Source organism: Symphalangus syndactylus, chromosome 13, assembly GCF_028878055.3.
Source record: "Symphalangus syndactylus isolate Jambi chromosome 13, NHGRI_mSymSyn1-v2.1_pri, whole genome shotgun sequence".
Taxonomy (NCBI): domain Eukaryota; kingdom Metazoa; phylum Chordata; class Mammalia; order Primates; family Hylobatidae; genus Symphalangus; species Symphalangus syndactylus.
Window position 1 is genome coordinate 46,527,993 of NC_072435.2, and position 568,362 is coordinate 47,096,354.

At 42.0% G+C, this 568,362-nt stretch overlaps 8 protein-coding genes and 3 pseudogenes across 22 annotated transcripts; 5 read left to right on the top strand and 6 right to left on the bottom strand.

Annotated features, from left to right (window-relative positions):
• Positions 1-36,404: 36,404 nt before the first annotated feature.
• LOC129459427 (large ribosomal subunit protein eL43-like) lies at positions 36,405-36,757 on the bottom strand. The gene has a single exon (XM_055236153.2). The coding sequence runs from the start codon at positions 36,730-36,732 to the stop codon at positions 36,454-36,456; it is 279 nt and encodes a 92-aa protein (XP_055092128.1). The 5' UTR covers positions 36,733-36,757; the 3' UTR covers positions 36,405-36,453.
• A 17,604-nt stretch (positions 36,758-54,361) lies between these two features.
• LOC129459408 (small ribosomal subunit protein uS2-like) lies at positions 54,362-55,348 on the bottom strand. The gene has a single exon (XM_055236138.2). It carries the CDS (start codon positions 55,281-55,283, stop codon positions 54,396-54,398), a length of 888 nt encoding a protein of 295 aa, XP_055092113.1. The 5' UTR covers positions 55,284-55,348; the 3' UTR covers positions 54,362-54,395.
• Positions 55,349-61,212: 5,864 nt separating this feature from the next.
• LOC129459426 (large ribosomal subunit protein eL43-like) lies at positions 61,213-61,633 on the top strand. The gene has a single exon (XM_055236152.2). The coding sequence runs from the start codon at positions 61,252-61,254 to the stop codon at positions 61,528-61,530; it is 279 nt and encodes a 92-aa protein (XP_055092127.1). The 5' UTR covers positions 61,213-61,251; the 3' UTR covers positions 61,531-61,633.
• Positions 61,634-64,318: 2,685 nt separating this feature from the next.
• LOC129459394 (zinc finger protein 431-like) lies at positions 64,319-466,576 on the top strand. The gene is given in 9 exon segments (XM_055236110.2): positions 64,319-64,585; positions 421,027-421,282; positions 437,781-437,907; positions 438,412-438,507; positions 456,077-456,712; positions 456,715-456,975; positions 456,978-457,363; positions 457,735-458,052; positions 464,115-466,576. Coding segments are annotated over 7 exon segments (1,821 nt in total). The 5' UTR covers positions 64,319-64,585; positions 421,027-421,279; the 3' UTR covers positions 458,047-458,052; positions 464,115-466,576.
• LOC134732303 (zinc finger protein OZF-like) lies at positions 104,546-424,211 on the bottom strand (annotated as a pseudogene).
• LOC129460215 (putative zinc finger protein 56) lies at positions 107,100-144,853 on the bottom strand. The gene is given in 7 exon segments (XM_063614824.1): positions 107,100-107,248; positions 133,838-133,885; positions 133,997-134,055; positions 134,153-134,496; positions 134,499-134,512; positions 143,567-143,693; positions 144,839-144,853. Coding segments are annotated over 7 exon segments (756 nt in total).
• On the bottom strand, positions 192,087-224,818 carry LOC129459396 (zinc finger protein 737). 5 transcript variants are annotated; one of them, XM_063616358.1, is made up of 5 exons: positions 224,652-224,817; positions 212,618-212,744; positions 211,400-211,495; positions 203,511-204,868; positions 192,087-193,531 (listed from the first exon to the last, which is right to left on the bottom strand). In XM_063616358.1, the coding sequence occupies exons 1-5, from the start codon at positions 224,652-224,654 to the stop codon at positions 193,463-193,465; spliced, it is 1,653 nt and encodes a 550-aa protein (XP_063472428.1). In that variant the 5' UTR covers positions 224,655-224,817; the 3' UTR covers positions 192,087-193,462. The 5 variants fall into 5 exon arrangements, with proteins under 5 accessions (XP_063472428.1, XP_063472429.1, XP_055092087.1 ...); XM_063616359.1 differs by lacking the exon at positions 192,087-193,531 and adding an exon at positions 195,711-198,158; XM_055236112.2 differs by lacking the exon at positions 192,087-193,531 and adding an exon at positions 198,167-203,323 and having other exon boundaries at positions 203,489-204,868.
• On the top strand, positions 266,507-403,982 carry LOC129459386 (zinc finger protein 430). Of its 11 annotated transcripts, XM_063616242.1 has the most exons (7): positions 266,507-266,697; positions 277,609-277,735; positions 278,518-278,616; positions 289,407-289,496; positions 292,436-293,988; positions 398,135-398,858; positions 398,943-403,982. In XM_063616242.1, exons 1-7 carry the CDS (start codon positions 266,695-266,697, stop codon positions 399,062-399,064), a joined length of 2,718 nt encoding a protein of 905 aa, XP_063472312.1. In that variant the 5' UTR covers positions 266,507-266,694; the 3' UTR covers positions 399,065-403,982. The 11 variants fall into 11 exon arrangements, with proteins under 11 accessions (XP_063472312.1, XP_063472322.1, XP_063472323.1 ...); XM_063616253.1 differs by lacking the exons at positions 289,407-289,496; positions 292,436-293,988; positions 398,135-398,858; positions 398,943-403,982 and adding exons at positions 282,833-282,904; positions 285,837-287,081 and having other exon boundaries at positions 266,538-266,697; positions 278,518-278,620; XM_063616243.1 differs by lacking the exons at positions 266,507-266,697; positions 277,609-277,735; positions 278,518-278,616; positions 289,407-289,496; positions 292,436-293,988 and adding exons at positions 361,303-361,511; positions 363,320-363,412; positions 374,608-374,734; positions 375,532-375,630 and having other exon boundaries at positions 397,674-403,982.
• LOC129459410 (keratin, type I cytoskeletal 18-like) lies at positions 301,646-306,092 on the top strand (annotated as a pseudogene).
• A 28,419-nt stretch (positions 466,577-494,995) lies between the features above and the next one.
• LOC129459395 (zinc finger protein 431-like) lies at positions 494,996-548,320 on the top strand. The gene is given in 7 exon segments (XM_055236111.2): positions 494,996-495,195; positions 496,847-496,939; positions 519,270-519,396; positions 520,502-520,600; positions 538,853-540,197; positions 540,199-540,823; positions 542,178-548,320. Coding segments are annotated over 6 exon segments (1,761 nt in total). The 5' UTR covers positions 494,996-495,192; the 3' UTR covers positions 540,293-540,823; positions 542,178-548,320.
• Positions 502,012-502,805, bottom strand: LOC129459411 (large ribosomal subunit protein eL8-like; annotated as a pseudogene).
• Positions 548,321-568,362: the final 20,042 nt, after the last annotated feature.

The window sequence follows — 568,362 nt, forward strand, 5'->3', positions numbered from 1 at the left end:
GAAGAATTCTCCATTTCTTAAATGGAGCTGGAATAACTACCTAGCACTACGTAGAAGACTGAAACTGGACCTCTTCATTACACCATATACAAAAACCAACTCAAAATAAATTAAAGACTTAAATGCAAAACTTAAATAAGAAACCCTGCAAGATAACCTAGGAAATACCATTCTAGACATAGAAACTGGCAAAGACTTCATGATGAGTCTATCAAAAGCAATTGCCACAAAAGCAAAAATTGACAAAAGGGACCTATTTAAACTAGAGCTTCTTCACAGCAAAGAAAACTATCAACAGAGTAAACAGACAACATACAGAATACAGAAAATATTTGCAAACATTGCCTCTGACAAAGGACTAATATCCAGAATTTATTAAGAGCTCAAACAAGTTTACAAGAAAAAAACCAAACAACCTCATTAAAAGTAGAAAAAAAAAACATGAACATATTCTTTTCAAAAGAAGACATGTGCAGTTAACAAGCATGTGAAAAAAATATTCATTGCTAATTATTAGAGAAATTAAAAGAAAAACCACAATGAGATACCACATCACACCCATCAGAATGGCTATTTTTTAAATATCAAAAAATAACAGGTGCTGGTAAGGTTGCAGAGAAAAGGGAATGCTTATACTCTGCTGGTGAGAGTGTAAATTAGTTCAATAACTGTAAAAAGCAGGTGGCGATTCCTCAAAGAACTAAAAACAGAATTATCATTTGACCCAGCAACCTCATAATTGGGTATGTACCCAAAGAAATATAAATTATTATATTACAAAGACACATCTACATGCATGTTCATTGTAGCACTATTCACAATAGCAAAAACATGGACAGGCACCAAATGCCTACCAATGATAGACTAGATAAAGAAAAAATGGTATGGTCAGATGTTGTGGCTCATGCCTGTAATCCCAGCACTTTGGGATGCCATGGCAGGTGGGTTGCCTGAGCTTAGAAGTTTGATACCAGCCTGGGCAACATGACAAAATCCTGTCTCCCCGGAAAAAAAAAAAATATATATATATATATAAAATTGCCCAGGCGTGGTAATGCACGCATGTAGTACCAGCTACAAGGGAGGATGAGGTAGGAGACAATTGCTTGAGCCTGGGAGATTGTGGCTAACGTAAGCCAATATCATGCCCTGGCACTGTAGCCTAGGCAACAAGCCTGTCTCCAAAAATAAAATAAAATAAAAGATTTAGTAAAAACAAAATATGGTATATAAACATTACAAAATATTGGGTAGCTATTTTAAAAAAATGTCCTTTGCAGTAACATAGATGAATCTGGGGACCATTATCCTTAGAAAACGAATGCAGAGGCTGGACATGGTGGCTCACACCTGTAATCCCAACATTTTGGGAGGCCGAGGCGGGTGAATCACCTGAGGTCAGGAGTTTGAGACTAGCCTGACCAACATGGATTAACCCCGTCTCTACTAAAAATACAAAATTAGCTAGGCATGGTGACGCCTGCCTGTAACCCCAGCTACTGGGGAGGCTGAGGCAGGAGAACTGCTTGAACGCAGGAAACAAATGTTGTGATGAGCCAAGATGGTACCATGGCTCTCCAGCCTGGACAACAAGAGCAAAACTCCTTCTCAAAAAAACAAAACAAGACAAAACCAAAAACAACAAAAAAAGAAAACTAATGCAGAAACACAAAACCAACTGCATGTTATTATTTATAAATAAGGGCTAAGAAGTAAGAACACAGAACACAAAGAGGAGAACAGACACAGGCCTAGTTGAGGCTGGAGGGTAGGAGGACTCAGAAGATCAGAAAACATAATTGTTTGGTGCTATGTCATAGTACCTCAGTGACAAAATAATCTGTACACCAAATCCCCATGACATAATTTTAGCTGTATAACAAACCCACACCGGGCGCGGTGGCTCACGCCTGTAATCCCAGCACTTTGGGAGGCCGAGGCGGGTGGATCACGAGGTCAGGAGATCGAGACCATCCTGGCTAACACGGTGAAACCTCGTCTCTAACAAAAATACAAAAAAATTAGCCGGGCGAGGTGGCGGGCGCCTGTAGTCCCAGCTATGCGGGAGGCTGAGGCAGAATGGCGTGAACCCCGGGGGGCGGAGCCTGCAGTGAGCCGCGATCGCGCCACTGCACTCCAGCTTGAGTGAAAGGGCGAGACTTCTCAAAGAAAAAAAAAAACAAACAAACCCACATGTGTACCCGGAACCAAAAATAAAAGCTAAAAGAAAAAAAATCCCCAGGTGAGAGAGAGTGCAATGTAGGTGAATGGACAGATTTTTGCTACGGATAGTTGACCAGGTGGGTCAACTGATTTATTTCTGTGTGCATGCAGGCAGATGAGATTATGAAAAGGAGGGCCAGAACCCTAGGCTGGTGGAGAAAACAGGTTGCTGCTGCAGATTTTATGTCCGGGGATGGGGATATGCAAGGAAACTTGTAGATACTTTCGGCTTTTTGGCTAGAAATGCTTGGACCAAAAATGCCGTGGTGAAGTCACTGAGGGTGTTGCCTAGTCCTGGGAGGAGTGTGGACACGTCAATGTCTAGTGTGTGTGTTTGTGAGTAGTTGGGAATCCTGTGACGGCAGCTGCAAGAAAAGGGGGTCTGTCATCAGAGCTCCTTTCCTCTAAGTTTTCAGTCCTCTGTCACCCTGGGAGAAGACCTGGAATCACAGGACAATGGGCAGTGTGACAGCCTGTGTACAGGAGAGCAGAATCTCCCATTCCCAAACACCCAGAGTTTTATTCCAGGCCAGGCCTCCATGATATCTTTTGTCTGGCACCAAATCTGTAGAGTTTGCTGAACATCAAACAATTCTCCAACACCAACTCATTGTATAACATTTGAATTCTAACACTACCCAGAGTCAGCACAGACCCTGATTCAGGGCTCGGTCCTACAATATTGTTCTCACTGCAGATGCCAGTCACAAACCCCATGAGCCCATCTATGGTTCTGAGCTACTGTTTAAATACTGGGACAGTGAAACCCCGCCTCTACTAAAAATACAAAAAATTAGCCGGGCGAGGTGGCGGGCGCCTGTAGTCCCAGCTACTCGGAGAGGCTGAAGCAGGAGAATGGCGTGAACCCGGGAGGCGGAGCTTGCAGTGAGCCGAGATTGTGCCACTGCACTCCAGCCTGGGCAACAGAGCGAGACTCTGTCTCAAGAAAAAAAATAAAATAAAATAAAATAAAAAAATAAAAATAAAAATAAAAACTGGGGACACCCATAACTTCCCTGAAGCTCAATAATTTGGTAGAGCTACTCACAGAACTCAGCAAAACACTGTAGTTATGCTTACTGGTTTAATATACAAGATGCAGCTCAGGAAAAGCCAAGTGGAAGAAATGCATAGAACAAAGAAAAGAGATGAGGAAAGATGAAACACATAGATAATTATGAAAAATATTTGTGATTAATAAAATTCTCCTTCCTTTATGTGCTTCAGAAGCAGTTTATGGAAAGAAACACTCTTCCCATTATGATTAAGATGATGCTCCATTTTCTTACCTATCACACAGCCAGACACACACTCTGCACATTTTCTCCTTTTTCTCATTAAAAAAACAACAACAACAAAAAACAGCTGAATTTCCCTTCAGCGGTCAAAATCAATTATGACTTTTTTCTTTTTTTTGAGATGGAATGTCACTCTGTCACCCAGGCTGGAGTGTAGTGGGGCCATCTCGGCTCACTGCAACTTTTGCCTCCAGGGCTCAAGCAATTTTCCTACCTCAGCCTCCCAAGTATCTGGGATTACAGGCACCTGCCACAACGCCCGGCTAATTTTTGTATTTTTAGTAGACACATGGTTTCACCATGTGGGCCAGGCTGGTCTTGAACTGCTGACCTCTGGTGATCCCCCTGCCTCAGCCTCCCAAAGTGCTGGGATTGCAGACTTGAGCCACCAGACCCAGCCTAAAATAAAATATTTCTTAATCAAACTTTACTTAAGTTTATCTTCTCTCAGGCTCCTGAACTTCAAGCTACCCTCAGTCTGAGTCAACATACAACCCCATTTTATGTCCCTCCTAAGAACATGCTGATTTCAGGGTAAGACATTCTCTGATCTAAAGTCTGACTTTTTTTTTTTTTTTTTTTTTTTGGAGACAGAGTGTTGCTCTTGTTGCCCAGGCTAGAGTGCAATGGCACAATCTCAGCTCACCACAACCTCCACCTCCTAGGTTCAAGAGATTCTCCTGCTTCAGCCTCCAGAGTAGCTGGGATTACAGGCATGCACCACCACACCCAGCTAATTTTGTATTTTTAGTAGAGACAGGGTTTCTCCATGTTGGTCAGGCTGGTCTCGAACTCCTGACCTCAAGTGATCCACCTGCCTCAGCCTCCCAAAATGCTGGGATTACAGGCGTGAGCCACGGCACCCAGCCTAAAATCTGACTTTTTCACCCTCCATTTGCCGTTCCTCTCCCACCTCCTTTCTAATCTTGTTTGCTCTTCCCTAGAAAAGAAAGCCCTTCTCTGCCTATATTTTTGCAAGCCATAAAGATATTATAGTTATTTGGTGCTTCCTTTTGTTGCAATACTTTTTTGGAATTGGTTTTTTTTACCTGCCTCTTGAGAATATGCCTTTAAGGGTGTCAGTACCACATGTTTACCTGCTAGCATGACATCAACTGGCAGAGAAGACAGAAAAAGTCCACCTATTTCTGTCCCTTAAAGCAGAAGGTATTTGGGAACAATGTGTTACTCTATAAAGATAAAAATATAAGTTTCTTCTTTCCTGTCTTCAGGTGCCCTCCCCTGCCACAGACACCAGCAATGCACTTTGGGATTACAAGGATCTGAGGCGGGCGGATCACGAGGTCAGGAGATCGAGACCATCCTGGCTAACACGGTGAAACCCCATCTCTACTAAAAATACAAAAAATTAGCAGGGTGTGGTGGCGAGCGCCTGTAGTCCCAGCTACTCAGGAGGCTGAGGCGGGAGAATGGCATGAACCCAGGAGGCAGAGCATGCAGTGAGCCGAGATCGCGCCACTGCACTCCAGTCTGGGCGACAGAGCGAGACTCCGTCTCAAAAGAAAAAAAAAAGAAAATTTAAAAACGAAGACCCTGAAATACATACCTTATTTTTTGTATTTATCTGCTTTTGGATTTCAGGAAATTGTGAGCAGCAGCTCTAGAAATGCTGCAGGATTCACCAGCCAAAACTGATCTCTGCCAATCAGTTCTGTGAGGCAACACTCCAGGGTAGGTCTGGACCTACATAAGGCCTCCAAAAAAGGTGAATCTGAACAGGTCTGGGGCAGAGTGAGGACCTTTTGTAGAATTCTGTTCTTTATGCCACTGGGATACTTCCAGTTTTGTTTTTCTAAGCCTACCTAAAAGAAATTTAAATCCCAGAGTTTCTGTAATTTTAATTTTTTCTAGCCACTGCCCTGTCAACTATACTATATACTAATATGCAACTTAAACAAATCCCTTCAGGTTTCCTAGGGTAATTTTATTGGAAAATAAATATGTACAGTTAGCAAGGTAAAAGAAATAGAAACTAAACGGCTGGGTGCAGTGGCTAAGTCCCACAATTCCAGCACTTTGAAAGGTCGAGGTGGGTGGATCATGAGGGCAGGAGTTCAAGACCAGCCTAACCAAGATGGTGAAACCTTGCCTCTACTAAAAATACAAAAATTAGCTGGGCATCGTGGCTGTGCCCAGTAATCTCAGCTACTTGGGAGGCTGAGGCAGGAGAACGGCTTGAACCCGAGTGGCAGAAATTACAGTGAGCCAAGATCATGCACTGCACTCCAGCCTGGGCAACTGAGATTCTGTCTAAAAAAAAAAAAAAGAAACTATAATAAAAATTGTTCTGTTCATAAATATACCTTCAGGTGTAGATATCAGAAGTCACAACAGCATAAAGTGGCATAAATAAAGCCCCAAATTTTGGACACGTCTATATATTGCACAAACCATATGATGCATAATTCAATTATTCATCAAGTTGCTAGTCTAGACTAAAAGTTTCTGGATTGTAGGAACCATGACTGCTTCATGTATTTTTTTAATGGCCATATAAAATGGAAGTAATGAGTTTATCTACTTGGGTCTCCAGGTCTCCTTGTTTATCATCCAACTACCAGAAAACTGGATAAACTCTCATCTGAGTACCAACCAAAGATACCTCTTGTATGAGAGGATGAACAAACACAGGATGACTGATTTCTCTTACACCGAGACAGAAGCAGAATTAATCACTCTTGTCAACCTGACACAACTCTGCTCTGGATATTCCCAAATGCCTCAAAGACACCTAGATGATTGTGAGAGAATTCCCAGTGACCATGGGCTGATGTCTCAATGATAAGCCAGGCTGGAGAGACTCAGGCTGATTCTAGGTAGAAAATGGAACTGCCTTGGTGGAGCTCAAGAACCTGGATCACCCATTCTGATTTGCTAGCATTTGGGTAAGAGAATGAAAATACTCTACTCCAGTATCACATTTTACAGGTAAATATAGTTGTGCACATGGCTCTGGATATTTTGTGGCCTTGCTGTCTCACTCCTAAAATGCTTATTTACTCTTACAGATTCTGCCATCAGATTCTATTTCCTCCTGGACACTCTTACAGTCCGACCCTTTTTTGTAAACCCCAGGCAGGAGTCAGACCTTATCTGCAGATTCTAGGTAAGACCCACCTGGCTCTGCATCCTTTGGTGTTACAGCAAGTGGAGTACAATCAGAGAAGAGACCCCCTAATAGAGGCTGCTCTTGCACTTTCTAAGTAATAAGTCTACATGAAAAAAAAAAAAAAGCTGACACAACATGAATGTAAGTAGACAGTTTATTTGGGCGAAGTTTAAGGATTATAACCTGGGAGCAAAGACTCAACTTGCCTGGAATCTACACTTTGATTAGCAGCATTTGCAAGAGGAGTTGTACAGACAAAAACAAAGGGACAGAGAGTGGGCTGATAGAGTTGTCAGAAATTTTTATTTATTTAAAGAAGTAACATTAGTTATTGATTAGACATATATCATTATGGTTTAGGGTAAGAGATATAGTGCCCAATGCGGTATTATTAGTTTAATATATATCTACTTGTGGCATATAGTGAAGTTTCAAGAGATGAATACATAATCTAAAGGGGGAGAATGACATAACTGCACTTTCATTTCAATGTCTGAGTTTCATAACCAAAAGGACTTGCATTTTTAGATAAAAATTTTCTATTTCCCCAATCTCAAGACCTGGATACAAAATGTAGAGCTGCAGATTTAGGGCCCAAATGGCTGGAGTAGCAGCAGGTGTTACCTGCACATTTGTGAACATTTTACCAAGAGAAAAAAGGGGAAAGTGGAGATTCTCATGTCTGCATGTGTACTCAGTGAACACGTTACACTGATTAGGTTTGTGGGCCCCATGGTCTCTGAATCAGTTTCAGGTCTGAAGGTAACAAGAGTCATTGAGATAAAACGATTGATTTTTGCCCAGTGAAGTTGGTAGAAATTTGGTCTAGTCTCTCTAGAAGTGACTGTAGAGGACTATAGATACCAAATAGGCAGAAACATAATTCTGCCTGCATATTTAGGGGACAGCATGCACTTTGTTGCACAAGTGTGAGTTGACTGGAAGTCTGAAAGGGAAAGTCCCCTCTAGAGTAAATTCTGGTTGGCACCTTATATGTTTATATCATGTCTGGTAATTAGACAGTGTTTGGAAACAATAATTAAAAGAATTTTCTCCAGCCCCAGAAAAACTCCACAATAATAGAACAGAAAGAAAACTGTTTCATGTGACATGCATCATAGTCAATCTGCTTAAGAGACTGCAGAGACAGAAAGATGGTCACCAAAATTGGTCCACAAGTAGAAGAATTTCCAGCACCATGTCATACATAGTTCATCCTAAATTCACCTGGAGATTGAAGAGGCTATCTGTATATGCTAATTGTTTATATTCAATGACAAAAAAACTTTTCACGTCTTCATAACAGGAGGTAGTTTAGCAGCTTGAAGCCAGGTAATTGCTGAAGGTAGGATTTCACTCTGCTACAAAAATGATTGAAAAGTATTCTATCATTTTGACTGTTTATATTTTAGAGCAGTGGCTCTGTGCTCCATGGCATTGGGCTACAGCACTCCTGCTTGCTTTTTCCTGGTTGCTAGTGTCTTCTCTTGACCTCTATAAATCTGCCACTAAGGCACAGCCTTGAGCACAGATCAGTTTATGTGAACCACATTTCCTACAGCAGCACTCTAGTGTCACATCAGAGAGGAAAGCCTGAGCTGCAGAAGAGCCTGCAGGTCTTGTAAGCAGAATTGCACCTTCACAATAATGGGAATGTGACCAGTGTTTCAGCACGCTTTTAATTATAACGGTGACATGGAAATAAAATCGGATGAATTTCCAGCATGAGTCCAGATAGAGATATTTCCAAAAGTTCTCACTGTGACAGCCCACCTCATTCAGACACCATGGGATACTAACAGGGCTTCCGAAACAGACACCCAAAGTATTGGAGAGAAAAACAGATCTCCTTCTGAGCAAGATAATTTTGAGAGAAAAGTTAAAAAGATCTTAAGAAAAAGCTTATTTAGATATAAGATTGATCAAGTTAGCCAAAAAATATTCCCCGAAAAGCAATTTCTCTCTAACCACCCAAAGTGCACAATTACTCTCAGCATGAGAAACATGAGCATTATGAAGCGGGCAGAATTTCAGAAGAATTTTATAAAGCTTTTTTTCCCATCTCTGCTGCTCTCTCATCTCCTAGTCATTGAATGGGGTTCTATATTGAAATATATCTGACAACTTCCAACAACCCTTTTTGATGAAGAAATAGAATCTGACTGTGTTCACACTGTGGAGTATATCAGAACTTCCAACATAGTTAACTGAAGAGCTATCATGGTGTCTGGGTGGCCACATCACCTGTCTTTATTTCATTTGTAATAGCAGCATTCCAACTGAGTGAAATAAAAGATACTAAAATTGTGTTTACTTATAATTATCCCTATTGAATAAACTAATAAACATGTCAGACTAATATCGACTGTAACAATTTGGTAGTAAATTTTTGGGAGTATTAGATTAAATATCTAAGTATAAATAATTTTAATAAACTAGCAGTAATGCATATGGCATTTAAAAAAATTTAACTATACTTCAGTTAAAACAGTTTATATTTCAAAATTGTAAATAACAATATTAAAATAACCATTTAAGTGATTCATTCAAAGTAAGTATTGTGGCTTTATATTCATACTATTATAAAAAAATACTCTATGGCTCATGCCTGTAATCCCAGCACTTTGGGAGACTGAGGTGTGTGGATCACCTGAGGTCAAGAGTTCACGATCAAGCTGGCCAACACGGAGATACAACATCTCTACTAAAAATACAAAAACTTAGCCAGGCATGGTGGCATGTGCCTGTAATCCCAGCTACAGGAGGCTGAGGCAGGAGAATAACTTGAGCCTGGGTCCCAGTGGTTGCAGTGAGCAGAACACGCCCCTACACTCCAGCCTGGGGAAGAGTGAGACTCTGTCTCAAAGAAAAAAAAAAATACTGTTTAATGTATATGAATGTATTGTTATGTGTAGTGTCTGCAAACACTACACATAACTATGCTAATTGTTCTGAAGTAATCAATAGAAAGCCAAGTACAACTACAGACACTGCTGTTCAGTTTATGCACTGAACTCTTTTTGTTTTTGCTGTGTAAGTACTTCAGCCTGCAAATATTGGATAATTACCTTGGATAATCAGGTTACTTTCAAAGAAACTTAGTATCTTGTAGTGTTTATCATTCTGTATAGCTAAATTTAATCCTATGTTTCTGCTAAGCTTCTGTGTGCTCTTAAAATAAGCTTTTATCTAAACACATTTGTGTTTAAAGGACTAAAAATGGGCCAGGCATGGTGGTTCACGCCTGTAATCCTAGCACTTTGGGAGGCTGAGGCGGGCAGATCACTTGAGTTTGGGAGTTTGAGACCAGCCTGAGGAACATGGAGAAACCCCGTTTCTACTAAAAATACAAAATTAGTTGGGTGTGGTGGCACGCGACTGTAATCCCAACTACTCGGGAGGCTGAGGCCAGAGAATCCCTTGAACCTGGGAGGTGGAGGTTTTGGTGAGTCAAGATCATGCCATTGCACTCCAGCCTGGGCAACAAAAGTGAAACTCCATCCAAAAAAAAAAAAAAGTCCTAAAAAGGAGAAAAACAAACTTTTTAAAATTAGAAATAAACCAATAAATCAGATGTACTAGAAAAGATAATCTAAAGTAAAAAAAACAAAGACAAGTTTATTTAACGGTTAATATGGTTTACAGATATTTCAAGAAAGCAGAGAAAAATATTTACACATAATCTAAATCCCTTAAGGAAAAAGAGAATAAGAAAAATTTTTTTGAAACTTTTTAAGGAGTTTTTGAACTCTTGGTGATCTAAGTTTTGCAAACTGGATGCACTTGAAAGAATGTTAGCCTGGGCATGGTGGCTAACACCTGTAATCCCAGCACTTTGGGAGGTTGAGGTGAGCAGATCACCTGAGGTCGGGAGCTGGAGACAAGCCTGACCAGCAAGGAGAAACCCTGTCTCTACTAAAAATACAAAATTGGCTGGACATGATAGAGCATGCCTGTAATCCCAACTACACGGGAGGCTGAGGCAGGAGAATTGCTTCAACTCAGGAGTTGGAGGTTGTGGTGAGCCAAGATCATGCCATTGCAGTTCAGCCTGGCAATAGCGAAACTCCCTCTCCAAAAAAAAAAAAAATTGTTTATGGGGGGAAAAGCAGAAGAGAAAGATGTTATAAAAAATTCATGGGTGCACAAGACCAATGCAACAGAATAGAGAGCCCAGAAATAATGCCACCTTCTTGCAAACATCAGATTTTTGACAAAGCTCACAAGAGAAATGTGGGAAGAATTCTCTATTTAATAAATGGTGCTGGAATAACTAACTAGTAACATGTAGAACACTTAAACTGAACCCCTTAATTACACCACATACAAAAATCAACTCAAGAAAAATTAAAGACTTAAACATAAAACATAAAATTATAAGAAACCCTGCAAGATAACATAAAAGCTACCATTCTAGACATAGAAACCTGCAAACACTTCATGATGAAGCTACCAAATCCAATTGCAACAACAGCAAAAGTTGACAAATGGGACCTATTTAAACTAAAGAGATTCTTCACAGCAAAAGAAACTATCAACAGAGTAAGCAGACAACCTACAGAATAAAAGAAAATATTTGCAAACTTTGCCTCTGACAAAGGTCTAATATCCAGAATTAATAAGAACTTAAACAAGCTTACAAGAAAAAAACTAAACCTCATTAAAAAGTAGGCAAAAAACATGAACAGATGCTTTTCAAAGGAAGCATACATGTGGCTAACAAGCATATGAAAAACAAAGCTCAATGTTAATCATTAAAGAAATTAATAAGAAGCCAGAACGGTGTCTCACATCTGTAATCCCAGCACATTGGGAGGCTTAAGCAGGCAGATCACAAGGTCAGGAGTTCGAGACCAGCTTGTCCAATATGGTGAAACCTTGTCTCTAATAAAAATACAAAAATCAGCCTGGCATGGTGGTGGGCACCAGTAGTCCCAGCTAGTCAGGAGGCTGAGACAGGAGAATCACTTAAACCTGGGAGGCGGAGGTTGAAATGAGCCAAGACCGTGCCACTGCACTCCAGCCTGGGTGACAGAGCCAGGCTCCATCTCAAAAAAATAAATAAATAAAAAGAAAAACCACAATGAGATATCACCTCACATCAGTCAGAATGGCTACTTTAAAAAAGTCAAAAAATAACAGATACTACCAAGGTTGCAGAGAAAAGGAAAAGCTTATACTCTGCTGGTGGGAGTGTAAATTAGTTCAACAACTGTAAAAAGCAGTGTGGCAAAACAGAATTATCATTTGACTCAGGAACCGGATAATTGGGTATATACCAAAAGAAATATAAATTATTATAAAGGCACATCCATATGCATGTTATGCATGTTCATTGCAGCACTATTCACAGTAGCAAAGACATGGACAGGCCCTAAATGCCTATCAATAAAGAAAATATGGTATGGTCAGACGTGGTGGCTCATGCTTTCAATCCCAGAGCTTTGGAAGGCTGAGGCAGGTGGACTGCCTGAGCTTAGAAGTTTTGGACCAGCCTGAAAAAAATAGCAAAATCCTGTCTACACGGAAAATACAAAAAGAAAAAGTGGCCAGGCATGGTAATGCACACGTGTAGTCCCAGCTAGTTGAGAAGATGAGGTAAGGGAGAATTGCTTGAGCCTTGGAGGCCGAGAATAAAGTAAGCCAAAATCACGCCATGGTAATCTAGCCTGGGCAATAAGTGAGACCCTGCAACCAAAGATAAAATAAAATAAAAGATTTAGTAAAAAACAAAATATGGCACATAAACATCATGGAATACTCCGTGGCCATTAAAAAAAAAATCATGTCCTCTGCAATAACATCAATGAAACCCATTAAAAAAATCAGCTCTGATCTTAGTTTTTTCTTGCCTTCTGCTAGCTTTTGAATGTGTTTGTTCTTGCTTCTTTAGTTCTTTTAATTGTGATGTTAGGGTCTCAATTTTAGATCTTTCATGCTTTCTTTTGTGGGCAGTTAGTGCTATATATTTCCCTGTACACACTGCTTTAAATGTGTCCCAGAGATTCTGGTATGCTGTGTCTCTGTTCTCATTGGTTTCAAAGAACATCTTTATTTCTGCCTTCATTTCATTACGTACCCAGTAGTGGTTCAGGAGCAGGTTGTTCAGTTTCCATGTAGTTGAGCGGTTTTGAGTGAGTTTCTTTATCCTGAGTTCTAGTTTGATTGCACTGTGGTCTGAGAGATAGTTTGTTATACTTTGTGTTCTTTTACACTTGCTGAGGAGTGCTTTACTCCCAACTATGTGGTCAATTTTGGAATAAGTGTGATGTGATGCTGAAAAGAATGTATATTCTGTTGATTTGGGGTGGAGAGTTCTGTAGATGTCTATTAGGTCCACTTGGTGCAGAGCTGAGTTAAATTCCTGGATATCCTTGTTAACTTTCTGTCTCATTGATCTGTCTAATGTTGACAGTGGGGTGTTAAAAGTCTCCCATTATTATTGTGTGGGAGTCTTAGGTCTCTTTGTAGGTCTCTAAGGGCTTTATGAATCTGGGTGCTCCTGCATTGGGTGCATATATATTTAGGATAGTTATCTCTTCTTGTTGAATTTATCCCTTTACCATTATATAGTGGCCTTCTTTGTCTTTTATGATCTTTGTTGGTTTAAAGTCTGTTTTTTCAGAGACTAGGATGGCAACCCCTGCTTTTTTTTTTTTCTATTTGCTTGGGAGATCCTCCTCCATCCCCTTATTTTGAGCCTATGTGTGTCTCTGCATATGAGATGGGTCTCCTGAATACAGCACAATGTGGGTCTTGACTCTTTTTTTTTTTTTTTTGAGACGAAGTCTCTGTCGCCCAGGCTGGAGTGCACTGGCATGATCTCGGCTCACTGCAAGCTCTGCCTCCCAGGTTCACGCCACTCTCCTGCCTCAGCCTCCCAAGCGGCTGTGACTGCAGGCACCTGCCACCACGCCTGGCTAATTTTTTGTATTTTTACTAGAGATGGGGTTTCACCATGTTAGCAAGGATAGTCTTGATCTCTTGACCTTGTGATCCACCCACCTCGGCCTCACAAATTGCTGGGATTACAGGTGTAAGCCACCGCACCTGCCAGGGTCTTGACCCTTTATCCAATTTGCCAGTCTGTCTCTAATTGGAGCATTTAGCCCATTTACATTTAAGGTTAATATTGTTATGTGTGAATTTGGTCCTGTCATTATGTTAGCTGGTTATTTTACTCGTTAGTTGATGCAGTTTCTTCCTAGCATTGATGGTCTTTACAATTTGGCATGTTTTTGCTGTGACTGATACCAGTTGTTCCTCTCCATGTTTAGTGCTTCCTTCAGGAGCTCTTGTAAGGCAGGCCTGGTGGTGACAAAATCTCTCAGCATTTGCTTGTCTGTAAAGGATTTTATTTCTCCTTCACTGATGAAGCTTAGTTTCGCTGGATATGAAATTCTAGGTTGAAAATTCTTTTCTTTAAGAATGTTGAATATTGGCACCCACTCTCTTCTGGCTTGTAGAGTTTCTGCTGAGAGATCTGCTGTTAGTCTGATGGGCTTCCCTTCGTGGGTAACCCGACCTTTCTCTCTGGCTGCCCTTAACATTTTTTCCTTCATTTCAACTTTGGTGAATCTGACAATTATGTGTCTTGGAGTTGCTCTTCTCGAGGAGTATCTTTGTGGTGTTCTCTGTATGTCCTGAATTTGAATGTTGGCCTGCCTTGCTAGGTTGGGAAAGTTCTCCTGGATAATATCCTTCAGAGTGTTCTCCAACTTGGTTCCATTCTCCCCATCACTTTCAGGTACACCAATCAGACGTAGATTTGGTCTTTTCACATAGTCCCATATTTCTTGGAAGCTTTCTTCACTTCTTTTTATTCTTTTATCTCTAAACTTCTCTTCTTGCTTCATTTCATTCCTTTGATCTTCAATCACTGATATTTTTTCTTCCAGTTGATCACATTGGCTAGTGAAGTTTTTCCACTGGCTACTGAAGCTTGTCCATTCATCATGTAGTTCTTGGACCATGGTTTTCAGCTCTGTCAGGTCATTTAAGGACTTCTCTGCAAGGTCTGTTATAGTTAGCCATTTGTCTAATATTTTTTCAAGGTTTCCAGCTTCTTTGTGATGGGTTCGAACAGGCTCCTTTAGCTCGGAGAAGTTTGTTTTTACCGATCGTCTGAAGAACTGAAGGAGAGAGAGAGACACAAAAAATCCTTCAAAAATCAATAAATCCAGGAGCTGGTTTTTTGAAAAGATCAACAAAAGTTGATCTGCTAGCAAGAGTAATGAAGAAAAGAGAGAAGAATCAAATAGACGCAATAAAAAATGATAAAGGGTTATCATTTTTAGTTGTATTTAGTTATCACTTTAGTTGTATTTCCCACAGAAATACAAAGTACCATCAGAGAATACTATAAACATCTCTATGCAAATAAACTAGAAAATCTAGAAGAAATGGATAAATTCCTGGAGATATACACCCTCCCAAGACTAAACCAGGAAGAAGTTGAATCCCTGAATAGACCAATAACAGGCTCTGAAATTGAAGAAATAATTAATAGCCTACCAACCAAAAAAAGTCCAGGACCAGACAGATTCACAGCCGAATTCTACCAGAGATACAAAGAGGAGCTGATACCATTTCTTCTGAAACTATTTCAATCAATAGAGAAAGAGGGAATCCTCCCTAACTCATTTTATGAGGCCAGCATCATCCTGATACCAAAGCCTGGCAGAGACACAACAAAAAAAAGAGAATTTTAGACCAATATCCGTGATGAACACCGATGCAAAAATCCTCAATAAAATACTGGCAAACTGAATCCAGCAGCACATCAAAAAGCTTATCCACCATGATCAAGTTGGCTTTATCCCTGGGATGCAAGGCTGGTTCAACATATGCAAATCAATAAATGTAATCCATCATGTAAACAGAACCAAAGACAAAAACCACATGATTACCTCAATAGATGCAGAAAAGGTCTTTGACAAAATTCAACAGCACTTCATGCTAAAAACTCTCAGTAAACTAGGTATTGATGGGATGTATCTCAAAATAATAAGAGCTACAAATCACTGCTCAATGAAATAAAAGAGGACACAAACAAATGGAAGAACATTCCATGCTCATGGATAGGAAGAATCAATATCGTGAAAATGGCCATACTGCCCAAGGTAATTTATAGATTCAGTGCCATCCCCACATCAAGCTACCAATGACTTTCTTCACAGAATTGGAAAAAACTACTTTAAAGTTCATATGGAACCAAAAAGAGCCTACATTGCCAAGACAATCCTATTCCAAAAGAACAAAGCTGGAGGCATCATGGTACTTGACTTCAAACTATACTACAAGGCTACAGTAATCAAAACAGCCTGGTGTTGCTACCAAAACAGAGATATAGACCAATGGAACAGAACAGAGACCTCAGAAATAATACCACACATCTACAACCATCTGATCTTTGACAAACCTGACAAAAACAAGAAATGGGGAAAGGATTCCCTATTTAATAAATGGTGTTGGGAAAACTGGATAGCTGTATGTAGAAAGCTGAAACTGGATGCCTTCCTTACACCTTATACAAAAATTAATTCAAGATGAATAAAGATGGCCGGGCGCGGTGGCTCACGCTTGTAATCCCAGCACTTTGGGAGGCCGAGGCGGGCGGATCATGAGGTCAGGAGATCGAGACCACGGTGAAACCCCGTCTCTACTAAAAGTACAAAAAATTAGCCGGGCGTGGTGGCGGGCGCCTGTAGTCCCAGCTACTCGGAGAGGCTGAGGCAGGAGAATGGCGTGAACCCGGGAGGCGGAGCTTGCAGTGAGCCGAGATTGCGCCACTGCACTCCAGCCTGGGCGACAGAGCGAGACTCCGTCTCAAAAAAAAAAAAAAAAAAAAAAAAAAAAAAAAAAAAAGATGAATAAAGACTTAAATGTTAGACCTAAAACCATAAAAACCCTAGAAGAAAATCTAGGCAATACCATTCAGGACATAGGCATGGACAAGGACTTCATGACTAAAACACCAAAAGCAATGGCAACAAAAGCCAAAATTGACAAATGGGATCTAATTAAACTAAAGAGCTTCTGCACAGCAAAAGAAACTACCATCAGAGTGAACAGGCAACCTACAGAATGGGAGAAAATTTTTACAATCTACCCATCTGACAAAGGGCTAATATCCAGAATCTACAGAGAACTTAAACAGATTTACAAGAAAAAAAATCAAACAACCCCAATAAAAAGTTGGCAAAGTACATGAACAGACACTTCTCAAAAGAAGACATTTATGCAGCCAACAGACAGATGAAAAAATGCTCATCATCACTGGCCATCAGAGAAATGCAAATCAAAACCACAATGAGATACCATCTCACACCAGTTAGAATGGTAATCATTAAAAAGTCAGGAAACAACAGGTGGTGGAAAGAATGCAGAGAAATAGGAACACTTTTACACTGTTGGTGGGACTGTAAACTAGTTCAAACATTGTGGAAGACAGTGTGGCGAATCCTCAAGGATCTAGAACTAGAAATACCATTTGACCCAGCCATCCCATTACTGAGTATATACCCAAAGGATTATAAATCATGCTGCTATAAAGACATATGCACACGTATGTTTATTGCGGCACTATTCACAATAGCAAAGACTTGGAACCAACCCAAATGTCCATCAATGATAGACTGGATTAAGAAAATGTGGCACATATACACTCTGCAGCCATAAAAAAGGATGAGTTCTTGTCCTTTGTAGGGACATGGATGAAGCTAGAAACCATCATTCTGAGCAAACTATCACAAGGACAGAAAACCAAACACCGCATGTTCTCACTCATAGGTGGGAATTAAGCAATGAGAACACTTGGACACAGGGTGGGGAACATCACACACCAGGGCCTCTCATGGGGTGAGGGGAGCAGAGAGGGATAGAATTAGGAGATATATCTAATGTAAATGATGAGTTAATGGGTGCAGCACACCAACATGACACGTGTATACATATCTAACAAACCTGCATGTTGTGCACATGCACCTAGAACTTAAAGTATAATAATAATAATAATAAATTAATAAGTAAAAAAAAAAATCAAGTCTTTGCAAAAACATCAAGGCATGGGGGTTCACGCCTGTAATCCCAGCACTTTGGAAGAACGAGATGGGTGGATCACCTAAGGTTGGGAGTTTCAGACCATCCTGACCAACATGGAGAAACCAAATCTCTACTAAAAACACAAAATTAGCCAGGCGTTGTGGTGCGTGCCTGTAATCCCAGGTACTCGGAAAGCTGAGGCAGGAGAATCACTTGAACCTAGGAGGCGGAGGTTGTGGTAGCGGAGATCACGCTGTTGCACTCAAGCCTGGGCAACAAGAGTGAAACTCTGTCTCAAAAAACAAAAACAGGCCGGGCGCAGTGGCTCAAGCCTGTAATCCCAGCACTTTGGGAGGCCGAGGCAGGCGGATCACGAAGTCAGGAGATCGAGACCATCCTGGCTAACACGGTGAAACCTCGTCTCTACTAAAAATACAAAAAATTAGCCGGGCGAGGTGGCGGGCACCTGCAGTCCCAGCTAGTGGGAGGCTGAGGCAGGAGAATGGCGTGAACCCCGGGCGGCGGAGCCTGCAGTGAGTCAAGATCAAGCCACTGCACTCCAGCCTGGGTGAAAGAGCGAGACTCTGTCTCAAAAAAAAAAAAAAACAAAAAAACAAAAAACAAAAACAGCCTGGTGCGGTGGCTCACACTTGTAATCCCAGCACTTTGGGAGGCCGAGGCCGGCGGATCAGGAGGTCAGGAGATCGAGACCACAGTGAAACCCGTCTCTACTAAAAATACAAAAAATTAGCCGGGCGTGGTGGCGGACGCCTGTAGTCCCAGCTACTCGGAGAGGCTGAGGCAGGAGAATGGCGTGAACCTGGGAGGTGGAGCTTGCAGTGAGCCAAGACTGCGCCACTGCACTCCAGCCTGGGCGACAGAGCAAGACTCCATCTCAAAACAAAAACAAAAACAAAAAACAAAAACAAAAAACAAACCAAACCAAAAAGAAAACTAATGCAGAAAAAGAAAACCAAATGCATGCTATTATTTATAAGTAAGAGCTAAATAATAAGAACACATGAACACAAAGAACAACAGACACTGAGGACTAGTTGAGGGTGGAGGGTGCGAGGACTCAGAGGATCAGAAAACATACCTGTTTGGTGCTATGGGTAGTACCTCAGGGACAAAATAATCTACACACCAAATCCCTGTGACACAATTTTAGCTGTATAACAAACCCACATTGAGTACCCCGAAACAAAAATTAATGCTAAAAGAAAAAAAAAATCCCAGGGTGGGAGAGTGCAATGTAGGTGAAAGGACTGATTTTTGCTACAGATAGTGGTCCCAGTGAGGCTGTACTGATTTATTTCTGTGTGCATGCATGCAGACGAGATTATGAACAGGTGGTCCAGAACCCTAGTTTGGTAGAAAAAACAGATTGCTGCAGCAGATTGATATACCAGGAGACTTGTAGACACTTGTGTTTTTTTTGGCAAAAAACACTTGGATCGGCCGGGCGTGGTGGCTCACGCTTGTAATCCCAGCACTGTGGGAGGCCGAGGCGGGCGGATCATGAGGTCAGGAGATCGAGACCATGGTGAAACCCCGTCTCTACTAAAAATACAAAAAAAAAAAAAAAAATTAGCCGGGCGTGGTGGCGGGCGCCTGTAGTCCCAGCTACTCGGAGAGGCTGAGGCAGGAGAATGGGGTGAACCCAGGAGGCGGAGCTTGCAGTGAGCCGAGATTGCATCACTGCACTCCAGCGTGGGCGACAGAGCGAGACTCTGTCACAAACAAACAAACAAACAAACAAACAAAAAACACTTGGATCAAAAACGCCATGGTGAAGTTCCTGAGGGGGGTGCCTAGTCCTGGGAGGAGTGTGGACATGTCAATATCTAGTGTGTGTGTTTGTGAGTGGGTGGGAATCCTGTGGTAGCAGCTGTGTGAAAAGGGGGTCTGTCATCAGATCTCCTTTCCTCTCAGTTTTCAGGCCTCTGTCACCCTGGGAGAAGACCTGGAATCACAGGACAATGGGCAGTATGACAGCCTGTGTAGAGGAGAGCAGTCTCTCTTTCCCAAACACCCAGAGTTTTATTCCAGGCAAGGACTCTGTCATATCTTATTTCTGGCACCAAATCTGTAGAGTTTGCTGAACATCAAAAAATTCTCCAACAACTTATTGTCTAACATTTAAATTCTGACACCACCCACAGTCAGAACACTCTGATTCAGGGCTCGGGTCCCAACATTGTCCTCACTGCAGATGCCAATCACAAACCCCATGGGCCCATGTAAACTTCTGAGCTAATGTTTAATATTTGGGGCTGCCATGACCTCCCTGAAGTTGAATAATTTTGTATAGCTACTCACAGAACTCAGCGAAACACTGTAGTTACGTTTACCTGTTTCATATATAAGATGCAGCCCAGGAAAAGCCAAATGGAAGAAACGCATAGAACAAAGAAAAGAGATGGGGAAAGATGAAACGCATAGATAATGCCAGAAAATATTTGCGATTAATACAATTCTCCATCCTGGCCGGGTGCGGTGGCTCATGCTTGTAATCCCAGCACTCTGGGAGGCTGACGAGGGTGGATCACGAGGTCAGGAGGTTGAGACCACGGTGAAACCCCGTCTCTACTAAAAATACAAAAAATTAGCTGGCCGTTGTGGCGGGTGCCTGTAGTCCCAGCTACAGGCTGAGGCAGGAGAATGGTGTGACCCGGGAGGCGGAGCTTGCAGTGAGCTGAGATGGCGCCACTGCACTCCAGCCTGGGTGCCTGGGTGACAGAGGGAGGCTCCGTCTCAAAAAAAAAAAAAAAAAAAAAAAAAAAAAAAAAAAAAAAAAAAATACAATTCTCCATCCTATATGTGCTCCAGTAACAGTTTATGGAAAGAAACGCTCTTCCCATTACAACTTAGATGGTGCTCCCTTTTCTTACCTCTCACAGAGCCAGACACACACTCTGCACATTTTCTCCTTTTTCTCATTAAAAAAAATCAGCTGAATTTGTCTTCAGTGGTAAAAATAAAATATTTCTGTCTTTTTCTTGAGCCGGAATCTCGCTCTGTCACCCACGCAGAAGTACAGTGGCGTGATCTTGGCTCACTGCAACATCTGCATCCCGGGTTCAAGAAGTTCTCCTGCCTCAGCCTCCCGAGTAGCTGGGAATATAGGCGCCTGCCACCATGCCCGACTAATTTTTGTATTTTAAGCAGAAACAGGGTTTCACCATGTTGCCTAGGCTGGTCTCAAACTTGTGACCTCAGGTGATCTGCATGTCTTGGCCTCCCGAAGTGCTGGGATTACAGGTGTGAGCCACCATGCCAGGCTTAAAATAAAATATTTCCTTTTTTTTTTTTTTTGAGTTGGAGTCTTGCTCTGTTGCCCAGGCTGGAGTGCAATGGCGTGATCTCAGCTCACTGCAACCTCTGCATCCCAGGTTCAAGGTATTCTCCTGCCTTAGCCTCCTGAGTAGCTGGCATTACAGGCATGCACCCCCACATGTGGCTAATTTTTGTATTTTTAGCAGAGACAAGGTTTCACCATCTCAGGCTGGTCTTGCACTCCTGACCTTGTGATCCACCCACCTCGGCCTCCCAAAGTGCTGGAATTACAGAGGTAAGCCACCACACCCAGCCTAAAAGTAAATATTTCTTTTTTTTTTTTTTTTTTTTTTTTTTTGAGACGGAGTCTCGCTCTGTCGCCCAGGCTGGAGTGCAGTGGCGCAATCTCGGCTCACTGCAAGCTCCGCCTCCCGGGTTCACGCCATTCTCCTGCCTCAGCCTCTCCGAGTAGCTGGGACTACAGGCGCCCGCCACCACGCCCGGCTAATTTTTTGTACTTTTAGTAGAGACGGGGTTTCACCGTGGTCTCGATCTCCTGACCTCATGATCCGCCCGCCTCGGCCTCCCAAAGTGCTGGGATTACAAGCGTGAGCCACCGCGCCCGGCCGTAAATATTTCTTAAACTTTACTTAAGCTTGAGCTCCCTCAGGCTCCTGAACTTTGAGCTACCCTCAGTCTGAGTCAACATACAACCCCATTTTATGTCCCTCCCAAGAATATGCTGATTTCAGGGTAAGACATTCTCTTTTGTATAATCTGACTTTTTCACCCTCCATTTGCCATTCCTTTCCCACCTCCTTTCTAAACTTGTTTGCTCCTCCCTAGAAAAGAAAGCCCTTTTCTGCCTACATCTATGCAAGCCATAAAGATCTGATAGTTAGTTGGTACTTCTTCCTGTTGCAATACGTTTTTGGAATTCATTTTTCTTTACATAAATCTAACATTAGTATTATACAAAGTGTAGAAGGTGCCTCAAAACAATAACAGCTTCATCATCATTAGTAAGACCCTCCCAATTTCCTTTCATTTTAAGCTTAACTGCATCTGCCTGTGGGGCCCCAGCTTTCCAGGGCTCTGCAGCTTCCCTGAGGATAAAGGCTCCTTCCATGGCTGGGGTGACCAGGCTGAAACATCTGCAGGAAAGGTTCCCCAGAAATAACTAACTGGGCCTTTAATAACCTCCTCTTGGAGGCTTAATATTAGCCTTAGCTTGGAGTCACCAGGTTCAAGCTTTAATTTCCATGTGAGCGGCCGGGCGCGGTGGCTCACGCTTGTAATCCCAGCACTTTGGGAGGCCGAGGCGGGCGGATCACGAGGTCAGGAGATCGAGACCACGGTGAAACCCTGTCTCTACTAAAAATACAAAAAAAATTAGCCGGGCGTGGTGGCGGGCGCCTGTAGTCCCAGCTACTCGGAGGAGGCTGAGGCAGGAGAATGGCGTGAACCTGGGAGGCGGAGCTTGCAGTGAGCCGAGATCGCGCCACTGCACTCCAGCCTGGGCGACAGAGCAAGACTCCGTCTCAAAAAAAAAATTTCCATGTGAGAGTTATTCACTTGGTTTTTGAAACTGTTCGAAAAATCCAGTGAAATTACTCAAACACTGTGTTTATATAAGGGATGGAAATTTTAAGGTGCTTACACTTTTTTTTTTTTCGAGATGGATTCTCACCCTGTCACCCAGGCTGGAGTGCCATGGTATGATCTCAGCTCACTGCAACCTCTGCCTCCCGGGTTCAAGTCATTCTCCTGCCTCAGCCTCCCAAGCAGCTGAAACTAGAAAGTATGCGTCACCATACCCTACTAATTTTTGTATTTTTAGTAGAGACGGAATTTTACTATGTTGGGAAGGCTGGTGTGGAACTCCTGATCTCAAGTGATCTACCTGCCTCCGCCTCCCAAAATGCTGGGATTACAGGCATGAGTCACTGCACCTGGCTAAAGTGCTTGCATTTTACACCTTCATAAGAAAAGCAAATATACTTCATAAATTTTTACGCCATCTCCCTGGGGTCAGTTTTCTTTTGTCTTTTGGAGTGTTTTTTTTTAAACAAATTTTTCACTATTTTTCTTTCACTATTTTTCTGCGCGCCCCCCACCAAGAGAATCCAGAGGGCAGAAATTGGTGCAATGGCGCAATCTGGGCTCACTGAAACCTCTGACTCCCGGGTTCACGCCATTCTCCTGCCTCAGCCTCCCGAGTAGCTGGGATTACAGGGGCCTGCCACCACACCTGGCTGATTTTTTGTGTTTTTTAGTAGAGATGGGGTTTCACCATGTTGGCCAGGCTCCAGGCTGGTCTGGAACTCCTGACCTCAGGTGACCCACCCACCTCGCCCTCCCAATGTGCTGGGATTATAGGCGTGAGCCACTGCACATGGCCTCAAGGGGTTAGCTTTTCAGAAAAAAAAAAAAAAAATGCGCACCAGGAGATGCCTTTCAGCCCCAAGGCTGTCGCCTGCTCTTTTGAGAGGCTATAGTGTATACTTCAGGTGGTCCTATGGGAGAAAATGACCCAAGAGCTAATTCAGTAGACACTCTAGGAGACAAAGCCACGGTGGGTATCTTGGTTTATTCCCAGAAAGTACTAAAACTCAGGCCCAGAAAAAAAACTGAAGGATAGCTGAGGACACATCACCCTACAAAGTTTTCAAAGAGTAATCTTGACCCAAAAACATTTTGGTAAGTTCTCTGGAAAAATTAAAGAAAAAGAGGAGCCAGTCGCGGTGGCTCACGCCTCTAATCCCAGCACTTTGGAAGGCGAAGGCGAGTGGATCACGAGGTCAAGAGATTGAGACCATCCTGGCCAAGATGGTGAAACCCCGTCTCTGCTTAAAATACAATAAATTAGCCGGGCGCGGTGGCTCACGCTTGTAATCCCAGCACTTTGGGAGGCCGAGGCCGGCGGATCACGAGGTCAGGAGATCGAGACCACGGTGAAACCCCGTCTCTACTAAAAATACAAAAAAAAAAAAAAAAAAAAAGCCGGGCGTGGTGGCGGGCGCCTGTAGTCCCAGCTACTCGGAGAGGCTGAGGCAGGAGAATGGCGTGAACCCGGGAGGCGGAGCTTGCAGTGAGCTGAGATTGAGCCACTGCACTCCAGCCTGGGTGAAAAAGCGAGACTCTGTCTCAAAAAAAAAAAACAAAACAAAACAAAACAGAAAAAAAAACAAGAAATTAGCTGGGCGTGGTGGAGGGTGCCTGTAGCCCCAGCTACTGGAAAGGCTGAGGCAGGAGGATTGCTTGAACCCAGGAGACGGAGGTTGCAGTAAATCGAGATCGCGCGACTGCACTCCAGCATGGCAATAGAGCCAGATTCCGTCTCAAAAAACAAAAACAACAAAAGAAAAGCAGGCACAGATATTTTTTACAATACAGTGTCAGGGGATTATTCTTTGCTTTCTTCTGGGAAATATTTACAAAGAGAAAACAAGTCTTTTCAATAGTGTTATGCAATGCTTTTAAAAAAATGATTAATTGAGGAACATGGGGTACATTTGAGGCCCTGCTTAGGACACATGTGAAAAATGCTAGGGAAAAATCAGTCCCCTGTGGGGTGTGAAAATAATTAAGTGGCAGGCAATTAGACTGAGGAGGGTCTAGTCCTCGGATTCCTGCTTCTAAAATAAAAATCTAAACTCAAGTGCAGTTTTTGCTAAATTACATTCGGGAAACAAAATTCAGGCTTAAAAAACCATAAACTGCCAATTAAACTCTGATTACATAACCAGGAAATTTCCACCTTAATTGTACAAATTAAGAAACTACGTAACTATACGTATTGAATTATTGAATATGGTTTTCTTCATCATGCACCTTATAAATGTGTTTCCTTCAAGCCCCTCCCATGGACTGCAAACTACGAACTATAGCTGGGTGCTCTCGAATGTCTGTTTGATTAAATTTGATATTTTTGCGGTGACTCCCATAATTTTTTTTTTTTTTTTAGACAAAGTCTTGCTCTGTCACCGAGGCTGGAGTGCAGTGGTGTGATGTCAGCTCACTGCAACCTCCGCCTCCTGGGTTCAAGCGATTCTCTCTCCTCTGCCTCCCGAGAAGCTGGGACTAGAGACATTCGCCATCACACTCAGCTAATTTTTCTATTTTTTTTTTGTAGAGATGGGGTTTCCCCATTTTGCCCAGGCTGGTCTTCAACTCCTGACCTCAAGTGATCAGCCGTTCTCAGCCTCCCAAAGTGTTGGGATTACTGGCGTGAGCCACTGCGCCGGGCACCATACTTTTTTTTTTCTTTTTTGAGACGGAGTCTCGCTCTGTCGCCCAGGCTGGAGTGCAGTGACGCAATCTCGGCTCACTGCAAGCTCCGCCTCCCGGATTCCATACATTTTTAATAACAGAAAAGAGAAACTGTGAACCCCACGGATCAAAGCTCTTCTCATTCATGAACCCATATCCCGAGTCAGGATTCTCCCCTGACGACCCTCCCATGGTCCCTGCAAAATCTGGGAGAAACGCGGCGCTGCCCCTGCAGAGCTGCCCAGAAAGGGCTCCAGGCCAGGGCACAGTCACTGCGAGAGGAGGCCCGGGGGCCCGGCTGTCAGCACAGTCGCCATCTTAAGGCTGAAGGGGACTGAGGCCAACCTGGGCAAGGAGAACTTGGGGCGCACATTGTGGAGCTGACTGCGAAGAGGCCTGAGTCCCGCCACAGTCACTTCCCACCGGTTCCACCCTGCCCCTCTTCCCCTCTCGGGATGTCGGCCCGGCACTCTCACCATTTCTAGGCTTCCAGGGGGTCTTGGCGTTTTAGCTGTGGATCTCCCAATACCTGCAGGTCACAGGGCCACAGAGGCCTCCAGGAGAATAGGACACAGACCAGTGAAGAGGAGACCTGAAGCTCGGACTGCAGCCGGAGACAAAGGCCGCGCCAAAAGCGGAAAGCCGTCCTCTTCGCTCCAGCTGCGTGCCTGATTGGACGGTTTCCAGCCCAGCGTCCATGATTGGATAATGCTTTAGGTCCCGCCCCTCAGGCCCTGACTGACAGAAGATGTGAACAGGTGCTGGGCTGAGTGAAGAGAGACAGCCTAAGGGGCAGCCTTTACAGGCAGAGCTTCCTTCCTGAGCTGAGCCAGGCCCACTCCGCAGCATGAGAAAATTCTTTTGTACTCACTCTCTTTTTGAATGTATTCAAAAGGTGAACAGAAGTATTTTCCTGGCATATTAATAATACATAAAATTTTTGTTCAAGAGAAAATCAACGTTTACTTTGGTAGTAGTGTATTATCAATACTAAAGCTATTTTTTATTTTTTTGACACAGAGCCTCGCTTTGTCACCCAGGCTGGAGTGCAGTGGCGTGGTGTCGCTCACCCGATTTTCCTGCCTCAGCCTCCTGAGTAGCTGGGATTACAGCTACTATTGTTGAAAAACAATAGACAATCACAAAAACAAGTTGACCTTTTTGTGTTCCTTAAGCCCAGTCCTGAAGAGCCTTGGTGACTGGGCCTTAGGCCAAACTACTCGTTACTAAAGATCTGTGGTCCCAGAGTGCACCGAAGCTTCATGAGACCTCTCCTCGTCTGTGCACGGACGAGTGGCCGACTCTGGAGCCCAAGCTGTTGCTTCCGTGTCTGGTGGTGAATCCTCCACAGTCTGATGACTGTGGTGTCTGACTCTGGAGCTCAGGCTATTGCTTCTTGGTCTGGTGGTGAATCCTTCATAGTCTGGTGAGTGCTGTGTCCCACTCTGGAACCCAGGCCGTTGCTTCCTGGTCTGGTGGAGAATATTCCAGTCTGGAGAGTGCGGTCTCTGACTCTGGAGCCCAAGGCTGGAAACTTGGGGACGTCCCAAATCCCGGAATGGAAACTCCCCCAGTTCTCTCCCTTGGCGTGCCCTATCTGGTGAGTTTCGGGGGAACTCATGACCCAAGTCATAATAGGAATTTCAAGCCTCATAAAGACATCATGGTTGAAGCAGAGGTGTTTCTTTTCCAGCAAAGCCCAATAGCAAGCTAACAATTCCTCCTCGAAAGGGGTATAAGCTTTGCCGGCCTCTGGCAGTTTCTGGGTCCAAAACCAGAAATGTACCTCTTCCCATCTTGTTTCTGCCTAAGGCTCCAATTAGCATGTTGATCTAGGACAGTTACTTGCAGTTCTACTGGCCCATCCCGAATGGGCCATAGATCCAGGGCCAGTTGCACCGCTTGTTTATCTTGTTCGGAAGCCATGCTCTCTTTCTCTCCCCAATCAAAGTCATAGCGTTTTCTAGTGACTGCATGCAGAAGTTGTAAAATGTTACCCAAGTGGGGAATATGATGTCTCCAGAATCCAAACTAGCCAATAAATTTCTGAGCCTCATTTTTAGTGGTAGGGGTTGCAAATTCTAGTATTTTAGCCTTAGCCTTTGGTAAAATGAATTATTTCCCTGCATTCCATAGGATGCAACCAGCCCCTATCTTGACACATTGTCTTATAAGCAGAAAGCAAACACCATCCACTCTGGGAGATCCCCTCAGCGTCTCCTTTGCTGACTGGAATTCCCTGCAGCACTTCATGCACAAAGTTCTAAATTGCACCAATTTAGATTCCCAATTCTTACAAAGGCCGGTTCCCCTTGACCATTCAATCGCCAAGGGAGAGAACTGGGGGAGTTTCCATCCGGGGATATGGGAAGTCCTTGAGCCTCCCGCCCTGTCCTTGTTGCCAAAAAGTGGCACACTTTTGTTTTTGAATCCTGTTCGTGACACCAAAAATGTTCTGTGCGGGAATCGCACGAGGGGGAGAAGGAAAGACACACACACAATACCTTTAAGGGTAAACAAGCTTCATTCCACGTAAATGGCAATGCAGATATAATAAGCAAATTATGTAATAAGAATATCAATATAATAAACAGATTGCTATAATAAGTAGATTGATATAATAAGCAAATTGCAATGGGAAGAGAAGAAAGGAAAAAAGATATATATATATTTACACTCACCAGACTATGGAGGCTTCACCACCAGAATGGGAAGCAACAGCCTGGGCTCTAGCGTCGTACGTTGCACTCACCAAACAATGGAGGCTTCACCACCAGATGGGAAGCAACAGCCTGGGCTCCAGAGTCGGCCACTCATTCCTGTACAGATGAGAAGAGGTCTCATGAAGCTTCAGCCCAGTCTGGGACCCTAGCTCTTTTATAACTAGTTGTTTCGCATGAGGCCCAGTCACGAGGGCCCTTCATGACTGGGCACAAGGATCACAAAAGTGTCAACTTGTTTTTGCAATTGCCTATTGTTTTTCCATAACTAATGTATAGGAATAGATTGAAATAGAGATTTCTCCAAAACAGCACTGAATGAACACTTGAAGGGGCTCACACAACCTGTTCCATGACTCGGTGACCGTTGTTTGTGTCCACATTCAATTGAGTTCAAATGTATTATTTAGCTTTTCCTCTGCAAATGCCCCTGTCTCGATGAATGAGCTCTGTCTAGGCAAAGGGCAAGGTGAACCTCTTGGGCCTTACACAACCTCCACCTCCTGGGTTCAAGAGATTCTTCTGCTTCGGTCTCCAGAGTAGCTGGGACTACAAAAGTGCACCACCACAACCTGCTAATTTTTTGTATTTTTAGTAGAGTTGGAGTTTCACCATGTTGGCCAGGCTAGTCTTGAACTCCTGACCTCAAGTGATCCGCCCACCTAGGCCTCCCAAAGTTCTGGGATTACAGGTGTGAGCCACAGAGGCTATCTCTAAATGATATCTTTTTGTCTCCTGTAACAGTGTGAAATTTCATAAAGGTGGTTTCAAATTGAAAAAATAAAAAGAGGCCGGGCGCGGTGGCTCAAGCCTGTAATCCCAGCACTTTGGGAGGCCGAGGCGGGCGGATCACGAGGTCAGGAGATCGAGACCATCCTGGCTAACACGGTGAAACCCCATCTCTACTAAAAATACAAAAAATTAGCTGGGCGTGGTGGCGGGCGCCTGTAATCCCAGCTACTCAGGAGGCTGAGGCAGGAGAATGGCGTGAACCCGAGAGGTGGAGCTTGCAGTGAGCCGAGATCGTGCCAGTGCACTCCAGCCTGGGGAACAGAGAAAGACTCCGTCTCAAAAAAAAAAAAAAAAAAAAAAAAAAAAAAAAAAAAAAGAAAAAATAAAAAGAATGCAGATAAAAATAAAATATAAAAAGTTCAAAAAATTACAAGAGATTACAAAATATACATGTATCTCTCGAGAGGTCAAAAATGACAAATTTTGTTTATTTACAAGGTTTTATTTATTTATTTATTTATTTATTTATTTTTAGTTTTAGTTTTTTGAGACGGAATCTCGCTCTGTTGCCCACGATGGAGTGCAGTGGTGCGATCTTGGCTTACCGCAACCTCCACCTCACGGGTTCAAGCGATTCTCTTGCCTCAGCTTCCCTAGTAGCTGGGACCACAGACACATACCAGAAGGCCCGGCTAATTTTTTGTATGTTTAGTAGAGACGGGGTTTCACTCTGTTAGCCAGGATGGTCTCGATTTCCTGAACTCCTGATCTGACCGCCTCAGCCGTCCAAAGGGCCAGGATTATAGGTGTGAGCCACCACACCCGGCTTTATAAGGTTTTATTAAAATTGGCTTTAGTAGCCGGGCTCGGTGGCTCACGCCTGTAATCCCAGCACTTTGGGAGGCTGAGGCGGGTGGATCACGAGGTCAGGAGATCGAGACCACGGTGAAACCCCGTCTCTACTAAAAATACAAAAAAATTAGCCGGGCGTGGTGGCGGGCGCCTGTAGTCCCAGCTACTCAGAGAGGCTGAGGCAGGAGAATGGCGTGAACCCGGGAGGCGGAGCTTGCAGTGAGCCGAGATTGCGCCACTGCACTCCAGCCTGGGTGACAGAGCAAGACTCCGTCTCAAAAAAAAAAAAAAAAAAATTGGCTTTAGTGTTGATAATACACTATTACCAAGTAAAAGTTGATTTTCTCTTGAACAAAAATTTTGTGTATTATTAATATGACAGCACAATACTTCTGTTCGTATTTTGAATACATTCAAAAAGAGAGACAATGAAAAGAGAATTTTTGCCGGGAGCAGTGGCTCACGCTTGTAATTCCAGCACTTTGGGAGGCCAAGGCGGGCGGATCACGAGGTCAGGAGATCGAGACCATCCTGGTTAACACGGTGAAACCCCGTCTCTACTAAAAATACAAAAAATTAGCCAGGCGTGGTGGCTGGTGCCTGTAGTCCCAGCTACTTGGGAGGCTGAGGCAGGAGAATGGCGTGAACCCAGGAGGCGGAGCTTGCAGTGAGCCGAGATCGTGCCACTGCACTCCAGCCTGGGCAACAGAGCAAGACTCCGTCTCAAAAAAAAAAAGAGAAAAAAGAAAAGAGAATTTTCCCATGCTCTGGAATGGGCCTGGCTCAGCTCAGGTAGGAAGCCCTGTTTGAAAACACTGCAGCTAGGCCAGGCCCAGTGGCTCACGCCTTTAATCCCAGCAGTTTGGGAGGCTGAGGTGGGTGGATCACCTGAGGTCGGTAGTTCAAGTCCAGGCTGACCAAAAAATTAACCGAGCATGGTACCACATACCTGTAATCCCGGCTACTTGGGAGGATGAGATCTATTATATCTGATAGGGTTTACAATTTCTCTTTTCTCCTATTATAAATTTATGAGGCCAGCGGCTGGGCATGGTGGCTCACGCCTGTAATCCCAGCACTTTGGGAGGCCGAGGTGGATGGATCACTTGAGGTCAGAAGTTCGAGATCAGGGCCAGGCGCGGTGGCTCACGCTTGTAATCCCAGCACTTTGGGAGGCCGAGGCGGGCGGATCACGAGGTCAGGAGATCGAGACCACGGTGAAACCCCGTCTCTACTAAAAATACAAAAAAAATCAGCCGGGCGTGGTGGCGGGCGCCTGTAGTCCCAGCTATTCGGAGAGGCTGAGGCAGGAGAATGGCGTGAACCCGGGAGGCGGAGCTTGCAGTGAGCCAAGATCGTGCCACTGCACTCCAGCCTGGGTGACAGAGCGAGACGCCATCTCAAAAAAAAAAAAAAAAAAAAAAAAAAAAAGTTCGAGATCAGCCTGGCCAATATGGTGAAACCCCATCTCTACTAAAAAAATACAAAAAAATTAGCCGGGCATTGTGGCATGTGCCTGTAGTCCCAACTATTCAGGAGGCTGAGGCAGGAGAATTGCTTGAACCAGGGAGGCGGAGGTTGCAGTGAGCCAAGATCACACCACTGCACTCCAGCCTGGGCGACAGAGAAAGACTCCATCTCAAAAAAAAAAAAAAAATTATGGGGCCAGGTGCGGTGGCTCACGCCTGTAATCCCAGCACTTTAGGTGGTCTAGGCAGGTGGATCACTTGAGGTCAGGAGTTTAAGACCAACCTGGCCAAAATCAGGAAACCCTATCTCTACTAAAAATACAAAAATTAGTTGGGTGTGATGGTGAATGTCTGTAGTCCTGGCTACTCAGGAGGTAGAGGAGAGAGAATAACTTGAACCCAGGAGTGGAGGTTCCAGTGAGCTGAGATCACGCTGCTGTACTCCAGCCTGGGCGACAGAGCAAGACTCTGTCTAAAAACAAACAAAAAAACAAAAACAAGTATGAGTGCCACTGCCAAAATAGAAATAATTTAATCAAACAGAGATTCAAGAATTGTGGAGCACCCAGCTATAGTTTGTAGTTTGTGGTCCATGGGAGGGGCTTGAAGGAAAGACATTTATAGGTTGCATGATGAAGAAAACTATATTCAATAATTGCTCAGGTATGGTTATGTAGGTTAATTTGTACAATTAAGGTGGAAATTTTCTGGTTAGGCAATCAGAGCTTAATTGACAGTTTATAGTTGCTTAAGCCTGAATTTTGCTTCCCCTAATGTAAACCTTTTTTTTTTTTTTTTTTTTTTTTTTTTTTGAGACGGAGTCTCACTGTGTAGCCCAGGCTGGAGTGCAATGGCATGATCTTGGCTCACTGCAACCTCCGCCTCCCGGGTTCAAGCAATTCTCCTGCCTCATCCTTCCGAGTAGCTGGGACTACAGGTGCATGCCACCATGCGCGGCTAATTTTTTGTGTGTATTTTTCGTAGCGATGGGGTTTCCCCATGTTAGCCAGGATGGTCTTGATCTCCTGACCTCATGATTCACCTGCCTCGGCCTCCCAAAATGGTAGGATTACAGGCGTGAGCTGCCACACCCGGCCCTACCCATAATGTAGTAATTAACCAAAAAATGTCCTTGAGTTTAGATTTTTTTATTTTAGAAGTAGCAATTTGAGGACTACAGCCTCCTCAGTTTATTTGCCTGCCACATAATTATTTTCATACCACACAGGGGACTGATTTTCCGTGGCATTTTTCACATATGCCTCAAGGGTACCCCATGTTCTTCAATTAATCATTTTTTAAAAAGCACTGGATAACACTATTGAAAAGATTTGTTTTCTGTTTGTAAATATTTCCATTGAGAAGACAGGAAAGACTAAACCCCTGACACTGTAAGGAAGGAGACCACCTTTCTCCTTGTCTCATGCCTCAGAAAAAGAAAAAAGGAAGCAAAAGCTAAAGAAAGGCAGAAATGAGATCAATAGTGAGACAGCTCTTGGCCACTCCCCAGGGCTGGTAGTTAAAAATCAACTCCTGACCTAACTGCTTGTATTATTCATAGATTTCAGGCATTGTATGAGGAGGCATTGTGAAATTTTCTGTTCTGTCCTGTCCTGATTACCGATGCATACAGCCTCAGTTACGTACCCCATGCTTGCTCATTCAATCATGGCCCTTTCAAGTGGACACCTTTAGAGTTGTAAGCCCTTAAAAGGGACTGAAATTTCTCTCTCAGGGAGCTCGCTTTTGAGACGCGAGTCTCCTGATGCTCCTGGCCGAATAAAGCCTCTTCCTTCTTTTTTTTTTTTTTTTTTTTTTGAGACGGAGTCTCTCTCTGTCACCCAGGCTAGAGTGCAGTGGCACAATCTCGGCTCACTGCAAGCTCCGCCTCCTGGGTTCACGCCATTCTCCTGCCTCAGCCTCTCCGAGTAGCTGGGACTACAAGACGCCCGCCACCACGCCCGGCTAATTTTTTGTATTTTTTTTAGTGGAGACGGGGTTTCACCGTGGTCTCGATCTCCTGACCTCGTGATCCACCCGCCTCGGCCTCCCAAAGTGCTGGGATTACAAGCGTGAGCCACCACGCCCAGCCAAGATGTTTCATCTTAATCCAGACTTTCCACATTCCTGAGTTGAGCTGTATTCTTCACTCTAAACTAGTGGTAATTCCAGAAATTTAGTGGCATAAAATATTGTTGCCCCCATCTGAAAATCTAATTGCCACCACCAATTTTTGATTCAGTAGTACCAGATAGTAAAATTAAGAAACCTGCCTATTGAAAGTATTATTTCTTTCTTTCTTTCTTTTTTTTTTTTTTTTTTAGACGGAGTCTCGCTCTTTCACCCAGGCTGGAGTGCAGTGGCGCGATCTCGGCTCACTGCAGGCTCTGCACCCCGGGGTTCATGCCATTCTCCTGCCTCAGCCTCCCGCGTAGCTGGGACTACAGGCGCCCGCCACCTCGCCCGGCTAATTTTTTGTATTTTTTTTTTTTTTTTTTTTGAGACGGAGTCTTGCTCTGTCGCCCAGGCTGGAGTGCAGTGGCGCAATCTCGGCTCACTGCAAGCTCCGCCTCCCGGGTTCACGCCGTTCTCCTGCCTCAGCCTCTCCGAGTAGCTGGGACTACAGGCGCCCGCCACCACGCCCGGCTAATTTTTTGTATTTTTAGTAGAGACGGGGTTTCACCGTGGTCTCGATCTCCTGACCTCGTGATCCGCCCGCCTCGGCCTCCCAAAGTGCTGGGATTACAAGCGTGAGCCACCGCGCCCGGCCAATTTTTTGTATTTTTTAGTGGAAACGGGGTTTCACCATGTTAGCCAGGATGGTCTCGATCTCCTGACCTCGTGATCCACCTGCCTCGGCCTCCCAAAGTGCTGGGATTACAGGCGTGAGCCACCGTGCCCAGCCCTCTTTGTTTCTTTTCTTTTCTTTTCTTTCTTTCTTTCTTTCTTTCTTTCTTTCTTTCTTTCTTTCTTTCTTTCTTTCTTTCTTTCTTTCTTTCCTCTCTCTCTTTCTTTCTTTCTTTCTTCTTTCCTTCTTTTTTTTTTTTTTTTTTTTTTTTTTAGGCAGAGTCTGGCTCTGTCCCCCAGGCTGGAGTGCAGTGGCACCATCTCGGCTCACTGCAAGCTCCACCTCCCGGGTTCACGCCATTCTCCTGCCTCAGCCTCCCGAGTAGCTGGGACTACAGGTGCCCGCCACTACGCCCTGCTAATTTTTTTTGTATTTTTAGTAGAGACAGGGTTTCACTATGTTGGCCAGGATGGTCTCAAACTCCTGACCTCGTGATCCGCCCACCTCGGCCTCCCAAAGTGCTAGGATTACAGGCTTGAGCCACCGCGCCCGGCCCCTTTTTTTTCTTTCTTTTGAAAGAGTTTCACTCTTGTTGCCCAGGCTGGAGTGCAATGGTATGATCTCCGCTCACCACAACATCCACTTCTCCGGTTCAAGCAATTCTTTTGCCTCAGCCTCCTGAGTAGCTGGGATTACAGGCCTGTGCCACCACGCCCGGCTAATTTTTTGTATTTTTAGTAGAGATGGGGTTTCTCTTTGATGGTCAGAGTGGTCTTGAACTCCTGACCTCAGGTTATCCATCACCTCAGCCTCCTGAAGTGCTAGGATTACAGGTGTGAGCCACTGTACCCGGCTGAAAGTATTTCGTAAATATTTAGAAATTTCTGTTATGAATTAGTATTTTGGTATTAATTTACTAGAATATTTTATTATATCTGCTCTGCTGAGCACATTACTAACTTGTAATTGGAGAATATGAGGAAGATTCATGTTATTTATTTTTAATAAAACAGGTATTATTGTCCTAAGCCAGACCTGATCACCTGTCTGGAGCAAGGAAAAAAACCCTTGACTATGAAGAGACATGAGATGATTGCCAAACCCCCAGGTAGGTGTGAGTGAAAACGAATACAAGAGATGACACAGATAAGAGGTCCCAAGGTCAATGAGAAAGCCAGTTTTTAAAATGTGATTCAGGAAGCTGTGTTCCAAAGGAAATAGTTCCTGGGCAGCTGTGTTATTTGTTTATTTATTTATTTAATTTTGCTTCTACAAAGGGGCATCTTTTGTCTTATGATTTTAAATTCTCTAAGGATTCCACTTTTCTTTTGGTGGGCTTCCTTCAAGTTCACAGTGAGAGCCAAAGTCCTCTTCATGGCATATAAGAGACTGCACAGGCTGGGCACATTGGCTCATGCCTGTAATCTCAGAACTTTGGGAGGCTAAGGCAGTGGATCACCTGAAGTCAGAAATTCGAGATTAGCCTGACCAACATGGTGAAACCTCGTCTTTACAAAAAATACAAAAATTAGCCAGGTGGGTTGTTGGGCCCTATAATCACAGCTACTTGGGAGGCTGAGGCCAAAGAATCACTTGAACCCTGAAGGCGGAGCTTGCCGTGAGCCAAGATCGTGCCATTGCACCCCAGCCCAGGCAACAGAGTGAGACTCCATCACAAAAAAACAAAACAAGGCAAACAAACGAAAAAGAGACTGCACAATCTGGCTGCTTTTCCATTGTTTTGCGGACATGCAAATATCTATCTGCATTATTTAGAGAAACTAAAACTATTTTTCATGTTCTCTTTTTGCATCAGGTCTGATATGTGTGAGAGTAATAGTTTCTGTTGCATTTTTTTGTTCATTTTCCCACACAGTCTGTTCTGTTTTTATTACCATAAAGTCTTGAAATATAGTTTGAAATTATAAGTATGATATTTTTCTGCTTTATTCTTTTTCCTCAAGATTGCTTTGGCTATTCAAAGTTTATTTTAGTTTCACGTAAATTTTAGAATTGTATTTTCCAGTACTGTGAAAAAAATGCCACTGCAATTTTGATAGGAAGTTTATTGAATCTATAGATCACTTTGGATAATATGGCACTTTATTAATATTTATTCTTTCAATCCATAGACATAAAATATTTTAAAATTTATTTGGATCTTCTCTAATTTTTTATTGTAAAGATTTTTACCTCCTTGGTCAACTTTTTTCTCAGAAATTTATTACTTAATGCTATAGCAAGGCCGGGCGCGGTGGCTCACTCCTGTAATCCCAGCACTTTGGGAGGCCGAGGCGGGCGGATCACGAGGTCAGGAGATCGAGATCACGGTGAAACCCCGTCTCTACTAAAAATACAAAAAATTAGCCGGGCGTGGTGGCGGGTGCCTGTAGTCCCAGCTACTCGGAGAGGCTGAGGCAGGAGAATGGCGTGAACCCGGGAGGCGGAGCTTGCAGTGAGCCGAGACTGTGCCACTGCACTCCAGCCTGGGTGACAGAGCGAGACTCCGTCTCAAAAAAAAAAAAAAAAATGCTATAGCAAAGAAGATTTTTTCCCTCTATTTTGTCAGATAGTTTTTTTTTTTTTTTGTTACATAAATTAACCCATTTATTATAGGCCAGTGACGTCTCAAAGAGTAGAGGAGCGTCTACTGGTCTTTCAACTCCTTCAGTCTTCTGATGGCGGACTTTACCGTGACAGCGGAAGTGGTATTGTACGTCCAGGCACAGCCAGCCACTGTCTTCATGCAGGAACCACAGTGCCAGATCCCCACAGCTCGTCTCTTCATTTTGGTTTTGCCACAGAAAGAGCAAGTGTACTTGGCGTGCTGGCTGATTTCAATTTTCTTCACCATTTTCCGGAGGGAGGCCCCATAGCGGGTCCCTTGTTTACCAACGATCCCGACTTTCTTGATACGTTTGGTCATGCCGCTGCGACCTAGGTCCGAGCCCAGAGAGCAGATAGTTTGTTTTAAGTGTATGAAACCGAAGCCAGGCACGGTGGCCAATGCCTGTAATTCCAGCACTTTGGGAGACCAAGGCAGATGTATCAACTGAGGTGGGGAGTTTGAGACCAGCCTAACCAACATGGAGAAACCCTGTCTCTACTAAAAATACAAAAATTAGCTGGGTGTAGTGGTGCATGTCTGTAATCCCAGCTACTCGGGAGGCTGAGGCAGGAGAATTGCTTGAACCTGGGAGGTGGAAGTTGCAGGTAGTCAAGATCACACCATTGCACTCCAGGCTGGTCAAAAGAGCAAGACTCCTTCTCCAAAAAAAAAAAGTGTATGAAACCCTTTATATACTTGTACATTAATTCTGTATTTTGCTAATTTACTGAGTGTATTTATTAGTTTAGACAGATTTTAACATACTGTTTATGGTTTCTTATATACACAATTGTATGAGCCACAAACAGCAACTTTTTACTTTTTTTATTTCAATAGTTTTTTTATTTCTTTGACTAATTCTTCTGCCACATACTTCCAGTGCTACATTAAAATAGAAGCATTGGCCAGTCTCCGTGGCTCACAGCTGTAATCCCAGCATTTTGGGAGGCTGAAGGGGGTGGATCACCTGAGGTCAGGAGTTTGAGACCAGCCTGACCAATATGATGAAACCCTGTCTCTACTAAAAATACAAAAATTAGCTGGGTGTGTTGACATGAGCCTGCAATCCCAGCAACTCAGCAGGCTGAGACAGGAGAATCGCTTGAACATGGGAGGCAGAGGTTGCAGTAAGCCGAGATCACACCGTGCACTTCAGCCTGGGCAACAAGACTGCATCTCACAAGAAAAAAAAAAAAAAGAAGCATTGACGATGCGCACAATATAGTTTTGTATTGGTGTCTGAATTCAATGGAGCAAATACCTGTTCAAGTTTCCACAAACTGATTTTAGAAAGTAAAGATCTTCTTTCGTTGGTCCTTAGGGTGATGAGACACCCTCTGAATTTGTAGTGAAGAGGGGGTGTAGCTTGGTCACAAGGCTGCTGGGTCTGCACTAGGGTCCACCTTTAGTTGGCTTGTTACAGGGGCTTTGGTAGTTGTAATTCTCATTTTATTTTTGGACAGACTGTATATCCTTCAGGACTTTGCTCCACAGGGCAGACACTAGGGCATGTTTTTGCAGTCGAGTCTGCATATGGTAAGCCTTGTATCAGGATGTGGATGAGTACAGCTTTCAGTGAATACCAGAGAGCATTTCCTCAGGTAATTGTGTGGGTTTGTATATAGGTAGAACTGACCATAAGCTGTGGCTCATGTAACTGAAACTGAGTCATTGAACTGCTTCAGGGACCACAGTAAAGGCCAAAGTCTGCAGGCCTGCCTACATGGCTGTAAGTGTGTGCCTTCCTTCAGGTCAGGGAATGGCAGGACCTCTGCCAGACTGTGCCTGGGAAAAGTTTGGGATGGTTACAGAGTAAGTTCTGAATTTTCAGTAGGACCAAGTTGAATGAATCTTATCCTGGTCTGTAGCCAAGAACAGGGGTCCTGTAGTTTCCCACCTGAATGAGGGCCTGCCTTCTGGATAAAACTCTTATGAATCTTAAGCTTTCACAGTGTTTCACAACTCCCTCCCTGGATCTCAAATCTCTCTCAGAGGCACTTATTTTGGAGATGGCATCTTGCTACATAACCCAGGCTGGTCTCAAAATCCTGGCCTGAAGCAGTGACATAACCTTAATGTACCATGTAGCTGTCATTACAGGTGTGAGCCACAATGCCTGGTTCTGTCATAAAGGCATTTTTGTCAGGTATGGCTGATATATATATATATAGTAAGGGGACATGAAAATAGGGCACTTTTAGTCTTTTCATTTTTTTTCTTTCTTTTTCTTTTTTTTTTGTTGAGACAGAGTCTCGCTCTGTCGCCTAGGCTGCAGTGCAGTGGCGCGATCTCGGCTCACTGCAAGCTCCACCTCCCAGGTTCACGCCATTCTCCTGCCTCAGTCTCTCGAGTAGCTGGGACTACAGGCGCCTGCCAACACGCCCGGCTAATTTTTTGTATTTTTAGTAGAGACAGGGTTTCACCGTGTTAGCCAGATGGTCTCGATCTCCTGACCTCGTGATCGGCCCACCTTGGCCTCCCAAAGTGCTGGGATTACAGGCTTGAGCCACTGCGCCCAGCCTTCATTTTTTTTCTTTTTCTTTTTTTTGAGATGGAGTTTTGCTCTTTTTGCCCAGGCTGTAGTGCAATGGCACGATCTTGGCTCACTGCAACCTCGGCCTCCCAGGTTCAAGCAATTCTCCTGCCTCAGCCTCCCAAGTAGCTAGGATTACAGGTGCCTGCCACCATGCCTGACTAATTTTTTATTATTTTTAGTGGAGACGGGGTTTCACCATGTTGGCCAGGATGGTCTCAATCTCTTGACCTCATGATCCGCACGCCTTGGCCTTCCAAAGTTCTGGGATTACAGGCATGAGCCACTGCACCCAGCTAGTCTTTTTATCTTACTGATGTCACTCTCCTTATACATTTTTACTTTCTATTTTCTACTTCAAGTTTGTCTGTAATTTTAGATTCAGATATTTAAAACAATTTGCTAAAATTTTCATATTATGCCTGTAGTAAATTAGATAATTAGTAGGCACTCCATATTTACTAAAATATTTACTTATAAATTTAATTTTGCTGCTGGCAAAAAGGAATTACAGAATTTTCCTCTACTTTCTTCAGCCTGTATCTGAATAATAACATAGTTTATTTCCTAATATGTTTTACATATCAGAGGGTGTAACCCTATTCTGCAAAGTAGATATATATATTTTCTATATTTAACAGTGTAAGGCTATTCTTTGCTTCAAAGTTGGATTACAGCAGTTTCATTTTGTGTAAGAATAGCATATATTTAAAACATAAATATAACTCGTTTCTTTTAAATGCTATTTATTATAAGTTTCTTATTAGAATCTTCTATTTATAATTATACTCCATATTCTCTGAAATTTTACTGCCACACAGTGCATGCCAATGATTCAAAATACTCGCATTTGATGAATACACAGTAATAGTTAAATATTCCAGTTACCTAGTAAATTTTTTTTTGTTTTTGTGAGTCAGAGTCACGCTCTGTCACCCAGGCTGGAGTACAGTGGTGCGGGCTTGGCTTACTGCAACCTCCACCTCCCGGGTTCAAGCAATTCTCTTGTCTCAGCTTTCCAAGGAGCTAAGATTACAGGCATGAGCCACTGCGCCTGGCCTCAGTGTAAGTTTTGTAACATCAGTTTTTTGTGTCTGTTAGTTTTACTTTCGTATTACAATTTTAGACAATTTGCAATTCTGTTTGTACAGTTTAAGTCAATTTGAGGTTTAATTAAGAGATAAATTATGCATGTTTATCACAATCAGATTACATATGTCTATGTGTTTATTTATAAATATGACCCCAATTTTAGTTATGGCTTATCTTATATTCTTTCTTAGCCAATTTTCAATGGCAGTTTTATCTTGTCTAAGTGAGTTGTCATGGAGATAGTCTTATTTTTAACATGTGTTTAATGATGAATATATATTTCCTTTTGTGAGAGAAACACTTGGGTGATTTGAAGGTAAATTTCAAAAAGATTTATAATTCTGTGTTTTTTTCAGTTTGTCTTTAAAAGAATTTTTTTTTTTTTGAGACGGAGTCTTGCTCTGTCGCCCAGGCTGGAGTGCAGTGGCGCAATCTCGGCTCACTGCAAGCTCCGCCTCCCGGGTTCACACCATTCTCCTGCCTCAGCCTCCCAAGTCTGGGACTACAGGCGCCTGCCACCATGCCCGGCTAATTTTTTGTATTTTTAGTAGAGACGGGGTTTCACCGTGTTAGCCAGGATGGTCTCGATCTCCCGACCTTGAGATCTGCCCACCTCGGCCTCCCAAAGTGCTGGGATTAAAGGCGTGAGCCACTGCTCCCGGCCAAAAGAAATATTTTAAAAACACATAACATAGGCCGGGCGCGGTGGCTCACGCCTGTAATCCCAGCACTTTGGGAGGCCGAGGCGGGCGGATCACGAGGTCAGGAGATCGAGACCATCCTGGTTAACACGGTGAAACCCCGTCTCTACTAAAAGTACAAAAAATTAGCCGGGCGAGGTGGCGGGCGTAGTCCCAGCTACTGTGGAGGCTGAGGCAGGAGAATGGCGTGAACCCCAGGGGATGGAGCTTGCGGTGAGCCGAGATCGCGCCACCGTACTCCAGCCTGTGCGATAGCGAGACTCCGTCTCAAAAAAAAAAAAACAAAAAAAAACACATAACATAAAATATGCCGTCTTGAATCTATTGAAGTGAATATTTCATGGCCAGGCGTGTTGGTGGGTCTCATTTGTAATCCCAGGATTTTGGGAGGCCAAGACAGAAGGGTCCCTGGAGCCCAAAAGCTTGAGACCAGCCTGGGCAACATATGGAGACCTTTCTCTATTAAAAAAATTAATAAGTGCCAGGCGTGGTGGTGTGCACCTGTGGTCCCATCTATGTTGGAGATTGAGGGGGAATCAAAACTGTGCTTCTACATTCCATCTTTGGTGACAGAGTGAGACCCTGTCTCAAAAAAAAAGCTGTTCATTTCAGGGATGTTAAGTATATTTGAATTGTTTTGCAAAAACACTTCTAGAAACTTTACATGTTGCAAAACTTAAACTCCATACCCATTAACAACTGCTAATTTTACCCTGTCTAGCCCTAGACTAGACAAAGCTTCCACTTTCTCTTTTTATGATTTTGACTTCTTAAGATACCCCATATAAGTGGAATCATACAGTATCCATCATTTTGTTACTGGATTAATTCAGGTGACATAATATTCTCAAGGTTCATCTTAAAATGTGACAAGATTTTTCTATTTAAGGTGGAATAATATTTCATCATATGTATATGTTACATTTTTTTTTTTTTTTTTCTTTTTTTTTTTTTATTTATTTATTTATTTATTTATTTTATTTTTATTTATTTATTTTTTTGAGACGGAGTCTCACTCTGTCGCCCAGGCTGGAGTGCAGTGGCGTGATCTCGGCTCATTGCAAGCTCCGCCTCCCGGGTTCACACCATTCTCCTGCCTCAGCCTCCCGAGTAAATGGGACTACAAGTGCTCACCACCACGCCCAGCCATTTTGTATTTTTAGTAGAGACGGGGTTTCACCGTGTTAGCCAGGCTGGTCTCGATCTCCTAACCTTATGATCTGCCCGCCTCGGCATCCCAAAGTGCTAGGATTACAGGCGTGAGCACCGTGCCTGGCCTAAGGTTTTCTTTTTTTTTTTTTTTTTTTTTTTTATTAATTTTTTTTGCATACAAAAACAATAAACATTTTCTAAAAATACATACAAACAAAAAGATGCGTATCAAACATATTGGGAAGGTTGCACATGGGAAGTCGGGGAATAGAAATGGGGGTGGGAGTTAAAATAAATGAGAGAGGGACTTTATATGGATCAGTGATAATAACTCAATCCTCTATTTGACAAAGAAGAGGGAGAAGGAAGAGGAAGAAAAAGAAAGTGGGATAAAGGATCAGAAAGGGAGGAAAATAGAAAAAATTAGAGTATGACTCCAGGGTAGACCTGTTTTGTTGTCATTGAGTTGGTTGGTTGGTTTGTGTGTTGTATTCTTCATGTTTCGCCAAGTTGGCCAGACTGGTCTCGAACTCCTAGCCCGAAGTGATCAACCCGCCTCGCCCCCCAGAGTGCCGGGACCACAGGCGTGAGCCACCACGTCCAGCCCCCACATTGCTTCTGGCCTCCGTGGTAGACCTCCCAGACGGAGCGGCCAGGCAGAGGAGCTCCTCACTTCTACCCAGACACGGGGCGGCCGGGCAGAGGGGCTCCTCACTTCCCAGACGGGGCGGCCAGGCAGAGACGCTCCTCACTTCTTCCCAGACGATAGGTGGCCGGGCAGAGGCGCTCCTCACTTCCCAGACGATGGGTGGCCGGGCAGAGGCGCTCCTCACTTCCCAGACGATGGGTGGCCGGGCAGAGGCGCTCCTCACTTCCCAGACGATGGGCGGCCGGGCAGAGGCGCTCCTCATCTCCCAGACGATGGGTGTCCGGGCAGAGGCACTCCTCACTTCCCAGATGGGGCAGCCGGGCAGAGGCGCTCCTCACTTTCCAGATGATGGGTGGCCGGGCAGAGGCGCTCCTCACCTCCCAGACGATGGGTGGCCTGGCAGAGGCGCTCCTCACCTCCCAGACGATGGGTGGCCGGGCAGAGGCGCTCCTCACCTCCCAGACGGGGCGGCCGGGCAGAGGCGCTCCTCACTTCTTCCCGGACGGGGCGGCCGGGCAGAGGCGCTCCTCACTTCTTCCCGGACGGGGCGGTCGGGCAGAGGCGCTCCTCACTTCTTCCCGGACGGGGCGGCCGGGCAGAGGCGCTCCTCACTTCCCAGACGGTGGGTGGCCGGGCAGAGGCGCTCCTCACTTCCCAGACGATGGGTGGCTGTGCAGAGGCGCTCCTCACTTCTTCCCGGATGGGGCGCCCGGGCAGAGGCGCTCCTCATTTCTTCCCGGACGGGGCGGCCGGGCAGAGGCGCTCCTCACTTCCCAGACGGGGCGGCCGGGCAGAGGCGCTCCTCACTTCTTCCCGGACGGGGCGGCCGGGCAGAGGCGCTCCTCACTTCTTCCCGGACGGGGCGCCCGGGCAGAGGCGCTCCTCACTTCTTCCCGGACGGGGCGGCCGGGCAGAGGCGCTCCTCACTTCTTCCCGGACGGGGCGGCCGGGCAGAGGCGCTCCTCACTTCTTCCCGGACGGGGCGGCCGGGCAGAGGCGCTCCTCACTTCTTCCCGGACGGGGCGGCCGGGCAGAGGCGCTGCTCACTTCTTCCCGGACGGGGCGGCCGGGCAGAGGCGCTGCTCACTTCCCAGACGGGGCGGCCGGGTAGAGGCACTCCTCACTTCCCAGACGGGGCGGCCGGGCAGAGGCGTTCCTCACTTCCCAGACGGGGCGGCCGGGCAGAGGCGCTCCTCACTTCCCAGACGATGGGTGACCAGGCAGAGGCGCTCCTCACTTCTTCCCGGACGGGGCGGCCGGGCAGAGGCGCTCCTCACTTCTTCCCGGACGGGGCGGCCGGGCAGAGGCGCTCCTCACTTCTTCCCGGACGGGGCGGCCGGGCAGAGGCGCTCCTCACTTCTTCCCGGGCGGGGCGGCCGGGCAGAGGCGCTCCTCACTTCTTCCCGGGTGGGGCTGCCGGGCAGAGGCGCTCCTCACTTCTTCCCGGACGGGGCGGCCGGGCGGAGGCACTCCTCACTTCCCAGACGATGGGTGGCCAGGCAGAGGCGCTCCTCACTTCCCAGACGGTGGGTGGCCGGGCAGAGGCGCTCCTCACTTCCCAGACGGTGGGTGGCCGGGCAGAGGGGCTCCTCACTTCCCAGACGGTGGGTGGCCGGGCAGAGGCGCTCCTCACTTCCCAGACGGTGGGTGGCCGGGCAGAGGCGCTCCTCACTTCCCAGACGGTGGGTGGCCGGGCAGAGGCGCTCCTCACTTCCCAGACGGTGGGTGGCCGGGCAGAGGCGCTCCTCACTTCCCAGACGGGGCGGCCGGGCAGAGGCACTGCTCACTTCCCAGACGGGGCGGCCGGGTAGAGGCACTCCTCACTTCCCAGATGGGGCGGCCGGGCAGAGGCGCTCCTCACTTCCCAGACAGTGGGTGGCCGGGCAGAGGCGCTCCTCACTTCCCAGACGATGGGTGGCCGGGCAGAGGCGCTCCTCACTTCTTCCCGGATGGGGCGGCCGGGCAGAGGCGCTCCTCACTTCTTCCCGGACGGGGCGGCCGGGCAGAGGCGCTCCTCACTTCTTCCCGGACGGGGGCGGCCGGGCAGAGGCGCTCACTTCTTCCCGGACGGGGCGGCCGGGCAGAGGCGCTCCTCACTTCTTCCCGGACGGGGCGGCCGGGCAGAGGCGCTCCTCACTTCTTCCCGGGCGGGGCGGCCGGGCAGAGGCGCTCCTCACTTCTTCCCGGGCGGGGCGGCCGGGCAGAGGCGCTCCTCACTTCCCAGACGATGGGTGGCCAGGCAGAGGCGCTCCTCACTTCCCAGACGGTGGGTGGCCGGGCAGAGGGGCTCCTCACTTCCCAGACGGTGGGTGGCCGGGCAGAGGCGCTCCTCACTTCCCAGACCGTGGGTGGCCGGGCAGAGGCGCTCCTCACTTCCCAGACGGTGGGTGGCCGGGCAGAGGCGCTCCTCACTTCCCAGACGGGGCGGCCGGGCAGAGGTGCTCCTCACCTCCCAGACGGGGCGGCCGGGCAGAGGCGCTCCCCACCTTCCAGATGGGGCGGCGGCCGGGCAGGGGCTGCAATCCCAGCACCCTGGCAGGCCAAGGCAGGCGGCCGGGGGGTAGAGGCTGCCGCGAGGCCAGACCACGCCACCGCCCTCCAGCCCGGGCAACACCGAGCACTGGGTGAGCGAGACTCCGTCTGTAGTCCCAGTACCTCGGGAGGCTGAGGCGGGCAGAGCACTCGCCGTCAGGAGCTGGCAGGCTGAGGCGGGCAGAGCACTCGGCGTCAGGAGCTGGCGAGCAGCGTGGCCAAGATGGCGAACGCGTGCCTGCATCCAAAGGAGAAAAGGCAGGCAGCGGTGGCGCGCGCCGGCGGTCCTAGGCAGTCCGCGGTGCGGGCAGCAGCAAGCCCAGTAGATTGTAGCCTGGGCCAGAGAGGGAAAGAAAGAAAGAAAGAGAGAAAGAGAGAAAGAGAGAAAGAGAGAGAGAGAGAGAGAGAAGCTATGTTACATTTTTTGATATGTTTATAAATCAAGAGACATCTGGGTTGCTTCAGCCTTTTGTCTTTTGTGAATACTGGTACAATAAACATTGATTTTCTTTTTTTTTTTTTTTTTTTTTTTTTGAGACGGAGTCTCGCTCTGTCGCCCAGGCTGGAGTGCAGTGGCGCAATCTCGGCTCACCGCAAGCTCCGCCTCCCGGGTTCACGCCATTCTCCTGCCTCAGCCTCCGGAGTAGCTGGGACTACAGGCGCCCGCCACCACGCCCGGCTAATTTTTTGTATTTTTAGTAGAGACGGGGTTTCACCGTGTTAGCCAAGATGGTCTCGATCTGCTGACCTCGTGATCCGCCCGCCTCGGCCTCCCAAAGTGCTGGGATTACAGGCTTGAGCCACCGCGCCCGGCCGACTAAACATTGATTTTCAAATATGTCATAATTATAGCAACTGGGGTATTGAAATATCCTACTATAATTATATTTCTCTCTATGTGTTTATTCAGTTTTGTTAGTATTTGCTTTATATATTTGAAACCCTAATTTGAAACACACGCACACACAAATACACACAAATTTGTGATAGGTTCCCAGTGAATGAATCTATATATTGTTTAATGTCCTTGTGTGTCTTTTTGAAGTTTTGACTTAAAGTACATTTTATAAAATATGACAGTTTTTGACTTAAGATGTAGCTTGTGTAATATTATTTTGACCTCTTCTGCTCTCATTTGATTAATATTTATGAAGGGGTGGGTTGCCCCTCCACACCTGTGGGTGTTTCTCGTTAGGTGGAACTTGGAAAAGAAAGAGACACAGAGACAAAGTATAGAGAAAGAAGGCCGGGCGCGGTGGCTCATGCTTGTAATCCCAGCACTTTGGGAGGCCGAGGCGGGCGGATCACGAGGTCAGGAGATCGAGACCATGGTGAAACCCGGTCTCTACTAAAAATACAAAAAAAAAATTAGCCGGCGTGGTGGCGGGCGCCTGTAGTCCCAGCTACTCGGAGAGGCTGAGGCAGGAGAATGGCGTGAACCCAGGAGGCGGAGCTTGCAGTGAGCCGAGATTGTGCCACTGCACTCCAGCCTGGGTGACAGTGAGATTCCATCTCAAAAAATTAAATAAATAAAAAATAAAAAAAGTATAGAGAAAGAAAAAAGGGCACCCACGGGACCTGCGTTCAGCATACGGAGGATCCCTCCAGCCTCTGAGTTCACTTAGTTTTTATTCATCATTATTGGGTGTTTCTCAGAGAGGGGGATGTGGCAGGGTCATAGGATAATAGTGGAGAGAAGGTCAGCAGGTAAACACGTGAACAAAGGTCTCTGCATCATAGACAAGGTAAAGAATTAATTGCTGTGCTTTAGATATGTATACAAATAAACAACTCAATGCCTTAAAGAGCAGTATTCCTGCCCACATGTCCCACCTCCAGCCCTAAGGCGGTTTTCCCCTATCTCAATAGATGGAACATACAATCGGGTTTTATACCGAGACATTCCATTGCCCAGGGACTGGCAGGAGACAGATGCCTTCCTCTTGTCTCAACTGCAAAGAGGCATTCCCTCCTCTTTTACTAATCCTCCTCAGCACAGACCCTTTATGGGTGTCAGGCTGGGGGACGGTCAGGTCTTTCCCTTCCCATGAGGCCATATTTCAGACTATCACATGGGGAGAAACCTTGGACAATAACTGGCTTTCCTAGGCAGAGGTCCCTGTGGCCTTCCGCAGTGTTTTGTGTCCCTGGGTACTTGAGATTAGGGAGTGGTGATGACTCTTAAGGAGCATGCTGCCTTTGAGCATTTGTTTAACAAAGCTCATCTTGCACAGCCCTTAATCCATTTAACCCTGAGTTGACACAGCACATGTTTCAGGGAGCACACGGTTGGGGGTAAGGTTACAGATTAACAGCATCTCAAGTCAGAATTTTTCTTAGTACAGAACAAAATGGAGTCTCCTATGTCTACTTCTTTCTACACAGACACAGTAACAATCTGATCTCTCCTTCTTTTCCCCACAATTTACATGAAATTTCTACTTCCGTCTTACCACTTTCAGTCTTTGTCATTAGATCTGAGGTGACTCTTGTAGAAAGGCAAGTTGGATCTTGATTTTCAATTTTTTTTTTTTTTGAGATGGAGTCTCACTCTGTCACCTATGCTGGAGTGCAAGTGGTGTGACTTCGGCTCACTGCAACCTCCGCCTTCTGGGTTCAAGTGATTCTCCTGCCTCAGCCTCCTGAGTAGCTGGGATTACAGGCGCGCACCAGCACACTTGGCTAACTTTCGTATTTTTTGTAGAGACAGGGTTTCGCCATGTTGGTCAGGCTGGTAAAATTTTTTAATAAAGCTTTTTATTGAAAGTATGTCTCTTGATTGGAAAGATAATTATATATATATTTAAATAGTTTTCTGAAAGAGAAAAACTTACTAATTTGTGTGTGTGTGTGTGTGTGTGTGTCTGTGACAGAGTCTCACTCTTTCATCCAGTTTAGAGTGCAATGGTGCCATCTCAGATCACTGCAACCTCTGCCTCCTGGGTCTAAGGGATCCTCCTGTCTCAGCCAGCTGAGTAGCTGGGATTACAGGCACCTGACACCACGCCTGGCTAATTTTTGGTATTTTTAGTAGAGATGGGTTTATGCCATGTTGGCCAGGCTGGGCTTGAATTCCTGACCTTAAGTGATCCACCTTCCTTGGCTTCCCAAAGTGCTGGGATTACAGGCATAAGCCACCGCACCTGACCAATGTTACTTTATTAATTTTTTTGTTTGATTCTTGTATCTTTGTCTCTCATTTTTTTCTGCCTCTTTGTGTGTGTGTTTTTTTAATTTTTGTATTGATGTGCTTTCAATTTTCTTATTTTCTTTTGTGTATCTATACTGATATTTTCTTAGTAGTATCTTGGGGATTACACAAAACCTCTAAAAAATCCAACAACATATTTAAATGCGGTAAAAAATTCACTTCAGCTGAATGCAAAAATTCTTTTTTTTTTTTTTTTTTTTGAGACGGAGTCTCGCTCTGTCGCCCAAGCTGGAGTGCAGTGGCGCGATCTCGGCTCACTGCAAGCTCCGACTCCTGGGTTCACGCCATTCTCCTGCCTCAGCCTCTCCGAGTAGCTGGGACTACAGACACCCGCCACCACGCCCGGCTAATTTTTTGTATTTTTTAGTAGAGACGGGGTTTCACCGTGGTCTCGATCTGCTGACCTTGTGATCCGCCCGCCTCGGCCTCCCAAAGTGCTGGGATTACAAGCGTGAGCCACCGCGCCCGGCCTCAAAAATTCTTGATCACATCTGCCTTCAACTTTGTTATTGATTTTGCTACTTATATTTTTTATGTTTTATATATTCATTAACAGATGTTTATAATAATTTCTCTACTTCATCTTTTAAATTGTAAAGAACAGCTAAAGGTGTTTTTTGCACCCTTATGATAAGTAAGCAATTCCATTTTTGCGTATGTGCATATCTTTCCCAGAAAGTTATGTATTTTCATCTTATATGTTGTTTTCTTGCATTATGTTATTTTCAGTGGAAGAAACTTCTTCCAGCATCTTTGATATGTAGCGCATATGCAGTGCCAATATACTTTCTCAGGATTTGGTTATTGTCGAAGGCCTTCTTTTTATTTGGTAGTACGATTGTGCTGATGGTATTATTCTCACTTGACTTTTTAAAATTATAACTTTAACAATATCACACAGTTTCCTTCTGACCTGTAAAACTTTTTTTTGATAAATTCACTGGTTATCTCGTGAGACTATGCTTACAAATGACACATCATTTTTATCTTGCAGCTCCCAAAATTCTCTTCTTATCTGTGATTTTTGAAATTTTGCTTATAGGTGTGTTTGTTATAAATCTCTTTGTGTGTGTCCTAGTTTGTTCAGCTTCTTTTTTTTTTTTTTTCTTTTGAGACGGAGTCTCGCTCTGTCGCCCAGGCTGGAGTGCAGTGGCGCGATCTCGGCTCATTGCAAGCTCCGCCTCCCGGGTTCACGCCATTCTCCTGCCTCAGCCTCTCCGAGTAGCTGGGACTACAGGCGCCCGCCACCACGCCCGGCTAATTTTTTTATACTTTTAGTAGAGACGGGGTTTCACCGTGGTCTCGATCTCCTGACCTCGCGATCCGCCCGCCTCGGCCTCCTAAAGTGCTGGGATTACAAGCGTGAGCCACCGCGCCCGGCCTCAGCTTCTTCATGTTTGTATTATTTTTTCTCTTAAGAAATTTTTCAGGTTTTTTTTTTTTTTTTTTTTTTTTGGAGACGGAATCTGGCTCTGTCGCCCAGGCTGGAGTGCAGTAGCGCGATCTCGGCTCACTGCAAGCTCCACCTCCCGGGTTCACGCCATTCTCCTGCCTCAGCCTCTCCGAGTAGCTGGGACTGCAGGCGCCCGCCGCCATGCCCGGCTAATTTTTTTTGGATTTTTAGTAGAAATGGGGTTTCACCGTGGTCTCGATCTCCTGTCCTCGTGATCCGCCCGCCTCGGCCTCCCGAAGTGCTGGGATTACAAGCGTGAGCCACCGCGCCCGGCCTTCAGGTTTTTTTGTATTTTTTATATCCACGATTTTTGTTTTTTGCTAGTTTAATATTTTTTCTTGTTATCCTCATTTTTCTGATCTTCGGTAGTTGTCCGTGTTCCTATTTCACTTATTGAATATTATTGAAATTTATGTATGTATGTATGCATTTATTTATTTATTTTCTGAGACAGAGCCTCGCTCTGTCACCCATTGTAAGCTGCTTATAGCGGACACATGGCAGGAACCATGTCTGTATACTGTCATCCTTCCTGCCTCCTGCATGTTGCTTCCAGTAGGGAGAATAAGAGGATCCTATGGCAGAGGGCAAAAAAGGGAATCTCTTTCATGCAAGAAATAATTGCCTCTCATCTGGGATAGCTTAAGAGAAAGAGGAGACCACAATAGGACCACACTGATGGGAGGAAAAGGGTAACCTGCGTAAAAGTCCTCACTGTCATTATGGAAAAACATTTAGCAAGCTGTAGTGAATGATCAGCCTCTGGGATATCAATAGTCTTCCAACAAGTCTGAACTCATTCCATTTCAATCAGCATGTCTGCACCATTCTGGTGACCCAGGTTTATACTATTCATTACAGAAATACCATGAAGACCAGTGGGTAATATCCTAGTATTGAACTTATTTCAAAAAGCATACCTAATTATTTGTTTTCACATTTGAAAAACCTTAAAAACAATGAATTTATAAATAATTAACTTCTAATTGTAGATGATTCTGACGTACTGTAATACAAGATCAAACTGTAAACACCTTAATATGAATATTTCTTGAATCCATGATTAGTTATGTAGATAGTTTCTTTTAAATTAACATGAAAAAGGTAACAATTAGAGAAAACATTTGAAATGAGGTAAAATTAATCAAAACCACATCTTCTCAATGGCTTGGTATAATTGTCATGCTTTTGGAAATGGCCAGATGACTAACAAGAAAGAAAGACAAGATTTTTGGTTTTGCTTAATGATTGTTTTTGACATTTTGAAATCTAAAGTCCCGACTAAAGTATTCAAAGGGAGTATTTTACAGGTGGCTTCTCAGGGTTTCCAAGTCAATGAAAGAAAAATTTTGATAGGTACGAAAATGCACACTATATACACATTGCTCTTTTCTGATTTACTTTCACATTGAAAAATTGAGGAATGTAAATTTAGTCTCAATTTAGAGTACAATTAAAAGATTTGTTTTTCAAAAAAAGCAAATGTATAAAATTAATGGGTAAGAGATGCCATTAGTTGTTAAAAAATAGTATGACTAAATTTAGTAAGTATCTAGTCATGCAACGAACAGCCCAATTAAATGGAGACCCTAATAGCTATATGTGGAAAGCATTGCTGTGCAGTGTTCTGCACCTCCACTCAGCATTTTCTTCTGCCTCTTCACACAGATACCAATTTCTTCTGAGTGACCCAGGGTGCATATTGGGAACTGAGAATGCTGTATTCAGAGTGATTAGTGAAAACATGGTTAATACACTTCTTCCATATGATAGTAAAATGTTATAAATCTTACTGTGCCTCAGAAAACCTTGGAAAAGATTATAGTACTCAATTTGGGTTCATGAAAAATTTCAATATTCCAGATAGTTCAGACTCTTAAATGTCAATGAAATCTCATAAAACATATTTGAATAAGATAAAGTCTTCTTAGCTAAGAATTCTATATTACCAGTAAATTTAGAAAACCAGTACTTCAAGCCAAATAACAGTGTTTGACACATGAGTAGCACCCAGACAAGTGCTCTTCATGATCATTGTTAAAGCAGCAATAGCACCACGTGCTTTCCTGGAAACTGCTGGGCTGTTTTTCACTGAAACAAAGGGGAAAAGGCATCAAAATGGCAAAGGAAAGTGATGTAAATTGAATGTTTATATGAAATAAAATTTTAAATAAAAAATAACTTTGATGTTGTACAACTATCAGTGAGACTATTAGTGTGAGGTCATATTATTACTTATATTGACAAAATAGCCATTCACAGTATTCTTATTTAGAATAATATTCCTTTTCTGCTCTATATTTGTTAGTTTTGATCAAATATTATGGGAGCTCAATAGAAATCAACAAAATGCATCTTTATTGTATCACAAGCATTATTGATGCATATGCTTGTTTTTCTTAAAATCCGTTAGCTTTTTATGAAAGATTTATACTTTTTTCTTTCAGTTTATTGTTTGTTGCTGAAAAGCGGCTGTCCTGCCAGAAAACTGCTATTCTCAGTTGTAACCACACTGACTAATAATGAGTGGAAGTGAAGTGAATAAAAAGCAAATCTGTCTTCTCTGTGTATTTTTTTGTCCATTGTCTGAAGAACAGAAGGATGAAGACAATGAAAGGAAATATAATCCCTGAAAGAGGCTGGGCGCGGTGGCTCACACCTGTAATCCCAGCACTTTGGGAGGCTGAGGCGGGTGGATTACCTGAGGTCAGGAGTTTGAGACCAGCCTGGCCAACATGGTGAAACCTCGTCTCCACTAAAAATACAAAAATTAGCCGGGCTTGGTGGCACACTCCTGTAATCTCAGCTACTCAGGAGGCTGAGGAAGGAGAATTGCTTAAGCCTGGGAGACAGAGGTTGCAGTGAGAGGAGATCATGCCACTGCACTCCAGCCTGGCTGACAGAGCAAGACTCTGTCTCAAAAAAAAAAAAAAAAAAATCCCTGAAAGAACATGAAGAAGCTCTCTTAAACAGACAAAAAACCCCACAGAGGATTGTTTTTTTTCATTATTGTACTTTCTACTTCTATGAGTTTAATTTTATTTATTTATTTTTTTTGTATTTTTAGTAGAGATGGGGTTTCACCGTGTTAGCCAGGATGGTCTCGATCTCCTGACCTCGTGATCCACCTGCCTCTCAAAGTGCTGGGACTACAGGCGTGAGCCACCACGCCAGGCCTTAATTTTTTTCTTTTTCTTTGGAGACAGAGTCTCAATCTTTTGCCCAGGCTGAAGGGCAATGGCACGATCTCAGCTCACTGCAACCTCCACCTCTCAGATTCAAGCGATTCTCCTTCGTCAGCCTCCCGAGTAGCTGAGATTACAGTCATGTGCTACCACGCCTAGCTAATTTCTGTTTTTTTTTTTAAGTAGAGATGGGGTTTCACCATGTTGTCAGGCTGGTCTCGAACTCCTCACCTTGGGATTTCCCTGCCTCATCTTCCAAAGTGCTGAGATTACAGGTGTGAGCCACTGCGCCTGATGAGTTTAATTTTTTTTTACACTTTACATGCAAATAGAATTATGTGGGCTGGGTGTGGTGACTCACTCCTCTAATCTCACCAATTTGGGAGGCCCAGGTGGGTGGATCACTTGAGGTCAGGAGTTCGAGAACAGCCTGTCTAACATGGCGAAATGCTGTCTCTACTAAAAATATAAAAATTAGCCAGGTGTGGTGGTGGGTGTCTGTAATCACAGGTACTGGGGAGGCTGAGGTAGGAGAATTGCTTAAATCCAGGAGGCGGAGGTTGCAGTGAGCTGAGATGATGTTACTGCACCATCGCCTGGGCAACAAGAGATGAACTCCATCTCAAAAAAAAAAAAAAAAAAAAGAATGGGCCGGGCGTGGTGGCTCACGACTGTAATCCCAACATTTTGGGAGACTGAGGGCAGGCGGATCACGAGGTCAGGAGATCGAGACCATCCTGGCTAACACGGTGAAACCCTGTCTCTACTAAAAATACAAAAAATTAGCCAGGCGTGGTGGCAGGTGCCTGTAGTCCCAACTACTTGGGAGGCTGAGGCAGGAGAATGGCGTCAGCCCAGGAGACGGAGCTTGCAGTGAGCCAAGATCGCGCCACTGCACTCCAGCCTGGGCAACAGAGTGAGATTGTCTCAAAAAAAAAAAAAAAAAAAAGATTTTGTGTGTGTGTGTGTGTGTGTATGGTTTTTCTGTGCTGGCTTACTTTACTTAGCATAATATTTTTCACATTCATGAATATTGTTGCAAATAACAAGACTTTCTTATTTTTAAGGGCTGGCTGAATAGCATTTCATTGGGTACATATACCACATTTTCTTCCTCCATTCACCTATTGATGGACACTTAGGTTGATTCCATACATTAGCCATTATAAGTAATCCACTTCCTTCCTTCTCTTTTGTATTGTTTTATTTTTGTTTATGTTTTTTTTTTTTTTTTTTTTTTTTGAGACGGAGTCTCGCTCTGTCGTCCAGGCTGGAATGCAGTGGCACAATCTCGGCTCACTGCAAGCTCCGCCTCCCGGGTTCACGCCATTCTCCTGCCTCAGCCTCTCTGAGTAGCTGGGACTACAGGCGCCCGCCACCACGCCCGGCTAATTTTTTTTTTTTTTTTTAGAAACATGTTTATTTTCCATCGACCATTTTTCCATGTTGCTTAAGAGCCTGTGCAAGAACAGCTTAAGACCAGTCAGTGGTTGCTCCTACCCATTCAGTGGACTGAGCAGTGGGAGCTGCAGACCAGTCTTCCGTGGCAGGCTGAGCGCTCCAGTCTTCAGCAGAGAACTGCTGAATAGGTACAGAGGGCATCTGTACACCTTCAGACCAGTCTGCAACCTCAGGCTGAGTAGCAGTGAACTCAGGAGCTGGAGCAGTCCATTCACCCTGAAATTCCTCCTTGGTCACTGCCTTTTCAGCAGCAGCCTGCTCTTCTTTTTCAATCTCTTCAGGATCTCTGTAGAAGTAGAGATCAGGCATGACCTCCCATGGGTGTTCACGGGAAATGGTACCACGCATGCGCAGAACTTCCAGAGCCAGCATCCACCACATCAAACCCACTGAGTGAGCTCCCTTGTTGTTGCATGGGATGGCAATGTCCACATAGCGCAGAGGAGAATCTGTGTTACACAGCGCAATGGTAGGTAGATTAAAATAAGATGCTTCCGTGAGAGGCTGGTGGTCAGCCCTGGGGTCAGTAACCACAAGAAGCCCTGGCTCCCGGAAGGCTGCCTGGATCTGGTTAGTGAAGGTTCCAGGAGTGAAGCGGCCAGCAATTGGAGTGGCTGCAGTGGCAGCAGCAAACTTCAGCACAGCCCTCTGGCCAGTATTCCTGGAGGATATAACACTGACATTAGCAGGGTTTTCGATGGCAACAATAGCACGAGCTGCCAGCAGAAGCTTCTCCCAGGTCCTCTTCAGATTTATGATATAGATGCCATCACTTTTCCTTTTATAGATGTACTGTTCCATCTGGAAGTCAAGATTGGTGCCACCTAAGTGGGTTCCTGCTGCAAGGAACTTAAGGACATCCTCCTCCTTCATTTGCAGGACATCAAGGGCTCCGGACATTGTGAAAGTTTCCCTTTAAGTTACGACGGGAATCCAGAACAATGCCATATGGACCCCCCTACAGATAGTGCGGAAAAGCCCGGCTAATTTTTTGTATTTTTAGCAGAGATGGGGTTTCACCGTGGTCTCGATCTCCTGACCTCGTGATCTGCCCACCTCAGCCTCCCAAAGTGCTGGGATTACAAGCGTGAGCCACCGCGCCCGGCTGTTTATGTTTTGTTTTGTTTTGTTTTGTTTTGTTTTGTTTGAGATGGAGTCTCATTCTGTCACCCAAGCTGGAGTGCAGTGGCCCAATCTCGGCTAACTGCAACCTCTGCCTCCCAGGTTCAAGTGATTCTAGTGCCTCAGCCTCCTGAGTAGCTGAGATTACAGGTGTGCACCACCACACCAGGCTAATTATTGTATTTTTAGTAAAGGCAGGCTTTCACCATGTTGACCAGGCTATCTTTTATTTGTTTGTATATATCTTTCTTCCTTTCCTTCTTTATTTCTAGAAGCATGTTAGTTTTAAAATATAAATTATGAATATTAAAAATCTTCATTTCTCTGTCTTTGATTACTATTATGGCTGATTTAAAAATAAGTTTTGGAAGAAGAGAAAATGGCCAGGAGGTGGCGGCTGTAGGTTGTGAGGCGGCAGCAGCTCTTCCCAGGGCGGACGATGGACAGCCAGGGCAGGAAAGTGGTGGTGTGCGACAACAGCACTGGGTTTGTGAAGTGTGGATATGCAGGCTCCAACTTTCCAGATCACATCTTCCCAGCTTTGGTTGGAAGACCTATTATCAGATCAACCACCAAAATGGGAAAAATTGAAATCAAGGATCTTTTTTTATTTTTGAGACAGAGTCTCACTCTGTCACCCAGGCTGGAGTGCAGTGGCTCAGTCTCGGCTCACTGCAAGCTCAGCCTCCTGGGTTCAGGCCATTCTCCTGCCTCAGCCTCTCCGAGTAGCTGGGACTACAGGCGCCCGCCACCACGCCCGGCTAATTTTTTTTTGTATTTTTGGTAGAGACGGGGTTTCACCGTGGTCTCCATCTCCTGACCTCATGATCCGCCCGCCTCGGCCTCCCAAAGTGCTGGGATTACAAGCGTGAGCCACCGCGCCCAGCCTGTAATGTGGCGCTGTCAACTGTATGGCTGCAACTTTAAGTACCTTAAAGCTTCTCCTGTGAACATCTTAGGGAAATGTTGGGTTCAGAACTAAAGTGTTTCGGGTGGGTTTTGTTGCGGGGGAGGGTAACAGTGGGTGGTCTTCTGATTTTCATTTTTGAGGTTTTCTCACTGGAGTTCATAGAGGAATTTTATTTACAGTACTTTGATTTGGCAGGTTTTCTTCCACTTGTGCTCTGCCTGGAGCTGTTTCCATATGATAAAAAAAAGCAAGTGTGGTATTCCAGTACTACGTGGCTTAGAAAATTTATGTTTTTTAAAATTAACAACGTTAGCTGGGAATAGACTCCGTACAATCCTTCAATGGAAAAGTAACATTTAAAAATCCTTTGGGTAATTCAAATTACAGATTTAAAAGTGCTTAAGATCTGGTGTTTTTGTCAGGCCTCTGAGCCCAAGCCAAGCCATGGCATCCCCTGTGACTTGCACGTATACATCCAGATGGCCTGAAGTAACTGAAGATCCACAAAAGAAGTAAAAATAGCCTTAACTGATGACATTCCAGCATTGTGATTTGTTTCTGCCCCACCCTAACTGATCAATGTACTTTGTAATCTCCCCCACTCTTAAGAAGGTTCTTTGTAATTCTCCCTACCCCTGAGAATGTACTTTGCGAGATCCACCCCCTTTCCCCAAAACATTGCTCCTAAGTCTACCGCCTATCCCAATACCTATAAGAACTAATGATAATCCACCACCCTTTGCTGACTCTCTTTTCAGACTCAGCCCGCCTGCACCCAGGTGAAATAAACAGCCATGTTGCTCACAGAAAGCCTGTTTGGTGGTCTCTTCACACGGACGCGCATGAAAGTTTTGTTAATGCTTCTGTTTATTCTGGAAGCATTAAGGTAACCCATTGTCAAGTATCATTCTTGCAAATTATTATTTTATATAACTGACCAGTGCTTAATAAAACAAGCAGGTAATTACAAATAATTACTGGCAGTAGGTTATAATTGGTGGTTTAAAAATAACATTGGAATACGGGACTGGTTGTCAATTGGGTAATTTTCTTTTTTTTACTTTTTTTTTTTTGTTTTTTTTGAGACAGAGTCTTGCTCTGTCGCCCAGGCTGGAGTTCAGTGGCATGATCTCAACTCACTGCAAGCTCCACCTCCTGGGTTCACACCATTCTCCTGTCTCAGCCTCCTGGGTAGCTGGAACTACAGGCGCCCACCGCCACACCCGGCTAATTTTGTGTATTTTTAGTAGAGACAGGGTTTCACTGTGTTAGCCAGGATGGTCTTGATCTCCTGACCAATTGGGTAATTTTCATTAGTTGTTTTGTTTGTTTTGATTTGAAACCTAATTTGACTGTTCAAAATGTTGGCCAAAAAAATCAAGATTTAAATTTTTTATTTGTACTGAAAAACTAATAACTGTAAATTCTCAGCCATCTTTGAAGATTGAAAGAAGAATCTTTGGTATTTTGTAAACGTTAGCAGACTTTCCTGCCAGTGTCAGAAAATCCTATTTATGAATCCTTTCTGAAAAAAATATCAAATAGTACCCATACATGAGTTATTTCTTTTTTTGAGACAGAGTCTGGCTCTGTCCCCCAGACTGGAGTGCAGTGGCACCATCTCGGCTCACTGCAAGTTCTGCCTCCTGGGTTCACACCATTCTCCTGCCTCAGCCTCCCGAGTAGCTGGGACTACAGGCGCCCGCCACCACACCCTGCTAATTTTTTTGTATTTTTAGTAGAGACAGGGTTTCACTATGTTGGCCAGGATGATCTCGAACTCCTCACCTCGTGATCCGCCCACCTCAGCCTCCCAAAGTGCTAGGATTACAGGCTTGAGCCACCACGCCCGGCCCATACATGAGTTGTTTCTAAGTTTGAAAAATAAAAAGAAATTGCATGACACTAATTACAAAATACAAGTTTCTCTCACGACCGTGTGAAGAGACCACCAAACAGGCTTTGTGTGAGCAACTAGGCTGTTTATTTCACCTGGGTTCAGGCGGGCTGAGTCTGAAAAGAGAGTCAGCGAAGGCAGATAAGGGTGGGCCCCTTCTATAAGATTTGGGTAGGTAAAGGAAAATTATAGTCAAAGGGGGGTTGTTCTCTGGCCGGCAGGAGTGGGGGTCACGAGGTGCTCAGTGGGGGAGCTTTTTGAGCCAGGACGAGCCAGGAGAAGGAATTTCACAAGATAATGTCATCACTTAAGGCAAAGACCGGCCATTTTCATTTCTTTTGTGGTGGAATGTCATCAGTTACGGCAGGAACCAGCCATCTGAATGTGTACGAGCAGGTCACAGGGGATATGATGGCTTAGCTTGGGCTCAGAGGACTGACAACAAGTTCTGGAAAGAACTATTTTTCTTCATTTTAAAACATTTTTTAAAAACTAATAATGGCTTTGAAAGAAGAGGCTTAATTTTGGAGTGACTAAAATCAAAAGAAATTATTGACTTGAGGTCTCTGTTTGGTAAGAACACATAATTAGCTTAAATAAGCAGCAAAAGGTTAGTTTTAATTATGTAGCTTCTGTTAATATTAAGTGTTTTTTGCCGGGCGCGGTGGCTCACGCTTGTAATCCCAGCACTTTGGGAGGCCGAGGCGGGTGGATCACGAGGTCAGGAGATCGAGACCACGGTGAAACCCCGTCTCTACTAAAAATACAAAAAAATTAGCCGGGCGTGGTGGCGGGGGCCCGTAGTCCCAGCTACTCGGAGAGGCTGAGGCAGGAGAATGGCATGAACCCGGGAGGCGGAGCTTGCAGTGAGCCAAGATTGCGCCACTGCACTCCAGCCTGGGGGACAGAGCAAGACTCCGTCTCAAAAAAAAAAAAAATATATATATATATATACATGTGTATATATATATATATATAAAGTGTTTTTTGTCTGTTTTACCTCAATATGAACAGATAAGTTTGCCTGCATGCTGGACATGCCTCAGAACACATGAATACTAGATCTTAGGAACATGGATCTTAGAGTCACTTTGGAATAAATTCTTATATAAATATCCCCAGCCTTTTGAGAATGGGGCTTGTTAAAGGACGCATATGTAGGGCCAGTATCTAATGGCAATTGGGTTGAGGGAAATGGGATTGACTTGGTCTTTTGTCCTTTGGTCATAACTTTAAAATACGGGAGTAGAAAACAACAAAGAATTGAATGGACTCTTAAAACAATGAAAGAGCATTTATCATTTGTCCCTTGAATGTAGAATTTGTTTTTGATTTCATAATTCTGCTGGTAAACGTGACAGTTAAAATGGTGTATTATGTATAAATATTATAATTTAGAAATACCATTTTATAATTTCACTATTCCAAGGTGACATAATGCACTTAAATTTGGGATTTGGGTGGAGTATTATGTTTAACTGGAGTTGTTGTCAAGTATGAATCCCTCAGGAAAAAAAAAATCTGTTTTAAAAAGCAATCTGATTCTTAGCTCTTGAAACTATTGTTAGTTAAATTTCCAATAATTAAAAATTTTAAATTTTTAAATTAGAATTGCCAATACTTTGACCTTTGAGAAGGGTTTCTTAGACATACATTTAGTAATGTCCCCAAGACATTAGTCTTACATTTAAACTTTTTTATTTAAAACATGGTATTGGTGGTTGACTTTTACACAGTTCTGAGTACTGTCAATATCTGGAAAGTATCCTGAGATATCAGTGGAAAGCTAAACAGTCTAAGTTTAACATGAAATACTTCTTTTTCGCCGGGCGCGGTGGCTCACGCTTGTAATCCCAGCACTTTGGGAGGCCGAGGCGGGCGGATCACGAGGTCAGGAGATCGAGACCACGGTGAAACCCCGTCTCTACTAAAAAATACAAAAAATTAGCCGGGCGTGGTGGCGGGCGCCTGTAGTCCCAGCTACTCGGAGAGGCTGAGGCAGGAGAATGGCGTGAACCCGGGAGGCGGAGCTTGCAGTGAGCCGAGATTGCGCCACTGCACTCCAGCCTGGGCGACAGAGCAAGACTCCGTCTCAAAAAAAAAAAAAAAAAAAAAGGAATACTTCTTTTTCATTCAGAAAATAAAATCAGATTTTTTCAAGGTCAAAAAAATTAAAAAAATTAAAAAATTAAAATAAGTTTTTTTGAAATTATCTGCATAAAGGTTTTTGCTTCATTATTAACACAACTTGAGACAATATAGAAATGAAAATGAACATTTATTAGTAGAACAGCAATTATCTAGCTCCTCGTAGTGATTTAATCTCTCACCTAGTCTTTAGAACTTCCATCAAGACAACAACTCTGGTTTTTTTCCAAGAGTGTGTGATGCAAAATCAGACTCTTGTCTTTTTGTCTTTGTGGCAGAAGTCGGGTATTTATGGTAATGAAAAATAAGTCTAGGTCTCTTTTTAGAAGAAAGATGGTGATGATGGAAGCAACTATAATGGTACTTGGTACTTAGCCACATTTCAAAGCATGCCGGTACAAATTTAAATGAAAATTAAGAAAGTCAAATAGGGGCTGGGCGCGGTGGCTCAGGTTTGTAATCCCAGCACTTTGGGAGGCCCAGGCGGGCGGATCACGAGGTCAGGAGATCGAGATCACGGTGAAACCCCGTCTCTACTAAAAATACAAAAAATTAGCCAGGCGTGGTGGCGGGCGCCTGTAGTCCCAGCTACTCGGAGAGGCTGAGGCAGGAGAATGGCGTGAACCCGGGAGGCGGAGCTTGCAGTGAGCCGAGATTGCGCCACTGCACTCCAGCCTGGGTGACAGAGCGAGACTCTATTAAAACACACTCTATTAAAAACACACGTCTATTAAAAACACGTCTCTATTAAAAACACAAGCTCTCTGGGCTCGGACCTAGGTCGCGGCGGCATGGCCAAATGTACCAAGAAAGTCGGGATCGTCGGTAAATACGGGACCCGCTATGGGGCCTCCCTCCGGAAAATGGTGAAGAAATTTGAAATCAGCCAGCACGCCAAGTACACTTGCTCTTTCTGTGGCAAAACCAAAATGAAGAGACGAGCTGTGGGGATCTGGCACTGTGGTTCCTGCATGAAGACAGTGGCTGGCTGTGCCTGGACGTACAATACCACTTCCGCTGTCACGGTAAAGTCCGCCATCAGAAGACTGAAGGAGTTGAAAGACCAGTAGACGCTCCTCTACTCTTTGAGACGTCACTGGCCTATAATAAATGGGTTAATTTATGTAAAAAAAAAAAATAATAAAAATAAATAAAAAAATAAAAACACAAAAATTGGCTGGGCATGGTGGCATGTGCCTGTAATCCTAGCTACTCAGGAGGCTGAGGCAGGAGAATCACTTGAACCCGGGAGGTGGAGGTTGCAGTGAGCTGAGATTGCACCACTGCACTCCAGCCTGGGTAACAGATTGAGACTCTGCCTCAAAAAAAATAAATAAATAAATAAATACATACATACATACATACATAAAATTATATATATATAAAAAGGAAGCCAGGCATGGTGGCTCTCACCTGTAATCCCAGCACTTTGGGAGGCTGAGGCGGGAGGATCATGAGGTCAGCAATTCGAGACCAGCCTGGCCTGTATGGTGAACCCTGTCTCTACTAAAAATACAAAAAGTAGCTGGGTGTGGTGACGCGCACCTGTAGTCCCAGCTACTCAGGAGGCTGAGGCAGGAGAATCGCTTGAACCTGGGAGGTGGAGGTGGCAGTGAGCCAAGATTGCACCATTGCACACCAGCCTGGGCAACAGAGCAAGACTCGGTCTCTCAAAAAAAAAATAAATAAATAAAATAAATAAATAAATAAATAAAAGGAAATAGAATGCCTGTGTGGTTTTTTAAAAAGCATACACTATGCTGCCTACAAGAGATTCATTTAAGCATTGAGTCAAATAGGCTGAAAGTAACAGAATGAAAAAATGTACATTCCATGAAAATAGTAACCACGATTGAGTGAGGTGGTCATAATTATATTAGACAGAATATGCTTTAAGTCAGGTAGTACCATGAGACAAAGATTGATGTTATATTATATTAAAGTGAGTTGATTTACCAGGAATCTATAACTATAATATTTATTTATCTATATTTACATGTGTATATAACATCAGGGCTCCAAAATATATAAAGTAAATATTGACAAAAGTGAAGAAAGTCATACATAGCAACATAATAATTGTAGACATCAAAACACCATTTGCAATAATAAGTAGAAAATTTAGATAAAAATAAGAAAAAGAAAACTTAGACAACATTGTAGACTATATTAATTATTTTGCATATAGAGGAATATTTGAGAGTGCATAATTTATAAAGAAAAAAGGTTTAGATGGCTCACACTTTGGTAAACTGTATAAGTGTGTGTCAGCATCTGCTTCTGGTGAGGATTTCAGGAAGCTTAAAATCATGGTGGAAGGTAAAGAGTAACTGGACATATTATATGGTAAGAGACAGAGCAAGTGTGAGGTGGAGAGGCCAGGTTCTTTTAATGAACCAGCTCTCATTTGAATTAATAGAGTGTAAACTTTTTGGTTACCAGGAGGATGTATCAAGCCATTCATGAAAAATTTGCCCCCATAACCCAAACGTGTCCCACCAGGTCCCACATTCAACACTGAGGATTTATATTGCAGCATGAGGTCTGGAGAACATGGACATCCAAACCATATTATAGACAAACTAGGCTTCATAGACACACACAAAACTCTCCAGTCAAAACCAAGATAATGCACAATATTCTTATTTGCATCTGGTGTATTTTGTTAGGGCACATAGCAAGTTTTATTAAATTTTAAAATACTGACTGGGTACAGTGGTTCTTGCCTATAATCTTAACACTTTAGGAGATCAAGGTAAGAGGATCCACTGGGGCCAAAATTTCAAGACCAGCCTGGGCAAAATGGCGAGATCCTAACACTATAAACAAGAAAACAATTAGCCAGACATGGTAGTGCATGTCTGTAGTCCAAGCTACTCAGGAAACTGAGGTGAAGGGGTCACTTGAGCCCAGGAGGTGGAGCCTACAGTAAACCAAAATTATGCCACTGCACTGCAGCCTGGGTGATGGTAAGATCTTGTTTGAAAACAACAACAAATCAATTTGAAAGACTAAAATTATACGCTGCATATTTTCTTTTTTCTTTTGATTTTTTTTTTTTTTTGGAGACGGAGTCTCACTCTGTCTCCCAGGCTGGAGTGCAGTGGCGCGATCTCGGCTCACTGCAAGCTCCGCCTCCCGGGTTCACGCCATTCTCCTGCCTCAGCCTCTCCGAGTAGCTGGGACTACAGGCCCCCGCCACCTCGCCCGGCTAATATTTTTTGTATTTTTAGTGGAGACGGGGTTTCACTGTGTTAGCCAGGATGGTCTCGATCTCCTGATCTCGTGATCCACCTGCCTCGGCCTCCCAAAGTGCTGGGTTTACAGGCGTGAGCCACAGCACCCAGCTTTTTTTTTTTTTTTGTGAGACGGAGTTTCGCTCTTGTTGCCCAGACTGGAGTGCCATGGTGCTCACCGCGACCTCGGCCTCCCAGATTCAAGCAATTATCCTGCCTTAGCCTCCCAAGTAGCTGGGATTACAGGCATGCACCACCACGACCGGCTAATTTTGTATTTTTATTAGAGACGGGGTTTCTCCATGTTGAGGCTGGTCTCGAACTCCTGAGCTCAGGTGATCTGCCTGCCTCGGCCTCCAAAAGTGCTGGGATTATATGTGTGAGCCACCGCCCCCAGCCATACACTGTGTATTTTCTTTTTTTTTTTTTTTTGTTGAGACGGAGTCTGGCTCTGTCACCCAGGCTGGAGTGCAGTGGCGCAATCTCGGCTCATTGCAAGCTCTGCCTCCCGGGTTCACGCCATTCTCCTGCCTCAGCCTTCTGAGTAGCTGGGACTACAGGTGCCCGCCACCACGTCCGGCTAATTTTTTGTATTTTTATTTTATTTTATTTTATTTTGAGATGGAGTCTCGCTCTGTCACCCAGGCTGTAGTGCAGTAGCGCAATCTCGGCTCATTGCAAGCTCCGCCTCCCGGGTTCACGCCATTCTCCTGCCTCAGCCTCTCCGAGTAGCTGGGACTACAGGCGCCCGCTACCACGCCCGGCTAATTTTTTGTATTTTTAGTAGAGACAGGGTTTCACCGTGGTCTCGATCTCCTGACCTCGTGATTCGCCCGCCTCGGCCTCCCAAAGTGCTGGGATTACAAGCGTGAGCCACCGCGCCCGGCCTGTTTTGAAGTTTCACATTAGTGTTTCTCTAGTGAAGGTTTTTGTTTTTTTGGGTGGCGGGGGGGGGACGGAGTCTCGCTCTGCTGCTCAGGCTGGAGTGCAGTGGCACGATCTCAGCTCACTGCAACCTCTGCCTCCCAGGTTCAAGCAATTCTTCTGCCACAGCCTCCCAGATTGTTGGGACTACAGGCGCGTGCCACAACTTCTGGCTGATTTTTGTATTTTTCATCGAGACAGGGTTTAACCTTATTGGCCAGTCTTCTCTCAAACTCCTGACCTTGTGATTCACCTGCCTCGGCCTCTCAAAATGCTGAGATTACAGGCGTGAGCCCCCACACCAAACCTCATTTGCACGTCAAATAGGGTCTCACTTGGTTAACCAGGCTGATTTGCAGGGCTCACTGCTGCCCGAACCTCCCAAACTCAGATGTTCCTCTCACTTCAGCTTCTCAAATAGCTGGGTTACACGTTTTTGCCATCAAACCCAGCTAGCTTTTTTGTATTTTTTGTAGAGACAGAGTTTTGCCATGTTGCCCAGGTTGCTGTTGAGCTATTGAGATCAAGTGATCAGCCCACCTTGGCCTTCCAAAGTCCTAAGATTACATTTCATTTTATTAAGTAGTTTAACTAATTTATATTTAAAATAATTGCTTAAAAAATAAGTTGTTATTACCAGTTATATTGTTACTGTTTTATGTGTTTGTAGTAGTTATATTTTTCTCATTTTCTATTTTACTTCCTTAATTTTCATTTAATCTTGTGCCAGCATGCTTTGATTATATTTTGTTTTCTTTTGCATACTTTCTTTTTTTTTTTTTTTTGAGATGGAGTCTTGCTCTGTAGCCCAGGCTGGAGTACAGTGGTGCAATCTCGGCTCACTGCAAGCTCTGCCTCCCGGGTTCAGGCCATTCTCCTGCCTCAGCCTCCCGAGTAGCTGGGACTACAGGCGCCCGCCACCACACCCGGCTCATTTTTTGTACTTTTAGTAGAAACGGGGTTTCACCATGTTAGCCAGGATGGTCTCGATCTCTTGACCTTGTGATCCACCCGCCTCGGCCTCCCAAAGTGCTGGGATTACAGGCTTGAGCCACCACGCCTGGCCGTATGGCTATGTTTTATTCTGACATGCTATTGAGCAAAACAGAAGGCAATTAATTCTGCATTTGTGTCCTTAGTATATGCTCTATAATTTAAAAAGTGGGAAAATACTGTATGTATACATTAATATTTATGTAGACACCTCCATATAAGTTTGTGTTTATGTAGCTACCATGTGTATATATATTCATATGTATATCTAAGTATGTATAAATAAATGAATGAAGCTGTAACAATCTTTGTATTTATATTTAAACGTTATAAAGATGTTGAATGTAGAAGTATTGATAGCTATTGCTACAAACAGTAATAAAAAACCTTTCATACATGTATAAAATATTTTCCCTACAGAATACTATGTCTAGAATAGTAAAGAAATAGAGGAATGCTCTGATATATCTTCTGCTGCACTTAATATATTCAAAGAAAGCACTAGGCTTTGTCGTGCACTTCTGGAAGATCAATACTTACTAAGGCCATTGGAGTTATTTACTATCATGTCATGGTTGACTTTTATTGTTGCATGTAGGGTGGGAGATGAACCAGCACCAGTCCAAAGGTCCTAATCTAAATATGAAAATACTTATTTTTTCTCCTTAGAACTTTCATCAAGACAAGAACTGTATTTATTCCCAAGACTGTGTGATGTAAAATCACACTCTTGTCTTTTTGTCTTTGTGGCAGAAGTTGGGTATTTACGGTAATGAAAAGGAATTCTAGGTTTCTTTTTAGAAGACAGTTGGTGATGATGGAAGCAAATATAATGGTACATGGTACTTGGCCACATTTCTAATGGGTGGTACTGAACAGTCACTGCTGTGTCACAGGTGGCTGTTATTTGCCAGGTCAAATCTTTGTGAGGAAGCCTCAGCCCACTGGTGTCAAGCATTTCTGGCAGTTCCCAGATAGATGAACAAACCTCACTGGGCTGGTTTAATGAGACCAGAATTAAAAACACCCAGGTTCCAGGTTATTAAAGACATTTTTACATTTATGAAAAAAATGTAATGTGGTGTGTGGCTTGGTTTGACTAAATCTTCAGAGCTCAGCAGCTGATTGATTTAGCTAATCTGTAGGTAAAGAAAATGGAATTAACCTCTGATCAAGTTTATTTTGTAGGCTACTTTCTGTACATATAGATATAAAATAGGTGGCTAGATAAACATATACACAGAAAATAAGTCACATGGGTATGTCTATGAAATGTTTATTTCTGCATACGACCCTTAAAAAAAACCTCAGAAATAAAGTAGGTCAGATGACATCTCCGTATTCTACCCCTGAAGCTGAGATAAATTGAAAATGTAAATTAGCAGAAACTGGGTGATTGCAATCAGTCAATTTGCACAGCCCAGGTGATTCCAACCAGCCAAGTAGCTCAGCCCAGGTGGATACAATCATCCATTATCTAAATGATGACTGTGGCTTTGTCAAGACAGGCCCCAAATGGTGGATGTGAGCAGAATATACACACACTGAGGAGACACGCAGAATGCTGAAATAATATCCTGGACAGATGTGTTATATGACTTTGTATTTTCAGCTTATTTCTGTGGCCTTGCCCTTGAAGACAGAGCTTTGTTGATATTTACATAAACAACATTGTATAACTATGTTCCATTCTGACATGTTATTTAGCAAAAGAAAAAAGAACAAATTGGGCCAGGTGCGGTGGCTCACGCCTGTAATCCCAGCACTTTGGGAGGCCGAGGCGGGCGGATCACGAGGTCAGGAGATCGAGACCATCCTGGCTAACACGGTGAAACCCCGTCTCTACTAAAAGATACAAAAAAATTAGCCGGGCGAGGTGGTGGGCGCCTGTAGTCCCAGCCACGCGGGAGGCTGAGGCAGGAGAATGGCGTGAACCCCGGGGGACGGAGCCTGCAGTGAGCCGAGATCACGCCACTGCACTCCAGCCTGGGTGAAAGAGCAAGACTCCTTCTCAAAAAAAAAAAAAAAAAAAAAAATACAAATTGTACATCGGCATCTTTAGTGCATGCGAAAAAGTTAAAAATTTCTTTTCGGGAATGTGTTTTGTCGACCTAAATATTTAGATAGAAATATTTATATAATTATCCATGTGAGTGTTTTTCTTCCTTTGTATGTTTATATCTAGATGTGTCAATCTTTGTATTGATATGAAACACTGAATAGTGAGATAAAAAGCAACCAGGCAGATGCTGTGACTCACACCTGTAAGCCCAGCATTTTGAGAGGCTGAGGCAGGTGGATCATCTGAGGTCAGGAGTTCAAGACCAGCCTGGCCAACATTGTGAAATCTTATCTCTACTAAAAAATACAAGAAATTAGCCAGGCTTGGTGACAGGCATCTGTAATCCCAGCTACTATGGAGGTGGAGGCAGAAGAATTGTTGAACCTAGGAGGTGAAGGTTTCAGTGAGCCAAGATCACATCCATACACTCCATCCTAAGCAATAGAGCAAGATTCAATCTCAAAAACAAAACAAAACCAAACAAACAAACAAAATGATGGTACATAAAACCTTTAAGGCAGTTTTATAGAATATAAAAAACAATATGTAAATCCATATAAATATGTTAATAGATACACAATATAAAATAATTTTAATATCAATAACAAACTGGGAAATATAGAGACATAGTTTTTGTATTCAATTGAAGTTGTCATGAGATGAAAATATATGACTTTAATCTTAAGATGTATGTAAGTACTTTTTGATATGTGTGGGCTATTTATGATTTTTTGTTTTGTTTTGTTTTTTTTGAGACGGAGCATCGCTCTTATTGTCCAGGCTGGAGTGCAATGGCGAGATCTTGGCTCACTGCAACCTCCGCCTCCCAGGCTCAAGCAATTCTCCTGTCTCAGCCTCCCAAGTAGCTGGGATTACAGGCACCCGCCACCACGTCCGGCTAATTTTTGTATTTTTAGTAGAGACGGGGTTTCACCATGTTGACCATGGCTATTCTCGAACTCCTGAACTCAGATGATCCACCCGCCTCGGTTCCACCTCCCAAAGTGCTGGGATTACAGGCATGAGCCACCACTCCTGGCCTATTTATGATTTTCAACACTGACTATAACTACTGTGCCTGCACCAACCTCTTACCTTGAAATTAAGTGACTATAGACAGATCTGCTAAGAAGACATTCCCTTCCCTTCCCTTCCCTTTCCCCTTCCCCCTTCCCCCTTCCCTCTTCCCCCTTCCCTTCCTCTCTCTCTCTCTCTCTCTGACTCTCTCTCTTTCTTTCAAGACAGAGACTCGTTCTATCACTCAGGCTGGAGTGCAGTGGTGCCATATTGGCTCACTGCAACCTCTGCCTCCTGGGTTCCAGCGAGTCTCCAGGCTCACCCTCCCGAGTAGCTGGGATTACAGGCTCGTGCCATCACATGCCTAATTTTTGTATTTTTAGTAGAGATGGGGTTTCACCATGTTGGCCAGGCTGGTCTGGAACTCCTGACCTCAGGTGATCCACCTGCCTCGGCCTCCCAAAGTGCTGGGATTACAGGCGTGAGCCACAGCGCCCAGCCGGAAGACATTTCATTCTGCTGCAATTTAGTAAAATATTTGAGTACATCTTGAAGTTGTCTTTTGATTTTTTTTTTTTTTTTTTTTTAGGACGTGGTCTCACTTTGTCTCCCACGCTGAAATGCAATGGTGTGATCTCAGCTCACTGCAACCTCAGCCTCCTGGCTTCAAGCGATTCTCGTGTCTCAGCCTCTCCAGTAGCTGAGAATATAAGCGTTTGCCACCACGCCCGGCTGATTTTTCAATTTTTGGTAGAGACGGGGTTTTGCCATGTTTGCCAGGCTGGTCTCAAACTCCTAACCTCAGGTGATCCACTTGCCTCGGCCTCCCAAAGTGCTGAGATTATAGGTGTGAGCCACCCCGCCTGGCCTGCATTTTGATTTTTTTTTTTTTTTTTTTTTTTTTGAGACGGAGTCTCGCTCTGTCGCCCAGGCTAGAGTGCAGTGGCGCAATCTCGGGTCACTGCAAGCTCCGCCTCCCGGGTTCACGCCATTCTCCTGCCTCAGCCTCTCCGAGTAGCTGGGACTACAGGCGCCCACCACCGCGCCCGGCTAATTTTTTGTATTTTTAGTAGAGACGGGGTTTCACCGTGGTCTCGATCTCCTGACCTCGTGATCCGCCCGCCTCGGCCTCCCAAAGTGCTGGGATTACAAGCGTGAGCCACCGCGCCCGGCCCAAGAGTTCTTTACTCAGTGTGAATTCATAGAGCATAAAGTTGCAGAGGGAGAAGCAAACGTTTTTGAAAGGATTACGAGACACAATAGTCACAGGAGTCATTCCCACTGTTATTGACTGACACATATATTGTTACTTTAAGAGAAACTGCTTTGGCTGGGCTTGGTGGCTCACGCCTGTAATCCCAGAATTTTGAGAGGCCGAGATGGGTAGATCACCTGAGGTCAGGAGTTCAAGACCAGCCTGGTCAACATGGTGAAACCCCATCTATACTGAAAATACAAAAATTAGCCGGGCATAGCAGCGTGTGCCTGTAATCCCAGCTACTCAGGAGGCTGAGGCAGGAGAATCGCTTGAACCTGGGAGGCAGAGGTTGCAGTGAGCCAAGATCACCCCATTGCACACAAGCCTAGCTACAGATCGAGACTCTATCTCTGAAAAAAAAAAAAAATACACAAAAAACTGCATCTAAGTTCAGACTATGGTTCATAGAAGATGGTATGAACCAGCAGCAAGTTTATATCTAGAACTGCTCACGGCAGATGATTGGCTGTGCCATAAATTTATCTTTTGCAGGCTACTCTAAAACTTCTATAATGGTGGAAGATTTCAGTGAAGTGGAGCCCCCCACAGCCTGCCTACCACTTGCACCCAGCTGGCAGCAGCACCCACCTTGAGCATGGTGAGGAGGGCATGACATTGGTGCCCACCTTGCTGCTGTTTGCCCCCACATACTAAGTCCCTGCACACCTCACGGTGGAGCTTCACCTCATTGCCCAGCACCACAGTCTGGTTGACCAGCAGCCGTGTATGCAGAATGGCCATTGAGGAGAGCACTCTGCAGGGGCACATGAGGGCTGGCCGGCTTCTTCACTGCCTGAGTCTGCAGCCCTCACCCATCATGTCCATCATGTCCATCTGCAGGATGCTGCCGAACTCATTCTCCACCACACTCTCCATAACCAGGCTCCACGGCTAGTGTCGCAACTGTGGGTGGATGCTCAGGTGAGTGGACTGGATCACAGGTCCTGCCCTGCAGAGCCCTCTACCTTAGACCCCACCACCACTTGCTCACAAGTCCAAGGGTCACACCCTTGCCACCAGGCCAACCTTGATGCCCTGATGTGATGCTTTTTATGAAACCTCTTGTGGTTTTTCTTCCAGGAAATGGAGGAAGTAGGATGGCTGGTGTCTGCACAGTTGAAGCGAATGAGTTGGGTGGTTGGCTTGGCCAGCAGCTTCTTATCTACTGGGTCTGAGTCCAGTCAGGGGCCTGGCATGTGAAGGCCATAAGAGAAGTGGGAGACGGAGGCCTATCTGGGTCAACCCCATTTCAAAGGCTTCTTCTGTCTAACTGCAAGCCTCAGTTCCTTCTCCTGTGTAGGGAGAGTGCTGGCCTTTTGAGGTCTCTTTCCTGGGCTGAAAAAGGCTCCCAGGAGCATCAACAGGGCCCAAGACAAGGAGGAGGTAGCCCCCCCAGCATGGTGACTTCACTGCCATCTGCCTGCAGAGATACCCCAGTCTCTCAGAGGAGGACCCTGACACACACATGAGCGGATGGACAGAAGCTGGAAAGAGGCGCCTCGCACAGCTCTGCGCTGCCTCCAAGAGTGGATAATGGTGACCACTGGGGAGATGCAGAGAGCCCAGCAGGCTGTGGAGAGACCACAGTGACTCAAGGCTGCCCACCACCAGATGGTACTTAGAGAGGGGAGAGAAAGAAATCAACTAAGGGCCGGGCGCGGCGGCTCACGATTGTAATCCCAGCACTTTGGGAGGCCGAGGCCAGCGGATCACGAGGTCAGGAGATCGAGACCACGGTGAAACCCCGTCTCTACTAAAAAATACCAAAAATTAGCCGGGCGTGGTGGCGGGCGCCTGTAGTCCCAGCTACTCGGAGAGGCTGAGGCAGGAGAATGGCGCGAACTCGGGAGGCGGAGCTTGCAGTGACCCGAGATTGCGCCACTGCTCTCCAGCCTGGGCGACAGTCTCAAAAAAAAAAAAAAAAAAAAAAAACAACAAAAAAACGATCAGGCTGGAAGCACAGATAATGGAGACAAGTTCTAACACAGAAAGGAGCCTGCTGTGTGATCAGGAAGTTTCACTGATGTACAGAGGACCCCAGTGAGCAAATTTCTCTCTCTTTTTGAAAATATTCAGACAAGGAGGCTTGCACAAGGGGAGTGCCTGCAACAGCACGGATAAAAAAGAGCTACTCTGAATCAGGCACGTTCACCTTGGAGGGTTCTGCCACCCACTTCTTTTTACACACGCACGGTAGGAAGATTTAAGCAACATGGAGTAACTCACGCTAAGGAGCCTGCAGGCACACTAGAAAGGTTGGAGTGGGGCCGGGCGCAGTGGCTCATGCCAGTGGCTAATCCCAGCACTTTGGGAGGCCAAAGTGGTTGGATCACGAGGTCAAGAGATCGAGACCACCCTGGCCAACATGGTGAAACCCCGTCTCTACTAAAAATACAAAAATTAGCTGGGCGTGGTGGTGCGCGCCTATAGTCCCAGCTCCTCGGGAGCACTCCTGTAGTCCCAGCTACTCAGGAGCGTGCCTGTAGTCCCAGCTACTTGGGAGGCTGAGGCCTTGAACCCAGGAGGCAGAGGTTGCAGTAAGCTGAGATCATGCCACTGCACTCCAGCTTGGCGACAGAGCAAGACTCCGTCTCAAAAAAATAAAGGTTGGAGTGTGGAGTGGGGACTGTCAGAAGTTTGCACCTTATGCAAAGGACACAATGACACACCTAGTCCTGACTGGTTTTTCGCACCTTATGTAAATGAAGCACCTCTCACGACCAGCTTGTTTATAAAATCCCTTGGGCATTTCACTTTAAAACTGCAACTCTTTTTCCTGGGGGTCCTCTCCGTGCCAGAAAGCTTCCTGCCTTTCGCTTATTAAATTCTGCTCTAACCTCACTTTGGAGTGTCTGCACCCTAGATTTCATTGGCTGTGAGACCAAGAACTTCGTGTGACACCCCAGATAATGAGGCTGATTTCAGTGCCTTCTGAATGGTGGCCCACCAGTGACCCTCCCAGCCAAAGCACACATGGGGCAGAAACACCAGTCACCTGCCTGGGATGGCCAGGTGGGCAGGAGCAAGCAGGGACTCGGTGAGAAAACCAGAATGTGTGTTCAAGGGCAGGGGCCGAGGGTTCAGCTGGGTTGGAAAATTCAGATTCTCTTTCAGGATGTGCTCCTCTCCTGGGATCTGCTCATCTCCTGTTATCTGAGACACAACACAGAGCAACCCCCAGGCCAGCCATGACTGGAGCCTCCACCAGTATATGTGGAGGTGCAGAGAAGGGCCCTGTGCTAGGCCAAGAGCCTATCCTTGACCAGTTCACCCTCCCTGTCCACTAGGTGCAGGCAGAGGCCAGGGACCCCAACTTCAGACAGAGGCGGGCAACAGGGTCACCGCCGCCTGCAATCCCATCCCGGGGATTACAGGGTCCCTTGGGAGATGTGGCAGTGGCTGAGTTGAGAGATTCAGGGAGGGGGATGCCAGGTGAAAAAGTAAGGGACTGGGCATGTGTGGGGACTAAGAGAGAAGTGTGTGACTGTCCCTGGAGAAGTGACAGCAAGGCACAGACAAGATGAGTACCCAGATGCCACACCCAACTGTCAGGTACACAAGCCCCAGAATCCCCTAAGCAGCCCCAGGAAGGGTTTTATTTAATCAAGAAAAAAGGGGTCCCACCTCCACTCACACAGGCACTGGTCCTTACATACATTAGAGAACAGAACTCTTGCTCTGCCCAAGGCCAGGGAAAGGGGACAATGTCTCTCTACCCCGTGGGTCATAGACCTTGTCCTGCCAGAACACCCACCCTCACCCCCAGAAAGGTACAGACGACAACCAGGGTGCACATGCCAACCACTGGCGCAACCCAAAAGGGGCTGAGTCCTGTAGGGACCTTGGCCTGGGGAGTGTTTCCCAGTCACAGAGTCTTTCTGAGTTTTTCACTCACTAGCCCTGTGCCTCAGTTTCCCCCTCCGTGGCAAAATGTTAAATTCCATCCTGCAGGCTAGGGGACCCTGAGAGGTCACCACAGCCCCTTAAATGGCTGCAGCATATGAAAGTGGGGGGGTGGGAGATCTCTCTGCCTTGGGTCTTTTGCCCCAGGACTGATGTTTATCAGGCCAAGGCCAGGCCAGCCTGCTGAGGAGGCCAATATGCCCTGCCTGGGGAACCTTGCTCCCAATTCCAGGTCACTACGGCTAAGGACCCCCGACGCATTAGGGCAGGAAAAAGGGTGGAAAGGGGATGGAGCAACACTTCATCATAAGGGCCTTGGGTCAACCCTAGAGAAAAACAATCAAATTCAGACTCCTGTCTGAAGCTGACCACTCAAAGAGATTTCGATTTTGGAGTAAGAAAAGGCTCTTGGATCAGAAAACAAGATCTTCTGGTTCTGGACTCTGCAGCTGTCTTGGGTAGGGGACTTTTGCCAGCTCTGTGCTTTCACGGAGCCTAAGGGCAGGGGGCACCCGGAAGGGACTCTGAAGCCAAGGGTGAGAGTCCTGCCTTCCTGCCTCCCCAACTCACTTTCCAAGAGCAGACATTGGGCAGCAAAGTTTCTTAACAAAGTCAGAAAAAATAATATCCAGACCAGGCAGGCTAATAAACGTTTACCAGGATTATCCGGCCTAATCACCGAAACAGCCCTGCCATATTCGTCCTCCGGGACAGGTGAGGAAACTGAGGTTGGAGGAGGACACCGGGAGTCTGGTCAGGCCACTGGCAGCCTGGAGCCCCAGAGGTCCAGGCATTCACAGCCCTCCAGCCAGCCCGCCCCTCCCTCCCAGGCCCAGGAGGCTTCATTCCCAGCACATTCACCTGTCAATAACTCAGGACCCCCCGCAATTGTCAGGTGACGGCCTTCCTGTGTGTGGCTGCCAGGCTAGGGATGGGGGTGTCTGTGCTTCCCTCGCCCAAGCTGAGAGTGGCCTGTTCCGAGGGGGCTGGCTTCCTCTTTGTTTGGCAGCCAGGAGTCTGGAGTGCAGGTGCCGGGCAGGCAGCACTAGGAGCGCTCGGCGACTTGGCTGGAGGCCGAAGGTGCCGCCCCTCGGGGACCAGAGCGTCTTTGCAAGGTGGGCTCGGCGCACACTCCCCTCCCGTTCTGTGGCCCCGGGGCCCCTCCTAGAAGATCCTCCTCATCTCCGGTGACCTTGACCGCCAGCAACCCCACGCCGGCTCCCTCTGCCTGGCGTTGGGTGCGCACTTCTAGGGGCAGACGGATCCCTTAGCCTAGCGGGCTTGACAGCAGGGTGCTGGCAGTGGGGGCTCCAGAGAGTGTCACCGCGTTATGCTGGCCACCGCCCGGCAGGGGCTGGACTTAGCTGACACCCTCACATCCGCCTTCCAGATTCCAGCCTTTGACTTTGGCGAATCTGGCCAGGACCTGGGGTCTGGGGTCTGGGGTCTGGACTGTGGACGCCCCTGGGCCAGGCTACCCTCGGGGGCCTCGCACTTGGGTGGGGACACTAGGGCGTCAGGCGCCACACACTCCAGTGCGCCCGCTCTGGCTGTGAATTTCAGAGAGGGCCGCAGCAGATCCCCGGGGCTGGTCCGGTGGGGACGATCACCCGTCAGCGCCTTTTCCCACCAAGGCGCCCTTTCCAGTCCCCCCGTCGCCTGCAGGGCCGCCCCTCCTCCGCCCGCTGGTCCCTTCCCACTCGCCTGTCTGCCGCCCCGCGCGGCTCCGTGGCCAGGGCTCCAAGGCGGGGCCGCCACTGGCAGGGACAGCGGGGGCAAATTTCCCAGAGCGGGAAGCCTGCCCCAGCCAGCCCCACGGCAGAGCTGGCTCTGAATCCGAGCCACCGCCACCCCAGCCCCGCCCGTCCCGCCCGCACCCGGTGTGGCTCGCAGCCCGCCCGCCCCGCACCCGCTCCGTCCTTCGGGCTGGGAGCCCAGGCAGGGCGGGCGCGATCCAGACCACCGCGCGGAGCCAGAACCCAAACCCCAACCCCAGACCGCAGGGGCTCCGCCCTCCAGGCACCGGCACAGGCGGTCCTGGCTTGGCTGGGAACTGGGGTGTGTACCTGTGGGGAACAACTGGTCAAAAGTGGTTTTTTCATTTCCCAAAGGTAAAGGCTCCTTCGTAATTTTTTTTTCTTATTTACTTAAAATGGATAGAATCTAATTAGATTTACCCGTAATTCTGTCAGTAAATTTGAGCATACCTTTGTTAATTTTTCTCAGTTTAATTAGTTCGTTTCTTTTTTTTTTTTTTTTTTTTTTTTTTTGAGACGGAGTCTTGCTCTGTCACCCAGGCTGGAGTGCAGTGGCGCAATCTCGGCTCACTGCAAGCTCCGCCTCCCGGGTTCACGCCATTCTCCTGCCTCAGCCTCTCCGAGTAGCTGGGACTACAGGCGCCCGCCACCAGGCCCGGCTAATTTTTTTGTATTTTTAGTAGAGACGGGGTTTCACCGTGGTCTCGATCTCCTGACCTCGTGATCCACCCGCCTCAGCCTCCCAAAGTGCTGGGATTACAGGCGTGAGCCACCGCGCCCGGCTGTTCGTTTCTTTTTTTATTTTTATTTTTATTTATTTATTTTTTTTTTCTGAGGCGGAGTATCGCCCTGTCGCACAGGTTGGAGTGCAATGGTGTGATCTCAGCTCACTGCATCCTCCGCCTCCCGATTCCAAGAGATTCTCCTCAGCCTCCTGAGTAGCTGAGATTACACGTATATGCCGCCACGCCTGGCTAATTTTTTTTTTTTATCTTTAGTAGAGACAGGGTTTCACGATGTTGGCCAGGCTGGTCTCAAACTCCTGACCTCGTGATCCACACCCCTCGGCCTCCCAAAGTGCTGGGATTACAGGCGTGAGCCCCCACGCCTGCCCTTATTTGTTTCTATGTTAAGAATTTAAAATTCTACCTGAAATTAGTAGTGTGAATTCAAAAGTATCTGAGACAGGTCTCAATTTAGAAAGTTTATTTTGCCAAAGTTGAGGACACACCTGTGACACAGCCTCAGGAGGTCCTGACAACATGTGACCAAGGAGGTTGGGGCACAGCTTTGTCTTATACTAGAACAGGAATTAAAAGAAATTAAAGAATGTGTCAGCAAAAACTCAGTTGTATGTTAGAAAACCCAATTCCCCCTGAGGAAGAGAAAGAGGTGGAGTACTTTAAAAATTAGCTGTCTGTTTTTCTGTCTGTGGCTAGTGAGCCTTATCTCTCCCTTTCCCAGGCATTGTGAAGACCCTGTTTCTGTAGCTGTGCAGCTGCAAGGTCACTAGACAGATAAACTCAAGTCATAAAACATGTCTTTCCTTGAAAAGTAAGAAATGATGTAATGCATGTCTCCACTGAATAACTGTTTTTGTTTCTCGCTTCTGTAATATGCTTCCCTCTGCACAGATTTCCCCCTGTCCCACAAAATGCTTAAAAGGTAACCTGACTCAGGAGATCGAGACCACAGTGAAACACCGTCTCTACTAAAAATACAAAAAATTAGCCGGGCGTAGTGGCGGGCGCCTGTAAGTCCCAGCTACTGGGAGAGGCTGAGGCAGGAGAATGGCGTGAACCCGGCAGGCGGAGCTTACAGTGAGCCGAGATCGCGCCACTGCACTCCAGTCTGGGCGACAGAGCGAGACTCCGTCTCAAAAAAAAAAAAAAAGGTAACCTGACTCTTTGTTCGAGGCTTAGTCTTTTTGGATGTTAATCTGACTGGGCCGGCTCACCTAAATAATAATAATAATAATAATAATAATAAATCCTCCTCAACCCCTCGGTCTCTCTGATTCCTAAATTATCCCGCTGTATGAGGGCAGGGCTAGGTCTGATTCATCTGCAAAGTGTAGGTGTAGAGCAGAACCTGGGACAGAGAGGGAACCAGCACACCCTGTTTGAACTGACTGCCCGGTGAGCCGGGTCAGCAGACATTGGGTAGGCCGTAGGGTTTGTCCACTTGAGCATTCCAGGCAAAAAAAGTCAGAATTGGGGATTCCTAGTGCTTGATTTGGCATGGCTCAGTATTAGAGGCTGAAGAACCCTTGGCAGAACTGCCAGCCCATCCAGCTATGGCAGCGCTACCCCATAACATAGCAGGAGGCTACATTGGCAAGCTTGACTCACCATGGGTTGTAAGAACAGCTTGATGCCCATAGGGTGCTAGTGATGCTGGGTTCATCTATGACTCCAGTGTTCTGGACATTCTGAGCTGCTCATCTGGTTCCACTAGACCCCCCAGGCCCTCTCCCAACTAGGCGGCTTGAGGTCTAACGAAATGCCATATACCCTGGGCATGGGGCTTGGAATCTTATCTCTTCAGCCATTCTGGAGCCCCCCAACCCTGCCGTCTTAGCCCTCAAGAGCCTACAACTACAGCAGGAGAGCTGAGGGGTGGAAAGCACAGAAACAGCATGATGTAACCCCAAAGAGTGCCCAGAATCTGAATGGCTTGGGTTGACAGCACTGACCCTAAACAGAGATGGAAAGAGGGATGACAAGAAGAGGCAGCAGGGGACTGAAGTCCTGGCAGAAGCTAGGGACTCATAGTGGTATCATCCACTGCATTTGAAAATCCATGAGTAGCCATGGTCAAGGGGAACCAGACCCAGGCAAGTAGAAAGCCTGCAAATGGATTCCTGGAGCAGAAGTCCAGGCTAAATCTGGAAGGCGCTTCAAGCTCACACAGGAGGGGCCTGCAGGGCCAGCTTGAGGATTTTCCTACCATTTCCTCAGCAACCAAAACTACCCTCCCCAAAGAAGCCCTGGCCCACTAGGTCCATCCATGGGGCAGAACCCCATGGAGGCTCCTTACCATGCGGGGTTGTCCTAGTGGACAGCGATGGAGCAGAGTTTGGGGGAGATGCTGCAGCTCTGGTGAAAAGCCACCCAGTCTAACCATAGGGCTCCACATGGAACTTGTAGGGATGGGGGGGTGAGCCGGCACTCACTGCCACCCCAGCCAACAGCCCTGAGTACCCGGCAAAGGCCAGCAGTGTCAGGAGCAGTAACAGAGTCAGGCCACCTGTGAGGCCCAGTAGTAACTGGTCCGACATGGCTCTGACCCCTGCACCATTCGCCAAGGCAGCTGCAACAGAGAAAGAAGGGAGAGGAGGCTGGTAGCCATCTCTGACAATGTGCCCACGTGCCCGCCAACCAGTTCTGGCCCAACCTCCTCAGCCCTGCCTTGGGTGCTTTGACCCAGGAGGTGGAGGGGCCAGAGCACGTAGTGACCTAGAAGAGAGCCATAAAGAATGACTGAAGCCACAAGCCTCTTTATTTCTTAATCACAGTAGGTGAGGATCTCAGAACAGCTCTACCTGTCAGCTGGCAGCCCTGGTCACACCTGGGGAAACTGAGTCACAGAGTGGCACAGGAGTGAATCATCCAGGGACATACTCCTGGCCTGGACAAGTGTCCCCCAAGATATGCCAGATGCCAGCCAGCCTGCCTTTCCTCCACAATACCTCGACCTTCCCACAGCAGAGCCACACTGCCAGCCCAGCCTCCCGAAACCTCGGGGACTACTGCCAAAGGGAGGACAGATGAATACCAGGGTCCAAACACCTATCAACAAACAGGGAACCCCTAAGGAACAAAATCCCTCCGAGGAGAAATGTGTGTAGGAAAGAGAATTTCATAGGAAACTCTCCTTTGCTAAGTACATCTGGCCTGCAGGGTCCTTGCTATCCAGCAAGCTCACCCATGCAGAATCAGAGGGAAGACCATAGCAAAACGGCCTGAACAGCTAGAAGAAAGTTCAGCATTAAGCTTCCCAGACTTGAACCACCCATGTTAACAAGCTTCATCTCAATTTTCCAGCCCATAGAAGAAACATTGAAGAGTAAGAGGAAAAGGCTGCCAGAAGGGGAGTCTCACAAGAGGAAGAAGTAACAGCTATGCATAGAGGAAGGGAAGCTGTTCAAGAGCGGGCCCAGGAACACAACACAGGAGCATTGTGTGAGCTATTTCGGGCAGGCTGCCTAGGTCTCCAGGCAGCTCCCTCTTACACAGAGGCCTTGACCTGAGTTGCCTGGGGAGGGGGGAATTATAGCCTAGAGAAGACTATTTATAGAGGAAGGGAAGCTTGTGACCCATGGGTGAACATTCCCACCCCAGTTGTTTAAAAGTCATATTTAACATTTAAAAGGTTTTGAAGCTGAAAAGGCCACACTGCAGCTTTGTGGAAAACTTAGCTCTGTGGAATTACTTGTTCCCTGTGGGTTCTGGGTGTTGATTTTACACTAAAAAAATTATTTTTGGAGTCAATGAACACACAGTATTTGCTCACAAAGAGGCAAAGTAAATTTCTTTTCTTTTCTTTCTTTTTTTTTTTGTTGTTGTTGTTTTTGTTTGTTTGTTTTTTGAGATGGAGTTTTGCTCTAGTTGCTAAGGCTGGAGTACAGTGGCATGATCTTGGCTCAGTGCAACTTCTACGTCCCAGGTTCAAGTGATTCTCCTGCCTCAGTCTCCTGAGTAGCTGGGACTACAGGCACCTGCCACCATGCCTGGCTAATTTTTGTATTTTTAGTAGAGACGAGTTTCATCATGTTGGCCAAACTGTTCGTGAACTCCTGACCTCACGTGATCCACCCACCTCGGCTTCCCAAAGTGCTGGGATTACAGGTGTGAGCCATTGCACCTGGCAGAGGCAAAGTAAATTTCTAAACTTTTAGTGTCAGGACACGGAGGTGCTGCCCACTGGTCTCAGCCATCTCTGCTCCTACCCATCAGTATCTCTCTCTCTTTTCTGCCTGTCCTACTCATCTTGTCTCCAGTTAGTTTCATTCCTGTTGTCTTTGATGATAATGATGAGAAATCTTCCACCGAGCACTAACTATACGCCAGGCACTAAGTGTTGAAACATAGCTGCTTCATTCATCCTCAAAGCAATCCGACAAGATAGGTATGGCTAAGGGTGCAAGTGGTTAGAGGTTAAGAGACTGGCACAAGGTCACACAGGTATTAAACAGAGCCACGTGGACCAAAATGCAGGCAACATGAACCCAGACACTCGGACTCCAGGCCCCCATTTCCACTTCCTCTCTCCTCTCTGGTGACTGGCTTCCAGAAAGGCTCAAGCATTTATTCCTTGTTGGATATCTCTGAGCCCAAAGCTGCAAAACTCTTAGCATCTAGGCCGCCACTTGCCTTGGGAATGACCAGCCCTCACTCTGATCTGCCATCTCAACTGAACACTTCCTGTCCCCTGAAGGGAATTTAGTATCCACCTCTCTCTTCCTCTCACCTTCCAAACTGCACAGAAAGGGGAAAAAATGCACCTGCGGGCCCCAGGGCTTTGATCAGCACTGGGAGAAAGAAAAGGAAGAAGGGCTGGGAGCTCGCCTGAAATGCCAGGCTCACTTTGTTAACTTATGGCCTCCAGTGTGGCCCGGGCCGAGTGCTCCAATGCCAGGAGCTGAGAGGAACAGTCACTCCGGCCCAGGAAATAACCTCTGAGTCGAGCACCAAGCCCTGACTTCCTTCTTCAGGGGAGGCCCCCAGAGGCTCTGAAGCACCCTTGTCCCACTCTCAACCCCCGTGGGGAAATCAGAAGCCAAACCTAGCTTCAGTGTCAAGGATCTTCCCTAGAGCCCGGGTCACGCCCCTCTTCCTGGAGGGCTTCAGGCACACCTGGCGCCCACGAACTGCCGCTGACTGGGCTGCACCCTAGCTCGAGCCTGGGTGTCCCCTCTGCTCAGAGATCGATGTGGGGGAGCGTCGGGGAAGGCTGTCCCCGCGGGATTCCTACTGCCACCCCCGTGCTCAGGGCCGGGGGGCCGCGTCGTTTAGGGTCCCCGCCACGGGCTGAACTTCAGTGCTGGGGATGCGGGGGCCACCGCCTCGCGCTCTCGGATTCCAGCCCCTGTTCACCCTGGCCTCGCCTGTTTCCTCACAGCCTTTCTCGTCCCCCACCTCCTGGCGGTGCTCCGCATATCTGTAACTTTTTTTTTTTTTTTTTTTTTTTGAGACAGAGTCTCGCTGTCGCCCAGGCTGGAGTGCAGTGGCACGATCTCGGCTCACTGCAGGCTCCGCTCCCCGGGGTTCACGCCATTCTCCTGCCTCAGCCTCCCGAGTAGCTGGGACTACAAGCGCCCGCCACCTCGCCCGGCTAATTTTTTGTATTTTTAGTAGAGACGGGGTTTCACTGTGTTAGCCAGGATGGTCTCGATCTCCTGACCTCGTGATCCGCCCCCCTCGGCCTCCCAAAGTGCTGGGATTACAGGCGTGAGCCACCACGCCCGGCCGGCGCATATCTGTAACTTAAGCGAGGCTGAAATTTGCAGCCCTCATGCGAGGCGCGGCCCTAGTGCACGCTGCGGAGTTAAAATGCGACTCTTGGCTTCCTCCCCAGCTCCACCGGCCCAGGCGCGCCCTGCTCCGCCCAGAAGGGTGAGAGCTGCCCCACTTTCGCATCCAGGCCCTGGGACGCGGCCGGGGCCAGCGGTGGGCGAGGCGAGAGGCCAAGAGCAGCAGGTCCGCGGCGGTCACGGAGGGGATGTGGGGCCCTGAGGTCGCGCAGGGGTGGACTGGTGTCCCAGACACACGCTGCAGCGGGGACCCCCCGCCTCCGGCCCGGCCCCGCCTCCACCACTGCCCGCCGCGCACACGGATCCGCCCCCTCTCTGGCTGGACGTGGCCGTGGGAGTGGCCGTAGCCTTGGCTGAGAGCGCTGGACCTGGAGGGTGGAGGCCTCCTCTCCCCGTCTCCATGGCAACGGGCACGCGCCAGGCCATGGAGCCGGCTGGGGCGGAACCCGCGGACTACCTTCCCGCCTCCAGCAAACTCTCCAGTTGCCGAGGTTGATTTAGCAACACCCAGGGGATCTGGGTCGGCAGGGAGCACCTCAGTGACAGCCTGGCCCGGGGGTCCGCAGGAGAGGGCCAGGCTGGGGCCAGGGAGCTGAGGCTGAGGAGGAGCGTTTGCACAGGCTAGGGAGGCGCGGCACAGCAGTATCGGCCTCTGGCATTTGTACCACCGTTAGCCCTGCCACTTTCTCTCATTGTGGCTTCGCAAAAGACTTGGGAACTAAGCAAGGCATAGCTGAGGAAGCTTAAGCCCAGTCTGGGCTCACGGAAGAAGCTGGTGGATCCAAATACCTGCTTCCTTCGCCCACCCCTCCCCGCTCCGTGAGCACATTCATCCATCCAACATTTATTTTTCATTTTTTATTTTATTTTATTTTTTTTTTTCGAGACGGAATCTCGCTCTGTCACCCAGGATGGAGTGCAGTGGCGCGATCTCGGCTCACTGCAAGCTCCGCCTCCCAGGTTCACGCCATTCTCCTGCCTCAGCCTCTCCGAGTAGCTGTGACTACAGGCGCCCGCCACCACGCCTGGCTAATTTTTTTGTATTTTTAGTAGAGACGGGGTTTCACCGTGGTCTCGATCTCCTGACCTCGTGATCCGCCCGCCTCGGCCTCCCAAAGTGCTGGGATTACAAGCGTGAGCCACCGCGCCCGGCCTATCCATCCAACATTTATGATCACTCCCTGCCAGGACAATTCTAGGGGCTGGTGATAGAGTGAATAAGACCAAGGCTCCGCCCTTCTGGAGTCCACATTCCAGGGGCATGCCCTTCTTCCGGGCTCCTCCCTCAGTGCCCTGGTGGTGGCTGGGGGAGGCTGGTCTACTTTTCTGGTTAGCGACAGCTTAGGTGACTCCCAGGTCATGTGTAAGCTCGTTGATGATCGCTTCAGTTTTCCCGTCAAATTTCTGAGGACATATAAACCACAAAGCGCTCTGCCAGGGGCCCAAAGATAAAACCCTCCCCTCGCGACAGTCCCAGACTTTTGGTGGGAGGTGGGGAAGGTGACAACGATGCTCATAAGCTTGGCTACAAGACCGTCGAGGCTAAGAGCTACTTCGGTATTCTGACCAGTACTGATGGGAAAGGATCTCGCAGATGGGAACATCAGGAAACTGGTGGTGGAAACAGTCAACAATCATGGGGAGGTTCACCTTGTGGATCCCACTACTGCACTAGCAAAGAGCAGGCTGGGCACACAGGGGCAGTCATCATCCCGCTTCCTTCCTCTCTGCTTCAGGTTCTTCCTTCTACAGGCAGGGGAGGTGGAACCTCGTCCACGGGGCCAAGCCTGTCCCAGCCCTCCAGGCAGACCGGCGGAATAGGCAGCTGGCCCCTCACAGGCACTCCGGTCCTGGTCAGTGCAGGTCGCGGCAGTTATTTTACCTGTGAACGCCCAGCACAAGTTCACACACTCAGCTCAGGTGCCCTAGGCCTGAAGGCTATTCACTTGGAAGCATTTCCTTTGATACAAAGAAGGCCATGGCACTGGCTCAGAGACTGACAGCCTCAGCCTGCAGGCTACTGGTCAGTTCTGCTTCTCATCAAGTGCTGAGCTTTTCCCAGGAAGCCGTTATAAGGAGGCGCCCGTTCTTCATCTTGTCCTCTCTGCTCACTTTCTTTAGCGTGGTTGGGGAACTCCAGAGCCCCACATCACAGTTCAGCATGTGCCTCAGGAGCTTCAGCACGTCCTTCGTGGAAGGAGAGTCTGCCGGTGACGGGGGATGCAGTCCATCAGCCTGCCCAGCTTCATCTCAGGCCGCTTCCAACAGTGCCAAGCGAACTCCCTTGGCAAGATCCATGCAAGGTCGCGGCTGACCACCAGGAGGCAGCAGCCTACTCTGCAAGGCACTTTCTTTACCCCACCCCCCCACCCCCTCTTAACAGGTGGCAGGAAACCTGCTGGCCCAGCCATCTGCTGCACCCACCCTTCACTCCCAGTCCTATCTGCACAGATTTCCCTATCATGAGCCCAGACGTGGCCTGCGGGTCCTCTTGCCTTCCTCTGCCCAAGGAATCCCTACAGAGATTCTTTCTCTATCCTCCTTTGTACATTTCCACAGAATTGTTTCCCCAGGGCCTCTCCCCTTGAAGAAATTAGACAGGAAGCTGGAGTAGATGGTTCCCTCTTTCCCACCTCTCACACTCCCAAGCTCTGGTTAACTCTCTGTGGGCCAGTGGCTAGATTCCCCAACACAGATGACAATTGAAAAATACACACGCAGCGTAAGAATATTGTAGCTGCCACCAGCCACTTACAGACACACCATTGTTAGGGTCCACCTAGCTGGACCGTTTCCCCCTCCCATAGACTAAGCCTCAAAGGCCAAAAAGTAAAACCCCCTACCCCAAACCTGCCTGTAACTGTGACCGGAGGCCAGCTGTCCCAGGATGCAGTTAAGATGTCTACCTTGCACAACAGAACTGGCAAGAAAAACATCTCCAGGAAGTGGTCACACAGCACAAAGGACCCCCCCCTTTTCTTTTTCCTTCACCCTGACCCAGTTCTACATCCTATAAAACCTTGCTCTAGCCTATAAGTGGGGCTGCCTTCTCTGCTTTTGTCAACAGGTAGCCGGGCAGGACTGACAATAAATCAGCTTGCCTGAACTTGGGTCTATTGGCCTCACTCCTTTCGTGGCTGTCCTTCTAATTATCCCTTATAACCATCTCCCTCCCTCTGAAGGCACTGCACCCAATCCCCAGCCATTTGCAGTCTGGTCAGGGCTGTCTGTGCAGGACTTGTCATGGCTGAGGACCAGCTAGCCTCAAGCCACTGTGAAGTGAGCTTGCTATTTCCCCTGGAGCCTGGAAATACATTCCTCTTCAGGTAAACAAGAGCAGAAAAAGCCCAGTGAACCCCACTGTAACAAAGAAACTGCCAGCAGTCTTCCTTCTGTTCCTGCCTGTCTCACCACCCAAGGGCTATCCCAGAGCCCACTGTGTTCTAAGATCTATTCCTTTCACTACCATCCAGCCAACTCAGTGTCCAGACTATTCCTCAAACAACACTGCTTTCTGGAGTTTTAATTTTATTTTACAAAAAGAGAAATAAGGAAAACTGACAGGCAGCTATACTGACTTAACAATTGTTCAGCTTGCTTTTTTTCAAAACAGTGACATGAAACACAAGTAAAAATAAAGATGTCACAGAAACAGCCAGTTGTTCAGTCTCTGGGGCAGGAACTCCGGCCCTGTCGAGAGGAGGGAAGCCCATGATCACCCCAGCAGCAGCCAAGCCACAGATGCTCCTCAAAGCCAGGCACAGGTCCCAGGCCTCAGGGGCGTCCTGAGGAAAGAAGATGGAAAATCAAAGCCAGTTGCCAGGACTCTGGGGCCACCTCATCATCCCCCACTCCTTCTGGTAGCAGTCCGGCCTTAGTGATTAATCATTTGCAGCACCCCCGCCTTTGCCCACTTGGACCCTCTTCCCCTGACCTCTCTGAAGAGGGCACAAGGAACAAACCAGTCTTAGGCACACTGGGGGGATTCTTCCAGTGAGTCCCCAGCCCACCCTGAGTAACATAACCAGCTAACGGTCATTTTACACCCAGGTGCACATGAGCACAGCACACACATAACTCTCTCTCTTTCTCTCTCGCTTACACACACACACACACACACACACACACACACACAGAGCTGGACTGAGCTCTCTTCCAGGGCGGGTCCTGGGTCTGGTCACAGTATGAGGTCCTCTCTCTTCTGAATATCATCCCAGTAGTGTTGGCAGAGAGAACCCAAACCTCCCCAAGCCCCTGCACTGCAGAATCTGTAGCCAGCCTAGCTATCCCTCCCCAGTGCACTGGATTACTATGTCCAATAGACCTGCAAAAGGGAAAGAGCACACTCAGGCTCCTGACAAGCAAAGAAAGTGAACACTGTCTGCTCAGGACACTCATCGTTGTAAGACTTGGGTATTCAAAAAATGCCCAGGACCCAGCTAGTGGCACAGAACAGACATTAAGGGGGTCACGGCGGAATACGCAGGGCAGAACAGAAGAGTTGGCAGCCGGGAAACAGAGTCTGAAGGTGACCAATGGAGAGCGCAGCATTCTCACACAGTCCTTGAGGTGCTGATTCCAGGGAGCAGTCAGCAGAGGGCCAGAACATCTCGTGGGGGTCCTTTTGGGGAGGGGTGACTTCTCTTAGGAGTTTTGGTGGGGGAAGGGCTACTGAGCTCGGGCACAGAAAGCCACGGTTCAGAAAGGAGACAGTGGTCTTCTGAGAAATCAAAAAAGAAAGTGGGAAGCAGGAAGTTATATCCAGAACACCAGTAAAAAGGAATGGAAAGCCCCCAGAGACCTTCCCCCACGGGATGAGGACTCAATTTCGGAGCAATACCAGGCTTGAATAGACTGACACAGAGGGCCTTTCTCTGCTGACAGCTTTGGGAGTGATGGTCCTACCCAGGCTGCTTAAGTTTGGCTAAGTGTTTCAACCAATCTGCACAACTTTACCCCAGCTCTTTGTTTTCTGCTTCTGGATTGAGAAATTTCATATTTAGCTGTGAATCACAAGTATATAGAGACTCCACCCACTAATTCCTAGGGAAGAGAGCTCCAAGCACCAGATAGAATTATCCTTAAATCAAGAGATGATGAGATAGATGCTTAAGAAGCATAACTCAGGGCTGGGCGCAGTGGGTCATGCCTGTAATCCCAGACTTTGGGAGGCCGAGGTGGGCAGATCATGAGATCAAGAGATCAAGATCATCCTGGCTAATATGGTGACACCCCGTCTCTACTAAAGATACAAAAATTAGCTGGGCGTGGTGGCGCACGTCTGAAGTCCCAGCTACTCGGAAGGCTGAGGTGGGAGACTCGCTTGAACCCCTGAGTCACAGGTTGCAGTGAGCTGAGATTTTGTCACTGTACTGCAGCCTCTCGACAGAGTGAAACTCCCTCTAAAAAAAAAAAGAAAAAAAAAAAAAGAAAAGAAAAAGCATAACTCAGAGGGGTGAGGACTTCATAGATATCCAATCTAAAGAAAATGATATGACCCACCATGGTTCACTTCCTTTCCTAAATAGCTACTTTGTCCCTGTTCATTTTTTATCTACAAATATGTTAAGAAAAGGAAATCAAGCATCATTACAAATGGTAAACCTGAATCGTTAAGCAGCACTGTGTTCCCCAGGCTGAGAACTTGGCTAAACCAGATGGATGGGGCTTGAGAGGCCCTTGAAAGAATCCCATGGAAAACAATAGCGAGGGGAAATTCCTCAGCCAGATCCACTGCCCTCCCATACCTGGCCCCCCATTTTTTGTTTTGTGTGTGTGTATGTGTGTGTGTGTGTTTTTAATTAAAGCAAAAACCAGGGACCTGGTAGCACTCCAATTTCCCATGATCCCACCCCCACCCATCTACACAATAGAAACTGCACATATAAGAGAAAGTCTTCTCTAGTCAGGTGAGCCTCCCAGAATGATGGCCTCTGCTGAGTAGAAGCAACACCCAGTCCCTGGAACATGGGTAGCTAGTGGCCATGTGCTGCCTCTCAGAATTCCCATTTGCTTTCTGGCAATTTCACAAATCTATCCCTCCGGTGACTGGTTTCAGTTCCCTGCTGAGAAGGTTTCTGGATTCTTACCCCAGAGTCTGCTATGGCCCTCCAACCATGGAAGCAGGCTGGTCAGAGGGCTGCAGGAGCTAGTATAGGGATGACCTGACTCAGCTGCCTTCTGGGTTGGTAAGAGGCAAGTCCAGCACCTGCCTAGTAAGGAGGGAGCCAAGGGGAGGTGGTAAAGCTCTAAAGTCAGACTAACTTTCTTCATCATAAAGAACCATCTGGTAAAGCCTTGGGGTATGGGGGTGGGGGGTGCAGAGGCAGTGGGGACGCTAATAGGAATAGGAAGACAGCCAATGTTTGTACCTGAGGACTAGACACCCCTCCCCTGGCATTGGCAATAAGGGGAGACCCAGAATGACTGATGTGTTCTCTTAAGAAAAAACCCAAACTTATGACTCCTACAGAGAAAGGGCTCCTCCATGGTCCTTTGAAGATGGACGCAGCAGACACCAGGTCCACGTGGGTCATCTGAAGACATTTTCTAACAAGAAATCAACAGTCTCTCAACCCAGCAAACACCTATCCACAGCTTCACTCTTCAGCATAGACAGCCAGCCTCTAAGATCATCCCAGGAGGACACAGCTCCAAATCTGGGCTTCCTGACTTCCCAATTGTAAACTCTGATCCCAACTTTCGATTTCTGTGGAATGAGTCTCACCCCCGACTAACTATCCAGTCTCAGGATTCCCTGATCTTTCTGAAAAGCAATCTCTCAAAAATATAGTTGTTTAATCCAAACCTTGGTCAAACAACCTCTTTCCCTGGTCAATTTCCATCCGCCCAGTATTGTTTTTCACCAATAGCTGTGAAGTCTGGGATATCTGAAAACATCTCTATCTGCTACTCTCTTTTTCCCCTAACATCCCCACACCCCACCCCCAAATAAACAAGACACATGAAAAGTCCAAGTAAGAAGTAATTGCCCATAAGAAATAAATTAACATGGAGCTCTCTAAAGGGGAAGGAAAGGAACAGGAAAGACACCAGGATAGGCAATGGGGGCTCAGGTCCCGCCAGTGAAAAACGTCTTTTCCAGCCACAGCTCCAGGGCCTCCCCCTCCCAGCCTCTGTACACAGACAACCTTCCACGCCGCTCACAGAGAGCCACGGGGGTTAAGAGACACAGATCAGTAATGCCCATTTTCTCTCATGATTTCCCTCAAATTCTCAAACAAATGTGGCTCTTAAAACCAGGGACTTGAGTTAGCTGGGCCTTCTCTTCCCCCAAACAGAAGGAAACTTGTGATTTCCATGGCTATTCCCCTGGGCTCACCCTGATGTTCACACTAATAGGTGCCATGAACCACCAAACTCTGATTTCCATTCAAAGAAAGATAAATTTATTTCAGTTTCCCCCTTTGTTCCTCCCTCCCTCCCCTCCCACCTTTACTCCTGCTCTGTCACATACATATATCAACACACACAGACTCACAAACACACAAGCCTGGGCAGCTTCCTTCCACCCCCTAAAAAGGCCCCACTTCACCTGGGATCACAGTCTGCTCCCCTGCCCACCCTCCTTCTCTCACTCGCTCTTCCTTCTTCCTCCCTTCCTTCCCCTCCCCAGGCCAAGCTAAATCACTCAGTAAGGCAGGTCTCCTTGAAGAGAATGATCCCAGACACAGAAATGGGATGTGAGCTTTTGCACTGTGATGGGCAAGCAAGCAAGCAGACAGCATGAGCAAGGCAGGGAGTGGGACAGGCTGCGCAGTTCTCTAGCCCTGCTTTGTGTCTCTGATTTCCCACTGTTGCTGCCCTGTTGGGCTTTTTTTTTTTTCTTTTTTCTTTTTCTTTTTTTTTTTTTTGCCTCTTTTGTTAAACAGCAACACAGCTCTGCCACCATGGCCAACCACCCTCCTTTGTCCCCTTTGTGTTCTCTCCTGCCAAGTTTCCTATTCTGGAAAAGTCCAAATCATTGCCTTCCAAAACTTGGTGGGCAACCTACTGGGGACCCAGACTGAAGAGCAGAGGAGCTCCCCAGGTATTTCCCAGTGACCTCTATCGCATCATCATCTCTATCCTCATCATCATTGGAGCTGAACCCCACCTCAGCAACCTCATGAGAGTGAAATAGAGGCACCTGGAACGGAAGCAGGCCACCAGCTGGGTAGCCTGCCATGGGGACATGTAGCCTGGGCAGATAGACATGCCACATGAAAGGTTGCTGGGCACGAAAGGGGAAAGAAAAGGTGCAAACATCCTCAGCTCAGCCAGGAGTGGCTGTGAGAATGGAAGTGGAGAGCTGGGTGGTTACCCTGGCACAAGAAAGGCTGACGTGCGAGAAGCCACCCTCCGGCGTTAAGGGCACCTGTGTGCCAGCAAACACGCACCCACAGACGGAAAGAGATAGTAACAGAGGGCCACGGGAGACCTCCGCCACAAAGCTGAGGAAAAGCCAAGCGCACCTGAAAACCTGCGAGACAGGGCCTGCGCCCGAATCCAAGCCACATTCAGGGATGCCTGCCAGAGGGGCGGAGGGTTTCCACAAACAACACCCCACCCCGACCCGCCACCGGGTAGGTGACATTGATGCCACCTCCCCTGCACCCAGCAGAACCCAGTCCCTTTGGCTCCCTGACATCCGTGGCAGCCAGAAGATTCCGTGCTGGAAGGCTCTTTCCCCAGGAGCAGAGGAACAGGATGGCCCTCCAGAATCAGAGAGGAAGTGCAGGTGGGATGCGACACCGCCTTTCCTGGAAGGCAAATGTCACAACGGTCGGGTTGCCTGGCGCTTTTCCTGGACCGACCACGCAGCCATCGCTTGGGACACGGAGACGCAGGAAGCTTCCCTGTCCCAGGCAGTCATGGAATCCCGAGCTCCAGGATCACCACACCTGCCGCATCATGCTGAAAATGCTTTGGAGAGGGAAGCCATCGTGACACCGACCCCCAGAAAGTTTCTCCCGGATGGACTGGGAAGTCTTCTGGGTTGAAGACATTGAGCCAGAATGAGAAGCCCCCAGGCTTCTCAGAAACAGGGCAGGCAGAGCAAGAGGGAGGACAGACCAGAGGCCAGAGCCCAGGCAGGATTGGCGGCAATGCCGACACTACCACGGCCATCAGGGGAGGAGTGCCCAACGGGTGACTGGGCCAGGAAGGCCAGCCTTTGAGCCACAGAGATGCCTGCACCATCCCGCAGCTGAATTCCTTCTCCGTCCCTGTGTCGAGCTGTGGCTAGGTGTCTCAAGGAGGGCAAAGGGGGAGAGGAGCGAGATCCCTCTTCCTGAAGTTCTGTGGGCACCCTCCTGTGGGTGGACAATGAGCCCCTCTGAGGCCTTTGTCCTTGGCTGGGCTGTGGTCGTCTTGATCCTAGCAAAGAGGCTGCGCAGGACGGGGAGGGGATGAACGCCCCTGCGGCTCCGACGCACACGCACCCATTGCCCAGGCCTTCACAAACCCATATTGGAACGGCGGGGAAAACGACTGCCAACGGGCCACACGACCCAGGCAGAGACACGGGGTGAGGCTGACCACAAGAAAGGCTGACGTGCGAGAAGCCACCCTCCGGCGTTAAGGGCACCTGTGTCCCAGCAAACACGCACGCACAGACGGAAAGAGATAGTAACAGAGAGCGACGGAAAGAGCGAGAAGAGAGGGAGAGAAATCAGAGAGAGACAGGAGGGCACACACACACAAACACACACACACACGCAGGCACACGCACCCACGCAGGCACACGCACACAGACGCACACACCCCAAAGGCACACAGACATACATGCAGCAGGTTAACGCCCACCCACAGGCAGCCCCTGAAGCTGCTGGGTTCTACCCTCCGCGACTACGACCCACCGGTGAGAGAGCACCCCAGGGGCACACAGGCAGACCTGTCCTGGACTTCACAAGGGCACCACTTTTGGGGAGACTCACGGGCACACCGTCCGTGCACGCCTGAGGCTGGGATCCCGCGCTGCCTTCCCGGCGATCGTCTGAGGTTTCTTCCTCCTGAGGCTTCTACCTGCTGCTCCACCCTCCGTGAGTCCCGGCCTCCGGAGAAACTCCTGTGAACGCCCTGGCCAGGACTGGTCTCAGCACCGACTCCGACGCATGATCGCAAAGGGCTCCTACTTCGCCCAGTCTCAGGGACCCATCCCCGGGCAACGGCGGCGGTGACTGTGACCCCTGCGGAGGCTTGGGCCTCGCGCATGCGCACTGGAGAGGCCGACCCGCCGCTTGCTCCGGAGAGACAGGCTGCGGACCCTTTAAAAAATGGCGGTGATGCGGCGGGCTGCGGGGACTGGGGCGGCGGTTTCGGCACAGCCCGAGGCGGCAGGAGTGGGGGAGGACAGCCAGAGGGGCCTGCGGGAGACCCAGGGTCGGACCCGTAGGAGTCCTGTCTCCAGGACCTCCCTGATCGGTATTCTGCTGTGGTTCCCGGTGGAGGAGGAGCTTCGGGGTGCCGGCTGGACTGTACGGAGTCTTCTTCGGTTCCGGGGATGGATCCCACCAGGTGATCGGGAATGGGTTTATAATGCAGTGAGGCGGGAAGGGCCTCGCTGGGGCACGGAAAGATCCCCAAGGCCGAAAGGCGAGCTGCCGGCGGAAAATGCACTGACCCAGGAGCCCACTGCCTCCCTACTTCCTGGGTGGAGCAGTGGCCTGCCTTCATGTCCATGGCCCGGGGGCTCCGGCACCCCGACACAGCTTCCCGCGACACGTGCAAAGAGAGACAGAGGCGAGGCCGAGATGGAGCCAGTGTGACCACACGTGGCACCGAAGTTCCCCAAGAGCAGATAGAGTGAGCGGGTATCTTTGACGCCGTAGGGGGCCATGGCGAGACGGACAGTGATGTCCAGCCGTGCGCCCGGGGGTCACGGGAGACCTCCGCCACACAGCTGAGGAAAAGCCAAGCGCACCAGAAAACCTGCGAGACCGGGCCTGCGCCGGAATCCAAGCCACATTCAGGGATGCCTGCCAGAGGGGCCGAGGGGTTTCCACAAACTACACCCCACCCTCACCCCGCAACCGGGGAGGTACCACTGAGGCCACCTCCCCTGCACCCAGCAAAACCCGGTCTCTTTGGCTCCGTGACATCCGTGGCAACCAGAAGATTCCGTGCTAGAAGGCTCTTTCTCCAGGAGCAGAGGAACCGGATGGCCCACCAGAATCAGAGAGGAAGTGCAGGTGGGATGCGACACCGCCTTTCCTAGAAGGCAAATGTCAGGAACGGTCGGGCTGCCTCGCGCTCTTCCTGGACCTACCACGCAGCCATCACTTGGGCCACGGAGACCCAGAAAGCTTCCCTGTCCCAGACAGTTACGGGAGCCCAGAGCTCCAGGATCACCACACCTGCCCCATCATGGCACCGAGCCCCAGGAAGTTTTTCCCGGATGGACTGGGAAGTCTTCTGGGTTGAAGACAGTGAGCCAGAATAAGAAGCCCCTAGGCTTCTCAGATACAGGGCAGGCAGAGCAAGACGGAGGACAGACCAGAGGCAGGATTGGCGGCAATGCCGCCACCACCACGGCCATCAGGGGAGGAGTGCCCAACGGGTGACTGGGCCAGGAAGGCCAGACTTTGAGCCACAGGGATGCCTGCCCCATCCTGCAGCCGAGTTCCATCTCCGTCCCTGTGTCGAGCTGTGGCTAGATGTCTCAAAGAAGGCAAAGGGCGAGAGGAGCGAGAACCCTCTTCCTGAAGTTCTGTGGGAACCCTCTCGTGGGTGGACAGAGGTCCTCTGAGGCCTTTGTCCTTGGCTGGGTTGTGGTCGTCTTCATCGTAGCAAAGAGGCTGCGCAGGATCGGTAGGGGATGAACGCCCCTGCGGCACCGACGTTGCCCAAGCCTTCACAAACCCAAACCGGAACCGGGGGGAAAACGACGGTCAACGGGCCACATGACCCAGTCAGAGACCCTGGGAGATTCTGATCGCAAGAAAGTCTGACGTGGGAGAAACCACCCTCCGGCGCAAAGGGCACCTGAGTGCCAGCAAACACGCACGCACAGACCGAGAGAGATAGTAACAGAGAGCGACGGAAAGAGCCAGAAGAGAGAGGGAGAGAAATCAGAGAGAGACGTAAGTGGGCACACACACACACACACACACACACACACGCACACTCGCACACACACGGACGCACCCCAAACGCACACAGACATACATGCAGCAGGTTAACACCCTCTCCCAGGCAGCCCCTGAACCTGCCGTGTTCTGCCCTCCGCGACTACGACCCACCGGTGAGGGAGCAGCGCACGGGCACACAGGCATACCTGTCCTGGACATCACAAAGGCACCACTTTTGGGGAGACTCACGGGCACACCGTCCCTGCATGCCTGAGGCTGGGATCCCGCGCTGCCTTCCCGGCGATCGTCTGAGGTTTCTTCCTCCTGAGGCTTCTTCCTACTGCTCGACCCTCCGCGAATCCCGGGCTCCGGACACCCTCCTTTGAACGCCCTGGCCAGGACTGGTCTCAGCCCCGACTCCGACGCACGATGGCACAGGGCTCCTACAGCGCCCGGTCTCAGGGATCCATCCCCGGGCAACGGCGGCGGTCACTGTGACGCAAGCTTCGGCTCTGGCCTCGGGCATGCGCACTGGAGAGGCCGAGTCGCCGCTTGCTCCGGGGAGTCAGGCTGCGGACCCTTTAAAAGATGGCGGCCACGCGGCCGCCTGCGGGGACTGGGCCGGCGGTGGCGGCACAGCCGGAGGCGACGGTGGGGGGAGGAGGACTGCCAGAGGGGCCTGCTGGAGACCCAGCGTCGGACCCGTAGGAGTCCTGTCGTCAGGACCTCCATGATCGGTCTTCCGCTTCGGTTCCCGGTGGAGGAGGAGCTTCGGGGTGCCGGCTGGGCTGTGCTGAGTCCTCTTCGGATCCGATGATGGATCCCACCGGGTGATCGGTAATGGGGGTTACAATGCAGTGAGGCGGAAAGGGTCTCGCTGGGTCACAGAAAGATCCCCAGGGCCGCAAGGCGCGCTGTCGGCGGAAAATGCACTGACCCATGAGCCCACTGCCTCCCTCCTTCCTGTGTGGAGCAGTGGCCTTCCTTCATGTCCATGGCCCGGGGGCTCAGGCATCCCGACACGGCTTCCCACGACACGTGCAAAGACAGACAGAGACGAGTCCGAGATGGAGCCAGGGTGACCACATGTCGCACTGACCTCTCCCAAGAGCAGATTGAGTGAGCGGGTGTCTTTGACGCCGTAAGGGGCGATGGCGAGACGGACAGTGATGTCCAGCCGTGCTCCCGGTGGCCACGGGAGACCTCCGCCACACAGCTGAGGAAAAGCCAAGCGCACCTGAAAACCTGGGACACAGGGCCTGCGCCAGAATCCAAGCCACATTCGGAGAGGCCTGCCAGAGGGGCCGAGGGGTTTCCACAAACTACACCCCCACCCCCACCCCGCCACCAGGTAGGTACCCCTGACGCCACCTCCCCTGCACCCAGCCAAACCCAGTCCCTTTGACTCGCTGACATCCGTGGCAACCAGAAGATTCAGTGCCAGAAGGCTCTTTCCTCAGCGGCAGAGCAACCGGATGTCCCTCCAGAATCACAGAGGAGGTGCAGTGGGATGCGACACCGCCTTTCCTAGAAGGCAAATGTCAGGAACGGTCGGGTTGCCTCGCGGTCTTCCTGGACCGACCACGCAGCCATGACTTGTGACACGGGGACCCAGAAAGCTTCCCTGTCCCAGAGAGTTATGGAAGTCCAGAGCTCCGGGGTCACCACACCTGCCCCGTCATGCTGAAAAAGGTTTCGAGAGGGAAGCCATCATGACACCGAGCCCCAGGAAGCTTCTCCCGTATGGACTGGGAAGTCTTCTGGGTTGAAGACAGTGAGCCAGAATAAGAAGCCCCTAGGCTTCTCAGAAACAGGGGAGGCAGAGCAAGAGGGAGGACAGACCAGAGGCCAGAGCCCAGGCAGGATTGGCGGCAATGCCGCCACCACCACGGCCATCAGAGGAGGAGTGCCCAACGAGTGACTGGGCCAGGAAGGCCAGCCTTTGAGCCACAGAGATGCCTGCCCCATCCCGCAGGCGACTTCCATCTCCGTCCCTGAGTCGAGCTGTGGATATATGTCTCAAAGAGGGCAAAGGGCGAGAGGAGCGAGAACCCTCTTCCTGAAGTTCTGTGGGCACCCTCCTGTGGGTGGACAACGAGGCCCTCTGAGGCCTTTGTCCTTGGCTGGGGTGTGGTGGTCTTGATCCTAGCAAAGAGGCTGCGCAGGATGGGGAGGGGATCAACGCCCCTGCGGTACCGACGCAGATGCCCACGTTGCCCAGGCCTTCACAAACCCAAACTGGAACCGCGGAGAAAACGACGGCCAACGGGCCACACGACCCAGGCAGAGACCCTGGGAAAGGTTGACCGCAAGAAAGGCTAACGTGGGAGAAACCACCCTCTGGCGCAGAGAGCACCTGTGTCCCAGCAAACTCGCACGCACAGACCGACAGAGATAGTAACAGAGAGCGACTGAAAGAGCCAGAAGAGAGAGGGAGCGAAATCAGAGAGAGACGTAAGTGGGCACACAAACACAGACACACACACAAATACACACACACAGACGCACACACCCCAAACGTACACAGACATACATGCAGCAGGTGAACACCCGTCCCCAGGCAGCCCCTGAAGCTGACGGGTTCTGCCCTCCGCGACTACGACCCACCGGTGAGAGAGCAGCGCACGGGCACACAGGCAGACCTGTCCTGGACATCACAAGGCACCACTTTTGGGGAGACTCACGGGCACACCGTCCCTGCACGCCTGAGGCTGGGATCCCGCGCTGCTTTCCTGGCGATCGGCTGAGGTTTCTTCCTCCTGAGGCTTCTTCCTGCTTCTCGACCTTCCGCGAATCCCGGCCTCCGGACACCCTCCTGTGAACGCACGGGCCACGACTAGTCTCAGCCCCGAATCCGAGGCAGGATCGCACAGGGCTCCTACTGCGCCCGGTCTCAGGGACCCATCTCCGCGCAAAGGCGGCGGTCACTGTGACCCTTGCGGCGGCTCGGGCCTCGCGCATGCGCACTGGAGAGGCCGACTCGCCGCTTGCTCCGGAGAGTCAGGCTGCGGACCCTTTAAAAAATGGGGGCCACGCGATAGGCTGCGGGGACTGGGGCGGCGGTGGCGGCGCTTGCGGCGGCGACGGTGGCGCAGCCCGAGTCTGCGGAGGGGAGGAGGACTGCCAGGGGTGCCTGCGGGAGACCCAGGGTCGATCCCGTAAGAGTCCTGTCGTCCGGACCTCCTTGATCGGTCTTCTGCATGTGTTCCCGGTGGAGGAGGAGCTTCGGGGTGCCGGCTGGTCTGTGGGTACTCCTCTTCGGATCCGATGATGGATCCCACCAGGTAATCGTGAATGAGGTTACAATGCAGTGAGGCGGGAAGTGTCTCGCTGGAGCACAGAAAGATCCCCAGGGCCGCAAGGCGTGCTGTCGGCGGAAAATGCACTGACCCATGAGCCCACTGCCTCCCTCATTCCTGGGTGGAGCAGTCGCCTTCATCTCCAAGACCCGGGGGCTCCAGCATCCCGACACTGCTTCCCGCGACACGTGCAAAGACAGACAGAGGCGAGTCCTATATGCAGCCAGTGTGACCACAGGTGGCACCGACGTCTCCTAAGAACAGATGGAGTGAGCGCGTGTCTTTGAGGCCGTAGGGGGCGATGACGAGAAGGACAGTGATGTCCAGCCGTGCGCCCGGGGGCCACGGGAGACCTCCGCCACAAAGTTGAGGAAAAGCCAAACGCACCTGAAAACCTGCGACACAGGGCCTGCGCCCGAATCCAAGCCACATTCAGGGATGCCTACCAGAGGGGCCGAGGGTTTTTCACAAACTACACCCCATCCGCACCCCGCTAACGTGTGGGTACCCCTGACGCCACCTCCCCTGCACCCAGCAAAACCTAGTCCCTTTGGCTCCCTGACATCCGTAGCAGCCAGAAGGTTCAGTGCTAGAAGGCTCTTTTCCCAAGGGCAGAGGAACCGGTTGGCCCTCCAGAATCAGAGAGGAAGTACAGGTTGGATGTGACACCCCCTTTCCTAGAAGACAAATGTCAGGAACGGTCGGGTTGCCTCGCTCTCTTCCTGGACCGACCACGCAGCCATCACTTGTGCCACGGAGACCCGGAAACCTTCCCTGTCCCAGATAGCTATGGAAGCCCAGAGCTCGCGGATTAGCACACCTGTCCAATCATGCTGAAAATAGTTTCTAGACGGAAACAATCATGACACGGACCCCCAGGAAGTTTCTCCTGGATGGACTGAGAAATCTTCTGGGTTGAAGACATTGAGCCAGAATAGGAAGCCCCTAGGCTTCTCAGAAACAGGGCAGGCAGAGCAAGAGGGAGGACAGACCAGAGGCCAGAGCCCAGGCAGGATTTGCGGCAATGCGGCCACCACCACAGCCGTCCGGGGAGGAGTGCTCAACAGGTGACTTGGCCAGGAAGGCCAGCGTTTGAGCCACACAGATGCTTGCCCCATCTCGCTGCCGGCTTCCTTCTCTGTCCCTGTTTCGAAGTGCTTCTAGATTTGTCAATGGGGGCAAAGGGCGGGAGGAGTCAGAACCCTCTTGTTGAAGTTCTCTGGTCACCCTCCTGCGAGTGGACAATGAGGCCTCTGAGGCCTTTGTCCTTGGCTGGGGTGTGGTTGTCTTCATCGTAGGAAAGAGTCTGCTCAGGATGGGGAGGGGATGAACACGCCTGTGGCTCCTACGCAGATGCCAAGGTTTCCCAGGCCTCCACAAACACGAACTAGTACCATCGGGAAAACGGCTGCCAGCAGGTCATACGACCCAGGCAGATCCGGGGAGAGGCTTGACCACAAGAAATGGTGACGTTCGAGATACCATCCTCCGGCGCAAAGGGCATCTGTGTCCCAGCAAACACGCACGCACAGACGGACAGATATAGTAACAGCGACCGAAAGGGCGAGAAGGGAGAGAGAGAGAAATCAGAGGGAGACATAAGTGGGCACACAAACACACACACACACACACACACACACACACACACACAAATGCGCACTGACATACATGCAGCAGGTTAACACCCACCCCCAGGCAGCCCCTGAAGCTGCCGGGTTCTGCTCTCCGCGGCCACGACCATCAGTGAGAGAGCAGGCCGCGGCCACACAGGCAGACCTGTCCTCGACATCACAAGGGCACCACTTTTGGAGAGACTCACAGGCACACCGTCCGCGTACGCCTGAGGCTGGGATCCCGCGCTGCCTCCCCGGCGATACGTCTGAGGTTTCTTCCTCCCGAGGCTTCTTCCTGTTTCTCGAGTCTCCGCGAATCCCGGCCTTCGGACACCATCCTGTTAACGCCCTGGCCACGACTGATCTCAGCCCCGACTCCGACGCACGATCACACAGGGCTCCTGCTTGTCCCAGTCTCAGGGACCCACCCCCGGGCAACGGTGGCGGTCACTGTGACCAAAGCGGCGGCTCGGGCTCCGCGCATGCGCACTGGAGAGGTCGACTCGCCTCTTGCTCCGGAGAGTTAGGATCTCGGCTCACTGCAACCTCCGCCTCCGGGGGTTCAAGTGATTCTCCTGCCTCAGCCTCCCAAGTAGCTGGGATGAGAGGCACATGCCACCATTCCTTGTAATTTTTGTATTCTTAGTAGAGACGGGTTTCATCATGTTGGCCAGTCTGTTCTCGACCTCTTGATCTCGTGATCCACCCACCTCAGCCCTCTAAAGTGCTGGGAGTAGAGGCGTGAGCCACCGTGCCCAGAAATTTGCCCATTTTTAATAGGTTGTTCTTTATTTTTTTTGAAATGGAGTCTCACTCTGCCACCCAGGCTGGAGTTCAATAGCTCGATCTGGCCTCACTGCCATCTCCACCTCCCGTGTTCAGTCATTCTCTTGCCTCACCCTCTCAAGTAGCTCAGACTACAGGCATGCACCATCACATCTGGCTAATTTTTATGTTTAGTAGAGACAAGATTTCACCATGTTGGCCAGGACGGTCTTGAAATCCTGACCTCAGGTGATCCGCCCTCCTCGGCCTCCCAGTGTGCTGGGATTATAGTTGTGGGCCACCGTGCCTGGCCCAGATGGATGATTTCTAAATATATTCTCCCATTCTGCATGTTCAATTTTAGTTTCCTTTTTTTTTTTTTTTTTTTTGAGACGGAGTCTCGCTCTGTCACCCAGGCTGGAGTGCAGTGGCATGATCTCGGCTCACTGCAAGCTCTGCCTACTGGGTTCACGCCATTCTCCTGCCTCAGCCTCTCCGAGTAGCTGGGACTACAGGCACCCGCCACCACGCCTGGCTAATTTTTTGTATTTTTAGTAGACACGGGGTTTCACCATGGTCTTGATCTCCTGACCTCGTGATCCGCCCACCTCGGCCTCCCAAAGTGCTAGGATTAGAAGCGTGAGCCACCGCGCCCGGCCTCAATTTTAGTTTCTTGATAGTGTCTGATACACAAAGTTTTAAATGTCGACAAAATGCAATTTTTCCACTTTTGTTGTTTCTGCTTATACTTTTGGTATTATATTTACAAAATCATTGCCAAATCTAAGGTCATGAAGATTTACTCCTATGTTCCTATGTTTTCTTCCAAGAGTTTATCTCTTATTTTTACGTCTTTGGACAATTTTGAGTTAATTTTTGTATATGGTGTGAAGCAAGAGTCCAAATTCATCTTTATACTTCAATTGTCCCAGCTTCTTTTTTTTTGACCATTCCTGCCAGGCTGGAGTGCAGTGGCACAATCTCAGCTCACTGCAACCTCCATCTCCTGGGTTCAAGCGATTCTTCTAGCTCAGCCTCCCAAAGTACTGGGATGATAGGCATCCTGCACCATGCCCAGCTAAGTTTTTGTATTTTTAGTAGACAGTGGTTCACCGTGTTGGCCAGTCTTATTTTCAACTCCTGACCTCAGGTGATCCACCCACCTCAGCTTCAAAAAGTACTGGGATTACAGGCATGAGCCACTGTGCATGGCCCCAACAGTTTTTTTTTTTTTTTAATACAGAGTCTTTCTCTTGTCACCCAGGCTGGAGTTCAATGGCATGATCTCGGCCCTCTGCAACCTCTGCCTCCTGGGTTCAAGCGATTCTCCTGCCTTAACCTCCCAAGTAGCTGGGATTACTGGCCCCGGCTACCACACCTGGCTAATTTTTGTATTTTTAGTAGAGGCGGGGTTTTGCCATGCTGGCCACGCTGGTCTCGAACTCCTGACCTTGTGATCTGCCCGCCTCAGCCTCCCAAAGTGCTGGGATTACAGGCGTGAGCCACTGCCCCCAACATCATTTTTTAAGGGAATTATTCTTTCCTACATTAAGTAAGTTAGGCATTCTAGTAGAAAATCAGTTGCCCACAGTGTATCAATTGATTTGTGTTGGTATAACAGAATACCTGAGTCTGGTTAATGTATAAGGAACAGGAACATATTGGTACACAGTTCTGGAGGCTGGAAGTCCACAATTGAGAGACTGACATCCGGCAAGGGCCTTCTTGTTACGTTATCCCATGGAGGAAGGACAAGAGAGAGCAAGTGGGGACAAAACTTGCCCTTTTATCGTGACACCAGTCCTACTCATGAAAGTGGAGACTTCATGGACATCTTTTTTTCTTTTTTTTTTTTTGCGATGCAGTCTCATTCCGTCTCCCAGGCTGGAGTGCAGTGGCATGATCTTGGCTCACTGCAAACCTCTGCCTCCTGGATTGGAGCAATTCTCCTGCCTCAGCCTCCCAAGTAGCTGGGATTACAGGTGTGGGCCACTACACCCGGCTAATTTTTGTAATTTTAGTAGAGACGGGGTTTCGCTATATTGGCCAGGCTGGTATTGAACTCGTGACCTCAGGCAATCCACCCGCCTCGGCTTCCCAGAGCGCTGAGATTACAGGTGTGAGCCACCACGCCCAGCCCCTTCATGGCCATTTTAAGAGTCTCAACCTTTCATGCCATTACCATGGCAATTAAATTTCAACATGAGTTTTGGTTGGGACATTCAACCCATAGCATTTGTGGGCTCTCAATTCTCTTCTCACTGATCTATGTCTCCATCCTTGTGTTTTTCCTCCTGGTTTTGTTTGTTTTCTTTCTTTTTTTTTGAGATGGAGTCTTGCTCTGTAGCCCAGGCTGGAGTACAGTGGCACAATCTCCCCTCATTGCAAGCTCCGCCTCCCAGGTTCAGGCCATTCTCCTGCCTCAGCCTCCCGAGTAGCTGGGACTACAGGCACCCGCCACCACGCCTGGCTCATTTTTTGTACTTTTAGTAGAAACGGGGTTTCACCGTGTTAGCCAGGATGGTCTCGATCTCCTGACCTCATGATCCACCGGCCTCGGCCTCCCAAAGTGCTAGGATTACAGGCGTGAGCCACTGCGCCCGGCCTTGTTTGTTTGTTTTCAACAGGGTCTCTGTCACCCGGGCTGCAATACAGTGGTGCAATCATGGCTGACTGCAGCCTCAAACTCCTGGGCTCAAGCGATCCTCCCAGCTCACCCTCCCAAGTGGCTAGGACTACAGATGTGTGCCACATGCCCAGCTACAATCATCTCTAGATTAGTCATAATACCTAATAAAATGTAAATGCTATCCAAATAGTTGTATATTAACATTTGTGTTTTTAAAATTGCTGTGTATTTTAAACACTTTCCATCCAGGGTTCGTTGATTAATGGATGCAGAGCCCATGGATACAGAGGGCCAACTGTATCATAAAGACAACACCTTAAAATGTGAAATATATTTGCAAACAGGGAAAGCAGAGAAAAAGATGGGGTACATCATATTAGAAAGGACAGATTCATTTAGACATTTAAGTATCTAATTCCTCCAAAAAGGCTAAAAGATAAGAGTGATGCAGTGCCATTTAAGGAGGTTTTTCTTTAAGGTTTCAAAATCAAGCTCAAATGCTGTGTATTATTGACATTCACCATTATTCAAGAAAACCTTTAATAATATTCTTTGTATTATAATGTGATGAAAGAATAAAAAAATTTTCAGGAAGGGCTGGTTTACAAAATAGAACTCTGTCTAGGGTCTGAGCCATTTTTCTCATACCCATCCCATTCTCTCTCTGTAACAGCAGCTGGAGGAGTGACAGAGCTCGCAGGTTAAGACAGACACGCAGGTGTTGGCACCTAATGCACTGAACTGTGGAAGTTATGGGAAGTTGTTTTGTCTTAAAAATAAAATTAGCCAGGCATGGTGACTCATACCTGTAATGGCAGCACTTGAGCAGGCCATGGAGAATCACTTCAACCCAGGAATTTCAGACTAACCTGGGCAATATACGGAGACCCCATCGCTACTTTTTTTTTTTTTTTTTTTTTAATTAGCACAGGACAGTGGTGCGTGCCGGTAGTCCCAGCTACTTGGGAGGCTGAGGTGGGAGGACGGCTTGAGCCCAGTAGGCAGAGGAGATTGCAGTGAGCCAAGATCCTGCCATGGTATTCTGGCCTGGGCAACAGAGCAAGATGGGAAAAAAAAAAAGATATTATCAAAAATTTAATATTTAATGCACATGTTTCCCATGGAAATATGCAGGAGAGGAAAACTGACATTCCAAAATCAGCCTAACTGAAAAAGACCAATTATATGAAGCCTGCGTATGTATGTTTAAGAAAAAGTTAGGCCGGGTGCGGTGGCTCACGCTTGTAATCCCAGCACTTTGGGAGGACGAGGCGGGTGGATCACGAGGTCAGGAGATCGAGACCACGGTGAAACCCCGTCTCTACTAAAAATACAAAAAATTAGCCGGGCATGGTGGCGGGCGCCTGTAGTCCCAGCTACTCGGAGAGGCTGAGGCAGGAGAATGGCATGAACCCAGGAGGCGGAGCTTGCAGTGAGCCGAGATCGCGCCACTGCACTCCATCCTGGGTGATAGAGTGAGACTCCGTCTCAAAAAAAAAAAAAAGAAAAGAAAAGAAAAGAAAAAGTTAAAGTTTCCTAAGCTCATTCTGCAAAATGTTAGAAATATGAAGACAGAGATCATATAGTGCAGCGGTCCCCAACCTTTTTGGTACCAGGGACCTGTTTCATGGAAGACAATTTTTCCGTGGATGGTTTGTGGGGGTAGAGGAATGGGGATGGGATGTTTTCAGGATGAAACTGTTCCACCTCAGATCATCAGGCATTACATTCTCATAAGAGGCGCACAACCTAGATTCCTCACAAGCACGGTTCCCAATAGGTTTCGCACTCCTATGAGAATCTAATGCCACCGCTGATCTGGCAGGAGGTGGAACTCAGGTGGCAATGCTCGCTCACCTGCCACTCACCTCCTGCCATGCAGCTGGGGGGAGCTGGGGACCCCGATATAGTGTGTATACCATGTTAAAATAATTAAAACAGATTTGGATGGTGCTGTCCTTTTAAATTTTAATAAAATCGATTAATTTCATATTACATAGAGAGCAAGTCCATCCATTCATCCGTGATAAGATTTTAGAAATATGTTCTACAAAATGTTTACTATTTCATTGGAAATGAATCCAGTATAACATGACTTCCACAGATATAGCATTCCCATCCTCACTCCCATTCCTATTTTGAGAAATTTTAAAAATACAGAAAAGTACAAAAAAAGACAAGATATCCCTATATCACAATCCAGAATCGATCAGTATCTTCTTATATTTACTTGAAGTCTTTTGAAAGAGAAGTGGATGTTTATATAAAAAGCTGAAGTCCCCTTTAACCAATACACATCCCACCTCCCACACTCATTACTTTCCCTTCTCCACTCTTCACAGGTGACCACTATCAAGAGTTTGGTCTGTATCCTTCCAATCCATTTCAAAAACATGCACATACAAATATACATCCATTACCAATAGATAGTACTGAGTTTTGTGAGGAAACTTTTAATTCAAATTTACGAAAAGTCATTGTACTATCTGTATCATTCTGCAACTTGATCCCCCCTCAACAATTTTGGGATCTTTCTGTTAATACATGTGGATTTCTTATGTTGCATTTTACAGATATATAGTATTACATAAGAATTTCCCATATTGTTCGTGATGGGCTGTGTCAGTTGTTTCTAATTTTTGGCTACTACAAATCAAGCCACATTAAATATCCTAGCGCGTATTTCCTGAGCATTCATACTCACAAGGAGAACTGCTAAGTATTTCTCAAATTGTTCCAAGGAATGTTTCCCTATTCCCAAGGTCGTATGCATTTTAGTATATAGCTTTTCCATATTTCTGTTTTTAATCTCTGGATTCACTTTTATGTATAGTTCATGGTCTACTTTTCCCCCTTGGAGAACAAACTACCTCCACTTAAAAAAAATAGTTCCATTATTTCCTCACTTCCTGATGCCGCTTGCATCGTATTCCAAATTCTAATAAATGCGTAGGTCTTTTTTTGAAATCTCTTCTGCTTGGTAGAATCAATACCACAGGAGTCTTAATATTAGTTGTAGATGACCATGTCATCTGTTTTCGTCTGTTCCTTTCCAGTATTTACAACTTATTTTTCTTGTTACCGGCGAAGATCTCCAGATCTGTGGTGGTAGCAATAAAAAACAGGCCTCCATTTTCTGTTCCCATTTTTAGTGAAAATGTGCCTAAACTTTCACCATTATCTCTGCTGCAGGTTTCTCTGTGGGACACAGGCTTTTAATCATATGCATGTCTCTCTCTTCAGTACAAATTTTCTGGTGTCCCTTAAGTTTTTAGTACTTGTCAAAGTTAACCTCATTCGTGGTGCTTTGCTTCAGAAGGATTATTTCTGGGGCATGATGAGGTGCAAATTTCTAATGAAAGCTTTCTCGCTTTCAAGGCATTCCTGGGGTTTTTAGTGAGCCTGAATTTTCTGGTGTCTAATGTGGTGTGACTTCTGGCTGAAAGCTTTCCCACATTCACTGCACTGATAAGGCTTCTTACCTGTGTGTATTCTCAAATGCAGAGCAAGGTTTGAGAACTGAGAGAAAGCTTTCCCACATTCATTACAACCATAGGGCTTCTCCCCTGCATGGCTTCTCACATGCACAGTGAGAGATGAGCTCTGAGAGAAGGCTTTCCCACAAACATTGCATTTGTAAGGTTTATCACCTGAATGAATCCTCACATGTACAATAAGTGATGTTCGCTGAGAGAAGGCTTTTCCACTTGGTTACATTCATAGGGTTTCTCTCCAGTGTGAATGTTCTGATGTTTTATGAGGTACTTCTTCTGGCCAAAGGCTGTTCCACGTTCACTACATTTAAAAGGCTTCCCTCCAATATGGATTTTCTCATGCTCAGTAAGGTTGGATTTGCCACTGAAGGTTTTTCCACACTCCTTACATACAAAGGGCTTCTCTCCTGTGTGAGTTCTCTGGTGGCTGATGAGGTTTGACTTCTGAATGAAAGCTTTCCCGCAATCTTTACACTCAAAAGGTTTTTCTCCAGTGGGAATTTTCTGGTGCGTAAGGAGGTTTTCCTTCTGGCTAAAGGATTTTCCACATTCATTATATTCGAAAAGCTTCTCGCCGGTATGAGTGTTCTGATGTTTAATGACATAATGCTTTTGGCTAAAGGCTTTTCCACACTCACTACATTCAAAAGGTTTCTCTCTCGTGTGAAAATGCTCATGCTCAGTGAGGTTTGACTTGTGGCTGAAGACTTTCCCACATACCTCACAGGCAAAGGGGTTTTCCCCACTGTAAATTCTCTGCTGGTTGAGGTGTGACATCTGAATGGAAGCTTTCCCACATTCACAAGGTTTCTCTCCAGTAAAAATTTCCTGATGAGTGAGGATTTACTTTTGGCTGAAGATATTTCCACATCTCTTACATTTATAAGGCTTCTCTGTGTATGATCTCCCAAATGCAGAGTAAGGGATAAGGTTTGAGAGGAAATATTATCATACTCAGTACATTCGATGCTTTCTCTCCAGAAAAATTTTTGAATATTCAATGAAGTATTGCTACCTTCACTGGTTTCTCTCCAGCATGAATTTTCTGCTTCTCAGTGAGGTTGTCATCTAGCTAAGGGCTTGTCAATACTCCTTAGAAGCAGAGGATTTCTCTTCAGCATGACTTCCACGTTTGACAAAATGCAACATGTGAGTAACAGTTCCCCCACATTCAGTAAATTCATAGGGTTTCTCTCCAGTATGAACACTCTCGTAAGAGATGAGGTACAAACCTTTTAAACCAAAGGCATTTACACTTAAAGGGGGTTAATACCATAAGGAGTAAGCTGTGGTAGAGAAGCTCCCAACTAAGTCCCTTGATGATTCTTTCCTACACAACCTCCCTCATGATTTCAGTCCAGGTTGTGTTTCAAACTCAAAACTTCAAAACGGTGTGGCCTTAAAACAAATAAGATCTGAGAACAGAGGAAGTATTTTTTCTTATATTCAATGCTTTTTCTCAGTCTTTCCTGGAGATGGATCAACGTGCCTCCCAAGTCCTGGTGCCTCTCTATCTGTGCATCATCTTCTCAGGCTTCTTCTAAAATGGAGTACAAAGAACCATAGCACGAAGGAGTTAATTCATAAAGTGCCCAGAACCATGGCTGCCATATGGTAAGCCCTTCATCTTACCTTTATATTACCATCACTTTTATTTGTTAATTTTCTCATCACTAGCAATACAATTTTTTGAGATTAACTCTGGTAGCCCATCTCCCAATATGAAAATAATCTATATTATTAATCTTTCCATCTAAATTATGAGAAGGGAACCCTACTTGAAGTGACCTAGGTAGAAAATTAACATTCATGGGTCCACAAAGCTGAGAGCACTCTTGAAAAATAATCTTTCCATTTCAGAATTTAGCAAGTTGTATAACAAATAATGAAGAATTGCCAAATAGAAGAAAAAGATAACTACATAAAAATTAGAAATTCTACCTGGGATGCTAAGGAAGAAAAATAATGTTCATATTTCTTTCTTTTTTTTTTTTTTTGAGACGGAATTTCGCTCGTTATCCAGGCTGGAGTGCAGTGGTGTGATCTCAGTTCACTGCAACCTCTGCCTCCTGGGTTCAAGCAATTCTCCTGCCTCAGCCTCCTGTGTAACTGGGATTACAGGTGTGCACCACCACACCTGGCTAAATAATACTCATCTTTCTAAGAAAAGGAATATATCAACCAACAAGTGCTTCCTCCCAAAACCCCATTAAAATGATAAGAAAGGGGGAAATGGTACAAATTCCCTTATTCAAAAGGAATAAAGGATGGTGGCTGAAAAAAAAGTGTAAGGAACAGTTGAACACGCACTGTCCAGTCATGAGAACAAAGCACTGGCCACACCTTCATATGAAATGGAAGTTTATCCCCTGCAGAATTTTTTTTTTTTTTTTTTTGAGACGGAGCTCGCTCTGTCACCCTGGCTGGAGTGCAGTGGCGTGATCTCAGCTCACTGCAAGCTCCGCCTCCCGGGTTCACGCCATTCTCCTGCCTCAGCCTCTCTGAGTAGCTGGGACTACAGGCGCCAGCCACTATTCCCGGCTAATTTTTTGTATTTTTTAGTAGAGACGGGGTTTCACCATGGTCTCGATCTCCTGACCTCGTGATCCACCCGCCTCAGCCTCCCAAAGTGCTGGGATTACAAGCATGAGCCACCGCGCCCGGCCCCCCTGCAGAATTTTAATTAGAGCTCATGGGCATTCAGCAAATGAGATGACAGGAATAAGCTGCTATACGGAAATCAGAGATTAAACCCACATATATGGTAAGACCTGCAGCACCATTCTGCAGCTGAAGACAAAAGATGCTGGCTGACCAGGCACAGTGGCTCACGCCTGTAATCCCGGCACGTTGGGAGGCCGAGGTGGGCAGATCATGAGGTCAGGAGATCGAGACCATCCTGGGCTAACACAGTGAAACCCCATCTCTACTAAAAATACAAAAAATTAGGCAGGCACAGTGGCGGGCGCCTGTAGTCCCAGCTACTCGGGAGGCTAACCCAGGAGAATGGCATGAACCCAGGAGGCGAAGCTTGCAATGAGCAGAGATCACGCCATTGCACTCCAGCCTGGGTGACAGAGCGAGACTCCGTCTCCAAAAAAAAAAAAAAAGATGCTGGCAACCAGGTATATATACCTACAGGCAAGATACGAGAGGATCCTTCTCTGGAGAAACTGAAAGGCCCACAATAAACCTCATTAACAGCCTGGCCAACATGGCGAACCCCCATCTCTACTAAAAATACAATAAATTAGCCTGGTGTGGTGGTGTGCACCTGTAGTCCCAGCTGTTTGGGAGGCTGAGGCATGAGAATCGCATGAACCTGGGAGGCAGAGGTTGCAGTGACCTGAGATCATGCCACTGCACTCCAGCTCCAGCCTGGGTGACACAGAGGGACTGTCACAGAAACAAAACAAACCAACCAAACAAAACCTCATTAAGATGCCCTTCGAAGATGATAATTGTCACTTGTATTCATATTTCATTGGCTAAAACAAAGGACTTGGCCATGGCTGAGTTCACTGGAGTCAGACAATATAATCCTTCTGCAAGACGGAGACCAATGGTTCACTAAGCATTTCCCTTTTCAGCCACTGAAGGATACAAGCACCCAGGCACAAAAGAGCTTATGATCACATTTTAGTGGGCTGTTAACAAATATTCCACTAACCCCACTAACATGAAAGACATCAAAATCAAGAGCAAAAATCTATGAGGAAATAAAGGCAAGGCCCAGCAAACAACACTAAAACCAACCAGGAATAGGTAGAAGATATTTTGTGAAAGACTGTCAGGGTTTTTGTAAGCAAGAAATGGAAAGAAAAGTTCCCTTAGAAATTAAGATTGTCGGGGGGCGGGGGCGAAAGATAGAGCATATCCATATTCATCAAGAACAAGTCACCTTGTTCCAGAAGGCATGGCTTGCCTTGCCCCAGCAAACTCAGGCATGGCTGGGTGCTCACTTGGCGGATAAAATAGGATCATAAATGACAAGTGTCAATTCAAGGTAGAAGTTTCAATGGCAAATTCAGAGGATACACCAAGGAAACATAAAAGCTGAGTAAAAGAAGTTCCAAAAAAAGAAGAAAACTCATTAGAGGAAATATTCAAAGAACAAAAAAACTGCCTCTACTCTAAGTCGAAGGGCCCACTTGAGTAAGAATCAGACCCATACCTAGACACATTACCGTGACATTTCAACACAGAAAATACGGAGGTTATAAATGTTTTCAGAAAGAGAGAACAAGGCTGGACACAGTGGCTCACACCTGTAATCCCAACACTTTGGGAGGCCAAGGTGGGAAAACCACTTGAGCCCAGGAATTCAAGACCAGGCTGGCCAATATAGTGAGTCCCCATCTCTACAGAAAAAAAAAAAAAGTAAAGAGTTTCTGAGACCAAAAAGTCTGAGAACAGCTGCTCAAAATATTCATTCAACAAATACTTGTTTCCTTACCATGTGCATGGTACAGTTCTAGGCTCTAGGGGTAAATAGTATTGAAGTAAATTGACAATATCCCCCGCTCTCATCAAGTTCACATTCTACTGGACATGATATAAGAATAGAGATGGTTTGTTAAAAAGTAGTCCGGGCACAGTGGCTCATGCCTCTAATCCCAACACTTTGGGAGACCGAGGCAGGAAGACCACTTGAGGTCAGGAGTTCGAGATCAGCCTGGCCAACATGGTGAAACCCTGTCTCTACTAAAAATAGAAAAATCAGCCGGGGCTGGGTGCGGTGGGTCACGCCTGTAATGAAGACCAACACTTTGGGAGGCTGAGGTGGGCGGATCACCTGAGGTCAGGAGTCCAAGACCAGCCTGGCCAACATGGTGTAATCCTGTCTCTATTAAAAATACACACACACAAAAAATTAGCTGGGCATGGTGGCGAGTGCCTGTAATTCCAGCGACAGGTAGTTCCAGCTACAGGTAATTCCAGCTGAGGCAGGAGAACTGCTTGAACCCGGGAGGTGGAGGTTGCAGCAACCTGAGATCACACCAATGCACTCCAGGCTGGGTGACAAAGTGAGACTCCATCTCAAAAAAAAAAAAAAAAAGTTTTAAGTGCTATGGAAAAAAAGGGAAGCAGTAGTTTCAATTTCGGATAGGATGAAATCTGACAAGGTAAGAATCATGTTAAGACACGAAGAAAATTAAGACAATGATCCTTACAGGTACATGGAGGAAGAGCTTTCTGTCTTTCTTTATTTTTTTTTCCTTTGAGACGGAATTCCACTCTTGTTGCCCAGGCTGCAGTGCAGTGGCACCATCTCAGCTCACTGCAACCTCTACCGCCCAGGTTCAAGCGATTCTCCTGCCTCAGCTACTCTCCCAAGTAGCTGGGATTACAGGCACATGCCACCACACCCAGCTACTTTTGTTTTTCAGTAGAGAGGGGGTTTCACAATGTTGGTCAGGCTAGCCTCAAACTCCTGACCTCAGGTGATCTACCTGCCTTAGCCTCCCAAAGTGCTGGGATTACAGGCGTGAGCCACCGTACCCGGCCTGGAGGAAGAGCTTTCTAAGTAGAAATTAAGCAAGTTCACACACCCGGAAGAAGATCCTGCCGAGCTTCAGTGACAGTTATACTTATCAAACATGATGTCCTTCATGTCCTTCTTTGGCTTAGCCTGACACCCTCCTACTTTATTTATTTTTTGTAGAGACAGGGTCTCACTGTTGCCCACACTGGAGCACAGTGGCACAGTCATAGCTCAGTAGAGCCTCAAATTCCTGGGCTCAAAGTGATCCTTCTCCCCAGGTTCCCGAGTAGCTAGAACCACAGGCATAGGCCACCATCCCCCATTACTTTTAAAAACTTTTTGTAGAGATGGTGTTCTCATTATATGGCCCAGGCTAGTTTCCAACTCCTGGCCTCAAGCAATCTTACCTCGCTGTCTACCTAAAGCTGGGATTCCAGGTATGAGCTGATGTACCTGGTCGCTATCTTTTAACCTTTTTAGAATCTATATATCTTCCTGGAAGCGGCTCCCAGAATGTGCTTTTTTTTTTTTTGGAGACAGATTCTTGCTCTGTACCTTAGGCTGGAATGCATGGCACCATCTTAGCTCACTGTAACCTCCACCTCTGAGGATCAAGCAATTCTCCTGCCTCAGTCTCCCAAGTAGCTGGGATTACAGGCCCGTGCCACCACGGCCAGCTAATTTTTGTATTTTTAGTAGAGATGAGGTTTCTCCATGTTCGGTAGGCTGGTCTTGAACTCCTGACCTCAGATAATCTGTCTGCCTTGACCTCCCAAAGTGCTGGGATTACAAGTGTGAGCCCCCACACCTGGCCAGAAAGAAAAGTTCAGATTTTTAAGAGACAGCAACCAGATGCAAAGCTTGAACCTTTATTACATTCTGGAATTTAAAAAAACTATGGAAGGCATTCTGGGGATAATTGGAAAAATGTGAACATAGACTGGGTAGTCTATAATATTAGGACAACACGGTTAATCTTCTAAGGTGTGAAATGGTATTTTGTTATAAGGGGGAGCTCCTTTTTTTTTTTTTTTTGAGACAGTCTTGCTCTGTCGCCCAGGCTGTGTGGGGAAAAAAACAGAGATCAGACTGTTACTGTGTCTGTGTAGAAAGAAGTAGACATAAGAGACTCCATTTTATTCTGTACAAAGAAAAATTCTTCTGCCTTGAGATGCTGTTCATCTGTAACTCTACCCCCAACCCTGTGCTCACTGAAACATGTGCTGTGGCAACTCAGGGTTAAATGGATTAAGGGCTGTGCAGGATGTGCTTTGTTAAACAAATGCTTGAAGGCAGCATAGTTGTTAAGAGTCATCACCACTCCCTAATCTCAAGTACCCAGAGACACCACACACTACAGAATGCCGCAGGGACCTCTGCCTAGGAAAGTCAGGTATTGTCCAAGGTTTCTCCCCATGTGATAGTCTGAAATATGGCCCCATGGGAAGGGAAAGACCTGACCGTCCCCTAGCCTGACACCCGTAAAGGGTCTGTGCTGAGGAGGATTAGTAAAAAAGGAAGGCCTCTTTGCAGTTGAGACAAGAGGAAGGCATCTGTCTCCTGCTCTTCCCTGGGCAATGGAATGTCTCCGTGTCAAGCCCAATCCTATATTCCACCTACCGAGATAGGGGAAAACTGCCTTAGGGCTGGAGGTGAAACATGCTGGCAACAATACTGCTCTTTAAGGCATTGAGATGTTTATGTATATGCACATCAAAAGCACAGCACTTTTTTCTTTACCTTGTTTATGATGCAGAGACATTTGTTCATGTTTTCCTGCTGAACTTCTCTCCACTATTACCCTATTGTCCTGCCACATCCCCCTCTCCGAGAAACGCCCGATAATGATCAATAAATACCAAGGGAACTCAAGAGGCTGGGGCCGGTGCACGTCCTCCATATGCTGAATGCTGGTCCCCTGGGCCCATTTTTCTTTCTCTATATTTTGTCTCTGTGTATCTTTCTTTTCCAAGTCTCTCCTTCCACCTGATGAGAAACGCCCTCAGGTGTGGAGGGGCAACTCACCCCTTCAGGCTGGTGTGCAGTGGCGCGATCTCGACTCACTGCAACCTCGGCCTCCTGGCTTCAAGTGATTCTCCTGCCTCAACCTCCCAAGTAGCTGGGATTACAGGCATATGTCACCACGCCTGACTAATTTTTGTATTTTTAGTAGAGACAGGGTTTCACTATGTTGGCCAGGCTGGTCTCGAACTTCTGACGTCTGGTGATCTGCCCGCGTCTGCCTCCCAAAGTGCTGGCATTACAGGCATGAGCCACCACGCCCAGCCGGGAGCTGCTTTTTTTGGTAGAAAATACATATTTAATTTTTTAGAAGTAAAACATCATGATGCCTCAGCACACAAAATAAACACATGGATATGGACATACAAAAGCGTGGCAAAATATTAATTTTTGAATCCACATGCTGGGTACATAAGAGATTGTTTTACTATTCCTTCAGCACTTGTTATATTTAAAAAATGTTCATATGAAAAAATAATTGAATGGCTGGGCATGGTGACTCACACCTATAATCCCAGCACTTTGGGGCCTAGAGTTTAAGACAAGCCCGACAAACATGGGGAAACCTCATCTCTACTAAAAATACAACAAATTAGCTGGATGTGGTGGCACGCTCCTATAATCCCAGCTACTCAAGAGGCTGAGACAGGAGAATCACTTGAACCCAGGAGGTGGAGGTTGTAGTGAGCCCAGATCGACCATTGCACTCCAGCCTGGGTGACAGAGGGAGACTGTGTCTCGAAAAAAAAAAAAAGAGGCCAGGCGTGGTGGCTCACGCTTGTAATCCCAGCACTTTGGGAGGCCGAGGCGGGCGGACCACGAGGTCAGGAGATCGAGACCACGGTGAAACCCCGTCTCTACTAAAAAATACAAGAAATTAGCCGGGCGTGGTGGCGGGCGCCTGTAGTCCCAGCTACTCAGAGAGGCTGAGGCAGGAGAATGGCGTGAACCCGGGAGGCAGAGCATGCAGTGAGCCGAGATCGTGCCACTGCACTCCAGCCTAGGCGACAGAGCGAGACTCTGTCTCAAAAAAAAAAGAAAAAACAAGTGATCAGTATTTCCACAAAAAAAATCATAGATTATTTAACAGCAACTCATGCGTTCTCAAACTACTGATCAGAAAAAGAAAACATGGACCTTCCTTTTAACAGGATTACGATGCAGACTATGGACGGCAAAATCTAAACCCATGTTTAAGGCATCATTTACTGAGAACTTGTAAGTTCCTCTGGAAAACATGAAGTAATAGACAAGCAGAGGGATGATGAAAAAGGGCAGAAGTAACAGAAACATTTTAATGAAAACTGAATTCAAGTTTATATAAGTAGTACCTACATAAGTAGAATATTTCATAATCAAAGGCCGATTCAAAAATTTTATAAAGAGAAAAAAATATTTTCATATTTGTAGTCACATAATTTGTATGGTTTTTTTTTTTGAGATGGAGTCTCGCTCTGTTGCCCAGGCTGGAGTGCAGTCTCAGCTCACTGCAACATCCGCCTCCCAGGTTCAACCGATTCTCCTGCCTCAGCCTCCTGAGTAGTTGGGAGGATAGGTGTGCACCACCACGCCCAGCTAGTTTTTGTATTTTTAATAGAAACGGGGTTTTACCATGTTGGCCAGGCCAGTCTCAAACTCTTGACCTCAGGTGATCTGCTTGCCTCGGCCTTCCAAAGTGCTGGGATTACAAGCATGAGCCACCGCGCCCGGCTTACATATTTTATTTCTAATGGCTTGCTCAGTTAGTGATGTAAGTTAGTAAACTTTTAATACTATGAATAGTCTGAACCAACACTCAGAAATAAAGTACGTTGATTTTTAATATTAAAAATAATATAATACCTTTAAAGACAGACTCTAAACAACTGTTCGGAGTAAAACCTCTCTAAATTTGTAAATATTTTTTTTCACTTGTTAGAGAAAAAAAGTTATTTAAATATATATATTTAAAATACATTAAGGCCAAGTGCAGTGGCTCATGCCTGTAATCCCAGCACTTTGAGAGGCCGAGGCAGGTGGATAACCTGAGGTCAGGAGTTCCAGACCAGCCTGGCCAACACGGTGAAACCCTGTCTCTATTAAAAACACAAAAATTAGCCAAGCGTGTTGGCAGGCGCCTGTAATCCCAGCTACTCGGGAGGCTGAGGCAGGAGAATTACTTGAGCCCAGGAGGCAGAGGTTGCAGTGAACCGAGATTGTGCCACTGCACTCCAGCCTGGGCAACAAAGCGAGACTCCATCATCAAAAAAAAAAAAAAAAAAAAAAGAAAGAAAAAAAAAGTACTCATTACTAAGCTTAACACACTTTGATAAATGAATACTAACAATGGTTTTCCTCTCATGATTTCTAAGAGCCACCAATTTTACTTTTGAAATATATTGAATATTTATATTAAAAGGATGAGCCTATTATATAGAATATTTGTGGTATCCATGTACCTTATTATATATTGAGTGGTCTACAGTTTCTGAAAGTTTCAGAAAGAGTATAATAACTTTTTTTGATTGAATAAGAATATTAAGTCCTCTCAGTGAATAAAATAGATTCAAATTACTGATTAGTCACTTATAATGTGGCATTAAATGCTATTTAATAAAATGTGAAGTTTTTTAAAACTCATTTTAACAACTTATTTCTATTGTTATTTCACTTGTATTAGAAAGAAATATTAACATTTACATTACTTATGGGGCTATGAATTTTATTCAAATCTAAACATAGTGCTAATTTTAGGAGATCTGTATGATTAGGATTATGGAAAGCCTTTCCTTTATTTACACTTAGAAGATAAATAATTGCTTTCCAGTAAACACAAAGAACAAAATTTGATCCAGAATATAAGCTATTAAAATATTAATACTATCATCCAGATGAAACTTTTAGGTATCTGCATGTTCAAGTTGTTTAAAATAACAATTCAGAATCTAGTTTTTATAAATTATAATTAACTAAAAATATAAAGTTATCAATTTTTTTCAGTTTTGAAATACTGTCATTATTTCCAGTTGACATAACATTAAATTTCAGAGCTGTGGCTGTTGAAACTAGAAAGTCATGGTTGACTCTGCTTTACTTGCTGCCCTATTTCACACAAACACAGCAGCCCAAAGATCAGAAATGTTACACCTTTACTGTAAACACAGGAATACATTTCTAGGGAGAACGTATGTGTGGGCATGTTAACTTGAAATTCACGGCATCTTTTGTTGACGTACAGACTTCTATATGAAAAATAATGGGCTGGGCGCAGTGGCTCATGCCTGTAATCCCAGCACTTTGGGAGGCCGAGGCGGATGGATCACCTGAAGTCAGGAGTTTGAGACCAGCCTGACCAGCATGGTGAAACCCCCTCTCTACTAAAAATACAAAAATTAGCCGAGCATGGTGGCAAGCACCTGTAGTCCTAGCTACTCGGGAGGCTGATGCAGGAGAATCGCTTGAACCCAGGAGGTGGAGGTTGGAGTGAGCCGAGATCGTGCCATTACACTCCAGCCTGGGTGACAAGAGCAAAACTCCATCTCAAAAAAAGAAAAAAGAATGAAGCAAACAAAAATGTAACACTTTAATGGAATAAAAAAAAAATTCTAAAAATTCCTTCTGACCCATTATTATTATTATTTTTTCTTGAGAATGACTGTGATGGAATGGTTGCAGCAGTGTGGTCTTAACCCACAATCTCTGTTTCATCATTCTTAAGCTACGGTCATAAGACTTCTATGTTTTTAAGAAAAATGTTTTCTTTTGTTAACTCAATAATTTAGCATGATCTTCCCAGCCTCATATTTTCAAAAATGGTTCATTCTTTTTTAAAAAATGTGATTAAATCACCTACCGCTTTTCCTCAAAAAGAGTAATAAATTAACTATATGGTCTGGTGTATGGTTAATACATAAGAAATACAGATGTAGAGTCATCTATTTTAACTGCACACTTGGGAATAAAACACATCTTGGGCTATAGGCCAAGAGCTTTCAGAGAAGATAGCTTACAAAATGTTGGGAGACCTGGTATAGAAACATTTACTCCCATGCCTCAAGGAGTAAATAATTATTTCACCTCTAATTCCAACCATAAACTTGGAAGTAAAGAAATATAACATGTCATTATCCCACAAAACATCTTGTTATTTCTATTTCAGATTTAGGGAATACAGGTGCAGATTTGTAGCAGATGGTATGCTGCATGGTGTTGAGGTTTGGACACTTAACAATCTCATTGCCCAAGTAGCGTGCACTACACCTGATAAGTAGTTTTTCAATGCTCGTCTACCTTTTACATTAATGGCCTTCTGCTGCATTCATGTTGCAACAAAGGACATTACCTCACTCTTTTCTGTGGTTGCATAGTATTGCATGCTGTATAAGTGTCTCATTTTTCTTATCCAATCTAGGATTTATAGGCACCCTGTTTAATTCTGTCTTTTGCTATTGTGAGTTTTGCTGCAATAAACATGTGAGTGCAAGGGTCTTTTTGGCAAAATAATTTATTCTCCTTTGGGATCAATGGGGCTGATGGGTTAAGCCACAACTCTATTTTTAGTTCTTTGAGAAATCCCCAAACTGCTTTCCACAGGGGCTAAATTTTATGTATTTCCACCAACATTGCATTCTCCACAACTTCAACATGTTATTTTTTGACTTATAATAACAGCCGTTCTAACTGGTGTGAAAAGGTATCACATTGTCATTTTGATTTACATCTCTGATGATTAGGGATGGTAAACTTTTTTTAATGTTTATTGGCAACTCATGTCTTAGAGAGGTGTCGATATTATTTTTCTGCTTTGTCAAATTTCTTATAGATTTGATATATTAATCACTTGTATGCACTTTGCAAATATTTTATTTCATATTGTAGGGTGTCTGTTTCCTTTGTTCATAGTTTCCTTGGCTGTGCAGAAGCTCTTTAATTAGATGCCAATTTTTGATTTTTATTTTTGTTGCACTCACTTTTAAGATATTCATAAATTCATTCCAGAGGCCAGTGTCTAGGAAAGTCCTTTCTAACGGTTCTTCTAGGATTTTTGTAGCTTGAAGACTCACAGATAAGTCTTGAATCTATCTTGACTTATATTTTCTATATGGAAAGAGGTAGGGGTCGACTTTTTTCTGCATATGACTAACCAGTTTTCCCAGTACCATTTATTATTATTATTATTATTTTTTGAGGCAGAGTATTGCTCCGTCACCCAGGTTGCAGTGCAGTGGTGCGATTTTGGCTCGCTGCAACCTCCACCTCCTGAGTAGCTGGGACTACAGGCGCCCACCACCACGCCCGGCTAACTTTTGTACTTTTATTAGAGATGGGGTTTCACCATGTTGGCCAGGGTGGTCTCAGAGTCCCGACCTCGTGATCTGCCAGCTTTGGCCTCCCAAAGTGCTGGGATTATAGGCGAGGCACTGCGCCCAGACCCCATTTATTAAGGAGTTATTTTCCCTTTGTTAATTTCTGTGGGCTTTGTGAAAATTAAGTTGGTTGTAAAAGTGTACCTTTGTTTCAGGGCTCTCTCCTCCATTGATCTAAATGTATATTTTCATACCAGAACCATGTAATACTGGTTACTGTAGTTTGTAGTACAATTTTAAATCAGGTAATAGGAGGCCTCCAGGTTATTTTTCTAAACTTGCCTTGGCTATTTGGGATCTTTTATTCTTACATATAAATTATTTTTCTTTGCTGGGCGCGGTGGCTCACGCCTGTAATCCCAGCACTTTGGGAGGCCAAGGCAGGTGGATCATGAGGTCAGGAGTTTGAGACCAGCCTGATCAACATGGTGAAACCCTGTCTCTACTAAAAATACAAAATTAGCAGGGCCCGGTGGTGGGCACCTGTAATCTCAGCTCCTCAGGAGGCTGAGGCAGGAGAATCGCTTGAACCCGGGAGGCGGAGGTTGCAGTGAGCTTGAGATCGCGCCACTGCACTCCAGCCTGGCGACGAGTGAAACTCCATCTCAAAAAAAGAATAATAGATTAGTTTTCTTTTTCTAATTCTATAAAAAATGGCACTGAGAGTTTGATAGAAATAGCACTTAATCTGTAGGTTACTTTAGGTAGCATGGATATTTTAATTATATTGGTTTTTGAAGTCTATGAGTATATAATGCTTTTTTATTTATTTGCATTGCCTCTAATTTCTTTCAGCATTGTTTTGCACTTCTTGTAGAAATATTTTACTTCCTTGATTGAATGTATTTCTATTAGTTTTGTGTGTATGTGGCTATCGTAAATAGGACTGTGTTCTTGATTTTGTTCTCAGTTTGAATATTATTGGTGGACAGAAATGCTACTTATCTGTGTTTGTTGATTTTGTATCCTGAAATTTTACTGAAGCCATTTTTTAGGCTTAGCACACATTTGGTGAAATCTTTAAAGTTTTCTACATAGAGAATTTTATCATCAGTGAAGATAACTTGACTTCCTCTCTTCCCATTTGGATGCCTTTTATTTCTTTATCTTGTTGCACCGCTCTGGCTAAAACTTTCAGAACTATGTTGAATAAGACTGTTCAAAGTCTATATTCTTGTCTAATTTTTATTCTTATGAAGAATAAATCCAGCTTTTGCCTGTTCAGTATGATGTTGGATGAAGATTTGTCACAGATGGCTCTTATTATTTTGAGGTATGTTTCATCAATGTCATTTGTTAAGAATATTTTCATGTTTTAACATTAAATTTTCTTTAATGCTTTTTCTGCATGTGTTGTGTTAATCATGTAATTTTTTGCTTTTAAGTATCTTTACATAGTGAATTGCACTTAATCACTTGCATATGACAAAACATCTTTGCACACATGAAATGAACCTCACATGATTGTGCCAAAATATTTGGATTTGCTTATAAACTCAGTTTACTTGTATTTCTTTCTTTTTTTTTTTTTTTTTTGAGACGGAGTCTCGCTCTGTTGCCCAGGCTGGAGTGCGGTGGCGCAATCTCGGCTCACTGCAAGCTCCGCCTCCCGGGTTCACGCCATTCTCCTGCCTCAGCCTCTCCGAGTAGCTGGGACTACATGCGCCCGCCACCATGCCCGGCTAATTTTTTGTATTTTTAGTAGAGACGGGGTTTCACCATGGCCTTGATCTCCTGACCTTGTGATCCGCCCGCCTCGGCCTCCCAAAGTGCTGGGATTACAAGCGTGAGCCAATGCGCCCGGCATAGTTTACTTGTATTTCATGAAGGATTTTTGCTTCAATGGTTCACCAGGAATACTGGTTTCCAGTTTTCTCTTTTGTTGGGTCTTTACTAGATTTTGGTATCAAAGTGACACCGGTTTCATATAATGAGTTAGGGCAGAACCCCACCTTGATATTTTGGAATACATTCAGTAAGACTAGTACCAGATCATCTTTTTATATGTGGTAAAATTTGGCTGTGATTTTATATGATACAGGGCTCTTTATGGTTGGCAATGTTTTTTAAATTAATTTTCATATCATTATACATTTTATACATGTTTGGTCTGTTCAAAACTTCTGTTTCTTCATGGTTTGATATTGGAAAGTTGTGTGTATCCAGGAGTTATCTATTTTCTCTAAATTTTCTAGTCTGCATGCGTAGAGATGTTCATAGTGGTCTCTGAAGATATTTTGTATTTATGTAGAATTAGTTGTGATTCTTACATCTCTAGCATTTAAATACATGGAGAATAAAAGCTTGACAAAATTCAACATTCCCCCATGATAAATCTCTGAAAAATTTAGGTATAGGACAAAGGCACCTCAATGCAATAAATGTCAAATATAACAAAAAATGCACAGCTATTAACATACTGAACAGGGAAATGCTATAAGATTTTACTCTAAGAGCTAAAACAAGTCAAGGATGTGCACTTTCTTCAGTCTTACTAAACATAGTACTAAATGTCCAAGACAGAGAAATTAAAGAATAAAATCAAAGGCATCCAGATGGGAAAAAAGGAGTCAAATTATCACTGTATGATAATCTTTTATCTCAGGCTGGGTGCTGTGGCTCACACCTGTAATTCCAGCACTTAGGGAGGCCGAGGCAGGTGCATCACCTAAGGTCAGGAGTTCGAGACCAACCTGGCCAACATGGTGAAACCCATCTCTACTGAAAATGCAAAAATTAGCCGGGTGTGGTGGCGCATGCGTGTAATCCCAGCTACACAGGAGGCTGAGGCAGGAGAATTGCTTGAATGTGGCAGGCAGAGGTTTCAGTGAGCCGGGATCACACCATTGCACTCCAGCCTATGCAACAAGAGCGAAACTCTGTCTCAAAAAATAATAATAAATAATAATAAATAATCTTTTATCCCTATACATAATCCTAAGAAAAGCCTAAGACTTTACCAAAAACTATTAAAACTAATAAACAAATTTATTAAACACGTGGGATACAAAACCAATATCCAAATGTCAGTAGCATTTCTATAAACTATCTCAAAATGAATTTAAAAAACAATTCCATCTACAGTAACTGTAGTAACTATAATTTGAAATAAATTTAATCAATTTTGAAGCACTTTACATTATACTCTAAAAAAATTAAAGAAATTAATACATGAATTAAAAAGTTAATCATTAATGAACTGCCATTATTAATATTGTTAAATATTTGTATTACACAAAATAACCTAAAGATATAATGCAACCTCAATGAAAATATCAGTGACATACTTAATACAAATTCTTAAAAAATACATCTACAATGTATATTGTACCACAAAAGACCCTCAATAGCCAAAGCAATCAAACAGAAAAAAGTGAATCTATCACCCTACCTGACTTTGAAATATACTACAAAACTACAGTAACAAAAACAGTATGGTGCTTGAATAAAAACAGACACTAGGCCAACTCAGCAAAAAAAAAGATTCCAGAAATATAGCCATGTACTTACAGCTAACTGATTTTAAATAAAAGTGACAATTTCTTAGGAAAAAGATAGAAAATTATGTTGAGAAAACTTTATGGCCACATGCAGAGCAACAAAAGGAGACCCTAACTCACACCACATATAAAAATCCACTCAAAATAAATTAGATACTAAAATGTAAGGCCTGAAACTCTCAAACTACTATTACTACTACTACTACTACAAAAACAAACAAACAGACAACAACAACAACAACAAAAACCAGAGAGAAGGCCCCATTAATATTTAAACTCAAAATCCCAGGGAACAAAAGGAAAAAATAAATGAGTCAGAATACTTCAAATTAAAATGCTGCTGCATAGAATACAATCAACAGGATAACTAAAAAATGGGACAAGGCGTTAATATCAAAAATATATGAGAAAATTAAATGACTATACAACATAAAACAAATAACTATTGAAAATGAGCCGGCTGGGCACAGTGGCTCATGCCTGTAATCCCAGCACTTTGGAAGGCTCAGGCAGGCAGATCACGAGGTCAGGAGATCGAGAAAAGCCTGGCCAACATGGTGAAACCTCATCTCTACTAAAAATACAAAAAATTAGTCAGCTGTGGTGGTGGGCGCCTGTAGTTGCAGCTACTCGGGAGGCTGAGGGATCATGCCACTACACTCCAGCCTGGGCAACAGAGCAAGACTCCATCTCAAAAAAAAAAAAAAAAAAAAAGCAAAACACATATTTTTCAAGAAAATACATACATATGGCAAATAGATATATTTAAAAATGCTAAATGTCTTTTTTTTTTTTTTTTTGAGATGGAGTCTCATTCTGTCACCCAGGCTGGAGCGTAGTGGCATGATCTCGTCTCACTGCAACATCTACCTCATGGGTTCAAGCGATTCTCCTGCCTCAGCCTCCTAAGTAGCTGGGATTACAGACGTGTGTCATCATACCCAGCTAATTTTTGTATTTTTAGAAGAGACAGGGTTTCACCATGTTGGCCAGGCTGGTCTCGAATTCCTGACCTCAGGTGACCCACCCGCTTTGGCCTTGCAAAGTGCTGAGATTACGGGTGTAAGCGACTGCGCCCAGCCAAATGTCAATTCTTATTAGGGAAAGCAAGCCAAAAAAGACTATGAGATATCAACTCACTCGTTAGAATGACGCTAACTAAAAATTTTAAAAAGGCCGGATGCAATGCCTCATGCCTGTAATCCCAGCATTTTGGGAGGTCAAGGCAGGTAGATCACCTGAGGTCAGGAGTTCGAGACAAACCTGGCCAACATGGCAAAACCCCATCTCTACAAAAAATACAAAATTAGCCGGGCATGTTGGCAGGGACCTGTAATCCCAGCTACTTGGGAGGCTGAGGCAGGAGAATTGCTTGAACCCGGGAAGCGGAGGTTGCAGTGAGCCAAGATCGCACCACTGCACTCCAGCCTGGGTGACACAGTGAGACTGTCTCAAAAATAAATAAATAAATAAATAAATAAGTAAATAAAAGAAAAAAGTGTTAGTTGGTAAAGATGTCAATAAAAGAAAATGCTTACACACTGTTGGTTTGAATGTAAATGAGGACAGCCATTATGAATAATAAAATAGAGATTACTCAAAAAAACTTAAAATCAAACTAGTATATAATACAGCAATTGCGCCTTCCTTCCTTCCTTTCTTTCTTTCTCTCTCTCTCTCTCTTTCTCTCTTTCTCTCTCTCTTTCTTTCTTTTCTTTCTTTCTTTCCCTCTCTGGCCCAGGCTACAATCTACTCGGCTTGCTGCTGCCTGGGACTGCCGGCACGCGCCACCGCTGCCTGCCTTTTCTCCTTTGGATGCAGGCACGCGTTCGCCATCTTGGCCACGCTGGTCGCCAGCTCCTGACGCCGAGTGCTCTGCCCGCCTCAGCCTCCCGAGGTACTGGGACTACAGACGGAGTCTCGCTCACCCAGTGCTCGGTGTTGCCCGGGCTGGAGTGCGGTGGCGTGGTCTGGCCTCGCGGCAGCCTCTACCCCCCGGCCGCCTGCCTTGGCCTGCTAGGGTGCTGGGATTGCAGCCCCTGCCCGGCCGCCGCCCCATCTGGAAGGTGGGGAGCGCCTCTGCCCGGCCGCCCGGTCTGGGAGGTGGGGAGCGCCTCTGCCCGGCCACCCACCGTCTGGGAAGTGAGGAGCGCCCCTGCCTGGCCACCCACCGTCTGGGAAGTGAGGAGCGCCCCTGCCCGGCCACCCACCGTCTAGGAAGTGAGGAGCGCCTCTGCCCGGCCGCCCCGTCCGGGAAGTGAGGAGCGCCTCTGCCCGGCCACCCACCGTCTGGGAAGTGAGGAGCGCCTCTGCCCGGCCACCCACCGTTTGGGAAGTGAGGAGCGCCTCTGCCCGGCCACCCACCGTCTGGGAAGTGAGGAGCGCCTCTGCCCGGCCACCCACCGTCTGGGAAGTGAGGAGCGCCTCTGCCCGGCCACCCACCGTCTGGGAAGTGAGGAGCGCCTCTGCCCGGCCGCCCCGTCTGGGAAGTGAGGAGCGCCTCTGCCCGGCCACCCATCGTCTGGGAAGTGAGGAGCGCCTCTGCCCGGCCTCCCATCGTCTGGGAGGAGAGGAGCGCCTCTGCCCGGCCGCCCCGTCCGGGAGGAAGTGAGGAGCGCCTCTGCCCGGCCGCCCCACCCGGGAAGAAGTGAGGAGCGCCTCTGCCCGGCCACCCATCGTCTGGGAAGTGAGGAGCGCCTCTGCCCGGCCTCCCATCGTCTGGGAGGAGAGGAGCGCCTCTGCCCGGCCGCCCCGTCCGGGAGGAAGTGAGGAGCGCCTCTGCCCGGCTGCCCCGTCTGGGAAGTGAGGAGCGCCTCTGCCCGTCTGCCCCATCCGGGAAGAAATGAGGATCGCCTCTGCCCGGGCGCCCCATCCGGGAAGAAGTGAGGAGCGCCTCTGTCCGGCCGCCCCATCCGGGAAGAAGTGAGGAGCGCCTCTGCCCAGCCACCCATCGTCTGGGAAGTGAGGAACGCCTCTGCCCGGCCACCCACCGTCTGGGAAGCGAGGAGCGCCTCTGCCCGGCCACCCACCGTCTGGGAAGCGAGGAGCGCCTCTGCCCGGCCACCCACCGTCTGGGAAGCGAGGAGCGCCTCTGCCCGGCCACCCACCGTCTGGGAAGCGAGGAGCGCCTCTGCCCGGCCACCCACCGTCTGGGAAGTGAGGAGCGCCTCTGCCCGGACACCCACCGTCTGGGAAGTGAGGAGCGCCTCTGCCCGGCCGCCCCGTCTGGGAAGTGAGGAGCGCCTCTGCCCAGCCACCCATCGTCTGGGAAGTGAGGAGCGCCTCTGCCCGGCCACCCTGTCTGGGAAGTGAGGAGCGCCTCTGCCCGGCCGCCCCGTCTGGGAAGTGAGGAGGGCCTCTGCCCGGCCACCCATCGTCTGGGAAGTGAGGAGTGCCTCTACCCGGCCTCCCATCGTCTGGGAGGTGAGGAGCGCCTCTGCCCGGCCGCCCCGTCCGGGAAGAAGTGAGGAGCGCCTCTGCCCGGCCGCCCCGTCTGGAAGAAGTGAGGAGCGCCTCTGCCCGGCCGCCCCATCCGGGAAGAAGTGAGGAGCGCCTCTGCCCGGCCGCCCCGTCCGGGAAGAAGTGAGGAGCGCCTCTGCCCGGCCGCCCCGTCCGGGAAGAAGTGAGGAGCGCCTCTGCCCGGCCGCCCCGTCCGGGAAGAAGTGAGGAGCGCCTCTGCCCGGCCGCCCCGTCCGGGAAGAAGTGAGGAGCGCCTCTGCCCGGCCGCCCCGTCCGGGAAGAAGTGAGGAGCGCCTCTGCCCGGCCGCCCCGTCCGGGAAGAAGTGAGGAGCGCCTCTGCCCGGCCGCCCCGTCCGGGAAGAAGTGAGGAGCGTCTCTGCCCGGCCACCCACCGTCTGGGAAGTGAGGAGCGCCTCTGCCCGGCCACCCACCGTCTGGGAAGTGAGGAGCGCCTCTGCCCGGCCGCCCCGTCCGGGAAGAAGTGAGGAGCGCCTCTGCCCGGCTGCCCCGTCGGGAAGAAGTGAGGAGCGCCTCTGCCCGGCCGCCCCGTCCGGGAAGAAGTGAGGAGCGCCTCTGCCCGGCCGCCCCGTCTGGGAGGTGAGGAGCGCCTCTGCCCGGCCACCCATCGTCTGGGAGGTGAGGAGCGCCTCTGCCCGGCCACCCATCGTCTGGGAGGTGAGGAGCGCCTCTGCCCGGCCACCCATCGTCTGGAAGGTGAGGAGCGCCTCTGCCCGGCCACCCATCGTCTGGAAGGTGAGGAGCGCCTCTGCCCGGCCACCCATCGTCTGGGAGGTGAGGAGCGCCTCTACCCGGCTGCCCCATCTGGGAAGTGAGGAGTGCCTCTGCCCGGCCACCCATCGTCTGGGAGGTGAGGAGCGCCTCTGCCCGGCTGCCCATCGTCTGGGAAGTGAGGAGCGCCTCTGCCCGGCCACCCATCGTCTGGGAAGTGGGGAGCGCCTCTGCCCGACCACCCATCGTCTGGGAAGTGAGGAGCGCCTCTGCCCGGCCACCTATCGTCTGGGAAGAAGTGAGGAGCGTCTCTGCCTGGCTGCCCCGTCTGGGAAGTGAGGAGCCCCTCTGCCCGGCCGCCCTGTGTCTGGGTAGAAGTGAGGAGCTCCTCTGCCTGGCCGCTCCGTCTGGGAGGTCTACCACGGAGGCCAGAAGCAATGTGGGGGCTGGACGTGGTGGCTCACGCCTGTGGTCCCGGCACTCTGGGGGGCGAGGCGGGTTGATCACTTCGGGCTAGGAGTTCGAGACCAGTCTGGCCAACTTGGCGAAACATGAAGAATACGACAGACAAACCAACCAACCAACTCAATGACAACAAAACAGGTCTACCCTGGAGTCATACTCTAATTTTTTCTATTTTCCTCCCTTTCTGATCCTTTATCCCACTTTCTTTTTCTTCCTCTTCCTTCTCCCTCTTCTTTGTCAAATAGAGGATTGAGTTATTATCACTGATCCATATAAAGTCCCTCTCTCATTTATTTTAACTCCCACCCCCATTTCTATTCCCCGACTTCCCATGTGCAACCTTCCTAATATGTTTGATACGCATCTTTTTGTTTGTATGTATTTTTAGAAAATGTTTATTGTTTTTGTATGCAAAAAAAATTAATAATAAAAAAAAGAAAGATGCAAAAAAAAAATACAGCAATTGCACTATTGGATATGTATTCAAAACAAAATCAGAATGAAGAAATATTCATCCTTCTATGTTGCTTTCCAGCACTCTTCCCAACAGCCAAATTATACAGTCAACAGTTCAACATCTAATAAGTAAATAAAGACAATATGGCATATATACACAATGGAATACTATTTATATTTAAAAGAAAATTCTATTTTCAATCACATGGATTAACCTGAAGGACATTATATTACTTGAAATAAGCCAGTTACAAAATTACTATCTCATTATTTCACTTACACATGGATTTGAAAAAACTTAATCTCATTGATGTGGAGAGCAAAACGGTGACCACCAGATGCCAAGGTATTTACAAAAAATGGGGGAATTGGAAAGATATCTGTCAAAGAATACGTATAGTTGGATAGGAGGAATAAGTTCAAGATTGTTCAGCATTGCGACTATAGTTTATAATATTGCATTTGTTATGTTTGAAAAATGCTAAGACAATGTTATGTAATCTCACACCAAAATGTTAACTATTTGAGATAAAGCATTAATTACATAAAGCTAAGCATTTGACCACCTGTATATACTTCAAAATGCTGTTTTACAGAATACACATTTTCTCTTTCAAGTTAGAGAATACATTTCTAAAACCTTATAGAAAGATAACAGCATTTCAAATAATGTCTGTGTCTTTGTCATAAACTTGGCTGAATAGTATACAAAATAGTTTTTGTACTGTTCTATCATATGTCGGTCATAACCATAGGAATTTTGATACTTGACAGCATGGTTTTTGTTTTCTTTTTTGTTTTGAGACAGTTTTGCTCTTGTAGCCCAGGCTGGAATGCAATGGTGCCATCTCTGCTCACTGCAATCTCTGCCTCACGGGTGCAAGCGATTCTCCTGCCCCAGCTTCCCATGTAGCTGGGATTACAGGAGTGTGCCGTTACACCCAGCTAATTTTTGTATTTTCATTAGAGATGGGTTTTCGCCATGTTTGGCCAGGCTGGTCTTGAACTCCTGACCTCAGGTGATCTACCCTACTCGGCCTCCCAAAGTGCTCGGATTACAAGCATGAGCCACCGCATCTGGCCTTGACAGCATGTTTTAAATCCAGCACAGTGCATGGGAGGAGCCAATGTACTTTAGCACTTTATTTTAAGCTTGGGGCACCTGGAGCTTCTGGTGCTGATGGTAATGGTATGAAAGACACTAAAAGAGGAGGTGTTACTTATGGTCCCATGACTGGCCACTCTGTGAACACAGTAAACTAATCTCCATGCAAAATAACAAAAAATGTTTTAATCCAAAAGCTATCATGATTTCCAAAAGTTTTCCAGAGAAAATAATTGAGGCTACACTTAGGTGTATAACCATAAAAACTGTAGGCTAACCTTCACCCACTAAACAAAATTTAAAAAATAAGAGTGAGAAATTCCTCAAAATTGGAATAGCAATATGAAAAAGAAATATTATTCCAAATCTACAAAGGTCATTTTGTTGTTTTGCAATTTTTAACATTCACATGTAAAAACAGAAGATCCTGCCTGGAAATGCGAGTTGTGCTATATCATAAAAAATTCAATTTAGGCCAGGCACGGTGGCTTACGCCTGTAATCCCAGCACTTTGGGAGGCCAAGGCAGGTGGATCCCCTGAGGTCAGGAGTTCGAGACCAGCCTGGCCAACATGGTGAAACCCTGTCTCTATAAAAACACAAAAATTAGCCACGCATGATGGTGGGTGCCTGTAATCCCAGCTACTAGGGAGGCTGAGGCAGAAGAATCGCTTGAATCTGGAAGATGTAGGTTGCAGTGAGCCCAGATTGTGTCACTGCACTCCAGCCTGGGTGACACAGTGAGACTGTCTTAAAAAAAAAAGAAAAAATTAAATTTAATATGGTTTACTTACCATAAACTCTCTTAAAATTTTAATTTCTATGATATATTTTCTAGCAAATTTTATATTTGTCACACTTTGGGTAAGAATCTAGTAAGATTTTCTTTTTACAAACAATATTTTTTCTTTTTACAAAGCAAGAAGCACCATGCTAACTGATTTAATCCTCTCTCCTGTGGACAGTGTATGCCTTTTATCTTAATTAACTGATCTAAAAGTTACATTGATAAGCAAACTCTCCAGTTGAAACCAATTTTTCAGTGCATTAAAAAATACCACAGTTCTCATCAAAACCCACAAAACACCGTATGAAATGACATGGCATGAAGAAAACAGTGGGAAAACTGTAGGCATAACATAGAAAAAGAAGAAGGGCTATGATGCATACATGGGTGGAATACATATAAAAAAAAAACAAAACTTAAGATAATTAGAAAATAAACGAAGCAGAACTTCTTTTTAAATTCAGCAAAATTCAGCTTTGCAGCCTGAAAAAAAAGTACTCGCCACATGAAGAATCAATTGTTTAACTTTGATATTTTCCACCTCTGAACATGAAGTTGCAAGTTTCACAGGAGTATTTATGCCTTATTATGGAGCATCTGTTACACAGCAAGCACCATCATGCTTGTTTGCTACATTTTGATATAAAAACATTCTCATGACTTATGAAGCTTCCCTGGTACTTACCTGAACAAATTGGCCCAATCAATGAATAAATTTACTTACATCCATTATAAAAAGTGAAAAAAACAATAAGAAAAGTAGGCTTATATAGGGTTCTCCAATTAAAAGAACAAAATGGAATGTTCCAACTAAATAAAATATAATTTAGCAAACTAATTTTAGAATTACAGCTAAAAATTATTTTGTGTGGATGACTAAATTTCTTTCTTTTTTTTTTTTTTTTTTTGAGTTGGAGTCTTCCTCTGTCTCCCAGGCTGGAGTGCAGAGGTGCAATCTCAGCTCACTACAACCTCTGTCTCCCAGGTTAAAGCTATTCTCCTGCCTCAGCCTCCCAGTAGCTGGGATTACAGGTGTGTACCACCATGCCTGGCTGGTTTTTGTATTTTTAGTAGGAGGGTTCACCATGTTGGCCAAATTGATCTTGAACCCCTGACCTCAAGTGATCCTCCCACCTTGGTCTCCCAAAGTGTTGGGATTACAGGCGTGAGCCACCACACCCGGTCCATGACTAAATTTCATTAAAATCATTCATATAATGACAGAGCAGCTCACATAATGAATACTTCATAAACCATAAAACAAAATTTATATAAGAAACAAGAAAGTTATGGGTCTAGCATGAGTACCAGGCAAGTAAAAATAGAGAATTTGCATGGCAACATTCTGAACCATAAGCCATAAGATTCTATAGTAATAAATTCAGTACAAAGCAGAGAGCAGAAATTTGCATTCACATTTTTGAAGATTTTTGTTTTCTAGAAAATTGGACACCTGGCCAGGTGTGGTGGCTCACGCCTGCAATCATAGTACTTTTCGTGGCTGAGGTGGGTGGACCACCTGAGGTCAGGAGTTCAAGACTAGCCTGACCAATATGATGAAACCCTGTCTGTACTAAAAATACAAAAATTATCCGGGTATGGTGGCCTGCGCCTGTAGTCCTAGCTAGTCAGGAGACTGAGACAGGAGAATTGCTTGACCCCGGGAAGCAGAGGTTGCAGCGAGCCGAGATCACACCACTGCACTCCAGCCTAGGCAACAGGGCAAAACTCTGTCAAATAAAAAATCGAAAAGAAAATTAGTCACCTTATTAAAATAATTTTCTTACACCTAAGGTTTATATTTAGACTAATAGATATGTACATTTAACTCTATGTAAATCAAAACTAAAAGTCTGTATGTGTTTGCAAGCAGAGAGGCCACATATTCAAAGAAAAACCGCGCGGTGGCTCACGCTTGTAATCCCAGCACTTTGGGAGGCCGAGGCGGGCGGATCACGAGGTCAGGAGATCGAGACCACGGTGAAACCCCGTCTCTACTAAAAATACAAAAAATTAGCCGGGCGCGGTGGCGGGCGCCTGTAGTCCCAGCTACTCGGAGAGGCTGAGGCAGGAGAATGGCGTGAACCCGGGAGGCGGAGCTTGCAGTGAGCCGAGATCGCGCCACTGCACTCTAGCCTGGGGGACAGAGTGAGACTCCGTCACAAAAAAAAAAAAAAAAAAAAAAAAAAGAAATTTTTTAAAGTATTCAGGACTCAAAAATGTGTAAATTTTGTTTATACTTGTATATAATTTTTATTATTATAAAAATAAACCTGTAGTCAGCAACAATTTAATTATACATTTGAAATTATCTAAAACTGTAGAACTGGCCGGGCGCGGTGGCTCACGCTTGTAATCCCAGCACTTTGGGAGGCCGAGGCGGGCGGATCACGAGGTCAGGAGATTGAGACCACGGTAAAACCCCGTCTCTACTAAAAATACAAAAAATTAGCCGGGCAAGGTGGCGGGCGCCTGTAGTCCCAGCTACTCGGAGAGGCTGAGGCAGGAGAATGGCATGAACCCGGGAGGCGGAGCTTGCAGTGAGCCGAGATTGCGCCACTGCACTCCAGCCTGGGTGACAGAGCGAGACTCCGTCTCAAAAAAAAAAAAAAAAAAACACAAAAAACTGTAGAACTGAATTTTTCATAATACAAAAAATAAATTCTAGAGGTGATGGATACGTCATTTATCCTAATGTGATTATTAGTATAAATTATATATTGTATGCCTATCAGAATATGCCATATATAACATAAATATTATGTGCCCACAAAAATTAACGAAAGTAAATTTAAATGGGAAAAAAATGAAGATTTTACCTACAGAAACAATATTACTTAACTTATTTGCAGTTTAAAGCCACTGGCAAAAAAGATTACTAGAAATGTTAGTCCATTGTTTTACCAAATAGTGTATTGTTACCATCTTTTACCTACACCCTTGAGTCAGGTGGACTAGGTTAAATTAAGTGGAATAATGTGACTTGATTGAATGCACAATATTTAACATGTTAAAAATGCTGAATTAAGAAATGTTCACACATAATATAAAATTTTTAACATGTACTGCATTTTGTTTCATAAAAGTACAATTAGTAAAATATTATTTTAATTTTAACTAAAACTAAAAATATTTGTCTCTCAATACAATGCAGAATATTACTCTGAACACCTACCTCATGCATCACTCAATACTGTAAGTGAGCCACAAAGAACCTCTTTACTTAGATTTCCATCATGCATCTTACATTTTAATGTCCTTACTCTTTCATAGAAGAGGTCATAAATGCTCACCTAAAAAAAAATCTCTCTCATATCTTTGATGCAGCAACAATTGGTCATATGCTTTCACAGATGAATACAATAGGAATAAAGAAACAGCACGGGCCGGGCCCAGTGGCTAACACCTATAATCCCAGAACTTTGGGAGGCCAAGCTGGGTGGATCACCTGAGGTCACGAGTTCAAGACCAGCCTGGCCAACATGGCAAAACCCCGGCTCTACTAAAAATATAAAACTTAGCTGGGTGTGGTGGCGTGTGCCTGTAATCCCAGCTACTCAGGAGGCTGAGGCAGGAGAATCACTTGAACGCTGGAGACGGAGGTTGCAGTGAGCCGAGAAAGAGCCACTGCACTCCAGCCTGGGTGACAGAGTGGGGCTCTATCTTAAAAGAAAAAAAGAAAGAAAGAAACTAATTTATTTAGCATGAAGTAATTTGAGAGTTAATTACATTCTTTATGTGAAGTAATTTGACAGTTAATTACATTACTTTAAAAAAAATTGTAATCTTTCCAAAAAAAGTATACTTGTAATTATAACTCTCCAAAAAAATCTTCTACTCTTTTAAAGTTATATACAAATAGTTTTTCTACCAACTTTCGTTTTGGATTATTTTCTAAACTCAGAACTCTGATTTAGTGTAAAGTCTGAAGTCTCAGTGCCTTATATATTTCTAATGTAAATTCTCTGATATTTAAATAGACTTAATTTTGGATTAAATTTTTTTTCCTATTTACTGCATCTGCAAAAATATATTTTTGTATGAACTCTCTGGAGTTTTCTAACCTGTAGTTTTTGAATAAATATTTTTTTCTGAATTTATTACATTTACACGGTTTTTCTTCAATATAAATTCTCTGATGTTGAACAAAGTTTGAGTAATTGCTTCAGGGTTTTCCTCTAATACAAAATGAATACAATAAGATCTGTATTACAAGTAAAGTTACTACAACTTTCTTTATGTTTGTAATGTTTATCTTCAAAATAAATCCTCTTCAGCACTTTAAAGGCTTACATTTTCTCGAGTCTTTTGACAGTAATTGCACTTTTAATGCTATTAAGTATAAATTCTCTGATGTTAAGATGTGAGCCGATATTAATCACTTTTTTACTTTCTTTATATTTGTACATTTGTTCTCAAGTATAAAGGCTTTCCTGTGCAATAAAGTGTGAGCATTGTTTAAGTCTTGCCACACTGTTCACACTTGTAGAAGTTTTCTCCAGTATGAATTACCTTACCTACAAGCAAGTGTGATAACCGTTTAGAGGCTTTGTCACATTATTCATATTTCTATGTTTTCTCTCCAGCACAATTTCTTTTATGTTTGGAAATGTTTGAGATGTTGTCACAAGCCTTGTCACAACTTCCAGGTTTGTAGAATTTCTCTCCAGTATGAATCATCTTATGACTGTTAAGAAAAGAGGAGTTGTTAAAGGCTTTGCCACATTCTTCACACTTGTAGGGTTTCTCTCCAGTATGAATTATGTTTAGAAAGAGTTGAGGACTGGTTAAAAGCTTTGCCACATTCTCCACATTTGTAGGGCTTCTCTCCAGAATGAATTCTCTTATGTGTAGTAAGGGTTGAGACTTGTTTAAAAGCTTTGCCACATTCTTCACATTTGTAGGGTTTCTCTCCAGTATGAATTCTCTTATGTGTAGTAAGGTTTGCAGATTGGTTAAAAGCTTTGCCACACTCCTCACATTTGTAGGGTTTCTTTCCAGTATGAATTATCTTACGTGTAGTAAGGTGTGAGAGCCGGTTAAAGGCTTTTCCGCACTCTTTGCATTTGTAGAGTTTCTTTCCAGTATGAATTCTTTTATGTGTAGAAAGGTTTGAGGCCTCATTATATAGGCTTTCCCACATTCTTTACATTTGTAGGGTTTCTCTTCACTATGAATTCTTTTATGTTGAGCTAAGTGTGAAAGCATGAAAAATGACTTTTCGCATTCTTTACATTTGAAAGGTTTCTTTCCACTATGTCTTGTCTTATGTGTGTTTGAATTTGAAAATTTATGAAAGACTTTCACATATTTGTCACATTGTAATATTTTGCTCTGGGTAGTTCTCAAACACTGGTTAAGTCCATTGTAACATTCTTCGTACACCTTACACTCATCCATGCTTTTATGGTATTTTCTTAACTGTAAATTTTCATGTCCACATTTTTTATATCTTCTCAGTATCACTTTTTGGAAACAATTTTTTATGCCCTGCTTTGGCCAAAGGTCTTGAGCAAAATAAGAACATACAACTGCAAGAAATAAAAATAATCAATTGCTCCACTTACTAGACACAGATGAATATACTTTACAAATCTAACCTACAAAATTATACAAACTACATCATAAGTAGCAAAATATTACAGGCTCTAACTTTTTCACAGACATATAATGTAACAAAAACATACAGACCAAATTACATTTGTGAAAAGTTAAAGTAAGTTAAGTGTGCAGTGCCCCAGGTGAGCCCAATGCAAACAGCCACATAGAAGAAAAGAAAAGTCTGTTCCATTTACCCAACACAGATCTTCCTGCTTCCCAATATAACATAGTGACTTTAGAAATAAATTGCCAATTCCTGGCTTCCTTTTTAAAAAACAAGTAAAATACTGGCTTATACATCTTTATTTCTGAATGGTATGGGCTTTTACAGACACTGGCTCCTGTCTCTCATTACATAAAGTTCTGAAAGAAATAGTGGTATTCTTTCAAATGACAGTTTGAGTCTGCTGAAATGAAAGATAAGTTTTACAGCAGCAGAAAGACTGTGATATCATAGACAGGAAACAATTATAGCAAGTGATTATTGGCTATTAAGAAGAAATATGAATAGGCTGAGTGTGGTGGCTCACACCTGTAATCCTAGCACGTTGGGAGGCCAAGGTGGGTGGATCACCTGAGGTCAGGAGTTCGAGACCAGTCTGGCCAACACAGTGAAACACTGTCCCTACTAAAAATACAAAATTAGCTCAGCATGGGGTCACATGCCTGTAATCCCAGCTACATGGGAGGCTGAGACAACAGAACCACTTGAACCCAAGAGGCAGAGACTGCAGTGAGCTGAGACCATGCCACTGCCCTCTAGCCTGGGTGACAGGAGCACAACTCTGTCTCAGAAAAAAAAAAAAGAAGAAGAAAGAAACATGAATAATAAACTGCTTTAACTAAAAACTAAACACTTAATTTTAGACAAGGCACATCCTAAGAACATGTTTGAGAGACTCTCAGAATCTCTAGCCAAGATAATTGTTTTCAGACTATGTCAGAAAAACTACATTTTAAAGATTGAGACAGGTAGCTTTTTTTAATGTCCAAATCTCAATCAAAGATTACAAGGTATACAAAACAGGGCAATATAATTTCATCAAAACTATTATATAAACTTCAGAAAGAAACCATAAGAAAGATGTACACATTAATTTTAAACACTGATAATAAATTGAATAATATTCAATGAGTGAAACAGGAACACGGCCCAGTGCAGAAAATCACAAAAATGGGTTGGGTGTGGTGGCTCATGCCTATAATCCCAGCACTTTGGGAGGCCGAGGTGGGTGGATCACGAGGTCAGGAGATCGAGACCATCCTGGCTAACACGGTGAAACCCCGTCTCTACTACAAAAAATAAAATACAAAAAAATTAGCCAGGTGTGGTGGCGGGCGCCTGTAGTCCCTCCCAGCTACTCGGGAGGCTGAGGCAGGAGACTTGTGTGAACCCGGGAGGCGGGGCTTGCAGTGAGCCAAGATCGCTTGCAGTGAGCCAAGATCGCGCCACTGCACTGCAGCCTAGGTGACAGAGCGAGACTCTGTCTCAAACAAAAAAAAAAAAAAAAAGAAAGAAAATCAGAAAAATGAGAATAAAAACAAAAGTATCTACAATTATTTTTAAATTTTGGAGGTAAAAAACAGAAAAATAACTGGAAAATCCTAAAAGTAAAAAAAAATGTAAAAATGAGGAAGTTCAACAAACAAATTAGGATACACACACAGATATTGTAACAAATACATTTATAAGCACATTTTCAAAAATCACAGACAAGAAGAAAGTCTTGGGAGCTGCAAGATAAAAGCAATGTGTCATTTACAAACACAGTCTTGTAACCAGTAAATTATCAACAAAAATTTTGCAGGCCAGAAAGAAACTGTGTGACACTGTCAAAGTCCTGAAAAAAAAAAAATCTATCAAGTGAGAATAATACCATCAACAAATCTGCCCTACCAAATAAAAAGAAAAAAACGTTCCAAAAAAAAAACAAATTCTGAAAAAAGTATATTAGCACTGCATATGCCCTACATATAAAAGATGCTGAAAGCAGTTGTTTAAACTGAAAGTAAAAGAATTCGAGAAAATACCACATAATCAAATAAAAATACATTATTTTCTGGGAAAGATAGGCACATATACAAAAATAGAATCTTGTGGCGTTATCATAAAGGTGCATAAAACATTTTAATTCTCTAAAATTTGAAAAATAAAAGCACAGAAATGAAACATCTGTTAATGAATATACAATATAAAAACATAATTAGCAACATCAATGACAAATTTCAGGGCAGATGTAATGAGGAAGAATTTTTCATTCAACTGAAGTTTATTTTGTACCAAATTAAAAATATACTGTTGTTTCTTATAGAGGTTTTATGTAACTCCCAAGGTACCACACACACAAAAAAAACTCTGTATAGATACACAAAAGTGAATTAGAAATAAGTAAAAGCATATCAATACAAAAATCAGAAAGACAGAAAAAATGAGAAACAAAGATGCAAGAATCAAATAATTAAAACAGTCTTTCTCTTTCAGAAAATTATTTAAATATATATAAAATTAATTTTCAAATCAGGAGACATACTTTCAATAAATAGATTAAAAATTTTAAAAACCAAGATCCAACTTTTTTCTCTACAAAAGTCAGTTGAGATCTAATGATAAAAAAACACTGAAAGGGGGAAGATGCAAGAATACATTTCATGCCAGTATTAAATGAGAGCAGAAGAAATCAAAATATTATGCAACCTACATCTTAAGTCAAAAACTCATATTTTATAAAATGTATTTGAAGTCAAAACTCCAAGGAGACAAAAAAGGACATAAAACTTACAGATTTAGGCTGGGCACGGTTGCTCACACCTGTAATCCCAGCACTTTGGGAGGCCGAGGCAGGTGGATCACTTGAGGTCAGGAGTTCGAGACTGGCCTGGCAAACATAGTGAAACCCCACCTCTACTAAAAATACAAAAATTATATGGGCATGGTGGTCGGCACCTATAATACTAGCTACTTGGGAGGCTAAGGCAGGAGAATCACTTGAACCCAGGAGGCAGAGGTTGCAGTAAGCTGAGATCATACCACTGCACTCTAGCCTGGGACACAGAATGAGACTCTGTCTCAAAAAAAAAAAAAATATATATATATATAGATAGATAGATAGATAGATTTATTCACTGGGAACCTATGACAAATTTGTATATATGTACGTGTGTGTGTGTGTGTGTGTAAAGCAAATATTGACAGAATAACAGAGACACAGAGAAAGCAACATAATTATAGTAGGATATTCCAATACTGTACTTTCCGTAATAAAAATAAAAGAATATTAGTAAGGGAATAGAGGACTTGCAGTCAACAATTATTCCTAACAGAGGTATAAAAAACACTCCTCAACATCAGGACACACATGGTTCTCAATAGCTAACACAACACTTTCCTTGATAGACCACTTCTTATGCCAAAAAAGTCGTCTTACCAAATTTGTTAAAACTGAAATTTTATAAATTACTTTCTATCACCAAAATGAAATGAGTATACAACAATTAAGAAAATAAAAAACCTGAAAAATTCACACATATATAGAAATTAAACAATACACTCTTGAGCACGCTCTTGTGCAAGGCTGAAAAAGGTAACATTGTAAAGATGTTCATCCTGCTCAAGGCCATCTACATATTTAATGCAATGTTTTTCAAATTTCTCATTGCATTTTTGATGAAACAGAAACAGCAATCCCTCAAGTATACAGAATCTCTACAGACAATAAAGTACCCAAAAATATTAAAAACAAAATAAAACAATGTTGGAGGCATTACAGTTCCTGATTTCAAAACACATTACAAACCTACCGAATTAAAACAATTTGGTATGAGTATAAAGGTGAAAAAGTAGACTAATAAGATAGAATGCAGCACATATATAAACTCTCACATATATGGTCACATGAAGAGTCATTTGCATACCCACAATTATTTTAGCATTGTTACTAAAAGCCAATAAGTAAAAGCAATGCAAATTTCTGTCACCAAATCGTTCAATAGATATAATTTGAAATATAAAAATACTAAAATATTACTCAATTTGCAAAAAAGCAGGACATATTCTAACAACTAACAGAAATTGTATGAGATCTATAAAGCAGTTATACTCTTAGAAACAGAAAACAGATTGGTGATCGAAAAGTGCCAGGAAATGGGAAAAACTGGTAGTTGTTTAATGTGTATTGTAAAATTTCTAGAAGTCTTTTCTAAAACAATGTAAATATACTTAACATACCTGAAATGTACAGTGTTTTTGAGTCAGGGTCTTACTCTGTGACCCAAGCTGGGGTCCATGGCCCAATTATGGCTCATTGCAGCCTCAAACTTCCAGGTTCAAGTAATCCTCCCTCCTCAATCTCCCAAGTAGATAGGACCACACTAACATGTCTGGCTATTTTTAAAAATGTTTTATAGAGATGAGGTCTCCACATATCTCCCAGGATGTTCTCAAGCTTTTGGGCTCAAGCGGTCTTCCTGCCTTGGCCTCCTAAAATCTGGGGATTACAAATGTGAACCACCACGACTAGCCATGAAACGTACACTTAAATAGATTTAAGATGGTAAATTTTAGGTTATATGTTTGTACAATTATTTTTTAAAAGAATAACTGAAGAAGATACATAATTATAAATCTCTCCAAAAATTACCTTCAAGTCACTAAAGTGCTTCTCTCACACAAAGGAAATATATGTTTACTATAACAAGGTGAAAATAAGACTATTTCCATGACTATTCATTTAGACAAGATAAAGACACCATTAAAAATCAGCTAAGAAAAAATATACACAAGATTAGCCATAACCAAAATTGAAGTCATATTTATAGATTGGAAACACACACACATATAATCAGATTTTAACAGACAATATGGCTGATTTATCTCTCAAACTCCACACTGACTTAGGTATACAAACAGAATTGCAAATTGTCTAAAATTATAAAGCCAAAAAACACAATAAACATATTAAGAAACTAACTGAAAATAACACACTAAAATGGAGCTACAAAATAATAATAAAAGAAATGTTTACTCATAAAATCTGGTATGCAATGTTGATATAGCATTAACAAAGAATTTGTGTAGATAGCTGTAATATTTTACTGTAACTGTGTACTCATTGAAGGTGGCTATTTTGAATCATTGGCATCCATTGTAATGCAGTATAGCTTCAGATAAAATGCAGTATAATCATAAACAAGATTCTAATGACAAACTGATAAGCATTTTAATAAATAAGATCATTTTTAAGTTGTAAATATATGCTATTCTTACACAAAAAAACTGCTGTAATCCAAATTTAGAAGCAAAGAATAGACTTACCTTGCTAAATAAAGAAAAAGTTATCTATTTTGCAGAATATGGTCAAAGCTTCTGATATATAAAACAAATATTTGGTAAAAAATTATGTCATATTTTAGATATAGGGTGACAACAGTAAGTAAAAATCCTGTAATCTTTTTTTGCCTGCCTATATTTCCTTTTTGCCTGCCTACTAATTATCTAATTCACTTCAGGCATAACATGTAAATTTTAGTATATTGTCCTAAATGTCTAAATCTAACATTACAGACAAAATTAAAATAGAAAGTAAAAATGTACAGGGAGAGTGACATCACTAAGATGGAAAAATAAAAGGTGCTCTATTTGCTTATTTTCTGACAGCAAGAAAATTCGTCAGCCATCCCTGACAAAAATGCCTTTATGAGAGAAACAGGAATCATGGCTCAAACCTGTAATGACAGCTATATAGTACATTAAGTCAGAGAATGCTTTAGGACAGAATTTCAAGACCAATCTGGGTTAGGGAGCAAGACCCCATCTCCAAAATAAGTGCCCTTAAAAGAACTTTGAGATCCAGGGAGGGAGTTGTGAAACTCTGCTAATGCCCAAGATTTGAGGAATATTCTTTTCAGAAGGCAGGCTTTCATTCAGGTGGCAAACTACAGGACCTCTGTTCTTGGCTACAGACCAGAAACTGGCCCACCGAACTTGGTCCCACTGAGAATTCTGAAATTACCCTGTAATCATCCCAAACTCCTCCCAGCCACAGTCTGGGAGAGGTCCTGCCCTTCCAGAAGCCTGGAGGAAGACCCATTCATAGCCATGCAGCAGGCCTGCAGACCTTGGCCCTTACTGTGGTCCCTGAAGCAGTTCCATGACTCATTTTTGCTCCCTGAGCCACAGTTTCTGGCAAGTTCTGCCTATGTAGAAACCCACACAGTGACCTTGGGAAATCCTCTCTGGTTTTCAGTGAAAGCCAAACTCATTTATATCCTAATATAAAGCCTACCATATGCAGGTCCAAGGGCAGAAACCTGGCCTAGTGTCCACCCTACAGAGAAAAGTCCTGAAGTATATTCACACTGTCCAAAACTAAAATGAGAATTACAACTACCCAAGCCCCTTGTTTAACAAACCAACTAAAGGTGGACCCTAGCGCAGACCCAGCAGCCTTGTGACCAAGCTACACCCCCTCTCCACTACAAACCCATAGGGCATCCCAGGACCCTGGGGGCTCAACTAAAGATCTTTACTTTCTGAAACCAATTTATAAAAACTTGAAGAAGTGTTTGCTCCTTCAAATTCACAGACACCAATGCAAAAGTATATTATGCCCATTCTCAATGCTTCTATTTTAACATAGCACTGGAAGTATGTGGAATTAAAAATTAGCAAAAAGTTTTTTTTAAGTCATTGAAATTGGAGACAAGTAAAAAGCTGCTTTTCGTAGATCATTTGATCTCATATATAAAAAACCATAAACTACATTAAAACCTAATTAAAGTAATAATTATACTCAGTAAATTAGCAAAATGGAAAATTCACATACAAGTATAAGTTATGGTTCCACACACTTTAAACAATCTATCTGATAAAACAGAGAAAGAAAGCAATCTTATTTACAATAGCACTAAAATAATAAATTTCTGAGAACAAATTTAACCAAGGAGCTTAAGTATCTTTCAAATCAAATATATATCAATTAAAAACATTGGACCGGGCGCAGTGGCTCATGCCCGTAATTCCAGCACTTTGGGAGGCCGAGGCAGGTGGATCACGAGGTCAGGAGATCGAGACCATCCTGGCTAACACGGTGAAACCCCATCCCTACTAAAAATACAAAAAATTAGCTGGGCATGGTGGCGGGTGCCTGTAGTCCCAGCTAATCGGGAGACTGAGGCAGGAGAATGGCGTGAACCCGTGAGGCGGAGCTTGCAGTGAGCCAAGCGCCACTGCACTCCAGCCTGGGTGGCAGAGCAAGACTCCATCTCAAAAAATAAAAAAATTTAAAAAATTAAAAAAAAATTGGAGAAGACAAAAATAAACTTAAAAACATTTCATGTCTATTGATTGAAAGAACATTATTAAAGTGCCATATTATCTACAGTGATCTATAGATTAAATAAACTCCCTATCAAAATTCCAGTATTTTTTTACAGAATAGAAAATATAATTCTAAAATTCACATAAAACTACAATAAACTTTGAATAGCCAAAGCAATCTTGAAAAAAAAGGACAAAGCAGAAGAACATCATAATTTATAATTTCAAACTGTACTTCAAGGCTGTAATAAGACAGAATGTAATGTGCAGAAAAATTAGCAATAAAGAAACCAATGGAACAGAAACCACTACTCTCACACATTTCAGACATGATGTTAAAAGAGAAGTTAAAAAACAGCTTAACATAGAGTTTCTCAAAATTATGCAGATTATCTATGTGTTTTCAAAAACAATGAAAAAGTCAGATTTTGCACTCTCTTATGTGCCATGAAGAGGGCTGTCTTGGCTGTCACTGTAAACTTGAAGAAGATCACCAAAGGGAAAGTAAAATCTTTAGAGATTTTAAAAATATAAGACAGAAGATGCTTCTATATGAAAGCAAAATTTAAAAAATTCAGGCTTCCCAGAAACTATTTCCTTTGGAACACAGATTTCAAATCATTTTAAGGACTGGCTTTTTTTTTTTTTTTTCTACTTTGGAGCTCTCATCTGTGTCGTCTGTTGTATTCACTTTCACTCTCACCTACCTGGGGGTTCAGCTACCATCTCACGTCTTTTCACATTCCAAGGTTCTTTTCCTTGCTCCAGACAGGTGATCAGGTCTGGCTTAGAGGCAGCAATACCTGTTTTATTACAAATAACATGAATTGTGCTCATATTCTCCAATTATCAATTTAGTAGTGTGTTCAGTAAAAAGGATGTAATAGAATATTCTAGTAAATTAATTCCAAAATACTAATATAGAACAAAAAATTTTAAATATTTAGGAAATAATTTTGTAAGTTCTTAATTTCACTACCTGATACTACTAAATCAAAAATTGGTAGTGGCAACTAGATTGTAAGATGTGGGCAACAGTATGTTATGCCACTAAATTTCTAAAATTAACACTAATCTAGAGTGAAGGACTCAGATCAGCTCAGGAATGTGGAAAGTTCAGGTCAAAATGAAACACCTTGGAATTATTTTCTATATAGACAAATCTTGAATTTTTTTTTTTAATAGAGATCTGAAAGCATAAATTACCAAAAATCATTCTATAAAAAAGAGAAATAAACTTTACAGGGTATATTAGGGAATTGTGTACTGAAGTTATTCTCACCCAGGAAGACCAGGTTTCTGTAGTTCTCTAACATCACATGCCTATATAAATTCTGCTGTGCGGTGTCCAGACAATGCCACTCCTCCAGAGAGAATTCTATGGCCACATCCCTAAATGTCAGCACTCCCTGAAAAACATACAAACACACACACGTATTTACCAAGTGGCCATGAACAGAATTTTTAATTTGACTCAAGGTAAAACAAGAGTAAACAGAACTGGTTCTTACTTAGAGGAGTGACTGAAAATATTTAATAAATAACTTTCAACACAGAAATATTCTCTAATATATTCTCTAACTCTGAGAAAAAAGAGTGGCATAAGAGCCACAACATCAATGTATAGATGACACTTTTCTGGATGATGAAGTATAAAACTGAGGGCATAAACACTAACATGTACATTTTTGAGTGCCATATTTACATTATACAGAATAAGTTGTGTAAATTTTTCAGAAGGAAAAGACATATTCAGTTAGAAAGTACTGTTCAAATTTTAATGTGTACAATAAGCTAGAGATCTTGTTAATGCAGATTATTTTTTCAGAAAATCTGGAATAAAATCTGAGTTTCTGAATCTCTAACAAGCTCATCAGTAATGCTAATGTTTTTGGCCCAAGAAGACTATTTTGTCAAACATCCAGTAAGTGGAAGAGCCTGTGTGTTTTTCAGCTTTTCTGGCCTGTAAACAAAGATGAGAGCTTTCATTTTCCAAAGACAGATAAGTGCAAAGAAAACCTAAGAAAGGTCAGCTGCCAGATTAAATGTGATTGTTTATGCACATCTGCTGAATAAAGATACTCAATAATGAAGGGAAAAATAATTATAGAAAAAATCTGTCACAGAGCTTATTAACCAAGTGAGTTATTAACATCAACTGCATGAAGACAAATGTGCTGATGCACACAGAAGGACACGGCATCACTGCTATTATATTGCCCAGACAAAAGTAAATTATAGTCTGAATTTAATCATAAAGAAACATTGGTTTTATGTAAAGTTCCAGATACCAATAACTGCTATGTTCTGTAAATTTTAATAGTGATTTTAAGTAGTCTTTTTTTCACACCCTGAAGAACAAGTATCTCCTTATTATTATTATTATTTTTAAACTTTCTGGGTAATAAATGCCATCCCATTTAAATAAGCATTTTCTTAATCCTATTCTGCATAGAGCTAATGGCGAACAGAGATGGAACCTCAACATTCCATGCTCTCCATCTTTACTGAGGACCCCAGCTTTTCCCCAATAGAAATCTTGAGTATCCATTACCTTCCCATGTTCCATAGCCACGAAGGAAACATTCTTAATATTGCAGTTCATAAATTCATGATGAGAATTCTTTATGACATGTAAGAAGCCTTGATGTTGAGAATGTAGAGAAGACTCTGGTATGCAGGAAGGAAATATTTTTCAGAGACCTTTGACTATTATAAGAACTAAAAAGTAGCTAAACTCATTAGGAAGAAAAAGCACAAGTAGAAAAGTAAAGCTTTGCAAGTACTAAACACATGGCATTCCAGGACGCAGAGTGGACACAGCTCTTCATCTGAGACATGTTTAACTTAAAAAAAAAAAAAGCCATTTTTTAGGGACAGGGCAAAGATGGCCAACTAGAAGCAGCAGTGATCAGAGGCTCCCACCGAAAAGAACCGTGATAGTCTGTGAATCCTGCACTGGCACCTGAGGTATCCAGGTTCTCTCATCAGAACTGACTAGGCAGCTGGCATGACCCACCGAGAGGAAGAAAGAGCAGTGTGGTGCAGCAACCCACCTGAGAGCCACACGGGGCAGGGGAGCCCCCACCCCCCAGCCAAGGGAGGCGGTGAATGAATGTGCTACTTAGCCGACAAAATCATGCTTTTTCCATGGAACTGTGCAACCCATAGACTGAAAGATTTCACTCGTGAACCCATGCCACCGGGGCCTAGGGTCCCAACCCCAGAGCTGTGCAGATTCTCAACAGCCTCTCAGCTAAAATCTGCTTAAGCCTGCTGAGTTCCCAGGGGAGGGGTGACCAGCACCACAGCTGTGGCTGCCTGCTGTCTAAGCCACTTGAGCTCCCTGGGGAGAGGCAGCAACCAGCACTGGGACTGATAGCTGCCTAACACACTAGGCTCCCTGGGCAGGGGAAGGGCGGCAGCCATCTCTATAGCTCCTGGCCGTGCTTTTCCCCTGCTGGAGCCAGGGATGCTGGACGGCTTGGTCCCAAGTGGTGTCCCCCACAGCCCAACACACTGGCTGTGGCAGACTACAGCTACAGCACCTCTTCAGGCCTGACCCTGACCCATCCCTCCTCACTGTGTGGGGCCTCCCTGCAGGAACTCCAACAGCTCCAGCCAGGGGCTCAGGGACAGAACTCTGATCTCCCTGGGCCTGAGTCCCTAGAAGGAGGGGTGGCTGCAGTCCCTGTGGACCAGCAGACTTAGCCTTTCCTCCTGCTAGTTCTGAGGAATTTGAGCAGCCCAGATGAGTGAGTTTCTTCTCAGCAAAACACCCTCCTCCACCAAGGAAGAGTCAAAGTGCTTCATTAAATGGGTTCTGTTCCCCATGCCACCCAACTGGTGACCCTTCAACAGGGGTTGTCAGACACACTATACAGGAGCGATCCTACTGGCATCAAGTTGCTGCCTCTTGAGGTCAGAGATCAAAGAGGAAGGAGAGACACTCTGTTGTTCTCCAACTTTCTTGAGTGACATCTCCAGGCACAGGAGTGAACCAGATGAATAGGGCCTGAAGTGAACCCCCAGCAAACTGCAGCAGCCCTATAGAAGAGGGACCTGACTATTGAAAGAAAAACAAGCAAATGGAAGAAATAACAGCATCAAAAACAAAACAGTACAAAGAAAAACCCCATCCAAGGCGGGGCCTGGTGGCTCACACCTGTAAAAAGTTAACTTGTTTATGTGATTGGCTATTGTTTTTCAATAACTAACGTATAGAAACAGATTGAAATAGAAATTTCTCTGAGACAGCGCTGGACGAATGCCTAAATGGGCTCACAAAACCTGTTCTGAGACTTGGTGACGATTGTTTGTGTCTACGTTCAATTGAGTTCAAATTTAATATGTAACTTTTCCACTACATTTGGCCTCAACTGGATACTCAATTGTATTAAAACACCCTCACAGATATATGGGGAACACATAGTTGATATAGATTACAGACACAGGGTAAGCCCAGGAGAATTAAAAGCAAAATTAATAAAAGTGAAACCCAACATGTCGTTGCAAGCAGAGTAATATTTTGAGAATTTCCAGGGATATACACAAAACATTTCAGTGTGCAGTAAGGCGCAAACCCATTTTGGGCTCGGGTAAGCTTATCTAATGTCATTTGATTTTGCAACACAACAGTACACAGCTGAGCATATTCATCTGATAACAACATAAGTTCAGTGCTACTAACATTATGAGCTTTTCTGGCATGTAAGTTTTTAATTAGTTGGTTAAGCAGGATTGTACCAGCAGCAGGGGAGAATACTGTGATAGGGTACCAACACGAGGGAGTCCAGCGCATTTGTAACCAGCGATGTTTGTAGGCATCTAGATTACTGGGGAGGGAAATATCCTGGATGATGAATGGAATTAATGGCCACTGCCAACTACATCTCCCCATCTAATGCCGGGGCAGGTATTGCCACCCATAGGATCTGCATACCCAGAGGGGCCCGCAGGAGACAGCACTGGAGCTACTGTAATCATAGTGTACTAATCTCTTATTAAAATAAGAAAGAGATTGCATTTCATTGGGTGCAATGTTGTTGATTTGGAGTATGTGTTGACGACTGTCTGGAGAAACCCCAGAGTAACATTAGAAGAGCCATTTAAGGCCTCCAGACAAAGCAGAGGCTGTATGGAATCCAGCCACCAGCACAGCAGGTTTTCAATATATACCATTCCAGGAATATTGCACAGGATACCAAGGTTTTTGATGCAAGGTGAGGGTAGAGTTCATCTTTTGTCTGACTTGGCAAAGACAGATTGCTTAGTGTGGTCAAAGGAAATCCAGGTTGGATTGCATGTGTTGTTGTTGTTTTGGCCCCATTGGCAATGACATAGCCATTCAGAAATGTTGTCAGGGACGATTCTGCAAGTTTGCCCATTTCTGGTGGCCTCTGGCAACTCGACTTATAGCCCTCATTGATTGCTGTTGGCTTCTGTTGCATCAGCGGCTACCCAGTTGATGAATTTATTCTTGGCCTCAGACACAAAGACACAGGTGCTGACCATTGTTAGATAATTTCCTGTAATAACAAAAACAGAGGAGAAATGATATTGTTTTTCATCTTTAGGAAATTGTACTATGCCTTCATTTTCTGCTTTCATAGCTACAAGGTCACCAGCCTTACAGTTGGGATCTGATGGATGCTGTACCCATATTTTGGCTCCAGGATTTAAGCTAGCTGTACTAGGGGATCCGAATTTCCCAGTTCTGTATGTAGACTCTGTTGGGGCAGAGATTTCCTCAGGGGTTAATTGTTGACAAGGTACCACTAACAATTGAGCAACCAGAATCTGTGGCTTTATAGCAAAAGAAACCGGAGTGGTATTGTATAAAATGACCTTTAACTCTCCCTGGTAATTGCTATCAATTATTCCACCATATGCTATAATGCCTCTCGTTGCAAGGCTTGAACATGTTGTAATGCATTTACCTGCATTCAAGTTTGCAGTTATGGTGGCAATATTTGCCTGTTGATCTTCTTGCTGATTAAATAGTCTGTCAAGAGAAAGCAGAGATGCATGAGTGTCAACATGGAAAACAGAGCTGGGTGCAGTGGCTCATGCCAGTAATCTCAGCACTTTGGGAGGCTGAGGTGGATGGATCAGGAGGTCAAGAGATGGAGACTATCCTGGCCAATATGATGAAACCCCATCTCTACTAAAAATACAAAAATTAGCTGGGTATGGTGGTGTGCACCTGTAGTCCCAGCTACTCAGGAGGCTGAGTTAGAACAATCGCTTGAACCCAGGATATGGACGTTGCGGTGAGCTCAGATAGTGCCACTTCACTCCAGCCTAGTGGCAGAGTGAGACTGCGTATGAAAAAACAAACAAACAAACAAACAAAAATACAAAATTAGCTGGGTGTGGCGGCCTGTGCCTGTAATCCCAGCTACTTGGGAGACTGAGGCAGGAGAATTACTTAAACCTGGGAGGCAGAGGTTGCAGTGAGCTGAGATTGCACCATTGCACTTCAGTTTGGTGACAGGGCTAGACTCCGTCTCAAAAAAAGAAAAAAAAATACAAAGCAAAAAAAATAAAAATAAAAGCATGAAACACAGTGATGATGGTAGTGTGCACCAGGATTCACATACCTTACTAGTATTGTTTTCCCCAAACCCCTTTATTCCCAATTAATCATTTGTTTTGTTGCCACTGGGGCATCCAGGTGGTAAGACCATTTGCTACTGACCAAGAGTTGGTATACAAGTGACAAATCCCTATGGCCGGCTCCTGAATATCTCAGAAGATGGCTACTAGTTCAGCTAACTGGCTGCTCCCACCCCTTCCTTCATCAGAAGTGCTCATGTTTTTAACAGAATTACAAGCCACAGTCTTCCAGCATCGGGTCCCACCAGTGTATTTGGTGGATGCATCAGTAAACCAAGCATGTTTCTGATCCTCTGGGCTTAGTTCTTTAAAGGATTTGCCCCATTTGGCGGGGAAGGGCGGGTGGGAGGAGGTGTTTCCTTCCCTCTGCAGGACTTGTTGGTTTCCTGAGCTGGCAGGTTTTGCACATCTTCATGTAAAAGCGATACCCCCTTTGGTTTTGGCTTAGCCTGGTCTTGTATGTACCATTTCCATTTTATGATGCTACTTTCTTGGGTGTGCGGTACCTGGTGGGCTTCGGGGGAACTCGTGACCCAAGTCATAACAGAAATTTCAGGCCTCATAAAGATATCATGGTTGAAGCAGAAGTGTTCCATTTCCAGCAAAGCCAATAGGAAGCTAACAATCACTTCTCAAAATGGGTATAAGCTTTTCCGGCCTCTGGCAGTTTCTGGGTCCAAAACCCGAAAAGTACTCTTAGTAGAGATGGGGTTTCACCATGTTTGCCAGGCTAGGCTTGAACTCCTGACCTCAAGTTATCCGCCCACCTTGGCCTCCTAAAATGTTGGGATTACTGGCATGAGCCACCTGTGCCTGCCCCTAAATGATTTCGTTCTATCTCATAGCTGTTTGAAATTACTTAAAATAATTTCAAATTTGAAAAAATAAAAAGAATGTGGATAAAAATAAAATACAAATGGTTAAAAAATTACAAGAGATTACAAAATATATATGTAAATTTGGAGTGCCAAAAATGACTAATTTGATTTATTTATAAGGCTTTATTAAATTTAGCTTTAATAGATAATACACTATTACCAAAGTAAAAGCTGATTTTCTCTTGAACAAAAATTTTATTTATTATTCATATGACAGCAAAATACTTCTGTTGACCTCTTGAATACATTCAACGAGAGAGTGTAAAAAGGAGATAAAATTTTCCCATGCTCTGGGGTGAGCCTGGCTCAGCTCAGGGAGGAAGCCCTGTTTGAAGAGGCTGCTGCTTAGGCTCTCTTTCTTCACTCAGCCCAGCGTTTGATCACATCTTCTGTCACTCAGGGCCTGAGGGGGCGGGGCCTTAAGTATTATCCAATCAGGGACAGCAGGTTGGAAACCGTCCAATCAGGCACGCAGCTGGGGTGAACAGAACGGGCTTCCGTGTTTGGCTGGACCTTTGTCTCTTGCAGCAGCCGGAGTTCCAGGTCTCCTCTTCACTGCTCTGTGTCCTCTGCTCCTAGAGGCCCAGGCTCTGTGGCCCTGTGTCCTGCAGGTATTGGGAGATCCACAGCTAAGACGCCAGGGCCCCCTGGAAGCCTAGAAATGGTGAGATTGCCGGTCCGACATCCCGAGAGTCGGGGAGGAGCCGGGTGCAACCGGTGGGAAGTGGCTGTGGGGGGACTCAGGCCTCCCCACTGTCAGCTCCGCAATCTGTACCCCGACCAGCTGGGACTGGCCCAGCTCGACCTCAGTCCCATTCAGCCATAAGATGGCGGCTACGCTGACAGCAGGGTCCCCAGGCGTCCTGTCTTCTCCCTGCGCAGTGACTGTGCTCTGGCCTGGAGCGCTCTGTGGGCATCTCTGCACCTGCAGCACCGCCTCTCCCAGATTGTGCAGGGACCACCGGAGGGTCAGTCAGGAGAGCATCCTGACTCAAGGTGTGGGTTCATGAATGGAAAGAGCTTTGTTCCATGGGGTTCACAGTTTCTGTTTTCTGCTATTAAAAATTTATGGGGCCAGGCGCGGTCGTTCACGCCTTCAATCTCAGCACTTCCGGAGGCCGAGGCTGGTGGATCACTTGAGGTCCGGAGTTCAAGATAAACCTGGCCAAAATGGGGAAATCCCATCTGTACTGAAAATACAAAAATTAGCTGTATGTGATGGTGAATGTCTGTAATCTCAGCTTCTTGGGAGGTAGAAGTTAAAGAGTCGCTTGAACCTAGGAGATGGATGTTGCAGTGAGCTGAGATCGCACCACTGCACTCCGGCGACTGAGCGAGACTGTCTAAAAAAAAAAAAAGGGAGTCACAAAAATATAAAATAATTTAATCAAAGAGTGATTCAAGAATTGTAGATCACCCAGCTACAGTTTGTAGTTTGTGGTCCATGGGAGGGGCTTGAAGGAAAGACATTTATAAAATGTATGATGAGAAAACCAAATTCAGTAATTCGTTAGGTTTAGTTATGTAGTTTCTTAATTTGTAAAATCAAGGTGGAAATTTCCTGGTTATGTAATTTAAGCTTAATTGGCAGTTTATAGTTGCTTAAGCCTGAATTTTGTTTCCCCAATGTAGTAATTTACCAAAAAATGCACGTGAGCTTAGATTTTTGTTTTTTAGAAGTAGAAATCCAGGGACTAGAGCCTCCTCAGTCTAATTGCCTGCCACTTAATTATTTTCATACCCCACAGGGAACTGATTTTCCCTGGCATTTTTCACGTGTCCCCAGCAGGGCCTCAAGTGAACTCCGTGTTACTCAATTAATTATTATTATTATTTTATTTTATTTTTGAGACGGAGTCTTGCTCTGTGGCCCAGGCTGGAGTGCAGTAGCGTGATCTTGGCTCACTGCAACCTCCACCTCCTGGGATCACGCCATTCTCCTGCCTCAGCCTCCCGAGTAGCTGGGACTACAGGCGCCCGCCACCACGCCTGGCTAATTTTTTGTATTTTTCATAGAGACGGGGTTTCACCCTGTTAGCCAGGATGGTCTCCATCTCCTGACCTTGTGATCTGCCCGCCTTGGCCTCCCCAAGTGCTGGGATTACAGACGTGCGCCAGTGCGCCCAGCCTTATTTTTTTTCTTTTGAGACAGATTCTCGCTCTGTTGCCAGGCTGGAGTGCAGTGTCAGATCTCGGCTCACTGCAACCTCCACCTCCCAGGTTCAAGCAATTCTCCTGCCTCAGCCTCCTGAGTAGCTGGGATTACAGGGGCGCACCACCACAGCCAGCTAATTTTTTTTGTATTTTTAGTAGAGAGGGGGTTTCAACATGTTGGCCAAGATGGTCTTGATCTCCTGACGTCGTGATCTACCCGCCTCGGCCTTCCAAAGTGTTGGTACTACAGGTGTGAGCCAGTGTGCCCGGCCTACTTCATTATTTTTAAGATAAATGAAATAATACATATATTGTCTGAAAGAAGTAGATGTATTTGCTTTCTTATGGAGGTATCAAATGCAAGCACCTTAGCCAGGTGCAGTGGCTCACACCTGTAATCCCAGCACTTTGGGAGGCCGAGGTGTGTTGATCACTTGAGGTCAGGAGTTTGAGACCAGCCTGTCCAACATGGTGAAACCCCTTCTCTAGTAAAAATACAAACATTAACCAGGTATGGAGGCATGTGCTTGTATTCCCAGCAACTTGGAGGCTGAGGCACAAGAATGTCTTGAATCCAGGAGGCAGAGGTTGTGGTAAGCCGAGATCATGCCATTGAACCCCAGCCTGGGCCACAGAGTGAGACTCCGTCTCAAAAAAAAAAAAAAAAAAAAAAGGTAAGCACCTTAAAATTTCCTTCTCTTATGTAAACACTGTATTTGAGTGATATCCCTGGATTTTTCAAATACTTAGTTTCAAAAACCAAGTGAATAATTCTGACATGGAAATTAAAGCTTGAACTTAGTTACTCAAGCTAAGGCTTATAGTAAGCCTGCAACAAGTTATTAAAGACGCAGTTAGTTTTTTCTGGGGAGCCTCCCCTACAGATGTCCCAGCCTGACCACCCCAGCTATAGAAGGAGCCTTTATTCTGAGAGAAGCTACAGAGCCCTGAAAAGCTCGGGATACACAGGCAGATGGAGTTGAGGTTAAGATGAAAGAAAACTGAGAGGGACTTACTGATAATAAAGTTGTTATGTTTTGCCGCACTTTCTACACTTTATAAAATAACATTAGATTTCTGTAAAAAAAAATTCCAAAAAATTATTGCAACAGGAGAAAGTACCAACTAAGTATAAGATATTTATGGCTTTCAAAGATGTAGAAGAAAAGGGCTTTCTTTTTTATGGAGGAGCAAACAAGATTAGAAAGGAGGTGGGAAGGGAATGACAAATGGAAAGTGAAAAAGTCAGATTTTTTCAGAGAATGTCTTACCTTGAAATCAGCGTATTCTTAGGAGGTACATAAAGTGGGGTTGTATGCTGACTCAGACTGAGGGTAGCTCAAAGTTCAGGAGCCTGAGGGAGAGAGATAAACTTTAGTAAAGTTTGATTAAGAAATATTTTATTTTAGGCCAGGCTGCATAGTTGATGCCTGTAATCCCAGCACTTTGGGAGGCCGAGGCAGGTGGATCACCTGAGGTCAGGTGTTCGAGACCAGCCTGGCCAACATGGTGAAATTTTGTCTCTACTAAAATACAAAAATTATTGGGAGACTGAGATGGGCGGATCACCTGAGGTGGGAATTCGAGACCAGCCTGACCAACATGGAGAAACCCCATCTCTACTAAAAAAAAAAAAAAAAAAAAAATTTATCAGGTATGGTGGCATATGCCTGTAACCCCAGCTACTTGGGAGGCTGAGGCAGGAGAATCACTTCAATCCAGGAGGTAAAGGTTGTGGTGAGCCGAGATGACTCCAGTGCACTCCAGCCTGGGCAACAAGAGTGAAACTCCATCTCAAAAAAAAAAAAAAAAAAAAAAAAAAAAGCCAGGTGTGGCGGTGGGTACCTGTAATCCCAGCTACTTGAAAGGCTGAGGCAGAAGAATTGCCTGAACCCAGGAGGCAGAGGTTGCAGTTAGCCGAGATCGCACCACTGCACTCCAGCCTGGGAGACAAAGTGAAGAATTATTTTATTTTGAGCACTGAAGATAAATTTGGCTGATTTTATTAATGACAAACAGGAGAAAATGTGCAGTGTGTGTGTCTGCCTCTGTAATACGTAAGAAAAGAGAGAACTATCTAAGTCATAATGGGAAAAGTGTTTCTTTCCATAAACTGTTTCTGGAGCACACAAAGGATGGAGAATTGTATTAATCACAAATATTTTCCAGGATTATCTATGTGTTTCATCTTCCCCCATCTCTTTTCTTTGTTCTATGCGTTTCTTCCATTTGGCTTTTCCTGGGCTGCATCTTATATATTAAACAGGTAAACATAACTACAGTGTTTTGCTGGGTTCTGTGTGTAGCTTTACTAAATTATTGAACTTCAGGGAGGTTATGGGACTCCCCAGTGTTTAAACAGTAGCTCAGAAGCATAGATAAGCGCATGGGGTTTATGATTGGCATCTGCAGTGAGTGTTGTGGGACTGAGCCCTGAATTAGGGTCTGTGCTGACTCTGGGTGGTGTTAGAATTCAAATGTTATACAATAAGTTGGTGTTGGAGAATTGTTTAATGTTCAGCAAACTCTACAGATTTGGTGCCAGAAAAAAGGTATCACAGAGGCCTGGCCTGGAATAAAACTCTAGGTGTCTGGGAATGGGAGCTCTGCTCTCCTGTACACAGGCTGTCACACTGCCCATTGTCCTGTGATTCTAGGTCTTCTCCCAGGGTGACAGAGGATGGAAAACTTAGAGGAACAGAGCTCTGATGACAGACTCCCTTTTCCCACAGCTGCCACCACAGGATTCCCACCCACTCACAAACACACACACTAGACATTGACGTGTCCACACTCCTCCCAGAAGTAGGCATCACCCTCAGGAACTTCACCACGGCATTTTTGATCCTAGTGTTTCTTGAACCCACAGTATCTACAAGTGTTTTGGCATATCCCTATCTGCAGACACCACTTCTGCAGCAGCAACCTGTTTTCTCCACCAGCCTAGCGTTTTGGACCAGTTGTTCATAATCTTAATATATCTACATACACACAGTAATAAATCAGAGTACAGCTGCACCGGGACCACTATCTGTAGCAAAAATCAGTGCTGTCACCTACATTGCACTCTTTCCTGCCCAGGGATTTAATTTTTTCTTTTAGCTTTTATTTTTGGTTCGAGGTACACATGTGGATTTATTTTACAGGTAAAATTATGTCATGGGGGCTTGGTGTGCAGATTGTTTTGTCACTGAGGTACTAAGCATAGCACCAAACAGGTATGTTTTCTGATCCTCTGAGTCCTCCCAAATTCTACCCTCAACTAGGCCTCAGTGTCTATTGCTCTCTTTTTGTCCATGTATTCTTATTATTTAGCTCTTACTTATACATAATAACATGCTTTTTGTTTTCTGTTTTTGCATTATTTTCTTTTTCTTTTTTTTGGAGACAGAATTTCACTCTTCTTGCCCAGGCTGGAGTGCAATGGTGTGATCTCGGCTCACCACAACCTCTGCCTCCAGGTTTCAAGTGATTCTCCTGCCTCAGCCTCCCTAGTAGCTGGGATTATAGGCTTGTGACACCACGCCTAGCTAATTTTGTATTTTTAGTAGAGACAGGGTTTCTCGTGTTGGGAAGGCTGGTCTCGAACTCCTGACCTCAAGTGATCAAACCACCTCAGCCTCCCAAAGTGCTGGGATTACAGGTGTGAGCCACTGTGCCAGGCCTCTGTATTTGTTTTCTAAAATTAATGGTCTGCAGCTTCATCGATGTTATTGCAAAAGACATGATTTTTTTTTTAATGGCCATAGAGTATTCCATGATGTTTATGTATCATATTTTGTTTTGACTAAATCTTTTATTTTATTTCATTTTTGGAGACAGAGTCTCACTCATTGCCCAAGCTAGAGTGCCATGGCGTGATATTGGCTTACCTTAACCTCAACCTGCCAGGGTCAAGCAATTCTCTCCTGCCCCATCCTCCCAAGAAGCTGGGACTACGAGCGCACGTTACCACAACCTGGCCAATTCTTCTTTCTGAATTTTTTTGTGGAGACAGGGTTTTGCCATATTGCCCAGGCTGGTCTCAAACTTCTAAGCTCAGGCATTCTACCTGCCTTGGCCTCCCAAAGTGCTGGGATTACAGGCATGAGTCACCGCATCTGACCATACCATATTTTCTTTACCCAGTCTACCATTGATAGGCATTTAGGGCCTGTCCTTGTCTTTGCTATTGTGAATAGTGCTGCAGTGAACATGAATATGGATGTGTCTTTATAATATAATAATTTATATTTCTTTGGCTATATACCCAATTATGAGATTCCTGGGTCAAATGATAATTCTCTTTTTAGTTCCATGAGGAATCGCCACACTGCTTTTTACAGTTTTTGAACTAATTTACACTCCCACCAGCAGAGTAGAAGCATTCTCTTTTCTCTGCAACTTTGCCAGCATCTGTTATTTTTTGACTTTTTAAAAATAGCCATTCTGACTGGTGTGAGGTGGTATCTCATTGTGGGTTTTCTTTTAATTTATCTAATGATTAGCAATGAGCATTTTTTTTCATATGCTTGATGTTGAATTTATATTGGAGATGAGTCCTGCAAATGTAATAAGTTTAGAAACACTTATTTTTTAGAAACTGCAGCTTAGAAAACACCAGAGAGTTTATACTAAAATACAATTTTGCAGATGCAGCAAATATAAAAACATATTTAATTCAAAATAGATTGTATATAAATATTAGAGAATTTATGGTAGAATAACTAAGGAACTGACACTTCAGACATTACACTAAATCCACAACTGCAGTTTTTAGATAAATGATTTGTATGTAACTTAAAAGGAGTAGATTTTTGGAAGCATTGGAATTACATTGAAAGTATACTTGTTTCCCTGAATAAAATTTTTTGAAAACTGAATAATGATATAATATAGCTTTCAAATTACTTTATGCTGTTTTTTATCCCTATTGTATTCACATGTGAAAGCATGTGATCAATTGCTTCTGCATCAGATATATTAGATATTTTTAAAAATTATTTGGACATGATGACCTTTTCTATAAAAGAGTAAGGATATTAAAATGTAAGATGCATAATGAAAATATAAGTGGAGAGGTTCTTTGTAGTAAATCTCTATTAAATAATGAATAAGGTAAATGTTCAGAGCAATACTTTTCTACATTATAGTGACATACAGAAATAATTACAGTTAAAACTATGTTAAAATAAATTAATATATTATTTTACTAATTCATGTAATAAAATGCAGTACATTTAAAAATTGTTAGGGTCAGGCTCAGTGGCTCATGCCTGTAATCCTAGCACTTTGGGAGGCCAAGGCAGGCGGATCACCTGAAGTTGGGAGTTCAAGACCAGCCTGACCGACATGGAGAAACCCCGTCTCTACTAAAAATACAAAAAATTAGTCAGTCATGTTGGTGCATGCCTGTAATTTCAGCTACTCAGGAGGCTGAGGCAGGAGAATTGCTTTAACCAGGGAGATGGAGGTTGTGGTGAGCCGAGATCGTGCCATTGCACTCCAGCCTGGGGAACAAGAATGAAACTCTGTCTCAAAAAAAAAAAAAGGTAGATTATGTGTGAACTTAATGTAATTTAATTTTTTTTAACATGGTAAGACTATTGTGCATTTAATGAAGCATTATTATGCCGCTACCGTTAAGCTATCCCACCTTACTCAAGGGCATAGCTACAAGACAGTAGCAATATACTATTTGGTACATAGTGGAATAACATGTCTAGTAATCACTTTGCCAGTGGCTTTAAACTGCAAATGAGGTAAAGAATATTGTTCCCATAGATTAAATTTTTACTGTTTTTTCTTATTGAAATTTGTTATTTGTATTTGTGGGTATATAGTATGTGTATATATTTATGCCTTATATGGCACATTTTGACTCAGGCCTACAATATGTAGTAAATGCATTAGGGTAAATAAGGTATCCATCATCTCTAGCATTTAACCTTTGTATTACCAACAGTGTAATTATATGCTTTTATTTATTTTAAAATGTACAATTAAATTGTTATTGACTACAGGATTATTTTTATGCTCATAATAAATATACAAAATATAAATACAATATGGCCAGGCATGGTGGCTCACACCTGTATTCCAGCACTTTGGGAAGCCAAGACAGGTGGAATGCTTAAGGTTAGGAGTTCAAGGCCAGTCTGGCCAACATGGTGAAACTCTTTCTCTACAGAAAATACAAAAATTAGCCAGGCATGGTGGCACACACCTGGAGGCTGAGGCAGGAGAATTGTTTAAACCTGGGAGATGGAGGTTGCAGTAAGCCGAGATCACGCCACTGCACTCCAGCCTGGGTGACACAGTGAGACTCTATCTCAAAAAAAAAAAGAAAAAAGAAATAGGAATAAAATCCACACATTTCTGAGTCCTGAAAATTTATTAATAAATATTTGTTATGTAGCTGTCTTTGAACATGTGGTCTCTCTGCCTGCAAGCGTATAGACTTTTAGTTTTAATTTACATAGAGTTAAATATACTCATATTACTCTGAAGATAAACCTTAGGTATATGAAAATTATGAAGTGAGCATTTTTGTGTAAATATGAGTTTGTACATATTTTCAGAAGCAAAGAGCAATGATTGCAACAAAACAAATTAATTAAGTGAGTAACAAAACTAAACACCTTGAAAATGCTGAAAGCAAATCTATACTTCTGATTTGTATTCGATTTATTAATGTAAAATATTATGGCTTATGATTTGGATGCTCCCCAAAATCTGCCTATTAAAGCACAGGCAACTTTGTCTCCAGAAACAACACTCTTGAGTACAACAATAAAAGCCCTCTTCAAACAGAAAAAAAAAAAAACATTTTTAACACTTATTTTAATGAACATTCAGCCAAAATTGAATAATTGGATATATTTTTATTGTTGTATGTGTGTGTGAATATATAAAATGGTGCATAAAGGAAAAATTTAAGCCAGAAAAAAGATGTTAATATTTGTACTGAATAAAACCAGATAGTAGTTAATTATTATGTCCAGATGATATCTTTGTTTATGTAAATAACAAAAGCATCAGTAACTTTTTTTTTTTCAAGATGGAGTCTTGCTCTGTCACCCAGGCTGGAGTGCAGTGGTGTGATCTCGGCTCACTGCAACATCCACCTCCTGGGTTCAAGCAATTCTCCTGCCTCAGCTTCCTTAGTAGCTGGGATTACAGGCATGCTCCACCATGTCTGACTAATTTTTGTATTTTTAGTAGAAACAGGGTTTCATTATGTTGGTTAGGCTGGTCTCAAACTCCTCACCTCATGATCTTCCTGCCTCAGCCTCCCACAGTGCTGGTATTACAGGCTGAGCCACGGTGATGGGGTGAAAGACAACTTTAAAAGTTTATTTATGTGGGTAGACCACGTTCTAAGATAGTACTCTGGATTCCCAGTCTGTTGCACACCTGCTGTGTAATACTTTCTTCTTGAGTGTAAAAACGTGTGACTGTGGTGGAAAATCACTCATGAAATTAGGTTACTCATGTGTTGACTTTGTGTTTATAAAAATGGAGGTTATTCTGATTGTGCTATAGTTAATTAGAGGTGATTTTAAGAGAAAGCGACACATCATAGAAAAACACCCCTGCTGGCCTGAAAGTAGGTGATTTCTAGGTGGAACATGTTATAAGCTGCTTATGGTGGCAGCTTACATGGCAGGAAACATGTTTGTGTATTGTCATCATTCCTACCTCCTGCACATTGCTTCCAGTTAGGAGAATAAGAAGATCTTATGGCAGAGGGAAAAAAAAGGGACTCTCATTCATGCAAGAAATAATCAACTCTCACATGGGGTAGCTTAAGAGAAACAGGAGGCCACAAGACCACATTAATGGGAGAAAAAAGGTAACCTGAGTAAAAGTGCTCACTGCCATTATGGAACAATATTTAGTAGGCTGTAGCGAATGATCAGCCTCTGGGATACCGACAGTCTACCAACAAGGCTCAACTCATTCTAATTCAGTCAGATTGTCTGCACCCTTCTGGTGACCCAGTTTTACACTATTCATTACAGAAATGCCATGAAGACCAGTGGGTAATATCCTAGAACTGAACTTACTTCAAAAAGCATTCCTAATTGTTTTCACATTTGAAAACCTTAAAATCAATGAATTTAACTTCTAATTATAGAGGATTCTCCTATACTGTCATACAAGATTCAACTTTAAACACCTTAATATGAATATTTTTTGAATGCATGATTAGTTTTGTAGATAGTTTCTTTTAGAGTCACATGACCAAATTAACAATTAGAGAAAACATTTGAAATGGGATAAAATTAACCAAAACCACATCTTTTCAATGGCTTGGCTTAATTGCCATATTTATGGAAATGGGCAGATGACTAACAAGAAACAAAAAGATTTTGGCTTTGCTCGATGACTGTTTTTGCTCTTTTGAAATCTAAAATCCTGGCTAAAGTATTCAAAGGAAATATTTTATAGGTGGCTTCAGAGGGTTTCCAAGTACATGAAGGATGGATTTTCTCTCTGTCATCCAGGCTGTAGTGCAATGGTGCATTCTGGGCTCACTGCAACCTCTGCCTCCCTGATTCAAGCAATTCTTCCACCACAGCCTCCTGAGTAGCTGGGATAACAGGCACCTGCCATTATGCCCAGATAATTTTTGTATTTTTAGTAGAGATGGGGATTCACCATGTTAGCCAGGCTCGTCTTGAACTCCTGACCTCAGGTGATCCACCCGCCTCAGCCTCCCAGAGTGCTGGGATTACAGGTGTGAGCCACCATGCCCGGCTGGAAGAATTTTGATAGGCAGGAAAATGCACATTATGTACACTCATTGTTCTACTCTGATTTGCTACAACACTGAAAATTTGAAGATTGTAAACGTAGTCTCAAGCATAACAGGTGGAGCCAAGATGGCCGAATAGGAACAGCTCCAGTCTACAGCTCCCAACATGAGCGACGCAACAGACAGGTGATTTCTGCATTTCCAACTGATGTACTGGGTTCATCTCACTGGGGAGTGGCTGACAGTGAGTGCAGGACAGTGGGTGCAGCTCACCGTGCATGAGCCAAAGCAGGGCGAGGCATTGCCTCACCTGGGAAGCACAAGGGGTCAGGGAATTCCCTTTCCTAGTCAAAGAAAGGGGTGACAGATGGCATCTGGGAAATCAGGTCACTCCCACCCTAATACTATGCTCTTCCAATGGGCTTAACAAATGGCACACCAGCTGATTATATCCCACACTTGGCTTAGAGGGTCCTATGCCCATGGAACCTCTCTCATTGCTAGTACAGCAGTCTGAGTTCAAACTGCAAGGTGGCAGCGAGGCTGAGGGAGGGGTGCCCCCCATTGCTCAGGCTTGAGTAAGTAAACAAAGCGGCCAGGAAGGTCGAACTGGGTGGAGTCCACCACAGCTCAAGGAGGGCTGCCTGCCTCTGTAGGCTCCACCTCTGGGGGCAGGGCACAGACAAACAAAAGACAGCAATAACCTCTGCAGACTTAAATGTCCCTGTCTGACAGCTTTGAAGAGAGTAGTGGTTCTCCCAGCACACAGCTTGAGATCTGAGAATGGGCAGACTGCCTCCTCAAGTGGGTCCCTGACTCCCAAGTAGCCTAACTGGGAGGCACCCCCGAGTAGGGGTAGACTGACACCTCACACGTCTGGGTACTCCTCTGAGACAAAACTTCCAGAGGAATGATCAGGCAGCAGCATTTGCAGTTCACCAATATCCGCTGTTCTGCAGCCACTGCTGCTGATACCCCGGCAAACAGGGTCTGGAGTGGACCTCCAGTAAACTCCAACAGACCTGCAGCTGAGGGTCCTTACTGTTAGAAGGAAAACTAACAGAAAGGACATCCACACCAAAAACCCATCTGTACATCACCATCATCAAAGACCAAAGGTGGATAAAACCAAAAAGATGGGGAAAAAACAGAGCAGAAAAACCAGGAACTCTAAGAATCAGAGCAACTCTCCTTCTCCAAAGGAACACAGCTCCTCACCAGCAATGGAACACAGCTCCTCACCAGCAATGGAAAAAAGCTGGATGGAGAATGACTTTGATGAGTTGAGAGAGGAAGGCTTCAGAAGATCAAACTACTCCGAGCTAAAGGAGGAAGTTTGAAGCAATGGCAAAGAAGTTAAAAACTTTGAAAACAAATTAGATGAATGGATAACTAGAATAACCAATGCAGAGAAGTCCTTAAAGGACCTGATGGAGCTGAAAACCATGGCATGAGAACTATGTGATGAATGCACAAGCCTTAGTAACTGATGCGATCAACTGGAAGAAATGGTATCAGTGATGGAAGATGAAATGAATGAAATGAAACATGAAGAGAAGTTTAGAGAAAAAAGAAATGAACAAAGCCTCCAAGAAATATGGGATTATGTGAAAAGACCAAATCTATGTCTAATTGGTGTACCTGAAAGTGACAGGGAGAATGGAACCAAGTTGGAAAACACTCTGCAGGATATTATCCAGGAGAACTTCCCCAATCTAGCAAGGCAGGCCAACATTTAGATTCAGGAAATACAGAGAATGCCACAAAGATACTCCTCAAGAAGAGCAACTCCAAGACACGTAATTGTCAGATTCACCAAAGTTGAAATGAAGGAAAAAATGTTAAGGGCAGCCAGAGAGAAAGATCAGGTTACCCACAAAGGGAAGCCCATCAGACTAACAGCTGATCTCTCGGGCAGAAACTCTACAAGCCAGAAGAGAGTGGGGGCCAATATTCAACATTCTTAAAGAAAAGAATTTTCAACCCAGAATTTCATATCCAGCCAAACTAAGCTTCATCAGTGAAGGGGAAATAAAATACTTTACATATAAGCAAATGCTGAGAGATTTTGTCACCACCAGGCCTGCCCTAAAAGAGCTCCTGAAGGAAGCACTAAACATGGAAAGAAAAAACTGGTACCAGCCACTGCAAAAACATGCCAAATTGTAAAGACCATCAAGGCTAGGAAGAAACTGCATCAACTAATGAGCAAAATAACCAGCTAACATCATAATGACAGGATCAAATTCACACATAACAATACTAACCTTAAATGTAAATGGGCTAAATGCTCCAATTAAAAGGCACAGACTGGGAAATTGGTTAAAGAGTCAAGACCCATCAGTGTGCTGTATTCAGGAAACCCATCTCATGTGCAGAGACACACATAGACTCAAAATAAAGGGATAGAGGAAGATCTACCAAGCAAATGGAAAACAAAGAAAGGCAGGGGTCGCAATCCTAGTCTCGGATAAAACAGACTTTAAACCAACAAAGATCAAAAGAGACAAGGCCATTACATAATGGTAAAGGGATCAATTCAACAGGAAGAACTAACTATCCTAAATATATATGCACCCAATACAGGAGCACCCAGATTCATAAAGCAAGTCCTTAGTGACCTACAAAGAGACTTAGACTCCCACACAATAATAATGGGAGACTTTAACACCCCACTGTCAAGATTAGACAGATCAACGAGACAGAAAGTTAACAAGGGTATCTAGGAATTGAACTCAGCACTGCACCAAGCAGACCTAATAGACATCTACAGAGCTCTCTACCGCAAATCAACAGAATATACATTCTCAGCATCACATCGCACTTATTCCAAAATAGACCACATAGTTGGAAGTAAAGCACTCCTCAGCAAATGTAAAAGAACAGAAATTATAACAAACTGTCTCTCAGACCACATTGCAATCAAACTAGAACTCAGGATTAAGAAACTCACTCAAAACTGCTCAACTGCATGGAAACTGAACAACCTGCTCCTGAATGACTACTGGGTACATAACGAAATGAAGGCAGAAATAAACATGTTCTGTGAAACCAATGAGAACAAAGACACAACATACCAGAATCTCTGGGACACATTTAAAGCAGTGTGTAGAGGGAAATTTATAGCACTAAATGCCCACAAGAGAAAGCAGGGAAGATCTAAAATTGACACCCTAACATCACAATTAAAAGAACTAGAGAAGCAAGAGCAAACACATTCAAAAGCTAGCAGAAAGCAAGAAATAACTAAGATCAGAGCAGAACTGAAGGAGATAGGGACACAAAAAGCCCTTCAAAAAATCAATGAATCCAGGAGCTGGTTTTTTGAAAAGATCAACAAAATTAATAGACTACTAGGAAGACTAATAAAGAAGAAAAGGGAGAAGAATCAAATAGACACAATAAAAAATGACAAAGGGGATTTCACCACCAATCCCACAGAAATACAAACTACCATCAGAGAATACCATAAACACCTCTATGCAAATAAACTAGAAAATCTAGAAGAAATGGATAAATTCCTTGACACATACACTCTCCCAAGACTAAACCAGGAAGAATTTGAATCTCTGAATAGACCAGTAACAGGCTCTGAAATTGAGGCAATAATTAATAGCTTACCAACAAAACAAGTCCAGGGCCAGATGGATTCACAGCCAAATTCTGTCAGAGATACAAGGAGGAGCTGATACCATTCCTTCTGAAACTATTCCAATCAATAGGAAAAGAGAGAATCCTCCCTAACTCATTTTATGAGGCCAGCATCATCCTGATACCAAAGCCTGGCAGAGACACAGCAAAAAAAGAGAATCTTAGACCAATATCCTTGATGAACATTGATGCAAAAATCCTCAATAAAATACTGGAAAACTGAATCCAGCAACACATCAAAAAGCTTATCCACCATGATCAAGTGGGCTTCATCCCTGGGATGCAAGGCTGGTTCAACATACGAAAATCAATAAATGTAATCCAGCATATAAACAGAACCAAAGACAAAAACCGTATGATTATCTCAATAGATGCAGAAAAGGCCTTTGACAAAATTCAAAAGCCCTTCATGCTAAAATCTCTCAATAAATTAGGTATTGATGGGATGTATCTCAAAATAATAAGAGCTATCTATGACAAACCCACAACAAATATCATACTGAATGGACAAAACTGGAAGCATTCCCTTTGAAAACTGGCACAAGACAGGGATGCCGTCTCTCACCACTCCTATTCAACATAGTGTTGGAAGTTCTGGCCAGGGCAGTCAGGCAGGAGAAGGAAATAAAGAGCATTCAATTAGGAAAAGAGGAAGTCAAATTGTCCCTGTTTGCAGATGACATGATTGTATACCTAGAATACCCCATCATCTCAGCCCAAAGTCCTCTTAAGGTGATAAGCAACTTCAGCAAAGTCTCAGGATACAAAATCAATGTGCAAAAATCACAAGCATTCTTATACACCAATAACAGACAGAGAGCCAAATCATGAGTGAACTCCCTTTCACAATTACTTCAAAGAGAATAAAATACCTAGGAATCCAACTTACAAGGGATGCGAAGGACTTCTTCAAGGAGAACTACAAACCACTGCTCAATGAAATAAAAGAGGATACAAACAAATGGAAGATCATTCCATGCTCATGGGTAGGAAGAATCAATATCGTGAAAATGGCCATACTGCCCAAGGTAATTTATAGATTCAATGCCATCCCCATCAAGCTACCAATGATTTTCTTCACAGAATTGGAAAAAACTACTTTAAAGTTCATATGGAACCAAAAAAGAGCCCGCATTGCCAAGTCAATCCTAACCCAAAAGAACAAAGCTGGAGACATCGTGCTGCCTGACTTCAAACTATACTACAAGGTTACAGTAACCAAAACAGCATGGTACTGGTATCAAAACAGAGATATAGACCAATGGAACAGAACAGAGCACTCAGAAATAATGCCGCATATCTACAACCATCTGATCTTTGACAAACCTGACAAAAACAAGAAATGGGGAAAAGATTCCCTATTTAATAAATGGTGCTGGGAAAACTGGCTAGCCATATGTAGAAAGTTGAAACTGGATCCCTTCCTTACACCTTATACAAAAATTAATTCAAGATGGATTAAAGACTTACATGTTAGACCTAAAACCATAAAAACCGTAGAAGAAAATCTAGGCAATACCATTCAGGACATAGGTGTGGGCAAGTAGTTCATGTCTAAAACACCAAAAGCAATGGCAACAAAAGCCAAAATCGACAAATGATCTAATTAAACTAAAGAGCTTCTGCACAGCAAAAGAAACCACCATCAGAGTGAACAGGCAACCTATAGAATGGGAGAAAATTTTTGCAACCTACTCATCTGACAAAGGGCTAATATCCAGAATCTTCAATGAACTCAAACAAATTTACAAGAAAAAAACAACCCCATCAAAAAGTGGGCAGATATGAACAGACACTTCTCAAAAGAAGACATTTATGCCACCAAAAAACACATGAAAAATGCTCTTCATCACTGACCATCAGAGAAATGCAAATCAAAACCACAATGAGATACCATCTCACACCAGTTAGAATGGCAATCATTAAAAAGTCAGGAAACAACAGGTGCTGGAGAGGATGTGGAGAAATAGGAACACTTTTACACTGTTGGTGGGACTGTAAACTAGTTCAACTATTGTGGAAGTTGGTGTTGCCATTCCTCAGGGATCTAGAACTAGAAATGCCATTTGACCCAGCCATCCCATTACTGGGTATATACCCAAAGGATTATAAATCATGCTGCTATAAAGACACAGGCACAAGTATGTTTATAGCAGCACTATTCACCATAGCAAAGACTTGGAACCAACCCAAATGTCCAACAGTGATAGACTGGATTAAGAAAATGTGGCACATATACACCATGGAATACTATGCAACCATAAAAAAGGATGAGTTCATGTGCTTTGTAGGGACATGGATGAAGCTGGAAACCATCATTCTGAGCAAACTCTCACAAGAACAGAAAACCAAGCACTGCATGTTCTCACTCATAGGTGGGAATTGAACAATGAGAACACATGGACACAGGAAGGGGAACATCACACACTGGGGACTGTTGTGGGGTGGGGGGAGTGGGGAGGGACAGCATTAGGAGATATACCTAATGCTAAATGACCAGTTAATGGGTGCGGCACACCAACATGGCACATGTATACGTATGTAACAAACCTGCACGTTGTGTACATGTACCCTAAAACTTATAGTATAAGAATAATTAAAAAAGTTTTCTCTAAATATTTAGAAATTTCTGTTTTAACTTAGTATTTTGGTATTAATTTACTAGAATATTTTATCACACCATCTCTACTGAGCACATTGCTAGCTTGTAATTGGAGACTATGAGCAAGATTCATATTATTTATTGATTGATTGATTTTTTTGAGAGGCAGTCTCACTCTGTCACCCAGGCTGGAGTGCAGTGGTGCGATCTGGGTTCACTGCAAGCTCTGCCTCCCGGATTCATGCCATTCTCCTGCCTCAGCCTCCCGAGTAGCTGGGACTATAGGTGCCTGCCACCACGTGTGGCTAATTTTTTGTATTTTTTAGTAGAGACGGGGTTCCACCATGTTAGCCAGGATGGTCTCGATCTCCTGACCTCGTGATCCACCCACCTTGGCCTCCCAAAGTGCTGGGATTGCAGGCGTGAGCCATCACACCCGGCCTCATGTTATTTATTTTTAATAAAACAGGTATTGTTGTCTCCAAGCCCCACCTGATCATCTGTCTGGAGCAAGGAAAAATCTTGTGTGAAGAGACATGAGATGATTGCCAAACACCGAGGTGGGTGCAAGTGAAAATGAACACAACAGACGATAGATAAGAGATCCCAAGGTGAAAGAGAAAGCCAGTACTTAAAATGTGATTTGGGAAGCTGTGTTCCAAAGGAAATAGTTCCTGGGCAGTTGTTTTATAATTTTTCTCTCACAAAGGGACATCTGCTGTCTTATGCTTTCAAATTCTCTAAGGATTCTATTTTTCTTTCAGTGAACTTCCTTCAAGTTCACAGTGAAAGCCAAAGTCGTCTTCATGGCATATAAGACACTGCACAATCTGGCTGCTTTTACATTGTTTTGGGGACACACATATATCTGCATGATTTTGAGAAACTAAAACTATTCTCAAAGTTCTCTTTTTGCATTTGAAATGTGTGAGAGTAGTAGCTTCTGTTGAATTTTTTTCATTCAGCACATTCCATTCTGTTTTTATTACTATATAGTCTTGAAATATAGTTGGAAAGTATAAGTATGATATCATTCTCCTTTGTTCTTTTCATCAAGATTGCTTTGGCTATTCAAAGTTTATTTTAGTTTCATGTAAATTTTAGTATTGTATTTTTCATTACTGAAAAAGACACCACTGCAATTTTAATAGGAAGTTTATTGAATCTATAGATCAATAGTTACTTACAAATTTAAGTTTGCTGCAGGCAAAAAGGAATTATAGGATTTTCGTCTGCTTTTTTCAGCCTATATCTAAATAATAACATAGTTCATTTCCTAATATTTGTTTTACATATCAGAGGGTCTAACCCTATTCTGCAAAATATATATATATTTTTTCTATATTTAACAATGTAAGGTTATTATTTCCTTTTAAAGTTGGATTACAGCAGTTTCATTTTGTGTAAGAATAGCATACATTTAAAACAAAAAGCAACTCTAGTTTCTTTTAAATGCTAATTTATTAGAAGTTTCTCATTAGAATCTTCTATTTATAATTATACTGCATATTTTCTGAAATTTTAGTGCCACACAGTGCATGCCAATGATTAAAAATACCTGTATATGATGATTACATAGTAGCAGTTGAATATTGCAGTTACCTACACAATTTTTTCTTTTTTTTTGAGAAGGAGTTACCTCTCTTACCGAGGCTGGAGTGCAATAGTGTGATCTTGGCTCACTGCAACCTTCAACTCCTGGGTTCAAGCAATTCTCATGCCTCAGCCTCCCAAGAAGCTGGGATTACAGGCATGTGCCACTATGCCTGGCTAATTTTTGTGTTTTTAGTAGATTTTGGTTTCACCACGTTGGCCAGGCTGCTTTCGAACTCCTGACCTCAGGTGATATGCCCCCCTGTGCTTCCCAAAGTGCTGAGATTACAGGCATGAGCCACTGCACCTGCCTGATAATCTTTTTTTAATGATACATCAATGTGGCGTACCAGATTTTATGAGTAAATATTTCTCTTATTATTGTTTTGAAGTTCTATGTATCAGGGGAACCCACCCCCAATATTTCAATATATGTTTTTTCTATTTTCCATAAGTGTCAGCTGGCTGAGAAATAAAGAAAAAGAGTACAAAGAGAGGAATTTTTATGGCTGGGCCACCAGGGGTGACATCACATATCGGTAGGACCATGATGCCCACCTGAACCTTAAAATCAGCAAGTTTTTATTAAGGATTTTAAAAGGGGAAGGAGTGTATGAACAGGGAGTAGGTCACATGCTTCAAGGGGCCAAAAGCAGAACAAAGATCACATGCTTCAAGGGGCAAAAAGCAGAACAAAGGGCCGGATGCGGTGGCTCACGCTTGTAATCCCAGCACTCTGGGAGGCCGAGGCGGGCGGATCACGAGGTCAGGAGATCGAGGCCACGGTGAAACCCTGTCTCTTCTAAAAATACAAAAAAAATTAGCTGGGCGTGGTGGTGGGCGCCTGTAGTCCCAGCTACTCGGAAAGGCTGAGGCAGGAGAATGGCGTGAACCCGGGAGGCGGAGCTTGCAGTGAGCCGAGATGGCGCCACTGCACTCCAGCCTGGGTGACAGAGCGAGACTGCATCTCAAAAAAAAAAAAAAAAAAAAAAGCAGAACAAAGATCACATGCTTCTAAGGAAACAGGACAAGAGCAAAATCAGAACTCCTGATAAGGGTCTAATGTTCAGCAGTTCACGTATTGTCTTGATAAACATCTTAACAGAAAACAGGTTCTAGAGCAGAGAATCGGTCTGACAAAAAATTTACCAGGGTGTAGTTTCCCAATCCTAGTAATCCTGAGGGCACTGCGGGAGACCAGGCATATCTCAGTCCTTATCTCAACCACATAGGACAGACATTCCCAGAGTGGCCATTCATAAACCACCCCCCAGGAATGAATTCCTTTCCCAGAGATTAATATCAGTATTCCTTGCTAGGAAAAGAATTTAGTGATATCTTCCCTACTTGCACACACATTTATAGGCTCTCTGCAAGATGAAAAATATGGCTCTTTTTGCCCAACCCCACAGGCAGTGAGACCTTCTGGTTGTCTTCCCTTGTTCCCTAAAAATTGCTGTTATTCTGTTCTTTTTCAAGGTGCACTGATTGCATATTGTTCAAACACACATGTTTTACAATCAATTTGTACAGTTAACACAATTATCATACTGGTCCTGAGGTGATGTACATCCTCATCTTATGAAGATAACAGGATTAAGAGATTAAAATAAAGACAGGCATAAGAAATTATGAAAGTATTATTTGGGAAGTGATAAATGTCCATATTAAAATGAAATCATCACAATTTATATTCCTCTGCTGTGGCTCCAGCTGGTCCCTCTGTTCAGCGTCCCTGACTTCCCACAACACTAAGTGAGTTTCTTCAGGGTAGGTTACTTTTTTTTGTTTGTTTTGAGATAAAATCTCACTCTGTCGCCCAGGCTAAAGTTTAGTGGCACAATCTCAAATCACTGCAACATCTGCCTTCTCAGTTCAACCCATTCTTCTACCTCAGCCTCCCAAGTAGCTGAGAATACAGATGCATGCAAGCCCAGCTAATTTTTGTATTATTATTGTAGCAGGACAAGCTGCAGACAAAACCCCTCAGACACCAAGTTAAAGAAGGAAGGGCTTTATTTGGCCAGGAGCTTTGGCAAGACTCACGTCTCCGACAACTGAGCATCCCAAGTGAGCAATTCCTGTCCCTTTTAAGGGCTTACAACTCTAAGGGGGTCCATGTGAGAGGGCCATGATCAATTGAACAAGCAGGGGGTATGTGACTGGAGGCTGCAAGCACTGGTGATTAGAATGGAAGAGAACAGGACAGGGATCTTCACAGTGCTTTTCTTATACAAATAACCTATTAGGTCAGGGGTTGATCTTTAACTACCAGGCCCAGGGTGTGGTGTCAGGCTGTCTGCTTATGGATTTCATTTCTGCCTTTTAGTTTTTACTTCTTTCTTTGGAGGCAGAAATTGGGCATAAGACAATATGAGGGGTGGTCTCCTCCCTATTCCCCTGCTTTGAGAATCTCAATAGTGGGAGTTCTCACTTTCTTTCTGGCTACCCATGTCTTCTTGTAAGACAGATCGATAGTGATTCATATGTTACACTTGTGCTGAAACATTTTGGTGAACTAAGGTAGCAATAAAGCTTTTTATCATTTGAAGCAGTAAGCAGGTTTGTATTATTATTATAACTCTTATTATAAGAGTTTTAAATCCTCCTAGGCTGGAAACCATTCTCCAAACATGGCACCAGGATCAAATCCATGCCACATTTGCACAGGCACATGTGCTAGTTTTGTCATATCTCTATGTATGTCTTCAACTACTTGCCCTTGGTCATCTGTGTGTAGACCTCAATTAGTAAGGTTAAATTTCCCACAGACCCCTCCTTCAGCTGCTAGCAAGTAGTCGAGAACCAATCTATTTTGATAGATAGCATTTCTCATCTGAGTTTCTTGCCAGGCCAGAATATTCAAGGCTCTGCCAGCTTTATTAGTGATTATTTCTAAGACAGCTTGTAACCATATCATTTGGTTGAGCACGTAAATGGGGTTGTAGTATCCCCACGAGCCGTCTTGTGCCCAAGTAGCAAGCCCATAATATTGTATGATTCTCTCAGGGGGCCATTCATCATCTTGCCAATTCACTATGGCTATGCTTCTCTTTTCATGAGAAGCATAGACAGGGAAGCCAGGAGTTCACCTGTCTTTATGGGCAATAGGAATAAAGATGGTTTAATAGTGCCAATAACACAACTACCTGCCTACTGGTCAGATAATTTGGCATAAGCTCTACGCCCACATATCCAGTATAATCCAGTGGGGGCTCTCCAGTCCCGTTGGGATTCTGGGTGGGTCTACACGGTTTGCAACTTTGGCAATTTACTAAATGGATTCCTTTCTGTGTGATTTGAACTCCACCAAGTGACTGTTTTTGTGGTACCATTATACAGTTTCTGTCCCAGACAACTAAGTCATCCTACGGGATGAGTGAATTATTTTCCTTCTCTAGCTATGCAATATTGTCGAATAATTGAGGCTTTTAGGGCCCAGAAATTATCAGGGTGATTCTTTTGAGCCAGGAATTCAACAGGAGCTGGCTCTGTAGGTACTAATCCTTGGGCTTCCCATGGCCATTGATCTCCCATTACAGTTCCTCCACCTACATAACATGAAGTGACATTGAGAGACTGGGCTATGTGCTCAGATAATTGCAAAAACAAATTTCTTGTTTTTCCGGGAATTTTTGATACTGGTACATTTAGTTCATCATAGAAAGTTTGAAACACTGGCTCAGGAGAGCCTTTGTCAACTTCTCCTCGAACCAAGATATTTACTCGAGGATCCCGTCCAGACCCGTCAATTCCTAAGGTCACACGCTCCTCTTTTTTCCAGTGAGTATCAAGGGGATTGCTTATTACTAGCTCTGTGGGGTTACATTTTCCCTTAATACAGGAAAGGCCATTTTTTCCTTTCTGAAAGTGGACTGGATCCTTTTCATTTTTTATCCAAGTTGCCCAAGTGACACAAGACCAGTATCGGCATTCATTGCCACACAGTCCTAATTCATGACAAATGTACTTTTTTCCGGTCATATAGCCTTTTTCCCAACTAAAAGAGCCACATCGCCTTCCTAACTTATTGCTATTAATGACAGCACTGGCATCAAATTTCAAGATTATGCGTTTGGGCACCCCTTTTTCTTCTGTTCTGGCTAATACTTTACTTGTATCGTTTATGAGTCCCCACCAGACTTCAGTCCTTAACCTTATTTAAAAAACTGTGGACATGGGAGGCTCAGAGGAGTCATAACACACATCTGGCCAGTCGTTTCCTGGGCTACATACCTTGTACTGAGTGTCATTATATAAGCATGTTCCTTTTAAAGTTCCTAGGCATTCATAGTAACTATAGAACAGAAAGATTGTATACACTGAGAGCAGTCCTCCATGTGGGGAAAATCAGTGGAAGTTTTTACTATACAAGCCCAAATTATAAGGAAGATGAGTCCCACGATGATCCTCCTTATGCTTCGGCCATGCGGAGACCAGTCAGCTTCCAGGTGTGACGGGAGCAGGGCTTGTTGTCCTCCTCAGAGTCACTTTGTAGGGGGTGTCCGGGCTCGGTTTTGCCTCCCAGGTTTCAGCGGCTGCAGGTTTCACACAGCTGTGGTGGATCCAGGCTGGGATTCCTTCTACCTTTACAGCCGTGGGGGTGGTCAGGATGACGGTCTGAGGTCCTTTCCACCATGGTGGCAAAGGGGCTATATTGCAGTCCTTGATCCAAACGCAATCACCTGGAGAGAAAAGGTGAACTGGGGAGAATAAGCTGATGGGACATCTCTCATTTACCCAAGTTGAGATTGTTTGTGTAATTCTTCCTAAAGCCCGTAGCTGTCACTGTAATTCAATTTCACCGAACTCCCAGGGAGTGCCTGGAAGCCCCCATAGTATAGGAGGAGGTCTATGATACAGTGTTTCATAAGGGGAGTATCCCGTTTTCTTAGAAGGAGTGCATCTAATTTTAAACAATACCATAAGAAGGGCCTGTAACCACTTTAATCCTGCTTCCTAACATACTATCCCTAAACTATTTTTGATCGTCCGATTCATTGGCTCCACCTTTCCGGAACTCTGAGGTCGGTAGGTGGCATGTAGCTTCCAAGTGATTCCTAACACGTTTGCTGTCTTCTGTACCAAGTCAGCCACAAACACTGGCCCATTATCTGAGCCGATTCGTAAGAGCAGTCCAAACCTAGGAACAAGGTCTCAGAGAAGCACACGGGTTACCTCGGGGGCCTTTTCAGTTCTTGTTGGATAAGCCTCCACCCACCCAGAGTAAGTACACACAAGAACCAGCAAATACTTGTTACCTGCACATTTCAGCATTTCCGTGAAATCCACCTGAAGATCCTGAAAAGGAGCTGCTACATAAGCTTGTATGCCAGGCAGAACAGTGAGGCCTTGCCTCATATTGTGCTGTCGGCAGGTAACGCACTGTTTTGTTACTGCTTTGGCAAGGGCTGGGAAGTGTGAGATGTAGAAGTACCAGCCTAACAATTTTTCAAATGACTTTTGATCTATATGAGTTGTTTCATGCATGGCCAATACAATTGTGGCTCCCAGCAACTGCAGCACAGCTACTCTCCCATCTGGCAGTCTGATTCATCCTCCTTTTATTACTTGCCCCCCTTCTGTGTGGAAGAAGTCATTTTCTTTCTTAGAATAGGTAGGTACCAGGTCAGGTGTTTGAGGGAGTAAGGGGGCTGCTACCGATGCCCAGTATGGGGTAGATGCTGCTTTTCGAGCTTCTGAGTCAGCTCGAGAGTTTCCTAAGGCCACTGAGGTGGAGCCTCACTAGTATCCCCTGCAGTGCATGACTGCCACCTTCTGAGGTTTCCACACTGCCTCTAATAATTGTAGAATTTCTTGTTGATATTTTATGTCCTTTCCCCCAGAGTTTGACAGGCCCTTTTCCTTATATAATGCTCCATGCACCTGGAGGGTTAGAAAGGCATGTCGAGAGTCAGTGTAGATTCACAGTCTTACCTTCACAGAGTTCTAGAGCCTGAGTTAAAGCAATGAGCTCAGGCTTCTGGGCTGAAGTGCCCTGTGGCAATGGTTTGGCTTCAATGACAGCATCCAAAGTTACCACCACATATCCCGCACATCTTTCTCCTTGTGGGTTGATGAAGGTACTCCTGTCCACGTATAACTCCCAGTCTACTGATGCCCATGGCCGGTCCTGAAGGTCAGGTCTGCTAGAATAAACTGAGTCCAACACCTCTACACAGTTATGCTCGACTGGGCTCTCTGATACTGGGAGCAGGGTGGTGGGATTTAAGGTGTTACAGACTTCAGTGTTTATGCGGGGATTTTCACGTAGCAAGCTTTGGTACTTGGTTAATCTAGCATTTGTTAGCCAGTGGTGTCCTTTGGTATTCATCAAAGTTACCACAGCATGGGGGCTTTTATATTCAGATTTGGCCCAAGGGTTAGTTTATCTGCTTCTTGTGCTAACAGGGCTGTTGCTGCCAGGGCCCTTAGACATGGTGGCCAGCGTTTGGAAACCCCATCTAGTTGTTTTGAGAGGTAGGCCACTGGCCTTGGCCAGGACCCTACAGTCTGGGTTAAAACTCCAACTGCCAATGTTTCTCTTTCTGACACATCGAGTGCAAAAGGCTTTGTCAAATCTGGTAGTCCTAGGGTTGGGACCGACGTAAGTTTTTCCTTTAACTTACGAAAGGCTTGCTGTTGTAGAGGCCCCCATTCAAAAGGCTCCCAGTTGCCCCCTTTGTAACCCCGTACAAAGGTTTGGCTAGCACTGCAAAGTTTGGAATCCATAATCTGCAAAACCCCACAGCTCCCAGGAATTCCCTTAATTGCCTTCTGGTTTTAGGTTCTGGTAGGCTGCAGATGACCTGCTTTCTTTCTGACCCCAGGCTGCGCTCCCCTTTTCAAATAGCGAGTCCCAGGTAGCATACCTGCTGTCTGCAGATCGGAGATTTCTTCTGGGACACCTTATACCCACAGTCCTCCAGGTGCCGAAGCAGGGCATCGACCCTTTTGAGCACCCAACTGCCATGGAGTGTCCCAGCAGGAGGTCATCCACGTACAGGAGCAAGATGCAGCCTAGGTCTTTAGCAGGAAACTTTTGCAAGTCTCAAGCCAGAGCCTCCCCAAAGATAGTAGGGGAGTTCTTGAACCCTTAGAGAAGCCGGTTCCAAGTGTACTGAGTAGTGACACCTGACTCCAGATCTTCCCACTGAAACGCAAACAGCTTCTGGCTCTCAGGAGCTATTCTGATGCTAAAGATGGCATCTTTTAAGTCCAGACAGGTAAACCAGATGTCCTCAGCCGGCAGCAGCCCTAACAATGTGTAAGGGTTAGGAACTGTTGGGTGCAGAGTCACTGTAGCTTGGTTGACCAAGTGCAAGTCCTGTACTGGTCGGTAGTCCTTGGTCCCTGGCTTAGGGACTGGCAGGAGGGCGGTGTTCCATGGAGACTGGACAGGAACTGTAATTCCATAGGCTTTCAAGAGGCTGAGATGAACCTGGATTCCTTCGAGAGCTTCCCTGGGAAGGGATACTGCTTTTGTCTAATCAGTTGGGCCCAGGCTTAGCTTCTATGAGTACGGGGGCTTGGTTGACCACCAGTCCTGGAGGATTATCCTCTGCCCATTCTCGAGGCCATCGCTCAGCTAGAGCTGGTTTTATCTCTTCCCATTCTCCTTCCCAGGGGACTGTAAGGACCATGATAACTCCTGTTCCCAGTAACTTTCGCTGTAAAGAGCTGTGTTTTGTAAAGGAGATGGTGGCTCTCAGCTTGCTAAGCAAGTCTCTTCCCAGCAAGGGCAAGGAACAGCCAGGCATGTACAAGAACTGATGAACTACTTCATGTCTCGCCACCGAGTAAGTCCGTGGCAGACAGAAAGTCTACTTAGTGGAAACTCCTGTTGCTTGGATTATATTAATGGTTTTCTTGGATAAGGGGGTGGCCGGGGTGGTCACTACTGAATGTTCAACACCTGTATTAACCAAAAACTTAATGTCTTTGCCCCCAGTTGTAATCCTGACCGTGGGCTCTTTGGGGGTGATTGAGCCTGGTCCCCTTCAGTCCAGTAGCCCTTCAGCCAGACTGAATAAAGCTCCCTCATCTTTATCTGAGGTCTTTTGTTCTGAATCATGCTGCTTTTCCTTCAGTTGGGGACACTTATTTTTCCAATGTCCCATTTTCTTACAATAGACGCATTGGTTACATTGCAAGCATTGGTGATTAGACAGGGTATACTTCCCAGAACCCCCTCGCCCTCTCCTTTCAGGGGAATTCCCCTGATGGCCACAGCCAGTAAGTTGGCGTTTCGCCTGGCCTGGCTTCCACCTTCCTTATGGCTTTCTCTGTGGCTTGTTGCATCTCTATTCAAACACTTGATTGGCTATTTCCAGTAACTGTGAGATATTCATACCCTTAAGCCCAGCCTGTTTCTGCAATTTTCTCCTGATACCTTCCACACTTTGACTAACTAAGGCCATGTTAATCATGTGCTCATTTTCAGGGCTATCTGGATCAAAATGAGTGTACATACCGTAAGCCTCACACAGTCTTTCATAGAATTGCGCTGAACTCTCCTCTTTTTCTTGGATGACCTCAGAGATCTTATTTACATTTGTAGCCTTTTGAGCCCCTTTCCTTAGACCTTCTATTCATGCCTCATGGTACCATCTTTGTCTCTCCATGTCTGGTCACTAGTTCAGGTCCCATTGGGGGTCTGTTCCTGGTAGCTGAATTCTCATATATTCTTGGGGGTTTTGGTAATTGGCTGGGACGTGCTCCTCTGGCCACTTAGTTGCCACCTGGAGCACCCTTAGCCTTTCATTAAAGAGGTATGTGAACAGCTGGTGGCAATCAGCCCAAGTAGGATTATGAGTGTGTATAATAGTTTGGAGCAAGTCAATTAAAGCGTGAGGTTTTTCAGTGTAAGATGCAGTATTATTTTTCCAATTGAGGAGGTCAGCAGAGATGAAAGGTTGATACAGAAAGTCACACCTTTCCACCATGTGTCCATCCTCATCTACCCCAGCATATCACTGCTCTCTCAGGGGCATTTGGATTCCAGTCTTGGGCCGTAAGCGAGCTGCCAAGGGAGGAGTTTCTCCCATGGCTTCATTCCTCTTTTGTCTACTCTGGGTGGTCTAGGAGTGTGGCTATCTGGTGGAGGTGTGGGTGCTGTGGGCTCAGGAATGGGGAGCCCTTCCTCTTGCAATTCCCACCATGATTCTTCTGGTGTTGGGTCGGACAGGGCTTTTGGTGCTGACTTCCCTCAGCAGGTGGAGCGAGAACCTTCCTTAACTAACTGTCCCTTTGCTGCTAGTACTGCTGCTGCCTGTCCTCTTAACCACTGTGGGGGGTCCAAAACTAGCTCTAACCAAGAATCTTTATACAGAAACTGATCTGGGTGCCCTGGCTTGTAGGTTACCCTGTGCCATACCTTTGAAACAAGAGACCTGTCTAGGCTTCCTTCTGATGGCCAACCCACCTCTAATGCTGGCCAGTCTATCTCACACAAAGTTCTAAGTTTTCTTGGTGTCATAGTAACTCCATAGTCTCCCTTAAATCCCCTTTTGAAATTTTTCAACATAGTTCCTAGTGGGGTGGGCTTACTTTGTGCCTGACCCATGTTTCCTCGAGACAAAACACCACACTTACACCATATGCACACCAAAAAACAAAAACAGATAAAAAGGGCACACACACACTTTTTCAGTTTACACCAAACCAGAATCAGAACCAAAATCAGAGTATCAAGAAATCCAAGCCAGGTCAAAACCAAAACCTAAGTATCAAGCAATTCAAGTCAAGTCAAAAACAAAAAACCTAAGTGCCTGTATGGGCATGCCATGGGTGATCAGGCCATGCTTCCACTCAAATGGAGTAGGCAAGTTCCAAAGACTAGTCTTACCAAGTTTCAGATGTCTGGATTGCAAGTGCCAGTTCCTTCCCGGTGTTCAGCCACTGCATTGATCCTCCATGGGGGCCTGCCACACACTGCTCTTGTGAGGCTTTCCACTGGGGCAACTGCCTACCCGGGAGCAGTCTCAGGATCCGTGTCGCTCAAGCTGGCTGGAGTCCCCCGCAGGGATGCTTCACAGGGCAGGCCTAAGCTGCCTAAGTGGCTGTCTCAATGGTCCATTAATCACCTTGCTTCCCAGTCAGGGAACCAAGAAATGTAGCAGGACTAGCTGCAGACAAAACCCTTCAGACACCAAGTTAAAGAAGCAAGGGCTTTATTAGGCCAGGAGCTTTGGCAAGACTCACATCTCCAACAACTGAGCTCCCCAAGTGAGCAATTCCTGTCCCTTTTAAGGGGCCACAACTCTAAGGGGGTCTGCATGAGAGGGTCGTGATCAATTGAACAAGCAGGGGGTACATGCGGGAGGCGGAGCTTGCAGTGAGCCGAGATCGCGCCACTGCACTCCAGCCTGGGTGACAGAGCGAGACTCCGTCTCAAAAAAAAAAAAAAAAAAAAAGCAGGGGGTACATGACTGGGAGCTGCATGCACTGGTAATTAGAACAGAACAGAACAAGACAGGGATCTTCACAGTGCTTTTCTTATACAAATAACCGATTAGGTCAGGGGTTGATCTTTAACTACCAAGCCCAGGGTGTGGTGCCAGGCTGTCTGCTTGTGGATTTCATTTCTGCCTTTTAGTTTTTACTTCTTTCTTTGGAAGCAGAAATTGGGTATAAGATAATATGAGGGGTGGTCTCCTCCCTTATTATTAGAGACTGCATTTCACCATATTGGCCAGGCTGGTCTTGAACTCCTGATCTCGGTGATCTGCCTGCCTTGGCCTCATAAAGTGCTGGGAGTACGGTCTTGAGCCACCAAGCAAGCCCAGCCTCAGTGTAGGTTTCTTAACATCAGTTTGTTGTGTTTATTGGGTTTACTTATGCATTATAAATTTAGACAATTTGCAATTCTGTTTGTACACTTTAAGTCAACTTGAGTTTCAACTGAAAAATAATGCATGTGTATCACAATCAGATTAAATGTGTGTGTGTTGTCACACATGTCCATGTGAAGAGACCACCATACAGGCTTTGTGTGAGCAATAAACCTCTTTCATCACCTGGGTGCAGGCTGGCTGAGTCCGAAAAGAGAGTCAGCAAAGGGAAACAGGGGTGGGGCTGTTTTACAGGATTTGGGTAGGTAATGGAAAATTACAAAGGGGGTTGTTCTCTGGTAGGCAGGGGCGGGGGTCACAAGGTGCTCAGTGGGGAGCTTCTGAGCCAAAAGAAGGAATTTCACAAGGTAATGTCATTAGTTAAGGCAGAAAGAGACATTTTCACTTCTTTTGTGATTCTTCAGTTACTTCAGGCCACTGAGAAGTGATTTCCCTGGGGATAGATTTCCATGATGGAAAGGAAATGAGAGGTTCTAAGAGGTGGGCTAGCAGCTTGTAACCTACATGGAAGAGGTTATGAAATTACAATAGAATAGAATGGGCCTGTGAGGCTGGAATGAGATATTTTCCTTGGTCCAAGAACCATTTGCCTTATGTGGGAAGAGATTGATAGGTGAAAGTTTCAGTGGGAGAGTAGGTGGGAGTGACCAGATGAGAAGGAGAAAAACTGCCATGAGGTATAGAAGTTGGAATGCTAGCTGCTTTTTAGCTACCTTATCAGCATAAGCATTGTCCTAACCGATGGGATCTGATGCCTTTTGATGGCTGGTTTTTTAGCTACCTTATCAGCATAAGCATTGTCTTAAGCGATGGGATCTGATGCCTTTTGGTGGCCCTTGCAGTGAATGACTCCAGCTTCCTTTGGAAGTAAAGTGGCCTTGAGAAGAGTTTTTATTAAAGAGGCATTAATAATGAAGGACACTTGTATAGTGAGGAAACATTTTTCAGCCTATATAACAGCATGGTGGTGCAGGATATGGAAGGCATATTTAGAGTCAGTATAACTATTGATGTGTAGTCTCTTTGCAAGATTGAGGGCCTGAGTTAAGGCAATGAGTTTGGCTTGCTGAGAGGTAGCGCAGAGGGGCAGAGCGGTAGCCTCAATGATAGATATGGAAGATACTGTAGCATAGCCTGCCTTTGCTGGTGAGTGGCAATTAGGCCTGGTGGAACTGCCACCAATAAACCAAGTGTGGTCAGGGTGAGGAACAGGAAAGAAGGAAATATGAGGAAATGGAGTGAATGTCAGGTGGATCAGAGCGATAGGGTCATGTGGGCCAGTTGTGGTACCAGGAATAATGTGGGGGCCAGCCTAAAACAGTAAGGTCAAGTTGTTTGGACAGAAAGGCTACACAATGCAGTCCCAGCTGTTGTGTAAGAATTTTGACCACACAGCCCTGTACTTTGGCTGCATGTGATGAAAAGTGTTGCGATTCGCTAAGGAGAGCTAGTGTGGGAGCAGCTTCTAGGGCTGCTTTTAAGGAACAGAAAGAGGAGTGGCGAAAGGATTTAGGATCTGTGGGGTCAGCTAGGTTTGCTTTTGTGAGTTTATATAATGGTTTAGTCAGGATGGTAAAACTAGATATCCAAAGGCAGAAGTACCTAACCATGCCTAGGAATGAAAGGAGTTGTTGTTTTGTAGAAGGGGTTGGGATTTGGGAGATTAGCAGGACACAGTCTGTAGGGAGAGCACACGTGTTTTCATGAAGAATTATGCTGAGATAGCTAATGGATGAGGAAGAAATTTGGGTTTGACTGAGGTAATAGGAGCTGTCTGTGAAGCCTTGCAGCAGAACAGCCCAGGTAATTTGCTGAGCCTAATGGGTGTCAGTGTCAGTCCACGTGAAAGAGAAGAGAGGCTGGGATGAAGGGTGCAAAGAAATAGTAAAGAAAACATGTTTGAGATTCAGAACAGAATAATGGGTTGTGGAGGGGTTGTGGAGGGAGGTATTGAGGATAGGAGAGTGTATGGTTTTGGCACCATGGGGTGGATAGGCAAGACAATTGGCTTATAAGGTACAGATCCTGAAATAACCTGTAAGTCTTGTCTGGGTTTTGGACAGGTAAAATGGGGGAATTGTAAGGAGAGTTTATAGGCTTTAAAAGGCCATGCTGTAACGGGCAAGTGATAATGGGCTTTAATCCTTTGGGATAAAGGTGATTAGGTTTTAATGGGATGGTAAGGGGTGCATGATTGGTCACCAAGAAGGGCGTAGAGGTGTCCTATACTTGTGGATTAAGGTGGGGAGATACAAGGGGAGGATGTGAAGGAGGCTTTGAACTGGGGAAAAGGGTGGGGAAAAGGGTGGCAATGAGGTGTGGCTGTAGACTAGGAATAGTCAGGGAAGCAGATAATTTAGTTAAAATGTCTTGACCTCATAAGGGAGCTGGGCAGGTGGGGATAACTAAAAAGGAGTGCATAAAAGAATGTTGTCCAAGCTGGCATCAGAGTGGGGGAGTTTTAAGAGGTTTAGAAGCCTGACCATCAATACCCACAACAGTTATGCAGGCAAGAGAAACACGCCCTTGAAAAGAAGGTGATGTGGGGTGGGTATCCTCCGTATTGGTTAAGAAGGGGATGGACTTACTTTCCACTGTAAGAGTTACCTAAAGCATCTGTGATGGTCCAGGAGGCTTCTGAGGTGATCGGGCAGCATCAGTCTTCAGCCGCTAAGCCAAGAATATCTGGGAAGGAGTCAGTCAGAGAGCCTGGGCTAGAGTTCCAGGGGCTCTAGGAGTGGCTGCCAGGTGAACTGGACAGTCCGATTCCCAGTGTGGTCCTGCAGAGATGGGACACAGCTTAGGAGGAATCCGGGGCTGCAGGCATTCCTTGGCCCAGTGGCCAGATTTCTGGCACTTGAAGCAAGACACTGAGGGAGGCGGTCCTGCAGGAATGCCTGACCACTGTGGCTTAGGCATTTTGAAGTTCTTGTGTGCTGGAGGTGTGGCTGGGTTTTGTCTCACAATAGAGGCAAGTAATTTTAACTCTTCTCTATTATTGTACACCTTGAAGGCAAGGTTAAGTCCTGTTGTTGGGTTTGAGGGCAAGAATCTAATTTTTGTAGCTTTTTCTAATGTCGGGAGTGGGTTGGGTAATAAAATACATATTGAGAATAAGATAGTCTTCTGGCCTTTCTGGGTCTAGGGCAGTAAACCATCTAAGGGTTGTTGCCAAATGGGCCATGAACTGGGTTGAGTTTCTATATTTGATGAAAAAGAGCCTAAATGCTAACTGATTTGGGAAAGGTCAGATAAAGAAAAAGGAGTATTAACCTTGGCTATGGCTTTAGCTCCAGCCACCTTTTTAAGAGAAAATTGTTGGCAGGTGTGGGAGGGCTAGTCACGGAACAAAACTATAAGCCAGACCGGGTGTGAGGAGGGGAGGTGATAAAAGGATTATAGGGTGGGGGAACGGAGGCTGATGAAGAATTGGGACCTGGCTTGGCCTGGCGAGGAGCAGCCTGGGGAGGAGAGGACAGATGGGTCTGTAGAAAAGGAAGATTCAAAAGACTCAGTGATGCTTGGGGTTGGGACTGAAGGGACAGGTGAGAGGGAAAGAAGGAGGATTTGGGATGAGTCACATTGGGAACAGAGACTAGGGAGGTACCAGTGTGTAAAAGAATGCCTGGACATCAGGCACCTCACACCATTTGTCCATTTTTTGACAAAAATCATCCAGGTCTTGTAAAATGGAGAAATCAAAAGTGCCATTTTCTGGCTTAGAACCATTATAGAGTTTGTATTGGGGCCAGGTGGTGTCGCAGAAGAAAATAAGATGCTTAGGTTTTAGGTCAGGTGAGAGTTGAAGAGGTTTTAAGTTTTTAAGAACACAGGCTAAGGGAGAAGATGCAGGAATGGAGGGTGGAATGTTGCACATAGTGAAGGAGATAAGTTTAAAGAGAAAGGTAGAGACATGGAGAAGAGGGTGGTGAGCAGCCCTGGGCTGCAATGTGGGTGAGCATCCAAAGCAGGCGTCCCTGCAATTGACTTGCCACCAAGGGAATGTGGGTGAATGACCAAGGCAGACGTCCCCGCGGTGATCAGACACCAATGAAATGTGGGTGAATAATCATGCAGGTGATTAAACACCAAGGAAAACTGTCTTCCTGAGTCCAAGACTGGCGCCAGAGTTTTGGGTCCACGGATAAAATGTGTCTCCTTTGTCTCTACTAGAGAGGAAAAAGAACTGGAGTTGGAAGGACAGGGAGATTGAAGGGTAGCAAGAGAGGCTGGAGAAGAGAGGGAAAAGACCACTTACCCGATTTGAAATTGGTGAGATGTTCCTTGGACTGGTTGGTCTGAGGACCCGTGGTCGTAGGTGGATTTCCTCATGGAGTGAGGGTGGGAACAGGCCTCCCAAAGGAGTCCCCCTGTCCCGGGTCTTCAGCCCCAAATGTCATGCGTGTCCATGTGAAGAGAACACCAAACAGGCTTTGTGTGAGCAATAAAGCTTTTTAATTACCTGGGTGCAGGCAGGCTGAGTCCGAAAAGAGAGCGAAGGGAGATGGGGTGGGGCCGTTTTACAAGATTTGGGTAGGTAATGGAAAATTACAGTCAAAGGGGGTTGTTCTTTGGTGGGCAGGGGCGGGGGTCACAAGGTGCTCAGTGGGGGAGCTTCTGAGCCAGGAGAAGGAATTTCACAAGGTAATGTCATCAGTTAAGGCAGGAACAGGCCATTTTCACTTCTTTTGTGATTCTTCAGTTACTCCAGGCTATCTGGATGTATACGTGCAGGTCACAGGTGATATGATCGCTTAGCTTGGGCTCAGAGGCCTGACGTGTGTGTTTATCTATAAATATGACCCCAATTTTACTTATGGCTTATCTCATATTCTTTGTTAGCTGATTTTAGATGGTAGTTTTATCTTGTCTGAGTAGTCATGGAGATAGTCTTATTTTCACGATGTGTTTAATGATGAATATATATTTTCTTTTTGTGAGAGAAACACTTTTGTGATTTGAAGTTAATTTTTAAAAAGATTTACAATTCTGTATTTTTGTCAGTTTTTCCTTAAAAACGTTGTTTGAAAAACACATAACATAAAATTTACCATCTTAAATTTATTGAAGTGTATATTTCAGGGCCAGTTGTGGTTGTGGCTCTCATCCTGTAATCCCAGAATTTTGGGAGGTCAAGACAGGAGGATATCTGGAGCTGAAAAGTTTGAGACCAGCCTGGGGAATATATGGAGACCCCTCTCTATAAAAAAAACTTAATAATAGCCAGGCATGGTGGTGTGCAGCTGTGGTCCCAGCTACATGGGAGATTGGCGGGGAGTCAAAATTGGGCCAGTACACTCCAGCTTGTGTAACAGAGTGAGACCCTGTCTCAAAAAAAAAAAAAAAAATACTGTTCACTTCTGGCATGTTAAGTATATTCACATTGTTGTGCAAAAGATTTCTAGAAACTACATATTGCAAAACTAAAACTCAATACCTATTAAGTAACAACATCTCATTTTACCATCTCCAGCTTTTGACAGACAAATCTTCCACTTTTTGTTTTTTATGATTTTGACTACTTAAGATATCTCATATAAGTAGAATCATACAGTATCCATAATTTTGTTACTGGATTAATTCAAGTGACATAATATTCTCAATGTTCATCTTAAAATATGACAAGATTATTCTTTTTAAGGTGGAATAATATTCCATCGTATGTATATGTTACATTTTTTGATATGTTTATAAATCAAGGAACATCTAGGTTGCTTCAGCCTTTTGGCTTTTGTGAATAGTGGTATAATAAAGATGAATTTTCAAATATGCCTCCCAGGTCCAGTGTTGCATTTTTTTTTTTTTTTTTTTCCTCAGATGCAGTCTTGCTTTATCGCCTAGGCTGGAGTGCAGTGGTGTGATCTCGGCTAACTGCAACTTCTGTCTTCTGGGTTCAACCGATTCTCCTGCTCGAGTAGCTGGGGTTATAGACACCCACCACCACACCCAGCTAATTTTTTGTATTTTTAGTAGAGATGGGGCCAGGCTGGTCTCAAACTCCTGACCTCAGTTGATCTGCCTCCTCAGTCTCCTAAATTACTAGGATTATAGGCTTGAGCCATTGTGCCTGGCCTTTGTTACATATATTGGATATAGATTTATAAATGAGGAACATTTGTAACTTTTTAAAATAATGGCTGCATCTTTGTTTTCCACCAACATTTAACATGGGTTTCATTTTTATTGTATCATCAACAGATTTGGTGTTTTTAAAAAAAATTATCATGGCCATATTAATGGGTATGAGGTGATTTTGTCATTGTGGTTTTTTTGTTCATTTCTTTACAAATTAGTAATTTTGTGTGTCCTTTCAAATGCTTTTTCTCATTTGTGTACTTTTCTAATGAAAATTTTGTTTGTCCATTTCTAAATCAAGTTATTCAACTTTATTAAGAGCTGTTTATATATTTTGAATATTAACTTCTTTCACATTTAATTTGCAAATGTTTTCACCTATTTTCTAAGGGATGTCATTACTCTTGAATTGTTTTTTGATATGAATAAATTTTGAAGCCTATTGTTGTTAAACTTTTCTGTTATTTCATTTGCTGCTCAAGTATTTAATTTTGTATCTAAGAAAATGGTGCCAAGACCAATGTCATGTCTTTTTCCTGTATAGTTTTTCTAAAACATTTGTTAATTTTTTTATGTCTAAGTATTTTATTTAAAATATATTTTTGTATCATTCTAGGAAATAATCCAACTTTATTTTATCGGTGTTGATATTCAGTTTTCAACATCGTTTTTTTGAAGAGATTATTTCTATTTTGTGCTCATGGCAACTTTGTGGAGGATCATTTGATCATATAGAGAAGGGTTCATTTCTGAGCTCTCCATTCTGTTCTTTCATCTGTTCATCTTTGTTTCTGTATCACATTGTTTATACTCTCTAGCTTTTAACTGTAGGTTGTATTGACATCTTTGAAAAATAATATTTTTTGACCCCTGAGCAAGAATATGTTGAAGAGTGTGTTTCATATTCACGTCGTTTTGAATTTGCCAGTTTGACTTTTGCTTTTAATTCCTAGTTTCATTCAGTTTTTGTTAGAAAACACACAGTGTATAATTTTAGTGTTTTTAAAGTGATTTGTTGTTGTTGTTTTGAGAGAAGATCTTACTGTCACCAGGCTGCAGTGCAGTAGCATAATTTTGGTTCACTGTAGCCTCAGCCTCCTGGGCTCGAGTGATGCTTTCACCTCAGTTTTCTGAGTAGCTTGGACTACAGTCATGCACTACCATGTCTGGCTAATTGTGTGCTTGTTTGTTGTGTTAGGATCTCACTATGTTGCCCAGGCTGGTCTCATACTTTTGGCACCAATGGATCCTCTTACCTAGGTCTCCCAAAGTGTTAGGATTATAGGCAAGAGCCACTGCTCCCAGTCAGTACTTTTAAATTTAATAAAACTTGCTATGTGTCCTAACGGAATACACCAGATGCAAATAGAAATATTGTGTATTATCTTGGTTTTGACTGGAGAATTTTGTGTGTGTCTGTGAAGACTAGTTGGTCTATAGTATGGTTTGGATGTCCATGTTGTCCAAACCTCAAGCTGCAAAATAAATCCTCAATGTTGGTTGTGAGACCTGGTGGGACATGTTTGTGTCATGGGGGCATATTTCTCATGAATGGCTTGGTACATCCTCTTGGTAACCAAAAAGTTTACACTCTATTATTTCAAATGAGAGCTGGTTCATTAAAAGAACCTGGCTTCTTCACCTCACACTTTCTCTGTCTCTTACCATATAATATGTCCAGTTACTTTTTACCTTCTACCATGATTTTAAGCTTCTTGAAATCCTCACCAGAAGCAGATGCTGGCACACACTTCTTATAGAGTCTGCTGAGCTGTGAGCCAAATAAACCTTTTCCTTTATAAATTATGCACTCCCATGTGTTCCTCTATATGCAAAATAACTAATATAGTCTATAATGTTGTCTCAGTTTTCTGTTTCTTATTTTTTATCTGAATTTTCTATTACTTCAAATGGGGTCTTGATGTCTGCAATTATTATGTTGCTATGTATGTCTTGCTTCACTTTTGTCAATATTTGCTTTATATATTTTAAAGCCCTTATGTTATATACACATATACATATAGATAGATAAATACTATAAATTCCTGCTAAATCAACTCACTTTATCATAATATAATATCAATCATTGTCTCATAGTAGTACTTGACTTAAAGCATATTCTGTCCATTATAATTATGACCACCTCACTCACTTGCGGTTACTATATTCATGGAATATACATTTTTTTATTCTGTTACTTTCGGCCTATTTGACTCAATGCTTAAATTAGTCTCTTGTAGGCAGCATACTGTATGCTTTATAGAACCCCACTCAGGCATTCTATATCTTTTTCTTTATATAATTTTATTTATTTGTATATATATATACACACATATATATATACAAGTGTATATATGTGTATATATGTACACATATATATACAAGTATGTGTATATATATATATATATGTATACATATGTGTATATATATATTTTTTTCCAGATGGAGCTTCACTCTTGTTGCTTAGACTGGAGTGCAATGGTGTGATCTCAGCTCACTGCAACCTCTGCCTCTCAGGTTCAAGCAATTTTCCTGCCTCAGCCTCCCAAGTAGATGGGAGTACAGGCACCTGCAACCACACCCAGCTAATTTTTTTTATTTTAAGTAGAAATGGGGTTTGACCATGATGGCCAGGCTGGTCTTGAACTCCTGACCTCAGGTGGTCTACCTGCCTCGGCATCCCAAAGTGCTGGTATTACAGGCATGAGCCACCACATCCGGCCTTGTGTATTTTGGAGATAGTGTCTCACTCTGTCAACCAGGCTGATTTGCTCAGTTCACTGCTGCCTGAATCTCCCAAACTCAGATTATCTTCTCATATCAGCCTCTCAAGTAGCTGCGTTACAAGTATGTGACATCACACCCAGCCAACTTTTTTGTATTCTTTGTCAAGACAGATTATTGCCATGTTGCTGATTCTGGTCTTGAACTCCTGGGATCAAGTGATCAGACATCTTGGCCTTCCAAAGTCCTGAGATTATATTTCATTTTATTAAGTAGTTTAATACTTTTATATTTAAAATGACTCCTTAAAGAAATGAAGTTGTTATTTCCAGTTATATTGTTATTGTTTCGTGTGTTTCTAGTAGTATAATTTTCTCATTTCCTTTTTTACTCTCTTTAATTTTGTACTGGCATGCTTTGATTATTTTTTATTTTCTTTTAGATACTTTCTTTAAACAGAATCTTTGCAATCATCTTGAAAACTGTAGATTACATACATCTTGCAGTTAAAGCAATATATTTTAATCTCATAACAACTTCAATTGAATACAAAAACTATGCCTCTATATTTTCCAGTTTGTTGTTGATATTAAAATTATTCTATATGGTGTATCTATTAACATATTTATGCAGATTTACATATTTTTTATAGTCTATAAAAGTACTTTAAAGGTTTTATGTACCATCATTTTGTTTGTTTGTTTTGTTTTGAATTGAGTCTTGCTCTATTGCTTAAGATGGAGTGTATAGATGTGATCTTAGCTCACTGAAACCTCTGCCTCCCAGGTTCAACAATTATCCTGCCTCCGCCTCCCTAGTAGCTGGGATTACAGATGCCTGCCACCAAGCCTGGCTAATTTCTTGTATTTTTTAATAAATATAGGGTTTCACCATGTTGGCCAGGCTGATCTTGAACTCTTGACCTCAGGTGATCCACCTGCCTCAGCCTCTCAAAGTGCTGGGCTTACAGGTGTGAGCCACAGCGCCCAGCTGGAAATTACTTTTTATCTCACTATTCATAGCATTTCATATCAATACAAAGAGTGACACATCTAGATATAAATATACATAGGAAGATAAATACTCACATAGAGAATTCTATAAATATTTCTAGCTAAACATTTATGTATACAAAACATGTTCCCCAAAAGACATTTTTAATCTTTTAGCATGCGCTAAAGATGCTGATGTAGAATTTGTTCCTTTTTCTTTTGCTAAATAACATGTCAGAATGGAACATAGTTATACAATGTTGTATATGTAAATATCAACAAAGCTCTATCTTCAAGGGCAAGGCCACAGAAATAAGCTGAAAAGAAAGTCATGTAACACATCTGTCCAGGACAGTATTTCAGTGCTCTGCATGTCTCCTCATTCTGTGCATGCTGTGTTCACACCCACCATTTGAGGCCTGTCTTGACAAAGCCACAGTCACCATTTAGATAATTTGATGATTGTATCCACCTGGGCTGAGCTACTTGTCTGGCTGGGATCACCTGGGCTGTGCAAACTGGCTGATTGGAATCACCTGGTTTCTGCTAATTTGCTTAATTTATCTCAGCTTCAGGTGTAGAATACGGAGATGTCATCTGACCTACTTTATTTCTGAGGTTTTTTTTAAGGGTCATATGCAGAAATAAATATTTCATAGACATACCCATGTGACTCATTTTGTGTGTGTATGTTTATCGAGCCACCTATTTTGTATCTATATGTACAGAAAGAAGCCTATAAAATAAACTTGATAAGAGGCTATTTCCATTTTCTTTACCTAAAGGTTAGGTAAATCAGTCAGCTACTGAGCTCAGTGAAGATTTATTCAAACCAAGCCACTCACCACATTACATTTTTTTCATAAGTGTAAAAATGTCTTTAATAACCTGGAACCTGGGTGTTTTTAATTCTCATCCCATTAAACCAGCCCCATGAGATTCTGTTCATCTATCTAGGAACTGCCAGAAATGCTTGACACCAGTAGGCCGAGCCTTCCTCACAAAGAAGATTTGACCTGGCAAATAACAGCCACCTGTGACACTTCAGTGACTGTTCACTATCATTCATTTGAAATGTGGCCAAGTACCATGTACCATTATATTTGCTTCCATCATCACCATCTGTCTTCTAAAAAGAGACCTAGACTTCTTTTTCCTTACCATAAATACCCGACTTCTGCCACAAAGACAAAAAGACAAGAGTGTGATTTTACATCACACACTCTTGGAAATAAATACAGTTCTTGTCTTGATGGAAGTTCTAAAGAGAAAGAATAAGTATTCTCATATTTAGGTTAGGACCTTTGGACTGGGGCTGGTTCACCTCTGACCCTACATACAACAATAAAAGAAAAGTCAACCCTGACATGGCAGTAAATAACTCCAATGGCCTTAGTAAGTGTTCATCTTCCAGAAGTGCACAACAAAGCCCAGTGCTTCCTTTGAATATATTAAGTGCAGCAGGATGTATATCAGAGCATTCCTCTATTTCTGTACTATTCTAGATATAGTATTCTATAGGGAAAATATTTTTATACATGTATGAAAGGTTTTTTTATTACTGTTTGTAGCAATAGCTATCAATACTTCCACATTCAATGTCTTTATTCTGTATGAATATATATATTGTTCCAGCTTCATATATATATATTTATACATATGTAGGTATGTATATGAATATACATACATGGTAGATACAAAAACACAAATATATGAATGTGTCTACGTGAATATTAATGTATACATATAATATTCTCCCACTTTTTAAATTATAGAGCATATACTAAGGATGGAGATGTAGAATTAATTGCCTTCTGTTTTGCTCAATAGCGTGTCAGAATAAAACATTGCCATACAATGTTGTTTATAGAAATATAAAGATTCAGCTTCATGTTTCAGGCCTTGTAAAGCTGTGTGATACATACTGTCCAGCTTAGCAAATAAGGCCCTGCATTTCTTTTTGGTGTGCATGGGCTATTAACGTTTACCATTTTGGGCATGCCTTAATGAATCTGTAGCCGCTATTTAGATAATTGGCTGATTGGGATCACCTGGACTGAGCTAATTGGCTAACTGAATTCACCTGGACTGATCAGTTGGTTGATTGGAATCACCTGGGCTGAACTAATTCACTGATTGAAATCGCTTGGGCTGAGTGAATGGTGGTTCAAAATCACCTGTGCTAAACTAATGGGCTCATCAGTTGAGCTAACTGGCTGATTGGTTATCACCTAGAATAAGCTAGTTGGCTGTTAGAAATCACCTGGGCTAATCAGCTGGGCTGAGCTAATTTGCTGTTTGGATTCTCCTGGGATGTGCTAATGGGCTGCTTGGAATCCCCTAATTGGCTGATTTAAATTATCTAAGCGGAGTTAATTGATTCAGAAAAGTTGAACACTGGGCTGGGCCGGTGGCTCATGCCTGTAATCCCAGCAATTTGGGAGGCCGAGTCAGGCAGATCATTTGATGTCAGGAATTTGAGACCAGCCTGGCCAACAGGGTGAAACCCTATCTCTACTAAAAATACAAAAATTAGCCAGGCTTTGTTGTGGTTGCCTGTAATATCATGTACTGGGGAGGCTGAGGCAGCAGAATCGCTTTAACCAGGGATGTGGAGGTTGCAGTGAGCCAAGATTGTGCCACTGCACTCCAGCCTGAGCAAGAGTGAAACTCTGTCTCAAAAAAGAAAAAATATCTATCTATCATCTATCTATCTATCTATCTATCTATCTATCTATCTATCGTCAGAGGATGATAACTTGAAGTATTTTAGAGATGTTAAGAATCTGAAATTATTTTTACTTTTAGTTTTTATAAATGTTTCTTAAGCATTTTTAATTTCCAAAAAACTTGTAAATAAATGTCAGTTTAATTTTTCTGAAGAATTTAAATAGAGTCAAATTATACATATCAAAAAATCGACTTTTCTGGTAGTAGATCAGCTTAATTTTCAGAACAAATGTGTTAAACTTCATGAAATTTTATGCTGACCAATTTGATCAGTAGCCTCTTTCATACAACTGGGAGAGATGACACCAAGATGTAGCATTCATGTTGGGTGAGAGACTAAATGACTACTAGTAGCTAGATAATTTCTGTTTTACTAATAAATGTTTATTTTCATTTCTATATTGTCTCAAGTTATGTTAATTTGAGATAGGAAATTTTGAAAATTATTTTTTAATCAGCCATAACAGTAAGCAAAGACAGAGAAATGAAAGTTTTTACCAGTCATAATTTATATATTAAAATTAAAATGCTTCTAGAAATAAAGAAAGAAAGGAAGAAAGAAATATACAAACAAATGAAAAGCAGCCTGGTCAACATGGTGAAAGCCTGCCTCTACTAAAAATACAAAAATTAGCCTGGTGTGGTGGCGCACATTTGTAATCTCAGCTACTCAGGAGGCTTAGGCATGAGAATTACTTGAACCTGGTAGGAAGAGTTTGCAGTGAGCTGAGATTGCACCACTGCACTCCAGCTTGGGTGACAGAATGAGACTCCATCTCAAACAAAAGAACAACAAAATAAAAGAGAAGGAAGGAAGTTGATTACTCACAATAGGTAAGGTATGAAATCAACCTGTGTCCATTAATAGGTGAATGGAGAAAGAAAATATGGTATATATACACAATGAAATGCTATTCAGCCCTTAAAAATAAGAAAGTCTTGTTATTTGCAACAACATTCATGAACCTGAAAGATATTATGCTAAGTAAAATAAGCCAGCACAGAAAAAAAACAAAATCCTGGTTTTTTTTTTTGAGATGGAGTTTTGCTTTTGTCACTCAAACTGGAGTGCAGTGGCACCATCTCCACTCACTCCAACCTCCACCTCCCAGGTTCAAGAGATTCTCCTGCCTCAGCCTCCTCAGGACCTGGGATTACAGGCATGTGCCGCCACACCCAGCAAATTTTTGTATTTTTAGTAGAGATGGGATTTCCCCATGTTGGCCAGGCTAGTCTCAAACTCCTGACCTCAATTGATCCACCCACCTCAGCCCCTCAAAGTGTTGGGATTACAGGCGTCAGCTCCCGTGCCCAGCCCACATAATCCTATTTCTATGTAAAGTGTAAAAAAAAAAATTAAACTCATAGAAGCAGACGGTACAATAATAAAACAAACAAAAAAATCCCCTATAAGGTTTTTTGTCTGGTTAAGAGAGCTTCTTCATGATCTTTCAGGGGTTATATTTTCTTTTATTTTCCACATTTTCCTGTTCTTCAGCCAATAGATGAAAAAAGATACAGAGAAGACACATTTACCTTTTATCCACTTCACTTCCACTCACTATTAGTCAATGTGGATACAGAAGAGAGTAGCAGTTTTCTAGTAGGACAGCCACTTCTCTGCAATAAACAAAAAACTGAAAAAAAATTAGCATATGCATCAATAACCCTTTTAGTAAAATAAAGATTAATTTTGTTGATTTCTATTGAGTTCCTGTAATATTTGATCAAAAGCTAGCAAAAACACAGTAGAAAAGGAAAATTGTTCTAAATAAGAATATTGTGAATGGTTATTTTGTCAATATAAGTAAAAATATGACCTCACACTAATAGTCTCACCTATAGTTGTACAACATCAAATGCTAATTTTTATTTAAAATTTTGTTTCATATAAGTATTCAATTTATATCACCTGCCTTTGCTATTGCAATGCCTTCTTCACTTTATATCAGTGAAAAACAGGCCAGCAGGTCCTAGGAAAGCACGTCGTGCTATTGCTACTTTAACAATGATCAGGTCAAGCATGGTGGCTCATGCCTGTAATCCAGCACTTTGAGAGGCCAAGGTGGGTAGATCACAAGGTCAGGAGTTCGAGATCAGCCTGGCCAATATGGTGAAACACCGTCTCTACTAAAAATACAAACATTCCCGGGTGCGGTGGCTCACGCCTGTAATCCCAGCACTTTGGGAGGCCGAGGCTGGTGGATTGCTTGAGGTCAGCAGTTCAAGACCAGCCTGGGCAACATGGTGAAACCCCGTCTCTACTAAAAACACAAAAAATTAGCTGGGCATGTGGTGGGTGCCTGTAATCCCAGCTATGCAAGAGGCTGAGACAGAAGAATCTCTTGAACCTGTGAGGCCAAAGTTGCAGTGAGCCAGGATCATGCCACTGTACTCCACTCTAGGCAACAAAGTAAGACTCCTCTCAAAACAACAAAATCAGCTGGGCGTGGTGGTGGGTGCCTGTAGTCCCAGCTACTAGAGAGGCTGAGGCAGGAGAATCACTTAAACCCGAAAGCCAGAGGTTGCAGTGAGCTGAGATCATTACACTGCACTCCAGCCTGGGTGACAAAGCAAGACTGTCTCAAAAAACAAAAAAACAAAAAACAAAAACTGATCATAAATAGCACTTTTCTGGTTGCTACACCAGTGTCAAACACTGTTATTTGGCTTAAGGTACTGGGGTTTTTTTTTTTTCTTTTTCGAGATGGAGTTTTGCTCTTGTTGCCCAGGCTGGAGTACAATGGCACAATCTCATCTCACTGCAGCCTCTGCCCCCAAGGTTCACACAACTCTTCTGCCTCAGCCTCCCCAGTAGCTAGGATTACAGGCACCTGCCACCACGCCTGGCTAATTTATTGTATTTTTAGTAGAGATGGGGTTTCACCATGTTGGTCAGGCTGGTCTCAAACTCCAGACCTCAGGTGATCCACCTGCCTTGGCCTCCCAAAATGCTGACATTACAGGCGTGAGCCACCGCAATCGGCCTGGTTTTCTATTTTTTTTTTCTAAATTTACTGGTAATATAAAATTCTTCACTAGGAAGACATCATCTTATTCAAATGTTTTATGAGATTTCATTGATGTCTGAATTATCTGGAATATTAAAATTTTTCATGAACTCAAATCAAGTACTATCCATAATCTTTTAGTAAAAGCTTTTCTGAGGCAGAATAAGATTTATAACATTTTATTATCATATGGAAGAAGTGTATTAACCATGTTTTCAGTAATCACTCTGAACACAGCATTCTCAGTTCCCAGTGTAAAAAGTGAAGTAGAGGTTCCTCTTCAAAGACTTTCCTACCTGTCTAATTATGAATAAATAGTAACTTCTCTTAGAAGCAAAGTTTATTCAAAGACCTGTGCTAACATTCTTAAATATCTGCTAAGCACAATTGAAAAATCAGTGTACTTTATGTTCTTAGCTCCCACAATTTAGCCTAAATATTTGCCCTGGCATGCTTATACTAATCCAAGCAAGCATTAGGTCATAGCCTGTTCCCCCTCCTTATTTGAAGGTGTTTTTACCTTTCTCAGCATTCCACAAGTTACTTCCTCCTTCCTTTGTTCTCCTCTGCCTTTGCCTCTTTTAAAAAGTTGTAAGTTGCTAAACAATTGGGACAAATACAGAATGTGAGGTCCCATTCCAGCCAATGAAAACTGGACACAGCAGTAGGGTGGACATGTCAAGTTATAAATGACTCTGTCTCCCTTGTTCAGTGTACTCATGGCAAAACTGCTGGCAAGTGTACCCTTTCTGCAAAAAGTGAAAATGGCCTTGCTAAGAAAAATTAAATTTATGTTCAAGTGCTATTTCTTTTTTTTTTTTTGGTATTATATATATTTTTTTTATTAATTTTTTTGCACACAAAAACAATAAACATTTTCTAAAAATACATACAAACAAAAAGATGCGTATCAAACATATTAGGAAGGTTGCACATGGGAAGTCGGGGAATAGAAATGGGGGCTGGGAGTCAAAATAAATGAGAGAGGGACTTTATATGGATCAGTGATAATAATTCAATCCTCTATTTGACAAAGAAGAGGGAGAAGGAAGAGGAAGAAAAAGAAAGTGGGATAAAGGATCAGAAAGGGAGGAAATAGAAAAAATTAGAGTATGACTCCAGGGTAGACCTGCTTTGTTGTCACTGAGTTGGTTGGTTGGTTTGTCTGTTGTATTTTTCATGTTTCGCCAAGTTGGCCAGACTGGTCTCGAACTCCTAGCCCGAAGTGATCAACCCGCCTCGCCCCCCAGAGTGCCGGGACCACAGGCGTGAGCCACCACGTCCAGCCCCCACATTGCTTCTGGCCTCCGTGGTAGACCTCCCAGACGGAGCGGCCGGGCAGAGGCGCTCCTCACTTCTTCCCAGACACGGGGCGGCCGGGCAGAGGCGCTCCTCACTTCCCAGACGGGGCGGCCAGGCAGAGACGCTCCTCACTTATTCCCAGACGATAGGTGGCCGGGCAGAGGCGCTCCTCACTTCCCAGATGATGGGTGGCCGGGCAGAGGTGCTCCTCACTTCCCAGACGATGGGTGGCCGGGCAGAGGCGCTCCTCACTTCCCAGACGATGGGTGGCCGGGCAGAGGCGCTCCTCACTTCCCAGACGATGGGTGGCCGGGCAGAGGTGCTCCTCACTTCTTCCCGGACGGGGCAGCCGGGCAGAGGCGCTCCTCACTTCTTCCCGGACGGGGCGGCCGGGCAGAGGCGCTCCTCACTTCTTCCCGGACGGGGCGGCCGGGCAGAGGCGCTCCTAACTTCTTCCCGGACGGGGCGGCCGGGCAGAGGCGCTCCTCACTTCCCAGCCGGGCAGAGGCGCTCCTCACTTCCCAGACGGGGCAGCCAGGCAGAGACGCTCCTCACTTCTTCCCAGACGATAGGTGGCCGGGCAGAGGCGCTCCTCACTTCCCAGACGATGGGTGGTCGGGCAGAGGCGCTCCCCACTTCCCAGACGATGGGTGGCCGGGCAGAGGCGCTCCTCACTTCCCAGATGGTGGGTGGCCGGGCAGAGGCACTCCTCACTTCCCAGACGGGGCGGCCGGGCAGAGGCGCTCCTCACTTCCGAGACGATGGGTGGCCGGGCAGAGGTGCTCCTCACCTCCCAGACGATGGGTGGCCGGGCAGAGACCCCCCCACCTCCCAGACGGGGCGGCGGCCGGGCAGGGGCTGCAATCCCAGCACCCTGGTAGGCCAAGGCAGGTGGCTGGGAGGCGGAGGCTGCCGCGAGGCCAGACCACGCCACTGCACTCCAGCCCGGGCAACACCGAGCACCGGGTGAGTGAGACTCCGTCTGCAGTCCCAGCACCTCGGGAGGCTGAGGCGGGCAGAGCACTCGGCGTCAGGAGCTGGCGACCAGCGTGGCCAACATGGCGAACGCGTGCGTGCAGCGAAAGGAGAAAAGGCAGGCCGCGGTGGTGCGCGCTGGCAGTCCCAGGCAGTCCGCGGCGCGGGCAGCAGCGAGCCGAGTAGATTGTAGCCTGGGCCACAGAGGGAAAGGAAAAAGAAAGAAAGAGGAAGGAAGGAAGGAAGGAAGGAAGGAAGGAAGGAAGGAAGGAAGGAAGGAAGGAAGCTCAAGTGCTATTTCTTTACAGCACCAGAGAACGAACATTTCTAAAACCAGTATGGACCCTGAGTAATTCAGGGGGAATTGGTATCTCTGTAAAGAGACAGTAAGGAAATGCTGAGTGGAGGTGCACCACACTGCACGTCAATGCCTTCCACATGCACCCATTAGAGTCTTAATTTAATTGGGCTGTTATTTGCATAGCTAGATAATTAGCAACTTTAGTCATAATATTTTTTAGCAGCTAATGGCATCTCTTATCCATTAATTTTATACATTTGCTTTTTTGAAAAAATCTTTTGTTAATTCACTCTAAATTGAGACTACATTTACAATCTTCAGTTTTTCAGTGAAGCAAATCAGAGAAGAGCAATATGTGTACATAATGTGCATTTTCCTGCCTACCAAAATTCTTCAGGCTGGGCAAAGTGGCTCATGCCTGTAATCCCAGCACTCTGGGAGGCTGAGTCGGGTGGATCACCTGAGGTCAGGAGTTCAAGACAAGCCTGGCTAACATGATGAAATCCCATCTCTATTAAAACTACAAAATTTATCTGGGCATAATGGTGGGTGCCTGTTATCCCAGGTACTCAGGAGGCTGAGGCGGAAGAATCACTTGAACCAGGGAGGCGGAGGTTGCAGTGAGCTGAGAACGTGCCATTACAGTGCAGTGTGAGCGACAGAGTGAGAATCCCTCTAAAAAAAAAAAAGAAATTCTTTCTTCATTTACTTGGAAACCCTGGGAAGCCCCAGGAAGCCCCTATAAAATACTCCCTTTGAATACTTTAGTCAGGATTTCAGATTTCAAAAGGTCAAATACAATCATTGAGCAAAGCCTAAACCTTGTCTTTGTTTCTTGTTAGTCATCTGGCCATTTCCGTAAGTATGGCGATTAAGCGAAGCCATTGAAAAAATGTGGTTTTGGTTAATTTTATTCCATTTCAAATGTTTTCTCTAATTGTTACTTTGGTCATGTGAATCTAAAAAACTATCTACATAACTAATCCTGCATTCAAAAGCTATTCATATTAAGGTGTTTACAGTTTAATCTTGTATTACAGTATAGTATAATCCTCTATAATTAGAAGTTAATTATTTATAAATTCATTGTTTTTAAGGTTTTTCAAATTTGAAAACAGACAATCAGGTATAATTTTTGAAGTAAGTTCAATTCTACATTACCCACTAGTCTTCATGGCATTTCTATAATAAATAGTGTAACCCTGTGTCACCAGAATGGTGCAGACATGCTGATGGAATGAGTTCAGCATTGTTGGTAGACTATCAGTATTCCAGAGGCTGATCATTCACTACAGCTTACTAAATACTGTTCCATGATGCCAGTGAGCACTTTTACTCAGGTTTCCCTTTTCCTACCATTAATGTGGTCCTGTTGTGGTCTCCTGTTTCTCTTTAGCTATCCCACATGAGAGGTGATTATTTCTTGAATGAATGAGATTCCCTTTTTTTCCCTCTGCCATAGGAACATAATCCTCTTATGTTCCTTACTGGAAGTAACATGCAGGAGGCAGAAATGATGACAATATACAAACATGTTTCCCGCCATGTGGCCACCATAAGCAGCTGACAACATGTTCTACCTAGAAATCACTTACTTTCAGGCCAGCAGGGGTGTTTTTCTATGGTGTGTCTCTTTCTCTTAAAAGCACCTCTGATTAAGTTTAGCACAATCAGGATAATCTCCATTTTGATAACACAAAGTCTACAGATGAGTAACCTGATTTCATGAGTGATTTCCCACCACAGTCACACGTTTCTACACTCAAGAGGAAAGTATTACACAGCAGGTGTGCAACAGACTGGGAATCCAGGGTATTATCTTAGACTGTTGCCTACCCACCTAAATAAACTTTTAAAATCATCTTTTCCTGGGCACGGTGGCTCATGCTTCCAATACCAGCACCGTGGGAGGCTGAAGCAGGCAGATCATGAGGTCAGGAGTTTGGGACCAGCCTGGCCAACATGAAACCCTGTCTCTACTAAAAATACAAAAATTAGTCAGATGTGGTGGTGCACGCCTGTAATCCCAGCTACTGAGGAGGCTGAGGCAGGAGAATTGCTTGAACCCAGGAGGTGGAGGTTGCCATGAGCTGAGATCACACCACTGCACTCCAGCCTGGGAGACAGAGCAAGACTCCAGCGTGAAAAAAAAAAAAAAAGTCTTTCTGCTGCTTTTATTATCTATATAAACAAAGATATCAACTGGATACAATAATTAACTACTTTTCAGTTTTATTCATTACAAATAACACCATTTTTCTGGCTTAAATTATTTTTTTATGCACCATTTATACATTCACACACACCTAGAACAATACAAGTATATCCAATTATTCAATTTTGGTTGAATGTCCATTCAAATAAGTGTTAAAAATGACTTTTTTTTTCCTGTTTTAAGAGGGCTTTTATTATTGTACTCAAGAGAGTTGTTTCTGGAGAAAAAGTTGCCTGTGCTTTAATAGGCAGACTCTGGAGAGAATCCAAATCACAAGCCAGAACATTTTATATTAATAAATTCAATGCAAAGCGGAAAGTATAGATTTGTTTTCACCATTTTAAATGTGTTTAGTTTTGTTACTCACCTAATTAACATAATTTGTTTTGTTGCAATAATTGCTTTTATTCTGAAACTATACTCACACAAAAACACTCAATTCACAATTTTCTTACACCTAAGGTTTATCTTCAGAGTAATATGTGTATATTTAACTGTATGTAAATGAAAACTAAAAGTCTATATGTTTGCAGACAGAGACCACATGTTCAAGGAAAACTATATTACAAGTATTTATAATTTTTCAGGACTCAGAAATGTATGGATTTTATTTTTCTTTTCTTTCTTTGTTTTTTGAGATGGAGACTCACTCTGTCAGCCAGGCTGGAGTGCAGTGGCGTGATCTCAACTCATTGAAACCTCCGCCTCCTGGGCTCAAATGATTCTCCTGCCTCAGCCTCCTGGCATGCGCCACCATGCCTAATTTTTGTGTTTTTAGTAGACAAAAGGTTTCACCACGTTGGCCAGGCTGGCCTTGAACTCCTAAACTCAAGCATTCCACCCGCCTCGGCCTCCCAAAGTGCTGGAATTACAGATGTGAGCCATTGTGCCTGGCCGTATTTTATTTACATTTTTGTATAATTATTATGACCATAAAAATAATCCTGTAGTCAATAATTTAATTGTACATTTTAAAATGAATAAAAGCATATAATTACACTATTGGTAATACAAAAGATAAATGCTAGAGGTGATGGATACCTTATTTACCATAATGTAATTACTACATATTGTAGGCCTGAGTCAAAAGATGCCATATAAGGCATAAATATATACACATATTATATACTCACAAATACAAATAAAAAATTTCAATAAGAATAAAGAGTCAAAATTTAATCTATAGGAACAATATTCTTTAACTCATTTGCAGTTTAAAGACACTGATAGTGATTAATAAAGATGTTATTTTACAATGTACAAAATAGTATATTCCTACCATATTGTACCTACATCCTTGAGTAAAGTGGGATACAGTTAGTGGCACAATAATGGTTCATTAAACGCACAATAGTCTTAACATAGTAAAAATAAAATTAAGTTCACAAATAATCTAACAATTTTTTTTTTTTTTTTTTAGACAGAGTTTTGTTGTTGCCCAGACTGAGTGCAATGGCACAATCTCACCTCACTGCAACTTCTGCCTCCCAGATTCAAGTGTTTCTCTTGCCTCAGCCTCCTGAGTAGCTGGGATTACAGGCATGCACCACCATGCCTGGCTAATTTTTTTGTATTTTTAGTAGAGACTGGGTTTCTCCATGTTGGTCAGGCTGGTCTCAAACTCCTGACCTCAGGTATCTGCCCGCCTTGGCCTCCCAAAGTGCTGAAATTACAGGCATGAGCCATCAAGCCCAGCCCTAACAGTTTTAAAATGTACTGCATTTTATTACATAAAAGTACAAGCAGTAAAGTAATATACTCATTTATTTTAATATACTTTTATTTCTTTGTGTCACTATAATAAAGTATTGCTCTGAACATTTACCTTACACATTACTTAATAGAATTTTACTACAGCCTCTCCACTTGTATTTTCATTATGCATCTTACATTTTAATGTTCTTACAATTTTATAGAAAAAGTCATAATGTCCAAATAATGTAAAAAAACCTAATATTTCTGATGCAGAAGCAACTGATCACATGCTTTCTCACATGTGAATAGAAATAACAGCATAATTTGAAAGCTGTATTACATCATTCAGCTTTCAAAAAATTTTATTCAAGGAAACAAGTATACTTTCAACGTAATTACAATGCTTCCAAAAATCTACTCCTTTTAAAGTTACATAGAAATCATTTACCTAAAAACTGCAGTTGTGGATTAGTTTTTATACTCAATGCACTGATTTAGTGTAATGTCTGAAGTGTCAGGGCCTTATTCTACTGTAAATTTTGATATTTATATACAATCTTTTGAATTAAATATTTTTTCATATTTACTGCATCTGCAAAATTATATTTTAGCATAAACTCTCTGGTGTTTTCTAAGCTGTAGTTTCTGAAAAAAAAAAAAAAAAAAAAAGTGTTTCTAAACTTAATATATTTGTAAGACTCATCTCCAATATAAATTCCCTGATGTTGAACAAAGCTTAAGCAACTGCTTTAGGATTTTCCTCCAGTACAAAATGTGTGCAATAAGATCTGTGATACTAGTAAATGTACTATATAACTCCTTTTATGTTTGTAATGCTTGTCTTCACAATAAATACTCTTCTTCACTTTAAAGGCTTATACTTTCTGAAAGTTTTTTTTGACAGTAATTGCAATTTTAATGCTTTTATTAAAAGGAAGATTTTTATATTGAGTTAGATATGAGTAGGAACTAATGGGTTTTACATATTCCTTTTATTTGTACAATTTTTCTCAAGGATACTAGCTTTTCTGTGAAATAAGGTGTAAGAACTGATTAAAAGTTTTGCCACATTCTTCACACTTGTAGGAGTTTTGCCAGTATGAATTATCCTACCTACAATCAAGTATGGCAACCATATAAAGGCTTTGTCACATTTTATATATTTCTAGGGTTTCACACTAGTATAATTATTGTTATGTATAGAGAAGTTGGAGGTGTTCTTAAAAGCAATGTCACATTTTTTAGCTTTGTGGATTTCCTCTTCAGCATGAATTATCGCCATGTCTCTTAAGAACTGAGAACTTGTAGCTGGGTGTTGTGGCTCACGTCTGTAATCCCAACATTTTAGGAGGCCAAGGAGGGTGGATCACCTGAGGTCAGGAGTTTGAGACCAGCCTGGCAAACATGGTGAAGTTGCATCTCTACTAAAAATAAAACAATTAGCTGGGCATGTTGGAGGACACCTGTAAAAAAATTAGCTGGACATGCTGGAGGACACCTGTAATCCCAGCTACTCAGGAAGCTGAGGTAGGAGAATGGCTTAAACCCAGGAGGCAGAGGTTGCAGTGAGCTGAGATCATGGCATTGTACTCCAGCTTGGGTGACAAGCATGAAACTTCATCTCAAAAAAAAAAAAAAAATTGAAAACTTGTTATAGGCTTTGCCACATTCCTCAAACTTGTAGGATTTTTGTCCAGCATGAATTATGTGTAAGAAGGGTTCAGAACTTCCTAAAAGCTTTGTCACTTTCTTTATATTTGTAGGGTTTATGTTCCAAATAAATTCTCATATTTAGTAAAAGCTGATAGCTGGTTAAAGGCTTTCCCACATTCTTCAAACTCACAGGGTTTCTCTCCAGTATGAATTATCTTATGTCTAGTAAGGGCAGAGGTGTCCTTAAAGGCTTTGCCACATTTTCTTATTTGTTGGGTTTCTTTCCCACATGAATTATCTAATGTCTACTAAGGTTTGAGGATGAAATAAAGGCTTTGCCACATTTATCACACTTGTACGGTTTCCCTCCAATATGAATTTTCTTATGTGAAAAAAGGATAGTGGGATAGTTTAAAGCTTTGCCACATTCTTCACATTTATAGTTTCTCTCCAGTATGAATTACCTTATGTGTAGTAAGGGTAGAGGGGCACTTAAAGCCTTTGCCACATTCTTCACATTTGTAGGGTTTCTCTCCAGTGTGAATAATCTTATGTCTAGTAAGGATAAAGGAGCGCTTAAAAGCCTTGCCACATTCTTCACATCTGTAGGGTTTCTCTCCAGTATGAATTCTCTTATGTGCAGTAAGGTGTGAGGACGAGTTAAAGGCTTTTCCACATTCTTCACATTTGTAGGGTTTCTCTCCAGTATGAATTCTCTTATGTGTAGTAAGGATAGAGAAGCACTTAAAGGCCTTGCCACATTCTTCACATTTGAAGGGTTGCTGTCCAGTATGAATTATCTTATGTGTAGTAAGGGAAGAGGAGTATTTAAAGCCTTCGCCACATTCTTCACATTTGTAGGGTTTCTCTCCAGTATGAATTCTCTTATGTGTAGTAAGGTGTGAGGACCAGTTGAAGGCTTTGCCACATTCTTCACATTTGTAGGGTTTCTCTCCAGTATGAATTATCTTATGTGTAGTAAGGGATGAGAAGTACTTAAAGCCTTTGCCACATTCTTCACATTTGTAGGGTTTCTCTCCAGTATGAATTCTCTTATGTGTAGTAAGGTGTGAGGACCAGTTGAAGGCTTTGCCACATTCTTCACATTTGTAGGGTTTCTCTCCAGTATGAATTATCTTATGTGTAGTAAGGGATGAGAAGTACTTAAAGCCTTTGCCACATTCTTCACATTTGTAGGGTTTCTCTCCAGTATGAATTCTTTTATGTGTAGTAAGGACAGAGGGGTGCTTAAAGGCTTTGCCACATTCTTCACATTTGTAGGGTTTCTCTCCACTATGAATTATCTTATGTGCAGTAAGGTATGAAAACCGGCTAAAGGCTTTGCCACAGTCTTCACATTTGTACTGTTTCTCTCCAGTATGAATTATTTTATGTGTAGTAAGGTGTGAGGACCAGTTGAAGGCTTTGCCACATTCTTCACATTTGAAGGGTTTCTCCCCAGTATGAATTTTCTTATGTGTAGTAAGGGTTGAAGACTGGTTAAAACCTTTGCCACATTCTATACGTTTGAAAGGTTTTTTTCCAGTATGTCTTATCTTATGTCTGTTTGAACTGGAAAATTTATGAATGACTTTCACATATTTATCACACGGAAATATTTTGCTTTGAGTAGTTGTCAAATATTGGTTAAGTCCATTATAACCTCTTTTGTGCACCTTACACTCATCCACACTTTCACAGCCCTTTTTAAACTGTAAATTGTCATGTCCATACTTTTCATATCTTCTCAGTGTCACTTTTTGGAAAGAATCTTTTATGCTCTGCTCTGACCAAAGATCTTGGGCAAAATGAGAACACATAACTGAAAGAAACAATAAAAACACATTACTTCAGTTGCTAGACTCAGATAAATATACTTTATAAATCTAACCTATACAATTATACAAACTGCATAAGCAAGATCACATAGCAAAATATCACAAGCTGTAATTTCTTCCTGGACACATAAATGTAACAAAAGTGGATGGCCCAAAATACATTTGTAAAAAATTTATAAGTGAGTTAAGTGTATGAAGGGCCCCAGGTGAGCACAATGCAAAGAGCCACATAGAATAAAAAGAAAATTCTGTTACTTACACCCAACACAGCTCTTCCTGCTCTCCAGTATAACATTGTGCCTTTAAAAGTAAATTTCCAGTCGGATGCAGTAGCTCATGCCTGTAATCCCAGAACTCTGGGAAGGTGACACATGGGTGGATCATAAGAAATTCACCCCATGACCCAAACATATCCCACCAGGTCCCACATCTAACAGTGAGAATTTATATTGCAGCATGAGGTTTGAAGAACATGGACATCCAAACCATATTATAGACCACCTAAGATTCACAGACACACACAAAACTCTCCAGTCAACACCAAGATAATATACAGTATTCCTATTTGCATCTGGTGTATTCTGTTAGGACACATACAAAGTTTTATTAAATTAAAAATACTGACTTGGTGCCATAGCCCTTGCCTATAATCCTAACACTTTGGGAGATCCATTGGGGCCAAAAGTTTGAGACCATCCTGGGCAACATAGTGAGATCTTAACACTACAAACAAGCACACAATTAGCCAGACATGGTAGTGCATGTCTACAGTCCTACCTACTCAAAAAACTGAGGAGAAAGGATCACTTGAGCCCAGGAGGCTGAGGCTACAATGAGCCACAATTATGCCACTGCACTGCAGCCTGGGTGACAGTAAGATCTTGTCTCAAAACAACAACAACCAATCATTTTTAAAACACTAAAATTACACACTGTGTGTTTTCTAACAAAAACTGAATGAAACTAGGAATTAAAAGCAAAAGTCAAACTGGCAAATTCAAAAATATGTGAATATGAAACACACTCTTCAACATATTCTTGCTCAAGGGGCAAAAAAATTTATTTTTCAAAGTTGTCAATACAACCTACAGTTAAAACCTACAGTAACATGGCCAGGCGTGGTGGCTCATGCCTGTAATCCCAGCACTTTTGGAGGCCAAGGCAGGTGGATCATGAGATCAGTAGATTGAGACCATCCTGGCTAACATGGTGAAACCCCATCTCTATTAAAAATACAAAAAATTAGCCAGGCATGGTAGCAGGTGCCTGTAGTCCCAGCCATTTCAGAGGCTGAGGCAGGAGAATGGCATGAACCTGGGAGGTGGAGCTTGCAGTAAGCTGAGATTGCATCACTGCACTCCAGCCAGGGTGACACAGCGAGACTCTGTCTCAAAAAAAAAAAAAAAAAAAACCACCTACAGTGACATAAACGATGTGACAGTGACACAAAGATAAACAAATGAAAGAACAGAATAGAGAGCTCAGAAATGAACCCTTCTGTATATGATCAGATGATCTTCCACAGAGTTGCCATGCATACCAAATAGAAATAATCTCTTCAAAAAATGATGTTGAAAACGGAATATCAACACTGATAAAGTTGTTTATTTCCTTGAATGATACAATAATACATTTTAAATAAAATGCTTAAACATAAAAATACACAAGTGAGGAAAAGCATTTGAAAGAACATACAAAATCATTAATTTGTAGAGAAATGAAAAAAAAAAAACACAATGACAAAATCAACTTACACTCATTAGGTTCAATAAAAATAAAACCCACGTTGATTGCTGGTGGAAAACAAAGACATAGCCATTATTTTAAAATGTTGTAAATGTTCCTCATTTATGAATCTCTATCCAAAATATGTAACACAGGCCAGGTGCAGTGGCTCAAGCCTGTAATCCTAGCAGTTTGGGAGGCTGAGGTGGGCAGATAACCTGAGGTCAGGTGTTTGAGACCAGCCTGGCCAACACACCATTTCTACTAAAAATAAAAGATTAGCTTGGCGATGTGATGTGCACCTGTAATCCCAGCTACTTGGGAGGCTGAGATAGGAGAATCGCTTAAACCCAGAAGGCAGAGGTTGCAGTGAGCCGAAATCACGCCACTGTACTTTAGCCTGGGCAACAAAGTGAGACTCCATCTCAAAAAAAAGGAAAACAACAACAACAACAACAAAAAACAATATGCAACACAGGACCTGGAAGATATAATTGAAAATCTATGTGTATTGTACCAGTATTCACAAAAGCAAAAAGGCTGAAGCAACCCAGATGTCTCTTGATTTATAAACATATCAAAAAATGTAACATATATATATGATGAAGTATTATTCCACCTTAGAAAAAACAATCTTGTCAATTTTAAGATGAACTTTGAGAATATTATGTCACCTGAACTAATCCAGTGACAAAATTATGGATACTGTATGATTCCACATATATGAGAGATCTTAAGTAGTCAAAATCATAAAATCAGAAAGTGGAAGGTTTGTCTGTCAAGGGCTGGAGAGAGGGTAAAATGAGCAGTTGTTACTTAATGGTCAATGACTTTTAGTTTTACAAGATGTAAAGTTTCTAGAAGTCTTTTGCATAACAATGTGAATATACTTAACATGACTGAAATGAACAGCTTTTTTTTTTGAGATGCGGTCTCACTCTGTCACCCAAGCTGAAGTGTAGTGGTACAATTTTGACTTCCCTTCAATCTCCCAAGTAGCTGGGGCCACAGCTGCACATCACTATGCCTGGCTATTATTTTTTGTTTTTATAGAGAGGTGTCTCCATATGTTGCCCTGGCTGGTCTCAAACTGTTGGGCTCCATGGATCCTCCAGTCCTGGCCTCCCAAAATCCTGGGATCACAAATAAGAGCCTCCACCAAGCCTGGCCCTGAAATGCACACTTCAATAGATTTAAGGTGGTAAATTTTACATTATGTGTTTTTAAGACAATTTTTTTAAAGAAAAACTGAAAAAAAAAACAAAAAAAAACACAGAATTATATATCTTTTTGAAAATTACTTTCAAATCGTAGAAGTGTTGCTTTCACAAAAGCAAATATATATTCATCATTAAACACATGGTGATAATAAGACTATCTTCATAAGTACTCACTTAGACAAAACTACCATAAAAAATCAGCTAAGAAAGAATATAAGCCATAACTAAAATTCGGGTCATATTTATACATAAATACACATACATATGTAATCTGATTATGATAGACATGCATAATTTATCTCTTAATTAAACCTTAAATTGACTTAAAGTGTACAAAAAGAATTGCAAATTGTCTAAAATTATAATACATAAGTAAAACCAAAACACCCAATAAACTAATGTTAAGAAACCTACACTGAGGCCAGACGCACTGGGTCACATCTGTAATCCCAGCACTTTGGGAGACAAAAGCATGCAAATCCCGAGGTCAGCAGTTCCAGACCAGATTGGCCAATATGCTGAAACCCCATCTCTGCTAAAAAGACAAAAATTAGCTGAGCGTGGTGGCTCATGCCTGTAGTCCCAGCTACTTGGGAGGTCAAGGCAGAAGAATCACTTGAACCTTGGAGGGGTTCAAAACTTCAAAACAACAATAAGAGAAGTGTTTACTCATAAAATCTTGTATGCAACATTGAAGTATAATTTTTAAAAAATTGTCAGGCCGGGCGCAGTGGCTCACGACGGTTATCTCAACACTTTGGGAGGCCAAGATGAGCAGATCACCTGAGGTCAGGAGTTCAAGACCAGCCTGGCTAAAGTGGTGAAGCCCCATCTCTACTAAAAATACAAAAATTAGCTGGGGATGGTGACACATGCCTGTAATCCCAGCTACTTGGGAGACTGAGGTATGAGAATAGCTTGAACCCAGGAAGTGGAGGTTGCAGTGAGCCAAGATCACACCACTACACTCCAGCCTGGGTGACAGAGTGTGACTCCATCTCAAAAAAAAAAAAAAAATTCTGGATAACTGCAATATTTAACTGTTAGTGTGTACTCATGAAATGCAAGTATTCTGAATCATTAGCATGCACAGTGTGGCAGTAAAATTTCAGCGATTATGCAGTATAATTACAATAGAAGACACTAATGAGAAAATAAATTAGCATTTAAAAGAAACTAGTTACTTTTAATATCTTAAATATATGGTATTCTTACACAAAATGAAACTGCTGTAATCAAACATTGGAAGCAAAGAGTACCCTTACATTGTTAAATAAAGAAGTATATATTTTGCAGAATGGGGTTAGACCCTCTGATATGTGAAACAAATATTAGGAAATGAACTATTTTATTATGGAGATATAGGCTGAAAAAAGTAGATGAACATCCTATAATTCCTTTTTGCCTTCAGCAAACTTAAATTTATAAATAACTATTTTAGTAACTATGGGTGCCTACTAATTATGTAATTTACTTCAGGCGTATCCTGAAAATTCTAGCATATTGTCTTCAATATCTGAATCTAAAATTACAAAAATATCTGAAAGAGAAAATAGAAAATAAAAATATATAGGGAGAGTGACATCAGTAAAATGAAAAGATTAAAAGTGCCCTATTTTCATATTCCCCTACAGCAAAACAATGTCAGCCATCTCTGACAAAAATACCTTTATGAGAGAACCAGGATTATGACTCACACATGTAATGACAGCTCCATGGAACATTAAGGTTGGAAAACTGCTTCAGGCCAGGATTTTGAGACCAGCCTGGGTCTCAAAGACCAGATCAAAGATGTAGCAAGACGCCATCTGCAAAATAAGTGCCTCTAAGGGAGATTTGAGAGCCAGGGTGGGAGTTGTGAAATGCTGTTAAAGCTTAAGATTGAGAAGTGTTCTATTCAGAAGGCAGGCCCTCATTCAGGTGGGAAACTACAGGACCCCTGGCTACAGACCAGGATAGGGTTAACCCAAGTTGGTCCCACAGAGAATTCTGAACTTACTCTGTAACCAGCCCAAACTCCCAGCCACAGCCTGGCAGAGGTCCTGCCATTCCAGAGACCTGGAGGAAGGCACCCATTTACAGCCATGTAGGCAGGCCTGCAGACTTTGGACTTTACTGGGGTCCCTGAAGCGGTGCAATGACTCAGTTTCAGTTACCTGAGACACAGTTTATGGTCAGTTCTGCCTACATAGAAACCCACACAATTGGGCCGGGTGGGGTGCCTCAAGCCTGTAATGCCAGTACTTTGGGAGGCTGAGGCAGGCGGATCATCTGAGGTCAGGAGTTTGAGACCAGCCTTGCCAACATGGTGAAACCCAGTCTCTACCACAAAAATACAAAAAATTAGCTAGGTGTTGTGGTGAGCACCAGTAATCCCAGCTACCCAGCAGGCTGAGGCAAGAGAACCACTTGAACCCAGGAGGCGAAGGCTGCAGTGAGCCAAAATCATGCCATTGCACTTTAGCCTGGGCAACAAGAGTGAAACTCCATCTCAAAAAAAAAAAAAGAAAGAAAGAAAGAAAGAAAGAAAGAAAGAAAGAAAGAAAGAATCCATTGCAATCGAAGAAAAATAAGTAAAAGTTGCTATTTGTGGATCATACATCTTATATTTTAAAAACCATAAACAGTACATTAAAACCTGTCTAAACTAATGAATACACTGAGTAAATTAGCAAAATATAAAATTAACACACAAGTACATGTATGGTTTCACACCCTTAAAACAAACTATCTGATAAGATAGAGGAAGAAAAAATCTTATTTAATATAGCATTAAATAATAAATTTCTGAGAAAAAGATTAACCAAGAAGGTAAGAAAATGTTTACAATAAAAAAATGAAAAATTAGAAGATCCAAATAAATTTTAAAATATTTTATGTCTAGGGATTGAAAGAATAAATATTATTAAAGTTTCATATTATCCAAAGTGATCTATAGATTTCATAAACGTCCTGTCAAAATTGCAGTGTTTTTTTTTTTTACAGAAATGGAAAATACAATTCTAAAATTTACATGAAAATAAAATAAACTCTGAATAGCCAACGCAATCTTGAAAAAAAAGAACAAAGCAGAAGGAAATCATACTTATAATTTCAAACTATATTTCAAGACTATATAGTAATAAAAATAGAAAGGACTAAGTAGAAAAATAAACAAAAAAATTCAACAGAAACTACTACTCTCACACGTCAGACCTGATGCAAAAAGAGAAATAATTCTGAAAATCATGCAGATATTTGTGCATCCCCAAAACAATGAAAAAGCAGCCAGATTGTGCAGTCTTTCATATGCCATGAAGAGGACTTTGGCTCTCACTGTGAACTTGAAGGGAGCTCACCGAAAGAAAAGTAGAACTTTTACAGAATTTAAAAGCATAAGCAGAAGATGCCCCTTTATAAGAGCAAAATTTAAGAAAAAAAAAAAAAAAAAAAAAAAAAAACAAAAACAGCTGCCCAGGAACTATTTCCTTTGGAACACAGCTTCCCAAATCACACTTTAAGGACTGGCTTTCTCTTTGACTTTGGGACCCCTTATCTGTGTCTGCTGTATTCATTTTTACTCGCACCTACCTGAGGGGTTGGCTACCATCTCATGTTTCTTCATGGTCAAAGGTTTTTTTCCTTGCTCCAGACAGGTGATTAGGTCTGGCTTAGAGATAACAATACCTGTTATATTAAAAATAAATAACATGAATCTTGCTCATATTCTCCAATTACAAGCTAGTAATGTGCTCAGCAAAGACAATGTAATAAAATATTATAGTAAATTAATACCAAAATACAAATTTACAACAGAAATTTCTAAATATTTAGAAAATACTTTAAATTTGCCAGGTGCAGTCGCTCATGCCTGTAATCTCAGCACTTTGGGAGGCCAAGGTGGGTGAATCACAAGGTCAGGAGTTAGAGACCAGCCTGGCCAGCATGGTGAAACCTCATCTCTACTAAAAATACAAAAATTAGCCAAACATGGTGACTTGCCCCTGTAGTCCCAGATACTCGGGAGGCTGAGGCAGAAGAATTGCTTGAACCTGGGAGGTAGATGTTTCAGGAAGCTGAGATCACACCACTGCACTCCAGCCTGGGTGACAGAGTGAGACTCTGTCTCAAAAAAAAAAAAAAAAAAAGAAAGAAAGAAAATACTTTCAATTTGTAGGTTTCTTAATTTTCCTTCCTGGTACTACTGAATCAAAAATTGGTGGTGGCAATTAGATTTTCAGGTGGAAGCTACAATAGTTTATGTCAGTAAATTTCTGGAGTTACCACTAATTTGGAGTGAAGATTACAGCTCACCTCAGAAATATGGAAAGTTTGGATTCAGATGAAACATCTTGAAGAAATTTTTTTCTTTTTTTTTTTTCCCCTCGAGACAAAACCTTGCTCTGTTGCCTGGGCTGGAGTGCAATGGCATGATTTTGACTCACTGCAACCTCCACCTCCTGGGTTCAAGCTATTCTCCTGCCTCATCTTCCCAATTAGCTGGGATTACAGGCATGTGCCATCATGCCCAGCTAATTTCTTGTACTTTTAGTAGAAATGGGGTTTCACCATGTTGGCCAGGCTGGTCTTGAACTCCTGGCCTCAGGTAATCCCCCCACCTCAGCCTCCCAAAGTGCTGGGATTACAGGCATGAGGCACTGAAGAAATTATTTTCTAAATGAACAAATTCTGAAGATTTTCCTGAAAAAGTGGATCTGAAACTTTTATAAAAGAATTACTAAAAAAAATCTACAAAAGAAATAAAACCTTTTGTGTATATTATGAATTATGTATTAAAGTTTTTCTCACCAAGGAAGACCAGGTTTCTGTAGTTCTCTAACATCACATCCCTGTATAAATTCTGCTGTGCAGTGTCCAGGCAATGCCACTCCTCCAGAGAGAATTCTATGGCCACATCTCTAAATTGCAATGGTCCCTGGAAAACACACACACATACGTTTTTACCAAGTGGCCATGGGTGGAATTTTTAATTTGACTTAAGGTCAAATGAGAGAGTAAAGACAAATGGTTCTGACTTATAGGACTGACTAAAATTATCCAATAAAATAACTTTCAACACAGAAATATTCTCTAAAGTATTCTCTGAGAAAAAAGAACAGCATAAGATCCACAACATCAGTTCGTGTATTTTTCTAGATAGTAAACTGTAAAATTAAGGGTATGAACATGAACATGTACATTTTTTAGTGCTATGTTTACAAGATATGGAATGAGTTGTGAATATTTTTCAGACGAAAAAGACATGCTGAGTTAGAAGGTACCTCTCAAATTTAAATATATACAATAAGTTGAAGACCTTGTTATACAGGGGTTTTTTTCCAGAAGATCTGGAATAAAGTCTGATTTTTTGAATTTCTAACAAGCTCACCAATAATGTCAATGTTTTTGGCCCAAGAAGGATATTTTGTCAAACATCCAGTAAGTGGAAGAGCCTGTTTTTACCAGTTTTTCTGGCCTGTAAACAAAGATGAGTCTTCATTTTCCAAAGAAAAATATGTAGAAAGAATTAAGAAAAAAGGACAGCTGCCAGATTAAATGTGGTCGTTTATTCACATCAGCTGCATAAAGATACTTAATAATGAAGAGAAAAATAATCAGCTACATAGTGAAAAATATCTGTCAGAGAGCTATTTAAGCAAGTGAATCACTAACCATTAACTTCACTAGGAGAAATTTTTATGATGTGCTAATGCACACAGAAGAACACAGCATCACTGTTGAAATATTCCTCTTTTAAAAAAGTAAATAAAATCTGATTCAATCATAAAGAACCACCAGTTTTATGCAAACCTCAAAATACAGATAACTCCTATGTTCTATAATTTTTAGTAATAATTTTAAATAGACTTCATTTAGCACCCTAGAGAGCAGGTATGTCATAATAAGTTTTTTCAGAACTTTCTGGGTAATAAATGGCATCCCATTTAAATAAGCAATTTTTTTTTTTTTTTTTTTTTTTGAGGCAAAGTCTCACTCTTGTGCCCCAGGCTGGAGTGCAATGGCATGATCTCCACTCACTGCAACCTCCGCCTCCTGGGTTCAAGTGGGTCTCCTGCCTCAGCCTCCCGAGTAGCTGGGATTACAGGTGCCTGCCACCATGCCCGGCTAGTTTTTGTATTTTTAGTAGAGACGGAGTTCCACCACGTTGGCCAGGCTGGTCTCGATCTCCTGACCTCGGGTGATCTGCCCACCTCGACCTTCCAAGGTGCTGGAATTACAGGTGTGAGCCATCGCGCCCGACCTAAATAAGGAATTTTTTTCTTTTTTTTTTTTATATGGAAAATCACTCTGTTGCCCAGGCTGGAGTGCAGTGGTGCAACCTCGGCTCACTGCAACCTCTGCTTCCCAGGTTCAAGCTATTCTGCTGCCTCAGCCTCCTGAGTAGCTGGGATTGCAGGCGCCCACTGCCACGCCCGGCTAATTTTTTGCCTTTTTTAGTAGAGAACACATGAATGGAGCCTCAACATTACATGTTGTCCATCTTTACTAAGGACCACAGTTTTCCCCAATAGAAATCTTGAGTATCCACATCTTTCCATGTTCAACAGCCACAAAGGGAACATTTTTAATATTGCAGATCATAAATTCTTGTTGAGAAATCTGCATGGCATATGAGAAGTTATGATGTAGAGAATGAAGAAAAGGCTCTGGGATACAGCAGAGAAACATTTTTCAGACAGCTTTGACTATTCTAAGAATTTTAAGAAGTACTTAAACCAAACTCCTTAGGGAGGAAAAACACAAGTAGAGAAGTAAAGGTTTGCAAGTACTAAATGCACAGCATTCCAGAAGGCAGAGTGGACGCAGCTTTTCAGCTGAGGCATGTTTACCTAAAGAAAAGCCTTTTTTTTTTTTCCCTCCTATCTCCTCCTTCACTGGAATTCCTTCTCAGATGAGATTCTCTGGACAAATTACACCTGAATCTTGAGAATATGCCTTTAAAGGTGTCAGTACCACAAGTATACCTGCTAGCATGACATCAACTGGCAGAAAAAGACAGAAAAATTCACCCATTTCTGTCCTTTGAAACAGAAGAGGTTCAGGAACGATGAGCTGCTCCATAAAGATGAAAATATAAGTTTCTCCTTTCCTGTCCTCAGGTGCCCTCCCCTGCCACAGACACCATCCATTTCTGCTACAGTAATGGAAATATGTGCCACTGATCTGTCCCTACCAAACCCAAACAGAACAGACCCTGCGGCTACCCTTTAGTGCAAAGGTGGAACTTAACGCTCATGAATGTATTTTGAAGGCCTCATACCTGATTCTGGCCTCACCTTAGAGTCACATGAGGCCCTTCATTAAAACAACATGGATGCTTCAACCCAGAATAATAAACAGAAGCTGTGGGGAGGGCACAAGAGATTTCTGCAAATTGGCCACGTGATCCTCATGAGCAGCCTGGGCTGATAATCACTAAGCTAAGCATTGCCTCTCAAGCTTTAACTAGCTTATAATTCACTTGGTAATTTTAGCTCCACCTTATGTAATGTGATTCTGCAGGTTTGAAAAGGGTCCATGAATGGGTGTTTCAAACAAGTTCCCTGTCAATGCTGATGTTGCTCCCCATTAGCTCATTATTATCATTAGTCAGAGAAGCAGGCACAGCACATGGTCCCTTACACTTAGCACTCTTGTCACAACCAAATACTTCTCATACAAACAAGGACAACCCACCTCCATCCTAAAGTTTTATATTATTTGATGTCTCTTCAAAGTTTACAGAGGAAACAAGGCAGCAATGTCTGAATAAGTCTGTATTTAAAAAACAACATGTACCCATGTACTAATGCAATGTTTGTTAAGCAGGTACTATGTGCTCAAGAGAATGATACAGAGCACTGTGCTGGGAATAACACATTATGTGATTTAATTCTCATAACACCCTGGGAGCTGGTACTAAGGGTTTAATAGTTTTCAAGATTTAGATAAAGGGCCCGGCATTTTTATTTCTTCTTCTGTTTCTCTGTCATCAATTTTTTTTAAATTGTACAGAATAAAAGCTAAAAATAGATGAAAGATACAGAAAGAAAGAGGTTAATGTAGTTTAGACAAAATTTTATTCTCTTTATATTTACTTTTTTGTGACTTATGGAGCAACTACTGGATCTGCAGGAATAGAAAACAAGTTGCTAAATAGAATGTCTCTGCAAGCACTGGTTTTAATAGAACATTTAAAATCCAGGGCCCTAAAATACATACTGTATTCATCCCATTTATCTGCTTTGTGGTTTCAGGAAATTGAGCACCAGCTCTAGAAAGGCAGCAGGATTCACCAGTCAAAACTCTCATCTCTTCTAATCAGTTCTCTGAGGAAAGACTCCAAGGTAGGGTCAGACCTAAATAAGGCCTCCAAAAAGGGTGAATCTGAACAGGTCTGGGTCAGGGTGAGGACCTGCTCTCTATGTCACTGCGGTACTACCAGTTTTGTTTTTTCTAAGCTTACCTAAAAAAAACCTTAAATCCCAGAGTTTCTGTAATTTTAATATTTTCTAGCCACTGCCCTGTCAACTTTATACTACATTCTAATATGCAATTTAAACAAATCCTTTAAGGTTTTCTAGGGTAATTTTTTTTTTTTTTTTGAGATGTAGTCTCGCTCTGTCACACAGGCTGGTGTGCAGTGGTGCCATCTCGGCTCACTACAGCCTCTGCCTCCAGGGTTCAAGTGATTCTTCTCTCTCAGCCTCCTGAGTAGCTGGAACTACAGGTGCATGCCACCACGCCCGGCGAATTTTTGTATTATTAGTAGAGACGGCATTTCACCATATTAGCCAGTCTGGTCCCAAACTCCTGACCTTGCGATCCACCTGCCTCAGCCCCACAAAGTGCTGGGATTACAGGCATGAGCAACCACACCCAGCTTTTCTAGGGTAATTTTATTAGAAAATAAATATGTACATGTAGCAAGGTAAAAGAAATAGAAATTATACGGCCAGGAGTGGTGGCTGACGCCCATAATCCCAGCACTTTGGGAGGATGATGTGGGTGGATCACCACCTCAGGATTTCGAGACCAGCTTGACCAGATGGTGAAACCCCGTCTCTACTAAACATACAAAAATTTAAAAAAAAAGATATATATAAACTAGCTGGGCGTGGTGGCTGGCACCTGTAATCCCAGCTACTCAGGAGGCTGAAGCAGGAGAATCGCTTGAACCAGGGCAGCAGAGGATGCAGTGAGCCAAGATCACACCACTGCATTCCAGCCTAGGTGACAGAGACTCCGTCTCAAAAAAAAAAAAAAAAAAAAACTTTAATAACAATTCTTCTGTTCATAAATATGCCTTCAGATGTAGACATCAGAAGTCTCAAAAATATAAAGAAAGTGGCCTAAAGCCCAAGATTTTGGACACATCTATTTATTATACCAACCATATGATGCATAATTCAATTATTTATCCAGTTGCTAGTCTAGACTAAAAGCTTCTGGATTGTAGGAACCAAGACTGCTTCATAGTTTTTTTTTTAATGGCCATATAAAATGGAAGCAACTAGTTTATCCATTTGGGTCTCCAGATCTTTTCCTTCTTTATCATCCAAGTACTAAGAAACTGGAGAAACTCTCATCTGGGTACCAACCAAAGACACCTCTTGTACAAGGGGATGAACTAACAGGATGACTCATTTCCCTTACACTGAGACAGAAGCAGAATTAACCACTTTTGTCAGCCTAACACAATTCTGCTCTGGACATCCTCAAATGCCTCAAAGACACCTAGGTGATTGTGAGGGAATCCCAGTGACCCTGGGCTGATGGCTCAATGATAAGCCAGGCTGGAGAGACTTAGGCTGAAGACCAATGTAACAGAATAGAAAGCCCAGAAATAATGACACCCTCCTGCAACCATGAGATTTTTGACAAAGCTGACAAGAGAAATGTGGGAAGAATTCTCTCTTTAATAAATGGTGCTGGAATAACTACCTAGCACTATGTAGAAGACTGAAACTAGGTCACTTCATTACAGCATATACAAAAATCAACTCAAGATAAACACTTAAATGTAAACTTAAAATTATAAGAAACACTGCACGAAAACCTAGGAAATACCATTCTAGACACAGAAACTGGCAAAGAATTCATGATGAAGCTACCAAAAGCAACTGCAACAGAAGCAAAAATTGACAAATGGGACCTATTTAAACTAAAGAGCTTCTTCACAGCAAAGGAAACTATCAACAGAGGAAAAAGACAACCTACAGAATAAAAGAAAATATTTGCAAACTTTGCCTCTGTCAAAGGTCTAATATCCAGAATTTATTAGAAACTTAAACAACTTTAAAAGAAAAATCCAAACGACCTCATTAAGAAGTAGGCAAAAAAGATGAACAGATGCTTTTCAAAAGAAAATATACATGTGGCTAAGAAGTACATGAAAAAAATGCTCATTGCTAATCACTAGAGAAATTAAAAGAAAAACCACAATGAGATATCACTTCACACCAGTCAGAATGGCTATTTTCAAAAAGTCAAAAAATAACAGATGCTGGCAAGGTTGCAGAGAAAACAGAATGCTTATACTCTGCTGGTGGGAGTGTAAATTAGTTCAACAACTGTAAAAAGCAGGGTGGCGGTTGCTCACAGAACAACAGAATTATCATTTGACCCAGGGATCTCATAATTGGGTATATACCCAAAGAAATATAAATTATTATATTATAAAGACACATCCACATGCATGTTCACTGCAGCACTATTCACAATAGCAAAGACAAGGACAGGCCCTAAATGCCTTTCAGTGGTAGACTGGGTAAAGAAAATATGGTATGGTCAGAAGCTGTGGCTCATGTCTGTAATCCCAGCACCTTGGGAGGCCGAGGGAGGTGGACTCCCTGAGCTTAGAAGTTTGAGATCAGCCTGGGCAACAATGCAAAATCCTGTCTCCATGGAAAATACAACAAGAAAAATTGGCCAGGTGTGGTAACGCCCACGTGTAGTCCAAGCTACTTGGGAGGATGAGGCAGGAGAAAATTGCTTGAGCCTGGGATGTTGAGGCTAAAGTAAACCAATATCATGCCATGGCACTCTAGCCTGGGCAATAAGGGAGACCATGTCTTTCCAAAAATAAAATAAAATAAAAGATTTAGTCAAAATAAAATATGGTACATAAACATCATGGAATACTCTGTGGCCATTAAAAAAAAATCATGTCCTTTGCAATAACATCAATGAAGCTGGAGACCATCATTCTTAGAAAACAAATGCAGAGGCCTGGCGCAGTGGCTCATGCCTGTAATCCCACCACTTTGGGAGGCCAATGTGGGTTGATCACTTGAGGTCAGGAGTTCGAGACCAGCCTTCCCAACATGGAGAAACCCCGTCTCTACTAAAAATACAGAATTAGCTGGGTGTGGTGGCATGCGCCTGTAATCCCAGCTACTCAGGAGGCTGAGGCAGGAGAATCACTTGAAACTGGGAGACGGAGGTTGCAGTGAGCCGAGATCACACCATTGCACTCCAGCCTGGGCAACAAAAGTGAAACTCCGTTTCCAAAAAAAAAAAAAAAACGGAACAGAAAATAATGCAGAAACAGAAAACCAAATGCATGTTTTTATTTATAAGTAACAGCTAAATAATAACACACAAACACGAAGAGAACAGATGCTGCGGCCTAGTTGAGGGTGGAGGGTGGAAGACTAAGAGAATCAGAAAACATACCTGTTTGGTGCTATGCTTAATACCTCAGTGACAAAAAAAATCTGCACGAGAAATGCCCATGCACCAAAACAAACCCACGTGTACCCCAAAACAAAAATAAAAGCTAAAAGAAAAAATTAAATCCCTGTGTGGGAGAGAGTGCAATGTAGGTGAGAGGACTGATTTTTGCTACAGATAGTGGTCCCGGTGCAGCTGTACTCTGATTTATTACTGTGTGCAGGCACACATACGAGATTATGAACAGCTGATTCAAAATGCTAGGTTGGTGGAGAAAACAGGTTGCTGCTGCAGATTCAGTGTCTGGGGGTGGGGATATGCCAGGAGACTTGTAGAGACTTGTGGGTTCTTGACAAGAAACACTAGGATCAAAAATGCCGTAGTGAAGTTCCTGAGGGTGGTGCCTACTCCTGGGAGGAGGGTGGACATGTCAATGTCTAGTGTGTTTGTGAGTGGGTGGGAATCCTGTGGTGGCAGCTGTGGGAAAAGGGAGTCTGTCATCAGAGCTCCTTTTTTCTAAGTTTTCAGTCCTCTGTCACCCTGGGAGAATACCTGCAATCACAGGACAATGGGCAGTGTGACAGCCTGTGTACCAGACAGCAGAGCTCCCATTCCGAAACACCTAGAGTTTTATTCCAGGCCAGACTTCTGTGATATCTTTTTTCTGGTACCAAATCTGTAGAGTTAGCTGAACATTAAACAATTCTCCGACACCAACTCATTGTCTACCATTTGAATTCTGACATCACCCAGAGTCAACACAGACCCTGATTCAGGGCTCGGTCCCACAACACTGTCCTCACTGCAGATGCTAATCACAAACCCCATGGGCTTATCTATGCTTCTGAGCTACTGTTTAAAAACTGGGGAGTCCCATAACCTCTCTGAATTTCAATAATTTGGTAGAGCTACTCACAGAACTCAGCAAAACACGGTAGTTATGTTTACTAGTTTATTATAAAAAGTACAACCCAGGAAAAGTCAAATGGAAGAAATGTACATGACAAAGAAAAGAGGTGGGGAAAGATGAAATACATAGATAATCCTGGAAAATATTTGTGATTAATAAAATTCTCCATCCTTTGTATGCTCCAGAAACAGTTTATGGAAAGAAACACTCTTCCCATTATGACTTAGACAGTGCTCTCTTTTCTTACCTATCACACAGACAGACACACACACTGCACATTTTCTCCTTTTTCTCATTAAAATAATCAGCTGAATTTGTCTTCAGCGCTCAAAATAAAATATTTCTTCACTTTGTCACCTAGGCTGGAGTGCAGTGGTGCAATCTTGGCTCACTGCAACCTCTGCCTCCCAGGTTCAAGCAATTCTCCTGCCTCAGCCTCCCAAGTAGCTGGGATTATAGGCACCCACCAACACACCTGGCTAATTTTTTTTTTTTTTTTTTAATGGAATTTCACTCTTGTTGCCCAGGCTAGAGTGCACTGGTGTGATCTTGGCTCATCACAGCCTGTACCTCCCAGGTTCAAGCCATTCTCCTGCCTCAGCCTCATAAGTAGCTTGGACTGCAGGCATGCACCACCATACCTGATGATTTTTTTTTGTAGCAGAGATGGGGTTTCTCCATGTTGGTCAGGCTGGTGTCGAACTCCCGACCTCAGGTGATCTGCCCACCTTAGCCTCCTAATAATTTTTTTATTTTAGTAGAGACAGGATTTCACCATGTTGGCCAGGCTGGTCTCACAAACACCTGACCTCAGGTGATCTGCCTGCCTCAGCCTCGCAAAGTGCTGGGATTACAGGCATGAGCCACCACACTTAGCCTAAAATAAAATATCCCTTAATCGAACTCTTCTTAAGCTTATCTCCCTCCCTCAGGCTCCTGAACTTTGTGTTACCCTCAGTCGGAGTCAGCATACAACCCCATTTTACGTCCCTCCTAAGAACATGCTGATTTCAGGGTAAGACATTCTCTGATCTAAGATCTGACTTTTTCACTCTCCATTTGCCATTCCCTTCCCACCTCCTTTCTAATCTTGTTTCCTCCTCCCTAAAAAACAAAGCCCTTTTCTGCCTACATCTTTGCAAGCCATAAAGATCTTATACTTAGTTGGTATTTTCTGCTGTTGCAATTTTTTTTTGGAATTCATTTTTTTAACATAAATATTTTTTATTTTACAAAGCGTAGAAAGTGCCGCAAAACCTAACAACTTCATCATCAGTAAGACCCTCTCAGTTTCCTTTCATCTTAACCTCAACTGCATCTGCCTGTGGATCCCCAGCTTTCCACAGCTCCGTGGCTTCTCTCAGGATAAAGCCTCGTATGGCTGGGGTGAGCAGGCTGGGACATCTGCAGGGGAGGCTCCCCAGAAAAAACTGAGTCTTTAATAACATCCTGTTGCTGGCTTAGTATCAGCCTTAGCTTGGAGTCACTAGGTTCAAGCTTTAATTTCCATGTCAGAGTTATTCACTTGGTTTTTGAAACTAAGTGTTAGAAAAATCCAGGGAAATTACTCAAACACAGTGTTTATATAAGAGAAGGAAATTTTAAGGTGCTTACTTTTCTTTTTTTTTTTTTTTGAGACAGAGTCTCACCCTGTGGCCCAGGCTGGAGTTCAATGGCATGATCTTGGCTCACTGCAACCTCCGCCTCCCAGGTTCAAGACCTTCTTGTGCCTCAGCCTCCCAAGTTGTTGGGAATACAGGCATATGCCACCACACCCGGCTAATTTTTGTATTTTTAGTAGAGATGGGGTTTCATCATGTTGGGCAAGCTGGCCTCAAACTCCTGACCTCAAGTGATCCACCTACCTCGGCCTCCCAAAGTGCTGAGATGACAGGCGTGAGCCACTGCACCTGGCTAAGGTGCTTGCATTTGATACCTCCATAAGAAAAGCAAATATGTCTACTTCTTTCAGAAAATATATGTATTATTTTATTATTTATCTTAAAAATAAGTAGGCTGGGTGCGGCAAATCATGCCTGTAATCCCAACACTTTGGAAGGCTGAGGCAGGTAGATCACGATGTCAGAAGATCAAGACCATTCTGGCCAACATGTTGAAACCTCCTCTGTACTTAAAATACAAAAAAATTAGCTGGGCGTGGTGGCACGTTCCTGTAATCCCAGCTACTCAGGAGGCTGAGGCAGGAGAATTGCTTGAACCCGGGAGGTGGCGGTTGCAGTGAGCCGGTATCACGCCACTGCACTCCAACCTGGTGACAGAGTGAGACTGTTTCAAACAAATAAATAAATAAAATAATGTAGTAAAAAATTAGTCATATGGGAACACTTCTAGAAGGTACCATGTTTCATCACATATAATTTAGCATTTAACTCAGAACTCAACAGGATATAGAACTGAGATATTCACTGTCACAAATTTCCCCTGCAAAAAGAGGAACTAATGTGTTGATGAATCTATGTAACTCATCAAGTATCTACCACATTTTCCTGTGGAAATATATTCATTGTCTACAGCCAAAATGGAAGAGAGATTTTCCCTATTTTTTTCCTTGGTAACTAGCATTCCTGGCAAACATAGTGAAACCCCATCTCTACTAAAAATACAAAAATTAGCTGGGCATGGTGTCACGTGCCCTTAGTCCCAACTACTCCAGAGGCTGAAGCAGAAGAATCGCTTGAACCTGAGAGGCGGAGGTTGCAGTGAGCCGAGATCTGACACTGCACTCCAGGTCTGGCGACACAGCGAGACTCCGCCTCAAAAAAAAAATAAAAATAAAATAATGAGGAACATGGGGTACACTTGAGGCCTTGCTTGGGACACGTGGAAAATGCCAGGGAAAATCAGTCCGCTGTGGGGTGTAAAAATAATTAAGTGGCAGGCAATTAGACTGAAGAGGCTCTAGTCTCTGGATTTCTACCTCAAAAAAAAAAAATCTAAGCTCATGTGCATTTTTTGGGAAATTACTACATTAGGGGAAACAAAATTTAGGCTTAAGCAACTATAAACTGCCAATTAAACTGTAATTACATAACCAGGAATTTTTTTTTTTTTTGAGACGGAGTCTCACTGTGTTGCCCAGGCTGGAGTGCAGTGGCACGATCTCGGCTCACCGCAACCTCCGCCTCCTGGGTTCAAGCAATTCTCTGCCTCAGCCCCCGAGTAGCTAGGATTACAGGCGCGTGCCACCAGGCCCGGCTTAGTTTTGTATTTTTAGTAGAGACAGGGTTTCAACCCATTGGCCAGGCTGGTCTTGAACTCCTGACCTCGTGATCCACCCGCCTTGGCCTCCGAAAGTGCTGGGATTACAGATGTGAGCCACCCCGCCCGGCCATAACTAGGAAATTTCTACCTTGATTGTACAAATTAAGAAACTACATAACTAAGCCTAACCAATTACTGAATTTGGTTTTCTTCATCATGCATTTTATGAATGTCTTTTCTTCAAGCCACTCCCATGGACCACAAACTACAGACTGTAGCTGGGTGCTATACAATTCTGGATTCACCCTTTGATTAAATTATTTGATATTTTTGCGGTGACTCCCATAATTTTTTTTTTTTTTTTTTAAGACAGAGTCTTCCTCTGTCACCAGGCAAGATCTCAGCTCACCGCAACCTCCACCTCCGGGGTTCAAGCGATTCTCTCATTTCTGCCTCCTGAGAAGCTGGGATTACGGACATTTGTCATCACACCCAGCTAATTTTTGCATTTTTAGTAGACATGGGGTTTCCTCATTTGGGCCAGGCTTATCTTGAAGTCCTGACTTCAAGTGATCCGCCTGCCTCGGCCTCCCAAAGTCCTGGGATTACAGGCGTGAACGACCGCGCCTGGCCCCATAAATTTTTAACAGCAGAAAACAGAAACTTTAAACCCCACGGACCAAAGCTCTTCCCATTCCTGAACCCGCACCCCGAGTCAGGATTCTCCCCTGACGACCCTCTGGTGGTCCTTGCACTTTCTAGGAGACACGGGGCGCTGCGGTTGCAGAGCTGCCCACAGAGCGCTCCAGGCCAGAGGACAGTCACTGCGCGGGGAAGACACAGGACGCCCGGGAGCCCGGCTGTCAGCGTAGCCGCCATCTTATGGCTGAATGGGACTGAGGCCGAGCTGGGCAAGAACTCAGGGTGCAGATTGTGGAGCTGACTGCGCAGAGGCCTCAGTCCCGCCACAGCCACTTCCCACCGGTTCCAACCAGCACGTCCCCCTCTCTCGGGATGTTGGACCGGCACTCTCACCATTTCTAAGCTTCCAGGGGCTCCCGGGCGTCTTAGCTGTGGATCTCCCAATACCTGCAGGACACAGGGCCACAGAGGCTGCGCCTCTAGGAGCAGAGGACACAGAGCAGTGAAGACCAGACCTGGAGCGCCGGCTGCAGTCACAGACAAAGGCCCTGCAAAACCCGGAAGCCTTCCGCTTCACTCTGGCTGCGTGCCTGATTGGACAGTTTCCAGCCCAGGGTCCCTGATTGGATAATGCTTAAATCCCCACCCCCTCAGGCCCTGAGAGACAGAAGATGTGATCAGATGCTGGGCTGAGTGAACGAAGAGTGACAGCCTAAGCAGCTGGCTTTTCAAACAGGGCTTCCTCCCTGAGCTGAGCCAGGCCCACCCCCGAGCATGGGAACATTTTATCTCTTGTTTACGCTCTCTTGTTGAATGTATACAAAAGGTGAACAGCAGTATTTTGCTGTCATATGAATAATACATAAAATTTTTGTTCAACAGAAAATCAACTTTTACTTTGGTAATAGAGTATTATCTATTAAAGCTAATTTTAGTAAAACCTTATAAATAAATCAGATTTGTCATTTTTGACCACTCCAGATTTACACATATATTTTGTAATATCTTGTAATTTTTTTAAACTATTTATATTTTATTTTTATCCACATTCTTTTTATTTTTTCAATTTGAAACAGCCTTTAAGTAATTTCCAACAGCTATAGGAGATAGAAAGAAATCATTTAGGGGCAGGCACGGATAGTTCACGCTGGTAATTCCAACACTTTGGGAGGCCAAGGTAAGCAGATCACTTGAGGTCAGGAGTTAAAGACAAGGCTAGCTAACACGGTGAAACCCCATCTCTAATAATAACTAATAATATAAATAATAATAATAACTAATAATATAAAAAGTTACCTGGGTGTGGGGGTGCACATCTGTAGTCCCAGCTACACCGGAGGCTGAGGCAGGAGAATCGCTTGAAGCCAAGAGGCGGAAGTTGTGTAACAGCCCAAGGGGTTCATTTTGCCCTTTGCCTAGACAGAGCCGATTCATCAAGACAGGGGAATTTGTGGAGGAAAAGTTACATATTAAATTTGAACTCAATTGAATGTGGGCACAAACAGTTGTCACCAAGTCCCAGAACAGGTTGTGTGAGCCCCTGAGATGTTCATCCAGCGCTGTATCCAAGAAATCTCTATTTCAATCTGTTCCTATATATTAGTTGTTGAAAAACAATAGATAATCACAAAAAAAGGTTGACCTTTTTGTGTCCCTTGAGGCAAGTCGTGAAGGGCCCTCATCACTGGGCCTTATGCCAAACGACCGTTACAAAAGAGCTAGGGTCCCAGACCACCCTGAAACTTCATGAGACCTCTCCTTGTCTGTGCACGGACAGGTGGCTGACTCTGGAGCTGTGGCTGTTGACTGCCTCTCTGGTGGTGAATCCCTCATAGTCTGGTGAGGGTAAATATATATATATTTATCTCTTTTCCCATCTCCTCTTCTTATTGCAATTTGCTTATTGTATCAAGCTGCTTATTATATTTATTTGCTTATTATATCATTTGCTTATTATATTATTACTTTATTATGTGTGCATTGCCATTTATGTGGGATAAAAGTTTTTTAACCTTAATGGTATCGTGTGTGTATCTTTGTTTCTCCCCCTCACAGAACATTTTTGTCATCACAAATAGGATTTGAAAACAAAAGTGTGCCCCTTTTTGACCAGAAGGACAGGGCTGGAGGCTCAGGGACTTCCCATATCCTGGGATGGGAACTCCCCCAGTTCTCCCTGTTGATGATTAAATGGTCCAGGGGAACTGGCCTTTGTGGGAATTGGGAATCTAAATTAGTGCAATTTAAACCTTTGATTGTGCATGAAGTGCTGCAGGGGATTCCGGTCACCAAAGGAGATGCTGACGGGATCTCCCAAAGTGGATGGTGTTTGCTTACAGCTTATGAGTTAATGTGTCAAGATAGAGGCTGATTGCTACAAGATAAATGTAAGCTGGAAAAGGAAAATGCTAATCTGACTTTCAGACTGGCCCTGGCCCAATGCCAGTCAATGTCTTGACTGATCAAGCTCAAAGCTATCAGCCTATTTCTGAAAAAAGCAGCTGTCCAGGTGGCCCAGTCAGGAGAAAACTGAAGAACTAGTCAGCCAGGGCTTGGAGCAGGTAAAAACCCAGCTCCTATTTCAAAAATGGGAAATTAATGCTAGTAAAATTCAAGGACCTGCACAAAGTGTAAAATTCCTTGGCATTTTTTGGAATGCAAAGAAATAGTCCATTTTACCAAAGGCTGAGGCTCAGCTCCAGGGTTGTGTCAGGCATAGTAAGTTCCTCTTCAAAGGGTAACTTCCTTGTTTGTTCTCAAAATCAACTTCCTTGTACCTGGCCACTCCTAGCTACCTGCTCTGTAAACATCTCTTCTCCCCAGTCGCAATCCGTAACCCACATCTCTTCCTTATTTGGAAGAAGTCCTCCTCGCTCCTAGTTACCTGCTCTGTAAACAACCTTCCTGCCAGTCTCGATTTAAAATAGCCATCGAGTTAGCTTAGATTGTGAGGTCTGACTCCAGCCAATGGCGGCAGGACACAGAAGTAGGGACTGTGTTAGGGATAAAAACTCCTTCCCTCTTTTGTATGCTGTGCTCTCACAACAGCCAGAGACATGACTGACACCCTTCTGCAGAAGTAAATTTGCCTTGCCTTGCTGAGAAATTCCTTGTTTCAGTGCTCGTTTTCTTTGGGACTCTGAGCTCTTGCTTCCAACAGTTGGGACCTTAGGCTCCAGTGGTGTGGGTTCATGAGTGGAATCTTCTAATCTGTGGGCTGCATAGTTCCATGGAAAAAGCACAGTTTCCCAGGATGGGTAGTAGGCTCACTCACCGCCTCCCTTGGCTGTGGGGCGAGGGCTCCCCAAGCCCACGTGGATGTCAGGTGGGCTGCCGCACCACACTGCTCTTCCTCTCCATGGGTCACACTAGCCACCTAGTCAGTTCTGATGAGAGAACCTGGATACCTCAGGTTATGGTGCAGGATTCACACACTATTATGGTTCTTTTCCATAAGATGCTGCTTCTAGTCAGCCATCTTGGCCCTGACCCCACCAATTTTTCTTTGAAAGTCTAATAGAATTCAGCTGTGAATCCTGCTGGTTCTGAACATTTTTTTTTGGCTGGCAATTTTTTGAAATTATTATTTCAATCTCGCTTCTTGTTATTAGTCTGTTGAGAGTTGTTGTTGTTTTTTAATCTAGAAGGGTTGTACGTTTCCAGGAATTTATTCATCTCCTTTAGGTTTTCTAATTTGTGCACATAAAGGTGTTCACAGTAGCCCTGAATGATCTTTTGTATTTCTGTGGCATCGGTTGCAATATCTTCTGTTTCATTTCTAATTGAGTTTATTTGGATCTTCTCTCTTCTTGGTTAATGCTGTTAATGGTCTATCAATTTTATTTATCTTTTCTAAGAGCCAGCTTTTCATTTCATTTATCATTTGGATTTTTTTTTGTTGTTGTTGTTGTTTCAGTTTCATTTAGCTCTGCTCTGATCTTTGTTATTTCTTTTCTTCTGCTGGGTTTCGGTTTTCTTGTTTCTCTAGTTCCTTGAGGTGTTATCTTACATTGTCAACTTATGCTCTTTCAGACTTTTTGCAGAGGAACTTGATGCTATGAACTTTCCTTTCAGCACCACTTCTGCTGTATCCCAGACATTTTGATTGGTTGTGCCATTATTAATGTTCAGTTCAAAGAATTTTTAAATTTTAATCTTGATTTCATCCAATGGTCATTCAGAAACAGATTGATCTTAAATTTAATTTTTTGTTTAATTTCCTGTATTTAATTTCTAAAATGTATTTAATTTTCATATATTTGCATGGTTTTAATGGTCCATTTAGAGTTGATTTTCAATTTTATTCCACTGCAGTCTGGGAGAGTAGTTGATATAATTTTCATTGTCTTAAATTTATTGTGACTTGTTTTGTGGCCTATCATATGTCTATCTTGAAGAATGTTCCATGTGCTGATGAATAAAATGTATATTCTGCAGTTGTTGGGTAGAATGTTCTGTAAATATTTGTCAACTCCATGTGTTCTAGGGTATAGTTTAAGTCCATTGTGTTTTTTTGTTGTTATTGTTGACTTTCTGTCTTGATGACTTGTCTAGTGCTGCCAGTAGAGTATTGAAGTTCCCATTATTATTGTGTTGCCATTTATCTCAGTTCTTAGGTCTCGTAGTAATTGCTTAATAAATTGGGAGCTCCAGTGTTAGGTGCATATATATTTAGGATTGTGATGTTTTCCTGTTGGACTAGTCCTTTTATCATTATATAATGTCCCTCTTTGTGTTTTTTATTTTTTAACTGTTTTTGCTTTAATGTCTGTTTTGTCTGATGTAAGAATGGCTACTACTGCTTGCTTTTGGGGTACATTTGCATGGAATATCTTTTTCCAACCCTTTACCTTAGGTTTATGTTAGTCCTTATGTGTTGGGTGAGTCTCTTGAAGACAGCAGATATTTTGTTGGTAAACTCTTATCCATTCTGCCATTCTGTATGTTTTAAGTGGAGCATTTAGGCCATTACATTTAACGTTAGTATTGAGGTGTGAAGGACTATTTTATTCATTTTGCCAGTAGTTTCCTGAATACCTTTTATATTGTGTTATTGTTTTATAGGCCTTGTGAGATTTATGCCCTAAGGAGGTTCTATTTCAGTGTATTTCAAGGTTTTGTTCCAAGATTTAGAACACTTTTTAGCAGTTCTTATAGTGGTGGCTTGGTAGTGGTGAATTCTCTAAGCATTTGTTTGTCTGGAAAAGACTGTATCTTTCCTTCATTTATGAAGTTTATTTGGATCTTCTCTCTGGATACAAAATTCTTCACTGGATACAAAATCTGGGCTGATACTTGTTTTGTTTAAGGAGGCTAAACATAGGACCCCAATCCCTTCTAGCTTGTAGGGATTCTGTTGAGAAATCTGCTGGTAATCTGATGTGTTTTTCTTTATAGGTTACCTGATGCTTTTGTCACACAGCCCCTAAAAATCTTTCCTTTATATTGACTTCAGATAATCTGATGACTATGTGCCTAGGTGGTGATCTTCTTGTGATGAATTTCCTTGGTGTTCTTTGAGCTTCTTGTGTTTGGATGTCTAGATCTCTAGTAAGGCCAGGACAGTTTTTCTCAATTATTTCCTCAAATAAGTTTTCCAAACTTTCAGATTTCACTTCTTCCCGGGCGACACCAATTATTCTTAGGTTAGGTTGTTTACATAATTCCAAGCTTCTGGGAGGTTTGGTTCATTTTTTAAATTCTTTTTTGTCTTTGTTAGATTGGGTTAATTCAAAAGCCTTGTCTTTGAGCTCTGGAGTTCTTTCTTTTACTTGTTTGGATCTATTGTTGTAATTTTCCGCTATATTTTGCATTTCTCTAAGTGTGCCTTTCATTTCCAGAAGTTGTAATTGTTTTTTTATTTATCCTGTATTTAAAAAAATTTTCTTTCAGTTAGTATTTATCTTTCTCTGGTACCTCTTTAAGTGGCTTAATAATGGACCTTGTGAATTCTTTTTCTGGCAATTCAGAGATTTCTTCTTGGTTTGCATCCGTTGCCAGGGAGCTAGTGTGGTCTTTCAAACGCGTTAAAAAATCCTTCCTTTGTTATGTTACCAGATTTTATTTTGATTCCTTCTCATTTGGGTTTTCTATGTCAGAGGAAAGATCTGAGGCCCAAGGGGTGCTGTTCAGAGTCTTTCGTTTCATGGGGTGTTCCCTTGATGTGGTGCTCTCCCCTTTTCCCTTGGGATGGGGCTTCTTGAGAGCCAGAGTGCAGGGATTGTTATTGCTCTTCTAGGTTTAACCACCCAGCGGAGCTACTGGGCTCTGGGCTGGTACTGGGGAGTGTCTGCAAAGAGTCCTGTGATGTGATCTGTCTTCAGGTTTCTCAGCCATGGATTCTACCACCTGCTCTGGTAGAAGCAGCACGGGAGTAAAGTGGACTCTGTGAGAGTTGTTGGTTGTAGTTCTGTTTAGTGCACTGGCTTTTTTTTTGAATGCTGGTTGTTCTAGCAGTGAAGTTGTCACATGAGACACAAAGACTGAGGAGGACTTCTGGTTAGCCAGGATGTTGCAGGTGATGGAATTAGCTGTTGTTTTCTCCTTTATTGGAGTGGGTTTTTGTTTGCTTTTTTTTTTTTTTGAGACAGAGTTTCACTCTTCTTGCCCAGGCTGGAGTGCAATGGTGTGATCTTGGCTCACCACAACCTCTGCCTCCCAGGTTCAATGGATTCTCCTGCCTCAGCCTCCCAAGTAGCTGAGATTACAGGCATGCAAGACCAGACCTGTCTAATTTTGTATTTTTAGTAGAAACCGGATGCAGTTTCTCTATGTTGGTCAGGTGGGTCTGGAACTCCTGACCTCAGGTGATCGCCTGTCTCAGCCTCCCAAAATGCTGGGATTACAGGTGTGAGCCACACCACCTGGCTGGGGTTCTTTGATGAGTTGCTATAATGGCTTGAGTTGGTTGGCCTCCAACCTGGAGGTGGGATTTTCAATACAGCATCAGCTGTGGTAGTATAGGGGGATGCAAGCTTGCCATCGGGTCACCTGGATAAGTATTCAGGTTTCTCAGGCAATGGGTGGGAACATAGAGCTCCCAAGAAAGTATGTCTTTTGTCTTCAGCTAGCAGGGTGGGTAGAGTAAGGCTATCAGGTGAGGGCAGGGTTAGACATGTCTGAGCTCAGACTCTCCTTGGGTGGGGCTTGCTGCAGCTGCTGTGGGCTTGGAAGTATGGTTCTCAGGCCAATGGAGTTATGTTCCCAGGGGGATTATGGCTGCCTCTGCTCCCTAACCCACCAACAGCACCAAGTTTATATCCAGTCGGTGAGCAGTACTGAGATCTTGTCCCAGGCTATAAGCCTCGCCATTGAGAAAGCAACCTGGGCTTTCAGGCCCCACCCCTCACCACCTGCCATGGCTTCTGTGCCCACATCTGTGCTTCCCATTCACTGTCCCCATGCCGATTTTGCCAAGAACATTGACACTAGGTCAAAATTCTTACAGAGTTTAGCTGGAAGTTTCCTTCTCCCTGTGGCCCTTCCCCAATTCCACTGGCAGCCCTTGCCAAGGACCCCTGTGTGATAAAGTCAGAAATGGCTTCCCTGAGGACCAAGAGTGCCTGTGAGGCTCTTCCCACTGCTTCTTCTGCTTTTATATTTTGCTTGCCTCTCTAAGTTCATTTCAGCCCTAGGTAAGGCTAAATCCTTCTCTGGTGATCTGGATTTTCAGGTTTTGAGTATGTGTGTTTAGAGATGAATGTTCCCCCTCTCACACTTTGGGCACTTGCTATTTTTCAGTAGTCTCGCAGAGGTTGCAGTTGCAAGCCACTTCTTTCAAAGAGTCTGTGCATTCTTTTGGTTTTCCTGGTATGTTCCTATGGTAGTTCCTGGAGCAAAAGTTCATGATGAGAGTCTCCACATGCTGTTCTGTCCATCCAAGTGGGAGATACAAGTTAGTCCTGTCTCCTGGCCACCTTTTTATTTTTTTTGCCTTCTGAGAGAGAAATATTGACTGACTCTTCATCACAGATAAAAAAAAAAAAAAAAAAAAAAAAAGATCAGTAAGCGTTCTTTCTTCATTGTTTTAAAAAGCAATCTACTTTTTCTTCAGGCCACTGATTTAATTTCTCATTTTACATTTATTTATTTATTTATTTATTTACTTATTTATTTATCTGTTTCTTATTGCCTGTGCTCACCACTAGACCAATTGCAAAAAATTCAACTACAGAAATATAAGGTAAATCTTTCATAAATGATTCTCATTAACTATAAATCCACAAAAATTTCATGTTCACATTCATCTGACTGGACTCATTTGGCCTTCTACAGAATGCTTGAAGTTTGATTAAAAATAATCTACTGATAAATATTTATTGATAGAACACTGAAAGGTGAAGCCTACTGGTGAAAATGTTGTTCCTTCATTACCAGAAATGAAGTAGATACATTTATTTCTTGACTTGCTATTATGCTTCATTAGTGTGTATTTATTTTTATCCAGTACCACGCTATTTGCTTACTGTAGGTTTTTTTTGAGACAGATTTCACTCTGTTGCCCAGGGTGGGGTGCAGTGGCTTTATCATGGCTCACTGCAGCCTCAACCTCACAGGATCCAGGGAATCCTCCCACCTCAGCATCTCAAGTAGCTGAGACTCTGGGTTTGTGCCATTACACTCTGCTAATTTTTGTATTTTTTGTAAAGATGGTGTTTTGTTATGTTGCCCAGGCTGGCCTAGAACTCCTGGGCTCAAGCAACCCACCTTGGCCTCCCATGGTGCTGGGATCACAGATGTGAGCCACTGCACCTGGCCTTACTCTAGCTATGTAATGTATTCAGAGACCAGGCAGTGTGATGCCTATAGCTTTGTTGTTTTTCCTCAATATTTCTTAGGTTATTCTGTATTGATAAAGATTTGATAATTACTTTTTAAATTCTGAGAAAAATATAATTGGAATTTTTATAAGGATTGCATTAAATCTATAGATCACTTTGGGTAGTATGGACATTTTCACAATATTAATTCTTTCAATTCATGAGCATGGTGTATTTTTCAATATTTTAGTGCGTTCAATTTATTTAATTAATGTTTTAGAGTTTGTAGTGAATAGATCTTTTACCTTTTTGAATAAATTTATTTCTATGTATTTTATTCTTTTTGATGCTTTTGTAAATGAGATTACTAATCTCAATCCCTGTCTACACATCTATTCAACTTCAACAGATTTAGAGATTAAACCAAATACATGTGAAAATGCAGGAGAGGAAAGAAACTCAAAGTTTTATAGTTTTGTAAAATACAGGTATCCAATTTAGCATCCTGTGTCATGCCTTGTGGTGCCAAGCGTTGCATTAAGCTTAAACTTAAGCTCAAATTGACTTCTTATTTGGGATAACCCAAAGATAGAGAAACTCATCATCCTTATTTTACACAGGTGGAGACTGCTGCTTAGAGAGAATAAATAAATATACAGAATCACATGGCTGGTACACGGTAAACTGGAACTTCTAGAACAATCCATTTGACCCTGAACTTGAAATGAGCTGGGCAGCTTCTTATCATCTGTCTATGAAAAGGCCAGAGATACCAGAGGGTGCCCTTTGAGCCTTTGGTGAATAGGTGAGAACTTCAAATGTTGATACTTACGAGGAAGGAGTTAGATTGACCCAACACTTGATGGAACACTTATTTTTAACTTAGTGCAGCCATAAAAGTGCTTATAACACTTGCAGCTTTGAGTTCATCAATTAAGGCAGAATTTCTATAGAGTATACTTTTCCTTATAAAATATATTTAGCCATTCATAACTCTATGTAGCTCTGTGAAATAAGTGCTTATTAGACAGATCAGGTGTTTTGGCTATGAATAAGATGAATAATTGTGTTTGTAATAAAATATATTTATAAATAATTTTGATTCTGAATATTTAAAATCCATTAACTGCTGTTTGAATACGTCTTTGTCCAAAACATATATATATACATTTTATATATGTATATATATAATACACACATATATAATTATATGTAATATAGATGGTAATATAACTGTACCTTCCGTGGCTACTATGAGCTTCATTGGTCACCAGCTCCAGGATATGGGGCATCAGGTACTCAAGAGTGGCAGCAAGAAACATAAGCATGGAAGAGTCCGGGCACTGGGCACAGCAGATCTCCCACAAGAGGTGTCCAAACATATCATGGAGAACTGCAGTTCTGCTCTTGCTAAGAAGGTGAAGTCTACTTTTATTTATTTATTTATTTTTAGATGAAGTCTCACTCTGTAGCCCAGGCTGGAGTGCAGTGGCACTATCTTGGCTCACTGCAACCTCCACCTCCCGGGTTCTAGCAATTCTCCTGCCTAAGCCTCCCAAGTAGCTTGGACTACAGGTGTGCGCCACCACACTCAGCTAATTTTTGTATTTTTAGCTGAGACGAGTTTTCACCATGTTGGTCAGGCTGGTCTAGGACTCTCAACCTCAGGTGATTCGCCTGCCTCCCAAAGTGCTGGGAATACAGGCATGAGCCACTGCACCCGGCTCACCAAGAGTTTTAAATGCCACTGGTGTCAACTTGACCATGATCAAGACTGGGCCTAGAAATGCCCATGATTAGAATCTGATCTCTCTAATGACTGAACCCTCTTTTTAAAGAAACTGTAGCTATTCAGTTGACTTTTTGTTGTGGACAAAAATGTGTCATGAATAGAATACTTTGCCCTGTCTAGAGGACACCACTACAGATTATCACACTCTAGCCAGTTCTCTTTGAATGCTTTTACAACTTTTTGTAAGGTTTAGGTCACTGAAAGACATTCACAATGTCTTGTCCAGTAGAGTGTCAATTGTTTCTTTCCTCACAGTACAATAATATGAGTCTCCCTCCATTAACATATTTGTTTAATTATTTCCAATTTATATTGCTTTTGCTGTACATTTGATTTTTTTTTTTTTTTTTGAGATGGAGTCTCTCTTTGTTACCCAGGTTAGAGTACAGTGGCACAATCTCAGCTCACTGCAACCTCCACCTCCTGGGTTCAGGTGATTCTTCTGCCTCAGCCTCCTGAGTAGCTGGGACAACAGGTGCCCACCACTACGCCTGGCTAATTTTTGTATTTTTAGTACAGACCAGGTTTCACCACATTGGTCAGGGTGGTCTCGAACTCCTGACCTTGTGATCTGCCCGCCTTGGCCTCCCAAAGTTTTGGGATTACAGGCATGAGCAACCGTGCCTGGCCATTTGACTCTTTTTTGTACTGGTTATCATATCAGCTGATTCCTCAGATGTTAAATAAATATTTTAATATGTGTTCCCATCTTTATGAGTGTCATGAATTTATAATTTTTTAAAAAATTATGTTTTAAGCACTTTTTATGTCACATTGATATGCCCAATGAAATTATCTACCAAAAGCATCCAAACTTCTATGACAGAGGATTACACAGTTGAACCTGGGTGTTTTTATTTGAATATCTAGGTGACTAAAGCTTCAGTAGAACTTTGTGGACTCTGTTTTCATTTTATTTTCAATTTTCCTTTCAGCTTATTTGGTGTTTCTGTGTTTTTCTGCTGCATTTAGAGCATATTATCTAGTCTTTATCATTGGCAACAGTGGCTTGAAGTTTTTTTTATAAAATTATGTTTATTGAGATAAAATTCACATAACATCAAATTCAATATATTAATTATTTTCAGGTTTACACTTCAGTATCTTTTTGTATATTCACAATGCTTTACAATCCTTACCACTAGGTAATTTTTGAACAGTATAATTACCCAAAAAAGAAACTCCACACCCATCAAGCAGCCACTTTCTGTTTTCCCCACCGGCCTTTGACAACAATTAATCCACTTTCTGTTTCAAAGGATTTGCCTGTTTTGGGAATTTTATATGAATGAATTCATAAAATACATGACCCTTTTGTATAGCTTTTTCCATCAAGCATAATGTCTTTAATATGTATCCATGTTGTGTCCCATATTGGTACATCATTCCCTTTTCTGGCTGAATACTATTGCCTCATATACTACATCACATTTGTCTATCTCATCCTCCATGGATAGGCATTTGCACTGCTCTCACTTTTTGGCCATAACAAATAATGTTCCTACGGACATGCATATACATGTTTTTGTGTGGACCTATTTTGATTTCAGTTGAGTATATACTCAGAAGTGGAACTGCTAAGACATGTAGTAACTCTATGTTAACCTCAGGAGGAACTACCAAAATGTTTTCCAAAACTGCTGCCTAATTTTGCCATTCCACCAGCACTGTATCAAGGTTTCAATTTCCCCACATCTTCACCCACACTGATCTGTCTTCTGAAATATACCTGTACCAGTAGGTATGAAGTGATATATCATTGCGGTTTTGACTTGCATCTTTCTAATGAATTAAGATGTTGTGCATCTTTTCATCTGCTCATTGGCCACTTGTATAGAATAAAAATCTTGGAGCCACTGGTCCAGATTATGAGTCTCAAACACATGTTAGAAACAGATTTTCGGTGCTGCACAAGAAATAGCACTCAGCAAGGCAAATTTACTTCTATAGAAGGGTTCACCTCGTAAATTAAGCAATGACAAGGGTGCACAGAACAAAGGAGGCAGGAGTTTTTATTATCTCCGGTGCAGCTTCTACCTGTGTCTTTCCCCTATTGCTTAGGTTTGGACCGCACAGTCTAAACTAGTCCCAATTGGTTAAATACTTCAAACTTTTTAGATAAGGTAATCACGTAAAGGAGGTAAGAGAGAACGGAGGTCCATTGGGGGGAACTAGAAAAGCAGCCTATTCCCTACTAAGGAAAGAATGCAGACTGGGACTTGGGTTGTAGCAAGTTCATGCATGTCTAGGCATAATTAGATAAGTTGGGGTACAGTTGATGTAAGGAATACTTTATTTTGTCATCATTCCTGCCTCCTCCATGTTGATTTCAGTAAGGAGAATAAGAGGATCTTATGGCAGAGGGTAAAAAAGGGACTTTCATTCATTCAAGAAATAATCACCTCTCATGTGGGATAGCTTAAGAGAAACAGGAGACCACAACAGGACCACATTAATGGTAGGAAAAGGGAAACCTGAGTAAAAGTGCTCACTGGCATCATAGAACAATATTTAGTAAGCTGTAGTGAATGATCAGCCTCTGGGATACTGATAGTCTACCAACAATGCTGAACTCATTCTGTTTTAATCAGCATGTCTGCACCATTCTGGTGACCCAGCTTTATAGTATTCATTACAGAAATACCATGAAGACCAGTGGGTAATGTCCTAGAATTGTACTTACTTCAAAAAGCATACCTAATTGTTTTCACATTTGAAAAACCTTAAAAACAATAAATTTATAATTAACTTCTAATTATAGAGGATTCTACTATACTATAATACAAGATTAAACTGTAAACACCTTAATATGAATATTTTTTGAATGAACGATTAGTTAGTAGACAGTTTCTTTTAGAGTCACAGGACAAAACAACTAGAGAAAACATTTGAAACAGGATAAAATTAACAAAAACCACATCTTTTCAATGGCTTGGCTAAACTAAACACCTTGAATATTGTCATCTTTTCAATGGCTTGGCGTAGTTGCCATACTTACGAAAATGGCCAGATGACGAACAAGAAACAGAAAGATCTTGGTTTTGCTCAATGATTGTTTTTGACCTTTTGAAATCTAAAATCCTGGCTAAACTATTCAAGGGGAATATTTTATAGGTGGCTTCCCAGGGTTTCCAAGTAAATGAAGGATGGATTCTCTCTCTGTCACCCAGGCTGCAGTGCAATGGTGTGTTCTCATTTCACTGCAAACTCTGCCTCCCTGGTTCATGTGATTCTCCTGCCTCAGCCTCCCAAGTAGCTGGGATAACAGGCACCCACCATTATTCCCGGATAATTTTTGTATCTTTAGTAGAGATGGGATTTCACCTTGTTAGCCAGGCTCGTCTTGAACAGCTGACCTCAGAGTGCTGTGATTACAGGCGTGAGCCACTGTGCCTGGCCAGAAGAATTTTGATAGGCAGGAAAATGCACATTATATACACATATTGCTCTACTCTGATTTATTTCAACACTGAAAAATTGAAGATTGTAAATGTAGTCTCAATTTAGAGTGAATTAAAAAAATATTTGTTTTTCAAAAAAGCAAATGGATAAAATTAATGGGTAACAGATGCCATTAGCTGCTAAAAAATAGTATGACTAAATTTAGTAAGTATTTAGAATTGTGGGAACCTTGGGGACAGAGGTTACAGTGAGCCAAGATCATGCCATTGCCCTCCAGCCTGGGCAACAAGAGCAAAACTCCGTCTCAAAAATAAAATAAAATAAAATAAAAACCAGTACCTTAAGCCAAATAACATTGTTTGACATGTGAGTAGCAACCAAACAAGTGCTATTCATGATTTCATAATAACTTTTTTTTTTTGAGAGTCTCGCTAGGTCACTCAGGCTGGAGTGCTGTGACATGATCTTGGCTCCCTGCAACCTCTAACTTTCTGGTTTAAGTGATTCTCCTGCCTCAGCCTCAGTAGCTGGGAGTACAGGTGCCCACCACCATGCCCAGCTACTTTTTTTTTTTTTTGAGAGAAGTCTCACTCTGTCATCTTGGCTGGAGTGCAGTGGCACAATCATGGCTCACTGCAATCTTGGCCTCCCAGGTTCCAGCGATTCTTCTGCCTCAGCCTCTTGAGCAGCTGGGATTACAGGCACCTGCCACCACGTCCAGCTAATTTTTTATATTTTTAGTAGAGACCGGATTTCACCATGTTGCACAGGCTGGTCTCAAACTGCTGACCTCAAGCAATCCACCGCCCTCCACCTCCCAAACTGCTGGGATTACAGGCATGAGCCATTGCGCTCGGCAATTTCTGTACTTTTAGAAGAGACAGGGTTTCACCATATTGGCCAGGCTGGTCTCGAACTCCTGACATTGTGATCCACCCACCTCGGCCTCTCAAAGTGCTGGGAATACAGGCGTGAACCACCATGCTCGGCCTGATCATTGTTAAAGTAGCAATAGCACCATGTGCTTTCCTAGGACCTGCTGGCCTGTTTTTCACTGATATAAAGTGAAGAAAGCATTGAAATATTGCTGAGAAGTGGCTGTCCTGCCAGAAAATAGCTATTCTCGGCTGTACCAACATTGACTAATAGTAAGCAGAAGTGAAGTGGATAAAAGGCAAATGTGTCTTCTCTGTATCTTTTTTCAACCATTGGCTGAAGAACAGGAGAATGCAGAAAATTAAAAAAAAAAAAATCCCTGAAAGATCATGAATAAGCTCTCTTTACCAGACAAAAAACTTCATAGGGGATTTTTTTGTGTGTCATTATTGTACTGTCTGCTTCTATGAGTTTAAATTTTTTTTTACACTTTACATAGAAATAAGATTATATGAGTCAGGCACAGTGGCTCCTGCCTGTAATCCCAACACTTTGAGAGGCCGAGGTCGGTGGATCACTTGAAGTCAGGAGTTTGAAACTAGCCTGGCCAACATGGGAAAACTCTCTCTCTACCGAAAATATAAAAATTTGCTGGGTATGGTGGCACGTGCCTGTAATCCCAGGTACTGAGGAAGCTGAGGCAGGAGAACCGCTTGAACCTGAGAGGTGGATGTTGCAGTGAGTGGAGATGGTGCCACTGCACTCCAGCCTGGGTGACAAGAGCAAAACTCCGCCTCAAAAAAAAAAAAAAAAGATTATGTTTTCTGTTTTTTTCTGTGTTGACTTATTTTACTTAGTATAATATCTTTCAGGTTCATGAAAGTTGTTGCAAATAACAAGACTGTCATATTTTTAAGGGCTGAATAGCATTGCGTACATATACCATATTTTCTTTATCCATTCACATATTGATGGACACTTAGGTTGATTTCATACCTTAGCTATTGTGAGTAATCCACTTCCTTCTATTTTGATTTTGTTTTTGTTGTTTTGTTTGAGATGGAGTCTCATTCTGTCGCCCATGCTGGAGTGCAGTGGCGTCATCTCTGCTCACTGCAAACTCTGCCTCCCAGGTTCAAGTGATACTCATGCCTAAGCCTCCTGAGTAGCTGAGGTTACAGGTATGAGCCACCACACCAGGCTAATTTTTGTAAGTTTAGTAGAGGCAGGCTTTCACCATGATCACCAGGCTGCCTTTTATTTGTTTGTATATTTCTTTCTCCTTTCCCATCTTTATTTCTAGAAGTATTTTAATTTTAATATATAAATTATGACTGTTAACCTTCATTTCTCTGTTTTTGCATACTATTATGGCTGATTAAAAAATAAGTTTTTTCAAATTTCCTGGATAAAAGTTATTACTTCATTATTAACAAAACTTCAGAAAATATAGAAATGAAAATCAACATTTATTAGTAAAACAGAAATTAGCTACTGGTAGTCATTTAATCTCTCACCCAACATGAACGCTACGTCTTTGTGTCATCTCTCCCAGTTGTATGAAAGAGGCTACTGAGCAAACTGGTCAGCATAAAATTTTGTGAAGTTTAACATATTTGTTCTGAAAATTAAGTTGATCCATTACCAGAAAAGTAGGTTTTTTGATGTGTATAATTTTACTCCATTTAAATTCTTCAGAAAAATGAAACTGACATTATATGAAAGTTTTTTTGGAAACTAAAAATGCTTAAGAAACATTTATAGAAACTTAAAAATAGTTTTAGATTCTTAGAGAACATCTTTAAAATACTTCAAGTTATCCTCTGACAATATATATATTATATAAATATATATATTATATATAATATGAAAAATATATATAATATATATTATATATACATATAATATATAATATGATATATAATATATAATATATAATATATTATATATTATATATACATATTATATATTATATATTATATATACATATAATATATAATATAATATATATTATATTCTATATTATTATATTATATATAATATATATTATATTACATATTATTATATTATATATAATATAATGTATATTATATATTATATATAATATATATTATACATTATACTACATATAATGTATATTATATATTATATATAATATACATTATATATACATATAATGTATATTATATATAATATATAATATACATTATATATACATATAATGTATATTATACATTATACATTATATATATATAATGTATATTATACATTATATATATAATGTATATTATACATTATATATACATATAATGTATAATATACATTATATATATAATGTATATTATATATTTTATATATATATTATATATATTATACATTATATATATATAATGTATATTATATATTATATATATATTATATATAATATACATTATATATACATATAATGTATATTATATATTATAATATATACATATAATGTATAGTATATATTATAATATATTATATATTATAATGTATAGTATATATTATATATTATATATACATATATTATATATATAATATATTATATATTATAAATATATAATATATTATATATATAATATGTATACATATACTATATATACATATAATATATAATATATTCTAATATATAAATGTAATATATAAAATATATTATAACATATACATATAACCTATATAATATATTATAAAATATATACATATAATATATAATATATTATAAAATACATATAATATATAATATATTATAAAATACATATATTATATATTATAAACTACATATAATATATATTATAAAATATATATAACATATATTATAAAACATATATTATATATCATAATATATAATATATAATATATTTTAAAATATATTATATATTATATATTATAAAATATATTATATATTATAAAATATAATATATATTATATAATATATATTATATGTTATATAATATATATTATATAATATATATTATATGTTATATAATATAAACTATATATATTTTATATTCTAAAATATATATTACATATTATATGTCCTAAAATATATATAATATATATTATAAAATATATAATATATTATATATTAAAAATATATAATATATTATATATTAAAAATATATAATATATTATATATTAAAAATATATAATAGATTCTATATTATATAATATGTATTATATATATTTATAATATATAATATATTTTATATTATATATTTTATAATATATTATATATTTTATATTATATATTTTATAATATATTATATATTATACATATATTTTATAATATATTATATATTATACATATATTTTATATATATTATACATATAGTTTATTATATATTATACATATATTTTATAATATATTATATATTATACATATATTTTATAATATATTATAAAATATATGTATAATATATTATACATATATTTTATAATATATATATTATACATATATTTTATCATATATATTATACATATATTTTATAATATATACATATATTTTATAATATATATTTTACATATATTTTATAATATATATTTTACATATATTTTATAATATATTATATATTATACATATATTTTATAATATATTATATATTATACATATATTTTATATACATTATACATATAGTTTATTATATATTATACATATATTTTATAATATATTATATATTATACATATATTTTATAATATATTATACATATATATTATGAAATATATGTATAATATATATTATACATATATTTTATAATATATATATTTTATAATATATATACATATATTTTATAATATATATTTTACATATATTTTATAATATATATTATACCTATATTTTATAATATATTATATATTATACCTATATTTTATAATTATTATATGTTATACATATATTTTATAATATATTATATTATTCACTACAGTGGAAACTTGTTCACTCTCACCAACTTACTCACCTCAGTGGGAAACTGTTCACTGTCAGCCACTCATTCACAACAGTGGGAACATTTTCACTGTCAACCACTCAGTCATCACACCTGTCTTTACTGCAATCTCTGAACATAAATTCTGAAGATTTCATGGACACTTATCACTTCCTCAATCAATACCCTTGTGATTTCCTACGCCTGTCTTTAATCTCTTAATCCCATAATCTTTGTAAGCTGAGGAGGATGTATGTCGCCTCAGGACCCAGTGATGATTGCATTAACTGCACAAATTGTTTGTAGAGCATGTGTGTTTGAACAATATGAAATCTGGGCACCTTGAAAAAAGAACAGGATAACAGCAATGTTCAGGGAACAAGGGAGATAACCTTAAACTCTGGCTGCCTGTGAGCCAGGCAGAACAGAGCCATATTTATCTTTTTTCAAAAGTGAATAGGAGAAATATTGCTGAATTCTTTTTCTCAGCAAGGAACATCCCTGAGAAAGAGAATGTGTCCCTAAGGGGAGGCCTCTGAAATGGCCACTTTGGGGATGGCTGTCTTTTATGGTTGTAGGTAGGGGATGAAATAAGCCCTGGTCTCCCGTAGCACTCCCAGGCTTATGAGGATGAGGAAATTCCCACCTAATAAATTTTGGTCAGAGTGGTTGTCTGCTCTCAAACCCTGTCTCCTGATGAGATGTTATCAATGACAATGTGTGCCTGAAACTTCCTTAGCAATTTTAATTTCACCCCAGTCCTGTGGTCCTGTGATCTCACCCTGCATCCATTTGCCTTGTGGTATTTTATTACCTTGTGAAGCATGGGATCTCTGTGAGCCACACCCTATTCGTACACTCCCTCCCCTTTTGAAAATCACTAATATAAACTTGCTGGTTTTATGATTCAGGGGGCATCATGGAACCTGCCAACATGTGATGTCTCCCCCAGACACTGAGCTTTAAAATGTCTCCCTTTTGTACTCTGTCCCTTTATTTCCCAAACCAGCTGACACTTAGGGAAAATAGAAAAGAACCTACATGAAATATCAGGGGCTGAATTTCCCCTGATACAGCCACTCATTCGTCATAGTGGGAACCTGTTCACTGTCACCCACTCATTCACCACAGTGGGAATCTGTTCACTGTCACCCACCCATTCAACACAGTGGGAACCTGTTCACTGTCACCCACTCATTCACAGCAGTAAAAATCTGTTCATGTCAGCCATTCAGGCACCAAAATGGGAACCTGTTTACTGGCAGACACTCATTAACCACAGTGGGAACCTGTTCACTGTCACCCACTCATTCACAGCAGTAAAAACCTGTTCATGTCAGCCACTCAGGCACCAAAATGGGAACCTGTTTACTGGCAGACACTCATTAACCACAGTGGGATCCATTTTCACTATCACCACTAATTCATCACAGTGAGAACTTGTTCACTGTCACCCACTAATTCATCAGAGTGAAAACCTGTTCATGTCACCCACTCACTCACCACAGTGGGAACCTGTTCACTGTCAGGCACTCATTTACCAGAATGGGAACGTGTTCAATTTCAACCCCTCACTCACCACAGTGAAAAACTGTTCACTGTCAGACACTCATTCATCACAGTGGGAACCTGTTCACTGTCAGCCACTCACATATCACATTGGGAACTTGTTCACTGTCACCCACTCACTCATCGCAGTGGGAACCTGTTCGTTGTCAGCCACTCATTCACCACTGTGGGAAACTGTTCACTCTCACCCACTCATTCACCACAGTGAGAACCTGTTCCCTGTCAGTGACACATTCACCACAGTGGGAACCTGTACACTGTCATGCACTCAGTCATCACAGTGGGAACCTGTTCACTGGCCCCCACTCATTCATCACAGTGGGAACCTATTCACTCTCACCTACTCATTCGCCACACTGGGAATCTATTCACTGTCACCCACTCACTCATCACATTGGTAACATGTTCACTCCCACCCTATCACCACAGTGGGAACCTGTTCACTGTCTCACACCCATTCATCACAGTGGGAACCTGTTCACTGTCACACTCTCCTTAATTATGGGAAGCTGTGTATTGTCACCCACTCATTCATAACAGTGGAAACCCTTTCACAGACACTTATTCACCACAGTGGGAGCCTGTTCACTGTCATCCACTTGTTCACCACAGTAGAAACCTGTTCACTGTCACCCACTCACTCATTACAGTGGGAACTTGTTCACTGTCAGCAGCTCATTAATCACAGTGTGTAACTGTTAACTGTCACCCACTCATTCATTAGCAGAGGAATCTGATAACTGTCACCCAGGCATTCACCACAGTAGAATCCTGTTCACTGTCACCCACTCATTCACCATAGTGGGGATCCTGTTCACTGTCACCCACTCATTCATCACAGTAGGAACCTGTTTACTGTCACCCAATCATTCACCACAGTGAGAACCTGTTCACTGTCCGTTACTCACCACAGTGGGAATCTGTTCACTGTCACTCAGTTACCACAATAAGAACCTATTCACTGTTGCCCACTCACTCATCACAGTGAGAACCTGTTCACTGATACCCACTCATTCATCACAGTGGGAACCTATTTCCTGTCACCTACTCATTCATTGCAGGAGGAATCTGTTCACAGTCACCCACTCATTCATCACAATAGGAACCTGTTCACTGTCAGTCACTCATTCACCACAGTGGGAACCTGTTTACTGTCACCTACTTGTTCACAGCAGTAGAATTTTATTCATTGTCACCCAGTGATTCATCGCAGTGGGACCCTGTTCACTGTCAGCCACTCTTTGATCACAGCGTGTACATTTTCACTTTCACTCACTCATTCATTACAGGAAGAACGTGATCACTGTCACCCATTCTTTCATGGCAGTAGAAACCTGTTCATTGTCACTCAGTCACTCATCACATTGGGAACCAGTTCTCTGTCAGCTGCACATTCACCAAGGTGGAAACCTGATCACTGTCAGCCCCTCAGTCATCACTCTGGGAACCTGTTCACTGTCAGCCACTAATTCACCACAGTCAGAAAGTGTCCACTGTCAACCATTAACTCACCACAGTGGGAACTCTTTCACTGTCACCCACTGACTCATCACAGTGGGAACCTGTTCACTCTTATCCACTCACTCACCATAGTGGGAACCTGTTCACTGTCAACCACTCATTCAGCACAATGAGAACCAGTTCTCTCTCACCCACTCCTCATCACAGTGAGAACCAGTTGTCAGCCATTCATTCAGCAAAGTGGAAACTTTTTCATCCTCACCCACGCACTCATCACAGGGGGAATCTGTTCACTGTCACACACTCAATCATCACAATGGTAACCTGTTAACTGTCACCCACTCACTCATCACAGTGGGAACGTTTTCACTATCACCCACTTAATCATCACATTAAGAACCTGTTCACTGTCACCCACTTACTCATCACAGTGGGAACCTGTTCACTATCACCCACACACTCATCACAGTGGGAACCTGTTCACTGTCACCCACACATTCATCACAGTGGGAACCTGTTCTCTGTCACCCACTCATTTACCACAGTGGGAACCTGTTGACTGTCAACCACTTATTCATCACCTTGGGAACCTGTTCACTGTCACCCACTCATTCTCCACAGTGGGAACCTGTTCACTGTCACCCACTCATTCAGCACAATGAGAACCAGTTCTCTCTCACCCACTCCTCATCACAGTGAGAACCAGTTGTCAGCCATTCATTCAGCAAAGTGGAAACTTTTTCATCCTCACCCACGCACTCATCACAGGGGGAATCTGTTCACTGTCACACACTCAATCATCACAATGGTAACCTGTTAACTGTCACCCACTCACTCATCACAGTGGGAACGTTTTCACTATCACCCACTTAATCATCACATTAAGAACCTGTTCACTGTCACCCACTTACTCATCACAGTGGGAACCTGTTCACTATCACCCACACACTCATCACAGTGGGAACCTGTTCACTGTCACCCACACATTCATCACAGTGGGAACCTGTTCTCTGTCACCCACTCATTTACCACAGTGGGAACCTGTTGACTGTCAACCACTTATTCATCACCTTGGGAACCTGTTCACTGTCACCCACTCATTCTCCACAGTGGGAACCTGTTCACTGTCACCCACACATTCATCACAGTGGAAACCTTTTCACTGTCACCCACTCACTCACCAAAGTGGGAACTTGTTCACTATCACCCACTCATTCATCACAGTTGGAACATGCTCAGAGTTACCCACTCCTTCACCACAGATGGAACCACTTCACTGTCACCCACTTGATCACCACAGTAGAAACGTGTTCACTATAAGCCACTCAGACACCAAAGTGGGAAACTGTTTACTGTCAGTCACTACTTCACCACAGTGAAAACCTCTTCACTTTTGCATACTGACTCATGACAGTGGAACCTGTTCACTCACCCACTCAGTCACCACAGTGGGAACTACTTTACTGTCACCCACACATACATCACAGTGAGAACCTGTTCACTGTGACTCACACATTCATCACAGTTTGAACCTGTTTGCTGCCCCCACTCACTCTCCACGGTGATAATCAGTTCACTGGCACCCACTCATTTACCACAGTAAGAACCTGTTCACTGTCAGCCACTCACTAATCACAGTGGGAACCTGTTCAGTGTCAGAAACTCATTCAACCCAAAAGGAACATTTTCACTGTCAGCCACTCATTCTTAAGAGTGGGAACGTATTCACTTTCACTCATTCATTCATAGTGGGTGCCAGTGAACAGTAGGAACCTGTTCATTGTCACCAAATCATTTATGCAGGAGGAACCGTTTTATTGTGACCCACTAATACATCACAGTGGGAACCTGTTGACTGTGAGTCACTCATTCATCACAGGGGGAACATGTTTACTGTCAGCCACTCACTCATCACAGTTGGAATATGTTCACTATCACCCACTCATTCATCACAATTGGAACCTGTTGACTCTCAATCACTCGTTCATCACAGTAAGGACCTCTTCACTATCACCCACCAACTCACCGCAGTAAAACCTATTCACTATCAGCCATTCATTCAACACAGTGGGAAACTGTTCAGTCTCATACACTCATTCATTACACTGGGAACCTGTTGACTGTCATTCACTCTTTCATTGCAGTGGGATCCTGTTCACTGTCATCAACTCATTCACAACAGTGGGAAACTCTTCACTTTCGGCCACTCATTCACCACTGTGGGAACTTGTTTACTCTCACCCAGTCATTCACCACAGTGGGAACCTGTTGACTTTTACCATCTCATTCATCACAGTGGGAACCTGTTCACTCAAAACCAATTCTCTCATCACAGTGAGAAACTTTTCACTGTCAGCCACTGATTCACCACAGTGAGAACTTGTTCACTCTCACCCACTCATTCATGACAGTGGGCACATAGTCACTGTCACCCAACCTCTCACCACAGTGGAAACTTGCTCACTGTCACCCACCCATTCATCACAGAGGGAACCTGTTCACTGTCACCCACACACTCATCACACTGGGAACCTATTCATGTTTACCCACTTACTCATCACAGTGGAAACCGGTTCAACATCACCCACTCACTCAACACAGTGGAAACCTATTCCCTGTCAGCCACTTATTTACCACAATGTGGAACAAGTTCACTCTCACCCACTCATTCATCACAGTTGGAACCTGTTAACTGTCATCCACTCATTCATCACAGTGGGAACAGCTTCACAATCACACACTCACTCATCACAGTAAGAACCTGTTCACTGTCAGCCACTCATTCACCACAGTGGGAACTTGTTCATTCTCACCCACACGTTCCCCACAGTGATACACTCTTCATTGTCATCTAATGATTCATCACAGGAATAGTATGTTCACTGTCACCCACTCATTCATTACAGAAGAAACTTATTCACTGTCACCCACTCATTCATCACAGTGGGAACCTGTTCATTGTTAGCCACTCATTAACCACTGTGAAAAACTGTTCACTCTCACCCACTTATTCACCACAGTGACAACCTGTTCTCTGTCAGCCACTCATTCAGCTCAGTGGGAACATGTTGACTGTCACCCACCAGTCATCACAGTGGGAACCTGTTCACTGCCACCCACTCACTTATCACATTGAGAACCTGTTCACTCTCAATGACAAAATCACCACAGTGGGAACCTGATTACTGTCATCCACTCATTCATCAAAGTGGGAACCTGTTCATGGTCACTCCCTCATTAATTACAGGTGGAAGCTGTTCATTTTCACCCACTCATTCATCATAGTGGGAAACTGTTCACTCTCAGCCACTCTTCAATCACAGTGGGAACCCTGTTCACTGTCACCCACTCATATATTACTGAAGGAATCTGATAACTGTCACCCACTGGTTCACCACAGTAGATTCCTGTTCACTGTCACTCACTCATTCATAACAGTGGGAACCTGTTTTCTGTCAGCCACACATTCACAACAGTGGGTACGAGTTCACTGTCTCCCACTCGTTCACTGCAGTAGAAGCCTGTTAACTGTCAGCCCCTCTTTCACCACAGGGGAAACCTCTTCACTTTCTCACACTCATTCATAACAATTGGAATCTGTTCACTGTCATGCACTCACTCATTACAGGAGGTACCTGTTCACTGTAACCCCTCATTCGTCACAAAGAGAACCTGTTCACTATCACCCACTCACTCATCACAGTGGGAAACTATTCACTCTCACCAACTCTTTCACCACAGTGAGAACCTGTTTACCAATACCCACTCGTTTATCACAGTGGGAAACCGTTCACTGTCACCCACTCATTCATTACAAGAGGCACCTGTTCATTGTCACCATCTCATTCCTCACAGTAAGAACCTGTTCACTGTCAGCTGCTTATTCACCACAGTGGGAACCTGTTCATTGTCACCCACTATTTCACTGAAGTAGAAACCTGTTCATTGTCAGCCACCCACTCATCACAGTGGGAACCTGTTCACTGTCAACCACTCTTTTATCACAGTGTGTACTTGTTCACTGTCTCCCACTCATTCATTACAGGAAGAACATGATTACCGTCAATCACTTGTTCACCACAGTAGAAAATTGTTCACTGTCATCCACGGATTCGCCACAGTGGGAACCTGTTCACTGTCAGCCATTCACTAACCACAGTGAGAACAATTTCACAGTGACCCACTAGTTCACGCCACTAAAATTATGTTCACTGTCACACAGTGACCACAGAGGGAACCTGTTCACTGTCAGCCACCCATTCATCACAGTGGAATCCTATTCACTGTCGCCCACTAATTCACCACAATGAGAACTTTTCATTGTCAGCCATTCGTTAATCACAGTGGGTATCTGTTCACTGACACCCGCACATACATTACCAGGGGAATCTGATAAATGTCACCCATTTGTTCACCCCAATAGATTCCTGTTCACTGTCACCCACTCATTCATCACAGGGACCTGTTACCTGTTAGCCATACATTCACCACAGTGTGTAGGAGTTCACTGTCTTTCACTTTTCACTGAAGTAGAAACCTGTTTACTGTCAGCCACTCTTTCACTACAGAGGAAATCTCTTCACTGTCACACACTCATTCATAACTGTATGAATCTGTTCACTGTAATGCACCCATTCACTACTGGAGACACCTGTTAATTGTCACCCCTCATTCGTCACAGAGAGAACATGTTCACTGTCACCCACTCACTCATCACAGTGACATCACATCTTATTAACACATTCACCATATTGAGAACCTCGCTACTGTCACCCACTCATTTATCACAGTGGGAACCTGTTCACTGTTACCCACTCATTCACCACAGTAGAAACCTATTCATTGTCACCCACTCACTCATCACAGTGTGAATCTGTTCACTGTCAGCCACACTTTTATCACAGTGCATACCTGTTCACTGTCACCCATTCATTCATTACAGGAAGAATGTGATCACTGCCAACCACTCATTCACCACAGTAGAAACTTGTTCACTGTTACCCACACATTCACCACAGTGTAAACCTGGTCACTGTCAGCCTCTCATTCATCACTTTTGGAAACTGTTCACTGTCAGCCACTTTTTCACCACAGTGGGAAACTGTTCACTGTCAGCCACTCACTCACCACAGTGGGAACCTCTTCACTGTCACCCACTGGGTCACCGTAGTAGAAACCTGTTCACTGTCAGCCACACAGTCACCACAGTGGGAACCTGTTCCCTGTCAGCTACCCATTCTTCACAGTGTGATCCTGTTCACTGTCGCCCACTAATTCACCACAGTGGGAACCTGTTCACTGTCAGCCACTCATTCATCACAGTTGGAAGCTGCTCACTGTCACCCAGTCATTCACCACAGTGGGAACCAGTTCACTGTAACCCATTCATTCAACGCAGTAGAAACCTGTTCACTGTCAGCCACTCAGTCACCACACTGGGAACCTGTTTACTCTCAGCAACTCATTCACGACAGTGGAAACCTCTACATTGTCACCCACGCATTCATCACAGTGGGAACCAGCTCACTGTCACCCACTCATTCATCACAGTGAGAACTTGTTCACTTTCACACACTCATTCATCACAGTGTGAACCTGTTCACTTTCTCCCACTAACTCTTCACAGTGGGAACCTGTTCACTGTCACCCACTCACTCATCACAGTGGGAACCTGTTCACTGTCACCCACTCATTCATCACAATTGTTATCTCTTAACTGTCATCCACACACTCATCACAGTGGGAACTTGTCCACTGTCATTCACTCATCACAGTGGGAACCTGTTCACTGTCACACATGCACTCATCATAGTGGAAAACTCTTCACTGTCACCTTCTCATTCATCACAGTGGGAACATCTTCACTCTCACCCACTCACTCACCACTGTGGAAACCTGTTCACTGTCATCCACTCATTCACCACACTGGGAACCTGCTCACTCTCACCCACTTATTCACCACAGTGAGAACTGTTGACTGTCACCCACACATTCATAACAGTGGGAACCTGTTCACTCTCTACCACTCTCTCATCACAGTGGGAACCTTTTCACTGTCAGCCACACATTCACCATGGTGGGAACCTGTTCGCTGTCACCCACACACTCATGATAGTGATAACGTGATTACTGTCACCCACTCACTCACCACAGTGGAAGCCAGTTCACAGTCACCCACTCATTCATCACAGGGGTAAACTGTAACTCATCACAGTGGGAACACGTTAACTGTCAACCACTCACTCATCACAAGGGAAACCTGTTTTCTATCAATGACTCACTCATCACATTTGGAACTTTTTGAATGTCACCTACTCATGAAACACAGTGGGAACGTTTTCAGTGTCACCCACTCAATCGTCACAGTGGGAACCTGTTCACTGTCACCCACACATTGATAACACTGGGAACCTATTCATTGTCACACGCTCACTCATCACAGTGGGAAGCTGTTCATCGTCACTGACTCACCCACCACAGTGGAAACCTGTTCACTGTCAGCCACTTATTTACCACAATGGAAACCTGTTCACTCTCACCCACTCATTTATCACAGTGGGAATTTGTTAACAGTTACACATTCATTCATCACTGTGGGAAGCTCTTCACAATCACACACTCACTCATCACAGTAAGAACCTGTTCACTGTCAGCCACTCATTCACCACTGTGGGAACCTGTTCATTCTCACCCACACATTCACCACAGTGGTAAACTCTTCACTGTCATCCACTGATTGATCACAGGGAAACATGTTCACTGTCACTCACTCATTCATTATCGAAGAAAATTGTTCACTCTCACCCACTCATTCATCACAGTGGGAACGTGTTCATTGTCAGCCACTCATTCACCACTGTGAAAAACTGTTCTCTCTCACCCAGTCATTCACCACAGTGAGAACCTGTTCCCTGTCAGCCACTCATTCAGCACATTGGGAACCTGTTTACTGTCATGCACTCAGTTATCACAGTGGGAACCTATTCAGTGTCACCCAGTCATTCTTCACAGTGGGAAGCTGTACACTCTCACCCACTCATTCACCCTAGTGGGAACCTGTACACTGTCACCCACTCACTCATCACATTGGGAACCTGTTCACTGTCACCCACTCACTCATCACATTGGGAACCTATTCAGTGCCACCCACTGATTCACCACAGTGGGAACCTGTACACTCTCACCCACTCATTCACCACAGCTGGAACCTGTTCACTGTCATCCACTCACACATCATATTGGCAACGTGTTCACTCTCAATGGCTCAATCACCACAGTGGGAACCTGATCACTGTCACCCACTCAGTCAACACAGTGAGAACCTGTTCACTGTCACATACTCATTAATTACAGGAGAAAGCTGTTCATTGTCACCCACTCATTCATTATAGTGGGAACCTTTTCACTGTCAGCTACTCTTTAACCACAGTGGTAACCTGTTCCCTGTCATCCACTTGTTCAATGCAGTAGCAACCTGATCACTGTCACCCACACACTTATCATAGTAGAACCTGTTTAATGTCAGCCACTCATTAATCACAGTGGGTACCTGTTCACTGTCACCCACTCATACATTAATGGAGGAATCTGATAACTGTCATCCATTCGTTCACCACAGTAGATTTCTGTTCACTGTCACTCACTCATTCATCACAGTGGGAATCTGTTTCCTGTTAGCCACACATTCACAACAGTAGGTAAGAGTTCACTGGCTCCCACTCGTTCACTGCAGTAGAAGCCTGTTCACTGTCAGCTACTCTTTCACCACAGGGGAAACCTCTTCACAGTCACACACTCATTCATAACAGTGGGAATCTGTTCACTGTCACACACTCATTCATTACAAGAGGAACCTGTTCCCTGTCACCCCTCTTTCATCACAGAGAGAACCTGTTCACTGTCACCCACTCACTCACTATAGTGAGAACCTCTTCACTTTCACCCACTCACTCATAACGTTGGGAAACTGTTCACTCTCACCAACTCATTCACCACAGTGAGAACCTGTTTACTGTCATCCACTCATTTATCACAGTGGGAACCTGTTCACTGTCACCCACTGATTCATTACAGGAGGCACCTGTTAACTGCCGCCCACTCATTCATCACAGTGGGAACCTGTTCACTGTTAGCCACTCATTCACCACAGTGGGAACTTGTTCACTGTCTTCCACTCACTCATCACAGTGGGAACCTGTTAATTGTCAGCCACTCATTCATCAAAGTAAGAACCTGTTCACTCTCACCCATGCACTCATCACAGTGGGAATCCGTTCACTCTCACCCACTCACTCACCACAGCAGAAAACTGCTCACTGTCACTAACTCATTCATCACAATGGTAACCTGTTAACCATTACCCACACACTCATCATAGTGGAAAACTTCAATGTCACCCGCTCACTCATCACAGAGGAAACTTCTTTACTGTCACCCACTCACTCATCACAGTGGGAACCTGTTGACTGTCACCTATATATGCATCACAGTGGGAACCTGTTCACTGTCAACCATTCACTCACCACAGTGGGAAACTTTTCACTGTCACCCACTCATGCATCATGGTGGAAAGATGTTCACTCTCACCCACTCACTCATCATAGTGAGAACCTGTTCACTCTCACCCAATTATTTACCAGAGTAGGAACCTGTTCAATGTCACCCACTCATTCACCACAGTGGAAACCTGTTCACAGTCACCCACTCATCCATTACAGGAGGTATCTGTTCACTGTCACCCAATTATTCATCACAGTAGGAAACTGTTCACGGTCAGTGACTCATTCACCACAGTGAGACTTTGTTCTCTGTAACCTACTAATTCACCACAGTATAAACCTGTTCACTGTCACCCACTTTCTCATCACAGTGGAAACCTGTTCACTGTCAGCCACTCATTCATCACAGTTTGTACCTATTCACTGTCAGGCCCTCATTCACCACAGTGGGAAACATTTTACTATCATGCCTCTTTCATCGCAGTTCATCACTGTGGGTACTGTACACTGTCACGCACTCATTCATTACAGGGGGAACCTATTCAATGTCAACCACTCATTCTTCATGGGGGAACATGTACACTGCCCACCACTGATTCACAACAGTAAGAACCTATTCATTGTTAGCCACTCACTCACCAAAGTGGAAACTTTTTTACTGTCACCCACTCACTCACCTCAGTGCTAACCTGTTCACTATCACTCACACACTCATCACTGTGGGAACTTGTTCACTATCACACACTCATTCATCACAGTGGGAACTTGTTCACTGTCAGCCATTCATCACTGTGGGAATCTGTTCACTCTCATCCAAACATTCAAAACAGTGAAAACTTTTTCACTGTCAGCCACTCATTCACCACAGTGGGAACCTTTTCACTGTCAACCACTCAGTCATCACAGTGGGAACCTCTTCACTCTCACCCACTCATTCATCACAGTGAAAACCTGTGCATTGTCAACGACCCACTCATTACGGTGGAAACCTGTTCACTCACACTCACTCATTTACCACTCTGGGAAGCTGTTCACTGTCATCAACTCGTTCATCACAGAGAGAAACTGTTCACTGTCACCCACTCATTCATTGCAGGAGGTACCTTTTCACTGTCAATGGCGCATTCTTCACACTGGGAAGCTGTTCATTTTCAGCCACACTTTCACCACAGTGGGAACAAGTTCACGGTCACCCACTCGTTCACCGTAGTAGAAACATGTTAACTATCACTTACTCAATCATCACAGTGGAAACCTCTTCCCTTTTTACTGTCACCCACTCATTCATCACAGCGATAACTTGTTTACTGTCAACCACACATTCATCACCATGGAACATGTTCACTGTCACCTACTCACTCATCACAGTGGGAAGCTGTTCACTGTCAGCCACACATTCATCACAGTGGAAACATGTTAAATGTCAACAACTCATTCACCACACTGGGAACCAGTTAACTGTCACCCACTCATTCACCCGAGTGAGAAACTTCACTGTCAGCCACTCATTTGTCACAGTGAGAACATTTTCACTGTCACCCACTCATTCATTAAGGAGGAACCTGTTCACTGTCACCCACTCATTCATCACAGAGGGAACCTGTTCAATGACACCCACACACTAACTATATTGGGAACCTGTTCACAGTCACCCACACACTCATCACAGTGCAAACCTGTTCACTTTCACCCACTCATTCATCACAGTGGGAACCTGTTCACTGTCACCCACTCACTCATCACAGTGGGAACCTATTGACTTTCACCGACTTATTCCCCACAGTATGAAACTGTTCTATGTCACCCATCCACTCATCACAGTGGGAACCTCTTCACCGTCACCCCCTCACTCATAATTTGGTAACCTTTCCACTGTCACACACTCATGCATCACAGTGGGAACGTGTTCACAGTCACACACGCACTCATCAGAATAGGAACCAGTTCACTGTCACCCCCCCACTCATCACAATAAGATCCTGTTCACTTTCATCCACTCATTCATCAAAGTGGGAGCCTGTTCACTGTCACTCACTCACTCATCACAGTGGGAACCTGTTCACAGTCACCCACACATTTCTCACACTGGGAACCTATTCATTGTCACTCACTCCTCCTTACAGTAGGAACCTGTTCATAGTCACTGGCTCATTCACCACAGTGGGAACCTGTTCACTGTCAGCCACACATTCTCCACAGTGCAAATGTATTGATTCTCAGCCACTCATTTACCACAGTGGGAAACGTTCACTGTCACCCATTCGTTCACCACATTAGAAACTTATTCACTGTCAGCCACCCTTTCACCACAGTGGGAACCTGTTCACTGTCAGCCATGCATTCATCACAGTGAGAACCTGTTCACTGTTTCCCATTCATTCACCACATTGGGAACATGTTCACTGTCAGTCACTCATTCATCACAGTGGGAACCTATTTACTGTCACCACCTAATTCACCACAGTGGAAAGCAGTTCACTATCACCCACTCATTCACAACAGTAGAAACCTGTTCACTGTCAGCGACTCCATCACCACATTGGGAACCTCTTTACTGCCATCCACTCCCCATCATAGTGGGAACCTATTCACTTTCACACACTCATTCAGCAGAGTGGGAACCTGTTCACTTTCACACACTCATTCACCACAGTGGGAAACTATTCACTGTCACCCACCCATTCGTCACAGTGGGAACCCTTTCACTGTCACCCACTCATTCATTATAGGAGGATCCTGTACACTGTCATCCACTCATTCATCACAGTGGAAACCGGTTCACTGTCGTTCACTCACTAACCACATTGTGAACCTGTTTAAAGTCACCCACTCGCTCATCACAGAGGGAACTTGTTCACTTTCTCACACTCATTCACCACAGTGGGAACCTTTTCACTGTCCCCCACTAACTCATCACGGTGGAACCTGTTAACTTTCACCCACTAATTAACCACAGTGGGAAACTCTCCACTGTCACGCACTCATTCATCACAGTGGGAACATGTTCATGGTCATTCACACATTCACTACAGGAGGTACCTTATCACTGTCAGCCACTTGTTCACAACAGTAGAAACATGTTCACTGTCACCCAGTCATTCACCAAAGTGTGAACCAGTTCACTGTCAGCCATTCATTCACTACTGTGGGTACCTCTTCACTCTCACCCACCCATTTAGCACAGTGAGAACCTTTTCACTGTCAGCCACTCATTCACCACAGTGGGAACCTGTTCACTATCACCTATTCACTCATCACAGTGAAAACTTGTTCACTGTTACCCACTCACTGACTGCAGGAGAACCGGTTCACTCTCACCCACTCACTCATCACAATGGGAACCAGTTCACTGTCACACACACATTAATCACAGTGGGAACCTGTTCATTCTCACCCACTCACTCATCACACTGGGTTCTTGTTCACTGTCAGCCACTCATTCACCACAGTGGGAACCTTTTCCCTCTCACCAACTCACTCATTACAGTGGGTACCTGTTCACTGTCACAGTGGGAACTGTCATCACAGGGGGATCCTGTTCTCTCTCACAAACTAATTAACAATGGTGGGAACCTGTTCACTGTCACGCTCTCACTCATCACTGTGGGAACATGTTTACTATCACCCACTCATTCATCAATATGATAAACTCTTCACTATCACCAACTCACTCATGGCAGTAAGAACCAGTTCACTGTCACCTACTCACTCATCACAGTAGAAACCTGTTTACTATCACCCACTCACTCATCACAGTGGGAAACTGTTCACTGTTTTCCACTCATTCATCACAATGGAAACCTGTTCACTCTCACCCACTCACTCATCACAGTAAGAACCTGTTCACTGTCACCCACTCATTCATCACAGTGAGAACCTGTTCACTGTCACCCACTCACTTATCACAGTTGGGACCTGTTCACCCTTACGCACTAATTCACCACATTGGGAACTTGTTCACTCTAAGCCACACAGTCATCACAGTGGGAACCTGCTCACTGTCACCCACATGTTCAGCACAGTGGGAATATGATCACTCTTACCAAGTCACTCATCACAGTGGGTACACCTTCACTCTCAGGGGGAACCTGTGAACTCTCACCAACTCACTCATCACAGTGGGAACCTGATCACTTTCACAAACTAACTCACCATAGAGGGAACCTGTTCTTTCTCACCCACTCATTCACCACATTGGGTACCTGTTCACTGTCATCCACTCACTCATCACAGTGGAAACCAGTTCACTGTTACCCACTGACTCATCACACTGGGAACCTGTTCACTGTCACCCATTTTTCATCACACTGGGAATCTATACATTGTCTCCCAAACTCTCATCACAGTGGGAAACTTATCACTGTCATCCACTCACTCATCACAATGGGAACCAGTTCACTGTCACCCACTCATTCATCACAGTGGGAACCTGTTCACTGTCACCCACTCATTCATCATAGTGGGAACCTGTTTACTCTCAGCCACTCATTCACCACAGTAGGAATGTGTTCACTGTCACCCACTCGTTCACTGCAGTAGAAACCTTTTCACTTTCACCCAATCATTAATCACAGTGGCAACCTGTTCACTGTCACCCACTGATTCATTGCCAGAGGAACATTATCACTGTCAACTCCTCGTTCAAAACAGTAGAATCCTGTTGACAGTCACACACTCATTCACCATGGTAGGAACCTCTTCACTGTCAGCCACTCATTCAACACAATGGAAACCTTTTCCCTGTCAGCCATTCACTCACCACAGTGGGAACCAGTTCACTGTCATCCACTCGATCACAGCAGTAGAAACCTGTGTGCTGTCAGTCACTCAGTCACCACAGTGGGAACCTGTTCACTGTCAGCCACTCACTCACCTCAGTGGAACCCGTTCACTCTCACCCACTCATTCACCACAGTGCGAACCTGTTCTCTGTCAGCCACTCATTCACCACAGTAAGAACCCATCCACTATCTCCCACTCAATCATCACAGTGGGAACCTGTTCACTGTCACCCACTCAACACAGTGGGAACCTGTTCACTCTTACCCACTCATTCACCACAGTAGGAATCTGTTTACTGTCACTCATACAGTCATCACAGTGGAAACCTGTTCACTGTCACCCACTCATTCATTACAGAAGGAACCTGTTCACTGTAACCCACTCATTCATCACAGTGCGAACCTGTTCAGCCACTGTGCCTGGCCAGAAAAGCTTTTAATTGTCTACTGACTGGGAACAGGAAAACCTTTTATAATCTAGAACAAAGCGATTGAGTCTGCTTGCCACTTACACTGCATCAAGACTTTGGGACCTTAAACCTTGGGTTCATAATATTTAAACTCACAAGGGGCCCTCTAAACTCTTGCAATCATATTGAAGATCCTAATTGGAGATTTTTAGGTAAAGCTAAGCAGAGAAGTTTCTCTTCAAAAGCAGATGGCAACCTTGAGGTAGATAGCTTTTTCTGGAAGATCAAAAATGAAGACATCTCTGCTATCATGACACTTCTAGTTCACTTTTTTTATGGCTGTATAAACAACAGAAATAAGAAAGGGATCTCTTGTGTGCACTCATGGGGTATACTTATATATGTAAATGATTTTGCAGCCAACCTTATATATCAATAAACTTATATCTGGATAGGTAAAAGATGAAGGGCCACTGTTGGTGAGAAATGGGAAATTTCTCACATTCTTGCTAAATGTGACATGGGAAATTTGTTGCCTCATAATATAAGAAACAGAATATTGATCCACCGCTCTTGGAGCAATATTAAGTTAAAAAGAAACTTATTCAGAATAAGTTAAAGAGCATTGCCAGGAGGCCATTACTCTTCTGAGTGGTCATCATTCATTAGGTCTTTCTTTCAAAGGCTTAGAGTAAATGAGGCAATGGTTAGAAATTTATCTTCCGTAATAGGCTTTATAGCAGATTCTACTGTAAAGGCTATGGTTACACAAGAGACTTTAAAATTTTTTACTAAAGTTATGTTAAATGAAAGAATTTATCTAGTTTTCTTACCAGATAAACAGAGAAGTATCTGTGCAGTTGGTAGTATCTGTAGTTGCACATGGAGAAATACATCGAGTGTTACAGAGATTCAGTTGTAGGAGATTAACGAACACACTGCTTGGTTGAAATGAGACCACTTATCTAGCTAATCATTTGATCTATTCAATCATAGTTGGTTTGTTCAATGGGGACCTTGGTTAAAAAACATACTTCAGGCTGGGCACGGTGGCTCATGCCTGTAATCCTAGCACTTTGGGAGGCCAAGGCAGGTGGATCACTTGAGGTCAGAAGTTTGAAACCAACCTGGCCAACATGTTGAAACCTTGTCTCTACTAAAAATACAAAAATTAGCCAGCTGTAGTGACACATGCCTGTAATCTCAGCTACTTGGGAGGCTGAGGCAGGAGAATCCCTTGAATCCCAGAAGCAGAGGTTGCAGTGAGCCAAGATCACATCATTGCACTCCAGCCTGGGTGACAAGAGCAAGACTTCATCTCAAAATAAATAAATAAATAAATAAAACCATACTTCAAACTCTTGATACTATTTTTCTTCTGTAAGTCAAAATAATAGTATCCCTACTGCACTCTATTCTGTCAAAAATTCTAAATCTTTGCATGCAGTCATCTCTAGAATGTCAAGTGATCTCTCTTAAACTGGAACGAGGAAAACTTGAAGATGTATTTGACCATGAGAACACCATAACCTATGAATGATCTGATAAGAACAGAAACCTAAAATAATGGAAACTGAGAGTGACATTAAAACTCTGAGGTTTGGTGACACTCTGATCTATGCGAAAACTTAATCAAAAGGGGGGAATTTTTTTAAACAAAATTATTGGAGGCCATCATTCTGGACTGAGCTTGTTCACTAGGCCCAAACAGACCAAAACAAACCAAAATGGAGCCAGTCATGCTAAATGTGACATAGTCAAACTGAAAATTTAAAGAAATAGGTAGATTCTAAAACTGACCAGGTCTTGTTTTTCTTTTGTAAACAGCAGATTTCAATACAAGGAGGTCCCCTCTACTGTAATCCTTTTAAACAATAATAACCTGAAGTCCCTTTTTTCACTTTACAAAACCCACAGTTCTACTATTTTACAGTAGAAATTGAGACTAAATACGTCTTTTTTTTTTTTTCCTTGAGATGGAGTCTTGCTCTGTCACCCAGACTGGAGTGCAGTGGTATGATCTCTGCTCACTGCAACCTCTGCCTTTCAGGTTCAAGCAATTCTCTTGCCTCAGCCTCCCAAGTAGCTGGGACTACAGGTGCCTGCCACCACACTGGGCTAATTTTCATATTTTTAGTAGAGACTGGGTTTCACCTTATTGGCCAGGCTTGTCTTGAACTCCTGACCTTGTGATCTGCCTGCCTTGGCCTCCCAAAGTGCTGGGATTACAGGCGTGAGCCACCACACCCGGCCATTAGTAAATTTTTGATGGTGACAAAGTAATATCAATGTCTAAAGTTTTGGGTTATTTCTCAAAATTGAGATGCTAACCAAATGGGAGATATTGTTAAATTAATTATAGCCTAAAGCTAACCCCTTTTATGTTTAATTTTGGTCAATAGGTTTTTCTCTACATAGTCAACTGAAACCTAACTGGATATCTAAATAGGTTGTTACCTATTCTTGTACCAACCACTATGTTTGTCCCAATAAAAGAACATCAACTGTTCAAACCATATTCAAATAAGGCAAATCTCAAACTGTAATTAATCTGGCTATTTCTATACCACTTCTATTTTCTGTATGTCACTTTGCTTTTCCTGTGCATAAATATTTTTTACCGTGTGGCTGTGCTGGAGCCTCTCTGAGGCTACTCAGGACCCACAGGCTGCTTAATTTGCAAATTATTATTTGCTCAATTAAACTATGTTAAATTTAATTTCTCTGAAGTTATTTTTTTTTAAGTTTTCAAATGTTTTCTTTCTTATTTTATATTTTTTATTTTTTTTGAGATGTTGTCTCACTCTATTGCCCAGGCTGGAGTGCAGTGGCGCAATCTCCACTCACTGCAACCTCCGCTTCCCAGGTTCAAGTGATTCTCATGCTTCAGCCTCCTGAGTAGCTGGGATTACAGGCGCGAGCCACCACACTCGGCTTATTTTGTATTTTGAGTAGAGACGGGGTTTCACCATGTTGGTCAGGCTGGTCTCGAATTCCCAACATCAGGTGATCTGCCTGCCTTGGCCTCCCAAAGTGCTGGGATTACAGGTGTGAGCCACCGCACCCAGCCTCAAATTTGTTCTATGATAAAAAATAAGTGATGTGTTGTTGGGCTTTGATTATCTAAAATAAGTTATGTTTTCCAAATTACTCTATATCAGCTATGTCAGCTATTTTTTCCAAATTATTCTATGTTCTTTCAAAATGCTTTTGCAATTTCTTTTTTGTTTTTTTTGTTTTGTTTGAGATAGTCTCACTCTATCGACCAGGCTGGAGTGCAGTGGTGTAATCAATCATGGCTTAATCCAGCTTCCACCTTCCAGTCTTAAACAATCCTCCTGCCCTAGACACCTGAGTATCACCATGCCTGGTTAATTTTTAAATTTCTTTTATTGAGCTAGGATCTTATTTTGTTGCCCAGGCTGCACTTGAACTCCTGAGCTTCAATGATCCTCCCATCTCAGGCTCCCAAAGTGTTGGAATTACAGATTTGGGCCACCATGTGCTTCAGTAATTTCTTGAGATTATTCCCAATAATAAACAGTACTTTATGGACACAAATCTGCAAGCAATCTGGCTTTTATTTTAGAAGTGTCACTCTCCAGGGTTTTAAGAGTCTAGGGCAGCTACTTGAGTAGTGCGATCCATGGAAATACATAGGCTTTGAAGTCAGACACAGTTGACCCTGAGTCCCAGCCCAGCCACTTAGTAGCTGTGAGTGTTTGGACAATTTCTTGATGTGGAAGAGTTCTACAGACCACATATGCAGAAAAAGCAGAATGGACTGGGCACGGTGGCTCACGCCTGTAACCCCAGCACTTTGGGAAGCTGAATTGGGTGAATCAAGACGTCAGGAGATCGAGACCATCCTGGCCAACATGGAGAAACCCCATCTCTACTAAAAATACAAAACTTAGCTGGGTGTGGTGGTGCGGGCCTGTAATCCCAGCTACTCGGGAGGCTGAGGCATGAGAATCACTTGAACACAGGAGGCGGCGGTTGCAGTGAGCCAAGATCACACCACTGCACTCCAGCCTGGTGACAGAGTGAGACTCTGTCTCAAAAAAAAAAAAAAAAAAAGCAGAAGGATACTGATTGCAAATATGGTAGCAATTTTTCATCCCTCCTGTACCCATGTACATTGACAGGTGCTTTTACAGCCATTCCCATGAAGATTCAGAATCTATTTTCCAAACGCTTGATCTGGCTGGCCTTATTTGCTCATGGCAGTAGAAACCTGAGAACATGACAATGTGTTGGTTTGGAGCCTAGGCTCAAAGTTTTGACTGCTTCTGCTTTTCTTTTTCTTTTCTCTGTTTTTTTCTTTTTTTGAGAAGGAGCCTTTCTCTGTCACCCAGGCTGGAGTGCAGTGGCATGATCTCGGCTCACTGCAACCTCCACCTCCCAGATTCAGGCAATTCTCCTGACTCAGCCTTCTGAGTAGCTGGGACTACAGGTGTGTGCCACCACACCCAGCTAATTTTTGTATTTTTAGTAGAAGCGAGGTTTCGCCACGTTGGCCAGACTGGTTTCAAACTCCTGACCTAATGTGATCTGCCCGCCTTGACCTACTAAAGTTCTGGAATTACAGGCATGAGCCAGCATGCCCGGCCTGCTTCTGTTTTTCTTTCAGAGTGCTGCCATATTCATGAAAAAAAAAAAAAGCCCATATTAGGCCAGGCGCGGTGGCTGACGCCTGTAATCCCAGCACTTTGGGAGGCAGAGATGGGCGGATCAAGAGGTCAGGAGATCGAGAACATCCTGGCTTACATGGTGAGACCCCGTCTCTACCAAAAATACAAAAAAATTAACTGGGCATTGTGTGCCTGTAGTCCCAGCTACTCAGGAGGCTGAGGCATGAGAATCACTTGGACCCAGTAGGTGGAGCTTGCAGTGGTGAGCAGAGATCGCACCAATGCACTCCAGCCTGGGTGACAGAACAAGACTCTGTCTCAAAAAAAGAAAAGAAAAAAGCCCATATTAGCCAACTGGAGTATAAGATACTATGAAGAGGAGAAGCAAGGTGCCCCTGTTGACAGTCCCAGAAGCAGAAGCTCACCTTTACAAGCACAGCTGCTTTCCTAGTCAATGAGCAGCTCATGATACATGTCTGAAGGAGCTCAGCTAAGAACAGAAGAATGGCCCCACTGAGTCCAGCCTAAATGGCTGAGCAGTTCAATTATGAGCTAATCAGTTTTGGATGGTTGGTTATGCTGCCATAGCTAACTAATACATGCACCCAGTGCAGATAGAATGCCAAGATTTAACGGCAGGTTGATTACTAGTTACTTTCTAACATTGGGCACCATAAAAGTATTGATATTTTTCCCAATTTAAAGTTAGATGTCTTGTAAGATAATGTTGAGAAATGCAGAAATATGGCCGGGGGTGGTGGCTCATGCCTATATTCCCAGCACTTTAGGAGGTCAAGGCGGTTGGATCACCTGAGGTCAGGAGTTCAAGACCAGCCTGACCAACATGGAGAAATCCCATCTCTACTAAAAATACAAAAAATTAGCCGGGCGTGGTGGTTCATGCGTGTAATCCCAGCTACTCGGGAGGGTGAGGTAGGAGAATTGCTTGAACCCAGGAGGCAGAGGTTGCGGTGAGCCAAGACCACACCATTGCGCTTTAGCCTGGGCAACAAGAGTGAAACTCCATCTCAAAAAAAAAAGAAATGCCGAAATACATGTGGACATGTATGCATGTGATTGGTGCTTATATTCACTCAGTTTTCCGCACCACAGGAGAAAACAGATAACCACAGCCTGACCATTAGGGTCAAGGTCAAATAGCAAAATAAGTTTGCCTTTAATCTATTTTATTCCTATGTAAATATTAAAGGTCAAGACTGTGAACAGATCTGAAGACATAGTTTTTTTTTCTTCTGTGGCCCATCATCCTTTGTTCACTGTCTGAGCTCTGAAAGAAAGGTGGGCAACAGGCGGTAAGCAGTGGTTTACCTGTGGTTTATTCCTGCTGCCATCAGCTTTTTCTATAGCCACTATTTGTTTCACCCTCGGAACTGAAAAGAGACGTGATAAATAGAGGCTGTCCCCTCACCTGTGGCAGAAAAGGGGTGTTCAGGCCCTTCACCCCCACTGACATCACAGCTGTACTTCAATGTGGCAGCTATTGGCCATGTGTGGCTACTGTGTGCCTGGAATGTGGCTGGTCTGAACTGCGATGTGCTAGAAAGGTAAAATACAGAATTAGTTTCAAAGATTTTGTTTCAAATGTATATATACTTCATTAATAATTACATATTGCTCACATATTAAAATGAAAATATTTTGAATATATTGGGTTAATTAAATTGTTACAATCAATTCCACTTGTTTCTTCTTTCTTTTTAAAGTTTGGCTACTAGAAAATTTAAAATTCACATGTGACTTACCTTTTATTTCAGAGGATTGCCTGCTCAAATGACCAGAATACAGGAAGGTCATAAAATCTAAAATTTTAGAACAATTGTTGTTATACTTTGTTCATTTGTGAATAGCCATATAATATATTATTTTTGAATGCATATAAATTGATACACAAGGTTAAGGGCAAATACCCGCTGGTGTGGGCCTGGGTCAGCTCGGGAAGGAAGCCCTGTCTGAAAAGGCTGCAGCCTAGGCTGTCACTCTTTCTTCTTTCAGCCCAGCATCTGATCACGTCTTCTGTCACTCTGGGCCTGAAAAGACGGTGCCTTAAATATCATCCAGTCAGAGACGCTGGGCTGGGAACGGTCCAATCAGGAACGCAGCTGGAGCGGATAGGGCGGCTTCCGGGATGTGGCGGGGCCTTTGTCTCTCGCTGCAGCCTGAGCTCCAGGTCTTGTGTCCTCTGCTCTGTGTTCTCTGCTCGTAGAGGCCCACCCTCTGTGGCCCTGTGACCTGCAGGTTTTGAGAGATCCACAGCTAAGACGCCGGGACCCCCTGGAAGCCTAGAAATGGTGAGAGTGCCGGGTCCGCCATCCCGAAGGGAAAGGGGTTGGTTGAAACCGGTGGGAAGTGGCTGTGGCGGGACTCAGGGAGGCAGCTCCACAATCTGCGCTGGGAGTTCTTTTTGCCCAGCTCGGCCCCAGTCCCCTCCAGCCATAAGATGGCGGCTGCGCTGACAGCGGGGCCCGGGCGTACTGTCTCTTCCCTGCGCAGTGACTGTGCCCTGGACTGGAGCCCTTTCTGGGCAACTCTGCATCCGCAGCACCGCGTCTCTCCCAGATTGAGTAGGGACCACGGGAGGGTTGTCAGGGGGAGAATCCTGACTCGGGGTGCGGGTTCATGAAAGGGAAGAGCTTTGGGCTGTGGGGTTCCCAGTTCCTCTTTTTTTTCTATTAAAAATGTATGGGGGGACGGGCGCAGTGGCTCACGCCTGTAATTTCAGCACTTTGGGAAGCCGAGGCGGGCGAATCATCTGAGGTCAGGAATTCAAGACCATCCTGGCCAACGTGGTGAAACCCCGTCTCAATTTTAAAAAATATAAAAATTAGCCGGGCGTGGTGGCGCGCGCCTGCAATCCCAGCTACTCAGGAGTTTGAGGCAGGAGAATCGCTTGAACACGGGAGGCGGAGGTTGTAGTGAGCCAAGATCGCACCACTGCACTCCAGCCTGGGCAACAAGAGTGAAACTCCGTCTCAAAAAAAAAAAAATGTGTAGGAGTCACCGCAAAAAATATTAAAGAACTTAAAAAGTGGTTCAAGTATTGTAGAGCACTCAGCTATGGTTTGTAGTTTGTGGTCTATGGGAGGAGCTTCAATAAAAGACTTTTATAAGGTGCATGATGAAGAAAATCAAATTTAGTAATTGGTTAGGTACAGTTATGTAGTCTCTTAATTTGTACGATCGTGTTGGCAATTTTCTGGTTATGCGATCAGAGTTTACTTGGCAGTTTATAGTTGGTTAAGCCTGAATTTTGTTTTCCCCGATGTGGTAATTTACTAAAAAATGTAATTTTAGTTAGATTTTTTTAAAAAGGAGGACCCCAGGGACTAGAGCCACCTCAGTCTAATTGCCTGCCACTGAATTATTTTCACAGCCCACAGGGGACTTCTTTTCCCCTGCATTTTTCACATGTGTGCCAAGGAGGGTCTCAAGTCTACTTCTTCCTCCCCGTTCTTCCAGATTAACTCTGATTCACTGTAAAATACTAAATTTCCAGTGTCATTGACATTCCCAAATGCTACCTTCCCCTCTCTGATACACATTATCAATTATTTGTCCTTTATTGTACATTTTATTATATTTCAATTAATAATTCTTTGACAAAACATTGGATGGCACTATTTAAAAAATTGTCTTCTGTTTGTAAATATTTCCCATGAGAAGAAAGCGAATAATAATCCCTGACGCCCATATTGTAAAAAAGTTTCTGTGTCACTTTTCCTTTTATCTTCCCTAGGCACAGGGTTCTTATCAGAATGTTGTTGGGTCAAGGTTTCCATTTGGAAACTATGGGGTGATGGGTCATCATCCACTCTTCAGTTTTTTCCTGGTCCTGGGTTTTCAGTACTGTCTGGGGATAAACCAAGATGCCCACCATGGTGGCTATGTTGGCTAGAGTGTCTAGTGAATATCGGCTCCTGGGTCATTTAGTTTTTCATAGGACAACCTGAAGTATGAAGTGTATCCTATGAAGGGAGCAGGTAGATACCCTGGGTCTGAGTGCAGTCTCCTAGTGTGCTGTTCCTTTGAAAAGCTAACTCCTTGAGACATTAAGATTGACTTCACCCAGCTGGGCTCAGTGGCTCACACCTGTGATCCCAGCACTTTGGGAGGCCGAGGCGGGTGGATCACGAGGTCAGGAGTTTGAGACCAACATGGCCAATATGGTGAAACCCCATCTCTACTAAAAATACAAAAATTAGCCAGGCATGGTGGCACACACCTGTAATCCCAGCTACTAGGGAGGCTGAGGCAGAAGAATTGCTTGAACCCAGGAGGCGGAGGTTGCAGTGAGCGGAGATCGCGCCACTGCACTCTAGCCTTGGCGAAAGAGCGAGACTCTGTATCAAAAAAAAAAAAAAAAAAAAGATTGACTTCACCCAACCCAGCTTCTATTTCTTGGAGACACATTGAGAGAAAAATGCAGAAATAATTTTTACCCCCTGGATTCTCTAAGATTTGTGAAAGAAAAAATAGTATCCCAAAAGAAAAAAAAAAAAAGTCACCCCAGTGAGATGGTGCAAGAACTTGCAAAATAAAATGCACTTGGGGCAGTCACTGGGGTGACTATGGTGCAGTGTCTCTTGAGAGGTTGGTCACTGAGAGCTTTAGTGAGCAGGAGGGCGTGGGAGAATCTTTCAAGTGATTGAATGGCCTGACTGGACACATAGGTCAGACACATCTGTTTTCTAAGCAGCACTGTCACTCCGTGGGTTTGTCACCTCGAAAAGATTTGTTCACTTATTTTGACTTCAGCTTCTTTTAACTGTAAATTGCATTTAATTAGTAAAGTTTAAAAGGCACAAAAATATTTGCACAGGGTGTAAAAGAAGTGGGTTTTAGAAAAAAGTAAAATCTAATCATATATTCCATTTGTTAAGAATTCTTATTTACCTTTTCCTTTGTCAGAGTGAGTTTAAAAATTTTCTCAGGTGTGCTTATGGCTGGGTGATTTAAAACAGAATTCCAAGGCTTAGCTTTTAGAATGTTATCAAGGAAAAAATTAGGAAAAATCTCTCTTCCATTTTGGCTGTAGAAAATAAATAGATTTCCACAAGAAAACGTGGTATATAATTGGTGAGTTACATAGATTCATGAAAACACAAATTTCTCTTTTTGCAGGGTAAAGTTGTGACAGTGAATATTTCTGTCCCATATCCTGTTATCTTGATTTTTAAGTTTCATGCTAAATTTTATGAGATGAAACTTGGTACCTCCTAGAAGTGTTCCCATGACTAATTGTTTACTACATGATTTTTTATAGAAATAATAATATAATACATTTATTGTCTGAAAGGAATAAATGCTTTTGCTTTTCTAATTGAGGTATAAAATGTAAGCACCAAAAATTTTCTTTTTTTATATGAACACTGTGTTTGAGTGATTTCATTGGAGTTTTCAAACAGTTTCAGAAACCAAGGGAATAAATCTGACGTGGAAATTAAAGCTTGAACCCAGTGACTCCAACCTAAGGCTAATATTGAGCCTACAAAAAAAAAGGTTATTAAAGGCCCAGTTAGTTCTTTCTGGGGAGCCTCCCCTGCAGATGTCCCAGCCTGCTCACCCCAGCCATGGAAGAAGTCTTTCCATCCTGAGAGAAGCTCCAAAGCCCTGGAAAACTGGGGCCCCACAGGCAGATGCAGTTAAGATTAAGATGAAAGGAAACTGGGAGGGTCTTACTGATGATAAAGTTTTTTATTGTTTTGAGGCACTTTCCAGACGTTGTAAAATAAAACAAAGTTAGATTTGTGTAAAAAAAAAAATGAATTCCAAAGGAATATTGCAACAGGAGGAAGTACCAACTATATCATCTTTATGGCTTGTAAAGTTTAGGCAGACAAAGGCTTTGTTTCCTAGGGAGGAGCATAAAAGATTAGAAAAAAGGTGGGAGGGGAATGGCAAATGGAGTGTGAAAAAAATCAGATTTTAGATCAGAGAATGTTTTACCCTGAAGTTAGCATGTTCGTAGGAGGGACATAAAATAGGGTTGTATGTTGACTCACACTCAGGGTAGCTCAAAGTTCAGGAGCCTGTGGGAAAAAAAATAAGTAAAGTTTGATTAAGAAGTATTTTATTTCTGTGTGTGGTGGCTCGCTCCTGTAATCCCAGCACTTTGGTAGGCTGAGGTGGGCATTTCACCTGAGGTCAGGAGTTTGAGACCAGCCTGACCAACACAGAGAAACCCCGTCTCTACTAAAAATACAAAATTAGCCGGGCGTGGTGGTACATGCCTGTAATCCCAGCTACTCGGGAGGCAGAGGCAGGAGAATCCCTTGAACCCAGGAGGCAGAGGTTGTGGTGAGCCGATATCATGCCATTGCACTCCAGCCTGGGCAACAAGATCAAAACTGTCTCAAAAAAAAAAAAAAACAAAGTATTTTATTTAGACCAGTGAAGACAAATTCAGCTCATTTTTTAATGAGAAAAGGAAGAAAATGTGTAGAGTATGTATCTGGCTATGTGATAGGTAAGAAAAGGGAGTGCCTTCTACGTCATAATAAGAAGGGTGTTTCTGGCCGGGCATGGTGGCTCACACCTGTAATCCCAACACTTTGGGAGGCTGAGGCGTGAAGATCACGAGGTCAGGAGTTCAAGACCAGCCTGGCCAAAATAGTGAAACCCTTTCTCTACTAAAAAAGGCAAAAATTAGCTGGGCATGGTGGTGTGTGCCTGTGGTCCCAACTACTTGGGAGGCTGAGGCAGAAGAATCGCTTGAACTGGCAAGCAGAGGTTGCAGTGAGCCAAGATCATGCCACTACATTCCACCCTGGCGACAGAGCAAGACTCCATCTGAGGAAAAGAAAAAAGTGTTTCTTTTCGTAAACTGTTGCTGGAGCACAAAAAGGATGACTTTTATTAATCACAGCTAGTTTCCAGGATTATGTATGTGTTTCATTTTTCCCCACCTATTTTCTTTGTCCTATACATTTCTTTCATTTGACTTTTTCTGGGTTGTATCTTTTATAATAAACTGCAGTGTTTGCTGGGTTCTGTGAGTAGCTCTATCAAATTATTGAACTAGGGGGAGGTTATGGGAATCCCCAAATTTTAAACAGTAGCTCAGAAGCATAGATGGGCCTATGGGGTTTGTGATTGGCATCTGTAATGAGGACAGTGTTGTGGGACTGAACCCTGAATCAGGGTCTGTGCTGACTCTGGGTGGTGTTAGAATTCAAATTTCAGATAATGAGTAGGTGCTGGAGAATTGCTTAGTGTTCAGCAAACTCTATAGATTTGATACCAGAAAAAAGATATCACAGAGGCCTGGCTTCGAATGGAACTCTGGGTGTCTGGGAAGGGGAGGCTCTGGTCTCCTGTACACAGGCTGTCACATTGTCCATTATCTTGTGATTCCAGGTCTCCTCCCAGGGTGACTGTGGACTGAAAACTTAGAGGAAAGGACCTCTGATGACAGACCCCCTTTTCTTGCAGCTGCCACCACAGGAGTCCCACCCACTCACAAACACACACTAGACATTGACGTGTCCATATCCCTCTCAAGACTAGTCATCCTCAGGAATTTCACCACAGCATTGTGGATCCTAGTATTTCTTGCCAAAATCCCACAAGAGTGTCTACAGGTCTCCTGGCATATCCCAAACCCCAGACACTGAATCTGCAGCAGCAAACTGTTTTCTTCACCAACGTAGGGTTCTGGACCACCTGTTCATAATCTCATCTGCCTGCACAGGCACAAATAAATCAGAGTACAACCCCACCGGGACCGCTATCTGTAGCAAAAACCTACAGTCTTTCCACCTACATTGCACTTTACCCCACCCATGAAGTTTTTTTCTTTTTTTTTTTTTTTTTTTGAGACGGAGTCTCGCTCTGTCGCCCAGGCTGGAGTGCAGTGGCGCAATCTCGGCTCACTGCAAGCTCCGCCTCCCGGGTTCACGCCATTCTCCTGCCTCAGCCTCTCCGAGTAGCTGGGACTACAGGCGCCCGCCACCACGCCCGGCTAATTTTTTTTGTATTTTTAGTAGAGACGGGGTTTCACCGTGGTCTCGATCTCCTGACCTCGTGATCCGCCCTCCTCGGCCTCCCAAAGTGCTGGGATTACAGAAGTTTTTTTCTTTTAACTTGATTTTGGTTCAGGGGTACACGTGCAGGTTTCTTATATAGGTAGAATTGTGTCACGGGGGTTTAGTGTAGATTATTTTGTCACAGAGGTACTAAGCATAGCACTAAACAAATATTTATTCATTCTCTTTGTCATCTCACCCTCCACCCTTACTAGGCCTCAGTGTCTGTTGTTTCTTTTTTTGTGTATGTGTTCTTATTTAGCTCTTACTTTTTTTTTTTTTTTTTGAGATAGAGTCTTGTTCTGTCACCCAGGCTGGAGTACAGTGACAGGATTCACCAGACAAAAACTCTGATCTCTTCTTCTTTCTTTTTTTTTTTTTTTTTTTTTTTTTGAGACAGAGGCTTGCTCTGTCACCCAGGCTGGAGTGCAATGGCGCGATCTCAGCTCACTGCAACCTCCGCCTCCCAGGTTCAAGCGATTCTTCTGCCTCAGCCTCCCAAGTAGCTGAGACTACAGGTGTACACCACCACACCTGGCTAATTTTTGTATTTTTAGTAGAGACAGGGCTTCACTATCTTGGCCAGGCTGGTCCGAACTCCTGACTTTGTGATCCTCCCACCTCAGCCTCCAAAAGTGCTGGGATTACAGGCATGAGCCACTGCACCCAGCCTATTTCTATTTCTTTTACCTTGCTAAGAATACATATATATCTTATAATAAAATTACCCTAGAACCTTAAAATATTTCTTTAAATTTCTTAGTATATGTTATAAAATTGAGGGGGCAGTGGCTTGGCTTAAAAAGATTACACAAACTCTAGGATTTAAGTTTCTCTTAGGTAAGCTTAGGAAAAACAGAACTGGAAATACCCCAGTGGCATAGAGAACAGAATTCTACATAGGGTCCTCTCCCTGCCCCAGTTCTGTTTCGATTTAGCCTATTTGGAGGCCTTATTTAGGTCTGGCCCCACCCTGGAGTCATGCCTCACACAATTTGTTAGAAGAAATCAGAGTTTTGGGCCAGGTGTGGTGGCTTATGCCTGTAATCCCAGCACTTTGAGAGGCCAAAGCAGGCAGATCATAAGGTCAGGAGTTTGAGACCAGCCTGACCAACATGGTGAAACCCTATCTCTACTTAAAAAAATACAAAAATTACCCTGGTATGCTGGCACGCACCTGTAATCCCACTTACTTGGGAGGCTGAGGCAGGAGAATCTCTTGAACCCAGGAGGCAGAGGTTGCAGTGAGCTGAGATCATACCATTGCACTCCAGCCTGGGTGACAGAGCAAGACTCCATCTCAAAAAAAAAAAAAAAAAAAGAGATAAGAGTTTTTGTCTATGAATCTTCCTGCCTTTCTAGAGTTCATGCTCACAATTTCCTTAAACCCCAAAACAGATAAATGGTAAAAATAAAGTATGTATTTTAGGGTCTTAATTTTTAAATTTTTTATTAAAACAAGTGCTTGCAGAAACATTCTATTTAACAACTTGTTTTCTATTTTTGCAAATCCAGTAGTTGCTCTGCAAGTCACATAAAATTAAATACAAACACTGTAAAAACTCTAAAATACATTAAACTTTCCTTTCTGTATTCCTCTCATCTGTCTATATTTAGCTTTTCTTCTATGCAATTAAAAAAAAATCAATGACAAAGAAGAAGAAATGGAAAGGCTGGGCTCTTTATTTAAATCCTAAGAATTATTAAACACTTAATAACAGCTTTCAGGGTGTTATGATGATGAAATCACATAATGTGTCATGGCCAACACAGTGCTTTTTAACATCCTTTTGAATACATAGTTCCTGCTTAATATATCTTGCATTAGTACATGTTGCCATGCAGGCTTATTCAGACATTGCTGCCTTCTGTTTCCTCTGTAAACTTTAATGAGCCAGCAAAGAATATGATACTTTACGATGGAGATGGATTTTATTTATTTATTTATTTACTTAGAGACAGAGTTTCACTCTTGCTGCCCAGGCTGGAGTGCAATGGCACGAATTTGGCCCACCACAACCTCTGCCTCCCAGGTTCAAGTGATTCTCCTGCCTCAGCCTCCCTAGTAGGTGTGATTACAGGCATGCAACACCACACCCAGCTAATTTTTTGTATTTTTAGTAGAGACTGGGTTTCTCCATGTTGGTCAGGCTGGTTTCAAACTCCCGACCTCAGGTGATCTGTCCACCTCGGCCTCCCAAAGTGCTGAGATTACATGCAAGAGCCACCGCGCCTGGCAGAGATGGGTTGTCTTTATTTGTACCAGAAGTATTTGGTTGTGACAAGAGTGCTGAGTGTAAGGCACCCTGTGCTGTGCCTGCTTTCTTTAATGCTAATAATGAGCCCAAGGGAAAGCAACATCAGCACTGACAGGGGACTTGTTTAAAATACTTATTCATGGACCCTTTTCAAACCTGCGGAATCACATTACATAGAATGGAGCCAAAATTACCAAGTGATTTATAAGCTCATTAAAACTTGAGAGGCAATGCTTAGCTAAGTGGTTATCAGCCCAGGCTTCTCATTAGGATTCCATGGCCAATTTGCAGAAATCTCTTTACTTATGCCCTTTCCACAGATTCTGTTTATTGTTCTAGGGGGAAGCAGCCATGTTGTAGTAATGAAGTGCCTCATGTGACTCTAAGTTGAGGCCAGAATCAAGTATGAGGTGTTCCAGGTACATTCATGAGTTAAGTTCCACCTTTGCACTAAAGGGTGGCCACAGGACTGTTTCTATTTGGGTTTGGTATGAACAGGGCAATGTGGCCCATATTTTCTTTTTCTTTTTTTTTTTTCTTTTTTTTTTTTTGAGATGGAGTTTCACTGGAGTGCAGTGGTGCGATCTCGGCTCACTGCAACCTCTGCCTCCTGGGTTCAAGCGATTCTCTTGCTTCAGCCTCCCGAGTAGTTGGGACTACAGGCACATGCCACCACACCTGGCTAATTTTTTGTATTTTTAGTAGAGATGCTGTTTCATCGTGTTAGCCAGGATGGTCTCAATCTTCTGACCTTATGATCTGCCTGCCTTGGCCTCCCAAAGTACTGGGATTACAGACATGAGCCACCAAGCCCAGCCATGGCCCATGTTTTCATTATTGTAGCAGAAATTGCTGGTGTCTGTGACAGGGGAGGGCACCTGAGAACAGGAAAAGTGAAACATATTTTGATATCCATGGAGCAGCTTATTGTTCCTGAATCTCTTCCATTATAAAGGACAGAAATGAGTGAGCTTTTTCTGAAGGTCTTGATCCTTCTGCCTGTGGATCTGGTGGTAGCAGATAAGCAGGTGATGCTGACATCTTTAAAGACATATTCTCAACATGCAGCTGTAATTTGTTCAAAGAATCTCATCTGAAAAGGATTCCCAGAAAAGGAAGAGAAAGAGGAAAAAAATGGCTTTTTTTTTTTTAAAGCAAAACATGTCTCAGATCAAGAGCTGTGTCCACTTTGCCTCCTAGAATGCCATGCAAATCATTACTTCTCTTACTGTATTACTCCTCCCTAAAGAGTTTATTTTAACTACTTTTAAAAATTCTTATGATAGTCAAGGGTGTCTGAAAAATGTTTTTTTTTCTATGTACCAGAGTCCTTTCTACATTCTTTACATTGTGGCTTCTTATATGCCATGCAGAATTCCTACCACAAATTTATAATCTGCACTATTAAAAATGTTCCCTTTGTGGCTGTTGAACATGAAAAGGTGTGGATACTCAAGATTTCTATTGGGGGAAAGCTGGAGTCATTTGTAAAGATGGAAAACATGTAATGTTGAGGTTCCATTTGTATTCTCCATTACCTCTGTGCAAAACAGGATCAAGGAAATGCTTAGTTAAACAAGATGACATTTATTACCCAGAAAGTTCTAAAAAAAAAATTGTCAGGAGATGCCTGCTCTCTAGGGTGCTAAAGAAAGATGACTTAAAATTACTATTACAAATTATAGAACAGGGAAGATATCTGTATCCTGACCTTTGCATAAAACTGATTTTTTAATGTTAAAATTCAGACTGTAGTTTTGGAGAAGCAGTATCACAGCTGCGATGCTGTCATTTCATGTGCATCAACACATCATAAAAATTTGTCCTAGGCCAGGCACAGTGGCTCAGCCTGTAATCCCAGCACTTTGGGAGGCCAAGGCGGGCGGATCACAAGGTCAGGAGATCGAGACCATCCTGTGAATGGTGAAACCCTGTCTCTACTAAAAATACAAAAAAAAAAAAAAAAAAAAGATTAGCTGGGTGTGGTGGCAGGCGCCTGTGGTCCCAGCTACTCAGGAGGCTGAATGCCGTGAACCCAGGAGGTTGAGCTTGCAGTGAGCTGAGATTGTGCCACTGCACTCCAGCCTGGGCGACAGAGCGAGACTCCGTCTCAAAAAAAAAAAAATGTGTCCTAATGCAGTTCATGTTAATGATTCACTTGGTTAAAGAGCTCTCTGACAGATTTTGTCACTATAGAGTTAATTATTTTTTCTTCATTATTATCTTAATACAGCTAACATACATAAACCATCACAGTTAATCCAGCAGTTGCCCTTTTTTCTTAGGTTTTTTTTGCATATATCGGTCTTCGGAAAGTCAAAGTTCTTATCTTTGTTTACAGGCCAGAAAAATTAGGAAAAACACAGGCTCTTCCCCTTACTGGATGTTTGACAAAATATTCTTCTTGGCCAAAAACATTAACCTTACTGGTGAGCTTGTTAGAAATTCAGACATTCAGACTTTATTCCAGATCATCTGAAAAAACAATCTGCATTAACAAGTTCTCCAGTTTATTGTACACATTAAAATTTAAAAAGTACCTTCTAACTCAACCTGTCTTTTCCATCTGAAAAATATACACAGCTCATTCTGTAGAATGCATATATAGCATTCAAATATATACATTTTTATGCCCTTAATTTTATGCTATATCATCTAGAAAAGTATCATGTATACATTGATATTGTGGATCTTATGCCACTCTCTTTTCTTAGCGTTAAAAATATTTTAGAGAATATTTCTGTGTTAAAAAAATTATTTTATTTTATAATTTTTGTCACTCCTATAAGTCAGAAACAGTTATCTTTACTCTCTCACTTCACCTTGAGTCAAATTAAAAATGCTTTTCATAACCACTTGCTAATTGTGTGTATGTGTGTGTGTGTGTGTGTGTGTGTGTGTGTGTGTGTGTATCTTTCAGGGACCATTGACATTTAGGGATGTGGCCATAGAATTCTCTCTGAAGGAGTGGCAATGCTTGGACACTGCACAGCAGAATTTATATAGAAATGTGATGTTAGAGAACTACAGAAACCTGGTCTTCCTGGGTGAGGATAACTTCAATACACAATTTCTAATATACCCTGAAGGTTTTATTTCTTTTCTTTGTGGAATGTTTTTTTGGTAAAGTATGCTTTGCATAAATTAATTTCAGATCCCTGTTTTCAAGAAAATCTTGGGGATTAATACACGTAGAAAAGAATTTCTGCAAGATGTTTCATTTTGACCTTAACTTTCCAAATTCCTGAGCTGATCTGTATCCTTCACTCTAGATTACTAAATTCCACAAATTTAGTGGCCTAAAATATTTTTGCCCACACCTTAAAATGTAATTGCCAACACCAATTTTTGATTCAACAGTACTGGATAGTAAAATTAAGAACCTGGCCGGGCGTGGTGGCACATGCCTGTAATCCCAGCACTTTGGGAGGCCGAGGCAGATGGATCAGGAGGTCAGGAGATTGAGACCATCCTGGCTAACATGGTGAAACCCTATCCCTACTAAAAATACAAAAAATTAGCCGGGCGTGGTGGTGGGCACCTGTAGTCCCAGCTACTCAGGAGGCTGAGGCAGGAGAATGGCGGGAACTCAGGAGGCAGAGCTTGCAGTGAGCTGAGATCATGCCATTGCACTCCAGCCTGGGTGACAGAGTGAGACTCCATCTCAAAAAAAAAAAAAAAAACTTACAAATCAAAAATATTTTTTAAATATTTGGAAATGTCTGTTATAAATTAGTATTTTGGGATTAATTTACTAGCTAAGCACATTACTAGATTGATCATTAGAGAATATGAGCAAGATTTATATTATTTATTTTTAATAAAACAGGTATTGCTGTTTCTAAGCCAGACCTGATCACTTGTCTGGAGCAAGGAAAAGAGGCCTGGAGTATGAAGAGACATGAGATCATGGTGGCCAAACCCGCAGGTAGGTGAAAAGTGAAAATGAATACAACAGACGACATGTGAGAGTTCCAAAGGCCAAACAGAAAGCCAGTCCTTAAAATGTGATCTGGGAATCTGTGTTCCAAAGAAAATAGTTTCTCAGAAGCCTGAGGTTTCTTTCTTTTTTTTTTGCTTTCACATGGGGGCATCTTCTGTCTTATGCTTTTAAATTTTCTAAGGATTCTACTTTCCCTTTGGTGATCTTCAAGTTTATAGTTAGAGCCAAAGTCCTCTTTGTGGCATATAAGAGACTGTGCAGTCTGACTGCTTTTTCATTGTTTTGGGAGACACACAAATATCTGCATAATTTTGAAAAAGTCTATGTTAAACAATATTTTTAATTGTATTTTGGCATCATGTTAAAATATGTGAGTAGTGGTTTCTGTTCCATTGAGGGGTTTTTTTGTTCATTTTTCTGCACATTCCATCCTGTTTGTATTATTACAGTCTTGAAATATAGTTTGAAATCATAAAGTATGATGTCCCTGTGCTTTGTTTTTTTACCTCAAGATTGCTTTGGCTATTCAAAGTTTATTGTAGTTTCATGTATGTTTTAGAATTGTATTTTTCATTACTGTAAAAAATGCCACTAGAATTTTTTTTTTTTTTAATTTCACTATCGTTACCCAGGCTGGAGTGCAATGGTGTGGTCTCGGCTCACCGCAACCTCCGCCTCAGGGTTTCTCCATGCTGGTCAGGCTGGTCTCAAACTCCCAACCTCAGGTGATCCACCTGCCTTGGCCTCCCAAAGTGCTAGGATTACAAGCATGAGCCACCATGCCCGGCCACCACTAGAATTTTGATAGGGAATTTGTTGAATCTATAGGTTACTTTGTATAACATGACACTTTAACAATATTTATTCTTTCAATCCATAGACATAAAATATTTTAAAATTTATTTGTGTCTTCTCTAGTTTCTTTCTATGATATCTTATATCTTCCAGTGTAAAAATGTTTCACCTCTTTGGTTAAATTTGTTCTCAGAAATTTATTATTTTGATGCTGTTATAAATAAGATTGTTTTCTTAATCAGATAGTTTGTTTTATGTATATGGAACCATAATTTATACTTGCATGTTAATTTTTTATTTTGCTAATTTACTGAGTGTATTTATTTAGACAGGTTTTAATGTACTATTCATGGTTTTCTATATATAAGATTATATGATCTACAACCAGCAACTTTTACTTATTTGCCTTCAATTTCAATGGCTTTAAAAAATTTTTTCGACTAATTCTTCTGCCACATACTTCCAGTGCTATATTAAAATAGAAACATTGGCAATGGTATTGGGAATGGGTGCTTGGTGTCACAAAAATCCTTTGAGAGACAAAGGATCTCTCAGCAAGGCTAGTTTACTTTCTGCAGGAAGAGTACACTCGCCAGCAGTTTTACCATGAGAATACACTAAACAAAGGAGACAGGGTCATTTATAACCTGATGCGTCCACCCTACTGCTGTGTCCAGTTTCCATTGGCTACAACAGGACCTCCCATTCTGTATTTGTCCCAATTGGCTAGCAACTTAGAACTTTCTAAAAGAGGCAAAGGCAGAAGAGAACAAAGGAAGAAGGGAGCAACTTGTGGAATGCTGAGAAAGGTAAAAACACCTCCAAATAAGGAATAGGAACAGGCTATGACCTAATGCTTGCTTGGACCAGTATAAGCATGCCAGGGCAAATATTTAGGCTAAAATGTGGGAGCTAAGAACACAAAGTATATTGATTTCTTTATTACGACTAGCAGATATCTAAGAATGTCAGCACAGGTCTTTGAATACATTTTGCTTCTAAGAGGAGTTACTATTTATTCCTAATTACACGAGGAGGAAAGTCCCTTTGAAGAGGAACCTCTATTTCACCTTTTACAATGAGCACAATATAGTTTTGCATTGGTGTGTATGAATTTGAATGAGCAAACAGGTCTTCAAGTTTTTGGGGTTTTTTGCCTGTTTTGTTTTTTGTTTTTTGTTTTTTTTTTTTGAGACGGAGTCTCACTATGTCACCAGGCTGTAGTGCAGTGGCACGATCTCAGCTTACTGCAACCTCCGCCTCCTGGGTTCAAGTGATTCCCCTGCCTCAGCCTCCCAAGTAGCTGTGACTACAGGCATGCACCACAACGTCTGGCCAATTTTTTATATTTTAGTAGAGACGGAGTTTCACCATATTGGCCAGGCGGGTCTCAAACTCCTGACCTCGTGATCCATCCACCTCAGCCTCCCAAAGTGCTTAGATTATAGGCATGAGCCTCTGTGCCCGGCCCTCTTCAAGTTTTTATAAACCAGTTTCAGAAGGTAAAGATCTTCTTTTGGGCCCCCAGGGTGATGGGATGCCCTCTGGGTTTATAGTGCAGAGGAGTTGTAGCTTGATCACAAGGCTGCTGGGTCTGCACTAGGGTCCACCTTTAGTTGGTTTGTTGTAAGAGGCTTGGGTAGCTGTAACTCCCATTTTATTTTTGGACAGACTGAATATCCTTCAGGACTTCTATATATAGGGCAGACACTAGGGCAGGTTTCTGCAGTCGAGTCTGCTAATGGCAGGGCTTATATCAGGATGTGGATGAGTATGGCTTTCACTGAATACCAGAGAGCATTTCTCCAGGACACAATGTGGGTTTCTGTGTAGGCAGAACTGGCCATAAACTGTGGCTTAGGGAGCTGGAACTGAGTCATTAAACTGCTTTGGGGTCCACAGTAAAGGCCAAGGTCTGCAGGCCTGTCTGCATGTCCATAAATTGGTGTCTTCCTCCAGGCCTCTGGAAGGGCAGGGCCTCTTTCATACTGTGGCTGGGAGGAGTTTGGGATTACCAAGCTGGGTGGGCCATTTCTTTGGTCTGTAGTCAAGAACAGTTTCTGTAGTTTGCCACCTGAATGAGGGCCTGCCCTCTGAAAAGAATACTCCTCAATCTTGGGCTTTAGCAGTTTCATAAGTCCCTCCCTGGATCTCAAAGCTCTTAAAGGCACTTATTTTGGAGATGGGGTCTTGCTTCAAAACCCAGGCTAGTCTTGTTTTTTGTTTTTGAGACGGAGTCTCACTCTGTCACACAGGCTTTAGTGCAGTGGCATGAACTTGGTTCACTCCCATCTCCTGGGTTTAAGTGATTATTGTACCTCAGCCTCCTAAGTAGCTGAAATTACAGGCACACACCACCACACAGGGCTAATTGTTGTATTTTTAGTAGAGACATGGTTTTGCCATGTTGGAAAAGCTGATCTTGAACTTCTGACCTTAACCTTCCTACCTCAACCTTCCAAAGTGCTGGAATTATAGGCATGAGCCACTGCATTTGTCCTAGGATGCTCTTGAAATCCTGGCCTGAAGCAATTCTCCAACCTCAGTGTACCATGTAGCGGTCATTATAGGGGTGAGCCATGATGCCTGGCTCTCTCATGAGGGCATTTTTGTCAGGATTGGCTGAAAAATTTTCTTGCTGTTGGGACATAAGAAAGTAGGGCACCTTTTGTTTTTCCATCTTACTGATGTTTCTCTCTATATACATTTTAACTTTCTGTTTTCCATTTCAAACTTGTCTGTAATTTTAGATTCAGACATTTAGAACAATATGCTAGAATTTACATGTTATGCCTGAAGTAAATTATACAGTTAGTAGGCACTCCATATTTACTAAAATAGTTACTTATAAATTTAAGTTTGCTGCAGGCAAAACGGAATTATAGGATGTTCACCCACTTTCTTCAGCCTAAATCTAAATAATAGCATAATTTATTCCCATATATTTGTTTTATATATCAGAGGCTCTAACCATATTCTGCTATGTGTGTGTGTGTGTGTGTGTGTGTGTGTGTGTGTTTGTTTTATTTAGCAGTATAAGGCTATTCGCTTCTAAATTTGGATTGCAGCAGTTTCATTTTGTGTAAAAATGCATATATTTAAAACAAAATTTATCTCTTGTTTCTTTTAAATGATTATAAAAAAGTTTCTCATTACAATATTCTATTTATGTTTATACCGCATTTTCTGTGAAATTTCACTGCCATACAGTGCCTGCCAATGATTCAAAATACCTGCTTTCCATGAATACACAGTCAAATATTGTTGTCTCATTCTTTCTTAATGGTACATCAATATTGCAAACCAGAATTTAGGAGTAAACATTTATTACTGTCTTGCAGTTACATATTAGTGTGTTTTTTAAGTGTGGCCTTGTTTTTTGTTTTGTTTTGTTTTTTTTTTTGAGACAGTCTTTCTCTGTCACCCAGGCCAGAGTACAGTGGCATGATCTCAGCTCACTGCAACCTCTGCCTCCCGGTTCAAGCGATTCTTCTGCCTCAGCCTCCAAGTAGCTGGGACTACAGGCACACACCAGCACGCCTGGCTAATTTTTGTATATTTAGTAGAGATGCAGTTTCACTATATTGGCCCGGCTGGTCTCGAACTCCTGACCTAGTGACCCGCCCACCTTGGCCTCCCAAAGTGCTGAGATTAAAGGCCTGAGCCACCATGCCCAGGTAGTGTAGGTTTCTTAACATCAGTTTATTGTGTTTTTTGGTTTTACTTACGCGTTATAATTTTAGATAACTTGAAATTGTGTTTGTACACGTTAAGTCAATGTGAGCTTTAATTAAGATATAAATCAGCCATATATCTATAACAATCTGATTATATATGTGTGTGTGCTTATCTATAAATATGACCCCCAGTCTGGTGTGCAGTGGCGCAATCTCAGCTCACCGCAACCTCTGCCTTCTGGGTTCAATCGATTCTCTTGCCTCAGCCTCCCGAGTTGCTGGGATTACAGGCATGCACCACCACGCCCAGGTAATTTTGTATTTTTAGTAGGGATGGGGTTTCTCCATGTTGGTAAATTTTCTCTTGAACTCCCGACCTCAGGTGATCCGCCCACCTCAGCCTCCCAAAGTGCTGGGATTACAGATGTGAGCCACCGTGCCTGACCTCTTAGCTGATTTTCAATGGTTGTTTCATCTTGTTTAAGTGAGTAGTTATGGAGATAGTCTTATTTTTACCATGTGTTTAATAATGAATATATATTTCCTTTATGTGAAAAAAAACACTTTTGTGATATGAAGGTAATTCCTGAAAAGATTTATAATTCTATATTGTTTTAAGTTTTTTTCTTTAGAAAAATTGTTTTTAAAACACATAAAGTTTGTCATCTTAAATCTATTGAAGTGTACATTTTAGGGCCAGGCATGGTTGTGGCTCACATCTGTAATCCTAGAGATTTGCAGAGGCCAAGACAAGACGATCACTTGAACCCAAAAGTTTGAGACCACCCTGGGCAATATATGGAGACTCCTTCTCTACAAAAAATTTCTTTAAAATGGCCTGGCATTTTGGTGTGCACCTGTGGTCCCAGATCTTTGGAAGACTGAAGAAAGAGGATTACTTGAGCCTGGGAATTTCAGGCTATAGTCAACCATGATTGTGCCACTGCACTCCAGTTTAGGTGACGAAGTGAGACCCTGTCTCCAAAAAAAAAAAATAGCTTTATATTTCAGGAATGTTAAGTATGTTCACATTGTTATGCAAAAGACTTCTAGAAATTTTACATCTTGTAAAACCAAAACTCAATACCCATTAAGTAACAGCAACCCATTTTACCCTCTCTGGTGCCCTTGACAAACACCCTTCCACTTTCTGTTTTTATAAGTGTGACCACTTAAGATAGCTCATATAACTGGAATAATACAGTATCTATCATTTTATTACTAGCTTATTTTAAGTGACATAATATTCTCAAAGATTATCTTAAACTGTTACAAGATAATCCGTTTTAAGTCTGAAAAAATATTTCGTTGTATGAATATGTTACATTTTTTGATGTGTTTATAAATCAAGGGACATCTGGGTTGCTTCAGTTTTTTGGCTTATGTGAATACTGCTACAATAAACATGGATATTCAAATATGTCTCCCAGGTTCTGTGTTGCATACTTCGGATATACATTCATAAATGTGATTGCTGTACTTAATGATAATTCTAGTTTTATTTATCTGAGGAACATTTATAACATTTTAAAATAATGACTGCATCCTTGTTTTCCACCAATTAATATGGGTTTTATTTTCATTGCATCAGCAACAAATTTGGTGGTTTTTTTGAAATTTTATGGTGACTATTCTATTGGGTGTGAAGTGATCTTGTTTTTCATTGTGATTTTTATGCATTTCTCTACAAATTAGTAATTTTGCATTTCCTTTCTTCCCTCTCCCCACCCTTCTCACCCCAGATGGAGTCTTGCTCCAGGCTGGTGTGCAGTAGCGTGATCTGAGCTCACTGCAACCTCTGCCTCCAGGGTTCAAGCAATTCTCCTCAGCCTCCCGAGTGGCTGGGATTACAGGCACACGCCGCAACACCTGGCTAATTTTTGTATTTTTAGTAGAGATGGGGTTCTCCATGTTGGTTATGCTGGTCTCGAACTCCTGACCTCAAGTGATCCACCCATCTCCGCCTCCCAAAATGCTGGGATTATAGGCATGAGCCACCGTGCCTGGCTGCATTTCCTTTCAAATGCTTTTTCCCATTTGTGTATTCTTTTTGAGAAAAATTTAGTTCGATTATTTGTTCATTTCTAAATAAAATTATTCAACTTTATTGTTCAGTTTTACAAGTTGTTTATATATTCTCAATGTTAACTTCTATGATATGTGATTTGCAAATATTTTTACCCATTTCCTAGGAGGCATTGTCACTCTATTGAATGTTTTCTTTGATGTGCAGAAACTTTGAAGTGTAGTGCAGTTAAATTTTACTGTTCTTTTCTTTGTTGCTCATGCATTTAATGTCATGTAGGAAAATAGTGCCAAGACAAAGTCTCAAGACATAGTGTCATGTCTTTCCCCCTTTATTTTTATATCTGGGTATTTTATTTAAAAATATTTTTCATATGTGGTTCAAGGAAATAATCCATCTTCATTTTATCCATGTTGATATCCAGTTTTCAACTTTATGTCTTGAAGAGATTATCTTTTTTTCTATTGTGTGCTCATGGCAACTTTACAAGATCATTTGATCATATACAGAAGAGTTTATTTCTCTGTTCTGTATTCTGTTCTTTCATCTGTTTATCTGTTTTTGTGTCAGTACCACATTGTTTTTGTTATTGTAGCTTTTATTATTATTATTATTAATTTTTTTTTTTCCTGAGACAGAGTCTCTCCCTGTCTCCTGGGCTGGAGTGCAATGGCATAATCTCAGCTCACTGCAACCTCTGCCTTTCAGGTTCAAGTGATTCTCCTGCCTCAGCCTCCTGAGTAGCTGGGATTACAGGCACCCACCACGACGCCCGGCCAATTTTTTGCATTCTTGGTGGAGACGGGGTTTCAGTATGTTGGTTTCAGTATGAAGCCTCAACCTTCTGGGGTCAAGTGATTCTTCCACCTCAGCCTCCCGAGTAGCTTGGATTACAGACATGCAGTACTATGCCTGGCTAATTTTTTGTTTATTTGTACAGACAGGGTCTCACTTCGTTGCCCAGTCTAGTCTCAAACTTCTGGCTCCAAATGATCCTCCCACCTTGGTCTCCCAAAGTGTTGGGATTATAGGTATGAGCCTCTTCACCCAGCCAGTATTCTTAAATTTAATAAGATTTATTGTGTGTCCTAACAGAATGCACAAGGTGCAAATAAGAATATTGTGTATTCTCTTGCTTTTGACTGAAAAATTTTGTACGTGTCTGTTAATCCTGGTTGGTCTGTGATGTGGTTTAGATGTTCATGTTCTTCAAATCTCATGCTGCAATGTAATCCTCAGTGTTGGATGTAGAGCCTGGTGGGAGATGTTTAGATCATGGGGCAAATTTCTCATGAATGGCTTCATACCATCCTCTTGGTAATCAAAAAGTTTACACTCTGTTAATTCAAATGAGAGCTGCCCCAGTAAAAGAACCTGGCTCCTTCACCTCACATTTGGTTCTGTCTTTTACTATGTGATATGTCCAGTTACTCTTGGCCTTCCACCATCGTGGAAGCTTACCGAAACCTTCCACCAGAGGCAGATGCCGGCACACACTTCTTGTACAGTCTGCCCAACCATGAGCCAAACAAGCCTTTTTTATTTATAAATTATCCACTCTCAGGTATTCCTCTATGTGTAAAATAATATATTCTGTAATGTCTAAGTTTTCTGTTTTCTTATTGATCTTTTCTCTGAATTTTCTATTTATTATTAAAAATGGGGTCTTGATGTCTACAACTATTATGTTGCTATGTATTTCTTGCTTCACTTTTGTCAATATTTGCTTTATATATTTTGGAGCCCTAATGTTGTATATACATATACACATAAATGAATAGGCATAATAGTTTTAGATTCCTGGTAAATTGACCCATTTTACTATTATATAACATCAGTCTTTGTCTCATGCTAGTACTTGACTTAAAGCATATTATGTCTAATATAATTATGAGTGTCTCACTCAATTGTGGTTATATTTGCATGTAATAAAAAGTTTTTCCATTCTGTTACTTTCAGCTTATTTGACTGTATTTTCCAGTTTGTTATTGGTATTAAATATTATTTTATGTTGTGTATCTATTAACAGATTTATATTTTGTTTTTCATATTCTACAGAGGAAATTTAAGAGTTTTATGCACCATTATTTTGATAATAAGTAATTTTATGTGTTGATATATTTAATAGAGTTTTTTATTTATATATGTTTTTATGATGCTGTTCAGCATCACTTTATTTTTTAACATAATGGACTCATTTAGCCTTTCTTTTTTATTTTGTATGCAGTGTCTCACTGTGTTGCTCAGGCTGATCTTCAACTCCTAGTCTCAAGTGATCTGACTGCCTTGGCCTCTTAAAACTGTAGGATTTACAGGCATGAGCCACTGTGCCTGGCAACCATGTAGCAGTTTTTGTAGGACTGTGCTAGGGGTGATGAATACCCTCACCTTTTATTTTGAAAAGTGTTTATTTTTATCTTGTTTTTGAAGTAAAATAATTATAATTAGTAGTATGATTATTATATATTTTTATATACATATGTTATATTAATATATAATTATAAACATTTTCAAGTAGTATTGGTTAAGAATTTTTTATTACATCATAATTTGGAAAGTTCTCAGCTTTTTTTCATCTTCAAGTAACCTCTGTATTACTTTTTTGCTATATTATTCTATGATTTTTTTCATGAATATATTGTTCTACTCGACGGTGTCCAATAAGTTTTACATTTCATGTTTTAATTTTGTTTTGCACTTCTATATTTTTGTGTTTTATATTTAAGGGCATTCCAGCTCACATTAGTTAATTGTGTTTGGATGTTTTAGTTTATATTATAATTGTGTATGAAAATATTTAACTGCAATTTATGACAGTGTGAAGCAAAATCAAATATGAATCAGCCATGTCTATTGCTAATGTGTTTATGTTTGTTTGCCTGTATAAATATTATTTCTGTTTTCCTATAACTTGTGTATTTGTTGTGTAGTTTGTTTTGAATGGTTGTTTAATCCTGTGTAGGTGAGTAGTCATAAAAATTCTTCTACTTTTATCATCTTATTTATTTGTGAATCTATATTATTTCTGTGTGGGAGAAACACTTTTGAATTTTAAGATAATATAAAAACTATCATTACTCTGTATCTTTTTTAGGTATTTCTGTTTATTTTTACTTATCAAAAACATAACAACATTTATAATAAAGTATTTGTAAATATTCAATTTAGTCATCTTAATTATATTGACATTGTTTTGCAACATATCACCAAAATGTTTTTATCTTGCAAAGCTGAGTCTGAATACACATTAAACAACTGCCAATTTTCCCCATTTTGTAGCACTTTTCAAACACCACTCTGTTTTCCTTGTCTAAGGTTGTAACTGCTTTAAATATCTTATACAATCTCTGTCTTTCTGTGGCTGGCCCATTTTATTTGGCATAATGTCATCAAAACTTATCTTTACAGTTGTCAGAATATTTCCTGCTTTTTGAAAACTGAGGGATATTCCAGTATTTTGTTTTTTGTTTTTTTGTGATGGAGTTTCACGCCGTCGCCCAGGCTGGAGTACAGAGTGCAATGGCGCAATCTTGGCTCACTGCAGCCTCTGCCTCCTGGGTTCAAGCAATTCTCCTGCCTCAGCCTCTCGAGTAGCTGAGATTACAGGCATGTGCCACCATGCCCGGCTAATTTTTGTATTTTTAGTGGAGGTGGGGTCTCACCATGTTGGACACGCTGGTCTTGAATTCCTGACCTCACGTGATCCACCCACCTTGGCCTCCCAAAGTGCTGGGATTACAGGTTTGAACCACCGCACCGAGCCTATTCCAGTAATTTTATATTTCAAATTAAATCTGCTGAATGGTTTAATGACAGAAATTTGCATTGCTTTCACCCACTGGCTTTCAGTAACAATGCCGCAATAATTATGGGGAAGCAAATGACCCTTTATATGACATATACATTATGTATGTACTGCATTCTCTTATTAGTCTACCTTTTCAGCTTTATACTTATACCAAGTTTTTTAAATTTTGTAGCTTTGTACTGTGTTTGAAATCAGGAACTGTAATGCCTCAAACATTGTTTCTTTTTTTGAAGATTGGTGGGTACTTTATTGTCTTTTGAGATTCCATATACTTCTGAGGTTGCTGTTTCTATTTCTTCAAAAATGCAGTGAGCAGTTTTAAAAACATTGCCTTAAAGCTGTAGATTACATTGAGCAATATGAACGTCTTTACAGCATTAATTATACCGATTCCATTTTTATCATAAAGAGTAATTTATAAAATTTTAGTTTTGAAAAATTTGTTAAGACTACTTTTTTGTCCTAACAGGTGGTCTATCAAAAAGAATGTTGTATGAGCTACTGAGAAAGGTGTATATCCTGATGTTACTGAGGAGCGTTCTCTATACCTCTGTTAGAAGTAATTGTTTTATATTGCCTTAAAGTTATCTGTTCCCTTCTAATATTCTGTCTTGTTTTATTTTTATTATAGAAAGTAGGTATTGAAATATCCTACTATAAAAATTATATTGCACTTTATGTGTTTCATCGATTCTGTCAATATTTGCTTTATATATTTGGAACCTTAATGTGAGATACACACACACACACACACACACACACATACCCCACAAATGTATATAGAAATTTTTCAGAGGTTCCCAGTGAGTGAATCTATTATTGTTTAATGTCCTTCTTTGTCTCTTTGGAGTTTTGACTTTAAAGTAAATTTTATAAAATATGACAGTTTTAACTTAAGATGTAGCTTGTGTAATATTACTTAGACCTCTTCTGCTCTCATTTGGTTAAAATTTGCATGGAATGTCTACTTCCGTCTTGCCACTTTCAGTCTTTATCATTAGATCTCAACTGACTCTTGTAGAAAGGCAAGTTGAATCCTGGTTTTTAACTTTTTTTTTTATAAATCCCTTTATTGAAAGTATGTCTTTTAATTAAAAAGTTAATTTTATATATATTTAATTTTCTGAAACAGACTTACAAATGTTATTTTATTGTTTTATTTGATTCTTGTATCTTTGTTCCCAATTTTCTCTTTCTTTATGTCATTTTTATTTTTGTACTAATATGCTTTCACTTTTTATTTTTATTTATTTATTTATTTTTGAGATGGAGTCTCGCTCTGTCGCCCAGGCTGGAGTGCAGTGGCGCAATCTCGGCTCACTGCAAGATCCGCCTCCCGGGTTCACGCCATTCTTCTGCCTCAGCCTCTCCGAGTAGCTGGAACTACAGGGGCCCGCCACCACGCCCAGCTAATTTTTTGTATTTTTTAGTAGAGACGGGGTTTCACCGTGGTCTTGATCTCCTGACCTCGTGATCCACCCACCTCGGCCTCCCAAATTGCTGGGATTACAAGTGTGAGCCACCGCGCCCGGCCATGCTTTCACTTTTTAAAATTTTCTTTTATATCTCTATACATATAGACTTTTTTGTGGTACCTTGGGGATTACATAAAATCTCTAAAAGATGCAACAGTATATTTAATTCTGGTAAAAAATTAACTTTAGTTGTATACAAAAAATCTTTCTCATTATATCTGCCCTCAACTTTCTTATTGATGTTGCTAATTATATCTTTATATTGTAAGTACATTAATGGGTGTTTATAATAATTAGTGTTTTTATTTTTCAACTTTTAGGGAATAACTAAAAATGTTTTCTGTACCATTATGATAATGCTAAGGAATTCTAATTTTGGATATGTGCGTATCTTTCCCAGAAAGTTATGCATTTTTATATAATAAAATGTTGTTTTCTTACATTATGTTATTTTCAGCATCTTTGATATATAGGGCATATGCAGTGCCAATATACTTTTTTTTTACTAATTTCAGGACTATTACAATATCACACAGTTCCCTTCTGGCTTGCAAAATTTTCATGACAAATTTACTAGTGATCTCATAAGACTATGCTTATAAACGACACATCACTTTTATCTTGCATCTTTCAAGATTCTCTACTTTGTGACTTGAAATTGTACTCATATATGTGTTTGTTATAAATATCTTTGTGTGTATTCTAGTTTGTTAAGCTTCTTCATTTTTACGTTTTCTTATATTAATTTTTTTTGTATTTTTCACCTCCACAATTTCTGTTTTTTGATTTTTTTTTTTCTTTTTTTTGAGACGGAGTCTCGCTCTGTCGCCCAGGCTGGAGTGCAGTGGCGCAATCTCGGCTCACTGCAAGCTCCACCTCCCGGGTTCACGCCATTCTCCTGCCTCAGCCTCTCCGAGTAGCTGGGTCTATAGACGCCCGCCACCACGCCCGGCTAATTTTTTTGTATTTTTAGTAGAGACGGGGTTTCACGGTGGTCTCGATCTCCTGACCTCGTGATCCGCCTGCCTTGGCCTCCCAAAGTGCTGGGATTACAAGCATGAGCCACCGTGCCCGGCCTGTTTTTTGATATTTTTAATATTTTTGTTGTTATTCTCATTCTTCTAATTTTCAATAGTTGTCTGTGTTTCTATTTTCCTCATTGAATATTATTCAAGTTTTTAAAACTAATTTGTATATGTTTATTTTTAATGATAGCTTTCTGAAATTTTTATATTTCTGATGGGGCTATGTTGCCCCAATATTTTTATACGTTGTAATCTTTCATTGAAATTTAGACGTTAAAAACAAACTATCTGTAATAATCTTTATAATATAGCTTTGTCCTGGCATATCTGAAACCAATTGTCTTGGATAGAGATTCTGAGAGTTCCTCTAACATGTTCTTAGGATGTGTCTTGTCTGAAATTTTTTAGGTTTTTTTTTCATTAAAGGAGTTTGTTCATGTTTCTTCTTAATAGTCAGTAATCATTTGCTACAACTATTTCCTGCCTATAGTATTGTAGTCTCTTTGCTGCTGTAGCATTTACCTTTGATCTCAGCAGACTCAAACTGCAATTCCAATGTATACCATTTCTTTCAAGACAGAAACCAGTGTCTGGAAAAGTCCCTAGAAACCAGAAATAAAAATATGTTTTTCCCGCTATTTTTCTTGTCTTTTATAAAAGAAACCAAGAGTGGCCAATTTACTTCTAAAGGCCCTGTGTTACATTGGGCAGCTGAAAGAGCTGTGTTGTAAATGTAACAAACTTTTTTTTTCCTATGTGGCTCTTTGCATTATGCTCACCTGGGGCACTGCACACACTTAACTCATTTATAAATTTTCTACAAATGTATTTTGGTCAGTATGTTTTTGTTACATTTAAATGTCTATGAAGGATTTAGGGCCTATGGTATTTTGCTATGCCATCTTAATGTAGTTTGTTTATTTTTATATGTTACATTTGTAAACTATCTTCATCTAAGTCTAGCAAGTGGAGTAATTTGTCATTTTTATTTCTTTCAGTTGTGTGTTCTCATTTTGCCCAAGACCTTTGGCCAGAGCAGAATATAAAAGATTCTTTCCAAAAAGCGACACTGAAAAGATATGGAAAATGTAGACATGAGAATTTACCATTAAGAAAAGGCTGTGAAAGTGTGGATGAGTGTAAGATGCACAAAGGAGGTTATAATGGACTTAACCAATGTCTCACAGCTACCCAGAGCAAAATATTTCAAAGTGATAAATATGTAAAAGTCGTTCATAAATTTTCAAATTCAAAGAAACATAAGATAAGACATACTAAAAATAAACCTTTCGAATGTAGAAAATGTGGCAAATCATTTCGCATGATTTCATGCCTAACTGAACATAGCAGAATTCATACTAGAGTAAATTTCTACAAATGTGAAGAATGTGGAAAAGCCTTTAACTGGTCCTCAACCCTTACTAAACATAAGAGAATTCATACGGGAGAGAAACCCTACAAATGTGAAGAATGTGGTAAAGCCTTTAACCAGTCCTCAAACCTTATTAAACATAAGAAAATTCATACTGGAGAGAAACCCTACAAATGTGAAGAATGTGGCAAAACTTTTAACCGATCCTCAACTCTTACTACCCATAAGATAATTCATACTGGAGAGAAACCCTACAAATGTAAAGAATGTGGTAAAGCTTTTAACCGATCTTCAACCCTTACTACCCATAGAAAAATTCATACTGGAGAGAAACCCTACAAATGTGAAGAATGTGGCAAAGCCTTTAAGCAGTCCTCAAACCTTACTACACATAAGATAATTCATACTGGAGAGAAACCCTACAAATGTAAAAAATGTGGAAAAGCCTTTAACCAGTCTGCACACCTTATTACACATGAGATAATTCATACTGGAGAGAAACCCTACAAATGTGAAAAGTGTGGAAAAGCCTTTAATCATTTCTCACACCTTTCTACACATAAGATAATTCATACTGGAGAGAAACCTTACAAATGTAAAGAATGTGGTAAAGCTTTTAAGCACTCTTCAACCCTTACTAAACATAAGATAATTCATACTGGAGAGAAGCCTTACAAATGTAAAGAATGTGGAAAAGCTTTTAACCAATCCTCAAAACTTACTGAACATAAGAAAATTCATACGGGAGAGAAACCCTATGAATGTGAAAAATGTGGCAAAGCTTTTAACCAGTCCTCAAATCTTACTAGACATGAGAAAAGTCATACTGAAGAGAAACCTTACAAATGTGAAGAATGTGGTAAAGGTTTTAAATGGCCCTCAACCCTTACTATCCATAAGATCATTCATACTGGAGAGAAACCATACAAATGTGAAGAATGTGGCAAAGCTTTTAACCAATCCTCAAAACTTACCAAACATAAGAAAATTCATACTGGAGAGAAACCCTACACATGTGAAGAATGTGGCAAAGCCTTTAACCAGTCCTCAAACCTTACTAAACATAAGAGAATTCATACTGGAGAAAAACCTTACAAATGTGAAGAATGTGACAAAGCTTTTAAATGGTCCTCAGTCCTTACTAAACATAAGATAATTCATACCGGAGAAAAATTGCAAATGTGAAAATTATGGCAAAGCTTTTAACCAATTTACAAGTCTTACTAAACATAAGAAAATTTATACTGGAGAGGAACTACTAACCTGAAAGATGTGACAATAATTTTGACAACGCCTCAAACTTATAATCATAAAAGTAATCATACTGGTGAGAAATTCTAAAAATGTGAAGAATGTGGCAAAGTCTTTAAATGGTTGTCACACTTTCTTTTAGGTAAGATAATTCATGCTGGAACAAACTACAAGTGCAAACAATGTGGCAAAACAATTTATTCTCACACCTTATTGCACAGAAAAGAATTTTTAGTTGAGAAAAAGTATACAAATATAAAGAATGTGGAAAAGCCATCAATATCTGCTCACATCTTACTCAGCATCAGAAAGTACTTAATAAAAGCATTATAAATGCAATTACTGTCAAAAGAGCATTCAGAAAATATAAGCCTTTAATGTGAAAAAGAGTAATGATTTTGAAGACAAACATCGCAAATTTAAAGAGGGTTGTAGTACCTTTACTTGTATCACAAATCTTATTGTACAGATTTTGTGCTAGAGGAAACCCCTGAAGCAGTAGCTTAAACTTTCTTTAACATCAGAGAATTTTTTTTTTTTTTTCTAGACGGAGTTTCTTTCACTCTTGTTACTGAGGCTGGAGTGCAGTGGTGCGATCTCGGCTTGCCACAACCTCCGCCTCCTGGGTTTAAGCGATTCTCCTCCTTCAGCCTCCTGAGTAACTGGGATTACAGGCATGTGCCACCACGCCTGGATAATTTTGTATTTTTGGAAGAGACAGGGTTTCTCCATGTTGTTCAGGCTGGTCTCAAACTCCTGACCTCAGGTGATCTGCCCACTGCAGCCTCCCAAAGTGCTGGGATTACAGGCGGGAGCCACCACACCTGGCCAACATCAGAGAATTTATATTTGAGAAAAACCCTGCAAATGTAACAAATTTTCAAGAACTTTTTCAAAAACTACAGCTTAAAAAGCAGCAGAGGAGTCATACTAAAATATATTTTTGCTGATGCAGTAGATATAAAAATATATTTAATCAAAAGTTAAGTTTATGTAAATGTCAGAGGATTCACAGTAGAAATATCTAAGGTGCTGGCACTTCAGACACTACACTAAATCAGAGTGCTGAGTATAGAAAATAATCCAAAACTAAATTTGGTGGATAAATTATTTGTATATAACTTTAAAAGAAGTAGAACATTTTTTGCAGAGTTTTAATTACATTCAAAGTATACTTTTTTCCTTAAAAAAATTACAGGTTTTTTGAAAAGCAAATAATCATGTCATTCAACTTTGAAATTACTTCATGCTCTTTCTTCTTCATTGCTATTATATTCACATGTGAAAGAATGTGATCAGTGGTTGCTACATCAAAGATAGGAGATTTTTTTTTTGTTAGGTGGTCATTATTTATGACCTTTTCTATTAAAGAATAAGAACATTAGGTTGGGCGCGGTGGCTCACACCTGCAATCCCAGCACTTTGAGAAGCCGAGACAGATCATGAGGTCAGGAGTTCCAGACCAGCTTGGCCAATATGGTGAAACCCCATCTACTAAAAACTACAAAAATTAGGTGTCCCCTGTGGCGCGCACCTGTAATCCCAGCTACTCAGGAAGCTGAGGCAGGAGAATCACTTGAACCCAAAAGGCGGAGGTTGCAGTGAGCCAAGGTCGCGCCACTCCACACTAGCCTGGGCAACAGAGCAAGACTCCATCTCAAAAAAAAAAAAAAAAACAAAAAGTACACTATTCTTACGTACGCTCCAGCCTGGGTGACAGGGAAGGACTCCATCTCAAAAACAAAAAAGAATAAGAACATTAAAATGTAAGATGCATGATGAAAATCTAAGTGGTGGGTCTCTTTGTGGTTAACATAATATTGAGTGATATATGAAGTAGTTGTTCAGAGTAATATTCTTCTGCATTATAGTGAATGAAAAACTTTTAATTAAAATTAGTAATATATTATTTTACTAATTATATTTCTATGTAATAAAATGCAGTACATTTTAAAATTTTCAGATTACATGTAAACTTAGTTTTATAATTAAACTTTAACATATTATGATCATTATGCACTCAATGATGCATTATGATGCCACTAAGTTTAACCTATCTACCTTACTCAAGAATGTAGTTGAAAGATGGTTACAGTGTGCAATTTGGTAACATAATGAACTAACATCTCTTTTGCCAGTGGCTTTAAACTGCAAATAGGTTAAAGAATATTGTTCTTGTAGGTTAAATTTTTATTCTTTTTTTGTTATATGAGCTTATTTTTTAAAATTTTTGTGGGTACATAGTATGTGTATATATTTATGCCATATATAGAATATTTTGATACAGGCATATAATATGTAACAATCACATCAGGGTAAGTGAAGTATCCATCACCTCTAGCATTTATCCTTTGTATTACAAACCTATTCTACACATTTAGTTATTTTGAAATGTGCAGTTGTTATTGGTTACAGTAACCAATTTGCATGGAATGTCTACTTCCATCTGGCCACTTTGGCAAGTGGCAAGATTTTGGTCATTATTTTATTTTATGGTCATAATAAGAATTGTATAGAAGTATTAATAAAATCCATACATTTCTGAATTCTGAATAAACATTTAAAAATTTGTTAATATTTTTCTTTAAACATGTGGCCTCTCTGCCTGCAAACACATACAGACTCTTAATCTTTATTTACATAGAGGTAAATATACACATATACTACTCTAAAGATAAACCTTAGGGGTAAGAAAATTATAAAGCATGTGTGTTTTTGTGAATATGAATTTGTACCTGTATTCAGAAGAAAGCAATATTGGAACAAAACAAATCATCTTAATAAGGTAACTAATTGGCTGTGTGCAGTGGCTCACGCCTGTAATCCCATCACTTTGGGAGGCTGACGTGGGTGGATCACCTGAGGTCAGGAGTTCGAGACCAGCCTGACCAATATGGTGAAACCCCATCTCTACTAAAAATACAAAAATTACCTGGGTGTCGTGTGCACCTCTAGTCCCAGTTACTCAGGAGGCTGAGACAGGAGAATTGCTTGAACCCAAGATGTGGAGGTTGCAGTGAACTGAGATTATGCCACTGCACTCCAGCCTGGGTGAAAGAGTAAGACTCATCTCAAAAAAAAAATAATAATAAGGTAACTAGTTTACTAGAAAACTGAATACCTCAAAAATGCTGAAAACAAATGTATACTGTCTGCTTTGTGTTAAATTTATTACTTTAATATCTTATGGCTTGTGGTTCAGAATCTTCCCATGCAAATGTTTTGACTTGCCTGGTACTCATGCTGGACCTATAATTTTCTTTTTTTTATAATTTTTTATAGTTTCTGAGGCATTATTATGTGAGCTTGTCAGGGATTATAATGCTTTTATAAAATTTAGTAGTGCACACAAAATAATGTTTAGATGTAATTACAAAATTAGTGTATCAAGTTATATTTTATTTTCTTAGAACAATTCATTTGTTCTTTTAATTGGAGAACTCTAAACCTGCTTTAGTTGTTGTTCTTTTCACTTTTTATAATTGAAATAACTGTATTTATTTATTGAGCCAATTTTTTTTTTTCAGGTAAGTACTAAGGATGCTTTATAAGTCATGAGGATGTTTTTATATATAAATACAGCAAACAAACATGACACTACTTGCTGTGTAACAGATGCTGCATAACAAGCTATAAATATTCCTGCTGAAGTTAGTTTGTAACTTCAAGTCAGAGATGGAAAATATCAATGGTGAAAAAATAATATTGATTCTTCATGTTAAGAAGACATTTTTTCCAGGCTACAAAGCTGACTCTTGCTGAATTTAAAGAGAAATTCTGCTTCCTTTATTTTCTAAGCATCTTTTGTTTTATTATGTGTATTCCAGCTATGTATGCATCACAGCCCTTCTCCTCCTTTTTCTGTATTATATCTATGGTTTTCTCATTGTTGTCTTTATGCCATGACATTTTACATGGTACTTTGTAGGTTTTGATGAGAAAGTTGGTATTTTTTTAATGTACTAAAAAATTAGTTTTAACTGGAGAGTTTGCTTATCAATACAACTTTCAAATCAGTTAATTAAGATAAAATGCATTCAGTATCCACAGGTGAGAGGAATAAGTCAGTGTTCTTTTTTTCTACTTGTAAAAGAAAAAAATCTTACACAAAATGTGGCAAATATTTGCTAAAAAATATATCTCAGAAATTAAATTTTTAAGAGAGCTAATGGTAAGTAAAATTTTTTAAATTTAATTTTCTATGATATAGCACAACTTAACATTTCATGCAGCATCTTCTATTTTTAAGTGTGAATGTTCAAGTTTGTAAAATAATAAAGTGACCTCTGTGGATTTAAGATTTGGGATAATATTTCTTTTTTATATTGATATTACAATTTGAAAAAATTTCTCAGTCATATAATTTTTTTAGTGGGTGAAGTTCAGTCTAGAGTTTCTATTCTTAGTCACATAACTGTAGCCAACTTCTTGATCATTTTTTCTGGAAAACTTGGAGATCATGGCAGCTTTTGCATTGAAACATATCCTGTTAGTTTGCTTACACACTTGTTTACTGTGTTCGAAGAGTGGCCAGTCATGAGACCAAAGCAACAACTGCCCTTTTAGTGTCTTTTATGCAGTTATTATCTGTAATAAATAAATATTCTGTAAAACATGAATTTTGAAGTGTGTATACATTGTCAAATGTTTAATTCTAGGTAATTAATGCTTTACCTCACATAGTTAACATTTTTTGTGGTGACAGCATGTGACATAGTCTTAGCACTTTTCAAAAATACAAATACATTATTATGAACTATAGCCACCGTGCTGTACAAAAAATCTTTTGAAATTATTTCTCCAAGTATAATTATGTATTTTTTGACTGGCATTTTTCCAAACCCGCTTGTAAATACCTTGGTATCTGGTGGTCACCATTTTACTTTCTACTTCGATGAGATTATGTTTTTTTAGGATCCATGTGTAAGTAAAATTATGAAATAATCTTTCTGGGCCGGGCGCAGTGGTTCACATTGTAATCCCAGCTCTTTGGGAGGCCGAGGCGGGCAGATCACAAAGTCAGGAGTTTGAGACCAGCCTGGCCAATGTGATGAAACCCCGTCTACTAAAAATACAAAAATTAGCTGGGCATGGTGGTGGGCATCTGTAGTCCCAGCTGAGGCAGGAGAATCGCTTAAACCTGGGAGGCAGAGGTTGCAATAAGCCAAGATTGCACCACTGCACTCCAGCCTGGGCAACAGAGCAAGACTCTGTCACAAAAATAATAATAATCTTTATGTGCCTGGCTTATTTCAGGTAATGTAACGTACTCCAGGTTAATCCATCTGACTGAAAATAATAGAATTTTCTTTTTTGAAGGTAGGTAGTATTCCATTGTTTAAATATATCATACTTTTTTTTTTTTCTTTTTGAGATGGAGTCTTGCTCTGTAGCCCAGGCTGGAGTGCAGGAGTGCAATCTCGGCTCACTGCAACCTCCCCCCAGCTAACTTTTATATTTTTAGTAGGGATGAGTTTTCACCATATTGGCCAAGCTGGTCTTGAACTCCTGACCTCAAGTGATCCACCCACCTTGGCCTCCCAAAGTGCTGAGATTACAGGCATGAGCAACTGCACCCAGCCTACTATACTGTCTTTATTTACTCATTTGATGTTGAACTGTTGATTCTATATTTTGACAATTGTAAAGAGTGTTGCAAATGACATAGAAGTGCAAATGTTTTTTTATTCTGATTTTATTTGTTTTGGATATATATCCAATATTACAATTGCTGTATTATATGATAGTTTTATTTTAAATTTTTTGAGACTTCTCTATTTTTTATTTATTTATTTTTGTTTGTTTGTTTTGAGATGGAGTTTCGCTCTTGTTGCCAGGCTGGAGTGCAATGGTGTGATCTCAGCTTAAGGTTCAAGCAGTTCTCCTCCCTCAGCCTCCCGAGTAGCTGGGATTACAGGCATGCACTACCACGCTTGACAAATTTTGTATTTTTAGTAGAGACAGGGTTTCTCCATGTTGGTCAGTCTGGTCTCGAGCTCCAGACCTCAGGTGATCCACTGGCCTCGGCCTCCCAAAGTGCTGGGATTACAGGCATGAGCCACCGTGCCTGGCCTATTTTATTTTTTATAATGGCTGTTCTCATTTACATTCAAACCAACAATATGCAAGCATTCTTTTTTCTTTTTTTTTTTTTTTTTTTTTGAGATGGAGTCTCGCTCTGTTGTCCAGGCTGGAGTGCAGTGGCAGTCTCGGCTCACTGCAAGCTCCGCCCCCTGGGTTCATGCCATTCTCCTACCTCAGCTTCCTGAGTAGCTGGAACTACAGGCGCCCACCACCACGCCCGGCTAATTTTTTTGTATTTTTAGTAGAGACAGAATTTCACTGTGTTAGCCAGGATGGTCTCAATCACCTGACCCCGTGATCCGCCCACCTTGGCCTCCCAAAGTGCTGGGATTATAGGCGTGAGCCACCACACCAGCCACCAGGCATTCCTTTATCTTCACATCTTTACTAATTTTTTTCTTTTTAATAAGAGTTATTCTAACAGAAGTGAGTTGATATCATAGTTTTCTCTCCTTTTTTGCTTTTCCTGGTAATTGATATTGAGTCTTTTTTATATCTCTTGCCTATAAGTATGTCTTTTTTGAAAAATAAGCATGTAACTCATTTTTAATATTATTTGTTTTTATTCTGTAATTGAGTTTCTTATATATTTTGATATTAAACCCTTGTCACATGTATAATTTGTACATATTTTCTCCCATTTTTTAGTTTTCTCATCCTGTTGATTGTATCAGATTCTGTGCAGAACTTTTTAATTTGAAGTAATCTGACTCTTCTATTTTTTCTTTGGTTCCCTGGGATTCTGAGATTAAATTTTAGAAAGTCACTGCCCAGACCAATGTTATGGGGCTTTCACTGTATATTTTTTTATGGTAGTTTCAGAGTTTCAAGCCTTACATTTAAATATCAAATTTATTTTAAGTTGATTTTTATATATGGTGTGAGACGAGGATCTCATTTTATTGTTCTGCCTGTGGCTATAAAGTTTTCTCAACACCATTTATTGAAGATACTGTCATTTCCCTAAAAGATTGTCATCCATTAATATAATCAGCTGTAAGTACATGAATATGTTTCTCATTTCTCTCTTCTGCTCCACTGGCCTGTGTGTCTTTTTTTATTGCTGTACCATACTGTTTTGGTTTCTATAGCTTTGTAGCATATTTCAAAGTCAGGTAGGGTAATGTGTTCAGCCTTTTTTGTTTTGTTTGATTGCTTTTGCTACTCAGGGTCTTCTGTGGTACCATATAAGTTTTAGATATATATTTTTAAATTCCTATTAAATTTGTCACTGGTATTTGATAGAAGTTGCATTATATTTGTAGATCATTTTGTATAATGCAGATATTTAACAATATTAATGCCAGCTCATAAATATTTTCATTTGTGTATTATTACTTTAATATTCTTTAGATTATAATGTAAGGTGTTTCAACTTTTTGGTTACATTTATCTCAAAGTATAGTTACTACAGTTATTGTAGATAGGATTGTTTTTTAATTTTATTTTGAGATAGTTAATTGTTTACAAAAATGCTACTGAATTTTGCAGGTGGATTTTTTATTCTGTAAATTTAATGAATTCGTTTATTAATTTCTAGTAGTTCTTAGTAAAGTCTTAGGCTTTTCTATACTTAAGATTATGTCTTCTACAAATAGTAATAATTTAACTTTTTTTTCCAATCTGGATGCCTTTGATTTTTTTCTCTAATTTCTCTGTCTTGGACATTTCGTACTATGTTTAGCAAGACTGAAGAAAGTGGGCATCCTTGTCTTGTTCTAGCTTTCAGAGTAAAAGCTTACAGCTTTTCCCTGTTTAGTATGCTGTTTCCTGTGCACTTTTTGTTATATGTGGCATTTATTGGCTTCAGGTGCATTTGTCCTATACTTAATTTTTTCAGAGATTTATCATTAGGGAATGTGTCAAACTTTTGTTCTGCATCTATTTAAATGTTAGAGTTGTGAAATCACAACTAACTCCACATAAATACAAAACATCCTCCGAGACTACTATGAACATCTCCACGCATGCAAAGTAAAAAATTTACAGAAAATAGATAAACTCCTGGATACACACAACCTCTCAAGATTGAAACAGAACGAAGCAAAAACCTTGAACACAGCAAAAATTAATAAAATGTATAATGAAATTATAAACTTAGCAATAGAAATTATACATTATAATATAGAATAGTAATAGAAATCATACATTAGTAATAGAAATATATACATTGGTAATAGAAAACCCATGAACCATGAATAGCCCTAGATCAGATGAATTCACAACTAAATTCTACCACATATACAAAGATGAGCTAATCCTCTGAATGTACTCCAAAAATCAAGGTGGGATTTCTTTCTAACTCTTTATATAAAACCAATATCACCTTGATACCAAAATCTAGTGAAGACACAACCACGACAAAAACTATAGGCCAATATTTTGAGTGATCATTTAAACAAAAATTCTCCATAAAATACTGCAAGCTGATTTCATAATCAAATCAAAACGTTATTTTACCACAATCATGGCAGCTTTACTTCATGAATGCAAGGATGTTTCATCATATACAAGTCAATAAATGATTCATCAAGTAAAGATGATTAAAAGCAAACATGATTATCACAATAGATACAGAAAAAGCATTAAATCCAATATTTATAAAAATATTCTCAACAAACTAGGTATTAAAGAAACATCTCAAAATAATAAAGCCATCTGTGACAAATCTTCAGCTGAAATCATGCTGAACAGGCAAAAGCTGGATGAACTCTCCATATGAATAAAAATAAGACAAGAATATCCACTCTAAATACTCATATTCAACATAGTTCTGGAAGTCCTACCTAGAGCAATTAAACAAGATAACTAAAAGGGATCTAAATAAGAAAAGAGAAAGTCAAATTATTCTCACAGATGATATAATTCTCTACCTGGGAAACTTTGGAGATGTCACAAAAAGACCTCTAAGCCTAAAAAGTGACTCTAAGCCTAAAAAGACCTCTAAGCCTAAAAAGTGACTTAAGCAAAGTCTCAGGATACAAAATTAACACACACAAATGAGTAGCATTTCTGTACATGAATAACATTCAAGCTGAGAACAAAATCAAAAACACAGTTCTGGTCATCGGCAAAGCCTGAGTCCTGTCATCTCGCTCTCTTCCCTGGACAGCATGAGCTCCACCACTCGCTCAAACTTCTTCATCAATTACGAGTCCCTGGGCTCTATCCAGGTGCCTGGCCAGTCAGCAGCGCAGCCATCATCTATGCAGGCATGGGGGGTTCTGGTTCCCGGATCTCCGTGTCGTGATTCACCAGCTTCTAAGGCGGCATGGGGTTCAGGGGCCTGGCTGCGGGGATAGCCTGGGGCCTGACAGGAATGGGAGGCTTCCAGAACAAGAAGACCATGCAAAGCCTGAACTACTGCCTGGCCTTCTACCTGGACAGAGTGAGGAGCCTGAGGACCAAGAACCGGAAGGTGGAGAGCAAAATCTGGGAGCACCTGGAGAAGGTGGGACCCCAGGTCAGAGACAAGCCATTAACTTCAAGACCATCAAGGACATGAGGGCTCGGATCTTCACAAATACTGTGGACAATGCCCACATCATTCTGCAGATCTACAATGTCCATCATGGGGAAAAGAGAGAGAGATCAGATTGTTACTGTGTCTCTGTAGAAAAGCAAGATATAAGAAACTCCATATTGATCTGTACTAAGAAAAATTTTTTCTGCTTTGAGATGCCGTTAACCTGTAACTGTAGCCCCAACGCTGTGCTCACAGAAACATGTGCTGTAATGAATCAAAGTTTAATGGATTTAGGGCTGTGCAGGATGTGCCTTGTTAACAATATGTTTGCAGGTAGTATGCTTGGTAAAAGTCATCACCATTCTCCATTCTCCATTAACCAGGGACACAATGCACTGCGGAAAGCCACAGTGACCTCTGCCCAAGAAAGCCTGGGTATTGTCCAAGCTTTCCCCCCACTGAGACAGCCTGAGATATAGCCTCATGGGAAAGGAAAGACCTTACCATCCCCCAGCCTGACACCCATAAACAGTCTGTGCTGAGAAGGAGTAGTGAAAAAGGGAGGCCTCTTTGTAGTTGAGATGAGAGGAAGGCTTCTGTCTCCTGCTCATCCCTGGGAATAGAAGGTCTCAGTGTAAAGCTGGCCATTCCTATTCATTCTCTTCTGAGATAGGAGACAACTGCCCTGCGGCTGAAGGCAAGATATGCTGGCAGCAATACTGCTCTGTTGCTGTTTGCTACACTGAGATGTTTGGGTAAAGAGAAACATAAATCTAGCCTACGTGCACATCCAGACACAGTACCTTTCCTTGAACTTATTCATAATACAGATTCCTTTGCTCACATGTTTCCCTGCTGACCTTCTCCCCATCTGTTGCCCCGTTACACTCTCCTCGCTAAGATGGTAAAAATAATGATCAATAAATACTGAGGGAACTCAGAGGCTGGCGCCAGTGTGGGTCCTCTGTATGCTGAGCACCGGTCCCCTGGGCCCACTGTTCTTTCTCTGTACTTTCTCTCTGTGTCTTATTTCTTTTCTCAGTCTCTCATCCCACCTGACAAGAAATACCCACAGGTGTGGAGGGGCTGGCCCCCTTCAGTCCGTCTTGCTGCTGATGACTTTAGAGCCAAGTGTGAGACAGAGCTGGCCATGTGCCAGTGTGTGGAGAGCAATATCCATGGGCTTCGCAAATGTCACTCGGCTGCAGTTGGAGACAGAGATCAAGGCCCTCAGGGAGGAGCTGCTCTTTATGAAGAAGAACCACAAAGAGGAAGTAAAAGGACTACAAGGAAGGTTGACAGCTCTGGGTTGACCAGGGAGATAGTTGCCCCCAAAGCTCAGGACCTTGCCAAGATCATGGCAGACATCCAGGCCCAATACAACGAGCTGGCTCGGAAGAACCAAGAGGATCTGGACAAGTACCAGTCTCAGCAGATTGAGGAGAGCACTATAGTGGTCACCACGCAGTCCACCAAGGTTGTAGCTGCTGAGATGATGCCCACATAGCTTAGATGTATAGTCCAGTCCTTGAAGATTGACCTGGACTCAATGAGAAATCTGAAGGCCAGCTTGGAGAACAGCCTGAGGGAGGTGGAGGCATGTTAAGCCCTGCAGATGGAGCAGATCAACAGGATCCTGCTGCACCTGGAGTCAGAGCTGGCACAGACCCGGGCAGAGGGGCAGTGCCAGGCCCAGGAGTACAAGGCCCCGCTGAACATCAAAGTCAAGCAGGAGGCTGAGATCGCCACCTACCGCCGCCTGCTGGAAGATGGCGAGGACTTCAATCTTGGTGATGCCCTGGACAGCAGCAACTCCAAGCAAACCATCCAAAAGACCACCACCCGCCACATAGTGGATGGCAAAGTGCTGTCTGAGACCAACGACACCAAATTCTGAGACATTAAGCCAGCAGAAGCAGGGTACTCTTTGGGGAGCAGGAGGCCAATAAAAAGTTCAAAGGTCAAAAAAAAAATAAAGGCCTTCTGCTGCATCCATGTTGCTGCAAAGAATATCTTTTTCTGTGGTTTCTTAGTATTGCACAGTACATAAGTATTTCAGATACTACATGTTCTCACTTATAATTGGGTGCTAAACATTGGGTGAACATGGAAACAATAAATGCTGGGAGTTCTTAAAAAAAAATGCCAAGACAAGCATTGAAAAACTACTTATCAGGTATGAGGTACACTACTTGGACAATGGAATTATTAAGTGCCCAAACTTCGACATCATGCAGGATACTTACGTTACAAATCTGCCCATGTACCCCCATGAATCTAAAATAAAAATAATAAAATGCTTTGTGGTATAATGGCATGTTACATTTCTCCAGTTCTGGGTTAATAGTTGAAATGAGGAGTGAAAGACACAGAATTATGTCCGTTTTGGGTATAGAGGTGAATGTTTTTATACCAGGTCACCCCGCATTTTATGAGCTAACGTCTCTGAAAGCCCTTGGTTTATAGCCCAAAAAGTGTCTCTTTCCCCAAGTATGCAGCTAAAATAAATGGCTACATCTTTATATTGTATTTATTAACTGTACACTAGATTATAATTTGTTACTCTACTCTTTGGGGGAAAAATGGTTTAATCACATTTCTCTTTTAGAATAAACCATTTTTGAAAATGTGAGGCTGTGAAAATCATGTTAAATTCCTGAATTAGGAAAATAATTTTTTTTTTTTTTTTTTTTTTTTTTTTTTGTGGAATCTGGCTCTGTCACCCAGGCTTGAGTGCAGTGGTGTGAACTCATCTCACTGTAATATCTGCCTCCCAGCTTCCAGCAATTCTCCTGCCTCAGTCCTCTGAGTAGCTGGGATTACAGGCACCTGCCACCATGCTCAGTTAATTTTTGTATTTTTAGTAGGGATGGGGTTTTGCCATGTTGGCCAGGATGGTCTCGAACTCCTGACCTCCTGATCTGTCCGCCTCAGCCTCCCAAAGTGCTGGAATTACAGGTGTGAGCCACTCCACCTGGCAAGAAAACATTTATTTTTAAGCATAAAAGTCTTATGGTCATAGACCAAAAATGACAAAGTACACAGTATGGGTTATTTATGACCACACTGCTGCAACCACTCTATCACAACCATTCTGGTGAAAATAATAATAATAATAATAATGGATTGGAAGGTATTTTTAGAATACCTTTCTGATTCTGTTGCAGTGTTAAATTCTTGTCTTTATTATTTGTCATATAGAAGTCTGTACTTCAACAAAAGATGCCAAGAATTTCAAGTTAATATCCTCACACATATATCCTCACTAGAAGGGCACTGGTGTGTTTGCAATCAAGGTGTAGCATTTCTGGCTTTGCTTGTGCTACTTTGATTGTCTAAAATAGAAAGACAGGATGTAAAGTGGAGTCAGCCATGACATATTGAGCTTCTACAGCAACAACATCTGAATTCATGTGTTATGTCAACTGGAAGTAATGACAGTATTTTATTTTATTTTGTTTTATTTATTTATTTAGAGACAGAGTTTCACTCTTGTTGCACAGGCTGGAGTGCAATGGCACGATCTTGGCTCACCACAACCTCCAATTCCCAGGTTCAAGTGATTCTCCTGCCTCAGCCTCCTGAGTAGCTGAGATTACAGGCATGCACCACCACACCCAGCTAATTTCGTATTTTTAGTAGAGATGGGGTTTCTCCATGTTGGTCAGGCTGGTCTCAAACTCCCGACCTCAGGTTATCTGCCCACCTCAGCCTCCCAAAGTGTTGGGATTACAGGCATAAGCCACCACATCTGGCCTGTTATTTTACTATATTTATTTTAAAAATTGTAATTCATTTATCCTGAATATATCACTGGGCCCACAACCTAGGTGATGTGACTCTCCTGCATTATCTCTGCCCATAAGTGGGATTATTAAATATACCTGGGCCCATATAGGTATACAGATGCTGCGATGACTCATATACCTGGACACAGCCAAGAGAAGAGATTTTGACTCTCATAGGTTGGCTTACAACAATGGATAAGGTCCTGAGTCTCCTACTTGTACCAAAGTCAAAGAGAATGACGACATTCACACATATCATATAAATTCCTCAACTGGCACCGGAAGTGTCAACAGGGCCAACCATGCTGAAGAGATTGTGACTCTCCTACGCACACCCAGCTGACTGTAAGGATTGTCACCCTTCCAGATGGACACAGACTACTGTGAAGGTTTCAAATGTCACACCAAGAGTGAGTCAAAGGTTGGAATTGTGACTCTCACACATGGATCTGGTCCACAGGTGGAATAATGACTCTCGGGCCTCAGGTGGAATTGGGGCTCTCATGCAAGGATTCAGTCCAGCATTGAGACTGCTTTGCATTCTTGGACCCAACCCACAGGAGATATTGGCTCTCACACATAACCCGGGACATGTGCAGGATTGTAAATGTCATCCCTGGACCTTTCTGCGGGTGTAATTGTGACAGATATTTTTTCCCAGAATCTGAATGATTTGACTCTCCTGCCTGGGCCAAGCCCACAAATGTGATTGTGACATATACTCAGGCCAAGCACCTAGGTTATGTGACTCTCCTGCCTGAGCCCTGCCCTCAAGGGAATTGTGACATATCATTGAACCCAGCACTTAGGTGATGTGGCTCTCCTCTCCTGCCTGGGCCCTGCCTACAGAGAAAACTGTGACATATTCCTCGACCCAGCGCCCAGATAATGTGACTCTCCTGCCTGTGCACCGCCTACACAGGGCATTGTGACATATCGCTGAGCCCATCAACCACGTGATGGGAATCTCCTCTCTGCCTGAGCCCTGCCCTAAGGATTGTAAAATATTGCTGGGCTCAGCACCCAGGTAATGTAACCCTCTTGCTTTAGCACTGCCCAAAGGAGAAGTTGTGACATCTATCTGGGCCAATCTTCTAGGTGATGTGAATCTCCTCTCCTGCCCCCTCCCTGCTCTGGGACTGTGACACATTACTGGACTCAGCACCTAGGTGATGTGACTCTCCTCTCCCGTCTAGGACCTGCCCAATTGGTGAGTGTGACACATCACTGGGCCTAGCACCTAGGTAATGTGACTCCTCTTTTGCCTGGCCCCTGACCACAGGTTGCATTGTGACATATCACTGGGCCCATCACCCAGATGTTACTCTTCTTCTGCCTGGGTTTGTCCACAGATGGGATTGTGACATGTACCCGGGCCCAGCATCTAGGTGGTGTTAATCTCCTCTCCTGTTTAATACCTGCCCTGGCTACTGGGCAAGGCAATATGTCACAATGCCCCCTGAGGTCAGGGCCCAGGCAAAAAGGTCACATCACCTGTGTGCTGTGCCTAGTGATGTGTCACAATGTCCCTTGGGGACAGAGTTCAGGAAGGACAGTCACATCACCTACATGCTGCATCCAGTGATATATCACTTTCCTGCTTAGGCTCTGCCCACAGAAGGCTTTGTGACAGATCTATGGGCCTATAATCTAGGTCATTTCACTTATTTTTGTGGACCTTATGCACAAAAGATTGTGACATATTTCTGGGCACAGTATACAGGTGAGATGACACTCCTGCCTGGGCCTGGCCCACAGAAGGAATTCTATCACTGGTTCTATCACCTAGGTGAGGTAACTCACCTGTCCTGCCTGGGCCCTGCCTACAGGAGGATTTGTGACATAACACTGGGCCCAGCACCTAGGTGATGTGACTCTTTTGCCTTGTTCCTTCCCACAGGTGAGAGTGTGACATACCTGGGCTCAACTCACAGCTGTGAAAATAACTCTCATTCTTGTACCCAGGCAATAGGAGAGATTTTGACTCTCATAGATACATTTAGGGCAACTGGTAAGGTTCTGGGTCTCCTACTTTTATGAAGATAACAGAGGATTATGACACACATATCATATAAAGCCCTTGAGTGGTACAGAGAGTGTCATAACAGAGCACAGGAGCAGGGCACGGTGGCTCACGCCTGTAATCCCAGCACTTTGGGAGGCTGAGGCGGGCAGATCACCTGAGGTCAGGAGTTTGAGACCAGCCTGGACAACATGGCGAAACCCCGTCTCTATTAAAAATACAAAAATTAGCCGGGTGTGGTGGCACATGGCTGTAATCCCAGCTACTCGGGAGGCTGAGGCAGGAGAATTGCTTGAACCTGGGAGGCGGAGGTTGCAGTGAGCCGAGATTTTGCCATCGCACTCCAGCCTGGGCGACAGAGCAAGACTCCGTCTCAAAAAACAAAAACAAAAACACGGCACTCAGATGAGATTATGACTCTCATATTCACACTCAGCTGCCAGAATTGTCACCCTCAAACATGGACACAGACCACTGGTGAGGTCCTGGATCTCACAGGAGTACACAGTTGGAATTGTGACTGTCATATGTAGGCCTGGCCACAGGTGTCATGCTGCCTCATTTCTGGACACAGCACACAGGGACAATGATGACTTTCACACCTGAACCCAGCTAATAGGAGAGATGTTGACCCTTGTACCTAGGGCAATGAGTAAGATCCTGGCTCCATACCAGCAAAATTTCCAGAACAGATAGCAACTGTCTTGCACACTGTATAAAGCCCTTGGGTTATACAGAGAGGTTCAAAACATGGCCCAGCACACAGAAGTGATTGTGACTCTCATATGCACACCCAGCCAACAGTAAGGCTTGTCACCCTCTCTCATAAACCCACCCCGCTGTTGAAGTTCTTAATCTCACACCTGGATTCAGTCAAAAGTTGAAATTGTGACTCTCCTACGTGAATCTTTTCCACAGGGTGGATAATGACTCCCAGACCAGGATTCAGAACACTGGTGAGGCTGTGACTCCTTTACTGAAACACAGTCCCCTGCAGGCAGGATTGGGGATCTCATGCACAAATCCAGTTAATCCTTGAGACTTTGACTCATGTACTTGGAGCAAACTCACTCTCATAACTGAAGCCAGGACATGTGTGGGATTGTTAAGCTCTTCTCTGGACCTTTCCACAGATGTGGTTATGACATATACCTTTGCCTAGCACCTGAGTGAGGTGCTTCTCCTGCCCGGGATTGTGAGATATACCTGGGCCCCAGCTCTCAGGTGATGTGACTCTCCTGCCTGGGCCCTGTCATAATGGAGGATTTTGCTATACTGCTGGACGTAGTGGCTAGGTGATGTGACTCTCCTTTCCTACCTGGGCTCTACTCACAGGGGAGATTGTGACACATCGCTGAGCCCGGCACCCAGGTGATATAACTCTGCTGCCTGGGCCCTGCCCACACAGGGCATTATGGTATATTGCTGGGCCCAACGCCCAGGTAATGTGACTCTTTTCTGGGCCTCGTCCTCAGGGTGCATGGCGATATATCACTGGATCTAGCACACAGGTGATGTAAATCTCCTGCCTGGGTCTTGCCCATAGGAGATATTGTAACATATCGCTGGGCTCAGCACTCAGGTGATATGCCTCTCCTGCCCGGGCTCTGCCCACAGTGGGGATTGTGACATATTACAGGGGCCGACACCTATGTGATGTGTCTCCTTTTCTCCCTTGGTCCTACCCTCAAAGAAGATTGGAACCTATTGCTGGGCCAAGCACCCAGGTGATGGGACACTTCTTCCTGGGCCCTGCCCACAGAGGAAATTGTGACATATTTCTGGGCCCAGAACCAAGGTGGTATAATTATTTTGCCTCAGCTTTGCCCACAAAAAGGATTGTGACCTATTCCTGGCCCAGCATCTAGGTTATGTGACTCTCTTGCCCCGTCTCTGCCCACATGTGGGATTGTGACATATCAGTGGGCCCAGAACTGAGGTGATGTGAGTCTCCTGTCTGTGCCCTGCCCACAGGGGAGATTGTGACGCGTTGGTGGACTCGGCATCCAAGTGATGTGAGTGTCTTGCTTGGATTTTACCCAAAGAGAGTATTGTGACACACCTGTGGATGCGATTTTTCTGCTTGAACCCTGCCCACATTTGAAATTGGGGCTTACACCTGTTTCCATCTTCTAGGTGATGTAGCTCTCCTTCCTGGTCCCTGTCCAAAGGGAGGACTGTAACATACACCTGCTTCCAGCACCTAGGTAATGTGCCTCTCCCGCCTGGGCCCTGCCTCCAGGCAATTGTGATGTATACCCGAACCCATCTTCTGAGTTGTGTTGCTCTTCCTCCTGGGTCCCGCCCAGAGTGTAGATTGTGGCATGTACCTAGGTCCAGCACCTAGGTGATGTTACACTTTGCCTGGACCTAAAACACAAAAAAGATTTTGACAGATTTCTTAGCTCAGCACCTAAGATATGTGACTCCGCTGCCTAGGCTAAAGCCACAAGTGGGATTACATAAAACTGGGCCAAGTACTGAGGTGATGTGAGCCTTTTTTAGGTCAAGTTCTCAGGGGAACTGACGTATACCTGGGCTCAGGAATTAAGGTGATGTGGCTGTCCTGTATGGGCCCAATCCACAGGGGAGATTGTGACATATACCTGGGCCCAGCCCATAGGTCATGCTACTCTTTCACCTAGGTCAAGGCCACAAATGGGATAGTGACATATAGTTGAACCAAGCACCTAAGTGTTCTGACTGTCATGCCTGGCCAAAGTCACAAGGGGCATTGTGACATATACCTGGGCCCAGCACTTAGATGATGTGACTCTTAGCCTGAGCCCACCCCACAAGGAGTATTGTGACACATATCTGGGCTCAGCACCTATGTGAGGTATATATCTAACCTGGGCCAAGCCAACAGAAGAGATTGTGACAATATACCAGGACTAAGCACCTAGACAATGTGTCTCTCTTATCTGGGACCTGCCCATAGCGGGGACTGCGACATACACGTGGTCTCGGTGCCTAGGCGATGTAACTCTTCTGCCTGGGCCAAGGCCATAGGTGGGATTGTGATGTAGAGCCAATTCCAGAACCCAGGTGATGTGAATCTCCAAAATGAGCCCAAGCAACAGGAGGGACTGTGACACACACCTGGGCCCAGTACCTAGGTGATGTGGCTCTCTTGCCTGGGACCTGCCAAACAGGGGATTTTAATATACCTGGGCCCCGCACCTAGGTAATGTGACTCTTCTGCTGGGCCTCGACCATAAGAGAGATTGTGACATATACATGGGCCCAGCCTTCAGGTGATGTAGCTCTTCTGCCGGAGCCAAGCTCACAGGGGGAATTGTAAGATTTAGCTGGACCCAGCTCACAGGCAATGATGACTGTCATACCTGGACCCAGTGAAGAGGAGACATTCTGACTCTCATAGCTAGCCTTAAGGAAAGAGGTCTGTGACTCTCAAGCATATCACATAAAACTCTCAGGTGGTAGAGTGTTATAACAGTGCCCATCACACAGGTGAGATTGTGGCTGTCATGCACACCCAGTTGAAAGTTAGGATTGTTACTCTTACACATGGACACAGCTCACTAGTGAGGTCCCAATTTTATAGCCAAACATACTTGACAGTTGGAATTGTGACTCTTCTATGTGAATCTTGACACAGGTGGGATGGTCATTCATTTTTGGACCAAGCTCACAGGCACGATGATGAGTCTCATACCTGGACCCAGCCAATAAGAAACATTTTTGGCCAGGCGCGGTGGCTCATGCCTGTAATCCCAACACTTTAGGAGGATGAGGTGGATGGATCACGAGGTCATGAGTTTGAGACAAGCCTGGCCAATATGATGAAACCCTATCTCTACTAAAAATACAAAAATTAGCCGGGCATGGTGGCACACACCTGTAGTCCCTGTTATTTGGGAGACTGAGGCAGAAGAATCACTTGAACCCAGGAGGCGGAGGTTGCAGTGAGCTGAGATCGCACCATTGCACTCCAGCCTGGGTGACAAAGTGAGACTCTGTCTTGAAAAAGAAAAAAAGAAAAAAAAAAAAAGAAACATTTTGACTCTCCTGTTGGGCTCAAGGCCACAGGTGAGATCATGTGTCTATACCAGCATGCAGGTCTCAGGGAAGATTGCAGCTCTCACGCATGCTGTATAAAGCGCTTGGTACATAGAGTGTCATAAAAGAACCCAGCACACAGGAAAACTTGTGATTCTTGTATACATACTCAACCAAATGTTAGAATTATCCGCCTCACACACGGACACAACCCACTGTTGAGGTTCTGAATCTCACACCCAGAGAAGTTGACAGTTGGAATTGTGACACTCATACATGGACGGAGTCCACAGGTGTGATGGTTAATACTGAATGTCAACTTGATTGGATTGAAGGATGCAAAGTATTGGTCCTGGGACTTAAGGAGAAAATAACAAATTATCCCATAACATTTACTAATTATCTGAAGATAGATCCTCAAAAAAGGTATTACTGGATTAAAGGATGTCTGTGTAAACTGTTCACAGTTACAGCCAGATGACTTTCCAAAAGGGCTGTAGCAGGTCCATCGGTGCCAGCACTCTCCGATGCACCTGCTGCTCTGTATCTAAGCTCTCCTGCACATTACATTCTTTTAATTTTCGTTGTCAGTTTGTGTCTATATGGCAAATAAAATCACATTGTTCCTTTCACTTTCAGTGTTTAAACTGACACGTTTGAGTCATCTTTCAGTTGTTTAAGACCTATTAAGATTTTCTCTTTTTTGAGTCATCTGCTCAGATCTTTGGCCCTGTGATGGGCATTCTCCCACCCTGGAGTTTTCCAGCATTTGCCCCTTTGCCAGTTCTGGGATTGTTGTAGTTCTTTCTCCAGACTCCCTTTAATATTAAAGAAAAAAAAGCAATTGGCCGGGCGCGGTGGCTCACGCCTATAATCCCAGCACTTTGGGAGGCCAAGGTGGGCGGATCAAGAGGTCAAGAGATCGAGACCATCCTGGCCAACATTGTGAAACCCCGTCCCTACTAAAAACACGAAACGTAGCTGGGCATGGTGGCACTCTCCTGTAGTCCCAGCTATTCGGGAGCTTGAGGCAGGAGGATCACTTGAAGCCGGGAGGCAGAGACTGCAGTGAGCCAAGATCACGCCACTGCACTCCAGCCTGGCGACAAAGTGAGGCTCCGTCTTAAATAAAAAATAAAAAAGTAAAAAAAAATAAAAATAAAAATAAAAGGATTTGCATGGGGAGAATCCAATGGAGGACCAATGAAATCTCAGAGAAATGAGCTCGACATAAAGCAAAGAAAATAGATTTGCTTTTAGAATTTTTGACATTTTTGCCTTTTTAGTAAATTATCAACACTTTGGAAATTATGTTTTATTTCGATATTTTTCTTTTCTTCACAAAATAGGTATACACCCAAACTCACACAAACACAATTACTTGCTCCATAACTCCTTTACTTCTAAGATTTATCCTTAGAGGAATATATTTGTATATTTTATCCTTGTAAAACAAGACTACCAGTCTGCATATATTTTGCAAGTCAGAGAGGTGACATATGCAAAAAAAAGCGGAATAAAATTTTGTAAATATTCATTCAATATTCAGAAATACATGGCTTTAAATTGTACTTTTATATGATCTTTATTATTACCATTACAGTGGCCCTGTATTACAAAAAGAATAAAAATATTACCAACAGAAGCAATATTCTTTAAATTGTTTGATGTTTAAAGTTATTGGAAAAAGGGATCCCTAAATATGTTATTCAACTATGTTAACCAATAATGTATTGTTACCATCTGTTACCTACAAGCTTCAGTTAGGTTGGATAGCTTAACACTGGTAAGAAAAATAATACTTTGTTCAATGCACAATAGTAGAAACAAATTAAAAACAATTATACTTAATTAAAACAAATTAAGTTCACACAGAATCTAATTTTTTTTAAATCCACTGTATCTTATTGCTTTAATAAGCAATTGGAAAAACAACACGCATTTAAGATCTAAAATGTTTCTCCCTTACTATAATGCATGGAATCTTACTCTAAAAACTACCCCATGTATCACAATGCTGTTGTTAATCAACCACAAAGCACTTCTGCACTTAGAATCTCTTGATATATCTTACATTTCAGTGTCTATGAAAAACTACATGAATGATGTTTGTCTAATAGAGATGTGGCTGTTATAGCTCTGATGAAGCAACAACTAGCCATGTGCTTTTATATAGATACTAGGAATGAAGGTATAACAAGTGATTTAAGAGTTGAATTGCAGCTGGGCATGGTGGCTCACGCCTGTAATCCCAGTACTTTAGGAGGCGGAGGCAGGTGGATCACGAGGTCAGGAGTTCAAGACCAGCCTGGCCAAGATGGTGAAACCCCATCTCTCCTAAAAACTACAAAAATTAGCGAGGCACGGTGTCAGGTGCCTTTAATCCCAGCTACTTGAGAAGCTGAGGCAGGAGAATCGGTTGAACCTGGGCTGCAGAGGTTGCAGTGAGCCAAGATCGCACCACTGCACTCCAGCCTCGGTGACAGAGTGAGGCTCCGTCTCAAAAAGATAAAAAAGAGTTGAATTGCATCAATGTTTGCTTTTCAAGAATTTTAATTTTTAATGCAAAAAGTACACTTTGAATGTAATTATAACTCTCCAGAAGAAAAATCAATCTCCTCCTCCTTTTAAATGTACATACAAATAAATTAACTTTTTGGTAATCCTTTATAGAAACAATGTCTTGCTATGTTACCCAGGCTGGTCTCAATCTCCTGGGGTGAAGTGTTTTTTTTCACCCTAGCCTCCCAAAGTGCTGGATTACAGACAGGAGCCATGACACCTGGCACTCGGAGATTTTCTAAGCTTCCCAATGACATAGTATATTGTAAAAATGTACACGGTAGCCTAGGTGTGGTGGCTCATGCCTGTAATCCCAGCATTTTGGGAGCCCAAGGCAGGCAGATCACAAGGTCAAGAGATTGAGACCATCCTGGCCAACATGGTGAAACCACATCTCTACTAAAAATACAAAAATAAGCTGGGTGTGGTGGCATGTGCCTGTAATCCCAGCTACTCAGAAGGCTGAGGCCAGAGAATCACTCGAACCTGGGAGGTTGTAGTGAGCCGAGATCATGCCACTGCACTCCAGCCTGGCAACAGAGCGAGACTCTGTTTAAAATATATATAATATACACACACATATATAATATATATGTATATGTATAACATAATATATATAGTGTATATATAATATATATATGCAATAAATACATTAAGCTGTATTACCATAAGAAATTTGGTCATGTAGTGTTTAAATTACCTATCTCAATTTATATTAAAAAACTGAAAATCGGGGCCGGGTGCAGTGGCTCACACCTGTAATCCCAGCACTTAGGGAGGCCGAGGTGGATTGATCACCTAAGGTCAGGAGTTCAAGAACAGCCTGACCAACATGGTGAAATCTCATCTCTACTAAGAATACAAAATTAGCTCGGCGTGGTGGCAGGCGCCTATAATCCCAGCTCCTCTGGAGGCTGAGGCAGGAGAATCGTTTGAACCCAGGAGGCAGGGGTTGTAGTGAGCCAAGATCGTGCCATTGCACTCCAGCCTGGGCAACAACAGTGAAACTCCATCTCGAAAAAAAAAACAAACCTGAAAATTAAAACAAAATAGATTTTCTTACATTTAGAGAGATATTTAGTGTTCTGATAAAGTTACTGAGTATAAATATCTCTAGAAACACATTTGAAACCATCACAGAATAGAAAGTCATAAAGTAGAAAATACACATCTTCATCTGGTGTTCTTGCGATTTTGAAACCAAATTTCAATATCACTACTGCTTTCACACATTTCAGCAATGATGTAGAAAGGATTTAAAATAGTTTCATACAGAGTTTCTCAAAAAGACAAACAGTCTCATGTCCCCAGTAGCAATGGAAGACCTGTCAGATTATTCAACCTCTTATAAACCATAAGATGGACTTTAGCTCTAAGTATAAACTTGAAGGAAGATTAAATTAAAGTAGAATTCTTGGGGGATTTAAGACCATGGGACAGAAGCTGTCCCACTGTTTGGGTATGAGAAAAAAAATCAGGCATTTTAGAAACTATTTCCATCGGAGCAGAGCTTCCTAAACCACATTTTATGGTCTGGCTTTCTCCTTCACCTTTGGACCTCACCTGTGTCATCTTCTTCTTTCACTCCCACCTACCTGGGAGCTGGCTATGGTCTCTTGTCTTTTTAAATTCCAAGATTCTTTCCTTTGCTTCAGAGAGTTGATCAGGCCCAGATTAGACACAGCAAGACCTGTTTTATTAGAAAAAGGTAACATGAGTTTTCCTGGATTCTCCAATTACCAGACTAGTACTTAGTACTGTGCTTACTAAAGAAAGAGAATATTACAGATAATATAAAGTTAGTATCAAAATACCTTTTCTTCGACAGAATCTTTAGAGTATTTAGAAAGTATTTTAAATTTGTGGGTCCTTAGCTCCACTACCCAGTAGTACTACTGGGTAGTACAATACAAAAGCTGGTGGTGAAAATTGGATTTTGAATTATGAGCAACATTTTATGCTACTAAATTTCTATAATTACCACTAGAGTGAAGAATGTCAATCATTCAAGCAAAAAAATGTTAATGTCAAAATAAAACATATTGGGCCAGGTGCAGCAGCTCATGCCTGTAATCCCAGCACTTTGGGAGGCCGAGGTGGGTAGATCATGAGGTCAAGAGTTCAAGACCAGCCTGGCCAACATGGTGAAACCTCATCTCTACTAAGAATACAAAAATTAGCCGGGCATGGTGGTGCATGCCTGTAATCCCAGCTACTTGGGAGACTGAGGCAGGAGAAGCGCTTCAACCCAGGAGGCAGAGGTTGCAGCGAGCCGAGATTGTGCCACTGCACAATTTTTTTTTTTTTGAGACAGTGTTTTGCTCTTATTGCCCAGATTGCAGTGCAGTGCCACGATTTTGGCTCACTGCAACCTCTACCTCCTGGGTTCAAGCGATTCTCCTGCCTCAGCCTCCTGAGTAGCTGGGATTACAGGCATGCACCACCACACCCCGCTAATTTTGTATTTTTATAGAGATGGGGTTTCACCATGTTGGCCAGGCTGGTCTCGAACTCCTGACATCAGGTGAACCACCTGCCACGGCTTCCCAAAGTACTGGGATTACAGGCATGTGCCACCGCACCCGGCCAAAAAAATTCTTTTTTTATATTAACAAATTCCCAAAATTTTCTAGAGAGCAGTGACCTAAAACTATTCATTGAAAGCAAAATTATGTTTAGGAATGTGGAGCATATTTTTACGTTTGTTGGCCTCTTGTAAGTTTTCTTTTGAGAAGTATCGGTTTATGTCTTTTGCTCATCTTTGTGGTGTTATTTATTCTTCTTTAATTTTTTTATAGGTTCTGGAAATTAGACTTTCGTCAAATGCATAGTTTGCAAACATTTACTCTCATTCTGTAGGGTGTCTATTTGCTCTGTTGATAGTTTCTTTTGCTGTGCAGAAGCTCCTTAGAATAGTTAGGAAGTTGGGAAATTGTCAGTTTTTGCTTTTCTTGCTTACTTTTGGAGACTCAGTCAAAAATTCTTTGCCGGCCGGGCGCGGTGGCTCACGCTTGTAATCCCAGCACTTTGGGAGGCCGAGGCGGGTGGATCACGAGGTCAGGAGATCGAGACCACAGTGAAACCCCGTCTCTACTAAAAATACAAAAAAAATTAGCCGGGCGTGGTGGCGGGCACCTGTAGTCCCAGCTACTCGGAGAGGCTGAGGCAGGAGAATGGCGTGAACCCAGGAGGCGGAGCTTGCAGTGAGCCGAGATCGGGCCACTGCACTCCAGCCTGGGTGATAGAGCAAGACTCCGTCTCAAGAAAAAAAAAAAAAAAAAATTCTTTGCCAAGGCCAATGTCAAAAAAGATATTTAGTAGGTTTTTTTGTAGGATTTTTATAGTTTGATGTCTTCAACTTAAATCCTTAATTCATCGTGTTAATTTTTGTATATGGCAAACGGTAGGGGTTCAGTATTATCTAGTATTTTTTTCCGCATTTGGTTAGCTGGTTATCCTAGCACCATATATTAAATAGTCTTATTTCCATCGCTTATTTTTGTCAATGTTGTCAAAAATTATATGGCTGTAGGTGTACAGCTTTATTTCTGAGTTTTGTATTCTGTTCCACTGGTCTCTGTCTGCTTTTATACCAGTAACATGCTCCTTTGGTTCCTGTAGCCATATAGGATAGTTTAAATTTGGGTAGAGTGCTGTCTCTGGCTTTGCTCTTTCTGCTTAAGATTGTTTTGGGTATTTACACTCTTTATTGTTTTATATAAATTTTAGAATAGTTTTTTTTCTAATTCTCTGAAAAATTTTATTGGTAGTTTGATAGAGATAGCATTGAATCTGTAGATTAATTTGGCCAATGGGGTCATTTTAATATTGATTCTTTTAATCCATGAGAATACAATGTACTTCCATTTGTTTATGTCATCTATGATTTCTCTTAGCAGTATTTTGTAGTTCTCTTTGTGATAATCGTTCACCTCCTGGGTTATATGCATTCTTACGTATTTTTCTTGTGGCAAGTTACATGGGATTGAGTTCTTTTTTTTTTTTTTTTGAGACAGAGTCTCGCTCTGTCTCCCAGGCTGGAGTGCAGTGGCGCAATCTCGGCTCACTGCAAGCTCCGCCTCCCGGGTTCACGCCATTCTCCTGCCTCAGCCTCTCCGAGTAGCTGGGACTACAGGCGCCCGCCACCACGCCCGGCTGATTTTTTGTATTTTCAGTAGAGACGGGGTTTCACCGTGGTCTCGATCTCCTGACCTCGTGATCCGCCCGCCTCGGCCTCCCAAAGTGCTGGGATTACAAGCGTGAGCCACCACGCCCGGCCGGATTGAGTTCTTGATTCGGCCCTCAGCTGGTGAATAAAAATGACTTTTGCATATTGACTTGGTATTCTGAAACACTACTGAAGTTGCTGATATGTTCCAGGAGCTCTTTAGTAAAGTTATTAGGGGTTTTTAGGTATCAAATTAGATAATCCATAGAAAGAGATAGTTTGACTTTTTTCCCGTAATTTGGATGCCTTTTATTTCTTGCTCCTGACTGATTGTTCTGACAAGAGCTTTCTATTATTAATATTTTGCCATTAAAAGTGAATAAAAATTCTATCAATTTCCTTCTTCTACTTCCCTTAACTCTTACATTACAGCCAAAAGAAATCTTTACATTTCTCATTTTATTACAATAAAAATATGTATTTACCAGAAAAATAAAACAAGAATATGTTAAAAAAAAACCAAAACATATATTAAATTAAAATTTTCTACAATAAAATAAAATCAATTGAAACATGTAAAATAAAAGAAAGCAGCCAGGTGCAGTGGCTCACGCCTGTAATCCCAGCACTTTGGGAGGCTGAGGTTGGTGGATCACAAGGTCAAGAGTTCGAGACCAGCCTGGCCACCATAATGAAACCCTGTATCTACTAAAAATACAAAAATTAGCCAAGCCTGGTGGCATGTGCCTGTAGTCCCAGCTACTCAGGAGGCTGAGGCAGGAGAATCACTTGAACCAAGAAACGGAGGTTGTGGTGAGCCAAGATAGCACCACTGCACTCCAGCCTGGGCAACAGAGAGAGACTTTGTCTCAAATAATAATAATAATAATAATAATAATAAATAAGATAAAATAAAGCTTAAATTTAGGCAAATAATATGAGCCAAGTGAAGAATGAATATCATCAGTAAGCATTTACTATAGCTTGTCTTATATTTTACACAAAGAAAATGAAAAGTAAACAGCTGCTTGGTGATTTTACCATGACGTCACAAAACTAAAACATATAAACATTTTGGCTGGGCACGGTGCCTCACACCCGTATTCCCAGCACTTTAGGAGCCTGAGGCAGGTGGATCATGAGATCAAGAGATCAAGACCTTTCTGGCCAACAGGGTGAAACCCCATCTCTACTAAAGATACAAAAATTAGCTGGGCGTGGTGGGGTGTGCCTGTAGTCCCAGCTGCTCAGGAGGCTGAGGCAGGAGAATCGCTTGAACCCAGAAGGTGGAGGTTGCAGTGAACCAAGATTGTGCCACTGCACTCCAGCCTAGTGAGAGAGCGAGACTCCATCTCAAAAAACAAAACATATATATATATAAACATTTCTCCATAGAGAACTATATTAAAAGTTTGTGGATATCAGTGCTCCATGAACTTGGGCTGGGAGAGTAAAGAGCTACAGCCTTTTCTGAATTAAAAAAGGATATAAATATATATATCTATTGTGCTACACTTTACACCCTCATATTTTTCTGACTATAATAAAATATATAACTGTCATAAGACATTCCAAATACATCAAACATCTTACACAAAATACAAAATTTTTCAGTAATTTTTTTTTTTTTTTTGAGATGGAGTCTTGCTCTGTCACCAGGCTGGAGCTCAGTGGCGCAATCTCAGCTCACTGCAACCTCCGCCTCCTGGGTTCAAGCGATTCTCCTGCCTCAGCCTCCCAAGCAGCTGGGACTACAGGCACCCGCCACCACACCCAGCTAATTTTTATATTTTCAGTAGAGACAGGGTTTCACCATGTTGACCAGGATGGTCTCAATCTCTTGACCTCATGATCCGCCTGCCTCGGCCTCCCAAAGTGCTGGGATTACAGGTGTGAGTCACCGCACCTGGCCTTTTTGCAGTAATCTTACCCCTCAAGAAAACCCAGAGTTCACGATTTTGAGTAGACTATTCAAGGTCTTTTCCTAGGACAGCCCCACCTTCTTTTTTTGTTTGTTTTGTTTTGAGATGAGGTCCCATTTTGCCACCCAGGCTAAGGTGCAGTGGTGTGATCATGGCTCACTGCAGCCTCAACTTCCTAGACTCCAGTGATGCTGCTGCCTCAGTCCGTTCAGTAGCTATGGCTGAAGGCACAAGCCATAATGCCCAGTTAATTTTTTTTTTTTTTAGATGGAGTCTCACTCTATTGCCCAGGCTGGAGTACAATAGTAGAATCTCGGCTCACTGCAACCTCTGCCTCCCAGGTTCAAGTGATTCTACTGCCTCAGCCTCCTGAGTAGTTGGAATTACAGGTGTATACTGCCATGCTTGGCTAATTTTTTGTATTTTTAGTAGAGACGAGGTTTCGCCATGTTGGCCAGGCTGGTCTCGAACTCCTGACCTCATGATCCAACCGCCTCTGCCTTCCAAAGTATTAGGATTACAGGCGTGAGCCACCGTGCCCGCCTTTTATTTTTTTTTTTTTTTGAGACGGAGTCTCTGTAACCCAGGCTGGAGTGCAATGGCACAATCTCAGCTCACTGCAACTTTTGCCTCTTGGGTTCAAGCGATTCTCCTGCCTCAGCCTCCGAGATAGCTGGGATTACACGCACTCACCACTCTGCCCAGCTAATTTTTGTATTTTTAGTAGAGACAGGGTTTCATCTTGTTAGCCAGGCTGGTCTCGAACTCCTGACCTCAGGTGATCCAACTGCCTCGGCCTCCCATAGTGCTGGGATTACAGTCTCAAGCCACCGAGCCTGGCCCAGTTAATTTTTTAATTTTTTTTTGGAGAAATGGGGTCTCATTATGCTTTCCAGGCTGATCTCCAGCTCCTGAGGTTGAGCAGTCTTCCCATCTCGGCCTCCCAAAGTGCTGAGATCACAGATATGAGCTGCTTCACCCAGTGACTCTGTCGTTTATTAACAATGTATGTCTAAAATTGTCACTGCTGGTCATTGGAAGAGGCTGAGAAGTAGCAGGTCTGTTATTGTTTCCACAACAGCATCCTCTGCTGACTAGGTCTGGGCACCCTCAGCTCAAGCCTCTTCTGATGCACTGACAGGCTCAGTTATTGCCTGTCCAAGGAAGCGGTGAATCTCTCTCTCTCCTAGGAGGAGCTCTTAGTTTCTCTAAACAGAGTTGAATTTCTAGGACCAGGCAGCATGGCTGGGATGAGACATTTCTCATCAGGGAAGATGCAGGCCATGGGGGTGGTCATGATGTAGGAAGTCTGCAACACAGAAGCCCCCAAATCTGAGAAGAAGCTACTTGTATGTCAGGAGAGAATTTACCTGCCTCCCATACCTGGGCTAGGTCCTGATAAATGCCCTCGGGAATAGCATGCAGGGCAGGCAGCAGTCTTTTTTGAAGTGGTGGTGGGTGGTCTTCTGGTGATTAAGATCTGGGCTGATAGCTGTGCCCAGTGCTGGCTTTTTGGAGTGCCTTTTGGTGGGCATCACTGATTTTACCAACCATACTGCTGTGTCCATCTTTAGAGGGCTTTGATTTTTTTCCTAAAGTCAAACTGTGCTCATATTCTAGACTGTTTTCTATGGAGAACACATGTGAGTGAGAAATTCGCCAAAACAATTCCCATGGAAGCTCATTTTAGAACAACCCATACACTTTCAGGGGAATACCGCTTGTCTCTCCTTTTTCTCAGACCCCTCAGCCTCCCTAATTAGTGAGATTGAGACCCCGCTTTGGTACCCAAATGCTCTTTACATCCCAAGATCTCTAAAATTTTCTTAGCAACTAAGAAACCCCTTATTGCCCAAGCCCTGCATAAGTCACCTGCTTATCTGGTGGTTAGAACAAAAAAGCAAATCTTTTATGTTCAATCTTGTCAGCTGTCCTTGAAACGAATTTTTCTCTTTATGTCTTCTACCAATCTGAGCTGGATTTGAATGCTGTAGATAAAATGAAAGTGCAAGCCGGGCGCGGCAGCTCATGCCTGTAATCCCACCACTTTGGGAGGCCAAGGCAGGCAGATCACTTGTGGCCACGAGTTCAAGACCAGCCAGGGCAACATGGTGAAACCCCGTCTGTACTAAAAATACAAAAAAAAAATTAGCTGGGTGTGGTAGCCTGCACCTGTAATCCCAGCTACTCAGGAGGCTGAGGCAGAAGAATCACTTGAACCCGGCAGGCGGAGGTTGCAGTGAGCTGAGATCGTGCCACTGCACTCCAGCCTCAGTGAAAGAGTGAGACCCTGTCTCCAAAAAAAAAAAAAGTGCAGGTGAGTGCTTCGAACTGAACACCTTAGAAGCCCTAGTCCATTGTGGATGCACTGAAGCCAAGGTTGTCACCAAAACTCAGTTCTCTGTTCTCCAGAGTCGAGGATCTGTAAAACTCTGCATTCAAAAAAGCTCTCAATCTTTTTCCAGGGGAGACTGTGTTCATCTATATCCTATCTCTTCTCACCTTATTCAAATCTTACCTGATCTAGCGGTGCTGTTTCTGGTTTTGAGTTTAGTTTTTCTGTAATTCTCTTTCTTATTTGGATTGTGGTCTGGTCCTAGTCAGAAAGTAAGTTCAGGTGACTCACATCTCTCTAGATCCAGAGTCCCATAGTCTATTCCTGACTCACATTTGTGGGTCATTTTCTCAACTAAGGCTGTTCAGCAAGCATCAAGAGTTAATGAGAAGAATACGGTTCCAAGGGATCATTACTACAATTCTCAAAGCCACCTCAGGGCTACAAGCCATTTCTCATCCCCTATCTCAAAATAAAACCCTACCAAAGACACACAGCTTACTATCCCTCATTCCACCACTCTTTCTGATCTTAATATGAACAGCCCAAGGCCTTATCTGGCATTTGAGTGCATTACTCACTGGAATGGGAAGAGAGCACCTTGTCTTTTTCAAATAGTTTCTCCTCCTCATCTAAGCTTCTATCTGTAAAAAAGATTTGTTGAAAATGGAGCTGGCAAGTGGGGCTTTGGATGAAGAGGTAGAGAAGATCTTGGTCTTCAGTTTCCCATTCCATGTTGAAACTCAAATGAAATGTCCACTCTCTTACACATCCAGACTCAGAAAGCAGGGCGTTATGCTGGACTTGCCTTTTATAAGTCCCTCAGTTGGGCATGGCTCACTCCTATGACAAGAAATTTATTTCCTGGAGACACTATGGCCTTCATAAGGAATGTTTCAGGTTGTGATTTACTGGGTACCTTGACACACATAAGGGGAGATTTTTTCAGGGTCCTGTCATAGCATCAAAAACCAAAATAACAAAACCAGCCAGGTGAGGTGGCTCACGCCTGTAACTAAAGCACTTAGGGAGGCCGAGGTGGGTGGATCACCTGAGGTCAGGAGTTCGAGACCAGCCTGGCCAACATGGCGAAACCCCATCTCTACTAAAAATACAAAAATTAGCCAAGTGTGGTGGTGAGTGTCTGTAATCTCAGCTACTATGGAGGCTGAGGCAGGAGAATCACATGAACCCAGGAGGTGGAGGTTGCAGTGAGCCGAGATCATGCCATTGCACTGAAGCCTGGGTGACAAGAGTGAAACTCGGCCTCAAAAGAAAAAAAAACAAAAAACAACCAGGAGGCATGAAAATTGAAAGGCAAGAGACTCATCCCCTTTTGATTTCTAGCCCTCTTTTCACCCAGAACTATTAAAAACCTTGGCCAGATTTTAAAATGCTAAATTAAACAGACCATATATTAACAGGTATATTTAAATTTTACACATAAAGAAAATTACATAAAGGCCAGGTATGGTGGCTCACACCTGTAATCTCAGCACTTTGTGAGGCTGAGGCGGGCGGATCACTTGAGGTCAGAAGTTTGAGACCAGCCTGGCCAATGTAGTGAAACCGCGTCTTTACTGAAAATACAAAAATGAGCTGGATGTGGGTGACATGTGCCTGTAGTCCCAGCTACTCGGGAGGCAGAGGTGAGAGAATCGGTTGAACCCAGGAGGCAGAGGTTGCAGTGAGCTGAGATTGCACCATTGCACTCCAGCCTGGGTGACAGAGTGAGACTCTGTCTCAAAAAAAAAAAAAAGAGGAAAATTACATATACCATTAAAATTGTATACCTATATGTCACAATTTTTCAAATGCTTGGAAATGACATATCAAATTATAGTTGATTGTATTTGATAAATATACAATAAAATAAAATGCTGAACAACTAAACTCCAAATAGAATATGGCTTTGTCTCTTGAATGTTGAAGACATAGTTAAATCAAATGTGATCACATTGAATTGATCAGATACGAGCCAGTGCTAACTCAATCAACCACTGATTCCTAAGGCAGCAAAGAGCCCTGCTGGAGAAGGAAGATTCTCCTCCACCTCACCCTCCCTCAGTCATCCTGGGTGCTACATTGTCTTCTGTAGAATTTGCTCAGCATTCACTATCTGAGCTCACAAATTGGCTAGATTATTATCACAACCCTAACACATTTTGGTTCTTTGTTCTTGTTTCTCTGTTTAAAATATGTTGTGGATATAACTATTACATCATGAAACTTTTTTTTTTTTTTTGAGATGGTGTCTAGCTCTGTTAGCCAGACTGGAGTGCAGTGGTGCGGTCTCAGCTCACTGCAGCCTCCGCCTCCCAGGTTCAAGCTATTCTCCTGCCTCAGCCTCCTGAGTAGCTGGGATTACAGGCACCTGCCACCATGCCCAGCTAATTTTTTGTATTTTTAGTAGATATGGGGTTTCGCCATGTTGGCCAGGCTGGTCTCAAACTCCTGACCTCATGATCCACCTGCCTCAGCCTCCCAAAGCACTGGGATTACAGGCATGAGCCACCACACCTAGCCTACATCATGAATCTTTAGAAACCCAGTGTGGTACTTGTCTGGGTCTAATCCTAAAAATAATAAACAGATCCAAAAAGCTGTTCCAACATTAACCTTTGAAAGCTGCCTGTGATGATACTGACTCACTGACCTCCTTTCTCCTCAATCCACAGAGAAAGTGCAAGAACCACCAGGTCTTAGGGCACGTGGCCAGGACCAGGAGGTACCCAGGGAAGTGCTCTAATGTGGTCCTGTCCCACAGCCCCTGAACCAAATAAGAACAAGCAGAACCTGAAACCAAAGAAGTCTTGGCAACTACAGACTCCAGGGCTCTTTACTAAGACTAACAGGAGGCATGAAGGCAAAGATCAGATACCTGCAGGGTTGAAACTGTATCCAGACTTTGGAATTTTAGTGTCTCCTTCTTTACTCTGTGTCCACAGCCCTCTTTAAGAGTGGAGAGAGAAGCACAATAGAAATACATGAAGAGTCCGGGTGTGGTGGCTCACGCCTATAATCCCAGCACTTTGGGAGGCCGAGGCGGGCAGATCATGATGTCAGGAAATCGAGATCATCCTGGCTAACACGGTGAAACCCCATCTCTACTGAAAAATACAAAAAAAAGAAAAAAATAGCCAGGCGTGCCTATAGTTCCAGCTACTCAGGAGGCTGAGGCAGGAGAATCACTTGAACCTGGGAGGTGGAGGTTGCAGTGAGCTGAGATCGTGCCACTGCACTTCAACCTGGTGACAGAGCGAGACTCTGTTTCAAAAAAAAAAAAAATACATGAAGAGCCCAGCATACTCCTGAGTTCCTCTCTCAGGAGCTCATTCTATTCCTGGAGGATCATTGTGAGCAGGTGTATGAGGATACCTTGAAACTGCATGTGGCAGGCACAATTGCAGTAGATTACAAATGAAAGCCCATCTTGATTGGACATGAAGAAACCATGCAAGGATGCTTGGCGTTGGGGGCTGGATTTGACATGAAGGCAGAAGATACCTTCACAAAGTTCAAAAGACCTTCAGTGCTTTCCTCACAGCAAAATACGAGCGAGGACTGTGCCCCTGCTGTTCCTTCCCTGGGTGGTGACAGAAAGTTGAGACACATACAAACACTTAACGTAGTTTACTCAGCAAGCAAGAGAAGCTTGGAAGGAAGATTCTACTGCAGAATTTGTGCAGCAGATGTGAACTGAAGCATCAGCAAAACTGAAAAGTAATGAGAGAATCTGGTGGCTCTGAGGTGTTTTTCCCCTTTGTTTCCTGCTTAGTTGCTCTTCGTGGATCCCCTGACTTGTTTTACTCCTGTGCCCTTTATGAATGAGTGATGATCATCTTAAAAATCAGGATGTTCAGCCGGGTGCAGTGGCTCACGCCTGTAATCCCAGCACTTTGGGAGGCCGAGGCAGGTGGATCACCTGAGGTCAGGAGTTCAAGACCAGACTCACCAACATGGTGAAACCCCGTCTCTACTGAAAATACAAAAATTAGCCTGGCCTGGTGGTGCGCGCCTGTAGTTCCCACTACTCAGGAGCCTGAGGCAGGATAATCGCTTGAACCTGAGAGGCAGAGGTTGCAGTGAGCCAGAATTGCACCACTGCACTCCAGCCTGGGTAACAGAGAGAGACTCTGTCTCAAAAAAAAAAAAAAAAAAAGATGATAAAAAATATTTTTCATATATGTGTACCTTTCTTCTTCTTCTTCTTCTTCTTCTTCTTCTTCTTCTTCTTCTTCTTCTTCTTCTTCTTCTTCTTCTTCTTCTTCTTCCTTCTTCTTCTTCTTCTTCTTCTTCTTCTTCTTCTTCTTCTTCTTCTTCTTCTTCTTCTTCTTCTTCTTTCTCCTTCTTCTTCTTTTCTTCTCCTTCTCCTTCTTCTTCTCCTCTTCCTCCTCCTGCTCCTCCCCCTTCTCCTCCTTCTCCTCCTCCTCCTCCTCCTCTTCTCCTTCTGCTGCTGCTTTTTTGGATTCTTCTGCTTCTGTTTTCTTTTTCTCTTTGCTATTATGTACATGCCCACCAAGAACATGCTAGTATGGGGATTTCTGCACAGATGCTCAAGTGTTTTATGAGATGCCTTCCAGGAGGTAGAATCCTTTATGTAAGATCATGTGTCTTTCCATGCTTGATACATATTTTAAAATTATCTTTCAAAAGGTAATTGGCCATTTGTACTCCTTACAAGCATGCACAAAACAGCAGGTTTCCTCTGATAACATAGAGACAGTATTAAGGAACATTTAAATTTCCAAATTGATAGTCACATAAACTCATATATTTTGTAATTATTTTTAACCATCATTAAAATTGGATGCCTCTTTATGTAGATAATGACAATTTTTTACTTCTTTTACTGTGAAATGTTATTATAGGTCCTGTGTCTTTTTGTAATTAAGTTTGTAATTTTGCTCTTAATTTTTAGGGGTGACTAACACCTTTTATTTGAACACCATATCCACACACATCATTCTAGCAGGGTAATGCCTATCCACAAATCCTGAGAATAGATTTGTTCTGAATCTGTTGTCATGAGTTAGCCAGAAGTCAATAAACCCAGAGTGTCATCCATCCACCTAGCAGGGCCTCTTATCAAGTCATGAACTGGGCTCTCTCTTAATTCATGAACAGCTGAAGAATTGAAGGTGGATTTATTAATTGGCCCCATGCTTTACCTAACCACTTGGGCCAGGACTCAACCCTCTTTGGCAAGCTATCAACAGGCTTGAAGTTTGCTCTCATAATGTACCCTAGCGTGCCACCAAGACACCTGTCCTGGCCACTAAAACCTGTCTTATGGTTATCTTGGTATAAATGCAAACTCAGGTTGCTTGCTGTCAGCATATATGTGGCCAGGACAGCAAATCTAGCATTCAGGAATGAGGCAAGAGGCCTTCCCAGACTCCCAAATGAACTTTTCAGAATTTTCCAAAAATGCTGAGACTCAGTACTTTCCAGACCCCACTCTCCAAAAGAATCACAGATGGGATCTGGGAGCCATTCAGACACTCAAGCCTCCTCTGCAGTGAAAATGAACTTGGACCGAAAGAGGCAACCCTTTGTCAACAGGTCACGAAGAATGCTGAGCATTGATCACCTCCCTCCCCATGGGAGACTTTACCTGAGTTCCATCAAAGCCCGTATTCTTTCCCAACCTCCACAATCCAGACATGTTCTAGAGTCATCTCTCAGAATTGTCTTGAGATGGGACAATGGCTGGTGGAGCTCCAGGTTCAGAATGGCGGCATCATCTTCCCTCCTGAGAAGTTTGCACCTGCAGATCAGAGCCCTTACCTCTTCGGGGGCTTAGCCCATGTCCAAGGAAGTACCCCCTAACTGGATCTCCCAGTCTCTTCCTCCTCTAAGGAGAGTGCCCATGAGACCCCCTATGCTAGGGAATACATGACCTCCATTCTTACATAACTTGGTTGACTGATAAATGGATACCGTGAGAAACAAGAAGATGCAGGGAGCATCTTGGTTCTGGTTAATCTGTGCTCCTTAGCTGAGGTGCCTGTGCAAATGCTGGAACCCAGAAGAATATTGGGTGGTAGACAGAGAGACACTGCCTAATAAAATTATGGAAGTTTATGTTTAACATAAATAGAATTTATAATGTTATATAAAAATGTTGTTACTTAATTTTATATGAAAATTCAGTCAGATTTTTATAAAGATTACAATCTAATTTTAATGAGAAGCTATGAAAATTATGTACAATTGGTGTGTAAATGACCGAATTTTGGGTAATTCTGCAAAGGCCAACTATGATTGTGAGTCATTGTTAACCAAGTGCTCTTACAGATACCATATTGCACACCTGTTTTAATTTGTTCTTTTACCTGAGGTCAATTTTTCTTAATTTTATTTATCAAATTTTGTACACTTTAGATAAAAGAAACCTTTGCAGTTACCATGTGCTCTGTTGGTCTGTAGTTTGTTAGAAATACAAAATTTCAGGCAAGATACAGGTATGTTGTATCGAAATCTGGATTTTACATATTTCCAGGTGATTCACATGCACATTAACGGTTGTTATGTTGGAGTGATTCTATTCTTAAAAGGGGAAATAATTATATAGGTGTACTGGTTTGTCTAAAAGGTATAACTAAGATGGTATGTTTCAATGCATATACAACCTATCTCACACACACAAAAAAAAAAACAGAAAAACATGGAAATGGGGAATAGATTGAAGTAGAAATTAAACAAAAATGACACATAGGCCAGGTGCAGTGGCTCATGCCTGTAATCCCAGCACTTTGGGAGGCCGAGGCAGGCAGATAACCTGAGGTCAGGAGTTCTAGACCAGCCTGACCAACATGGTGAAATCCTGTCTCTACTAAAAATACAAAAATTAGGCCAGGCGTGGTGGCTCACGCCTGTAATCCTAGCACTTTGGGAGGCTGAGGCAGGCAGATCATGAGGTCAGGAGATCGAGACTATCCTGGCTAACATGGTGAAACCCCGTCTCTACTAAAAATACAAAAAATTAGCCAGGTATGGTGGCATGCACCTATAGTCTCAGCCACTTGGGAGGCTAAGGCAGGAGAATCTCTTGAACCTGGGAGACGGAGGTTGCAGTGAGCCGAGATCATGGCACTGCACTCCAGCCTGGGCGACAGTGAGACTCTGTCTCAAAAAAAAACAAAACAAGACAAAAATTAGCCGGGCATGATGACGTGCTCCTGTAATGCCAGCTACTCAGAAGGCTGAGACAGGAGAATCGCTTGAACCCAGGAGGCGGAGTTTGCAGTGAGCCAAGATTATGCCATTGCACTCCAGCCTGGGTGACAGTGAGACTCTGTTTCAAAAAAAAAAAAAAAAGACACACAATTAGCAGATATTGAGGTTGAGCATCAGTCTATTATGCTATTATGGTTATTGTGTAAATGTTTAAAATATTCTGAATAAAACACATGTATGAAGAGATAAAGTTGATCTACAACATTAGCTCTTAAGATTGTGGTTCCTGGCTAAGCACAATGGCTCACACCTGTAATCCCAACACTTTGAGAGGTCAAGGTGAGCAGATCACTTGAGGTCAGGAGCTCGAGACCAGCCTGGGCAACCTGGTGAAACGCTGTCTCTACTAAAAACACAAAAATTAGCCAGGCATGGTGGTTCACACTTGTAATCCCAGCTACTCGGAAGGCTGAAGCATGAGAATTGCTTGAACCTGGAAGGTGGAGGTTTCAGTGATCCGAGATCATGCCACTGCACTCCAACCTGGGCAACAGAGCAAGACTCTATAAAAAAAAATTGTAGGGAGTGGACAAGATGGCCAAATAGAAACAGCTTGAGTCTGCAGCTGCCAACAAGAGACCAATGCAGAAGGCGGGTGATTTCTGCATTTCCAACTGAGGTACCCAGTTCATCTCATTGTGACTGCTTAGGCAGTGGGGACAACCCACAGAGAGTGAGCAGAAGCAGGGTGGGGCATCACGTTGCCCAAGAAGTGCAAGGGACCAGGATCCTCCCTACCCACAGCTAAAGGAAGCGGTGAGGAACTATGCTGCCCAGCTGGGTTACTATGCTTTTCCCACAGTTTTTGCAATCTGCAAATCAGGAGATTTCCTCCTATGCCTGCACGACGGGCCCTGGGTTTCAAGCACAAAACTGGGTGGCTGTTTGGGCAGACACTGAGCTAGCTGCAGGAGTTTTTTTTTCATACCCCAGAGGCACCTGGAACCCCAGCAAGACAGAACTGTTCACTCACCCTGGAAAGGGGGCTGAAGCCCGGGAGTCAAGTGGTCTCTCTCAGCAGGTCCCACTCCCACAGAGCCCAGCAAGCTAAGAACCACCGGCTTGAAATTCTCAGTGCTAGCACAGCAGTATGAAGTTGACCTGGGCGATTGAGCTTGGGAAGGGCATCCGCCCCCATTACTGAGGGTTCAGTATGAGATTTTCCCCTGAAATTGCTAAGGAGGCTGAAAGGTCTGGGCTGGATGTGGCAAAGCAGCTGTGGTCAGACTGCTTTCTCAATTCCTCCTCACTGGGCAGGGCATCTCTGAAGGAAAGGTAACAGCCCCAGTCAGAGGCTTACAGACAAAACCCCCATCTCCCTGGGAAAGAGCACCTGGGGGAAGGGGCGGCTGTGGGCACAGCTTCAGCTGATTTAATTGTTCCTGCCTGCTGGCTCTGAAGAGAGCAGCTGATCCTGACAAGAGGGATTCTCCCAGCACAGCACACCAGCTCTGCTAAGGGACAGACTGCCTCCTTAAGTGAGTCCTTGACCCCTGAGCCTCCTGACTGAGAGAAATCTCCTAACAGGGTTCAACAGACACCTCATACAGGAGCGCTCTAGTTGGCATCAGACCAGTGCCCCTCTGGGATGAAGCTTCCAGAGAAAGGAGCAGGCAGCAGTCTGCTGTTTTGCAGCCTCCACTGGTGATACCCAGGTGAACAGGGTCTGAAGTGGACTTCCAGCAAACTGCGGCAGACCTGCAGAAGAGGGGCCTGACTGTTAGAAGAAAAGCTAACAAACAGAAAGCCACAACATCAATATCAACATAAAGGACACCCACACAAAAACTCCATCCAAACCTCATCAGCCTCAAAGATCAAAGATAGATAAATCCATGAAGACGAGTAAAAACCAGCATCAAAACACTAAAAATTCCAAAAACCAGAATGCCTCTTCTCCAAATGATCACAACTCCTCTCCATCAAGGGCACAAAAGTGGATGGAGAATCAGATTGATGAATTGACAGAAGTAGGCTTGAGAAGGTGGATAATAACAAACTCCTCTGAGCTAACGGAGTATGTTTTAACCCAATGCAAGGAAGTTAAGAACCTTGATAAAAGGTTACAGGAACTGCTAACTAGAATAAACAGTTTAGAGAGGAACTTAAATGGCCAGATGGAGCTGAAAACCACAGCACAAACACAAGAACTTCATGAAGCATATACAAGTATCAATAGCTGAATCAATCAAACAGAAGAAAGGATATCAAAGATTGAAGATCATCTTACTGAACTAAGGCATGAAGACAAGCTTAGAGAAAAAAGAATGAAAAGGAATGAACAAAGCCTCCAGGAAATATAGCACTACATGAAAAGACCAAACCTATGATTGGTTGTTGTACCTGAAAGTGACAGGGAGAATGAAACCAAGTAGGAAAACACACTTAAGAATATTACCCAGGAGAACTTCCCCAACCTGGCAAGGCAGACCAACATTCAAATTCAGGAAATACAGAGAACATTGCTAAGATACTCCTCAAGAAGAGCAACCCCAAGACACATAATCATCAGATTCTCCAAGGTTGAAATGAAGGACAAAATGTTAAGGGCAGCCAGACAGAAAGGTCAGGTTAACTAGAAAGGTAAGCCCATCAGACTAACAGCAGATTTCTCTGTGAAAACCCTACAGGCCAGAAGAGAGTAGGGGCCAATATTCAACATTCTTGAAGAAAAAAATTTTCAACTCAGAATTTCATATCCAGCCAAAGTAAGCTTCATAAGCGAATGAGAAAGAAAATCCTTTACAGACAAACAAATGCTGAGGGATTTCATCACCACCATGCCTGCCTTACAAGAGCTCCTGAAGGAAGCACTAAATATGGAAAGGAAAAACTGGTACCAGCCACTGCAAAAACACACCAAAATATAAAGACCAATGACACTATGAAGAAACTGCATCAACTAACGTGCAAAATAACCAGCTAGCATCATGATGACAGGATCAAATTCACACATAACAATATTAACCTTAAATTTAAATGGGCTAAATGACCCAATTTAAAGACACAGACTGGCAAACTGGATAAAGAGTCAAGACCTATCGGTGTGCTGTATTCAGGAGACTTATCTCACAAGCAAAGACACATATAGGCTCAAAATAAAGGGATGCAGGAATATTTACCAAACAAATGAAAAGAAAAAAAAAAGCTGGGGTTGCAATCCTAGTCTCTGATAAAATAGACTTTAAACCAAACAAGATCAAAAAATAAAAAGAAGGGCATTACATAATGGTAAAGGGATCAATGCAACAAGAAGAATTAACTATCCTAAACATATATGCACCCAATACACGAGCACCCAGATTCATAAAACAAGTTCTTAGAGACCTACAAAGAGACTTAGACTCCCACACAATAATAGTGGGAGACTTTAACACCCGTCTGTTAATATTAGACAGATCAAGGAGACAGAAAATTAATAAGGATATTCAGGACTTGAACTCAGCTCTGGACTAAGCAGACCTAATGGACATCTACAGAACTCTCCACACCAAATCAACAGAATATAAATTCTTCTCAGTGCCACATAGCACATATTCTAAAATTGACCACATAATTGGAAGTAAAACACTCCTCAGCAAATGCAAAAGAATGGAAATGATAACAAACAGGTTCTCAGACCACAGGACAATCAAATTAGAACTCAGGATTAAGAAACGCATTCAAAACCTCACAACTACATGGAAGTTGAACAACGTGCTCCTGAATGACTACTGGGTAAATAACGAAATGAAGGCAGAAGTAAATAAGTTCTTTGAAACCAATGAGAACAAAGATACAATGTACCAGAATCTCTGGGACACAGCTAAAGCAGTGTTAAGAGGTAAATTTATAGCACTAAAATGCCCACAACAGAAAGCTGGAAAGATCTAAAATCAACACCCTAACATCACAATTGAAAGAACTAGAGAAACAAGAGCAAACAAATTCAAAAGCTAACAGAATACAAGAAATAACTAAGATCAGAGCAGAACTGAAGGAGATAGAGACACAAAAATCCTTTAAAGAATCAATTAGTCTAGGAACTGGTTTTTTGAAGAGATTAACAAAATAGATAGACTACTAGCTAGACTAGTATAGAAGAAAAGAGACAAGAATCAAATAGGCACAATTAAAAATGATAAAGGGGCTATTATCACTGATCCCACAGAAATACAAACTACTATAAGAGAATACTATAAACACCTCTATGCACATAAACTAGAAAATTTAGAAGAAATGAATAAATTCCTGGACACATACGCCCTCCCAAGACTAAATCAGGAAGAAGGTGAATCCCTGAATAAACCAATAGCAAGTTCTGAAATTCAGGCAGTAATTAACAGGCTACCAACCAAAAAATGCCCAGGCCCAGATGGATTCACAGCTGAATTCTACCAGAGGTAAAAAGAGGAGCTAGTACCATTCCTTCTGAAATGATTTCAAAGAATAGAAAAAGAGGGACTCCTCCCTAACTCATTTTATGAGGTCAGCATCATCCTGATACCAAAACCTGGCAGAGACACAACAAAAAAAAAAATTTCAGGCCAATATCCTGATGAACATCAATGCAAAAATCCTCAATAAAATACTGGCACCAAATCCAGCAGCACATCAAAAAGCTTATCCACCATGATCGAGTGGGCTTCATCCCTGAGATGCAAGGCTGGTTTAACATACACAAATCAACCAACATAATCCCTCACATAAACAGAACCAATGACAAAAACCACATGATTATCTCAATAGATGGAGAAAGGGCCTTTGATAAACTTCAACATCCCTTCATGCTAAAAACAAAAAACTAGGTATGGATGGAACATACCTCAAAATAATAAGAGCTATTGATGACAAACCCATAGCCAATATCATACTGAATGAACAATAGCTGGAAGCATTCCCTTTGAAAACTGGCACAAGACAGGGATGCCCTCTCTCACCATTCCTACTCAACATTGTATTGGAAGTTCTGGCCAGGGCAATCAGGCAAGAGAAAGAAATAAAGGGTATTCAAATAGGAAGACAGGAAGTCAAATTGTCTCTGTTTGCAGATGACATGATTGCATATTTAGAAAACGCCATCATCTCAGCCCCAAATCTCCTTAAGCTGATAAGCAACTTTAGTAAAGTCTCAGGATACAAAATCAATGTGCAAAAATCACAAGCATAGGCCTGGCACAGTGGCTCATGCCTGTAATCCCAGCACTTTGGGAGGCTGAGGTGGGCGGATCATGGGGTCAAGAGATCGAGACCATCCTGGCCAACATGGTGCAATGCTGTCTCTACTAAAAATACAAAAATTAGCCAGGCATGATGGTGTTTGCCTGTAATCCCAGCTACTCATGAGGCTGAGGCAGGAAATTGCTTGACCTCAGGAGGCGGAGGTTGCAGTGAGCCGAGGTTGCATCACTGGACTCCAGCCTGGGTGACAGAGCAAGACTCCATCTCAAAAACAAAAACAAACAAAAAAAACACACAAGCATTCCTAAACACCAACAATAGACAAGCAGAGAGCCAAATCATGACTGAAATCTCAGTCACAATTGCTACAAAGAGAATAAAATATTCTAGGAAAACAACTTACAAGGCATTTGAAGGACCTCTTCAAGGAGAACTACAAACCACTGCTCAAGGAAATAAGAGAGGACACAAACAAATGGAAAAACATTCCATACTCATGGGTAGGAAGAATCAATATCATGAAAATGGCAATATTGACCAAAGTAATTTACAGATTCAATGCTATTCCCATCAAGCTACCAGTGACTTTCTTTGCAGAATTAGAAAAAACTACTTTAAATTTTGTATGGAACCAAAAAAGAGCCCGTATAGCCAAGACAATCCTCAAGATGAATTGGAGACCTAAATGTAAAACCCAAAATCATAAAAATCCTAGAAGAAAACCTAGGCAATACCATTCAGGACATAGGCATGGGCAAAGACTTCATGACTAAAACACTGAAAGCAATTGCAACAAAAGCTAAAATTGACAAATACAATCTAATTAAACTAAAGAGCTTCTGCATAGGAAAAGAAATTATCATCAGAGTGAAAAGGCAACCTATAGAATGGGAGAAAATTTTTGCAAGCTACCAATCTGACAGAGGTCTAATATCCAAAATCTACAAGGAACTTAAATCATTTGTGTGGCCAATAAACATATGAAAAAAAGCTCATTAGGCCCAGAGCAGTGGCTCATGCCTGTAATCCCAGCACTTTGGGAGGCCGAGGTGGGCAGATCACGAGGTCAGGAGTTCAAGACCAGCCTGGCCAAGATGGTGAAACCCTGTCTCTACTAAAAAATACAAAAGTTAGCCAGGCACAGTGGCGGGAGCCTGTAATCCCAGCTACTTGGGAGGCTGAGGCAGGAGACTTGCTTGAACCCGGGAGGCGGAGTTTGCAGCCAGCTGAGATCACGCCACTGCACTCTAGCCTGGGCGACAGAGAAGGACTCTATCTCAAAAAAAAAGAAAGCTCATCATCACTAGTCACTACAGAATGCAAATCAAAACCACAATGAGATACCATTTCATGCCAGTTAGAATGGAGACCATTAACAAGTCAGGAAACAACAGATGCCGGAGAGGATGTGGAGAAATAGAAACCCTTTACACTGTTGGTGGGAGTGTAAATTAGTTCAACCATCGTGGAAGACAGTGTGGCGATTCCTCAAGGATCTAGAACTAGAAATACCATCTGACCCAGCAATCCCATTACTGGGTAAATACCCAAATGATTATAAATCATTCCACTATAAAGACACATGCACACGTATGTTTATTGTGGCACTGTTCACAATAGCAAAGACTTGAAACCAACCCAAATGCCCAGCAATGATAGACTGGATAAAGAAAATGCGGCACATATACACCATGGAACACTATACAGCCATAAAAAATCAGTTCATGTCCTTTGCAGGGACATGGATGAAGCTGGAAGCCATCATTCTCAGCAAACTAACACAGAAACAGAAAACCAAACACTGCATGTTCTCACTCATAAGTGGGAGCTGAACAATGAGAACACATAGACACAGGGAGGGGAACATCACACACTGGGGCCTGTCTGAGGGGGGAAGGGGAGGGAGAGCATTAGGACAAATACCTAATGCATGTGGGGCTTAAAACCTAGATGACGGGTTGATGGGTGCAGCAAACTACCATGTCACATGCATACCTATGTAACAAACCTGTGTGTTCTGCACATGTATCCCAGAGCTTAAAGTAAAATTTTAAAAATAATAAAAATAAAATTAACAAAAAAAGATTGTGATTACCTTTGGGGAGGAGAAGGAAAAGAGGATGAAAATTGTGGGCGGAGGCATAAACAAGGCTAATTCTATTCTATGGTTAAACAAATGTGTTTGGCTTACAATGATTTATTAAGCTTTATATTAATGCTTTGTGCATGTATTTCTGTACGCACGTTATACATTAATAAAAATTTAAATATTACATACTTAATCCTAACTTAATATTTCAGAATTATGTAATCTTTGGTATTATTTTGTTTTAAAGTGGGGCATTTTCACTCAGGTGTTCTGAGATGGATGTTAATATTCCAAAGTATATCTTTATGTTCTGTCTCTTGGGAGACCCATAAGGTCTTCCGATTTCTACCTCAATTAAGTAGCACTGTTTTAATTTGGAAGATGCAATTTTTTACAGCAAAGTCTTCTCCCCACAGTAATACTCACCAAGACCAGGTTGCCTAGCACAGTGCCCTGCTCGCAGTGTGCACCCAGTCTGAGCAGAACTGGTTTGAATCAGGAACAAAACAACTAGCAGAGGTCAGTTCTACAAATGATAGAAAGTAGGTACACAATGAAGACTGAAAGGCCACACTCAACAGCAAACACTTTTACATTTATTTGGAAAATATTTTAAACTAGCTCACCAAATGATGTTCATGTCAAGCAGTGATTTGGGAGTCTGGCTGCGACTGTAACCTCCCGGAGAGCTTTAAATCACATTGTTTCCTGGGTCTCCCTCCAGGGATTTTGACTAATTGTGCCATTGGAACTTGAGTTTGGGGACTTTAAACACCCCACCTCCAGGTTGCTCTAATATCCAGGCAGGGGTAAGAAGCATTTATTCAGGGTGAAGAATGCATTGGTTGTGTGCGATTTTTATGTGTGCTTCAGGCTTTGCCCCATAGCTGCTCCTAAATTTGTGGGCTTAGAAAACATCTTTGCCCTTCAAAGTATACACAGCTGTTTGGCTAAATTGCAGCAGGAGAAAATATCAGCAGCTCTATCTTTATGTCACTTACCTTTTGAGTAAGAGGTTGTTTCAGGCACAGTAATTTGATTTCTTCTGTATTGAAAATTATAAATAGCCTAGAACTACCAAAAAGAGATACAAAGATTTTGCCGATGTGTGGAGTGCATTATAGGTGTTTCCAAATTTCTCTTATAATGAGAAATAAAAAATATAATGTTAGGCCTTAATTTCCTAAACTCAGTGTTCAGCCACTTCCTCAAATTATTTCTAGTTTTTCCAAGAGACTTCAGCAGCATTCTCTAGAGGGAATGAATTCTCCAGGAGTGCTAAATGGGCGGGATGAGAATAAAAAATATTCTTGCTTCTATTGCAGGAGTGTCCCTCTCCAGAACCCTGATGGACTAGAAAACCTGGCTGAGTAGTGTGGTCTATGGAAGTGCATGAGCTCTGGACTCAGACAGAATTAATCCTCAGTCCCAGCCCAGTTGCTTAGTAGCTGTGGGACAGTTGCATCAACCTTATTCTGCAAATAAAAGCATAATAAATTTGATTGAAAAAAATTCTTTTTATTCATTCTCATATCCACGCCCTTAGCAATATGATTTTATAGTAGTTCCCATCAAGAGACAGAATCTGTTTTCCAAAGCTTGGATCTTGTTGGCCTTATTTGCACATGCCAAAACTGTGAAATGACAGTGTGTCAGTTTTGAGCCTAGGCTCAAAAGGTCCTAAATGTTTCTAAAATGGGTCTTAAAAGATCATTTTAGCTTGCTGAAAAGTAAAAGTATCACGAGGAGAAAAACTGAAGTGCCCCAGCTGACACGTAGCTCACTCTCAGAAGCAGAACCATCAATCTGCCAGCAGCGGACCACTCCTGCCTGAAGCCCAGCCGAAATTTCTAGCCAGTTCAATGATGAGCTAGTAAGTTTTAGGATAGTTTGTTATGCCGTTATAGCTTACTAACATACACATTCATTATAGACAGGGTATCAGGATTCCAGAAAGGTTAATTACAAATAACCTGCAAATGGTTGGCACCCTATAAGTACTGATTTTCTTTTCCCTTTATTTCAAGTTAGATTTCTTTCTTTCTTTTTTTTTTTTTTTTTTGAGACGGAGTCTCGCTCTGTCGCCCAGGCTGAAGTGCAGTGGCACAATCTCGGCTCACTGCAAGCTCCGCCTCCCGGGTTCACGCCATTCTCCTGCCTCAGCCTCTCCGGGTAGCTGGGACTACAGGCGCCCGCCACCACGCCCGGCTAATTTTTTGTATTTTTTAGTAGAGACGGGGTTTCACCGTGGTCTCGATCTCCTGACCTCGTGATCCGCCCGCCTCGGCCTCCCAAAGTGCTGGGATTACAAGCGTGAGCCACCGCGCCCGGCCTCAAGTTAGATTTCTGTTACATGGTATTGAATTATACAGAAGAGCAAGTAGATGTATATGACTGGTGCTTAAACTCACACAGTACCCCATACCACAGGAGAAGAACATACAGCTACAGCCAGACAATTAGGTCCAAGGCCAAATAGCAAAATAAGGAGTAGGCTGGGTGCTGTGGCTCATGCCTGTAATCCCAGTACTTTGGAAGGCTGAGGAGGGCAGATCACCTGAGGTCGGGAGTTCGAGACCAGCCTGACCAACATGGAGAAACCCCATCTCTACTAAAAATACAAAATTAGCCGGGTGTGGTGGCACATGCCTGTAATCCCAGCTACTAGGGAAGCTGAGGCAGGAGAATTGCTTGAACCTGGGAGGCAGAGGTTGTGGTGAGCCAAGATCATGCCATTGCACTCCAGCTTGGGCAATAAGAGTGAAACTCCGTCTCAAAAAAATAAAATAAAATAAGGAGTTGACCTTTGTATTATTTTCAGACTGCTATAAAGACCTACCTGAGGCCGGACACGGTGGCTCATGCCTGTAATCCCAGCACTTTGGAAGGCCAAGGCAGGTGGATCACGAGGTCAGGAGTTCAAGACCAGCCTGGCCGAGATAGTGAAACCCCATCTCTACTAAAAATACAAAAATTAGCTGGTTGTGGTGGCGGGCGCCTGTAATCCCAGCTACTCGGGAGGCTGAGGCAGGAGAATTGCTTGAACCTGGGAGGCAGAGGTTGCAGTGAGCAGAGATCATGCCAATGCACTCCAGCCTGGGCAACAGAGCGAGACTCTGTCTCAAAAAAAAAAAAAAAGAACTACTTGAAACTGGGTAGTTTATGAAGAGAAGAGATTTAATTGACTCAAAATTCTGCATGGTTCGGGAGGTCTCAGGAAATGTACAATCACAGCAGAAGGCAAAAGGGAAGCAAGGCATGTCTTCAAAGGGTGGCGGGAGAGAGTGAAAGAGAGAGAAAGTGCCACAGACTCATCAAACAACCAGATCTCCTGAGAACTCTATCAGAGAACAGCAAGGGGGAAGTCTGCTGCCAAGACTCAATCACCTCCCACAAGGCCCCTTCCCAACACGTGGGGATTACAATTCAAGATGAGATTTGGGTTGGGACAAAGAGCCAAACCATATCAGCCTTTAATCTATTCCCTCCACATCTAAACTTTAGAGGTCAACATTGTGAAGAGACCTGAAGAAATGGGGTTTCCTCCTTCTGAGGCCCTACCATCCATTGTTTACTGTCTGATGTTTGGAAGAGAAATCCTCTCCAAACAGCAACTGGGACACAGTGGTCTACATGTGGACACTTACTGTTTGCAGCTGCTGCTCTGTCTAAGGGCACTGTCCCTCCCACCCTCGGGCCTGAACAGAGAAGTTTATAGGCAGAGGCTGTTCTCTCACTTCCAGCAGAAAAATGATATTCAGGTCCTTTACCTCTTTGAGGTCAGAGAGTCAGAGCCTTCAGAGATGCACTTTAATGTGCCAGCTACTTGTCATTTGAGGCTACTGGGTACATGGAATGTGGCTGATTTAAAATGAGATGTGCTACAGATATGAAATAGTCAGTTAAGAACATTTAGAACAAAAATCACTCTATTAATAATTATATATTAGGCTGGGTGCGGTGGCTCACTCCTGTAATCCCAGCACTTTGGGAGGCCAAGGCAGGCAGATCATGAGGTCAGGATATCGAGACCACCCTGGCAAATATGGCGAAACCCTGTCTCTACTAAAAATACAAAAAATTAGCCGGCGTGGTGGTGGGTGCCTGTAGTCCCAGCTACTCGGGAGGCTGAGGGAGAAGAATGGCATGAACCCAGGAGGCGGAGTTTGCAGTGAGCCAAGATCATGCCACTGCACTCCAGGCTGGGTGACAGAATGAGACTCCATCTCAAAATAATAATAATAATTATAATTATTATTATTATATATTGGGCTGGGTGCGGTGGCTCACACCTGTAATCCCAGCACTTTGAGAGGCCGAGATGGGTGGATCACTGAGGCCAGGAGTTCAAGACCAGCCTGGCCAACATGGCAAAACCCCGTCTCTACTAAAAATACAAAATTAACTGGGTGTGGTGGCACACACCTGTAATCCCAGCTACTTGGGAGGCTGAGGCAGGAGAAGCAATTGAACCCAGGAGGCAGAGGTTGCAGTGAGCTGAGATCACGCCATTCCAATAATGTAACACTAAGCATATGGGAGTTATTTATATCCCACTGCTCAAGGTCATTGCCAACGTCTGATTGCAAAAATTTTAAAAATTGCAACCGCAGGCATAAATGGGTTAAAATAATAATATTTTGGATGTACTGGGTTAAAAAATAACAAATAATTTCACTTGTTTCTTTTTATTATATTTAATGTGGCTACTAAAATATTTAAAATTCACACATGGCTAACATTTTATGTTTTAGATGATTGCTTTTCTTTTAAAATCTCAGGTTGCCTACTCAGAAGATCAGGGGCCAGAAAGGTTATGAAATATTAAATATTAAAATAATTGTCATTATAGTGTTTCCATTTGTAAACAACATACGTGTGTATATAAAATTTATAAGTGGACCTAACCTTATACACAAGATTAAAAAATTACCCCCAGGCAGAGCTAAGCCCAGCACAGAGAGAAAGCCCTTGCTGGAAATGACTGGAGGCAAGAGTTTGTCACTCTTGCCTCATTCAGTGCACTGTCTGGTAGCGTCTTCTGTCACTCAAGGCCTGAGGGCGCGGGGCCTGGAGCTCTATCCAATCAGGGCGCTGAGGTGGAAACCGTCCAATCAGAATCACAGCCAGAGAGGAACGGGCGGCTCCCGGTATCTGGCGGAGCCTTTGTCTTTCGCTCCAGGCAGAGCTTGGTGTTAGTACTTCACTGACCTGCGTGCTCCGCTCCAGCAGGTCTCGGTGATTCTGCCACAGCCTCAGCCTCCGTCGCTCTGTGACCTGCTGGTATTGGAACATTCATAGCTAAGACTCCAGGACACCCACAAAGCCGAGAAATGCTGAGTGTGCGGGGCAGGGCGTCCGGAGACTGGGGAGGCCTCATCGGAGTCGGCCGGAAATGGCGGTGGGGGGACCGTGTCTGTGAGCCTGAGCCCCCCTCAGCTCAGCCCTCAGTCTCCTCTGGTGCAGGGTCCCCAGGCGTCCTGTCCCGTTTCAGCACAGCGGCTTTGGCCCCAGCCTGTAGCCCTCTTTGCGCAGCTTTGCGCCCGCAGCCCCACATCTTCCCCAGCTTGTGAGGTGATGAGGAGAAGGTCACCAGGGAAAGTCGCCGACTCCGTGTGCAGGGCTCCTGCGTGGAAGGAGCTCTGGTCTGTGGGGTCACCAGTCCCTACTTGAACCTATTCAGAAATAAGCGGAGGCACCATTAAAACATTAAAGAGTTTATATGAGCAAACAGTGATGAACCAGTGGGGCAGCCCCAGACATGGTTTATCGTTTGGGGGCTACCAGCGGGTCTTGAAGAAAAGGCTTTAAGGTTTGTGAAGAATCAAAGCAGACTAAATAATTGATTGGGTACGGTTATGTATTCGTTTCATTTGGAGTGTCCAGGAGAAAGTTTTCTGGTTGTGTAATCAGATTAATTGGAGATTTATGTTGGTTAAGCCTGAATTTTGTTTTCTCCTAAGGTAGTAACTTACAAGATATGCATTTGAGTTAGATCGTTTTGTTGTTGTTGTTGTTACACAGGAACCTAGATCCCTAGAGCCACTTCAGTCTACCTGCTATTTAATGATTTTAATTTAATCAGAAGCACTGTTTTTTTCCTGCATTTTCCAAATGTGTGGCAAGCAGAGTCTTAAATCCACTACTGTGTTCTGCCAGCCTAACTTGGCTTGCAGTAAAATCTTAAATTTCCAGTTTTTGTGTGTGTGTGTGTGACGGAGTCTCACTCTGTCAGCCAGGCTGCAACCTCCGTCTCCCAGGCTCAAGGAATTCTCCTGCCTCAGCCTCCCAAGTAGCCAGGATTACCAGCGTGTGCGACCACACCCGGCTAATTTTTGTATTTTTAGTAGAGACGGGGTTTCACCATGTTAGCCAGGCTGTTCTCAAACTCCTGACCTCAGGTAATCCGCCCTCCTTGGCCTCCCAAAGTGCTGGGATTACAGGCGTGAGCCACCGCACTCGGCCTGAAATTTCCGATTTCTTTTCAACGTTCACCAAAGCCAACTCCTCCCATTCAATTCACAACATTATCAACTATTTTTGTTTTTTATTGTACGTTTCCATTTGTAAATATTTCACCAGAGGAAAGCAGAAAATAATCCCGTTACACTCCACTGTCAAAAATTTTTCTGCTTTTTCTTCTTTTATCTTCCCTAGGCACAAATGCCTTATCAGGATATCTTTAAATTCAGGTTTCCCTTTGGAAACTTGATGGGGCAATGTGTCCTCAGCCACACTGCTCTTTTTTAAGCCTTGAGTTTTAGAACTCTCTTGGGATAACCCAAGATACACACAACAGCCCTGCCTTTTGGACGGTTTAGTGAATATCAGCCCCTTGGTCATCTCCTTCCAGAGGACACACTGATGTATGGAAATGGAGCTTCTCAGGAGAGCAGCTGAATGTCCTGAGGCTGAGAGAAATATCCTGGCTTACCCTTCCCATAAAAAGAACCTTTGGGGATCTTAAGATTTTCTTTCCCCAACCCCAGTTCTTCCTGGTCAGCCAATTGGATGGTTGTATTTAGAGAAAAAGACAAAAATAATGCCTGTCTTCCGAATTATCTTATATTTGTGAAGGGGGAAAAACTGTTTTAAAAGACAACAAAACAACAACAACAACAAAAAAATTCACCCCAGGGAGGCATGCAAGAACTTGCAAAGCAAGAAAAAAATAAAAAAAAAAAACACCAGGGACACACTGTAGGGCACTGTGCAGTGTCTTCTGGGAGGGAGAGCTTTGAGCACTTTAGTGAGTAGGGTAAGGGTGGCAGAATGTCCCCAACTTGTAGGATTGCCTGATTTGACACATGAGTCTGATATGTGTCTCTTCTGGCCGGGCATGGTGGCTCACACCTGTAATCCCAGCAGTTGGGGAGGCCAAGGTGGGTGGATCATGAGGTCAGGAGATCGAGACCATCCTGGCTAACGCAGTGAAACCCCGTCTCTACTAAGAATACAAAAAAAGTAGCCGGGCGTGGTGGCACATGCCTGTAGGCCCAGCTACTTGGGAGGCTGAGGCAGGAGAATTGCTTGAACCAGGGATTAGGAGGTTGCAGTGAGCTGAACTAGCACCAGTGCACTCCAGCCTGGGCCACAAAGCGAGACTCCGTCTCAAGAATAAGGGAGGAGACCAGCCCTCATATTGTCTTATGCCCAATTTCTGCCTCCAAAGAAAGAAGAACTAAAAACTAAAAGGCAGAAATGAAATCCACAGGCAGATAGCCCAGCACCACACCCTGGGCCTGGTAGGTAAAGATTCACCCCTGACCTAATTGGTTATGTTATCTATAGATTACAGACATTGTATGGAAAAGCACTGTGAAAATCCCTGTCCTGTTCTGTTCCATTCTAATTACTAGTGCATGCAGCCCCCAGTCACATACCCCCTGCTTTCTCAATCGATCACAACCCTCTCACGCAGACCCCCTTAGTGTTGCAAGCCCTTAAGAGGGACAGGAATTGCTCACTCAGGGAGCTCAGTTTTTGAAGACGTGAATCTGCCGGTGCTCCCAGCTGAATAAAGCCCTTCCTTAACTTGGTGTCTGAGGCTAGTCCTGCTACATTTCTTGGTTCCCTGACTGGGAAGTGAGGTGATTAATGGATGGATGGTTGAGGCAGCTCCTTAGGCAGCTGAGGCTTGCCCTGTGGAGCATCCCTGCAGGGGACACTGGCCAGCTTGAGCAACGCGGATCCTGAGAGCGCTCCTGGGTAGGCATTTGCCCCAGTGGAATGCCTCGTCAGAGCGGTGCATGGCAGGCCCCTCTGGAGGATCAACGCAGCAGCTGAACACCAGGAAGGAACTTGCACTCAGAGTCCAGACATCTGAAACTTGGTAAGACTGGTCTTTGGAACTTGTCCACTCCATTTGAGTGCAAGCATGGCCTGATCACCCACAGCGTCCCTGTACCAGCACTTTGGTTTTTGTTTTTGACTTGACTTGGATTGCTTGATACTTTGGTTTTGGTTTTGACCTGGCTTGGATTTCTTGATACTCTGATTTGGTTTTGGTTCTGATTTGGTGTAAATTGTAAAAGCGTGTGTGTGCCCTTTTTACCCATTCTTTGTTGTGTGCGTGTGGTGTGAGCGTGGTGTTTTGTCTTGAGGAAGCATGGGTCAGGCTCAAAGTAAGCCCACCCCACCAGGAACTATGCTGAAAATTTCAAGATTTAAGGGAGACTGTGGAGTACTATGACAGCAGGAAAACTTAAAACTGTGTAAGATAGACTGAACAGCATTAGAGGTGGGTTGGCCACCAGAAGGAAGCCTGGACAGGTCTCTTGTTTCAAAGGTATGGCACAAGGTAACCTGTAAGCCAGGGCACACAGACCAATTCCCGTACATAGACACTTGGTTATAGCTGGTTTTAGACCGCCCCCCACAGTGGTTGAGAGAACAGCAGCATAAGTGGCTGGTAGAGGCAAGGAAAGGCCAGCAGAGAGAGAGAGAGGAAGAGACAGAGACAAAGAGGGAGTCAAGAAGAGAGAGAGAGACAGAAAGTGAAAGAAAGAAAGAGAGAAATATACAAGTAGTTAAGAAAAAAAAGTGTACCCTATTCCTTTAAAAGCCAGGGTAAATTTAAAACCTATAATTGATAATTGGAGGTCTTTTCCATGACCCTACAACACTCCAGTACAACCTTGTTGTAAGTGTAAACAAGGGCGAAGCCCAAAAGCACTGAGGGCACTGGCAACCTGTAGCCTTCCTATCAAAAATTCTTAACCAAGTAATCTGTGGATGGCCCAAATGCATTCAATCCGTAGCAGCAACTGCTTTGTTAACAGAAGGAAGTAGAAAAATAACTTTTAGAGGAAACCTCATTGTGAGCACACCTCACCAGTTCAGAAGTATCCTAAGGAAAAAAAAAAAAGATGATTTAACAGCCACTGAAAATTCCCTTAACCTAGCAGGTTTCCTAACAGGGGATCTAAATCTTAATTACCATACAAAGGTCTGACCAGACCTAGGAGGAACTCCCTTTAGGACGGGATGATAGATGGTTCCTCCCGGGTAATTGAAGGAAAAAAAAAAAAGCCATATATACCAATTCTAACTTAATTTGGACTAAACAAGGTCTTATTAATAGCAAAGGATAATTGAAATCCCAAACTTACAAGGTTTTCAACAAAAGTGAAGTTTGCTAAAAGTTAACAGTGTAACATGTATTATAGTAACTTCTAATCTTGTGGCCTTAGACAGTCTAGTCCACAGACATAAAGGAAGTTCGCTTTGGAAAGGAATGGTTATCATCTTTGGAAAAAAAAAAGGGGGGGGAAAGAAGGCCGGGGGGCAGAATTTATATAAAAAGAATGTTATATGGTAACTTGTTGTCCTGAAATAAACTAACTGGTTGTTTAAAGAAAGAAATGTTTGTCATAAGTCAGAAAGTTGAGGCCTGTCGAAGAATTGTCTGTGAAAGTCGTGAAAGAAAAAAAAAAGTTATAAAAAAAGAATTTATGCAAGAAATGTTGTATAATTTAAAAGTAACTAGGCCTCCTGAATGTAAAACTATTGGAAAAAAACAGTTTATATGCAAGGTGTATAAACAAAGTAAAATATACCTTTGGTAAAAGGATTATAAGGAGGCATAAGTGTAAATTTTTACCTACATTAAAAGGTTAAAAAAATTGTTTTGAAGGTTTAAGCAAGTTTTAAAATGTTAAAGAAAATTCTGTGTGTAAACATATTAGTTAAAGGGTTATCATGCAATTTTTCTGTGAACTGGACATTAAAGTAAAAACAACGGGTTTTTCTTAAAGCACTAACATGCTCTTTAACAAAGATTATGAAAGGTTAAAAAGGGTCTATAAAAATCTTACCTTATGCTCCAACATTAAAAATTAAATAAATATGTCTACAAAGTTTTATTAAAACTAAGTTTAACATTAATAGCACACTAATATAAAGGTGAAATTTAGCTTATCTGGTATAAAAATCATACAGGAAGCATTGTCAAATATAAAATGGTATTTGGCTTCTTTGATCTAAAGACTAATAAAAAATACATGCTAAAAGAAATTTCTCAGTAGAAAGGCACCAAGGACTACAAAGTCCACTGCTGATGTCTCCACATTTAAAAGAAAATGTCAGTTTCTTAGAAATTGTATACTTGGTTTATCTTCCACTTTCCTTTCCATCAAAACTAAAAGTCTTTTAGCACATGTACCACCCCTAGAATTTCTGGTAAACCAGCACCAGCCTGAAGATCACATTCTCATCAAAGGGTGAAAAGAAAGGAACTTGAGCCAGCCTAGGAGGGACCCTACCTTGTGCTGCTAACCACTGAGACTGCTGTTCATACAACGGAAAAAGGATGGAGTCATCACAACTGAGTCAAGAAGGTGCCACCTCCTGGCCATAGTCCCAGGGGAAAACCCTACCAAACTAAAGCTAAGAAAAATTTAACTCTCTCATCTATTCTATCACTCTTTCTTCTTTCCTCGCTCTATTGCTCGCCATCTAGTTATTAACGTAGCCAAGTCAATTTCCCCTCAAACTATTGCATTTAATGCTTGCCTTGTTATACCCTGTGGGGACTCACCAAGTGAAAGACAGCTCTCTACTTCAGAAAAGTACCTCTGTCCCTCCTGACTCTCCTCAGACTGGGCATTAGTAAATTAGGACCATTTAATCTGGGGAAATTTTGATAAAGACTCCAGTGTCAACCAGGAGCCTTGCTCCCCAATGTAGAGGTTTTATGCCATAGATGGTCCAACATTCTGTGAACCCCTAAAGGGCAAGGATGGACTGCCCCAACCAGTTTTTGCAATTTCCTAAAATCATACATTAATTTTACTAGAGGATCATAGAAGTTAAAGACTTAAAACAAACTTTGGCAATTAAGATGGGATACCAAGATGCAAATGCCTGGTTGGAATGGATCAAATATTCCATCCGCACATTAAACAAAAGCAGTTGTTATGCTTGGGCACATGGCAGGCCAGAGGCCCAGATTGTCCCCTTTCCTCTAAGGTGGTCCTCCAGTCGACCAGGCATGGGCTGTATGGTAGCTCTTTTCCAGGATTCTACAGCCTGGAGTAATAAGTCATGCCAAGCTCTCTCTGTGATATCCCAAAGTCCAGCACCCCGTGAGTCAGACCCTGAGGGCCATCCAGCTTCCGTCTCCCAACACTAAGTTCACTTTGTGTCTCTCATGACAGGGAGGAAACTTAGCATTCCTTGGAGACCTGAAGGGATGCAGTGAGCTTAAGAATTTTCAAGAGCTTATCAATCAGTCAGCCCTTGTTCATCCCTGAGCGGTTGTGTGGTGGTATTGTGGTGGACCTTTACTGCGCAGTCTGCCGAATAACTGGAGTGGCACTTGTACTTTAGTCCAATTGGCTATCCCTTTCACCCTGGCACTTTATCAACCAGAGGGAGGAAAAATAAGACACCGTAAAGTGAGAGAAGCCCCTTATGGGTCTTTCGACTCTCACATCTATTTAGATGCAATTGGAGTCCCATGGGGAATACCAGATCAATTTAAAGCTTGAAATCAAATAGCTGCAGGATTTGAGTCAGTATTTTGGTGGGTGACAGTTAATAAAAATGTTGATTGGGTAAACTATATCTATTACAACCAACAGCAATGAGCTTTTCATGAGTTAAAAGAAAAACTCATGGTGGCCCCAGCCCTGGGCTACCTGACCTGACAATAGTTTTACATTCAGGAAGACTAATTACTTTTAAATTTACACAACAATTTCTTGCATAAATTCTTTTTTTATAACTTTTTTTTTACACTATATGTGTCAGAAAAAAAAAATGGTAGTTAAGAATTTTAACCCAGACTGTGGGACCCTGGCCAAAGCTGGTGGCCTACCTCTCTAAACAACTAGACGGGGTTTCTAAGTGTTGGCCCCCATGTTTGAGGGCCTTGGCAGCAACAGCCCTGCTAGCACAACAAGCAGATAAGCTAACTCTTGGGCAAAACCTGAATATAAAGTCCCCCCAAGCTGTGGTTAATTTGACGAATACCAAAGGACATCATTGGCTAACAAATGCTGGATTAACAAGTACCAAAGCTTGCTATGTGAAAATCCCCACGTAACCATTGAAGTTTGCAACACCCTAAACCCTGCCACCTTGCTCCCGGTATCAGAGAGACCAGTTAGAACATAACTGTCTTAATACTTTTAAATGGATCCTCCCTCAGAGGATCATTGTTGTCATTGGCATTATTAATATTGGTATGTTTATGTTGTCTACTTTTAGTCTGCACATGTCTCCAAGGAGTCTGAGGACAAGTCCAAAGACAACGACAAGCAATGATGGTGGTGGTGATCCTAGTCAATAAAAAGGGGGAAGATATGGGTGGCAAGCCACCCAGGTGCCAAAGCAAGAGACTGAGGGCACAAGTTGTTCCAGTATAATAAAGAAAATATATAGAATAAGAATAGTTATACTAGAAATAGATTATGGATATGATTATATATGAATGTCATTAATCATTAGTTTGTAGCGTTATTCTTTATTCCAATATTATAATAATATTTGTTCTACAATTATAACCTAGGAAAAACCAGGCCATACAGAGATAGGAGGTGAAGGGACATGGTGAGAAGTGACCAGAAGTCAAGAATGTTAGCTCTCTGTTACACCCGGACAGGGCCACTAGAGGGCTCCCTGGTCTAGCAGTAATGCCAGCGCTCATTACCTAGCGGACCTTGGTCTAGCAGTAGCATCAGTGCCTAGGGAAGGCACCCATTACTTAGCAGAGCAGGAAAGGGAGTCTTCCTTTCCCTGGGGGAGTTAGAGAATAATCTGCTCCACCATCTCTTGTGAAAGGCCTGACATCAGTCAGGCCTGCCTGCAGCCATCTGGAGGCCTAACCATCTCCCTGTGATGCTGTGCTTCAGCCGTCATGCTCCTGGTCCGCTTCCATGTTCCACCCTCTACACCTGGCTCTGCCTTCTAGATAGCAGTAGCAGAATTAGTGAAAGTACTAAAAGTCTTTGAAATGCATAGAGTAAATAATGGTGTAATCTGTCCTCTCTCTCCACCTCAGCTGCCAAACAGGGAAGGGCCCCTGTCCAGTGGACACATGACTCGTGTGACCTTACCTATCATTGGAGATGGCTCACACTCCTTACCCTGCCCCCTTGTCTTGTATCCAATAAATAACAGCACAGCCAGGCATTCAAGGCCACTACCGGTCTCTGCACCTTGGTGGTAGTGGTCCCCCGGGCCTTGCTGTCTTTTCTTCTATCTCTTTGTCTTGTGTCTTTATTTCTATGATCTCTCATCTCCGCACATGAGGAGAAAAAACCCACAGATCCTGTAGGGCTGGACCCTACATAACTGTGTAGAGGCATTGGACTCAGTTTATTCTAGTGGGCCCAACCTCCAAGATCATCCTTGAATATCAGTAGACTGTGAGCTGTATGTGGACAGGAGCAGCTTTGCCAGCCTCTGCAAAGTGACTTTGAAAAAGATGACAAGCCGGGCGCGGTGGCTCACGCTTGTAATCCCAGCACTTTGGGAGGCTGAGGCGGGCAGATCACAAGGTCAGGAGATCGAGACCATGGTGAAACCCTGTCTCTACTAAAAATACAAAAAAATTAGCTGGGTGTGGTGGCGGGTGCCTGTAGTCCCAGCTACTCGGAGAGGCTGAGGCAGGAGAATGGTGTGAACCCAGGAGGCGGAGCTTGCAGTGAGCCGATATTGCACCACTGCACTCCAGCCTGGGTGACAGAGCGAGACTCCGTCTCAAAAAAAAAAAAAAAAGAAAAAGATGACAAGCCCCGATCCAGTCACACCCAGAAGCTGACTGGTCTCCGCATGAGGAAATTCATCACAGGACTCATTTCCCTTAAAATTTGGACTTGTACAGTGAGGACTTCAACTGACCTTCCTCAGACTGAGGACTGTTCCCAGTATATACATCAAGTCACTGAGGGAGAACAAAAGTTTGCTACAGTCCTATTATTTTATGGTTATTTTAAGTGTACCAAGACTGTAAAAGGAACTTGTTTGTATAATGCTATTCTATACAAGGTATGTAGCCCACGAAATGACCAGCCTGATGTGTGCTATAACCCATCCTTTTTCCTACTGCCAACAGGCGAACTTCTAGGTTTCCTGGTCTATGCTTCCCGAGAAAAGAGAAGCATAGCTATAGGCAACTGAAAAGATGACAAGTGGCCCCCTGAAAGAATCATACAGTACTATGGGCCTGCCACTTAGGCACAAGACAGCTTATGGGGATACCGAGTCCCCATTTATATGCTCCACTGAATCATACGATTACAAGCTGTCTTAGAAATAATCACTAATAAAACTGGCAGAGCTTCAACTGTTTCAGCCCAGCAAGAAACCCAGATGAGAAATGCTATCTATAAAAATAGACTAGCTCTAGACTACTTGCTCACAGCTAAAGGAGGGGTCTGTGGGAAATTTAACCTTACTAATTGCTGTCTACACATAGATGACCAAGGGCAAGTAGTTGAAGACATAGTTAGAGATATGACAAAACTGGCACATGTGCCTGTGCAAGTGTGGCATGGATTTAATCCTGGGGCCATGTTTGAAAAATGGTTCCCAGCACTAGGAGGATTTAAAACTCTTACAGTAGGAGTTATAATAGTAATAAGAACATGCTTACTGCTCCCTTGTTTGCTACCTGTACTTCTTCAAATGATAAAAAGCTTCATCGCTACCTTAGTTCACCAAAATGCTTCAGCACAAGTGTACTATATGAATCACTATCCATCTATCTTACAAGAAGATATGAGTAGCGAGGATAAAGGTGAGAACCCCCACTAATGAGTGAGGTTCTCAAATGGGGGGAATAAGGGAGGAGACCACCCCTCATATTGTCTTGTGCCCAATTTCTGCCTCCAAACGAAGAAGTGAAAACTGAAAGGCAGAAATGGAATCCACAGGCAGATAGCCTGGCATCATGCCCTGGGCCTGGTAGTTAAAAATCCACCCCTGACCTAACTGCTTGTGTTATCGATAGATTTCAGACATTGTATGGAAAAGCATCATGAAAATCCCTGTCCTGTTCTGTTCTGTTCTGACTACTGGTGCATGCAGCCCCCAGTCACGTACCCTCTGCTTGCTCAATCAATCATGACCTTTTCACGCGGACCCCCTTATAGTTGTAAGCCCCTAAAAGGGACAGGAATTGCTCACTCAGGGAGCTCAGTTTTTGGAGATGTGAGTCTGCCAATGCTGCCAGCTGAATAAAGCCCTTTCCTTCTGCAACTCGGTGTCTGAGGGGTTCTTGTCTGTGTCTCATCCTGCTACAACAGAGGTGGGCAGATCACGAGTTCAGGAGTTCAAGACCAGCCTGACTGACATGGTGAAACCCCGTCTCTAGTAAAAATACAAAAATTAGCCAGGTGTGGTGGTGCAAGCCTTTAATCCCAGCTACTCAGGGGGCTGAGGCAGGAGAATCACTTGAACCCGGGAGGCAGAGGTTGCAGTGAGCCAAGATTGTGCCATTGCACTCTAGCCTGGTCAACAGAGCAAGACTCTGTCTCAAAAAAATAAAAAATAGGCTGGGCGCTGTGGCTCATGCCTGTAATCCCAGCACTCTGGGAGGCTGAGGTGGATGGATCACCTGAGGTCGGGAGTTCGAGACTAGCCTGACCAACGTGGAGAAACCCCATCTCTACTAAAAATACAAAATTAGCCGGGTGTGGTGGAGCATGCCTGTAATCCCAGCTACTCGGGAGGCTGAGGCAGAGAATCGCTTGAACCCAGGAGGTAAAGGCTGCAGTGAGCTGAGATTGCGCCACTGCACTCCAGCCGGGGCGACAGAGTGCGACTCTCTCTCAGGAAAAAAAAAAAAAAAATACCTATTTCACTGGAGAAGTTATAAACTGTTAAATAAGGTATTCCAGAAACAATAGTATTGAGAAAATCCAACTAAATTGACAGGATTGCTTTTGTAATTGCAGATTGATGACAATCAGATTCACTGAGAGTGAAAAACTGTTTTGACTATTATAAACTTGACTATTATAAACATTTGATTATTATAAACTTGTCATTACGTACCTGATAATAGAACCTCATGTGTGTTCTGTTACTGAAGCTTAATATGACTAAATGCAGCAAGGCTTTAATGCGTTATGGCAAAGCATATTTTCACCAGGTAAACACTTTTATGGTCTACTGACTGAGGACAGAAAAACTCTTTATAGTTTAGAACCCAGAGATTGAGTCTGCTTGCCATCTACACTGAAGCAAGACTTCAGGACCTTGAACCTTAGTTGATAATCTCACAACTGAGAAAGGGCCCTCCAAACTCTTGCAATTGTATGCCCATTGGAGGTTTTTTTTTTTTTTTTGAGACGGAGTCTTGCTCTGTTGCCCAGGCTGGAGGGCAGTGGTGTGATCTCAGCTCACTGCAAGCTCCGCCTCCTGGATTCATGCCATTCTCCTGCCTCAGCCTCCCTAGTAGCTGGGACTACAGGTGCCTGTCACCACACCCAGCTAATTGTTTTGTATTTTTAGTAGAGACGGGGTTTCACCGTGTTAGCCAGGATGGTCTCAATCTCCTGACCTGGTGATCCTCCAGCCTAGGCCTCCCAAAGTGCTGGGATTACAGGTGTGAGCCACCACACCCAGCTGGAGATATTAAGGTAAAGTTAAACAGGGAAGTTTCTCCTAAAAATCAAATGGGAGCTTTGATGTAGATCGCTTTCTTCACAAGATGAAAAATCAAGACATCTCTGCTATCATGACACTCTTAGATTACTGTTTTTTTCTTATGGCTCTGCAAACAACAGAAATTAAAAGGGGCCTCTTGTGTGCACTCATGGGGTACACTTTTATATGTAGAAGATTTTGCAGCCAACATTATATATGAACAAATCTTATGCCTTCATAAGTAAAAGATTAAGGGCCAATGAGGATGAGAAATTTTAATGGGACATCTGTTGCCTCGTAATATCAGAAACAGAATATTGGCTCACTGCAGTTAACCTAATTCATAAGTTAAAGAGAACTTATTCAGAATAGATTATAGAGCATTGCAAGGAGGCCATTACTCTTCAATGGCTATCATTTGTTAGGTATGTTTGTTCCCCATGGTTTAGAGTAAATGAGGCAATGGTTAGAAATTTATTCCCTGTAATAGGGCTCTATAGCATATTCTATTATAAAGGCTATGGTTACACAATAGACTTTAATTGTTCTTTTTAAAGTTGTGCAAAATAATAGAATTTCTCTAGATTACTTACTGGATGAGCAGAGAAGTATCTGTGCAGTTGCTAAAACTTGTAGTTGTACATAGAAAAATACATCGGATATTACAGAGATTCAGTTATAGGAGATTAATAAATAGGCTGCTTGGTTGAAATGACGAGACCATTTATTTACCTAATTATTTGATCTATTTAATGTTAGTTGGTGGGCTCATGAGACCCTGGCTAAAAAGCATACTTGAGGCCAGGCGTGGTGGATCACGCCTGTAATCCTAGCACTTTGGGAGGCCAAGGCGGGCAGATCATGAGGTCAAGAGCTCAAGACCATCCTGGCCAACATGGTGAAACCCCGTTTCTACTAAAAATACAAAAATTAGCTGGGCATGGTGGTTCGTGCCTGTAGTCTCAGCTACTCGGGAGGCCGAGGCAAGAGAATCGCTTGAACCTGGGAGGCGAGGCAGAGGTTGCAGTGAGCCGAGCTCGCGCCACTGCACTCCAGCCTGGCGAAAGAGCAAGACTCCGTCTCAAAAAAAAAAAAAAAAAAAAGCATACTTGAAACTCTTGTTATTATCTTTCTTCTAGTCAAAATAGTAGTCTCCCTACTGCATTGTATTCTCTCAAAAGTTATAAATGTTTGCATGCAGTTATCTCTAGAATGTCAAATGATCTCTCTTTAACAGCAATCACAAAAACTCAAATGCATATGTGACCATGAGGACACCAGAACCTATGAATGACCTGATAAGGACAAAAACTAAAAGTAATGGAAACTGAGAGTGGCATTAAGATAGAGTTTTGGTCACACTCTTACCTATGTGAGAACTTAACCAAAAGGGGGGAATTTTATAAACAACATTGTTGAAGGCCATCATTCTGGATTGAGCTTGTGCATTATGCCCAAAGAGACCAAACCAAACCAAATGGAGTCACTCATGCTAAATGTGACATAATCAAACTGAAAATGTAAGGAAATAGGTAGATCCTAAAACAGGCCAGGTTTGGTTATTCTTTTGAAAACAGCAGATTTCAACACAAAGAGGTCACCTCTACTGTAACCCTTAAAAAAAAATAATAACCTGAAGCCCTTGTTTCCACTTTACAAAAGCTACAGTTCTGCTATTTCACAATGGGATTTGAGAATAAATAAGTAGATTTTTGATGGTGACAGAATAATATCAATGTTTAAAGTTTTGATCTATCTCTCAAAATTGAGAAGATGATCAAAAGGGAGAAATTGTTAAATTAATTATGCCTAAAGCTGCTCCCTTTTCTGTTTAACTTTGGTCACTAGGTTTTTTTATAAACATTGTAAACTGAAACCTAACTGGATATATAAATAGACTGTAATCCATTATTGTATCAACCACTGTGTTTTTGCCAATAAAAGGACATCAAGTGTTCAAATTATGTTTAAATAAGGCAAATCCCAACCTGTAATCAATCTGGCTGTTTCTGTACCTCACTTCTATTTTCTGTATGTCACTCTGCTTTTTCCATCCACAAATCTGTTTTCATCATGTGGCTTTGCCAGAGTATCTCTGAGCCTACTCTGGATCCACAGGCTGCCCAATTTGCAAATCATTCTATGCTCTATCAAACTCTGTTAAATTTAATTTCTCTAAAGTTTTAAAGTTTTTCTCTTTTAAAAGTTTTCAAATATTTTCTTTTCTCTCTCTCTCTCTTTTTTTTTTCTTCTTGAGACAGAGTTTCACTCTTGTTGCCCAGGCTGGAGTGCAGTGGCGCGATCTCTGCTCACTGCAACCTCAGCCTCCCAGGTTCAAGCGATTCTCCTGCTTCAGCCTCCCAAGTAGCTGGGATTACAGACATGTGCCATCATGCCCGGCTAATTTGGTATTTTTAGTAGAGACAGGGTTTCCCCATGGTGGTCAGGCTGATCTTGAACTCCTGACCTCAGGTGATCCACCCACCTCAGCCTCCCAAAGTGCTGGGATTAGGCATGAGCCACCGCGCGCAGCCTAGTTTTCAAATTTTTTTTTTTTTTTTTTTTTTTTTTTGAGACAGAGTCTTGCGCTGTCATCCAGGCTGGAGTGCAGTGGTGCAATCTCAGCTCACTGCAAGCTCCGCCTTCCAGGTTCACACCATTCTCCTGCCTCAGCCTCCCGAGTAGCTGGGACTACAGGCGCCCGCCACCATGCCCAGCTAATTTTTTTGTATTTTTAGTAGAGACGGGGTTTCACTGTATTAGCCAGGATGGTCTCAATCTCTTGACCTTGTGATCCACCCGCCTCGGCCTCCCAAAGTGTTGGGATTACAGGCGTGAGCCACCACGCCCGGCTCAAATATTTTCAATGATAAAAATAAATAATGTGCTGTTGGGCTTTGATTTTCTAAACTCATCCCTCAGCTATTTCCTTAAATTTTTCTGTCTTCAAAATGTTTCTCCAATTTTTTTTTTTTTTTTGAGACACAGTCTCATTTTACCACCCAGTGTGGATGGCAGTGGTGCAGCCAATCATGGCTTACTGCAGCCTTGACCTTCCAGACTCAAGCAATCCTTCTGCCTCTGCCACCTAAGTATTGGGACTACAGGCAAGTACCACCATGGTTGGCTAATTTTTTCATTTTTTTAATGGAAACAAAATCTTATTATGTTGCTCGGGCTGTACTGGAACTCCTGAGCTCACATAATTCTCCCATCTTAGCCTTCCAAAGTGCTAGGATTACAGGTCTGAGCCACCGTGTTTGCAAAATGGTAGCAATTTTTCATCCCCCCTGTATCCATGCCCAATGCCAGATGCTTTTACAGTTGTTGCCATCAAGATTCAGAATCTGTTTTCCAAACCCTAGATCAGGCTGGCCTTATTTGCTCAGGGCAGTAGAAGCCTGTGAACACGGCAATGCGCTAATTTGGGGCCTACGCTCAAATGGTCTTGAATGCTTCTGTTTTTCTTTTAGAATGTTGACATCACCTTGGAAAAAAGCCCATGTTAGCCAGCTGGAAAATAAGGTATCATGGGGAAGAGAAGCAAGGTATCCCTGTTGACAACCCCAGAAGCAGAACATCACCCCCAGAAGCACAGCTGCCTAGTCAACAAGCAGCTGATGACATATGTCTGAAGGAGCTCAGCTGAGACCAGAAGAATGGCCCCACTGAGCCCAACCTAAATGGCTGACCATCTCAATTATGAACTAATAAGTTTTGGATGATTTGTTATGCTGCAATAGCTAACTAATACATGCACTTAGTGCAGATAGGATGCCACGATTCAATGACAGGTTGATTACTAGTTATGTTCTAACAGTGGGCACCATATAGGTACTGATTTTTTCCCCTGATTTAAAGTTGGGTGACTTGTAAGAGAATGTTGAGTAATGCAGAAATACAGGTAGACATGTGTGCATGTGATTGGTGCTTATACCCACACAGTCCCACACACCACAGGAGAAAACGGGTAACTACAGCCTGACCATTAGGGCCAAGGCCAATAGCAAAATAAGTTTTGCCTTGAATCTGTTTTCTCCATATCTAAACATTTGAGGTCAAGAGTGTGGACAGATCTGAAGACACAGAGTTTTATTATCCTGTGGCCCAACATTCTTTGTTCACTGTCTGATCTCTGGAAGAAAAGTGGGCAACAGATGGCCAGCAGTAGTCTACCTGTGGTTATTTTACTCCGGCTGCCATCTGCTCTTTTGATGGCCACTGTCTGTTCCACCCTTAGAATTGAAGAAAGATATTGGTAGGGAGAGGCTCTGCCTTCACTTCTGGAAGAAAAGGGATGTTCAGTTCATTCACTCCCGTGACATCAGAGCTGAACTTCAATGTGGCAGCTATTGGCCACGTGTGCCTCCTGAGTGACTGGAATGTGGCTGGTCTGAACTGCGATGTGCTAGAAAGGTAAAATACAGAGTTTCAAAGATTTAGTTTCAAATGTTTATATACATTATTAATAATTACGCATTCCTCACACATTAAAATGATAATATTATGGACATATTGGGTTAATTAAATTGTTAACAATCAATTCAACCTGTTTCTTGTTTCTTTTTCAAGTTTGTCTAATAGAAAATTTAAGATTCACATGTGGCTCACATTTTATTTCAGAAGATCAACTCCTTTTTAAAATCTCAGGCTGCCTGCTCAAAGGACCAGAGCCAGGAAGGTCATAAAATCTGAAATTTTAAAATAATTATTGTTACATTCTTTTCATTTTTGAATAGCCACTATATATATATATATATATTTTTTTTTTTTTTCTTAAAGACAGAGTTTTGCTCTTGTTGCCCAGGTTGGAGTGCAATGGCACAATCTCGGCTCACCGCAACCTCCGCCTCCCAGGTTCAAGCGGTTCTCCTGCCTCAGCCTCCTGAGTACCTGGGATAACAGGCATGGGCCACCAAGACCCGCGAATTTTATATTTTTTGTAAGGACTGGGTTTCTCCATGTTGGTCAGGCTGGTCTCTAACTCCCAACCTCAGGTGATCTGCCAGCTTCGGCCTTCCAAAATGTTGGGATTACGGGCGTGAGCCACCGCGCCCGGCCCCATATATTATTTATAAGTGCATATGACCTTACACACAAGGTTAAATGCAAATAACCCCTGGAGTGGGCCTGGCTCAGCTCAGGGAGGAAGCCCTATCAGAGAAGGATGCAGCCCAGGCTGTCACTCTTCCTTCAGCCCCGCATCTCTTCACATCTTCCGTCAATCATGGCCTGAGGGGGCGGGGATTTAAATGTTATCCAGTCAGAGACGCTAGGCAGGGAACCGTCCAATCAGGCACGCAGGTGAAGCGGACAGGGTGGCTTCCGGGTTTGGCGGGGCCTTTGTCTCTGGCTGTGGCCTGAGCTCCTGGTCTCGTCTTCACCGCTCTGTGTCCTCTGCTCCTAGAGGTCCAGGCTCTGTGGCCCTGTGACCTGCAGGTATTGGGAGATCTACAGCTAAGACGCCAGGAACCCCTGGAAGCCTAGAAATGGTGAGAGTGCCTGGTCCTACATCCCCAGAGAGGGGAGGGGCTGGTTGTAACGGGTGGGAAGTGGCTGTGGCGGGACTCAGGCCTCCCGGCAGTCAGCTACACAGTCTGCGCCCCGAGTTCTCCTTGCCCAGCTGGGCCTCAGTCCCCATCAGCCATAAGATGGCGGCTCCGCTGACAGGCGGGCCCGAGCACGTCCTGTCTCTTCCTTGAGCCGTGACTGTGCCCTGGCCTGGATCCCTCTCTGGGCAGCTCTGCATCCGCAGCGCCGCGTCTCTCCCAGACTGTGCAGGGACCACCGGAGGATCGTCATGGGAGAATCCTGACTTGGGGTGCGAGTTCATGAATGGGAAGAACTTTGGTCCTGGGTTCCTGGTTCGTCTTTTCTCCTATTAAAAAATGTACAGGCCGGGAGGATTGGCTCACGTATGTAATACCAGTACTTTGGGAGGCCGAGGCAGGCGCATCACTAAGTCAGGAGTTCAAGACCAGCCTGGCCAGCATAGTGAAACCCCTTCTTTACTAAAAATACAAAAATTTGCCGGGCATGGTGGCACACGCCTGTAGTCCCAGCTACTTGGGAGACTAAGGCAGGAGAATCACTTGAATCTGAGAGGTGGAGGTTGCAGTGAGCCGAGATCGCGCCACTGCACTACAGCCTGTGTAACAGAGCAAGACTCTGTCTCGAGAAAAAAAAAAATGTACAGAAGTCACCGCAAAAATGTTAAAGAAATTAATCAAAGAGTGATTTAAAAACTGTAGAGCACCCAGCTGTGGTTTGTAATTTGTTGTTCATGGCGGGGCTTGAAGGAAAGACTTTTATAAGGTGCATGATGAAGAAAGCCAAATTCAGTAATTGGTTAGGTACCGTTATGTAGTTTCTTAGTTTGTACAATAAAGGTGAAAATTTTCTGGTTATGTAATCAGAGCTTAATTGGCAGTATACAGTTGGTTAAGCCTGAATTTTGTGTCTGTCTTTTTTTTTTTTTTTTTTTTGAGACGGAGTCTCGCTCTGTCACCCAGAATTTTCAAAACGATGCGCTTGAGTTAGATTTTTTTTTTTTTTTTTTTAGATGGAGTCTTGCTCTTGTCCCCCAGGCTGGAGTGCAGTGGCACAATCTCGGCTCACTACAACTTCCGCCGCTGCCCGTGTTCAAGCTTCTCCTGCCTCAGCCTCTTGAGTAGCTGGAATTACAAGCGCCCGCCACCCTGCCTAGCTAATTTTTGTACTTTTAGTAGAGACGGGGTTTCACCATGTTGGCCTGGCTGGCCTCGAACTCTTGATGTCCCAAGCAGGGTCTTAAGTCTAACTCCCGTCCCCCATTTCTCCAGCCTCACTCTGGCTTGCAGTAAGATACTAAATTTCCAGTTCTTTCTGGCATTCCCAAATGCCATTTTTTCCTCCCTAATTCACATTATCACCTATTTGTCCTTTCGTGTACTTTTTAATTAGTATTTTAATTAGTTATTTTCTGACAAAGCATTAAGTAGTGCTTTTGATAAGATTTGTTATCTGTTTGTAAATATTTCCCATGAGAAGAAAGCAAAGAATAATCCCCTGACACTGTATTGTAAAAACTCTCTGTGCTTCTTCTTGTATCTTCTCTGGGCACAGAGATCTTGTCTCAGGATGCTTTGGGGTCAAAGTTTTCCTTTGGAAACTTTATGAGGTGATGTGTCCTCAGCCACCCATCAGTTTTTTTCTAGTCCTGGGTTTCAGTACTGTCTGGGGATAAACCAAGATATCCACTATGGTTATGTCAGCTAGAGTGTCTAGTGGATGTCAGCTTCTGGGTTATTTTCTCCCGTAGGAGAACCTGAAGTCTGGAGTGTATCCTCTCAAGGAAGCAAGTGGATGCCCTGGGGCTGACAGGAATCTTCTGGTGTACTCTTTTTATGAAAAGGTAACCCCTTGAGATGTTAAAATTGTCTTGACCCAACCCAGCTTTCATTTCGTGGAGACACATTGCTGGTCAACCAATCAGACTGTGGCATTGAGGGGAAAACAGATAATTTTTGCCTCTGGATTGTCTAAGGGGGCAGAAAAATAGTGAAATAAATATACCCAAAGTAAAATAGTGGAAAAAAGTGGAACATTTGTGACAGAAAAAATAGTATCCCAAAAGACAGAAAAAGAAAAACACTGACCCCAGTGAGATGGTGTAAGAACTTGCAAAGTTAAATGCCCGTGGGACAGTCACTGGGGCATAGTGTGGTATCTCCTGAGTGGGTGGTTCTTGAGCACATAAGTGAGCAGGAGTGGGTGGAAGACTGTTTCAAGTGATTGAATGGCCTGACTTGAAACATGAGTCAGACACATCTGTTTTTTCATCAGCACTGCCACTCCCTGGGTTTGTCACCTTGAAAAGATTTGTTCACTTATTTTAACCTCAGTTTTTTAGCTGTAAATTGTATTAGTAGGGCTTGAAAGGTAGGAAAATATTTATCAAAGGCATAAAAGTGGTGGGTTTAAGAAAAAAAATAGTATCTAATAATATATTCCATTCATTAAAAATTCTCTATTCCCTTTTTCCCCCCAGGGTGAGTTTAGGAATTTTCTCAGGTGTGTTTTTTATGGCTGGGTGATTTCAAACAGAATTCTAAGGCTCAGCTTTTAGCATGCTACCAAGGAAATGAGTAGGGAAAATCTCTGTTCCATTTTTTTGTAGAAAATAAATACATTTCTACAAGAAAATGTGGTAGATAATTGGCGAGTTACACAGATTCACGAAAACATCAGTTTCTGTCTCTGCAGGGTAAATTTGTGACAGTGAATATCTCTGTTCAAATCCTGTTATCTTGATTTCTGAGTTTCATGCTAAATTTTATGAGATGAAACTTGGTACCACCTAGAAGTTTTCCCATATGACTAATTGTTTACTAAAGGATTCTTAATGGAATTAATAAAATAATGCATATATTATGTGAAAGAAATAGATACTTTTGCTTTTTTTATTGAGGTATAAGTTGCAAACACCTTAAAATTTCCTTCCCTTGTATGAACACTGTGACTAATTTTGCTAGATTTTTCGAACACATAGTTTCAAAAACCAAGTGAGTAACTAACATAGAAATTAAAGCTTGAGCCCAGTGACTCAGAGCTAAGGCTAATATTGAGCCTGCAAAAGGAGTTTATTACAGGCCCAGTTATTTTCTGGGGAGCCTCCCCTGCAGATGTCCCAGCCTGCTCACTCTAGCTGTGGAAGAAGCTTTTCTGCTGAGAGAAGCTACAGAGTCCTGGAAAGGTGGGGACCCACAGGCAGATGCAGTTAAGATTAAGATGGTAGGGGATTGAGAGGGTCTTACTGATGATAAAGTTGTTATTGTTTGAAGGCAGTTTCTAGACTTTGTAATATATAACAAAGTTAGATTTTTGTTAAAAATTTGAATTCCAAAGGACTATTGCAACAGGAGGAAATACCAACTGCAAGAACCTTAAGGATTGCAAAGTTTAGGCAGAAAAGGGCTTTCTTTCATGGGGAGGAGCAAACGAAATTAGAAAGAAGTTGGAGACCGCCGGATGCCGTGGCTCACGCCTGTAATCTCAGCACTTTGGGAGGCCGAGGCAGGTGGATCACGAGGTCAGGAGATGGAGACATCCTGGCTAACATGGTGAAACCCCATCTCTACTAAAAATACAAAAAAATCAGCCAGGCGTGGTCGCAGGTGCCTGTAGTCCCAGATACTCGGGAGGCTGAGGCAGGAGAATGGCGTGAACCCAGGAGGCAGAGCTGGCAGTGAGCCTAGATCGCACCACTGCACTCCAGCCTGGGTGACAGGGCCAGACTCCGTCTCAAAAAAAAAAAAAAAAAAAAAAAAAGGAAGTTGGAGGGGACTGGCAAATGAAGGGTGAAATAATCAGATTTTAGATCAGAAAATGTTTTACCCTGAAGTCAGCATGTTCTTAGGAGGGACATAAAATGGAGTTGTATATTGGCTCAGATTGAGGATAGCTCCAAGTTCAGGAGCCTGTGAAAAATTTTATTTAGACCACTGAAGACAAATTCAGCTGATTTTTTTTAATGAGAAAAAGAAAATGTGCAGAGTTCTTATAGGAAAGGGGTCAGAATCCAAACCCCAAGAGAGGGTTCTTAGATTTTGCTCAAGGAAGAATTCAGGGTGAGTCTACAGGGTAAAGTAAAAGCAAGTTTATTAGGAAACAGAAGGAATAAAAGAATGGCTTACTCTACAGGCAGAGCAGCCCTGAGGGCTACTGGTTGCCCTTTATGGTTATTTCTTGATTATATGCTAAACAAGGAGTGGATTATTTTTGCCTTCCCAATTAGACAATATAATTTCCTGATGTTTCCATGATGTCTCCATGGCATTTTGTAAACTGTCATGGCACTGGTGGGAGTGTAGCAGTGAGGACGACCAGAGGTCACTCTCATCCCATCTTGGTTTTGGTGGGTTTTATCCACCTTCTTTACTGCAACCTGTTTTTATCACCCAGATCTTTATAACATGTATCTTGTGCTGAACTCATCCTGTGACTTAGAATGCCTAACCATCTGGGAGTGCAGCCCCGCAGGTCTCAGCCTCATTTTATCCAGCCCCTATTCAAAATGGATTTGCCCTGATTCAATACGCCTCCGACATTTCTCCTTTTTTTTTTTTTTTTAAATCTGAGATGGAGTCTCACTCTGTTGCGCAGGCTGGAGTGCAACGGCATCATCTTGGCTCACTGCAACCTCCACCTACCGGGTTCAAGTATTTCTCCTGCCTCAGCCTCCCCAGTAGCTGGGATTACAGGCGCCTGCCACCATGCCTGGCTAATTTTTGTACTTTTTTTTTTTTTTTTAGTCCAATCTGTTTACTCTGCTTTCTCCATCTCCTCCTCCCATTACTCAGCCATTGGAACTGGGAAACCTCCTACTTTCCCCCTCTTTGTAGTCTTTCCACAATTCATCTTGTCTTTCTGCAGCCATATCTTAATACAGACTGAAGGTTCTGTCATTGAGAATAGAGTGATCCATAAACCTGGTCATCGCACTTTTTATGAGACAGTGATGTGGGCCCCAGATCCATGGCCTGGTTTCCTCTGGATGCACTCCTGGATCTAATTTTTGTATTTTTAGTAGAGACGGGGTTTCACCATGTTGACCAGGATGGTCTCCATCTCTTGACCTCGTGATCCACCTGCCTCAGCCTCCCAAAGTGCTGGGATTACAGGCATGAGCCATCGTGCCTGGCCGTAATCTCCGACTTTTTTTTTTTTTCTTGAGACGGAGTCTTGCTCTGTTGCCCCGGCTGGAGTTCAATGGCACGATCTCAGCTCACTGCAACCTCCGCCTGCCGGGTTCAAATGATTCTCCTGCCTCAGCCTTCTGAGTAGCTGGGATTATAGGCACATGCCACCACACCCGGCCAGTTTTTGTATTTTTAGTAGAGATGGAGTTTCACCATGTTGGTCAGGCTGGTCTCAAACTCCTGACCTTGTGATCTGCCTGCCCCGGCCTCCCAAAGTGCTGGGGTTACAGGCGTGAGCCACCGTGCCCGGCCAATCTCTAACTTCTTTAAGCAGTGTTTTGTGATTCTTGTCATAGAGATCTTTCACCATTCTGATTAGCTGTATTCCTAGATATTCTTTTTGTGGCAATTGTGAATGGGATTATGTTTTTGATTTGGCTTTTGGCTTGGATGTTTTGATGTATGGAGATTCTACTGATTTTTGTACATGTATTTTGTATCCTGAAACTTTGCTAAAGCTGTTTATCAGTTTAAAGAGCTTTCCTGCTGAGACTATAGGGTTTTGAAGATACAGAATCATGTCATCTGCACACAGGGATAGTTAGACTTCCTTTTTTTTTTTGAGACGGAGTCTCGCTCTGTCGCCCAGGCTGGAGTGCAGTGGCGCAATCTCGGCTCACTGAAAGCTCCGCCTGCCGGGTTCACGCCATTCTCCTGCCTCAGCCTCTCCGAGTAGCTGGGACTACAGGCGCCCGCCACCACACCCGGCTAATTTTTTTGTATTTTTAGTAGAGACGGGGTTTCACTGTGGTCTCGATCTCCTGACCTCGTGATCCGCCCGCCTCGGCCTCCCAAAGTGCTGGGATTACAAGTGTGAGCCGCCGCGCCCGGCCTAGACTTGCTTTCTTCCTGTTTGGATGCCTTTTCTTTTCTTTTCTTTTTTTTTTTTTTTTTTTTTTTTTTGAGACAGAGTCTTGCTCTCGCCAGGCTGGAGTACAGTGGTGTGATCTCGGCTCACTGCAGCCTCCGGCTCCCAGGTTCAAGTGATTCTCCTGCCTCAGCCTCCTGAGTAGCTGGAACTACAGGCGCATGCCACTATGACCAGCTAAGTTATGTATTTTTAGGAGAGACGGGGTTTCACCATGTTGGCCAGGATGGTCTCGATCTCTTGACCTCGTGATCCACCCACCTCAGCCTCCCAAAGTGCTGGGATTACAGGCGTGAGCCCCCATGCCTGGCAGATGCCTTTTATTTTCATCTCTTCTCTGATTGCTCTGGCTAGGATTTCCAATTTTATGTTGAATAGGATGTTTGAGAGAAGGCATCCTTATCTTGTGCCAGTTTTCAAGGAGGAATGCTTCCAGCTTGTGTCTATTCAGTATGTTGGCTGTAAGTTTGTCATTGATGTCTCATTTTTTGAAGTATATACCTTCAATGCCTAGTTTGTTGAGGGTTTTAAACATGAAAAACGTTAAATTATATTGAAAGTGTTTTTAGCATCTATTGAGATAATGTTGGTATTTGTTATTAGTTCTCTTTATGTGATGAATAATATTTATTGATTGTATATTGAACCACCTTAGAGATGCAGCCTACTTGATTATGGTGGATTAGCTTTTTGATGTTCTTCTGAATTCAGTTTCCCAGTATTTTGTTGAGGATATTTTCATCAATGTTCATCAAGGATATTGGCTTGAAGTTTTCTGTCTTTTTTTTTTTTTTTTTTTATCTCTGCCAGGTTTTGGTATGAGAATGATGCTATTCTTATATATAATGAGTTGAAAAGGAGTCCTTTTCAATATTTTGAAATATTTTTAGTAGAAGTGGTACTAGCTCTTTTTTGTATATCTGGTAGACTTCAGCTAGGAATTTGTCTGGTTCTTTGCTTTTTTTTGGCTAGTAGGCTATTTCTTACTAATGCAATTTTGGAGCTTGTTATTGGTCTATTCAGGGATTCAGTTTCTTATTTGTTCAGTCTCCGGAAAATGTGTCTTTGCTCCCAGGTTACTATTCTCAAGCTTGGCCCAAATAAACTCTCTTATATTCATGTTGCCTCAGCTTTTTCCTTTTAGGTAGTCATATCACATAGAATGAGCTAGAGCAGCCTCTATGAGGGGATCTCTCCTTTGATTGTACTCCACTTGCTGTAACACCCAGGAATGCAGAGTGTGGTTGATCCTACCTAGAATCTGCACATAAGGTCTGGCCTCTTCCTGGGATTTACAGGACATGGCCAGACTTTAGATAAGAATGTCCAGAAAACCAGCAGGAGGCATTTTCTCCATTGTGAGTTGTCAACATAGACATCTTAAAGCCCCCTTTGAGAGTGTGGTTCTTTAAGCTTTTCAGATCTTATTCAGTGATTTGCCACAGTTATGTGAGAGGCTCCAGATATAAATAGAATCTGATGACAGAATCAGCATTTTAAGAGTGAGATATCAAAGTCATAATGTATCCAGAGCCATGACCACAACTATACCTACCTGTAAAATGTGATACTGGAGTAGAGTATTCTTGTCCTTCTCCTCACCCAAAAGCTAGCAAATTGGGACAAGTGATTAGGTTCTGGAGCTCCACCAGGCCATTTTCTATTTAGAATCAGCCTGAATCTCTCCAGCCTGGATTATCATTGGGCCATCAGCCCAGGGTCACTAAGAACCCTCTCACAATCACCTACGCATCTTTGAGACATTTGAGGATGTCCAGGGCAGAATTGTGTCAGGCTGACAAGAGTGGTTAATTCTGCTTCTGGCTTGGTGTAAGAGAAATGAGTCATTCTGTGTGTGTGTGGTTTTTTTGGGGGTTTTTTTTCTTCTTTTTTTTCTTTTTTTAGATGGAGTATTGCTCTATCACCCAGGCTGGAGTGTGGTGGCACGATCTCGGCTCACTGCAACCTCCGCCTCCCGGGTTCAAGTGACTCTTCTGCCTCAGCCTCCCGAATAGCTGGGAATACAGGCGCTTGCCACCATGCCTGGCTAATTTTTGCATTTTTAGTAGAGACGGGGTTTCACCATATTGCACAGGCTGGTCTTGAACTCCTGACCTTGTGATCCACCCACCTTAGCCTCCCAAAATGCTGGGATCACAGGTATGAGCCACCATGCCTGGCAATTCTGTGTTTTTTTTCTCCCCTCATACAAGAGATAAGTTTGGTTGGTACCCAGATGAGAGTTTCTCAAGTTTCCTGGTACTTGGATGAAAGCAATAGGAGGTCTAGTGACTCAAACAGATAAAGTAATTGTTTTCATTTTATATGGCCATTCAAAAAACAGATGAAGCAGTCATGATCCTTACTATCCAGGAACATTTTGTCTAGACTAACAACTGGAGATGTGGGTGAATTAAGCATTATATGATTGGTACAATGAATAGATGTGTCCAAAAAAAATTTGGGCCACTGTTTTATATTGTTACTTCTGATATCATCAGCTAAAGGGATATTTATGGAGTGAAGATTTGTTATTATTTGTGTTTCTTTTACTTTGCTAAGAATATATATCTTCTAATATAAATTATTCTAAAGAACTTTAATACATTTGTTTAAATTGCTTATTAGTATATATTATAAAATTGACAGGGCAGTGGCAAAAATAGATTAAAGTTACATAAGCTCTGGGATTTAAGATTCTCTTATGTAAGCTTAGGAAAAACAGAACTGGAAATACCTTGGTGGCAGAGAGAACAGAATTCTACATAGGGTCCTTTCCCTGCCCAAATTCTGTTCAGATTCACCCTTTTTGGAGGCCTTATTTATGTCTGGCCCCACTCTGGAGCCTTGCCTCACAAAACTGATTTATAAAAATCAGAGTTTTGGCCGGGTGTAGTGACTCACACCTGTAATTCCAACACTTTGGGAGGCCGAGGCAGACAGATCACGAGGTCAGGAGTTTGCGACCAGCCTGACTAACATGGTGAAACCCCGTCCCTACTAAAAATACAAAAATTAGCCGGGCGTGGTGGCACATGCCTGTAATCCCAGCTGCGTAGGAGGCTGAGGCAGGAGAATCGCTTGAACCCGGGAGGTGGAGGTTGCACTGAGCCAAGATTGTGCCACTGCACTCCAGCCTGGCGACAGAGCGAGACTCCTTCTAAAAAAAAAAGATTTGGAGTTTTGTCTGGTGAATCCTGCTGCTTTTCTAGAGCTGGTGCTCACAATTTTCTGAAACCCAAAAACAGATAAATGACAGAAATAAACTATTTATTTTAGGATCTTATTTTTTAATTTTGTATTAAAACCAGTGCTTACAGAAACATTCCATTTAGCACCTTGTTTTCTGTTTCTGCCAATCTAGCAGTTGCTCCACAAAGTCACAAACAAGTAAAAGTATACACAATAAAAATTTCTCTAAACTACATTAAACTTTTTCTATGTTCTGATCATCTGCCTATATTTAACTTTTATTCTATATATTTAAAACAAAATCAATGACAGAGAAACAGAGGAAGAAATAAAAATGCTGAACCCTTTATCTAAATCCTGGGAATTATTGAACACTTAGTATCAACTTCTAGGGTGTTATTAGGATTAAACCACAAAATGTGTTATGCCCAGCACAGTGCTCTGTAACATACCCTTGAGCACATAGTACCTGCTTAATAAACATTGCATTTGTATATGTGTACATGTTATTTTCCAAAGGCAGATTTATTCGGACATTGCTGCCTTCTGTTTGTTCTGTAAACTTTAAAGAGCCAGCAAAGAATATAAAACTTTAAGATGGAGATTGGTTTTATTTGTACCAGAAGTATTTGTGTTGTGACAAGAGTGCTGAGTGTAAGGAACCCTGTGCTGTACCTGCTTCTCTAACAAATGCTAATAATGAGCCCAGGGGGAACACCATCAGCATTGACAGGGAACTTGTTTGAAACACCCATTCATGAACCCTTTTCAAACTTGCAGATTCGCATTACATAGAGTGGGGCCAAAATTACCAAGCGAGTTTTAAGCTCATTAAAGTTTGAGAGGCAGTGCTTAGCTAAGTGGTTATCAACCCCATCTTGTTTTTTTGTTTTGTTTTGTTTTGTTTTTGTTTTTGAGACAGGATCTCACTCTGTCACCTAGTCTGGAGTGCAATGGCATAATCTTGGCTCACTGAAACCTCCACCTCCCAGGTTCAAGCCATTCTTATGCCTCAGCCTCCTGAGTAGCTGGGATTACAGGCACCTGCCACCATTCCTGGCTAATTTTTTGTGTTTTTAGTAGAGATGAGGTTACACCATGTTGGCCAGGCTGATGAACTCCTTACCTCAGGTGATCCATGTGCCTCAGCCTCCCAAAGTGCTGGGATTACAGGTGTGAGCCACTGCACCCGGCCTCTGCCCAGTCTTCTAATTAGGATGTCATGGCAGAAATCTCTGTACTTATGCCCTTTCCACGGATTTTGTTTATTGTTCTGGGTGGAAGCATCCATGTTGTTTTAATGAAGTGCCTTATGTGACTCTAAGGTGAGGCCAGAATCAAGTATGAGGGCTTCAATATACATTCATGAGCGCTAAGTGCCACCTTTGCACTAAAGGGTGGTCACAGGGCCCGTTCTGTTTGGGTTTGGTAGGGACAGGGGATTGTGGCTCATATTTCCATTACTGTAGCAGAAATTGCTGGTGTCTGTGGCAGGGGAGGGCACCTAAGGACAGGAAAAGAGAAACATACTTTTATATTCATAGAGCAGCTCGTTGTTCCTGAATCCCTTCTGTTATAAAGGACAGAGAAATGGGTGGACTTTTTCTGCAGGACCTTCCTTCTGTTTGTGTGCGTGACGGTAGCAGACAAAAAGGTGGTGCTGACATTTTTAAAGGAACATTCTCAAAATGCAGGTATAACATTTCCAGAGAATGTTATCTAAAAAGGATTTTCAGAGAAGGAGAGAGAAAAAATGGCTTTTTTTCAGCTAAACATGTCTCAGACGAAGAGCTGTGTGCACTCTGCTTCATGGAATGCCACGTGTTTATTACTTGCAGATCTTTACTTCTCTACTTGTGTTTTTCCTCCTTAAGGAGTTTGTTTTAACTACATTTAAAAATTCTTATAATATTCAAGGCTCTCTGCAAAACATTTCTTTACTGTATACCAGAGCTTTCTCTACATTCTCTACATCATGGCTTCTTATATGCCATGCAGAATTCCTACCATAAATTTATAATTGGCAACTATTAAAAATGTTCCCTTTGTGGCTGTTAAACATGGGGAGATGTAGATACTTAAGATTCCTATTGGGGAAAAGCTGGGGTCCCTAGTAAAGATGGAGAATATGTAATGTTGAGGTTTCATCTGTTTTCTCTATTAACTCTCTGCAGAACAGGATTAAGAAAATGCTTATTTAAACAGAATACCATTTATTACCCAGAAAGTTCTGAAAAAAATTATTAGGAGATACCTGCTCTCTAGGGTGCTAAAGAAAGTCTACTTAAAATCACTATTAAAAATAACAGAACATGGGAGATATCTGTATCTTGAACTTTGTATAAAACTGATGTATCTTTATGGTTACATTCAGACTATAATTTACTATTTGAGCGGCAATATCTTAGCAGTGATGCTGTGTTCTTCTATGTGCATCAGCACATCATAAAAATTTGTTGGCCAGGTGTGGTGGCTCACACCTGTAATCCCAGCACTTTGGGAGGCCGAGGTGGATGGATCACCTGAGGTCGGGAGTTCGAGACCAGACTCACCAACATGGAGAAACCCCGTCTCTACTAAAAATGCAAAATTAGCTGGGCATGATGGTGCATGCCTGTAATCCCAGCCACTTGGGAGGTTGAGGCAGGAGAATCGCTTGAACCCAGGAGGTGGAGGTTGCAGTGAGCCGAGATGGTGTCATTGCATTCCAGCCTGGGCAACAAGAGCAAAACTCCATCTCAAAGAAAAAAAAAAGAAGAAAGAAATTTAGAAATTAAGACTTTACTCCAGATCTTCTGAAGAAAAAAAATCTGCACAACAGGATCTCCAGTTTATTGTTCACCTTTAAAGTTGAGAGGTACCTTCGAGCTCAACATGTCTTTTTTGTCTGAAAAATATACACAACTCAAACTTTATGATGTAAATATAGCACTCAAAGTGTACAAATTTTTGTTTATGCCCTCAATTTTATGCTTCTCATCCAGAGACATATCATATATATACTGGTGTTATGGATCTTATGCCATTCTCTTCTCTCAGAGTTAGAGAAAACATTAGATAATATTTCTGTGTGAAAAATTATTGGGGCTGGGCGTGGTGGCTCATGCCTGTAATTCCAGCATTTTGGGAGGCCAAGGCGGGTGGATCACCTGAGGTTGAGAGTTCGTGACCAGCCTGACCAACATGGAGAAACCTGGTCTCTACTAAAAATACAAAATTAGCCGAATGTGGTGGCGCATGCCTGTAATCCCAGCTACTCGGCAGGCTGAGGCAGGAGAATTGCTTGAAGCCGGGATGCAGAGGTTGCCTCTGTCTCAAAAAAAAAAAAAAAAAAAAAAATTATTGAATAATTTCAGTCATTCCTGTAAGTCAGAACCAATTCTCTTTATTCTCTCATTTCACTTTAATTCAAATAATAAATTCTGGGCCGGGCGCGGTGGCTCAAGCCTGTAATCCCAGAACTTTGGGAGGCCGAGGCGGGCGGATCACGAGGTCAGGAGATCGAGACCATCTTGGCTAACACGGTGAAACCCCGTCTCTACTAAAAATACAAAAAATTAGCCGGGCGTGTTGGCGGGCGCCTGTAGTCCCAGCTACTTGGGAGGCTGAGGCAGGAGAATGGCGTGAACCCGGGAGGCGGAGCTTGCAGTGAGCTGAGATCACGCCACTGCACTCCAGCCTGGGGGACAGAGCAAGACTCCATCTCAAAAAAAAAAATAAAAAAATAATGAATTCTGCCTGTGGCCACTTGGTAAATATACGTGTGTCTTTTGTGCTTGTGTTTTTCAGGGGCCGTTGACATTTAGGGATGTGGCCATAGAATTCTCTCTGGAGGAGTGGCAATGCCTGGACACTGCTCAGCAGGATTTGTATAGAAAAGTGATGTTAGAGAACTACAGAAACCTGGTCTTCTTGGGTGAGAATAACTTTTTTTTTTTTTTTGAGACGGAGTCTCGCTCTGTCGCCCAGGCTGGAGTGCAGTGGCGCTATCTCGGCTCACTGCAAGCTCCGCCTCCTGGGTTCACGCCATTCTCCTGCCTCAGCCTCTCCGAGTAGCTGGGACTACAGGCGCCCGCCACCACGCCCGGCTAATTTTTTTGTATTTTTAGTAGAGACGGGGTTTCACCGTGGTCTTGATCTCCTGACCTCGTGATCCGCCCGCCTCGGCCTCCCAAAGTGCTGGGATTACAAGCGTGAGCCACCGCGCCCGGCCGAGAATAACTTTAGTACACAATTACTAATATACCCTAAAGGTTTCATTTCTCTTTTTTTGAGAATAATTTTTGGTAATTTATGCTTTGCATGAATGAGTTTCTGATACTTGTTCTTAAGAAAACCTTGAGGATTTTTCCATATAGAAAAGAATTTTTTCAAGATGTTTTATCTTGACTTAAACTTTCCACATTCCTGGGCTGATCTGTATCCTTCACTCTAGATTAGTGGCAATTCCAGAAATTTAGTGGCATAAAATATTGTTGTCCATATCTTAAAATCTATTTGCTACCACCAATTTTTGATTAATGAATACCAGGTAGTGAAATAGTAAGAACCTACAAATGTAAAATATTTTCTAAATACTTAGAAATTTCTGTTATAAATTAGTATTTTTAGGATTAATTTTCTAGAATATTCTACATCCTCTTTACTAAGCACAGTACTAGGTTGGTAACTGAAGAATATGAGAAAGATTCATGTTATTTATTTTCAATAAAGCAGGTATTGCTGTTTCTAAGCCAGACCTGATCACCTGTCTAGAGCAAGGAAAAGAGCCCTGGAATATGAAGAGACATGCGATGGTAGATGAACCCCCAGGTAGGTGAGAGTGAACACAACAGACGACATGAATGAGAGGTCCAAAAAAAAAGAAAGCCAATGCTTAAAATGTTATTTGAGAAGCTGTGTTCCAAAGCAAGTATTTTCTGGGAAGCCTGAGTTTTTTTTTTTAATTTCTCTCTCGCATAGGGGCATCTTCTGTCTTATGCTTTTAAATTCTTTAAGGATTCTTTCCCTTTGGTGATCTCCCTTCAAGTTTGCTGTCAGAACCAAAGTCCTCTTCATGGCATGCGAGACTCACAGTCTGACTGCTTTTCCATTGTTTTGGGGGACACACAAATATCTACATGATTTTGAGAAACTCTATGTTAAACTATTTTCTTTTCTTTTCTTTTTTCTTTTTTTTTTGTTTTTTTTTTTTTTTGAGACTGAGTTTCATGCTTGTTGCCCAGGCTAAAGTGCAATGGCGTGATCTAGGCTCACTGCAACCTCCGCTTCCTGGATTCAAGCAATTCTCCTGCCTCAGTCTCCCGAGTAGGTGGAATTACAGGCACCCGCCACCATGCCCAGTTAATTTTTTGTATTTTTAGTAGAGACAGGGTTTCACCATGTTGGGCAGGCTGGTCTCGAACTCCTGACCTCAAGTGATCCACCCGCCTTGGCCTCCCAAAGTACTGGGATTACAGGTGTGAGCCACTGCACCTGGCCAAACTATTTTCTTAGTTCTCTTTTTGCATCATGTCTGAAATGTGTAAGAGTAGTGGTTTCTGTTCCATTGTTTTTTGTTGTTGTTGTTAACTTTTCTGCACATTCCATTCTGTTCTTATTACTATATTCTCGAAATATAGTTTGAAATTATATAGTATGATGTCTTTCTACTTTGTTCTTTTTCCCCACGATTGCTTTGGTTATTTGAAGTTTATTGTAGTTTCTTGTAAATTTTAGAATTGTATTTTCCATTACTGTGAAGAAAAATGCCACTGAAATTTTGATAGGTAATTTATTGAATCTATAGATTACTTAGATAATAGGACACTTTAACAATATTTACTTTTTCAATCTGTAGACATGCAATATTTTTAAATTTGTGTCTTCTCTAATTTCTTTTATTAATAACTTATATCTTTCATTGTAAAGATTTTTTACTTCCTTGTTCTCAGAAATTTGTTATTTTAATGCTATTTTAAATTGTTTTCTTTCTTAGTTTGTTTTAAGTGTATGAACAATAACTTAATACTTATGTGTTAATTTTGTGTTTTGCTAATTTACTGAGTGTATTAATTCAGACAAATTTCAATGTAGTGTTCATGGTTTTTTATATATAAAATCATATGATCCACAAACAGCAACTTTTTACTTGTCTTCAATTTCAGTGGCTTTTTAAAAATGTTTTTGACTCATTCTGCCACATACTTCCAGTGCTATGTTAAAATAGAAGCATTGACAATGGGCACAATATAGTTTTGCATTAGTGTCTGTGAATTTGAAGGAACAAACAACTCCTCAAGCTTCTATAAACTGGTTTCAGTAGGTAAAGATCTTTTTCTGTCATGTCTCCAGGGTCGTAGAATGCTCTCTGGGTTTGTAGTGGAGAGGGGGTGTAGCTTGATCCCAAGGCTGCTGGAACTGCACTAGGGTCCACCTTTAGTTGGCTTGTTACAGGGGCTTGGGTAGTTGTAATTCCCATTTTATTTTTGGACAGACTGAATATCCTTCAGGACTTTGATCTGTGGAGCAGACAATAGGGCAGGTTTCTGCAGTCAGGTTCATATATAATGGCCCTTATATCAGGATGTGAATGAGTATGGCTTTTATTGAGTACCAGAGAGGATTACTGTAGTTATGCAGACAAATTCTTTTTTAATGGTATATCAGTGTTGCACAGCAGATTTTATGAGTAAATATGTCACTTACTATTGTTGTGCAGTTTCATATCAGTGTTTTGTTAGTGTAGGTTTCTTAACATTGAGTTATTGTGTTTTTTTGTTTCACTTTTGTATTATAATTTTAGACAGTTTGCAATTTGGTTTATCTCTTATAATTAAGAGATAAATCAGTCATATGTCTGTCACAATTAGATATATATGTGTGTGTGTTTATCTATAAATATGACCCCAATATTGGTTATGGCTTATCTTGTGTATATTTTTTCTTAGCTAATTTTCAGTGGTTGTTTTATCTCACCTAAGTGAGTAGTCATGGAAATATTTTCACCCTCTCTTATTTTCACCATGTGTTTAATGATGATGTTTCTCTCACCTTTGTGTGAGAGAAACACTTTTGTAATTTGAAGGTAATTTTTGAAAAGATTTGTAAATCTGTATTTTTTTCAGTTTTTCCTTTAGAAAAATTAATTGTTGTAAAAACACATAATATTTACCATCTTAAATCTATTTAAGTGTACATTTTAGGGCCAGACATGGTGGTGGCTCACATCTGTAATCTAGGCATTTGAGCTCAAAAGTTTGAGACCAACCTGGGAAACATATGGAGATTCCCTCTCTAAAAAAATGGTTTTAAAAAATAGCCAGGCATGGTGTTGTGCATCTGTGCTTCAGGCTACTTGCAAGATTGAGGTGGGAGGGTTACTTGAACCTCGGAGTTGGAGGCCGAAGTGAGCCATGATTGCACCACTGCACTCCAGCTTTTTGACAGAGTGAGACTCTGTCTCCAAAAAAAAAAAAAAAAAACCACAGCTCTACATTTCAGGCAGGCATGTTAATTATATTCACATTGTTATGCAAAAGACTTAGATATTTTACATTTTGTGAAACTGAAACTCAATACCCATTAAATAACAGCAACCCATTTTACCCTGTTTCCAGCCCTTAACAAACACCCTTCCACTTTCTGTTTTTATGACTATGACTAATTAAAATATCTCATATAAGTGGAGTCATACTGTATCCATCATTTCATTACTGGCTTATTTCAGGTGACATAATATTCTCAAAGTTTATCTTAAAATGTGACAAGATTTTCTTTTTTTTTTTTTTTTTTTTTCTTTTTTATTTCTGAGACGGAGTCTCCTGTTGGCCCAGGCTGGAGTGCAATGATGCAATCTCAGCTCACTGCAACCTCTGCCTCCCCGGTTCAAGCGATTCTCCTGCTTCAGCCTCCCGAGTAACTGGGACTACAGGCATGTGCCACGATGCCTGGCTAATTTTTTTTATTTTTAGTAGAGAGAGGGTTTCACCATGTTGGTGAGGCTGGTCTCGAACTCCTGACCTCAGGTGATCTGCCATCCTCAGCCTCCCAAAGTGCTGGGATTACAGGTGTGAGTCACACGCTTGGCAAGATTTTGCTTTTTAAGACTGAATAATATTTCACTGTACACGTTACATTTTTGATGTGTTTATAAATGAAGAGACACCTGGGTTGCTTCAGCCTTTTAGCTTTTGTGAATACTAGTACAATAAACATGGATGTTCAAATATGTCTTCCAGGTCATGTGTTGCATATTTTAAATTGATAAACAGGATTGCTATATTTGATGATAATTCCATTTTTAATTATTTGAGAAACATTTATAACATTTAAAAATAATGACTGCATCTTTGTTTTCTACCAACAATCGACATAGGTTTTATTTTCATTGCATCATCAACAGACTTGGTGTTTTTAAATAGTTTATAGTGGCCATCGTAATGGGTATGACATGATTTCATTTTTCATTGTTATTTTTATGTGTTTCTCTACAAATTATTAATTTTGCATGTCATTTCAAATGCTTTTTTCATTTGTGTATCTTTTATGATAAAAATTTAGTTCAATTGTTAATTTTCAAATCAAGTTATTTAACTTATTCAGTTTTAAGTGTTTTTTATATATTTTGAATATTAACTATCACGTGTAATTTGGAAATATTCTTACCCATTTTCTAGGAGGCATTTGCACTGAGTTAAATGTTTTGTTTTAATGTGCAGAAATTTTGAAGTATAGTATAGTTAATTTTTTGTTGTTGTTCCTCATGCATTTAGTGTCTTATCTAAGAAAATGGTGCCAAGACCAGTATCATGTCTTCTATTTTTTTCTAAGAGACTTACTAGTTTTTTTATGTCTAAGTATTTTACTTAAAATATTTTTGTATATGGTTCAAAGAAATGATCCAACCTTATTTTATCAGTATTGATATTTAGTTTTTAACATTGTTTTGTAAAAGACTATCTTTATTGTTTGCTCTTGGCAGCTTTGTAGATCATTTGATTGTATATAAAAGGTTTCATTTCTGGGCTCCATATTCTGTTCTTTCATCTGTTTGTCTGCCTTTGTGTCAGTATTGCACTGTTTTTGTTACTGTAGCTTTTAATTTATTACTATTATTATTTTTGAGATGGAGTCTGGCTGTGTCGCCCAGGCTGGAGTGCAGTGGCTCGATCTCAGCTCACTGCAACCTCCTCCTCCTGGGTTTCAGCAATTCTTCTGCCTCAGTCCCCTGAGTAGCTGAGGTTACAGGTGTGCACTACCACGCCTGGCTAATTTTTGTATTTTTAGTAGAGACGGGAGTTTCACAGTGTTGACCAGGCTGGTCTCGAACTCCTGAGCTCGGGTGATCCCCCCCACCTTGGCCTCACAAAGTGCTGGCATTACAGGTGTGAGCCACTGCACGCTGCCTAATATGTTTAAAAATCAGGAAGTATAATGCCTGTTTATTCTTTTTCATGGGTGGTTGGCTATAGTTCATAATCAAATTTAAAAATTTTAAACAATATTTGTGTAATAAAACTGTGCTATTGTGATTTTTATAGAGATTATATTGAATATGTTCACCACTGTAGGTTGTATTGACAACTTAACTAAATTAAACTTTTTGAACCTTGAGCTGAATAGTGTGTTTGATTGACTGACTGATTTGAGACGGAGTCACGCTCTGTCGTCCAGGCTGGAGTGCAATGGCATGGTCTCGACTCACTTCAACCTCTGCCTCCCGGGTTCAAGGAATTCTCCTGCCTCAGCCTCCTGAGTAGCTGGGATTACAGGTGCCTGCCACCAGGCCTGGCTAACTTTTGTATTTTTAGTAGAGACGGGGCTTCACCATGTTGGCCAGGCTGGTCTCAAACTCCTAACCTCAAGTAATTCGCCCACATCGGCCTCCCGAAGTGCTGGGATTACAGGCGTGAGCCACCACGCTTGGCCTTATTTTTATTTTTTTTATTTTTATTTTTAGAGATGGGGTCTTCCTATGTTGCCCATGCTAGTTTGGAACTCCTGGGCTCAAGCAATTTTCTTGCCTTGGCCTCTCAAAGTGCTAGTATTATAGCCGTGAGCCACTACACTCGGCCCATGTGTTTTGTTTTTTTTTTTCAAATATATTATTGGATTTGACAGTTTTACTTTTGTTTTTTTTTTTTTTTTTTTTTTTTTTATTTTTTTATTGAGATGGAGTCTCACCCTGTTGCCCAGGCTGGGGTGCAATGGTGCGATCTTGGCTCACTGCAACCTCCGCCTCCTGAGTTCAAGCAATTCTCCCGCCTCAGCCTCCTGAGTAGCTGGGATTACAGGCACCCTCCATTATGCCTGGCTAATTTTTGTATTTTTGTAGAGACAGGGTTTCACTATGTTGGCCAGGTTGGTCTTGAACTCCTAACCCCAGGTGATCCACCCACCTTGACCTCCCAAAGTTCTGGCATTACAGATGTGAGCCACCACACCCGGCCTACTTTTGCTTTTAATTTTTAGTTTCATTCAGTTTTGGTCAGAAAACACACAGTGTATGATTTTGGTTTTCTTATATTTATTTGTTGTTGTTTTGAAACAGGATCATACTCCGTCACCCAGGCTGGAGTATAGTGGCATAATTTTGGCTCACTGCAACCTCAGTCTCCTTGACTCAAGTGATCTTTTCTTCCTCCTAAGTAGCTGAGACTACAGACATGCACTACCATGCCTCGCTAATTTTTTGATTTTTTGTAGTGACAGAGTCTCACTATATTATTCAGTCTGGTATCAAACTTCTGGTCCCAAGTGATCCTCCCACCTTCATCTTCCAAATTGTTGGGATTAGATGTATCAGCCACTACTCCCAGGTGGTATTCTTTAATAAGACTTGTTATGTGTCCTAACAGAATATATCACATCCAAATAAAAATATTGTGTATTCCCTTGCTTTTAACTGGAAAGTTTTGTACATGCTGTTAAGCCTAGTTGGTCTGTGGTACAGTTTGGATGTCCACGTTCTGCAAGGCTCATGCTGCAATGTAATACTCAATGTTGGTTGTGGAACCTCGTAGGAGGTGTTTGGGTCATGGGGACTAGTTCTCATAAATGCCATGGCACCATCCTTTTAGTAATAAGAAAGTTTTCACTACATTAATTCAAATAAGAGCTGGTTCATTAAAATAACCTGTCTCCTTCACCTCACACTTGCTCTGTCTCTTACCATGTGATATGTCCAGCTACTCTGTCTTCCACTAAGATTATAAGTTTCCTGAGACCCTCACCAGAAGCAGATACTGGCACACACTTCTTATACAGTCTGCCAAATTGTAAACCAAATAAACCTTTTTACTTTATAATTTATCCACTCTCAGTTATTTGTCTATATGCAAAATAGTTAATACAGTCTATAATGTTGTCTGTTTTCTTACTGATCTTTTATCTAAATTTTCTATTTATTATGCAAATGGGATCTTGATGTCTACAATTATTATGTTGCTATATATTTCTTGTTTTACCTTTGCCAAAATATGCTTTATATATTTTGGAGTCCTGATGTTATATATAATATACATATAAACATAAATAGATAGATGTGATAGTTATAGATTCTTGACTCATTTGGCCATTATACAGTATCAGTGTTTGTCTCATGTTAGTATTTTACTTAAAGCATATTACATTCAATATAATTACTACCGCCTCACCCAATTATAGTTACTATTTGCATGGAATATAGATTCTTTTCATTCTATTACTTTCAGCCTATTTGACTCAATGCTAAAATGAGTCTGTTATAGACAGCGTATTGTATGCTTTTTTACTTAAACTACTCAGGCATCTTATTTCTTTTTCTTTTTATAAATTTATCTGTTTTTGAGATAGAGTCTCATTCTGTCAACCAAGCTGGTTTGCAGTGGCATGATTACAGCTCACTGCAGCCTCAACCTCCCAAACTCAGATGATCTCATCTCAGCTTCCAAGTAGCTGGGCTGCAAATATGTGCCATCACGCCCAGCTCATTTTATTGTTTTTGTAGGGACAGAATTTTGCCATGTTCTCCAGTCTGGTCTCAGACTCCTGAGTTAAAGTGATCAGCCCCCCGGGCCTCCAAAAGTCCTGGGATTACATTTTTTTATTAAGTAGTTTAATTAATTTATATTTAAAATGATTGCTTTAAGAAATAAAGTTACTATTACCAGTTTCATTGTTATTGTTTTGTTTAAATATTATTTTTTGTGTGTTCTGGGATACACATACAGGATTTACAAGTTTGTTACATAGGTAAACATGTCCCATGGTGGTTTACTGCACCTATCAATTCATCACTTAGGTATGAAGCCCTGCATGCGTTAGCTATTTATCTTGATGCTGTTTCCCTCACTCTGACAGGTTCCAGAGTGTGTTGTTCCCCTCTATGTGTCCATGTTTGTTTTTATTTTTGTTGTTGAGACAGAGTCTCGCTCTGTCGCCAGGCTGGAGTGCTGTGGCATGATCTCAGCTCACTGCAAACTCCAACACCCTGGTTCAAGCGATTCTCCTGCCTCAGCCTCCCAAGTAGCTGGGATTACAGGCATGCACCACCATTCCCAGCTAATTTTTGTATTTTTGGTAGAGATGGGGTTTCACCATGCTGGCCAGGATGGTCTTGATCTCCTGACCTCGTGATCTGCCCACCTCAGTCTCCCAAAGTGCTGAAATTGCAGGCATGAGCCACTGTGCCCGGCCCATGTGTTCTTATTGTTCGGCTCTCACTTACGAGTGAGAACATGTGGTGTTTGGTTTTGTGTTCCTGCATTAGTTTGCTGAGGATAATGGCTTTCAGCTCTATCCATGCCTTTGCAAACTACATGCTCTTATTCTTTTTTATGGTTGCATAGTATTCCATAGTGTATATATACCACATTTTCTTTATCCAGTCTATTATCAATGGGCATGTGGGTTGATTCCATGTCTTTGCTATTGTAAATAGTGCTGCAATGAACATACACATCCACATATCTTTATAATAGAATTATTTATATTCCTTTGGGTATATACCAAGTAATGGGATTGCTGGGTCAAATGGTATTTCTGGTTCTAGGTCCTTGAGGAATTCCCATACTGTCTTCCACAATGATTGAACTAATTTACATTCCCACCGACAGTGTAAAAGTATTTCTATTTCTCCACAGCCTCACCAGCATCTGTTGTTTCTTGACTTTTTAATAATCATTATTCTTGGCCGGGCTCGGTGGCTCACGCCTGTAATCCCAGCACTTTCAGAGGCCGAGGCGGGAGGATCACGAGGTCAGGAGATCGACACCATCCTGGCTAACACGGTGAAACCCCGTCCCTACTAAAAATACAAAAAATTAGCTGGGTGTGGTGGCGGACGCCTGTGGTCCCCACTACTCGGGAGGCTGAGGCAGGAGAATGGCGTGAACCTGGGAGGCAGAGCTTGCAGTGAGCCGAAATCACGCCACTGCACTCTAGCCTGGGTGAAAGAGTGAGACTCTGTCTAAAAAAAAAAAAAATTTAGAAAAAAATAATCACTATTCTTACTGGCATAAGATGGTATCTAATTCTGGTTTTGATTTGCATTTCTCTAATGATCCCTGATGTTGAGCTTTGTTTGTTTCTTGGCCACATAAATGTATTCTTTTGAGAAGTGTCCATGTTCTTTGCCCACTTTTTAATGGGGTTGTTTTATTCTTGTAAATTTGCTTAAGTTCCTTTCAGACTCTGGATATTAACGTTTGTTAGATGAATAGGTTGCAAAAATGTTCTCTGATTGTATAGGTTGTCTGTTCACTCTGATGATAGTTTTTTTGTTGTTGTGCGGAAGGTTTTTAGTTTAATTAGATTCTATTTGTCAAGTTTTGCTTTTGTTGCAGTTGCTTTTGACGTTTTCATTATGAAATCTTTGTCCATGCCTATGTCCTGAATGGTATTTCCTAGATTTTCTTCTAGGGTTTTTATAGTTTTGGGTTTCATATTTAAGTCTTTAATCCATCTTGAGTTAATTTTTGTACAGGTGTAAGGAATGGTTCCAGTTTCAGTTTTCTGCATATGGCTAGCCAATCCTCCCAGCACCATTCATTAAATAGGGAGTTTGTTCCTCATTGCTTGTTTTTGTCAGATTTTTCAAAGATCAGATGGTTGTAGATAAGCAGTCTTATTTCTGAGTTCTGCATTCTTTTTCATTGGTCTATGTGTATGTTTTTATACCAGTACCAGGCTGTTTTGGTTACTATAGCCTTGTGGTGTAGTTTGAAGTCAGATAGCATGATGCTTCCAGCTTTATTCTTTTTGCTTAGAATTGTCTTGGCTATATGGGGTCTTTTGGGTTCCATATGAATTTTAAAATAGTTTTTTCTAATTTTGTGAAAGATGTCAGTAATAGTTTAGTGGGATAAGCATTGAATTACTTTTGGCAGTATGGCCGTTTTTACAATGTTGATTCTGTCTTTTCCATTTGTTTGTGTCCTCTCTGATTTTCTTGAGCAGTGGTTTGTATTCTCCTTAAAGAGGTCCTTCACTTCCCTTGTTAGCTGTATTCCTAGGTATTTTATTATTTTTGTAGCAATTGTGGCTGGAGATTCATTCATGATATGGCTCTCTGCTTGTTTATTGTTAATGTATTGAAATGCTTGTAATTTTTGCACATTGATTTTGTATCCTGAGACTTTGCTGAAGCTTGTTATTAGCTGAAGAAGCTTTTGGGCTGACATTGGGGCATTCTAGATATGGGATCATGTCATCTGCAAACACAGACAGTTTGACTTCCTATTTGAATACCCCTTATTTATTTTTCTTGCCTGATTTTCCTGGCCAGAACTTCCAATACTATGTTGAATAAGAGTGGTGAGAGAGGGCATTCTTGTGCCAGTTTTCAAGGGGAATGCTTCCAGCTTTTGCCCTTTCAGTATGATATTGGCTGTGGGTTCATCATAAATGACTCTTATTATTTTGAGGTATGTTCCATAAATACCTAGTTTATTGAGCATTTTTAACATTAAGATATGTTGAATTTGATCAAAGACCTTTTCTGCATCTATTGAGATAATCATATGGATTTTGTTTTTAGTTCTGTTTATATGATGAATTGTATTTATTGATTTGTTTATGTTGAAATAGCCTTGCATCCCAGGGATGAAGCTGACTTGATCGCGGTGGATAAGCTTTTCAATGTGCTGCTGGATTTGGTTTGCCAGTATTTTATTGAGAATTTTTGCATCAATGTTTATCAGGGATGTTGGCTTGAAGTTTCTTGTTGTTGTTATATCTTTGCCAGATCTTGGTATCAGAATGATGCTGATCTTATAAAATGAGTTAGAGTGGAGTCCCTCTTTTTCTATCATTTGGAATAGTTTCAGAAGAAATGATACCAACTGCTCTTTGTACCTCTGGTAGAATTCAGCTGTAAATCCATCTGCCCCTGGGCATTTTTAGTTTGTAGGCTATTTATTACTTCCTCAATTTCAGAACTTCTTATTGGTCTATTCAGGGATTCAAATTTGTCCTGGTTTGGTCTTGGGAGGGTGTAGGTGTCCAGTAATTTATCTATTTATTCTAGCTTTTTCAATTTATGTACATACAGGTGTTTATGGTATTTTCTGATGGTTTGTATTTCTGTGGGGTCAGTGGTGATATCCTCTTTATCATTTTGTATTGTGTCTATTTCTTCTTCTCTCTTTTGTTCTCCATTACTCTAGATAGTGTTCTATTTTATTAATGTTTTAAAAAAAAATAGCTCCTGGATTCATTGGTTTTTTGAAGGGTTTTTCGTGTCTCTATCTCTTTCGGTTTCACTCGGATTCTGGTTATTTCTTGTCTTCTGTTAGCTTTGGGGTTTGTTTGCTCTTGGTTCTCTTGTTCTTTTAATTGTAATGTTAGGGTGTCATTTTGAGATCTTTCCAGCTTTTTGCTGTGGCTATGTAGTGCTATAAATTTTCCCCTTAACACTGCTTTAGCTGCATTCTAGAGATTCTAGTACATAGTCTGTTTGTTCTCATTGGTTTCAAAGAATTTCTTGGTTTCTGATTTAATTTTATTATTTACCCAGAAGTCATTCAGGAGCAGGTTGTTCAATTTCCATGTACTTGTGTGGTTTTGAGTGAGTTTCTTACTCTTGAGTTCTAATTTGATCGTATTGTGGTCTGAGAGACTGTTATGATTTCATTTCTTTTGCATTTGCTAAGGAGTGTTCCTTCCAATTATGTGATCAATTTTAAAGTAAGTGCCATGTGGCACTTAGGAGAATGTGTATTATGTTGTTTTTGGCTGGAGGGTTCTGTAGATATCTATCAGGTCCATTTGACCTAAAGCTGAGTTCAAGTCCTGAATATCTTTGTTACTTTTCTGTCTCAATTGTCAGTCTAATATTGGCAGCAGGGTGTTAAAGTCTCCCACTATTATTGTGTGGGAGTTTAAGTCCCTTTGTAGGTCTGTAATAATGTGTTTTATAAATCTGGATGCTCCTTGAATTGATTCCTTTAGCGTTATGTAATGCCCTTCTTTTTCTGTTTTGATCTTTGTTGGTTTAAAGCCTATTTTGTCAGAAACTACAATTGCAACCCCTCCTTTTTTCTTCTTTTATTTGCTTGGTGAATTTTCCTCCATTCCTTTATTTTAAGCATGTGTGTGTCTTTGCATGTGAGATGGGTTTCTTGAATATGGCACACCAATGGGTCTGGACTCTTTAATCAGATTGACATTCTATGTCTTTTAATGAGGGCATTTAGCCCATTTAAGATTAGGCCAGGCACGGCGGCTTATGCCTGTAATCCCAGCACTTTGGGAGGTTGAGGCAGGTGAATCACCTGAGGTCAGGAGTTCATGACCAGCCTGGCCAACATGGCGAAACCCCGCCTCTACTAAAAATATAAAAATTAGCCTGTCATGGTGGTACACATCTGTAATCCCAGCTGCTCAGGAAGCTGAGGCAGAATTGCTTGAACCTGGGAGGCAGATGTTGCAGTTAGCCAAGATTGTGCACTGCACTCCAGCCTGGGTGACAGAACAAGACTCCATCTCAAAAAAAAAAAAAAAAAAAAAAGTTTAAGGTTAATATTGCTATGTGTGAATCAGATCTTGTTTTCATGGTGCTAGCTGGTTATTTTGAAGACTCTTTGATATAGTTTTTTGGTCTTTGTACTTCAGTGTGTTTTTGCAGTGGCTAGTAATGTTTTTTTCTTTCCATGTTTAGTGCTTCTTTCAGGAGCTCTTGCAAGGCAGGCCTGGTGGTGATTAATTCCTTCAGCATTTACTTATCTGAAAATGATTTTATTCCTCCTTTACTTATGAAGCTTAGTTTTCCTGTATATTCTTGGTTGGAAATTCTTTTCTTTAAGAATGTTCAGTAGTGGCCACCAATCTCTTACAGCTTGTACGGTTTCTACTTAAAGGTCTGTTGTTAGTCTGATGAACTTTTGTCTGTAGGTGATGTGGCCTTTCTCTCTGGCTGCCTTATCACTTATTCCTCAATTTCAATCTTGAAGAATCTGATTATTATGTGTCTTGGGGATGATCTTCTCTTGAAGTATCTTACTGGGGTTTTCTGGATTTTCTGAATTTGAATGTTGGCCTTTCTTGTTAGGTTGGAAAAGTTCTTCTGGATGATATCCTGAAGGATGTTTTCTAACTTGGTTCCATTCTCTCTATCTATTTAAGGTACCCCAGTCAGTCATAGGTTTGGTCTTTTTACATAATCTCATAGACCTTGGAGATATCTTTCATTCCCATTTATTCTTTTTTCTTCAATCTTGTCTGCCTGTTTTATTTCAGCAAGATTGTCTTCAAGCTCTGAAGTTCTTTCCTTAGCTTGGTCTACTCGGTTATTGATACTTGTGGTTGCATTGTGAAGTTCTGATGCTGTGTTTTTCAGTTCCATCAGGTCATTTATGTTCCTCTCTAAATTGGTTGTTTTGGTTAACAGCTCCTGTAATGTTTTTCATAGTTCTTAGCTTCTTTGCATTGGGTTAGAACATACTCCATTAGCTCAGCAAAGTTCATCATTACCCACCTTCTGAAGCCTATTTTTGTCCATTTATCCACCTCAGCCGCCGCCCAGTTCTGTGCCCTTGCTGGAGATATGCTGGGATCATTTGGAGGAAAGGAGGCACTCTGGCTTTTTAAGTTTTCAGCATTTTTTGGTTTATTCTTTTCATCTTTGTGAGTTTTTCTAGCTTCGATCTTTGAGGCTGCTGACCTTCGGATGGGATTCTTGTGAGGACTTTTTTGTTCATGCTGTTTTTGTTGTTGCTTTCTGTTTGTTTTTCTAACCATCAGGCCACTTTTTTGTAGCACTGCTGTGATTTGCTTGGGATTTACTTCAGACCCTATTTGTCTGGGTTTCTCCCACACCTGGAGGTGTCAACCAGTGGAGCCTGCAGAATAGCAGACATGACTGCCTGCTCCTTCCTCTGGGGTCTTTGTCTCAGAAGTGGAATGACCTGATGACAGTGGGAACACTGCTTTATAAGTTGTCTGATGATGTCTGTTGTGGGGTCTCACCCAGTCAGGATGCATGAGATCTGGGAAACACTTAAGAAAGCACTCTGGCTGCCCCTTGGTGGGGTGGCTGTGCTGCACTGCAGGAAATTCCATACATCTGTACTGCCTGGATTTCTCAGAGCCAGCAGGGGGAAAGACTAAGTCCGCTGATCCGCAGAAGCCACCTCGTTGTTCCTGTTTTATGTGCTTCTTGTAGATGAGTGTTTTCTCATTTCCTGTTTTACTACCTTTATTTTTGTTAACTTTATCATTACATGCTTCAATTATTTTTTCTTTTTTTTGCATAATTTTTATAAATATTATGTAATCATCTTGAAGTATAATGTAATCATCTTAAAATGGAGATTACATAAAACATCTTAAAGTTAAAAAAATAAGGCCAGGTATGGTGGCTTACACCTGTAATCCCAACACTTTGGGAGGCTGAGGTGGATAGATCACCTGAGGTCAGGAGTTTGAGACCAGCCTGGCCAACATGGTGAAACTCTGTCTCTACTGAAAATACAAAAATTAGCTGGGTGTGGTGGTGGACACCTGAGACTGAGGCAGGATAATCACTTGAACCCAGATGGCAGAGGCAGGATAATCACTTGAACCCAGATGGCAGAGGTTGCAGTGAGCCGAGATTGTGCCACTGCACTCCAGCCTGGGTGACAGAGCGAGACTCCATCTCAAAAAAAAAAAAAAAACAAAGAGTAAAAAAAGATATATTTTAACTTCTTAAAAACTTTAATTAAATACAAAACCTTTACTGCTATGTTTTCCAGTTTGTTATTGATACTACAAATTATATTATGTATCTATTAACAGATTTATATCTTGTATTTTTATATCTACAGAACTTTAACGGTTTTATGCACCATTATTATGATAGTAAAAAATTCTATGTGTCTGTATATTTATATTTAATAGGGAGCTTTATATTTATATATGGTTTTATGATGCGTCTAGCATCATTTTATTTTTCAACAAAACAGATTCATTTTAGCATTTCTATTTGTTTATGTGAAGAGTCTGTTTCTCAGACTGGATCTGGGACTCCTGGTCTCAAGAGATCTGACTGCCTTGGCTTCCTAAAGCTGTAGAATTACAGGCATGAGCCACTATGTCTGGCCACCATGTAACATTTCTTGTAGGAATGTGCTAGTTGTAATGAACACCCTGAAATTTAATTTAGGAAAGTCTGTATTTTTATTTTGTTTTTCAAGTAAAATAACTTTGAATTAAATATTATTGGTTAGAATTTTTTATTACATCAAAATTTGGGAAGTTCTCAGCTTTCTTTTTCTTTAATTTACTTCTGTATTACTTTTTCCCTATATTATTCTTCTCTTTTTTTTTTTTTTTTTTTTTTTTTTTTTGAGACAGAGTCTCTCTCTGTCGCCCAGGCTGGAGTGCAGTGGCTCGATCTCAGCTCACTGCAAGCTCTGCCTCCGAGGTTCATGCCATTCTTCTACCTCAGCCTCCTGAGTGGCTGGGACCACAGGCGCCCACCACCATGCCCGGCTAATTTTTTGTATTTTTTTTAGTAGAGGTGGGGTTTCACTGTCTTAGCCAGGATGGTCTTGATCTCCTGACTGCGTGATCCGCCCACCTTGGCCTCCCAAAGTGCTGGGATTACAGGCGTGAGCCACTGTGCCCGGCCCCCCTATATTCTTCTTCTAAGATTTATTTCATGAATATATTGATGGACTTGATGGTGTCCAATAAGTTTTACATTCCGTATTTTTCTTTTGTTTTGCAATTTTATATTTTTATGTTATATATTTTAGGGTATGCCACCTGATACCCGTTAACTGTGTTTTGATGTTTTCATTTATGTTGTAATTGTGTATGACAATGTTTAACTCTGTACAGTTTAAGGCAGTTTGGAGCAAAATCAAATATAAATCAGCCATATGTCTATTGCCAATATAATTATCTCTTTTTCCCTGTATAAATATTATCTCTGTATTTTTTATGACTTGTATATTTGTTATGTAGGTTTGTTGTGAATGGTTGTTCAGTCTTGTCTAGGTGAGCAGTCATCTCCTAATTTCAATATCTATTGTGAACCTATATTATTTTTGTGTGGAAGAAACACCCTTGGATTTGAAGATTATATACAAACTATCATAACTTTGTATCCTTTTAAGGTATTAGTTTATTTTTACTTGTCAGAACCACGTAACAAAATTTATTATCAAACATTTTAAAATATGCTGTTTAGGCCAGGCACAGTGGCTCACACCTGTAATTCTAGCTCTTTGGGAGGACAAGGTGGGAGGATTGCCCGAGGTCAGGAGTTCAAGACCAGCCTGGCTAACTTGGTGAAACCCTGTCTCTACTAAAAATACAAAAATTACCCAGGTGTGGTGGCGAGTGCCTGTAGTCCCAGCTACTCAGGAGGCTGAGGCAGGAGAATCACTTGAACCCGAGAGGTAGAGGTTGCAGTGAGCTGAGATCATGCCACCGCACTCCAGCCTGGGCAACAGAGCAAGATTCTGTCTTTGAAAAAAAATAAAATATGCTGTTTAGTCATATTAATTATATGACAATGTTATGCAACATATCCCTATAATATTTATATGTTGCAAAGCTAAATCTCAATACACATTAAACAAGAACCAATTTTTCTGACTTTCTGGCACTTTGCAAACACCACTCTGTTTTCTTTTTCTAAGAGTGCAACTGCTTCATGTAGCTCCTACAGTCTCTTTTTGTGGCTGGCTCATTTCATTTTGCATAGTGTCATCAAGCTTTATCTTTATAATTGTTAGAATATTTTTGGTTTTTTAAGTCCTAGGTGATATTCCAGTATTTTTATATTTTGAATTATATCTACTGAATACTTTGGTGACAGAAATTTGCATTCGTTTTACCTACTGGCTTTCAGTAGCAATGCTGCAATAATTATGGATATGCAAATAACTTCATATGGCCATATATGTGAACATTTATATATGTGCTAACTTCTATTTTATTAGTTCACTTTGTTTTGAGACAGAGTCTCACTTTGTCACCTGGGCTGGAGTGCAGTGGCGTGATCTCGGCACACTGCAACCTCCACCTCCCGGGTTCAAGCGATTCTCCTGCATCAGCCTCTTGAGTAGCTGGGACTACAGGCTCGTGCCACCAAGCCCAGCTAATTTTTTTACTTTTAGTAGAGATGGGGTTTCACCATGTTGGCCTGGATGGTCTCGTTCTCTTGACCTCATGATCTGCCCACCTTGGCCCCCCAAAGTGCTGGAATTGGCGTGAGCCTCTGCACCCAGCCTGTTAGTCCACTTTTTAGCCATTATACTCATACCAAATTGTTTTTATTCTGTAACTTTGTAATGTATTTTGAAATCAGGAACTATAATGACTTCAACATTGTTCCTTTTTTTGAATACTTTGGGTACTTTATTGTCTTTTGAGAGTCCATATACTACTTTTGGAGTTGGTGTTTTCTGTTTCCTCAAAAATGCAATGAGAAATTAAAAAAAAAAAAAATTGTATTAAATCTCTATATTACATTGAGCAGTATGGACATCTTCAAAATATTAATTATTTCAACCTTTGAACAGGAGCATGCTGGCGACTGTGTTTAATATCTATATAGTTATAAATTTTTCAGTTTCTGTCTGTTGTTTTATACTCATTTCATTTTGGTCATAGAATGTAATTCATAAATTTGTTTTTAAAAACTTAAAAATTAAGGCCGGGCGTGGTGGATCACGCTTGTAATCCCAGCACTTTGGGAGGCCGAGGCGGGCGGATCACAAGGTCAGGAGATCAAGACCACAGTGAAACCCCGTCTCTACTAAAAATACAAAAAAATCAGCCGGGCGTGGTGGCGGGCGCCTGTAGTCCCAGCTACTCGGAGAGGCTGAGGCAGGAGAATGGCATGAACCTGGGAGGCGGAGCTTGCAGTGAGCCGAGATTGCGCCACTGCACTCCAGCCTGGGTGACAGAGCAAGACTCCGTCTCAAAAAAAAAAAAACAAAAAAAAAAAACTTAAAAATTAAAAAAATTTGTTAAGACTTCTTTTTTTGCCTACCAGGTGGTCTATCAAGGAGAATGTTGTATGAGCTATTGAGAAAGGCGTGCATCCTGATATTGTTGAGGTGTCTTCTCCATACCTCTGTTAGAAATAATTGTTTTATACTGCCTTCAAGTCCTCTCTTTACTTACTAATATTCTGTCTTGTGTTATTTTTATTACAGAAAGTTGGGTATTGAAATGTCCTACTGTAATTATATTACTGTCTAGGTGTTTTTTTCCATTCTGTCAATATTTGCTTGATATATTTGGAGACTTAATGTGAGATACAAACACACACACACACACACACACATATATATACACATACGTTCCCAGTAAATTAATGTATTATTGTTTAATGTCCTTCTTTGTCTCTTTGCAGTTTTGACTTAAAGTACATTTTATAAACTATGACAGTTTTTGACTTAAGATGTAGCTTGTGTAATATTTGGCCTCTTCTGCTCTCATTTGGTTAATATTTGCATGGAATGTCTAAATCCATCTTGCCACTTTCAATCCTTTTTTATCATTAGATTTTAGCTGACTCTTGTAGAAAGGCAAGTTACATCTTGGTGTGAGAAACAAACTCACCTATCCAAACCCAAAGAATGGACTCAGAGACCTGGAGAACAGCAAAAGTGAGGCTTTTAATGACGGTCTTGCAAGATTGAGTGTCTGGCATTGCAGGCACACGCAGCACAGTTTCAACAAACAATTTATCTCTTAGTGCACAAGTCCCTCCCCCAGTTCCTCATAGCCCGACTACTGCTGAGTCACAATCTTCCCAGATGTCACCTATTGGCAAGGGCTTTAGGTGTTTCTTTTATGAGTTGTCTTGTTGCATTTTGTTGCAGCCCAAAATGCATCGCGACTGTTCAGGACTCTTCAGACATTTGACTTGTGGCCCTAGTGGCTGCACTTAGCTGATAAGAAAGGGTACAATTATCTATGTTGCAAACCTAAATTTTTTGGTGGGGTGGAGGGGGGGTAGTTGTGCGGACCCTGACCTATAGGCGCCTGGCTGTTGGGTAAAAGAGAAGGCAGGAAGGAGGGGGGTGGTGACTCAGTACACTCTGCTTCTTTATGTCTTTATTTCCATGTAACCTGCTTAAAACTAATGCACTTAGAATTGAGAATGGACCATCACATATAGGTTATTTTCTACATTGGTTTTTTTATTTTTATTTATTTATTTATTTTGATACAAAGTATCACTATGTCGCCCAGGCTGGAGTGCAATGGCATGATCTTGGCTCACTGCAACTTCCGCCTTCCAGGTTCAAGTGATTCTCCTGCCTCAGCCTCCCGAGTAGCTGGGATTACAGGCAGGTACCACCACACTGAGCTAATTTTTGTATTTTTGCTAGAGATGGGGTTTCATCGTGTTGGCCAGGCTGGTCTCAAACTCCTCACCTCAGGTGATCCGCCCATCTTGGCCTCTGAAAGTGCTGGGATTACAGGCGTGAGCCACTGCGCCCAGCCAAAATTTTTTTTAATAAATCACTTTATTGAACGTATGTCTCTTGAGTGGAAAGTTAGTTGTATATATTTATGTGTATAGATATAAATTCTGAAACAGAAAGACTTATTAATGTTATTTTATTGTTTTATTTGATTCTTGTATCTTTGTCTCATTTTCTCTCTTAATTTGTGTCTTTTTTATTTTTATGTTGATATGCTTTTACTTCTTTCTTATTTTGTTTATCTATACAAATATATTATTTGTGCTATCTTGGGGATTACATAAAACCTCTAAAAGATACAACAATGTATGTCAGTCTGGTAAAAAGAAAAAAACTTGAGTTACATGCAAATATTTTTTCTCATTACATCTGCCCTCAAATTTTTCATTGATGTTTGAATTATATTTTTTATGTTACATATTAACTAACAGATGTTTATAATCATTTCTATGCTTTTAACTTTCAAATTTTAGAAAATAATTAAAAATGTTTTCTGCACCATTATAATAATGCTTAAAAATTCAATTTTTGTGTTTGTGCATATCTTTTCCAGAAAATAATGTATTTTTCTATGATTATGTGTTGTTTCATTGAATAATGTTATTTTCAGTAGAAGCAACTGCCTTTAGCATCTTTTATATGTAGAGCATACGGAGTACCAATGCACTTTTTCAGAATTTGATTATTTTTGAAGGTTTTTTTTTTTAATTTAGCAGGACACATTTGCTGATGGTATTATACTCACTTGATAGCTATTTTTTTCAGAATTTTGACTATATCAGACAGTACCCTTCTGGCCTGCAAAATTTTTGTTGACAATTTACTGGCTGTCTCATAAGACTATGCTTGCAAATGACGTCACTTTTATCTTGCAGTTTCTAAGAGGCTGTTTTTGTCTATGACTTTTGAAATTGTGCTTATGTATGTGTTTGTTATAAATATTTTTGTGTGTATCCTAGTTTGTTTTTTGAGCTTCTTCATTTTTACGTCTTTTTTTTTTTTTTTTTTGTGAGACAGAGTCTGGCTCTGTGGCCCAGGCTGGAGTTGCAGTGGCCCGATCTTGGCTCACTGCAATCTCCGCCTCCCGGGTTCACGCCATTCTCCTGCCTCAGCCTCCCGAGTAGCTGGGACTACAGGCACCCGCCACCACGCCTGGCTAATTTTTTGTATTTTTTTTTAGTAGAGACAGGGTTTCACCATATTAGCCAGGATGGTCTCGATCTCCTGACCTCATGATGCGCCCGTCTCAGCCTCCCGAAGTGCTGGTATTACAGGCGTGAGCCACCCCACCCAGCCATCATTTTTTCTTTCAGAATTTTTCAGTTAGTCTTTTTGATATTTTTTGCCTTCATAATTTCTGTTTTTCTGGTATTTTACATATTTTTGTTCTTACCCTCATTTTTCTGATTTTCTGTAGTTCTCTATATTTCTCTGTTACTCACTGAGTATTTATTCGATTTGTTTTCAATTTTTAAAATTAATATACACATTTTTATGGTTTCTCTCTGAAACTTTTATATTTTTGATAAAACCATATTGCCTTATTTTGTATACATTGTAATCTTTGATTGAAATTTGTACATTTAAAAAAGCTACCTGTCACAATCCTTATAATGTAGCTTTGTCCTGGCATAGTCTGAACAATTATCTTGATTAGAGATCCTGGGAGTCTCTCAAACATGCTGCTAGAATGTGTCTTGTCAACAATTTTGTGTTTATTTTTTAATTAAAGGAGTTTGTGTTTCTTCTTTTTTTAGTTTTTTTTTTGTCAGACGGTGTCTTGCTCTGTCGCCCAGACTGGAGTGCGGTGGCGCAATCTCGGCTCACTGCACCCTCTGCCTCCTGGGTTCAAGTGATTCTCCTGCCTCAGCCTTCCAAGTGGCTGGGAATACAGGTGCACGCTATCACACCTGGCTAATTTTTGTTTTGTTTTTTTTAGTAGAGATGGAGTTTCACCTTGTTGGCCAGGCTGGTCTCAAACTTGTGTCCTCAAGTGATCCACCAGCCTTGGCCTCCCAAAGTACTGGAATTACAGGCATGAACCACCACACCTGGCCTTTTTTTGTTTCTTCTTAATAGTAATAACTTGCTACACCTGTTTTCTGTGTGGTACTGTAGTCTCTCTGCTGCTGTAACATTTAGCTTTGGTCTCAGCAGACTTAAACTGTCATTCCAAATTATACCACCATTTCTTTCAGCACTATATGTCATAGGAGACAGAAACCAGTGTCTAGATAGGCCCCTAGAAGCAAGTAATAAAGATGTATGTGCCAGTATTTTAGCTGTCTTTTAAAAAAGAAACCAAAAGTTGGCAGTTTACTTCAAAAGGCACTATATTATATTGGGGAGCAGGAAGAGCTGTGTTGGGTAAATTTAACAGACTTTTCTTTTTCTTCTGTGTCACTCTCTATGTTGTGCTCAGCTGGGGCACTTCACACACTTAACTTATTTATAAATTTTCCCCAGATGTATTTTTGTTGGATATTTTTGTTACATTTACATGTCCATAAAAAATCAGGGCCTTTGGGCCAGGCGCAGTGGCCGGTGTGCCAAAGTGTGGTAATCCCAGCACTTTGGGAGGCTGAAGCGGACGCATCATCTGAGGTCAGGAGTTCGAGACCAGACTGGCCAACATGGCGAAACCCCATCTCTACTAAAAATACAAAAATTAGCTGTGCGTGGTGGTGCATGCCTGTAATCCCAGCTACTTTGGAGGCTGGGGCAGGAGAATAGCTTGAGCCTGGGTGGCAGAGGTTGCAGTAAGCAGAGATCATGCCATTGCACTCCATCCTGGGCTACAGAATGAGACTCCGTCTAAAAAAAAAAAAAAAAATTAGGGCCTTTATTATTTTACTATGCCACCTTGTTTATGTGGTTTGTATAATTTTATGGGTTAGATTTGTAAAGCATATTCATCTGAGTGTAGTAAATGGAATAATTTGTTATTTTTATTTCTTTCAGTTATATATTCTCATTTTGCCCAAGACCTTTGGCCAGAGCAGGGCATAAAAGATTCTTTCCAAGAAGTCATATTGAGAAGATATGGAAAATGTGGACATGAAGATTTACAGTTAAGAACAGGCTGTAAAAGTGTGGATGAGTGTAATCTGCACAAAGAATGTTATGATGAACTAAACCAGTGTTTGACAACTACCCAGAGTGAAATATTTCAATGTGATAAATATGTGAATGTCTTTTATAAATTTTCAAATCCAAATATACATAAGATAAGACGTACTGGAAAGAAGCCTTTCAAATGTAAAAAATGTGACAAATCGTTTTGCATGCTTTTACACCTAAGTCAACATAAAAGAATTCATATTAGGGAAAATTCTTACCAATGTGAAGAATGTGGTAAAGTCTTTAACTGGTTCTCAACCCTTACTAGACACAGAAGAATTCATACTGGAGAGAAACCCTACAAATGTGAAGAATGTGGCAAAGCTTTTAAGCAGTCCTCAACCCTTACTACACATAAGATAATTCATACTGGAGAGAAACCATACAGATGTGAAGAATGTGGCAAAACCTTTAACCGGTCCTCACACCTTACTACACATAAAAGAATTCATACTGGAGAGAAACCCTACAGATGTGAAGAATGTGGCAGAGCTTTTAACCGATCCTCACACCTTACTACACATAAGATTATTCATACTGGAGAGAAACCCTACAAATGTGAAGAATGTGGCAAAGCCTTTAACCAATCCTCAACTCTTACTACACATAAGATAATTCATGCTGGAGAGAAACCTTACAAATGTGAAGAATGTGGAAAAGCTTTTTACCGATTCTCATACCTTACTAAACATAAGATAATTCATACTGGAGAGAAATTCTACAAATGTGAAGAATGTGGCAAAGGCTTTAATTGGTCCTCGACTCTTACTAAACATAAGAGAATTCATACTGGAGAGAAACCCTACAAATGTGAAGTGTGTGGCAAAGCTTTTAATGAGTCCTCAAACCTTACTGCACATAAGATAATTCATACTGGAGAGAAACCCTACAAATGTGAAGAATGTGGCAAAGCCTTTAACCGGTCCCCAAAACTTACTGCACATAAGGTAATTCATTCTGGAGAGAAACCTTACAAATGTGAAGAATGTGGCAAAGCTTTTAACCAATTCTCAAACCTTACTAAACATAAGATAACTCATATTGGAGATACATCTTACAAATATCTAGAATGTGATAAAGCCTTTAGCCAGTCTTCAACTCTTACTAAACATAAGGTAATTCATACTGGAGAGAAACCCTACAACTGTGAAGAATATGGCAAAGCTTTCAACCAGTCTTCAAACCTTACTGAACAAAGTAATTCATACTGGAGAGAAACCCTACAAATGTGAAGATTGTGGCAAAGCCTCTAACCAGTCCTGAATTCTTACTAAACATAAGAACATTCATACTGAAGAGGAACCCTATGAGTGTGAAGAATATGGCAAAGCCTTCAACAAGTCCTCAATTCTTACTAGACATAAGATAATTCATGGGCTGGGTGCGGTGGCTCACGCCTGTAATCCCAGCACTTTGGGAGGCTGAGATGGGTGAATCACATGAGATCGGGAGTTCGAGACCAGCCTGACCAACGTGGTGAAATCCTGTCTCTACTAAAAATACAAAATTAGCCATGTGCGGTGGTGCATGCCTGTAATCCCAGCTACTCGGGAGGCTGAGGCAGGAGAATTGCTTGAACCCCAGAGGCAGATGTTGCGGTGAGCCGAGATCGCGCCGTTGCACTCCAGCCTGGGCAACAAGAGTGACACTCCGTCTCAGAAAAAAAAAAAAAAAAAAAAAGATAATTCGTACTGAAAAGAAACTCTACAAACTTGAAAGATGTGATAATGCTTTTGACAACACCTAAAACTTTTTTAAACGTAAAAAATCATACTGGTGAGAAATCCTAGAAATGTAAAGAATGTGACAAAGCCTTTAAATGGTTGTCACACTTGATTATAGGTAAGATAGTTCATACTGAAGAAAACTTCTACAAGTGTGAACAGTGTGGCAAAACTTTTAACGAATGCTCACGCCTTATTGCACAGGAGAACATTTATACTTGAGAAAAATTGTACAAATATAAAGACCATGAAAAAGCCATTAATATCTATTCACATCTTACCACTGGAGAGTTCATACTTAATAAAAGGAATATAAGTGCAATTACTGTCAAAAGATCTTTCAGAAAATATAAACCTTTAACGTGAAGAAGGTATTTATTTTGAAGATGAACATTACAAATGTGAAGCGGGTTGGTTGTAGTACCTTTATTTGTATCACAGATTTTATTGTACACATTTTGTACTAGAAGAAAACTCTGAAGTAGTTGCTCAAACTTTGTTCAACATCAGGGAATTTATATTGAAGAAAAACCTTGCAAATTTAATAAATTTTAGAAAACACTTTTTCAAAAAGTACAGCTTAGAAGACACCAGAGTTCATACTGAAATATATTTTTGCAGATGCAGTAAAAATGAAAATATTTAATCCAAAATTAAGTCTATGTAAATATCAGAGAATTTACTGTAGAAATATCTAAGGCACTGACACTTCAGATATTATACTAAATCAGAGTGCTGAGTATAGAAAATAAAACTGAAGCTGGGGCCAGGCGCAGTGGCTCACACCTGTAATCCAGCACTTTGGGAGGCCGAGGAGGGCGGATCACCTGAAGTCAGGAGTTTGAGACCAGCCTGACCAACATGGAGAAAACACGGCTCTACTAAAAATACAAAATTAGCCAGGTGTGGTGGTGTATGCGTGTAATCGCAGCTACTCGAGAGGCTGAGGCAGGAGAATTGCTTGAACCCTGGAGGCAGAGGTTGCAGTGAGCTGAGATTGCGCCATTGCACTCCAGCCTGGGCAACGAGTGAAACTCTGTCTCAAAAAAAAAAAAAAAAAAAAAAAAAAACTACAGTTGGTAGAAAAATTATTTGTATATGACTTTAAAAGGAATAGAAGGGTTTTTTGCAGAGTTATTACGTTTGAAGTATACTTTATTTCTTGAAAAAATTACAGATTTTTTGTAAATAATGATGTAATTCAACTCTCAAAATATTTCCTACTGTTTCTTTATTCCGGTTGTATTCACGTGTGAAAGCATGTGATCAGTTATTGCTGCATTAAAAACCTGAGAGTCGGGGCCGGGTGCGGTGGCTCACGCTTGTAATCCCAGCACTTTGGGAGGCTGAGGTGGGCGGATCACGAGGTCAGGAGATCGAGACCACGGTGAAACTCCGTCTCTACTAAAAAAAAAAATACAAAAAAAAAATTAGCCGGGCGTGGTGGCGGGCGCCTGTAGTCCCAGCTACTCGGAGAGGCTGAGGCAGGAGAATGGCGTGAACCCGGGAGGCGGAGCTTGCAGTGAGCCAAGATTGCGCCACTGCACTCCAGCCTGGGCGACAGAGCGATACTCCGTCTCAAAAAACAAAAAAAAACCTGAGAGTCTTTTTTATTAGGTGGCCATTATTTATGATCTTTTCTATGACAGAGTAAGGACATTAAAATGTAAGATGCATGATGAAAAATTAAGTGAAGAGGCTCTTTGTGGTTAACTTACATTGAATAATGAATTAGGTAGGTGTTCAGAGTAATATTTTGTGTTATGAGAAGAAAACATTTTTAATTTTATTTAAAATTAAATGAAAATAAATTAGTATATTATTGTACTAATTGTACTTTTGTATAATAAAATCCAGTATATTTAAAAAATGTTAGATTATGTGTGAAGTTAATATTTTAATCCAATATTTTTAACATGTTAAATACTATTGTGCATTCAATGAAGTGTTACTATGCCACGAACTTTAACCTGTTCCACTTTACTTAAGGGTATAGATGAAAGATCATAACAATAAGGGGCCAGGCGCAGTGGTTCACGCCTGTAATCCCAGCACTTTGGGAGGCTGAGGCGGATGAATCATGAGGTCAGGAGTTCGAGACCAGCCTGGCCAACATGGTGAAACCCCGTCTCTACTAAAAATACAAAAAAATTAGCCAGTTTTGGTGGCTGGCGCCTGTAATCCCAGCTACTTGGGAGGCTGAGGCAGAAGAATCTCTTAAAACCAGAAGGTGGAGGTTGCAGTGAGCCGAGATCGCGCCACTGCGCCTGGGCGAAAGAGTGAAACTCTGTCTCAAAAAAAAAAAAAAAGATGGTAACAATATACTATTTGGCAACATAGTGGATTAACATCTCAAGTAATCTCTTTTGTCAGTGGGTTTAAACTGCAAATTAGTTAAAGAATATTGTTTCTGTAGGTTAAATTTTTCTTTTTCAATTATTAAAATTTATTTTTAATATTTTTGTGGGTACATGAGTATATATGCCATATATGGCATATTTTGATACAGGAGTACAATATATAATAATCACATCAGGGCAAATGGGGTATCCATCACCTCTAGCAATAATTTATCCTTTGTATTATAAACAATTCAGTTCTACACTTTTAGTTATTTTAAAATGTACAATTGTTATTGGTTACAGAGTTATTTTTATGGTCATAATAAAAAATATGCAAGTATAAATAAAATCCATACATTTCTGAGTCCTGAATAAATATTATTAAAATTTTCTTACATATATTTTTGAACATGTGGCCTGTCTGCCTGCAAACACATACAAACTTTTAGTTTTTATTTACATAGAGTTAAATATATATTAGTGTAAAGATAAACCTTAGTTGTAAGAAAACTATGGAATATGAGTTTGTACCTATTTTCAGAAAAAAAAGAGCAACATAGGAACAAAACAAGTCATTTTAACAAGGTGACTACTAGAAAACTAAAAACCTCAAAAACACCAAAAGCAAACGTATACTCTCTGCTTTGTATTGAATGTATTACTGTATAATCTATGCCTTATACTTCCGAATCTCCCCATGCAAATTCTCTGTTTTACTTGCCTGGTAATCATGATAGACCCCTACTTTTTTTGTATTTTGTATATTTATTTTATAGTTTATGAAATATTATGTGAGCTGGAATGTGAGTATAAGAATAATTTTTATGAGATGTGCATACAAAATAATTTTTATATGTAATTCCACAATTAGTATATTAAGTTACATTTTATTTAGTTAGAACACTCCATTTTGTTTTCAATTGGAGAACCCTATATAAGCTTACTATTTAGTTATTGTTCTTTTTACTTTGTATAATTGACATGAGTAAATTTATTTATGGAGTCAAATTGTTCAGGTAAATACAAGGGAAGCTTAGTAAGTCATGAAGATGTTTTTATATGTAAATGTGAAAAGCATATATAGCAGTTCTTGGTGTGTAACATGCTCCAGAAAAAGCCATAAACATTTCTGCTAAAATTAGTTTGTAACTTCAAGTCAGAGATAGAAAATATTTGTGGTGAAGAAATACAGCTGATGTTTTATGTGGAGAGGACACTTTTTGGACACTTTTTCCAGGCTGCAAAGCTGAGTGTTGCTGAATAAAAAAAAAAAAAAAAAAATGTGGCCGGGCACAGTGGCTCACGCCTACAATCCCAGCACTTTGGGAGGCCAAGACAAGTCAATCACAAGGTCAGGAGTTCAAGACCAGCCTGGCCAAGATGGTGAAACCCCGTCTCTACTAAAAATACAAAAATTACCTGGGCATGGTGTCAGGTGCCTGTAATCCCAGCTACTTGGGAGGCTGAGGCAGAGAATCCCTTGAACCCGGGGGGCGGAGGTTGCAGGGAGCTGAGATCGCACCGCTGTACTCCAGCCTGGGCGACAGAGCGGGACTCCACCTTAAAAAAAAAAAAAATGCTGGGTGGGTGCAGTGGCTCATGCCTGTAATCCCAGCACTTTGGGAGGCCGAGGTGGGCGGAACACGAGGTCGGGAGATCGAGACCATCCTGGCTAACACGGTGAAACCCCATCTGTATTAAAAATACAAAAAATTAGCCGGGCGTGGTGGCGGGCGCCTGTAGTCCCAGCTACTCGGGAGGCTGAGGCAGGAGAATGGCGTGAACCCAGGAGGCGGAGCTTGCAGTGAGCCGAGATTACGCCACTGCACTCCAGCCTGGGCGACAAAGCAAGACTCCATCTCAAAAAAAAAAAAAAAAAAATGCTGCTTTTATTTTCTTCAGATTTGTTTGTATTATGTGTATTCCAGCTATGTATGCATCACAGCCCTTATTTTTCTATGTTATGGCTACAGTTTTCTCTTTGTTGTCTTCATGCCATTTCATTTCACATGGTACTTTGTAGATTTTGATGAGAAACTTGGTATTTTTTAATGCCCTGAAAAAATGTTTTTGTTTTCTATTTCTTTAAGATGGAGTTTCACTCTTGTTGCCAAGGCTGGAGTGCAATGGTGTGATCTCGGCTCACTGCAACCTCTGCCTCCTAGGTTCAAGTGATTCTCCTGCCTCAGCCTCCCAAGTAGCTGGGATTACAGGTATGCACCACCACGTCCAGCTAGTTTTGTAGTTTTAGTGGAGATGGGGTTTCACCTTGTTGGTCAGGCTGGTCTTGAACTCCTGACCTCAGGTGATCCACCCACTTCGGCCTCCCAAAGTGCTGGGATTACAGATATGAGCCATGGCATCCAGCGTGAAAACTTGGGTTTAACTGGAGAGTTTGCTTATCAATGTAACTTTCAGATCAGTGAATTAAGATAAAGGCATACACTGTCCACAGGTGAGAGAATTAAATCAGTTGCATGGGTTTTGTTTGTAAAAGGAAAAGCTTATTAGATTGTTATACAAAGTGTGGCAAATAAAAATTTGCTAGAAAATACACCTTAAAAATTATTTATTTATTTATTTATTTTTATTTATTTATTTACTCATTTTTGAGAAAGAGTCTCACTCTGTTGCCCAGTCTGGAGTGCAGTGGCACGATCTCGGTTCACTGCAACCTCTGCCTCCCGGGTTCAAGTGATTCTCCTGCCTCAGTCTCCTGAGTAGTTGGGATTACAGGCGTGCACCACCACGCCCGGCTAATTTTTGTATTTTAAGTAGAGACAGGGTTTCACCATGTTGGCCAGGCTGGTCTCGAACTCCTGGCCTCGTGATCTGCCCACCTTGGCCTCCCATAGTGCTGGGATTACAAACACTGCATGTAGACTTTATTTTTTATTTTATTTTATTTTATTTTTTTGAGATGGAGTTTTGCTTCTGTTGCCCAAACTGGAGGGCAATAGCACGATCTCAGCTCACCACAACCTCCCGAGTTCAAGTGATTCTCCTGCCTCAGCCTTCCCAAGTAGCTGGGATTACAGGCATGCCCCACCACACCCTGCTAATTTTATATTTTTAGTAGAGATGGGGTTTCTCCACATTGGTCAGGCCGGTCTTGAACTCTCGACCTCAGGTCTTCCACCCTCCTCGGCCTCCCAAAATGCTGTGATTACAGGCGTGAGCCACTGCACTTGGCAAAAATTAAATTTTTAAGAGAGTTAATGGTAAGTGAACAATTTTATATTTAATTCTCTGTGATACACAACTTATGTTTCCATGCAGAATCTTCTATTTTTAAGTGTAAATGTTAAAGGTTGCAAAATAATAAAATGACCTCTGTGAATTTGCAGTTTGGAAGAATATTTTTTTCCATATTGATATTGCAATTTGGAGGAATTTCTCTTATTTCATACTTTTTTTAGTGGGTGAAGTCCAGTCTTCAGTTTTTATTTTTAGTCACCTAACTGTAGCCAACTCCTCAGTCATTTTCTCTGGATAACTTTGGGAGATCCTGACAGCTTTTGGATTAACACATTTACTGTTAGTTTGCATGCAAACTAGTTATACTGTGTTCACAGAGTGGCCAGTTATGGGAACATAGGCAACACCTGCCCCGTTAGTGTCTTTTATACCATTACCATCATCACCAGAAACTCCAGGTGCCCCAAGCTTAAAGCAAAAATCCTGAAGTACATCAGCTCCTCCCTTGCAATGTGCTGGGTTCAGAATATGCTGTTAAAATATCAGAGTTCCTGGCCAGACGTGGTGGCTCACGCCTGTAATCCTAGCACCTTGGGAGGCTGAGGCAGGCGGATCACGAGGTCAGGAGTTCGAGACAGCCTGGCCAATGTAGTGAAACCCCATCTCTACTAAAAATACAAAAACATTAGGCAGTGTGGTAGCACACACTTGTAATCCCAGCTACTTGTGAGGCTGAGGCAGGAGAATCGCTTGAACCTGGGAAGTGGAGGTTGCAGTGAGCCGAGATGGAGCCGCTGCACTCCAGCCTGGGCAACAGGAGGAGACTTCCGACCTCAGGTAATCCACCTGCCTCGGCCTCTCAAAATGCTGGGATTACAGGCGTAAGCCACCACGCCCAGCCTTGAACTGTTGATTCTATATTTTGTCTTTTATGAAGAGTGCTGCAAACAACATAGAAGTGCAAATGTTCTTCATTAGGCATTATCTGTTTCGGACACATATCCAATGGTGCAATTGCTGTGTTACGTGGTAGTTTGATTTTAAGCTTTTTGAGAAACGTCTATTACATTTTTCATAATAGCTGTCTTCATTTACATTCAAACCAACAGTATGCAAGTATTCCCTTTCCTTCACATCTTTACCAGCACTTTATTCTTTTTCTTTTTAATAAGAGTCATATTACAGGAATGAGTTGATATAGTGTTTTTTGGCTTGCCTTTCCCTGATCATAATTGACAATGAGCATTTTAAAATATTTCTGTTGGCCATATGTATGTCTTTTCTTGAAAAAGACTTATTTAAGCCTTTTGCTTATTTTAAGTTATTTGTTTTTTGTTGTAGTCATTTGAGTTTCTTACATATTTTTAATATTAACTCCTTGTCACATGTATGATTTGCAGATACTTTCTCTCATTAATTAGTTGTCTCATCCTGTTGATTGTACCACATTCTGTGCAGCAGCTTCATAATTTGAAGTAATCTGACTAGACTAATCTATTTTTTCTTCTATTCCCTGGGATTTTGAGGTTAAATAAACTCACTGCCCAGAACAATGTGATGGGGATTTCACTCTATTTTTTAGTAGTAGTTTCAGGCCTTACATTTAAGTATCTAATTTATTTTCAGTTGATTTTTTTTTTTTTTTTTTTTTTGAGATGGAGTCTCACTCTGTCGCCCAGGCTGGAGTGCAGTGGCGCAATCTCGGCTCACTGCAAGCTCCACCTCCCGGGTTCACGCCATTCTCCTGCCTCAGCCTCTCTGAGTAGCTGGGACTACAGGCGCCCGCCACTACGCCCGGCTAATTTTTTTGTATTTTTAGTAGAGACGGGGTTTCACCGTGGTCTCCATCTCCTGACCTCGTGATCCGCCCGTCTTGGCCTCTCAAAGTGCTGGGATTACAAGCGTGAGCCATCGCGCCCGGCCTCAGTTGATTTTTTTATATGGTGTGAGATAAGGGTCTCATTTTACTGTGCTGCCTGTGGATATAGTTTTCTCAACACCATTTATTGAAGATACTGTTCTTTCCTTAAGAAATCGTCACCTTGGCCGGGCGCGGTGGCTCAAGCCTGTAATCCTAGCACTTTGGGAGGCCGAGGTGGGCGGATCACGAGGTCAGGAGTTCGAGACCATCCTGGCCAACATAGTGAAACCCTGTCTCTACTAAAAATACAAAAAAATTAGCAGGGTGTGGTGGCGGGCGCCTGTAGTCCCAGCTACTCGGGAGGCTGAGGCAGGAGAATGGCGTGAACCCGGGAGGCGGAGCTTGCAGTGAGCTGAGTTGGTGCCACTGCACTCCAGCCTGGGGGACAGAGCCAGATTCTGTCTCAAAAAAAAAAAAAAAAAAAAAAAAAAAAAAATCATCACCTTTATTTAAAATTAGCTAGCTGTAAATACACAGATGTATTTCTGGTCTCTCTTTTTCTGCTCGATTGGCCTATGTGTCTGTTTTTATTCAGTACCATACTGTTTTAGTTACTATAGCTTTGTGGTATATTTCAAAGTCAAGTAGAGGGATATCTTCACTTTTTTTTTTTTTAATTGCTTTGGCTATTTGGATCTTTTGTGGTACCATACGAATTTTAGATATACATTTTTAAATTTTTTTTTTTTGAGACGAAGTCTCACTCTTGTCACCCAAGCTGGAGTGCAGTGGTGTGATCTCGGCTCACTGCAACCTCCACCTCCTGGGTTCAAGCGATTCTCCTGCCTCAGCCTTCTGAGTAGCTGGGATTACAGGCCCAACAAGTGCACACCATCAGGCCCAGCTAAGTTTTGTATTTTTAGTACAGATGGGGTTTCACGATGTTGGTTAGACTGGTCTCAAACTCCTTACCTCAAGATCTGCCCACCTCAGCCTCCCAAAGTGCTGGGATTACAGGCGTGAGCCGCCATGCCCAGCCTACTTTTTAAAATTTCTAGGAAGTATGTCACTGGTATTTTGATAGAGGTTGCATTACATCTGTAGATCATTTTGTGTAATACAGATATTTAATTACTAATAATGCCAATTCATGAATGAATATTATTTGTATATTACTTAATTTCTTTAATGTTCTTTAGAGTATAATGCAAGATGTTTCAACTTTTTGATTATATTTATTTCAAAGCATAGTTACTAAAGTTATTTTAGATGGAATTGTTTTTTAATTTCATTTTGAGATAGTTGTTATTGTATAGAAATGCTACTTTCGGATGTAGCTTATTTATTCTGAAAGTTTAATAACTTTGTTTACTAGTTCTAATAGTTTTCTGTAAAGTCTTAGGCTTTTCTATACTTCAGATATTGTATAGAAATTAAAGATTATTATACAGGGATAATTTAAATTCCTTTTTTCCAATCTGGATGCTTTTGATTTTATTCTCTAATTTCTTTGTCTTGGACATTTAGTACAATGTTTAGTAAGACTGACTAGAGTGGGCTTCCTTGTCTTGTTCTAGCTCTTAGAGTAAAAGCTTGCAACATATCCCTGTTTAGCATGTTATTAGCTGTGCATTTTTTGGTTATATGTGGCATTTATTGGCTGAGGTGCATTTGTTCCATACCTATTTTTTTCAGATTCATCATAAGGAAGTGTCAACTTTTGCCCAACTTTTCTTCTGCATCTATTTCTTTCTTTTTGTACTTTGCATCTATTTAAATGTTAGAGTTGTGAAATCACAATAAATCCTACATAGACGCAAAAAATCCTCAGAGACTACTATGAACATCTCTATGCCTGCAAACTAGAAAATTAGGAGAAAATAGATAAAATCCTGGTAACACTTGGTGTGTACATCTTGGTAACTTCCAAGATTGAGCCAGGAAGAAACAGAAGTCTTGAACAAAGCAAAAATGTATAAAATATATAATGAAATTGAATTAGTAATAAAAAACCTACCAAGTGTGATTCAACATGTAAAGATAATAAAACCAAAAAATGATACGATTAACACAATAGATGCAGAAAAAAGCATTCAAGAAAGTTCAACATTCATGAAAATATTCTCCACAAAGTAGGCATTGATGAAACATACCTCAAAATAATAAGCCATCTATGACAAATCCTCAGCTAACATTATACTTAAGCAAAAGCTGGACGCATTCTCCATTAGAATAAAAATAAGACAAGAATATCCACTTTATCCCTTCTATTCAACATAGTTCTGGAAGTCCTAGTCAGAGCAATTCAACAAAATAAAGAAATAAAAGGCATCTAGGCCGGGCGCAGTGGCTCACGCCTGTAATCCCAGCACTTTGGGAGGCCGAGGTGAGTGGATCACGAGGTCAGGAGATCGAGACCATCCTGGCTAACATGGTGAAACTCCGTCTGTACTAAAAATACAAAAAAATTAGCCAGGCAAGATGGCGGGCCCCTGTAGTCCCAGCTACTCAGGAGGCTGAGGCAGGAGAATTGCGTGAACCCGGGGGGGCAGAGCTTGTAGTGAGCCGAGATCGCGCCATTGCACTCCAGCCTGGGCAACAGCGAGACTCTGTCTCAAAAAAAAAAAAAAAAGGAAATAAAAGGCATCTAAAGCCTGGTGTGGTGGCTCATGCCTGTAATCCCAGCCCTTTGGGAGGCCAAGGCGGGCAGATCACCTGAGGTCAGAAGTTCGAGACCAGCCTGACCAACATGGAGAAACCCCATCTCTGCTAAAAATACAAAATTAGCTGGGAGTGGTGGCGTGTGCCTATAATCCCAGCTACTCAGGATGCTAAGGCAGGAGAATCACTTGAACCCAGGAGGTGGAGGTTGCGATGAACCGAGATCATGCCATTGCACTCCAGCCTGGGCAACATGAACGAAACTCCATCGCCCCCACTGCACCCCCCTAAAAAAACTCATCTAAATAGAAAGAGAGGAAGTCAAATAATCTTCACTGATTATATAATTCTCTACCTAGAAAACACAAGATTTTGGGCCAGGCGTAGTGGCTCATGCCTGTAATACCACACTTTGGAAGGCCGAGGCGGGTAGATCACTTGTGGTCAGGGGTTCAAAACCACCCTGGCCAACATGGCTAAACCCCATCTCTACTAAGAATACAAAAGTAGCTGGGTGTTGTGGCGCATACCTGTAATCCCAGCTACTTGGGAGGCTGAGGCAGGAGAATCATTCGAACCCGGGAGGCAGAGGTTGCAGTGAGCTGGAATCACATCATTGCACTCCAGCCACTCCAGCCTGGGTAACAAGATCGAAATTCCGTCTGAAAAACAAAAAAAAAAAAAAAAAAAAAGACTCCAAAAGACTCCAAAGCTTAATGAATGACTTTAGCAAAGTATCAGGATACAAAATTAATATACACAAGTAGCATTTTTGTATAACAATAACATTCAAAATCAAGAACAGTTTTATTTTATTTATTTTTGAGATGGAGTTTCGCTCTTGTTGTCCAGGCTGAAGTGCAATGGTGCGATCTCGGCTCACTGCAACCTCCACTTGCCGGGTTCAAGCGATTCTCCTGCCTCAGTCTCCCAAGTAGCTGGGATTACAGGCGCGCACCACCATGCCTGGCTAATTTTTTGTATTTTTAGTAGAGATGGGGTTTCACCATGGCCAGGCTGGTCTTGAACTCCTGACCTCAGGTGATCCGCCTGCCTCGGCCTCCCAGAGCGCTGAGATTACAGGCATGAGCCACCATGCCCGGCCAAGAACAGTTTTATTTTGAATAACCACAGACAAAAAATAATATACCTACATATACACTAAATCAAAGACTTAAAATATCTCTACAAGAAGAAGTAGAAAACCCTACTGGAAGAAATAAGAGACAATGCAAATAAATAAAAAAGCATTCTATGCTCATGGATTTGAAGAATGAATGTAATTAAAATGTCTATGCTGCCTAAAGCAGCCTACAGATTAAGTGGTATTTCTATCAAACTATCAATGACATTTTTTATAGAATTAAAAAAAGAAGGCCAGGCGCAGTGGCTCACACCTGTAATCCCAGCATTTTGGGAGGCCAAGGTGCACGGATCCCAAGGTTCAAGAGATCGAGACCATCCTGGCCAACATGGTGAAACCATGTATCTACTGAAAATACAAAAATTACCCTTGCGTGGTGGCGTGCGCCTGTAGTTCCAGCTACTCAGGAGGCTGAGGCAGGAGAATCGCTTGAACCCAGGAGGCGAAGGTTGCAGTGAGCCGAGATTGTGCCACTGCACTCCAGCCTGGCGACAGAACCAGACTGTCTCAAAAAAAAAGCCAGGTGCGGTGGCTCACGCCTTTACTCCAGCACTTTGGCAGGCCGAGGCAGGCGGATAAGGTCAGGATATTGAGACCATCCTGGCTAACACAGTGAAACCCCATCTCTACTAAAAATACAAAAAATTAGCCTGGCGTGGTGGCATGCGCCTGTAGTCCCAGCTACTCGGGAGGCTGAGGCAGGAGAATCGCTTGAACCTGGGAGGTGGAAGTTGCAGTGAACCAAGATTGTGCCACTGTACTCCAGCCTGGGTGATACAGTGAGACTCCGTCTCAGAAAAACAAAAACAAACAAACAAAACAAAAAAGCTATTCTAAAATCTATATGGAATAATAAAAGAACCCTAATAGCCAAGGCAACTTTATACAAAATGAATAAACCTGAAGGCCTCCCATTACCTGACTTTAAACTACTACGAGTTACAGTAACCAGTGTAACATGGTTCAGGTACAAAAATATACATATAGACCAATAGAACAGAAGAAAGAGCCCTGAAATAAAGCTACACTTTTACAGGCAACTTATTTTTGACAAAGTCAACAGAAATAAAGGGGAAATAACTCCCTGTTTAATTAATTGTACTGGGAAGACTGGTTAGTAATACGCAGAAAAAACTGGATGCCTACATCTTCCCATATAAAAAATGTAACTAAAGACATATTAAAGACTTAGCTGTGAGTCTTCAAGCTACAAAAATTCAAGAACACCTAGAAAGTACTCTTCTAGACACTGGCCTCTGAAAAAAAAAAAAAAAACTAATAAAAGTGAGTGCAACAAACATAAAAATCAAAAATTGGCATCTAATTAAACTAAAGAGCTTCTGCAAAGCAATAGAAACTATCAAGAAAGTGAACAGACAAGCTACAATATGGAATAAAATATTTGCAAACTGCATACAATGAAAGATTAATATATAGAATCTATAAGAAATAGCCAGGAGCGGTGGCTCACACCTGTAATTCTAGCACTTTGGGAGGCTGAGGCGGGTGGATCACCTCAGGTCAGTAGTTTGAGACCAACCTGGCCAACATGGTGAAACCCCATCTCTACTACAAAAAAAAAATACAAAAATTAGCCGGGCATGGTGGCACATACCTGTAATCCCAGCTACTAGGGAGGCTGAGGCAGGAGAATCATTTGAACCCCAGGAGATGGAGGTTGCAGTGAGCCAAGATCGCGCCACAGCACTCCAGCCTAGGCGACAAGAGTGAAACTCCGTTTCAAAAAAAAAGAAAAAAGAAAAAAAGAAATTTAATAAGAAAAAGGGCGGCAAATGATATGAATATGCATTTCCCAAAGGAAGACATGAGAGCTGCCAATAAACATGCAAAAATTGCTCAACGTCCCTAATCATCAGAGAGATGTAAATCAAAGTGACAATGTGATACCATTTCACAGCAGTTAGAATGGCTGTTATTAAAATGTCAAAAATTGGCTGGGAGCCGTGTCTCATGCCTGTAATCTCAGCACTTTGGGAGGCCGAGGCGGCTGTATCACCTGAGGTCAGGAGTTGGAGACCAGCATGGACAACATGGCGAAAGCCTGTCTCTAATAAAGACACAAAAATTAGCCAGCGTGATGGTGGGCATTTGTAGTCCCAGCTACTTGGGAGGCTGAGGCAAGAGAATCGCTTGAACCTGGGAGGCGGAGGTTGCAGTGAGCTGAGATCGCACCACTGCACTCCAGCCTGGGTGACAGAGTGAGACTCTATCTCAAAAACATAGTAATAAAAAATTTAAAAATGGAAAATGTTGAAGTTGTGAAGAAAAGGGAATCTTTATACACTGTTGGTAAAAATGCAAATTAATTTAGCCTCTTTAAAAAGCAGTTTGGAGATTTCTTAAAAAACTAAAAACAGAGCTGCCATTTGACCCATACACCTCATTACTGGGTATCTACCCAAAGAAGAATAAATTATTTTTCTAAAAAGACACCTGCAGTCAGCCAGGCGTGCTGGCTCACACCTGTAATCCCAGCACTTTGGGAGGCCGAGGCAGGTGGATCACGAGGTCAGCAGTTAGAGACCCACCTGGCCAACATGGTGAAACCCCATCTCTACTAAAAATACAAAACATTAGCCAGGTGTGGTGGCAGGCACCTGTAACCCCAGCTACTCAGGAGGCTGAGGCAGGAGAACTGCTTGAACCTGGGAGGCGGAGGTTGCAGTGAGCCAACACCACACCATTGCACTCCAGCCTGTGTGACAGAGCGAGACTCCGTCTCAAAAAAAAAAAAAAAAAAAGACACCTGCAATCAGATGTTTATTGCATCACTATTCACAATAGCAAAGACACAAAAGTAAACCAGGTACTCATGAAACTTAGATTGAATAAAGAAAATGAGGTCCTTATACACCTTGTAACACTATGCAGCCACATTAAAAAAAATGAAGTAATGTCCTTTGCAGCAACATGAATGCAACAAATGGCAATTATTGTAAGCAAATTAACACAGATCAGGAAAACAAATACTACATGTTCTCACTTACATGTGAGAGGTAAACACTGGATGCACATGGAAACAAAGATGGGAACAATAAACACTGGGAATTCCAAAAAGAAGAAAGAAGGAAAGGAAAACAAGCCCTGAAAAACTACGTATCTACAAAATTAGCCAGGCGTGGTGGCACATGCCTGTCATCCCAGCTACTCGAGAAGCTGAGGCAGGAGAATCGCTTGAATCCGGGAGGCGGAGGTTGCAGTGAGCCGAGATTGTGCCATTGCACTCCAGCCTGGGCAACAAGAGCGAAACTCCATCTCAATTAAAAAAAAAGAAAAGAAAAACTATGTATTAGGTGTAATGTACATACATACATAACTTGGGCAATGGGATTAAGTGCCCAAATGTCGGCATCATGCAGTATAGCTATGTGACAAATCTGCATGCATACCCTCAAATCTAAAATAAAAATAATAAAATGCTTTGGGCTATAATAACATGTCACATTTTTCTAGCTCTTGGTTAATAGCTGGAATTAGGAGTGAAAGACACGGAATTATATCCCCTTTGGGCATGGGGTGAATGTTTCTATTCCAGTTCTCCCCAAATTTTATGAGCTAACATCTGTAAAAGCTCTTGGCCTATAGCCCAAGGTTTTCTTCCCAAGTATGCAGTTAAAATAAATGACTCTACATCTTTATTTTTTATTAACTGTACATTAGACTATAGGGTTAATCTGTCACTCTACTCTTTGGGGAATAAATATTAGTATACAAACTATATTGCGTTAATAAAGAAATTATTTCTTTAGTTTTGATTCTTCAGGATGATTCAGTTCCCTGGTGAATCAAAACTGAGGAGAGAATAACTTACTTGTTAAGGTAATAGATGTAGGGAAGACTCATTACTTTTGACCAACATCTCCTCCACCACCAGCCCCAGGCCATCATCATTCTACACTTTCCTTTTATTAGTTTGAATTTTTTAGTATTCTACATAAAAATGAGATAATGTAGCCGGGCATGGTGGCTCACGTCTGTAATCCCAGTTACTTGGGAGGCTGAAGCCAGAGAATCGCTTGAACCCTGGGAGGCCGACATTGCAGTGAGCTGAGATGGGGCCACTGCACTCCAGCCTGGGCGACAGAGAGAGACTCCATCTCAAAAAAAAAAAAAAAAAAAAGAAAGAAAACAAACCAAAAAACTACAAGTACATAAACAACAAGGCAGTTAACATCTTCATCAGAATTTGTGGGGGCCCCACAGAGGTAACTTCCTGTTGGGGGTCTGGGTGCAGCTAGTTGTTTTAAGTTTCTGTGCTGCCAACTCATCCTCATGGAAACTGTGAAGCTGGGGTGGAAACTTAAAGTGTAAGGTGAAACATGATGATGGCAAGAAAGCTGAAGCTCTTAATAATAAATTATTTTTTAAAATAATAATGCCATAAAATAGTAAGGTGGCTAAATTACTTGCTGTAAGCAAACTCACAATTTGAAAATAAAATTAATTTTTTGCCCATTTCAAGATAGTTGAACAGGAGTTTCTGAATGTGTCTGCTAGGTCTAGTTAGTATATTAAAGCCGACAATTTTTTTTTTTTTTTGAGGCAAAGTCTCTCTCTGTCACTCAGGCTAAAGTGCAGTGGTGTGTGATCTTGGCTCACCTCAACATCCATCTCCCAGATTCAAGTGATTACCGTGCCTCAGGCTCCCAAGTATCTGGGATTACAGATGTGTGCCACCACACCTGGCTAATTTTTGTACTTTTAGTAGAGATGAGGTTTCACCATGTTGTTGAGGCTGGTCTGGAACACCTGGCCTCATGTAATCCACCTGCCTTGGTCTCCCAAAGTTCTGGGATTACAGGCGTGAGCCATTGTGCCCAGCCAAAGCCAACAATTCTTATTGAGAACTTTCTACTTCACCATTAACTGTCATTTTATGCTTTATATGTTGGGATCTTTGCTAGGTACAAATATATTTACAACTATCATATTATCTTGATAGATTTACAATTTTTTCAATATAAAATGTTGTCATTTGTCAGTTAATTACAACACTTTTATCTTAACACCTTTCTTTTCTAAGTGTAGCCACCCCAGCTCTCTTTTGGTTACTATTTGTATGAAATCTTTTCATCTATCCTTTCATTTTAAAACTATTTGTGAGTTTAGAACTAAAGAGAGTCTCTTGTAGATAACATAAATTTCTTGAATCTGGGCACGGTGGCTCACGCCTGTTATCTCAGTACTTTGGGAGGCTGAGGTGGACAGATTACTTGAGGTCAGGAGTTCAAGACCAGCCTGGCCAAGATGATGAAACCTCAGCATCATCATGGGGTTTCACCATGTTGGCCAGGATGGTCTTGATCTCCTGACCTCGTGATCTGCCCACCTCGGCCTCCCAAAGTGCTGGGATTACAGGTGTGAGCCACTGTGCCCGGCAGAGAACAGCAATTTTAGAAAGTGATTAAGGTTAAGTAAGTTTATATGAGTTGGATGGAAAAGCCATAGGCACTCAATGCCAGCTTGTGAAAGCAGCTGCAGGGGCTGTACTCTGCAGAGCCACAGGGGTGGAGCTGCCTAAGACCTTGGGAGCTCACCCCTTGCATCAAAATGGCCTAGATGTGAGACACCAAGTCAAAGGAGATTCTTTTAGAACTTTAAGATTTAATGACTGCCCTGCTGTGTTTTGGAGTTTGATAGACCCGGAGCCCTTTTGCTTTGGCAAATGTCTCCCTTATGGAAGAGGAACATTTACCCAATTCCTGCACATCCTTTGTATCTTGAAAGTAACTAACTTGTTTTTGATTTTACAGACTCATAGGTGGAAGAGACTTGCCTTGTCTCAGATAAGACTTTAAACTGGACTTTTGAGTTAATGCTGAAATTGGTTAAGAATTTGGGGGACTGATGTGAAGGGATGATTGTGTTTTGAAATGTGAGAAGGGCATGAGGTTTGGGAGGGGCCAGGGGCAGAATGATATCGTTTGACTCTGTATCCCCACCCAAATCTCATTTCAAATTGTTAATTGTATTAATATAGGTAGGGGTCCAGTTGTGTTCTGCATATCATCAGCCTTAAACTTTATTTTTAAAACAAAAAAAGAGCCAATTTTTAATGATAAATTATTTTGCTTCTTATTTTTCAGTTTGGAGAACCTCTGGTATATTTAAATATTTTATAATTTATTGAATTTATGATATCTTAATACATGAGACAATTTAAATACTTTATAATATTTCAAGTGTCATTTTTTCTTATTTCGTTATGAAAATTGCTAATAGATAAATTTTTTTCTGGTTATCACAAAACTATCTGAAAATGTCACATTTGCCATTTATCAAATCTTCATGGTTAATACTTTACCTGAATGGGGGCTTGTAATATGTATTATAATTTTTCATGTTGTCTTAAATTAATTCAGTTTTATTATTTTATTTTATTAAAAAAGCTAAACTTATAAAATTGGTTGTATGTTAGTTTAGGTGAAATTGCTTAGTGATGAGAGAAAAAATAATTTGCAAAATATAGAGACTGGATAATTTTTTTAATTTTTTTTTTTTTTTTTGAGACAGAGTTTCGCTGTCTCCCAGGCTAGAGTGAAGTGGCTCCATCTCAGCTCACTGCAAGCTCCGCCTCCTGGGTTCACACCATTCTCCTGCCTCAGCCTCCCGAGTAGCTGGGACTACAGGCGCCTGCCACGGCGCCCGGCTAATTTTTTGTATTTTTAGTAGAGGCGGGGGTTTCACTGTGTTAGCAAGGATGGTCTCGATCTCCTGACCTCGTGATCTATCCGCCTCGGCCTCCCAAAGTGCTGGGATTACAGGCGTAAGCCACCGCACCTGGCGGATAATTTTTTAAAATAAAAATGTTCTTTATGTTTGGCCCTTACCATTTTTTTTTTTTTTTTGAGATTAAGTTTTTGCTCTTGTTGCCCAGGTTGGAGTGCAGTGGCGCGATCTCGGCTCACCACAACCTCCACCTCCCAGGCTCAAGCTATTCTCTTGCCTCGGCCTCTTGCGTAGCTGGGATTACAGGCATGTGCCACCACGTGCGGCTAATTTTGTATTTTTAGTAGACACGGGGTTTCTCCATGTTGGTCAGGCTGGTCTTGAACTCCTGACCTCGGCTAAGCCTCCCGAAGTGTTGGGATTACAGGCGTGAGCCATACCATTTTCTTTGAAAGTTGACGTTGTAACTCCCTAATTAGAAAATATGTTCATAAATGTGACTTGTAAATATTGAAGTTTATGTTTGCTTTTTCTGCCTTCAGTAGAAATGGTGTTTTCTAGCATCTATGTCTTTTTAAAATAAAAGAGAGGATGGAATCAGAATAGGTTGAAAACGCTATTAACAAAATGATGTTGACAGAGATGATCTATCTGGTCTACCTGGGCATAAAAATTTCAAAAATCATAATCAGTAGAAAACCGCTATGTCCGTTAATATTACAGAATATTGCTTGTGTTAAAATCATTTATGTTGGCCGGGCTCGGTGGCTCACGCCTGTAATACTAGCACTTTGGGAGGCCGAGGCAGGCAGATCACGAGGTCAAGAGATCGAGACCATCCTGGCCAACATTGTGAAACCCCGTCTCTACTAAAAATAAAAAAAATTAGCTGGGGGTGGTGGCGCGAGCCCATAGTTCCAGCTACTTTGGAGGCTGAAGCAGGAGAATCGCTTGAACCTGGGAGACGGAGGTTGCAGTGAGCTGAGATTGAGCCACTGCACTCCAGCCTGGGTGACAGAGCGAGACTCCGTCTCAAATAAATAAATAAATAAATAAATAAATAAATACATTTTATGTTAAAAACTCTGCCTCGCCGGGCGCGGTGGCTCACGCCTGTAATCCCAACACTTTGGGATGCCAAGGCGGGCGGATAACGAGGTCAGCAGTTAGAGACCAGCCTGGCCAACATGGTGAAACCCCGTCTCTACTAAAAAGACAAAAAATTAGCCGGGCATTGTGGCGGGCGCCTGTAGTCCCAGCTACTCCGGAGGCTGAGGCAGGAGAATGGCGTGAACCGGCAGGCGGAGCTTGCAGTGAGCTGAGATTGCGCCACTGCACTCCAGCATGGGTGACAGAGCGAGACTCCGTCTCAAAAAAAAAAAAAAAAAAAAAAAACTCTGCCTCTCATGCATTTAGTAGAGATAAAGTCAGAGGGCAGAACCCTCCGCTGATCCTTATCAGGACGCCTGAAGTACAGATGATATATTTCTGTTTTCTCTCAAACTCCATATTGGATACAGTTACTCTGCTTCTAATCCATATTATTACAGTAATGCACAGACACGGGATCATAAAAGAACTTGCAAACTTTTAAAAAAAGTGTTACATTTTGCACATGTGTGTATGTATTTGTAGGCAGCTCTGTCATCTTGGCCAGAGTATAGCTCAATCAAACCTCAAAATTCTTAGCTCTCAGCCTCCTTAGTAACTGGGACTTCAGGTACACACCACTACAGTAGCTAGTTAAATTTTTTTTTTTTTTTTTTTGTAGAGATGGGGTCTTATTATGTTGGCTAGGCAGCTCTTTTTTTTTTTTTTTTTTTTTTTTTTTTGAGACAGAGTCTCCCTCTGTCGCCAGGCTGGAGTGCAGTGGCGCGATCTCGGCTCACTGCAACCTCCGCCTCCTGGGTTCAAACGATTCTCCTGCCTCAGCCCCATGAGTAGCTGGGAATACAGGCGTGCAGCATCACACCCAGCTAAGTTTTTGTATTTTTGGTAGAGACAGGGTTTCACCTCGTTAGCCAGGACGGTCTCGGACTCCTAACCTCTTGATCCGCCCACCTCGGCCTCCCAAAGTGCTGGGATTGCAGGTGTGAGCCACCGTGCCTGGGCAATTCTATTTTATTCTTTGATCTTTTGTGGTGCTTTTACAATTTTACATCTATATATTATAAATCCAATAACAGAGAGTCATAATTGTTGCTTTTAATAGTGATAGGTTGCTTTAAAAATGAAGGGTACAATTTAGTCAGATACTTTGGTGCTATGCAAATACAATGCTTATTTTTTAAGTGTTATTTACAATTTTTACACTCCTCAGTTAACCTTGGATACAGTAATAACTGTGTTGGTTTTGTGATGGTTTCTTCAGCATTTTATCTATGTTGATTAGTATTTGGAATTCTGTAAAAAAAATTTCCCTATCCTTTTTTCTTTTTTATTTATTTAAAGTTTTTTGTGTATCAGTGTAAATGCGTGGGTATTTATTTATTTGACTTGATTTATTTTATAGGTCAGTGCTCTAATTATTCCTTTGGATGCTTACATTGTTCCAGGATGGACCACTGGGAGTTCTTTCAGGCTGGCTCCCTTTGACATGTTCCCATCATTTTTTAAAATAACTTAAAAAAAAAAAAAAGAAAGAAAACATTTTGAGGCTGGGAGCGGTGGCTCACGCCTGTAATCCCAACACTTTGGGAGGCCGAAGCGGGCAGATCACTTGAGGTCAGGAGTTCAGGACCAGCCTGGCCAACATGGTGAAACCCCGTGTCTACTAAAAATACAAAAAATTAGCCGAGCATGGTGGCGCGTGCCTGTGATCTCATCCAGCAGTGCTTTACCTGTGATTATTTTATTCCTGCTGCCCTCTCCTCTTTCTTTGGCCACTATCTGTTCCACCCCTGGAACTGAAGAGAGATATTGGTAGAGAGAGGCTCTTCCTTCACCTCTGGCAGAAAAGGTTTGCCTGGGCCCTTCACACCGCTGACATCAGAGCTGCACTTCAATGTGGCAGTTATCAGCCATGTGTGCCGCCTGGTCTGAAGTGCGATGCTGGAAAGGTAAAATACAGAGTTAGTTTCAAAGATTTAGTTCCAAATATTTATATATTTTATTAATAATTACATATTTCTCACACATTAAAATAAAAAATTTTTGATATATTGGGTTAATTAAATTGTTACAATCAATTCAACCTGTTCTTGTTTCTTTTTCAAGTTTGGCTACTAGAAAATTTAAAATTCACATATGACTCACATTTTATTTCAGAGGATTACCTCCTTTCTAAAATCTCAGCCTGCCTGCTCAAAGACCAGAAAGAAGCCAGGAAGATCATAAAATCTGAAATTTTAAAATAATTGTTATTATAAAATTATATTTTTTCCTTTGTGAATAGACATATATTATTTATAAATGCATACGACTTAACACACAAGTTTAAAGGCAAATTCCCTCCGGAGTGGGCCTGGCTCAGCTCTGGGAGGAAGCCCTGCCTGAGAAGGCTGCAGCCTAGGCTGTCACCCTTTCTTCACTCAGCCCAGCATCTGATCACATCTTCTGTCACTCAGGGCACGAGAAGGTGGGGTTTTAAACGTTATCCAATCAGCGACGCTGGGTTGGGAACATTCCAATCAGGCCTGCAGCTGGAGCGGATGGGATGGCTTCAGGGATGTGGCGGGGCCTTTGTCTCTCGCTGCAGCTGGAGCTGCAGGTCTCGCCTTCACTGCTTTGTGTCCTCTGCTCGCAGAGGCCCAGCCTCTGTGGCCCTGTGACCTGCAGGTATTGGGAGATCCACAGCTAAGACGCCAGGACCCCCTGGAAGCCTAGAAATGGTGAGAGTGCCGGATCGGACATCCGGAGAGAGGGGAAGGGGCGGGTTGTAACCGGTGGGAAGTGGCTGTGGCGGGGCTTAGGCGTCCCCGCAGTCAACTCTACAATCTGCGCCCCGAGTTCTCCTTGCCCAGCTCGGCCTCAGTCCCCTTCAGCCATAAGATGGCGGCTGCGCTGACTGCGGGACCCCAGGCGTCCTGTCTCTTCCCTGCGCAGGGACTGGGCCCTGACCTGGAGCCCTCTCAGGGCAGCTCTGGACCCGCAGCGGCGCGTCTCTCCCGGATTGTGCAGGGACCACTGGAGGGTCCCCGGGGGAGAATCCTGACTCGGGTTGCGCGTTTATGAATGGGAAGAGCTTTGGTCCGTGGGGTTCCCAGTTCCTCTTTTCTTCTGTTGAAAATGTATGGGAGTCACCGTTAAAACACTAAAGCATTTAATCAAAGAGTGATTCAAAAATTGTGGAGCACCCAGCTGTGGTTTGTAAGTTGTAGTTCATGGGCGGGGCTTGAAGTAAAGACTTTTATAAACAGCATGATGAAGAAAACCAAATTCAGTAATTGGTTAGGTAGAGTTACATAGTTTCTTTTTTTTTTTTTTTTTTTTTTTTTTTTTTTTTTTTTTTTTTTTTTTTTTTTTTTTTGTTTTTTTTTTTTTTGAGACAGAGTCTCGCTCTGTCACCCAGGCTGGAGTGCAGTGGCACAATCTCGGCTCACTGCAAGCTCCGCCTCCTGGGTTCACGCCATTCTCCTGCCTCAGCCTCTCCGAGTAGCTGGGACTACAGGCGCCCGCCACCACGCCCGGCTAATTTTTTTGTATTTTTAGTAGAGACGGGGTTTCACCGTGGTCTCGATCTCCTGACCTCGTGATCCGCCCGCCTCGGCCTCCCAAAGTGCTGGGATTACAAGCGTGAGCCACCGCGCCCGGCCTACATAGTTTCTTAATTTGTAAAATAAAGGTGAAAATTTCCTGGTTATGTAATTAGATGTTAATTGGCAGTTTATAGTTGGTTAAGGCTGAATTTTGTTTCTCTCAATGTAGTAATTTACTAAAAATGAACTTCAGTTAGATTTTTTTTTTTTTTTTGAGACGGAGTTTCGCTTTTGTTGCCCAGGCTGGAGTGCAATGGGGCGATCTGGGCTCACTGTAACCTCTGCCTCCCGGGTTCAAGCGATCCCCTGCCTCAGCCTCCCAAGTAGCTGGGATTACAGGCATGCGCCACCACGGCCGACTAATTTTGTGGTTTTAGTAGAGACGGGTTTCTGCATGTTGGTCAGGCTGGTCTCGAACTCCCGACCTCAGGTGATCTGCCCTCCACGGCCTGCCAAAGTGCTGGGATTACACGCGTGAGCCACCGCGCCTGGCCAGATTTTTTTAAAAGTAGGAATCCAGGGACTAGAGACACCTCAGTCTAACTTCCCGCCGCTTAATTATTTTCACACTCCATAGGGAACTGATTTTCTGGTGCATTTTTCAAGTGTGTCCCAAGCAGTGTCTTAAATCTAACCTCCCATCCCCCATATCTCCAGCCTCACTCTGGCTTGCAGTAAGATATTAAATTTCCAGTTCCTCCTGGCATTCCCAAATGCCAGTTTTTCCTCCCTAATTCACGTTATCACCTATTTGTCTTTTAGTATACTTTTTTATACCGTACTTTAATTATTTTTTTGACAAAGCATTAAATGACGCTTTTTAAAAGGTTTGTTATCTGTTTGTAACTATTTCCCATGAGAAGAAAGCAAAGAATAATCCCCTGACACTGTATTGTTAAAATTCTCTGTGCCTTTTCTCCTTGTATCTTCTCTAGGTACAAAGATCTTGTCAGAATGTTTTGGGGTCAAGGTATTCCTTTGAAAACTTTATGAGGTGATGTGTCCTCAGCCACCCTTTAGTTTTTTTCTGGTCGTGAGTTTCAGTACTGTCTGGGGATAAGCCAAGATATCCATCGTGGTTATGTCAGCTAAAGTGCCTAGTGAATATCAGCTTCTGGTTTATTTTCTTCCATAGGATGACCTGAGGTCTGGAGTGTATCCTCTCAAGGGAGCAAGTGGATCCCTGGGGCAGAGAGGAAGCTTCTAGTGTACCCTTATTTTGAAAAGGTAATCAGATGCTGGTACTGAGGGGAAAACACAGAAATAACATCTGCCTCCTGGATTGTCTAAGGGGGCAGAAATATAATGAAATAAATATAAAATAGTGTTAAAAAGAAAAAAAAATGTGACAGAAAAAATAGTGTCCCAAAAGACCAAAAAAGAAAAAAAACAAAACAAAACAAAAAACAAAAAACCTGACTCCAGCAGTCAGGATTTTTTCTAGCAGTTCCATTAGCACTTAAGTTTTCCCTTTTGGAGAAGAAAAAGATCCCCATGTCCTATGGTCCTGTAGATGCCTAATTCTGTCACCCATAGCCATCAGCAAGGTTAACTGAGATGGTGCAAGAACTTGCAAAGTAAAATGCCTCTGGAGCAGCCACCGAGAAATACTGCAGTGTCTCCTGAATGGGTGCTTCTTGAGCACATAAGTGAGCGGGAGTGGGTGGAAGAATCTCTCAAGTGACTGAATGGGCTGACTTGCAACATGAGTCACACACATCTGTTATTTAACCATCACTGCCACTTCTGGATTTGTCACCTTGAAGATATTTGTTCACTTATTTTGACCTCAGTTTTTTAGCTGTAAATTGCATTATATTAGTAGGGCTTAAAAGGTAGCAAAGTTTTTTGTTTTTTTTTTTTGAGACAGTTTCACTCTTGTTGCCCAGGCTGGAGTGCAGCGGTACGATCTCAGCTCACTGCAACCTCCACCTGCTGGGTTCAAGTGATTTTCCTGCCTCAGCTGGCCAGGCTGGTCTCAAACTCTTGACCTCAGATGATCTGCCCGCCTTGGCCTCCCAAAGTGCTGGGATAACAGGTGTGAGCCACCACGCCCGGCCAGCAGGAAAATATTTACAAAGGGCATAAAAGAGATGGGTTTTAGAAAAAGAAATTAATGCTTAATTATATATTCCATTTGTTAAAAATTCTCATTTACCTTTTTCTTTCCCAGAGTGAGTTTAAAAGTTTTCTCAGGTGTGTTTTTTTTTTATGGCTAGGTGAATTCAAACAGAATTTCAAGGCTTAGCTTTTAGAATGCTAGCTACTGAGGAAAAGAATAGGGAAAATCTCTATTCTATTTTGGCTGTAGAAAATGAATACATGTCCATGAGAAAATGTGGTAGATAATTGGTGAGTAAACATAGATTCATGAAAACATCAGTTCCTCCATCTGCAGGGTAAATTTGTGACAGTGAATATCTCTGTTCAAATCCTGTTATCTTGATTTCTGAGTTTCATGCTACATTTTATGAGATGAAACTTGGTACCACCTAGAAGTGTTCCCGTATGACTAATTGTTTACTACATGATTTTTAATGAAAGCAATACAATAATAGACATATTATCGTAAAGGAGTAGATACTTTTGCTTTTCTTATTGAGGTATAAAATGTAAGTACCTTAAAATTTCCTTCCCTTACATGAACACTGTGTTTGAGTAATTTTGCTGGATTTTTCAAACACATAGTTTCAAAAACCAAGTGAGTAACTCTAACATGGAAATTAAAGCTTGAGTCCAGTGTCTCAGAGCTAAGGCTAATGACTTAGCTCTGCAAAAGGAGGTTATTAAAGGACCAGCTAGTTTATTTCTGGGGATGCTCCCCTGCAGATGTCCAGCCTGCTCACCCCAGCCGTGGAAGAAGCCTTTCTGCTGACAGAGCCCTGGAAAGCTGGGAACCCACAGGCAAATGCAGTTAAGGTTAAGATGAAAGGGGAATGAGAAGGTCTTACTGATGATAAAGTTGTTAATTGTTTTGAGGCAGTTTCTAGGATTTGGAATATCAAACAAAGTTAGGTTTCTGTAAAAAAAAACAAAAAAAAATTCCAAAGGAGTATTGCAACAGGAAAAAGTACCAACTATAAAAATTTTAAGGATTGCATAGTTTAGGCAAACAAGGGCTTTCTTTCCTAGGGAGCAGCAAACAAGATTAGAAAGAAGGTGGGAGGGGAATGGCAAATGAAGGGTGAAAAATCAGATTTTAAATCAGTGAATGTTTTACCATGAAGTCAGCGTGTTCTTAGAAGAGACATAAAATGAGGTTTTATGTTGACTCAGACTGAGAATAGTTGAAAGTTCTGGGGCCTGTGAAAAATTTTGTTTAGACCACTGAAGACAAATTCAGCTGAATCTTTTAATGGGAAAAAGAAGAAAATGTGCAGAGTTCTCACTAGAACAAGGTCCCAATTCAAGCCCCACAGGTGGGTTCTTGATTTCGCTCAAGAAAAAAATTCAGGGTGAGTCCACACAGTAAAGTAAGAGGAAGTTTATTAAGAAAGTAAAGGAATAAAATAATGGCTTACTCCATAGGCAGGGCAGCGCCAAGGGCTGCTGGTTGCACATTTTTATGCTTATTTCTTGATTATATGCTAACCAAGGGGTGGATTATTTGTGCCTCCCAATTTTGGACCATATACAGTAACTTCTGATGTTTCCAGGGCATTTGTAAACTGTTATGACACTGGTAGGAGTGTAGCAGTGAGGGTGACCAGGGGTCACTCTCGTCACATCTTGGTTTTGGTGGGTTTTATTTGACTTCTTTACTGCAACCTGTTTTATCCACAAGGTGTTTACGACTTGTATGTTGTGCTGACCTTCTATCCTATCCTGTTACTTAGAATGCCTAACCATCCAGGAATGCAGCCCAGTCAGTCTCAGCCCTATTTTACCCAGCCCCTATTCAAAATAGATTTGCTCTGGTTCCATATGCCTCTGACATCTCCTCCTCCTTTTTAACATGGGCACACTTAATCCTAAGAGTTGTAGAGGGATGAAGATTCATTTTCTGTAACTACTTCATGCTGAATAGGGGTGATGATATTTTTGCCTAACTAGTAAGAGTCTTCTTGACCCTGAAAAACAAAACAAAGGATCAGTGACATTTTATGCAAAGTCAAAAAATATAACTTCAGTCTTATATTAGTTGAGTCCATTCAGTTAATTCCTATTCTGTTTGATAGTCATGAACATTTCAGTTCTCCGTGAATACTGAAAGTTTTTTCTCTATTCTAATGTCACAGTTTCTAAAGTTACAACAAACTTGCATTTGAGAACATCTGTCAAAGTCTTAAGTTAACTATAAATCATCTTTTGAAGAGGATCAGCACAAGATCTTGTGGATGGGAAAGTCTTAGGGCAGTCTCAGTAAAAAAAAAAAAAAAAAAACATGATTGACAAGGAAATTTGGTTAGCTCTGTGGCATACAATAATTTTATGAAACAATTGTGATTATTAATGATATACACTTAGTCATTAGAATTACAGGAGTTTCCCATAATTTTGGAACACATACCAATAACATATTTACACAAACAGTCCAAAAAAAGTCAAACATGATTTCACATTTGACAATGTTTTCTATGTGATTTTTAATACTAAATGAGCCAAGTTTTACTATTATATTTGTGTATTATTGATGTCAAACCGAATTCGTAATCTTTATAGACAAACCTATCCAATTTTAGTATTTGACCATAAGGTAATATTCTTATAAACCTTTTATAACTCTTTACAAAGTCCTTGTTGTTAAAGAGTAGATCAGTGCTTTAAGAGAAACCTGTTGTTTTTATCTCAATGTTCAATTTATAGAAAAACTGAATAATACCCATTTAACTTTAGTCTATATGTTCACACACAGAATCTCTTTTGCAATTAAATTTTAGCAAGTCTTTCACAATTTGTTTAAACCTTCAGTTTTATTCTAATTTAAAACAATCCTTTAACCTTTTAATCCAGGCAAAAAAGTCCACATTTCCATGTCTTCTTATAATCTTTTATCAAAAACACATTTCACTTTCTCTGCATACCTTGCATATAAAACTGTTTTTTAGTAGTCAAAGTTACATGTTACGATGTTAACTCTTAGCAACTTTTACTTTTGATGAAACTCTTGGTAAGTAAGGGATTTTAATTATGTACTAGGCGTGGAGGCCAGGACACAGACACAAGTGTATATAAGGTCTGACTCCAGTGTATTAATAGTTAGGGGGTGTGGCTAACTTGATGTGTCCCAGGCCTTACCTAGCTGTAAAGCAGGCAAGTTGTACAGTGAAGAGTCATAGTGGCATTTTGAGAAGTCTTTAAGAGGCCTAGTAACCTTTAAATTGTACAACATTTCTTGCATAGATTTCCTTTAGTGAATTATTTCATGACTTATACAGACCATCTATAATATGTTTGGACTCTCTGATTTGTCCTAAACATCCATCTTTTTAAATAACCAGTGATTTTATTTTAGGATAATAATTTACTATATAACATATATATATATAAATAATTTTATTTAGGATAATAATTTACTATATAACATCTTTTCTTATATAAAATCTCTTTTCTTTATAACCTTTGTATATTTAGGGAGCATGGCTAATTACATATGTCCCAAGGCCTTATTTAGAATCTACTGGCTTCAAGATAGGTACAATATTGAAAAATATTTTAAAGTCAAAGAACCAATTTATGACCTTAAAGTATTTGGCAAATCTAATATCTGACCTATATAATTTAGATCAAATGGTTTATATTTTGAAGACATTTTTATTTTCCCAATGATCTTTAAAACTGTTTTTATTTCCAAAAGATTACTTGTCACATGGACTAAAAGGCATTGCACTTTTTACTTTTCTTATAAAATATTTGATTTAAGCTCTTATTATTTTTAAACCAATTAATCAGAGTTCTTTTATATCACACACGCACACAGAAGATTCAGTAGTTGTAAGGTTTTTCTTTGTCAGTTTCTTAATTGGATTACTAGCCCACCACCAGGAAAGCATGTAGTTTCTATGGCTTAATAAGTAAACAGAGCTGGACAACAAAATGGATCCCCCTAAATTAAGGCTCCCATTTTTACATCAGATCTTGGATCTAAAAAGGAGAGAATCAGTTCATCCCAAGGGAAGTCTTATTTCTCAGTGGGACATGGGGACACCTCCATACTTCCTAAGTGGTCCAGAGTATGTTTCTCTGATCCAAATGTGAAGAGCTGAGTTTTTCCCCCATAACTGCCCTTAGCCATTCCAAAAGTATATTTCTCTCCCAGTTATTACATGCCAAAGTTCTTTTATAATATGAAGTAATTCCTGATACCCCCAAAAGTAAAAAACATCACATAATGCAATGCAAAACAGAAGAGAAACTTAGATTTTGAGAAGGATCTATTCACTTCCAATTCCTGGGGTTTCATGAGGAAAAAGAGGTGTTTCCCAAAACAGGGTCTATAGTGTCTCTTCTGTTTTTCCCAAGGAGTCCCAGGCTGTTAGAGCTTGAATATCTGCTTTTAATTAAGCTGACTTTTAACCATAGTGCTCTTTTAAAAAGTCCTTTTAAATTTCTTACTACCAGACTTTAGTCAGGTCAAACAGCCAATATCTCTGGCTTTTGAATTTTACCAAAAGTAACTTCACAGGTGTTCTGAAAAAGGAAAATTCAAGATGGTTCCTGGAGGGGAAGAGAATCAACAAATGGTAAAGCTCACCCAAATATCCAATAAGAAAGTACTCATTCCCTAAGCTGAGAATGGAACCCTGAACCTGGGCCACCATTGTGATGGTGGAGACCAAGAGAAAGTACTGTCATGTGGTCACAAGGTCAAGCATCCAAGGACATGACTGAGCACTTTGCTGGGCCATCCTGAACAGCAGACTTAAAGGTTCCTAGGCCTGCATTCTATCCTAAGATACCCCTCTTAATGACAGAACCATACAGAAAGACGAATTTATAGCACAGAGTACAACAGATTTGTTACAGCTTAAGACTAACCTCACAAATGCATCTCCAAATAAATTAGAACTTTACATAGGAGATAAACAGTAATTTTTTTTACCATTCATTCCATCAGTTTACATAGAGGCCAGAAGTCTGGTAAGAAATTTGTACCCTTTTGCCAGCATGCCAGGCTTCTGGGTTCCCTTTCCCTGGGTTGCCCTAGTGACGTGGCTGGCTGCACCACAGCCCTGGGGGCCAAGCCACAACACAAAGGAAAATTATCTTTTTCTATTCTGGCCATAGCAAAATATGTGTGACAACACAGACATTAGCTACTCGGCTTAGCAACCAATATCAAACGCAACTCTTAAACTTGGCCCCAGTTGGGCCCTGTCATCATTAATTCAACCTCTGATCAGGAGTTTCAACTTGAGGCCTCTGGGCAAGATGGTTACTCTGAGTAATAGAAAAGATAAGAAAGGGAAAAGAGAGAAAAGCATTGTCTGTGGCAGGGTGGGGAATGCAAAGAGCTCAGGGGGTCAGAGAAAGACCTACCCATTGCAGTGATAATAAAAAGTTGAGGTGGCTGCTTCTTGGTAGGAAAGATTTTTTCCAAAAGTCCCATTAGCACTTAAGTTTTCCTTTTTGGAGAAGAAAAAGATCCCCATGTCCCATGGTCCTGTAGATGCCTAATTCGGTCACCCATGGCCATCAGCAAAGACTGCAAGGCAGATTAATCCAAAGAGAATAGCAATGAATATCCCATAGTGTCAAACCAGTTCTTGCTGAGATGGATTTTACTGAGAGGTTTACCCAGGTATACGTACCCCACTCACCCAAAGTCAGCCAGTTGGTGCACACAGATGATTTTCCTTTGGGTCAGAGTATAGTCCCTTTGTGGTTGCCAGAAAGATGTTACTGGAAAGAAGTTCTGATCCAGACCCCAAGATAGGGTTCTTGGATCTCGCTCAAGAAAGACTTCAGGGCAAGTCCATAAAGTGAAAGCAAGTTTATTAAGAAAGTAAAGCAATAAAAGAGTGACTACTCCATAGGCAGAGCAGTCCTGAGGGCTGGTGGTTGCACATTTTTATGGTTATTTCTTGATTATATGCTAAACAAGGGGTGGAATATTTATTCCTCTCCTTTTTTTTTTTTTTTTTTTGAGACAGGGTGGCGCTGTTTTGCCAGGCTGGAGTGCAGTGGCATGATAGCTCACTGCAACCTCCGCCTCCCGGGTTCAAGCCATTCTCCTGCCTCAGCCACCCGAGTAGCTGGGACTACATGCACGTGCCACCACGCCCAGCTAATTTTTGTGTTTTTAGTAGAGATGGGGTTTTACTATGTTGGCCAGGATGGTCTCAATCTGTTGACCTCATGATCCACCCAACTCAGCCTCCCGAAGTGCTGAGATTACAGGCGTGAGCCACTGCATCTGGCCTATGCCTCTCCTTTTTAAACTGCTATAAGATAACTTCCAGATGTTGCCATAGCATTTATAAACTATCATAGCCCTGGTGGGAGTGTAGCAGAGAGGATGACCATAGGTCACTCTCATCACCATGTTAATTTTGGTGGGTTTTATCTAGCTTCTATACTGCAACCTGTGTTATCAGCCAGGTCTTTATGACCTGTATCTTGTGCTGACCTCCTGTCTCATCTTGTGAGTTAGAATGCCTAACCATCTGGGAATGCAGCCCAGTGGGTCTCAGCCTTATTTTACTCAGCCTCTATTCCAAATGGAGTTGCTCTGGTTCAATACGCCTCTGACAGAGTCTGTATCTGGCTATGCGATAAATAAGAAAAGAGAGCACCATCTAAGTCATAATGGGAAGGGTGTTTCTTTCCATAAACTATTTCTAGAGAACACAAAGGATGAAGGATTTATTTACCTAGGTTATGTATGTGCTTCATTGTTCCCCACCTCTTTTCTTTATCATGTACATTTCTTCCATTTGACTTTTCCTGGGTTGTACTTTTTATAATAAACTAGTAAACATAACTACAGTGTTTTGCTGAGTTCTGTGAGTAGCTTGATCTAATTATTGAACTTGAGGAAGTTTGTAGGAGTCCCCAGTTTTTAAACAGTAGCTCTAAAGCATAGATGGGCCTGTAGGGTTTGTGACTGGCATCTACAATGAGGGCAATGTTGTGAGACTAAGCCCTGAATCAGGGTCTGTGCTGACTCTGGGTGGTATCAGAATTCAAATGTTAGACATTGAGTTGCTGTTGGAGAATTGCTTGGTGTTAAGCTAACTCTACAGATTTGGTGCCAGAAGAAAGATATCACAGAGGCCTGTCCTGGAATAAAACTCTTAGTATCTGGAAATGGGAGGCTCTGCTCTCCTGTACACAGGCTTTCACACTGCCCATTGTCCTGGGATCCCAGGCCTCCTCCCAGGGTGAGAGAGGATGAAAACTTAGAGGAAAGGAGCTCTGATGACAGACCCCCTTTTCCCACAGCTGCCACCACAGGATTCCCACCCGCTCCCAAACACACACTAGACATTGACATGTCCACCCTCCTCCCAGGAGTAGGCACCACCCTCAGGAACTTCACCACGGCATTGTTGATTTTAGTGTTTCTTGACAAAAACCCACAAAAGTGTCTACAAGTCTCCTGGCATATCCCAACCCCCAGACAGTGAATCTGCAGCAGCAAACTATTTTCCCCAGCAGCCTAGAGTTCTGGGCCACTTGTTCATAATCTCATGTACCTGCATGCACCCAGAAATAAATCAGAGTCCAGCCCCACCTGGGCCACTATCTGTAGAACAAACAACTCCTTCCACTTACATTGCACTCTTCCCCACGCATGGATTTTTTTTTTCTTTCAACTTTTCTTTTTGGTTCAAGGATCCATGTGCAGCTTTGTTATATAGGTAAAATTGTGTCATGGGGGTTTGGTGTAGATTATTTTGCCACTGAGGTACTAAGCATAACACCAAACAGGTACGTTTTCTGTTTCTTTTGTTCTTTCATTGTCTATTCTCAACTAGGCCTCAGTGTCTGTTGTTCTCCTCTTTGTGTCCATGTGTTCTTATTATTTAGCTCTTATCAATGAGAACATGCATTTGGTTTTCTGTTTCTGTTTTAGGTTCCTAAGGATGATGGTCTCCAGCATCGTCTATGTTGCTGCAAATAACTTAATCTTTTTTTTTTTTTTTTTTTTTTTTTTGGAGACAGAGTCTCACTCTGTCGCCCAGGCGGGAGTGCAATGGCGCGATCTCAGCTCACTGCAAGCTCCGCCTCCTGGGTTCATGCCATTCTCCTGCCTCAGCCTCCCAAGTAGCTGGGACTACAGGTGCCCACCACCACGCCTAGCTAATTTTTTGTATTTTTAGTAGAGAATTTTTAGTGTTAGCCAGGATGGTCTCGATCTCCTCACCTTGTAATCCACCCACCTTGGCCTCCCAAAGTGCTGGGATTACAGGTGTGAGCCACCATGCCCGGCCTTGCAAATAACTTAATCTTGTTTTTATTTATTTATTTTTTAAGACGGAGTTTTCACTCTTGTTGCCCAGGCTGGAGTGTGATGGCGCCACCTCAGCTCACCACAACCTCTGCCTCCTGGGTTCAAGCAATTTTCTTGCCTCAGCCTCCCGAGTAGCTGGGATTACAGGCATGCGCCACCACTCATGGCTAATTTTATATTTTTAGTAGAGATGGGGTTTCACCGTGTTGCCCAGGCTGGTCTCAAACTCCTGACCTCAGGTGATCCGCCTGCCTCAGCCTCCCAAAATGCTGGGATTACAGGCTGAGCCACCACACCCAGCTTTTTTTTTTTTTTAATTGGCCACATAATCTTCCATCATGTTTATATACCATACTTTGTTTTTAATAAATCTTCTATTTTATTTAATTAATTAATTTATTTGGAGACAGTGTTTCACTCTGTCACAAAGGCTGAAGTGCAGTGGTGCAATCTTGGCTCACTTCAGCCTCAACCTTCCAGGCTCAAGGCACCCTCTTCAGCCCCCTAAGTAACTGGGACTACAAGCATGCACCACTATACCCAGTTAACTTGTTTTTCTATCATTTGTAGAGATGCAGTTTTGTCATGTTGCCCAGGCTGGTCTTGAACTCTTGAGCTAAGGTAATCCACCTGCCTCGCCCTCCCAAAGTGCTAGGATTACAAGTGTGAACCACCTCACCTCACCATACCTTATTATTTTAATCTAGTCTACATTAATAGGCAATTAGATTTGTTCCATGTGTTTGTTTTTTGTTTGAGACAGAGTCTCACTCTGTTGCCCAGACTAGAGTGCAGTGGCACCATCTCAGCTCACTGCAACCTCTGTCTCCTGGGTTCAAGCAATTCTCCTGCCTCAGTCTCTTATGTAGCTGGGACTACAGGAACATGTAACCACACCTGGCTACATTTTGTATTTTTAGTAGAGATGTTTTGCCGTATTGGCTAGGCTGGCCTCGAACTCCTGACCTCAGGTGATCCACCGGCCTCAGCCTCCTAAAGTGCTGGGATTACTGGCATGAGCCACTGCGCCCAGCCCGTGTCTTTGTTATTGCAAACAGTGTTGTAATAAACATGCATATGCATGTGTCTTTATGGTAGAATAATTTGTATTTCTTTGGGTATATACTCAATTTGGAGGTTGCTGGGTCAAACAGTAATTCTGTTTTCAGTTCTGTGAGGAATCACCACACTGCTTTTCACAATGGTTGAACTAATCTACCCTCCCACCAGCAGTGTATAAACATTCCATTTTCTCTGCAACCTTACCAGCATGTTACTGACTTTGGCTTTTGAGACAGAGTCTCACTCTGTCACCCAGGCTGGAGTACAGTGGTGTGATCTCAGCTAACTGCAACCTCCACCTCCTTGAGTCAATAGATTCTCATGCCCTAGTTTCTAGAGTAGCTGGAACTACAGATGTGCGCCACCAAGCCTGACTAATTTTCGTATTTTTAGTAATGATGGGATTTCTCCATATTGGCCAGGCTGCTCTCAAACTCGTGACCTCAAGTGATCTGCCTGCCTTGGCCTCCCAAAGTGCTGGGGTTACCACACCCAGCCTGTTACTTTCTAACAACAGCCGTTCGGATTGGTGTGAGATGGTATCTCATTGTGGTTTTTGGCATTTCTCTAGTGATTAGTGGTGAGCATTTTTTGCACATGCTTGTTAGCCACATGTTTGTCTTCTTTTGAAAAGCATCTGTTCATGTTTTTTGTCTACTTTTTAATGAAGTTTTTTTTTTTTTTTCTGTAAACCTGCTTAACTTCTTTATGAATTCTGGATATTAAACCTTTGTCAGGAACATAGTTTGCAAATATTTTTATTGATTTGGTGTGTTGTCTGTTTACTCCATTGATAGTTTCCTTTGCTGTGAAGAAGCTCTTTAATTAGGTCCCTGTTGGGAAAAAGCTGGGTGTTGGGAGGGAAACTGAGGCAGGCTTGCATAATGTCCTCTGGAATGTGTCTAGACCTGCTGGCTCCTTGCTTCTAGCTTTTCTAGGTTCCTATTCCCATTATCTCAAGTAGCAGAACATGTTCCTTATAAATGCTAAACCATCACAGCTGTAGATCATACGCCTGCTCTTTTGACCTCCACGTTCTCACCACCTGTTTCTTTGTTGGATTACCGATAAATGCCATGGGCTCCCAGAGCTCAGGGCCTTCGCAGCCTCCATGATGGTGATGGCCCCCTGGTGTCCTACCTTTTTTTAATTTTTATTTTATTTTTTGAGACGGAGTCTCGCTCTGTCATCCAGGCTGGAGTGCAGTGGTGTGATCTTGGCTCACTGCAAGCTCCGCGTCCCGGGTTCACGCCATTCTCCTGCCTTAGCCTCCCGAGTAGCTGGGACTACAGGCACCCGCCACTGCGCCCAGCTAATTTGTTTTTTTGTATTTTTAGTAGAGACGGGGCTTCACCATGGTCTCGATCTCCTGACCTCATGATCCGCCCGCCTCAGCCTCCCAAAGTGCTGGGATTACAAGCATGAGCCACCGCGCCAAGCCTGGTGTCCCACCTTTATATCTCAAACTGTCTTTTTCTCAATCCTTTGACTCCGCCGGACTTTGTCACCCCCACGACCTGGTGTTGGGTCTGATCACCCCAAGAGGTCTCATTTGTCAATTTTTGATTCTGTTGCAGTTGCTTTTGGTATCTTCGTCATGATACATGTAGATACGTGTGGTAAGAGAGTGAAACTCCAGGGCCTCATGTGACTCTACGGCGAGGCCAGAATGAGGTGTGAGGGCTTCAAGATACATTCCTGAGAGTTAAGTGCCACATTTGCACTAAAGGGTGGCTTCAGGACCTATTCTGTTTGGGTTTGGTAGGGACAGGGCAGTGGCCCATATTTTCATTACTGTAGCAGAAATTGTTGGTGTCTGTGGCAGGAGAGGGCACCTGTGGATGGTAAAAGAGGAACATATATTTTTATTTCTGTGGAGCAACTCATTGTTCCTGAATCTCTTCTGTTATAAAGGAGAAAGATGAGTGGACTTTTTGGTCTTGGTCCTTCTGTCTGTGAGTGTGAGACTAGTAGGTAAGCAGGTGGTGCTGATGCCTTTAAGGGACTTTTCTCAAGATGCAGGTGTTACTTGTCCAGAGAATTTTATCTGAAAAGGATTTCCAGAGAAGGAGAAAGAGGAAAAATGCTTCTTTTCAGCTAAACATGTCTCAGATCAAGAGCTGTGTCCACTCTGCCTCCTGGAGTGCCATGCGTTTAGTACTTGCAGACCTTTACTTCTCTACTTGTGTTTTCCCTCCCCAATGATTTTGTTTCACATACTTTTAAAAATTCTTGTGATAGTCAAGGGTCTTTAAAAAATATTTCTATCCTGTGTACCAGAGCCTTCTCTACATCATGGCTTCTTATATGCAATGCAGAATTCCTACCATGAATTTATGATCTGCCATATTAAAAGTGTTCCTTTTGTGGCTGCTGAACATGGGAAGATGTGAATACTCAAGATTCCTATTGGGGGAAAGCTGGGGTCCTTAGTAAAGATGGAGAACATATAATGTTGAGGTGTCGCCTGTGTTCTCCATTAGCTCTATGCAGAACAGGATTAAGAAAATGCTTAAACAGGATGGCATTTATTTATTTATTTATTTTTATGTTTTGAGACAGAGTTTTGCTCTGTCACCCAGGCTGGAGTGCAGTGGTGCGATCTCAGCTCACTGCAAGCTCTGCCTCCCGGGTTCACACTTTTCTCCTGCCTCAACCTCCCGAGTAGATGGGACTACAGGCACCCACCACCACACCTGGCTAATTTTTTGTATTTTTAGTAGAGATGGGGTTTCACCATGTTAGCCAGGATAGTCTCGATCTCCTAACCTCGTGATCCGCCCGCCTCGGCCTCCCAAATTGCTGGGATTACAGGTGTGAGCCACCGCACCCGGCCTGTTCAGGATGGCATTTATTACCCAGGAAGTTCTGGAGAAAATTATTCAGAGATACCGGCTTTCTAGGATGCTAAAGAAGGACTACTTAAAATCATTATTAAAAATTATATAACATGGGAGATATCTTGACCTTCGCATAAAACTGATTTTTCTTTATGGTTAAATTCAGTCTATAATTGACTTTTTGAGGGGCAATATCTCAGTAGTGATGTTGTGTTCTTCTGTGTGCATCAGCACATCATAAAAATTTATTCTAGTGTTGTTGATGATAATAATTTGCTTGGTTAAAGAGCTCTCCGACTTTTTTTCACTCGAGTTAATTGTTTTTCTCTTTATTATTAAGTATCTTTATGTAGCTAATAAATTATCACATTTAATCTGGCACCTGCCCTTTTTTCTTAGGTTTTTTTGTTTGTTTTTTGCACCTATCTGTCTTTGGAAAATTAAGGCTCTTATCTTTGTTTACAGACCAGAAAAGTTGGGGAAAACACAATCTCTTTCACTTACTGAATGTCTGACAAAATAGTCTTCTGGGTTCAAAAACATTGGCATTACTAGTGACCTTGTTAGAATTTTAAAAACTCACTTTATTCCATATCTTCTGGGAAAAAAAAAAAAAGCTTCACGAGAGGATCTCCAGTTTATTGTACATATTTAAATTTGAGAGGTACCGTCTAACTCAACATGTCTTTTTTTTTTTTTTTTTTGTGGGGGAGTACAGACTTTTGCTCTTGTTGCCCAGGCTGGAGTGCAATGGCGCGATCTCGGCTCACTGCAAACTCCGCCTCCCCAGTTCAAGCGATTCTCCTGCCTCAGCCCCCCAAGAAGCTGGGATTACAGGCACACACCACCACGCCCACCTAATTTTGTGTTTTTAGTAGAGATGAGGTTTCTCCATGTTAGTCAGGCTGGACTCGAACTCCCAACCTCAGGTGATCCGCCCACCTCGGTCTCCCAAAGTGCTGGGATTACAGGCGTGAGCCACTGCTCCCGGCCTTCAACATGTCTTTTTTTGTCCGAAAAATATACACAACTCATTATGATGTAAATATAGCACTCAAAAGTGTATACGTTTGTGTCCTTAATTATATTCTTTATCATCCAGAAAAGTATTATATATGCACTGGCGTTGTGGATCTTATGCCATTCTCTGCCCTCAGAGTAAGAGAATACATTAGAGAATATTTCTGTGTTAAAAATTATTGGATAATTTCAGTTATTCTTATAAGTCAGAACCAATTCTCTTTACTCTCTCATTTCACCTTAAGTGAAATAATAAATTCTGCCCATGGCCACTTGGTAAATATATGTGTGTCTCTGTGCTTGTGTTTTTCAGGAGACATTGACATTTAGGGATGTGGCCATAGAATTCTCTCTGGAGGAGGGGGAATGCCTGAACCCTGCTCAGCGGAATTTATATATGAATGTGATGTTAGAGAACTACAAAAACCTGGTCTTCTTGGGTGAGAATAACTTTAATACATAATTCTTAATATGCCCTAAACGTTTTATGTCTCTTTTTTTGTAGAATTTTTTTTTGGTAATTTATACTTTGTATAAATGAGTTTCTGATCCCAGTTTTCAAGAAAATCTTGATGATTTGTCTGTGTAGAAAAGAATTTCTTTAACGTGTTTCATCTTGACCTGAATTTTCCACATTCCTGAGCTGATCTGCATCCTTCACTCTAGATTAGTGGTAATTCCAGAAATTTGGTGGCATAAAATATTGCCCGTATCTTAAAATCTGTTTTCCACCATCAATTTTTGATTCGTGAGTACCAGGTAGTAAAATTAAGGACCTACAAATTTAAAATATTTTCTAAATAGTTAGAGATGTGTCTCATTAATTAGTATTTTAGGATTAATTTTCTAAAATATTCTATTACATCCTTTTTACTGAGCACAGTACTAGGTTGGTAACCAGAGAATATAAGCAAGGTTTATGCTATTTACTTTTAATAAAGCAGGTATTGCTGTCTCTAAGCAAGACCCAATCACCAGTCTGGAGCAAGAAAAAGAGCCCTGGAATATGAAGAGACGTGAGATGGTGGATGAATCCCCAGGTAGGTGAGAGTGAACACAACAGATGACACAGGTGAGAGGTACAAAGGTTAAAAAAAAAAAAAAAAAAAAAAAAAGCCAGTCCTTACAATGTGATTTGGGAAGCTGTGTTGCAAAGCATATAGTTTCTGAGAAGACTGAATATTTTCTTAAAATTTTCTCTCACTAAAGGGCATCTTCTGTCTCATGCTTTTAAATTCTCTAAGAATTTTCCTTTTCCTTAGGTGAACACACAAATATTTGCATAATTTTGAAAAACACTTTTTTTTTTTGAGACAGTGTTTTGCTTTGGTTGCCCAGGCTGGATTGCAGTGGTGTGATCTCGACTCACTGCAACCTGTGCCTCTTGGGTTCGACGATTTTCCTGCCTCAGTCTCCTGGGTAGCTGAGATTACAGGCGCCTGCCACCACACCCAGCTAATTGTTTTGTGTTTTTAGTAGAGACGGGGTTTTACCATGTTGGCCAGGCTGGTCTTGTACTCCTGTCCTCAAGTGATATGCGCACCTTGGCCTCCCAAAGTGCTGGGATTACAAGTGTGAGTCACCGCGCCCGGCTGAAAAACTCTATGTTACATTATTTTTTAGTTCTCTTTTTGCATCCTGTCTGAAATATGTGAGAGTAGTGGTTTCTGTTCCATTAGGGGTTTCTTGTTAATTTTTCTGCATAGTCCATCCTGTTTTTATTACTATAGTCTTAAAATATAGTTTGAAATTATAAATTATGATGTCCCGTCCCTCTGCTTTGTTCTTTTTTTTTCTCAGGAATGCTTTGGCTATTTGTAGTTTATTATAGTTTCTTGTAAATTTTAGAATTGTATTTTCTATTGTGAAAAAAATGCCACTGGGATTTTATTAGGAAGTTTATTGAATGTGTAGATTACTTTAGATAATATAGCACTTTAACAATATTTATTCTTTCAATCCATAGACATGAAATTTTGTGTTGTTGCTGAGACAGAGTCTCGCTCTGTCACCCAGGCTGGAATGCAGTGGTGCAATCTCAGCTCACTGCAACCTCCACTTTCCTAGTTCAAGTGATTCTCCTGCCTCAGCCTCCCTAATAGCTGGCATCACAGGCATATGCCACCACACCCAGCTAATTTTTATATTTTTAGTAGAGATGGGGTTTCATCATGTTGTCTAGGCTGGTCTTGATCTCCTGACCTTGTGATCCACCTGCTTTGGTCTCCCAAAGTGCTGGGATTACAGGCGTGAGCCACCACGCCCAGTGACATAAAATATTTTAAAATTTATTTTTGTCTTCTCTAATTTCTTTCATTGATATCTTACATATTTCATTGTAAAGATTTTTTCACCTTGGCCAGCCGCAGTGGCTCACACCTGTAATCCCAGCACTTTGGGAGGCCAGGGAGGGTGGATCACCTGAGGTCAGGAGTTCGAGACCAGCCTGACCAACATGGAGAAACCCCGTCTCTACTAAAAATACAAAAGTGGCTGGCCATATTACAGGCATAGATTACATGCCTGTAATCCCAGCTACTCGGGAGGCTAAGGCAGGAGAATCGCTTCAACCCAGGAGGCAGAGGTTGTGGTGAGCCAAGTTGGCACCATTGCTCTCCAGCCTGGGCAACACGAGCAAAACTCCATCTCAATAAAACAAAAAGATTTTTTACCTTCTTGGTTAAATTGGTTTTCAGAAATTTATTAATACTATTATAAATAAGATTGTTTCCTTTATTGCATCAGTTTAAGTGTATGGAACCATAACTTGTATGTTAATTTTATATTTTGCTAATTTACTGACTGTATTTATTAGTTTAGACAATTTTTTTGTTGTCGTTCAAGACAGAGTCTCACTGTGTCACCCAGGCTGGAGTGCAATGGCGCGATCTTAGCTTACTGCAACCTCCACCTACTGGGTTCAAGTGATTCTCCTCCCTCAGCCTCTCAAGTAGCTGGGACTACAGGTGCCCACCACCACACCTGGCTAATTTTTTTTTTGTAGTTTTAGTAGAGACAGGGTTTCACTATGTTGGCCAGGCTGTTCTTGAAGTCCTGACCTTGTGATTTGCCCCCCTCAGACCCCAAAAGTTCTGGGATTACAGGTATGAGCCACCACACCCGGCTTTTTAGACAAATTTTAATGTACTATTTATGGTTTTTTATATAATAAGATCATGCGATCCACAAAAAGCAACTTTTTACTTATTTCTCTTCAATTCCATTGGCTTTTTAAAAATGTTTTTGACTAATCCTTGTGCCATACACTTCCAGGGCTACATTAAAATAGAAGCATTGACAATGGGCACAATATAGTTTTATATTGATATCTGTGAATTTGAAGGAGCAAACAACTCCTTAAGTTTTATAAACTGGTTTCAGGAGGTAAAGATCTTTTTCTGTTGTGTTCCTAGGGTGATGGGATGCCCTCTGGGTTTGTAGTGAAAAGGGGTTGTAGCTTGGTCATAAGACTGCTCAGTCTGCGCTAGCATCCACCTTTAGATGGTTTGTTACAAAGGGCTTAGGTAATTGTAATTTCCATTTTATTTTTGGACAGATTGAATATACTTTAAGACTTTGATCTGTAGGGCAGACACGAGGGCAGTGTCTGCAGTTGGCTCCATATATAATGGCCCTTATATCAGGATGTGAATGGGTTTCCCTTTCACTGAGTACCAGAGAGGGTTTCTTCAGGTCACTGTGTGGGTTTCTAGTTAAGCAAAACTGATCATGAACTGTGGCTCAGAGAGCTGGAACTGAGTCATTAAACTACTTCAGGGACTACAGTAAAAACCAAGGTCTGTAGGCCTGTCTGCATGGCTGCAAATGGGTGTCTTCCTCCAGGTCTCTGGAAGGGCAGGACCTCTCTTAGACTGTAATTGGGAGGAGTTTGGGATGGTTACAGAATTAACTTCAGAATTCTCTGTTGGACCAAGTTGGGTGGGCCATTGCTTGGTCTCTAGCCAAAACCAGGGGTCCTGTAGTTTCCCACATGAATAAGTGCCTGTCCTCTGAAAAAAACACTCCTCAATCTTGGGCTTTAGCAGAGTTTCACAACTCCCTCCCTGCATCTCAAAGCTCTTCCAAAGGCACTTACTTGGGAGATGGGATCTTGTTTATCATCCGGGCTGGTCTTGAAATCCTGGCCTGCAGCAATTCTCCAACCTCAATGTACCATGTAGCAGTCATTACAGATGTGAGCCATGATGCCTGGCTGTCTCATAAAGGCATTTTTTTTGTCAGGGATGACTGAAAAACTTTTTTGCTGTGGTGAGGATAATCAAATAGAGCACCTTTTATTTTTTCATGTCACTGATGTTAATCTTTCTATACATTTTTACTTTCTATTTTCCATTTCACACTTGTCTGTAATTTTAGATTCAGACATTTAGGACAATGTGCTAGAATTTACATGTTATGCCTGAAATAAATTAGATAATTGATAGGCACTCCATATTACTAGAATGGTTACTTAAATTTAAGTTTGCTGCAGGTAAAAAGGAATTATAGGATTTTCACCCACTTTCTTCAGCATATATCTAAATGATAATTTACTTGTAAATATTTGTTTTACATATCAGAGGCTCTAACCCTATTTTGAAAAATATCAGTTTTAATTTAGCAATGTAATGCTGTTCTTTGCTTCTGAAGTTGGATTACAGCAGTTTCATTTTGTGTAAGAATAGCATATATTTAAAACATAAAAATTATCACATTTCCTTTACATGCTTATTAAAAGTTTCTCATTAGTATATTCTATTTATAATTATGCTGCATATTCTGTGAAATTTTACTGCCACATAGTGCATGCCAATTATTCGAAATACCTGCCTTCCATGAGTACACAAATATTGTAGTTATCCAGACAATTCTTTTTTAAAGGTATATTAATGTTGCATATCAGATTTTATGAGTAAACATGTCTCTTACTGTTGTGCAGTTTTCATATTAGTGTTTTCTCAATGTAGGTTTCTTCACATCAGCTTATTGTGTTTTTTAGTTTTTCTTATATATTACAATTTTAGCCAATTGGCAATTCTATCTGTATACTTTAAGTCAATGTGATGTTTAATTAAGAGATAAATCAGCCATACATCTATCACAATCAGATTATATATGTGTGTGTGTTTATCTATAAATATGACTCCTATATTGGTTATGGCTTATCTTGTATATATTCTTTCTTAGCTGATTTTCAGTGGGTATTTTACCTTGTCTAAGTGAATAGTCATGGAAATATTTTCATTATGTCTTATTTTCTCCATGTGTCTAATGATGAATATATATTTCCTTTGTGTGAGAGACACTTTTTGTGATTTGAAGGTAATTTTTAAGAAGATTTGTAATTTAGTATTTTTTCCATTTTTCCTTTAGAAAAAGTAATTGTTGTAAAAACACATAACAGGCCTGGCTCAGTGGCTCACGCCTGTAATCCCAGCACTTTGGGAGGCTGAGGCAGGCAGATCACTTGAGATCAGGAGTTCCAGACCAGCCTGGCCAACATGGAGAAACCCTGTCTCTACTAAAAATACAAAATTTAGCTGGACATGGTGGCCTACGCCTGTAATTTGGGCTACACAGGAGACTGAGGCAGGAGAGTCGCTTAAACCCAGGAGGCAGAGGTTGCAGTGAGCTGAGATCACGCCACTGCACTCCAGCCTGGGTGACAGAGCGAGATTCTGTCTCAAAAAAACGAGAAGAAAAAACAGTAAAAACATATTAAAATTTAGCATCTTAAGTCTATTTAAGTGCACATTTCAGGGCCAGACATGGTGGTGGCTCACATCTGTAATCCCTGGATTTTGGGAGGCCAAGACAGGAGTGTCATTTGAGCTGAAAAGTTTAAGACTAGCCTGGGCAACATTCGGAGATTCCCTCTCTACAAAAATTTTTAAAAATATCCAGGCATGGTAGTGTGCACCTGTGGTCCCAGCGATTTGGGAGATTGAGGGGAGGATTACTTGAGTCTGGGAGTTTGAGGCTGAAGTGAGGCATAATTGTGCCACTGCACTTCAGCTTTAGTGACAGAGTGAGACACTGTCTCAAAAAGAAGCTGTACATTTCAGTCATGTTAAATATATTCACATTGTTATGCAAAAGACTTCTAGAAATTTTACATCTTGTGAAACTAAAACTCAGTACCCATTTAAGTAACAAGAACCCATTTTGCCCTCTCCCCAGCCCTTGACAAACACTGTTCCACTTTGTTTTTATGAGTGTGACTACTTAAGATATCTCATATACATAGTGGAATCATATAGTTTTTATCATTTTGTTATGGGCTTATTTCACATGACATAATATTTTCAAAGTTTATCTTAAAATGTGACAAGATTTCTTTGATTGTATTTGATTTAATTATGATAATATTTGATAATCTTTGATTTCTGTGATATTTCATTGGATGTATATGTTACATTTTTGATGTGTTTGTAAATTAAGAGACACCTGGGTTGCTTCTGCCTTTTGGCTTTTGTGAATACTGGTACAATAAACATGGATGTTCAAATTTGTCTTCCAGGCCCTGTGCTGCATATTTTGGAGATACATTCATAAGTGGGATCGCTGTGTTTGATGGTAATTCCATTTTTCATTCAGAAGCATTTATAACATTTTAAAATAATGATTGCATCTTGTTTTCTACCAACAGTCAACATAGTTTTATTTTCATTGCATCATCAACAGATTTGGTGTTTTAAAAAAAGGTATAGTGGCCATTGTAATGAGTGTGAGGCAATTTTGTTTTTTCATTTTATTTATTTATTTATTTATTTATTTATTTATTTATTTATTTATTGTGATGAAGTCTTACTGTTATCACCCAGGCTGAAGTACAATGGTGCAATGGCTCACTGCAACCTCTGCCTCCTGGATTCCAGCAATTCTCCTGCCTCAGCCTCCCAAGCAGCTGAGATTACAGGCACCTGCCATCATGCCTGGATGGTTTTTGTATTTTTAGTAGAAATGGGGTTTTCACCATGTTAATCAGGCTGGTCTTGAACTCCTGACTTCAGGTGATCCTACCTGAATCGGCCTCCCAAAGTGCTGGGATTACAGTCGTGAGGCGAGCGTCTGGCCTCATTTTTATTTTTATGTGTTTCTCTGCGAATCATTAATTCTGCTTTTCTTTTCAAATGTTTTTTCCCATTTGGGTATATTTTTTGATGAAAATTATTTTTTCATTGTTATTGTTCAGTTTTAACAGTTGTTCATATATTCTGAATATTAACTACTTTCACTTGTGATTTCCATATATTTTCACCCACTTCCTAGATGACATTTTCAGTCGATTGAATTTTTTTTTAATGTGCAGAAATTCTGAAGTATAGTGTAGTTAAATATTTCTGTTCTTTCTTTTGTTGCATATGCATATAATGTCGTATCTTAGGAAATGGTGCCAAGACCCATGTCAAGTTTTTTTTTCTAAGAGATTCGCTAGTTTTTTGGGGGGTTTTTTTGTTTGTTTTTTCTTTTTATGTCTAAGCATTTTATATGAAATATTTTTTGGCCAGGCGCAGTGGCTCATGCCTATAATCTCAGCACTTTGGGAGACGGAGGCGGGTGAATCACTTGAGGTCAGGAGTTGGAGACCGGCCTGGCCAACATGGTGAAACCCTGTCTCTACTAAAAATACAAAAATTAGCCGGGTGTGCTGGTGCACGCCTGTAGTCCTAGCTACTCGGGAGGCTGAGGCAGGAGAATTGTTTGAACCCAGAAGGTGGAAGTCGGCAGTGAGCCGAAATCATGCCACTGCACTCCAGCCTTGGTGAGAGAATGAGACTCCATCTCAAAAAAAATAAATAGGCCGGGCGCAGTGGCATGTGCCTGTAATCCCAGCATGTTGGGAGGCCAAGGCGGGAGGGTCACGTGAGGGTCAGGAGGTCGAGACCAGCATGGCCAACATATAGTGAAACCCCATCTCTACTAAAAAATACAAAACTTAGCTGGACATTGTGGCACGTGCCCGTAGTCCCACCTACTTGGGAAGCTGAAGCAGGATAATCACTTGAATCTGGGAGGCAGAGATTTCAGTGAGCTGAGGTTGCACCACTGCACTCCAGCCTGGGCAACAGAGCGAGACTCCATCACTCCAAAAATAAATAAATAAATAAAATCGGGCCGGGCACGGTGGCTCACGCTTGTAATCCCAGCACTTTGGGAGGGCAGGGTGGGTGGATCACGAGGTCAGAAGTTCGAGACCAGCCTGACCAACATGGTGAGACCCCGTCTCTACTAAAAATACAAAAATTAGCTGGGCGTGGTGGTGGGTGCCTGTAATCCCAGCTACTCAGGAGGCTGAGTCAAGAGAATCACTTGAACCTGGGAGGCAGATGTTGTAGTGAGCCAAGATCACACCACTGCACTCCAGCCTGGGGGACAGAGCAAGACTCTGTCTCAAAAAAAAAAAACAAACAAAAGCAATAAAATATTTTTTATATATGGTTCAAGGAAATGATTCAACTTTATCAGTGTTGTTATCCAGTTTATGGCATTATTTTTTGAAAAGATTATCTCTTCTCTGTTGTGTGCTCATGGCAACTTTGTGGAAGATCATGTAATCATATACAGAAGGCTTCATTTCTGGGCTCTCTACTCTGTTCTTTCATCTGTTTATTTGCCTTTGTGTCAGTACCATACTGTTTTTGTTATTTTAGCTTATTTATTTATTTATGTATTTATTTATGTTTTGAGATGGAGTCTAGCTCTGTCACCAGGCTGGAGTGCAGTGGTGTGATCTCGGCTCACTGCACCTCTGCCTCCCGGATTCAAGCAATTCTCCTGCCTCAGGCTACTAAGTGGCTGGGATTACAGGCACGCGCTGCCATACCCAGCTAATTTTTGTATTCTTAGTAGAGACGGGATTTCACCATGTTGGCCAGGATAGTCTCGATCCCCTGACCTCGTGATCCACCCACCTCAGCCTCCCAAAGTGCTGGGCTTACAGGCGTGAGCCACTGTACCTGGCCTATTTTAGCTTTTAATATATTTTAAAATTTGGAAGTATAATGCCTCTTTGTTCTTTTTCCTGGGTGTTTGGCTGGTTATAGTTCATAATCAAATTTTTAAATTTTAGACGAGATTTTATTTTATTTATTTATTTTTTTTTTGAGACAGAATTTCGCTCTTGTTGCCCAGGCTGGAGTGCAATGGCGCAATCTCAGCTCACCGCAACCTCCGCCTCCCTGGTTCAAGCAATTCTCCTGCCTCAGCCTCCTGAGTAGCTGGGATTACAGGCATGCGCCACCATGCCCGGCTAATTTTGTGTGCTTAGTAGAGACGGGGTTTCTCCATGTTGGTCAGGCTGGTCTTGAACTCCTGACCTCAGGTGATCTGCCCGCCTTGGCCTCCCAAAATGCTGAGTTTGCAGGTGTAAGCCACCACGCCCAGCCACAGACAAGATTTCTATAATGAAACTGTACTACTGAGATTTTTAAAGAGCCTATATTGAATTTGTTTCCCACTGTAGTTTGTATTGACATCTTAACAAAATTAATTTTATTGACCATTGAACAAAAATATGTTGAAGAGTGTCTTCTATTTTTATTTTTTTATTTTTAGAGACAGGGTTTTCCTATGTTGTCCATGCTAGTTTTGAACCTCTGAGCTCAAGCAATCTTCCTGCCCAGCCTTCCTAAATGCTAGTATTGGAGGCATGAGCCACCGCACTCAACCCGTGTGTTTTATTCTTAGATATTCTTGGATTTGCCAGTTTTACTTTTTAATTTCTAGTTTTATTCAGTTTTTATCAGAAAACAAAGTGTATGATTTTGGTCTTCTTATTTATTGTTGTTTTGAGACAGGATCATATTTGTCACCCATGCTGGAGTACATTGACATAAATTTGACTCATTGCAACTTCAGCCTCCTTGACTCAAGTGATCTTTCCACCTCAGCCTCCTATGTAGCTGAGACTACAGACATGCACTACCATGCCTCACTAATTTTTTTGGTTATTTGTAGTAATGGGTCTCACTAGACAGGGTCTCACTGTGTTACTGAGGCTGGTGTCAATCTTCTGATCCCAAGTGATCCTCCCACCTTTATCTTCCAAATTATTGGGATTGTAGGTACCAACCACACATCCACCCAGTATTTAATAAGACTTGTTGACGTGTCCTAACAGAATACATCAGGTGCAAATAAGAACATTGTGTTGTTTCTTGCTTTTAACTGAAAAGTTTTGTACCTATCTGTTAAGGCTAGTTGGTCTGTGGTATGGTTTGGATGTCTATGTCCTGCAAACCTCATGCTGCAATGTAATCCTCAAGGTTAGATGTGAAACCTGGTGGGAGGTGTATGGGTCATGGGGAAAAATTCTTCATGAATGCTTTCGTGCAATCCTAGTCATGAGAAAGTTTTCACTCCAATAATTCAAATGAGAGCTGGTTCATTTAAAGAAACTGACTCCTTCACCTCACGCTTGCCGTCTCTTACCATGTGATGTGTCCAGTTACTCTTTGTCTTCCACCATGATTGTAAGTTTCCTGAGACCCTCACCAGAAGCAGATGCTGTTACACCCTTTTTGTACAGTCTGCTGAGCTGTGAGCCAAATAAACCTTCTTTCTTTATAAGTTATGCACTCAGGTATTCCTCTTTATGCAAAATAGTTAATACAGTCTATAATGTCTGTTTTCTGTTTTCTTATTGATCTTTTATCTGAAATTTCTATTTATTATTGTAAATGATGTCTTGATCTCTAAAATTATGTTGCTATGTATTTCTTGCTTCACCTTTGCCAAAATTTGCTTTGTATATTTTGGAAACCTCATGTTATATATACAGACACATATACATATAAATAGGTATGATAGTTATAGATTCCTGGTAAATTGACCCATTTGACCATTATATAATACCATGTTTGTCCTATGCTAGTACTTGACTTAAAACATATCCAATATAATTATTACCACCTCACCCAATTGTGGCTACTATTTGCATGGAATATAGATTTTTTTTCCATTCTGTTACTTTCAACCTATTTGACTCAATGCTAAAATGAGTCTCTTATAGACAGCAAATTGTGTACTTTTTAGCTTAAGTCACTAAGCCATCTTATTTTTTCTTTTTGTAAATTTATTTATTTTTGAGATAAAGTCTCACTCTGTCAACCAGGCTGGTTTGCAGTGGCATGATCATGACTCAGTGCAGCCTCAACCTCCCAAACTCAGATGATCTCATTTCAGTTTCTTGAGTAACTGGGTTGCAAATATTTGCCATCCCAAACTGAGATAGTTTTTTGTACCTTTTTCTGTAGATACAGTTTTTTGCCCTGTTGTCTAGGTTGGTCTCAGACTCCTGAGTTAAAGTGATCAGATTCCTCAGCCTCCAAAAGTTTTGAGATTGCATTTTTTAAATAAGTAGTTTAATTAATTTATATTTAAAATGACTGCTTAAAGATACAAAATTACTATTACCAGTTTCATTGATTTTTTTTAATTTAATGTAATTTAATTTTATTTCAGGATACATGTGCAGGATGTGCAGGTTTGTTACATAAATAAATGTGTGCCGTGGCGGTTTGCTGCACTTATTAACCCCTGACCTCGGTGTTAAGCCCTGCATGCATTAGCTATTTATCCTGATTCTCTCCTTCCCCTGCAACAGGCCCCAGTGTGTGTTGTTTCCCTCCATGTGTCCATGTGTTCTCATTGTTTAGCTTCCACTTATAAGTGAGAACATGTAGTGTTTGGTTTTCTGTTCTTGCGTTAGTTTGCTGAAAATAATGGCTTCCAGCTCCATCTCTGTCTTTGCAAAGTACATAATCTTGTTCCTTTTTATGGCTGCATAGTAGTCTATGGTGCATATGTACCACATTTTCTTTATCCAGTCTGTCATAGATGGGCATTTGGGTTGATGCCATGTCTTTGCTATTGTGAATTGTGCTGCAATGAAGATACACATCCATGTAGCTTTATAGTAGAATGATTTATATTCCTTTGGTATATACCTAGTATAATGAGATCGTTGGGTCCAACAGTATATCTGGTTCTAGGTCTTTGAGGAATCGCCATACTGGCTTTCACGATGGTTGAACTAATTTACATTCCCACCAAAAGTGTAAAAGCATTTCTATTTCTCCATAGCCTCACCAACATCTGTTGTTTCTCGGCTTTTTACTAATCACCATTTTGACTGGCGTGAAATGGTACTTCATTATAATTTTGATTTGCATTTCTTTAATGATCACTGATGTTGAGCGTTTTTTCATGTTTGTTGGCCACATAAATGTCTTCTTTTGAGATGTTGTTTCTTTTGTTCTTTGCTCACTTTTTAATGAGGTTGTTTGTTTTATTCTTGTAAATTTGTTTAAGTTCTTTGTAGACTGGATATTAACCTTTCTCATATGGATAGATTGCAAAAATGTTCTCCCATTCTGTAGATTGTCTGTTCATTCTGATGATAATTTATTTTGCTGTGCAGAAGCTCTTTAATTAGATACCATTTGTCAATGTTTGCTTTTGTTGCAATTGCTTTTGATACTTTCATCATGAAATCTTTGCCCATGCCTATGTCCTGAATGGTATTGCCTAAATTTTATTTCAGGGTTCTTGTAGTTTTGGGTTTCAAATTTAAGTCTTCAATTCATCTTGAGTTAATTTTTGTACAAGTGTAAGAAAAGGGGTCCAGTTTCAATTTTCTGCCTATGGCTAGCTAGTTCTCCCAGCACCATTTATTAAAAGGGAATCCTTTTCCCATTTCTTGTTTTTGTCAGGTTTTTCAAAGATCAGATGGTTGTAGATATGCAGTCTTAGATTTCTGAGTTCTCTATTCTGTTCCATTGGTCTGTGTGTCTGTTTTTATAACAGTACCAGGCAGCTTTGGTTACTATAGCCTTGTAGTATAGTTTGAAGTTGGATATCATGATGTCTCCAGCTTTGTTCTTTTTTCTTAGGATTCTCTTGGCTATATGGGGTCTTTTGGGGTTTCATATGAATTTTAAAATAGTTTTTTTTTCTAATTCTGTGAAGAATATTAGTAGTAGTTTAGTCAGAATAGCATGGAATCTATAAATTACTTTGAGCAGTATGGCCATTTTTACAATATTGATTCTTTCTGTCTTTTTCATTTGTTTGTGTCCTCTCTGATTTTCTTGTGCAGCAGTTTGTAGTTCTCCTTGAAGAGGTCTATCACTTCCCTTGTTAGCTGTATTTCTTAGTACTTTATTCTCTTTGTAGCAGTTGTGAATGGGAGTTTATTCATGATTTGGCTCTCTGCTTGTTTATGATTGGTGTATTGAAATGCTTGTGATTTTTGCACATTGATTTTGTATCCTGAGACTTTGCTGAAGTTGCTTATTAGATGAAGAAGCTTTTGGGCTGCAACAATGGGGCTTTCTAGATCTATTATCATGTTGTCTGCAAACATGTCGTCTGCAAGCTTCTGCAGACAGAAGTTTGACTTCCGAATTGAATACTGCTTATTTATTTCTCTTGCCTGACTTCCCTGGCTGGAACTTCCAATACTATATTAAATAGGAGTGGTGAGAGGGCATCCTTGTCTAGTGCTAGTTTTCAAGGGGAATGCTTCCAGTTTTTGCCCTTTTAGTATGATATTGGCTGTGGGTTTGTCATAGATAGTTCTTACTATTTTGATGTATGTTCCATGAATACCTAGTTTATTGAGAGTTTTTAACATGAAGCGATGTTGAATTTGATCGAAGGCCATTTCTGCATCTATTGAGATAATCATGTGGTTTTTGTCTTTAAATCTGTTTATGTGATGAATTATGTTTATCGATTTTTGTATGTTGAACTAGTCTTGCATCCCAGGAATAAAGCTGACTTGATTGTGGTGGATAAGCTTTTTAATGTGTTGCTGGATTCAGTTTGCAAGTATTTTATTGAGAATTTTTATATTAATGTTTATCAGGGATATTGGCTTGAAGGTTTTTTTTTTTTTTATTGTTATATCTCTGCCAGGTCTTGATATCAGGATGATGCTGGCCTCATAGAATGAGTTAAGGAGAGGCCCCTCCTTTTCTATCCTTTGGAATAGTTTCAGAAGAAATGGTACTCTTTGTACCTCTTGTAGAATTTAGCTATAAATTCATCTGGTCCTGGACTTTTTATGGTTGGTAGGCTATTGGCTATTTGTTACTGCCTCAATTTCAGAACTTGTTATTGGTCTATTCAGGGATTCAACTTCTTCCTGTTCAAACTTGAAAGGATGGATATGTCCAGGAATTTATCCATTTCTTCTAGATTTTCCAGTTTTTGTGTACAGAGGTGTTTATAGTATTTTCTGAAAGTTGTTTTTATTTCTATGGGGTCAGTGGTGATATCCCCTTTATCATTTTTTATTGTCTATTTCATTCATCTCTCTTTATCGCTAGTGTCTATTTTATTTGTCAAAAAAAACAGCTCCTGGATTCATTGATTTTTTTTTTTTTTTGAAGGGTTTTTTGTGTCTCTGTGTCCTTCACTTCCAGTCTGAATCTGGTTATTTCTTGTCTTCTGCTTGCTAGCTTTAGGGTTTGTTTGCTCTTGGTTTTCTCGTTCTTTTAGTTGTGATGTTAGGGTATCCATTTGAGATCTTTCTGGCTTTTTCATTTGGGTATTTAGTGCTATAAATTTCCCCATGAACACTGCTTTAGCTGTGTGCCAGAGATTCTGGTACATTGTCTCTTCATTCTCATTGGTTTCAAATAATTTTTTGATTTCTGATTTTTTTTTTTTTTTTTTTTTTGAGACATAGTTCTTCTCTTGTCGCCCAGGCTGGAGTACAGTGGCGCAATCTCGGCTCACTGCAACCTCCACCTCCCAGGTGCAAGTGATTCTTCTGCCTCAGCCTCCCGAGTAGCTGGGATTACCGGCACCCACCACCATGCCGGGTTAATATTATGTATTTTTAGTAGACAAGGTGTGTTTCACCATGTTTACCAGGCTTGTCTCGAACTCCTGACCTCAGGTGATCTGCCCACCTCGGTCTCCCAAAGTGCTGGGATTACAGGTGTGAGCCACCATGCCCAGCCAAAGCCTACAGCACCTGGTATTCCCAGGTGGTCTCCCCTCCAAGTCCCAGCAAGGCCCGACCCTGCTTAGCTTCCGAGATTGGGCATGGTCAGAAGGGTGTGGCTGTGGATGCTGGCCTCTGATTTAATTTTATTATTTAGCCAGAAGTCATTCAGTAGCAGGTTGCTCAATTTCCATGTAGTTGTGTGGTTTTGAGTGAGTTTCTTACTCGTGGGTTTTTTTGTTTTGTGTTTGTTTGTTTGTTTGAGATAGAGTGTTACACTGTCACCCAGGCTGGGGTGCAGTGGCATATTATGATTTCAGTTCTTTTGAATTTGCTGAGAAGTGTTTTACTTCCAATTATGTTATCAATCTTTTTTTCTTTTCTTTTCTTTTTTTTCTTTTCTTTTTTGAGACCGAGTGTCGCTCTGTCACCCAGGCTGGAGTACAATGGCACAATCTCGGCTCACTGTAACCTCCACCTCCCAGGTTCAAGCGATTCTCCTGTCTAAGCCTCCTGAGTAGCTGGGATTACAGGCACATGCTGCCACGCCTGGCTAATTTTTTGTATTTTTAGTAGAGATGGGGTTTCTCTGTGTTCCCCAGGCTGGATTTGAACTCCTGAGCTCAGGCAATCCACCCTCCTTGGCCTCCCAAAGTGCTAGGGTTACAAGCGTGAGCCACCATGCCCAGCCATGTGATCAATTTTAGAGTAAGTGCCATGTGGAACTTAGAAGAATGTGTATTGTGTTTGGCTGGAGAGTTCTGTAGATACCTGTCAGGTCCACTTGACCCACAGCTGAGTTCAAGCCTTGTTACTTTTCTGTCTCAATGATCTGTCTAATATTAACAGTGGGGCATTAAAGACTCTCACTATTATTATGTGGAAGTCTAAGTCTCTTTATAGTTCTCTAAGAATGTGTTTTATGAATCTGGGTGCTCCTTGAATTGATCGCTTTACCATTATATAATGCACTTCTTTGTCTTTTTTTTATCTTTGTTGGTTTAAAGTTTGTTTTATCAGAAACTATGATTGCAGGCTGGGCTCGGTGGCTCACGCCTGTAATCCCGGCACTTTGGGAGGGCAAGGTGGACAGATCACGAGGTCAGGAGATTGAGACCATCCTAGCTAACACAGTGAAACCTTGTCTCTACTAAAAATAAAATTAGCTGGGTGTGGTGGTAGGCGCCTGTAGTCCCAGCTACTTGGGAGGCTGAGGCGGGAGAATGGCATGAACCCAGGAGGTGGAGCTTGCAGTGAGCTGAGATTGCGCCACTGCACTCCAACCTAGGTGACAGAGCGAGACTCCATCTCAAAAAAAAAGAAAAAGATTGCAACCCCTGCTTTTTTTTTCTGCTTTTATTTCCTTTGTAATTTTCCTCCATTCCTTTACTTTGAGCCTATGTTTGTCTTTTCATGTGAAATGGGTCTCTTGAATACAGCACAAAAATGGGTCGTGACTCTTTATCCAGCTTGCCCTTCTGTGTCTTTCAATTGAGGCATTCAGCCTATTACATTTAAGGCTAATATTGTTATGTTTGATTTTGATTCTATCCAAGTGGTGCTAGCTGCTTATTTTGCAGAGTCGTTGATGTAGTTGTTTTATAGCATCATTCATCTTTGTACTTCACTGTGTTTTTGCAGTGGCTGGTAATGGTTTTTTCTTCCCATATTTAATGCTTCTTTAATAGCTGTTTCTAGCAAGGCAGGCCTGGTGGTCATGTATTCCTTCAGCATTTGCTTCTCCGAAAAGAGTTTTATTTTTCTCCAGTCACAAAGACTTAGTAATGTTATTTTATTGTTTTATTTGATTCTTGTATCTTTGTTCCTCATTTTCTCTTTTTCTGTCTTTGTGTCTTTTTTATACTTATCTTGATATGCTTTTACTTCTTTCTTATTTTGTTTTGTGTATCTATGCAGATATATTCTTGGTGGTATATTGGGAATTACATAACACCTCTAAAAGATAAAACAATGTATTTTAATCTGGTAAAAAATGAACTTCAGCTGGATTCATAAATTTTTTCTCATATCTGCCCTCAAATTTGTCATTGATGTTGCTAATCATATATTTTATGTTGTATATCATTAACAAATGTTTATAATTATTTCTATTCTTTTACCTTTCAAATTTTAGAGAATAATTAAAAATGTTTTTTGTGCCATTATTATAATGCTAAGAAATTCCATTTTTCCCTAGAAAATAATGTATTTTATATGATAAAATTATTTATAAAATTATTTTATTTATATTATTTTCAGTAGAAGCAACTGCTTTCAGCATCTTTTATGTTTAGGACATATGAAGTGCCAATATGTTTTTTCAGAATTTGGTTATTTTTGAAGGTTTTTTTCTTTTGATTTGGCAGGACTGGTATTTTTCTCACTTGATAGCTATTTTTTTTTAGGACTTTGACTATATCAAGTTTCCTTCTGGCCTGCAAAGGTTTTGTTGACAGTTCACTGACTATAAGACTATGCTTGTAAATGACACGCCATTTTTATCTTGCAGCTCCATTCTCTTCTTGTCTGTGGTTTTTTAAATTGTGCTTATATATGTGTTTGTTATAAATATCTTTGTGTGTATCCTAATTGTTCATTGAGCTTCTTCATTTTGACAATATTTTTTCTTTCAGAATTTTTGAATTATATTTTCTTTTGGTATTTTTTACCTTTATAATTTCTGTTTTTTGGATATTTTAAATATTTTTTTCTTATCCTCAGTTTTTTTCTGGTTTTCTATAGTTCTCTGTGTTCCTATTTTACTCATTGAGTATTCAATTTATTTTTAATTTTTAAAATTAATATATACATCTTTTTTATGGTTTCTTTCTGAAAATTTTATAATATTTTTGATAGAACCATTTTGCCCTATTTTGTATTCATTGTAATCTTTGATTAAAATTTGGACATTAAATAAAGCTACCTGACACAGTTTTTATCATGTAGTTTTTTCCTGGCATAGTCTGAAAACAATTATCTTGGTTAGAGATCCTGGTAGACTCTCATACATGTTCTTAGAATGTATCTTGTCTAAAATTTTGTGTTTACTTTTTAGTTAAAGTTTATTTCTGCTTCATCTTAATCAGTAACCATTTGCTCTGTCTGTTTTCTGTCTGTTGTACTGCAGTCTCTCTGTTGCTGTAACATTTACCTTTGGTCTCAGCAGAACTAAACTGTAATTCCAAAATATACCACCATTTCTTTTAGCACTTTATGTTATGGGAGACCAGTTTCTGGAAAGGCCCCTAGAAGCAAGTAATATAGATGTATGTGCCAGTATTTTACTTGTTTATTAAAAAAGAAACCAAAAGTTACCAATTTACTTTGAAAGGCACTATGCTATATCATTGAGTAGGAAGAACTGTGTTGGGCAAATGTAGCGGACTTTTCTTTTTCTTCTGTGTCTTTGCATTCCTGTGTACTCATCTGTGTACTCACCTGGGGAACTTTATATGCTTATTTGTAAGTTTTCCTCATGTATTTTGGTCAGTATGTTTTTATTACATTTATATGTCTATGAAGGATTTAGGGCCTGTGGTATTTTATTATGGCATCTCGCTTATATAGTTTGTATAATATAGGTTAGATTTGTAAAGTATGTTTATCTAAGTCTAGTAAGTTGAATAATTTGTTGTTTTTATTTCTTTCAGCTATGTGTTCTTATTTTACCAGAGACCTTTGGCCAGAGCAAGACATAAAAGATTCTTTTCAACAAGTGATACTGAGAAGATACAGAAAATGTGAACATGAGAATTTATAGTTAAGAAAAGGCTCCACAAGTGTGGATGAGTGTAAGATGCACAAAGAAGGTTATAATAAACTAAACCAGTATTTGACAACTACCCAGAGCAAAACATTTCAATGTGATAAATATATAAAAGTCTTTCATAAAATTTTAAATTCAAATAGACATAAGACAAGACATACTGGAGAGAAACCTTTCAAATGTAAAAAATGTGATGAATCATTTTGCATGCTTTTACACCTACATCAACATAAAAGAATTCATATTAGAGAGAATTCTTACCAATGTGAAGAATGTGACAAAGTCTTTAAGCAGTTCTTAACCCTTACTAGACACAAGAGAATTCATACTGGAGAGAGACCCTTCAAATGTGAAGAATGTGGCACAGCTTTTAAGCAGTCCTCAACACTTACTACACATAAGATGATTCATAGTGGAGAGAAACCCTACAGATGTGAAGAATGTGGCAAAGCCATCTACCCTTCTTCACACCTTACTACACATAAGATAATTCATACTGGAGAGAAGCCCTTCAAATGTGAAAATGTGGTAAAGCTTTTAACCACCCTTCAGCCCTTACTACACATAAGTTCATTCATGCTAAAGAAAAACCCTACAAATGTGAAGAATGTGACAAAGCTTTTAACTGATTCTCATACCTTACTAAACATAAGATAATTCATTCTGGAGAGAAATTCTACAAATGTGAAGAATGTGGCAAAGGCTTTAACTGGTCCTCAACCCTTACAAAACATAGAAGAATTCATACTGGAGAGAAACCCTACAAATGTGAAGAATGTGGCAAAGCTTTAATGTGTCTTCACACCTTACTACACATAAGATAATTCATACTGGAGAGAAACCTTACAAATGTGAAGAATGTGGCAAAGCTTTTAACCAATCCTCAAACCTTACCAAACGTAAGATAATTCATACTGGAGAGAAACTCTACAAATATGAAGAATGTGGCAAAGCTTTTAACCAATCTTCAAACCTTACTACACATAAGAGAATTCACACTGGAGAGAAACCCTACAAATGTGAAGAATGTGGCAAAGCTTTTAACCGATCCTCAAACCTTACTAAACATAACACAATTCATACTGGAGAGAAATCTTACAAATGTGAAGAATGTGGTAAAGTGTTTAGCCAATCCTCAACTCTTACTAAACATAGGAAAATTCAGCAGGGCGTGGTGGCTCATGCCTGTAATCCCAACACTTTGAGAGGACTAGGTGAGCAGATCGTGAGGTCAAGGGTTCAAGACCAGCCTGGCCAACATGGTAAAACCCCGTCTCTACTAAAAATACAAAAATTTGCTGGGTGTGGTGGCAGGCATCTGTAATCCCAGCTACTCAGGAGGCAGAGGCAGGAGAATCGTTTGAACCCGGGAGGCAGAGGTTGCACTGAGCCAAGATCGTGCCATTCTACTCCAGCCTGGGCCACAAGGCAAGACTCTGTCTCAAAAAAAAAAAAAAAAAAGGAAAATTCATACTGGAAAGAAACCCTACAACTGTGAAGAATGTGTCAGTGCTTTCAACCAGTCCTCGAACCTTATTAAAGAAAATGATTCATACTGGAGAGAAATTCTACAAATGTGAAGAATATGGCAAAGCCTTTAGCCAGTCTTCAACTCTAAGCATTAAAAAAATTCATACTGTACAGAAACCCTATGAGGGTGAAAAACATGGCAAAGCTTTTAACAAGCCCTCAATTCTTAACAGACATAAGATAATTTATACTACAAACCAGAAAGATGTGGCAATGCTTTTGACAACACCTCAAACTTTTCTAACCATAAAAGAAATTATACGGGTGAGAAATCTTAGAAATCTGAAGAATGAGACAAAGCCTTTAAATGATTGTCACACTTGATTGTAGGTAAGATAATTCATACTGGAGAAAACACCTACATGTGTGAACAATGTGGCAAAACTTAACCAATGCTCACACCTTATTGCACAGGAAAGCATTTGTACTTGAGATAAATTATAGAAATAGAAAGACTGAAAAGACCATTAATATATGTTCATATCTCAATACCAGAGAGTTCATACTTAATAAAAGCATTGTGAAGTACAATTACTGTCAAAAGATCCTTCAGAAAATACAAGCTTTTGACCAGGTGTGGTGGCTCAGGCCTGTAATCCCAGCACTTTGGTAGGCCAAGGCAGGTGGATCATGAGATCAGGAGTTTGAGACCAGCCTATCCAAGATGGTGAAACCCCATCTCTACTAAAAGTACAACAATTAGCCTGTCGCGGTGGTGGTGACTGTAATCCCAGCTACTCAAGAGGCTGAGGTAGGAGAATCGCTTGAACTTGGGGAGGGAGAGGTTGCAGTGAGCTGAGATTGCACTCTAGCCTGGGCCACAGAGCAAGACTCCATCTAAAAAGTAAAAAAAAGAAAATACGAACTTTTACAGTGAAGAATATTTGTTTTGAAGATAAACGTTACAAATATAAAGCGGGTGGTAGTGCCTTTACTTGTATCACAGATCTTATTGTAGACAATTTTTGTAGAGGAAAAACTCTGAAGCACTTTCACACTTTGTTCAATATCAGGGAATTTATATTGAAGAAAAATCATGCAAATATAGTAAATTTGGAAAAACACTTTTTCAAAAACTACAGCTTAGAAAAAAGAGTTCATACTAGAATATATTTTTGCAGATGCAGTAAAAGTTAAAAAAATTTAATCCATAAGTAAGTCTGTGTAGATATCAGAATTTATGGTAGAAATACATAAGGCACTGACACATCAGATATACTAAATCAGAGGGCTGAGTATAGAAAATAAAACTAAAGTTGGTAGAAAAAAATTATTTGTATATAACTTTAAGAGGATCAGAAGTTTTTGGCAGTTGTAATTCAAAGTATACTTTATTTCTTGAAAAATATTACAGATTTTTTGAAAAGCGAATAATGATGTCATTCAACTCTGAAATTCCTGCTGTTTCTTCATTCCTATTGGATTCACATGTGAAAGCACAGGATCACTTATTGCTGTATCAAAGATATGAGAGATTCTTTCTTTGTTTTGTTCTGTTTTTTTGAGACGAAGTTTTGCTCTTTTGCCCCGGCTGGAGCGCAGTGGCGTGATCTCAGCTCACTGCAACCTTCAACTTCCAGTTTCAAGCGATTCTCCTGCCTCAGCCTCCTGAGTAGCTGGGATTACAGGCGCATATCACCACGCCCAGCTAATTTTTGTATTTCTAGTAGAGACAGGATTTCATCATGTTGGCCAGGCTGGTCTCGAACTCCTGACCTTGTGATCTGCCCACCTTGGCCTCCCAAGATGGTGGGATTACACAGGCATGAGCCACTGCTCCTGGCAGGAGATTCTTTTTTTATTCAGTGGGCATTATTTGTGATCTTTTCTATTGAAAAGTAAAGACATTAGAATGTAAGATGCATAATGAAAATATAAGTGGAGAGGCTCTTTGGGGTTAACTTACAATATTGAGTGGTGCATGAGGTTGGTGTTCAGAGTAATATTCTGCATTATGAAAAGAAAACATTTAATTTTATTTAAAATTAAATTTAGTCGTATATTATACTAATCGTACTTTTATATAATAAGATGCAGTACATTTTTAAAATATTAGATTGTGTGAACTTAATAGTTTAACTTAACATTTTTAACATGTTAAATACTATTGTGCATTCAATGAAGCATTATTATACCACAAACTTTACCCTCTTCCACCTTACTCAAGGGTACAGGTAAAAGATGGTAACGATATACTGTTTAGTAACATAGTGGATTAACATCTCTAGTAATTTTTTTTGCCAGTGGCTTTAAACTGCAAATAAGTTAAAGAATATTGTTTCTGTAGGTTAAATTTTTATTTTGTTTTTAATCATTTAAATTTATTTTAATTTTGGTGGGTACATAATATGAGTATATATTTATGCACTTATATGGCATATTTTAGTACAGGAATACAATATATAATAATAGCATCAGGGTTAAGTGAGGCATCCTTCACCCACAGCATTTCTCCTTTGTTTTACAAACAATCCAATCCTACAGTTTTTTAAAATTTTTTTTTGTTGTTGTTCTTGTTGTTGTTGAGACGGAGTCTCGCTCTGTCCCCCAGGCTGGAGTGCGCAATCTCGGCTCACTGCAAGCTCCGCTTCCTGGGTTCACGCCATTCTCCTGCCTCAGCCTCCCAAGCAGCTAGGACTACAGGCGCCCGCCACCATACCCGGCTGTTTTTTGTATTTTTAGTAGAGATGGGGTTTCACCATGTTAGCCAGGATGGTCTCGATCTCCTGACCTCGTGATCTGCCTGCCTTGACCTCCTAAAGTGCTGGGATTAGAGGCATGAGCCACTGCGCCCGGCCACTTTTTTAAAATTTTAAATGTACAATTAAATTGTTATTTACTATAGGGTTATTTTTATGGTCATAATACAAATTATGAGTATAAATAAAATTCATTTCTAAACTCTTAATATTTTTTCCAAATTGTTGTATATTTTTCTTTGGACATGTGGCCTGTCTGCCTGCAAACACGCAGACTTTTTGATTCACAAGAGTTAAATATATATTAGTCTAAAGACAAACTTTAGGTGTAAGAAAATTATGGAATAAGTGTGCGTGTGTGTATGAGTTTGTACCTATTTTCAGAAGAAAAGAACAATATGGGAATAAAAATAATTTTAATAAGGTGGCTGCTATAAAACTAAAAACCTAAAAAATACTGAAAGCAAATGTATACTTTGTGCTTTGTATTGAATTTATTACTGTACAATCCATGACTTACAGTTCTGAACCTTTTCATGCAAATTCTCTGTATATACTTGCCTGGTACTCATGCTAGACCCATACTTTTTTTGTTTCTTACATATTTTTTTGTTTTATCGTTTAGGAAGTATTCATTATATGAGCTGGTCTGTGATTATAAGAATTTTTATGAAATTTAGTGCACACAAAATAATTTTTAGATGTAATTCCAAAAGTAGTGTATTAAGTTACATTTTATTTAGTGAGAGCACTCCATTTTGTTCTAAGGGGAGAACAATATATAAGTTTTCTTTTCTTTAGTGATTGTTCCTTTCACTTTTTATAATTGACATAAGTATATTTATTTATTGAGTCAATTTGTTCAGGTAAGTACTGGGGGGCTTCATAAGTCCTGAGGATGTTTTTATATATAAATGTAGCAAACATACATTACAGTTCTTACTGTGTAATCGATGCTCCATAATAATTCATAAATATTCCTGCTGGAGTTAGTTTGTAATTTCAAGTCAGAAATGAAAAATATCAATGGTGAAGAAATAAGATTGATTCTTCATATGGAGTGGACATTTTTTCCAGACTATAAAACTGCATCTTGCTGAATTTAAAGAGAAATTCTGGCCAAGGAAGATAGATCACCTGAGGTTAGGAGTTTCAGAACAGCCTGGTGAAACCCGGTCTCTACTAATAAACTACAAAAATTAGCTGAGTGTGGTGGCATCCACCTGTAGCCCAGCTACTCAGGAGGCTGAGGCAGGAAAATTGCTTGAACCCGGGAGGCAAATGTTGTGGTGAGCCGAGATTGTGCCATTGCGCTACAGCCTGGGTGACAGAGCGAGACTCATTAAAAAAAAAAAAAAAATTCTGCTTCTTTTATTTTCTACTTCCCTTCAGATTTGTTTCTCTTATGTATTTTCCAACTATATATGCATCACAGCCCTTCTTTTTCTGAGTTATAACTACAGTTTTCTTACTGTTCTCTTTATGCTATTTCATTTCACGTGGTACTTTGTAGATTTTGATGAGAAAATTCTATTTTTAGTGCACTTAAAAATGGATTTTAACTGGTGAGTTTGCTTATCAATATACCATTCAGATTAGTTAATTAAGATAAAAGCCAGGTGTGGTGGCTCACGCCTCTAATCCCAGCACTTTGGGGGGCTGAGGCAAGTGGATCACTTGAGCTCAGAAGTTCGAGACCAGCCTGACCAACATGGTGAAACCCCATGTCTACTACAAATACAAAATTAGCCACATGTTGTGGCGCATGCCTGTAATCCCAGCTACTCGGGAGGCTGACACAGGAGAATCGCTTGAACCCAGGAGGCAGAGGTTGCAGTGAGCCGAAATTGCGCCATTGCACTCCAGCCTGGACGAGCAAAACTCCGTCTCAAAAAAAAAAAAAAAGATAAAAGGCGCACACTGTCCACAGGTAAGAGGATTAAATTAGCATTGCATTTCTTTGTTTTTAAAAGAAAAATCTTATTAGATTCTTATACAAAGTGTGGCAAATATAAAACTTGCTTGAAAATATGGAAATTAAATTTTTAAGAGAGTTAATAGTAAACGAATTTAATGTTCTTTTTTTATTTTTATTTTTTATTTTTTTGAGATGGAGTCTCGCTCTGGCTCCCAGGCTGGAGTGCAGTGGTGTGATTTTGGCTCACTGCAAGCTCCGCCTCCCAAGTTCACGCCATTCTCCCACCTCAGCCTCCCAAGTAGCTGGGACTACAGGTGCCCACCACCGCACCCATCTAATTTTTGTATTTTTAGTAGAGACGGGTTTCACCATGTTAGCCAGGATGGTCTCAATCGCCTGACCTCGTGATCCGCCCGCCTGGACTTCCCGAAGTGCTGGGATTACAGGCATGAGCCACTGTGCCTGGCCACGAATTTAATTTTCTATGATATAATTACAGCACAATTTACATTTCCATGCAGAATCTCTTATTTTTAAGTGTGGTGGTAAAGATTGCAAAATAATGAAATGACCTCTGAATTTAAAATTTAGAAAAATATGTCTTTTGTATATTATTTTACAATTTGGAGAAATTTCTCTTTTTTTTTTATAATTTTTCTTTTAGTGGGAGAAGTTTAGTCTACAGTTTTTATTTTTAGTCACCAAGCTGTAGCCAACTCCTGGGTCATTTTCTCTGAAAAACATTTGGAGATCATGACAGCTTTTGGATTAAAACATTCTGTTATTTTGCATGCAAACTAGTTTACTGTGTTCACAGACTGGCCAGTCATGGGACCATAAGCAACACCTGCCCCTTTAGTGTCTTTCGTACCATTACCATCAGCACCAGAAACTCCAGGTGCCCCAAGCTTAAAGTAAAAATCCTAAAGTACATTGGCTTCTCCCATGCAATGTGCTGGGTCCAGAACATGCTGTTAAATATCAGAGTTCCTATGGTTATGACTGACAAATGACAATAATAGCCCCAAAATACATATTTTCATACTGTAGCCAAGATTATCACAAAGATACAGACAGTATTTGACACATTCTTATTCTTCTATAACGTTTTAAAAATATTTTCTCTTGACAGATAAAATGTACTTTTTCTGTAGAACATTTTGAACATGCTGTTAAATATCAGAGTTCTTATGATTATGACTAAAAAATTAAATGACAATAGTCCCCAAACTACGTATTTTCATACTATTTAGCCAAAATAATCACAGACACAGTATTTGACACATTGTTATTCTTTTATAATGTTTTAAAAATATTTTAACTTGACAAAAGGTGTACTTTTTCTGTAGAACGTATTTTGAAGTATATATACATTGTTAAGTTACTATTTTTAGGTAATTAATACCTCACATAGTTAACATTTTTGTGGTGAGACCACGTGACATTGTTTTACCATTTTTCAAAAATCCAAATACATTATTATGAACTATAGTCACCATGTTGTACGATAAATCTCTTGAACTTTATTTGACTATAATTACGTATTATTTGACAGACTTTTTCCAACCTCCCATTTCTTCTAAATACCTTGGCATCTGATGGTCACCATTTTACTCTATACGTCAATGGGATTAAGTTTTTTGGAATCCATGTGTAGATGAAATCATGAGATATTAATCTTTCTGTGCCTGGCCTATTCCAACTAATATAATGTCCTCCAACTTAATCCATGTGATTTAAAATAATATAATTTTATTCTTTTTTTTTTTTTTAAGGCCAGGTGTGGTGGCTCACACCTGTAATCCCAGCACTGTGGGAAGCCAGGGCAGGTGCATTGCTTGAGCCTAGGAGTTTGATACCAGCCTGGTCAACATGGAAAAACCCCGTCTCTACCAAAAAAAAAAAAAAAAAAAAAATCTCAGCTGGGCGTGGGCATGGTAGTGTATGCCTGTAATCCCAGCTACTCCAGAGGCTGAGGCATGAGAATCCCTTGAGCCAGGGATGCAGAGGTTGCAGTGAACTGAGATCGTGCCACTGCACTCCAGCCTGGGTAACAGAGTGAGACTCGATCTCAAGAGAAAAGGAATTTTCTTACTTAAAAAATAATATTCCGTTGTGTATATCTACCACATTGTCTTCATTTACTCATTAGATGTTAAACTGTTTAGTCTGTATTTTGGCTATTGTGAAAAGTGCTGCAAATAGAATTGCAAATGTTTCTTCATTCTGATTTTATTTGTTTTGGATATATATCCAGTAATGCAATTGCTGTTATGACATGGTAGTTTAAGTTTTTTGAGAAATCTTTATTTTGTTTTTCATAATGGCTGTCTTCATTTACATTCCAAACCAACAGTGCACAAGCCTTCCCTTTTCTTCACATCTTTACCAACACTTTTTCTTTTTAATAAGAGTCATTCTAAGTCTTTGCTATTGTGAATCGTGCTGCAATAAACATACGTGTGCATGTGTCTTTATAGCAGCATGATTTATAGTCCTTTGGGTATATACCCAGTAATGGGATGGCTGGGTCAAATGGTATTTCTAGTTCTAGATCCCTGAGGAATTGCCACACTGACTTCCACAATGGCTGAACTAGTTTACAGTCCCACCAATAGTGTAGAAGTGTTCCTATTTCTCCACATCCTCTCCAGCACCTGTTGTTTCCTGACTTTTTAATGATCGCCATTCTAACTGGTGTGAGATGGTATCTCATTGTGGTTTTGATTTGCATTTCTCTGATGGCCAGTGATGATGAGCATTTCTTCGTGTGTGTTTTGGCTGCATAAATGTCTTCTTTTGAGAAGTGTCTGTTCATGTCCTTCACCCACTTTTTGATGGGGTTGTTTGTTTTTTTCTTGTAAATTTGTTAAAGACTTGGAACCAACCCAAATGTCAAACAATGATAGACTGGATTAAGAAAATGTGGCAAATATACACCATGGAATACTATGCAGCCATAAAAAATGATGAGTTCAGGTCCTTTGTAGGGACATGGATGAAACTGGAAAACATCATTCTCAGTAAACTATTGCAAGGGCAAAAAACCAAACACTGCATGTTCTCACTCATAGGTGGGAATTGAACAATGAGAACACATGGACACAGGAAGGGGAACATCACACTCCAGGGACTGTTGTGGGGTGGGGGGAGGGGGGAGGGACAGCATTAGGAGATATACCTAATGCTAAATGATGAGTTAATGGGTGCAGCACACCAACATGGCACATGGATACATATGTAACAAACTTTCACATTGTGCACATGTACCCCAAAACTTAAAGTATAATAATAATAAAAAAAACAAAAAAAAATAAAAAAGAGTCATTCTTACAGGAATGAGTTGATATCTCCTAGTTTTGTTTTTTCTTTTTGGGCTTGCCTTTTTGTGATAATTGACTGAGCATTTTTAAATCAGTTAGCCATTATGTATGTATTTTCTTGAAAAATACTTATTTCAGCTACTTATTTTTAATACTTATTTTTGTTGTATTGTCATTTGAGTTTTTTATATATTTTTGGTATTAACCCCTTGTCACATGTATAATTTGCAAATATTTTCTCTTTTTAATTGTCACATTCTGTTCATTGTATCAGATTCTGTGCAGCAGCTTTTTAATTTGAAGTGATCTGACTGACTTGTTCTTCCTTTTGTGTCCTGGGATATTTAGGTTAAATCGAATAACTTGCTGCCCAGACCAATGTTATGGGCCTTTCACTCTGTTTTTTGGTAGTAGTAGTTTAAGAGTTTTAGGCCTTATGTTTAAGTGGCTAATTTATTTTGAGTTTATTTTTACATATGGTGTGAGATGAGGGTCTCACTTGTTTTTCTCTGCATGTGGATATAAAGTTTTCTAAACATCATTTATTGAAGATACTATTATTTCCCTTAAAAAAAAGTCACCTGTATTTAAAATCAGTTAGCTGTAAATACACAGATATATTTCTGCTCTTTTTTTCTTCTGCTTCATTGGCCTATATCTCTGTTTTTATTCAAGTGCCATACTGTTTTTGTTACCATAGTTTTGTAGTGTATTTCAAAGTCAAGGGTGATACCTTAACTTCTTTTGTCTTGATTGCTTTGGCTATTCAGGGTGTTTTGTGGTACTATATGAATTTTAGATATCCTTTTTAAAAATTTCATTTTGAGATAGTTACTAATGTATAGAAATGCTATGACTTTTTGATGATGCTTTTGTATTTTGAAAGTTTAATAAATTTTGTTTGTTTTTTGTTTTTTTTGTTGTTTCAAATGGAGTCTCAGTCTATCGCCCAGGCTGGAGTGCAGTGGTGCATTTTGCTTTGCAAGCTTTTACACCATCTCACTGGAGTCAGTTTGTTGTTTTTGTTGCTTGTCTTTGGGATACTGTAGCAGGATTGATGAGAAATCAGAGAGACCGTTGGGGTTGAGGAGGATATTTATTATTTAAGTGCACTGGCCCTGTCAGATTAACATCCAAAGGACTGAGCTGTGAACAAAGAGTTAAGTTACCTTTTAAGCATTTTGTGGGGCAGCGGGGGAGATCTGTGCAGGGGACGCATATTACAGAAGCGAGAAACAAAGACAGTTATTCAATTAACTGAGACATGCATTACATAATTTTTTACTTTCCAAGGAAAAACATGTTTTACAACTTGAGTTTATCTGCCTAGTGACCTTGCAGCTGCACAGCTAGAGAAACAGTGTCTTCAAAATGCCTGGGAAAGGAGGAGAGAGAAGGCTTGCTAGCCACAGAAAACCAGGCAATTAATTTTTAAAGGACTCCAGCTCTTTCTCTTTCTCAGGGGGAATTAGGTTTTCTTACATACAACTGAGTTTTTGCTTACATATTCTTAAATTTCATTTAGTTTCTGTTCCATTTCCCCCCTTTGGTGCTTTTTATAACAAAGATATTAATAGAATACATCACTATTTGCCACCTCTTCATGGAGCTGAGCTTTTTCTTCTACTGGCAGCAGCTGATATTTGGTTAATGCCATCAACTGCTTGGTAGTGTGTCGGGTTATTATTGCCTCCATAGTTGACTGAATATTGCTAATAAGCAGGGGATAATAGGCAAGGGAGGATGAGGCAGATGCCAAGAATAAGCAAGAACTCACCAATGAGGGTTTTGAATCTTCTGAAGTTTGAGAACCATCCTCCAAAAAAGGAATCCAGGGACCACCTGGACCATGTCTGAACTGGAACGTGGGCCAACTTGCACATTCTAGCTGTGATTTCCATGACAGCTCAGCCATTACTATCAATTTTTAGACAACAGTTGGTTCAATTAAATTTTCCACATACTCTCCCTTCTGAGGCTAAGAGGTAATCTAAAGCCAATCTATTTTGATATATAGCACTTCTTATTTGTGTTGCTTGTATTGCCAATAAATCTAGTGCCTTTGATGTTTCATTGGTTATAATTTCAAGGACTGCCTGCAACCTTATGGTGCAGTTGAGCATATAGATTGGGGTGCAGTATCTCCATGACCTGTCTTGCCCCCAGGTAGCTGGCCTATAATATTTAATGATTCAGGAGGTCATTCATTACCTTTTTAGTTTCCTATGTCTACATCCTTTTTGATATTTGTGTCTATTTTTATGATTATGCTTCTTCTAGTTCTTTTATTTTCGTCATAAACTGGATATCCTAAGAGTTCCACTTGCTTTAGAGGAATTAGAAAGAAGGATGGCTTGATTGTTCTTAACACACATGCCCCTGTCCATTTAGCTGACAGTTGCTGATATGCCTGTGCTCCACAGATCCAATATAGGCCAGAGGGTGCCTTTCAAGCATTTGGAACCTCTAGCTGATGCCAAGTGTGGCTTAGAATACAGAATCAAGAGAAAGGGTTTGGATCTAGTTAGTAGGAGTCGTTCTCATCGTTTCTCCATGGAGTTTTGTTTTTAGTCTCATCATAATACTGTTGCTCTAGGCAGGTTGTTTCTCCCACTTCCTCTGTGAAAGCCTTTCCCCATCAGGTGATACAGTACTTGCCAATTATGGAGGTTTTTAACAACCAAACACTGGCTGAGGCTGTTGGTTCACTGGCAGGGTTAAGCGAAATGAAGTTATCCTGTGGCATTAATTTCTTTGCCTTCCATGGCCACTGGTCCCCAATATTAGTTCCTCCACATACATAGAATGAGGAAATTCCTAAGCTGCCAGCTGTGTTTTTAGCTAGTTAAGCAAATAAGTTTTCAGTTGATGGGGGAAGCTCAGGCACTGTCTGATGAAAATGCTTATAGAATGACTTATGGACCCAGAATTGTGGGGTTGAACGCATTTGAGTCCTTCTAGTCTTTCTGACAATTAGTAATGGAACTGCAAGGCCTGCTCCTTGTCTATCAACTTGTAATAGTGCTGTCTGTCCTGTAGACCAAAAAGGTAGCTCTGGCTTTAAGATAGTAAAATTTAAAGGATTGGATGTCCTTGTCTTATAATCTGGTTTTTGGGATTATGAACATAAGTGGCATGGCAAGCATCAAAGTACGAGGAAATAGGACATTTATAGGAAGGAGTGGCTTTTTTGGTTCAAGCTATAAGCTCTCCTTTTTATTTTTTCTCTGATTTAATATGTACTTTAAACCAGAATTCATAGGGTAAGAGCGTGGGGTCATAACACACATATAGCTGACTGTTTCTTGGGTCACAGACTAAATAGGTGGTCTGGTTGTATGTGCAGGTTCCTAACTTGGTTTCTGTACATTTATAGTAGGTATGGTTCAGTAGAGTTGTAACTATGGTATTCCTTACCCAGGTAGTGTCTACACTGTGTGGACATTTATTTTAGAGATTTCTCCCCTTTTAGTATAGGCAGAAATGGTAAGAACACCAGTGCATGTAATAGAAACATGCTTACACTACACATGGGCACAGCAAACCTTCCTCTGGGCATAGACATTTGAAGCATTTGCAGTAATAACAACAGAACAATCAGTATTGACAGAATTATAACTAGGCTTATTAATTATATCTACGTTTAGTTATCTGAAGATGGTCCTCTTAGCTTCAGCTGTGCATAGACTAGTCAACTTTTGGGATGTGACGACAGTAGAGTCTGCAGGATCCTCAAGCTTCAGCCATGCATAGACTGACCAGCCTCCGGTGTGGTCAGCGCAGGGCAGTTGTCCTTCTTACTGGTGGTTGGGTTTTGCTGTAGGACTATTCAGGTGGAGTAATCTGGGTCTTGTTGGCTAATCCACTGGTCATCATCGGGAGTCACTGCTGCGGCTGGTTTCAGCTGACTATGGTGAATCCAAGGTGTGACACCTGCAACTTTAACAGCAGTGGGAGTAGACATGATTACAATATGGGGCCCATCCTCTATGGGTCTCAGAGTGGTTAGATTCCATTTTTTTAACCTAAACAAAGTCCTTAGGTTTGAAAGGTTGTACTGGGTCTGTTAGATTTATAGGCATTTTTTTTTACACCTAGCAATGCATCTTTTGCATGGCCATATTTAAACCCTGCATTTGCCTTCTCAAAGTTAGTTTTCCTAGTTTATAGAGATTACCTTTAATCTGACTTATGATGGGGGGTGGCCGGCTGAACAAAATCTTATAGGGCTAATACCCAGTTTGTTTGGTGGGGATGCACCTGACTCAGAGGAGAACTATGGGCAAGACCTGGTCCTACCTTTGATGAGTTTCTTGACAAAATTTCCTCGGCAGCTGTTTGAGTGTCTGGTTTATGCACTCCACTTTACCTGAGCTCTGCGTCCTGTAGGCTGTATGTAATTTCCACTTTATTTTTAATAGTCGAGTTAAGTCCTGAACTATTTCAGCCACAAGTGTTTGTCTATTGTCTGATCTTAGAGGCAGTCCAAATCTGGGAAAAATGTCTTTTAACAACACTTTGGTCACCTCTAGTGCCTTCTCTGTCTGGGTGAGGAAGGACTTGACTTATCCTGAAAAGGTGCAAAGGAACACCAACATGTACTGATAGCCCTCCCTCTCAGCGCAATTAGGTGAAGTCCATAAGCAGTTTTTCACAGGGCATGGCTCCTGTTTCCTGAACTCCTGGGGGCCGAGTAGGTCCTTGTTTTGGATTATTCCAGGCACAGGATAGACATTGTTCACAAACAGCATGGGTGATGGCAGAGAGCCATGGCACATAGAAATATCAACCTATCAAAGTCTCTAGGGCCATTCTTCTAATGTGTGTTCCTTGATGGATCTGCTTCACAAACCGTGGGCTACTGTTTCTGGGGCGGCTAGCCTCCTGTCAGAGAATAGCCACCATGCATCTTTAATATATTTTCCTGTTTTCTGACCAAACCAAGCGTTTTCATTTGGAGCGTAGCTTGGGATCTCCGGGAGGGGAATCTCCGGGAGGAGAGGCATAGCTAAGGCTTTGTCTTTAGAAAATGGAGTTGTCATTGCAGCCTGCTTTGCCTCTTTGTCTGCCTTTTTATTTTTTTCTTTAGCCTTTAGTGTTCTTGCTTTTTGGTGCCCCTTGCAGTGCATCACTGCCACCTCTTTTGGGGCCCATACATTTAAGAGCTGTAGAATTTCTTCCTTGTATTTCATTTCTTTACTTCCAGCAGTTAAAAGTGTTTTTTCTTTGTAAATAGCATCATGAACATGCAAAGTGGCAGAAGCATATTTGGAATCTGTGTAAATATTTGTCTTTTGGTCTTTTGCTAGCCAGAGAGCTCTTGTCAGAGCTATCAGCTCGGCTTTCTAAGCAGAGTTTTCTGTAGGCAAAGACTGCACCTCTATTACTGAGTCCAAGGTCACCACTGCATACCAAGCTCAGTGGACTCCTTTTAGTATGAAACTGTTTCCATCAGTAAAATATTCAATGTCTGGGTCCCCAAGGGGCCAATCTGTTAAATCTCTCTGGCTTGAGAACACTTTATCTACCATGTCCACACAGCAAAGAAGGGGGCCCCTGGCACTGACTTGATGAGGAGCAAGGTAGCCAGGTTTAGGATATTCACAGCCTCTAAAGTCAATTTATTAGTTTTTTTTGCACCAGTAGGGCAGTGCCAGCTAGTGCTTTAAAACAAGGAGACCATCCAAGTGCCATAGAATCTAATTGCCTGGGTAAGTATGTCATTGGGTGATGCCATGACCTTATGGCTTGAGTTAGAACGCCTATGGCCTCCCTTTCACTTGTGGACATATAAGAAGAAAAGCTTAGTTAGATCTGGCAGTCCTAAAGCTGGGGCCTGAGTTAAAGCTTCTTTGGTTTCTTTAAAAGTCTTCTCTTGGTTGGCCTCCTAGAGGAGGGTCTTTTTCTTTCCACCCCTTTGTGGCTTCATATAATGGCTTAGCGATGAGCAAGAAATTTAGGATCTAAATGCTGCAGAACCTCGCTGCCCTTAAGAACTCTATTATTTGATGCAGGGTGGTTGGAGTAGGAAGTGCACAAACAGCCTGCTTTTGTTCACTACTAAGTCATTGTTCTGCTTGGCTTACATAAAAGCTTAAATACTGGGCACTTTCAGAGGAGATTTGAGCTTTTTTTCGTGACACTTTATATTCTGCCTTCCACAGCAGGTGCAGGGGGTCTGGGTTTCTCCTGGGTGCAGTAGACCTTGGCCAGTGGTTTTTTATACCATGGCCTTGACCATTTTCTTTATTCTTTTGACCCTCATCCTTCCAGTGTCCTTTCCTTTTGCACTGTGAACATTAAGAGTGGTAGTTTCATTCACACACTTTCACACACCTCCCCTGCCCCAAGACTCCTCATTGGATGAAATGAGCCTCTCTTGTCCTGGGTGAGCTACTTAGGCTCCCACATTCACACACATACACACACCACTCATACCCCAGGACTCCTCATCAGATGAAACGAGCCTCTCTCATGTCCCAGGTAGGTTCACACGCACCCACACATTCCCAATTCCTGTCTCCAGATCCAGCGAACCACTTTCACTTCGTTAGTGGGGACATGAGGTTCATCCAAATTGGCAGGCCACTCCTGCCACCCCCAGCCACTCTGGGTTGGATTAGTGGTCAGTCCCCAGGAGGTGATCAAGATCCTCTTCATCTCTATGGGATGGGCATTCCTACCTTGGGCCCTTACTCCTTACCATGGTTCCTGTAGTGCTGGTATTGTCCTGCAGCCCATCCCCAGTTCTGTTGTGCTGCCAGACAGGGTGCCGGCATGTGGGGAGAGCCGGTCTCCATCCAGGTGAAGCTCTCCCATGGCACGCCTTGGATGCCGGGTCTCCCCCAGCCCCAGGGCCCTAGTCCCACAGGCAAAGGAGACAGTAAATCTGTCATCTCCAATCCCAGACAAGCCCCCAGAAATGTAGTGGAATTGATAAGAAATCAGAGAGACCAATGGGGTTGAGGAGGATATTTATTATTTAGGTGCACTGGCCTAGTCGGATTAACATCCAAAGGACTGAGCCCTGAACAAAGAGTTAAGTTACCTTTTAAGCATTTTGTGGGGCAGCAGGGGGAGATCTGTGCAGGAAGAAGCATATTACAGAAGTGAGAAAGACAGTTATTCAATTAGTTGAGACATGCATTACATAATTTTTTACTTTCCAAGGAAAAACATGTTTTACAACTTGAGTTTATCTATCTAGTGACCTTGCACCTGCACATCTAGAGAAACAGGGTCTTCAAAATGCCTGGGAAAGGAGGAGAGAGAGGGCTTGCTAGCCACAGGAAAACAGGCAGTTAATTTTTAAAGGACTCCAGCTCTTTCTCTTTCTCAGGAGGAATTGGGTTTTCTTACATACAACTGAGTTTCTGCTTACACATTCTTTAATTTCTTTTAATTTCTGTTCCAATACTATTTTTTTGGTCACAAATTTTTCACTTTTTTTTTCTTTGAGACGGAGTCTCTCTGTGTCGCCCAGGCTGGAGTGCAGTGGTGCCATCTTGGCTCACTGCAAGCTCTGCCTCCCGGATTCGCACCATTCTCCTGCCACAGCCTCCTGAGTAGCTGGGACTGCAGGTGCCCACCACCACACCTGGCTAATTTTTTGTATTTTTAGTAGAGACTGGGTTTCACTGTGCTAACCAGGATGGTCTCAATCTCCTGACCTCATGCTCTGCCTGCCTTGGCCTCCCAAAGTGCTGGGATTACAGGCGTGAGCCACTGCGTCTGGCCCGTTTTTTTTTTACTCTTTTTCTTTTACTATATTTCACTATTCTTCTGCCCCCTTACAGAATCCAGGGGGCTGAAATTATGTCTGTGTTTTCCCCTCATTATCAGCATCTGATTGGCTGGCCAGCAATTTGTCTCCAAGAAATGAAAGCTGGGTTGGGTGAAGGCAATTTTAACACCTTTTCAAAGTTAGACTACACCAGAAGATTCCTCTTAGCCCCAGGGTATCCACTTGCTCCCTTGAAAGGATACACTCCATACTTTAGGTCATCCTAAGGGAGAAAATAAGCCAGAAGCTGATATCCAGTGGACACTCAAGCTGACATAAGCATGGCAGATATCTTGGTTTATCCCCAGATAGTACTAAACCCAGGACCAGCAAAAAACAAAAGGGTGGCTGAGGACACATCACCCCATAAATTTTCCAAGCAGAACTTTGACCCAAAAAGATTCCGATAAGATCTCTGTGCCTAGTGAAGATAAAACGAGACCCAGAGATTTTCTACAATACAGCATCAGGGGATTATTATTTGCTTTCTCCTCATGGGAAATACTTACAAACAGTTCATACAACTTCTTAAAAGCACCATTTAATGCTTTGCCAAAAAATAATTAATTAAAATATGGTATAAAAAAGTACACTAAAAGACAAAGAAGTGATAATGTGAATTAGGGAGAAAAAGCTGGCATTTGGGAATGCCAGAAGAACCTGGAAATTTAGTATCTTACCGCAAGCCAGAGTGAGGCTGGAGATATGGGGCATGGGGGTTTAGACTTAAGACCCTGCTTGGGACACAGGTGAAAAATGCAGCAGAAAATCAGCTCCCCGTGGAGTGTGAAAATAATTAAGTGGCAGGCAATTAGACTTAGGTGTCTCTAGTCCCTGTGTTCCTACTTAAACTAACTCAGGTGCATTATTTTTAATTACTACATTCAGAGAAACAAAATTCAGGCTTCACCAACTATAAACTGCCAATTAAGCTCTGATTACATAACCAGGAAATTTTCACCTTTATTGAAGTAGGAACTTGAGAAAATAACAGAATAATAGCATAAGTAATAATAGTAAAGATTATAGTAATAGAAATAATAATGGCTCATAGAATGAATTGCTGTATTAACCAAGGCTAAAAAGAATTTAAGTAGCCCCCCTGAAGTCAAAGTTAGAAGAGAATATTAACTGTCTGTCCCAAGAAACATTAACCATATCTACCTTCCACATATTCTGTAGGCTCTGTAAACTCGTTTCTTTCTTCCTTGCACAGCTGCAAGGTCACAAGACAGATAAGCATAAGCTGCAAACCAAGTTTTCCCAGAGATGTAAGACACGTTGCAAAAGTGTCACGGCAGCCTTTGTTCTCGTTTCTGTAAGCCTGCTTCCTCCTTCACACAGTGCCCACCTTAAAATGCTGAAAGGGGACTCATTTTCTTTGTTCTGGGCTCAGAGTTTCAGGACACGTGTCCGCTGTGCCAGTGTACACCTTAAAGAAACACTTTGCTGCACTCCATTTGGTCTCTCCAGTTCCTTACTTGCCCACAACAGTACAAATTAAGAAACCACGTAACTGTACCTAACCAATTACTAAATTTGGTTTTCTTCATTGTGCATTTTACAAAATGTCAAGTGCATCCATGTGAAGAGACCACCAAACAGGATTTCTGTGAGCAACAAGGCTGTTTATTCACTTGGGTGCAAGTGGGCTGAATCCAAAAAGAGAGTCAGCAAAGGGAGATAGGAGAGGGGCAGCTTTATCAGGAACAAGTCATAATGGTAGAATGTCATAAGGTGGGTTAATTAGTTAAGGCAGGAACTGGCTGTTTCACTTCTTTGTGGTTTTTTGGCTGCTCCAGACTTCTTGGCTCCTGCAGGCCATCTGGACGTATATGTGCAGGTCACAGGGGTTATAATGGCTGAGCTTCAGCTGAGGCCTGACATTCCTGTCTTTTTATTTTTAAAATATAAAGTTATAAGAAAAGATAAAGAAAATATAACTTTTTAGTGAGGGTCATTGGGGTAGGGGTGATATTTCTCAGGACTGCTTCAAGCATGACCAGGGACTGTGTGGACACCTTAAAGAAAATTTTATAATGAGTTAGTCCAGTAAGTTTCAGGTCTAGGGTGCATTTTTTATGTGGCTAGAAAGGTGCCAGTTAGCATATTTTTGAGCTTGGAACTGCCCTAATAAAATAAGTTATCTAAAAACAGTAATCAGGCATATTAGCTTTAATGTAGGTGGCGATGAGGTTTTAGACCAAGGAAGGAATAATGTTTTACGTACCAAAGCTTTTTGTCCCCATTTTCCATCATATGAATAGGATTCCCTGTTGTTAAGCCAATCACCTATTATATTTCCCTTTTTCCATAGGTGTGGGTGGCGATGTGAATGGAGAAGTTCAATAGTTGTGATTGCAGATCCTATGCAGAAGAGATAATAAGTAAAATAATCTTTGTTTCCTGGATAAAGCTGAGGAAGAACAAATTTTTCATAATCTAAGAGCCACTTGCCCTGAGTTGGAAAAGACTGGTAGAGCAGGTTTTCAGAAGAGGAGTAGCGGGGGTGATAGAGGAGAAAGAAAAATACTGGCCTTTTGGAGTGAGGGCTGGAATATTTGTGGGTGTGGAGGCATTTGCTATTTCTTTTGCTGTCCTGTCAGCATAAGCATTTCCTTTAGCAATAAGATCAGTTGGTTTCTGGTGTCCTTTACAATGAATGACCCCAGCCTTGGCTGGCAGGAGAGCAGCCTTAAGAAGAGGCTTTATTAAAGAGGCATTGATAATGGAAGAGCCTTGTGTGGTGAGGAAACCTCTTTCAGCCCACATAACAGCATGGTGATGCAGGATATGGAAGGCATATTTAGAGCCAGTATAAATATTGACGTGCAGTACCTTTGCGAGAGTGAGGGCCCGAGTTAAGGCAATGAGTTCGGCTCTCTGAGGGGTAGTGGAGGGGGGCAGAGCAGTAGCCTCAATGAAAGATGTGGAAGAGACTATAGCATAGCCTGCCTTTACTGATGAGTAGCAATTAGGCCTGGTGGAACTGCCATCAACAAACCAAGTGTGATCAGGGTGAGGAATAGGAAAGATGGAAATATGGGGAAATGGAGTGAATGCCAGGTGGATCAGAGACATACAGTCTTGTGGGTCAGGTGTGGTATCAGGAATAATGTGGGAGGCTGGATTGAAGTCTGGGCCAGGAACAATGGTAATTATGGGAGACTCAAAAAAGAGCGAGTATAGCTGAAGGAGCCAGGGGGCAGAAAGTATATGCCTCAGGTGTGAGGAGAGGAAGAAAATAGATTTTGAACATTATGAGAATTGTAGAGAGTGAGTTGAGCATAGTTTGTGATTTTGAGGACCTCTAAAAGTATTAGAGTGGTGGCAGTCACCGCACACAGACATGAGGGCCAGGCTAAAACAGTAAGGTCAAATTGTCTGGACAAAAAGGCTACAGGGCATGGTCCCAGTCCTTGTGTAAGAATTCCGACCACACAGCCCTGCACTTTGGCTGTGTATAATGAAAAGGGTTGGCATGAGTCAGGGAGAGCTGGTGTGGGAGCAGTTTTTAGAGCTGTTTTTAAGGAATGGAAAGAGGAGTGGGGAGAGGATTTGGGATCTATGGGGTCAGCTGTGTTTTCCTTTGTGAGTTTATATAATGGTTTTGTTAGGATGGCAAACCCAGGCATCCAAAGGTGAAAGTATCCAACCATGCCTACAAAGGAAAGGAGTTGTTGCTTTGGTGGTGGGGATAGGGGTCTGTGAGATTAACTGAACACAGTCTGTAGGAAGAGTGCATGTATGTTGCCAGAGGACTATGCTGAGATATGTAACACTAGGGGAACACATTTGAGCGTTAGAGGGGGATAGTTGGTATCCCTTTGAGTAGAGATGTTAAAGAAGTAGGATACTGTCCTGATATGAAGATTGGTAAGAGGAGCTGCAAAGAAGAAGGTCATCAACATATTGAATAAGGTGAGAAGCAGAGGGGTGGAAAGAAAGTAAATCATAAGAAAAGGCTTGGCTGAAGTAATGAGGGCTGTCCCTGAAGCCTTGTGGCAGTACAGCCCAGGTAAGCTGCTGGGACTGATGGGTGTCAGGGTCAGCCCAGGTAAAAGCAAAGGGAGGCTGGGATGAGGGGTGCAAGGGAATAGTGAAAAGGGCATCTTTAAGATCAAGAATGGAATAGTGAGTTGTGGAGGAAGGTATTGAGGACAAAAGAGTGTACGGTTTGGGCACCACAGGGTGGACAGGCAAAACAATTTGGTTGATAAGGTGCAGATCCTGAACTAACGTGTAAGACTTGTCCAGTTTTTGGACAGGTAAAATGGGGGAATTGTAAGGAGAGTTTGTAGGCTTTAGAAGCCCATGCTGTAGCAGGCGAGTGATAACAGGCTTCTGTCCCTTTAAAGCCTGCCGTGGGATGGGATACTGGCATTGAGTGGGGTAAGGGTGATTCAGTTTTAATGGAATGGTAAGGGGTCCATGGTCAGTTGCCAAAGAGGGAGTAGAGGTGTCCCATACTTGCGGATTAAGGTAGAGAGATACAAGGGGAGGATGCAAAACAGGCTTTGGGTTAGGAAGAAGGGTGGCAATGAGATGCGGCTGTAGTCCAGGAATAGTCAGGGTAGTGGATAATTTTGTTAAAATGTCTTGGCCTAATAAGGGAACTGGGCAGGTGGGAATAACTAAAAAAGAGTACATAAAAGAATGTTGTCCAAGTTGGCACCAGAGTAGGGGAGTTTAAAGACGTTTAGAAGCTTGGCCGTCAATACCTACAACAGTTATGGAGGCAAGAGAAACACGCCCTTGAAAAGAAGGTAATGTGGAGTGGGTAGCCTCCATATCGATTAAAAAGGGGATGGACTTGCCCTCCACTGTAAGAATTACCTGAAGCTTGGCATCCATGATGGTCCAGGGGGCTTCCGAGGCAATCGAGCAGCATCAGTCTTGCCAAGGAGATCTGGGAAGGAGTCAGCCAGAGAGCTTTGAGCCAGAGCTCCAGGGGCCCTAGAAGTGGCTGCAATATTAGTTGGACAGTTTGATTTCCAGTGGGGTCCTGCTCAGATGGGACACGGCTTAGGAGGAATCCTGGGCTGTGGGCAGTCCTTGGCCCAGTGGCCAGTTTTGTGGCACTTGAAGCAAGGTCCATGAGGAGGATATAAAGGAGTGCCTGGAGGCTGCGGTTTGGTTGTTCTGCAGTTTTTGTGTGCCAAAGGAATGGCTGGAGTTTGTCTTACAGCGGAGGCAAGCAGCTGCAGCTCTGAAAGATGTTGCCACTTGGCTGCCTCTTGTCTATTGTTGAACACCTTGAAGGCGAGATTGATTAATTCTTGTTGTGGGGTTTGAGGGCCAGATTCCAATTTTTGAAGCTTTTCTTAATGTGAGGATCTGACTGGGTGATAAAATGCATATTGAGAATAAGATGGCCTTCTGGCCTTTCATGATTTAGGGGCTGTAAAGTGTCTAAGGGTGGCTGCCAAATGGGCCATGAACTGGGCTGGATTTTTATATTTGATGAAAAAGAGACTAAATGCTAACTGATTTGAGAGAGGTTGGATAAAGAAAAAAAGGAGAATTAACCTTGACTATGCCTTCAGCTCCAGCCATCTCTCTATGAGGAAATTGTTGGGCAGGTTGGGGAGGGCTAGTCACAGAATGAAACTGTAAGCTGGACCAGGTGTGGTGGGGGGAGGTGATAGAAGGATGATAGGATGGGGGAGTGGAGGCTGAGGAAGAATTGCTTGGCATGGGGAGGAGCAGCCTGGGAAGGAGGGAAAAGTTCACATTGGTCCTTAGAAAAGGAGGATTTAAAAGACCCAGAGCTTGGGGTGGAGACTGAAGGTACAGACAGGAGAGAAAGAAGAAAGATTTGGGATGAGTCGCATTGGGAGCAGAGACTAGGGAGGGACCAATGTGTAAAGAATGCCTGGACGTCAGGCACTTCAGACTATTTGCCCATTTTTTGACAAAACTTATCTAGGTCTTGTAGGATGCAGAAATCAAAAGTGCCATTTTCTGGCCATTTAGAGCCATTATCAAGTTTGTATTGGGGCCAAGCTGTGCTGCAGAAGAAAATAAGATGCTTAGGTTTTAGGTCAGGTGAGAGTTGAAGAGGTTTTGAGTTGTTTAGAACACAGGTTAAGAGGGAAGAAGGAGGAATGGAGGGTGGGCAGGCAGGAACTGGGTGTTTCACTTTCTTTGTGTTTTTTTGGCTGCTCCAGACTTCATGGCTCCTGCAGGCCATTTGGACATATATATGCTGGTCACAGGGGTTATAATGGCTGAGCTTTGGCTCAGATGCCTGACACAAAACACTTTCCTTCAAGCCTCTCCCATAGACCACAAACCACAAACCATAGCTGGGTGCTCTACAATTCTAAAACCACTCTTTAATTAAATTCTTAAATATTTTGGAATGACTCCCATAAAGTTTTAATAGGCAAAAGTAGGAGCTGGGAACCCCACAGAACAAAGTTCTTCCCGTTCCTGGCACTGTCGTCATTTCAACGCTTCCGGGGGTCCCAGCATCTTAGCTGTGGATCTATAGGGAAAGAAGACACAGAGCAATGAAGATGAGACCTGGAACTCAAGCTGCAGTGAGAGACAAAGGCCCCACCAAACCTGGAAGCCGCCCTGTTGGCTCCAGCTGCATGCCTGATTGGACAGTTCCCAGCCCAGAGTCACTGATTGGATAACTTTTTTTTTTTTTGAGACGGAATCTCGCTCTGTCATTCAGGCTAGAGTGCAGTGGCATGATGGCTCACTGCAACCTCCGCCCCTAAGGTTCAAGCAATTCTTCTCCCTCGGCCTCCTGAGTAGCTGGGACTACTAGCATCAGCCATGGCGCCCAGCCTGTATAACGTTTAAAACCTCACCCTCTCAGGCCCTGAGTGACAGAAGATATGATTAAATGATGGGCTGCAGCCCTCTCAGGCAGGACTTCGTCCCTGAGGTGAGCTAGGCCTACCCCAGAGGATATTTGCATTCAACCTTGCGTATAAGGTCATACGCATTTGTAAATAATATATCATTTGGCGGCCAGGCACGGTGGCTCATGCCTGTAATCCCAGCACTTTGGGAGGTCGAGGTGGGTGGATCACGAGGTCAAGAGTTCAAGACCAGCCTGGCCAACATGGTGAAACCCCATCTCTACTAAAAATACAAAAATTAGCCTGGCATGGTGGGCGGCACCTGTGGCACAGGTGGCACATGTGGGTGGCAGGAGCCAATCTGATACTCTGGAGGCTGAAGTAGAGAATTGCCTGAACCTGGGAGGCGGAGGTTGCAGTGAGCCGAAATCATGCCACTACACTCCAGCCTGGGTGACAGAGTGAGACTCCATTTAAAAAAAAATAAATATACACAAACGAAAATAATATAATAACATGTTTTAAAATTTCAGCTTTTTTTGGCCAAGCGTGGTGGCTCATGCTTGTAATCCAAACACTTTGGGAGGCTGAGGCAGGAGGATCGTGAGGTCAGGAGTTCAAGACCAGCCTGATCAACATGGTGAAACCCCACCTCTACTAAAAAATTAACTTTGGGAGGCCAAGGCAGGTGAATCACCTGAGGTCGGGAGTTTGAGACTAGTCTGACCAACATGGAGAAACCCCATCTCTATTAAAAATACGAAATTAGCTGGGTGTGGTGGCACATGCCTGTAATCCCAGCTAATCGGGAGGCTGAGGCAGGAGAATCGCTTGAGCCCCCGGGAGGTGGAGGTTGCAGTGAGTTGAGATTGTGCCATTGCACTACAGCCTGGGCAACAAGAGCAAAACTCCATCTCAAAAAAAAAATTAGCCAGGTGTGGTGACGTGCACCTGTAATCCTAGCCACTCAGGAGGCTGAGCCAGGAGAATCACTTATACCTGGGAGGCAGAGATTACAGTGAGCTGAGATCATGCCACTGCACTCCAGCCAGGGTGACAAAGTGAGACTCCATCTCCGTGAAAAAATTAAAAAAAAAAAAATTCAGCTTTTTTACCTTCCTGGTTTAGAGTCCTTTGAGTAGGAAACCTGAGATTTTAAAAAGGAGGTAATCCTCTGAAATAGAATGTGAGACACATGTGAATTTTGAATTTTCTAGTAGCCAAACTTTAAAAAGAAACAAAGAACAGGTTGAATTGATTGTAAGAATGTAATTAACCCAATATATCCAAAATATCATTTTAATATGTGAGGAATATGTAATTATTAATGAAGTATATAAATATTTGCAACTAAATTTTTGAAAATAGCTGCATATTTTACCTTTCTAGCACATTGCAATTCAGACCAGGCACATTCCAGGCAGCCAGAAGCCACACGTGGCAGCTCTGATGTCAGTGGTGTGAAGGGCCAGAGGTGAAGGAAGGGCCTCCCCCTACTAACATCTGTCTTCAGTTCCGAGGGTGGAACAGATAGTGCCCACAGAAAGAGCTGAGGGCAGCAGGAATAAAATAACCACAGGTAAACAACTGCTGGCCACCTGTTGCCCACCTTTCTTTTAGAGATCAGGCAGTGAAAAAAGGACGATGGGGCCACAGGAGAAAAAATCTCTATGTCTTCAATTCTGTCCACACTCTTGAACTCCAATGTTTAGATATGGAGAAAATAGATTAAAGGCATTTATTTTGCTATTTGGCCTTGGCCCTAATTGTCTGGCTGTGGTTATCGGTTTTCTCGAGTGGTGACTGCACTCCTGTGCACTCCTGGAGTGACTGCACAGAACTTCAAGCGATCTGCCTGCCTCGGCCTCCCGAAGTGCTGGGGTTACAGATGTGAGCCACCACGCCCAGCCAAAATCTTCTACATATAAGTGTATGCCAGGAGTGCACACAAGAGACCTTTTTTGATTTCTGTCATTTATAGAGCCATAAGAAAAAAAAACAGTGAACAAAGAGTGTATGATAGCAGAGATGTCTTGATTTTTGATCTTGTAAAAAAAAAAAAAAAAAGTCTATCTGGGCCAGGTGCAGTGGCTCATGCTTGTAATCCCAGCACTTTGGGAGGCCGAGGTGGATGGATCACAAGGTCAGGAGTTCGAGACCAGCCTGGCCAATATGGTGAAACCCCGACTCTACTAAAAATACAAAAACTAGCTGGGCATGGTGGCACATGCCTGTAGCCCCAGCTACTCGGGAGGCTGAGGCAGAAGAATCTCTTGAACCTGGGTGACAGAGGTTGTAGTGAGCCACCACCACACCACTGCACTCCAGCCTGGATGAGAGAGCAAGGCACTGTCTCAAAAAAAAAAAAAAGCTATCTATATCAATATTGCTATCCGCTTTTGAGAAGAAACTTTACTGGTTAGCTTTACCTTAAGATCTCCAATGGATATACAATTGCAAATGTTTGGAAGGGCCCTTCTGAGTCATGAGATTATCAACCCAAGGTTCAAGGTCCTGAAGTCTTGCTGCAGTGTGGATGGCAAGCAGACTCAATCTCTGGGTTATAAAGAGTTTTACTGTCCTCGGTCAGTAGACCATTAAAAGCATTCTTTACCTGGTGAAAATATGCTTTGCCATAATGCACTGAAGTTTTGCTGCATTTAATCATATTAGACAGTAGCAGAAGATACGTGAGGTTCTATTATCTGGTGCATAAGCCATCCAATGACTATTTTATAATAGTCAACACATTTTTTTCACTCTCAGTGAATCTGATTGTCATCAGTCTCAATTACAAAAGCAATCCACTCCATTTAGTTAGCTTTGTTTAACACTATTTTCTCAGGGCTGGGTGCAATGGCTCACTCCTGTAATCTCAGAACTTTGGGAGGCTGAGACAAGTGGATAACCTGAGGTCAGGAATTCAAGACCAGCCTGGTCAACATGGTGAAACCTCGTCTCTACTAAAAATACAAAAATTAGCCAGGCATGGTGGCAGGTGCCTGTAATCCCAGCTACTTGGGAGGCTGAGGCAGGATAATGGCTTGAATCCGAGAGGTGGAGGTTGCAGTGAGTCGAGATGGCACCACTGTACGACAGCCTGGGTGACTGAGTGAGACTCAGTCTCAAAAAAAAAAAAAAAACTACTGCATCTGTAATACTGTATTCAGCAGTTTTATAATTTGTCTAGTGAAATAAGTACCTTTAGTACTGGAGACTTTTTCAGAAATGTCCCATGAGCAAAACATATTTCTTAATATCCTTTTAGCTACTGTTATAACATCAGACTTTTTGCTTGAGAAAGCTTTTTTTTTTTTTTTTTTCGAGACGGAGTTTCACTCTTGTTGTCCAGGCTGGAGTGCAATGGCATGATCTCGGCTCACCACAACTTATGCCTAGCCTCCTGAGTGAGTAGCTGGGATTACAGGCATGAGCCACCACACCCACCCTGTTGCTTTCTATTTCTGAGTAGTTTTCTGTTGTGTGGATGCTCTAGAATGTGTGAATTTATTTTCCTATTGATAGATATTTGGGCTGTTTCTTGCTTTGAGCTATTTTGATTAAAACCTCAATGAGAGGGGGTGGAGCCAAGATGGCCGAATAGGAACAGCTCAGGTCTACAGCTCCCAGCATGAGCGATGCAGAAGACAGGTGATTTCTGCATTTCCATCTGAGGTACCAGGTTCATCTCACTAGGCAGTGCCAGACAGTGGGTGCAGGACAGTGGGTGAAGCGCACCGTGCGTGAAACGAAGCAGGGCGAGGCATTGCCTCACTCGGGAAGCTCAAGGGGTCAGGGAGTTCCCTTTCCTAGTCAAAGAAAGGGGTGACAGATGGCACCTGGAAAATCGGGTCACTCCCACCCTAATACTGCACTTTTCCAATGGGCTTAAAAAATGGCGCACCAGGAGATTCTATCCCGCACCTGGCTCAGAGGGTCCTACACCCACAGAGTCTCACTGATTGCTAGCACAGCAGTCTGAGATCAAACTGCAAGGTGGCAGCGAGGCTGGGGGAGGGGCGCCCGCCATTGCCCAGGCTTGCTTAGGTAAACAAAGCAGCCAGGAAGCTCGAACTGGGTGGAGCCCACCACAGCTCAAGGAGGCCTGCCTGCATCTGTAGGCTCCACCTCTGGGGGCAGGGCACAGACAAACAAAAAGACAGCAATAACCTCTGCAGACTTAAATGTCCCTGTCTGACAGCTTTGAAGAGAGTAGTGGTTCTCCCAGCACACAGCTGGAGATCTGAGAATGGGCAGACTGCCTCGTCAAGTGGGTCCCTGACCCCTGAGCAGCCTAACTGGGAGACACCCCCCAGTAGGGGCAGACTGACACCTCACACGGCTAGGTACTCCTCTGAGACAAAACTTCCAGAGGAATGATCAGGCAGCAGCATTTGCGGTTCATGAAAATCCGCTGTTCTGCAGCCACCGCTGCTGATACCCCGGTAAACAGGGTCTGGAGTGGACCTCTAGCAAACTCCAACAGACCTGCAGCTGAGGGTCCTGTCTGGTAGAAGGAAAACTAACAAACAGAAAGGACATCCACACCAAAAACCCATCTGTACGTCACCATCATCAAAGACCAAAAGTAGATAAAACCACAAAGATGGGGAAAGAACAGAGCAGAAAAACTGGAAACTCTAAAAAGCAGAGCACCTCTCCTCCTCCAAAGGAACGCAGTTCCTCACCAGCAATGGAACAAAGCTGGATGGAAAATGACTTTGACGAGTTGAGAGAAGAAGGCTTCAGACGATCAAACTACTCCGAGCTACAGGAGGAAATTCAAACCAATGGCAAAGAAGTTAAAAACTTTGAAAAAAAATTAGACAAATGTATAACTAGAATAACCAATGCAGAGAAGTGCTTAAAGGAGCTGATGGAGCTGAAAGCCAAGGCTCGAGAACTACAGGAAGAATGCAGAAGCCTCAGGAGCCAATGTGATCAACTGGAAGAAAGGGTATCAGTGATGGAACATGAAATGAATGAAATGAAGCGAGAAGGGAAGTTTAGAGAAAAAATAATAAAAAGAAATGAACAAAGCCTCCAAGAAATATGGGACTATGTGAAAAGACCAAATCTACATCTGATTGGTGTACCTGAAAGTGACAGGGAGAATGGAACCAAGTTGGAAAACAATCTGCAGGATATTATCCAGGCAAGGCAGGCCAACATTCAGATTCAGGAAATACAGAGAACACCACAAACATACTCCTTGAGAAGAGCAAATCCAAGACACATAATTGTCAGATTCACCAAAGTTGAAATAAAGGAAAAAATGTTAAGGGCAGCCAGAGAGAAAGGTCAGGTTACCCACAAAGGGAAGCCCATCAGACTAAGAGTGGATCTCTCAGCAGAAACTCTACAAGCCAGAATAGAGTAGGGGCCAATAGTCAACATTCCTAAAGAAAAGAATTTTCAACCCAGAATTTCATATCCAGCCAAACTAACCTTCATAAGTCAAGGAGAAATAAAATACTTTACAGACAAGCAAATGCCGAGAGATTTTGTCACCACCAGGCCTGCCCTAAAAGAGCTTCTGAAGGAAGCACTAAACATGGAAAGGAACAACCGGTGCCAGCCACTGCAAAAACATGCCAAATTGTAAAGACCATCGAGGCTAGGAAGAAACTGCATCAACTAACCAGCAAAATAACCAGCTAACATCATAATGACAGGATCAAATTCACACATAACAATATTAACTTTAAATGTAAATGGGCTAAATTCTCCAATTAAAAGACACGGACTGGCAAATTGGATAAAGAGTCAAGACCCATCAGTATGCTGTATTCAGGAAACCCATCTCACATGCAGAGACACACATACACTCAAAATAAAGGGATGGAGGAAGATCTACCAAGCAAATGGAAAACAAAAAAAGGCAGGGGTTGCAATCCTAGTCTCTGATAAAACAGACTTTAAACCAACAAAGATCAAAAGAGACAAAGAAGGCCATTACATAATGGTAAAGTGATCAATTCAACAAGAAGAGCTAACTATCCTAAATATATATGCACCCAATACAGGAGCACCCAGATTCATAAAGCAAGTCCTCAGTGACCTACAAAGAGACTTAGACTCCCACACAATAATAATGGGAGACTTTAACACCCCACTGTCAACATTAGATCAACGAGACAGAAAGTTAACAAGGATACCCAGGAATTGAACTCAGCTCTGCACCAAGTGGACCTAATAGACATCTACAGAACTCTCCACCCCAAATCAACAGAATATATATTTTTTCAGCACCACACCAGACCTCTTCCAAAATTGAGCACATAGTTGGAAGTAAAGCTCTCCTCAGCAAATGTAAAAGAGCAGAAATTATAACAAACGGTCTCTCAGACCACAGTGCAATCAAACTAAAACTCAATATTAAGAAACTCACTCAAAATCACTCAACTACATGGAAACTGAACAACCTGCTCCTGAATAACTACTGGGTACAAAACAAAATGAAGGCAGAAATAAAGATGTTCTTTGAAACCAACGAGAACAAAGACACAACATACCAGAATCTCTGGGACACATTCCAAGCAGTGTGTAGAGGGAAATTTATAGCACTAAATGCCCACAAGAGAAAGCAGGAAAGATCCAAAATTGACACCCTAATATCACAATTAAACGAACTAGAAAAGCAAGAGCAAACACATACAAAAGCTAGCTGAAGGCAAGAAATAACTAAAATCAGAGCAGAACTGAAGGAAATAGAGACACAAAAAACGCTTCAAAAAATTAATGAATCCAGGAGCTGGTTTTTTGAAAAGATCAACAAAATTGATAGACCTCTAGTAAGACTAATAAAGAAGAAAAGAGAGAAGAATCAAATAGATGCAATAAAAAATGATAAAGGGGATATCACCACTGATCCCACAGAAATACAAACTACCATCAGAGAATACTACAAACACCTCTAAGCAAATAAACTGGAAAATGTAGAAGAAATGGGTAAATTATTTGACACATACACCCTCCCAAGACTAAACCAGGAAGAAGTTGAATCTCTGAATAGACCAATAACAGGTTCTGAAATTGTGGCAATAATCAATAGCTTACCAACCAAAAAGAGTCCAGGACCTGATGGATTCACAGCCGAATTCTACCAGAGGTACAAGGAGGAACTGGTACCATTCCTTCTGAAACTATTCCAATCAATAGAAAAAGAGGGAATCCTCCCTAACTCATTTTATGAGGCAGCATCATCCTGATACCAAAGCCTGGCAGAGATACAACCAAAAAAGAGAATTTCAGACCAATATCCTTGATGAACATTGATGCAAAAATCCTCAATAAAATACTGGCAAACCGAATCCAGCAGCACATCAAAAAGCTTATCCAGCATGATCAAGTGGGCTTCATCCCTGGGATGCAAGGCTGGTTCAACATACACAAATCAATAATTGTAATCCAGCATATAAACAGAACCAAAGACAAAAACCACATGATTATCTCAATAGATGCAGAAAAGGCCTTTGACAAAATTCAACAACGCTTCATTCTAAAAACTCTCAATAAATTAGGTATTGATGGGATGTATCCCAAAATAATAAGAGCTATCTATGACAAACCCACAGCCAATATCACACTGAATGGGCAAAAACTGGAAGCATTCCTTTGAAAACTGGCACAAGACAGGGATGCCCTCTCTCACCACTCCTATTCAACGTAGTGTTGGAAGTTCTGGCCAGGGCAATTAGGCAGAAGAAGGAAATAAAGGGTATTCGATTAGGAAAAGAGGAAGTCAAATTGTCCCTGTTTGCAGATGACATGATTGTATATCTAGAAAACCCCATTGTCTCAGCTGAAAATCTCCTTAAGCTGATAAACAACTTCAGCAAAGTCTCAGGATACAAAATCAATGTACAAAAATCAGAAGCATTCTTCTACACCAATCACAGACAAACAGAGAGCCAAATCATGAGTGAACTCCCATTCACAATTGCTTCAAAGAGAATAAAATACCTAGGAATCCAACTTACAAGGGACGTGAAGGACCTCTTCCAGGAGAACTACAAACCACTGCTCAATGAAATAAAAGAGGATACAAACAAATGGAAGGACATTCTATACTCATGGGTTGGAAGAATCAATATCGTGAAAATGGCCATACTTCCCAAGGTAATTTATAGATTCAATGCCGTCCCCATCAAGCTACCAATGACTTTCTTCACAGAATTGGAAAAAACTACTTTAAAGTTCATATGGAACCAAAAAAGAGCCCACATTGCCAAGTCAATCCTAAGCCAAAAGAACAAAGCTGGAGGCATCACGCTACATGACTTCAAACTATACTACAAGCCTGGCCGGGTGCGGTGGCTCACGCCTGTAATCCCAGCTCTCAGGGAGGCAAGAGGCGGGAGGATAGCTTGAGCCCAGGAGTTCGAGACCTGCCTGGGCAATATAGCGAGACCCCGTTCTCCCGAAAAAGAAAAAAAAAAAAGACAAACTACACTACAAGCCTACAGTAACCAAAACAGCATGGTACTGGTACCAAAACAGAGATATAGATCAATGGAACAGAATAGAGCCCTCAGAAATAACGTCGCATATCTACAACCATCTGATCTTTGACAAAGCTGACAAAAACAAGCAATGGAGAAAGGATTCTCTATTTAATAAATGGTGCTGGGAAAACTGGCTCGCCATATGTAGAAAGCTTAAAGTGGATCCCTTCCTTACACCTTATACAAACATTAATTCAAGACGGATTAAAGACTTACATGTTAGACCTAAAACCATGAAAACCTAGGCAATATCATTCAGGACACAAGCATGGGCAAGGACTTCATGTCTAAAACACCAAAAGCAATGGCAACAAAAGCCAAAATTGACAAATGGGATCTAATTAAACTAAAGGGCTTCTGCACAGCAAAAGAAACTACCATCAGAGTGAACAGGCAACCTACAAAATGGGAGAAAATTTTTGAAACCTACTCATCTGACAAAGGGCTAATATCCAGAATCTACAATGAACTCAAACAAATTTACAAGAAAAAAACAAACAACCCCATCAAAAAATGGGCGAAGGACATGAACAGACGCTTCTCAAAAGAAGACATTTATGCAGCCAAAAAACACATGAAAAAATGCTCATCATCACTGGCCATCAGAGAAATGCAAATCAAAACCACAATGAGATACCATCTCACACCTGTTAGAATGGTGATCATTAAAAAGTCAGGAAACAACAGGTGCTAGAGAGGATCTGGAGAAATAGGAACACTTTTACACTGTTGGTGGGACTGTAAACTAGTTCAACCATTGTGGAAGTCAGTGTGGCGATTCCTCAAGTATCTGGAACTAGAAATACCATTTGACCCAGCCATCCCATTACTGGGTATATACCCAAAGGACTATAAATCATGCTGCTATAAAGACACATGCAGACATATGTTTATTGCGGCACTATTCACAATAGCAAAGATCTGGAACCAACCCAAATGTCCAACAACGATAGACTGGATTAAGAAAATGTGGCACATATACACCGTGGAATACTATGCAGCCATAAAAAATGGTGAGTTCATGTCCTTTGTAAGGACGTGGATGAAACTGGAAATCATCATTCTCAGTAAACTATAGCAAGGACAAAAAACCAAACACCGCATGTTCTCACTCATAGGTGGGAATTGAACAATCAGAACACATGGACACAGGAAGGGGACCATCACACACCAGGGACTGTTGTGGGGTGGGGCGAGGGGGGAGGGATAGCATTAGGAGATACACCTAATGCTAAATGATGAGTTAATGGGTGTAGCACACCAACATGGCACATGTATACATATGTAACAAACCTGCACATTGTGCACATGTACCCTAAAACTTAAAGCATAATAATAATAAAATAAAATAAAAAACCTCCATGAGTGCTTTTACACGTATATTTTTAAATATTTAACTTAATTCTTTATCAGCATGTAAGTGTCATATCTTTGCAATATTTTAGTTGTTACTCAAGAGATTACAATATGTGTCCTTTTTAAAATTTTAAATTTTTTTATAAATACAGAGGTTACATTTGAAGGTTTGTTACATGAGAATATTGCACCCAGGTATTGAGCATAGTACCTAGTATGTAGTTTTATAACCCTTGCCCCCTCCTTTCCACCCCCCTTTAGTAGTCCTCTTTAGAGGACAATGTACATCTTTAACATAACATATTATACAATATAACATAACACAGTACTGCATGGTTTTCATAAATGTAAAATATTAAAACCTTATGACAGAACAATTCTATTTTCTTCTTTGCTCTTTTGTGCTGCTGTTACAATTTTACATCTACATATTATAAATCCAATAATAGTCATAATTGTTGCTTTTAATAGTCATAGGTTGCTTTAAAAATGAAGGAAAAAATTTAGTCAGATACTTTGGTGCTATGTGAATACACTGCTTATTTTTTAAGTGTTCATTACAATTTTTACACTCCTCAGTTAACCTTTGATACAATAATAACTGTGGTGGTTTTGTGATGATTGCTTTAGCATTTTATCTATGTTGATTAGTATTTGGAATTCTGTAAAATGTATTTGCCCTATCCTTTTTTTTTTCATTTTTATTTATTTAAAGATTTTTATATCAGTGTGAATGCATGGGTATTTATTTGATTTGACTTGATTTATTTTATAGGTCAGTGTTTTAATTATTCATTTGGATGCTTTTCTTGTTCCAGGTTGAACCATTGGGAGTTCTTTCAGGCTGGCTCCCTTTGATATGTTCCCATCATTTTTTTTAAAGAGCTTAAAAAAACAAAACAAAACAGAAAACATTTTGAGGCTGAGCTCGGTGGCTCACGCCTGTAATCCTAGCACTTTGGGAGGCCAAGGCAGGTGGATCACCCAAGGTCAGGAGTTCAAGACAAGCCTGGCCAACATGGTGAAACCCCATCTCTACTAAAAATACAAAAAAATTAGCCAGCCATGGTGGCACCTGTAATCCCAGCTATTCAGGAGGCTGAGAGAGGAGAATCGCTTGAACCTGGGAGGTGGAGGCTGCAGTGAGCCAAGATTGCACCACTGCACTCCAGCCTCCAGCCTGGGCAACAAGAGCAAAACTGCCTCTCAAAAAAAAAAAGCATTTTGGCTCTACAAGATACTCTACATAACCTCTGAATTATCTGATAAGAACAAAAACTGAAAACAATGAAAACTGGGAGATGTACTAAGACCCTGAGTTTTGGTCACACTGTGACCTATGTGAGACGCTAACCAAAATGCGAGAACTTTTAAGACAAAATTGGAGGCCATCATTCTGGACTGATCTTGTGCACTAGGCCCAAACAGACTAAACGAAACCAAAATGGAGTTGCTCATGCTAAATGTGATATAATCAAACTAAAAATTTAAGAAAATAGGTAAAGCAGCCCAATTTTTTTAAAGAGCAGATTCAACACAAGGAGGACTCCTCTACTGTAACCCTTAAAAAATAATAATAACCAGAAGTCCTTGTTTCCACTTTACAAAATCCATAGTTCTGCTATTTCACAGTGGGATTTGAGACTAAATAAGTACATTTTTGAGGGTGACAGCGTAATATCAATGTATAAAGTTTTGGTCTATCTTTCAAAATTGAGAAGATGACCAAAAAGAGAAATTGTTAAATTAATTATAGCCTAAAGCTGTCCCCTTTCCTGTTCTATTTTGCTCAGTAGGTTTTTTTTGTACATAGTAAACTGAAACCTAACTGGATACATAAATAGACTGTAACTTATTATTGTACCAACCACTGTGTTTTTACCAATAAAATCACATCAAGTGTTCAAGCCATGTTCAAATAAGGCAAATCTCAAGCTGTAGTCAATCTGGCTGTTTCTACACCTCATGTCTATTTTCTGTATATCCCTTTGCTTTTTGTGTCCATAAATCTATTTTCATCATGTGGCTGTGCTGGAGTCTCTCTGACCCTGTTCTGGATTCACAGGCTGCCCAATTTGCAAATTATTCTATGCTCAAATAAACTCTGTTAAATATAATTTCTCTAAAGTTTTTTTCTTTTAGGCTGGGCGTGGTGGCTCACACCTGTAATCCCAGCACTTTGGGAGGCCAAGGCGTGTAAATCACGAGATCAGGAGTTCAAGACCAGCCTGGCCAACATGGTGAAACCCCGTCTCTACCAAAAATACAAAAAAAATTAGCTGGGCATAGTGGCGCGCACCTGTAATCCCAGCTACTCCGGAGCCTGAAGCAGGAGAATCGCTGAACCCAGGAGGCAGAGGTTGCAGTGAGCAGAGATCAGGCCACTGCACTCCAGGATGGGCAAAAGAGCCAGACTTGGTCTCTAAAAAAAAAAAAAAAAAGTTTTTTTCTTTTAAAAATTTTCAAATTTTTTTATATGATGAAAAATAAATAATATGTTGTTGGGCCTCAATTTCCTAAACTCATCCCTCAGCTATTTCCTTAAATTATTCCATGTCTTTTCAAAATGCTTCTTCAATTTCTTTTCTTTTTTTGAGACAGGGTCTCACTCTATCAACCAGTCTTGATTGCAGTGGTGTAACCAATCATGGGTCACTTCAGCCTTCACCTTCCAGGCTCAAGCAATCCTCCTGCCTCTGCCACCTAAGTAGCTGGGACTACAGGTATGCACCACCATGGCTGGCTAAATTTTATTTTATTTTATTTTTCATGGAAACAGCATCTTATTATGTTGCCTAGGCTGCACTGGAACTCCTGAGCTCACCTAATTCTCCCATCTCAGGCTACCAAAGTGTTAACAATACAGATGTGAGCCAGCTAGTGCTTCTGCAATTTCTTGAGATGATTATTCCCAATGATAAACAGTACTGAGCACAAATCTGAAAGGAATCTGGCTTCTTCTGTAGAAGTGTCACTCTCCAGGATTTCAAGGGTCTAGGGCAGGGCAGCTACTTCAGTAGTGTGATCTATGGAGGTGCATGGGCTTTGGAGTCCAAGTTAATCCTGAGTCTCAGCCCAGCCACTTAGTATCTGTGGGTCTTTGGACAATTTTCTTGATGTGAAAGAGTTCTACGAACCACATATGGAAAAGAGGTAGTTTGGTACTAATTGCAAAATGGTGGCAATTTTTTATCTCTTCTGTATCCATGCCCATTGCCAGGTGCTTTTACAACTGTTTCCATCAAGATCCAGAATCTGTTTTCCAAACCCTAGATCTGGCTGGCCTTATTGGCTAGAGCAGTAGAAACTTGTGAACATGACAGTAGGCTAGTTTGGGGCCCAGGCTCAAATGGTCTTGAATCCTTCTGTTTTTCTTTCAGAATGCTGCCATCTCCATGAATAAAGCCATGTTAGCCAGCTGGAAAATAAGATACCATGGGGAGGAGAAGCAAGGTGCCCTGTTGACAGCCCCAGAACCAGACGCTCACCCCCAGAAGCACAGCTGGCTAGTCAACAAGCAGCTGATGATACATGTCTGAAGGAGCTCAGCTGAGACCGGAAGAACAGCCCCACTCAGCCTAGCCTAAATGGCTGATCATCTCAATTATGAACTAGTAAGTTTTGGATGATTTGTTATGCTACAACAGCTAACTAATACATGCACCCAGTGCAGACAGGACACCAGGATTCAATGACAGGTTGATTACTAGTTACCTTCTAACAGTGGGCACCCTATAGGTACTGATTTTTTCCCCTGATTTAAAGTTGGATGTCTTGTAACAGAATATTGAGTAATGCAGAAATACAGGTAGACATGTGTGCATGTGATTGGTGCTTATACCCACACAGTCCCACACACCACAGGAGAAAACAGATAACTACAGCCTGACCATTAGGGCCAAGGCCAATAGCAAAATAAGTTTTGCCTTGAATCTATTTTCTCCATATCTAAACATTTGAGGTCAAGAGTGTGGACAGATCTGAAGACACAGAGTTTTATTATCCTGTGGCCCAACATTCTTTGTTCACTGTCTGATCTCTGGAAGAAAATGGGCAACAGGTGGCTATCAGTGGTCTCCTTGTGGTTATTTTGTTCTTGCTGCCATCTGCTCTTTCTATGGCCACTATCTGTTCCACCCTCAGAACTGAAGGGAGATGTTGGTAGGGAGAGGCTTTTCCTTCACCTCTGGCGGAAAAGGTTTGCTGCACCTCCCGACATCAGAGTTGCACTTCAGTGTGGAAGCTTTGGTCATGTGTGGCTCCTGGGTGCCTGGAATGTTCCTGGTCTGAACTGAGATGTGCTAGAAAGGTAAAATACAGAGTTAGTTTCAAAGATTTAGTTTCAAATATTTATATACTTTATTAATAATCACATTTCTCACATATTAAAATGAAAATTTTTTGATAAATTGGGTTAATTAAATTGTTACAATCAATTCAACCTGTTCCTTTTTTTTTTTTAAGTTTGATTACTAGAAAATTTAAAATTTACATGTGGCTCACACTTTATTTCAGAAAATTACCTCCGTTCTAAAATTTCAGCCCGCCTGCTCAAAGACCAGAAGCCGGGAAGGTCATAAAATCCGAAATTTTAAAATAATTGTTATTATATTCTTTTCATTTGTGAATAGGCATACAGTATGTTATTTATAAATGCATGTGACTTTACACACAAGGTTAAATGCAAATACCCCCTGGGGTGGGCCTGGCTCAGCTCTCGGAGGAAGCCGCGCCTGAAGACTGCAGCCTGGGCTGTCACTCTTTCTTCACTCAGCCCAGCATCTGTTCTCATCTTCTGTCACTCAGGGCCTGAGAAGGTGGGGTTTTAAACGTTATCCAATCAGCGACGCTAGGCTGGGAACCGTCCAATCAGGCACGCAGCTGGAGCGGACAGGACGGCTTCCGGGATGTGGCGGGGCCTTTGTCTCTCTCTGCAGCCTGAGCTCCAGGTCTCCCCTTCACTGCTCTGTGTACTCTGCTCCTAGAGGCCCAACCTCTGTGGCCCTGTGACCTGCAGGTATTGGGAGACCACAGCTAAGACACCGGGACCCCCTGAAAGCCTAGAAATGGTGAGAGTGCCGGGTCGGACATCCCGAGAGAGGGGAAGGGCTGGTTGTAACCGGTGGGAAGTGGCTGTGGCGGGACTCAGGCCTCCCCGCAGTCAGCTCCACAGTCTGCGCCCCGAGTTCTCCTTGCCCAGCTCGGCCTCAGTCCCCATCAGCCATAAGATGGCGGCTGCGCTGACAGCCGGGACCCCAGGCGTCCTGTCTTTTCACTGCGCAGTGACTGTGCCCTGGCCTGGAGCCCTCTCTGGGCAGCTCTGCACCCGCAGCGCCGCGTCTTTCCCAGATTGTGCAGGGACCACGGGAGGGTCTTCAGGGGACAGTTCTGACTCGGGGTGCGGGTTCATGAATGGGATGAGCTTTGTTCCGTGGGGTTCCCAGTTCCTCTTGTCTTCTGTTAAAAATATATGGGAGTCACTACAGAAACACTAAATAATTTAATCAAAGAGTGGTTCAAAAATTGTGGAGCACCCATCTGTGGTTTGTAATTTGTGCTTCATGGGCAGGGCTTGAAGAAAAGACCTTTATAAAAAGCATGATGAAGAAAACCAAATTCAGTAATTGGTTAGATAGAGTTACATAGTTTCTTAATTTGTACAATAAAGGTGAAAATTTCCTGATTATGTAATCAGAGGTTAATTGGCAGTTTATAGTTGGTTAGGGCTGAGTTTTGTTTTTCTCAATGTAGTAATTTACTAAAAAATGCACTTCAGTTAGATTTTTTTTTTTTTTTTTTTTTTTTTTTTTTTTTTTTTTTGAGACGGAGTCTTGCTCTGTCGCCCAGGCTGGAGTGCGGTGGCACGATCTCGGCTCACTGCAAGCTGCGCCTCCCGGGTTCACGCCATTCTCCTGCCTCAGCCTCTCCGAGTAGCTGGGACTACAGGCGCCCGCCACCACGCCCAGCTAATTTTTTGTATTTTTAGTAGAGACGGGGTTTCACCGTGGTCTCGATCTCCTGACGTGATCCCCCCGCCTCGGCCTCCCAAAGTGCTGGGATTACAGGCGTGAGCCACCGTGCCCGGCCTAGATTTTTTTAAAGTAGGAACCCAGGGACTAGAGACACCTCCGTCTAATTGCCTGCCTTTTAATTATTTTCACAGTCCATGGGGAGCTGATTTTCCGCTGCATTTTTCACCTGTGTCCCAAGCAGGGTCTTAAGTCTAAGCCCCATTCCTCATTTCTCCAGCCTCCCTCTGGCTTGCAGTAAGATACTAAATTTCCAGTTCCTTCTGGTGTTTCCAAATGCCAGCTTTTCCTCCCTAATTCACGTTATCGCCTATTTGTCTTTTAGTATACTTTTCTATACCGTATTTTAATTATTTTTTGACAAAGCATTAAATGATGCTTTTTAAAAAGTTTGTTATCTGTAAATACTTCCCATGAGAAGAAAGCAAAGAATAATCCCCTGACACTGTATTGTTAAAATTCTCTGTGCCTCTTCTCCTTGTATCTTCTCTAGGCACAGAGATCTTGTCAGAATGTTTTTCGGTCAAGGTTTTCCTTTGGAAACTTTATGGGGTGATGTGTCCTCAGCCACCCTTTTAGTTATCTGGTCGTGGGTTTCAGTACTGTCTGGGGATAAACCAAGATATCCACCGTGGTTATGTCAGCTAAAGTGCCTAGTGAATATCAGCTTCTGGTTTATTTTCTTCCATAGAACGACCTGAAATATGGAGTGTATCCTCTCAAGGAAGCAAGTGGATGCCCTGGGGCTGAGAGGAATCTTCTAGTGTACTCTTATTTTGAAAAGGTAACCTCTTGAGACATTAAAATTGTCTACACCCAACCCAGCTTTCATTTGTTGGGGACACATCGCTGGTCAGCCAGTCAGATGCTGGCGCTGAGGGGAAAACACAGAAATAATGTATGCCCCCTGGATTGTCTTAGGGGGCAGAAAGATAATGAAATAAATATAGTGGAAGAAAAATAGTGTTAAAAAGCGAAAAATTTGTGACAGATAAAATAGTACCCCAAAAGACCAGAAAAACAAAAACAAAAAAACCTGACTCTAGTGAGATGGTGTAAGGACTTGCAAAGTAAAATGCACCTGGAGCAGTCACCGAGAAATACTGCAGTGTCTTCTGTATGGGTGGTTCGTGAGCACATAAGTGAGCAGGAGTGGGTGGAAGAATCTCCCAAGTGATGGAATGGCCTGGCTTGAAACATGAGTCAGACACATTTGTTTTTTAATCAGCACTGCGACTCCCTGGGTTTGTTACCTTGAAAATATTTGTTTACTTATTTTGACCTCACTTTTTTTAGCTCTAAATTGCATTATATTAGTAGGGCTTGAAAGGTAGGAAATTTTTTTTTTTTTTTTTTGAAACAAGTTTCACTCTTGCTGCCCAGGCTGCAGAGGGCTTGATCTGGGCTCACTACAACCTCCATCTCCCAGGTTCAAGCAATTCTCCTACCTCAGCCTCCTAAGTAGCTGAGATTACAGGCACACACCACCACACCTAGCTAATTTTTTGTATTTTTTTAGTAGAGATGGGGTTTCACCATGTTGGCCAGGCTGGTCGCGAACTCCTGACCTCAGATGATCTGCCTGCCTCAGCCTCCTAAAGTGCTGGGATTGCAGGCATGAGCCACTGTGCCTGGCAGGTAGGAAAATATTTACAAAGGGCATAAAAGAGGTGGGTTTTAGAAAAAAAATTAATATCTAATTGTATATCCCATTTGTTAAAAATTCTCCTTTACGTTTTTCTTTCCCAGAGTGAGTTTACAAGTTTTCTCAGGTGTGTTTTTTTTATGGCTGGGTGCATTCAAACAGAATTCCAAGGCTTAGCTTTTAGAATGCTAGCTACCAAGGAAAAGAATAGGGAAAAAATCTCTATTCTATTTTGGCTGTAGGGAATGAATACATTTCCATGAGATAATGTGGTAGATAATTGGTGAGTTACATAGATTCGTGAAAACATCAGTTGCTCTTTTTGCAGGGTAAATTTTTGACTAAATATCTCTGTTCAAATCCTGTTATCTTGATTTCTGAGTTTCATGCTTAATTTTATGAAATGAAACTTGGGATCACCTAGAAGTGTTCCCATATAACTAATTGTTTACTACATGGTTTTTAATGAAAACAATAAAATAATAGATATGTTGTCTGAAAGGAATGAGTACTTTTGCTTTTCTTATTTAGGTACAAAATGTAAGTACCTTAAAATTTCCTTCCCTTATACGAACACTGTGTTTGAGTAATTTTGCTGGATTTTTCAAACACATAGTTTCGAAAACCAAGTGAGTAACTCTAACATGGAAATTAAAGCTTGAGCCCAGTGACTAAGAGCTAAGGCTAATACTGAGCCTGCAAAAGGAGGTTATTAAAGGCCCACCTATGCGGTGGCTCACGCCTGTAATCCCAGCACTTTAGGAGGCCAAGGCTGGTGGATCACGAGGTCAGGAGATCGAGACCATCCTGGCTAACACGGTGAAAGCCCATCTCTACTAAAAATACAAAAAAATTAGCCAGGCGTAGTGGTGGACGCCTGTAGTCCCAGCTACTTGGGAGGCTGAGGCAGGAGAATGGCATGAACCCAGGAAGCGGAGCTTACAGTGAGCTGAGATCGTGCCACTGCACTCCAGCCTGGGCGACAGAGCGAGACTCCATCTCAAAAAGAAACAAAGAAATAAAAGCCCAGCTAGTTTTTTTCTGGGGATCCTCCCCTGCAGATATCCCAGTCTGCTCAACCCAGCCATGGAAGAAGCCTTTCTGCTGACACAGCCCTGGAAAGCTGGGGACCCACAGGCAAATGCAGTTAGGATTAAAATGAAAGGGGACTGAGAGGATCTTACTGATGATGTTATTGTTTTGAGGCAGTTTCTATGTGTAGCAGTGAGGGCAATCAGAGGTCACTCTCGTCACATCTTGGTTTTGGTGGGTTTTATTTGACTTCTTTATTGTAACCTGTTTTATCCACAAGGTCTTTATGACTTGTATCTTGTGCTGACCTTCTATCCTACCCTGTTACTTATAATGCCTAACCATCCAGGAATGTAGCCCAGTCAGTCTCAGTCCTATTTTACCCAGCCCCTATTCAAAATAGATTTGCTTTGGTTCCTCTGACATCTCCCCCATCTTTTTCACAAGGGCACACTTAATCCTGAGGGTTGTAGAGGGATGAAGATCCATTTTCTATAACTACTTCATGCTGAATAGGGGTGATGATATTTTCGCCTAACTATTCAGAGTTTTCTTGACCCTGAAACAAAGGATCAATGACATTTTATGCGAAGTCAAAAAATATTACTTTCATCCTCCATTAGTTCAGTCCCTTCAGTTAATTCCTGTTCTGTTTGATAGTCATGAACATTCCAGTTCTCGATGAATACTGAAAGTTTTCTCTCTATTCTAATGTCACAATTTCTAAAGTTATCACAAACTTGCATTTAAGAACATCTGTCGCTGGGCGCAGTGGCTCCTGCCTGTAATCTCAGCACTTTGGGAGGCCGAGGTGGGTGGATTATCTGAGGTCAGGAGTTCAAGACCGGCCTGGCCAACATGGTGAAATCCTGTCTCTACTAAAAATACAAAAAAAAAAAGCTGGACATGGTGGTGGACACCTGTAATCCCAGCCTAGTTGGGAGGCTGAGGCAAGAGAATTACTCGAACCTGGGAGGCAGAGGTTGCAGTGAGCTGAGATTGCATCATTACACTCCAGCCTGGGCAACAGAGTAAGACTCCATCTCAAAAGGAGAAAAAAATAGAACATCTGTCAAAGTTAACTATAAATCATCTTTTGAAGAGTACCAACACAAGATGATTGTCTGGATGGCAAAGTCTTAGGGCAGTCACAGTGAAAAAAACAAACAAACAAAAAAACCATGATTGACAAGGAAATTTGGTTAGCTCTGTGTCATATAATAATTTTATGTAACAGTTGTGATTATTAATGATGTTTTACCATGAAGTCAGCATGTTCTTAGACATAAAATAAAGTTGCATGGTGACTCAGACTGAGGATAGTTATCATATTAGTTATATTAGTCATATTAGAATTACAGGAATTTCCCTTAATTTTGGAACACATACCAATAACATATTTACACATAGTCCAAAAATAGTCAAACATGATCTCACATTTGACAGTCTTTTCTGTGTGATTTTTGTACTAAATAAGCCAAATTTTTACTATTTTATATTTGTGTATTATTTATGTCAAATCTAATTCTTAATGAATTTAAAAAAATTTTTTTTTTGGGGTGGAGTCTCGCCCTATTGCTTAGGCTGAAGTGCTGTGACAGGATCTTGGTTCACTGGAACCCCTGCCTCCTGGGTTCAAGTGATTCTCCTTCTTCAGCCTCTTGAGAAGCTGGATTACAGGCACACACCACCATGCCTGGCTAATTTTTTTTGTATCTTTAGTAGAGACTGGGTTTCACCATGTTGGCCAGGCTGGTCTTAAACTCCTGACCTTGTGTTCGGCCTGCCTTGGCCTCCCAGAGTGCTGAGATTACAGGCAGGAGCCACCATGCCTGGCCTCTTAATGAATCTTCATAGACAAATCTATCCAATTTTAATGTTTGACTGTAAGGTAATATTCTCATAAACCTTTTATAACTCTTCACAAAGTCCTTGTTGTTAAAGAGTAGATCAGTGCTTTAAGAGAAATCTGTCATTTTTATCTCAATGTTCAATTTCTAGAAAAAATAATATCCATTTAACTTTAGTCAGTATATTCACACACAGAATCTCTTTTGCAATTAAATTTTAGCAAATCTTCCACAATTTGTTTAAACCTTCAGTTTTATTCTAATTTAAAACATTCCTTTAACCTTTTAATCTAGGCAAAAAAAATCCACATTTCCATGTCTTCTTATAACCTTTATCAAAAACATATTTCACTTTATCTGAATTCCTTGCGTGTAAAACTTTTTTTAGTAGTCAGAAATAGATATTACAATGTTAACTCTTAGCAACTTTTACTTTTGATGAAAACCTTGGTAAGTAAGGAATTTTAATTACATACTAGGCGTGAAGTCTAGGACACAGACACAAGTGTATATAAGGTCTGACTCCAGTGTATTAATAGTTAAGGGGTGTGGCTAACTTGATGTGTCCCAGGCCTTACTTAGCTGTAAAGCAGGCAAGTTGTACGGTGAACAGTCATAGTGGCATTTTGAGAAATCTTAATTTAAGAGGCCTAATGACCTTTAAATTGTACATTTCTTGCATAAATTTCCTGTAGTGAATTATTTCATGACTTATACAGACCATCTACAACATGTTTGGGCTTTCTGATTTGTCCTAAACATCCCTCTTTTTAAATAACCAGTCATTTTACTTTAGGATAAGAATTTACTGTACAACATCTTTTCTTATATAAAATCTCTTTTCTTTATAACCTTTGTATATTTAGGGGACATGGCTAATTCCATATGTCTCAAGGCCTTATTTAGAATCTGCTGACTTCAAGATAGGTAAATTGAACAATTTTTAAAAGTCAGAGAGCCAATTTATGACCTTAAAGTATTTGGTAATCTAATATGTGACCTATATAATTTAGATCAAATGTTTATATTTTGAAGACTTTTTATTTTCCCAATGATCTTTAAAACTTTTTATTTCCAAAAGATTACTTGTCACATGAACTGAAAGGCGTTACACTTTTAACTTTTCTGACAAAACATTTGATTTAAGCTCTTACTATTTTTAAACCAATTAATCAGAGTTCTTTCATATCACATACACAACACATATAAATACAAAGACAGAAGATTCAGTAGTCGTAAGGTTTTTCTTTGTGAATTTATATTTTTTTTTGAAGTAAAGTTTGTATTATTTTAATTATTTTTATGTATAGAAAACTCAACAGTGTACATTTAACCCAGTTTAGTGGCAAGTTCTTTAGTCTTTGCCTTTTTGAGCTTGGCGATCTGAGCCACAGACTTGAGACCCAGGGCCTTCCCTCCCCAGTGATGGCGGATCTCATCCTATCTGTCATTGTAGTTGGTCCTGATAGCTTCCCCCAGCTTAGCCAAAGCACCTTTGTCTTCTGAGTTAACCTGTGTGAAGACAACAGTGGTGCAGGTCTTCCTGTGGACTAGACATCTCAGTCTTACCTTCCCCTTGATAATGCAGTAAGGGACTCCCATTTTATGACACAGGGCAGGCAAGAAGACAACCAGCTTGATGGGATCCACATCATGTGCAATCACCACCAGCTGAGCTTTCTTTTTCTCCACCAAGGTGGTGACAGTGTTAACTCCTGCTTGAAGGACACGTGGTCTCTTAATGGGGATGTCTCCTTTGCCAGCAGCTTTCTTCTTGGCCCGGGCCAACAGCCTCTGCTTCTCCTCTTGCTTTGTCTTTGGTCTGTACTTGTAGGCCAGCTTAAGCAGCTGAGTAGCTGTTTGGTGGTCCAGGCCCTGGGTGAACTGGTTAATCACAGAAAAACACTTCAGCCGCTTATAGAGGATGGCTCTTTGCTGCTGCAACCTGGTATAATGGGGCCATTTCGGGTGAGGTCCCTTTTGGGCTGGATGTCCTGCCCGGTGCCACAATTCTTAGGCCTTTTCTCAAGCAGGAAATTCACCACTTTCTTGGCCTCCTGCTTCTTCACAACAGCAGGGGCTGCAGCCACCTTCTTCCCCTAGCCCTTCTTCACTTTTGGCATCTTGGGTTGGGGGAGGAGAGCTTCTTTGTCAGTTTCTTAATTGGATTACTAGTTTCAGGGTGGAGCCCAGGGCCAGGAAAGCATGTTGTTTTTATGGCCTAATAAGTAAACAGAGCTGGAAAACAAAACAGATCCCCCTAAATTAAGGGTACCATTTTTACATCAGATCTTGGATCTAAAAAGGAGAGAATTAGTTAATCCCAAGGGAAATCTTATTTCTCAGTAGGGATTGGGGATACCTCCATATTTTCTAGGTGGTCAACAGTGTGTTTCTGTGATCCAAATGTGAAGAACTGAGTATTTCCCCATAATTGCCATTAGCCATTCCAAAAGTATATTTCTCACCTAGTTATTACCTGCCAAGGTTCTTTTATAATGTGAAGTAATTTCTGATACCCCCCAAAGTCAAAAACATCAGATAATGCAATGCAAAACGAACAGAACCTTAGATTTTGAGAAGGCTCTATCCACCTTCAATTTTTGGAGTTTCATGAGGAAAAAGGGGTGTTTCTCAAAACAGGGCCTGTGGCACCTCTTCTGTTTTTCCCAAGGTGTCACAGGCTGTTAGAGCTTGAATATCTGCTTTACTTAAGCTGACTTTTAACCACAGTGGTTTTTTTTTCTTTTGGAATGGAGTCTTGCTCTGTCGCCCAGGCTGGAATGCAGTGGCACGATCTTGGCTCACTGTAATCTCTGCCTCCCGGGCTCAAGTGATTCTCCTGCCTCAGCCCCCTGAGTAGCTGGGACTACAGGTGAGTACCACCACACCAGGCTAATTTTTTGTATTTTTAGTAGAGATGGGGTTTCACCATGTTAACCAGAATGGTTCGATCTCCTGACCTTATGATCAGCCCACCTTGGACTCCCAAAGTGCTGGGATTACAAATGTGAGCCAATGACCACAGCGTTCAGTGCTCTTTTAAAAAGTCCTTTTAGGCTGGGCGTGGTGGCTCACGCCTGTAATCCCAGCACTTTGGGAGGCCGAGGCGGGCGGATCACAAGGTCAGGAGATCGAGACCATCCTGGGTAACATGGTGAAACCCTGTCTCTACTAAAAATACAAAAAATTAGCCGGACGTGATGGCGGGCACCTGTAGTCCCAGCTACTCAGGAGGCTGAGGCGGGAGAATGGTGTGAACCCGGGAGGCGGAGCTTGCAGTGAGCCGAGATTCCGCCACTGCACTCCAGCCTGGGTGACAGAGCCAGACTCTCCGTCTCAACAACAAAAATAAATAAATAAATAAATAAAAAGTCCTTTTAAATTTCTTTTTACCACACTTTAGTCAGGTCAAACAGCCAATATCTCTGGCTTTTGAATTTTACCAAAAGTAACTTCACAGGTGTTCCGAAAAGAAAATTCAAGATGGTTCCTGGAGGGGAAGAGAATCGACAAATGGTAAAGCTCACCCAAATATCAAACAAGAAAGTACTGATTCCCTAAGCTGGGAGTTGAATCCTGAACCTGGGCCACCATTGTGATGGCAGAGACCAGGAGGAAATACTGTCATGTGGTCACAAGGTCAAGCTTCCAAGGACATGACTGAGCACTTTTCTGGGCCATCTTGAACAGCAGCCTTAAGGGGTCCTAGGCCTGCATTCTATCCTAAGGTATCCCTGTTAATGACAGAAGAATACAGAAAGACAAATTTATAGCACAAAGTACAACAAATTTGTTACAGCTTAAGACTAACCTCACAAATGCATTTCCATATTAATTAGAACTTTACATAGAAGATAAACAGTATTTTTTTTTTCACCATTCATTCAATCAGTTTGCATAGAGAGGCTAGAAGTCTGGTCAGAAATTTGTACCCTTTTGCCAGCATGCCAGGCTTCTGGGTTCCATTTCCCTGAGTGGCCCTAGTGACGTGGCTGGCTGCACCACAGCCCTGGGGGCCAAGCCACAACAAAAAGAAAAATTGTCATTTTCTGGCCAGATCAAAATATATGTGACAACACAGACATTAGCCACTCTTCTTAGCAACCAATGTGAAACTGGCAAGACTTATACTTGGCCCCAGTTGGGCCATGTCATTGTTAATTCAACCTAATAATCAGGAGTTTTATCTTGTCTCTAGGCAAGATGGTTACTCTGAGTAATAGAAAATAAGAAAGAGAAAAAGCATTGTCTGTGGCAGGGTGGGAAGGCAAAGAGCTGAGGGGGGCCAGAGAAAGACCTACCGATTACAGAGATAATAAAAAGTTCAGGTGGCTGCTTCTTGGTAGGAAAGAGATTTTTTTCCAACAGTCCCATTAGCACTTAAGTTTTCCCTTTTGGACAAGAAAAAGATCCCCATGTCCCATGGTCCTGTAGATGCCTAATTCTGTCACCCATAGCCATCAGCAAAGAGTGCAAGACAGATTAATTCAAAGAGAATAGCAATGAATATCCCATAGTGTCAAACTAGTTCTTAGCTGAGACGGATTTTACTGAGAGGGATCTCTGACTTTCTAAATCTTAGGAAGGAATATAACCTTTCTAAGCTCGGCCTCAAATCCAAGTTCAGTCAAGCATCCTTGTCTTTTATTAAGAGGAGACTTTAACCCACTGTATCCTAGGAGAGACTCTAATTCTCCTGGGTTGTGCCTCTAACCCAATCCCATCCTTTACTCATGTATATGCACACTACTCACCCAAAGTCAGCCAGTTGGTGCACGCAGATGATTTTCCTTTGAGTCAGAGGTCTCTTAAGTATAGTCCCTTTGTGGCTGCCAGAAAGATGTTAGGAAAGAAGTTCTGATCCAGACCCCAAGAGAGGGTTCTTAGATCACGCTCAAGAAAGAATTGAGGGCGAGTCCATAGAGTAAAGTGATAGCAAGTTAATGAAGAAAGTAAATAAATAAAAAAATGGCTTTCTCCATAGTTGCACATTTTTATGGTTATTTCTTGATTATATTCTAAACAAGGGGTGGAATATTTATGCCTCTCTTTTTTAAACTATTTTAAGATAACTTCCTGATGTTGCCATGGCATTTATAAGCTATCATAGCACTGGTGGGAGTGTAGCAGAGAAGACAACCACAGGTCACTCTCATCACCATGTTAATTTTGGTGGGTTTTATTCAGCTTCTATACTGCAACCTGTGTTATCAGCCAGGTCTTTATGACCTGTATCTTGTGCTGACCTCCTATCTCATCTTGTGAGTTAGAATGCCTAACCATCTGGGAATGCAGCCCAGTGGGTCTCAGCCTTATTTTACTCAGCCTCTATTCCAAATGGAGTTGCTCTGGTTCAATACGCCTCTGACAGTCTGTATCTGGCTATGTGATAAATAAGAAAAGAGAGCACCATCTAAGTCATAATGGGAAGGGTGCTTCTTTCCATAAACTATTTCTAGAGAACACAAAGGATGAGGATTTTATTAATCACAGCTATTTACCCAGATTATGTTTGTGATTCATCATTCCCCACCTCTTTTCTTTGTCATATACATTTCTTCCATTTGACTTTTCCTGGGTTGTACTTTTTATAATAAACTAGTAAGCATAACTACAGTGTTTTGCTGAGTTCTGTGAGTAGCTTGATCTAATTATTGAACTTGAGGAAGGCTGTGGGAGTCCCCAGTTTTTTTCTTTTTTGAGATGCAGTTTCACTCTTGTTGTCCAGGTTGGAGTGCGGTGCCGCGATCTTGGCTCACCGCAACCTCTGCCTTCCAGGTTTAAGCGATTCTCCTGCCTCAGTCTCCGTAGTAGCTGGGATTGCAGGCACCCACCACCATGCCCATCTAATTTTTGTATTTTTAGTAGAGATGGGGTTTCTTCATGTTGGTCAGGCTGTTCTCAAACTCCCAAACTCAGTTGAGCCACCTGCCTCAGCCTCCCAAAGTACTGGGATTACAGGCCGTGCCTGTTGGGAGTCCCCAATTTTTTTTTTTATTATTATATTTTAAGTTTTAGGGTACATGTGCACAACATGCAGGTTAGTTACATACGTATACATGTGCCATGTTGGTGTGCTGCACCCATTAACTCGTCATTTAACATTAGGTATATCTCCTAATGCTATCCCGCCCTCCCCCCACCCCACAACAGGCTCCGGTGTGTGATGTTCCCCTTCCTGTGTCCGTGTGTTCTCATTGTTCAATTCCCACCTATGAGTGAGAACATGCGGTGTTTGGTTTTTTGTCCTTGTGATAGTTTGCTGAGAATGATGGTTTCCAGCTTCATCCATGTCCCCACAAAGGACACAAACTCATCATTTTTTATGGCTGCATAGTATTCCATGGTGTATATGTGCCACATTTTCTTAATCCAGTCTATCATTGTTGGACATTTGGCTTGGTTCCAAGTCTTCGCTATTGTGAATAGTGCCGCAATAAATGTGTGCACGTGTCTTTATAGCAGCATGATTTATAATCCTTTGGGTATATACCCAGTAATGGGATTGCTGGGTCAAATGGTATCTCTAGTTCTAGATCCCTGAGGAATCGCCACACTGACTGCCACAATGGTTGAACTAGTTTACAGTCCCACCAACAGTGTAAAAGTGTTCCTGTTTCTCCGCATCCTCTCCAGCACCTGTTGTTTCCTGATTTTTTAATGATCGCCATTCTAACTGGTGTGAGATGGTATCTCATTGTGGTTTTGATTTGCATTTCTCTGATGGCCAGTGATGATGAGCATTTTTTTCATGTGTCTTTTGGCTGCATAAATGTCTTTTTTTGAGAAGTGTCTGTTCATATCCTTTGCCCACTTTTTGATGGGGTTGTTTTTTTCTTGTAAATTTGTTTGAGTTCATTGTAGATTCTGGATATTAGCCCTTTGTCAGATGAGTAGATTGCAAAAATTTTCTCCCATTCTGTAGGTTGCCTGTTCACTCTGATGGTAGTTTCTTTTGCTGTGCAGAAGCCCTTTAGTTTAATTAGATCCCATTTGTCAATTTTGGCTTTTGTTGCCATTGCTTTTGGTGTTTTAGATATGAAGTCCTTGCCCATGCCTATGTCCTGAATGGTATTGCCTTGGTTTTCTTCTAGGGTTTTTATGGTTTTAGGTCTAACATTTAAGTCTTTAATCCATCTTGAATTAATTTTTGTATAAGGTGTAAGGAAGGGATACACTTTCAGCTTTCTACACATGGCTAGACAGTTTTCCCAGCACCATTTATTAATATAAATAGAGAATCGTTTCCCCATTTCTTGTTTTTGTCAGGTTTGTCAAAGATCAGGTAGTTGTAGATATGTGGCATTATTTCTGAGTGCTCTGTTCTGTTCCATTGGTCTGTATCTCTGTTTTGGTACCAGTACCATGCTGTTTGGGTTACTGTAGCCTTGTAGTATAGTTTGAAGTCAGGTAGCGTGATGCCTCCAGCTTTGTTCTTTTGGCTTAGGATTGACTTGGCAATGTGGGCTCTTTTTTGGTTCCATATGAACTTTAAAGTAATTTTTTTCCAGTTCTGTGAAGAAAGTCATTGGTAGCTTGATGGGGATGGCATTGAATCTATAAATTACCTTGGGGAGTCCCCAATTTTTAAACAGTAGCTCAGAATCATAGATGAGCCTATGGGGTTTGTCACTGGCATCTGGAATGAGGACAATGTTGTGGGACTGAGATCTGAATCAGGGTCTATGCTGACTCTGGGTGGGTGTCAGAATTCAAATGTTAGACACTGAGTTGCTGTTGGAGAATTGCTTGGTGTTCAGCAAACTCTACAGATTTGGTGGCAGAAGAAAGATATCACAGAGCCCTGTCCTGGTATAAAACTCTGAGTGTCTGCAAATGGGAGGCTCTGCTGTCCTGCACACAGGCTTTCACACTGCCCATTGTCTTGGGATCCCAGGGCTCATGCCAGGAATGAAGAGGATGAAAACTTCAAGGAAAGGAGCTCTGATGACAGACCCCCTTTTCGCAAAGCTGCCACCACAGGATTCCCACCCACTCCCAAACATGCCCACTAGACATTGATGTATCCACACCCCTCCCAGCACTAGGCACTACCCTCAGGAATTTCACTACAGCATTGTTGATTTTAGTGTTTCTTGACAAAAACCCCCAAAAGTGTCTACAAGTCTCCTGGCATATCCCCACACCCAGACACTGAATCTGCAGCAACAACCTGTTTTCCCCACCAACCTAGGGTTCTGGGCCACTTGTTCATAATCTCATCTGCCTGCATGCACACAAAAATAAATCAGAGTCCAGCCTCACCTGGGCCACCAACTGTAGAACGAACAACTCCTTGCACCTACATTGCATTCTTCCCCATGCATGGATTTTTTTTTCTTTTAACTTTTCTTTTTGGTTAAGGGGTCCATGTGCAGCTTTGTTGTATGGGTAAAATTGTGTCATGGGGGTTTGGTGTAGATTGTTTTGTCACTGAGGTACTAAGCGTAACACCGAACAGGTATTTTTTTCTGATCCTTTTTGTCCTTTCATTCTGCATTCTCAACTAGGCCTCAATGTCTGTCGTTCCCTTCTTTGTGTCCATGTGTTACTATTATTTAGTTCTCATAAGTGATAGCATGCATTTGGTTTTGTTTCACTTTAGCTTTCTAAGGATAATGGTCTCCAGCATCATCTATGTTGCTTCAAATAACTTAATCTTGTTTTTTTTTTTAATGGCCACATAATCTTCCATGATGTTTATGTACCATACTTTGTTTTTATTAAATCTTCTACTTTATTTAATTAATTTATTTGGAGACGGTGTTTCACTTTGTCACACAGGGTGAAGTGCAGTGGTGCAATCTTGACTCACTTCAGCTTCAACTTTCCAGGCTCAAGGCACCCTCTTACTTCAGCCCCCAAAGTAGCTGGGACTACAACCATGCACCACCATGCCCAGCTAACTTCTTTTTCTATCTTTTGTAGAGATGAGTTTTGCCATGTTGCCCAGACTGGTCTTGAATGCTTGAGCTAACGCAATCCACCTGCCTCGGCCTCCCAAAGTGCTGAGATTACAAGTGTGAACCACCTCACCCAACCGTACCATATTATTTTAATCTAGTCTACCATTAATAGGCAATTAGGTTTGTTTTATGTCTTTGTTTGTTTGCTTGAGATGGAGTCTTACTCTGTCACCCAGACTAGAGTGCAGTGGCACCGTCTCACCTCACTGCAACCTCCGCCTCCTGGGTTCAAGCAATTCTCCTGCCTCAGCCTCCCATGTAGCTGGGACTACAGGCATGTGCCATCACGCCTGGCTAATTTTTGTATTTTTAGTAGAGACAGAGTTTTGCCATGGGATTACTGTACAAAGCCTATTATTGACTTTCTAACAGCCATTCTGATTGGTGTGAGGTGGTATCTCATTGTGGTCTTTTTTTGCTTGTTTGTTTTTTGCATTTCTCTAGTGATAAGTGGTGAGCATTTGTTGCACATGCTTGTTGGCCACGTTTGTCTTCTTTTGAAAAGCATCTGTTCATGTTTTTTGCCTACTTTTTTTTTTTAGACAGAGTCTTGCTCTGTCCCAGGCTGGACTGTAGTGGTGGGACCTTGGCTCACTGCAACCTCTGCCTCCTAGGTTCAAGCTATTCTCCTGCCTCAGCCTCCTGAGTAGCTGGGATTACAGGTGCACGCCACCACGCCTGGCTAATTTTTTTGTATTTTTTTAGTAGAGATGGGGTTTCATCATGTTGGCCAGGCTGGTTTCGAACCCCTGACCCCATTGACCCCATGATCCACCCTCTTCGGCCTCCCAAAGTGCTGGGATTACAGGCGTGAGCCACCACACCCAGCCATTTGTCTACTTTTTAATGAAGTTTTTTTTTTTTTTTTTTTTACTCTGTGTTCTGTTGCCTTGTTCTGTGAGTCTATTTTTGTACCAATACCGTGCTGCTTTCGTTACCGTAGCCCTCTAGTGAGTGTGGTTTGAAGTGGGGTAATGTAATGCCTCTAGCTTTGTTCTTTTTGCCTAAAATAGCCTTGGCAATTCAGGCTCATTTTGGTTCCATATAAATTTTAAAATAGTTATTTTTTAGTTAACAATGTTTTGGTAGTTTGATACAAATAGCATTGAATTCGTAAATGTCTTTGGGCAGTTTGGCCATTTTAATAATATTGATCTTTTCTATCTGTGAGCATAACATGTTTTTTTAATTTGTTTGTGTCATCTCTGACTTCTTTTGTTGTTGTTGAGACGGAATCTTGCTCTGTCACCCAGGCTGGAGTGCAATGGTGCGATCTCAGCTCACTGCAACCTCTGCCTCCCTGGTTCAAGCTATTCTCCTGCCTCAGCTTCCCAAGTAGCTGGGATTACAGTCATGTGCCACCATGTCTGGCTAATTTTTTTTTGTATTTTTAGTAGAGACAGGGTTTCACCATGTTGGTCAGGCTGGTCTCGAACTCCTGACCTCATGATCCGCCCACTTTGGCCTCCCAAAGTGCTGGGATTACAGGCGTGAGCTACTGGGCCTGGCCATCTCTGACTTCTTTAAGCAGTATTTTGTCATTCTTGTTATAGAGATCTTTCACCTCCCTGGTTAGCTGTATTCCTAGATATTCCATTCTTTTTGTGGCAATTGTGAATGGGATTATGTTTTTGATTTGGCTTTCAGCTTGGATGTTGTTGATGTAAAGGGATGCTATTGATTTAGCACCCTGAAACTTTGCTGGAGTTATCAGTTTAAACAGCTTTTTGCTAAGACTGTAGAGTTTTGAAGATATAGAATCTTGTCATCTGAACATAAGGATAGTTTGACTTCCTCTCTTCTTTTTTGGATGTCTTTTATTTTAATCTTTTTCCTGATTGCTGTGGCCAGGACTTCCAATTCTGTGTTGAATAGGAGTTTTGAGGGAAGGCATTCTTGTCTTATGCCAGTTTTCAAGGAGGAGTGCGTCCGGCTTGTGTCCATTCAGTATGTTGGCTGTAAGTTTGTCATAGATGACTCATTATTTTGAAGTATGTACCTTCAATGCCTAGTTTGTTGAGGGTTTTAAACATGAAGGATGTTAAATTATATTGAAAGTGTTTTTAGCATCTATTGAGATAATCTTGTGGGTTTTGTCTTCAGTTCTGTTTATGTGATGAATAATATTCATTAATTGTTGTATGTTGAAAAAACCTTGCATACCAGAGATACAGCCTACTTGATCACACTGGATTAACTTGGTGTTCTCCTGGATTTGGTTTGCCAGTATTTTGTTGAGAATGTTTTCTTCAGTGTTCATCAAGGATATTGGCCTGAAGTTTTCTAGTTTTTGTTTTATCTCTGCCAGGTTTTGGTATCAGAATGATGCTATTCTTTTTGTTGTTGTTGTTGTTGGAGGCGGAGTCTCACCCTGTTGCCAGGCTGGAGTGCAGTGGCACGATCTCGGCTTACCGCAACCTCCACCTCCCGAGCTCAAGTGATTCTCCTGCCTTAGCCTCACAAGTAGCTGGGACTACAGGCCTGGGCCACCACACCCAGGTAATTTTTGTATTTTTCATAAAGACAGGGTTTCACCATGTTGGCCAGGATTGTCTCGATCCCTTGACCTCATGATCTGCCCGCCTCGGCCTTCCAAAGTGCTGGGATTACAGGCATGAGCCACCGCACCTGGCTGATGCTATTCTTATATAATGAGTTGAAAAGGAGTCCCTTTTGCTCAGTATTTTAAAATAATTTTGGTAGAATTGATACCAGCTCTTCATACATTGGGTAGAATTCAGCTACAAATTTGTCTGGTCCTGTTCTTTTTTTGGTTATTAGGCTATTTATTACTAATTCAATTTTGGAACTTGTTGGCCTATTCAGGGATTCTGTTTTGTTGCTGTTGTTATCGTTCAGTCTTTGGAGGATGTGTCTTTGCTCTAAGGTTACAGTCCTAAACTTGGCCCAAATGAACTCTCTACTCATGTTGCCTCAGCCTGTTTTTTTTTTAATAGGTGGACATATTCCTTAGAGTATGCTGGAACAGCCTCTGTGAGGAGATTTTTCCTTTGATTGTACTCTACTTGATGTAACACCCAAGGATGCAAGCCAGGTTGATCCCACCTAGAGTCTGCACATAACATCTTGCTTCTGCCTGGGATTCACAAGACAGGGCCAGACTTTGGATAGACAATATACAGAAAACCAATAGGAGGCATTTTCTGCATTGTGAGATGTCAACATAGACATCTGAAACCCCCCTTTGAGAGTGTGGCTTTTTAAGCTTTTTAGATCTTGTTCAATGACCTGTTACAGTTATGTAAGAGGCTCCAGGTGTAAATAGTGTCTGATGACAGAATCTTTAAGTTTAAACAAGTATCTTAAGAGTGAGAGATCAAGGCCACAAAATATCCAGAGCCATGACAACCACAACTGTACCTACCTGTAAAATGTCATGCTGGAGCAGAGTATTCTTGTCCTTCCTCTTACCCAAAAGTGAATGAATCAGGACAGGTGATCCAGGTTCTGGAGCTCCACCAGAGTAGTTCCATTTTCTATTTAGAATCAGCCTGAGTCTCTCCATCCTGGCTTATCAGTGGGCCCTCAGCCCTGGATCACTAAGAACCCTCTTACAATCACCTAGGCATCTTTGAGACATTAGAGGATGTCCAGGGCAGAACTGTGTCAGGCTAACAAGAGTAATTAATTCTGCTTCTCTCAGTATAAGAGAAAGAAGTAATCCTGTGTTTTTTACTCCCCTCATACAAGAGGTCACTTTAGTTGGTACCAAGATGAGAGTTTCTCCAGTTTCCTGGTACTTAGGTGAAAGACAAAGAGGAGGTCTGGTGACTCAAACAAATAAACTAATTGCTTCCATTTCATATGGTCATTCAAAACATAGATGTACCAGGTGCGGTGGATCATGCCTGTAATCCCAGCACTTTGGGAGGCCAAGGTGGGTGGATCACGAGGTCAAAATATCAAGACCATCCTGGCCAACGTGGTGAAACTCCTCTCTGCTAAAAATACAAAAATTAGCTGGGTTTGGTGGCACGTGCCTCAGGAGGCTGAGGCAGGAGAATCTCTTGAACCTGCGAGGTGGAGGTTGCAGTGAGCTGAGATCATGCCACTGAACTCCAGCCTGGTGACAGAGCAAAGTTCCATCTCGAAAGAAAGAGAGAAAGGGGGAGGGGAGAGAGAGAGAAAGAAAGAAAGAAAAGAGAAAGAAAGAAGAAAGAAAGAAAGAAAAGAGAAAGAAAGAAAGAAGAAAGAAAGAAAGAAAGAAAGAAAGAAAGAAAGCAAGCAGTCATGATCCCTACCATCCAGGAACTTTTAGTGTAGACTAGCAACTGGGTACATGGTTGAATTAAGCATCGTATGGTTAGTACAATGAATAGATGTGTACAAAAAAACTTGAGCTTTATTTGGGCCACTTTTTTTTATATTGTTGTGACTTCTGATATCACCTGAAGGGACAGGAGAATTGTTATTATTATTTGTGTTTCTTTTACCTTGCCAAGAATACATATATATCATCTGATAAAATTATCCTAGAAAACCTTGAGAGATTTGTTTAAGTTGCTTATTATTATATGTTATAACATTGAAAGGGCAGATTAAAGTTACATAAACTCTGGGATTTTAGTTTCTCTTAGGTAAGCTTAGGAAAAACTGAACTGGAAATACCCCAGTGGCATAGAGAACAGAATTCTACAGAGGGTCCACTGCCTAACCCAGGTCTGTTTTGTTTGTTTGTTTGTTTGTTTGTTTAAGATGGAGTTTTGCTCTTCTTGCCCAGGCTGGAGTGCAATGGCACAATCTAGGCTCACTGCAACCTTCATCTCCCTGGTTCAAGTGATTCTCCCGCCTCATCCTCCCGAGTAGCTGGGATTACAGGCTTGCACCACCATGCCCGGCTAATTTTTGTATTTTTAGTAGAGATAAGTTTTCTCCACGTTGGTAAGACTGACTTGAACCCCCAACCTCAGGTGATTTTCCTGCCTAGGCCTCCCAAAGTGTTGGGATTACAGGCGTGAGCTACCACACCAAGCCTTCACCCCTTGTTTTGTTTGTTTGTTTGTTTTCAGTTGGAGTCTTGCTCTTGTTTCCCAGGCTGGAGTGTAGTGGTGCATCCTGTGCCTCCCAGGTTCAAGCAATTCTTGTGCCTCAGCCTCCCAAGTAACTGGGATTACAGGTGTCCACCACCACATCCAGCTAATTGTGTGTGTGTGTGTGTGTGTGTGTTTTCTTGAGATGGAGTCTTGCTCTGTCGCTCAGGCTGAAATGCAGTGGCGTGATCTTGGCACAATGCAGCCTCCACCTACAGGGTCCAAGCGATTCTCCTGCCGCAGCCTCCTGAGTAGCTGGGATTACAGGCGCCTGCCACCATGCCCATCTAATTTTTGTATATTTAGTAGAGACGGGGTTTCACCATGTTGGACAGGCTGGTTTTGAACTCCTGACCTCAGGTGATCCACCTGCCTCACCCTCCCAAAGTGCTGGGATTACAGGCATGAGCCATTGTACCCGACAATTTTTGTATTTTTAGTGGAGACAGGGTTTCACCATTTTGGCCAGGCTGGTCTTGAACTCCTGACCTCAGGCGACCCACCCACCTCAGCCTCCCAAAGTGCTGGGATTATAGGTGTGACCACCACACCCGACCAGATTCATCCTTTTTGGAACCCTTATTTAGGTCTGGCCCCACCCTGGAATCTTGTCTCACAAAACTGATTTAAAAAGATTAGAGTTTTTGCTGGTGAATCCTGCTACCTTTCTAGAGCTGGTGCTCAAAATTTCAGAAACCCAAAAGCAGGTAAATGAGAAAAATAAACTGTATATTTTGGGATCCTAATTTTTAAATTTTATGTTAAAACCAGTGCTTACAGAAATATTCCATTTAGCAACTTGTTTTCTATTCCTGCAGATCCAGTAGTTGCTCCACAAGTAACAAAAAAGTAAACATAAACACAATAAAAATTTCTCTAAACTACATGAAATTCTCATTCTGTATCCCTCCTGTCTATATTTAGCTTTTATTCTATACATTTTATTTTTTAAAATGACAGAGAAACAGATGAAGAAATAAAAATGCTGAACCCTTTATCTAAATCCTGGGAATTATTGAACACTTAGAGTCAACTTCCAGGGTGTTATGTGGATTAAGTCACATAATGTGTTATTCCCCACACAGTGCTTTGTAACATACTCTTGAGCAGATAGTACCTGCTTAATAAACATTGCATTATTACATGTTTACATGTTGTTTTTCAAATGCAGAATTATTCTGAAATTGCTGCTTTCTGTTTCCTCTGTAAACTTTAAAGAGCCAGCAAAGAATATGAAACGTTTGGATGGAGATTGGTTGTCTCCATTTGTATCAGAAATATTTGTGTTGTGACAACAGAGCTGAGTGTAAGGGACTCTGTGCTGTGCCTGCTTTCTCTAACTACTGCTAATAATGAACCCGGGGTAGCAACATCAGCATTGGCAGGGGACTTGTTTGAAACACCCATTCATGGACTTTTTCCAAACCTGCAGATTCACATTACATAGATTGGGACCAAAATTCCCAAGTAATTTTGGTTTTTTTTGAGACGGAGTCTCGCTCTGTCACCCAGGCTGAAGTGCAATGGCATGATCTCGTCTCACTGCAACCTCTGCCCCCCGGGTTTAAGCGATTCTCCTGCCTCAGCCTCCTGAGTAGCTGGGATTACAGGCATGCACCACCACGCCAGCTAATTTTTTATTTTTAGTAGAGATGAGGTTTCTCTCTGTTTGTCAGGCTGGTCTTGAACTCCAGACCTCAGGTGATCCGCCCCCCTCTGCGTCCCAAAGTGCTGGGATTACAGGCGTGAGTCACTGCTCCTGATCCTATTACCAAGTAATTTTTTTTTTTATCAGACTATTTTATTTTATTTATTTATTTATTTATTTTTATTTTTTTTTATTATTATACTTTAGGTTTTAGGGTACATGTGCACAATGTGCAGGTTTGTTACATATGTATCCATGTGCCATGTTGTTTTGCTGCACCCATTAACTCGTAGGTGGGAATTGAACAATGAGAACTCATGGACACAGGAAGGGGAACATCACACTCCGGGGACTGTTGTGGGGTGGAGGGAGGGGGGAGGGACAGCATTAGGAGATATACCTAATGCTAAATGACCAAGTAATTTTTAAGCTCATTAAAGCCTGAGAGGCAGTGCTTATCAGCCCACTCCTCTCATTAGGATTACATGGTGAAATCCTGACTCTACTAAAAATACAAAAATTAGCTGGGTGTGGTGGTGTGTGCCTGTAATCCCACCTACTTGGGAGGCTGAGGCAGAATCACTTGAACCTGGGAGGTGGATGTTGCAGTGAGCTGAGGTTGCACCATTACACTCGAGCCTGGTAAGGGAGTGAAACTCCGTCTCAAAAAAGAAAAAATTTGCAGAAATCTCTTTACTTGTGCCCTTTCCACAGTTTCTATTTATTGTTCTGGGTGGAACCATCCATGTTGTTTTAATGAAGGGCCTCATGTGACTCTAAGCTGAGGCCAGAATCAAGTATGAAGGCTTCAAAATACATTTATGAGAGTGAAGTGCCACCTTTGCACTGAAGGGTGGTCACAGGGCCTGTTCAGTTTGGGTTTGGTAGGGACAGGACTGTGTGGTGCATATTTCCATTACTGTAGCAGAATTTGCTGGTGTCTGTGGCAGGGGAGGGCACCTGTGGACAGGAAAAGAGGAACATATATTTTTATTTCCATGGAGCGGCTCATTTTTTCCTGAATCTCTTCTGTTATAAAGGAGAGAAATGCATGGACTTTTTGGTCTTGGTCCTTCTGTCTGTGGGTGTGACACTAGTAGGTAAGCAGGTGGTGCTGATGCCTTTAAGGGAATTTTCGCAAGATGCAGGTGTTACTTGTCCAGAGAATTTTATCTGAAAAGGATTTCCAGAGGAGGGGGAGAAAGAGGAATAATGGCTTCTTTTCAGCTAAACATGTCTCAGATCAAGAGCTGTGTCCACTCTGCTTCCTGGAGTGCCATGCGTTTAGTACTTGCAGACCTTCTCTGCTTGTGTTTTTCCTCCCCAATGAGTTTGTTTCAGGTACTTTAAAAAATTCTTGTGATAGTCAAGGGTCTCTAAAAAATATTTGTTTCCAGCCAGGCGCAGTGGCTCATGCCTTTAATCCCAGGATTTTGGGAGGCCGAGGCAGGTGGATCACTTGAGGTTGGGCGTTCAAGACCAGCCTGACCAAGATGGATAAACCCCGTCTCTACTAAAAATACAAAATTAGACAGGCATGGTAGCACATGCCTGTCATCCTAGCTACTAGGAGGCTGAGGCAGGAGAATCACTTGAACCTGAGAGACGGAGGTTGTGGTGAGCAGAGATCACACCATTGCACTTCAGCCTGGGCAACAAGAGTGAAACTGTCTCAAAACAAAAACAAAAACAAAAACATTGTTTCCTATGTACCAGACCCTTCTCTACATCATGACTTCTTATATGCAATGCAGAATTCCTACCATGAGTTTATGATCTGCCATACTAAAAGTGTTCCTTTTGTGGCTGTTGAACATGGGAAGATGTGGATACTCAAGATTCCTACTGGAGGAAAGCTGGGGTCCTTAGTAAAGATGGAGAACATATAATGTTGTGGTTTCATCTAAACCCAGGAAGTTGTGAAAAAATTATTAAGAGATACCTGCTCTCTAGAGTGCTAAAGAAAGACTACTTAAAATCATTATTAAAATTATGGAATGCGGGAGATATCTTGACCTTTGCATAAAACTAATTTTTTTAATGGTTAAATTCAGTCTATAATTGACTTTTTGAGGGGCAATATCTCAGCAGTGATGCTATGTTCTTCTGTGTGCATCAGCACATCATAAAAATTTGTTCTAGTGTAGTCGATGTTAATAATTTACTTGGTTAAAGAGCTCTCTGACTTTTTTTCACTATAGAGTTAATTATTTTTATCTTTATTATTAAGTATCTTTATACAGCTAATGTGGATAAACCATCATAATTCATCTGGTGCCTGCCCTTTTCTCTTAGGTTTTTTTGTTTTTATTTTTTTTTTGCATGTATCTGTCTTTGGAAAATGAAGACACAACTTTGTTTACAAGCCAGAAACATTGGGAAAAACAGTCTCTTTCGCTTGCCTAATGTTTGACAAAATAGTCTTCCTGGGATAAAAACATTGGCATTACTAGTGACGTTGTTAGAATTTTAAAAACTCAGACTTTATTCCAGATCTTCTGAAAAATATAAAAAAACTTCACGACAAGATCTCCAGTTTATTGTGCACATTTAAATTTGAGAGGTACCTTCTGACTCAACATGTCTTTCTTTGTCTGAAAAATATACACAACTCATTATGATGTAAGTATAGCACTCAATAATGTATATGTTTGTGTTTGTGTCCTTAATTATATACTTTATCATCCAGAGAAGTATCATATATGCACTGGTGTTGTGGATCTTAGGCCATTCTCTGCCCTCAGAGTAAGAGAATACATTAGAAAATATTTCTGTGTTAAAAATTATTGGATAATTTCAGTTATTCTTATAAGTCAGAATCAGTTCTCTTTACTCTCTCATTTCACCTTAACTCAAATAATAAATTCTGCCTATGGCCACTTGGTAAATATACGTGTGTCTTGTGTATGTGTTTTTCAGGAGACATTGACATTTAGGGATGTGGCCATAGAATTCTCTCTGGAGGAGTGGGAATGCCTGAGCCCTGCTCAGCAGAATTTATATATGAATGTGATGTTAGAGAACTACAAAAACCTGATCTTCTTGGGTGAGAATAATTTTAATACACAATTCTTAATATGCCCTAAACGTTTTATGTCCCTTTTTTTGTAGAATTTTTTTGGTGATTTATGCTTTGTATAAATGAGTTTCTGATCCCAGTTTTCAAGAAAATCTTGATGATTTGTCTGTGTAGAAAAGAATTCCTTCAACATGTTTCATCCTGACCTGAACTTTCCACATTCCTGAGCTGATGTGTATCCTTCACTCTAGATTAGTGATAATTCCAGAAATTTAGTGGCATAAAATATCATTGCCCATATCTTAAAATCTATTTGCCATCACCAATTTTTGATTCAGGTAGTAAAATTAAAAACCTACAAATTTAAAATATTTTCTAAATAGTTAGAGATGTCTCTCTTTAATTAGTATTTTTGGATTAATTTTATTTTATTTATTTATTTTTTTGAGATGGAATCTCACCCTGTCACCCAGGCTGGAGTGCAATGGTGCGATCTTGGCTCACTGCAACCTCCACCCCAGGTTCAAGCGATTCTCCTGCCTCAGCCTCCTAAGTAGCTGGGATTACAGGTGCACATCTCCACGCTCAGCAAATTTTTGTATTTTTAGTAGATACGGTGTTTCACCATGTTGGCCAGGCTGGTCTCAAACTCCTGACCTCAGGAGATCCGCCCGCCTCCCTTCCAAACTGCTGGGATTACAGGCGTGAGCCACTGCGCCTGGCTAAAACACCTTTTTATTTTTGAGATGGAAGTTTGCTCTTGTTTCCTAGGCTGGAGTGCAATGGCACTATCTTGGCTCACTGCCACCTCCACCTCCCGGGTCCAAGCAATCTCCTCCTCAGCCTCTGGAGTAGCTGGGACTACAGGCACCTGCCACCATGCCCAGCTAATTTTGTATTTTTAGTAGAGATGGGGTTTCACCATGTTGGACAGGTTGGTCTCAAACTCCTGACCTCAGGTGATCTGTCCGTCTCGGCCTCCCAAAGTGCTGAGATTACAGGCGTGAGCAACTGCGCCCAGCCTTTTGATTAATTTTCTAGAATATTCTGTCACATCCTTTTTACTGAGCACAGTACTAGGTTAGTAATTAGAGAATATAGGCAAGATTCATGTTATTTATTTTTAATAAAGCAGGTATTGCTGTCTCTAAGCAAGACCCAGTCACCTGTCTGGAGCAAGAAAAAGAGCCCTGGAATATGAAGAGACATGAGATGGTGGATGAACCCCCAGGTAGGTGAGAGTGAAAAAAAACAGATGACACAGATGAGAGGTCCAAAGGTTAAAAAAAAAAAAAAAAAGAAAATGTGCCAGTCCTTACAACGTGACTTGGGAAGCTGTGTTATAAAGCATGTAGTTTCTAGGAGGCCTGAATATTTTAAAATTTTTTCTTACATAGGGACATCTTCTGTCTTATGCTTTTAAATTCTCTAAGAATTCTACTTTTCCTTGGGGGATCTTCCTTCAAGTCTACAATGAGAGCCAATGTTCTTGTCATAGCATATAAAAGACTATCATAGCATATAATCTGACTGCTTTTTTATTGTTTTGGGGGACACACAAATATCTGTATGATTTTGAAAAATTTTTTGTTAAATTATTTTTTAGTTCTCTTTTTGAATCCTCTCTGAAATATGTGAGAGTAATGATTTCTGTTCCATTAGGGGTTTCTTGTTAATTTTTTTGCATATTCCATCCTGTTTGTATTACTATAGTCTTAAAATATAGTTTGAAATTATAAATTATGATGTCCCTCTGCTTTGTTCTTTTTTCTCAAGAATGCTTTGGCTATTTGAAGTTTATTACAGTTTCTTGTAAATTTTAGAATTGTATTTTCTATTGTGAAAAAAATACCACTGGAATTATCATGGGGAGTTTATTAAATGTATAGATTAGGATAATATGGCATTTTAACAATATTCTTTCAATCCAAGACATGAATTTTTTTTTTTTTTTTTTTTTTTGAGACAGAATCTCACTCTGTCATCAGGCTGGAGTGCAGTGGCACAATCTTGGCTCACTGCAACCTCCACCTCCTGTGTTCAAGTGATTCTCCTGCTTCAGCCTCCTGAGTAGCTGGGACTACAGGCATGTGCCACCACATGTAGCTAATTTTTTGTATTTTTAATAGAGATGGGGTTTCGCCGTGCTGTTCAGACTGGTCTCAAACTCCTGACCTTGTGATCTGCCCACCTCGGCCTCCCAAAGTGCTGGGATTACAGGTGTGAGCCACTGTGCCCGGCCAACATGAAATATTTTAAAATTTATTTTTGTCTTCTCTAATTTTTTTCATTGATATATATTTCATTGTAAAGATTTTTTACCTTCTTCGTTATATTTGCTCTCAGAAATTTATTTTAATGCTATTATTAATAAGATTGTTTTCTTCCTCTATTATATCAGATAGTTTTAAGTGTATGGAACCATAACTTTATGTTAATTTTATATTTTGTTAAGTTACTGACTGTATTTATTAGTTTAGACAAATTTTTCTTTTTTTTCTTTTTTTGAGACACAGTCTCACTGTGTTGCCTAGGCTGGAGTGCAATGGCATAATCTCAGCTCACTGCAACCTCTGCATTCTAGGTTCAAGTGATTCTCCTGCCTCAGCCTCCTAAGTAGTTGGGACTACAGGCACCTGGCACCATGCCCAGCTAAATTTTTTTTTTTCATTTTTAGTAAGATGGAATTTCACTGTTGGCCAGGCTGGTCTTGAACTCCTGACCTTGTGATTTGCCCCCCCTCAGCCTCCCAAAATGCTGGGATTACAGGTGTGAACCTCTGCGCCTGGCTGTTTAGACAAATTTTAATGTACCGTTTATGGTTTTTTTATATATAAATCATATGATCCACAAACAGCAACTTTTTACTTATTTCTCTTTAATTCCAATGGCTTTTAAAAAATGTTCTCGACTAATTCTTGTGCCACGCACTTTCAGTGCTACATTAAAATAGAAGCATTGACAATGGGCACAATATAGCTTTATATTGGTATCTGTGAATTTGAAGGAGCAAACAACTCCTTAGCTTTTATAAACAGGTTTCAGGAGGTAAAGATCTTTTTCTGTTGTGTCCCTAGGGTGATGGAATGCCCTCTGGGTTTGTAGTGAAGAGGGGTTGTAGCTTTGTCACAAGTCTGCTAGGTCTGCACTAGATTTCCCCTTTAGATGGCTTGTCACAAGGGCTTGGGTAATTGTAATTCCCATTTTATTTTTGGACAGATTGTGTATCTTCTTTAAGGCTTTGCTCTGTAGGGCAGATCCTAGGACAGATTTCTGCAGTTGGCTCCATATATAATGGCCCTATCAGGATGTGAATGGGTACAGCTTTCACTGAGTACCAGAGAGGATTTCTTCAGGTCACTGTGTGGGTTTCTATTTAGGAAAAACTGATCATGATCTGTGGCTCAGAGAGCTGAAACTGAGTCATTAAACTGCTTCAGAGACCACAGTAAAAACCAAGGTCTGTAGGCCTGTCTGCATGGCTGCAAATGGGTATCTTCATCCAGGTCTCTGGAAGGGCAGGACCTTTCCTAGCCTGTAACTGGGAGGAGTTTGGGGTGGTTACAGAGTTAACTTCAGAATTCTCTGTTGGACCAAGTTGGGTGGGCCATTTCTTGATCTGCAGCCAAAACCAAGGGTCCTGTAATTTCCCACATGAATAAGTGCCTGTCCTCTGAAAAAACACTCCTTAATCTTGGGCTTTAGCAGAGTTTCACAACTCCCTCCCTGCATCTCAAAGCTCTCAAAGGCACTTTGGAGATGGGATCTTGTTTATCATCCGGGCTGGTCTTGAAATCCAGGCCTGCAGCAATTCTCCAACCTCAGTGTACCATGTAGCTGCCATTAAAGATGTGAGCCATGATGCCTGGCTCTCTCATGAAGGCATGTTTTGTCGGGGATGACTGAATAATTTTTTTGTTGTGGCAAGGATAATCAAATAGAGCACCTTCTATTTTTTTATGTCACTGATGTTACTCTTTCTATACATTTTTACTTTTCTATTTTCCATTTCAAACTTCTCTGTCATTTTAGATTCAGACATTTAGGACAATATACTAGAGTTTACATGTTATGCCTGAAGTAAATTAGATAATTGGTAGGCACTCCATATTACTAAAATGGTTACTTATAAATTTCGGTTTGCTGCCAGTAAAAAGGAATTACAGGATTTTCACCCACTTTCTTCAGCATATATCTAAATGATAACATAATTTCTTTCTTTTCTTTTCTTTTCTTTTTTTTTCTTTTCCTTCTTTATGAGATGGAGTCTCAATCTGTCACCCAGGCTGGAGTGCAGTGGCATGATCTCAGCTCACTGCAACCTCCACCTCCCAGGTTATAGCTATTCTCCTGCCTCAGCCTCCTGAATAGCTGGGACTACAGGTGTGTGCCACCACACCTAGCTAATTTTTTGTATTTTTAGTAGAGATAGGGTTTCACCGTATTGGCCAGGCTGGTCTCAAACTCCTGACCTTGTGATCCACCTGCCTTAGCCTCCCAAAGTGCTGGGATTACAGGCATGAGCCATTGTGCCCGGCCCAACATAATTTATTTCTAAATATTTGTTTTACATATCAGAGGCTGTAACCCTATTTTGCAAAATATACGTTTAAATTTAGCAATGTAATGCTATTCTTTGCTTCTAAAGTTGAATTACAGTGGTTTCCATTTTGTGTAAGAATAGCATATATTTAAAACATAAAATTTATCGTATTTTTTACATGCCTATTTAAAAAGTTTCTTATTAAACTATTCTATTTATGATTATACTGCATATTCTGTGAAATTTTACTGCCACACAGTGCATGCCAATGATTCAAAATACCTGCCTTCCCTGAGTACACAGTCAACTATTGTAGTTATCTAGACAATTCTTTTTTAATGGTACATTAATGTTGCATACCAGATTTTATTAGTAAACGTGTCTCTTATTATGCAGTTTCTTATTAGCGTTTTTTCAGTGTAGGTTTCTTAACATCAGCTTGTTGTGTTTGTTAGTTTTTCTTATATAATTTTAGCCAATTTGCAGTTCTGTTTGTATACTTTAAGTCAGTGTGAGGTGTAATTAAGAGATAAGTCAGCCATACATCTATCACAATCAGATTATATATGTGTGTGTTTATCTATAAATATGACCCCAATATTGGTTATGACTTATCTCATATATATTCTTTCTTAGCTGATTTTCAGTGGCTGTTTTATCTTGTCTAAGTGAGTAGTCATGAAAATATTTTCATTATGTCTTATTTTCACCATGTTTCTAATAAATATATATATATATATATATTTTTTTTTTTTTTAGTTGGAGTCTCACCCTTTCGCCCAGGCTGGTATGCAGTGGCACAATCTTGGCTCACGGCAACCTCCACCTCCCGGGTTCAAGTGATTCTCCTGCCTCAGCCTCCTGAGTTGCTGGGACTACAGGCATCTGCCACCATGCCCAGCTAATTTTTTGTATTTTTAGTAGAGATGGGATTTCACCGTGTTAGCCAGGGTGGTCTCAATCTCCTGACTTTGTGATCCACCTGCCTTGGCCTCCCAAAGTTCTGGGATTACAGGCATGAGCCACTGCACCTGGCCTGAATATATATGTTCTTTGTGTGAGAAAAACATTTTTGTGATTTGAAGGATATTTTGAGAAGATTTATAATTCTGTATTTTTTTCTGTTTTTCCTTTAGAAAAATTAATTGTTGTAAAAACACACAACAGGCCTGTCGCGGTGGCTCACGCCTGTAATCCCAGCACTTTGGGAGGCAGATCACTTAAGGTCAGGAGCTCCAGACCAGCCTGGCTAACATGGTGAAACTCTGTCTCTACTAAAAATACAAAATTAGCCAGACATGGTGGTGTATGCCTGTAATTTGAGCTACACAGGAGACTAAGGCAGGAGAGTCACTTAAACCCAGGAGACAGAGGTTGCAGTGAGCCGAGATCATGCCACCGCACTCCAGCCTGGGTGAGAGAGTGAGATTCCATCTCAAAAAAAAAAAAAAAAAAAAAAATGAAAAAACAATAAAAACATATAACATAAAATTTAGCATCTTAAATCTGTTTAAGTGCACATTTCAGGGCCAGACATGGTGGTGGCTCACGTTTGTAATCCCTGGATTTTGGGAAGCCAACACAGGAGTATCATTTGAGCCCCAAAGTTTGAGACTAGCCTGGGCAACATATGGAGATTTCCTCTCTACAAAAATTTTTAAAAATATCTAGGCATAGTGTTGTGCGCCTGTGGACCCCGCTATATGGGAGATTTAGGGAGGATTACTTGAGCCTAGGAGTTTGAGGCTGAAGTGAGACATAATTGTGCCACTGCACTTTAGCTTGGGTGACAAAGTGGACCCTGTCTTAAAAAGAAGCTATACATTTCAGGGATGTTAAATATATTCACATTGTTATGCAAAAGACTTCTGGAAATTTTACATGTTGTGAAACTAAAACCCAATATCTGTTTAAGTAACAAGATCCCATTTTACCCTCTCCCCAGCGCTTGACAAACACCCTTCCACTTTCTGTTTTTGTGAGTGTGACTACTTAAGCTATCTCATAAATAGAATCATATAGTATTCATCATTTTGTTTCTGGCTTATTTCAAATGACATATTTTCAAAGTTTATCTTAAAATGTGACAAGATTTCTTTGATAATATTTGATTTAATTATGAAAACATTTGATCTTTGAGTTCTGTGATATTTCATTGAATGTATATGTTACATTTTTGATGTGTTTATAAATTAAGAGACACCTGGGTTGCTTCTGCCTTTTGGCTTTTGTGAGTATGGGTACAATAAACATGGATGTTCAAATATGTCTTCTAGGTCCTGTGTTGGATGTAGCTTCGTAAGAGTGGGATTGCTGTATTTGATAATTCCATTGTTAATTATTTAACAAGCATTTATAACATTTTTAAATAATGGCTGCTTCCTTCTTTTCTACAACAATCAACATAGGCTTTATTTTCATTGTATCATCAACAGATTTTGTGTTTTAAAAAACATGTAGTATATTTTTAAACATACAGTATAGTGGCCATTGTAATGAGATTTTATTTATTTATTATTTTTTATTTTTTGAGATGGAGTCTTGCTGTTGTCATCCAGGCCTGCTGTTGTCACCCAGGCAATGACACGATGGCTCACTGCGACCTCAGCCTCCTGGGTTCCGTAAATTCTCCTGCCTCAGCCTCCTGAGTAGCTGAGGTTACAGGTGCCCACCACCATGCCAGGCTAATTTTTATATTTTCAGTAGAGATGGGGCTTTCACAATGTTGGCCAGGCTGGTCTTGAACTCCTGACCTCAGGTGATCCATCCACTTCGACCTGCCAAGGTGCTGGGATTACATGCATGAGCCACCACGCCTGGCCTTATTTTTATTTTTATGAGTCTCTCTACAAATCATTAATTTTGCTTTTGTTTTCAAATGGTTTTTCCCATTTGAGTATCTTTTTTGATGAAAATTTAGTTCAATTATTTTTTCTTTCTTTGTTTTCTTTTTTTTTTGGGGTGGGGGAGTCTCACTCTGTCACCCAGGCTGGAGTGCAATGGCGCAATCTCGGCTCACTGCAACCTCTGCCTCCTGGGTTGAAGCGATTCTCCTGCCTCAGCCTCCTGAGTAGCTGGGATTACAGGTGCCAAAGTTACTCTTTGTCTTCCACCATGATTGTAAGTTTCCTGAGACCCTCACCTGAAGCAGATGTTGTTACATCCTTCTTGTACGGTCTGCTGAACTGTGAGCCGAATAAACTTCCTTTCTTTATAAGTTACACACTCAGGTATTCCTCTATATGCAAACTAGTTAAAACAGTCTATAATGCCTGTTTTCTGTTTTCTTATTGATAGTTTGTCTGAATTTTCTATTTATTATTGCAAATGATGTCTTGATCTCCACAATTATGTTGCTTTGTATTTCTTCCTTCACCTTTGTCAAAGTTTGTTTTATATATTTTGGAGCCCTTATGTCATATATATGTATACATATAAGTAGATATGATAGTTACAGATTCCTGGTAAATTGACTCATTTGACCATTATATAATATCGTGTTTGTCCTATGCTGTTATATACAAGCATATGTCCTATGCTATTATATACAAGCATATTATATACAATATAATTATTACCACCTCACCCAATTGTGGTTACTATTTGCATGGAATATAGATTTTTTTCAATTCTGTTACTTTCAACCTATTTGACTCAATGCTAAAATGCCTCTCTTATAGACAGCAAATTGTGTACTTTTTAACTTAAGCTACTAAGGCATCTTATTTCTCTTTCTTTTTATAAATGTATGTATGTGTGTATTTGTGTATGTATTTTTATTTTTATTTGTATTTTTTTGAGATGGCATCTCACTCTGTCAACCAGGCTGGAGAGCAATGGCATCAATCTCTGCTCACTGCAACCTGCACCTCCTGGATTCAAGTGATATTCCTTCCTCAGCCTCCCAAGTAGCTTGGAGTACAGGCGTGGTGGCTAATTTTTGTATTTTTAGTAGAGGCGGGGTTTCACCATGTTGGTCAGGCTGGTGCCAATCTGACCTCGTGATCTGCCCGCCTCGGCTTCCCAAAGTGCTGGGATTACAGGCATGAGCCACCGCGCCTGGCCAATGTATTTATTTTTGAGATAAAGTCTCACTCTGTCATCCAGGCTGGTTTGCAGTGGCATGATCACGACGCACTGCAACCTCAACCTCCCAAACTCAGATGATCTCATTTCAGTTTCTTGAGTAACTGGGTTGCAAATGTTTGCCATCCCAAACTGAGATAGTTTTTTGTACCTTTTTCTGTAGAGACAGTTTTTTGCCCTGTTGTCTAGGTTGGTCTCAAACTCCTGAGTTAAAGTGATCAGCTCCCTCGGCCTCCCAAAGTTCTGAGATTACATTATTTTTATTAAGTAATTTAACTTTTTTTTTTTTTTTTTTTTGAGACAGAGTCTCGTTCTGTCACCCGGGCTGGAGTGCAGTGGCGCAATCTCGGCTCACTGCAAGCTCCGCCTCCCGGGTTCACGCCATTCTCCTGCCTCAGCCTCCGAGTAGCTGGGACTACAGGCGCCCGCCACCGCGCCCGGCTAATTTTTTTTTTTGTATTTTTTAGTAGAGACGGGGTTTCACCGTGGTCTCGATCTCCTGACCTCGTGATCCGCCCGCCTCGGCCTCCCAAAGTGCTGGGATTACAAGCGTGAGCCACCGCGCCTGGCATTTAACTTATTTTTAAAATGACTGCTTAAAGATATAAAGTTACTATTACCAGTTTTATTGTTGTTCTTTAAATTTAATTAAATTTAATTTTATGTTCCAGGATACATGTGCAGGATGTGCAGGTTTGTTACATAAGTAAATGTGTGCCATGGTGGTTTGCTGCATCTATTAACCCCTCACCTCGGTGTTAAGCCCTGCATGCATTAGCTATTTATCCTGATCCTCTCCCTCCCTGTGACAGACCCCAGTGTGTGTTGTTTCCCTCCATGTGTCCATGTGTTCTTATTGTTCAACTCCCATTTATAAGTGAGAACATGTGGTGTTTGGTTTTCTGTTCTTGCGTTAGTTTGCTGAAAATAATGGCTTCCAGCTTCATCTCTGTCTTTGCAAAGTACATAATCTTGTTCCTTTTTATGGCTGCATAGTAGTCTATGGTGCATATGTACCACATTTTCTTTATCCAGTCTGTCATAGATGGGCATTTGGGTTGATGCCATGTCTTTGCTATTGTGAATTGTGCTGCAATGAAGATACACATCCATGTATCTTCATAATAGAATGATTTATATTCCTTTGGGTATACACCCAGTAATGGGATTGTTGGGTCTAATAGTATATGTGGTTCTAGGTCTTTGAAGAATCACCATACTGGCTTTCACAATGGTTGAACTATTTACATTCCCACCAAAACAGTATTTCTGTTTCTCCATAGCCTCCCCACCATCTGTTGTTTCTTGATTTTTTAATAATCACCTTTCTGACTGGTGTGAGATGGTACCTCATTGTGGTTTTGATTTCCATTTCTTTAATGATCACTGATGTTGAGCTCCACATAAATGTCTTCTTTTGAGAAGTGTTTCGTCTTGTTCTTTGCTCACTTTTTTTTTTTTTTTTTTTTTTTTTTTTTGAGACTGAGTTTTGCTCCTGTTGCCCAGGCTGGAATTCAATGTCGCAAACTCAGCTCACTGCCATCTCCGCCTCCCAGGATCAAGCAATTCTTCTGCCTCAGCCTCCTGAGTAGCTGGCATTACAGGCATGTGCCACCATGCCTGGCTAATTTTTTGTATTTTAGTAGAGGTGGGGTTTCTCCATGTTGGTCAGGGCTGGTCTCAAACTCCGAATCTCAAGTGATCCTCCCGCCTTGGCCTGCCAAAGTGCTGGGATTATAGCTGTGAGCCACTGTGCCCGGCCTTTGTTCACTTTTTAATGGGGTTGTTTAATTCTTGTAAATTTGTTTTAAGTTCTTTGTAGACTCTGGATATTAACCTTAGTCAGATGGACAGATTACAAAAATGTTCTCCCGTTCTGTAGATTCTCTGTTCACTCTGATGATAATTTATTTTATTTTATTTTAATTTAATTTTATTTTTTTCTTTTTCAGACAGAGTCCTGCTCTGTCACCCAGGCTGGAGTGCAGTGGCACGGTCTTGGCTCACTGCAACCTCCACCTCCCGAGTTCAAGCAATTCTCTGCCTCAGCTTCCAGAGTAGCTGGGATGACAGATGCCTGCCACCATGCCTGGCTAATTTTTGTATTTTTTTTTTTTTTTTTTGAGACAGAGTCTCGCTCTGTCGCCCAGGCTGGAGTGCAGTGGCGCAATCTCGGCTCACTGCAAGCTCCGCCTCCCGGGTTCACGCCATTCTCCTGCCTCAGCCTCTCCGAGTAGCTGGGACTACAGGCGCCCGCCACGACGCCCGGCTAATTTTTTTGTATTTTTAGTAGAGACGGGATTTCACCGTGGTCTCGATCTCCTGACCTCGTGATCCGCCCGCCTCGGCCTCCCAAAGTGCTGGGATTACAAGCGTGAGCCACCGCGCCCGGCCTAATTTTTGTATTTTTAGTAGACATGGGGTTTCACCATCTTGGCCAGGCTGGTCTTGAACTCCTGACCCCATCCTCATCTACCCCCCTCGGCCTCCCAAAGCGCTGTGATTACAGGCGTGAGCCACCACACCTGGTGATAATTTCTTTTGCTGTGCAGTAGCTCTTTAGTTTAATTATATCCCATTTGTCAATGTTTGCTTTTGTTGCAATTGCTTTTGATGTTTTCATCATGAAATCTTTGCCCATGCCTATGTCCTGAATGGTACTGCCTAGATTTTCCTCAGGGGTTCTTGTAGTTTTGGGTTTCACATTTAAGTCTTTAATTCATCTTGAGTTAATTTTTGTATAGGCATAAGAAAGGGGTCCAATTTCAATTTTCTGCATATGGCTAGCCAGTTCTCCCAGCACCGTTTATTAAAAGGGAATCCTTTTCCATTGCTTGTTTTTGTCAGGGTTTTCAAAGATCAGATGGTTGTAGATATGCAGTCTTATTTCTGAGTTCTCTATTCTATTCCATTGGTCTATATGTATTTTTTTTTTTTTTTTTTTTTTGTTTTTTGTTTTTTGGAGAAATACTGACATTTAATAGATGAACAGAAGAGGATCCTAAAACAGATTAGAATGGGAATGGCCAGTGAGGCGTGGTCAGTGGAACCCAAAGGAAGAATGAATTTTAGGAAAGGAGAAGCTAATAGTATCAAGTACTTAAGCCAGGCTACGTCATGTAAAGGATAGAAGGCATTCATTACATTGAGCAACATAGTTACACATTATTTTAGTGCAGGGTTTCTCAACCTTGATACTGTTGATATTTTGGGTTGGAAAATGCCCTGTGGGATGCTGCCCTGTGCATTGTAAGATGTTTTTTTTTTCTTTTTTTTTCTTTTTACTTTTTTTTTTATTAATTTTTTTTGCATACAAAAACAATAAACATTTTCTAAAAATACATACAAACAAAAAGATGCGTATCAAACATATTAGGAAGGTTGCACATGGGAAGTCGGGGAATAGAAATGGGGGTGGGAGTTAAAATAAATGAGAGAGGGACTTTATATGGATCAGTGATAATAACTCAATCCTCTATTTGACAAAGAAGAGGGAGAAGGAAGAGGAAGAAAAAGAAAGTGGGATAAAGGATCAGAAAGGGAGGAAAATAGAAAAAATTAGAGTATGACTCCAGGGTAGACCTGTTTTGTTGTCATTGAGTTGGTTGGTTGGTTTGTCTGTTGTATTCTTCATGTTTCGCCAAGTTGGCCAGACTGGTCTCGAACTCCTAGCCCGAAGTGATCAACCCGCCTCGCCCCCCAGAGTGCCGGGACCACAGGCGTGAGCCACCACGTCCAGCCCCCACATTGCTTCTGGCCTCCGTGGTAGACCTCCCAGACGGAGCGGCCAGGCAGAGGAGCTCCTCACTTCTACCCAGACACGGGGCGGCCGGGCAGAGGGGCTCCTCACTTCCCAGACGGGGCGGCCAGGCAGAGACGCTCCTCACTTCTTCCCAGACGATAGGTGGCCGGGCAGAGGCGCTCCTCACTTCCCAGACGATGGGTGGTCGGGCAGAGGCGCTCCCCACTTCCCAGATGATGGGTGGCCGGGCAGGGGCGCTCCTCACTTCCCAGACGATGGGCGGCCGGGCAGAGGTGCTCCTCACCTCCCAGACGATGGGTGTCCGGGCAGAGGCACTCCTCACTTCCCAGATGGGGCAGCCGGGCAGAGGCGCTCCTCACTTTCCAGACGATGGGTGGCCGGGCAGAGGCGCTCCTCACTTCCCAGATGGTGGGTGGCCGGGCAGAGGCGCTCCTCACTTCCCAGACGGGGCGGCCGGGCAGAGGCGCTCCTCACTTCTTCCCAGACGGGGCGGCCGGGCAGAGGCGCTCCTCACTTCTTCCCGGGCGGGGCGGCCGGGCAGAGGCGCTCCTCACTTCTTCCCGGGCGGGGCGGCCGGGCAGAGGCGCTCCTCACTTCTTCCCGGACGGGGCGGCCGGGCAGAGGCGCTCCTCACTTCTTCCCGGACGGGGCGGCCGGGCAGAGGCGCTCCTCACTTATTCCTGGACGGGGTGGCCGGGCAGAGGCGCTGCTCACTTCCCAGATGGGGCAGCCGGGCAGAGGCACTCCTCACTTCCCAGACGGGGCGGCCGGGCAGAGGCGCTCCTCACTTCCCAGACGGGTGGCCGGGCAGAGGCGCTCCTCACTTCCCAGACGGTGGGTGGCCGGGCAGAGGCGCTCCTCACTTCCCAGTCGATGGGTGGCCGGGCAGAGGCGCTCCTCACTTCCCAGACGGGGCGGCCGGGCAGAGGTGCTCCTCACTTCCCAGACAGGGTGGCCGGGCAGAGGCGCTCCTCACTTCCCAGACGATGCGTGGCCGGGCAGAGGCGCTCCTCACTTCCCAGACGGGGCGGCCAGGCAGAGGCGCTCCTCACTTCCCAGACGGTGGGTGGCCGGGCAGAGGCGCTCCTCACTTCCCAGACGGGGCGGCCGGGCAGAGGCGCTCCTCACTTCCCAGACGGTGGGTGGCCGGGCAGAGGCGCTCCTCACTTCCCAGACGGTGGGTGGCCGGGCAGAGGCGCTCCTCACTTCCCAGACGGTGGGTGGCCGGGCAGAGGCGCTCCTCACTTCCCAGACGGTGGGTGGCCGGGCAGAGGCGCTCCTCACTTCCCAGACGGTGGGTGGCCGGGCAGAGGCGCTCCTCACTTCCCAGACGGTGGGTGGCCGGGCAGAGGCGCTCCTCACTTCCCAGACGGGGCGGCCGGGCAGAGGCGCTCCTCACTTCCCAGACGGGGCGGCAAGGCAGAGGTGCTCCTCACCTCCCAGACGGGGCGGCCGGGCAGAGGCGCTCCCCACCTTCCAGATGGGGCGGCGGCCGGGCAGGGGCTGCAATCCCAGCACCCTGGCAGGCCAAGGCAGGCGGTTGGGGTGTAGGGGCTGCCGCGAGGCCAGACCACGCCACCGCCCTCCAGCCCGGGCAACACCGAGCACTGGGTGAGCGAGACTCCGTCTGTAGTCCCAGTACCTCGGGAGGCTGAGGCGGGCAGAGCACTCGGCGTCAGGAGCTGGCGACCAGCGTGGCCAAGATGGCGAACGCGTGCCTGTATCCAAAGGAGAAAAGGCAGGCAGCGGTGGCGTGCGCCGGCAGTCCCAGGCAGTCCGCGGCGTGGGCAGTAGCAAGCCGAGTAGATTGTAGCCTGGGCCACAGAGGGGAAATAAAGAAAAGGAAGGAAGGAAGGAAGGAAGGAAGGAAGGAAGGAAGGCCGGCCTATATGTATGTTTTTATAACAGTACCAGGCAGCTTTGGTTACTACAGCTTTGTACTATAGTTTGAAGTTGGATATCATGATGCCTCCAGCTTTGTTCTTTTTGCTTAGAATTCTCTTGACTAAGCCAGGTGCAGTGGCTCACGCCTGTAATCTCAGCATTTTGGGAGGCCAAGGCGGGTGGATCACTTGAGGTCAGGAGTTCGACAAAAGCCTGGCCAACATAGGGAAACCCTCTCTCTACTAAAAATACAAAATTAGCTGGATGTGGTGGCACATTCCTGTAATCCCAGCTACTTGGGAGGCTGAGGCAGGAGAAACGCTTGAACCCAGGAGGTGGAGGTTGCAGTGAGCTGAGATCATGCCATTGCACTCCTGCCTGGGTGACAGAGTGAGACTCTGTCTCAAAAAAACAAAAAGAATTATCTTGGCTAGATGGGGTCTTTTGGGTTTTCATATGAGTTTTAATATTTTTTTTTCTAATTCTGTGAAGAATGTTAGTGGTAGTTTAGTCAGAATAGCATGGAATCTATAAATTACTTTGAGCAGTATGGCCATTTTTACAATATTCTTTCAATCTTTTTTATTTGTTTGTGTCCTCTCTGATTTTCTTGTGCAGCAGTTTGTAGTTCTCCTTGAAGAGGTCCTTCACTTCCCTTGTTAGCTGTGTTCCTTGGTACTTTATTCTCTTTGTAGCAGTTGTGAATGGGAGTTTATTCATGATTTGGCTGTCTGTTTGTTTATTGTTGGTGTATTGAAATGCTTGTGATTTTGGCACATTGATTTCGTATCCTGAGACTTTGCTGAAGTTGCTTATTAGATGAAGAAGCTTTTGGACTGAGAAAATGGGGCTTTCTAGATCTAGGATCATGTCATCTACAAACAGAGACAGTTTGACTTCCTATTTGAATATCACTTATTTAGTTCTCTTGCCTGGTTTCCCTGGCCAGAACTTCCAATAGTATGTTAAATAGGAGTGGTGGGAGAGGGCATCCTTGTCTAGTGCCAGTTTTCAAGGGGAATGCTTCCAGCTTTTGCCCTTTTATATTGGCTATGGGTTTGTCATAGATCTTATTATTTTGATGTATGTTTCGTGAATACCTAGTTTATTGAGAATTTTTAACATGAAGGTATGTTGAATTTGATTGGAGGCCTTTTCTGCATTTTTGAGATAATCATGTGGTTTTTGTCTTTAGATCTGTTTATGTGATGAATTACATTGATTTCTGTATGTTGAACCAGCCTTCCATCCCGGGAATAAAGGTGACTTGAATTACGTCAATTTTTGTATGTTGAACCAGCCTTGCATCCTGGGAATAAAGCTTTTTGACGTGCTCTGGATTCAGTTTGCCAGCATTTTATCGAGAATTTTTGCATTGATGTTTATCAGGAATATTGGCTTGAAGGTGTGTGTGTGTGTGTGTTGTTGTTTTATTTTGTTATATCTCTGCCAGGTCTTGATATCAGGATGATGCTGGCCTCATAGAATGATTTAAGGAGAGGCCCCTCCTTTTCCATCATTTGGAATAGTTTCAGAAGAAATGGTACCAGATCCTCTTTGTGCTCTGGCAGAATTCAGCTATAAATTTCTCTGATCTTGGACTTTTTTTGTTGGTAGGCTATTTGTTACCACCTCAATTTCAGAACTTGTTATTGGTGTATGCAGGGATGCAACTTCTTCCTGGTTCAGTCTTGAAAGGATGGATGTGTCCAGGAATTTATCCATCTCTTCTGGATTTTCCAGTTTATGTGCACAGAGGTGTTTATAGTATTTTCCGAACGTTGTTTTTATTTCTGTGGAGTCAGTGATGATAGCCCCTTTATCATTTTTTATTGTTTATTGCATTTTTCTCTCTTTTTTTGTTAGTCTAGCTAGCAGTCTATTTTATTAATTTTGTCAAAAGCAGTTCCTGGATTCACTGAGTTTTTTGAAGGGTTTTTTGGGTCTTTATGTCGTTCACTTCCACTCTGAATCTGGTTATTTCTTGTCTTCTGCTAGCTTGAAGTTTTGTTTGCTCCTGGTTTTCTTGTTCTTTTAGTTATGATGTTAGGGTGTCCATTTAAGATCTTTCTAGCTTTTTGATGTGTGTACTTAGTGCTATAATTTCCCTCTTAACACTGCTTTAGCTGTGTTCCAGAGATTCTGGTACATTGTCTCTCTCTCTTTTTTTTTTTTTTTTTTTTTGAGATGGAGTCTCGCTGTGACTCCCATTCTGGAGTGTAGTGGTGTGATCTCGGCTCACTGCAACCTCCACCTCCCAGGTTCAAGCAATTCTTCTGCCTCGGCCTTCCATGTAGCTGGGACTACAGGTGCCGGCCACCAAGCAAGGCTAATTTTTGTATTTTTGGTAGAGACGAGGTTTCACCATATTGATCAGGCTTGTCTCCAACTCCCGACCTCAGGTGATCTGTCCGCCTCAGCCTCCCAAAGTGCTGGGATTACAGGTGTGAGTGACCATGCCCGGCTACATTATCTCTTCATTCTTATTGGTTTCAAATAGTTTTTTGATTTCTGATTTAGTTGTATTATTTACCCAGAAATAAAGAGGAGCAACTTGTTCATTCAGGAAATTCATTCCGAAGTAGGTTGTTCAGTTTCATTGTAGTTGTGGGATTTTGAGTAGCTGGGATTACAGGTGCCCGCCACCACACCCAGCTAATTTTTTGTATTTTTAGTAGAGATGGGGTTTCACTGTGTTGGTCAGGCTGGTCCCAAACTGTATCATGACTCTTTATCCAGCTTGCCCTTCTGTGTCTTTCAATTGAGGCATTCAGCCTATTACATTTAAGGTTAATATTTTTATGTGTGATTTTGATTCTGTCCAAGTGGTGCTAGCTGCTTATTTTGCAGAGTTGTCTATGTAGTTGTTTTATAGCATAATTGATCTTTGTACTTCAGTGTGTTTTTGCAATGGCTGGTAATGTTTTTTTTCTTCTTAACCTTAGTGCTTCTTTCAGGAGCTCTAGCAAGGCAGGCCTGGTGGTGATGTGTTCCCTCAGCATTTGCTTGTCTGAAAAGAATTTTATTTTTCTCCACTTATGCAGACTTACTATTGTTATTTTATTAATTGTTTTATTTGCTTCTTGTATCTTTGTTCCTCATTTTCTCTTTTCCTGTCTGTGTCTTTGTTATACTTATCTTGATATGCTTTTATTTCTTTCTCATTTGTTTTGTGTACATATGCAAATATATTCTTGGGGTTACCTTGGGGGTTATATAAAATTTCTAAAAGATACAACAATATATTTTAATCTGGTAAAAAATGAACTTCAGGCCGAGTGTGGTGGCTCACACCTATATTCCCAGCACTTTGGGAGGCCAAGGCAGGCGGATCACAAGGTCAAGAGATCGAGACCATCCTGGCCAATATGGTGAAACCCTATCTCTACTAAAAATACAAAAATTAGCTGGGCATGGTGGTGCACACCTGTAATCCCAGCTACTCAGAAGGCTGAGTCAAGAGAATCATTTGAACCCAGGAGGCGGAGGTTGCTGCGAGCTAAGATTGCACCATCCAGCCTGGTGACAGAGTGAGACTCCATATCAAAAGAAAAAAAAAAAAAGAACTTCAGTTGCATTCAAAAATTTTTTCTCATTATATCTGCCTTCAAATTTGTCATTGATGTCGCTAATTGTATATTTTATGTTGTATATTCACTAACAAATGTTTATAATGATTTCTATTCTTGTACCTGTCAAATTTTAGAGAATAATTAATATTTTTTGCACTATTATTATAATGCTAAGAAATTCCATTTTTGTGTATGTGCATTTTTTTCCCAGAGAATAATGTATTTTATATGATGTATTGTTTTGTTGAATCATGTTATTTTCAGTAGCAGCAATGGTTTTCAGCACCTTTTATATGTAAGGCATATGAAAAGCCAATGTGCTTTTTCAGTATTTGGTTATTTTTGAAGGTTTTTTTTCTTTTTACTTGGCAAGACAGATATGCTGATAGTATTATTCTCACTTGATAGCTATTTTTTTCAGGACTTTGACTATATCACACAGTTTCCTTCTGGCCTGCAAGGTTTTTGTTGACAGTTTACTGGCTATCTCATAAGACTATGCTTGTAAATGACATGTTATTTTTATCTTACAGCTCCATTCTCTTCTTGTCTGTGACTTTCGAAATTGTGCTTATATATGTGTTTGTTATAAATATCTTTGTGTGTATCCTAGTGTGTTTGTTGTGCTTCTTCATTTTGACATTTTTTCTTTCAGAAATTTTTAGTTATATTTTCCTTTATAATTTCTGTTTTTTGGATATTTTAAATATTTTTGTTCTCATTTTTTCTGATTTTCTATAGTTCTCTGTGTCCTTATTTTACTCATTGAGTATTCAGTTTATTTTCAATTTTTAAGATGAATGTATACATCTTTTTTATGGTTTCTTTCTGAAAGTCTTATAATTTTGGTGGAACAATTTTGCCCTATTTTGTATTCATTGTAATCTTTGATTAATATTTGGACATTAAATATAGCTACCTGTCACATTGTTTATAATGTAGCTTTGTCCTGGCATAGTCTGAAAACAATTATCTTGATTTGAGATCCTATGAGACTCTCAAACATGTTCTTTGAATGTGTCTTGTCTAAAATTTTGTGTTTATTTTTTAGTTAAAGGAGTTTCTGTTTCATCTTAATCAGCAATCATTTGCTATATCTGTTCCCTGTCTGTGGTACTGTAGTCTCTCTGTTGCTGTAACATTTACCTTTGGTCTCAGCAGAACTAAACTGTAATTCCAAAATATACCACCATTTCTTTTAGCACTTTATGTTATGGGAGACCAGTTTCTGGAAAGGCCCCTAGAAGCAAGTAATATAGATGTATGTGCCAGTGTTTTACTTGTTTATTAAAAAAGAAACCAAAAGTTAGCAATTTACTTTGAAAGGCACCATGCTATATTGTTGAGTAGGAAGAACTGTGTTGGGCAAAGGTAACAGACTTTTCTTTTTCTTCAGTGTCTTTGCATTCCTGTGTACTCACCTGGGGAACTTTACACACTTATTTATAAGTTGTCCTCAAATGTATTTTGGTCAGTATATTTTTATTACATTTATATGTCTATGAAGGATTTAGGGCCTGTGGTATTTTATTATGGCATCTCGCTTATGTAGTTTGTATAATATAGGTTAGATTTGTAAAGTATGTTTATCAGAGTCTAGTAAGTTGAATAATTTGTTGTTTTTATTTCTTTCAGCTATGTGCTCTTATTTTACCAAAGACCTTTGGCCAGAGCAAGACATAAAAGATTCTTTTCAACAAGTAATACTGAGAAGATATGGAAAATGTGAACATGAGAATTTACAGTTAAGAAAAGGCTCTGCAAGTGTAGATGAGTATAAGGTGCACAAAGAAGGTTATAATGAACTAAACCAGTGTTTGACAACTACCCAGAGCAAAATATTTACATGTGATAAATATGCGAAAGTCTTTCATAAATTTTTAAATGCAAATAGACATAAGACAAGACATACTGGAAAGAAACCTTTCAAATGTAAAAAATGTGGCAAATCATTTTGCATGCTTTTACACCTAAGTCAACATAAAAGAATTCATATTAGAGAGAATTCTTACCAATGTGAAGAATGTGGCAAAGCTTTTAAATGGTTCTCAACCCTTTCTAGACACAAGAGAATTCATACTGGAGAGAAACCCTTCAAATGTGAAGAATGTGGCAAAGCTTTTAAGCAGTCCTCAACCCTTACTACACATAAGATAATTCATACTGGGGAGAAACCATACAGATGTGAAGAATGTGGCAAAGCCTTCAACCGGTCCTCACACCTTACTACACATAAGATAATTCATACTGGAGAGAAACCCTACAAATGTGAAGAATGTGGCAAAGCTTTTAACCAGTCTTCAACCCTTACTACACATAAGTTCATTCATGCTGGAGAGAAACCCTACAAATGTGAGGAATGTGACAAAGCTTTTAACCGATTCTCATACCTTACTAAACATAAGATAATTCATACTGGAGAAAAATCTTACAAATGTGAAGAATGTGGCAAAGGCTTTAATTGGTCCTCAACCCTTACAAAACATAAAAGAATTCATACTGGAGAGAAACCCTACAAATGTGAAGTGTGTGGCAAAGCTTTTAATGAGTCCTCAAACCTTACTACACATAAGATGATTCATACTGGCGAGAAACCCTACAAATGTGAAGAATGTGGCAAAGCTTTTAACCGGTCCCCACAACTTACTGCACATAAGATAATTCATACTGGAGAGAAACCTTACAAATGTGAAGAATGTGGCAAAGCTTTTAGCCAATCATCAATCCTTACTACACATAAGAGAATTCACACTGGAGAGAAACCCTACAAATGTGAAGAATGTGGCAAAGCTTTTAACCGATCTTCAAATCTTACTAAACATAAGATAATTCATACAGGAGAGAAATCTTACAAATGTGAAGAATGTGGTAAAGCCTTTAACCAATCCTCAACTCTTACTAAACATAGGAAAATTCATACTAGACAGAAACCCTACAACTGTGACGAATGTGACAATACATTTAACCAGTCCTCAAACCTTATTAAACAAAATAATTCATACTGGAGAGAAACTCTACAAATGTCAACAATGTGGGAAAGCCTTTAAGCAGTCCTCAACTCTTACTAAGCATTAAATATTGGCCAAGTGCAGTGGTTTATGCTGTAATCCCAGCATTTTGGGAGGCTGAGGCGGGCGGATCACAAGGTCAAGAGATCGAGACCATCCTGGCCAACATGATGAAATCCTGTCTCTACTAAAAATACAAAAATTATCTGGGTGTGGTGGCACGTGCCTGTATTCCCATCTACTTGGGAGGCTTAGGCAGGATAATCACTTGAACCTGGGAGATGGAGGTTGCAGTGAGCCAAGATTGCACCACTGTACTCCCGTTTGGCAACAGAGTGAGACTGTCTCAAAAAAAATTTATACTGTACAAAAACTCTACAAGTGTGAAAAACATGGCAAAGCCTTTAACAAGCCCTCAATTCTTAACAGACATAAGATAATTTATACTGGAGAGAAACTCTACAAATCAGAAAGATGTGACTACTTTTGACAACGCCTCAAACTTTTCTAACCATAAAAGTAATTATTCTGGTGAGAAATCCTAGAAATCTGAGGAATGAGATAAAGCCTTTTAAATGATTGTCACACTTGATTGTAGGTAAGATAATTCATACTGGAGAAAACGCCTACATGTGTGAACAATATGGCAAAACTTTTAATGCTCACACTTTATTGCTAGGAAAGCATTTATACTTGAGATAAATTATACAAATATAAAGACTGTGAAAAAGCCATTATTATCTGCTCACATTTTACTCAACACTGGAGAGTTCATGCTTAATAAAAGCATTATAAGTGCAATTACTGTCAAAAGATCTTTCAGAAAATATAAGCTTTTTTAGTGAAGAGTATTTTGAAGTTGAACATTACAAATATAAAGAGGATTATAGTGCCTTTATCTGGGAAAACTGAAGCAGTTGATCAAACTTTGTTCAACATCAGGGAATTTATATTGAAAAATTGTGCAAATATAATTTGGAAAAACAATTTTTCAAAAACTACAGCTTAGAAATCAACAGAGTTATACTAGAATATATTTTTTCCAGATGCAGTAAAAGTAAAATATTTAATCCATAATTAAGTCTATGCAAATATCAGAGAATTTGTGGTAGAAATATATAAGGCACTGACACTTCAGGTATACTAAATCAGAGTGCTGAGTATAGAAAACCTAAAACTAAAGTTGGTAGAAAAGTTATTTGTATAGAACTTTAAGAGGATCAGAAGGTTTTTTGCAGAGTTATAATTACATTCAAAGTATACTTTATTTCTTGAAAAATATTACAGATTTTTTGAAAATTGAATAATGTCATCATTCAACTCTGAAATTATTTCCTGTTGTTTCTTCATTCCTATTGGATTCACATGTGAAAGCATGGGATTAATTGTTGCTGCATCAAAGATAAGAGAGAGTCTTTTATTTGTTTTTTGAGACTGAGTTTCACTCTTTTGCCCACGCTGGAGTGCGTTGGCACGATCTCGGCTCACTACAGCCTCTGCCTTTTGGTTTCAAGCACTCTCCTGCCTCAGCATCCCAAGTAGCTGGGATAACAGGTGCCCACCACCACGCCCAGCTAATTTTTGTATTTTTGGTAGAGATGGGGTTTCACCATGTTGGCCAAGCTGGTCTTGAACTCCTGACCTCATGTGATCCACCTGCCTCGGCCTCCCAAAGTGCTGGGATTACAGGCTTGAGCCACCATGCCCAGCCTATAGCATATTTTAATAGAGGAATACAATATATAATAATAACAGGGTTAAGTGAGGCATCCATCGTCTGTAGCATTTCTCCTTTGTTTTACAAACAATCCAATTTTACACTTTTTAAAAAAATTTTAAAATGTACAATTAAATTTGTATTTACCACAGTGTTATTTTTATGGTCATAATAAAAATTATATGTGAGTATAAATGAAATTCGTTTCTAAATTCTTAATATTTTCTCATGCCAGGTGTGGTGGCTCACGTCTGTAATCCCAGCACTTTGACAGGCTGAGCGAGGGAGTGGATCTTGAGGTCAGGAGTTCGAGACCAGCATGGCCAATATGGAGAAATCCTGTCTCTACTGAAAATACAAAAATTAGCCAGGTGTGGTGGCATGTCCCTGTAATCCCAGCTACTCAGGAGGCTGAGGCAGGAGAATCGCTTGAACCTGGGAGGTGGAGGTTGCAATGAGCCAAGATCACCCCACTGCACTCCAGCCTGGGCAACAGAGCGAGACTCCATCCCAAAAAGTAAAATATTTTTTCAAATTTTCTATATATTTTTCTTTGAACATGTGGCCTGTCTGCCTGCAAACATACAGACTTTTATTTTGATTCACATAGAGTTAAATACATGTTAGTCTAAAGACAAATCTTAGGTGTAAGAAAATTATGGAGTTAAGTATGTGTGTGTATGAGTTTGTACATATTTTCAGAAGGAAAGAAAAATATGGGAACAAAAATCATTTTAATATGGTGACTAGTATAAAACTAAAAACCTAAAAAATGCTGAAAGCAAATGTATACTTTTTAGTTTGTATTCAATTTATTACTGTACAGTCTATGACTTAGAGTTCTGAATCTTCCCAAGCAAATGCTCTGTATATACTTGCCTGGTACTCATGCTAGACCCATACGTTTTTTGTTTCTTACATATTTTTTTGTTTTATCGTTTAGGAAGTATTCATTATGTGAGCTGGTCTGCGATTATAAGAATTTTTATGAAATTTAGTGCACACAAAATAATTTTTAGATGTAATTCCAAAAGTGGTGTATTAAGTTACATTTTATTTAGTTGGGGCACTCCATTTTGTTCTTTTAAGAGGAGAACAATATATAGGTTTTCTTTAGTGATTGTTCCTTTCACTTTTTATAATTGACATAAGTATATTTATTGAGTCAATTTGTTCAGCTAAGTAGTAGGGAGGCTTCATAAGTCATGAGGATGTTTTTATATATAAATGTAGCAAACATATATTACAGTTCTCACTGTGTAATAGATTATCCATAATAATTCATACATATTCCTGCTGAAGTTAGTTTGTAACTTCAAGTCAAAGAAGAAAAATATCAATGGTGAAGATTGATTCTTCATATGGAGAGGACATTTTTTTTCCAGACTGTAAAACTGAATCTTCCTGAATTTAAAGAGAAATTCTGGCTGAGGCAGATGAATCACCTGAGGTCAGGAGTTTGAGACCAGCCTGATGAATATGGTGAAACCCAGTCTCTACTAAAACTACAAAAATAGCCAGGCATGGTGGTGGTTGCCTGTAATCCCACTCGGGAGGCTGAGGCAGGAGAATTGCTTGAACCCAGGAGGTGAAGATTGGAGTAAGCTGAGATGGTGCCATTGCACTACAGCCTGGGTGACAGAGCGAGACTCCACATCAAAAAAAAAAAATACTGGGCGTGGTGGCTCACGCCTGTAATCCCACCACTTTGGGAGGCCAAGGTGGGCGAATCACTTGAGGTCGGGAGTTTGAGACCAGGTGACCAACATGGAGAAACTCCATCTCTACTAAAAAATATAAAATTAGCCAGGCATGGTGGCGCATGCCTGTAATCCCAGCTACTCGGGAGACAGGCAGGAGAATCGCTTGAACACGAGAGGTGGAGGTTACAGGGTGGCGAGATTGCGCCATTGCACTCCAGTCTGGGCGACAAGAGGGAAACTCCATCTGGAAAAAAAAAAAGAAATTATTTTATTTTCTACTTCTCTTCAGATTTGTTTTCTTATGCATTTTCCAACTATGTATGCATCAAAGCCCTTCTTTTTCTGAGTTATAGCTATAGTTTTCTTACTGTTGTCTTCATGCCATTTCATTTCACATGGTACTTTGTAGATTTGGATGAGGAAGTTGGTACTTTTAATGCACACAAAAATTGGTTTTAACTGGAGAGTTTGCTTATCAGTATAACTTTCAGAACAGTTAAGATAAAAGGCAGCCAGGTGTGCCTCATGCCTGTAATCCCAGCACTTAGGTAGGCGGAGACGGGTGGATCACTTGAGGTCAGGAGTTCAAGACCAGCCTGACCAACATGGTGAAACACTGTGTCTACTAAAAATACAAATTTAGCCATGCGTGGTGATGCACGCCTGTAATCCCAGCTACTCGGAAGGCTGAGGGAGCAGAATTGCTTGAACCTGGGAGGTAGAGGTTGTGGTGAGCCGAGATTGGGCCACTGCACTTCAGCCTGGGCCACAAGAGCGAAACTGTCTAAAAAAAAAAAAAAAAAAAAAAAAAGATAAAAGGTGCAATACTGTCCACAGGTAAGATAATTAAATTAGTCGGCTTTGTTTTTAAAAGAAAAATCTTAGTAGATTCTTATACAAAGTGTGGCAAATATAAAACTTGCTTGAAAATATAGAAATTAAATTTTTAAGAGAGTTAATGGTAAGTAAACAATTTTAAATTTAATTTTCTATGATATACTTACAGCACAACTTACATTTCCATGCAGAATCTTTTATTTTTAAGTGTGAGTGTTAAAGGTTACAAAATAATGAAATGACTTCAGTGGATTTAAAATTTAGAAAAATAATATCTTTTCTATATTGATTTTACAATTTGGAGAAATTTTTCACTCATTTTTTATATTTTTTTTAGTGGGAGAAGTTTAGTCTACAGTTTTTATTTTTAGTCACCAAACTGTAGCAGAGAAAAACATTTGGAGATCATGACAGCTTTTGGATTAAAACATTTCTATTACTTTGCATGCAAACTAGTTTACTGTGTTCACAGAGTGGCCAGTCATGGGACCATAAGCAACACCTGCTCTTTGAGTGTCTTTCATACCATTACCATCAGCACCAGAAACTCCAGGTGCCCCAAGCTTAAAGTAAAAATCCTAAAGTACGTTGGCTCCTCCCATGCAATGTGCTGGGTCCAAACCATGCTGTTAAATATCAGAAGTTTCTATGGTTATGACTAAAAAATTAAATGACAATAATAGCCCCCAAACTATATATTTTTGATACTATTTAACCAAGATTATCACAAAGACACAGTATTTGACACATTGTTATTCTTCTATAATGTTTTATATTTTAGTGTGACAGATAAAATCTGTACTTTTTCCGTAGAACATAATATTTTGAAGTATATAGTTAAATTATTATTTCTAGGTAATTAATAATTTATCTCACATTGTTTGGACGTGGTGGCCCATGCTTGTAATCCAGCAATTTGGGAGGCTGAGGCAGGCAGATCACGAGGTCAGGAGTTTGGGACCAGCCTTGGTGACCATGGGGAAACCTTGTCTACTAAAAATACAAAATAAGCAGCGTGTGGTGATACATGCCTGTAAGCCAGCTACCCGGGAGGCTGAGGCAGGAAAATGGCTCAAATCTGGGAGGTGGTTGTTGCAGTGAGCTGAGATTGCACCACTGCACTCCAGACTGGGGGACAGAGTGAGACTATCAAAAAAAAAAAACAAAAAATCTTTACCTCATGTAGTGAACATTTTTGTTTTGAGACCACATGACACTCATTTTTCAAAAATCCAAATTCATTATTATGAACTATAATCACCATGTTGTACAATAAATCTCTTGAACTTATTTCTTCCATTCGACTATAATTGTATTATTTCACAAACATGTTTCCAGCCCTCCATTTCTTATAAATAACTTGCATCTGATGGTCACCATTTTACTCTCTACATCAATGGGATTAAGTTTTTTGGAATCCATGTGTAAGTGAAATTATGAGATATTAATCTTTCTGTGCCTTGCTTATCCCAACTAATATAATGTCCTTCAGCTTCATCCATGTGATTTAGAATAATGGTTTTTTTTTTTAAGGCCAGGAGTGGTGGCTCACACCTGTAATCCCAGCTCTGGGAGGCCAAGGACAGTGGATTGCTTGAGCCCAGGAGTTTGAGACCAGCCTGGGCAACATGGAAAAACCCCATCTCTACTAAAAATACAAAAACAACACCTCAGCTGAGTGTGGTGGGGCACGCCTGTAATCTCAGCTACTCCGGAGGCTGAGGCATGAGAATCCCTTGAACCACGGATGCAGAGGTTACAGTGAACTGAGATCGTGCCACTGCACTCCATCCTGGGCAACAGAGTGAGACTCCGTCTCAAGAGGAAAAATAAGGCATTTTTCTCATTTAAATAATAAATAGTATTCCATTATGTATATCAACCACATTGTCTTCATTTACTCATTAGATGTTGAAGTGTTTATTCTGTATTTTGGCTATTGTGAAACAAGTGCTGCAAACAACAGAAGTACAAATGTTTCTTCATTCTTATTTTGTTTTGGATATATACCCAGTAGTGCAATTGCTGTATTACATGGTAGTTTTTTTGATAAATCTGTATTTTGTTTTTCGTAATGGCTATCCTCATTTACGTTCACACCAGCAGTGTGCAAGGATTCCCTTTTCTTCACATCTTTACCAACACTTTTAATAAGAGTCATTCTAACAGGAATGAGTTGATATAGGGATTTTTTTTTTGGCTTGTCTTTTTGTGATAATAGTTAACACTGAGCATTTTAAAATATATCCATTGGCCATATGTATGACTTTTCTTGAAAAATATTTATTTCAGCTATTTCCTTTTTTTTTTTTTTTCCTTTTTGAGATGGAGTTTTGTTCTCGTTGCCCAGGCTGGAATGCAATGGCACAATCTCGGCTCACTGCAACACTTGTCTGCCAGATTAAGTGATTCTCCTGCCTCAGCCTCCCAAGTAGCTGGGATTACAGGCAAACGCCACTGCGCCCAGCTAATTTTGCATTTTTAGTAGAGACGGGGTTTTTCTATGTTGGTCAGGCTGGTCTCGAACTTCTGACCTCTGGTGCCCACCTCAGCCTCCCAAAGTGCTGAGATTACAGGCATGAACCACCGCGCCCGGCCTATTTCCTTATTTTTAATAATTATTTTTTGTTGTCACTTTTAAATATATTTTTGATATTAACCTCTTGTCACATGTATAATTTGCCAATTGTTTCTCCCATGTTTTAGTTGTCACATTCTGTTGATTGTATCAGATTTTGTCCAGGAACGTTTTAATTTGAAGTGATCTGACTTATTCTTCCTTTTGTGTCCTGGGATATTTAGGTTAAATCAAAAAACTTGCGGCCAGGCGCAGTGGCTCACACCTGTAATCCCAGCACTTTGGGAGGCCGAGGCAGGTGGATCACGAGGTCAGAAGTTCGAGACCAGCCTGACCAACATGGTGAAATCCCGTCTCTACTAAAAATACAAATATTAGCCGGGCGTGGTCGCGCGTGTCTATAATCTCAGCTACTCAGGAGGCTGAGGCAGGAGGATGGCTTGAACCCAGAGGCAGAGGTTGTAGTGAGCCAAGGTCATGCCACTGCACTCCAGCCTTGGCAACAGAATGAAACTCTGTCTCAAAAAAAAAAAAAAAAAAAAAAAAAATTTGCTGCCCAGAACAATGTTATAGGGCTTTTGCTCTATTTTTTGGCAGTAGTAGTTTCAGAGTGTCAAGCCTTACATTTAAGTACTAATTTATTTTGAGTTTATTTTTACATATGGTGTGAGATGAGGGTCTCAATTTTTATCTCTGCATGTGGATATAAAGTTTTCCTAACATCATTTATTGAAGATTCTGTTCTTTCTCTTTAAAGTCACCTGTATTTAAAATCAACTGTAAATACATGGATATATTTCTGCTCTTTTTTTCTTCTGCTCCGTTGACCTATGTCTCTGTTTTTATTCAAGTACCATACTGTTGGTTACCATAGCTATGTAGTGTATTTCAAAGTTAGTCACTTCTTTTGTCTTGATTGCTTTGGCTATTCAGGGTCTTTTGTGATACCATATGAATTTTAGATATACTTTCAAAACTTTTCTATGAAATATATCACTGGTATTTTGATAGAGGTTGCATTATACCTGTAGATCATTTTGTGTAATACAAATATTTATTAATGTCAGTTCATGAGTAATAGTCCATTTATGTATTAAATGTAAGGCGTTTCAACTTTTTGGTTAAATTTATTTCAAACTATAGTTATTGTAATTGTTTTTGAATTTCATTTTGGAATAGTTATTAATGTAGAGAAATGCTATGACTTTTTGATGGTGCTTTTGTATTTTGAAAGTTTAATAAATTTTGTTTATTTATTTATTTATTTTGAGATGGAGTCTCGGTCTGTCACCCAGGCTCAAGTGCAGTGACACGGTCTCGGCTCACTGCAACCTCTGCCTCCCTGGCTGAAGCGATTCTCCTGCCTCAGCCTCCTGAGTAACTGAAACTACAGACGCCTCCCACTACACCCGGCTAATTTTTTTATTTTTATAGAGATGGGGTTTCCCTACGTTGGCCAGGCTGGTCTTGAACTCCTGACCTTGTGATCCACCCACCTTGGCCTCCCAAAGTGCTGGAATTACAGGCAGGAGTCACTGCACTTTGCCTGTTTATAATTTTTAAGATTTACTAAAGTCTTAGGCTTTTTTATACTTCAGATTATGTATAGGGATAAAAGAAAATTATACAGGATTAATTTAACTTCCTTTTCTTCAATCTGGATGCCTTTGATTTTACTCTCTAATTTCTTTGTCATGGACATTTACTACCACGTTTAGTAAGACTGACTAGAGTGGGCATCCTTGCCTTGTTTTAGCTCTTAGAGTAAAAGCTTGCAACATATCCCTGTTTAGTATGTTGTTAGCAGTTTTTTGGTTATATGTGGCATTTATTGGCTGAAGTGCATTTGTTCCATACCTAATTTTTTCAGAGATTTATCATAAGGGAATGTCAAATTCTGTCAAACTTCTATTGTGCATCCATTTTTTTCTCTTTGCACTCTGCATATATTTAAGTTTTAGAGATGTGAAATCACAACTAATTCTACATACATACAAAAAAGTCAGAGACTACTATGAACACCTCTATGCCTGCAAAATAGAAAATTTGGAGAAAATAAATAAACTCCTGGAAACATACAACTTTCCAGGATTAAACCAGGAAGGAACAGAACTCTTGAACAGGGCAAAAATGTATAAAATATATAACGAAACTGAATTAATAATTTAAAAAACCTACCAACCATAAGGAGCCCTGGATTACATAAAATCACAGCCAAATTTTAACACACATACAGAGATGAGCTGGTATTACTTCTACTGAATGTATTACTGAATGTATTCCAAAAAATCCAGGTGGAATTCCACCCTAACTCATTATATAAAATCTGTATCACTGCACGAGGTGGCTCACGCCTGTAATCCCAGCACTTTGGAAGGCCGAGGTGGGCGGGTCACCTGAGGTCGGGAGTTCGAGACCAGCCTGCCCAACGTGGTGAAACCCCATCTCTACTAAAAATACAAAGTTAGCCAGGCGTGGTGGCACATGTCTGTAATCCCAGCTACTCGGGAGGCTGAGGCAGGAAAATCGCTTGAACCCGGGAGGTGGAGGTTGCAGTGAGCCGAGATCGCGCCATTGTACTCCAGCCTAGGCAATGAGTGAAACTCCATCTCAAAATAAATTAATAAAACAAAAATCTGTATCATCTTGATACCGAAGTCTAGTGAAGACAACAACAACAAAACTACAGGCCAATATTTTGGGTGAACATTGAAACAAAAATCCTCCGTGAAATAATAGCAAGCTGAGTTCACAGGCAAATCAAAAAGTTATTTTGCCACACTCGTGAACTTTATATCACATGTGCCAGGATGTTTCATCATATACAAGTCAATAAGTGTGTTTCACCATACAATTAAAAGCAGAAATTTATATGATTAACACAATAGATGCAGAAAAAGCATTCAAGGAAATCCAATATTCATTTATGAAAATATTCTCAAACTAAGCAATGATGAAACATACCTCACAGTAATAAGAGCCATCTATGGCAAATCCTCAGCTAACATCATACTGAACAGTCAAAACGGGCATGCATTTCTCATTAGAAAAAAAATAAGACTATCCACTCTAAACCATCCTATTTAACATAGTTCTGGAAGTGCTAGATAAATCTAACAAAATGAAAAAATAAATGGCATCCAAATAGGAAAAGAGGAAGTGAAATTACCTTCACTCATGATATAATTCTCTACCTAGAAAACTTTAAGGATTTTACCAAAAGACTTCTAAGGTTAAAAATGACTTCAGCAAAGTCTCAGGATACAAAATTGATATACACAAATGAATAGCATTGCCTTATACCAATAACATTGAAGCTGAGAACAAAATCAAGAACAGTTTTCTTTGCAATAGCCATAAACAAAAAATATACTTAGAAATACATTAAACCAGGGAGGTAAAATATCTCTACAAGAACTACAAAACATGACTGAAAGTAATCAGAGACAAAATAAAAAAGCGTTCTCATGGATTTGAAGAATGAATATAAAATGTCTATGCCGCCTAGAGCAGCCTACAAAATAAGTTTGTTTTTTTATCAAAACGTCGATTACTTTTTTTTTTTTTTTGAGACAGTGTTGCTCTGTGGCCTAGGCTGGAGTGCAGTGGTGTGATCTTGGCTCACTGTAACCTCCACCTCCTGCGTTCAAGTGAGTCTCCTACCTCAGCCTCCCAAGTAGCTGGGATTACAGGCGCCCACCACCACACCTGGCTAATTTTTTATTTTTAGTAGAGGTAGAGTTTTGCTGTGTTGGCCAGGCTGGTCTCAAACTCCTGGCCTCCCAAAGTGCTGGGATTACAAGTGCGACCCACCGTGCCTGGCCCAACCCCAAATTATTTCTGGTAACAAAGCACAGCAACATGATTTCTCGAATTTTGCCAGGATTTTAATTCACAAAAGAAAGGTGAATGCCATTAAAAGGTGTTTAATACACTCCCACCAGAAACAAGAGGTAAGGCAGGCCCTGGGGGCATCACAAAGGCGGTCTTATGCAAGGGTGAGAAAGCAGAGTTAGCAGGGAAGTGGGACTATTCTTTATGAACGTGGTGATTGGAAGCAAAAACGTGGGGCTTTTTCCTATTGAATATAAAGTAAAATAATGAATGTTGGTGTCAGTAGTTGGAAATAACATTTGTAGGCTCGTAAGAGCTGCCTGACAAAAAGCATGTAAACAACAGTGATTGCTCCTGTGGCCCTGTGATTCAGCAGGTTTATGGAGCAGTTAAGAATGGCAGATGTCAACTGGCCAACACAGAATCTAACGACATGCTTAATACAAATTATTATTAGTAGAAATGCTGAATTGCTTCATTTCTGAAATTTCTGCTGCTTCTTAAGATGCTTTTAATGAATAAAATCTGCCTTAAAATTTGATACCTGGTAACTTCTGTGAGTTTTGAATTGGCTGATGTAACCAAAATGCCAGCTCTTGCCATCTAACTACCATTAAAAGGAACTTCTAAGGCTCCGAAGTGGTCAACAGTTTCACTTCCAACTTTTTTAAAAGATACATAATTTTCTAAAAAAATTTTCTTTATGGCCGATTGAATAGTTGGGCTTTGGCTAATTACTTATTAGCAATAGAATTATGTATATTTTGCAAACTCTAATACAGAACAGTTAATGTATCAGACAACCATGATTATGATGCATATACCTGGTATAAACAATCTTTTTTGCATATTGATTTCTGCATTTTTTTCTTCCTTGATATGTATGAGATTCACCAGTACCAGTTTTTCTCTTGTGGTGGCATAGAGTCGATTGTCATTTGCATTATCTGTTAAAAACCTGTGGCAGCTCATGGTATTATTGACCATATGTTCTAGTGTCTTCTTGCAGATTTAAATATTTTATTGTAGTGTAAAATTTAATATTTAGATGTGTAATACATCTTTGGATCATCTGTAATTAAATTGATCTTTTTTAATGGTGATGGTGATTAGCACACACTGAAAATCCAGCAAAGCAATTTTTTTTTCTTTTTAACTGGAAATCATATTTGTAAGTTGTGGTAGATATTATCATCAGTGTATTCATGATTCGATTTATATTTTGTTTATCTGGTTATAAATTTTATATAGCATTCAATTTGACAAACTATAAATCTATTTGATTTGAATTTAATGTGTATGTGTGTGAGTGTGTGTGTGTGTGTGTGTGTGTGTACTTCCTTGAACTTTAGGAAATTAATTCTACAAATCTTATACAGATATAAATGTGTCAGGCTTATATTTTTTGCAAGGCTATATATACGTTTCTTCTGTTTATTAAAATACTGGAATTGGCCTTATGTAGATATAGTTGTAGATATCAGAATAAAAATGGAATGTTGTGAAAATTACAACTTAATAAATATTTATGGCAAATAAATACAAGATAAAAATTGTACATCTTTACAAGGTAGTTATTTACAATTGCTTAGAGCTTACCTGGCCAGCCGAGGCCTTCTTCGAGACTGTGCTGAGGCCTGGCACGGTGGCTAATGCCTGTAATCCCAGCACTTTGGGAGACCAAGGCAGGTGGATCACCTGAGGTCAGGAGTTCCAGATCAGCCTGGCCAACATGGCGAAACCCAGTCTCTACTAAAAAAAAAAAAAAGCCAGGTATGGTGGTTTGTGCCTGTAATCCTCGCTACCCAGAAGGCTGAGGCAGGAGAATCACTGGAACCCAGAGGACAGAGGCTGCAGTGAGCCAAGATTGCGCCACTGCACTTTAGCCTGGGTGACAGAGCAAGACTGTGTCTCAAAAACAACAGAAAGGTGCTGAAATTGCACCTGCTTGGTTACAGTCTCTACTGGGGAGAAATAACCCTGACCGAGAATGATCAAAAAAAGAATAAATTTTTGGCAGAAAAATGATCTGTGTAAAAAAACAGAGTTGTGTAAAAGAAAATTATATTCAGAGAAAAATTGACCAATTTTACCACAGTTATTTTTAAGAAAATAAATGCTTCAAAGTCAAACTAAATTTATTTATTTTAAAATTGCAAACATAGTGGTGAATGAAATTAAAGGTCTTGGTCTTCACAGAGTTTACATTGTAAGGTTTGAAAAATAAAGACAATTTGAGAATAAATAATTCTTCATATAATGCTGGTGGCATAGGTAAGTTGGTACTATATCCTGGAAGAGGGCTCCCCAGTGCCTATACAAACTGAAGATACAAATACACTTTAGTTATATTTGTGGTTAAATATCTACATAGTTACACAAATTTTTCTTTTAAAAATGCACAAGACTGTTTATAGAAGCACTGACCAATCTGGAAAATCACCAAAATGTTCATAAAAAGTGGAATAAAGAAAATGTAGTGTATTTATATAATGGAACATTGTAGATCAATGAGTATAGAAAGCACAACTTTCAATATTCACGACTTTCAAAGCAAAGCACAACTACAGGCAGCAACAGAGATCTATCTCACAAACAATGTTGAGCAGAATACGCTAGCCAAAAATGAGAATTTACTGTATTAATCCATTTATTTAAAGTTCAAAAACAGGCAAACCTCATTTATTGTATAAATAGCTAGAATATAAGTTACTCTTAGAGGAACAGTTATTTAAAAGGAGAATAAAGTGTAGCGGGATTTGTGAGGATTCAGAGAGACTGATGGGGTACAGGAGGATATTTATTAATTATTTAGGTGCACTGGCCCAGTCAGATTAACATCCGATGGACTGAGCCCTAAACAAAGAGTTAAGTTACCTTTTAAGCATTTTGTGGGGTGGGGGGAGATCTGCGCATGGAGAAGCATACTACAGAAGCAACAAACAAAGACAGTTATTCAATTGAGACATGCATTACATCTTTTCTTACTTTTCAAGGAGAAACATGTTTTGCAACTTGAGTTTATCTGTCTAGTGACCTTGCAGCTGCACAGCTAGGGAAACAGGGTCTTCACAATGCTTGGGAAAGGAGGAGAGATAAGGCTCACTAGCCACAGAAAAACAGGCAGTTAATTCTTAAAGGACTCCAGCTCTTTCTTTTTCTCTGAGGGAAATGGATTTTGTTACATACAACTGAGTTTCTGCTTATACACTCTAATTTCTTTTAATTCCTGTTCCATTCCCCCACTTTGATGCTTTTTATAACAGAGGTGTTAATAGAAAGCACCACTATTTGCCACCTTCCTGCAGAGCTGAGCCACTCCTTCTGGTAGTGGCTGATATTTTGTTAATAGCATCAACGGCATGGTAGTGTGTCGGGTTACTATTGCCTCTATAGTTGATGGAATACTCATAATAAAAAGGGGTAAAAGGCAAGGGAGGATGAGGCAGATGCCAAGAATAAGCAAGAACCCACCAATGAGGATTTTGAATCCTCCAAAGGTTGAGAACCATCCTCCAAACAAGGAATCTGGGAACCATCCAAACCAAGTCTGAACTGGAACATGGGCCAACCTGTGCATTCTAGCTGTGATTTCCATAACAGCTTGGTCATTAACATCAATTTTTAGACAACAGTTGGTTCAATTAAATTTTCCACATACTCCTCCTTCCAAGGCTAAGAGGTAATCTAAAGCCAATCTATTTTGATATATAGCATTTCTCATTTGTTTTGCTTGTATTGCCAATAAATCTAGTGCCCTTGATGTTTCATTGGTTATAATTTCTAGGACTGCCTGCAACCTTATGATGAGGTTGAGCATATAGATTGGGGTGTGGTACCCCTATGACCTGTCTTGCACTCAGGTAGCTGGCCCATAATATTTCATGATTCAGGCCATTCGTTATCTTTCCAGTTTCCTATGTCCACATCGTTTTTGATATTTGTGTCTATTTTTGTGATTATGCTTCTTCTAGTTCTTTTATTTTCGTCATAAACTGGATATCCTAAGAGTTCCCATTGCTTTAGAGGAATTAGAAAGAAGGATGGCTTGATTGTTCCTAACACACATGTCCCTGTCCATTTAGCTGACAGTTGCTGATATGCCTGTGCTCCACAGATCCAATATAGGCCAGAGGGTGCCTTTCAAGCATTTGGAACCTCTAGCTGATGCCAAGAGTGGCTTAGAATACAGAATCAAGAGAAAGGGTTTGGATCTGGTAAGTAGGAGTCATTCTCATCGTTTCTCCATAGTTTTGTTTTTAGTCTCATCATAACACTGTTGCTCTAGGCAGGTTGTTTCTCCTACTGCCTCTGTGAAAGCCTTTCCCCATTGAGTGATACAATACCTTCCAATTATGGAGGTTTTTAACAACCAGACACTGGCTAAGGCTGTTGGTTCACTGGCAGGGTTAAGCGAAGTGAAGTTATCCTATGGTATTAATTATTTTGCCTCCTATGGCCACTAGTCCCCCATATTATTTCCTCCACATACATAGCATGAAGAAATTCCTAAGCTGCTAGCTATGTTTTCAGCTAGTTGAGCAAATACGTTTTTTGTTGATGGGGGAAGCTCAGGCACTGTCTGATCAAAATGCTTATAGAATGACTTATGGACCTGGAATTGCGGGGTTGGGTACATTTGAGTCCATCTAGTCTTTTTGACAATTAGTAGTGGAATTCCAAGACCTGCTCCTTTTCTATGAACTCATAATAGTGCTGTCTGTCCTGTAGAATAAAAAGGTAGCTCTGGCTTTAAGCCAGTAAAATGTAAAGGATTGCATATTCTCGTCTTACAATCTGGTTTAGTTGACATACCACTTAACAGAGTGGTCCTTCCTGAATGAAGGTGTTGGAGCTGTATTTGTGTAGACCGAGGAATGTTACAGTCTGAGCATCTGATTTTTAGTTCTCTGTACAGATATTTAGGACTGCTGCTAAGCCTCTCTTGTGTCAAACCATTGCAGACTGCTTCTGTTTTTTTAGGATTTGAACATATGCAGCATGGCAGGCATCAAAGTACAAGGAAATAGGCCCGTTATAGGAGGGAGGGGCTTCTTTGGTTCAAGCTATAAGCTCTCCTTCTTTTTCTCCCTCTGATTTAATATGCACCTCAAACCAGAATTCATAGGGTAAGAGCTTAGGGTCATAACATAAATATAGCTGATTTTTCCTGGGTCACAGACTGAATAGGTGGTCTGGTTGTATGTGCAGGTTCCTAACTTGGTTCCTGTACATTCATAGTCGGCATGGTACAGTAGAGTTTTAACTATGGTATTCCTTACCCAGGTAGTATGTACGCAGTGTGGGCATCCTTCTAGAGATTTCTCCCCTTTTAGTATAGGCAGAAATGGTAACACCATCAGTGTATGCAATAGAAATATGCTTATACTACACATGTGTATGGCAAACCTTCCTCTGGGCATAGACATTTGCAGTAATAACATAACAACAGAACAATCAGTATTGACAGGATTATAACTAGGCTTATAAATTGTATCCACATTTACTTAGCCAGAGATGGTCCTCTTAGCTTCAGCTGTGTGTAGACTAGTCAGCTTCCAGGATGTGACGACAGTAGAGCTCGCAGGATCCTCAAGCTTCAGCCACTCGTAGACTGACCAGCCTCCAGTGTGGTCAGAGCAGGGCAGTTGTCCTTCTTACTGGTGGTTGCATTTTGCCGTAGGACTATTCAGGTGGGGCGATCTGTGTCTTGTTGGCTAATTCACTGGTCATTGTCGGGAGTCACTGCTGCCACTGGTTTCAGCTGGCTATGGTGAATTGAAGGTGTGACACCTGCGACTTTAACAGCAGTGGGAGTAGACATGATTACAATATGGGGCCCATCCCATAAAGGCCCCAGGGTTGTTGGATTCCACCTTTTAACCCAGACAGAGTCCCCTGGCTTATGTGGATGCGCTACATCTCTTAGACTTATAAGTATCCTTTCCCTTACCCAGTCTTGTGCCTCCTGCATTGCCACTCCTCAAGCCTGCATCTGTGTTCTAAGGGTTAGCTCTCCTAACGCCTTTAAATGCCCTCTGATTTGATTAATGATTGGGGGTGGCCTTCCGAACAATATTTCACAGGGCAAATACCCAGTTTGTTTTGTAGGTGGACACCTTTCCTGGAGGAAGACCATGGGCAAGACCTGATCCCATCATAACTGAGTTTCCTGGCAAAACTTTTTAGTAGCTGTTTGAGTGTCTGATTCATCCATTCCACCTCTGAACTCTTTGGTCAGTAGGCTGTGTGCAATTTCCATTTGATCTTTAAAAGTTGAGTCAACTATTGTACTACTTCTGCCACAAATGCAGGACAATTGTCTGATCCTAGGGTTAAAGGCAACCCAAACCTTGATATGATGTCTTTTAGCAGCACCTTTGTCACCTCTCATGCCTTTTCAGTTCTGGTGGGGAAGGCCTTAACTCACCCCGAGAAGGTGAAACAAACACTAGCATATACCAGTAACCTCCTGCTCAAGGCAACTCGGTAAGGTCTACAAGCAGGTTCTCACAAGGCACAGCTCCCATTTCCTGAATTCCTGGGGTTTGAGTAGGTCCTTGTTTTGGATTAGATATTGTTCTCAGGATAGACATTGTTCGCAAACAGCACGGGTGATGGCAGAGAGCCATGGCACATAGAAGTGTTGACCTATCAAAGTCTCTAGGGCCATGCTTCCAATGTGTGTTCCTTGATGGATCTGCTTCATAAACCTTGGGGCTATTGTCTCTGGGACAGGTAGCCTCCCATCAGAGAACAGCCACCATCCACCTTTAATATATTTTCCTGTTTCCTGGCCAAATCAAGCTTTTTCAATTGAAGAGTAATTGGGTACCTCCGGCAAAGGGGGCTGTATAAAGAGAGGCATTGCTAGAGTTATTTCTTCAGATAAAACCTTGCTCATTGCTGCCCACCTAACTTCTTGGTCTGCACTCCTGTTGCCCTGTGCCTCATAGCTTTTCCTAATTTGGTGTCCTTTGCAATGAATGACAGCCACCTTCTCTGGAGCCCATATGGCTTCTAATAATTGTGAAGTTTCCTCTTTGTTTTGTATTTCTTTTCCTTCAGTAGTCAAAAGTCCTATCTATTGTATATTGCCCCATGGGTGTGCAGGGTTGCAAAAGCACAGTTTGAGTCAGTATATATGTTTACTTTCTTCCCCTTGGCCAATAACAGTGCTCTGGATCATGCTATTAATTCAGCCTTCTGAGCAGAAGTCCCAGAAGGTAAGGCTTGAGCCTCGACCACAGAGTGTTGGGTCACTACTGTATACCCTGCATATCACACCCCATGTGTTATGAAACTGCTATCATCAGTGAAGTATTCAACATCTGGGCTCTCCAAGGGCGTATCCCTTGGATCTTCCTAGCTCGAGAACACTGTGTCCACTGTATTTATGCAACAGTGGGGAAGGTCCTGCCAGCAGTGAGGCAACCCACCGTCCTTCAAAGCGGGCTCCTCCACAGGCAGCAGGGTAGCTGGGTTCAAGAAACTTACAGTCTGTAGTGCTATCTGGAAATTTTACACAGAAGAGTTTGACACTTTAGCATTCTAGAGTTGGACAGGCAACAATGTCCTCTTTGGTCCATTAAGGTGACTACGGCATGTGGCACCCCAATTTTTAACTTCTGACCTAGGGCTGGCTTGTTGGCATCTTCTATGAGGATTGCAGTAGCTGCCAATGCCCTGAGGCAGTGGTGCCAACCTAAGGCCACCTAGTCCAGTCTTTTGGATAAGTATGCTACCAGCCAATGCGAAGAGCCCAACAACTGAGTTAAGACCCCGACTGCCATTCCCTTTCATTCATCCACATACAAAAGAAGGGCTTTTCTTACATCTGGCAACCCACATACTGAGGCCTGGCTGAGAGCTTCCTTTATATCCTTGAAGATCTTTTCTTGTTCCTTTTCCCATAGGAGGGGCTCTCTTTCTTACCTTTGGTAGCCTCATGTAAGGGCCCTGCTAGAAGGGAGAAGTTTGAAATCCAGATTTGGCAAAATCTCACCACCCCTAGAAATTCCCTGACCTGCCACCTTGTAACTGGGGTTGATAATGCACATACAGCCTCCTTGCCTGCACTTCCAAGCCTGCATTGGCCTTGGGATACTATGAATCCTAGATATGCAAGCTCCCAAAAACAGACTTCTGCCTTGTCCTTGAACACTTTATAACCAGCTTCACACAGCAGGTGAAGAAGCCTCTCTGTTTCTTGGAGGCATTCCTCCCTCTTAGGGGCAGCTAATAGCAAATCATCAATGTATTGTAATAGCCCAGAATTGTCACTAGATGGCGCAATAGCCTCAAGGTCGGTAGCCAAAGCCTCCTTGAAGATAGTGGGAGAATTCTTAAACCCTTGTGGCAGCCTTCTCCGGGTATACTGCGATTGCCCCCACTGGAAGGCAAATATAGGCTGACTTTGGGGAGCAAGCCTCAAGCAAAAGAAAGCGTCCTTTAAGTCCAGACATGTGAACCCTGTGGCCTCAGCAGGAATATGTCATAATATTGTGTATGGGTTGGGTACTATGGCATGGATAGTGGCAGTGGTCTTGTTTACCGCCTGGAGGTCCTGCACTGGCCTGTATTCACCATTTGGCTTGAGCACGGGCAGCAGAGGAGTATTCCAAGAGGACTTGCATTTCACTATAATCTCATGTTCATAGAGCTGATTTACATGTTTTGTTATGCCTTCAATTGCCTCTCTGGGTAATGGGTATTAACGGACTCATACCAGGGCAGCATGAGTGTTAAGCTCTACTACCACCGGGGGTCTGTTTACAACAAGTCCAGGGGTGTTGTCGTCAGCCCATACACCTGGTACCTGGAAAAGCATTCACCACTTATTGTGTAAGTCCAGCTCCTGCAGCCTCCTGGTACACAGTTAATAGAGCCGCCATTCCTCAGCTATTAGGAGAGCTAGAGTCAATACCATTACCTTTGGCTTCCCTGTCTCCAGGGACATATTCCCATTAGGTGTAAAGGAAATTTGTGTCTGCATAGTTTCTGGAGTAAGTCTCTCCCCAACAAGGGCCCTGGACAATTTGGCATATATAGAAACTCATGCTGCACTGCTTGTCCTCCAATAACACATCTCCTGGATTTGCAAAAGGTCCTTTTTCTTTGGACCCAGTAGCCCTTACAATAGTAGCACAGTTCTTTGTGGGGGGGCTAATTGGGTGAGTTACCACAGAGAAATCAGCTCTAGTGTCGACCAAAAAAATCAGTCTCCTATTTCCATAGAAACCATAGCCCCCCCCCCGCCGACCCCGGGGCCTAAAAAGATGGAACCCAGTCTCTCTCAGTCCTCAAAATTCTTGGCCCCTGCTAAGCCAATCAGATCAGGATCTGCCTTTGAGGTGCCATGACTAGCAACAGAACGCTGCACTCGGGTGTTAGACCATTGACCATCATCTCCATCCTTTGCCTTTTTGGGACACTCATCTTTCCAGTGGCCCATTTGCCTGCACTTTGCACATTGGTTCCTGTCCAAAGGGGACAGACTTTCCTCTCCCAGTCATGTCTCCCCTCTTCCTCAGCCTCTGCCTTGGCCACGCCCTCCAGCAAATCCAGGGTTACTTTCTGCTAGTGAAGCAGCTATAAATTGAACTGCGTCTTTATTTCTGTTTCTGGTTTTTCTTTCTTCCTTTCTCTCTGCCTTTTCTTCCCAGTTTATGTATACTTTGTTTGCTATTTCCAGGAGTTCACTAATATTTTTCCCTGCAAAGCCTTCCAGCTTCTGAAGCTTTTGTCTTATGTCTCCCTGTGCTTGCCTGACAAAGGTCATATTTATCATATGTTGGTTTTCAGGAACCTTTGAAATAATTGGAGTGTACAGCCTATATGCCTCACAAAGCCTTTCAAAGAATGCACTTGGGCTTTCATCAGGCTTTTGGTGCACTTCTGACGTTTTACTCATATTCATTGCCTGCCTTCCTCCTGCTTTTATCCCATTCAGGAGTGCCTTTCTATATAGCTGCAGCCATTCCATATCCCTTGCCTCATTTGGGTCCCAGTTAGGGTCCTCATTTAGGTATCACTCCAAGGCAAACTGGCATGGGTTAGGGGTGGCCTCTGGGGCTTCCCCTCCTAACCAGCTGAGAGCTGCCTGATTAACTCTCTTACACTTCTCTGTATTAAATAAAGTTAGCAATCCGGCCAGGTCAGGTTATGTGTTACAATAATAGCATTCACCAAATCAATGAGAGCCTGAGGCTTTTCTGTATAGGAGGGGGTGTGCTGTTTCCAATTTAAGAGATCAGTAGTGGAGAAAGGCTGCTAAACATAAAGCCTAGGGCTACCTTGTATCTGCCCCTGGTCATCATAAACTTGTGTCCTGGTCTCTTGAATTGGCATCTGCAAAGCCCGTGGTAGGCCTCAGTGGAGACACCCAGCTGCCTCGCCCTGTCCATCTTCCCTGTTTTTTTCTGATGGGGGCTTTTCTCTGGGTAGGGGAGACTGAGCCTCACTTTCCTCTGAATCCAACTCTCCAGATGCTCCTGACTCTGCCTCCTGCCTTATTCTGGCCAAAGATGGGTAGACTGGCACATATGGGGGTGGACATTCCCTTTCCTCAGGTGGGACCTGAAGAACTGGTTTCAGCTGAGGCTTTGGGGATTCCCTTTCCTAGGAGACACTAGGAGCTTTAGGTTTTTCTGTTTACTTTGGTTGTGCTGCCTGAGCCACTGATGCCTTGCAATATCCCTCTAGGCAGGGCTGTACCCACTTGGGGTGAGTTTGCACCACATTGAGCCAAGAGTCTATATAGGGAAACTGGTCTTGGTATCCTGGTTGTCCTGCAACTCCAATGACCACCTTAAACACACGGACAATTAATTCCCTGACTATTGTACCTTTAGAGGGCCACCCCACATTGAAAGCAGGCCCATCTATCTCACAGTATGTCCTTAACTTTTGAGCAACCAGTTTCATCCCATAATCACCTCTAAATCCTTTTTTAAAATTCTTTATCATGCACTCCAAAGGAGTTGGTTTCAATGCTTTCCCTCTCATTTCCTCTCTTGCAGTGCACTTTCACTCTCAGGTCCACCAGACCGGGTCCTATTACGAGAGTTTTGGATGCTGCTTAGTCAGGAACATGCCTTCCCCTGTCACAGCCTGCTGCAGCTGCGAAGCTGGTCCTTTCAGCCATATGCAGCATCCTAGGTCTGATGTCCCCTGCACTCATGTCAGAGCACACAGCCCATGCTAAGGGATCTCTGCCTCCCCATGTCACTCCCCACATTGGCCTCTCCTGAGACCATCTCTTTCACACACTTTCACACACCTCCCCTGCCCCAAGATTCCTCACTGGATGAAACTAGCCTCTCTCATGTCCCGGGTGAGCCTCTCTCATGTCCTGGGTATGTTCACATGCACCCTCACCACTCCCAGTTGGGGTGGCAAGCCACACTTGCCACCCTGCCAGCAAGCTCTACCTTGCTGCACTTGCTGCTCTATTGGCCCATTTCCTCATTTTTTCCAGTTCCAGTGTTAGTGGGGACTTGAAGTGCATCCAAATTGGCAAGCCACTCCCGATGCCCCCAGCCACTCTGGGTTGGATTAGTGTTCATTCTCCGGGAGGTGATCAAGCTCCCCTTCATCCTTATGGGATGGGCTTTGCTGCCTTGGGCCCTTGCTCTTTACTGCAGTTCCTGAAGTGCTGGTATCATCCTGCAGCCCCATTCCCAGTTCCATTGCACTGCCAGGCAGGGTGCCAGGATGTGGGGAGAGCTCGGTTCCATCCAGTTGAAGCTCCCCTGTGGTGTGCCTTGGATGATGGGTCTCCCCTAGGCTCAGAGCTCTAGTCTCACAGGCAAAGGAGACAGTAAATCTGTCATCTCCAATCCCAGGCAAGCCCCCCCACCCCAAGAAATGTAGGGAGATTTTTAAGGAATCAGAGAGACCAATGGAGTTCAGGAGGATATTCATTAATTATTTAGGTGCACCAGCCCAGTTGGATTAACATCCAAAGGACTGAGCCCTGAACAAAGAGTTAAGTTACCTTTTAAGCATTTAATGGGGTGGGGGGAGATTTGTGCAGAGGGAAGCATACTACAGAAGTGAGAAACAAAGCCAGTTATTGAATTGAGATATGCATTACATCATTTCTTACTTTTCAAGGAGAAACATGTTTTGTGACTTGAGTTTGTCTGTCTAGTGACCTTGTAGCTGCACAGCAAGGGATTCAGGGTCTTCACAATGCCTGGGAAAGGAGGAGAGATAAGGGTCACTAACCACTGAAAAACAGGCAGTTAATTTTTAAAGGGCTCCAGCTCTTTCTCTTTCTCAGGAGGAATTGGGTTTTCTTACATACAACTGAGTTTCTGCTTACACACTCTCTAATTTCTTTTAATTCCTGTTCCAAAAAGAGGGGGAGTGCCCAGGTGGTTCACACTCTTCCATCACTGCATGCTGGGTTCCTGGTATATGCATCGTGTAAACATTCATCAAGCTGTTCTTTTATAATATATGTATATTTTATTTGTGTGAAATTAAAAACATACATTTTTGATGTTTTATTTATCCTTTTTTATTTCTTCTTCAGTCACTTTTTGACACATACTTTTCTGGAAAATGATAATTTTATCTAAATTTTTAAATTTAATAACAAAATTCTTTAAAACAATATCATGTTTGAATCTTTTTATTATTACTATTTGAGTGCAGTGGCACAACCTCAGCTCACTGCTACCTCTGCCTTCTGAGTTCAAGCAATTCTCCTGCCTCAGCCTCCGAAGTAGCTGGGATTACAGGTGCACACCACCACACCCCACTAATTTTTGTATTTTTAGTAGAGATGGGGTTTTGCCACGTTGGCTAGGATGTTCTCAATCTCTTGACCTCGTGATCCACCTGCCTCGTCCTCCCAAAGTGCTGGGATAGCAGGCATGAGCCACTGTGCCTTAATATAGAAAGTATAGAAAATAAACTACAGCAAATGTACATGATAAACTATTGAAAAATTGTGTTTTGATATCATAAACATTATAAGGATGCTACTGTCAAGATTTTTATTAAACATTGGATTTATGTTCCCAGCCAATGCATTAAAATGAGATCAGTTTTACAACTACACTTTAAAGTATAGCAAGTCAATAAGCTAGTACCTAAACAATTGGTTCTACCTGGGTAGATTGGATTCCTACACAGCAACTGACACAAAAATTTTTCACATAGATTGAGAATTTAAAACTTTTAGGAGAAAATACAAGACAATATTGTTGTTATAACTGTGGGTGTAAAACAATTTCTTAAACATGGCACAATATAAAAACTTGCATAAACATATTTATAAATTAGATGAAATTTTAAAAACTTTTGATTATCAAGAACTTAGAAAAACATGTTTGAATAAAGATGGTGGAAGGGCAAATCATAACTAAGAAAAAATATGTAAAAAACACATATTACAAAAATTAGTATTTAGAAAATATGCATTACAGAATATGTATTAATATACAAAGGAATGAAATACATTAAAAATGAACAGATGGCACACCTTAAAACACAAATGACCAATTAACCTCTGAAAAATGCTAATTTATTTAGTGACTATGGAAATGCTAATTAAAACTCTAAATGATATACTTTTCTGATTCTCCATTTTGTAAAAAAATATGTCTAGTAATTCCAAGAGATGATAAAAATAAAGTAATTGGAATTCACAAATAACCACTGGCTGTAGAATTAGTTTATAAATTGATGTATATTCACACTGCAGCAGTGAAAATGGACAACTATAGCTATGAAGAGCAACATGGAAAAATAGAAACAATTGTGAATAAAAAAGCAAGTCACAGATGAAAACTTGCAGAATTGATCTAAAGTCAAAAAACAAGCAATGCTGAAACGTATATTGTTTATAGATAAAATTGCATAAAGTAGGCCAGGCACCATAGCTCATGCCTGTAATCCCAGCACTTTGGGAGGCCATGGTGGGTGAATCACAAGGTCAAGAGATCGACACCATTTGGCCAACATGGTGCAACTCCATCTCTACTAAAATTACAAACATTAGCTGGGTATGGTGTTGCATGCCTGTAGTCCCAGCTACTTGGGAGGCTGAGGCAGGAGAATTGCTTGAACCCAGGAGGTGGAGGTTGCAGTGAGCCAAGATCACACCACTGCATTCCAGCCTGGCAACTGAGCAAGACTGTGTCAAAAAAAAAATTGCATAAAATAAATGACAATAAGAAATTCAGATACTGGTTACTTTTGGGTTAGGAGGTTGTTTTTTGTTTGTTTGTTTGTTTGTTCGTTTGAGATGGAGTTTCACTCTTGTTGCCCAGGCTCAAGCACAATGGCACAATCTCAGCTCACTGCAACCTATGCCTCCTGGGTTCAAGCGATTCTCCTGCCTCAGCCTCCCAAGTAGCTGGTATTACAGGCATATGCCACCATGCCTGGCTAATTTTGTATTTTTAGTAGCGACGCAGTTTCTCCATGATCATCAGGCTGGTCTTGAACTCCTGACCTCAGATGATCTGCCTGCCTCGGCCTCCCAAAGTGCTGGGATTACAAGCATGAGCCACTGTGCCCAGCCAGGTTAGGAGGTTTATAGGAAAATTCAGAGGTATCCACTTCTCAGGAATGTGTGATGATTTTATGAAGTTACACTGAAAGTTTCACGAGAGTAGAGACCAATACTTTCTTTTCTATTTTATTTTCTAAGGCTGCCAAAAGGATAGCATATTGTGTGTTGTCAACACACATTTATCAGTTAAAAGAATGAATACATATTCTTTGTAAAATGTGAAACTATGCAAATCAAGATTTTATTATTTTTATTTCCTATAGTTAACAGAATCAAATAGAAAATAATAAAGTATAAAATTCAGAAAGCACTATTGAAAGTTTAATGTTAACCCAGCACTTGCAGGTGAAAATATAGCAAAATTTTTAGTTTCCATATTTGTGACCATTATAATAGCATCAAAATTGCCCTATGAGGAAGGAACATGAAATCTGACTTCAGTAGAGCACAATTTAAGAGGAAAAGGCTGAAATAAAAAGAAAATGAAAAGAAAAGTATAAAAATTGGATTGGGTTAAATCTCTAAGTTATTCTCCATACTTTTTTTTTTTTTTTTTTTAGAAAATAATTTTTACCTCTGCTGGTGCAGAGTGAGGCTGGCTGGTGGATCCTAGGCCCCTCTGTCCCCCTCAGGTGGCAGTGGCTGATCTCTGGTCAGGCATGAGGGGCACCTCCATGTATGAGTTCAGTCAGGGTGTGGAAAAAATTATAGAGAAAGATACAAACCTTCTTGGAAGGCCAGGAGGTTTTTGCAAAGCTTCAGGAAGGAACGAGCCAAAGGCAGCTGTTCTTTCCCGGAGGTAATTAGGCAGATGTAGATACAAAGGAATGTAGGGGAGCTTATCTAAAGACCTTGTTTACTCATGTTGTCCTAAGACCAACCTTTGATCATTTGTGGGCAGAACTGCTCTCTACTGGGGGGTTGGCAATGTTAATTACCCACTAATGGTGTTTACTTGAGACTTTTGTCATTTAATCTGTAATAAATAAATGCAAACTTTGCCAGCTTATGGAGGTGGGTGCTGCTCATTCTGTTAGCACAGCCCCTTAGCTGCAGTGACAGGCAAAATATCTGTGTCAGTGTACGTCTTTCATCCATCACTGTGTCAGTGTCTGTGGGTCAGACCCAGCACTGCCATGCACTGGGCCTGAGGCTGCCCAGCCCAGGAGCTCCTCACTCCCCTGGACTCTTCCATGGTATCTCCAAGCCCCTGCATCATCCTGTCTGTCTCTCTGATGAAAGTCTGTTAGCACAGCCCCTTAGCTGCAGTGACAGGCAAAATATCTGTGTCAGTGTATGTCTTTCATCCATCACTGTGTCAGGGTCTGTGGGTCAGACCCGGCACTGCCATGCACTGGGCCTGAGGCTGCCCAGCCCAGTAGCTCCTCACTCCCCTGGACTCTTCCATGGTATCTCCAAGCCCCTGCATCATCCTGTCTGTCTCTCTGATGAAAGGGGAGGTGGCAGCATAAAGATGATGGGGAAACTGCCCCACATGCCGAGGAAAGCTTGCCCAGCTGCACGAAATGCTCTGGTTGATGAGTTTCTGCGCACCAAGCTGGGCCATGACCAAGGGTTAGAGTGGAGGCGTACCAGGGTGTGGGTGCTTTGGCTGCTGCAGGAGCTGCCCTGTTGGCAGGAGGCAGCAATAGCCATGGTCACTGAAAATAAGGCTCTGCTGATAAATCTCAGACACCAGGATCAGAAGAAACTGGAGAAAATGCCGGAGAGCTTGAGCCAAATGGATGGACTATTGGAGCAGCTGAGGGTGAAGCTGCATGAACATCCCCAAGGATAGAAATGGAAATGATGAAGAAGTCTGGGAAATAGATGACAGAAGATAAAATACAGCCATGAACATGGTAAGGTGATGATGATTCTGGTCCATTGGATCCCACCATCTCCAAGACAGTAAATCTCATCACAGTCACCACCCAGCAAGTTGCCACCACAGCATTTCCTGTTTGTCCCTAAATAAATAAAGGTGATTCTCATCACAAGGGCAAATACAAATAGTAGTCTATTATGTTTTTAACTAAACTGTAGGGGTTTCATTTACTTTTTGTAAGTTCTCATAATTTTGAAAATGCAGTTGACACATATATGGCTTAAGAAGTTTTTGATAGTCTAACGTTACTTGAATTGTTCAAAAACCACTATATTTTATATTAAGAAGAATAAACAATGTATTTGTTTTATATATTTAAGGCTTAGAGTCACAAATAATGCTCCTGTTTATGATTTGAAAACTTTAAAGTTTGGTTTTCCATCTGCACGTACAGAAAACATTGTATCACACCAAAACATTTGTTTTTTAAAGTGGCAGTCATAATTCCTGTCTGTCTGGATATATTTTGGACTTTTCTATGTTAAGCATAACATAAGAAAGAAATTTCATTAGCCAGGCATGGAGGCTCATGCCTGTAATCTCAGCACTTTGGGAGGCTGCGGCAAGTGCATTGCCTGAGGTCAGGAGTTTGAGACCAGCCTGGCCATCAAAATGAAACCCCGTCTCTACTAAAAATACAAAAAATTAGCTGGACATGGTGGCAGCGCTTGTAATCCCAGCTACTCAGGTGGGTGAGTCAGGGGAATCACTTGAACCCGGGAGGCGTAAGTTGCAGTGAGCCGAGATCGTGTCATTGCGCTTGAGCCTGGGCAACAAGAACAAAACTCCATCTCAAAAAAGAAAAAGAAAAAAGAAAAGAAAAGAAAAAAGAAAAGAAAAGAAAAAAGAATTTCATTTTGTTTTAGGTAATCTAAGATTGTTGTACACAAATAACTTTATATATTACGGTAGGGTTCAGGAAACTATATATATAACCTAACATTAATATCACTATTTTCTGATGTCTAAATTTTTTTAGAATTTTTTTATTTTTACAAATGTCTCCACAAATTCTGGGATATTTTACAAAATAGCAGAATACTAAAGAAA

Bases quoted from the DNA above. Each gene is read 5' to 3' on its own strand.
- LOC129459427 (XM_055236153.2), bottom strand. From the start codon at position 36,732: ATGACCAAACGTATCAAGAAAGTCGGGATCGTTGGTAAACAAGGGACC.
- LOC129459408 (XM_055236138.2), bottom strand. From the start codon at position 55,283: ATGTCCGGAGCCCTTGATGTCCTGCAAATGAAGGAGGAGGATGTCCTT.
- LOC129459426 (XM_055236152.2), top strand. From the start codon at position 61,252: ATGGCCAAATGTACCAAGAAAGTCGGGATCGTCGGTAAATACGGGACC.
- LOC129459396 (XM_055236112.2), bottom strand. The intron at 211,496-212,617 runs GTGAGAAAAACT...TTAATATAACAG, and splicing joins CAGAAACCTGGTCTTCCTTG to GTATTGTTATCTCTAAGCCA. The intron at 203,324-203,488 runs TATAAATGTGAA...GTGGGAAAGAAA, and splicing joins AATTCATACTGGAGAGAAAC to CCCAACAAATAAGAAAATGT.
- LOC129459386 (XM_063616242.1), top strand. The intron at 277,736-278,517 runs GTGAGGATAACT...TTAATAAAACAG, and splicing joins CAGAAACCTGGTCTTCCTGG to GTATTGCTGTTTCTAAGCCA. The intron at 293,989-398,134 runs ATGTGAAAATTA...GAGAAACCCTAC, and splicing joins ATACCGGAGAAAAATTGCAA to AAATGTGAAGAATGTGGCAA.